Raw genomic sequence first — 576,716 nt, forward strand, 5'->3', positions numbered from 1 at the left:
ATTTCGCGATCCAATTTAAGTCCTTTGTAATTGTTATTCCTAGGTATTTAATTGACAGCCTTTGGATATGTGTCATTTGTAAAAAGTGTCAGTTGTGTATAGACTCTTCGGTATATCGCCATCAAGAACTGAGGACCGTATTCGAGTAATCTGAGGACTTCAAAGTGATAACAAAGGCCTTTGAGATACTATCTTGTTACAGATATTCGTAAAACGTAATTTTACATCACATACCTATTTTAGGCCGAGTGAAATGCCTTTTTTTGACACGATTTCCATAATGCAATTATTGTAAAAACTGTGATAATTATGAAAACCTGTGGACCATGACCGAGACATGAATGTGAAATGAAACTGTGATACATACACCGATGGGCCAAAATGTGACCTCTTGCCGACGTGCATACGTGACTCGCTAAGGAAAGTATACAAACGACGAATGGGAAATTGTTATAGCGACGATACGAGCTGCAAATGTCGAAATCCACTGACGTAAGCGACTTCGGCAAAGGGTTCATTGTTGTGAACCGACACCCGGGTTTGAGCATCTCGGAAATGGTGAAGCTGGTAGCATGTTCGCGTGGGTATCTGTGGAAAGCGACTTGACGATGAAACCACTAGTGGGCGACAAGGAGTTCGATGCCCAAACCTCGTCACAGATGGTGGAGTACGGATGTTTAACCGCTCTGTGAAGCACGATAGGCTGCGATATGTGGCAGATATGACAAAAGAGTACAACGCTGGTGCAGTTACAAGTGTTTCGAACACTTTTGAGCATCGGGCACCGCAGTAGACATCCCGCTTATGTAATCCCATGTCGGCCCAACGACATCGTCGATTACGATTGTAGCGCGCAGGGGAACATAAAAAAAAAAATGGTTCAAATGGCTCTGAGCACTATGCGACTAAACTTCTGAGGTCATCAGTCGCCTAGAACTTAGAACCAATTAAACCTAACTAAGCTAAGAACATCACACACATCCATGCCCGAGGTAGGATTCGAACCTGCGACCGTAGCGGTCGCTCGATTCCAGACTGTAGCGCCTAGAACCGCACGGCCACTCCGGCCGGCCGGGGAATATCGAGAGTGGACCGTGGCTCAGCGGAGAAATGTGGCCTGGCGGGATGATTCACGTTTCTTGTTACACTAGGTCGATAACCGTGTCAGGATACACCCTCATGCAGCTGAACGGCTGCTGAAAATATACACTACAGGCCATTAAAATTGCTACACCACGAAGATGACGTGCCACAAACGCGAAAGTTAACCGACAGGAAGAAGATGCTGTGATATACAAACGATTAGCTTTTCAGAGCATTCACACAAGGTTGGCGCCGGTGGCGGCACCTACAACGTGCTGACATGAGGAAAGTTTCCAATCGATTTCTCATACACAAACAGCAGTTGACCGGCGTTGCCTGGTGAAACGTTGTTGTGATGCCTCGTGTAAGGAGGAGAAATGCGTACCATCACGTTTCCAACTTTGATAAAGGTCGGATTGTCGCCTATCGCGATTGCGGTTTATAGTATCGCGACACTATTGCTCGTGTTGGTCGAGATCCGATGACTGTTAGCAGAATATGGAATCGGTGGGTTCAGGAGGCTAATGCGGAACGCCGTGCTGGACCCCAACGGCCTCGTATCACTAGCATTCGAGGTGACAGGCATCTTATCCGCATGGCTGTAGCGGATCGTACAGCCACGTCTCGATCCCTGAGTCAACAGATGGGGACGTTTGCAAGACAACAACCATCTGCACGAACAGTTCGACGACGTTCGCAGCAGCATGGACTATCAGCTCGGAGACCATGGCTGCGGTTACCCTTGACGCTGCATCACAGACAGGAGCGCCTGCGATGCTGTACTCAACGACGAACCTGGGTGCACGAATGGCAAAACGTCATTTTTTCGGATGAATCCAGGCTCTGTTTACAGCATCATGATGGGCGCATCCGTGTTTGGCAACATCGCGGTGAACGCACATTGGAAGCGTGTATTCGTATTCGTCATCGGCATACTGGCGTATCACCCGGCGTGATGGTATGGGGTGCCATTGGCTACACGTCTCGGTCACCTCTTGGTCGCATTGGCGGCACTTTGAACAGTGGACGTTACATTTCAGATGTGTTACGACCCGTGGGTCTACCATACATTCGATCCCTGCGAAACCCTACATTTCAGCAGGATAATACACGATCGCATGTTGCAGGTCCTGTACGGGCCTTTCTGGATACGGAAAATGTTCGACTATTGCCCTGGCCAGCACATTCTCGAGACCTCTCACCAATTGAAGACGTCTGGTCAATGGTGGCCGAGCAACTGGCTCGTCACAATACGCCAGTCACTACTCTCGATGAACTGTGTTATCGTGTTGAAGGTGTCTGGGCAGCTGTACCTGTACACGCCATGCAGGTTCTGTTTGACTCAATGCCCCATCGTATCAAGGCCGTTATTACGACAAGCGGTGGCTGTTCTGGGTGCCGATTTCTCAGGATCTATGCACCCAAATTGCGTGAAAATGTAGTCACATGTCAGTTGTAGTATAATATATTTGTCCAATGAATACTCGTTCATCATCTGCATTTCTTCTTGGTGTAGCAATTTTAATGGCCACAGCATTACACTACGGAGAACGTTCACCCGCGCTACCCTGGAAGAAACCGGCATAACTCGAAAAATGCCGATTTTTCGCTCATGTCATCACCAAAACGTGAAAATGGAATACATTCATGTGGAAGTGTCACAAACGTAACTGGCGTATTCGGCCACTAGAGAGCAGTTACGTCAGTGCTACATTTACAGGACCTATTCCAACAATTGGCGAAAGAGTGTCTCATTGTCAATTGTGCAGCAGCATTCGGCCAGTGCTCATGCGGACGTTGGAAGAAAAGAGTCACATTTTGAATTGTGGCTGTGTTCTCCATGTGAAAGTAAGTAGGGACAGAACATTTATATGATAAATAATGTTTTATTTTGAGATGTGACAGTTTTGTTTACAAAATGAGATAAGATACTATTTCCTTTCCAGTTTTATTTCGAGCTGTGCCACTCTTCTCAAAAATTATTCACAACCTTTTTTTCGAAACTATAATGTCATCCTCTACTAATATTTTGTATTGTGCCATTCTTGAACAAAGAAATACATATAGTGATGAATCTGTTTTAGCTACAACAATGTCGGCTAGTTCACGAAGTCCACTAATTGTCACGATAGCTGTCAAACGAAATGATCAAAATGCTACAATTTGGGAGCTTCAACGTCCAAACAATACTGAAGGTTCTTCTAATAATTTCCGGGTATGCAGCCGGATCCCGTCGACATTCTGCCACGATATTTCGCCCAGAGACGTCCGGCCATCATCAGGTGAGTACACAACTACTGTAGTTGTGTACTCACCTGATGATGGCCGGACGTCTCTGGGCCGAAATATCGTGGCAGAATGTCGACGGGATCCCGCTGCATACCCGGAAATTATTAGAAGAACAAATACGCCGGGAAAATTTCAGAAGTCACATCAATACTGAAGGTGTTCCCCAGGGAAGCGTCCTGGGACCTCTACTGTTCCTGATCTATATAAATGACCTAGGTGACAATCTGAGCAGTTCTCTTAGACTGTTCGCAGATGATGCTGTAATTTACCGTCTAGTAAGGTCATCCGAAGACCAGTATCAGCTGCAAAGCGATTTAGAAAAGATTGCTGTATGGTGTGTCAGGTGGCAGTTGACGCTAAATAACGAAAAGTGTGAGATGATCCACATGAGTTCCAAAAGAAATCCGTTGGAATTCGATTACTCGATAAATAGTACAATTCTCAAGGCTGTCAATTCAACTAAGTACCTGGGTGTTAAAATTACGAACAACTTCAGTTGGAAGGACCACATAGATAATATTGTCGGGAAGGCGAGCCAAAGGTTGCGTTTCATTGGCAGGACACTTAGCAGATGCAACAAGTCCACTAAAGAGACAGCTTACACTACACTCGTTCGTCCTCTGTTAGAATATTGCTGCGCGGTGTGGGATCCTTACCAGGTGGGATTGACGGAGGACATCGAAAGGGTGCAAAAAAGGGCAGCTCGTTTTGTATTATCGCGTTATAGGGGAGAGAGTGTGGCAGATATGATACACGAGTTGGGATGGAAGTCATTACAGCATAGACGTTTTTCGTCGCGGCGAGACCTTTTTACGAAATTTCAGTCACCAACTTTCTCTTCCGAATGCGAAAATATTTTGTTGAGCCCAACCTACATAGGTAGGAATGATCATCAAAATAAAATAAGAGAAATCAGAGCTCGAACAGAAAGGTTTAGGTGTTCGTTTTTCCCGCTCGCTGTTCGGGAGTGGAATAGTAGAGAGATAGTATGATTGTGGTTCGATGAACCCTCTGCCAAGCACTTAAATGTGAATTGCAGAGTAGTCATGTAGATGTAGATGTAGATGTAGATGAAGAAAAGGCACAGCATATTATGATCAGCTCTCAAGGTCGGTTCTGCGCAATGACAAATCATGCTTTATGACAAGTACGTTTTATGCAGTTCACATGTAAGGTACTCACTCATTTTGTTTCTTGCAGCTGTTCTGATACGTTGTGGTGACACTGAGGTTTTTCAAGGCAATAGCGTTTTGAGTTTTGAATGATTCTGGTGATCAGAATGATAACAACCTAAGCAGATACACATCTGCTGAAAAGGATTGCAGTGATCCAGGTGAAAAGAGTGTCTCCACGTTTTTGAAGAGTGTTGCCGATGAACTTTTTGAAGATTTTGATTCCAACGACACAGATGTTGACCCAGATTTTGTTGCCTATTCTAGTGACTCATCATCCACTTCAAATTTACAATCTGCTCAAAGAATTACAAAGTCTAAAGAAGGGGGAGGAAAAGGTAAAATAAAAGTGTCATTTCCATGTAAATCTGAGAATAAAACTCGAAACAGAAAGAGGAATGTTGACAAATGGCAAAAAAAGAAAGCAAAATCCTAAGGAACTGTGGTTAAATTTACGTCTACAAAGAAAATACAAAATGACGATGGAACAATTGAAAGGACTCAGTAATGAGAGAAGCTCGGAAAATGATGCCTCCATGATGACGGCTTAGATTTTCAAAAACATTTTCTGATGAATGTAGACAAAATGTTTTTACGAGTACTGGCATATGGGAGACTTACAGAGGCAACGTGATTACATCGATGCTAACGTGACAACCATGCAGCCAAGGTACCGCTATCAGAAGGAAGATAGTCGTCGTCGTCTTAACACCGCTTTTATTTTAATCATAATGGTGAAAAATCAAGAGTTTGTTAACAGTTTTTTACTGCTACTTTAGGTATAAGCGGACGAATGGTTCGAACTGTTAAGGAAAAGAGAATTTCTGCTCAAGGAGGAGTTATTTCCACTGGTTTACGGGAAAAAACATGGTAAACAACTAACTGTGTCAACAGAAATAAAAGAAAACGTTAGAAAACATATCACCTCAATTCCGAAGATTCCTAGTCGCTACTGCCGTGCCAGAGGTTCTAAAGAATACATTGAAGGTGATAAAACAATAAGTTACTTTTATAAAGATTACAAAAAGATGTGCGAAGAGGAAAAGTTGGAGTATGGTAATTACCTCATGTGTTACACAATTTTTACCAAAGAATTTGATCTGGCTTTTTTTACCCCGAAGAAGGATCAGTGCAAGCTCTGCATCAAGTTTGAAAATGCATCTAATGAAGAAAAATAAAAATTTGTAGTGCAATATGAAAACCATTTGAAGGAGAAAGATCTATCACGAATTGAGAAAGAGGGAGATAAGGAATCTAGTAATACAGTAGCAGTGTATGACTTACAAGCTGTATTACCGTGTCCTGTGGGTGATGCCTCATCGTTTTACTGCGTTTCCAAACTGAACGTTTTCAATTTCACGATTTTCAGCTTAACACAAATTCAGTTAATTGCTACTTTGGCACGAAGGACAAGCAAATCGAGGTTCTGTTGAAATTACTTCCTGTGTATGGTGTTATTTAGAACAACTGCATCAAGAAAGGGGTAATGAGTCAAGCAACAAAAACAAAACAGAGATCTTTTTTATTCAGATAACTGCGCAGGTCAAAATAAAAATAAAAACATTATTACTATGTACCGTAAAGTTATACAGACTTTCAAGTGGATTAAAGCCATAACTTACAAATATTTAATCTATGGACATACCCAAAACGAGGGAGACAGTGTACATTCTAATATTGAGAAACAGATCAGGAAAGCTCGTAAATCTGGTCCTACTTATGTTCCTGATCATTATGTGAGCCTAATAAGGTAGCCAAAAAAACTGGCGTGCCATATACTATGCACGAGCCTTATTATGACGATTTTTATGACTTTCAAAATGAAGGCATGGAGATCAATAAAAGGTATACTGACAAAGAAACATTCAAGATTTCTGAAGTTAATATTTTTAGGATCGACCGAGATAAACCAAACGAGTTGGTGGACAAGAACTCTTATAGTGAACAAGATTTTAAAGTGGTATTATTAACTAATAATTGTAAAACAACTCGATCACAAACATCAGAAACTGGCAAACAGAAGGTGTGTCTGACAAAAGCCTATAGTGCTAAGAAAGGTGTATCAGATGCTAAAAAGGCTGGACTGTTGCAGTTAATATATAAAAAAGTTCCAAAATTTTACTTTTATGTTTTTGATAACTTTTAGGTTAATTTTTCTGTGCTAACTATTTTATGTAAAATGTAGAACAAACCAAAATAACTGAGTTGATTAATTTCTTGATTTGATTCAAATAATTTGTAGTGTTATGTTGTATTTTTTATAAATAAATATTTTGTTATAATTATTTCTTTATTAAATTATTTATTTCATACCCTTTACAGACATAAGAGTTGAAATTTATAGTTTTATGTGTCACAAGTCAAAGCCCTTTGACTAAAATTGAAGTTTTCTTTGTAGAAAAGTGTCACATATCGAAGCCCTTAGGGTTAATTTATCGCTCAAAATGAAAGAAAAACTATGTAAAAGTTACACTTACAAAGAAAAAGACAATGCTGATGTGGTTTCATGGAGAAAAGTAATGTTGAGTGTAACTTTGGTTGTTATCTTTAAATGGGGTTTTCTCTAAACTTGTGGTTTTACAGGAGTGCCTTTTTTCCTCCAAGGTAGCGACCTTTTGATTCAGTGGAAGCGTGATAGTAGACAAAGCCACCAAGACAACTGCGCAGTATGTGAACGTTAGAAGAACCACACCCAAGAGTGTGCAGTTCAGGAATAACCTTAAGTGTTTGGGTTAGTATCAGTAGGGAAAAAATCATTTTAGGTTTATATTTATTAACATAATACCTACATATTCAGAAAACTACAGCAGCAGAGAGGTAGTACTTTTATTGAACTTTTCATAAATGCAGAAAATGGGAAATGCGCACTCTTTCGTTCACCTGCGCTAAAGAGTATGTAAAACATGCCCTAAGGGTATTCATTTAGCAAATGTCAAGAATTAACGCAATATCACCCTCTAATGGAGAGCATTGGCTAACCATAGTGCTCGGACGATCCTGGACAGAAAATAGCCGACCAGTCTGCTGTCTCTTCATGTGCAGAAAGTCTATTCCGTCTCGAATAGGATGCCTTCTTAGAAGCATTGTTCCTTATGGTTGACTGGTTGATTTTGGGCGAGGGGACCAAACAGCTAGGTTATCAGTCCCATCGGATTAGCGAAGGATGGGGAAGGAAGGCGCCCATGTCCTTTCAAAGGAACCATACCGGCATTTGCTTGAAGCGATTTAGGGAATCACGGAAAACCTAATTCAGGATAGCGGGACGTGGATTTGAACCGTCGTCCTCCCGAATGCAAATCCAGTGTGCTAACCATTGCGTCACCTCGCTCAGTTCTTTATAGAACAGGACGCCTTCTCAGTATTAGATCTGTAAGACGGTACGTGCTTTCTGTCGGTATTTCTTTCTAAAATACAATACTTATATGGAAAGGATGTCATGATCATCTGTCTTGTCGCCTCCCCTTCATTGTTTAGCTTTTGATAAAGGCAAGATTTATGCTGGAGACATTGCAGTTTCTGCTGTGTTCTCACTTCCCACAAATAGAGAGTTTCTACTTGGGTCACTATTGGCAGTAGAAATTCTTCTGTTTCTCGAGAATTCGCAGTTAGATCTTCCTGGGATCGATAAGTTACATTACATGGATGAAAGCCCTCCGAAAACACATCGGGGTTAAATGCGTGCCTACCTGATGCATGCTTGCCTTGTGCTGGGTGGTAACTCGTTGATAGGTATTACGAGATACCAGACAGTTGTCACTCAGCGTAATTGCAGTCACTGGGTATTTATGCATCCATTTGTCAGCTTTAGCTAAGTAAGCACTTTTTAGTGGTCCAAAGAATCCACGCTCTGGAGGCTGAAGTTTACGACTGGTGTGTAGTGGCAGGGATAACAAAATTATGTGGTCATCTCGACAACAGAGAACATCCTGAAGACTGCAGTGTGACACGTGATTGTCGAGTATCAAGAGGGCTGGATCATCTTCAGTTGGTTTGGGATAGTCACCGAAGTGCTGTAGTCAGTAGACGAAGAGATCAGAGTTTATGAAGCCACTGTATGAGATCATGGGGAGGGTCACTTCCGGTGCATCTCTGAAGCGCTCAGGCTTTATCCTCTTTCGTGGAAAAATTGTGGCTGGTGTCTTAAAGAAACTGGCAGGATTCATTGTACAGACAACTGTGACGGTTTGGCCTCTTTCTGCTGACACAACCTTTCCAACCATCTAGTTAGGAGCAGAAGATATTCCTGTCTCATTCATGTTTTAGATGCGATGAGCAAGGCATTTTTTTTCTTGTAGTACCTGCTTTAAATTTCTAAAAAATATCTCAGTTTGGGGTTTATTGAAACCCGTACCCTGCCTACGCTGCATTTCTCTGGAGTTCGAAGTGTAAAATGGTACCTTCTAGGGACATCTTGGACCCAGTACTGCCCAGCTGCCTTTGCGTCCTTATTGAAGAGGTGATCCAACTTGTTTGTATCTACGTTCTCGTGTGCCAATTGCACGAGCTGCTTTCTGATAAATCCCTGAAGTAGTTTTCTAATTCTTTTTACATCTCATCTAAGAAGATCTTTTTTAAAGGTCCCCGTGTCGTTAGCCAGTGACGTTGATACAGTGCTCCAAAAGAAAACAATCTATAATCGAAATATTTTGAACACAATCTATGTATTTGTAAACTGAACGTTTAACAAGGAAATGCCAAAAACTGTGTTCTCTATTGAAAGCTTCTAGTCTTTTCTTTAAAGCAGACTTATTTGTACCAAGGGCAGCGTTAACCTTTCGTTGGCTTTCTCCATTTGTTATTCATTGTCTGGACTCAATGAACAGATATTCAGTAAAGATGAGCTTCATGTCCAATTTTCGTACATAATTTGAAACAAAACTTATCGTTCAGACTCCACAATAGACGCTAGGTGGTATAAATTTGCATTTGTGCTCAAAGGAGTACGCACGCACGCACGCTCTGGGGACGTTATATGCCCGCTCTTTCCTACAGTAACAATGATTGTAAGTAAAGTCAACAGATAGTAGCACACGTTAGATTTGCGAAGAAGTGAATACAGTGTGGTAGACTGAAAGCTTTAATTCCTAGGCCAAATTTTTTTCTTGTTTCCTTTACTGCTTGCTCAGTGTATAGACTGAAGAACATCGAGGATATCCTGCAATCCTTTCATGCTCCTCGACTCTTATAACTGGCATCTGGTTTCTGTACAAGGTGTAAATAGCCTTTCGTTCCGTGTATTTTACCCCTGCTACCTTCAGAATTTCAGAGTATTCCAGTCAACATTTTCAAAAAACCTTCTCTAAGTCTACGAATGTTTGCCTTTCCTTAAATCGTCTTCTATCAGAAGTCGTAGGGTCAGTATTGCCTCGCGGCGTTCCTTCATTTCTCCGGATTGAAAACTGATCTTCCCCGCGATCGGATTCTACGTTTCTCATTCGTCTGTAGAGAATTCATGGTAACATCATGCCACCATGTTTTATTAAACTGATAGTTCGGTAATTTTCACAGCTGTCAGCATTTGTTTTCTTTGGAAATGGATTATACGTATTGAAGTCTGTCGGTGTTCCACCTGTCTCATACATCTTGCTCAATAGATGGAAGAGTTTTGTCATGACGGCTGTTCAAAGGCTGTCAGTAGTTCTAACGGAATGTTGTCTACTCCCGGGGTCTTCAGATTTGTTTATTACTTTTAGTCTATCTGCAACTGATTTCGAAGCCCCTTATGCACATTAGCTTGGTGCTCAGTATCGTACATATCCGCAAGTATATCGGGCTATAGTAATCGAGCATCTTCGGTGTGGCCACGGAAGTAAAACTGCTGCCGGCTGTTGTACGCTTTACTTCGTACAGACTCGAAACTGATCATGACTTGTTACACCTCAGGTTAAAAGTAAAATAGGCACTTTATAAACTCATGAAGTTTTAATCTCCGAATGAAGCAAAATTTTGCAACACAATGCATATATGACGCATTGTAAAACGCCTTGAGACCAAATGGAAATGCCTGATTTATGTATTGCTTAATAGTGGACGTAGGAAACCTAACTCAGAAACATTCGGGGAGGGGGGGGGGGCAGAATGGGTTAAATACTAAATCAAACTTTATTAGAATGTTTTGAAATGTAATAGACGAACATCCTGCGAAGACACATAGTTGCCTAACCAAAATTACCGAAACGTACGTAAAATACAACTGTCCAAACAACATTAAGTGACCTAGGTTGTCCGTAACAGTAATACAAACCATCAGGTATAGGGTGTTTTCTGATCTCTGAGTGTTTCGCTTGCTCGGATATGTGTTTTTGTGCGAAGTTATATCGCAATTAATTTCTGTGTGACTTCTGTTAGTTACGTAAAAAACAACTGTGACTTAAGTTCCTAACAAGAGACAACAGACCAGCAGGAAACAGAAAATGTAAATAGAACGCTTGTTTCAACTAGTAATGCATAAAATGTAGTGTGATAAAACAGAATTATGAAGCAAGTGGAAACGTTTGAAGAAGAAATATTAACGTCTGAAGAGAACAAAGAACCAAGTGCAGACAGAATAGAAATGACTGATTTAGAGGATATGCTACGAAAAATTAAAAACACGAAAACACCAAGAAGCGACAATACACACACCCAACTGAATAGAGTAAGCGTCTCCTCTTATGTAATCGGGTTTCCTTCTGCACATCAACAGTAATGTTACACAAGAATAGAAATTTCGAAAAGCTGGGAACTAGCCATAGCAACACAAATATTTAAGAAATAACGTAGGACACACGGTGAGAATTATACATGGCATTTCTTTGTTCAACATTGGATATAAAATATTTTTGAAGATAATGAGATAAAAACTCGCAGTAATTTTAGAAAATATCTAGTTGGAGCAGCAAACTGCGTTCAGGAAGCATAGGTTGTGCTCATCAGACAAATAATTGAAAAGCATGTAGAATTTAATAGAGAATCACATCTGATGCTTGATGAGTAAAGTTACTCTGGGTGTTTTACCGTGCCATCGTATGAAGCTCCTTAACTATAAACTTCAAAACCGACGTTTCGACCGTATTAGAGCGGCCATCCTTCGGGAAAGGCTGGTTTTGGAGAAGAAAAGGTGCCTTTATTTGGAAATCGGTGTCAATACATCATACTTGTGAAATTTATATTTATTGACTAGGTGAAAGCCTTTCACAATGTACATAGATTAATGTTGTAGAACAATAGATAAGGGAGGTAAACTACAACATTTGCTAAGAGTAATCCAGCAAATCTACTAAGAATCCAGAACAGACATTGCGGGGAAGAAAGAATGTTAAACTAACAAGAAATTTAGGCTTACGACAAGTATGCAGCTAGTCGCTGATACTTTTTAACCTCTGTACTGAGATATGTTGAGAATATGGTTAGAAGAAATAGAGTTATACGCCTATAACTTTAACTAACGAAATTATTTGATAAGAACACTCTTTGCTGGTAACCAACACATGCAGGACGAGCGAGAATTAGCTCCCTATTGAAAATTGTTTATAACGTGTTAATAATTAACTAATTTTCATGAAAACAAAAACTTTTTTACTTAAATTGGTAGAATTTATGAAGCTTGCTTGTTATGAAGACTGGTACGATATTTTCGGTGATATCCTGTGGTCAGATGAAGTCGTGTTCCATGCTGGGGCGTGGCGTGTTGTAAACCGACGCAGTTGTTACTACCGAGTAACAGAGGATCCGTGGCTAGTTACTGAACAAAGCCAACATCGCTGAAAAGGCACAGTCTGATGCAGCGTGACATCCACGAAAGTTTTGGGTCTTATCCAGAACACAGTGAATGCAGACTGTCACCTTGATATGCTTGAAAATTATGCTCACGGTATTTTATCCACATGGGACAATTACAATGTTCTAATCCTAATGCAAGATGGGGCCCTGTGCGTGGCTCGACACTCATTTTCCACGTCGTTGGTTGGAACGTCGTTACTCCCTTGAATAACCAGCAAGGAGTCCTGACCTAACGCCCTGCAGTTTATTTCTCTGTGGGTGGGCAAAAAAGGAAATTTATCGCACAAAACCAAAAACTCTTGATGAACTGGGTGAGCGAATTCGACGAGTTCGAAACCCAGTTTGCCCTTTTCTCACATGATATGCTGCAACAGGTGGAGTCTATATTCCTAGATTTCCGAAAAGCATTTGACAGTGTGCCCCACTGCAGACTGTTAACTAAGGTACGAACGTACGGAACAGGTTCCAGATACGTGAGTGGTTGGAAGGCCTCTTGAATAACAGAACCCAATACGCGAGTGTTCATCAGAGACAACGGTATCGTCAGGAGTGCCCCAGTGTAGTGCGATGATGGGACTGCTGTTATTTTCTGTATATAAATACGATCTGGCTGACAAGGTAAGCAGTAATATGCGGCTGTTTGTTGTAAATCACGGATTTTGATGCGCTTCAAGTATGTTGTAGAGGCACTTACCCTGAGTACCTGGCTATCCGGTTTTTTAACGACGGGCCTTGGATTTTGAGAAAATAGATTTTGAAGTTCATTGCGCCCTACCTGTAACATTACACATATTCTAGCAAGTCATCGTAGCGCAGCGGTAAATGTTCGGGGCTATCGCGCTGGAGGTACCGTATTCGAATCCCGATCCAATACGTTTTCTTTCTTTTTTTGTGTATGCAAGAACCGTCCGGAAAATGTGGTCCTAACGTTCAAAAACGAGTAGACGAATTAACTGGGAAATACAGGCGTGTAGTCGTGTCCTGCACGAAATCCTAGAAGTTCACGAAATTGATGTACGAAGAATTTTTGCGTTCTGTAATTCTTCCGTACGTCGGACAGAATTTTTTTTTTGTACATTATCGATTCGCGGGGAGGGCAAACCGATTCAACTTTATACGATATTCACTGATGAAAGGAAAGGGAGCACCTGCACGCTAAAAGTGGTCCCACCAAAGTGCACTCATAATTGTCAGCCCAGCTACGTTTATTTTTACCGACAGGTGAAAATCTTCGCGAAAATTATTCAGAATGCTTCCGACTTGATGCAAGACGATAGAGAGATCGCTTCTAGGAAAGATTCGATAAAATTACATCCGCTAATACTACATCAAATCAGCGCACCTAATTTTGAAAGCATGAGTAGATACGCATGGTTTGCATCGAAATTAGCGGATGAAAGAAAAATCTTTTTGAATGCAAAGGAATTATGTTTCCCGGTATCGCTCATGAAGAAACCGTGCGCCTGCAAGATGGTTGCTTTCATAAAATGCGCGTGGTGCTGAGAAAATTTGTGCTTCGGTTGTTTCTATGATAAGTGTCACCCACAATATTGTTCTGGCACATCACGCAATGTAGACGATGTAAAATATGATTTTGTAATATTGTATGACAGAAAAAATTAATAACTGTATATATCTTTATGATTTCGCACACCTTACACTGGCCAGCCTGAGTGGCCTTGCGGTTCTAGGCGCTACAGCCTGGAGCCGAGCGACCGCTTCTGTCTCAAGTTCGAATCCTGCCTCGGGCATGGATGTGTGTGATGTCCTTAGGTTGGTTAGGTTTAAGTAGTTCTAAGTTCTAGGCGACTGATGACCTCAGAAGTTAAGTCGCATAGTGCTCAGAGCCATTTGAACCATTTGAACACCTTACACTGTTTGTTGAAATTCTTTGAAATAAACTTGAAAAATTCGGTCGATTTTGAAAAAAATAGTACTCGAGCAGGAGCCGAACCTTGTTTTTGTAACCATATATATTTATTTAAAGATACATTTTAAAAAAAATTTCACTCTATTAACCTATTATATTCCTAGAGTTAGTTAACATTACTGTCGTTTTACCTCATTTCGTTTGTGTATTCTTTTCTTTTTCGTTTTCTCTTATTGTTGTTCCTTGAACCCTTTTATACGGCGATTTGTCGTCGGTACCTCCAGCGCGGTAACCGTGAACCATTACCACTGCGCTACGTTCACTTGATCGGAATGTGTCTAATGTTTCAGGTATACAACGCGCGCAATGAACTTCAAAATCGATTTTTTAAAAAACCAAGGCCCATCGCAAAGAAACCGAATAGCCAGGTACTGAGGGTAAGTGCCTGTACAACATATTTCAAGCCCGTCAAAATCCGTGATGTACAGTATGGAGGGTCTTCTGCTCAGACAAAATTTCTAGTTGGTGTGATGAATGGCAGCTGGCGCTAAATGTAGATAAACGTAAGTTAATGCAGATGAGTAGGGAAATTATTATTATTATTTGAGCTTTTCCTCATTACAGAGGCTTATCTCCAACATAATAATTTACTTGGAAATTACAATACAAACAATAACCGTTCTTAAACTATATTCTCAAAATATTCCTCCAGGTGTTTCGATCTTGTGTGTCTTCTTCCTCTGCGCCCATTCTCCTCATTGTGTGCTGTACATTTTGGATCCAGGTGGTCATAGGTCGTCTTCTTCTTCTCCCCTCCAGTTCCCACTCCAGTATCAATTTTGGTATTCTGGTTTTCTCCATTCGTCGTACATGCCCGTACCACTGTAATTTCTTCCTATCCATTACGTCATGTATTCTTTCTTTTATTTCCATTCTCCTTATTACTTCGGTGTTCCTTATCTTTTCTATTATGGAGATTCTTGCCGATCTTTTCCAAAAGTCCATCTCTAGAGCTTGTAATTTTTTAATGTGCTTAATATTAATTGTCCAGGTCTCCGTTCCATACAGAACCACACTCTCTAATATGGATTTGTATATATTAATTTTTTAGTTTTGCTCATTACATTCCTACCCCATAAGACTGAGTTAAGTATCCCAATGACCCTCCGTCCGCTACTAATTCTTTTATTGATTTCTGACTCTGATTTTCCCTCGATTTCTAAAATGGATCCCAAATAACAGAAAGTGTTCATCTTTTTGATTTTCTTTCCTTCAATGTGTAGATCATCTGAATTATTAGTCAAGTATTCTGTTTTTTGGTAATTAATCTTCAAACCCCAAGTTTTGTATGCAACTGCCAGTTGATTGCACATATAGTTAGCATCCTCCCCATCTTGTGCTACGACTACTTAATCATCAGTAAACAATAAATGATGTAGGTAAACTCCATCTCTTATTTCTAATCCCATACTATTACATTTACGAGACCATGTTCTAAGGCTAATATCTATATAGATTTTAAATAATGATGGTAACATGGGACAGCCCTGTAGGAGGCCTTTGTTTGTTCTAAATTTCTGTGAAAGTTTATTACCAACTTTCACTTGGCAAATGTTATCTTTATACATCTGTTGTATTATTTTAATCAAGGAAGAGTTTATGTTTGCCATATGTAGTGCTCTGCAAAGCTACACATGATCTCCCAGCCGTGAATCCACATTGTTCTTCTTGGGTTCTAAAATTTTTTTCTAGTTTGTTTTTAATTACTTTCGCAAAAATTCTCATTAATGTGTTTGTAACACAAATTCCTTGATAGTTTGAACAAATTTTGCGATCCCCTTTCTTAAATATTGTATTAATGTAACATAGCTTCATCTCGTTGGGTATTGAATCTCCATGTATCATTTTGTTGAAGAGCTGTGTTATCAGTTTCACAATTTTGTCACCACCATATTTCAGACACTCCAGATTGATATTGCCTGGTCCCAGTGATTTACCATTCTTTCCTGTTCTCAAAGCCTGAAGTACTTCACTTTCTAAAATCTGGATCTCATCATCTTCATGTCCTTCATCTTCCCCTGTTCCTTGTTCTAGATATTCTTCTCTGTCCTCATTCAATAATTTTCGGAAATACTCATCCCATTCCTTTTGTGTTATCAGTTGGAGATTAGTTTTGCTTTTTGTATCCTGTCGAAGCCCTTTCAATACTGACCATTCTTCTTTTACTCTCCCAAATCCTAATTTGCTATTCACCTGGCACATGTTCTTTCCCATGCTTCATTTTTTGCCATCCTTATTTTTTTCATCACTTCATTCTTCTTTTCCTTGTATATTGATCTTTTTTCTTATGATTTATCATTCAACCACTGAAGGAACGCATTTCGTTTTTCTCTAACGAGGACCTCTACTTCCTCTGACCACCCCTCTGCTGCACGGTTGCTATGATTTTCACATTAGCTTTTATATAGTCATATATTTCCTCTGTACTTCCTTCAAATGATTCAACCAGTTTCCTTTCCAAACTGGTCGCAAAGAGTGTTGGAAAACAAACCATAATATTCGAATACAGCATTAGCAGTGAGCTGCTTGACACGATCATGTCGATTAAATATCTAGGCTTAACGTTGCAGAACTATAAGAAATGCACTGAGCGTGTAATGATTTTAGTACGGCAGGCGAATGGCCGATTTCAGTTCATTGGGAGAATTTGAGGAAAGTGTGCCGTGTACAGATTAAGACATTTCTTGCGCCATGACTAACGTAGCGAGTAAATTGCTTAGTGTGAACAGTTAACTTGCGTGCCATCTGGTGGCGTGTCACCGCATTGCTAGTAAATGGCAGGCAGTTGAGTGAAGCTATATTCCACGGCATAAGGCTGCCATTTGAGTGCGTGCGTCTGTTTGTTTTTGATGTCAGTGGTGTTTTTTGTGATAATGGAGTGATCTAAGGCAGCTATAGCAATTCTTATTGAGCCATACAGACACGAAACATGTCTTTATGACCCAAAATCACCCACATATCATAACAAACACGTCAGGAAACACTCGATAAAATAGTTCATTCATTGAAGGAGGTTAGCCTTTAATCTGATACTAAAATTATAGCGAAGTTCACGCACGACGTTTGTGTCAGAACTGAATAAAATAAAAGGTTCGACAAAGAGTAGTATGGGATCTGCTGACGTGTGTGAAACAACGGGGTGGTATTTTAAGAAACGCCTTATTTTTGGCAAGGAAAGGAACTTGCAGCGCAGAATTTGCACAAAAAGCGCGGGCTACACTAAAAACAACGTCACAGTAAGTAATTTTTTACTTTTTAGTTTCCTCTGCAGTTAGTACGGTAAGTGAAAAAAAATTAACTGATAAGTGGTTTGTCTCGGCGAATTTCACAAGATACAATATACTAACAAATATGCAATGCATATGAATAGCTCACTTGTCTGATACGTTTAGTTCACAGTTCGAAGATTGTTCATTTGATACCCACTAATATCCTTATTTCTTTCATTTGTAACTTAAAATTAAATACATTATGAAGCTATATGTGCTACATTTTAATGAAAATAAACAAATAAACAGTCTTGTTCCTCAAAATAAAGCCCAGACTTTCTCTTGTACAGTACAAAAGTAAGCTAAATATCTCTCTTGGCTATTATCACCAGTGCTTTAGTCTTTATTTGCTATAGAGAAGCAGTTACATATGAGCCACATACGTCTACATCAGTTGGAACAATTTTTGGTTTATTTGTGCTGGTCAGTACTTTGTCAGATCTTTTCAAAATAGCATTTCCTTCTACATCGTACGAGTAATCTCTCTTCCTTTCTGCCACCCTTGATCATATCCCCCTGTGGACTGCTGTAATATGATGACGATGATGCTGTTTAAAATGGCTGGCCATCTTATGCATTTTCACATTCCTCTATAATAAAAAAAAATCCTCCCTAACATCACTGGGAGACTCTGGGATGTCACTGATAAGACAGTAATCCTGCCAAATAATAACAACAATTGTACGCAGCTTGCAGTGTGTGCTTTATACTTTTTGTCATTGGATGTATATAGCCACCACGAGGCACTGTGCAAGATCATGGGGTACGAACTAAGCCTCACAAGGTATTTAATTTTAAGTTACAAAGGAAAAATATATTAACGCTAGTGGGGTCAAACCCACAATCTTGGAATTGTAATCTAAACGCATCAGACAACTGAGCTATTCATATACATTTCATGTTTTTTTGTATAATGTATCTTGTGAAGTTCGCCAAGACAAACCAGTTATCAGTTTAAAAGTAAAAGAAAAGTCAGCACTGGCCGTAATTTTGATGATTTATTAACAACAAAATCGATTTTCGATCACATAATGATCATCTTCAGTGCTGGAAGTTAAACATTTCACATAGCGGTCAGTGAATAAGAAACAAAATACCACAGTACACCTAAGTATAAACCAACTGTTGGTAAGAACATATACTCAGGTGTATTTGTGGTCCTTTGTTTCTTATTCACTGATCTCTATGTGAAATGTTTAACTTCCAGCACTGAAGATGATCATTATGTAATCGAAAATCGATTTTGCTGTTAATAAAGCATCAAAATTACGACCAATGCTGACCTTCCTTTTATTTTTATTTATCATATAGTCGTTGTGCACACAGAACTCTATGGAGTCGCCAATCAATAAGTTATCAGTTTAGTTTTTTGCACTTACTTTACTAACCGCAGAGGAAACTGAAGGGTAAAAAATTACTGTGACGTTTCTGTTTTTAGTGTAGTCCACGCTTTCTTGTGCGAATTCTGAGCTGCAGCATCCTTTACTTGCCTGAACATATTCTCGTAAAAACATATGTTTCTTAAAATACTACACTGTGGATTCATACACGTCGGCGAATCTCATACCACTCTTTATCGAAGCCTTTATTTTGTTAAGTTCTGACACAAACGTCATGCGCAAACGTTTCGTCTTCCCTATAATTTCGGCAGAGACGAAAACCTAACCTCCTTAAATGGATCAAGTATTTTGTCAGGTGAGTATTTCCTTGCGTGTTTGTTATGGTATGTGGGTGATTTTGTGTCATAAAGAGATATAGCTTCCTTAGACCACTCCATTAGCACACGGTGCCGCACCGATAGCAAAAACGAACATATGCTCTCAAATGGCAGCCACATGGCGTGGAATATAGCTTCGTTTGGTTGCATGCCTTTTACTAGCAATGCGGTGGCACGCCACCAGATGGCACGCAAGGTAGCGTTCAAACGAAACAATTTACTCGCTACGCCAGTCATGGCGCAAGAAATGTCTCCGTCTGTACAGGGCTTAAACGAAACCGCATATAGAATACTAGTCTGACCCATTCATGAGTACTGCTCGAGTATTTGGCTCCGCAAGAGGTCCGATTGAAGAAAGACATAGAAGCAAGTCAGAGGTGGACTGCTAGATTTGTTACATGCAAGTTAGATCAACAAGCAAGTATTACCGAAATGCTTCCGGAACTCAAATGGGAACCCCTGTAGGAAAGGCGGCGTTCTTTTCAAGGAACATTACTGAGAACGTCTGGAGAACCATATTTGAAGCTGACTGCAGAAAGATTCTCCTGCCGCCAAAGTACATTTCGCGGAAGGACCACGAAGGTAAGAGAAATTAAGGTTTGTGCGGAGGCATATAGAAAGTCGGTTTTTACTTGCTGTGTTTGTGAGTGGAACAGGAAAGGAAACGATTAGTATTGATACAGAATACACTTCGCCACGCACCGTACGGTAGCTTGCGGATTATGTATATAGATGTAAATGTAGAAGTTCTTGGAAACATACCGCTAGATTATCTATAGACGTTTGTCGCAAGCCTCCATATCTGTTTATGGGATCTGGTAGATAATATCGTTGCTTCTGTTGAATTTTAGGCATAAATGACAATTCTACCATTGTAAGGAACGAAATGATTTTTCTTTCATGAAAATTGGTTAAGTATTAAAAAAGTTATAAACAGTTTTTAGTGGGGATTTAATGCTCGCCCGTCCTATAGATGTCACCAAGGACGTCTTTCAAACTGTTATTTATAAATAAAACTGCCAAGAGCTATAGCCTAACAGTCCTGATCAAAAACAAACGAAAGTCATGCTTTTAAAGCTCAAGACATGGTCGCAAACAAAAACTACCGGAAAACAGAGAAAGTGAATGAATTCCTGTTCTTGAGATACACCATCTTTCCCACAAAGTAAAACGACCTACAAAAAAATTAAAGATTCATTAACAGGCCATCTATAAAACTATAAATAAAAGGGTGATGAAACAAACCCTAATGATGATCTAAAAAACGATGGCAATACCACTGTCGAATATACAAACGTTACGAATGTACGATATTTCAAAAACCTTACAGAGATGATACATTCTGAATAACAAATATTTATTCTTGGTCGGTTTTAAACAGGCTACCGACAGCACGTCAGGTGACCACACAAACCACAGCTTGCGGTATTGCTCACTCTCCCGGTGAAAAAGCAATGATGTAACATGAAAGAGTCCACTCCTGATACGGTTTATGTATTGACGACTAGGTTATATTACGATCTGACAACAGTGACAAATTCATAATTTCATTATCTTATGTCAACGATGTCATATTCGTCTAATATGATGCTGCAAATGCTAGTGAGTGAGAACCTGATGACGATCCTCGGTCGAAAGCAACTCAAGGCGGTAATCACGACATTTTTCAAATATTTACGAGCTGTGGGTTAGCACATCCTTAAAAATTTATTTTTTGTTTAACTTGTTTCAATCAAAGGTAACAAGCAGACATAGTTCCTGTAAGGGTACGACGGGTTGCCTACGCAACTAAATAGATCTGCAGATGATCAGCTCCGATCGAAACTAGTCATATCAAAAATAGGTTATGTGCAACTGAGACGGCAAAATAAACAATACGTTTTAAATATCAAGACACTTGTTAAATCTCTCACGACGAAATGTCGGCAATAGTGACGATTATATGGATTGATCGAGCAAGGAACAAAGACGTCTCGTAACGAGTTAACCAGAAAGTAATGCTTGATAACGAATTCAACGGTGGGGCTCGGCAGAATGCGACTTACTTGAATTTTAGAACTTTTTCCAATCCATGACGGTGTGTTACAGCAACCAGTGGTAACAATATGAAAGAACAAACTGGAATTTTTATTTTATTTATGCTCCAGTGAACGTTTCACCTCATACAAAGTACACTCCTGGAAATGGAAAAAAGAACACATTGACATCGGTGTGTCAGACCCACCATACTTGCTCCGGACACTGCGAGAGGGCTGTACAAGCAATGATCACACGCACGGCACAGCGGACACACCAGCAACCGCGGTGTTGGCCGTCGAATGGCGCTAGCTGCGCAGCATTTGTGCACCGCCGCCGTCAGTGTCAGCCAGTTTGCCGTGCCATACGGAGCTCCATCGCAGTCTTTAACACTGGTAGCATGCCGCGACAGCGTGGACGTGAACCGTATGTGCAGTTGACGGACTTTGAGCGAGGGCGTATAGTGGGCATGCGGGAGGCCGGGTGGACATACCGCCGAATTGCTCAACACGTGGGGCGTGAGGTCTCCACAGTACATCGATGTTGTCGCCAGTGGTCGGCGGAAGGTGCACGTGCCCGTCGACCTGGGATCAGACCGCAGCGACGCACGGATGCACGCCAAGACCGTAGGATCCTACGCAGTGCCGTAGGGGACCGCACCGCCACTTCCCAGCAAATTAGGGACACTGTTGCTCCTGGGGTATCGGCGAGGACCATTCGCAACCGTCTCCATGAAGCTGGGCTACGGTCCCGCACACCGTTAGGCCGTCTTCCGCTCACGCCCCAACATCGTGCAGCCCGCCTCCAGAGGTGTCGCGACAGGCGTGAATGGAGGGACGAATGGAGACGTGTCGTCTTCAGCGATGAGAATCGCTTCTGCCTTGGTGCCAATGATGGCCATATGCGTGTTTGGCGCCGTGCAGGTGAGCGCCACAATCAGTACTGCATACGACCGAGGCACACAGGGCCAACACCCGGCATCATGGTGTGGGGAGCGATCTCCTACACTGGCCGTACACCTCTGGTGATCGTCGAGGGGACACTGAATAGTAGACGGTACATCCAAACCGTCATCGAACCCATCGTTCTACCATTCCTAGACCGGCAAGGGAACTTGCTGTTCCAACAGGACAATGCACATCCGCATGTATCCCGTGCCACCCAACGTGCTCTAGAAGGTGTAAGTCAACTACCCTGGCCAGCAAGATCTCCGGATCTGTCCCCCATTGAGCATGTTTGGGACTGGATGAAGCGTCGTCTCACGCGGTGTGCAAGTCCAGCACGAACGCTGGTCCAACTGAGGCGCCAGGTGGAAATGGCATGGCAAGCCGTTCCACAGGACTACATCCAGCATCTCTACGATCGTCTCCATGGGAGAATAGCAGCCTGCATTGCTGCGAAAGGTGGATATACACTGTACTAGTGCCGACATTGTGCATGCTGTGTTGCCTGTGTCTATGTGCCTGTGGTTCTGTCAGTGTGATCATGTGATGTATCTGACCCCAGGAATGTGTCAATAAAGTTTGCCCTTCGTGGGACAATGAATTCACGGTGTTCTTATTTCAATTTCCAGGAGTGTATTTTCGGATTGGTCTACGAAAAAAATACAGCCTCTCGTATAAATATCATGATCCCGATTTAGCAAAATTTGACTAGCAAGAAAAAATAAAAGAACTTACTTGCAAATTATGGTGTTAAGCTCATAGGATGCCACGCATGCAAATGTCCCAACAGGTAACAGTCGTGGTCAGAATTTGAAAAAAAAAAAAGTTGAAGCTAAAAGGTTTGTTGTATTTGTAAAATTTCCAATTTTTAACGTCATTGGTTTTTTACTTCTAATTGTTGCACATCATGTGTGAACTACTGTTTTATGCAATATGGTGTACGCTACATTCGGTCCTCCACAGTGACGCAGTTTTATACTTTTTCGCCTTTTATCCTCATAGTTCTAATGCAATATACTGGATGTTTCTCCATTCATGTTAACTCATTTCTAGAAGCTGAACAGGAGACTTATTAGATCAACTTTTGCATAAACTGAAGAGCCAAAGAAACTGAAACCCCGGTGTAATATCATATAGGACCCCCGCGAACACCCAGTACTGCCGCAACACGATGTGCCATGTACTCGACTAAAGTCTGAAGTTGTGTTGGAGGGAACTGACACCACGAATCCTGTAGGGATGTCCATAATTCTGCAAGAATACGAGGGGGTGGAGGGCTCTTCTGAACAACACGTTGCAAGGCATCCCAGATATGCTCAATAGTGTTCATGTCTGTGGAGAGTGGTGGCCAGCGAATGTGTTTAAAACTCAGAAGAGTAATTCTGGAGCCACTCTGTAGCAATTCTTGGGTGTCGCGTTGTGCTGCTGAAATTGCCCAAGTCCTTCGGAATGCACAATGGACATGAATGGATGTAGATGATCAGACACGTTGTTTAAGTACGTGTCGCCTGTCAGTCGTATCTAGACGAATCAGTGGTTCCATATCACTCCCACTCACGCCCCACACCACTAACGAGCCTCCACCAGACTGAACAGTACCCTGCTGACACGCAGGGTCCATGCATTCATGCCCGTGCTCATCCATCAGTTCGATACAATTTGAAACGAGACTTGTCCGACCAGGCAATATATCTCCAGTCATCAACAGTCAATGTAGGTGTTGACGGGTCCAGGCTAGGCGTTAAGTTTTGTGTCGTGCAGTCATCAAGGGTATACGAGTGTGCCTTCGGCTCCGAAAGCTCATATCGATGATGTTTCGCGGAATGGTTCGCCCACTGACACTTGTTGTTGGCCCAGCATTGAAATCTGCAGCAGTTTGCAGAAGGGTTGCACGTAGAACGCTTCTCTTCAGTTGTCGTTGGTCCCGTTCTTTGCAGGATCTTTTTCCGGCCGCAGTGATGTCGGAGAAATGATGTTTTACCGGTCCTTTGATATTCAGATTCGTGATATTCACGGTACTCTCGTGAAATGGTTGTACGGGAAAATCTCCCCTTCTTCGCTACCTCGGAGATGCTGTGGCTCATCGCTCGTGCGCCGACTCTTTAAACCGTGATAGCCTGCCATTGTAGCAGCAGTAACCGATCTAACTATGCCAGACACTTGTTGTCTTATACAGGGCGTTACAAAAAGGTACGGCCGAACTTTCAGGAAACATTCCTCACACACAAATAAAGAAAAGATGTTAACTGGACATGCGTCCGGAAACGCTTAATTTCCATGTTAGAGCTCATTTTAGTTACGTCAGTATGTACTGCACGTCCTCGATTCACCGCCAGTTGGCCCAATTGAAGGAAGGTAATGTTGACTTCGGTGCTTGTGTTGACATACGACTCACTGCTCTACAGTAGTAGCATCAAGCACATCAGTACGTAGCATCAACAGATTAGTGTTCATCACGAACGTGGTTTTGCAGTTAGTGCAATATCTACAAATGCGGGGTTGGCAGATTCCGATATGATGTATCGATTAGCAGGAGGCAATAGCCGTGGCGCGGTACGTTTGTATCGAGACAGATTTCCAGAACGAAGGTGTCCCAACAGGAAGACGTTCGAAGCAATTGATCGGCGTCTTAGGGAGCACGGAACATTCCAGCCTACAACTCGCGACTGGGGAAGACCTAGAACGACGAGGAAATCTGCAATGGACGAGACAATTCTTCGTGCAGTTGACGATAACCCTAATGTCAGCGTCAGAGAAGTTGCTGCTGTACGAGGTAACGTTGACCACGTCACTGTATGGAGAGTGCTACGGGAGAACCAGTTGTTTCCGTACCATGTACAGCGTATGCAGGCACTATCAGCAGCTGATTGGCCTCCACGGGTACACTTCTGCGAATGGTTCATTCAACAATGTATCAATTCTCGTTACAGTGCAAATGTTCTCTTTACGGATGAGGCTTCATTCCAACGTGATCAAATTGCAAATTTTCACAATCAACATGTGTAGGCTGACGAGAATCCGCACGCAATTGTGCAATCACGTAATCAACACAGTTTTTCTGTGAACGTTTGGGCAGGCATTGTTGGTGATGTCTTGATTGGGCCCCACGTTCTTCCACCTACGCTCAATGGAACACGTTATCATGATTTCATACGGGATACTCTACCTGGTCTGCTAGAACATGTGCCTTTACGACACAACATATAGTTCATGCACGATGGAGCTCCTGCATGTTTCAGTCGAAGTGTTCGTACGCTTCTCAACAACAGATTCGGTGACCGATGGATTAGTAGAGGAGGACCAATTCCATAGCCTCCACGCTCTCCTGACCTCAACTCTCTTGACTTTCATTTATGGGGGCATTTGAAAGCTCTTGTCTACGCAACCCCGGTACCAAATGTAGAGACTCTTCGTGCTCGTATTGTGGACGGCTGTGATACAATACGTCATTATCCAGGGCTGCATCAGCGCATCAGGGATTCCATGCGACGTAGGGTGGATGCATGTATCCTCGCTAACGGAGGACATTTTGAACATTTCCTGTAACAAAGTGTCTGAAGTCACGCTGGTACGTTCTGGTGCTGTGTGTTTCCATTGCATGATTAATGTGACTTGAAGAGAAGTAATAAAATGAGCTCTAACCTGGAAAGTAAGCGTTTCCGGACGCATGTCCACATAACATATTTTCTTTCTTTGTGTGTGAGGAATGAAAGTTTGGCCGTACCTTTTTTAACACCCTGTATAGGCGTTACCGACCGTAGGCAGTATTCTGCGTGTTTATATATCTCTGTATTTGAATACGCACGCCTATACCAGTTTCTTTGGCGCTTTAGTGTAGGAACCCATCTCCGGAAACGGAGCGTCAAAGTTACAGACGCCGGCGCGTATAAATTTGTGTATATACAGGGTGATTCCATGATGATGTTACAAACTATCTATGATGATAAGACGGATAAATTTATCAATATGAGGTAAGGGTCCTTTCTTTTGAAACGAGCACGTGGGGAGAGACGTACTGTAGCACGACCACATGCACCGACGACCACCCAACAGGTGTCAACCTTTCTGTTGGATAAACGTAACGTCCTACCTCAAGCTTTGTTTTCCGACCTTGCGGTCAGCATGGGAGCACATTTCAGAGTGATGGCGCACCCTACTAAGAGCAATGTCTGGCCTTTTTAGATGTCCAGGAGATCATAATATATCCCGTTGACATCTGTGTAATTATAGTATTTGGACAAAAATGTCAGTTCTGTTCGTCACATTTATTATTTCCTTCAATTACCTTCTGTACTACATTGTGGTAGGTTTTTCTATGTATGGTCCAAATTTCATCGTTCCATGTTATTCGGCAATGACAAAGCATGGGAAATCTACTTCGGTTCTTACGTTTTGCAGACCGTTGTACAGGGAAAACATTAGAACAGCTTTTATGGAGCACACCCGATATTACTTCCGTTTCTGCCACTGACGACGGCTCCGGGCGTTCGTTACGGTAACGCGTTTCCAGCCAAGGCAAAAGCTGATGTGTGTTGAAACACGTCATGAAGCCTCATTTCACATATCACTGGACTGGACAGTTGATTCCTTCTGCGGTGTTTTAATATTATTGGAAGCAGCTTTGTCAAAATACAATGCCTGCAAAAAACACGAAGCAATCAGTAGAGGTGCAGGTAACGAAACGGAACTTCGGGTTTGAGCGGGCACGGATGTTATTTCTGTGATTACAAAATCGAGACAAATTAATAAAGAACTTTGCACTATTAGTCCATGTGTCAGTGTAACGTCGCGTCCTCTCTGGCCCAGCTGCATGCACTGATTCAGTTGGCAAGTGTGTCTTTTCCTGATGTAAGCTGGCTCACGACTCGAACTGACCCTTGATATCCTGGATACAGGCAGTGGGACAGATCTGGACCACACGTGTTCTACCAGGGACAGATCTGAAATTCATGCTAGCCTTAGGAGTACCTCAATATGACACAGAGACTTCATAGAAACAGGTACCATGTGTGGACGAGCATTATCCTGTTGAAAAATGGCACCACGATACTATCGCATGAGAGGTAACACACGACGACATAGGATGTCCGTAACATTCCGTTGTGCCGTCAGAGTTCCCTCAATCACTGCCAGCCATGACGCGAAGTCATTCCCAATGGCTTCCCACTCCGTGACTCTAGGAGTAACGCGGCTGTGCCTCTCCGATGCATTGGAAGAATGGGATCTCTCTCCACGTCGCCACCATACTCGCCTGACGATGGTCATCCATTGTAGTGCAGAACTGCGATTCGTCGCTGAACACAATGCAACGCCTTCAGGAGCCCTTGCTTCCCGATCATGACGCCAGTCCAAACGCAGCCGCTTGTGGTATGGTGTCAGTGGCAGCCCATGCGTACATGGGATAGTAATTCCATAGTCCGGCAGCTGCTAGTCTCCGATCAATGGTGCGCGATGCCACAATGGCAGATTACTGTAGGGCATCTACACTGAGGTGAAAAAGTCATGGGATAACGATAAGCACATGTACAGGTTGGTCTATTGATCGTGACCGGGCCAAATATCTCACGAAGTAAGCGCCAAACGAAAAAACTACAAAGAACGAAACCTGTCTACCTTCCAGGGGAAAACCAGATGGCGCTATGGTTGGCCCGCTAGATGGCGCTGCCATAGGTCAAACGCATATCAACTGCATTCTTTTAAATAGGAACCCCCATTTTTCTTACTTTGTGTAGTACGTAAAGAAATATGAATGTTTTAGTGGGACCACTTTTTTCACTTTGTGATAGTTGGCGTTGTAATAGTCACAAACATATGGCTCACAATTTTAGACGAACAGTTAGTAACAGGTAGGTTTTTTAAATTAAAATACAGAACGTAGGTAAGTTTGAACATTTTATTTCGGTTGTTCCAATGTGATACACGTACCTTTGCGAACTTACGATTTCTGAGAATGCATGCTGTTACAGCGTGATTTCTTATAAACACCACATCAATGCAATAAACGCAAAAAAGGGTGTCCGTCAACCTCAATGCATTTGGCAGTACGTGTAACAACATTCCTCTCAACAGCGAGTAGTTCGCCTCCCGTAATGTTCGCACATGCATTGACAATGCGCTGACGCATGTTGTCAGGTTTTGTCAGTGGATCACGATAGCAAATATCCTTCAAGTTTCCCCACAGAAAGAAATCCGGGACGCCAGATCCGGTGAACATGCGGACCATGGTAAGGTGCTTCGACGACCAATCCACCTGTCATGAAATATGCTATTCAATACCGCCTCAACCGCACGTGAGCTATGTGCCGGACATCCGTCATGTTGGAAGTACATCGCCATTCTGTCATGCAGTGGAACATCTGGTAGTAACATCGGTAGAATATTACGTATAAAATCAGCATATATTGCACCATTTAGATTCCCATCTATAAAACGGGGACCCATTATCCTCCCTCCCTTAATGCCGCACCATACATTAACCCGCCAAGGTCGCTGATGTTTCACTTGTCGCAGCCACTGCGGATATTCCGTTGCCGCTTACATTTACGTTACCGTTGTTGGTGAATGACGATTCGTCGCTAAATAGAACGCGTGCAAAAAATCTGTCATCGTCTCGTAATTTCTCTTGTGCCTATTGGCAGAACTGTACACGAGTGAGGTTTAAATAGTTCTAAGTTCTAGGGGACTGATAACCATAGATGTTAAGTCCCATAGTGCTCAGAGCCATTTGAACCAAAATTCTACCAATCAACCGATGACGACTATCCGCTTACCCCACAACTGCCATTACATGCGTGTCCCACTTCATATCGCTCTGCAATGTTACGCCCAAATATTTAATCTACGCGACTGTGTCAAGCGCTACATTACTAATGGAGTATTCAGACATTACTAGATTCTTTTTCCTACTCGTCTGCATTAATTTACATTTATCTATATTTAGAGTTAGCTGTCATTCTTTACACCAATCACAAGTCCTGTCCAAGTCATCTTGTATTCTCCTACAGTCACTCAACGACGACACCTTCCCGCACACCACACCATCATCAGCAAACAACCGCACATTGCTATCCACCCTATCCAAAAGATCATTTATGTAGATAGAAAACAACAGCGGTCCTACCACACTTCCCTGGGGCACTCTGGATGATACCCGCACCTCCGATGAACACTCACCATCGAGGACCTTTTCCGCAATTGGTAAACGTCCATTTTAACACGGGTAATGTATCACGAAGCAAATACCGTCCGCACTGGCGGAATGTTACGTGATACCACGTACTTATACGTTTGTGACTATTACAGCGTCGTATATCACAAAGCGAAAAAAGTGGTCCAACTAAAACATTCATACAAAAATATGTAATAAAAAATGGGGGGTTCTATTTAAAAAAACGCAGTTGATATCCGTTTGACCTATGGCAAAGCCATCTAGCGGGCCAACCGTAGCGTCATCTCGTTTCCCCCTTCAAGCTAGACGAGTTTCGTTCTTTGTAGTCATTTCGTTTGATGCTTATTTTGTGAGATATTTGTCCGGTTCACTATGAATGTACCACCTTATATATATGGCCCTAGTATCGCGTACACCAAGTATAAAAGAGCGTTGCAATGCGGAGCTGTCATTTGTAAACGGGTGGTTCATGTGAAAAGGTTTCCGGCGTGATTGTGACCGAACGACGTGAAGTAACAGACTTTGAACGCGAAATGATAGTTGGAGCTAGTTACATGGGAAATTTCGGTTCGGAAATCGTTGGGAATTCTATGTTGCAACGGTCCACAGTGTCAAGAGTGTGCCGAGAATATCGAATTTCAGGCACTGCTTCTCACCACGGATAACACAGCGGCCGACGACCTTCACTTCACGGCCGAGAGAAGCGGCGTTTGCGTAGAGTTGTCAGCACTAACAGAGAACAAACGCTGCTTGAAATAACCGCATAAATAAATGTGTATCCGTTACGAAAGTGCGGTAAAATTTGGCGTTAATGGGTTGTGGCAGCAGACGACCAACGCGAGTATCTTTGCTAACAGCACGATATCGCCTGCAGCGCCTCTCCTGGGTTCATGACCATACAGTTGGGCCCTACACGACTGGAAAACCTTGGCGTGGTCAGATGAGTCCCGACTTCAGTTGGTGAGAGCTGACGCTATGGCTCGAGCGTGGCGCAAACTCTACAAAGCCGTGGACCCAAGTTGTCAACAAGTTGGTGGTACCTCCATAATGGTGTGGGCTGTGTTTACGTGGATTGGATTGGGTCCTCTCATCCAGTGATTCCATCATTTACTGAGAATGCTACGTTCGGCTACATGGACACCATTTGCAGCTGTTCATGGACTTCATGTTCCCAAACACCGATGGAATTTTGATGGATGACACGTGCCGTGTCACCGGTCAACAATTTTTTGGTATTGGTTTGAAGGTCTGCCCCCAGTAGCTGAGTGGCCAGCGCGACGGACTGTCGTACCAAAGGGCCAGGGTTCGATTCCCGGCTGAGTAGGAGATTTTCTCTGTTCAGGGACTGGGTGGTTGCGTTGTCCTTATCATCATCAGCTCATCCCCAAGGCATTGGTCTGAAGAACAATCTCCACTATTCGATCGAATGATTTGGCTACCCAGATCACCCGACATGAATTCCATGTAACATTTAAGGGATATAATCGAGAGGAAAGGATAACGTTCTACGACTCGGGGCGTGGATGTCAGGATCTTGAATATGATGGGGAAGCTAGAAAATCTGGAAACGGAAATGCAAAGGCTCAGTATAGATATAATAGGGGTCATGGAAGTGAAATGGAAAGAAGACACGTATTTCTGGTCAGATGAGTATAGGGTAATATCAACTGCAGCAGGTGTAGGATTCGTTACGAACAGGAAAGTAGGGCAGAGAGTGTGTTACTGTGAACAGTTCAGTGATACAGTTACTCTTGTCAGAATCGAAAGCAAACCAACGCCAACAACGGTAGCTGAGGCATACATGCCGACTCGCAAGCTGAAGATGAGGAGATAAAGTAGTGCGGCTGGTCCCGGCGGAGGTTCGAGTCCTCCCTCGGGCATGGGTGTGTGTGTTTGTCCTTATGATAATTTAGGTTAAGTAGTGTGTAAGCTTAGGGACTGATGACCTTAGCATTTAAGTCCCATAAGATTTCACACACATTTGAACATTTTTTTTTTTTTTAGAGAAAGTGTATGAGGCTACTGAAAGGGAAATGAAAAGTGAATATAGGCTTGGGACAAGGAATGAAAGAGGAGAAAGACTAACTGAGTTCTGTAATAAATTTCAGCAAGTAATAGCACCTACTCTGCTCAAGACTCGCGAGAAGAGGAGGTATACTCGGACAAGACTGGGTGATAAGGAAAGACTTCAGTTAGATTACATATGGATTCTAAGGCACATCCAGGAGCAGATATGGACTCAGATCACAATGTAGCAGTGATGAAGAGTAGGCTGAAGTTCAAGAGATTAGTCAAGAAGAATCAATACGCAAAGAAGTGGCATGCGCAAGTACTAAAGAATGAAGAGATACGCTTGAAGTTATCTAAGGCTGTAGGTAGAGCAATAAAGAATACTCCAGTAAGCAGTACAATTTAAGAGGAATGAAAATTTCTAAAAAGGGCCATCACAGAAGCTGGAAAGAAAAATATAGGTACAAAGAAGGTAATTGTGACGAAACCGTTGGTAACAGAAGAAATTCGTCGGCTGGTCAATGAAAGAAGGACGTGCAAAAATGTTCTGGGAAATTTGAGGAATACAGAAATACAAGTCGCTGAGGAATGAAATAAATAGGTGGAGTGAAGCTAAGACAAAATGACTGTATAAAAAATGTGAAGAAATCGAAAATGAAATGATAGTTTGAAGGACGAAATCAGCACATAGGAAAGACAAAACATCCTTCGATGAAATTAAAAGCAAGGGTGGTAGCATTAAGAGTGCAACCGGAATCCCGTTATTTAATGCAGAGGAGAGAGCGAATGGGTGGAAGAGTATACTGAAGGCCTCAGAGAGGGGGAAAATTTGTCTGATATGATACAAGAAGAAACAGGAGTCGAGTTAGAAGATATAGGGGATGCAGTATTAGAATTCCAGGGTTGGAGGACATAAGCTGAAATAAAGCAAAAGGGATCGATAAGATTTCGTCATAATTTCTCAAATGATTAGAGGAAATGGCAACAAAACGACTATTCACGTTGTATGAGTCCGGCAATATACCGTCTGACTTCGGGAAAAATATCATCCAAACAATTCCGAAGACTACAAGAGCTGACAAGTGCGAGAATTATCGCACAGTCAGCTTAACAGTTCATGCACTCAAGTTGCCGACAAGAGTAATATACAGAAGAATGAAAAAGGAGATTGAGGATATGTTAGATGGCGGTCAGTTTGGCTTTAGGAAAGGTAACGGCACCAGAGAGGCAATTATGACGTGGTTGATAATGGAAGCAAGACTAAAGAAAAATCGAAACACGTTCATAGAATTTGTCGACGTAGAAAAAGCGTCTGACAATGTAAAACGGTGCAAGATGTTCGAAATTAGGGGAAAAATAGGGGTAAGCTATAGGGAGAGACGAGTAATATACAATATGTACAAAAAGCAAGAGGGAATAATAAGAATGGACAACCAAAAACGAAATGCTCCGATTAAAAAGGGTGTAAGACAGGAACGTAGTCTTCGCCCCTACTGTTAAATCTGTACATTGAAGAAGCAATATTGGAAGTAAATGAAAGGTTTAGGAGTGGATTTAAAGTTCAGGGTGAAACGGAATCACTGATACGATGAGCTTATGTCAGTGCTATCCTGAATGCAAGTGAAGAAGAATTACATGGTCTGCTGAATGGAATAAGTACAGAATATGTATTGAGAATAAATCGAAGAAAGACGAAAGTAATGAGAAGTAACAGAAATGGGAATAGCGAGAAACTTAACATTAGGGTTGATGGTCACGAAGTAGATGAAGTTAAGGAATTCTACTACCTAGGCTGCAAAATAACCAATGACGGATGGACCAAGGAGGACATCAAAAGTAGACTAGCATTGTCAAAAAGGGCATTCCTGGCCAAGAAAAGGCCACTAGTACCAAATATACGCCTTAATTTGAGGAAGAAATTTCTGAGAATATATTTTTTTAGCAGAGTATTCTATGGCAGTGAAACATGGGCTGTGGGAAAACAGGAAGAGAAGAGAATCGAAGCATTTGAGACCTGGTGCTGCAGACGAAAGTTGAAAATTAGGTGGACTGATAGGGTAAGCCGACCGCTGTGACCAAGCGGTTCTAGACGCTTCAGCCCGGAACCGCGGTGCTGCTACGGTCGCAGGTTCGAATCTTGCCTCGGGCATGCACTGTGTGATGTTCCTTAGGTTAGTTAGGTTTAAGTAGTTCTAAATCTAGGGGACTGATGATCTCAGATGTTAAGCCCCATAGTGCGTAGAGCCATTTGAACCATTTTGATGAGGTAAGGTTTGAGGAGGTTCTGTGTAGAATCGGAGAGGAAAGGAATATGTGGAAAACATTGATAAGGAGAAGGAACAGGATGATAGGACATCTGTTAAGGCATCAGGAAATAACTTGCATGGTACTAGAGGGAGCTGTAGAGAGCAAAAATTTAGTAGAAGACAGAGATTGGAATGCATTCAGCAAATAATTGTGGACGTAGGTTGCAAATGCTATTCTGAGATGAAGAGTTTGGCACAGGAGAGAAATTCGTGACGGGCCGCATCAAACCTGTCAGAAGACTGATGACTCAATAAATAAATAAACAAAAAAAAAAAAAAAACGAGAATTAAATTGGTACACAACATCCTGCACCGCCAACACTTCTTTCACTATTATGGACAACTGTAAAAGCTGTAGAGGTGGCATGGCAGAGTATTTCGGCAGGGGACTTTTGACGACTCGTTGAATCCACCCACGTCGAGTTGCTGGACTACTCCGTGCAAATGGAGATCAGACACGATATTGGAGGTCTCCCAAGACATGCCACCTTAGTGCATTACTTGTCTCTGGCGGCAGATGCAAATGTGAAGGGGTTATGATACGCTTGGTGCGTGATATGGCGATCCTCCCTTGTAGTAGTCTGACGTGGTCGACCGGAATCCTGACAGCGAGTATGCTTCACAAATCTGTTTACTGCTCGAGTCGACCGGCCGAGCAAACAGAACCCACAATGAGGCACATTTCAAACCATGTCAAGTGCTGATGCTGCTCCCTCTTTTTAAGAAGGGACGTTGAACAGATATGCAAAACTATAGACCTTTATCTCTAACGTCGATCAGTTGTAGAATTTTGGAACACGTGTTATGTTCGAGTATAATGACATTTCTGGAGACTAGAAATCTACTCTGAAGAAATCAGCATGGGTTTCGAAAAAGACGATCGTGTGAAACTCAGCTCGCGCTATTCGTCCACGAGACTCAGAGGGCCATAGACACGGGTTCCCAGGTACATGCCGTGTTTCTTGACTTCCGCAAGGCGTTCGATACAGTTCCCCACAGTCGTTTAATGAACAAAGTAAGAGCATATGGACTATCAGACAAATTGTGTGATTGGATTGAGGAGTTCCTAGATAACAGAACGCAGCATGTCATTCTCAATGGAGAGAAGTCTTCCGAAGTAAGAGTGATTTCAGGTGTGCCGCAGGGGAGTGTCGTAGGACCGTTGCTATTCACATAATACATAAATGACCTTGTGGATAACATCGGAAGTTCACTGAGGCTTTTTGCAGATGATGCTGTGGTACATCAGAGGTTGTAACAATGAAAGATTGTACTGAAATGGAGTGGATCTGCAACGAATTCACGCCTGGTGCATGGAATGGCAATTGAATCTCAATGTAGACAAGTGTAATGTGCTGCGAATACATAGAAAGAAAGATCCTTTATCATTTAGCTACAATATAGCACGTCAGCAACAGGAAGCAGTTAATTCCATAAATTATCTGCGAGCAGGCATTAGGAGTGATTTAAAATGGAATGATCATATAAAGTTGATCGTCGGTAAATCAGATGCCAGACTGAGATTCATTGGAAGAATCCTAAGGAAATGCAATCCGAAAACAAAGGAAGAAGGTTACAGTACACTTGTTCGACCACTGCTTGAATACTGCTCACCGGTGTGGGATCCGTACCAGATATGGTTGATAGAAGAAATAGAGAAGATCCAACGGTGAGCAGCGCGCTTCGATACACTATCATTTAGTAATCGCGAAAATGTTACGGAGATGACAGATAAGCTCCAGTGGAAGACTCTGCAGGAGAGACGTTCAGTAGCTCGAGAACGTACCTTCACCGAGGAGTCAAGCAGTATCTTGCTCCCTCCTACGAATATCTCGCGAAGATACCGTGAGGATAAAATCAGAGAGATTAGAGCCCACACAGAGGCATAGCGACAATCTTTCTTTCCACGAACAATACGAGACTGGAATAGAAGGGAGAACCGATAGAGGTACTAAAAGTACCCTCCGGTACACACCGGCAGGGGGCTGGCGGAGTATGGATATAGATGTAAATGTACTTGGCATGTCTCCTTCACAGTTATCACTCAACACCTGACGCTGTTCAAACCTCCTACATACCCTGCCACGACTGGTAACGGCACCAACCAACAGCGCTACTGTACTCTGTTGGTCGGTCTATCAGTTACGGAGAACTGCAACTCTAATCACTTATATACTCGCCGATGGTGTGCGCGTCTACGAAATTACACTGAAGTATGGCGATGTCTTGTAGGTCCTTCACTTCTTTTGTACCTTCGTATAGTACAGGAAGATTCTGCACAGAGTACAGGAAGATTCTACACAGAGTAGGCGAAAGAACTTGCCCCTCTCTAACAGACGTGTAACACAAGTCTCTAGAGAAGCGGAAGTTTGCAAATGATTGGAAAAGAGAACAGGTAGTTCCAGTTTTCAAGAAGGGTCATCGAGCAGATGCGCAAAACTATAGGCCGATATCTCTGACATCGATCTGTTGTAGAATTAATAACATGTTTTTTGCTCGAGTATCATGTCATTTCTGGAAACCCAGAATCTACCAGAATCAACGTGGATTCCGGAAACAGCGATCGTGTGAGACACAATTCGCTTAGTTTTTTCATGAGACCCTGAAAATGTTAGATATGGCTCCCATGCCATTTTCCTTGACTTCCGGAAGGCGTTCGATACAGTTCCGCACTGTCGCCTGATAAACAAAGTAAGAGCCTACGGAATATCAGACTAGCTGTGTGACTGGATTGAAGAGCTTTTAGCAAACAGAACACAGTATGTTGTTCTCAACGGAGAGACGTCTACACACGTTTAAGTACCCTCTTGGGTGCCACAGGGGAGTGTTATGCTCGAATACATAGAAATAAGGATCCTTTATTTTTTGATTATACGATAACGGAACAAACACAGATAGCAGTTACTTTTGTAAATATCCGGGAGTATGCGTGTGGAACGATCTGAAGTGGAACGATCATATAAAAGTAATTGTTGGTAAGGCGGCTGCCAGGTTGAGATTCATTGGGAGAGTCCTTAGAAAATGTAATCCATCAACAAAGGAGCTGGCTTACAAAACACTCGTTCGACGTATACTTGAGTGTTGCTCATCAGTGTGGGATCCGTACCAGATCGGGTTGACGGAGGAGATAGAGAAGATCCAAAGAAGAGCGGCGCGTTTCGTCACAGTGTTATTTGGTAAGCGTGATAGCGTTACGGAGATGTTTAGCAAACTCAAGTGGCAGATTCTGCAAGAGAGGCGCTCTGCATAGCGGTGTAGCTTGCTGTCCAGGTTTTGAGAGGGTGCGTTTCTGGATGAGGTATCGAATATATTTCTTCCCCCTACTGATACCTCCCGAGGACATCACGAATGTAAAATTAGAGGGATTCGAGCGCGCACGGAGGCTTTCTGGCAGTCGTTCTTCGCGCGAACCATACGCGCCTGGAACAGGAAAGGGCGGTAATGACAGTGGCACGTAAAGTGCCCTCCGCCACACACCGTTGGGTGGCTTGCGGTGTATAGATGTAGATGTAGAAGCGAATACCGCACTCGCCCAGTTGTTAGTGCGTGTGCGCGGGTGTTGGCTTGCGTTGCGCCGGCTAATCGCTGTCCTTATTGACCAGGAAGGTGTGAAACTAACGCCCACGGGTGGCCACCGTACCGCATTATGAGCGCAATATCGGCGCAGGGGTCGGTCTTTTTTACTGCGGCACGCTGGCCGCCGGCCGCACGCCCTGTAATCAGCGGTGACAGAATTACGCGCGCAATATCGGCCGCGAGCCGAGCGCTAATTTGTAATCATCGGCCGTTTAACGCCCACAACTACCCCACGCTAGCTTTACATTTGCCGGTCTCCTTAAACGGTAGTGGCAGTCCGCACGCAAAAAGTGAAAGCGGCGATGAGCTAGTAAAATAGTTACTACCAATGCCCACATATGAAAGTGGAGGCTGGATTAACGACTTAGTGACGGTCCTGCCACAGCAAAGCGGCAAATTTGTTATTCTGCGCAAGTGCGAATTCGCCGGAACGATCCTTAATGCGATTTTGGAGCTATCAGTGTTACTGGCGTTAAGCCATGATTTAAGGCATGTTTCTCTGACTAGATTCAGCAGTATAGACACTGTTTCAATCGAAAAGAAAGGGGCGACATTAACTGAATACTGTGAAGGACCAAAGCTCATCCCTTCCCACGGCTATTGCATTACTTATGCAGTGTGTTTTAGGGAGAATAGTAATTACGAGTATTTTCTGAGTTGGTGGTAAAGGCTATTTCGAATAAAACATTCCGCATAATGTGTGTACAAAGTTTACTGGACACCATGATACAGCCGGTGTGGTATTACACTCCTGGAAATGGAAAAAAGAACACATTGACACCGGTGTGTCAGACCCACGATACTTACTCCAGACACTGCGAGAGGGCTGTACAAGCAATGATCACACGCACGGCACAGCGGACACACCAGGAACCGCGGTGTTGGCCGTCGAATGGCGCTAGCTGCACAGCATTTGTGCACCGCCGCCGTCGGTGTCAGCCAGTTTGCCGTGGCATACGGAGCTCCAGCGCAGTCTTTAACACTGGTAGCATGCCGCGACAGCGTGGACGTGAACCGTATGTGCAGTTGACGGACTTTGAGCGAGGGCGTATAGTGGACATGCGGGAGGCCGGGTGGACGTACCGCCGAATTGTTCAACACGTGGGGCGTGAGGTCTCCACAGTACATCGATGTTGTCGCCAGTGGTCGGCGGAAGGTGCACGTGCCCGTCGACGTGGGACCGGACCGTAGCGACGCACGGATTCACGCCAAGACCGTAGGATCCTACGCAGTGGCGTAGGGGACCGCACCGCCACTTCCCAGCAAATTAGGGACACAGTTGCTCCTGGGGTATCGGCGAGGACCATTCGCAACCGTCTCCATGAAGCTGGGCTACGGTCCCGCACACCGTTAGGCCGTCTTCCGCTCACGCCCCAACATCGTGCAGCCCGCCTCCAGTGGTGTCGCGACAGGCGTGAATGGAGGGACGAATGGAGACGTGTCGTCTTCAGCGATGAGAGTCGCTTCTGCCTTGGTGCCAATGATGGTCGTATGCGTGTTTGGCGCCGTGCAGGTGAGCGCCACAATCAGGACTGCATAAGACCGAGGCACACAGGGCCAACACCCGGCATCATGGTGTGGGGAGCGATCTCCTACACTGGCCGTACACCTCTGGTGATCGTCGAGGGGACACTGAATAGTGCACGGTACATCCAAACCGTCATCGAACCCATCATTCTACCATTCCTAGACCGGCAAGGGAACTTGCTGTTCCAACAGGACAATGCACGTCCGCATGTATCCCGTGCCACCCAACGTGCTCTAGAAGGTGTAAGTCAACTACCCTGGCCAGCAAGATCTCCGGATCTGTCTCCCATTGAGCTTGTTTGGGACTGGATGAAGCGTCGTCTCACGCGGTCTGCACGTCCAGCACGAACGCTGGTCCAACTGAGGCGCCAGGTGGAAATGGCATGGCAAGCCGTTCCACAGGACTACATCCAGCATCTCTACGATAGTCTCCATGGGAGAATAGCAGCCTGCATTGCTGCGAAAGGTGGATATACACTGTACTAGTGCCGACATTGTGCATGCTCTGTTGCCTGTGTCTATGTGCCTGTGGTTCTGTCAGTGTGATCATGTGATGTATCTGACCCCTAGGAATGTGACAATAAAGTTTCCCCTTCCTGGGACAATGAATTCACGGTGTTCGTATTTCAATTTCCAGGAGTGTATTTACCGGGTGATCAAAAAATCAGTATAAATTTCAAAACTGCATAAAGCAAGCAATCATGTAGATAGAGAGGTACAAATTGACACACATGCTTGGAATGACATGGGGGTTTTATTAGACCCAAAAAAATACAAAAGTTTAAAAAATGTCCGACAGATGGCGCTTCACCTGGCCAGAATAGCAATAATTAGCATAACAAAGTAAGACAAAGCAAAAGTGATGTTCTTTACAGGAAATGCTCAATATGTCCACCATCATTCCTCAACAATAGCAGTAGTCGAGGAATAATGTTGTGAACAGCACTGTAAAGCATGTTCGGAGTTATGTTGAGGCATGGGCGTCGGATGTTGTCTTTCAGCATCCCTAGAGATGTCGGTCGATCACGATACACTTGCGACTTCAGGTAACCCCAGAGCCAATAATCGTACGGACTGAGGTCTGGGGACCTGGGAGGCCAAGCATGACGAAAGTGGCGGCTGAGCACACGATCAGCACCAAACGATGCCCGCAAGAGATCTTTCACGCGTCTAGCAATATGGAGTGGAGCGTAATCCTGCATAAACATCGTACGTTCCAGCAGGTGTTTATCAGCCAGGCTGGGGATGATGCGAATCTGTAACATATCGGCGTACCTCTCACCCGTCACGGTAGCAGTTTTGAAGTCCATCGCCATCTGTTGGACATTTTGTGACCTTTGGTTTTTTTTGGTTCTAATAAAACCCCATGTCATTCCAAGCATATGTGTCAATTTTTACCTCTCTATCTACATTATTCCGTGGTTTATTACGTTTTCAAATTGATACTGACTTTTTGATCAACCGGTATAATAAACTAGCCACGCTCTTCTGTTCAAAATTGGTTGCTGCAAATGAAAAATGTTTTGTTCGTCATAATATAAGTTCTACGTAATAACAGTTGGTTCTGATGTAATACAACACAAACTTTCGGCCACTACTGAAAATTGTTTGAAAGTATCCGTCATTTTTCATACTAGTCCTTTTACGTATATTTACTTTACCAGATTACTTCCTGAATTTAAGGTTATCGAATTTGGATTTTCTTTTAGAAATCAAGCCCAGGTTCACTAACATGTAATGGAAGTCAGAACCACCTCTTATTCGCACCGACAGAACAGATATCGTGGGAAATGACATTTATCGAAACCTGATATGAGAACACAGCTCATCTTAATTGCGACGCTTTTAGGAAAAGCCGTTGAAGCAATCGTAGCAGGAAATCAAAATACTTCGCTTCTGACAACTAGTTTCACATAAAAGATGATGTATCAGTTGTTGTTGTTGTTGTTGTTGTTGTTGTTGTTGTGGTCTTCAGTCTTGAGACTGGTTTGATGCAGCTCTCCGTGCCACTCTATCCTGTGCAAGCTTCTTCATCTCGCAGTACCTACTGAAACCTACATCCTTCTGAATCTGTTTAGTGTATTCATTTCATGGTCTCCCTCTACGATTTTTACCCTCCACACTGCCCTCCAACACAAAATTTGTGATCCCTTGATGCCTCAGAACATGTCCTGCCAACCAATCCCATCTTCCAGTCAAGTTGTGCCACAAACTCCTCTGCTCCCCAATTGTATTCAATACCTCCTCATTAGTTATGTGATCTAACCGTCTAATCTTCAGCATTCTTCTGTAGCACCACATTTCGAAAGCTTCTATTCTCTTCTTGTCTAAACTATTTATCGTCCAATTTTCACTTCCATACATGGCTACACTCCATACAAATACTTTCAGAAACGAATTCCTGACACTTAAATCAATACCCCATGTTAACAAATTTCTCTTCTTCAGAAACACTTTCATTGCCATTGCCAGTCTGCATTTTATATCCTCTCTACTTCGGCCATCATCAGTTATTTTGCTGCCCAAATAGCAAAACTCATTTACACCTTCAAGTGTCTCATTTCATAATCTGATAACCTCAGCATGACCCGACTTAAATCGACTACATTCCATTATCCTCGTTTTGCTTTTGTAGATGTTCATCTTATATCCTCCTATCAAGACACTGTCTATTCCGTTCAGCTGCTCTTCCATGCTCTCCCGACGCTCTCCCCCATGAACCATGGACCTTGCCGTTGGTGGGGAGGCTTGCGTGCCTTAGCGATACAGATAGCCGTACTGTAGGAGCAACCACAACGGAGGGGTATCTGTTGAGAGGCCAGAAAAATGCGTGGTTCCTGAAGATGGGCAGCAGCCTCTTCAGTAGTTGCAGGGGCAACAGTCTGGATGATTGACTGATCTGGCCTTGTAACACTAACCAAAACGGCCTTGCTGTGCTGGTACTGCGAACCGCTGAAAGCACGGGGAAACTACAGCTGTAATTTTTCCCGAGGGCATGCTGCTTTACTATGTATCAGTTATCATTAATTAATTAAAACATATCAATGATTACCACATTATCTTGCCTAGACGAAATCCGATTACCGTTTTGAAACCCTCTAATCAACTGATCAGACGATATCATTTGATTTATATTTTCACGTCTCAACCTCAATCAAGTTCAAATCCGCAGTCAGGGTTGTCACTGAAGTTCAGTACTACTACTAGCACAAACCTAAAGCCAGAACTGAATTCCTCGACGAAAAGTGCAGCTATTTATACAAACATCGAATAATCCAAAATGCTGTTGTTTATACAAACAGTCAATATTCCAGAATGTACAAACATTACAAATACAAGACACGAGGAAGTAAGGTCCAATAGGTCATGAAATGCAAACGACAGTGAAAATCCGATGAAGATTTGGGCAAATGTTTCATGCAGTGTCTCCGTATGCCTGCCGATCATGTCACGTAGCGCTTTTCAGTTCTGTACACGCAGTGAGCATGTTAAAGATATCTAGAAAATAGTGTTTCTCGCCAAGTATGGGTGCCCGTTACGAGATTTCGCCTGATTTCACGCCAACGCACCACAACATGTCATGCATTTTCTTCTTCAGGACAATTCTTGGACGCACATTGCAGGGATAATGGGGAAGCTCCTGCAGCGTTGTGGATGGAAAGTCATCACCCACAATACAACTCTGACGTGCTGATGTTCATCTTTTTTCACAGGAACGGCTGGCTATGAAGATAACATTTTGGCACAGGCAACGAACTGAAGAACAGCGTAGAGAAGTGCCAGAAAGAATAGGCAGCTACCTCCTACGACGAGTCCGCAGCTCGTGGTCTAGTGGCTAGCGTTGCTACCTCTGGATCACGGGGTCCCGGGTTCGATTCCCGACCGGGTTGGGGATTTTCTCTGCCAGGGGACTGGGTGTTTGGGTTGTACTCATCATTCCATCATCATTCGTGAAAGCGTCTAGATTGGACTGTGTACAGATCGGGAATTTGTACGGGCGCTGATCACCGCGTAGTTGGCGTCCCACAAACCAGACATCATCATCATCTACGACGAGGGTATTAGAAAGTTCGTAGAACGCTCCTCCAAATGTCTAAATCGGTGTGGCGTCTGTGCACAGAAGTAGCTGCATGGTGTAACGAACAAAACATTTGGGTTTTCACTGTGGTTTCCACTTCACGATAAATCGGAACTTACTTTCCGATTATGTCTCATGTTTCAACGACCTTTCAGAAATGATAAATCCTTAATAACAAATAATTGCTGGTGCTCGGGTTTGACGGCTCATACAAGACTCCCAGCGACCCTAACCGGAAGCTATAAACTCGATACATTATTAGCTGTAAAACTTCATGATCCCACGCGAATTGCAGACGGCTGTGAAGACACACTTGACCTCTTTGCAACAAATAATCCTGAGCTAATAACGAGCATCGAAACGGATACACAGATTAGTGAAGACAAGGTTGTCGTAACGAGACTGAATACTGTAACGCCCGAATCCTCCAAAAATAAAAGAAAAATATACCTATTCAAAAAAGCTGATAAAAATTAACTTGACGGCTTCCTGAGAGACAATCTGCACTCCTTACAAATTAACAATGTAAGCGTGGACCAAATTTGGCTTGAATTCAAGAAATAGTAGCGGCAACAATTGAGAGATTTATACCAAATAAATTAACAAACAACGGAGCTGATCCTCCGTGGTACACAAAACGAATCAGTCCACGGCACAGTCCACAACCCCTGCTACCCGTGTAGCCGCCTGCTGTGTGTAGTGGACTCCTGACCTAACCAGCAAAACCCGAAACCCCACCACCCTATGGCGAAAGCCGAGGAATCTGCAGCCCACAAGGTCGCAGAACCGTCTCAGCCCTCCACTCAGCTCTGTACCAAAGGCCCACACTCAGTCCTGTCGACGATGCTGCAGATGGTGAGCTCTGCTTTCATCCCGCTAGCGAGTCTGGCAGTCTTCATCAAATCAGATAGTTGCCGGAAACCAGAGAGGATTTCCTCCGATCGATAGCGACACACATCATTGGTGCCAACATGAGCGACCACCTGCAGATGGATGCACCCTGTACCCTTCATGGCATCCGGAAGGACCCTTTCCACATCTGGAATGACTCCCCTCGGTATGCACACGGAGTGCACATTGGTTTTCTTACCCTCCTTTGCAGCCATATCCCTAAGGGGCCCCATTACACGCCCGACGTTGGAGCTCCCAACTACCAGTAAGCCCACCCTCTGCGACCGCCCGGATCTTGCAGATTGAGAGGTAACCTCTGGAACTGGACAAGCTGCCATGTCCGGCTGAAGATTACTATCAGCTGGAGGCAGAGCCTGAAACCGGTTCGTCAGACAAACTGGAGAGGACTTCCGTTGAGGCATCTGGAATGTCTTTCGCCCCCTGCGACACCTCGGAACGACCTCCCACTCTGCCACTGGTGAAGAGTCAGCCTCAATGTGGGCAGTATCCCGGGCAGCCACAGTCGTAGTCCGATCGGGGGATGCGTGGGACGAGCTGGCCGTCCCCGACAAACCCCCATCCGGACCCCCACAGTGATGCCCATTGGGAACAGCCTCAAGCTGTGTGACCGAAGACAAAACTGCCTGAAGCCCGGAGCGAAGGGATGCCGCATCTGAACACAGCAGTCGCAGTCCCTACCTATGCTAATTACTGTTGTGTAAAGAACGTCTGAACTAATCTACAGAGAGCACAAACAATTCAGCACAAAATTTAAACGGTTATTAAAATACGAGACTGCCTAGTAAATGCAGTAATGCTGCTACTTGCGCACTGCTACACACTGCTCGGAGGCAGCAGGAGACTACTCGATTTTACACTATTCAGGTACTAAAATGGGATGCTACAACTCTCAAATACTATAATACACCCGAAATATATGAGTTAAACTATGCAATTACCCAAAAAACACGCAAAGAAATTAAGAATTTAACTATGTAACAAGAAAGGGATCTAAGAGTAAACGACTTGCTGCTGGCAGCTGCTTATCCAACGGCTGCAGGGAGCACACTGGTCGTAGTTAGTGTGATATTTGCTTGGAAGTACGACATTGCGCGAAATTCGAAGATTGCAATGAAAAATTGAAGGTCGCCATTATTTTGCATTTGGTGCATATTACATACTGTTGCTGCATATGAAATGTAGCTAACATATTGCATTTTTTTTAAACTTGGATGGAGCTCTCTAGCTGCCACCAAGATCGAGGAAACTGATCTGACATAGCACACTCACTTGCCATCGTGCATGCCAGCGATAAAGACAGAGTGAAACATTGACAACATTCCCATATTTAAAAAAAGCGGGTGGAGATATCGAAATGAAATTTTGGGAAAAGATGGCATACAAAGAGGAGAATTATTTTTCCTTGTGGTTACTACCAAATTTAATTATCTACAATGTTATTCCACTAACTACAGCCTTTTTAGATGAAAGGAAGTAATTCTTAAGGGCCATCTATAGCTGGTGAAAGGAGAAATGCTGTGGTTAGATGGTTCAAATGGCTCTGAGCACTATGAGACTTAACATCTGAGGTCATCAGTCCCCTACAACTTAGAACTACTTAAACCTAACTAACCTAAGGACATCACACACATCCATGCCCGAGGCAGGATTCGAACCTGCGACCGTAGCGGTCACGCTGTTCCAGACTGAAGCGCCTAGAACCGCTCGGTCACACCGGCCGGCCTTGCATGTTGCGTATCCTGATCAAGCGTCAGCATTCGAGAAAGTACCAGGTTTCTCCAGCAGTACGGGGCTCGAACTTCCATGCAGTTCCCATTTGAACTGCGATCTGAAAATAAGATTCTTCCTAACCGTAATAGAAACAATGATTGCGAGTTAATAATGTTTGAAATGTTTATTGCGGATATATAGGGCGTGAAGTGCATAGTGACATGTACTTCGATGACTATAGTGTTATTGTCGACTGTTTACGGTCTCGTAAGCTTAGCTTACGGAAATGCTCAAAGAGGAGGAAGAGATTAGTGTTTAACGTCCTGTCGACAACGAGGTCATTAGAGACGGAGCGCAAGCTCGGGCTGTGGAAGGATGGAGAAGGAAATCGTCCGTGTCCTTTCAAAGGAACCATCCTCGGTCTTGCCTGAAGCGATTTAGGGAAATCACGGAAAACCTAAATCTGGATGGCCGGACGTGGATTGCAACCGTCGTCCTCCCAAATGCGAGCCCAGTGTGCTAATCACTGCCCCCACCTCGCTAGGTGAAAACGCCCAGTACGGAAAGAGAAAATGTCACTTTTCGGATGTTTACACAAAAGAGGGTTTTTGTGTCAAGAAAGTGAAACATCCCCTTAGAAAATTATAAATTACTGTGCTGATAAACCTCTACGTTATTTGATTTTCAAACAGCTGAACAAAGATGAACGTAATCGCACATTTCTCTCTTTACTTATTCGGATCAACAGTAAACTCACACACAATATTTTTAGCGCAACGCAAACTGACTTTCAATAATCCCTACAAAAGAATGGCCCTGACTAACAATAAGCTATACCTTTCATGAATCACTTACCTCACAAAAATCTCCGTTACTCCAATTACTGCAATACAGTACTGCCAGCTAAATAAAAGATTCTAACTACTGAAGGCACTAACTACTGACAGGCATAGTTAATAAATGAAAGATTTTGATAGAGAAAAAAAGATATATTTACCTTAATAATGTTCAGAAGTCATCATATATATATATATATATATATATATATATATATATATATATATATATATCAGTTTCATGATATACAGTATTACAAATTTACTCTTTCTGATGGACACAAGTCCAGATCGTCCGCTCTCAAAATTGTGCAATCTCTCTCCGCACATCCACCATCTGTCCAACACTACAATAGCAAATATTCCAACAATGCAAACCAGCTACAGACTGCACACAGCACAGTCAGTGACTTTCGTACAGAGCGCTACGTGGCGTTACGAACATGAAAACCTAAGCGGCCTACTTAATAAAAGGACATACGGGTCAGGAAGCGTTGTGTGAGATTTGTAGCTGTTCCATCTCAGCAGCTGGCAATCTAGATGTGAGGCATCACATTTCTACGAAGAATCATACAAATACAGGGTGAAAAGTATTTAAATCGACAAACTATGGGAGGTTGTAGGGGACAGCAAAACAAATTTTTTCCCTAATGTAATTTTTTCCTATGAGGAGTATTTAAACCGGAAGAGTAAGATTTCTCTGACGGCAACTTAATTAAACCAAAAAACACTTTTCCATTTTTTATGACCAAGAGACAACACATTAACAAAATCCAATTTCAATTACAATAGATTTTCAAAAATGCCTCCATTGACACGTAAACAAATGTTACACCGTCGGATCATGTTCTGTCTGACACGGGCAAAAACCCCAGGAGTATCCTAAATTGTTCCTGCTGCTGCTACTATCCGGGCATCCAGATCCTCTTCTGGTGCAACAGGAGTTACGTAAACAAGTTGCGCATCTCTCCCCACACAAAAAAGTCAAGAGGAGACGTATCTGGGGATCGAGCAGGCCATGGTACAGGACCACTTCTGCCAATCCACGTGTCTGGGAAGAGTCGGTCCAGGAATCGACGCACACGACGACTGAAATGTGCCGGCGTCCCGTCGTGTTATACCCACATGCGTTGTCTTGAAGGGAGCGGGACGTCTTCCAGCAATTCTGGCAATGCTCTGGCGAGAAAACTGTAATATTGCCTGTCATTTAATGGCCTAGGCAGCAGATAAGGCCCAATTAGTCCCCAACAACACCGCACTTCATGAGCGCTAGTAACTGTGGCATGTGGGCTATCCTCACTCCAAACATGCGAATTCTGCATGTTGAAGACTCCATCGCGCCCGAACGCTGCTTCATCGGTAAACAACACAGAGGATGGAAATGTAGGCTGCATTTCACACTGTTCCAGGTACCACTGCGAAAACTGTGCTCTGGGTGGATAATCAACTGGTTCCAGGTTGTGGACACGCTGTAAGTGAAACGAACGTAACACTTGCTCTCGAAGGACTGTTCTTACATTCGTCTGATTCGTCCCCATGTTACGTACAACTGCACGAGAGCTGATTGAAGGATCCCACTCCACATGCTGCAAGTCAGCTTCCTCAAATTGCGGCGTTCTTACCGTGCGACGGCGTCCCTGTCCAGGTAATCTGCTAAATGACCCGGTCTCACGCAGACGTTGGTACACAGCAGCAAAAGGTCTAATGATGCGGGATACGGCGATTAGGATATTGTTATTGCTAAACCCGCTGTGCAGCTCGTCCGTTGTGGTGCGCTACGCAATACGCACCAACCATATCAGTGTACTCACTCCAGGTGTATCGCTCCATTAATAAACAGAGACAATGCACTAAAACACTGGTGGACAGCAGTTGCAACTGAAGAGCGTAATACGGCCTCCGCCGGCTTAAATAATCCTCATAGAAAAAAATGACATTAGGGAAAAATATTTGTTTTGAGGTCCCCTACAACCTCCCACAGTTTGTCGGTTTAAATACTTTTCACCCTGTAGATCCGCCGTAGCATCGGCATGAAAGCCTACTTCTGCATCCGTGATTATAAGAGATACCCAGGAAGAATTGCCCGGTGCTGCTTCAGAACTATTGTGACAGGCTATGAAGTTGTCAAACATCATCAATCCTTCAGCTCTCTGGACTGTACCGTAAAACCGAATGCCGCAAAGTATCCTGACTCCAAAGTCGCCCCAAAGCAGTCCACAGCTAGGACCAAAGCTACAGAGACTGCTGAAATATTCTCTTGCCACACTTATTTCTACACCCCCATCTCAGAGTGTCCCGACGAGGTCCCAGCTAGATATGGTAATCCTACTCATAGGCAGCCACTACATATCTCGCGGACACTATTGGCGCGGAAAGTGGAAAAATTAAATATTCTAGCGCATACGTAAACCTAAATATACACTCCTGGAAATGGCAAAAAGAACACATTGACACCGGTGTGTCAGACCGACCATACTTGCTCCGGACACTGCGAGAGGGCTGTACAAGCAATGATCACACGCACGGCACAGCGGACACACCAGGAACCGCGGTGTTGGCCGTCGAATGGCGCTAGCTGCGCAGCATTTGTGCACCGCCGCCGTCAGTGTCAGCCAGTTTGCCGTGGCATACGGAACTCCATCGCAGTCTTTAACACTGGTAGCATGCCGCGACAGCGTGGACGTGAACCGTATGTGCAGTTGACGGACTTTGAGCGAGGGCGTATAGTGGGCATGCGGGTGGCCGGGTGGACGTACCGCCGAATTGCTCAACACGTGGGGCGTGAGGTCTCCACAGTACATCGATGTTGTCGCCAGTGGTCGGCGGAAGGTGCACGTGCCCGTCGACCTGGGACCGGACCGCAGCGACGCACGGATGCACGCCAAGACCGTAGGATCCTACGCAGTGCCGTAGGAGACCGCACCGCCACTTCCCAGCAAATTAGGGACACTGTTGCTCCTGGGGTATCGGCGAGGACCATTCGCAACCGTCTCCATGAAGCTGGGCTACGGTCCCGCACACCGTTAGACCGTCTTCCGCTCACGCCCCAACATCGTGCAGCCCGCCTCCAGTGGTGTCGCGACAGGCGTGAATGGAGGGACGAATGGAGACGTATCGTCTTCAGCGATGAGAGTCGCTTCTGCCTTGGTGCCAATTATGGTCGTATGCGTGTTGCAGGTGAGCGCCACAATCAGGACTGCATACGACCGAGGCAGACAGGGCCAACACCCGGCATCATGGTGTGGGGAGCGATCTCCTACACTGGCCGTACACCTCTGGTGTCGAGGGGACACTGAATAGTGCACGGTACATCCAAACCGTCATCGAACCCATCGTTCTACCATTCCTAGACCGGCAAGGGAACTTGCTGTTCCAACAGGACAATGCACGTCCGCATGTATCCCGTGCCACCCAACGTGCTCTAGAATGTGTAAGTCAACTACCCTGGCCAGCAAGATCTCCGGATCCGTCCCTCATTGAGCATGTTTGTGACTGGATGAAGCGTCGTCTCACGCGGTGTGCACGTCCAGCACGAACGCTGGTCCAACTGAGGCGCCAGGTGGAAATGGCATGGCAAGCCGTTCCACAGGACTACATCCAGCATCTCTACGATCGTCTCCATGGGAGAATAGCAGCCTGCATTGCTGCGAAAGGTGGATATACACTGTACTAGTGCCGACATTGTGCATGCTCTGTTACCTGTGTCTATGTGCCTGTGGTTCTGTCAGTGTGATCGTGTGATGTATCTGACCCCAGGAATGTGTCAATAAAGTTTCCCCTTCCTGGGACAATGAATTCACGGTGTTCTTATTTCAATTTCCAGGAGTGTATTTTATCATTACTAATGCAGTGTAGCTGTATCTAGCTGGTGGTTCATCCGTTCTGATGGTTTTCTTAGCATTTATGCTCTTCGAAATATGACAGTTTCGTCAGAGGTGGAGTTCGAAGTGACTTTTTACTGTGGGGAAAGTAAGCTATGTACCTTATCAGCGCCCAAAGTGTTGCAGAATTTCTCGCAACGAAACAGTTCGCCTCGAGGGTTGCAGCCGCTCGCTTGCCACGGACTACACACGAGTCCGCGTCTCCCACCCTTCGTGCCATTCCCCCTCCCTCTCAGCGCGCTGTAGGGCCCGGAAGAGCTCAGACGTCGCGCGCGCCCCATTTGGCGTCGCCACCTTGCAGCACCGCACCACCACGGCCAGCACTGCAGAATCGGAGCTCTGCTGGATTTTGTACTATTCCTTCAACCTGAGCGAGTCACAGAGATCATTCACGACTGGTGGATCAAAAGCGCTACAGTAGTCGTCACGAAAGAAGGCAGATCATCTCTGACACCTGCATTAATACCAATTGGTAATAATTTCAAATATTAGGAAAAATTTCCAAAAAATATCAGAAATCTTTACTTTTAATCAAGAATATGATGAAGTACTTTACAAAAGAAAACTCTTTTTTGCGAAGAAAGTAAAAAGAGGTTTTAAAGAAATTTGTTTTTTTACTCAGTCTTAGGGGAAAGTCAGAAACACATAGTCGCAGTCAGAAAACGTAGAAACATTATCAAAATTTATAAATGCGGAAGATACATATTTTACGGAGAAAACGTAAAACCATTCAGGGATAAAAAGTAAAATACCGTCACCTGTGTATTGAAAATCTTCGTCGCTGATTAATTTGCGTTCTGTTTGACGCTGTAGAAATTTCCAGCGAGAAAACTATTAAGAAAAGTATAAAATTAATTTTGGTACCATCTGAGACTTCATTACCGTATCATATCAATTACGAACGCGATTTATTTACGAGAGTGTAAATACGTGACCCAACGCAGCGAGAAAGTCCTGTCCGCCTCCAGGATTCTGGTTCCAACGGCTCGCCTTAATAGATCTGGAAAATTCAGTAACTACAGAAGAGATTATATATGAACTTTAACAGAATATCCGCATCCGTCACGCTAAACACCAATTACACTATACAGAAGAAGAGCCTATGTCTAGGTACTTTCAGGCTTCTGTTTTTGCTTGTATGATTTTGCGAAACCCAAGTTCAGATAAAACACTGGCCTTTTGTCCTCCGTATACTATAAATGCACAATGCGCAAAGCTGTCCCTATTGGAGAGACAATATCTCATCGCTGCACACGGAATTTGTCTATTGTTACATTTCCTGAATTTAAACCCGATGTTTTTTAGAGGGCGGATAACGGGCGTTTTTTGAGCCCTCATGCTGAAGTTTGTGTTGTAGTTGGACACGAACGTTGCTGGCAACAGAATACTATCCTCTATTATAGTATTCTAACATTGTCTTCTATAACAATTGTTTATTAAAATCGTCCGAATCAAAGACAGCACTCGGAGCTACAGCTCCTGAAGTTAAGACAATCCTAACACATTACACCGTTCTTTGTGAGACTCCATGTCCTTTAGTCGTCAGTTTTTATGTTTGGGTAAAGTCTTGCTCCGTAATGATCAAGTCTGTTGAAATCTGCAGGATATTAGATATTACGTATTTACAGTGACATGATTTTTCTCATTAATCATAAACGCGACAAAAGATATTTTGAAGCGATTTTGCGACTTTTTTAGGAATCATATGTTTCTGGTTAAGAAGACAATGATCTTATTTCCGCGAATTAAAGTGAGTTGGACTACTCTCGTTTCAAATTATATCGAGCGAATGGACGTGTACGGGTATGGAGACAACCTCATGAATACATGCACATTGCACTGTTCAAGCTTGTGGAGTTTCTATATTGGTGTGCAGTTGGGTTTATATGGGACCCCTGATACGTCTAGATACAACTCTGACGGGTGATACGTACGTAAGCTTCCTGTGTGATCACCTGCATCCATTCATGTCCACTGTGCATTCCGAGGGACTTGGGCCACCAAACTAACCAGACATGAACATTATTGAGCATATTTTGGATGCATTCCACGTGATGTTCTAAAGAGATCCCCAGCCTCTCGTACTCTTACGGATTTGTGGTCAGTCCTGCGGGATTCATGGTGTCAGTTCCCTTCAGCATCACTTCAGACATTAGTTGAGTCAATGTCACGTCGTGCTGCGGCACCTCTGCGTTTTCACGGGGGCCCTACACCAGTTTCTTTGGGCCTCATTATTTAAATAAAAATAAATTTTTATGATGACACCATTTCTCGTAGCCCCACGCATACTGCCAACGCCATACAGAGAGTTTTGAAAATTTTTAATAGTGAATTTTTTAAAAGCTGTGGAAACACTTGTACGATTTATAAGGAATAACGTGGAGCGCGTGAAAAAGATAGTAGGAGGTGAATTATTCATGCATGAGTTACGTATTGCATATGAACCACTTTTTTAGTTACAAATATTTTCATATCTATTAAAAATTCATACTAACAAATTTTCAGAACTACCGAAATGGTGTTAGCAATCTGTATGGAGCGAGGAGAAATTATTTTATGCTTTTTAGACCAATATAAAAAGGCGTTATATTAAAAATCTATTGTTATTTAAATAATTGTTTTCTGCATTTTAGTCTTGTGTGTGTGACATTTTCAACCGATTTAAAACATATTACCGAGATTACAGCAAAGACACCTGATAAATGTTAGTTTTATTTGAATTTCTCTTCAGCTGAGTCAACCAATATATTGAACGAGGTAAAAATTAGAGAGATCAGAGGTCACACGGAGGCTTACGTACAACCGCTCTACCCGTGAGCTATTGACGACTGCAACAGGAGAAGAGTGAAATGGCAGTGGTGCACGAAGTACCCTATACCACAAAAAAGCGTGTTATTACTCTATTGTCATTCAGTTCTGAGGTACGTTGAAACTTTTAAGTCTCTAGACCACCGGAAAGTTAGTGTAAAATCAACTGGAAAATTTGTACCGAGCAGACAGACAAGAGAGCGAGTTACTAAAAACGTGAAATGAGTGAAGAACCAGATCTCCAGACGCCCCTGAGTTATGATATTATATTAACCCTTTCACCTCCACAGTCGATCCTAGGAGTGCTAGGCGTTCTTACCGCCACGGTCATTTTTTCCCAAGTTGCAGCTGATATGTCCGCCCAGTTTGGTGGAAATTGCTTCAGGCGTTACAGAGGTGCACGTACAAAACGAGTTAGTTGGCTCAGACTCTTTCTGCAGCAAGTAATGTATGCACACTGCGCTGTAGGAGCCGTGACGCAACCTGCAAAGCGCATCCATTCTGCAGGAGCTCCAATTCGGCAGGCGGTGCCTGCGTTATGATTCTTTGTCATCCGCCCCTCACCCCCCCCCCCCTCCACCACCCGCTCACCCCTCTTCTATTGCAGGTAGGTGGTTCTTCCCCCACACTGTTGCATTGTCATCTAATTCTGAGGTATGTTTAAAATTTAAAGTCCCTAACTCATCGGGGAAATAGTTTAAAATCAAATGCAAAATTTTGTACCGAACAGACAGACATACAAGGAAGCGACCTAATAAAAACGTGTTAGTATCACCTATCACCTCTTTCAGTTGAACCAATGGAAGCTCGCAGAAAGCGATCCTTTGCTGTGTTCTCTATGATTACCGCTTCAGTAGCACATTTACAAATAGGCGACTGTAAGCATCAGCAGCGATAAAGAGCTAATGCACTCCTTCCGACACCACTGTGTATCCAGTAAAGTTTGGTGATTATGATGATGTTTGATTTGTGGGGCGCTCAACTGCGCGGTCATCAGCACCCGTACAAAGTCCCAATTTTTTACACAGTCCAATGTTTAACTCAATCCAATGTAGCAACTGTGACGAATGATGATGATGATGATGATGATGATGAAAAACACAAACACCCAGTCCCTGAGCACAGAAAATCCTCAACCCGCCCGGGAATCGAACTCGGGACCCCGTGATTCAGAGGCAGCAATGCTAGCCACTAGGCCACGAGCTGCGGACAATAAAGTTTGGCGAACACACTCTGCGCAGGTCGTGCCTCGCAGCTTTTCTCAGTTTCGAACCCACGAGCCATGTCCCGCTGGCCACACGGTTTCAGTCTGCCATGGAATATTTTTAATTTAGCCGATACATTAAATCCATTGCTACTATATATGATCCATTAATTTTCAGCCGGCCGCGGTGGTCTCGCGGTTCTAGGCGCGCAGTCCGGAACCGTGCGACTGCTACGGTCGCAGGTTCGAATCCTGCCTCGGGCATGGATGTGTGTGATGTCCTTAGGTTAGTTAGGTTTAATTAGTTCTAAGTTCTAGGGGACTGATGACCACAGGAGTTGAGTCCCATAGTGCTCAGAGCCATTTGAACCATTTGAACCATTAATTTTCAAAGCTGTAAATTTTCCAAAGTATTACCTGTAAAAATGGGATTGCTGCATGAATTGTAGATTCATCAAGTCTACATTTTGCACTCTACAAATATTCTAAGAGTACCCCACTGGTCATAAGACACACGCCCAACTGGTAGTGCGATTCGTTTCATACCTTACGTAGCGACAGCCTGACAATAGTCATCACAGCAGCGTTGATGCATTCTCTGAGCCGTTCCAGTGTTCTTGGTAGTGGGGAGTACGTAAACACGGTCTTTAATGTCCTTCTAAAGGAAAAAGTCATGAGGTGTTACGCAATCTGAGAGGCAAAGGGAACAGAGCCACATGCTCCTCACCGCTATGCTCAATCTACTGATGCCGAATTTCGTTGTTTAGGCAGTGTTGAACATCGATGCTCCAATGAGCGGGAGTCCCATCATGCTGGAAGATGCAGCATGTTTAATTAAGAGGTACCTGAAGTCTTCTCACAGAAGGAAAATAGCACAAACAGCTTCGCCTGTGATATTGCACAGAAAACATTAATCTTCCGCGTATCTCTTCATGTGGCACAATTTGGTAAGGATTTTCAGTGCCCCCCCCCTCCCAACTCTCATTTCGTGACAATTAACCTTTCCAGATAAATGGAAGTTTGATTCGTTGCTGAATATCAGCTTGGAGGCCAAATGTTCAACCTCAAGTGATCCTGTATTGTGACGCAAAATGGAGGAGATACAGAGACACAGGAACTGTCGATGACATGCCTCGCTCAGGCCGACCAAAGGCTACTACTGCAGTGGATGACCTCCACCTACGGATTATGGCTCGGAGGAACCCTGACAGCAACGCCACCATATTGAATAATGCTTTTCGTACAGCGCAACTTCACTCCCGACCTCCATGGCGAGGTCCATCTTTGCAACCAAGGTACCATGCAGCACGGTACAGATGGGCCCACCAACATGCCTAACGGATCGCTCAGGATTTGCATCATGTTCTCTTCACCGGTGTCGCATTTCCCTTCAACCAGACAAACGTCGGAGACGTGTTTGGAGGCAACCCGGTCAGGCTGAACACCCTAAACACACTGTCCAGAGAGTGCAGCAAGGTGGAGGTTCCCTGGTGTTTTGGGGTGGCGCCGTAACTTCTGTACAATACGTGAATGCCATCCTCCGATCGATAGTGCAACCATTTCGACAGTATATTGGTGCGACATTCGTCTTCATGGATTACAATTCGCGCCCCCATCGTGCACATCTTGTGAATGACTTCCTTCAGGATAACGACATCGCTCGACTAGAGCGGCCAGCATGTTCTCCAGGCATGAACCCCATTGAACATGCCTGGGATAGATTGAAAAGGGCTGCTTATGGACGACGTGACCTACCAACCGTTCTGAGGGATCAACGCCGAATAGCCGTTGAGGAGTGGAACAATCTGGACCAACATTGCCTTGATGAGCTTGTGGATAGTATGCCACGACGAATACAGGCGTGCATCAGTGCAAGAGGACGTGCTACTGGTATTAGAGGTACCGGTGTGTACGTTAATCTGGAACACCACCTCTGAACGTCTCACTGCATGGTGGTATAACATGCAATGTGTGAGTTTTCTTGAGCAATAAAAAGGGCGGTAATGATGTTTATGTTGATCTCTATTCCAATTTTCAGTTCAGGTTCCGGAACTCTCGGGACCGAGGTGATGCAAACTTATTTTGATATGAACTTGTTGAAAATTCTCAAATCACGTTGTCCATATTTCCTTCTGAAGAAGACGTTTATGTAAACATTGAAACCATGGTAGAGGCGTTCTAATAAACCTTCCACTTTGGAGCTGATTTCCTGTTTGCAAAAACATACTGATGCTTATACATGGCTGTTCTCTTCCGTAACCGCTTCTGAATGCACGCTCCACTGTTATAATAGTTGAACATGTCGCATATTGCAACACCCAAAAAGTTTTTTCTGGCTTTGTCGCCATTTTGTCAAGACGGTGCCCTCGTAACGTCAACTAGCGGGAAAAATGCAAACTCGGTGAATTTATGGTTCTATTCATGCATGAATCATATTTGAACATGTAAAACTTTGGAAAATATTCAACTCTGGAAACAACTGAAAAATTTCTATATTGGAACAAATAAGCCCTCGGTCACAAATAGTAAGTCAAAATTGACTTGGTTTCCACGCTACTATGAGCATCGTCTTCAGAATTAGACTAACTGTACTAAAACATGTTAGTTATATAGTACATTAATAAAATTAAAGTGTGTACTGACTCGAAAAGATGTAGTACTTACAAGTCACATTGTTGTTGTTGTTGTGGTCTTCAGTCCTGAGACTGGTTTGATGCAGCTCTCCATGCTTCTCTATCCTGTGCAAGCTTCTTCATCTTTCAGTACCTACTGCAACCTACATCCTTCTGAATCTGCTTAGTGTATTCTGCGAACCCTACATTTCAGCAGGATAATGCACGACCGCATGTTCCAGGTCCTGTACGGGCGTTTCTGGATACAGAAAATGTACTACTGCTGCCCTGGCTAGCACATTCTCCAGATCTCTCACCAATTCAAAACGTCTGCTCAATGGTGGCCCAGCAACTGGCTCGTCACAATACGCCACTCACTACTCTCGATGAACAGTGGTATCGTATTGAAGCTGCATGGGCAGCTGTACCTGTACACGCCATCCAAGCTCTGTTTGGCTCAATGCCCAGGCGTATCAAGGCCGTTATTATGGCCAGAGGTGGTTATTCTGGGTACTGATTTCTTAGGATCTATGCACCCAAATTGCGTGAAAATGTAATCACATGTCAGTTCTAGTATAGTATATTTGTCGAATGAATACCCGTTTATCATCTGCATTTCTTCTTGGTGTAATAATTTTAATGGGCAGCAGTGTAGTATCTCAACTGCAGTCATTATTCATCACATTTATTTGCGACGGAAACGTAGCTTCACCACATGACTCGTGTTCTATAACCAATGTATTGTGCGAAAACTCCAAAGAGTACGGAAAGAGAACAATTGTGGGGAAAAAAATAAATAAACGGCACAAGGGAGCTTCGAACACGGCTCGCCCGTTTGGAAGTCCTACACCATAATCACGTACCGAAAACGACGTTGCCATGTCAGGCTGCTCTTTATTGCGTTTCTTGGTTTTGACCGTTCACTGTTTCTATTTTGCTTTTTTTCAGAGTTCAGCAGATCTTCTTCCTGTTTTCATGTTTCATCTGTGTTCAATTTTTCACGGGCTATCCAGTGGGCCACCTTACCACTAAATATGAGTGGGGTGCGACGGGGAGATTCCCTTGTAAGTAATTTGTTGTTGTTATTGTTGTGGTCGTCAGTCCAGAGACTGGTTTGATGAAGCTCTGCATGCTACCCTATCCAGTGCAAGCTTCTTCATCTCCCAGTACCTACTGCAACCTACATCCTTCTGAATCTGCTTAGTGTATTCATCTCTTGGTCTCCCTCTACGATTTTTACCCTCCACGCTGCCCTCCAGTACTAAATTGGTGATCCCTTGACGCCTCAGAACATGCCCTACCAACCGATCCCTTCTTGTAGTCAAGTTGTGCCACAAGCTCCTCTTCTCGCCATTTCTATTCAATACCTCCTCATTAGTTATGTGATCTGCCCATCTAATCTTCAGCATTCTTCTGTAGGTCCACATTTCGAAAGCTTCTATTCTATTCTTGTCCAAACTATTTATCGTCCATGTTTCACTTCCATACATGGCTACACTCGTAGTAATTTATTCTTTTTAAAATTCTTTGCGCTGGATCGATCAGCTCCCGCTAGGGGTAAATTTGGTGAACACTGCCAGAATGGGCCCGTCTGATGAAGCGCGGTACTAAGAATGGAGGAAAATTTTTGATGCGTGCCGGACTATCGGGTCTGCCGGACTGTCGAGTGCCGGATTATCGCGTTCTTACTGTATGTGTGTGTGAATGTGCGCGGCTGCCAGACGCACTGGCCGGGTGGGTGGCCAGCGCTGTGTCGGTGGGCCAGTGACCCGGTGAGCCGAGGCGCGGGGCAGACACGTGAGTAGTCCGCTGCGCGAGCGCCGTCTGCCGGCCGTTAGTCTCGCCCGCATCGAGCGGCTGCGCGAGGCGTGGCGCGTGCGTGTGCGTGTGTGCGTGTGGAGGTGCGTGCGACCCGCGAGCCTGCTCCGCGCCGTATCGACCGCCGGCGAGCGCGCCCGCCTCCGCCACCCCCGCCTCTCGCCGTTCGCTGTCTGCACTTGCCGCACGCCCCACGTCGGGGGCGACGCGTTCCCACACACCCACGCCGCCGCCGCCACTCGCACCTCTGCCTGCCCCAGCGCGGAGTCGACCCGGGGTCCTCTGCGTAGAGCCGACCTGTGCACTACTCGCGACTCTCGAGCAGAGCGCAGCGATTCCGCTTCGACTTTCCGGCACTGGACAGCTGCGATCAAGGTTTGCCAGTGTCGCCTTTATGGTTCGCGGAGTCACTACTTTACTTTACTTTACTTTACTACACACCTCAGTTAAGACAGGCTCTAACAGAAGAAACGAAAATTGAGAAACTGTAAGATGACCATCAGTTTGGCATTCGGAAAGACAGAGACGCTGGAGAGGTACTTCCGACGTCTTAATAAGCTTTGTCGACTTGGGAAAGCGTTCGAAAATGTAAAATGGTGTAAAATACTCAGAAAAATTTGAGTAAGTTATATGGAGAAGCAATAAAAACTTTAAGGTTCGCCGATGACATTATAGTTCTGTCAGAGGCAGCAAAGGACTTGGAAGAGCAGTTGAAAGAGGAATGGACAGTGACTCGAAAGGAGGATATACGATGAACATCAATAAAAGCAAAACAAGGATAGTGGAATGTAGTCGAATTAAGTTGCGTGATGCTGAGGGAATTAGATTAGAAAATGAGACACTTAAAGTAGTGAAGGCGTTTTACTATTTGGAGAGCAAAATAACTGATGATGGTCCAAGTAGAGAGGATATAAAATGTAGACTGGCAATGGCAAGGAAAGCGTTTCTGAAGAAGAGTAATTTGTTAACATCGAGTATAGATTTAAATGTCAGGAAGTCGTTTCTGAAAGTATTTCTGTGGAGTGTAGCCATGTATGGAAGTGAAACATGGACGATAAATAGTTTAGACAAGAAGAGAATAGAAGCTTTCGAAATGGGGTGCTACAGAAGAATACTGAAAATTAGATGGGTAGATCACATAACTAATGAGGGGGTACTGAATAGAATTGGAGAGAAGAGAAATTTGTGGCACAACTTGACTAGAAGAAGGGATCGGTTGGTAGGACATGTTCTGAGGCGTCAAGGGATCACCAATTTAGTGCTGGAGGGCAGCGTGGAGGGTCAAAATCGTAGAGGGAGACCAAGAGATGAATACACTAAGCAGATGCAGAAGGATGTAGGCTGCAGTAGGTACTGGGAGATGAAGAAGCTTGCACAGGATAGAGTGGCATGGAGCTGCATCAAACCAGTCTCAGGACTGAAGTCCACAACAACAATAACAACATATGGAATACAATACGTATAAGAATGGAGAAGTGTCGCATTAAGACGAGAGTTATACAAGAATGCAGTCTTTCTCTTCTACTGTTCAGTCTCTGTATCTACAAACAACGACGCAAATACACTGAAGAGCCAAAGAAAGTGGTACATCTGCCCAATATCGCGTAGGCCCCCCACGAGCAAGCAGACTTGCCGCAAATCGACGTGCCATGCACTCGACTATTGTCTGAAGTACTGCTGGAGGGAACTGACGCCATGAATCGTGCAGGACTGTCAATATGTCCATAGGACTACTGGGGGGGGGGGGGGGGCTGGTGATCTGTTCCGAACAGCATGTTGGAAAGCATCCCAGATATGCTCAATAATGTTCATGTCTGGTGAATTTGGTGACCAGAAGAAGTGTTTAAATTTAGGAGAGTGTTCCTGGAACCACTCTGTAGCAATTCTGGACATGTGGGGTGTCGCATTGTCCTGCTGGAGTTATCCAAGTCCGTCGGAATGCGCAATGGGCATGAATGGATGCAGGTGATCAGGCAGGATGCTTACATACGTGTCACCTCTTAGAGTCGTATCTAGACTTATTAGGGTTAGATATCACTCAAACTGCACACGCCCCACACCTTTACGGAGCCTCCACCAGCTCGAACATTCCGCTACTGACATGCAGAATACATGGAAACATGAGATTGTCTCCATACCCGTACAGGTTCACCCGCTCGATACAATTTGAAACGAAGCTCGTGCGGCCAGGCAACACGTTTCTAGCCATCGACAGTCGGTGCTGACGGACCCAGGTGAGACGCAAAGCTCTGAGTCGTGCAGTCATCAAGGGTACACAAGCAGGCCTTCGGCTCCAAAGCCCATATCGATGATGTTTCATTGAATATCTCGCACGTTGACACTTTTTGATGGCCCAGCACTGAAACCTGCAGCAATTTGCGGAAGTGTTGCACTTTTGTCACGATGAACCATTCTCTTCAGTCGTCGTTGGTCCCGTTCTTGCAGGGACTTTTTCCGGCCGCATCGATATCGGAGACTTGATGTTTTACCGAATTCTTGATATTCACGATACACTCGTGAAATGGTCGTCCGGAAAAATCCCCACTTCAAAAAATGGTTCAAATGGCTCTGAGCACTAAGGGACTTAACTTCTGAGGTCATCAGTCCCCTAGAACTTAGAACTGCTTAAACCTAACTAACCTAAGGACATCACATACACCCATGGCCGAGGCAGAATTCGAACCTCCGACGGGACTGTTTTCGCTGTTATTTATAATACATACTGTATATTAATATTTTGGAACTGCGTTTGTTAATTATAATTTTAAAGTCATGAGGCTCATAGAAGTCCCGATAGAAAACCAGACAACCCTAATTCCGAATGTTCAGTCTGGCATCTGTCTCTCGTATGTCGTTCCGTACACATTAAGACCATAATCTGATAGGGTACTCATGTTTGAAAATTTCAAAAAATCGAGTTTTGTTTTGCTTAAAATGTCCTCTGGGATGTCTACTTTATTGTAGTGTTCATCCCAAGTTTTCCAGAAACTCTGTTATCGAGTTACAGGACGTTTTGAGAAAAGTTTCTCCGAAAACTATTCACAGCGGGAAAAGGCGACATCGCGGCCAATGTGGCAGGATGTAATTTCAACGACTGCTCAACGGGAATTATGAAAACTACGAAAGTACTCGAACATGAGATAGCATCAGCCTCTTACAACTTTCCTACCAAAGCGAAAGAGAAGCGTATCGAGCGGATGGCAAACTGCCAAAGAGGCCCGCAGGACCATTATGGCCGCGGAGAAGATGGAGAAGGACTTCCTTTTCAATCCGGAGGGATTGCTCTATGGTCCAGGGATTGTTGGCTAGAGATATGTTTAACATAACTACAAAAAAACTTTAAACGCGTGTTTTGGGAAACCGTATTTTTCAGATTGGCGGAAAACATAACTTCAGAACAGTACATACGACTGTGATCGGAGTTTGATGTCTGCATTCTAAAATGATTTCCTTGTCAACTTATGTAGGCTATCGGTGATATCCTTAAAAGTCTGTTTTCGGGCCAAAATCGTGACATTTTGTCAACATGTCGCCATTTTGTTAGAAGTTAAAATTTTTCAATTATCCTTTGTATGCTGATCACTCATTCAATATTATTTTGGTACATGTCCTTTAGGAGGGCTTCGGGAATTCCCGCCGAAGAGGGATGTTGGCTGCAAGGGGTCCTTCCACGTGGTGCAGCGGTTGCAGAGAGCGTAAGTAATAAAAGTATATAATCAGACTTTGTATTACTTTACATTTTACCTGAAAAATCTATTTTTCTTGCGTTCATAGAGGACTACCCCTTAATGAACGTGACAGCGTCCAGGGTGTGTTCGGCAATCATGTAACCATTTCAATGACGGGTCTCGCCTCTCAATTGTGCACAAAACGTTTTGTTTACGTTGAGCGTCAATTGTCAACCCCTGAACCTATCGACGATTTCTTGCACGTCTTCCTGCATTTCACTACAATTTTCGAGAGTTGCGACTTCTCGCACAACACTATCATCAGCGAACAGCTTCACTTTCTGTTATCTGATAGGTAATTTACGCATAGCTCAGACGAACCACTGGGACGGACCGACCGCCATGTCATCCACTGCCGATGGCGTCATTTGGATGGAGGATGGACGTGCGTGGGGTCAACAACCGCTCTCCCGTTTGTGGTCTACCACCACTTCTCAGTCACGTAGCTCCCGAAACGGCATCACGAAGCTGAGTGCACCTCATTCCAGTCCTCCCAGCAAGGGAAAATCCAGAGCAGTATCGGAAATCGATCCTGAGTCCTGAACATAGAGGCTGACGACTGAGACAAAAAGGCGGATCATTTGTATGGTGAACCAAAATCCACGGATTCGCACGCCACAGAGCGATACTACCAGTACAAAAATGTAACAAAATTTCGACCCATGTATAGTTTCTGTAGAATGTGGGCATACGCAAAAAAGGCAACTTAGCAATATTGTAAACACAAGTGACACAAGTATCTTGATTTAAGAATGTTTATCTTTGCTGCACAGTTAGTACAGAGCGTAGTGTTTTGAGAGCCTAGGCTTTATATACTGTTCGAAAGAATTCGGGGAACACGAGTATGCAGGCAGCGGTGGCCGAGCGGTTCTAGGCGCTTCAGTTCGGAACCGCGCGACCGCTACGATCGCAGGTTCGAATCCTGCCTCGGGCATGGATGTGTGTGATGTCCTTAGGTTAGTTAGGTTTAAGTAGTTCTAAGTTCTAGGAAACTGATGACCTCAGATGTTAAGTCCCATAGTGCTCAGAGCCATTTGAACCATTTTGCACACGTGCATCAATGTCAGGTATGCTAAATCTACTTTGATACATGTTGTACCTGTAGTCTTATTTTATGGCTTGAGACCTTCGCTTTCAATGTATGCAACATTTAAAATTATTCGCCATCTACTGGCTGAGTTACGCATTATAGAGTCAGTAGCCGCTCAGAGTGGGTGACGCAGTGTTTTCTAGTGAGGTACACAGACGGCTGTTCTCATTTGTGGACGCTTTATTCAAACTAGCACATGCAATGCGACATCTTAACGTAGCATAAGTTGCTAGGGTAGTCTGTTTGATCCAAAGAGAATGGACTTTTCCTCGTGTTGCTGCAGATGCCAATGTCTGTCCAGCTGTCAAATGGTTCAAATGGCCCTGAGCACTATAGGACTTAACATCTGAGGTCATCAGTCCCCTAGAACTTAGAACTACTTAAACTTAACTAGCCTAAGGACATCACACACAGCCATGCGCGAGGCAGGATTCGAACCTACGACAGTGGCGGTCACGCGGTTCCAGACTGAAGCGCCTAGAACCGCTTTGTCACAACGGCCGGCTGTCCAGCTGTCATCCATAGATTGTAGACACACTACAGGCAGACAGGTTAGTACACAAGGCGAGTGCAACAAAGTCGCCGAAGCATTACAACCATAATTGAAGACCGATATCTGGCCATCTCTGCATTGCATCTTTGTTTCGATACCACCAGAGCATTGCGAGACGATCTCAGGAGAGCTGCTGGAGCCACTGTGTCATATCAGACCTTAATGAAAAGGTGACGAGAAAGTACTTTACGTCCCAGACACCCTGCTGGAGTACCCGCTTGACATGAAAATAACTTGCAGCTCGCCCTCTGTTCTGGCAACTTCGCCACTGGTGAAACGTGTCATTTGCAGAAGAGTTCCGGATGTCCTCTGATGCATGGTGATGGCCCTGTTCGTGTGCGGAGGCCCATCGTGGTCAGCGATACTTGCCAAATGTTGTCCAGAAAATCGGCAGATTTCCAAGTTGTTGTGGGAAGGCTTCAGTGCTGGCAGCTATACGGATCTTGCCGTTGTCCGCGGCCGTCTTACCGCCATGCAGTACATCTGACAGGTGTTCTTGGGCTATGTGATGGCTTCTGCATATATTGGTGCCACTAACTTACTTCTAATGCAAGGGCCTACGTGGCGGGCGTCAGCAGGGGTGTCTTGGGAGGCCTGGTCACTGAAGTAATGAAATCGTCTGCGGTGAGTCCCGACCTAAACTTCATCTTGTATATGTGGGACATGCTTCGCAGAGGTGTTCCTGGTCATCCTGTTGCACCATAGACTCTGCAATTACTCTCAAGGGGTCTATTTGAAGAATGGGAACGGATACAACAGGATGACCTAGTAGACATACACGGAGCGTGCCGCTTAGGTGATAGGCAGAGATAAACTCTCACGGAGCGCATACACGTTATTTAGATGGTTCAAATGGCTCTGAGCACTATGCGACTTAACGTCTGAGGTCATCAGTAGCCTAGAACTTAGAACTAATTAAACCTAACTAACCTAAGGACACCACACACATCTATGCCCGAGGCTGGATTCAAACCTGCGACCGTAGCGGCAGCTCGGCTGCAGACTGTAGCCTCCAGAACCGCACGGCCACTCCGGCCGGCATACACGTTATTATTGAAGCTTTCAAAGTATAACGAAAAAAGCCCAGGATGACGGGATGAATGATTGTTTCCGCTTTGTTGTAAACGATCGAGGATGTTATGAACTGATATATATATATTATGACTATTAAGGTAAATACATTGTTTGTTCTCTATTAAAATCTTTCATTTGCTAACTGTGCCTATCAGTAGTTAGTGCGTTCTGTAGTTTGAATCTTTTATTTAGCTGGCAGTAGTGGTGCTCGCTGTATTGCAGTAGTTCGAGTAACGAAGATTTTTTGTGAGGTAAGTGATTTGTGAAAGGTATAGGTTATTGTTAGTCAGGGCCATTTTTTTGTAGAGATTTTTGAAAGTCAGATTGCGTTGCGCTATAAATATTGTGTGTCAGTTTATGCACAATCTTGCACAATTTTTCTAAGGGGACGTTTCATGTGTGTCTAACATCTACAGGTTGATAAGTTTTGCAGTTATTTACAGCGTTGTTCATTAATTTCAATAATCCAAGACTATGAAGCTTATTGCCAGAATAAAACTGTTTGCCGGACCGAGAGTCGATCTCGGGACCTTTGCCTTTCGCGGGCAAGTGCTTCACCATCGGAGCTACCCAAGCCCGACTCACGACCCGTCGACACAGCTTTAATTCCCCAGTACCTCGTCTCCTAGCTTTCTAAATGTCACAAAAGCTCTCATCCAGACCTTGTAGAAGTAGCACTTGTGGATGAAAGGATATTGCGGAGACATGGCTTAGCCACAGAATGGGAATCTGTTCGGGATGAAATTTTCGCTCTGCAGCGGAGTGTGCGCTGATATGAAACTTCCTATCAGATTAAAACTGTAAGCCGGACCACGACATGAATTCTAGACCCGCAAGGTCTGTAGGAGAGCGTCTGTGAAGTGTGGAAGGTAGGAGGCACTGGTGGAATTAAAGCTGTGGAGACGGGTGGTGAGTCGTTCTTGAGTAGGTCAGATGGTAGAGCAACTGCCACCGAAAGGCAAAGGTGCCGAGTTCGAGTTTCGGTCCGGCACTCCACTGCAGAGTGAAAATTTTATTATGGAACCAAAACTATTGTCCGATATTTCAAATATGAGCACAAACAAAACTATATTTCTCCAAAAATATACTTATATACACTTAAATATATGTAATACAGACAGGAAAAATGGATTTATTTTCACCAAGTTATCCTTATTTAGATTTAATGACTGCCTCACAAACTCGAAGCATACGGACAATATGTTTTTGTGCGTACTGCGAGTCTACATGATTCCACACTACCTTAACAACATTCCAAGGATGTTCCTTGATTGTTATTTGCAATTTCAACGTATATCTGTCCAATTCTTCCCGGTCCATTTCAATGGGATTTGAATCAAGGCTTTGGGACAACCACACCAATCTTTCAGTACCTTCTGTTTCTTCTATGATACAGTGCACTTCTTATAAAACGCCGACTGATGTTTTGGGTCATTATTCCGTGGTAATGTGAACCTTTTCCCTCTTAAATGCGATCCAAGTGGTATCGTATTATGCTGAAGTATGGGGAGGAAGTGCTGATTCATACACTCTTCTATCTTCACAATGTCAGCAGTCCTGTCTCCAGCAAAACACCCCCAGTCATAATGGACCTCCACCGCGTTTAACAGTAGGTAGAGTGCACTGCTGGGCCACCTTTTTTACTTCAGATCGAAATATAAAGGTCCTCTCCTTCTGGTTCCAAAAATCTCGGAATCAACTGTGAATAACACTTTCTAATGCGCTCCGCGGCACCTGCCGTAGCTATTTACCGCCCCGATCCAGTGCATTCCTCGCGAGATTATAAGTTCACACCTGGCGACATAATACCTCACAACTTGCAGACGTCACACGCTTCGGCATCTTAACAGGTAACATGATGAGACCGAACCAGCAGCAATTAGGGAGTAGGAAATTTTACTGGACGGGCAAAGCTCCACTTATTCCAGTTTAGAATCCGGACACACGCTTGTATTTACCAACGACTTGATTTTAGGTACAGTTGTTCGATGCATTTCCATGTTTGATTTGCACTTTAGATTTAGTAAGTTGTTTCCCATAGGTGGCCAGTTAGAGTTTTTGAGTGTTTGATTTACTTTTAAGTCTGATTGCACTTCGGAAATCTTTTAACCTTCCAATGTTATATTGTATATCAGCCTCCCCCCATGAACCAAGGACTTTACCGATGGTGGGGAGGCTTGCGTGCCTCAGCGATACAGATAGCCGTACCGTAGGTTCAACCACAACGGAGGGGTATCTGTTGAGAGGCCAGACAAACGTGTGGTTCCTGAAGAGGGGCAGCAGCCTTTTCAGTAGTTGCAGGGGTAACAGTCTGGATGATTGACTGATCTGGCCTTGTAACATTAACTAAAATGGCCTTGCTGTTGGGGTACTGCGAACGGCTGAAAGCAAGAGGAAACTACAGCCGTAATTTTTCCCGAGGGCATGCAGCTTTACTGTATGGTGAAATGATGATGGCGTCCTCTTGGGTAAAATATTCCGGAGGTAAAATATTCCCCCATTCGGATCTCCGGGCGGGGTCTGCTCAAGAGGATGTCGTTATCAGGAGAAAGAAAAATGGTGTTCTACGGATCGGAGCATGGAATGTCAGATCCCTTAATCGGGCAGGTAGGTTAGAAAATTTAAAAAGGGAAATGGTTAGGTTAAAGTTAGATATAGTGGGAATTAGTGAAGTTCGGTGGCAGGAGGAACAACACTTTTGGTCAGGTGAATACGGGGTTATAAACACAAAATCAACTAGGGGTAATGCAGGAGTAGGTTTAATTATGAATAAAAAAAATAGGTGTGCGGGTACGCTACTACAAACAGCACAGTGAACGCATTGTTGTGGCCAAGATAGACAGGAAGCCCACGCCTACTACAGTTGTACAAGTTTATATGCCAACTAGCTCCGCAGATGACGAAGAGATTGATGAAATGTATGATGAGATAAAAGAAATTATTCAGATAGTGAAGGGAGACTATAATTTGATAGTCATGGGTGACTGGAATTCGATAGCAGGAAAAGGAAGAGAAAGAAACGTAGTAGGTGAATATGGAATGGGGGTAAGAAATGAAAGAGGAAGCCGCCTGGTAGAATTTTGCACGGAGCATAACTTAATCATAGCTAACACTTGGTTCAATAATCATAAAAGAAGGCGGTATACATGGAAGAGGCCTGGAGATCCTCGAAGGTTTCAGGTGGATTATATAATGGTTAGTCAGAGATTTAGGAACCAAGTTTTAAATTGTAAGACATTTCAGGGGCAGATGTGGACTCTGACCACAGTCTGTTGGTTGTGAACTGCAGATTAAATCTGACAAAACTGCAAAAAGATGGGAATTTAAGGAGATGGGATTGGATAAACTGTCAGAACCAGAGGTTGTAAAGAGTTTCAGGGAGAACATAAGGGAACGATTGACAGGAATGAAGGAAAGAAATACAGTAGAAGAAGAATAGGTAGCTTTGAGGGATGAAATCGCGAAAGCAGCACAGGATCAAGTAGGTAAAAAGACGAGGGCTAGTAGAAATCCTTGGGTAACAGAAGATATATTGAATTTAATTGATGAAAGGAGAAAATATAAAAATTAAGTAAATGAAGCAGGCAAAAAGGAATACAAACGTCTCAAAAATGAGATCGACAGGAAGTGCAAAATGGCTAAGCAGGGATGGCTAGATGACAAATGTAAGGATGTGGAGGCATATCTCACTAGGGGTAAGATAGATACTGCCTACAGGAAAATTAAAGAGACTTTTGGAGAAAAGAGAACCACCTGTATGAATATCAAGAGCTCAGATGGAAACCCAGTTCTAAGCAAAGAAGGGAAAGCAGAAAGGTGTAGGAATATATAGGGGGTCTGTACAAGGGTGATGTACTTGAGGACAATATTATGGAAATGGAAGCATATCAGAATACTTTGATAGTAAGAGTTTATGGAGTTATGCTCTAGAATGTAGTTAATGAATAAATTGTATTATATATCATTTTAAAACTATCCTTCCCAATCATTTACCTACAAACTCCCTCCCTCCCCACCGATTGCTCTTGTGTTCTGGGTCTCGTGGACGAACAGAGCGAGGTGGGTTTTGCTCGATCGTTGTTTGCATTTTGATTCCCACAGAGTATGTTTTCGGTCTTGAGAAGTATCGTTATACGACAGGGCACGAAAGAAAAGAAAGGAACATTAGCGGTTAACGTCTAGATGGCAGTGCGGTCTTTTAGAGATGGAGCACAAGCTCTGGCTGTTTCAAGGATGGAGAAGAAAACCGCCATATTCTTTCAAAGGAACCATACCGGCTTTTCAGAATGAGATTTTCACTCTGCAGCAGAGTGTACGCTGATATGAAACTTGCTGGCAGACTAAAACTGTGTGCCGGACCGAGACTCGAACTCGGGACCTTTGCTTACCGCGGGCAAGTGGCCTACCATCTGAGCTACCCAAGCGCGACTCATGACCCGTCCTCACAGCTTCAATTCTGCCAGAACCTCGTCTCCTACCCGCCAAACTTCACAGAAGCTCTTCTGCGAACCTTGCAGAACTAGCACTCCTGGAAGAAAGAAATATTGCGAAGACATGGCTTAGCCACAGCCTGGGGGATGTTCCCAGAATGAGATTTTCATTCTGCAGCGGAGGGTGCGCTGATGTGAAACTTCCTGGCAGATTAAAACTTTTTGGCGGGCCGCGACTCGAACTCGGGACCTTTGCCTTCCGCGGGCGAGTACTCTACTAAATGAGCTACCCATGCAAGACTCACGACACCTCCTCACAGCTTCAATTCTGCCAGTACCTCGTCACCTACCTGCCAAACATCACACAAGGAAAGGTCCCGAGTTCGAGTCTCGTTCCAGCACACAGTTTTAATCTGCCAGGAAGTTTCATACCGCCTTTTGCTAGAGCAATTTAGGAAAATCACGGAAAACTTAAATTACGACGCCCGGACGCGGATTTGACCCCCCTCCCCCCCCCCCCCCCCCTCCCAGAAGTCGAATCCACTGTGCTGACCGTGCGCTACCCCGCTCGGCAACAGGCGAGCAGTCAGAGAAAGCACTGTGGGCGTTAATTCGCAGTCTATTCTTGGTCCTCGGCCGCTGTGGGATGAGACGAGAGCGACCGTGGCGGGCGCGGGCGGCTGGGGGAACCACGTGACAGTGTCCGTTGTTCGGCAGGGACAAGGCCGGGCTTGCAGGGGGGGTGGCGGCAGCGCGGCTCGCCATCGATCTGTCGGCCGCCTGATGACCGGGACGCGGCCGCTGTAAACACACCCACAGCCTGCCAGCGGGCGCGCTGTTTGTTTCCCCTGGCCTACAGGCCTCACCGCCACAGAGAGACTCTCAGAGTCGCTTAGCGACTCAACTAGATAAGCTCATCGGGAAACAAATACTAGTTGCCAGCTTAAAAGAGCAGCAGATGGAGTACAACTTCTACCAGGCGTAGATCACGGCATCAAGTGGTACACGTGAAAATAATTGACTGCTCTGCACAATCACATCGGCCATTGCGCGAACCACGATGGTACGAAAAACTACCAAAGTCTAGCCACGAGTCTGTAGAAAGTGTTATAGGCGACGTACAAATACACTACTTACCATTAATATTGCTACAATAAGAACAAATGCAAATGATACACGGGTATTCATTGGACTATAGTACTAGAACTGCCATGTGATTATATTTTCGAGCAATTTGGGTGCATAGATTCTGAGAAATCAGTACCCAGAACAACCACCTCTGGCCGTAACAACGGCCTTGATACGCCTCGGCATTGAGTCAAGCAGAGCTTGGATGGCGTGTACAGTTACAGCTGCCCACACAACTTCAACACGATGCCACGGTTCATCAAGAGTTGTGACAGGCATATTGTGACGAGCCAGTTGTTCGGCCACCATTGGCCAGACGTTTTCAATTGATGAGAGATCTGGAAAATGTGCTGGCCAGGGCAGCAGTCGAACATTTTCTGTATCCAAAAAGGCCCGTACAGGACCTGCAACATGCGCTCGTGCATTATCCTGCTGAAATGTACAGCTTCGCAGGGATCGAATGAAGGGTAGAGTCACGGGTCGTAACACATCTGAAATGTAACGTCCACTGTTCAAAGTACCGTCAATGCGAACAAGAGGTGACCGAGACATGTAACCAATGGCACCCCATGACGCCGGGTGATACGTCAGTATGGCGATGACGAATACACGCTTACAATGTGCGTTCACCGCGATGTCGCGAAACACGGATGCCACCACCATGATGCTGTAAACAGAACCTGGATTCATCCGAAAAAATGACGTTTTGCCATTCGTGCACCCAGGTTCATCGTTGAGTACACCATTGCAGGCGCTCCTGTCTGTCATGCTGGGTAACCGCAGCCATGGTCTCCGAGCTGATAGTCCAAGCTGTTGCAAACTGTTCGTGCAGATGATTGTTGTCTTGCAAACGTCCCCACCTGTTGACTCAGGGATCGAGACGTGGCTGCACGATCCGTTACAGCCATGCAGATAAGATGCTGTCATCTCGAATGCTAGTGATACGAGGACTTTTGGGTTCCAGTACGGCGTTCCTTATTTCTCTTCTGAACCCACCGATTCCATATTCTGCTAACAGTCATTGGATCTCGACCAACGCGAGCAGCAATGTCGCGATACGACAAACCGCAATCGCGATAGGCTACAATCTGACCTTTATAAAAATCGGAAACGTGATGGTACGCATTTCTCCTCCTTACACGAGGCATCACAACAACGTTTCACCAGGCAACGCTGGTCAACTGCTGTTTGTGTATGAGAAATCGGTTGGAAACTTTCGTCATGTCAGCACGTTGTAGGTGTCGCCACCGGCGCCAACCTTGTGTGAATGCTCTGAAAAGCATACGATAATCGGCCGGCCGGCCGCTATCAACAGGGGATCTCAAGTTGATTCCCTATTTCTAGATTTCCGTTCCTCACAAGCGACTTCTAATCAAACTGCGGGCCTATGGGGTATCGTCTCAGTTGTGCGACTGGATTCGTGATTTCCTGTCAGGAAGGTCGCAGTTCATAGTAATAGACGGCAAATCATCGAGTAAAACTGAGGTGATATCAGGTGTTCCCCAGGGAAGCGTCCTGGGACCTCTGCTGTTCATGATCTATATAAATGACCTGGGTCACAATCTGAGCAGTTCTCTTAGGTTGTTCGCAGATGATGCTGTAATTTACCGTCTAGTAAAGTCATCCGAAGATCATTATCAGTTGCAAAGCGATTTAGGAAAGATTGCTTTATGGTGTGGCAGGTGGCAGTTGACGCTAAATAACGAAAAGCGTGAGGTGTTCCAAATGAGTTCCAAAAGAAATCCGTTGGAATTCGATTACTCGATAAATAGTACAATTCTCAAGGCTGTCAATTCAACTAAGTACCTGGGTGTTAAAATTACGAACAACTTCAGTTGGAAAGACCACATAGATAATATTGTGGGGCAGGCGAGCCAAAGGTTGCGTTTCATTGGCAGGACACTTAGAAGATGCAACAAGTCCACTAAAGAGACAGCTTACACTACACTCGTTTGTCCTCTGTTAGAATATTGCTACGCGGTGTGGGATCCTTACCAGGTGGGATTGACGGAGGACATCGAAAGGGTGCGAAAAAGGGCAGCTCGTTTTTTATTATCACGTAATAGGGGAGAGAGTGTGGCAGATATGATACGCGAGTTGGGATGGAAGTCATTAAAGCAAAGACGTTTTTCGTCGCAGCTAGATCTATTTACGAATTTTCAGTCACCAACTTTCTCTTCCCAATGCGAAAATATTTTGTTGAGCCCAACCTGCATAGGTACGAATGATCATCAAAATAAAATAAGAGAAATCAGAGCTCGAACAGAAAGGTTTGGGTGTTCGTTTTTCCCGCGCGCTGTTCGGGAGTGGAATGGTAGAGAGATAGTATGACTCTGGTTCGATGAACCCTCTGCCAAGCACTTAAATGTGTATTGCAGAGCAATCATGTAGATGTCGATATAGACATAGATGCATATCACAGCATCTTCTTCCTGTCGGTTAAATTTCGTGTCTGTAGCACGCCATATTCGTGGTGTAGTAATTTTAATGGCCAGTATAGTACATGCGTTGGGAAAAAAGCAGTGGGAGTACTGCTGTAACATGAATGACGTGCGTCACGTGGCATGCTTGCTGACTGTAGCTGATAGCAGAAGGTTATTCGAATTAGTGCAGTGAGCGGGAGGCCATTTTAAACGTAGGAACATGTTCAGGAAATTCTAACGAAGTGTGTGGATCTAGCGCTGAATCCTAACATTACACGATGCCACAAAGCGAATCCCGTGCAGGAGCTCCTGCATACGCGGGGGGGGGGGGGGGGGGGGGGGGGGGGAGGGGGGGGGGAAGGGGGGGGGGAGATACTAGTCCGTCGTGCGTCCTATTTGAGTCGGTGCGCTTACGACCTTTTCGGCAAAATGAACGAACCTCATCGTGGCATACGCCGCAACGCAAGAGATCAAGAGAGGACATCATCCGTGCCAAAGGGCGGCTCTTGCGAGAAACTGATAGAGATGCATGCGCTGTCGCCTTCCATCTGAGTGGGGGGAGGTGAGCGAGATTCGGGACTATTATACTGGGGGCGTGTAGTATGGTGAACGTCAGTCAACAAAGTCTGGTATGAATTATACTGAAGAGCCAAAGAAACTGGTACACCTGCCTAATATCGTGTAGGGCCCCCGCGAGGACGCAGAAGTGCCGCAACATGACGTGGCATGGACTCGGCTAATGTCTGAATTAATACTGGAAGGAACTGGCACCATGCATCCTGCAGGGCTGTCCATAAACCCGTAAGAGTACTAGGGGGTGGAGATCTCTTCTGAAAAGCACGTTGCAAGGCATCCCAGATATGCTTAATAACTTTCATGTCTGCGGAGTTCGGTAGCCATCGGAATTGTTTAATCTCAGAAGAGCGTTCCTGGAGCCACTCTGTAGCAGTTCTGGATGTGTTGGGTGATGTACTCTCCTGCTGGAATTGCCCAAGTCAATCGGAATGCACAGTGGATATGAATGGTCGAAATGGCTCTGAGCACTATGGGACTTATGAGATCATCAGTTCCCTAGAACTTAGAACTACTTAAACCTAACTAACCTAAGGACATCATACACATCCATGGTCGAGGCTGGAGTCGAACCTGCGACCGTAGCGGTCGCGCGGTTCCAGACTGAAGCGCCTAGAACCGCTCGGCCCCAACGACCGGCGGATACGAATGAATGCAGATGGTCAGACAGGATGCTTACGTACGTGTCACCAGTCAGAGTCGTATCTATACGTATTAGGGATCCCATATCACTCCAACTGCACTAGCCCTACACCATTACAGAGCTTCCAACACCTTGAACAGTCCCCTGCTGACATCCACGGTCCATGGATACATGAGCTTGTGTCCATACCCACACACGTCCATCCGCTCCACACAATTTGAAACGAGACTCGTCCGCCCAGACGACGTGATTCCAGTCATCAACAGTCCAATGTCGGTGTTGACTGGGACAGGCGAGGCGTAAAGCTTTGCGCCGTGTAGTCATCTAGGGTACACGAGTGGGCCTTCGGCTCCGAAAGTCCATATCGATGATGTTTCGTTGAATCGTTCGCACGCTGACACTTCTTGATGGCCCTACATTGAAATCTGCAGCAATTTTCACTTCTGTCATGTTCAACGATCTTCTTCAGTCACCTTCGTCTCCTTCTTGCAGGATCTTTTTCCGGTCGCAGCGAGGTCGGAGATTTGATGTTTATCAGATTCCTGCTATTCACGGTACACTAGTGAAACGGTCGTACGGGAAAATCCACACTTCATCCCTACCTCGGAGATGCTGCGTCCCATCGCTAGAGCGCCGAATATAACACCACGTTCAGACTCACTGAAATGTTGATGACTTGCCACTGTGGCAGCAGTAACCGATCTAACAACTGCGCCAGACAGTTGTCTTACATAGGCGTTGCCGACCGAGCGTAGTATTCTGCCTTTTTACATATCTTTGTATTTGAATACGCATGCCTATACCAGCTTTTTTGGCGCTTCAGTGTTTAACCGTTTTGCCACTATTTTTATCCGACCAAAGTTAATGGTCGTTACTTCGCACTCGAGACTGCAACTACTGGATCAACTTAGCGGATCGACACTGAGAACGCCAGCCGCGGTGGCCGAGCGGTTCTAGGCGCTTCAGTCCGGAACCGCGCGCCTGCTACGGTAGCAGGTTCGAATCTTGCTTCGGGCATGGATGTGTGTGATGTTCTTAGGTTAGGTTTAAGTAGTTCTATGTCTAGGGGAGTGATGACATCAGATGTTAAGTCCAATAGTACTCAGAGCCATTTTTGACACTGAGAACGCCTTCCAATCCGTCCCGTCCAGTTTTCTTGCTGATCTAGTACACTGAAGTGATTCTTTTATCGCTGCTGGATTATTTTGGAGAAGCAAACAGTTTAGCTATGTAGCTGTAAGTGGATTTGCGGGTAGCTAATGAACTTTCAACAAATTTCTGGATGCCATTACGGTGCATTCATTACCAACACCGTAAAGCACTTAACAATCAGAATGTTATGCCCTGCACAGAGACCACGTCTTCCCGCCTAAATGTCGGTTGGCCCCCGTTGTTCGGGATCTCCAAGTAGGATTCTGTCTCCCAGCTTGCACAGAATCCACTGGCATACGTTGGTCTCGTATGACGCATACATTATCGCTGCCTGTGTTCCGACCGCGCGAACCGCTCCTTTCTTTTCGCTATAGTGCTCTCCATTGCTGGTCAAGAAAGCGAGTTATGCATATTAGCTGTTGCATCGCAAGAGAATGTTACAATTAGCATATAAAACGTAGTCCCACATGAGAGGAATATCACACCATCTTCAGGTCGTGATAACAAATGCCAGCCGAAACTAGTCATTTCATTTGAAATTACTGGACAATAAATTACACTACATAAAAATATGTGAAGCACCTAGAAGACACTGTTAGATGACAGTGTATCTTCGTATACGTGATGACCACTGGGACGTTTGTAAATGATTAGAATTGCAGTTCTCTGCGAAAGATAGGACAGCCAGTATGTTAGTGATGTTCGTGTTTGGTGATGTTACCAGCCCTGGTAGAGACGTGGTATGTTGACTGATCGCTGAGAAGGACATGGAGATGTCCATATCTGAAACGGCATTATTAGCACCTGACAGAGTTTGAAAGGGCCTTATTGTCGGTGTCCATTTCGCCAGCTGGTCGACTTCTGCAATATCTAGATTTGTGGAGTACTCGCATGTGACAGTGGACCGACATAGACTGCATGGGAATGTGTCGGTAGCCATACTCGTCATTAACACTCTGGTACCGCGTATGACCACAAGAATGGTGGATCGCCGTACTGTATACCAAGCACATTGTGACCCCTTTACATCTTGGTCAGAGTCGAGGAGTAGCCAGACTAGGGAATTAACTTCCCGTGTGTAGGCTGCCGTTAACACTCCAACACAAACGGCTCCGTCTAGAGTTGTGCCGCGACTGGGAAGCGTGAGGTGCACGTGAGTGAATGGCGTCGCAGCGTGTTCAGCGATGAAACGCGGTTCTGCACTGCCCCGAATGACCATTGTCGGCGAGTATGGCGGTGAGCTCGGGAGAGGGCCGATACTACCAGTGTTTAGGAGAGGCACTGTGGCATCACTCCTGGCTTCATGGTGTGGGGAACCATGGGGTATGACTTCAGGTCGTAGCTGGTAGGGGCTGAGGGAACTGTGCACGTCTACATATGCCACGTGTCACTACGAACTGTGTGTGTGATGTTCAGGTTCTTCCGTGGCCACACGATTCCCACATCTGGCTCGATAGAACGTATGTGGGATCGTCTCGGATGTCAACTGCGTCCCAATCCTGGTACCCAGGATATCGAGGATATCCTGGCTTCATGGTGTGGGGAACCATGGGGTATGACTTCAGGTCGTAGCTGGTAGGGGCTGAGGGACCTGTGCACGTCTACATATGCCACGTGTCTCTACGAACTGTGTGTGTGATGTTCAGGTTCTTCCGTGGCCACACGATTCCCACATCTGGCTCGATAGAACGTATGTGGGATCGTCTCGGATGTCAACTGCGTCCCAATCCTGGTACCCAGGATATCGAGGATATCCTGGCTTCATGGTGTGGGGAACCATGGGGTATGACTTCAGGTCGTAGCTGGTAGGGGCTGAGGGAACTGTGCACGTCTACATATGCCACGTGTCTCTACGAACTGTGTGTGTGATGTTCAGGTTCTTCCGTGGCCACACGATTCCCACATCTGGCTCGATAGAACGTATGTGGGATCGTCTCGGATGTCAACTGCGTCCCAATCCTGGTACCCAGGATATCGAGGATATCCTGGCTTCATGGTGTGGGGAACCATGGGGTATGACTTCAGGTCGTAGCTGGTAGGGGCTGAGGGAACTGTGCACGTCTACATATGCCACGTGTCTCTACGAACTGTGTGTGTGATGTTCAGGTTCTTCCGTGGCCACACGATTCCCACATCTGGCTCGATAGAACGTATGTGGGATCGTCTCGGATGTCAACTGCGTCCCAATCCTGGTACCCAGGATATCGAGGATATCCTGGCTTCATGGTGTGGGGAACCATGGGGTATGACTTCAGGTCGTAGCTGGTAGGGGCTGAGGGAACTGTGCACGTCTACATATGCCACGTGTCACTACGAACTGTGTGTGTGATGTTCAGGTTCTTCCGTGGCCACACGATTCCCACATCTGGCTCGATAGAACGTATGTGGGATCGTCTCGGATGTCAACTGCGTCCCAATCCTGGTACCCAGGATATCGAGGATATCCTGGCTTCATGGTGTGGGGAACCATGGGGTATGACTTCAGGTCGTAGCTGGTAGGGGCTGAGGGAACTGTGCACGTCTACATATGCCACGTGTCTCTACGAACTGTGTGTGTGATGTTCAGGTTCTTCCGTGGCCACACGATTCCCACATCTGGCTCGATAGAACGTATGTGGGATCGTCTCGGATGTCAACTGCGTCCCAATCCTGGTACCCAGGATATCGAGGATATCCTGGCTTCATGGTGTGGGGAACCATGGGGTATGACTTCAGGTCGTAGCTGGTAGGGGCTGAGGGAACTGTGCACGTCTACATATGCCACGTGTCACTACGAACTGTGTGTGTGATGTTCAGGTTCTTCCGTGGCCACACGATTCCCACATCTGGCTCGATAGAACGTATGTGGGATCGTCTCGGATGTCAACTGCGTCCCAAACCTGGTACCCAGGATATCGAGAATATCCTGGCTTCATGGTGTGGGGAACCATGGGGTATGACTTCAGGTCGTAGCTGGTAGGGGCTGAGGGAACTGTGCACGTCTACATATGCCACGTGTCTCTACGAACTGTGTGTGTGATGTTCAGGTTCTTCCGTGGCCACACGATTCTCACATCTGGCTCGATAGAACGTATGTGGGATCGTCTCGGATGTCAACTGCGTCCCAATCCCGGTACCCAGGATATCGAGGACTGGTTACATAAATTGTGGGGCGTTAGCAGAGGATACTCTGCCGTGGCTGGCTCGAGTCATGCTTGTCTTGGGTTTAACCTTCGTTGCAGTCCTGTGTTTTTATTTCTCCTGCAGTTATCGCGATAATGTTATTGTCCTCTCCATGAATGGCAGCAGCAGCGTCTAGCGATACTAGTACTGCTGTACTATCTTTGGTGTGGCGGATATACACTCCTGGAAATTGAAATAAGAACACCGTGAATTCATTGTCCCAGGAAGGGGAAACTTTATTGACACATTCCTGGGGTCAGATACATCACATGATCACACTGACAGAACCACAGGCACATAGATGGGGCAACAGAGCATGCACAATGTTGGCACTAGTACAGTGTATATCCACCTTTCACTGCAATGCAGGCTGCTATTCTCCCATGGAGACGATCGTAGAGATGCTGGATGTAGTCCTGTGGAATGGCTTGCCATGCCATTTCCACCTGGCGCCTCAGTTGGACCAGCGTTCGTGCTGGACGTGCAGACCGCGTGAGACGACGCTTCATCCAGTCCCAAACATGCTCAATGGGGGACAGATCCGGAGATCTTGCTGGCCAGGGTAGTTGACTTACACCTTCTAGAGCACGTTGAGTGGCACGGGATACATGCGGACTTGCATTGTCCTGTTGGAACAGCAAGTTCCCTTGCCGGTCTAGGAATGGTAGAACGATGGGTTCGATGACGGTTTGGATGTACCGTACACTATTCAGTGTCCCCTCGACGATCACCGAGGAGTACGGCCAGTGTAGGAGATCGCTCCCCACACCATGATGCCCGGTGTTGGCCCTGTGTGCCTCGGTCGTATGCAGTCCTGATTGTGGCGCTCACCTGCACGGCGCCAAACACGCATACGACCATCATTGGCACCAAGGCAGAAGCGACTCTCATCGCTGAAGATGACATGTCTCCATTCGTCCCTCCATTCACGCCTGTCGCGACACCACTGGAGGCGGGCTGCACGATGTTGGGGCGTGAGCGGAAGACGGCCTAACGGTGTGCGTGACCGTAGCCCAGCTTCATAGAGACGGTTGCGAATGGTCCTCGCCGATACCCCAGGAGCAACAGTGTCCCTAATTTGCTGGGAAGTGGCGGTGCGGTCCCCTACGGCACTGCGTAGGATCCTACGGTCTTGGCGCGCATCCGTGCGTCGCTGCGGTCCGGTCCCAGGTCGACGGGCACGTGCACCTTCCGCCGACCACTGGCGACAACATCGATGTACTGCGGATACCTCACGCCCCACGTGTTGAGCAATTCGACGGTACGTCCACCCGGCCTCCCGCATGCCCACTATACGCCCTCGCTCAAAGTCCGTCAGCTGCACATACGGTTCACGTCCACGCTGTCGCGGCATGCTACCAGTGTTAAAGACTGCGATGGAGCTCCGTATGCCACGGCAAACTGGCTGACACTGACGGCGGCGGTGCACAAATGCTGCGCAGCTAGCGCCATTCGACGGCCAACACCGCAGTTCCTGGTGTGTCCGCTGCGCCGTGCGTGTGATCATTGCTTGTACAGCCCTCTCGCTGTGTCCGGAGCAAGTATGGTGGGTCTGACACACCGGTGTCAATGTGTTCTTTTTTCCATTTCCAGGAGTGTAGTTTCTAGCTGGGTGCTGTGTGACCAGTCGGTCGGTTGGCGTGAAGCAACAATGAAGTCCTCGTCGCGCGTACCCTGGCCAGGGCTGCTGCGGTGTGCACGCGGTGTTGGAGTGTGAGGTGCCCCTTGTGAGTGCAACGAAATTCGTCGCCCACCGATCTTGGACATGAAAGTTGAGTCCTCACTTAACGTACTATCGCGCCTCAACTGTTTAATTTATTCGTTTGATCCTGGTTGTCGCTTTAGGGACAACAACGTGTGCGTCTTCAAGTCGGCTAAGATTCCAGCTGTCTTCGTGTGGAGTTTTACTTAATTTATTCCCTGTTATTCAAGTTGACCAGCGGCATCTTCTGCCTTGCGGCCGTTGACGTTCCGGTTACCTGCCCTGGTTGTTGACGTAATTTTCGGCACTGTATTTTCCTTGTCGTGTTGTTACTGTCCAGCGCGGCGTGTAGTTCGACAGCTGAGATGTTGTTGGTCGTTGTTGGCGCCAATATTCTGTGTGTCGTTGTATTGAAATCTTGTGGTCCTTTTGCTGGTTGCGTGGAACGGAACTGATTTTGTTGATTGGTCGGTCAGCTGTCTGACAGTTGGGTTGCCTTCAGATTAAGAAGTCGTTGGACAGGCTGCCTAGCTCACCTAAACGGGCGTTAGTGTTGCAATCGCAGGCCGATCCTTTGAAACTTGTGAGCGGCGTTCCTTGTGTGTCACATAGTAATTTCCCTGTCTGGGTTTTAGTTTTTTGGTTGATGTGTGGCCTTCAGCCGAGTATCAATATCTCTTAAATTAATGTTCTTTTCTTGCCCATAAGGCATGAGACTGTTATTCTTTTTAGGAGCGTTCAGCCGAATTTTATATGAAATGTTTTAAGATACTGCCTTCTGCCTTTTAAAATTGAAACTCTTCTTTCTGGGGCTTAAGCCGTTAAATTATTTGCTGATGTGCGGCCTTCAGCCGAGTTTTAATATCTCTTAAATTAATGTTCTTGTCTTGCCCTTAAGGCATAAGATTGTTATGCTTTTGTATGGGGCCTTCAGCCGAATTTTGCATGAAATGTTTTAAGACAAGGCCTTCTGCCTTTTGATTGAAACTATTCTTGTTGCTTAATATGCCGCCTCCAGCCAAGTTCCATTAAAATTAAATTGCTAAGGCCTTCAGCCTGTTTAGATTGAAGATTTAGAAAATATTTTTGGGTGAAACCTCCAGAAGAGCCTTGTATTTCAATTTCTTGCTTAGGCCTTGTGTCTTGCATTTTCAGTGTGGCCTAAAGCCGATCTAAGGTTAATCAAAGGAGGTTGACTAAAGTTCTGCGTGTTTTGCATCCTTCTTGTAATATTGCTGAGTGCAACTAACAGCAACTTATTTTGGCCCCTTTCCACAACCTAATCCGCTCTGTCCTGCTAGCACATGCATTTCAGATACAACGGCTTTTTGACAACCTTCCAAACCGAATCAGAGCATGCATCCGAGTCAGAGGGGGTGCAGCGTCAGGAACATAGTTCATGTGAAACACAACTAGCTCTTTACTCGCACGAAATGTTGAGCTCTATTGACAAGGGATTTCAGATCGATTCTGTATTTCTGGATTTCCGGAAGGCTTTTGACACTGTACCACACAAGTAGCTTGTAGCGAAATTGCGTGATTATCGAATATCGTCTCAGTTATATGACTGGATTTGTGATTTCCTGTCAGAGAGGTCACAGTTCGTAGTAACTGACGAAAAATCATCGACTAAAACAGAAATGATTTCTGGCGTTCTCCAAGGTAGTATTATAGATCCTTCGCTATTCCTTATCTACATGAACGATTTGGGAGACAATCTGAGCACCCTTCTTAGGTTGTTAGCAGATGACGCTGTCGCTTATAGACTAGTAAAGTCATCAAAAGATCAAACCAAATTGCAAAATGATTTAGAAATGATATCTGAATGGTGTAAAAATTGGCAGTCGACCCTAAATAACGAGAAGTGTGAGTTAATCCACATGAATGCTAAAAGGAGTCCTGTAAACATCAGTTACACGATAAATCAATCAAATCGAAAGGCCAAAAATTCAACTAAATATCTAGGAATTACAATTATGAACAACTTAAATTGGAAGGAACACATAGAAAATGTTATGGGGAAGGCTAACCAAACACTGCGTTTGCCGGCCGGAGTCGCCGAACGGTTGTAGGCGCTACAGTCTGGAACCGCGCGACCGCTACGGTCGCAGGTTCGAATCCTGCCACGGGCGTGGATGTGTGTGATGTCTTTAGGTTAGTTAGGTTTAAGTAGTTCTAAGTTATAGGGGACTGATGACCATTCAGTTAAGTCCCATAGTGCTCAGAGCCATTTGAACCATTTTTGAAAGACTGTGTTTTATTGGGAGGACACTCAGAAAATGTAACAGATCTGCTAAATAAACTACCTACACTACGCATGTCCGTCCTCTTTTAGAATACTGCTGCGCGGTGTAGGATCCTTACCAGACGGGATGACGGAGTATATAGAAAAAGTTCAAAGAAGGGCAGCACGTTTTGTATTATCGCGAAATGGGGAGAAAGTGTCAGTGAAACGATACAGGATTTGGGCTGGACTTCGTTGAAATAAAGGCGTTTTTGGATGTGGAGGAATCTTCTCACAAAAGTCCAATCACCAAATTTCTACTCCGACTGCGAAAATATTTTGTTAACGCCGATATACATAGGAAGAAACGATCACCATGATAAACCAAAGGAAATTAGAACTATTCGTTCTTTCCGCGCACTTACGAGATTAGAATAACAGAAAATGATTGTGAAGGTGGTTCGTTGAACCCTCTACCAGGCACTTAAATGTTATTTACAGGGTCCATGTATATGTAGATGTAGACAGAGATAAAAGGGTGCTATATTTTCTTCATGGTGATTATATTCTACATCTTCATGGCGAGTATTCTGCATACAATCCCGTCTTCCAATACGACAACGCATCACAATAGTTCTCACGAAATACTTAACAGAAGCAAAACGATGAACAAGTGATCGGCGACGATAATGTAACACCTCTGATTGAGTTTGGAGTCGTAAGTGCTGAAGTCTCGTTTTGTGTAAAATACGAGTACGTATGAAGAGAAAGTACATGACCGTGAAGTATAAAAAGGTGAAAATAAAGTATAAAAAAAGGCGTGGAAAGTGTACACAATAACAGTAGAAAGAGATATCCACTAGAGATGCACAACAGGACTGGAAAGATAAGTACATGATATACACAACTCCTACCCACGAAATTGTATTTGAAAACAAGCAAAGTGCTTCATAGCTATTTTGCAGATGACATGCTGCCATAAAGACAAAAAAATCACAAAGGAGCTGACCTGTGTAAATCCATTTTCACTAGCAATGTAATTTTCAGGTGAGCAATCGAATTAAACTAAACACGATGCACGTGTTATAGTTTTAGGCCTAAAATAGATAAAGGACCATGAAATTTATGTGATGTTTAATAGAAATAAATTTGAAGCACAGAATATGTCACATAGTGGATAAGTAAAAAAGAAATACATTCTGCTTTGCATAAGGGGCAGTTTAAAAGACCCAAATTAATTCGCAAATACAGAGACAATGCCGAGAGCTCCAACCCGAGCAAGATGACAACAGTCATGTTCGCATGGCTACCTGGTTTGACGTACACTCAAGCACTGAATCGCTTCTCGACTGGCTCGCTAAATTAAGCGACCTTAACATACGGGAAGTGTCGATTTGAAGCAGTGACTATACTGTAGCAATCAAGTAATTATCTATCAAGGCTAGAGACCGTGTTATACACTGTTGCCGCGACAACTCCAGTGGGTTACTAATTTTTTGTCCAGTATCGTTATCTCACAAGACAAAAATTATCCGGTGAGTAAGACACTCGGCTTCTTTTATTCTGAATTAGTGTGTGTGTGTGTGTGTGTGGGGGGGGGGGGGGGGGGACGAGTTCAGTACTCAACACTGGCAAGATGATCAAGACTTTTCTGTGGTGTCCCTAAATCGCTGTAAATGAAACCTGAGGTTGTTCCATGCAGATTTCCTTTTCTCACCCTTATCCATATGATGTAGTTCTGGACCTCCATGGCTTTTGAGTTCGCCAGGATGATGAACTCCAACTGTCGTCTCTCTTCGATTGTAAACGACATTTTCATTGTTCTTTCTTTTCGACGGAGTAAGACACAATTCGATTAAAAAGTTTCTTGCCTGTCATGCTACTCGTTTTGGAAGCAATAGGTTTAGCCGCGCGCCGCGCGGTTTGAGGCCTGATGTCACTGACTGCGTGGCCCCTCCCGCCGGAGGTTCAAATCCTCTCTCGGTCATGGGTGTGTGTGTGTGTGTGTGTGTGTGTTTTGTTCTTCGTATACGTTAGATTAAGTAGCGTGCAAGTCTATGGACCGATGACCTTAGCAGTTTGGTCCCTCAGGAATTCACACACATTTGAACAATTTTGAACAAAAAATTTACAACACAAACTTTCAGTGACTTCCAATGGCCGTTTCTGTGTCAGAGAATCTACCAATGGAAGAGCATTCTGCTTTCAGTAATAAACAAAAGCTATTTAGGCAGACGTTGCTGGAGGTGAACAGATACTGATAGTCTATTCTCAGGAAGTCTGAAAGAGAAGATACTTCGTTGTTTTAAATGAATCTGATGTTTCGTAGTGTAGTCTAATAGTATCTCACTTGTAGCGTGCGGTAACGTTCTGTAATATGCTCCCACGCCTTGACAAGGTACAATTTCTGGAACATTTACTGTGGAAGCACGTGGCAACAGCAAGACATCAGATTTTACTAATATAATACAGCATAACAGGAGTTTCCGTAGGTGCTTGACAGAACACGATAACATTAATAACAAGTAGGGAAGCATTTCCTAATTTACTGCAAAATTATATTTATTTGGCCATAAATGGGCTTTCGGCGTCTTAGACCACCTTCACGTGACAACTGGAGGTCAAAAACTCTGATAAAAATGACGTACGATTTACACAGCTGTTGTTAGTGCAAAAGGTAGAGAAACTGTGTATAGTGTTTATAAAGGACAAACATTACATTTTTGTTGTCACATGAAATGATTACATTAACTGAAGAAGGAGGATACATTTAACTGGTGATAAATAATCAACAGTGGTTACAAAACCTGGTGCAAAATCCTGTATATTGCTAACAATTCAGATAAATTTGCAAAAAAGTTGACATTTCAGATAACCTTGCAAAAAAGTTAAAAATCAGAACTACACACGTGCATTTTATAATACCAGCATCATTTCTTTTTTTTCAATAGTAAAGACAAACTGCAGCCATTAGCACAGAGTGGTGTGTATAAAATTATGTGCAAGCAGTGTGAAAGAGTATTTAGTGGCCAGTCAGACAGAGCTGTGACAATTACATTATTTGAACGTGAGAGAAGATGGAGATTAAGGAAGAAAGGTTTTCCTTTGCTGATAATCTTTTAACAGAAACCATTCATATAATTTCGACTGTAAAGTTTTATATTTTGTTAACAAAAAAAAAGATACCCATGAAAATACCGGGAATCAGCAAGCACATAATACAGAATACCAGCTTGCTATTAAATGGTCACACTCAGTTTCCTTTTTCCAATTCGTTAAATTAATTTCTCGTTACAAATAGTAGATATGATTATAAGTTCATTTATTTCTCTTCTGTTGTTAAATGTATCTCCACTTTTTTAAGTAATTTACTTGTAGGCGACAAAAAATGTAATGTTTTTCCTATACGGACACTCTATGTCAGCTCACTTTTGTCTCTGTTGGTGACAATCAGTTGTCACCTGATGATGGTCTACGAAGTCCAAAGCGGTCCGTGAGGAAGTAAATATAATTTTGCAGAACATTACGAAGCGTTTTCCTGTGCAATATTAATATAACATAACTTTCGACATATAAACAATGTATAATGAAAATTCTTATTATCGCTTTAAAAAAATCTTAAAATCTATAAAGAATCTTAAAAAACATTTTCAGTTCACCAACGAAGGAGTAATTTAGCTGTACACTTCCCATTGTTAAGTTTAGAATACTTCAGAACTTATGTGGGTGAACTTCATGATCACAGACACACAAGACAATGAATTACGCGTCTCCTGCCAGAGATAAACGCCGTCCATTACTTTTCCGACTCGACGGCGAGCTTTCTGACTCACGTCTAATGTAAAGATTTAACTATTCTTTTATGTGAACATATACCAAAGATTATGGAACAGCTCACTGTGGTAGCTGAGCAAGGCTGTTTACAGGAAAATAAATTTTGGTTTTCCAGTGTAGCAAAAAAAAAAAAAAAAATGGTTCAAATGGCTCTGAGCACTATGGGACTCAACTGCTATCGTCATCAGTCCCCTAGAACTTAGAACTACTTAAACCTAACTAACCTAAGGACATCACACACATCCATGCCCGAGGCAGGATTCGAACCTGCGACCGTAGCAGTCGCACGGTTCCGGACTCCGCGCCTAGAACCGCGAGACCACCGCACGTCCATCATTTAATAGCAGAGCGTGGTTGCATGAACTGAAGAAGGCATAAAAAGTAATGCCGAAATATCAATGACAGAGAAGCTCGGCCGATCAGGGCAAACCAGACGATAGGAAGGGAAGGATTGCTCTAAGATAAAACAAAAAGGGTGGCTTAAGTAATTGCATACTACTCACGAAACGCAGGTATCCGTATTCGAGTTATGTCTTTTATATTATGCTTGTGAGTAGAGAAATTTCGTCGTGGTGCATTTTGCCTAGTTTTTTTCCATATATTTGTTTCCTCATTGATTCTCAGGATAATGTCCTTGCTTCACGTCTAATCAGATCATACAATTTTCAGCATCCTTCTACAGCTCATCATTCTGTTGTTTTCTAGATTCTGAATAAAACATGAATGTAAGTTGGCTCATCACGAATTAGTTCGTATTCAACTGCTAATAATGGATTACACATGAAGTGAATTAAAGGTAATTTAAGACTGGTTGCTGCTTTACATTGTAAATATTGTGTTTTAGTTGCGTCTTTTAAGGTTTTTACTATCGTCAACTTCGTAACCAGTTGCACAGATATTATAACGGCGGCTTCATTGTAGCCACACACCACGATGGCAGCTGGGTGGGGCCGTGCGTTATCATACATCAGGAGGAAAGTGAGACCCACTGCACCCTTGAAAAGGCGGACATACTGGTGCAAAATGACGTACCGATACAGCTGACCTGTTACAGTTCCTCTGTCAAAGACATGCAAGGGTGTACGTGCACCAGTCATAATCCCACCCCACACCATAAAACCATGACCTCCATACAGGTCCCTTTCAAGGACATTAAGGGATTGGTATCTGGTTCCTGGTTCAGGGGAGGTGAAAACCCAGCGACAATCACTGTTCAGACTATACCTGGATTCGTCCGTGAACATAATCTGGGATCACTGTTCCAATGACCATGTAGTGTGTTCTTGAAACCAGACTTTACGGGCTCTCCTGTGACCAGGGGTCAATGGAGTGCCCGTGCTACGACCTGCTGTGTTTGACCAGCCTCCAGTCACCCTACTATTATACTCCTCATAACGTCTTCAATGTGTGTTCTCTGAGCCAGTTTCAACACATAGTCACCATTAGTACGTCAGAAAACGTCTGCACACTTACTCGCTCCAGTGTACTCTGACATGCACCAACACACCTCTGCCTATGTGGACTGCTGCCAGCGCCACCGTGCGACGACTGCAGTTCAGATGCACCGCGTGGTCATACCCCGATGTGATTTAAACCCGCAAACCGCCCACCAGAGCGTTTTTTCACCATGTATGAGCATTATCCTTAATATGTACGCATGAGTGTAGTTTTACGTAAGAGACAGATGAAAATGAGAGGACAGATGGGCCAATATCTGAACAGAAACTTCATGGCAGATTAAAACTGTGTGCCGGACCGAGACTCGAACTCGGGACCTTTGCCTTTCGCGGGCAAAGACAACGGTCGCGAGTTCGAGTCTCGGTCCGGCACACAGTTTTAATGTGCCAGGAAGTTTCATATCAGCGCACACTCCGCTGTACAGTGAAAATTTCATTCTAGAAATATCTGAACAGGTACTGGTTTTTCGGACACGTTATACGAACTTTTCTTGTACTTTTGCGCAATACTACCTCCTGTAGTCTCCTGTAGGAACACGTGTCACATTTTTTTAAACCCCTGTATGTGTTGGTTGGGAGCAACATTATGAGTAGAAGAGTAAAGAACGAAACCTCCAGGCGTCGCCGTGTACGAGGGGTGGAGTGGTTTCCTCCTAAGTCGAGTGACGCAGACAGCGGCTGGAGGGATTACGTACCTTCTTGTTGACGGAGCGGATGAGATCTGCGGCAGTGAAGGCGGGGACTGGAGGCGGCGGGGGCGGCGGCGCCGGCTGCTGCGGGGCGGCAGCGGCGGTGGACGCAGAGGCGGAGGCGGGGCCGGCGGCGGCGGCGGCGCCGGGTGCGGGGGCGGCGGCGTGTCCGCCGTGCGGCGAGGGCAGCTGCGAGGTGGAGGCGACGTCGCCGACGGCCACCCACGTGGAGCAGGAGCGCGACGCCGGCTCGAGGCGCGCGTGCGTCGCGTCGCCCCACAGCGCCAGCTCGGACACGGCGCAGCGCGCGGCCGCCGTGCCCTGCGGCGACGGCAGCTGGCTGATGTCGCTCGTACTGAAGCTGCCGGCAGAGCGCACCGGGGGAACGGCGTCAACAAAGCTTCCCCATCCAGAAACAGACAGCCTGCAATGCGATACTTGTTTTCTATATTAATATTCGTGTTTACTGTAATGGATAAAGGTGCCTTCTACACTCCTGGAAATGGAAAAAAAGAACACATTGACACCGGTGTGTCAGACCTACGATACTTGCTCCGGACACTGCGAGAGGGCTGTACAAGCAATGATCACACGCACGGCACAGCGGACACACCAGGAACCGCGGTGTTGGCCGTCGAATGGCGCTAGCTGAGCAGCATTTGTGCATCGCCGCCGTCAGTGTCAGCCAGTTTGCCGTGGCATACGGAGCTCCATCGCAGTCTTTAACACTGGTAGCATGCCGCGACAGCGTGGACGTGAACCGTATGTGCAGTTGACGGACTTTGAGCGAGGGCGTATAGTGGGCATGCGGGAGGCCGGGTGGACGTACCGCCGAATTGCTCAACACGTGGGGCGTGAGGTCTCCATAGTACATCGATGTTGTCGCCAGTGGTCGGCGGAAGGTGCACGTGCCCGTCGACCTGGGACCGGACCGCAAAGACGCACGGATGCACGCCAAGACCGTAGGATCCTACGCAGTGCCGTAGGGGACCGCACCGCCACTTCCCAGCAAATTAGGGACACTGTTGCTCCTGGGGTATCGGCGAGGACCATTCGCGACCGTCTCCATGAAGCTGGGCTACGGTCCCGCACACCGTTAGGCCGTCTTCCGCTCACGCCCCAACATCGTGCAGCCCGCCTCCAGTGGTGTCGCGACAGGCGTGAATGGAGGGACGAATGGAGACGTGTCGTCTTCAGCGATGAGAGTCGCTTCTGCCTTGGTGCCAATGATGGTCTTATGCGTGTTTGGCGCCGTACAGGTGAGCGCCACAATCAGGACTGCAAACGACCAAGGCACACAGGGCAACACCCGGCATCATGGTGTGGGGAGCGATCTCCTACACTGGCCGTACACCTCTGGTGATCGTTGAGGGGACACTGAATAGTGCACGGTACATCCAAACCGTCATCGAACCCATCGTTCTACCATTCCTAGACCGGCAAGGGAACTTGCTGTTCCAACAGGACAATGCACGTCCGCATGTATCCCGTGCCACCCAACGTGCTCTAGAAGGTGTAAGTCAACTACCCTGGCCAGCAAGATCTCCGGATCCGTCCCCCATTGAGCATGTTTGGGACTGGATGAAGCGTCGTCTCACGCGGTCTGCACGTCCAGCACGAACGCTGGTCCAACTGAGGCGCCAGGTGGAAATGGCATGGCAAGCCGTTCCACAGGACTACATCCAGCATCTCTACGGTCGTCTCCATGGGAGAATAGCAGCCTGCATTGCTGCGAAAGGTGGATATACACTGTACTAGTGGCGACATTGTGCATGCTCTGTTGCCTGTGCCTATGTGCCTGTGGTTCTGTCAGTGTGATCATGTGATGTATCTGACCCCAGGAATGTGTCAATAAAGTTTCCCCTTCGTGGGACAATGAATTCACGGTGCTCTTATTTCAATTTCCAGGAGTGTATCTTCGTCATGTTAAACTGCCGTTGACACTCAAAATTTTTTATTATTATCAAGGGGACCACACGCTGCCTATCTAACCCATGTTAATTTAGGCAAGTTGTAACCTCCCATCAGTAAAGTTCCGAAACATCCCAACAGTAAAAAATTTAATTAGAATGTTCACATTCAGCGTAACTTACCAACAGATAAATTGTGTAATCTATCAATAATAAAATGTGACTAATCTCTCAATAAAAAAATTGTGGATCACTTATAACCTTTCAACAATTGACTGTGAATTTAAACTGGTAATTTTTTGACGACAGCAGTGCTCCGTCATGGTCCTGAAAGTTATACTGGATAAATTGAAAATTCTTACCTCAATGAAGTCGCCGGATAACGCGTATATATCTGCTCCTATATGAAACTAAACTTTTCTGGGACACCCCTGTGCAATGCTGGCCGATAGATTTGTCATGTATATAAAGAAACAACTGATTTTTCTTTTCAATAATCGTGATGACCAAGGATTGGAGAAATTAGTAAATTCTTTAAATTGAAATGAATGATTGTCAAAAGTTACTTTTTATGAGAAAGATTATTATTAAGACATTTTTTTAAAAACATTTACACGGGACTTGATATATCAATGCTACATATGCGCGAGGCTGCTTTTACCTTATACTACAACGCTCAGGTCCCGCCATCGCTTCACACGATCGGCCCAGCCAACTTGGTACACCAGACTCCTAGCTACTACTACTACAACTGCTACAGTTCCTACTGTTGACAACACTGCTCTCTGGTCTGAGATTCTCTTGTTCCTTACATATCGCAGGCAGTGCATGAGCAATCCATCGAAATTACATCTGCTCGAGTGCGCTATCAACAAATTCGTTAATCATGAAACTCTTACAAAGTATTTGACCCATTTCTGAAAAAAACTATTTGATGAGGGCCCTTAATATTTTTACTGTATGTTACATGATGCTAATAAAGTCAACTGTACTAAAATCTACTTTATTCATTTTATAGTTTTTAAGGAATAATCATCTTGTGGTGCAGTTCTTCTTGTTGTCTCCGTGCTTGCTAACGAAATGGGATGAGAAGTTCCGCCTTATGCAAGACACCTTTTTTCTTTTGTTTCACCCATACATGTTTCAGCACTTTTGTGCTGTCATCAGTCGATTTTTTTTAAATTTTTAATTTACGTTATGTTATTGTTGTTACAACAACACGTAATGGCAACGAAAACTCCGCCTACGTTTTCAGTAATCGGAAAAAGTGCATTGCCACGCGAACACAGGCAAATAAGTAAGTCTATTTACTTCGACAACAAGACAGGAGAACGCACGACAACTTCAAAACTATGACAAGTTGTATATTGTGTAGCAGAACAGCTACGAAAATAAACGCACAATAACATCATGTAAGTTAAAAATTTAAAAAAAAAGTAGAACCCACTGACGATAGCACAAAAGTGCTGAAACATGTATGGGTGAAACAAAAGAAAAAAGGTCACTTGCATAAGGCGGAACTTCTGATCCCATTTTTAAGGAATACTTTTTTAATTTTATTAATAAGAAATATTAAGTTTTTTCTGCAGAAAATATTTTTTTTGTGAGCTTCCTAATGGGGTAATATTAATGAATGTAGTACCAGAGGTGGCTGTTTATGTTATGCAGAGTCTCTGAAAATTTCATTGATTCATCAGTGATAGTTTCTGATATAATGGGGCATACGTACTGAAAATTTTAGTTTGCGGGAAATTGACTGCAAAGAAAAACTTTTGTAATTTGTTACTTATAGTTAATTAAAACTGTCCTGCTGCCTATGATGGCCCTTCTTTAGCCTCTAGCAAGTCTTCCAGCTTCTTTTTCACCTTCCTGGATGTTTGCCTTGCTTTCTTGGCCATATTAGACGGAGACCTGTCTACGTCAGCTATCATCATTTTATCGTATTGTTGCAGCCCAGTGATCATACTTTCAAGAGAGTTAATTCCCAGCTTTTTCATTACCCAGCACTTTCCAATATTACCACAATCGAATGTAATAACAGCATCATGAACTGCTACTTTCATTGTATGCATGCCTACAAATACAGTTTTAGGAAAGCGGTTCCAAATTATGCTGTTGAAACATTCATTTGGGCTCTGTGCCTGCCCATGCAGACACTTCCTTAGAAGGTCAGGATGCGCCAAGTCTCTGAAAATAGGTTTAATTGCTGTAAAGCCGGCCGGGGTGGCCGAGCGGTTCTAGGCGCTACAGTCTGGAACCGCGCGACCGCTACGGTCGGAGGTTCGAATCCTGCCTCGGGCATGGATGTGTGTGATGTCCTTAGGTTAGTTGGGTTTAAGTAGTTCTAAGTTCTAGGGGACTAATGACCTCAGATGTTAAGTCCCACAGTGCTCAGAGCCATTTGAACGATTTGAATTGCTGTAATAACAGCAGCAGGAAGACAATGCTGGTGAGAATAAGATACTTCAGTTGCCTGAGCCCAATTGTATTTGCACGACGAATTTTCTCCTGATGGACACAATCCACGACATGACTTATCATCAGTAGAGGACTTTTAGAAGAATAAGGGCCAAATATTTCTCTTCATTGTGTCCAGATTTTCTATATTTCTCCTAATTGCCTGCCCATAGTATACCTGCAAGTTGTCTATAACAACTACTCGCAATCACACTTGAACAAAACTAACTGCGTGTTTGAAAGCGTGTTGTTTACAAACAGCAGAAACAAAAGAATACCGACCGTTGTATTCCAAGGATAGCCAACACACACGGGAGTAAAAAAAAAAAAAATCCCTAACGTGCAATTTAGGGAATATAAATATATTTAATATGTGCTGAAAAGTGTGTGACAGGGAAGTGGGCGTGGCACATAAACACATGTGGTAGCAAAATGCTCTTTAAATGCTCGAAAAAATTTTTTTTCAATGAAATCCTTTTCAGGGTACTTAAATAAAACCTTAATCTATCGAAATATGATGAAAACAGAAAATCGATTTTTATCGACCTGAACCACGGTATGGTCCCCTTAAGTACAGAATACAGAAACTTTTTACGCTTTTACATTATTTGCTAACATGCTGTCATTTCTTAAGAATAATACACACATCAAAAAAAGTTTTGCGTCACCTCCGTTCCGAGAGTTCCGGAACCAGTACAGAAAATTGGAATAGACATCAACATTAACATCATTTCCGGCGATTTAACTGCTAATGAAACCACACATTTCATGTTGTACCACCGTACAGAGAGACCTTCAGAGGTGGTGGTCCAGATTAATGTACACACCAGTACCTCTAATACCCAATAGCACGTCCTTTTGCATTTATTCATGCCTATGTTCGTCGTGGCATATTATCAACAAGTTCATCAAGACACTGTTGGTCCAGATTGTCCCACTCCTCAACGGCGATTCGGTTGGGGACTCAGGAGGAGCCAGGTCGCCACAGTGTGGGAACATGCTAGGACTGTTGACGGCGCGAATGGACTGCCGCATCGAAGGCCTGTGATCACGAGGGTGCACGACCTCGTCGTAAACCGGATCCTGCAAGTTTAAGTTGAGTGGATTTGGATTCAAGCAGAGAAACCTCCACCATTGTGAGATCTTGCGATTCTTCAGTGACCTGCGTTCGTGTTGCTGTTCGTAGTGTTGCCGAGGCGAAGAGCAGCGAGTGAAGTGCCTGGGGAAGGCGGATCTGGTTAGCTTTCCTCGACTTCTAATTACTGTTTATTGCGTTCAGTTTGTTACTGTTTGTTAAGTTCAACCAGCGGTGTTTTTCGTGCCTTGTGGCCGCTAGCGCCCCTTGTAAGTAGGCTGTTTAGGTTTTTTTATTGGTAACGCCACGTAGGGCTCTGTATGAAGATCACTGGCTGTGCTGTGTGCAGTCTGTGGCTGGTTGGCATTGTTGTAATGCTCGCCATTGTAGCGTTGGGCAGCTGGATGTTAACAGCGCGTAACTTTGCGCAGTTGGAGATTAGCCGCCAGCAGTGGTGGATGTGGGGAGAGAGATGGCGGAGTTTTGAAATTTGTAAGAATGGATGTCATGAACTGCTATATATATTATGACTATTAAGGTAAATACATTGTTTGTTGTCTATTAAAACCTTTCATTCGCTAACTATGCTTATCTGTAGTTAGTGCCTTCCGTAGTTTGAATCTTTTATTTAGCTGGCAGTAGTGGCGCTCGCTGTATTGCAGTAGTTCGAGTAACGAAGATTTTTGGTGAGGTAAGTGATTTGTGAAAGATATAGGTTAATATTAGTCAGGGCCATTCGTCGTAGGGATTTTTGAAAGTCAGATTGCGTTGTGCTAAAAATAATATGTGTCAGTTTAAGCACAATCTTGTACAATTTTTCTAAGGGGACGTTTCACCCTGTCACCTGCCCTTGGGGTTAGTGTATGTAACGGCAGTGTAACGTTTCCTCGCCTTGCCGCTGCTGTTCGGTGAGGCGTGTAGTTTTGACAGCTTTCTTGATTGTAGGTTGGTTGGCGCTTCTTCTACTCTGATTGTAGTGATTCCTTTCTCGTTCCGAGCACTCTAAGCACAGTGTTCTGCGGGCGGAGTCCAGACCGCCGGTTGCGGCTTTGGCATATTTTTACATCTTTCCATTTGGTTTATTGGACGTCAGGTAGCCTCAGCAAGATTATCATAAGTATTCGTTAGACTGCCACTAGTCTGAGTTACCATCTTGTGAAGTGAATGCAACTCTTGGCTGCCTATCTCATCGCTCACGAAAGTGTTTTTTTGCCAGACCTACTCAGAGGTCGATTCCTTGTGCATCGTCTGTGACTGGCCCTTGTGTTTTATTATTGTATTTGTTGTTTTGTTGTATGTTTCTAAATTTTTTATATAATTATCATTCTTGACGTTACAGCTGGTTTAAATGATTGTGCACTAAGTTTACCATCATTTTGTCTCACCTGTTTGGTGGTCAGTTGCTTGTCTTTTTAAATTAACTTTTGCTGTTGTATTTGCTGTTTTCCTGTATGGTTTTTTTAAATTTTTTACATAATTGCTATTCGTGGCGTTACAGCAGGTTTAAATGGTTGTGCTACCAAGTTTACCATCATTTTATCTCACTTGTTTGGTGATTAGTTGCCTGACTGTTTAAATTAACCTTGCTATTGCACTGCTGCTTTACAGTATGTTTGTCAATTTTTTTTTTTAATTTCCGTTCTTGGCGTTAAAGGCCTTCAGCTGTGACTGTGGTTACGTGCCTTAAAAATTCTAATTGGGATCACATTGGCTTGTTTTTTGTATTTTATGTTCATTTGGTAAATTGTAAAGTACTGAAAATACTATTAATTACACAGGTGTTTATTCCTTCATTAATATATCTTTATTTATTGCTGAGTCTGGAATTACCATTTTAAAATAAATGTGTCTAATTGCAAAAGGGAAACAACAGTACCTGGTTACGGCCCCGTCCACAATCGTAACGGAATCCTGCCTTCCTTGACTACTAGGTTCCAAGTACTATGATTTCCCGATAGATAGCAGCAGTGTCTTTAGTGCAGGTAAATTCGTTGGTTCATATGCTGGTCACAGGAGGCTCTGTTATGGCTCGTTTGTTAAAATGAAAAATTGTTTCGTTTACCCCTAACTTTTCGTCTACACACACAGCATTAAAGGACAGTGATTTTTTTTTCAAATGTCACCCGTTTTTCAATTTTATCCATGGTCAGTTTAATGTTTCTACAAAGTATGCCATATAAATACATCGATTTCACAACTTGTCAACACAACATGAAAAAACACACTACAACTTTTTTGAGTAACCCTGAACCGGCAACTAACATGGAAACCTCACCAATTAACCATCCAACAGAAAGCCCAGAATATACTAAAACTACCAGCGGGCCGAACTTGGGGATTATACCCATCCACTATTCTTCACACCTACAAGATCGTGATCCGACCCATCCTGTTACTCTAATACTGTGTGGATATCCGCTCTACCAAAGTTTATCAGTCCCTCCAGATCCTTAAATGCCACACACTCCGTCTCGCCTTCCGTATCCGTTTACCTTTCCCCCACATAGATCCTCTACAGTCTACCATCTTACCAAAGTCCCACCCCTCCTCACCCACATCAAACACCTCCTTCATCTCCTGTACTGTACGCAAACTAGATTTCGACAACCCTGTTGTCTTGCCTTTGATCGTCAACCTTCGTATGCTGCTGTGCCTTCACAAACACATCCTTCCATCCCTCCCTACACACACTCCATACCCTTTCTCAAAGCAACTTCAACCAACTCCTTCTCCCAGACAATGAGATCCGCCCAATATATATCTCTCCTAAAAACTTTAACCCTTTCCCACCTATCCCACTCCACATCGGGGCTCCTCTTTCCTTTTCCCTCTACATCCACACCTATCCGTTTCTTCTTGTACCGCTACCCTTCCCACACACCATTACTCCTCCTCACCCTCTGTCCTTCCCACCGTCTGTATTCTCACTATCTACTTCACATCTAAGTATCATCTCTATAATTTCCCCACCAACACAACCCTCTCTCTTTACCCCTTCCCCAACTTCTATGGAAACTACTCACTTCCTAGAATACTTTATCACATAGTGCAGGTCCTTCAGATGTTAATCGAAAGTGCAGTGCTCCAGAATATCACTTTATCGTAATTGTGTTTTAAATTGTACATATTTTTCGTTCTGTTAACTGTCCGTCATTAATCTTTTTAACTTAAAACATAAACAGTCCTCATATTTTTATTTTTATATCATCTTTGTTGTATCTTTATAAACACTGCTGGCTGAAGAGCGGAATATTGTACCGCTGACAGCCCACCCTCGCCCATGTGGGACGCTGAGGACGAAACACCAATAAAGAAAAAAAAAAACATGATCTCATTATTTCAACTGACCTTGAATCACATTCCCAACATCGAAATGTGGTATTACTGTGGGCTCAAGTTGTCCTTGAAATACATTCATTTGCAAACTTAGATAGCTGTTTGTAAAGTTTTGAGCCCCAAAGTCGCCAACCATCAGTAAAGTGCCACGCACAACCAAAATTATTGCAAATGGAAGGAGTTGGGAGCAAGTCTTCAAAAAGAAAAGACTATTGATAAAAAAGAGCAAGTAGTAGTCGCAAAAGAAATTTAAAAAATGGCATGGAATTCTAACAATAATGTTTGATATAATAAGATTCCTGGCAAAAATTAGTTTGGCGTTACATCTACATCGACATCCATTCTCCGCAAGCAACCTGACCGTGTGCGGCGGAGGGTACCTTGAGTACCTCTATCAGTTCTCCCTTCTATTTCAGTCTCCTATTGTTCGTGGAAAGAAGGATTGTCGGTATGCCTCTGTGTGGGCTCTAATCTCTCTGATTTTATCCTCAAGGTCTCTTCGCGAGATATACGTAGTAGGGAGCAATATACTGTTTGACTCCTCGGTGAAGGTATGTTCTGGAAACTTCAACGTAAGCCCGTACCGAGCTACTGAGCGTGTCTTCTGCAGAGTCTTCCACTGGAGTTTATCTATCATCTCCGTAACGCTTTCGCGATCACTAAATGATCCTGTAACGAAGCGCGCTGCTCTCCGTTGGGGCTTCTCTATCTTCTTCATCAACTCCAACTGGTACGGATCCCCCACTGCTGAACAAGTGATCGAACAAGTGTACTGTAACCTACTTCCTTTGTTGTTGGATTGTATTTCCTTAAGATTCCTCCAATAAATCTCAGTCTGGCATCTGCTTTACCTACTATTAATTTTATATTGTCATTCCATTTTAGATCACTCCTAATGCCTACTCCCAGATAATTTATAGAATTAACTGCTTCCAGTTGCTGACCTGGTATATTTTAGCTAAATGATAAAGGATCTTTCTTTCTATGTATTCGCAGCACATTAAACTTGTATACATTGAGATTCAATTGCCATTCCCTGCACCATGCGTCAATTCACTGCAGATCCTCCTGCAGTTCAGTACAATTTTCCATTGTTACAACCTCTCGATACGCCACAGCATCATCTGCAAAAAGTCTCAGTGAACTTCCGATGTCATCCACAAGGTCATTTATGTATATTGTGAATAGCAACGGTCCTATGACACTCCCCTGCGGCACACTTGAAATCACTCTTACTTCGGAGGACTTCTCTCCATTAGGAATGCCATGATGCGTTCTGTTATGTAGGAACTCTTCAATCCAATCACACAATTGGTCTGATTGTCCATATGCTCTTACTTTGTTCATTAAACGACTGTGGGGAACTGTATCGAACGTCTTGCGGAAGTCAAGAAACACGGCATCTACCTGTGAACCCCTGTCTATGGCCCTCTGAGTCTCGTGGACGAATAGCGCGAGCTGGGTTTCACACGACCGTCTTTTTCGAAACCCATGCTGATTCCTACAGAGTAGATTTCTAGTCTCCAGAAAAGTCATTATACTCGAATATAATACGTGTTCCAAAAGTTTTACAAGTGATAGACATTAGAGATATAGGTCTATTAGTTCTGCACATCTGTTACTTGGCCACAGGGAAGATGACACCAGTGCCAGTAGAGTAAACTTTATACAATCGATGAAACAAAAAACAACACAATTGAAGGTATTAGTGAGATGACACTAAGTAACCTCGGCGCTGAGAGACTTGACACTATGAACGGTAGAGGGGACGATTGCGAAAATGCTGCTGCAATGGCCGGAAGACACACAAGCGTGCAGCAACGAATAAAATACATCAATCTTAATGTAGAATTTGAGCCCCGCTGAAACCACTACATTTCAGCCAGTTTGCTTGCGTGCGGCGTCGGTGGAAGAGCTTTTTGAGACTTTTTTCGGCCCATTGGAACGTTGTTATGCTTTCTTTTATACATGTCCACGCCGGTGCGAGGTTCTGATTGCTGCTACAGACTGCAGTTCGAAGAGGATTCAGGACAAACACTGGGGCGCAAGAGGCGATACAGAAAACATGATGCGAAATCATTACAAAGAAATTTTAGCAACGCTAGAGAAGCTAACAGACATAGACGAAAGCTTGAACTCGAGAACGCACGCACGAATTTTGGTAGTTGCGATGCAGTCACTTCCGTTTCTGTGTTTCTTGGGTTGCTGGCGAACGATGTTGTTTGAAGTGAATGATACCCAAGATTATTTAAAAACAGAGGAACGTACCGTACATTAGTGTGCACAGAAAATATTGCACCTCACAGACGGTACTGGAAGATAGACAAGAGGAATTCGTAAACGAGGCTTTACGTTACTCTGAGAGCTTGTGTGAAGAACTTTGCATTTCTATTGAACCGCCAAGACGAATTAAGAGGACGCAGAGTTGTCGGCTTCTCGCACGAAGACGTTTTAAAACGAAAAATGTTTTCTTTATTAGACAGTGTAACTGCTGAAATTAAAGAAAGAGTGCGCCAACTCCAGAATTGTGGCCGTAAAATGTGTCTCCCGAAGGCCTCCAATAATGATGGGTGTCGATGATGAGGAATGTAATCTCGACCAAGCTCCTTCAGGTATTGACAAAAACGAGCTTGAGCGCGTACGTCTACGAGGTTTTGTAGCTACAAAAGACTAAACAAAACAACTTATTGATTCCGGCCAAACTTGAAGAATGATTACCTAACGTGGCTATAGTGCTGAGAACATTCCTCACAGCTATTATAAGTAATGCCAATTGTGAGAGTTGTTTCTCTAAATTGAAACTGATGAAAAATTATTTCAGATCTGCAATGGCCACGAAAAGATTAACAAATGTAGCTATTTTGGTAACCGAACAAGAGGCACATTTCGACATTGACGATCGTATTCAAAAGTACGCGTTGCAAAATACACTTACAATAAAATTTAAATTTGGAAAAGACATTTTATTTTGAATTCATGAAATAGCGACAGAATATCATAGATACTATTATGACGGTTAGTACTTCGTGCACGTCGAAACGTCTTGCTGATCCTGATTAAGTTCAGAGTGATTACTATATTTCAGGTTTATTTGTGAATACGTTCTAGGTTTCACAAAACAAGGTCTTTCATCCTCATGTCACCTGTCCTTTCTCTAAGGGAAAGCACAAAGACATTTATAGATTTTCCCGGAAATTTGTGTGATTATAATATTTCATTCAGTTAAACAGCTGTTCAGGGTCCCCTTATGTTTTTATTCCTCTATGTAAACACTTGCTATTCCTGAATATATAAATGTAATCGAAATCAGATAGCGTAATATTAATTCTTGAGTCAAAAATAGGGGTATATTTTCAGGGCTTTTCCACTGCAGTCGTATCAGTTATGCAGCCAGTTTCATTAAAAGGGCTTCCAGAATTTAAAATGTGTTTGTGGAATGCAGACTGGAAAGATGTATATGGCGTACTTGGTGATAATGAAAAATGTAATTTATTCTGTAATACAGTCCACAGTTCCCTATAAAAGCGTTTCAAAACGACTTTGATAAATTTCATTCCCTTTTAAAATCCTCGACATGGCTGTCAACAGCAGTTTTAAAGCGAAAGGGTGGAAGCATCAGCCAACCAGGTTTAAAAGGAAGGAAGATTGGCTTTAACGACCCGTCGACATCGAGGTCGCTAGAGACGAAGCACAACCTCGGATTGTGTCAAGGATCGGGAAGGAAATCGACCGTCCGCTTTCAAAGGAACCATCCTACCTGGAGCAATTAGCGTAGGTTTATTACAAACCTTGACCTAGTTTCCAAAAACTATAAAATTACCTTCTTCAGAAGGAGTTTGAAACAGCTAGGAATTGCACATATTGGTTACAAAAGGTTCAAGAAAACATAAATGGCAAAACCAGGATAGACTATTACAATCCAAGCCGTTTGGATCTCGTCAAGAAAAAGTTCACCTCAGACACAATGAAGTAACAATTCAATTCATGCTCGTTAGATACAATGCGAAATTCACGGACAAAGCTTACCAAGTGACTAACGCACCAGGCTTGTAATTCTCGTATAGAGTGCACTACGTACGTACCGCGCAAGGAACGCGCGAATCAGCATGCTGAGTGTCTTACATAAAATGCGCCAATAAAAACTGCTCTTGATCGGGCGCGAATAATCGTGCCGAGAAGCATCAACAGTTTACAAAAGTGGTGGTTGGTTGGTTTGGGGAAGGAGTCCAGACAGCGAGGTCATCGGTCTCATCGGAATAGGGAAGGATGGGGAAGGAAGTCGGCCGTACCCTTTCAGAGGAACCATCCCGGCATTTGCCTAGAGAGATAAAGGGAAATCACGGAAAACCTAAATCAGGATGGCCGGACGCGGGATTGAACCGTCGTCCTCCCGAACGCGAGTCCAGTGTCTAATCACTGCGCCACCTCGCTCGGTTACGAAAGTAGTGCTTGACTGAGAAACACTGTGAGTCTGCCTTTAACAGTAAAATCTAGTACACGAAATATTTTACGTACGAAGTGATGTTAATAACGTTATTTAAAACTCGTTGTCGTAAAATTCATTATAACAGAAAATTTTATAAAAAACATAACTTCTTTACAACAATTACAGACATAACGGATAAATCTTACTTCTCTACGAACAAAGACTGTTGCTTCAAGAAGATGTAGTAGCTAAAAACGCTAACGATTTAAAATAAAAACCAACATATTAAAATAGTTATGCTTATTGGATGAGTTTGATTGCGGTATATCAAATGGACTGTACTCTAAAAATATAGTGCTGGATAAGTGAAATAAGGATGTGTGTGCCAGGAAAATGACATCCTGGACGCAGTAAGCGCAGTCGGTAAACAAACTTTAAGCGGTCGTCAGTAACGGCTTCAAACTGTTGAGGAAATTCTCGTTACTAACCAGCAGCTCTTCATCCATGATAAAACCATGATACATATTGCATGTAGTAGTTGCCTTCCTCCTACTACCACTTTCTTCCTTGGTCTCGCTTCCTGGCATACTTACTCGTTACTATCATTTTCATTCTAAGGTTATGAAAAGATTAAAAGCCAAGCTAATCTCTTGTGAGTGACGCAGTTCTCCCGAATCCTACAAAGCCTGGTTTAACTGGATTCAGCCCGTCAGATAGTGGTAAGCCGTCGAACTGGAGCGCGCCTATGCATATTCAGACTAGACGGGTCTCTTGGAAATGCCACCGAGCGAGGTGGCGCAGTGGTTATACACTGGACTCGCATTCCGGAGGAAGACGGTTCAATCCCGCGTTCGGCCATCCTAATTGAGGTTTTCCGTGATTTCCCTAAATCGCTCCAGGCAAATGCCGGGATGGTTCATCTCAAAGGAACGGCCAACTTCCTTCCCCGTCCTTCCCTAATCCGATGAGACCGATGACCTCGCTGTCTGGTCTCCTTCCCCAAACCAACCAACCAACAAATCTTGGAAATGCCAACTGAGATCATACTGATAAGAGATTATTATAGACTAAATACGTGTAAAAGTACTGCTCAAACTTAAATCACAAATGAAGTGTATTCCATGTAGGTTCAGATGTTGCAAATTATTTGCTCTCAATGTAGGAATGTATATACACTCCTGGAAATGGAAAAAAGAGCACATTGACACCGGTGTGTCAGACCCACCATACTTGCTCCGGACACTGCGAGAGGGCTGTACAAGCAATGATCACACGCACGGCACAGCGGACACACCAGGAACCGCGGTGTTGGCCGTCGAATGGCGCTAGCTGCGCAGCATTTGTGCACCGCCGCCGTCAGTGTCAGCCAGTTTGCCGTGGCATACGGAGCTCCATCGCAGTCTTTAACACTGGTAGCATGCCGCGACAGCGTGGACGTGAACCGTATGTGCAGCTGACGGACTTTGAGCGAGGGCGTATAGTGGGCATGCGGGAGGCAGGGTGGACGTACCGCCGAGTTGCTCAACACGTGGGGCGTGAGGTCTCCACAGTATATCGATGTTGTCGCCAGTGGTCGGCGGAAGGTGCACGTGCCCGTAGACCTGGGACCGGACCGCAGCGACGCACGGATGCTCGCCAAGACCGTAGGATCCTACGCAGTACGTAGGGGACCGCACCGCCACTTCCCAGCAAATTAGGGACACTGTTGCTCCTGGGGTATCGGCGAGGACCATTCGCAACCGTCTCCATGAAGCTGGGCTACGGTCCCGCACACCGTTAGGCCGTCTTCCGCTCACGCCCCAACATCGTGCAGCCCGCCTCCAGTGGTGTCGCGACAGGCGTGAATGGAGGGACGAATGGAGACGTGTCGTCTTCAGCGATGAGTGTCGCTTCTGCCTTGGTGCCAATGATGAACGTATGCGTTTTGGCGCCGTGCAGGTGAGCGCCACAATCAGGACTGCATACGACCGAGGCACACAGGGCCAACACCCGGCATAATGGTGTGGGGAGCGATCTCCTACACTGGCCGTACACCTCTGGTGATCGTCGTGGGGACACTGAATAGTGCACGGTACATCCAAACCGTCATCAAACCCATCGTTCTACCATTTCTAGACCGGCAAGGGAACTTGCTGTGTCAACAGGACAATGCACGTCCGCATGTATCCCGTGCCACCCAACGTGCTCTAGAAGGTGTAAGTCAACTACCCTGTCCAGCAAGATCTCCGGATCTGTCCCCCATTGAGCATGTTTGGGATTGGATGAAGCGTCGTCTCACGCGGTCTGCACGTCCAGCACGAACGCTGGTCCAACTGAGGCGCCAGGTGGAAATGGCATGGCAAGCCGTTCCACAGGACTATATCCAGCATCTCTACGATCGTCTCCATGGGAGAATAGCAGCCTGCATTGCTGCGAAAGGTGGATATACACTGTACTAGTGCCGACATTGTGCATGCTCTGTTGCCTATGTCTATGTGCCTGTGGTTCTGTCAGTGTGATCATGTGATGTATCTGACCCCAGGATTGTGTCAATAAAGTTTCCCCTTGCTGGGACAATGAATTCACGGTGTTCTTATTTCAATTTCCAGGAGTGTATTTTATTCGTTGAAACTGTCTTAAATAAATGGCGTTTTTCTATACTGTTATGGACAAATCACACAAACGTCATACAAATAATCTTCGGAAACTATTCGTTCAGCATAACGGAAAGCACTGAAAACACCCAAAAATTAATTGCAACGTATTTTGATAAGCATTTACCAGATATTGCTATGTAATGTCAAAGGTGTGTATTATTTTTAGCTTAATTGCGAAAATAGGGGTAGGAAAATTTAGGGCTCGCATCAGGCAGTAATTTATGTGTGGTACTTAATTCAATTCTCACTCAGTTCAAAAAAGATAATGATAAAATCCATTTAAATCGGTGAATTTACCTTTAAGCTGACAATGCTGCACGGCAGACTTCTCAAGTGCTTCCTGCAAATCTAGATTTCATCTGCAGGAACAAATTTACAATTGGTTTCATTCGAGCCCACTACACAACTAGAGTACCAAAACTAATTTAAAATTATCATTAATAACAAGAAAGTCCGGGAGGACGACGGTTCAATCCCGCGTCCGGCCATCGTGATTTAGGTTTTCCGTGATTTTCCTAAATCACTCAAGGCAAATGCCGGGATGGTTCCTCTGAAATGGCACGGCCGACTTCCTTCCCCATCCTTCCCTAAACCGATGAGACCGATAACCACGCTGCCTGGTCTCCTTCCCCAAAGTACCAAACCAAGCCAATAACAAGAAAAGTTTTGAAGTTTTGTGTAGCTAAGCACAACAAGGCGGCTATATATGTATAATTTAGAAAATATAATATTAGAACACTATGCCCGCGTCTCGTGGCCGTGCGGTAGCGTTCTCGCTTCCCACGCCCGGGTTCCCGGGTTCGATTCCCGGCGGGGTCAGGGACTTTCTCTGCCTCGTGATGGCTGGGTGTTGTGTGATGTCCTTAGGTTAGTTAGGTTTAAGTAGTTCTAAGTTTTAGGGGACTGATGACCTAAGCTGTTAAGTCCCATAGTGCTCAGAGCCATTTGAACCAAGAACACTATGAAGCACTTAACGTCCATATCCATTCTGTGAAAGATAAAGAAATATGCTTTGTGGCAAGAACACGAAATGAGATGTAGCAAGATGATGTCAGCTATTTATATTTAACTGTTTTCAACCCCATTCTTTTTTAAATGAATAAAATGAATCTAATTTTCAGCACACAACTGTCGAAACTGAACATGTCAATGATTATGTTAAAATGCTAATCATGTTACTATCTAGAATGGTTTTCAAACCTGTCTTTGTGCAAAATGGTTTCCAAGATATAATCAATAATGTTGATGACGAACGGCATACCTAGGTGATTGACCTAGCGTCAGAATGTTATCATGTATTGATAAAACTTAAACTCGAAGTTGCTTCAGTTGCAGATCAGAGCAAAGAAATATATTAGGATGTTAATTTACCAGCTCCTGAAAAGGTTGCTCAGAAACCTGAATCATTTTAAGAAACACCAGTATTCCAGTCGTAAGATACGCTTCTAACAAGCATCAAAGGTGAATTTCAAAGATTTGTTGTTCATAGACACCTACATAACAAATGATATGTATATTTTGGAGAATGAATATAACTTCTTAGATCAAGTTAACTAGGCAGAGTTTTATGGGCGCGACATTTTTAAAATTTCGTAACATTTTGGCCAACAGTTTTATACCATAAAAATGCTAGACGATCTTTAATTTTCTAAGAGTTACCAGCGTTTGCATTACTGCTGATGTCACTAACTGTGTCTAATGTTGTAGTGGAGAGGGTGTTCAGCATTCTGATGGTAACAAAAAAAAAAGTCAGAAATACGAAGCTTCGATCTTTAATGGTAGCAACTATTTATTTACAGCTCGTACAAAATAGATACGTGTTTCAAAGTTTTACTGACCTTCAAAGTAGTCACTACTATTGTGTATAACCCGTTGCCAGCGATGTGGAAGTCGTAGGATACTCTTAGCAGTGCCAGTTGAGTTGACAGCTCGAGTGGCGCGGTCTATTGCCCGACGAATTTGTAGCAGTTCTGAAGCGAAAGCCGTTAAGTGTTTCCTTCACTTTAAAAATCGAGTTTAACTCACGAGGGCTTAAGTCAGGGGCGTGCAGCAGGTGGTACAGCGCTTAGCAGCCCCATCAGTCAAACAAATCAGTAACAGCTTCCACTGTACGTGCTTGAGCATTGTCCTGCAAAACGATGGTCAGGTCCTGCAGGAAGTATCATCACTTCTGTCTGTAAGCTGGTCGTAGGTCGTGTTCCAAAAATGAGCAGGAAAGAGACAGAAGTTGTGACACTTCCTGTAGAGCCTGACCATCATTTTGCGGGACAATACTCAAACACGTACAGTGCAAGCTGTTACTGATTTGTTTGACTGATGGGGCTGCTAAGTGCTATACCACCTACTGCTCTCTCTTGATTTAAACCCTCGCGAGTTCAACTCTATTTCTAAAGTGAAGGAAACACTTCACGGCATTCGCTTCTGAACTGCTACAAATTCGTCGGGCAATAGACCGCGCCACTCGAACTGTCAACTCAACTGGCACTGCTAAGAGTATCCTACGACTTCCACATCGCTGGCAGCGGGTTATACACAATACTGGTGACTACGTTGAAGGTAGTCCGCAGCTCGTGGTCGTGCGGTAGCGTTCTCGCTTCCCACGCCCGGGTTCCCGGGTTCGATTCCCGGCGGGTCAGGGATTTTCTCTGCCTCTTGATGACTGGGTGTTGTGTGCTGTCCTTAGGTTAGTTAGGCTTAAGTAGTTCCAAGTTCTAGGGGACTGATGACCATAGATGTTGAGTCCCATAGTGCTCAGAGCAATTTGAACCATTTTTACTTTGAAGGTCAGTAAAACTTTGAAACACGTACCTATTTTGTACGAGCTGTAAATAAATAGTTGCCACTATTAAAATTCCAACCCACGTAGATTGAAAACAGAAATTCTTCGTGCATTATTACAAATTGAAGTTCATCTCAACTCTAAGTGTTTTAATGATTTTGTGTGTACAAAAGAGATAGATGAACAATTCAGTAAATCAATTTAACTTCCGTAAATAGCAATACTGAAAAATACGAAAGTGGTTTGGTAATCGAAGTTATGTATGAGACTATACTTTGTGTAAGGCTGGTATAATGATTCATGAGAAACTTCATGTTATAAGTGTTACAAATTCTGAAATTAATAAACATTATAATTAAATGATATCTGAATTTAGTAACTGTTTATCTTCCAGATTATCATTATTGCGTTTACAATATGACTGTACCTTCACTGGGTTCATAGCTCATGCGGTCATGTGACTGGGTTCAGGTGACGGCTGGACTTGAGAAATGCTTCATAGAAGAAGAGGAGTCCTCAGAATGTCCAATCTCGCCTGTGAGAATGTGAGTGTGCTAGAGAGTGTCTTACCGCTTACGGGTAACCAGTCAGTTCATTGAACTTATTTCAAGATTGTCGCTGACAAGTTGTTGGCAATTTAGTCTAGAATTAGTACAACTAAGTTAACTCATTAAAAATAGCAATATTTCCATTGATAAAAATATGTCGATGTTTTGGATATTGTTTTGTTCACCAATTGGCTACGAGAACTGTAAAGATCTGGCAATGCTGTGGAGCACCCGTGTAAAAAAAAGGTGTATAACGGAACAATACGTACGTTTTGCGTCCATAAATATGAGCCAATTGTGACGTTTCAGTTACGAATTCGTTAAGTTGAGGCGGGAAGTACTGTAGCTTAGCAACAGTGGGTGACTACTGCATTAGCCTCACTGCACTATTTTGTTCATAGCTACAAATCCCGAAGAACTATTAAGCAGAGTGTGATGGCAGCAAGACTGATGTGCTGTAAACTGTTAAACTTAGCAGTAAACCTGTGAAATAGCTTCTGAAGATAAATTTAGCTTGAGGTCAAACATCAGACTTATAAAGGAACACATGTTGGCTATTTGGAGGACGGTTTATCTTTGCTCGGTTGGTCCAGGTTTACAATTCTCTTACGCTAATATCATGACTTGGTGTTCAGATGCGTAGTACGTAACTAAAAAACTGTGCACCAAAGACCAGGACACAAGATTAATATATAGAGACAATTCCATATTTATAAATGGGATGAAAATGCCGGTTTATGAGACAAAATTGAATGGACTGCTAGATGAATATACACTGCCCCACAAAAAAAAGTGAAGCACCCAGAGAAGGAAAAGGAAGATGAAAGAAACTTCACGGACTGAAAGGGTACATGATGTTGTTTCGGTGGTTACAAAATCACTCGGCAGTTTTAGCCCACTTATCATTATGACGTTGCAGTCCCTCTAGCCAGATGCATCCACTGATTCTGTTAGGAAGTCTGTCATAAAGGTGTTGTATCCTTTCATAACGCAAGCTGGCCCAAAATTGTAACTGGTCCTTCATGCCCTGGATGCTTGAATTGGGATGGAGTTGAGATCCGAACTGTTCTGTCGAGGACAAACCTGGGGCTCTTGCTGGACACAGGAGTACCTCAACATCACGCAGATAATTCATAGAGAAACGGGCCATGTGCGAACGAGCATTCTCTTGTTAAAAGGGGCACCACGGTACTGTCACATGGGATTTACCACATGAGGACGCTGGATAGCCGTGACGTACTGTTACGTCGTCAAAGTTCCTACTGTCACTAGAAGCCCTACCTCTAAAGTTACACCATGCACAACAACACTGGTCATCCGGAATAGTGCAGAATCGGAATTCATCACAACTCTATTCATCGCCAGTACATGCTTCCACATCACGGTACCATTGCAAAGGCAGCCGTATGTGTTCACTTGTCTGGCTGATCAAATCGTGCAGTATCCAGATTCATGGGGAATTCTGGTATGACAGAGACCTACTGCGAATGTCAGTGGTGGTGTACTCTTCATCAGGGTTGTGGTGGAACACGTTTCACCACCACAGGGGAAGTTCACCGTATTGTGCTCCAAGCACATCGTATAAGCCCTCCTCAACTCCGACGTCCATCCGGTGCAGGATGACACAGCATGTTGCTGGCTGTCACATCTGAATGCCCGCCTAATCTGGATATTGCACTATTAGACCAATCACACAAGTGGAGACCCACAATGTGGCCCCTTTTTTCCATTCCGAGAACGCTGCATCCCGTAGGCACAAGATTAGCGACGAGTGGGCAAGACCTCACATTAAGGCCTGAAGATGGTGTACTGAAGCACCTAAACTGGTAGCCATATCAGGTAATGTACAAAAAATCGCCTTCTATAAATATTTAGTTATGTAATCAGAAATATGTGATCAACAATAGGATCTAGCCTTTGGCGAGTTAATGCCATCATGTACTTTGTAGAAAATGCTATTTTAGTATATAAATAACTAATTAAAAAGTAAGGAAAACTAAGAAGTTGTTAACAAGAAAATATTAAAAACCACAAAAAAAGGAGAAAAGGAAGTCTGTGCTGCCTATAATCATGCCTCCGAGCGCATATTATCAACAAAAGTCGTGCAATGAAGTCTACATACAGGAGCAACATGCGTCAGAAGTAATGGGAAACCGATTGACAATCGAACTCGAGCGAATCGAGTAAACGTACGAGTAGGCATGCGTAAAGAATGAATAAATAAATAAATGCGTCTAATGACTGAGACATTGAATGTGACGAGAGAGCTTTCGGTCGTATCTTCTGGTAGGGTGGCGCAGGCAATTGGTACAAACACCGGCGCAGAGCGGGAAGTTATACTGAGACAACGGCTGCTGCATGTCTATTTTGAATCACAGGTGCTTTCTTAGTGTCTCCGCACTGCTGCCCAATACTTTTTACTATTTATGATAAAAATGACGCCACATAAATGGTACTAGCTACAGGGTGTTTCAGGAGATACATCTGCACCGCTATTCTTCAAGGTCACAGGAACGGTCACCTAGCTTTTTTTCCCTTCATTGTTATTTCAGCTGTCCTCAAGAGCGCAGCCTGGTGGCGGACAAAACTGTTTTTCATGTTTTACAAATATATAATAAAAAATGCGACAAATCATTTAGCTTTAAAAACTATACATAGGTGACAATTTGACTAATTCTGAGTATGTATAAATGATTCACATGAGAGTTTAAATATACAGGGTTGAGGATATTGATGCTCTTACGTCATAATGGTGTTGCTGGTGATTAATGAAGAAACTCACGGAAGAGATGGAGACGAAAAGAGATTTGTAGGAATGGGGACCATGAAGAGCTGCAGAGGGTACGCTATTGAGTAGAAGGGAGGCAGAATGATGGAGAACTGGTTGGCTGCGACGATGTAGTATAATGTAGTATAAGGCTTGGGTGGAGCGTTGTAGGCTGATAGGAAGGTTATATGTCGAGAGGAATTTCATGACATTAGAGATTACTGAATTTCCGGCTTTTTTCTCCAAACCTTTTTTTTTGTGGCCAGAGAAGAATTCCTCTCCTGCGCCAACGTATTCATTTCTAAGTAGCACTGGCTCCCTACGTCCTCAGTTATTTGTGGGATGTACTACAATCTCTGTACTCCACTACAGTTTTTACGCTCTACAGTTTCCTCTAGTACCATCGAGGTTTTTTCATGTTGTCTTGTCATCCTGTACCTTCCTCTTCTCACTGTATTCAATGTGTTCCTTTCTTCGCCGATTCTTATCTTTTCAGTCCACCTGATTTTCAACATTCTTCTGTAGCACCAATCTCAGACGCTTCGATTCTCTTCTCCTCCGGTTTTCACACAATGTTTCACTGCCACACAATGCTGTGCTCCAAATGTTCATTCCCAGAAATTTCTCCGGCAAATTAAGGCCTATGTTTGATGCCAGTAGACTTCTCTTGGTCAGGAACGCCCTCTTTGCCTATGTTAGTCTGCTTTTTATATCCCCCTTGGTTCATCCGTCGTGGTTTATTTTGCTTCCAACGTAGCAGAATTCCATGACTTTGTCCCCATCGCGACCACCGGCTTTGACGTTAAGTTTCTGGCTATTCTCCTTTCTGATACTTGTCATTAGTCTCAGTTCATATTCTGTACTCGTTGGACCGCTCATTCCACTTGTGGTATCGATAGCTACGATGCCACAACGTAGGTGCGCTCTACTAGGTTGGCACTGCAGCACCGACAGCGCCCTCTAGCCGACGCTATGCAGCTCTACGAGCGCCGCTCCAGATTCTACCTATTTGATGCCGATCAGACGACTAAGCAACCTTGTTTCTATTTCATAATGGCTGAGCCACTACTTCTAACTTTGTAACTTGATGTACAGCTTCGCATCTACGTGCTCATCTCAGCCAAAGTTAAGTGCATAGTAAAACCACTTTTAATTGCAGCACCAAGTGTTCTACCTCACTTGCTCCTCCTAGCACCCTACATTCGGCCTACCCTTCAAGTTTCAGGAACAGACCCACGCGCCGCCTTCCAGACCGAATACAAAACTCCTTCATGTTTACCGAGGATAGCAATGTCATCCGAGAATCTTGTCATTACCGAGCGCGGTGGCGCCGTGGTTAGACACTGGACTCGCATTCGGGAGGACGACGGTTCAATCCCGCGTCCGGCCATCCTGATTTAGGTTTTCCATGATTTCCCTAAAATCAAGCCAGACAAATGCCGGGATGGTTCCTTTGAAAGGGCACGGCCGACTTCCTTCCCCTTCTTTGCCTAATCAAATGAGACCAATGGCCTCGCTGTCTGGTCTCCTTCCCCAAACAACCCAACCCCAATCTTGTCATTGATATCTTTTCGTGTTCAATTTTACCCCACACTTGAACGTTTCTTTATTTTCAGTCGTTGTTTCTTCGATGAACAGACTGAACAGTATGGGGCGAAAGACTGAATCTTACACTTTTCCAAACCAAGCACTTCGTTCTTGATCTTCAAATATACTTCGGGCGTACTTTTTATAGGTTTTGTTTCCAGAATAGCCTCTCTGGGGCCTTTGCATTTCCTAAAACCAAACCGATTGTCACTTAACAGGTCCACAATTTTCGTTTAAATTCTTCTGCGAATTATTCTTGCCAACAGTTTTTGTGGATAAGATGTTAAGTTGATTGCGCGATAGTTTCTGCACTTCTCTGCCCTTGTTATCTTCGGAACTGTATGGATGACATATTTCCGGAAGTTTGGTGGTACGTCTCCAGTCTCATTGATTCTACGCACCAGTTTGAATATTCATTTGGTTGCCATTACCCCAGCGATTTTAGAAATACCAACGGAATGTTATCTTTTATAAATTATAGAGCGCAGCAATCAGTCGTCCTTTTTTGCATGTTTTATTTGGCAACATTGGTAATGGCTAGGCATGAGCCGAAATGTGGAGTTTCGAAATAAAACCTGAAAAAAAGGACGACTGGCTGCTGCACCCTATAATTTGTAATCATACCACAGTCACTGAGGGCAGCCACTTTCCTAATGGAAGGTAACCTGAGAAATGTTATCTATCCCTTCTGTTTTATTTTATTTCAAGTCTTTCAGCGATCTTTTACTTTCTGACTCTAATACTAGGTCCCCTGCGTCTCCCTTATAGGCTACAGTTTCTTCTTCTATGAAGCTATCAGACAAGTTTCTTCGACATAGACTTTTAATGTACTCACTGCACCTATCCACTCTTTCCTCTGCATTTATTTAGTGGAATTCGAATCGCACTCCTAATTCTATCGCCCTTTGTTTTCAATTTCTCCTAGGGTTGTTTTGACTTTCTATATGCTGAGTCAGTTTTTCTGAGGACCATTACTTTTTCGATTCCTTTTATTTTTCCTGCAGCCATTTTGCCTTGGCTGCCTTGTACTTCCCGTTTGGTTTGTTCCTGTATACTGCTGTATTCCTGTCTTTCATTGAACCTCAATTTAAGTGTTTCATCCGTTACCCATGGTTTGTTCGAAGTTCCCTTTCTTGTACTTACGTGTGACTGCCCAACATCTCTGATGCAGATGTTCACTCCTCTCCCACTCAACTATCTTTTATGATATTCCTTGTCGCGGTATCCTCACCCTTAATGAACTTCAAATACTTCTCATCATTCCTGAGTACTTCAGTATCCCTTCTTTCTTCGTCTCGGATTCTCCCGGTCAATACCCTTGAACTTCAGTCTACTCTTCGTTATTACTAAATTACCATCTGAGTGTGTATCTGCTACTGGGTATGCCTTACAGTCCAATATCTGATTTCGGAATCTCTCTCAAACCAAGACGTAATCCACCTGGAATCTTCCTGTGTCTCTGAGTCTTTTCCAGGTAAACCTCCTCCTCTTGTGATTCTTGAACAGAGGATTCGCTATTACCACCTGAAATTTATTGCGGAGCTCAATTGGTCTTTCCCCTCTCTCATTCCTACTACCAAGCCCATATTCTCCCGTAATCCTTTCTTATACTCCTTCCTCTACAACCGCATTCCATTTCCACATGACTATTAGATTTTCATCTCCGTTTACTTGCTGAGTTACCCGTTCAATATCCTCACATACTTCCTCTATCTCTTCATATTCTGCTTGTGTGTCACGTATACCTGAAATATCGTTGCTGACGTTGGTTTGCTATTGAATCTTATGAGAACAACCCTGTCACTGGGCTGTTCGCAGCAGCTCGGTCTCTGCCCTACTTTCATATTCAAAAGGAATTTTTACTCGTGTCACACTATTTTCTGCTGTAGTTGATATTACTCTATATGTGTCCGACGAGAAATACTTCTCTTATTTCCATTTCTCTTCACTGGTCCGTATTATATCAAGATTGAGTATTTAAGCTTTCCTGCTACGTTAAAACTAATGACTGTACATGCTCCGACTCATACAATGTTATTCCATCGTTGGTTATTCCATCTTACTCTTATGGTCAGCTCCCTCTTGTTGGATCTCCCCTCCCGGAGATCTGAATGGGGGACCAATCCGGAATCTTTTCCATTGGAGAGATCTTCAAGACACCTTTTCAGCTACAGCCCCCATGTCCTGTGGATACAATTTTAGTGTCTTTAATACAGTGACTTCCAATGCCCTCTGCATCCCCTGATGCTGTTGAACACTGCTTATCCTCCCTCCCTCCGATTGCAAGACAAGTCAATACCGTAGAGCTCTGTCCACTTCTACGCCTTTTCTGACAACGCTGTTAGCAAAACGAGGGTTATTTCTTATGCTAGAAGTCTTAGGCCGCCATTACCGATGATTTTTATTCAAAGTTTAAGCAGTGGCTGGGTTCGAACCCGGGACCAATTAAATTACAATTACTACACACAGACCACGAATTCCAGCAGTACAGAGCACATAAGGCTCGGAGGGGTGTGTAAGTTGGAATATAGTAGTAGTGGCGTAGCAGCTTACCTGAATTTGATGGTTAGTGGGTAGACTATGATGCATTAGGTTTTTCTGAAGATGTTTTGGATTCTTAGTGACTTGATGCAAAGTGATCGGCGGTAAAACTACAGAAGTTCGTTGTAGCGCAGAGGCACGCCGCTAGTCACATACGCGATTGGAATGAAAGGGTGTAGTCTTATATTAACTTATAGAAGAGTCGGTGCACACTGTTGAGCGGTACGCACAGTAAAATTCTAGGTGTGTAAGTAAGGGTACTTGTTCGAATGTTACAAGAACGGAAAAGCGTCAGTGCAATTCTTTGTAGGACTTCCTCGTCTATGCAAAACAGTCCGAATTCTCTTGTAAATCGCAACATATAAATCCTGAATGATGCTCAGAGTGATTTCAAAAAGAAGCTATACTTTCAGCAATATTGCAGGAGGTTACTGAACTCTCTAGTGGTTTCCCAGTAGACGACGGTGGTTCGATGATATTCAAATGTGGCCAGTATACAGACCTGTAGGAAGATATTGCTTCGCCTTTACGCTCATCAAAGCTATCTTGAACATATACAGCTGTGTCTGCGGCAAAGAAGGAATACTAGATTAAAACGTTCTACCAACGTCGAGGTCTTTACAGGCGGAACTTAAGTTCACGTTTGATAAAAATAGGGAACGTGGTCGTTCGCAGAAATTTATCCAAAACGAGGCAAAATTCCAAAGTTTTAATTTTTTGTACAATTAATTACATGAGTTTAAGCATGTGTGATGCCTTAAGAACTAAATATAATAAAAACTAAGAAAAACATATATTACCTCAAATCATTTACACCTTCTGCCTTAGCATTGACTACTTTCGTACTTCATCTTTTACTATTATTTATGTGAATATTAACTCCCTTGATTCAGTAATCTGCGAGTACATCTTCATGTGACTAAATTAAGTTTAACCAATGCGTTAGGCAATAAAGCTGTACAATATTCACGAAAATAATTTTATTCACAGGCAATAACATTAAGTTGATACTGCAAATCTAATGTTTGAAAAAGAAATAATAGAGGCTGAGAAAATCCTGTTGATATCAATACAAATAAATAGCAAAAACTGCTACTTTAATACTCCCCAAACTGGAGTAAACAGAAGTGAAGTTTATTCAATTTTGATGCGATCTGTAACACTTCATTGTCTACAAAACTTCACATTTAATCATCTTAAGACATTTATTGCGTTATTTTCATGCCTTCTATTTTTTCAATGTGGCCTTCCACAAATAAAGTTGCCGGCCGGTGTGGCCGAGCTGTTCCAGGCGCTACAGTCTGGAACCGCGCGACCGCTACGGTCGCACGTTCGAATCCTGCCTCGGGCATGGATGTGTGTGATGTCCTTAGGTTGGTTAGGTTTAAGTAGTTCTAAGTTCTAGGGGACTGATTATCTCAGATGTTAAGTCCCATAGTGCTCAGAACCATCAGAACAAATAAAGTTGAACATTTTGAAAGCTAAATTTCTTGGGATGTTAGGGTACACTAGATGAATAAAGAAAATCTCCCAAAACCACACACAAATTGGCCATCTAATCGACTTTATGAGCGTAGGACTGAACCAAGGAAGTCGTCTTGTCAGCCCATGCATCTAAATTGATGACGAGAGTAATATATATAGTTATAATGAAATCTAGACCTTTCGCTGCTTAAAGCGTAAGGGGTTCATTATGTAATAGGTTTACTGTTCACTACCCTACTGGAGCAAATGTAATTTCGATGTATTGCTCACGCGCTGTCTGCTCTCCGTCTACAGTCTTCTGGCTTCTTCTTCAAGCTAAGTAATGAAGGCTTTACTCTGGGTGCATTTCCTTCCTCATCTGATGGGTGTGGGTGTTTGTGTTCATCTTTATTTTAGTGTTTGGCATGGGTGTTTGTGGGACGTGTTTTTAAACATCAATGGGGAAATTGGTTATACTTATTTTGTGATGTCTATATTTACCTATCCAGGAGTGCGATAGGACGTCCCTGTGGTCCTCGCTGTTCAAGTGGGGCCCCCAGGTCCCTTATAAGGGGGTTTGTGGATGTTGCCGCTTTTTGATAAAATCTTCTGACTATTTGTTGGTGTCGCTGAAGTACTTCTTTCTCTTCTGCTGCGTCGTGCAGATAGCGGTGTGTCGCAATAGCTCGCTGTTACGGAGAAGTCGTAGTAGCTCACCGCCACAGTACAGTTGTTAGCCATGTAAGAGCAATAGCAGTCGCCGCTGGTGCAGCGCAGTTCATTGCCATGTAGTGTAAGGTAAACTTAATCATTCTCCATCGCCATGCGCGTACTTAAATTTGTTGTCTGAGGTGTTAATACGAATTTGTTTCAATCTTTTGTGATTTGTCAGCACTAATTAAGTCAGACTTGTAATGCTCAATTTTTTATGTAATGGTTTGCAGAAATGTTTTCAATAATAAGGTTTTTCAGAACATAATTTTTTACCAGTCATTTACTTGAATTTAAATATTTTACAAATTTTCCCAGATCATAGTCATGTGTTGTTTAATAATCAGAGAACCAGCTACGCAGCTGTGTCAACAAGCAAATGGCTCTGAACACTATGGGACTTAACATCTGAGGTCATCAGTCCCCTAGAACGTAGAACTACTTAAACCTAACTAACCTAAGGACATCACACACACCCATGTCCGAGGCAGGATTCGAACCTGCCACCGTAGCAGTCACGCGGTTCCGGACTGAAGCGCCTAGAACCGTTTGGCCACCGGGACTGGCAAATCTGTCCTGCAATGCCATTCGGATGGGGTGTCGATCTTCTCGGGGGGTCTCTCTGGTGCCTGCGACCTGGCCCATCTTGTCGTGTTCAGCGGCTTTCTATGACCAATTTGCACACATCCGTTGCACTACCGAAACATTTTGTGCCACACGAGCAGCAGTTTTGCGGACGGATACTTCACATTTTTCATGATAATAATGCGCTCTCTTTAAAACTCACTGATTTATGGTACGGTTCGCGTATGTGTATGCGTGACATCCTGCACGTCTGCTCAAGTCTCACTGATCCATTACCTTCGGTTTATAGCGACAATGAGAGTCGCAGGCACAGTTTGCCAGTAGGTGGTGTTGCGCCGCGATGTCGTTGATGACCTTGAATCCGCGGGCCAACATTGTGCAAATGCTAATCATTTCTGCAGAACATACTAATGTACACGTCCTGTGAATATGAACATCCTATCTCTAGTCGTTCAATGTGTTGTGTATATTAAGTGCAACCCAAAAATACTCGTCTTCCTCCAATGTGGCCCTGGTAAGCTAAAAAGTTGCACACACCTGATATATAGGAAGGTGATCAGGAAAATTGAGAATCTCTCGGAAGGCAATCTGTTTGGCTTTAGGACATGTATAGTTACCTCTGAGAGGAAGATCTGACATTGCACAAGTAATACTTTAAAAAAATCAGAACAATTTTATAGTACTTTGTGATTTAGAATTCGACTACGTAATGTAGTTTCAAATGAGCTGAAATCTTCAGAAATAATAAGAATAACGCTACAGAGAAACACGGGTAGTATACAAATTGGATAAAAACCAAGAAGCAATAATAAAAGTGGAAGATCAAAATGGAAGAGTGTGGATTAAAAAGGGAGCACAGTAGAGACGCTGTTCATTATACATATGGAAAAAGATATGAGGGAAATAAGACGTCTCATCAGAAGTGGGATAATAATTTCAATGATAAGTTCAGTGATGTCATTGTCGTCGTCTGTGAAAATGTTGCATAATTGCAAGGTCCACCGAATGGGGTAAACTATCTACTGGGTATTTTGTATTGAGAACAAAGCAAATAAAGAGGAAAATATTGTTAACTGCAGCCATTCTGCCTAAGTTGCTACTACAATTATGTTTATCTTGTAGATAACAGATACATATGTTTATCATCATCTGCAGTTAGTGTCTTTGACTAGTAATCAAAAAGTACTGGTCCTAGCTGCGAAGCGATAGACAACGTTCCTTCGGAACTTCTAAAATCATCGGGGAAAATCCATTCAGTATCCTCATATGGTTTGTGTTATCACTGAAATGGTCGCATTACTTCACTCTCTGCCCTACCTTCCTATTCATAAAAAATCCTGCTCTCGTTATAATATTTTCTGCTGCTGTCGATATTAGCCGTTGTTCATCTGGCGGGAATTCTTCAGCTTCTTTCCACCTCGCTTCGCCGATGCCTATTATACATAAACAGAGCCTTTCCATTTTCATTTACAGGGTTTCTAGCTTCCCTACTACTTTGGTTAAGCACCCTTTTCCTCATCGTCAACCCCCCCCCCCCCCACCCCCTTGGCAGTCCTTGCCGAAAATCCCATTCGGGTATGTATTAAACGGGATTTTTTTTCCAATGGGGAGATCACAATGACATTTTTTCTCATCCAGGTCACATGTTCTTTCGATACACATTGCTGTTGTTGTTCTTGTGGTCTTCAGTCCTGAAACTGGTTTGATGCAGCCCTCCATGCTACTCTATCCTGTGCAAGCTGCATTTTATATCCTCTCTACTTCGACCATCATCGGTTATTTTTCTCCCCGAATAGCAAAACTCATGTACGTGTCTTTAATTTGGTGGTTTCCATTACCTTCTGCATCCTCTTGTCCTGGATGATTAGGCCCCTGATGTAGATCGTAGCTACTTTTGATATATTTGCAATTAGGTTACTGTAAATATCTCATCCATTAAATGTTCAATTTATTTGAAAGTATTTTTTAGTTTTGCGTATAAAGAGTACAGTGGAAAATTTTCTAAGTGCGAAATCTGTTTTTTGCAGGAGACTGAAATAATTCGACAGGGGCTGGTAGGACTTGCTCTCTGAGAGTTCTGTAAAACCTTCATTACGATTACAGACAGCACATACATTCTGGGAATCGAGAATATCAACATTTTTGCCTGTTATTGACATTGATACTGGCAAGATATCTGTCCCGGGATTTCCAAGAGTTCGAGAATATTTTAAGTTGGATATCACATGACAAAAGAAATATTTTGTCATGTGATATAATTACAAATCATCAATTTTCGGATTTTTTCCTTTGGTTGTACTGTGAAATCTTGCTTCTTCCTAAATTTAATGATTCTAGGTCAACGGAAAGTACCCTACCCTTTTCAATGAGTGAGTTTGCGAGTATCAAAATATGTGGCATAAATGACCATATCTTTTGATTGCACTGTAGCGACACCACCGTTTAGGATAGGGAAAGTTAATTTTGTGCGATATTCTGAGCACAAGTTACAGCCAGGTGCAGGCCAGATTGCAGTAAGGTACGCATACCAACAGTTTCGAAGTAGAATAGAGGCCACAGGGCAGTGAAATTGCTGAAAGACTTTATGTAGCGGTTTTGCATGTCGCAAGTCACAGGCAGAAGGGGCCCACTGGTCAACCTAGCTTGTTATGAGTATGTGAGGCGAAGTGGCGCGTATGGCCAAACAGAGGCTGTGTATAAATAGGTGCGGGTTTCTAACGAGATTCATTCAAGTATGGCAGCTCTCCTTGTAAGGGATCCGTGATCCCATGAACATAGATGCCAGTATCCGAAGCCCAGGTCGATAGTAGACAGGAGTCGATTGTCGTGCGCTGCAGGAGGCAGTGAGACGATTGTCGAGTGCAGAGTAGTAGTAGAGAGTGTCGAGTGAGAAGTAGTGTTGGAGAGACGGGCAAGAATGGTGGTCGGGTGAGTTGTAAACGGCAAAATTCACCGGAATATGACGAGTGAGCACGTCCCCCTGATCGTCGTGGGGTTGACCCTCACTAATACCTATTCGCGAGTGATATGAAACAGAAAGTGTCAAGTACCGAATTACGTGTTTCGCGTCAACCGCGTCGGCCAGCATCAATCATGGATTGTAGTGAGGATTGATGTGAATGTTAACCATCAGCATTGCGTGTGACGAAGTACTGAAAATGAGCAACCAATAAAAAGATATAACTGTAATTAGACGTGTAAGGCGAAGGCAGCAACCGCCTCAGAATTTGTGTGTTAGTAGGAAATATACATCAGTTTGTGCATTGCAAACTTTATGTTCCTTAATAATAGACAAACCTTGAATAATTCCTCTATTCAGTCTCGGAACAGCTGCACTCGGTTGAAATACCCCCGAAACCACAGCAGAAATGCCGATAGCTTTTCACCCATTAAACACACGGTCATATATCATAATAATTAACTGTTTGGACTCTTCGGTAAATTACCCAAAAGCCAGTAAAGGAATTAAACGGGGGTGTTTCATCCTGGGTGGCGGGGCGTGTCACACAAACAGCTACACGCAGCAGTAGATGGGGCGCCAACGTTTCAGTCCATGGTGGGTCGCTGGTTCGACCCTCTGAGGCCGACACGGGGTCTGCAGCCATCCAGCGGCGGGCCACTACACGGTTCACTACTGCGGGCAGTCTTCCTGGCTTCCAACACACGCCAGAGGCATCCCGAGGCGAGGGCCACAGATTCGGATGCCGGACCGCGGGCACTTGTCGCCGCGATCTTAGCTATGCCGGCGAGAAGCATGCAGCTGGCTGTCTGCAGCTCACACCGAGCGGCAAAGAGTCAGCAGGGACTCGGACCGCTGAGTCGACTGCCGGCATCCTGGTGATGCCGTAACTCCGCTGTCGTACAAGGCCGACACAGAGCAGTGCGTGCACGGGTTGCTGAGGCAGCCATTCCGTTCCAAGCCATTTTGCAGACAGCGAAGTGGTGTCCTCAGCATTGTGGGACCCAGTGATGCAGGTCGAGAGGAATGGGGGCACTGTAGTTGGAAACAATAAATCACTTGGAAAGCTTGAACGAGTCTCAATATGGTGCCTCCAACCTCTTCTTGCTACATTTAGTGCTGCTGTTGTATTCGGTGGCAGAATTTGCCACTACACCACTGACGAAGACTCTTTAAGATTACACTGCCAGGGAACCGCAGATCCTACTATATGACATAAATTTCAACATGATACGTCTACCCATTCAGAGAAAAAAAGTTTTTGTCGGACAAACAGATATACAGACAGACGGACAACAAAGTGATCCTTTAAGGGTTCCGTTTCTATTGACCGATGTATGGAACCGCAAAAGTAATATATCTCTGTTCATACATATACACTCCTGGAAATTGAAATAAGAACACCGTGAATTCATTGTCCCAGGAAGGGGAAACTTTATTGACACATTCCTGGGGTCAGATACATCACATGATCACACTGACAGAACCACAGGCACATAGACACTGGCAACAGAGCATGCACAATGTCGGCACTAGTACAGTGTATATCCACCTTTCGCAGCAATGCAGGCTGCTATTCTCCCATGGAGACGATCGTAGAGATGCTGGATGTAGTCCTGTGGAACGGCTTGCCATGCCATTTCCACCTGGCGCCTCAGTTGGACCAGCGTTCGTGCTGGACGTGCAGACCGAGTGAGACGACGCTGAATCCAGTCCCAAACATGCTCAATGGGGGACAGATCCGGAGATCTTGCTGGCCAGGGTAGTTGACTTACACCTTCTAGAGCACGTTGGGTGGCACGGGATACATGCGGACGTGCATTGTCCTGTTGGAACAGCAGGTTCCCTTGCCGGTCTAGGAATGGTAGAACGATGGGTTCGATGACGATTTAGATGTACCGTGCACTATTCAGTGTCCCCTCGACGATCACCAGAGGTGTATGGCCAGTGTAGTAGATCGCTCCCCACACCTTGATTCCGGGTGTTGGCCCTGTGTGCCTCGGTAGTATGCAGTCCTGATTGTGGCGCTCACCTGCACGGCGCCAAACATGCATACGACCATCATTGGCACCAAGGCAGAAGCGACTCTCATCGCTGAAGACGACACGTCTCCATTCGTCCCTCCATTCACGCCTGTCGCGACACCACTGGAGGCGGGCTGCACGATGTTGGGGCGTGATCGGAAGACGGCCTAACGGTGTGCGGGACCGTAGCCCAGCTTCATGGAGACGGTTGCGAATGGTCCTCGCCGATACCCCAGGAGCAACAGTGTCCCTGATTTGCTGGGAAGTGGCGGTGCGGTCCCCTACGGCACTGCGTAGGATCCTACGGAGCAAGTATGGTGGGTCTGACACACCGGTTTCAATGTGTTCTTTTTTCCATTTCCAGGAGTGTATGATGTGTACCAAAAAGCTGAGAAGGTACCGTGATACCACAGAACCGTACAGGTCACAGGATCACGAAAAAATAATGAGAAAATTAAAAAATAAATACTTCATTTCAATGTTTTAAGTGCACTATCAGGAAACTAGTTGGTTTTGTGTAAGCTCCAATAATAAACATTTTACAAGTTCGTTTCTGGAAATAAGAAAAGAGCAACCAGTCACTCTTAATATCACCATTTATTTACACATATAGCGCCATCATCGGTTTCGAACTGACTAGTTCTCATCTTCAGACGACTGTTCACGTTTATATTACTTTGAAAGGTCTCTGTTGGATTCCTTTCATGTTAATTTCTTAAATCTGTTGTCATTTACGGCATAAATTACTCTTCTAAATTTACTGTGGTGTTTCTGGCTATCTGGGAGGAGACTGAGCAGTGAAACGTGTCACTTTTACACGTAAACAAGAACGATCTGTCACACTACTACACTTTAAAACATAGTTTATATGTAATTCATGTCACACAGTCTAATACGGAACCTACATCCGCTTTCTTTTATACACTGTATATGATAAGATACTGTCATTCCCCTTCCCTTCTGTGTGAGAGGATGAATGAGCAAATGTATTTCTAGTTGCAGGCTGGATGGTAGCAGACAAGCCTGTCTGCTAGAGAACAGTAGGACCAACGTCGGAACAGGTAGCTACGCTTTCTAAAAGCAGAGAGGTTTCTATTCTTAGTATGGTCCTGTCCGTCCCTTGTCATGTTAGTATAGGAAGCTGTTTTTCTGGTCACTTCCGTTTGTATCTGTGAGGCGCCCTCAGGAAGGGACCATGGCAGTCTGTCCGCGGCGAGCGTCTGAATGGTAAGATCTCCGACTAAGCGCGTCTCTGTTAAGTCCGTAGGACAATGGGTTTCTTAAGTTCAGCCTAACTGAAAGCCTAACTGAAAATTTAATCACCTTTATTTCAGGTTTGGATCTAAAATATCTAATGTTATCTTAAATTGCAACACAGTGTATTTCGAGTGTGAAGTTCAGAATATCTTTCAGTAATTGCTTTGTCACTACTTTGTGAGTAAAGTGGAACCACGTGTTGATCAGTAACTCTAAATAAGATCATCAGTCTTAAATGCGAATGTGCGTGAGACTATAACTTCTCGTCTTGACAATATTTTTCAATATAGCAACTTTTCTTTATGTTCAACCCACGTGGGGTGTACTTTGTGAGACCAGTACCACGTGCTTATACAATTGTTTGACTCATCAGGTTAATAGTAAGACGATAGTAACCAGTTCGAGGATTTTCTTTTGTAAATTGCTTTTCGATCTAATTTATTTTAATTATCAAAATTGTTGTGGAGTTAAACTCTTTGTGTAAACCAAGTTGACCACGTGAAGCATGTGGTGTAATCATCAAAGTAGCCCTCGGCTATTCTTTTCAGGAAGATTTCACAGAGAGTTAGTATGAATTTAGTATACCAGTGTGTGGTAATTGCATGACGGACAGGATTGCGCTACGAACGTAACTTCTTTGGGTGAAAATTGAATCGGTTGGTTGTGGTTAATTTCCTCTTGCATATGTTTCAACGTTCTTCGTGTGCTATTTTATGAATGTTGTGTTTTATGTAGTCTCCCAAATTGGCTCCCTATTTGATGCGTTCCGTAAGATTCCAAACTCACATTTACACAATCCTAAATAAGGCACCAGTTTAGTTATGAATCAAGTTTGATATGCTGAAATTTTAACGGGACAATGATCAATGTTAAACTAAATGTCCAAATATAAACTGATTTATTTCTTTTTATTTAAATTGTCTTTATATATATATATATATATATATATATATATATATATATATATATATATCACCGGTTATCGTAAGATGAGTACTAAAAGATTATAATTAATGTTAGTGTGGTTGGGAATTTGGTAAGCTAGACTGGATACGTGGTGAAACAGTTGCGCAGTAATGCAAGGTCAAGGTTAACTTCTTCAGATAGCTCACAGCTTTTAACTCACTTTTATGTTCTTGAATATCAGCACCGCTTGCATTACACATTAAAGCAACAACATTACAACTTTTGTTGTTGTTACATTAGTTGTTTGCTGTTCTTTTCAACAACTTCGACAAATGTCATACACTGAAGAGCCAAAGAAACTGGTACAACTGCCTAATATTGTGTAAGGCACTCGAGGGCACGCGGATGTACGCAACACGATGTGGCATGGACTCGACTAATGTCTGAAGCAGTGCTGGAGGGAACTGACACCATGAAACCTGCAGGGCTGTCCATAAATACGCAAGAGTACGAGCGGGTGGAGATCTCTTCTGCACAGCACGTTGCAAGGCATCCGAGATATGATCAATAATGTTCATGTTTGGGGAGTTTGGTGTCCAGCGGAAGTGTTTAAACTCAGAAGAGTGTTCCTGGAGCCACTCTGTAGCAATCCTGGACGTGTGAGGTGTCGCATTGTCCTGCTGGAATTGCCTAAGTCCGTCGGAGTGCACATTGGACATGAATGGATGCAGCTGATCAGACAGGATGCTTACGTACGTGTCAGAGTCATATCTAGACGTATTAGGGGTCCCATATCATTCCATCTACATACGACCCACACCAATACAGAGCCTCGACTAGCTTGAATAGTCCCCTGATGACATGCAGGGTTCATGGATTCATGATGTTGTCTCGATACCCGTACACGTCCATCCGCTCGATACAATTTGAAACAAGACTCGACCGACCAGGCAACATGTTTCCAGTCATCAGCAATCTAATGTCGGTGTTGACGAGCCCAGGCGAGGCGTAAAGCATTGTGTCGTGCAGTCATCAAGGATACACGAGTGTACCTTCGGCTCCGAAAGCCCACATCGAAGATGTTCCGTTGAATCGTTCGCACGCTGACACTTGTTCATAGCCAGCATTGAAATCTGCAGCAATTTGCGGAAGGGTTACACTTTTGTCACGATGAGCGATTCTCTTTAGTTGTCATTGGTCCCGTTCGTGCAGGATCTTTTTCCAGCTGCAGCGATATCGTAGAATTGATCTTTTACCGGATTCCTAATATTCTGCGTACACTCGTGAAATGGTCGTATGGGAAAATCCCCACTTCGTCGCTACCGCGGAAATGCTGTATCCCTTCGCTGGTGCGCTGACTATAACACCACGTTCGAACGCTCTTAAATCTTGATAATTTGCCATTGTAATAGCAGTATCCGATCTAACTACTGCGCCAGACACTTGTTGTCTTATAGGTGTTGCCCAGCGGGGCGCGGTATTCTGCCTAATTGCATATCTCTGTATTTGAATACACATGCATATACCGGTTTCTTTGGCGCTTCAGTGTATAAACGTGAACAGCCGTCAGAATGTACCTAACTGTTCGAAACCGGTAACAACGCTGTATACGCAAATAAATAGCATTACTGACAGTGGGCGGTTACTGCAGTCTTCTTTTCAAGAATAAACTTGTATTCTGTACACACCCATAGCCACAAAAACGTCACTTTTCAAGAAAATGGCGGAAAGCATTATTTCTTTGCGAGTGCCGTTAATGCTGACGCACAACTTTTTTGTGATAATACAAGTATATACATACTGAATAGGTTTATAAGGTGTTGAGCTGTAGCAAACAATAAACCACATCCGACACATTTTAAATCACAGAACTCCACAGGGAAGCACAGCTTTACACAAAGACGATGCGTCGTCTACATACGCATGTTTCAAAGACTTTCAAAAATGGTTCTGAGCACTATGGGACTTAACATCTGAGGCCATCAGTCCCCTAGACGCAGAAGAACTAACCTAAGGACATCACACACATCCATGCCCGAGGCAGGATTCGAACCTGCGACCGTAGCAGTCGCGCGGTTCCGGAATGAACGCCTAGAACCGCGGCCGGGAAAAGACTTTCGCCATGGTTTCGGCTCCTGGACCAAGCCTAGGAACAAGCAACAGGGCACCGAAAAACGCACTAACACTGCAAATGCGTTTTGCAAAAGGATAGTAGAACGTTTTCCATTTCCACTATTCATGTATCGAATGGTCATCGAAAAATTTGTCAATACGTATAATTGAACCGCTGTCCCGGAACCCATTACCAGTTGCATGTTGCGTATATAATAGGTTCCAGAGCCAACGAAAATTTGATTTTCAGCATTTCGCGTGATTACTGTGCGAATTTAAAAATATAAAGAGTTATCACAATCCACTCACTGAGAACCATATCTTGTGTTACAAGCTTTAGACAACTATAGCAGTTAGAAACAGTGTCTTGAGACAGTGAAACTAACGGCGGGCAAATTCCCGGGCCATATTCGTCCAGTATTTCAGAATGAGAGTGTTTAGCGTGTTCCAGCAAACTTCACACATGAATTCAAACTTCCACGAAATTTTTTCTCGCTGACACAGGCAACAAAATGATGAAAGGAAAAAAAGTTTCTCTCTTTACTACGTTTTCGTTAGCCAAGCATTCAGACATCAACATTAGGCATGACGTATTAGCCGGCCAGTGTGGCCGTGCCGTTCTAGGAGCTTCAGTCAGGAACCGCGTGACCGCTACGGTCGCAGGTTCGAATCCTGCCTCGAGCATGGATGTGTGTGATGTCCTTAGGTTAGTTAGGTTTAAGTAGTTCTAAGTCCTAGGGGACTGATGACCACAGATGTTAAGTCCCATAGTACTCAGAGCCAGCCGTGACGTTTTAATCTTTTACTCCTCTACTACTAACTTTATTCGCAACACAATTTACAGGCAGCATCTACGTATATCGCAAAATGTGCCTGCACAGTTATATTATTGTACGACACATTGTTCAGGACATATGACCTAATAAACATCGAGAAGTGTGAAAAACTAGCTTTTACTTGAAATCACACGCAATAAAATTTCAGTATCAGGCATGTCGCTTTAATTTATTTCTTCTTTACTGGTAACTCTATTCGCAATGTATTTTGCAGACAGTATCTACATCACTGAATGCATCTGCAAAATTATACCATTGTTCAACGCATACAGGGGTCGGACAGAGGTATGGAAACACAGTGAGAAATGCGTATTCGTCAATGCGTTTGAAGTGTCAGTCTAAATCAGAACAGTGTTCTGTGTAGGTGTGCATGCATTATGTCATAGCTAAGTGGATTGGAGCGGCATCGGCGTTGCCGCAGTGGAATCACCGGTTCCCGTCAGATCACCGAAATTAAGCGCTGCCAGACGTGGCTGGCACTTGGATGGGTGACCATCCGGGTCGCCATGCGCTGTTGCCATTTCGGGGTGCACTCAGCCTCGTGATGCCAATTGAGGAGCTACTCGACCGAATAGTAACGACTCCGGTCAAAGAAAATCATCATAACGACAGAGAGAGCAGTGTGCTGACCACACGCCCCTCCTATCCACATTCTCATTTGAGGATGACACGGCGGTCGGGTGGTCCCGATGGGCCGCTTTTGGCCTGGAGACGGAGTGCTTTTAAGTGAATTGGAACGTCGGCAAATTATTGATGCTGCTACGGTGTGTGCTTCCGCAATCAACGTAACCCAAGTATTTCGTGTTTTAAGAGGCACCATGTCGATGATTTATGCCGCATACAGGGAAAGCAGAAAAGAGTCATCCGTTAAGTCACAAGCCGGACGAAAGAGTACATTGAGTGATCGTGGGAGACGGTCATTGGAGAGGACTGTGACGAAACATAACAGGAAGGCAGCTGCAGAAGTCGTTGCAGAAGTGAATGCCGCGCTCGCAAACCGTCAATGCCAAATCAATACGAAGGTAGCTTCACAAGCTGATAACTGTTCGGCGAGCTGGAATTTCAAAACAACTCATCAGTGATTCAAATGCCTGTAACAGGAAAACGTGGTGTCTAAGCCATAAATCCTTGACTATACAGCCATTTGGTCGATTAACCCTTTTTACACACTGTTTCCAACTTCGGGCCGAGTGTACGTCCCAAGAGTGAAACATGACGGAGATTCGGTGATGATTTGGGCAGCGATATGGTGGTATTCCATGCGCCCCGTGGTTACTCTGCGTGGTCGCACTTCAGTCAAGGATTATGTGGAGATTTTGGCTGATGCCGTCCGCCCCATGGTATAGTGTTTGTTCCCCAGAGGTGATGCTGTGCTCCGAGGCGCCAGGTCCGCTGTTCACACACCTTGCATCATTCAGGACTGGCTCTGTGAGCACGAGGAGGAATTGTCACATGCCCCCTGGCCACCATAGTCGCCATACCTCACTGTTATTGAGTCTTTGCGGTCTACTTTGAAGATAATGGTGGCTGATTGCTATCCATCATCATCGTTTCCTGAACTTTCCCCTATTTTTCAGGAAGAATGGTGTAATATTCCCTTGAAAGCCATACAGGATCTGCATTTATCCATTGCGAGCGGACTGGAAACTGTTTCGAATGCAAATGGTTTCCTACACCGTATTAAGCATGGTAATGTGCTTTTGCTATTTCCATATTTTTGTCTATATATTTTTGTAAATATATTTAGTTCAGGAGATATGCGAAGGACGTTTTAATTTATCACTTCTTTACTATTAACTCTGTCCTTAACACATTTTGCAGACAGTTTTGATGTATATCACTAAATTAGCTGCAAAATTATATGACTGTACGTCTCATAAGTCATGCGATATGATATATTGTGATGCGTGAAAAACTAATTTGCCCTTAAAATGGAACGCAAATTACCGAGACTGTATTCATCCAGTGTTTAGTATTGAGAGCACCTAGTGACTTCTAATAAATTTTAAGCACAATGTCAATCCTTTCGTGCTTAAAGACAAATATTTAATACATTACCTGCTTTTTAAAGTTATCAGACATTTTTATGAAGCATTTTTAGATATGGGTGTTCGACCATTTAGTGAATACGGGATTTACTGGCTGCAAATTAGATTGGGACTGCTGTCTTGCGGCTGTTTTACTGCATCGCTGTTGCCCATACAATGACAAGTGGACCACATCTAAAAATGGCTCTGAGCACTATGCGACCTAACTTCTGAGGTCATCAGTCGCCTAGAACTTAGAACTAATTAAACCTAACTAACCTAAGGACATCACAGACATCCATGCTCGAGGCAGGATTGGAACCTGCGACCGGAGTGGTCGCTGGGCTCCAGACTGTGGCGCCTAGAACCGCACGGCCACTAAGGCCGGCCGGACCACATCTACTCGTAATCTCCGATTTCATCCAAATGTATCGTATAGTCATATACAGTGTTGGTCGAGAAATGAAAGCGAGAGGTCCATATGGTCAAACTTTTAGAGGAAACAGCGGGTGGGGCGCAGCATGACCCATATACACCGATGAGCCAAAAATATTACGACCACTTATTTAATAGCGTGTTGTTCCACATTCAAAACACAGAGTTTCTGCTTGGCATGGATTCTAAAACACGTTAAAAAGATTCCAGACGTATGTGGCACCGGATGTCTACGCACACGTCAAGCAATTCCCGCAAATTACGGCATGGTGGTGTACGGGCACGCAGCTGGCGCCCGAGAAGTGTTCCATTAGGTACATGTCAGGCACATTTTCTGGCCTAGACATCAATATGAGTTCACTATAATGCCCCTCAAACCACAGTAACACGATTCTGACCTTACAACACGGACAGTTATCCTGTTGGAAGATGTAATCGCCGTTGGGGGAGATCTATAGGAATCATCATGGGTTTCGAAAAAACGATCGTGTGAAACCCAGCTCGCGCTATTCGTCCACGAGACTCAGAAGGCCATACACACAGGTTCCCGGGTAGATGCCGTGTTTCTTGACTCCCGCAAGGCGTTTGATGCAGTTCCCCACAGTCGATAATGAAGAAAGTAAGAGCATATGGACTATCAGGCCAATTGTGTGATTGCATTGAAGAGTTCCTACATAACAGAACGCGACATTCTCAATGGAAAGAAGTCTTCCGAAGTAAGAGTGATTTCAGGTGTGCCGCAGGGGAGTGTCGTAGGACCGTTGTTATTCACAATATACATAAATGACCTTGTGGATAACATCGCAAGTTCACTGAGGCTTTTTGCGGATGATGCTGCAGTATATCGAGAGGTTGTAACAATGGAAAGTTGCAGGAAATGCAGGAGGATGTGCAACCAATAGACGCATGGTGCAGGGAATGGAAATTAAATCTCAATGTAGACAAGTGTAATGTGCTGCGAATACATAGAAAGAAAGATCTTTTATCATTTAGCTACAATACAGCATGTCAGCAACTGGAAGCAGAAGAACTACACTCCTGGAAATGGAAAAAAGAACACATTGAAACCGGTGTGTCAGACCCACCATACTTGCTCCGGACACTGCGAGAGGGCTGTACAAGCAATGATCACACGCACGGCACAGCGGACACACCAGGAACCGCGGTGTTGGCCGTCGAATGGCGCTAGCTGCGCAGCATTTGTGCACCGCCGCCGTCAGTGTCAGCCAGTTTGCCGTGGCATACGGAGCTCCATCGCAGTCTTTAACACTGGTAGCATGCCGCGACAGCGTGGACGTGAACCGTATGTGCAGTTGACGGACTTTGAGCGAGGGCGTATAGTAGGCATGCGTGAGGCCCGGTACACGTACCGCCGAATTGCTCAACACGTGGGGCGTGAGGTCTCCACAGTACATCGAAGTTGTCGCCAGTGGTCGGCGGAAGGTGCACGTGCCCGTCGACCTGGGACCGGACCGCAGCGACGCACGGATGCACGCCAAGACCGTAGGATCCTACACAGTGCCGTAGGGTACGCACCGCCACTTCCCAGCAAATCAGGGACACTGTTGCTCCTGGGGTATCGGCGAGGACCATTCGCAACCGTCTCCATGAAGCTGGGCTACGGTCCCGCACACCGTTAGGCCGTCTTCCGATCACGCCCCAACATCGTGCAGCCCGCCTCCAGTGGTGTCGCGACAGGCGTGAATGGAGGGACGAATGGAGACGTGTCGTCTTCAGCGATGAGAGTCGCTTCTGCCTTGGTGCCAATGATGGTCGTACGCGTGTTTGGCGCCGTGCAGGTGAGCGCCACAATCAGGACTGCATACGACCGAGGCACACAGGGCCAACACCCGGCATCATAGTGTGGGGAGCGATCTCCTACACTGGCCGTACACCTCTGGTGATCGTCGAGGGGACACTGAATAGTGCACGGTACACCAAAACCGTCATCGAACCCATCGTTCTACCATTCCTAGACCGGCAAGAGAGCTTGCTGTTCCAACAGGACAATGCACGTCCGCATGTATCCCGTGCCACCCAACGTGCTCTAGAAGGTGTAAGTCAACTACCCTGGCCAGCAAGATCTCCGGATCTGTCCCCCATTGAGCATGTTTGGGACTGGATTCAGCGTCGTCTCACTCGGTCTGCACGTCCAGCACGAACGCTGGTCCAATTGAGGCGCCAGGTGGAAATGGCATGGCAAGCCGTTCCACAGGACTACATCCAGCATCTCTACGATCGTCTCCATGGGAGAATAGCAGCCTACATTGATGCGAAAGGTGGATATACACTGTACTAGTGCCGACATTGTGCATGCTCTGTTGCCTGTGTCTATATGCCTGTGGTTCTGTCAGTGTGATCATGTGATGTATCTGACCCCAGGAATATGTCAATAAAGTTTCCCCTTCCTGGGACAATGAATTCACGGTGTTCTTATTTCAATTTCCAGGAGTGTATCAACCGTGCACAGGCAGGGTGACGACTCCAGCGAGCGACCAAATGGTGTAAATTGCTCTGAAGATGACCCCATCGCGGGTTGAAACCGGTTGGCGGCAAAATAAATAATGCGATTGTGACTGTCATTTTGAATAATTGGGTGTACGTTTCGTGATGAGCCTTGGTCGTCCAATACCATAGGGCCCATCCGTCATTTCACCGTCCTTCAACCACTTTCCATAGGTGTTCACGACAGTAGTACGCCAACAGACAATCAGCTCCGCCGTTTCAAAGATTCTCGTTTCCAGCCGCATCGCCACAACAACGTGCCCTATGTCAGAATCGCTTATATCAGTGAATTTCTGCATTTGCGGCCCGTATCTTCGCTATAATGACTATCTACCCCTTACACTCTTTCGTTACTGCGTCACGTGCCCGCAATACCACCAGGAGGCAGTCAACTTTGCTGTGGGCAGTGGTCATCATGTTTTGGCTCATCAGTGTAAGTTAGCATAGTTTCCAGACAGCTGAAAGGTTGCTCCTCCAAATACACCAATGCAACTTGACATATCCAATTCTATCGTCAGGTAAAGAATCCGATCAGAAAGCTTCAAAATTTCTCTTATCTCGTCGAGCGAAATGGAAATGGAAATGAGCGTTTGGCGTCACTGGCCGGGAGACCCCTTGCAAGACAGGTCCGGCCGCTACATTCGACTCCACATTGGACGACCTGCGCGCCGGATGGGGATGAACTGATGATGGAGACAACACCCAGTCCCTGAGCGGAGAAAATTCCCGATCCAGCCGGGAATCGAACCCGGGCCCGTAGAACAGTAATCCATCACGCTGACCACTCAGGGGCGGACTCGTCGAGCGACGATAAGAAATCACATTCCGAGAAGACTGCATAAAAATATATTCCACTGTAAACCATCAGCTATCCTCGCCAATAATTGGCGAAATTATGCGTTTTGTGAATGTAAAACAAGTTAGTTTTTACTCAGATACTTTGAAACACCCATGTAATTGTAAAAAGAAGGCTTCATACCGTGTGCAAGATGCTGAAAAATTACTGCTTCCCCTCTATTTACGATGGATATTATCGCAGCATGTGTAAATTATCAACTGTAAAAATAACAAAAGTATCTAATTTTGTATATGAAGTTCTTCTTTTCTGGAAGTTTATTTCCAATCCCGAATTATCTTTGCCTTTTCTTTTTATACCATTTATATAGATTTGGAAGAAGAATCAGCATTGGTTGTATTTTTTTTATTATCCGCAAAATCGATTTTCGGTCACTTAGTGACCATCCTCAGTACTGTAATATACAATTAAAATTGGATGGCACTGGTTTCAACCAGCTTAGAACGATCACATAAACAATCGCTCTAAGCTTGTTGAAACCAGTGACTACCAACTTTAATTGTATATTACAGCACTGAGGATTGTCACTAAGTGACTGGAAATCGATTTTGCGGATAATAATTAAAAAAAATTACAACCAATGCTGATTCTCCTTCCTGTTCTATCCTGTGCAAGCTTCTTCATCTCCCAGTACTTACTGCAACCTACATCCTTTTGCATCTGCTTAGCGTAATCATCTCTTGGTCTCCCTCTACGATTTTTACCCTCCACGGTGCCCTCAAATGCTACATTTGTGACCCCTTCATGCCTCAGAACATGTCCTAACAACCGGTCCCTTCTTCCTGTGAAGTTGTGCCACAAACTTCTCTTCTCCCCAATTCTACTCAATACCTCCACATTAGTTATGTGATCTACCCATCAAATCTTCAGCATTCTTCTGTAGCACCACATTTCGAAAGCTTCTACTCTCTTCTTGTCCAAACTATTTATCGTCCATGTATCAAAATATTAATAAACACAATATATTGAGCGTTATTTCACTTTATTTGCCGTGTAAGTAACGAAAAAATTGACAAAAGAAAGACGCTTGGATTATCGTTTTGTGCTCTTACCGCTGCACCAACCGTTGCCTGGAAACGACGATAGCACATATGGCTCGCTTGGCCATCTGGAGCTCTCGCTTCTATTACACTGATTCCTGGCCAAGCCCAGAATATACCATCAATCTGAACGAAATGTGTAATGATGAGCAGATGCCGTCTCCTTGAGAGCTTCTGTCCGCTGGCGTGCCGCATCCCTCATTGGTCGACACACCTGTCCTCTTCCAAGGCCCAGGGCTACATCCAAGTCCTGGTGTTCCATAGAGCGCTAGCGCGAGGTGAACTACTCTCACCTACACCCTCCTCGCCCCCTGCCCCCCCCGTCCCCCCTGTCCCCCTTCCCCTCCCCCCAACCACCCGTCCCCCATACCCTCTCCCCCCTCCCCCTCCCCCCCCCCCCCCCCGTGCAAATCTTTACAAGAAGCGTTCCTGTGTTCTGCTGACGGGCCATGCTGTTTAGACCTAATGTCTCGGCTGCGCCACTTTTACTCACCTCTTCTGCAGTCCGAGGGCGGAGCTGAGGGCTCCACAGCTGCGAATCAGTTCCGTCTCCTCCTCGAACCATAGTATCTCCGGTATGTCAGCAGGCCTGAAAAAGAAAGCAGAAAACTGTCACTAGGGTACCGATTTTATTTTTATGAACATTCAGGCCTTCAAAACCATGCACCAAAATACATGAGAAATGAGTAAAAAATCGGCACCTGTAGGTTTATAGTCAATATAGGCCTAATAATTATTTCCCCACAATCTACACTACCCTGTTGAGAGCGATAATTGCAATATTGAGTATACAGTTTCGATATAAATACAGTGCTCAAATGGCTCTGAGGACTATGGGACTTGACATCTGAGTTCATAAGTCCCCTAGACCTTAGAACTACTTAAACCTAACTAACCTAAGGACATCACACACATCCATGCTCGAGGCAGGATTCGAACCTGCGACCGTAGCGGTCGCGAGGTTCCAGACAGCAGCGCCTAGAATCGGTCGACCACTCTGGCCGACGCAGAGAATGTGATCGGTGATCGACTATTATGTTACGTCATATATATTTGGATGACAGTCAATAGTTGTACAACTGTTTGGTCATAGTCCAAAGACAGTTGACGGAGTTCTTTGGTGTTTCTGTCGTGTTACCGACTTTTCTGTCGACTAACTGTAGTGTCTACCTCCATAGTGTCTCATTACCTTTCCAAACACAACTGAAGTCTATTTGGACTAAAAGATGTATGCATGCAGCTCAAGTTGAACTTATATTTTTTTTTAAAAAAAGAAGACAACATTATTACGGCGAAAGAAGTGTATTGTCCACTACATTGCTATGTCACATATCTAAGAAATGCAACGCCTGAAACGGAACAGAACAGCAGCCAGAACGAATAAGTTTTCTAGAAAGTACTGAGAGTACAAGGGAGACGCCATAGGAAAGGCCTTGGCAAGGCTGGTGCACGGACCGTAAACATTGCACGACTGAACAGTGGAAAAACGTTGTGTGGAGTGACGAATCACGATACACAATGTGGCATTCCGATGGCAGGGTGTGGGTATGGCGAATGCCCGGTGAACCATTTGCCAGCGTGTGTAGTGCCAACAGTAAGATTCGGAGTCGTGGTGTTATGGTGTGGTAGTGTTTCTCATGGAGGGGGTTAGAACCCCTTATTGTTTTGCGAGCCCCTATCACAGCAGAGGCCTACACTGATGCTTTAAGCACATTCTTGCTTCCCACTGTTGAAGAGCAATTCGGGAATGGCGATTGCATCTTTCAACACGATCGAGCACCTGTTCATAATGCACCGCCTGTGGGGGAGTGGTTACGAGGCAATAGCATCCCTGTAATGGACTGGCCTGCACAGAACACTGACCTGAACCCTACAGAATAACCTTGGGAAGTCTTGGAACAGCGACTTCGTCTCAGGCCTCACCGACCGACATCGATACCTCTCCTCAATGCAGCACTCCGTGAAGAATACGCTCCCATTCCCCAAGACACCTTCCAGCACCTGATTGAACGTATGCCTGCGGCAGTGGAAGCCGTCATCAAGGCTAAGAGTGGGCCAACACCATGTTGAATTCCAGCATTATCGGTGGAGGGCGCCATGAACTTGTAAGTCATTTTCAGCCAGGTGTCCGGATACTTTTTATCACATATGTATAGTGTTGCCAACTAGACATGGCTGCTAAAGCGCATTTCCAAACGCTGCGTTTTTCTCCGCTACCCCGTTCTCATAGATTTACAAGCAGCCGTAGACACGGAAGACGCTCATTTCGGCAGCAACAGAATTCTGCCAACGTGTGAATCCAGCAACAAGTTGGATAATCTCACTTGAGCGTCGGTGCTTCGAGAACGAACGATGTGGCAAAGCAATGTGGTGCAAGCTGCAAGAGAGGCGATAGCTGGTTCGCGGGTCGCGGTCGATTGGGAAAGGTTCGTGCATCACGCTAGCCAGGCGTCACTTCTGTCCGTCGTGTTGTCACACAATGCGCCAGCGGCCGGTCAGCGACGCAGAGCCACAGGTTAGAAAACAAAGGCATCACGCAGCTGAAATCACACGCGACGCTTTGTTGCGTGCGTGTGTCGCTTTCCACCTATCTTATCGCGCATAACTAAACGTGGCCGATATAGCAACTGCGGCAGTCGCCGTGGGAGATGATGGATTTGACGCATTAGGTTGCGAATCACGTTCCAAATCTTATGAAACGCCCCCTTAGAAAAATTAGAGAATTACTGTGCTGGTAAACCCCTTACGTTATTTGATTTTCAAACACCTGAGCAAAACTGTACTCAGACATTTCTCTCTTTTCTTATTCTGATCATCACTAAACTGAGTCACAATATTTTTAGCGCAACGCAATCTGACTTTTAATAATCCCTACAAAAGAATGGCCTTGACTAACAATAACCTATACCTTGCATGAATCACTTACCTCACCAAAATCTTCATTACTCGAACTACTGCAATACAGCGAGCGCCAATACTGCCAGGTAAACAAAAGATTCTAACTACTGAAGTCACTAACTATTGATAGGCATAGTTGGCATATGAAAGATTTTGATAAAGAACAAACAATGTATTTACCTTAATAGTGTTCATGACATCCAGTCTTTCAAATTTACTGTCTCTGATGGACACACGTCCAGATCTTCCGCTCTCAAAACTCCGCCATCTCTCTCCCCATATCTACCACTGCTGGCGGCTCACTTCCAACTGTGCAACGCTACGCGCTGTTAACAGCCAGCTGCCCAACACTACAAGAACGACTATTTCAACAATGCCAACTAGCCACAGACTGCACACAGCACAGCCAGTGATTTTCATACAGAGCGCTAGGTGACGTTACCAACATAAATACCTAAACAGCCTACTTACAATCTATGTAGCGCAAACTTCACGAAACTGGTTTCATGTATGAGAGCAGACACCGGCGGCAACAGTGTGCGCTTCAGTTTCGTCCTTTTCTGAATGCCAGAGTCATCTCTGAAATGAAAGCTTTGGCCGCTGAACGAATAGCGGCGGAGTTAATACTTGTCGGAATCAAATCGATACAGAAGAAAAGAAAGAAGAGACGTGTTCGGATTCGCGATTGGGTAAAAAAATGTCAACTCGTTTGCTCAGCGAGTTACTGAAAGAAATTGTGGGACGCTCGAGAAGATATTTCAGTTATCTGAGAATGTCACCAGAACAGTTCGCGTTGTTTTTTGAAAAGTGTTAATGATGCGACAAGAAATAAACGTGCTATGATGTGCGAAATATTGTCGCCAGAAGTCAAATTACAGATCACTTTCCGGTTTTTGGCTAGCGGAGATTCGTATCCATTTTTACAGTAAATTTTCTTTCTGTCCCACATCCAGATATTATTCTCGCTTATGTGTTTCTAAGTGAATGAATTTCACGGAGCAGCTCAGATATCATCCGTCCATCCATGTTCAGGTCGCATCAGAGAGGCAGTTCTAACGTTGCGGTTGATAATGGAAGCAAGACTAAAGAAAAATCAAGAGACGTTCATAGGGTTTGTCGACCCGGGAAAAGCGTTCGACAATGTAAAATGATGCAAGATGTTCGACATTCCCAGAAAAATAGGGGTAAGCTATAGGGAGAGAAGCGTAACGTGTAATATGTACAAGAGCCAAGAGAGAATAATAAGAGTGGACGACCAAGAACGAAGTGTTCGAATCAAAATGAATGTAAGATAGGGAGGTAGTCGTTCGCTCCTGCTGTTCAATCTGTACATCGAAGAAGCAATGATGGATATAAGAGAAAGGTTCAGGAGTGGGATTAAAAAACAAGGTGAAAGGATGTCAATGAAACGAGTAGCTGATGACATTGATATACTGAGTGAAGGTGAAGAAGAATTATATGATCCGCTGAACGGAATGAACAGTCTAATGAGTACACAGTATGGTTTGAGAGTAAATCGGAGAAAGACGAAGGTAATGAGAAGTAGTAGAAATGAGAGCAGCGAGATACTACCCATCAGGACTGATGGTCACGAAGGTGATGAAGGCAACCTAGGTAGCAAAATAACCAATGATGGACGGAGCAAGAAAGACATCAAAAGCAGGCTATCACCGGCAAAAATGGCATTCCTGGCCAAGGGAATACTCCCATCAAACATAGGCCTTAATCTGAGGAAGAAATTTCAGCGAATGTACCCTTGGAGCACAGCATTGTACGTTAGTGAAACATAGACTGTGGGAAAAACGGAGAAGAAGAAATCGATGCATTTGAGATGTGATGCTACTGGCGAATGCTAAAAATTAGATGGATTGATCAGGTAAGGAATGAGGAGGTTCTGCGCAGAATCGGAGAGGACAGGAATGTGTGGAAAACACTCACAAATAGAAGGGACAGGATGATGGAACATCTGCTAAGACATGAGGAAATGACTTCCATGGTACTAGAAGGCACTGTAGAGGGAAAAACTTGTAGAGGAAGACAGAGGCGGCTGGTATAGCCGTGCGGTTCTAGGCGCTTCAGTTCGGAACCGCGTGACCGCTAGGGTCACAGGTTCGAATCGTGCCTCGGGCATGGATGTGTGTCATGTCCTTAGGTTAGTTAGGTTTAAATAGTTCTAAGTTCTAGGGGACTGATGACCACAGATGTTAAGTTCCATAGTGCTCAGAGCCATTTTTTGAGGAAGACAGAGCTTGGAATACATTCAGCAGATAAATGAGGACGTAGGTATAAGTGCTACTCTGAGATGAAGAGGTTGGCGTAGCAGAAGAATTCGTGGCAGGAGGCATTTAGCCCGCCAGAAGACTAAAAAAATAAAAAAACGACTGCTTCAAGTACAGCAACATGTCTCTTCTTCTCTTTGCAGTCAATATCATTAAAATCCATAAATATGTACGTCTAAGCACTATGGGACCTAACATTTGAGGTCAGCAGTCCCCTAGACTTGGAACTACTTAAACCTAACTAACCTAAGAAAATCACACACATCAATGCCCGAGGCGGGACTGGAACCTGCGACCGTAGCAGCAGTGCGGTTCCGGACTGCAGCGCCTAGAAACGTTCTGCCATCATGACGAACAATTTGGTCTGTTTCCAGTTTTATATTTAACTTTTCTGACGTGCTACTGACGCAATACTCAACCTTAAACCAGGCGCAATTACTAGTTTAGTGTCGCCAAAGTTGGAACAACCCGGTACTTGAAACTTCCTGGCAACCCGGAACTTTTTAGTTTCAACAGCGACTTGTCCAAGTGCTCGCCGCGCATGCGCAATGAACAGTAGTGCAGTTCCGAAACTTAGTTTCGGAATCTCGTGTAAACTAACCTTTGGGTGCATCGTGACAGAATGGCAGGATATCACAATTTGTTGTAATCGACATAGAATGTGTTTATGCTACGATATCTTTCCGAGATCAGCATTTTACAATGAAGAGCCAGAAAAACTGGTACATCTGGCTAATATCGTGTAGGGCCCCCGAGAGTACACAGAAGTGCTGCATCGCGACGTGGAATGGACTGGACTCTTGTCTGAAGTACTGCTGGAGGGAATTGAGACGATGAATCCTGCAGGGCTGTCCATAATTTTGTAAGAGTACAGAGGGGTGAAGATCTCTTCTGAACAGCACGTTGCAAGACATCCCAGATCTGCTCAATAATGTTTATGTCTGGGGAGTTTGGTGTCCAGCGGAAATGATTACCTCAGAAAAATGTTCCTGGAGCCACTCCGTAGCAATTCTGGACGTGTGGAGTGTCGCATTGTCCTACTGGAATTGCCCAATCCACAATGCACAGTGGACATGAATGGCTACAGGTGACCAGACGGGAAGCTTACTACATGTCACATGTCAGAGTCGCATCTAGACATACCAGGTGGCCCATATCTCTCCAACTGCAAACGCCCCACTCCGTTACAGAGCCTCCACCAGCTTGCAGTCCCCTGCTGACATGCAGGGTCCATGGATTCATGAGGTTGTCTCCACGACCGTACACGTCCATCCGCTCGATAGACTCGTCCGACCAGACAACGTATTTTCAGTCACTAACAGTCCAATGCCGTTGTTGTCGGTCCCAGGCGAGGCGTAAAGTTTTGCGCTGTGCAGTTATCAAGGGTACATGAATCGGCCTTCGGTTCTGAAAGCCCTTATCCATTATGTTTCATTGAATGGTTCGCGCGATGACGCTTATTGACGGCCCAGTACTGAAATCTGCAGCGGTTTGCGGAAGGGTTGCACTTCTGTCACTTTGAACGATTCTCTTCAGTCGTCGTTGGTCCCGTTCTTGCAGGATGTTTTTCCGGCCACAGCTATGTCGGAGATTTTATGTTTTACCGGGTTCCTGATATTCACGGCACATGCCTATATCTCTGACGTCCGTCAGTTGCAGAATTCTCGAACACGTTTAATGCTCACGTGTTATAATATTTCCAGAGACGGAATATCTCCGGTGTAGGAATCAACGTGGGTTCCTAAAACAACGATCGTTTGAAATCTAGCTCGCTCTGTTCACCCATGAGGTCCGAAGACAATAGATATCGGCGCCAAGTTAGATGCCGTGTTCTTGACTTCCGTGAGGCATTCCGTACAGTTGCGCACTGCCATCTACTGAACAAATTACGGGCATACGGAATATCTTACCAATTGTATGACTGGATTGAAGAGTTTCCTGCAAACAGAACGCGGGATGTCATTCTCAAACCCCATGGGGCAGTGTTATAGACCCGTTACTACTCATAGTAGATAACATCGAGAGTTCCGTGAGGCTTTTTGCGTATGATATTTTTATATACAGACAAGTCGCAACGCTACAAAATTGTAGCGATATGTAGGAAGACCTGCAGGGGATCGACGGTTGGTGCAGGTAGTGATCACTGACTCTCAACATAAGCAAATATAAGATATTGCGTATCTTTCTAGATTTCCGTAAAGCATTTGACACTGAGCCCCACTGCATACTGTTAACGAAGGTACAAGCATATGGAATAGGTTTCCAAACTTGATAACTGCTCGAAGATTTCTTCAGTAACAGAACCAAGTGTGTTGCCCTCGACAGCGAGTGTTCATCAGAGACTAGGGTATCATCAGGAGTGCCCCAGGTAAGTACGATAGGACCACTATTATTTTCTGTATACATAAATCAACTTGCCGACAGCTTGCATAGCGATCTGCAGTTACTTGCTGATGATGCTGTGATCTACGGGAAAGTGTTGAACTAGTGTGACTGTAGGAGGATACAAGATGACTTAGTATTTTCTAGTAGACGTGAAGAACGACAGCCAGCTCTAAATGTACAAAAATGTAAGCGAATGTGGATGGGCAGGAGAAACAAACCCGTCATGTTCTGATACAGCATTAGTAGTGTCCTACTTGACACAGTTACCTCGATTAAATGTCTGGGCTATCGTTGCAAAGCGATACGAAACGGAACGAGCATGTGAGTAGTGTGGTAGCGAGGGTGAATGGTCGACTTCGGGTTATTGGGGGAATTTTGGGAACGTGTGGTTCATCTGTAAAGGAGACGGCATACAGGGCGCTATTACGACCTACTCTTCAGCACTGCTCAGGTGTTTGTGGTCTATATCAGGTCGGACTGAAGGAATGAGTGTAGCTACTAGATTTATTACCGTTAAATTCGATCAACACGCAAATGTTGCGGAGATGTTTCGGGAACTCAAAAGGGAATCACTGGAGGGATAGCGAAGTTCTTTTCGACCAACACTATTGAGAAAATTTAGAGAATCGGCATTTGGAGCTGATATACACATCAAAAAAAGTTTTGCATCACCCCAGTTTCCAGAACACCTGAAGATTGACTCTGGATACTATATCACAGACACAGTCCCTTTCACTGTTCAGGGATGTCAATAAACACGCCCAAAGGTGTAAACAACCATGCATGAGCAGCGCCTATTAGACGGAGGGGATCCGACAGCCAATCAGTTCCACTCATTCCACCAGGAAGGAGGTACACGGCTCGTGTTGTCTGTAGTTCAAACAAGCCTAGATGGTCAATACCGCGGTTCGATCGCGTCCGCATTGTTACTTTGTGCCAGGAAGGGCTCTCAGCAAGGGAAGTGTCCAGTAGTCTCGGAGTGAACCAGAGCGCTGTTGTTCGGACATGGAGGAGATACACAGAGACAGAAACTGTCAATGACAAGCCTCGCTCAGGCCACCCGAGGGCTACTACTAAAGTGGATGACGGCTACGTACGGATTATGACTCGGGGGAACCGTGACAGCAACGCCTCCATGTTGAATAATGCTTTTCATGCAGCCACAGGACTCAACCTGTGCGCAATAGGGTGCATTATGCGCAGTTTCACTTCCGACATCCATGTTTGCAACCACGACACCATGCAGCGCGGTACAGATGGGCCCAACAACATGTCGGATGGACCGCTCAGGATTGGCATCACGTTATCTTCACTGATGAGTTTCGCATTTATGTGCAACCATCGTCCGGAGGCGTGACTGGAGGCAACGCGGTGAGGCTGAATGCCTTAGACACACTGTCCAGCGAGTGCAGCTAGGTGGAGGTTCCTTGCTGCCTTGGAGTGGCATTATGTGGAGCCAACCTACGCCGCCGGTGGTCATCAAAGGCGCCGTAACGGCTCTACCACACGTGAATCCCATCCTCCGACCGATTGTGCAACCATATCGGCAACATATTGTCGAGGCATTCGTCTTCCTGGACGACAATTCGCACCCCCCTCCTGCACATCCTGTGAATGACTTCCTTCAGGATAACGACATCGCTCGACTAGACTGGCCAGCATGTTCTCCAGACCTGAAATCTATTGAACATGCCTGGGATAGATTGAAAAGTGCTGTTTATGGAAGACGTGACCCGCCAACCACTCTGAGGGACCTACGGCGAATCGCCGTTGAATTGTGGGACAATCTGGACTAACAGAGCCTTGATGAACTTGCGGATAGTAAGCCACTACGAATACAGACATGCATCAATGCGAGAGGACGTGCTACTGGGTATCATAGGTGCCGGTTTGCACATCGCTCTAGACTGCCACCTCTCAAGGTCTCGCTGTATGGTGGTACAACATGCGATGTGTGGTTTTAATGAGCAACAAAAAGGGCTGAAATGATGTTTATGTTGATGTCGATTTCAATTTTCTGTACAGGCTCCGGAACTCTAGGAACCGAGGTGATGCAAAACTTTTTTTTATTGAACTTCGCGTAAGGACCCGCAAGATAAGACACGAGAAATTAGGGCTCATGCGAAGGCACATAGTCATTTTTTCCTCGCTCTGTTTACGAGTGGAACAAGAAAGCAAGTGACTAGTTGTGGTACAGGGTACCCTCCGCCAAGGACCGAACGGTGGCTTGCAGAGTATGTGTGTGTAGATGTAGATGTACGAAGACAGATAGCTGTAGCCCCATTGTTTGTATAATTTCATGACTGCAGAAGAATCACTGGAAGCAGTTGAGCAGTTACCTCCATGAAATATTTAGAAGTATGCATACAGATCGATTTGTAGTGGAATGACTTTATAATACTAACTGCAGGAAATGCAGTTGCGAGAATGCCATTCATTGAAGAATCCTGGGGAAATTTAGACCGTCAGGGTGCGTAGCAGATGGGGTTCATAGAGGACACAGAGAAGGTCCAAAGAAGAGTGGCGCGTTTCCTTACAGGTACATTTAGTAAGCACTGCCATGGAGAGATCAACCAATTCCAGTGGCAGACACTGCAGGAGAGACGTTCTGCGTCATTTGTAGTTTACTGTTTAAGTTCCGAGACCGTACGTTCCTAGAAGAATCAACAAATACAGGACGTCTAATGAGGCATAGTCAGTCTTGAGGGAGATGGCAGGAACGATCGTTCGAAACAAAAATCTTGGTAAAAAGGGGCCCTAAAATGCTTAATTAATAGCTACGAGAATTTGTTCAGTAGAAGTGATGTGTTTTGCAACAACGAAGATGAACAAGTGCTTATAGCTGCACTTGAGAGTCCCTGTTTACTGGAATTTTTTCATTGTTCTGATTCCTACTACCATCCCTCAAAATATGGAAAGCAAGAATTTGCAGTGTAAGAGATTTGTTTCACGGTACTGAAGATGAAGAAGTGTTGCTAAGTCGGAATTTTACAGTCCACGTTCAGAAGATTCGTTTTCTTCGAATGATCGTTCCTTTCACATCACACACTATTTAGCATTCCTCCTGGCCAACCTGTATATTGCCTCCTCCTGCATATATCTCACTAAAAGACCATGAAGTTAAAGTCAGAAATATTCTAGTTCACGCTGTGTCTTTCCCGCAATTGTTCTTCCCGCGAACCAGTGACAGTGGTGCACAAAGTACTCTCCGCCATACACCACAAGGTGTCCTTCGGAGTGTAGCTCATACGGAAGTTTATAGCCAGTTGTTTTAGTAAGCGCACCGTTCGCCGCTGGAGTAGGAGCGACGGAAACCATAATGGTTGGAGAAGTACCCTCCGCCACACACCGCAAGATGGCTTGCGCTGTACGGATACAAAACTAAAATGCAAAAGCATTGTGACACATTTGTCGTCGCTGCAGGAACAGCTCACCATAGCTTTGTTTTGTCGATCTTCCAAGGCATTCAGAGCACCTTTACGCAAGAGGAAAATCGGTCAGCGCTTCATCAGTAAACCCATTCCTGCTGTTGTGTCACCGTTGACGTACATCTCAAAGTGCCGGAAAAACAACCTGAGACAGAAGCGAGCAGTGGTAGCAGCAGTAATACGAGAGATACTCATTCATACATCACACACATACATGTAGATTCAGATTATACACCCATGCACGCACACACATTTTTTCATTGTTGTTTGGTCACTGTAGAACATTTTCCCAGAACTATATTAAAAATAGTTGAAATATCTATGGCTGCGACCGACGTTTCCGCGAGTTTTCCCTCGTTTCTAAGGCAAAATCTGTAATCCATATTACGACCTCCCACATACTCCGAAATTGAAATCCTTGCCCCACTGAAAGAGCCAAGGCCGTAAAAGGCTCTGACTTCAAACAGCTCACTCCTCACCTTGAAGCAGAAAATAACAATTATAAATAACAGGTTTCCGTGACTGTGCGAATGAAGTGTCTTCCAACACAGTGCTTGCGTCAGAAGGGATACACACCTGCCTGCAGGTAGCGAGTAAATGGGGAATTTTATAGCAGTCGTACTGCGCGACACGGGCAGTCAGCGTACGTAAACAAACAGCCGTGCAGCTTGCAGCAGTGCTGGTGAGGCCGGCAGTGGGCGTTTATCTTGACGCTCCCTGCATTTCCGGGAACTGGTCTGCCGTAGAGCTAAATCCGGCTGCTTTCCAAACAGCGAGCTACCCACGTGGCGTTACGAGGTGTCTGCGCGCAGGTCGGGAGAAGTCATCCATTAATGTCTTCACTACAGTGCCACATCTTCTGGGAACTGTCTAATAGTGTCCTTTGTCACAACCTGCAGAACGAATCTGCAGCACCGTGTGCGCTGATTTGAAACTTTTTGGCAGATTAACTGTGTACCGGAGCGGGATTCGAGCCTCGGACCATTGCCTTTTGCGGGAAGTGCCCTACCGACTGACCTATCCAAGCACGACTAATCCTGCCGTCATAGCTTTACACCTCCCCCCCTCCCCCCCAGTACCTCACTTCAAATATGCGTACTCTCCGCTTTTATCCTTCCAGGATGTTTGAAACTGCCGTTATTTGTTCATTATAAAAAATTAACATGATCTCATATGTCACTTAAACGCTCCTGTCTCGACTATAGTTCTTTTCACAGATGCTACTTCTCCCAAAGCCATCGTACACAAGTTTGGTTACACCAGGTGACAAAAAAGTCAGTATAAATTTGACAACTAAACAAATCACGGAATAATGTAGATAGAGAGGTACAGATTCACACACATGCTAGGAATTACATGGGGTTTTGTTAGAAAAAAAAAATGCGAAAGTTCAAAAATGTCCGACAGATAGGGTTTCATCTGATCAGAATAGCAATAATTAGCATAACAAAGTAAGACAAAACATAGATGATGTTCTTTGCAGGAAATGCTCAATATGTCCACCATCATTCCTCAACAATAGCTACCGAGCGAGGTGGCGCAGTGGTTAGCACACTGGACTCGCATTCGGGAGGATGACGGTTCAATCCCGTCTCCAGCCATCCTGATTTAGGTTTTCCGTGATTTCCCTAAATCGTTTCAGGCAAATGCTGGGATGGTTCCTCTGAAAGGGCACGGCCGATTTCCTTCCCAATCCTTCCCTAACCCGAACTTGCGCTCCGTCTCTAATGACCTCGTTGTCGACGGGACGTTAAACACTAACCACCACCACCACATCAACAATAGCTGTAGTCGAGGAATAATGGTGTGAACAGCACTGTAAAGCATGTCCGGAGTTATGGTGAGGCATTGGCATCGTATGTTGCCTTTCAGAATCCCTAGAGATGTCTGTCGATCACGATACACTTGCGACTTTAGGTAACCCCAAAGCCAATAATCGCACGCACTGAGGTCTGGGGACCTGGGAGGTCAAGCATGACGAAAGTGGCGGCTGAGCACACGATCATCACCAAACGACGGGCGCAAGAGGTCTTTCAGGCGTCTAGCAATATGCGGTGGAGCGCCATCCTGCATAAACATCGTACGTTCCAGCAATTGTTTATCAGCCAGGCTGGGGATGAAGCGATTCTTTAACATATCGGCGTACTGCTCACCCGTCACGGTAGCAGTTACTGATGCTTTGCTGTCCAGCGCCATCTGTCGGACATTTGGTGAACTTTTTTTTGTTCTAATAAAACCCCATGTCATTCCAAGCATTTGTGTCAATTTTTACCTCTCTATCTACATTATTCCGTGGTTTATTAAGTTTTCAAATTTATACTGACTGTTTGACCACCCGGTACTTCTACCCCTCGTAGTGGCATTTAACGTGGTGTTAGTCCAAAAGCTGCCATTTTTTACAGTTTCTATTCTAGCAGGTTGACTAGTTTATTTTTTTATCTGTACAAAACTTCGTCATGAACCTGGAAAATTTCTAAAACAAAATAAAATTAAAATTAATCTACACTCATTTTATACCCACTAAATATTTTCTGAAAATAAACCACCCACAGTTCATACTCCTCACTCTTTTAAAGCATCTGTTCACCAGTAGGTTTTCAGGATGATGTGCTTGAACACCGTCACACGTCTTATTTCCTGCAGAGTATAACGATCGATGGCTGATGGCCTGTGGCTACTATTTCTACTTGACTTCCGTTTTGTATTTAAAGTTTACATGAGTTTGTTTTATACGTCAAGAAGGCGTAAATGCCGCAGCTCACAGAAAACTAGCCATCCAGGTACTTTTAATTTGTTTTAAAACGGATTTGAAAAAAAAATAACGATCGAATACAGGTTGTTTATAAATGAATATCAGGGTTTTAACGCTTTTGAATATGTATTACATTAAACTTACAGTTATAAATGATACGTCAAATGAAAGAGCAACACAAACAGTTTTCCCAAGAACCTTATAAATATTCAATGTGAGCACCATTTGTCACAAAGCACACATCAAGTCTATAGCACAACCGCTGGATAGGCCGCAAGGGGCCCAATGACAGGGCTTGCTTTGCATGGCGTCCACGTTCACTCACCCTAACGCCATGCGATTTCTTCCTTTGGGGCTTCATCAAGGATCGTGTGTACGTGCCTCCGCTACCAGCAGACCTCCCTGAATTAAAGACCGGACTGAAGCAGCTGTTGCTACAGTCACTGAAGACACACTTGTCGGCGTTTGGGAAGAACTTGGCTATAGACTTGATTTGTGCCGTGTGACAAATGGTGCTCACATTGAACATTTATAAGGTTCTTGGTAAAACTGTTTGAGTTGCTCTTTCATTTGACATATCATTTATAACTGTAAATTTAGTGTTATAAATATTATAAAGCTTTAAAACCCCGACATTCATTTATAAACAACCTGTATATTAAGACAAATCAAATTTTGAAATAATGCATAAACCAGTACTCTCCACACAGTATCCTTTGAGGAGTGCGTTTCACGGGTGTGTTGACTGGTGCTGATTCCCGACTGGTTATCCGCACGATCGAACTCCATCTCCTGAAAGTCTGGTGCTCGGACGTGCCTTTGGCGAGAACATTCGCTGGCTTTTTGTGACGTGTACGCCCCCGTCTCTCGTAATTTGGTATCCACGGAGATAAACTTCTCCCAATTAGGATGACATCTGTTGGGCAAGCGTTCACTGTGCATTCGTGCTGGTTTACAGACACTACACCCTGCCGCACCGTACATTAAATGCAGGTCTGCCAACTCTCGTGACAAGTTGCGTCCCATCTTTGACACAGCGTTATGCACTGTACTCAGTAACACAAGTTGGGCACAGTACGTCTGTTTAGTGGTCAGGGTGTACGATGTTTATCACCCGCTGCCTGTTTCATTGTACCACAGACACTCAGGATCTTTTTGCGAGAGTGCGGCAGAACTGCTTGCGCCGTTGCAATACATGCACTGAGAATGGCGGTCGTCGCTTTCAACAATTACTTAGAGCTATGTTGCTGTTATGCGGTGTTCGCTGTACATGTTCATAACGGAATGAATATGCAACCTTGACCGTTGGTTCCCTGCCGGCCATTATGGCCGAGCGGTTCATGGCGCTTCAGTCCGAAATCGCATTGCTGCTACGGTCGCAGATTCGAATCCTGCCTCGGGCATGGATGTATCTGATGTCCTTCGTTTAGTTAGGTTCAAGTAGTTCTAAGTTCTAGAGGACTGATGACCTTAGAAGCTAAGTCCCGTAGCGCTCAGAGCCATTCGAACCAAAGATAGATTTCGCTGTTATTATGATGAAATGGAGTGTTTCGTCTATGTCAAAATGACACGGATAGTTTTTTGTTGTACAGAATTAACATCAAAAAGGAACCTTGTCTTTTATTCAAGAAACTGACCAACATTCGGACCACTGCTAACAATAGGGCAACAGAAGGAATCGTCCTCTAGACTACGCTCCCGAAGTAAAGTATCTGCATTCATCAGTTGAATGTACCCCTCCCCCAATTAATTCAAGCTGCAAAATGGAAGATGTCTGCTCGCAAACACCTTCATTCAGTAACTGTCTTCAATAATTTCATTGTGGTAGCTGGGGACATTTCAAGTGGAACCTCACGCTTTCGTGGTCCACCTGCACTGTAACACTTATTAATTAGTTTTGTGTCTTCCGAGTCCCTGATGTGTGGTGATAATCAGGTGCCACCTTCGTTTCCCAAATTGCTTGAAATGTGCTACGGGATGGTTATATTTTCCTCTTATATCCCAGGAAAAATGTTTAGTGGTACAGGCACCAAATAATTTCCATATTATGGTCCACCGACTTATAAAGACCATTGCTTCTAGTAGGGTTATAATATACTACTGGCCATTAAAATTGCTACACCACGAAGATGACGTACTACAGACGGGAAATTTAACCGACAGGAAGAAGATGCTGTGATATGCAAAATGATCAGCTTTTCAGAGCATTCACACAAGGTTGGCGCCGGTGGCGACACCTACAACGTGCTGCCATGAGGAAAGTTTCCAACCGATTTCTCATACACACACAGCAGTTCACCGGCGTTGCCTGGTGAAACGTTGTTGTGATGCCTCGTGTAAGGAAGAGAAATGCGTACCACCACGTTTCCGACTAAGATGAAGGCCGGATTGTAGCCTATCGCGATTGCGGTTTATCGTATCGCGACATTGCTGATCGCGTTGGTCGACATACAATGAGTGTTAACAAAATATGGAATCAGTGGGTTCAGGAGGGTAAAACGGAATGCCGTACTGGATCTCAACGGCCTCGTATTACTAGCAGTCGAGATGACAGGCATCTTATCCGCATGGCTGTGACGGATCGTGCAGCCACGTCTCGATCCCTGAGTCAACAAATGGGGACGTTTGCACGACAACAACCATCTGCACGAACAGTTCGACTTCGTTTGCAGCAGCATGGACTATCAGCTCGGAGACCATGGCTGCGGTTACCCTTGACGCAGCATCACAGACAGGAGCGACTGCGATGGTGTACTGAACGGCGAACCTGGGTGCACGAATGGCAAAACGTCATTTTTTCGGATGAAGCCAGATTCTGTTTACAGCATTATGATGGTCGCACCCGTGTTTGGCGACATCGCAGTGAACAATAGCGTGTATTCGTCATCGCCATTCTGGCGTATCAGCTGGCGTGATGGTACGGGGTGCCATTGGTTACACGTCTCGATCACCTCTTGTTCGCATTGACGGCACTCTGAACAGTGGACGTTGCATTTCAGATGTGTTACGACCCGTGGCTCTACCCTTCATTCGATCCCTGCGAAACCCTACATTTCAGCAGGATAATGCACGACCGCATGTTGCAGGTCCTGTACGGGAGTTTCTGGATACAGAAAATGTTCAACTGCTGCCCTGGCCAGCACAATCTCCGGATCTCTCACCAACTGAAAACGTCTGGTCAATGGTGGCGGAGCAACTGTCTCGTCACAATACGCCAATCACTACTCTCGATGAACTGTGGTATCGTGTTGAAGCTGCATGGGGAGCTGTACCTGTACACGCTATCCAAGCTCTGTTTGACTCAATGCCCAGGCGTATCAAGGCCGTTATTACGGCCAGAGGTGGTTGTTCCGGGTACTGATTTCTCAGGATCTATGCACCCAAATTGCCTGAAAATGTAATCAAATGTCAGTTCTAGTATAATATATTTGTCCAATAAAGACCCGTTTATCATCTGCATTTCTTTTTGGTTTAGTAATTTTAATGGCCAGTAGTGTAGAATGACAGGTGTCGTTATTGCTTAGGTAGACGACTGAGCACCAGGGGATGGCCCGATGATAGCGCGTTGTACCGAAACCAGTAGCTAGTAGCGAAAATAAGAGTTCGGCTCCAGACTAAAATAAATAGTTTTGCTGATAGTGTTTATTGTTGTTGCAACTGACATTTTTTCGGGAATATTTGATCTTGAAAGTTACCACTTCGGTGATGAGTGACTGATGTTTAGAAAAGATGGCGGTCCCCCCACATCACCGGTAATTGAAAAATTTCGGTCGCAGCTTCCCGCTCGCGGAACTGAGGGGAAATGAACATCGCAGGCCGCACGCGACTGGGGCGAGGCAAATCGCCATCCTGCCAGCCGCCTCGCGTCACACCCCGGGGGCGGCAATTTCCTGCCCGTGGGAGGCGCGGCCGGCGTCCAGCCGTGACGTCACGGCCCCAGCGGGCGCCTGGTTGCAGCCAAGTGGCTGCGCGTGTCATGGCTGCGCCCCGGTCGTTAGAACTGCACCAGCACCGCGGCAGCAAATGGCGAAAGTTTAGTTAATGTGCGTATGGTCGAAGAAAACGCAGACCACGTGCTCTCAAACATACACGGTGCTGCAGATGCAACAAATAAATCTGCGAGCAATGTGCTTAAGGCAAACTCTGACTAAACAGGAATTCAAACTTTAGGTTAGATACTTTTTTTATTTTTATAGTTATTGCCAAGTTATAGACCTGTTACCCGATGTTTAAAACAGGTCGTACATCTTACAATTTTCGTTTTTCATCTTTTTACAGTTTTCTTTTCTTTTGTTTTATCTACAACATTTACAAAGAATGATACTTTTCAAAACAACAATAATTTAAGGTTGAAACATAAATATAAGTAAAATTTTGTTGTTTTTTAAGAAGAATATAAAAAGATAATAGGATAGAGGAGAGATTTTTTAGTACCATCACCGAATGGTCACACACACACACACACACACACACACACAAACACACACATGGTTATCAGTAGAGAAATAATATTGATTATCCTATTTATCCTCCCCCATGAACCATGGACCTTGTAGTTGGCGGGGAGGCTTGCGTGCCTCAGCGATACAGATAGCCGTACCGTAGGCCAGACAAACGTGTGGTTCCTGAAGAGGGGCAGCAGCCTTTTCAGTAATTGCAAGGGCAACAGTCTGGATGATGACTAATCTGACCTTGTAAAAGTAACCAAAACGGCCTGTGCTGGTACTGCGAACGGCTGAAAGCAAGGGGAAACTATGGCCGTAATTTTTCCCGAGGGCATGCAGCTTTACTGGACGATTAAATGATGATGGCGTCCTCTTGGATCCCCCATTCGGATCTCCGGGCGGGGGCTACTCAAGAGGACGTCGTTATCAGGAGAAAGAAAACTCGTGTTCTACGGATCGGAGCGTGGAATGTCAGATCCCTTAATCGGGCAGGTAGGTTAGAAAATTTAAAAAGGGAAATGGATAGGTTAAAGTTAGATATAGTGGGAATTAGTGAAGTTCGGTGGCAGGAGAAACACGACTTCTGGTCAGGTGAATACAGGGTCATAAATACAAAATCAAATAGGGGTAATGCAGGAGTAGGTTTACTAATGAATAGCAAAGTAGGAATGCGGGCAAGCTACTACAAACAGCATAGTGAACGCATTATTGTGGCCAAGACAGATACGAAGCCGACACCTACTACAGTAGTACAAGTTTATATGCCAACTAGCTCTGCAGATGACGAAGAAATTGAAAAAAATGTATGCTGAAATAAAAGAAATTATTCAGATACTGAAGGGTGACGAAAATACAATAGATATGAGTGACTGGAATTCGGTAGTAGGAAAAGGGAGAGAAGGAAACGTAATAGGGGAATATGGATTGGGGCTAAGAAATGAAAGAGGAAGCCGCCTGGTAGAATTTTGCACAGAGCACAACTTAATCATAGGTAACGCTTGGTTCAAGAATCATAAAAGAGGGCTGTATACGTGGAAGAAGCCTGGATATACCGACAGGTTTCAGATAGATTGTATAATACTAAGACAGAGATTTAGAAACCAAGTTTTAAGTTGTACGGGGTCTCAGGGAGAGCATAAGGGAACAGTTGACAGGAATTGGGGAAAGAAATACAGTAGAAGAAGAATGGGTAGCTTTGAGGGATGAAGTAGTGATGGCAGCGGAGGATGTAGTAGGTAAAAAGACGAGGGCTAGTAGAAATTCTTGGGTAAGAAGAAATATTTAATTTAATTGATGAAAGGAGAAAATATAAAAATGCAGTAAATGAAGCAGGGAAAAAGGAATACAAACGTCTCAAAAATGAGATCGACAGGAAGTGCAAAATGGCTAAGCAGGGATGGCTAGAGGACAAATGCAAGGATGTACAGGCTTGTCTGACCACGGTAAGATAGATACTGCCAACAGGAAAATTAAAGAGACCTTTGGAGAAAAGAGGACCACTTGTATGAACATCAAGAGCTCAGATGGAAACTCAGTTCTAAGCAAAGAAGGGAAAGCAGAAAGGTGGAAGGAATATATAGAGGGTCTATACAAGGGCGATGTACTTGAGGACAATATTATGGAAATGGAAGAGGATGTAGATGAAGATGAAATGGGAGATACGACACTGCGTGAAGAGTTTGACAGAGCACTGAAAGACCTGAGTCGAAACAAGGCTCCCGGTGTAGACAACATTCCACTGGAACTAATGACGGCCTTGGGAGAGCCAGTCCTGACAAAACTCTACCATCTGGTGAGCAAGATGTATGAGACAGGCGAAATACCCTCAGACTTCAAGAAGAATATAATAATTCCAATCCCAAAGAAAGCAGGTGTTGATAGATGTGAAAATTACTGAACTATCAGTCTAATAAGTCACAGCTGCAAAATACTAACGCGAATTGTTTACAGACGAATGGAAAAACTAGTAGAAGCCGACCTCGGGGATGATCAGTTTGGATTCCGTAGAAATGTTGGAACACGTGAGGCAATACTGACCCTACGACTTATCTTAGAAGCTAGATTAAGGAAGGGCAAATCTACGTTTCTAGCATTTGTAGACTTAGAGAAAGCTTTTGACAATGTTGACTAGAATACTCTCTTTCAAATTCTGAAGGTGGCAGGGGTAAAATACAGGGAGCGAAAGGCTATATACAATTTGTACAGAAACCAGATGGCAGTTATAAGAGTCGAGGGACATGAAAGGGAAGCAGTGGTTGGGAAGGGAGTGAGACAGGGGTGTAGCCTCTCCCAGATGTTATTCAATCTGTATATTGAGCAAGCAATGAAGGAAACAAAAGAAAAGTTCGGAGTAGGTATTAAAATCCATGGAGAAAAAAAAAACTTTGAGGTTCGCCGATGACGTAATTCTGTCAGAGACAGCAAAGGACTTGGAAGAGCAGTTGAACGGAATGCATGTAGCAGGTCCTGTACGGGAGTTTCTGGATACAGAAAATGTTCAACTGCTGCCCTGGCCAGTACAATCTGCAGATCTGTCACCAATTGAAAACGTCTGGTCAATGGTGGCGGAGCAACTGTCTCGTCACAATACGCCAGTCACTACTCTTGATGAACTGCGGTATCGTGTTGAAGCTGCATGGGCAGCTGTACGTGTACACGCCATCCACGCTCTGTTTGACTCAATGCCCAGGCGTATGAAGACCGTTATTACGGCCAGAGATGGTTTTTCTGGGTACTGATTTCTCAGGATCTATGCACCCAAATTGCGTGAAAATGTAATCACATGTCAGTTCTAGTATATTTGACCAATGAATACCCGTTTATCATCTGCATTTCTTGTTGGTGTAGCAATTTTAATGTCCGGTAGTGGTAGTCACATCGGAAGCCTTTCCACATGAATCAGGTAAGTTCAAATAACAGTTCCACCAATGCACTGTTCTATTATACCTTGTGTACTTGATGGTACCGCCATCGGCATATGTGCATATCGCTGTCCCATGACTTCTGTCCACCTATGTGCAACATGAGTTGTCTGCACGTTGCTTGTTTTTTTCCGATGAGTTTGCTGGGTGAGAAATCGCCGGAACGGAAAAGAGTAGCATAATGGCAAGGACGCGAGCGCTGAAATGCAAGTTACCTCGCCCGGAGGTGGCGGAAACAGTGAATTTCAGGCTCCGCTGGTTCTTCCGCTGGGCGCACCTGTAATGGTCCGGGGAAATAGCTGTCCCTCTCAGGGAAGGCGTCCGCTGTCGTCGCGACCCGTTAATGGCTTCCGCCGCGAGGGGCAAATTGGATAGCCGCGACACGAGAGGAGGAGGGGGCGGTTTCGTTACGCATGCCGGCCCCTCGTCGCCGCTCGTATTTCTGCACTCTCCTGGCCGAGCTCCCATCCCGGAGCGGGAGCCACAGTAACCAGATTAAGCTGCGCGGCGCGGATGCCAAATGAATCAGTACTCGCTGATACTACGTAAGTACCTATTTCGATCTCTGATCGACGTTAACAGGTTCCTTAATTTTTTGTTCATTTCTTCGCAGTATTATTGGGTGCATGAGCGGTTAAAGCTAACTATGTAATATCGTAGCTTTCGGATATTGCTTGAGCCGGCGCCTCGAATATACCTGCGGGTCGCCGACCAATGAAGACCGCCAGTACGGTGTCATAAGCGGCGGGCACCTGGACACCACTCTTCAAGTCGAGCTTACTTACGTGTCGCTAGTTGGTGCCGAACGTTACACCGAGTTCTTAATAGCTAGCTCTAACCGAAAGAATGGTTCAAATGGCTCTAAGCGCTATGGGACTTAACTTCTCAGGTCATCAGTCCCCTAGAACTAAGAATTACTTAAAACTAACTAACCTAAGGACATGACACACACACATGCCCGAGGCAGGATTCGAACCTCTGCGACCGTAGCGGTCGCGCGGTTCCTGACTGTAGCGCCTAGAACCGCTCGGCTACCCCGGCCGGCTAGCTCTACCGACAAACATTCAGTGTGCATAGATTATAGATACAGACGTATGTCACTACTTCTCAACATCCTAGCACCTCTTCACCAAAAAGTTGACTACACTGTATTTATCAGATTACCTTCCATTCAGAAGGCTGTTGCACGCAGCGACTGTTATATTGACTTGTAAATAATAGATTTCAGCTATCAGTCGTCCTTTTTAAATTTTATTGGCAGATCTATATTTCAGCTACAAACTAGCCATTCTCGATACACTATCATTTTTTATCAATGCATGTGTAAGGCTGTTTAGGTTTTCTCATTGGTAACGCCACATAGCGCTCTGTATGAAAATCACTGGCTGTGCTGTGTGCAGTCTGTGACTAGTTAGCATTGTTGTCTGCCATTGTAGTGCTGGGCAGCTGGATGTTTACAGCGCGTAGCTTTGCGCAGTTGGAGGTGAGCCGCCAGCAGTGGTGGATGTGGGGAAGTAAGATGGCAGATTTTTGAGAGAGGATGATCTGGACGTGTGTCCATCAGAAACAGTACATTTGTAACACTGGATGCCATGAACTGACCTATATATATTATGACTTTTGAACACTATTGAGGTAAATGCATTGTTTGTTCTCTATCAACATCATTCATTTACTAACTATGCCTATCAGTAGTTAATTCCTTCAGTAGTTTGAATCTTTTATTTAGCTGGCAGTATTGGCGCTCGCTGTATTGCAGTAGTTCGAATAATGAAGATTTTTGTGAGATTCAGATGAAAAGTATAGGTTATTGTTAGTTAGAGCCATTCTATTGTAGGGATTTTTTTAAAGTCAAATTGCGTTGCAATAAAAATATTGTGTGTCAGTTTAGTGTTGATCAGAATAGGTAAAGAGCGAAATGTCTGAGTAAGTTCAGTTTTGCTCAGCTGTTTGAAAATCAAATAACGCAAGGGATGTACCAGCACAGTAATTCACTAATTTTTCTAAGGGCTCGTTTCACATGTAACGCCACATATTCAATGAACTGTGGATGAAGCCCGACCAACAGGCATTACTTGCATTGATAAAAAATGATAGTGCATCGAGAATGGCTAGTTTCTAGATCTTCCAATAAAATTGAAAAAGGACGACAGATAGCTGAAATCTATTATTTACAAGTACACTATATTTATTTAAAGTGCTCTTCTGTCGACTAATCTTTTGCTTGCCTGTCCAATTTTCTACGGCGACAGATCCTTTGGCCACCTTCAACCCATTTATCACTATCAGGGAGGATGTAACATTTGGCTCCTCGGAACATAACGATTATCGACTCGCATCGTAACAGGCTATGCAGTAGCTTTCGACTTATCCGCTGTCTCTTTCTTCGGGATTGTGAGAATGATTTTTTCCAAAACTCGGGTGGTATGTCTCGTGTACACTACACGCCAACTTGAACAGTAATTTGGTTTGCACTTCCCCCAATCATGACAGAAATTCCGAAGGGTTCTTATCTATGACTTCTACCTTATTTGATCGTAAGGCTAAAGATCTGCTAAACTCTGTAATACTGGTTCACTCCCAGGGGTTGCACAAAAAAATGGAGACGCCGCGGGAAATGCATACTTGAACGTAAGCCTGCTGGTTGCGCTGTTGTACGAGTATTTGACCACCAGCGACACCCTTGCAATGTCCTCAGTAAGTTTTAAATGTGAGTCGTGTCTAGACAGTGTTTTGGGTAGTTAGCAGTGCATTACTTCGGAGCTAAGTCAACACGAAAAGTCGGCAAATAATTGGTACTATTATGGTGAGAGCTTCTGTAACAGAGCTAGCTACAGTGTTTGGCGTTTCAAGACGCACCGTATCGAAGACCTATAGCGCATACAGGGAAAGAGAAGAAATCAGAACGGTTACGTCAGTGTGTGTTGAGTGCTCGTGACAGACGAGATTGTGACGAAAATTAAAGATGACAACAGGTGCAAAAGTAACTGTAGAGCTGAATGTCCCACTAGCGAATCGTGTCAGAGCGAGCTGCAACTCCAAATCCAACGCAAATGTCCACAACAGGAAAACGTGCTACCGAATCCATAAAGCCTGGCCTATAGAGCAACGGAAGAAGGTCATTTGGATCGGATGAGTCTTATTTCGCACTGTTTCCAACTTGGTTTGTGATGATTCGGCAGTAACATCGTGGTGCTGTATGGACACAATGGTTACTCTGCAAGACCGCATTACCCTCAAGGTATTTGCAAAAATTTTGGCTGATCACGTCAATTCCATGTTTATTGTCCAATGGTGATGCGAGTCGAAGACGACAGGACCCATTGTTGACACAGCTCGCATCGTCCAGGGCTGGTTTTTGTTAGCACGAAGACAAATTCAACAATTTGGGTAACATTTTTGGGATACAGCGATCTTGAAAGCTAAATAAAATTATTTAAAAAGCAGTATATGGTTATTTTATTTCAAATGACCAGTTCGGCCAAGTCTTAGACCATCTACAAAATAGCACCATCAGCTGAAGTTGACTATGTTCAGAACAGTCAGTAGACGTTAGTCGCTGAAACTGCAGTACCAGCGACGAAGGTCTACTGGCTGTTCTGAATATCGTCAACTTCAGCTGATGGTGCTATTCTGTAGATGGTCTAAGACTAGGCCGAAGCTGGTCATTTTAAATAAAATAACCATCGCGATCTAGAATGTTTTTTCACTAATTTTGCGAAGACAAGTTGTCACATCTCCCCTGGCGATCAGTCACCAGATCTCGGTATTACTGAGCCTTTCTGATCTACTTTGGAGCTGAACTTGCCACTATTTTGAAAAATGAATGGTATAGGCCTGTTGTTGTTGTGGTCTTCACTCCAGAGACTGGTTTGATGCAGCTCTCCATGCTACTCTATCCTGTGCAAGATTCTTCATCTCCCAGTACCTACTGCAACCTACATCCTTCTGAATCTGTTTAGTGTATTCATCTCTTGGTCTCCCTCTACGATTTTTACCCACCATGCAGCTCTCCAATACTAAATTGATGATCCCTTGATGCCTCAGAATATGCCCTACCAACCGATCCCTTTTTCCAGTCAAGTTGTGCCACAAATTCCTTTTCTCTCCAATTCTATTCAATACCTCCTCATTAGTTACGTGATCTAACCATATAATCTTCAGCATTCTTCTGTAGCACCACATTTCGAAAGCTTCTATTCTCTTCTTGTCCAAATTATTTATCGTCCATGTTTCACTTCCATACATGGCTACACTCCATACAAATACTATCAGAAACGACTTCCTGACAAATCTGCATTTGATGTTAACAAATTTCTCGTCTTCAAAAACGCTGTCCTTGCCATTGCCAGTCGACATTTTATATCCTCTCTACTTCGACCATCATCGGTTATTTTGCTCCCCAAATAGCAAAACTCATTTACTACTTTAAGCGTCTCATTTCCTAATATAATTCCCTCAACATCACTCGATTTTATTCGACTACATTCCATTATCATCGTTTTGCTTTTGTTGATGTTCATCTTATATCCCATAGGCCTAAGGATACGTTTTTATCCATTCCGAGACGACTGGAAGCTATTTTGATTATCAAAGTGTTTTCTACACCATATTATGCATGGTAACGTGTTGTGTTCTTGGTGTTTCGATACCGTCCTCTGTATATCATCCTTTCCACCTATCCACTCTGTCATCTGCGTTAACAGTAACCTCTTAATACTGACTGCTTTGCTTTTAATGTCACCGAAGGTGGTTTTTTACTTTTCTTACCATAAGTCTATCCTTCCGACGGCCTTTTCTCTACCTATACGCTATATTATCTGTTTGGTTATGATACGAACACGACAGGGGGGGGGGGGAGGGGGAGAGGTTGCTGACGCATCTACTTAGTTCTGAAGATAATCCAGTGAGATCGAAACTAGTCACGTATTAAAAAAAGCTGTAACTGCGGCTGAAAAATAAACTATATATTAACTTGTTTTAAATATCATTACTCTTGCTGTTCACTCGTGTCAGCTATAGCATTTCTCTGATCTTGCCAGGAGTTCACACTAGACGCCATGAGGGCCAGAACGCGGTTGTCACCTGGGTGGACGATGTGAAGCGGTCGCTGGGCCGCGCAGGATGGTGCAACTATGTCACGAATGACGAAATGGACTTATTTGCAGCAGTGCAGGTATTCACACGTACAGTTCTACCGCCTCAGGAGCAACAGAGACCGTCCGATAAGAGAAACGTTTAGCAAACTGAGGAAGTCAATAAAGCGTTGGTGCGCCTCTAGCCCTTACACAAGCAGTTATTCGGCTTGGCATTGATTGACAGAGTGTTAGATGTCCTCCTGAGGGTTATCGTGCCACGTTGTGACCAATTGCTCATTTAGCGCGTCAAAATCCCGAGGTGATGGCAGCGCCGCGCCCGTAATGTTCCAAACGCTCTCAACTGAGGAGAGATCCGACTGTCTTGCTGGCCAAGGTAGGTCTTCACAAGCACTAAGAGACAAGAAGTAGAAATTCTCGCCGTCTGCGGGCGGGCAGTATCTTTCTGAAATGTAACCCCAGGATGGCTTACCATGAAGAGCAACAAAACGGGGCGTAGAATATCGTAGACGTACCGCTATGCTGTGTGGGTGCCGCGAATAACAACCAAAGGGGGCCTGCCATGAAATGAAATGCCAGCCCGTACCATCACTCCTGGTTATCGTGCCCTATAGTGGGTGGCAGTTAGGTTGATACCCCACTGCTACAGGATGCCACCATCGGGGGAAGCGCGCATTATCACTGAAGACACTTGTGGCCGAAGACGTTTCTGGGGACGCCCCAGACAAGGATACATAAGGTCTGAGAACCACCGTCTGTGTTGCCATTTCTTTTCATACCAGGACCTCTCTGGTTGCCATCTGCGGCGTCCTAACAGCACAGTGGTACATTGACGACATTCTGCGCCCCCATTTATTGCCCTCATGGCAAGTGAATTAGACAGTCAACCAGTTTCAAAATTTCATCTCTCGTGGGATCCCTTAAAGACGACCTGGGCCTGCATACATGAGGTATTTACAAGATTCCGTGTCAATGCGACAAATCATACACTCCTGGAAATGGAAAAAAGAACACATTGACACCGGTGTGTCAGACCCACCATACTTGCTCCGGACACTGCGAGAGGGCTGTACAAGCAATGATCACACGCACGGCACAGCGGACACACCAGGAACCGCGGTGTTGGCCGTCGAATGGCGCTAGCTGCGCAGCATTTGTGCACCGCCGCCGTCGGTGTCAGCCAGTTTGCCGTGGCATACGGAGCTCCATCGCAGTCTTTAACACTGGTAGCATGCCGCGACAGCGTTGACTTGAACCTTATGTGCAGTTGATGGACTTTGAGCGAGGGCGTATAGTGGGCATGCGGGAGGCCGGGTGGACGTACCGCCGAATTGCTCAACACGTGGGGCGTGAGGTCTCCACAGTACATCGATGTTGTCGCCAGTGGTCGGCGGAAGGTGCACGTGCCCGTCGACCTGGGACCGGACCGCAGCGACGCACGGATGCACGCCAAGACCGTAGGATCCTACGCAGTGCCGTAGGGGACCGCACCGCCACTTCCCAGCAAATTAGGGACACTGTTGCTCCTGGGGTATCGGCGAGGACCATTCGCAACCGTCTCCATGAAGCTGGGCTACGGTCCCGCACACCGTTAGGCCGTCTTCCGCTCACGCCCCAACATCGTGCAGCCCGCCTCCAGTGGTGTCGCGACAGGCGTGAATGGAGGGACGAATGGAGACGTGTCGTCTTCAGCGATGAGAGTCGCTTGTGCCTTGGTGCCAATGATGGTCGCATGCGTGTTTGGCGCCGTGCAGGTGAGCGCCACAATCAGGACTGCATACGACCGAGGCGCACAGGGCCAACACCCGGCATCATGGTGTGGGGAGCGATCTCCTACACTGGCCGTACACCTCTGGTGATCGTCGAAGGGACACTGAATAGTGCACGGTGCATCCAAACCGTCATCGAACCCATCGTTCTACCATTCCTAGACCGGCAAGGGAACTTGCTGTTCCAACAGGACAATGCACGTCCGCATATATCCCGTGCCACCCAACGTGCTCTAGAAGGTGTAAGTCAACTACCCGGGCCAGGCCAGCAAGATCTCCGGATCTGTCCCCCATTGAGCATGTTTGGGACTGGATGAAGCGTCGTCTCACGCAGTCTGCACGTCCAGCACGAACGCTGGTCCAACTGAGGCGCCAGGTGGAAATGGCATGGCAAGCCGTTCCACAGGACTACATCCAGCATCTCTACGATCGTCTCCATGGGAGAATATCAGCCTGCATTGCTGCGAAAGGTGGATATACACTGTACTAGTGCCGACATTGTGCATGCTCTGTTGCCTGTGTCTATGTGCCTGTCGTTCTGTCAGTGTGATCATGTGATGTATCTGACCTCAGGAATGTGTCAATAAAGTTTCCCCTTCCTGGGACAATGAATTCACGGTGTTCTTATTTCAATTTCCAGGAGTGTATATAGGGCAAACAACACGAACTTCGCAGGGACGCAGTGTGGAACACCAACGGCATACTCGCCTTCTCCAACCCACCTAGCCCGCAATCGCCGAGCATTGTATTTCCACAGACCACTCCATGAATTACAACGACACAAAAATATTGGCCCATACATCAAACCTCTGGAGCTCGATTATCAATGAATCTGTGGAAAAAAGATTGTCTGACAATGAGACTCTCATCAATCGAGATAGCGGTTATCAGCTACACTCTGTTTGGAATCGTGTTATAGAGAAACTTCTTAGTCGACGTATTTATCTGCATAAAGGTGAAAATCGATCTGATATCGATACGCCAAGCTTTCACCGCGGAGGGCGCGAGGCGCAGCACACGGAGTTTTTATGACCGCGCACGCTGAGCAGCGCATGCGCAGTGTTACCTCAGTATGGCTTTAAATAGCAGAGCTCAACGCGGACTCGCCAGTACTGCTGCAGTGGTACTCACCTGAAGATGGCCAGAAAACTCTGCGCCGAAATATAGTGGCAGGACGTTACTGACATCCGACAGTTCTCCCTTGTTTTTATGGAACAATCTGTACGCCGGGAAGGCTTCAAACATCAAATCAAGTTATCGTTTACCATGCTTGGTAAATGTTCAGTGCTGCCCACAATTCAAAAAATGGCTCTGAGCACTATGGGACTTAACATCTGTGGTCATTAGTCCCCTAGAACTTATAACTACTTAAACCTAACTAACCTAAGGACATCACACACACCCATGCCCGAGACAGGATTCGAACCTGCGACCGTAGCAGTCGCGCGGTTCCGGACTGAAGCGCCTAGAACCGCGAGACCACCGCGGCCGGCTCTGCCCACATTTCCCATGACTAGATGACCACTCTCTGATTTCGTAAAGGGTGAAATTCCTGAGTAAGCTTTACGTCCCCAGTTAGGAACAGATATCTTGTGTCCCAATCATTTGTCGCTTCATCCTCCTCCTCTGAAAAAAATCTTATCCCACTTCAGTGCAATCTTCCCCATTCTCTTCAGGAAAGCTCCATATTCCTGGATATTCTAAAAGCCTTTGACACAGAACGAACAAATAAGGCTCGTGAACAAATAAGGCAGAAGAGGTAAATATGTAGCAGTCTATCGGAATTACTAAGATTATTGGAAGAAATGGCAACTTGGTGTGTGGAATCTATCAGACTGGCGACATACTATCAGACTTTCGGAAAACATCATCTGCTCAATTCCGAAGATACCAAGGCCAAGTAAATGGGAGAACTACCGCACAATCAGCTTAACTATTCATGCAATCAAGTTGGTTCAAATGGTTCAAATGGCTCTAAGTACTATGGGACTTAACATCTGAGGTCATCAGTCCCCTAGACGTAGAACTACCTAAACCTAACTAACCTAATGACATGACACACATCCATGCCCGAGGCAGGATTCGAACCTGCGACCGTAGCGGTCGCACGGTTTCAGACTGAAGTGCCTAGAACACAAAATCAAATAGAGGTAATGCAGGAGCAGGTTTAATAATGAACAAAAAATAGGAGCGCGTGTAAGCTACTACGAACAGCATAGTGAACGCATTATTGTAACCACGATAGACACGAAGTCCACGCCTACGACAGTAGTACAAGTTTATATGCAAACAGTCTCCGCAGATGATTGAAGAAGTATATGAAGTGATAAAAAGTAAATTATTCAGATAGTTAAGGAATGCAAAAATGTAATGGTCATGGGGGACTGGAATTAGATATTAGGAAAACGAAGAGAAGGAAAAGTAATAGGTGAATATATACTGGGGGGGGGGGGGGGGTAAGGAATGGAAGAGGAAGCCGCCTGGTAGAGTTTTGCGCATAGCATAACTTCATCATAGCTAACACTTCTTTTAAGAATTGTGAAAGACGGTAGTATACGTGGAAGGGGCCTGGGGATACCGGAAGTACTCAGGTAAATTTTATAAATGTAAGACAGAGGTATAGGTATCAGGTTTTAAATTGTAAGACATTCCCAGGGGTGAATGTGGACTCTGATAACAATTTATTGTTTATGAAGTGTATATTTAAACTGAAGAAACTGCAAGAAAGTAGAAATTTAAGGAGACGAGACCTGCATGAACAGAAAGAACCAGAGGTTGGAGAGAGTTTCAGAAAGAGCATCAGGAAACGACTGACAGCTACAGGGGAAAGAAATACAGTAGAAGAAGAATGGGTAGCTATGAGAGATGAAATAGTGAAGGCTGCAGAGGAACAAGTGGGAAAAAAGACGAGGGCTAGTGAGAATCCTTAGGTAACAAAAGAGATATTGAATTTAACTAATGGAAGAGGAAAATATAAAACTTCAGTAAATGAAGCAAGCGAAAAGGAATACAAACGCCTCCAAAATGAGATTGACAGGAAGTGCGAAATGGCTAACCTAGGATGGCTAGAAGACAAATTCAAGGATTTACAGGCTTGTAGAACTAGGGGTAAGATAGATACTGCCTACAGGATAATTAAAAAGACCTTTGGAGAAAAGAGAACCACGTGCATGAATATGAAGAGATCAGATGGAAATGAGTCCTAAGCAAAGACGGGAAAGCAGAAAGATGGAAGGAGTGGTGGTGGTGGTGGTGGTGGTTGTTAGTGTTTAACGTCCCGTCGACAATGAGGTCATTAGAGACGGAGCGCAAGCTCGGGTTAGGGAAGGATTGGGAAGGAAATCGGCCGTGCCCTTTCAAAGGAACCATCCCGGCATTTGCCTGAAACGATTTAGGGAAATCACGGAGAACCTAAATCAGGATGGCCGGATACGGGATTGAACCGTCGTCCTCCCGAATGAGAGTCCAGTGTGCTAACCACTGCGCCACCTCGCTCGGTGATGGAAGGAGTATATAGAGCGTGTGCGCAAGTGCGATGTACATTGGGGCAATATTATGGAAAAGTAAGAGGACGTAGATGAAGATGAAATAGGAGATTGGATACTGCGTGAAGAATTTAACAGAGCACTGAAAGACCTAAGTAAAGAAAAGCCCCCAGGAGAACACAACATTCCATTGGAACTGACAGCTAAGACAAAACGCTACATATGTGGCGAGTACGATGCACGAGACATGCGAAATACCCTCAGACTTCAAGAAGAATACAATAACACCAGTCCCAAAGAAAGCAGGTGTCGACAGGTGTGAAAATTACACAACTATCACTTTAATAAGTTGTTGTTGTTGTGGTCTTCAGTCCTGAGACTGGTTTGATGCAGCTCTCCTTGCTACTCTATCCTGTGAAAGCCTCTTCATCTCTCAGCACCCACTGCAACCTACATCCTTCTGAATCTGCGTAGTGTAGTCATCTCTTGGTCTCCCTCTACGATGTTTACCATCCACGCTGCCCTCCAATACTAAATTGGTGATCCCTTGATGCCTCAGAACATGTCCTACCAACCGATCCCTTCTTCTGGTCAAGTTGTGGCACAAACTTCTTTTCTCCCCAATCCTATTCAATACTTCCTCATTAGCTACGCAATCTACCCATATAATCTTGAGCATTCTTCTGTAGCACCACATTTCGAAAGCTTCTATTCTCTTCTTGTCCAAACTATTTATCGTCCATGTTTCACTTCCATACATGGCTACACTCCATACAAATACTTTCAGAAATGTCTTCCTGACAGTTAAATATATACTCGATGTTAACAAATTTCTCTTCTTCAGAAACGCTTTCCTTGAAATTGCCAGTCTACATTTTATATCCTCTCTACTTCGACCATCATCAGTTACTTTGCTCCCCAAATAGCAAAACTCCTTTACTACTTTAAGTGTGTCATTTCCTAATCTAATACCCTCAACATCACCCGATTTAATTCGACGACATTCCATTATCCTCGTTTTGCTTTTGTTGATGTTCATCTTATATCCTCCTTTCAAGACACTATCCATTCCGTTCAACTGCTCTTCCAAGTCCTTTGCTGTCTCTGACTTAATTACAATGTCATCGGCGAACCTCAAAGTTCTTTTTTTTTTCTCCATGGATTTTAATACCTACTCCGAACTTTTCTTTTGTTTCCTTTACTGCTTGCTCAATATACAGATTGAATAGCATCGAGGAGAGGCTACAACGTTGTCTTACTCCCTTCCCAACCACTGCTTCCCTTTCATGTCCCTCGACTCTTATAACTGCCATCTGGTTTCTGTACAAATTGTAAATAGCCTTTCGCTCCCTGTATTTTACCCTGCCACCTTCAGAATTTGAAAGAGAGTATTCCATTCAACATTATCAAAAGCTTTCTCTAAGTCTACAAATGCTAGAAATGTAGGTTTGCCCTTCCTTAATCTAGCTTCTAAGATAAGTCGTAGGGTCAGTATTGCCTCACGTGTTCCAACATTTCTACGGAATCCAAACTGATCTTCCCCGAGGTCGGATTCTACTAGTTTTTCCATTCGTCTGTAAACAATTCGCGTTAGTATTTTGCAGCTGTGACTTATTAAACTGATAGTTCGGTAATTTTCACATCTGTCAACACCTGCTTTCTTTAGGATTGGAATTATTATATTCTTCTTGAAGTCTGAGGGTATTTCGCCTGTCTCATAAATCTTGCTCACCAGATGGTAGAGTTTTGTCAGGACTGGCTCTCCCAAGGCCGTCAGTAGTTCCAATGGAATGTTGTCTAATTCGGGGGCCTTGTTTCGACTCAGGTCTTTCAGTGCTCTGTCAAACTCTTCACGCAGTATCGTATCTCCCCTTTCATCTTCATCTACATCCTCTTCCATTTCCATACTATTGTCCTCAAGTACATCGCCCTTGTATAAACCCTCTATATACTCCTTCCACCTTTCCGCCTTTCCTTCTTTGCTTAGAAGTGGGTTTCCATCTGAGCTCTTGATATTCATACAAGTGGTTCTCTTTTCTCCAAAGGTCTCTTTAATTTTCCTGTAGGCAGTGTCTATCTTACCCCTAGTGAGATAAGCCTCTACATCCTTACATTTGTCCTCTAGCCATCCCTACTTAGCCATTTTACACATCCTGTCGATCTCATTTTTGAGACGTTTGTATTCCTTTTTGCCTGCTTCATTTACTGCATTTTTATATTTTCTCCTTTCATCAATTAAATTCAATATTTCTTCTGTTACCCAAGGATTTCTACTAGCCCTCGTCTTTTTACCTACTTGATCCTCTGCTGCCTTCACTACTTCATCCCTCAAAGCTACCCATTCTTCTTCTACTGTATTTCTTTCCTCCATTCCTGTCAATTGCTCCCTTATGCTCTCCCTGAAAGTCTGTACAACCTCTGGTTCTTTCAGTTTATTCGGGTCCAATCTCCTTAAATTTCCACCTTTTTGCAGTTTCTTCAGTTTTAATCTACAGGTCATAACCAATAGATTGTGGTCAGAGTCCACATCCGCCCCTGGAAATGTCTTACAATTTAATACCTGGTTCCTAAATCTCTGTCTTACCATTACATAATCTATCTAAAACCTGTCAGTATCTCCAGGCTTCTTCCATGTATACAGCCTTCTTTTATGATTCTTGAACCAAGTGTTACCTATGATTAAGTTGTGCTCTGTGCAAAATTCTACCAGGCGGCTTCATCTTTCATTTCTTTGCCCCAGTCCATATTCACCTACTATGTTTCCTTCTCTCCCTTTTCCTACTACCGAATTCCAGTCACCCATGACTATTAAATTTTCGTCTCCCTTCACTATCTGAATTATTTCTTTGATTTGATCATACATTTCTTCAATTTCTTCGTCATCTGCAGAGCTAGTTGGCATATAAACTTGTACTACTGTAGTAGGTGTGGGCTTCGTATCTATCTTGGCCACAATAACGCGTTCACTATGCTGTTTGTAGTAGCTTACCTGCATTCCTATTTTCCTATTCATTATTAAACCTACTCCTGCATTACCCCTATTTGATTTTGTGTTTATAACCCTGTAGTCACCTGACCAGAAGTCTTGTTCCTACCTGCCCGATTAAGGGATCTGACATTCCACGCCCCGATCCGTAGAATGCCAGTTTGCTTTCTCCTGATAACGACGTCCTGTTGAGTAGTCCCCGCCCGGAGATCCGAATGGGGGACTATTTTACCTCCAGAATATTTTACCCAAGAGGACGCCATCATCATTTAACCATACAGTAAAGCTGCTTGCCCTCGGGAAAAATTACGGCTGTAGTTTCCCCTTGCTTTCAGCCGTTTGCAGTACCACAACAGCAAGGCCATTTTGGTTAATGTTACAAGGCCAGATCAGTCAATCATCCAGACTGTTACCCCTGCAACTACTGAAAAGGCTGCTGCCCCTCTTCAGGAACCACACGTTTGTCTGGCCTCTCAACAGATACCCCTCCGTTGTGGTTGTACCTACGGTACGGCCATCTGTATCGCTGAGGCACGCAAGCCTCCCCACCAACGGCAAGGTCCATGGTCCATGGGGGGAAGGCTGCAAAATACTGACACGAATTCTTTGCAGACGAATGGAAAAACTGTTAGAAGCCGACCTCGGGGAAGATCAGTTTGGATTCCGTACAAACGTTGGAACATATGAGGCAATACTAACCCTATTATCTTACAAGATAGATTAAGGAAAGGCAAATCTACATTTCTAGTATTTGTAGACTTAGAGAAAGCTTTTGACAATGTAGACTGGAATAGTCTCAAATTCTGAAGGTCTCAGGTGTGAAATACAGGGAGCGAAAAGCTATTTACAATTTATATAGAAACCAGATGGAAATTTTAAGAGACGGGGGGCATGAAAGGGAAGCAATGGTTGAGAAGAGGGTGAGACAGTGTTGTAGCCTATCGCTGGTGTTATTCAATCTGTATATTGAGCAAGCAGTAAAGGAAACAAAAGAAAAATTCGGAGTAGGAGTTAAATTCATGGAGAAGAAATAAGAACTTTATTGTTTCCCGATGACATTTTAATTCTCTCAGAGACAGAAAAGAATCTGGAAGAGCAGCTGAACGGAATGGACAATGTCTTGAAAGGAGGGTATACGATGAACATCAACAAAATCAAGAGAAGGATAATGGAATGTAGTCGAATTAAATCAGGTGATGCCGAGGGAATTAGATTAGGAAATGAGACACTTAAAGTAGTAGATAAGTTTTAGCGTTCAAATGTGTGTGAAATCTTTTTGGACTTAACTGCTAAGGTCACCAGTCCCTAAGCTTACACTCTACTTAACCTAAACTATCCCAAGGACAAACACACACACCCATGTTCGAAGGATGACTCGAACCTACGCCGGGACCAGCCGCACAGTCCATGACTGCTGCGCCTTTAGACCGCTCGGCTATTCCGCGCGGCTAAGTTTTAGTATTTGGGGAACAAAATAACTGACGATTGTCGAAGTAGAGAGGATATAAAATGGAGACTGGCTGCGGCAAGGTAAGCGTTTCTGAAGAAGAGAAATTTGTTAACATCGAGTATAGATTTAAGTGGCAGGAAACCTTTCCTGAAAGTATTTGCATGGAGTGTATCCACGTACGGAAGTGAAACGTGGACGATATATATTTTAGACAAGATAAGAACAGAAGCTTTCGAAATGTGTGCCACAGAAGAACGCTGAAAATTAGACGGGTAGATCACGTAACTAATGAGGAGATACTGAATAGAACTGTGGAGAAGAGGAATTTGTGGCACAACTTGACTATAAGAAGGGATCGGTTGGTAGGACGCATTCTGAGGCATCAGGAGATCACCAATTTAGTATTTAAGGATAGCGTGGAGGGTAAAAATCGTACAGGGAGACCAAGACATGAATAGACTAAGCAGATTCAGAAGCATGTAGGTTGCAGTAGTCACTCTGAGATGAAGAATCTTGCACAGGATACAGTAGCATGGAGACAGTAGCATGGAGAACTGCATCAAACCAGTCTCTGGACAGAGGACCACAACAACAACAACTACTTACGAGGAGTTGAATACCCCGAGGCAAAAGTTGGCTGTCATTGAACACATACAAAATGATATGTCTTTGCTTTCTACTGTTTCGCCACAGTAATGCAGTACTAAACAAATATTTTCGCCTAAATTGCACGTGGCAAGCCCAACTCGCTCTTGTCTATGTCAGACGACTTAATTCCACAGACACACACGCACCATCACAGTTATATACAACAGGTGCAAATGCAGAATCACAAAGTAACTGTTTAGATAATCTATTTCTCTTACTGGACTGAACTGATGTATATTACCAAGGCTATTCGGAAGGTAAGGTCCGATCGAACGCGAAATGGAAACCATAGGGACAATCCTATGAAGCTTTGCACACATGTGTTGGGTAGTGTCTCTAGTCTATCTGCCGATCGCGTTGCGTCACTCTTCTCAGTTCTGAACGCACAGTGAGCACGTAAATATGTTCAGAAAACAGTGTCTCCCGCCTGATGGGAGATTTCGCCTGATGTTACGCAGCCCACACAAATAAACTGTCATGCGTTTCCTTCTTTATACCAATTCTCGGCCCCACTCTGCAGGGGCGTTTAAGAAGTTATTGCTGAGTTTTCGATGGGAAAGTTTGATCAGCCACAATACAGCCTGTAATTGTCTCCCTCTGGGTATCATCTCTGCTCACATTAACCGCTGGCTATGAAGACAACATTTTGGCACAGACAACGAGCTTAGACGAACATAGAGAATTGGCGGAAAGCTCTGACGGCTGCCTTCTATGACGAGGGTATTTGAAAGTTGGTACAACGCACGACAAATGTCTAAGCCGGGGCAACGACTACGTAGAGAAGTAACTTGAAGATGTAGCTAACTGTTGAAAATAAAATACACACATCAAAAAAGTTTTGAGTCACCCCGGTTCCCAGAATTACTGAAGATAGACGTTGACTGTGGATATTGTATTACAGACACAGTCCCTTTGACTGTTCAGAGATGTCACTAAACCCGCCCAAAGATGTAAACAACCATGCATGAGCAGCGCCTATTACACGGAGGGGATCCGACAGCCGATCAGTTCCACTCATTCCATCAGGAATGAGGTATACGGCTCGTGTTGTCTGTCGTTCAACCATGCCTAGACGGTGAATACCGCGGTTCGATCGCGTCCGCATTGTTTCTTTGTGCCAGGAAGGGCTCTCAGTACGGGAAGCGTCCAAGCGTCCCATTCGTGCACATCTTATGAATGACTTCCTTCAGGATAACGACATCAGCATACAACGTGTATGCTAAGATTTTAAATAGAGGACTTAAAAACATAGCTGAAGCAGTGCTGTATGAGGAAGAAATGGGTTTTAAGAAAGGACGCTCCACAATAGATTCAGTTTTTATTCTACAGCAAATAATAGAAAAACGGAGAGAATGTAAAATTTATTGACTTCAAAAAAGCTTTTGACAGTGTCAATAGCCAGAAACTTTAGGAAATAAGGACGAATCGTGGATATCCAAAACATCTAGTAAATGCGATAAAAAGTTTATATCAAGACACGAATATCACTCTAGATCTCAATGGTAAAACAACTAATGAGATACCAACTAAGCGGTACAACAAGGCTGCTTAATCTCTTCAACTTTGTTCAACATCTACTTTAATGAAATAATACATATATGGAAATCAGAATTTCAGAACCGTATCTACCTAGACAGGAACATTCTTTTAAATAATTTACTATACGCCGATGATGCAGTGATCCTAGCAGATAAGGAAGATGACCTTCAGAAAGTTGCTAAAACAAGTAAGTACAAAATTTAACACGGAAATTTCAAAAGAAAGAACTAAGACAATGGCCTTCATGAGGAAAGAACCAATCAAAACTAAAATAGCGATAGATCAGAAGATTTTGGTTCAAATGGCTCTGAGCACTATGGGACTCAACTGCTGTGGTCATCAGTCCCCTAGAACTTAGAACTACTTAAACCTAACTAACCTAAGGACATCACACACATCCATGCCCGAGGCAGGATTCGAACCTGCGACCGTAGCATCAGAAGATTTTAGCGCAAGTAAAGCATTTACATTATCTCGGATGTGGAATGACATATGGCACAGCAGAGATACTGAAATTAAGTAAATTCAGCCGGGTATGTGGAACAATTAACAGAAACCGAAAAACAAAACCAGGAAACACACTCAAATTAAATTTTACAACCGCGCGGGATTAGCCGAGTGGTCTGCGGCGCTTCAGTCATGGACTGTGCGGCTGACCCCGGCGGAGGTTCGAGTCCTCCCTCGGGCATGGGTGTGTGTGTGTTTGACCTTAGCATAATTTAGGTTAAGTAGTGTCTAAACGTAGGGCCTGATGACTTTAACAGTTAAGTCCCATAAGATCTCACACATATTTGAAAATTTTTTTAAAATTTTACAAAACTGTTGCAGTTCCTACACTGCTCTATGGAAGTGAGACATGGGTGACTACCAAGAAGCCAGAAATCCGGATTCAGGCACAAGAAATGAAATTCCTTAGAGGTGATAAAGGTTGCAGAAGAGAAGACAGGCTAAAAAATCAAGATATTGGAGAACAACTGCAATCTTTATCTCCACTGATAAAATTCGAGATTACAGAAGAAAGTGGCACTAACATCTACAAAGAATGGAGAGTGAGAGACTTCCCTTAAAGGCAAGAAATTATAAGTGCCATGGGAGAAGAGATGGAGGAAGACACGACAGAGATGGGTACCATAACAGGCTATTCATCCTTAATATCTGAAGAGAGGATGAAGATACACTTAAAGCAAAGATAGTGAAGCTCTTATCACGAACTGTCTTCGGATTTCCCAATACAGGTCACGCAACCTGGACCAAATTAACGTGTTACTAAGCCCTAAGCTCAATTACAATATTACCTAACAACGCAGAGCCTTGGTACTACATTAGCACTGATAATCTGGGCATGTTCACAGACGATTTTGCCATTGAAGTTAAAGAGTGGGGCGAAAAATCGGACTGCGAGAAAACTCTGCGTTAGGATGTAAACTTTAATATAATTTTTGCATTTATTGTTATTATTTGAAATACATGGTTGTGTTGCACCATTCTTCACTGCCATTTACGTTTACATGAAGTCTAAACGCAATGTTTGGGTCACGTGAACACTTCACAAAAATTGAAAACACACAAGAACACTGAAGGACGGTATCATAGTTCATTGTGTTGCATCCACATGTTGCCGAGGTTGTTTAGAGTACTCTGCAGAAACTTTCGTGGGGAGCCCTTACACGTCCTCCATAAAATCCCGATCTCTCCCCATGCGATTTCCATATTTTTTGGAGCCCTGAAGAAACACATCCGTGGCCGTCAATTTGCTTTGAACGAAGTGATTCACGCCTTGATACAGTCAAGGTTCCTAGGGCACAGGTAAAAGCAGACATTTTTCTATTAATACACTACTGGCCATTAAAATAGCTACACCACGAAGATAACGTGCTACAGACGCGAAATTTAGCCGTCAGGAAGAAGATGCTGTCATATGCAAATGATTAGCTTTTCAGAGCATTCACACAAGGTTGGCGCCGGTGGCGACACCTACAACGTGCTGACATGAGGAAAGTTTCCAACCGATTTCTCATACAGAAACAGCATTTGACCGGCGTTGCCTGGTGAAACGTTGTTGCGATGCCTCGTGTAAGGAGAAGTGCGTTCCATCACGTTTCCGGATTGTAGCCTATCGCGGTTGCGGTTTATCATATCGCGACATTACTACTCGCGTTGATCGAGATCCAATGACTGTTAGCAGAATATGGAATCAGTAGGTTCAGGAGGGTAAAACGGAACGTCGTGCCGGGTCCCTGAGTCAACAGATGGGGACGTTTGCAAGACAATAACCATCTGCACCAACAGTTCGACGACGTTTGCAGCAGCATGGACTATCAGTTCGGAGACCATGGCTGCGGTAACCCTTGACGCTGCATCACAGACAGGAGCGCCTGCGATGGTGTACTCAATGACGAACCTGGGTGCACGAATAGCAAAACGTCATTTTTTCGGATGAATCCAGGTTCTGTTAACAGCATCATGACGGTCGCATCCGTGTTTGGCGACATCGCGGTGAACGCACATTGTAAGCGTGTATTCGTCATCGCCATACTAGCATATCACCAGGCGTGATTTTATGGGGTGCCATTGGTTACACGTCTTGGTCACCTCTTGTTCGCATTGACGGCACTTTGAACAGTGGACGTTACATTTCAGATGTGTTACGACCCGTGGCTCTACCCTTCATTTGATCCCTGCAAAACCCTACATTTCAGCAGGATAATGCACGATCGCATGTTGCAGGTCCTGTACGGGCCTTTCTGGATACAGAAAATGTTCGACTGCTGCCGTGGCCAGCACATTCTCCTGATCTCTCACCAACTGAAAACGTCTGGTTCAAAAAATGGTTCAAATGGCTCTGAGTACTATGGGACTTAACTTCTAAAGTCATCTGTCCCCTAGAACTTAGAACTACTTAAAACTAACTAACCTAAGGACATCACACACATCCATGCCCGAGGCAGGATTCGAACCTGCGACTGTAGCGGTCGCGCGGTTCCAGACTGTAGCGCCTTTAACCCCTTGGCCACCCCGCCGGCAAAACGTCTGGTCAATAGTGGCTGAGCAACTGGCTCGTCACAATACGCCAGTCACTACTCTTTATGAACTGTGGTATTCTGTTGAAGCTGCATGGGCAGCTGTACCTGTACACGCCATCCAAGCTCTATTTGGCTCAATGCCCAGGCGTATCAAGGCCGTTACTGCGGCCAGAGGTGGTTGTTCTGGGTACTGATTTCTCAGGATCTATGCACCCAAACTGCGTGAAAATGTAATCACATGTCAGTTCTAGTGTAATATATTTGTCCAATGAATACCCGTTTACCATCTGCATTTCTTCTTGTAGCAATTTTAATGGCGGTAGTGTAAATTACAGCAGTAGTCGAAGATTACTCAACTACATGGTTTTATTCTGTGTGAGGTACACATGTCGATATTGACGTAAGAAACGGAATTTACAGAGTGATCAAAATAATATGCACACCTCGCAAAGTTGCCAACTTAGTTTTAATGGCAAATTTATTGATGCTTAATACAGGGTTTCCTTCTTAAGAGCATCGAAAGCTCTTTTTTAATCAGTTACTGTCTCAATTACTGTGGAGTTTATTAATCTGTGACGAATTACATATACCTGGTGAAAATCTGTTTTGAGCAGGACCTTCCTCTTCTAAACGCAGCTTGATATTCACCCAACAGTCAAGCCTAATGGTGTTCAGTTAGCTTAATTTTTACGAGGTGACAGTTGCTGTTTTGTGGATACCCCCATAATTGCATCTCGTCGGCCTCCATACAATTGCCCCTCCCCAGTACGACACAGTTTGTCGGCGCCTACACTGGGAGTGAGCTGGCGCTATGTGTATTCGCTGCAGGGCTTCCGCGCTCGCTCCAGCCGTGAGAGCTGGAGCAGTGTGGCCCTCCCCTCCTTCCAGCAATACCCAGCGAGCAGTTTCGCCATCGACCCTCGGCGCGGTGATTAATTAAGGAGCGTGCAGACCTTCCGGGCAGCGGGGCGCGGGTGAATAATTAACGAAAATCCGCCCCCGGGGCTCCACAGTACTCGGCGAGTACGCCCGCGCACGTTCCTGGCTTCACGCCACGTATTTGCACTCGTTTGCCAGCACGCGAGAACGTGCGGTGGAATTTTCAGGACATCCTCTCGTTCCCTGTTTCGTTCCTATGGTGCAGCCGGTGGATTCGACTGATCTGCACCTACATCTACATCCATACTCCGTAAGCCACCTGACGGTGTGTGGCGGAGGGCACCTTGAGTACCTCTATCGGTTCTCCCTTCTATTCCAGTCTCGTATTGTTCGTGGAAAGAAGGACTGTCGGTATGCCCCTGTGTGGGCTCCAATCTCTCTGATTTTATCCTAATGGTCTCTTGGCATGATGTACGTAGGAGGGAGCAATATACTGCTTGACTACTCGGTGGAGGTATGTTCTCGAAACTTCAAAAAAAGCCTGTACCGAGCTACTGAGCGTCTCTCTTGCAGAGTCTTCCACTGGAGGTTATCTATCATCTCCGTAACGCTTTTGCGATTACTAAATAATCCTATAACGAAGCGCGCTGCTCTCCGTTGGATCTTCTCTATCTCTTCTATCAACCCTACCAGGTACGGATCCCACACTGGCGAGCAGAAGTGCGCGAACAAGTGTACTGTAACCTACTTCCTTTGTTTTCGGATTGCATTTCCTTAGGATTCTTCCAATGAATCTCAGAACGGTATCTGCTTTACCGACGATTAATTTTATATGGTCATTCCATTTTAAATCACTCCTAATGCCTACTCCCAGATAATTTATGGAATTAACTGCTTCCAGTTGCTGACCTGCTATATTGTAGCTAAATGATAATGGATCTTTCTTTCTATGTATTCGCAGCACACTACACTTGTCTACATTGAAATTCAATTGCCATTCCCTGCACCATGCGACAATTCGTGGCAGATCCTCCTGTATTTCAGTACAATTTTCCATTGTTACAACTTCTCGATATACTAAAGCATCATCCGCAAAAAGCCTCAGTGAACTTCCGATGTTATCCACAACGTCATTTATATATATTGTGAATAGCAACCGTCCTACGACATTTCCGTGCGGCACACCGGAGATCACTCTTACTTCGAAAGAACTCTCTCCATTGAGAAAGACATGCTGCGTTCTGTTATCTAGGAACTCTTCAATCCAATCACACAATTGGTCTGATAGTCCCTATGCTCTTATTTTGTTCATTAAACGACTGTGGGGAACTGTATCAAACGCCTTGCAGAAGTCAAGAAACACGGCATCTACCTGGGAACCTGTGTCTATGGCCTTCGGAGTCTCGTGGAAGAATAGCGCGAGCTGGGTTTCACACGATCGTCTTTTTCAAAACCCATGCTGATTCCTACAGAGGAAATATGACAAGCAAAGACCCTATACGAACATCATTCATGCATGTGGTCTGAAGCATGCGCATTTAAGTCAAGACCTACGATATTTGCAGTATAAGGGGTAATCATCAAGTGTTAATTAACACCGCAAAAATACAGTAACGTAATTAATTTTTTGTCCCTATTCAGATTCATACTCTGGCCCGGAGACAACTAGTTGCTGAATTTTGGAGTCGTCTGCCAGGTTAGGGTGTGGGCTCGGTTGGTTCGTCAGGTTTTCCGTTGGAAGCTCCAGCAGCGGTTTCTGAACTTCATTCTGATGCGGGACGGCGTTATTGGAAGTTTTCGCTGAGTGTGTGTGTGTGTGTGTGTGTGGCATGTTACGATATTTGTTGGTACTAATTTATTTGATCAACTGGAATATCTTTTGGTTATCCTGCTGAGTGGGTCGTTGCCCACCCGGTCTGCTCAGCGTTACCTTTGGTGGTTCCTGTTTGTTCCTTTTTGAAGGAATTCACGTAGGTGGTTCCAGTTACCTGTCTGGAGTTGAGTTCATGTATGATATATTTGGCATTTGATGTGTTAGGCTAAGTCTGCCTCAGAAAGGCGGTTTTGGACAGTACACTCCTGAAAATTGAAATAAGAACACCGTGAATTCATTGTCCCAGGAAGGGGAAACTTTATTGACACATTCCTGGGGTCAGATACAACACATGATCACACTGACAGAACCACAGGCACATAGACACAGGCAACAGAGCATGCACAATGTCGGCACTAGTACAGTGTATATCCACCTTTCGCAGCAATGCAGGCTGCTATTCTCCCATGGAGACAATCGTAGAGATGCTGGATGTAGTCCTGTGGAACGGCTTGCCATGCCATTTCCACCTGGCGCCTCAGTTGGACCAGCGTTCGTGCTGGACGTGCAGACCGCGTGAGACGACGCTTCATCCAGTCCCAAACATGCTCAAATGGGGGACAGATCCGGAGATCTTGCTGGCCAGGGTAGTTGACTTACACCTTCTAGAGCACGTTGGGTGGCACGGGATACATGCGGACGTGCATTGTCCTGTTGGAACAGCTAGTTCCCTTGCTGGTCTAGGAATGGTAGAACGATGGGTTCGATGACGGTTTGGATGTACCGTGCACTATTCAGTGTCCCCTCGACGATCACCAGAGGTGTACGGCCAGTGTAGGAGATCGCTCCCCACACCATGATGCCGGTTGTTGGCCCTGTGTGCCTCGGTCGTATGCAGTCCTGATTGTGGCGCTCACCTGCACGGCGCCAAACACGCATACGACCATCATTGGCACCAAGACAGAAGCGACTCTCATCGCTGAAGACGACACATCTCCATTCGTCCCTCCATTCACGCCTGTCGCGACACCAATGGAGGCGGGCTGCACGATGTTGGGGCGTGAGCGGAAGACGGCCTAACGGTGTGCAGGACTGTAGCCCAGCTTCATGGAGACGGTTGCGAATGGTCCTCGCCGATACCCCAGGAGCAACAGTGTCCTTAATTTGCTGGGAAGTGGCGGTGCGGTCCCCTACGGCACTGCGTAGGATCCTACGGTCTTGGCGTGCATCCGTGCGTCGCTGCGGTCCGGTCCCAGGTCAACAGGCACGTGCACCTTCCGCCGACCACTGGCGACAACATCGATGTACTGTGGAGACCTCACGCCGCAAGTGTTGAGCAATTCGGCGGTACGTCCACCCGGCCTCCCGCATGCCCACTATACGCCCTCGCTCAAAGTGCGTCAACTGCACATACGGTTCACGTCCACGCTGTCGCGGCATGCTACCAGTGTTAAAGACTGCGATGGAGCTCCGTATGCCACGTCAAACTGGCTGACACTGACGGCGGCGGTGCAGAAATGCTGCGCAGCTAGCGCCATTCGACGGCCAACACCGCGGTTCCTGGTGTGTCCGCTGCGCCGTGCATGTGACCATTGCTTGTACAGCCCTCTCGCAGTGTCCGGAGCAAGTATGGTGGGTCTTACACACCGGTGTCAATGTGTTCTTTTTTCCATTTCCAGGAGTGTATATGCATAGTGAATTACTGCTGTTTCGTATATGTGGTCTTCTGGGACCTGAACAACACGATCTCGTCAATCTGGTTTGTGTAACAGCATTTAGTGGTACGTTCTGTATTTTTATCTCACTGTGTTATTATTAACTTGGTGGAATAGTCGCGTTTGGTGTCGTTAAGGCACTTCTAAGACTGTGGTTTGGCCATTCATGTGCGCTTGGCTTTTATTGTTTTGTTTTATGAAGCGAGAATTGTTTTTTTAAGATTTGTGTGTGTTGGCTTCCGGCACTTGTTAACGGCGCTCGAGTTAACGGCGCCATAGTTATCATGTGCTGTCGGGGTGTTACATTGTTATTTAATTTTTGAATTTTATCTTGTGTTGATATTATCTGTCGTGTGTTACAGAACATAACCAAGGTGCGTAAGTGATGGGCAGTTGTAGGAGGCATGTCGGGGAGCTCACAGCGGTTTATTTTGGGGACTGTTTCTAGTGGGAAGGCCCCGAAGTGTTGAGAGTTCGCTTGTCTGTGATTGCGTTGGGAGTTGCCCTTGCCCTTTGGTTGTATCAAATTATTATTTTGTTATTATATTTATTGGTTGTGTGTTGCTCTTCTTTGATTTCATGGTGCCAAGTGCCATTATCTTTCTCTAGCTTTTTTGTTATAAATGATTTTAAACTGTATTGCCAAGTTAACTTATTATTGGATTTTGTCTCTTGGGTAAACTCTAAAAGCACTATTATAAAAGGTTCTTTGATTTTATGGTGGAAAGCAGCCGTTATTGTTTCTTAAAGCTCAACCTTTTAACCATTTGTTAAATTATGTAAGTTATATGAAGTTGTTGTTATTTAAAAGAGTTTAGTATTGGCTGTTTAATAAATTGTGTACAGAGTCTGCTGTTTGGATATTATTGGGTGGAAATCCTTGGATAGTTGTCCTATAAGAACACACATTCTAGATGGAAAAAAATATTTATTTTCACAGTTGTAATTTTGGCTGTATGCCGTTATCATGTGGTATACAGGAAGACCTAATAACAAGCAGTGTGTATACATACAGGATGATTCCGTAATGATGTTACTTTCAGGGACGTTGGAGAAGGTTAAATGCAGCAATCTGAAGTAAGAGAACCTGGTTTGGAAATGGCCTAGTTTAAACTATAAGCGAAAATCATTTTGGTCTTTTCGACAGTGAAATGCAGGAGGAGGAGGGAGGAGGAGATTAGATTTTAACTTCCCGTCGACAGCAAGGTCATTAGAGAAGGAGGAGAAGTCCCGAGCATAAAAAGATAGAGAAGGAAATCGGTTGTACCCTTTTCAAAGAAACTATCCCAGCGTTTGCATCGAGCTATTTACGAAAATAACGAAAAACCTACCTGTCCTCCCAAATGCCAGTCCAGTGTTGGAATACATGTACTGGTATATTTCAGACTCATATTTAAAGACTTTTTTTCATGTTTTGGTCCGTACTACCACCTCTAAAAGTTGTCCATCGTACAATCTTAGCAACAACAGAGTCGCGTCTTGTATTACACTGTCAGAGATATTAGAACAGTATTCCCCTTTTAACGTTCAACTCGGTCGTTCCCGGTCCTTTACCTCAGATTGATACATTTACCCTTCTCCATTACCCCTGAAAGTATGTAACACCATCAAAGAGTCAGCTTCTATAATACCAGGCGTATTCGGAAAGTAAGGAAGGTTAGGTGTGAAATGTAAATCACTTTCAAAATCCAATGGAACTTTGCACAGATGTGATGGGCAGTGTCTTTAGTGTGCCTTTCGACCGTTTCACGTCTTTTCAGGTCGTCAGATAGGAGCGACCGAAGTTTGCATATTGATGAATGTTATCAGAACTGGAGGCCTAGAAAAACAATCAGGAGGTCGTAAAAGAAACAAACCTACAAAGCAAAACATCAAAGCGATAAATTTCTGAACACATCAGTTAGACGTACCTTCCGCAGTAGCGAACTCCCTTTCACCCTAATGACAGCCGTGTTATAACTATGTAAAACGCCACGTGAGGAATCGTGAAAGATTATTTACAGAGACTATATCCCTGTATATGTACATATGCCGATGTTTAATTAGTTGCTTCTTTAAGTAACACTGACACTTCATTAATAAATGATGTGTTTTTTTTTACAATTTCATGAAAAACTTTATATTGGGGAATGATAAGAGACTCTGACGCCAGGGATGCTTTTAAATAAAACTGTGTGTGCTGTTTAATGTGTTTCAACCTCTTTACGTAGTAGTAAATAGAAACACTTTACAATAAATATTCCAAGAATCATTATCTCCATACTTTTTCAAATGCAAATTTAAACGTCCTTTTCGCGCATCAAGAAGACTTTAGCGAGATTCTTGGGATATATATATATATATATATATATATATATATATATATATATATATATATATATATATATATATATATGGTACGGCCAAACTTTCAGGACACATTCCTCACACACAAAGAAAGAAAATATGTTATATGGACATGTGTCCGGAAATGCTTACTTTCCATGTTAGAGCTCATTTTATTACTTCTCTTCAAATCAAATTAATCATGGAATGGAAACACACAGCAACAGAACGTATTAGCGTGACTTCAAACGCTCTGTTGCAGTTAGCGAGGATACACGCATCCACCGTCCGTCGCATGGAATCCTGTTGCAACCCTGGAGAATGGCGTATTGTATCACGAGCACGAAGAGTCTCTACATTTGGTATCGGGGTTGCATAGACAAGAGCTTTCAAATGCCCCCATAAATGAAAGTCAAGAGGGTTGAGGTCAGGAAAGCATGGAGGCCATGGAATTGGTCTGCCCCTACCAATCCATCGGTCACCAAATATGTTGCTGAGAAGCCTACGAACACTTCGACTGAAATGTGTAGGAGCTCCATCGTACACGAACCACATGTTGTGTCGTACTTGTAAAGGCACATGTTCTAGCAGCACAGGTAGACTATCCCGTATAAAATCATGATAACGTGTTCCATTGAGCTTAGGTGGAAGAACCTGCGGCCCAATCAAGACATCACCAACAATGCCTGCCCAAACGTTCACAGAAAATCTGTGTTGATGACGTGATTGCACAACTGCGTGCGGAGTCTCGTCAGCCCACACATGTTGATAGTGAAAATTTACAATATGATCACGTTGGAATGAAGCCTCATCCGTAAAGAGAACATTTGCACTGAAATGAGGATTGACACATTGTTGGATGAACTATTCACAGAAGTGTACCCGTGGAGGCCAATCAGCAGCTGATAGTGCCTGCACACGCTGTACATGGTACAGAAACAACTGGTTCTCCCGTAGCACTCTCCATACAGTGACGTGGTCAACGTTACCTTGTACAGCAGCAACTTCTCTGACGCTGACATTAGGGTTATCGTCAACTGCACGAAGAATTGCCTCGTACATTGCAGGTGCCCTGTCGGTCTAGGTCTTCCCCAGTCGCGAGTCATAAGGCTGGAATGTTCCATGCTCCCTAAGACGCCGATCAATTGCTTCGAACGTCTTCCTGTCGGGACACATTCGTTCTGCAAATCTGTCTCGATACAAACGTACCGCGCCACAGCTATTGCCCCGTGCTAATCCATACATCAAACTGGGATCTGCCAACTCCGGATTTGTAAAAATTGCACTGACTGCAAAACCACGTTCGTGATGAACACTAACCTGTTGATGCTATGTACTGATGTGCTTGATGCTAGTACTGTAGAGCAATGAGTCACATGTCAATACAAGCACCGAAGTCAACAATAGCTTCCTTCAATTGAGCCAACTGCCGGTGAATCGAAGAAGTACAGTACATACTGACGAAACTAAATTGAGCTCTAACATGGATATCAAGCGTTTCCGACCACATGTCCACGTAACATCTTTTATTTATTTGTGTGTGAGGAATGTTTCCTGAAAGTTTGGCGCTACCTTTTTGTAACACCCTATATATACAGGGTAAGTTACTAACATTACTGCTGGATATATTTTGTAAACCACATCAAATACTGACGAATCGATTCCACAGATCGAACGTGAGGAGAGGGGCTAGTGTAATTGGGTAATACAAACCATAAAAAAATGAACGGAAGTAAGTTTTTTAACACAAACCTACGTTTTTTAAAATGGAACCTCGTTAGTTTTGTTAGCACATCTGAACATATAAACAAATACGTAATCAGTGCCGTTTGTTGTATTGTAAAATGTTAATTACATCCGGAGATATTGTAACCTAAAGTTGACGCTTGAGTACCACTCCTCCACTGTTCGATCGTGTGTATCAGAGAGCACCGAATTACGTAGGGATCCAAAGGGAACGATGATGGACCTTAGATACAGAAGAGACTGGAACAGCAATCTCCGCCATCTCTCTCCCTACATTTACCACTGCTGGCGGCTCACCTCCAACTGCGCAATGCTACCCGCTGTTCACATCCAGCTGCCGCTTCCCAACACTACAGTGGCAGACAACAATGCAAACCAGTCACAGACTGCACACAGTACAGCCAGTGATTTTCATACAGAGCGCTACGTGGCGTTACCAATAAGAAAACCTAAACAGCCTACTTACATAGCCCCCATGCCGCTCCCCACAAAAATTTTACAAATTGTTTTGGGCAGTGGCCAATAATGATTTAATAAAATTTTTCATAATTACAATAACGAAGATATCATATGCACACACTTATTGATACAATGTTGGTCAAAAGCTAAAATTTTCTCACAGTCCATATAGACAGTCCTGGTCATTCATCACAGTAAAAGTGCAGTGTTTTTCTCAAAGTCTGAGTAGTAAAAGAAAATGCACATGGAAATAGTGGATTTCCATGCAATCTTGAAGAAGTAGTGTTGTCCTTCCAACAGAAAGACAGTGCTGACTCTTGACAGGCAAACAGGTAATGGGCCACAACAGAGCAAACCCTCAGCAGAGTCAGTCGAGGTTTTGAAGAACATTGGTAGGTAAGTCATCACAGAGCAGACCACTGTAGTCTTGTTAGAGATTACGGTATTGGTAGGCTACCAGAGGTGCAAACCCAGTGGAGTCCTTGTAGAAATAATGGTGTTGGTGGGTCATCAAAGGTGCTGACCCACTGTAGTCCTTGTAGAGATGGCCAGTAGCCATCTGTTTTGACTGTGCACAATCACCATTGAAGAATATTGCGGATAATAAAGCAAGTCCATAACCACCATTTGTGCACTCACAAAATTTTTCGTTTGAAATGTCCTTAGAACCAGCAATGCTGTTACCCAGTCCCTTGTTGAATTATTAACACACGTGCAAACACTATCAGTCCCTAATTCTCACATATTTTCATATACTATGACCAACAGAAATGCAGTGAAATGTAACTTACAATTTACTTAGTTTGATGATCTGGTGTCAATTACAATTTTATAACATAAGAATACAATAACAAAAGTACAAAATACGTTATTAAAGAACTTAACAATACAGATAAATTTGTAGTATTACAGGCTTTACAAAAGAATAGAAATATACATATACATCAGTGTTACAAGAATTATGACATAAGTACATACATAAAGATCAGAATAACTTTTGAAACATCAACTTCACATACGAGCAACAAAACAGAACAGATAAATAATGTCTAAACATCTTTACAAAGTAAATAACATATTATTAGAAAACTTCTACAACATAAATCTTATTAGTTAAACACATAAAGACAGGACAAACACAGATTCATATCGCGTAATAACACAAAACACGGGACAGGGTTTGTTTTCAGTGTGACATTTGGTACTGCAGTCCAACCCAAAACTTCATTCTGTAGATCTTTCGTCGTATCTCAACATTTGTTTCCATCATAAATGTCCTATCCAAGCATGCTTTCTGTATTTTGTTCACATTCTCTTTCAAAAATAGTTTTTCTCCACTGTACACTACTCTTTTGGCCAAATCATTTTCTTATAACTTCTCAATGCATTTCTTCCAATTCCTACCCCCTCTTAAGCTAACTTAAGACCTACTGAGCTCAGATGCTAAAGTAAGGGACGAGGCAATGCAGCAGCACAAAACAATACAAACAGCAATGAAAAAAATGTAAGTTGTCAAAGCAGGCAGCAATATTACAACTAATATAAGGCAATCAAAAAAATGGAAGTTGTCAAAGCAAGCACCAATATTACAACTAATATAAGGCAATGCGCAGCAAACAAGAAAAATAAATCCGTAGTAAAACTGGCTTAACAGAGTAATACAAAGTCAAATTCAGTAACATTATGCCTGGCAAACAGCAGCAGCAAATGCAATAACTTTTACCTAAACATGACAAAGCTCAAGCAGAAAAAATATTACAATAAAAATGACCATGTTTAATACCTACGTCACATCTTAATACTAGAGTGATCCATCATGATAACTTACTCTACCAAAAACTACCAAGTAGTTGAAAAGAAAATTATGTATGCAGTTCCTGTGAATGGAAATGTATTTTTGTGCTCCCTCATTTTTTGGAAGTATATCACATTATTATTATATACTGGATCTGTAGACAGAAAATATTTATATTAGTACACCTATAAAATTTTATTTTAACCAATGCTGCAGTGCAGCTAGAAACTAGATATTGAACAAAATAGACAAAGCAAGGCGTGAAACGTCATTCACTAGCCATATGGCGTATCATAGTGCAGTAAACAAGCTTTCAACTAGCAAGACAATAGACGTGAAATGTTTCTCATCATTTCATTTCAGTAAATATCATAAATTAAGAGCTTCACAGTGGAATCATTTGTTTTCAAGTTTAGGCGTGTCGTATTTGCGATGCTTTCTACAAATGAATGTCAATAGCGAGGTTAATGGCCTCCTTTTTTCTCCACCTGTGCCTCTGAAAGGCACACACTAATGACTTTTTCTCAAGGCGGCTGGCACACCTGGCCTCTCACAACGCATTACGTCACGGGCACTTACCTTTCTTACCGAAATATTTACGACACCAGTTTCCGCTACAGTGACAGTCTCATGTAAAAATATTTTCATAGGTTGAGAATTTGCATTACAAACGTGTAGAAAATATAATCCAATAAATATAACAGTGTCCAAAAAATTTTCGACAACATTTTAATACATTCACACATTTCATAATTCTTAAAGTACGATTCTTGGTTTCCAACATCCTTTTCCACAAATCAGAGTCCCGAACCACTACTCATTATTCCTTACCTTATTATACATATACACATTCGTCGACACTTCTTCAATATTTCATCATAAGAAATACGTAGCATAATCAAATTCCTCACATAGCATCAGCCTATTGATCATAAACATACCGCAACAGTGTAATACACATCGTCATCATAACATCATAAAACCTCAGCCAAATCTCAAAATCGTCGTAGCTTCCTTCAATAATTTCAAATCCTAAAAAAATCTCTGCTCATGTCAAAAGTGTCATCTACCTCAAACGTACTTTAAAAATCATGATCCCATACCAAATACATCATTCAAAGCCCTCGTAGTATCACAATGGTTCCGAAAAAATATGAACATTTCACAAAGTACAGACAAAATACAATTTCATAAGTGTGAAGTTGTCCAACTGTGTAATTACGTAAACATCTGTCACTGATGTAGTAAAATAAATATTTGTCTCTCAGTTAAATGATCAGATAGCTGTGAAATTCTGTGTTAGAGAAATATGGTACCGATGTGTAAAGTTGTATAAGCAAATACCATATTAGTTAGGGCTCCTTGTGCCTGCCATACACATGGTACACAAAGTAATTATATCCTCAGGTGTTACAGATTACAGCAATGGAATGAAATGTATCACGGAAAACTTTTGTATCATTGTACTTCAAATACCTTTAAAAATAAATGTTTTAAGTACAAAATTAATCACTCAAATACGTGTACTCTAGCGCTAAACTGTGCGTCTTGTTGTAAGATAATCTCTGTGCAAGTGTCGTAGTTATCGTCCTCCGAAAGATAAGTTCTGCAGAAGTCAATGTACTCACCTCATGATAAACAAAAGTGAAATGCTTTGCGTATAGATATCGTAGTTACTACGCTTATTGCCGTGATGAAGTAAGAACTGTACTGTAACGTATTGTTGTGCTACAGAAAAGGCTGTCTCATTGTAGCTATACCACAAAGTTAGTACTAAAACATGTTTTCCTTTCCAGAAGAATTCAGAAAAACTGTGCAGATAAAAACAGATACACCGCAAAAGCACAATGTAAATTGGGTCACACATTAGTAGCGTCGTGATATAATCGTGTAGCTATCAAAGAAACCAAATGCTAAGTCATCTTTAATCCAACAGAAAGTACTTAAAATAAAGAAGGTCTTTTCAACTAAACCAAAATGTTGCATTAAAATCTCATTAACAGTATATGTTCTAAGTATGTAAGCCTTATAGTCGTTACGTAATCGTGCAACTAACAAGCAAGAATGTACAAATAACAACACTGTGTCGTCTGTTCACTATAACAATGCATTCGTAATTTCTGTTTAAGAATGTTCCCTAGGTTCTAAACTGGATAGTTAACTTCAAAACATTGTTGCCTGTTAACAGTTTCTCAGTGTGACAAAGCATACTAGAAATGTGAAGTGAAATGTTTTATGGCAAAGACAAAGTTAAAAAGCAGATTAACTTTCAATAAACGGTTTTACATGTGAAATGTGGTGTAAACCTTTACTCTTCCTAGTAAGCAGAGTTTCAACTTCGACGCAATTATCATGTGGTATACGTCGGTAAGGAATGCTAAAATTTGCTCAAGGTTAGCGTCTATGTTATTTTTCTCTGAGCCAGCCGGCGCACGAGGCTGCCTGCGGTGCGAGTCATTATCTGCTATATCTTTGTTGGCGTGCGTCGTAATTGGGATTAGGAGACCTAACTTCTCCAAATTCACCTTGCCGAGAGGGCCCAGCTCTGTTTGAATCCCGCCAGTTCTGATGAAATTCCGGTCTGTCGTCATGTCGGTAGCTCCTGTAGTTTCTTTCTTGTCGGTTAAGTGGTGGAGAATTTCTCCCTGAATTATCAATGCGGCGCGGACCCTTGCGTCTGAGATTATTCTGTCTCCTGTGGTAATAATAGTTCTGGTTGCCATACTGTATGTTTCTATGATTGTCTGTGTGATAGTCATTACCGCGGAGAGGTGATCTTTCCCTGTAATTATTACTACTCTGCCAACGGTTGTCATACGGTTGGTGTCTGTTTTGGTCACGATTTACGTTGTACGAATAGCCTTGTCGTGTATTATTTCTGTCATCGCGGAATTGTGACAAGTGTGACCTGTAAATGTTGTGCTCCTGTTTTCGCGTTCCGCGATTGTCAGTGTCAATTTCCAGTTCTTGTAACAGTCCCTGAAAAGCTTCAATGTCGTCTTTGCATCGCCCTGCTAAAATTATCTATCATAAATGTTCAGGTAATTTGATTAAGCAAATGCGGATGAGTTCTGAGGGGCTGTATGGGTTTGAAAGATACTGATTCTTATGTAACATGTCTTCGAAATACTTGACAAGACTGGAGAACACAGATTGTTCGAAATGTTTCATCATTATGATGCTATGTTTTACTAGGTCTTGTGTGACTTGAGACCAATATGCTGAGAGGAAGGCATTGTAAAATTCTCCTTCACTGTGCCAATCGTGAATGACCGATCGCATTCTTACAGCTGGTTCATTCTCTAAGTAGCCACACATAAATTCCAATTTGTGCTCTAATGACCAGTTAGGAGGAAAACAATGAGAGAGTTGATGGAGCCACGCTTGTGGATGAATGTCGTAGCCAGAATTCTTAAATGTTTTGAATTTACATGCAGTAATGAACAGCTTATAGTCAAAATCATCGTGTCGGCGAGTAGCATATCGGTCATTGTTACGTCGTGTCGGCGGTTCCATCTCAACGTTCGGTGCACCTTGCCAATTTCTTTCATAACTTCCGAAATGCCCTTTGTTATTATTTTGTGGCTTTTCCGTATTTCTAAGTCCCTCTTCCCGTGTTGGAGCGCGAGTCTCCTCTGAAATACGTAATTCTTGTATTACCTGTGTTAGCTGATCTTGAACTTCCCGGATTTCTCTTTGGTGTTCCGTATTAAGTTGATTCTGATTTTGTTTGAATCTCTTAATTTGTTCATACTCTTCTGTGTCAGTGATGGCTACAGGTCTTGTGTCATTCAGATTATCATCTACCTTCGTAGATAAATTAGTGAACTGGTCCGAAAGTTCGGCTACTTTCTCCTATAGTGAACACATTTCCTCAGTGTGTTATTCTGAACCAAGTTTCAGAATGTCCATTTGTGTTGAAATCGAATCTACTGTGTCCTTTAAGTTTTCCTGAGTTCTTGCAAGTTGCGTAACCGAATAGGTGGATGCAACTGAGTCCATTTTAGCTTGCAAGGTGTCGTGATTTTCACGAACAATAGTTTACAGGTCTTTTATGGCTGCTTCGTGATTCTGTAATGCATTTTCTTACCGCGAAAAAATAGGTTGAAAGTGCTCACAAATTTGTGTTTTTATTTCATTCGGATTTTTTGACATTTAGATTCAATGTTATTAAATCTTCACGTGTTTGTTCAAGTGTGGTGTCTTACTTCCGAAGATTTTGTTCCATTGTGTCTAACTGTTGCTGTGTTTGTCGCTGATTTTGTTCCATTGTGTCTAACTTTTTAAGATTTTATTCCACTGTCTCTAACTTTTGAAGATTTTGTTCCATTTTATCTAACTTTTGAAGATTTTGTCCCATTTGTTTCTGATTTTGTTCAAGCGTTCTGTCTAACTTTTGTAGCCTTTGTCCCATTTGTTGCATTAATTGTAATAACAGTGCACTGGTGTCTGAAACATGTTCCTCAGTGCTATTCGGCAGTGCATTCGCCTTTTGAAAAGCAGAAAATGTGTCTTGATTTATTTGAGAAAACGGGGAGGACGCAAAATCTGAATCTACAGTATTTGCAAGATTGTGTCCTGTCATTTCGGAATCCTGAGGCGAGCTGTTGCCGACCGATCGATCGATAATTCTTCCCTGTTCACTAATTGTTTCACTGCCTACGCCATTATTTGCAGCCCGCTCCATTTCCCTATGCACAATTACCAAATTACTACTTTGAACATTAGTTAACTCATTCATTATATGTTGGCGCTAACACACTGCTTTCGTCTTCACCGTCATTTCTCAGTTTACTTTGAGGCCTAGTATTACGTTTTTCACACGCCATTATTGTCACAATATTTCACACGCCAACACAGAAAATCACAATTTGAAGAGAAAAATAAGAGAATACATTAACGTAGCACTGAAAATAATATCTAGTTAATTGCAAGCGCAGCTGCGAAATACTTGGTGCAAATCTACATGAATGCCACAACTGTTTTACTGTACAACAATGAAAAACTGCAACTACAAAGGAAATTCTCTCTATAATTACGCGTTAGCAATAAACAAAAGCTACACTAATTACATAAACTACAAGAAAAAAATCAGAAGATTCCAGTGAGGTATCCTCGGCTAAGTGTCGACATATGAAACGTCCTCTTTGAACGATTATACATGACTGTGCTTAAACTGACACAATATTTTTTAGCGCAACGCAATCTGACTTTCAAAAATCCCTACAAAAGAATGGCCCCGACTAACATTAACCTATACGTTTCACATATCACTTACCCCACAAAAATCTTGGTTACTCGAACTACTGCAATACAGCGAGCACCACTACTGCCAGCTAAATAAAAGATTCAAACTACTGAAGGCACTAACTACTGATAGGTATAGTTAGCAAATGAAAGATTTTAATAGAGAACAAACAATGTATTGACCTTAATACTCATAATATATATATATATCAGTTCATGACATCAATTCTTACAAATTTCAAAACTCCGCCATCTCTCTCCCCACATCCACCACAGCTGGCGGCTCACCTCCAACTGCGCAATGCTACGCGCTGTTCACATCCAGCTGCCGCTGCCCAACACTACAATGGCAGACAACAATGCAAACCAGCCACAGACTGCACACAGCACAGCCAGTGATTTTCAGAGCGCTGCGTGGCGTTACCAATAAGAAAACCTAAACAGCCTACTTACACCTGTTACGGACCCATTTGCGTGCTACGACCATACCTGTTGCATACAGTTGGCGGTAGATGTTTTGCAATGTGCGACACGTTGGATGCTGTCTGTCCGGTTACCGTTCTGCATACACCCTGCAGGCTTCAGCTGCCATAGATGAGTATCATCTCCGCCTTTTCAGAGTTCGAATACACCATGGTCACAGTTCCTACAACGCTACACTATCACTGACGTCTGGTAACACGGTGTACTACAGTTGGTCTGCGTGCGGAGACGAATACAGAATAACGATAGCAGCAAGCTGTACATGCGGACACTGCGACCGCTAGACCAAACCACAACAGTGCACTTCAGCCACACTCGTAAACACGGTCGTCATCGTAAATATGTCCCTGCAGATGCTGCTCGCCGACCGTGGCCCGTGTTTGTTACAACACGCAACTGAACGTCGGAGGTTTCAAGCGTCAACTTTAGGTTACAATATCTCCGGACGTAATTAACATTTTACAATGCAACAAACGGCACTGATTACGTATTTGTTTATATGTTCAGAGGTGCTAACAAAAATTAGCGCTGTTCCATTTAAGAAAAGGTAGGTTTGTGTTAAAAAACATACTTCCGTGCATTTTTGTATGGTTTGTATTAAACAGTTACACTAGCCCCTCTCCTCACGTTCGGTCTGTGGAATCGGTTCGTCAGTTTTTAATGTGGTTTACGAAATATAACCAGCGATAACGTTAGGTGACTCACCCTGTATATATACTAGACTGGCAATGGCAAGGAAAGTGTTTCTGAAGAAGAGAAATTTGTTAACATAAAGTATAGACTTAAGAGTCAGGAAGTCGTTTCTGAAAGTATTTGTATGGAGTGTAGCCATGTATGGAAGTGAAACATGGAAGATAAATAGTTTGGACAAGAACAGAGTAGAAGCTTTCGAAATGTGTTGCTACAGATGAATGCTGAAGATTAGATGGGTAGATCACATAGTGGTAACACCGGTTCCCGTCAGATCACCGAAGTTAAGCGCTGTCGGGCTGGGCTAGCGCTTGGATGGGAGACCATCCGGTCTGCCGAGCGCTGTTGACAAGCGGGGTGCACTCAGCCCGTGTGAGGCAAATTGAGGAGCTACTGCATTGTGAAGTAGCGGCTCCGGTCTCGTAAACTGCCTTACGGCCGGGAGTGTGTGTGCTGACGGCGTGCCCCTCCGTATCCGTATCCAGTGACGCCTTTGGGCTGAGGATGACACGGCGGCCGGTCGGTACCGTTGGGCGTTCCAAGGCCTGTTGGGAAGGTGTCAACGTTAATTCACTCACTAAATTTAAAGAAAGAGGAGCAGCCATATTTTACGATCCTCAAAAGGAATCATCACATACCAGTCGCATGATTTAGGTTTCATTTTTCCCAGTTCTATTCGAGAATGGAACGGTCGAGAAGAAGACCGAAATTGCTTCTATCAACCCTCTGCTAAACAATTAACTGCAGAATAATCATGCAGCTGTTGATGTAGATATCCCTGCGAATTGCTACAACCAGGTATTTACAAGAGTTGGCTGATTGTGAATCTCTGATACTGTTGTGAGGAATGTTATTCTGGCGGAGTCCATGTAAGCTGTGCAGTCCACAGCGTGCAGTCACACCGCTATCACAGCGAAGCTTTGCGCTAGCGTTGTTTCGCTGCCACTCATGATCTGGATCTGGAGAACTGTAGGCCAGGGAAATTATCGTCGCCAGGCGTCGTCTTCCCACTCCGTTCCCTGTACGCGATTACCTGAACGGCCGGTGATCCTTCGGCAAGCATCTCTTTACCCCTGCCGGCGTAAAGTTTTCAGCGGATAATGCGTTTCCGAACTGGCAGCGGAGGGAGAAAGCGGCGCCGTGACGTCTGCTCGGCGAGTGAGGCAGGGGTCCTTGACCTTTCTCGCCTCGCGGGACCCCTCGACCTCTTCCGCGCCGCCCCTCCGCTGATTCTAGCCGAGTGCCACTCTCTTCGTGCTCCGGACTTTTACCGCCCCCTGTTTCCTTCCTTCCTTCCTTTCTTCCCTCCCGCCTTCCTTCGCTCGTTTCTTTGCGCTTCCCGCAGTATCTCCTGGTGCTGGGGCGGGTGTGTTCTATCTCTGCAGCATCTCGCAGCGGCGCGTCCGGGGACCCACACTCACAGTGGGACTATGTTTCTAGAGAAACGCCACAGCGGTGCCATCCCATCTGAACTTGCGACGACACCCGTGACCCATCCCCCCAGCCGTCGCCGTTTTATTAGAACAGTCCTACTGCTAATTTATTTATTTGCCGTCTGCTGCAAACTTCGTTCCTGTGTCACGAAATGACCTTCCTGGAAGAAGAAAAAAGCTCTCAAACAGTCAACAATGCTTCGGGATAGAACAATCGTGTGAGGCATAACTAGCTTCATTTACGCACCGTATCTTGCAACGAGTAGTTCGAAGTACACTACTGGCCATTAAAATTACTACACGAAGAAGAAATGCAGATGATAAACGGGTATTCATTGGACAAATATATTATACTAGAACTGACATGTGATTACATTTTCACGCAATTTGGGTGCAAGATCCTGACAAATCAGTACCCAGAACAACCACCTCTGGCCGTAATAACGACCTTCATATGCCTGGGCAATGACTCAAACAGAGCTTGGATGACGTGTACAGGTACAGCTGCCCATGCAGCCTCAACACGATACCACAGTTCATCAAGAGTAGTGACTGGCGTATTGTGACGAGCCAGTTGCTCGGCCACCATTGACCAGACGTTTTCAATTGATGACAGGTCTGGAAAATGTGCTGGCCAGGGAGCAATCGAACATTTTCTGTATCCAGAAAGACCAAACAGGACCTGCAACATGCGGTCATGCATTATCCTGTTGAAATGTAGGGTTTCGGAGCGATCGAATGAAGGATAGAGCCACTGGTTGTAACACATTTGAAATGTAACGTCCACTGTTCGGAGTGCCGTCAATGCGAACAAGAGGTGACCGAGACGTGTAACCAATGGCACCCCATACCATCACGCAGACTGATACGCCAGTATGTCGATGACAAATACACGCTTCCAATGTGCGTTCACCGCAATGTCGCCAAACACGAATGCGACCATCATGATGCTGTAAACAGAACCTTGATTCATCCGAAAAGACTTTTGCCATTCGTGCACCCAAGTTCGTTGTTGAGTACACCATCGCAGGCGCTCCTGTCTGTGATGCAACGTCAAGGGTAACCGCAGCCATGGTTTCCTAGCTGATAGTCCATGCTGTTGCAAACGGCATCGAACTGTTCGTCCAGATGGTTGTTGTCTTGCAAAGGTCCCCATCTGTTGACTCAGGGAACGAGACGTGGCTGCACGATCCGTTACAGCCATGCGGATAAGATGCCTGTCATCTCGAGTGCTAGTGATACGAGGTCATTGGGATCCAGCACGGCGTTCCGTATTACCATCCTGAACCCACTGATTCCACATTCTGCTAACAGTTATTGGACCTCGACCACAGGGAGCAACAATGTCGTGATACGATAAACCGCAATCGCGATAGGCTACAATCCGATGGTACCCATTTCTCCTGCTTACACGAGGCACCACAACAACGTTTCACCAGGCAGCGCCGGTCAACTGTTGTTTATGTATGAGAAATCGGTTGGAAACTTTCCTCATGTCAGCAAGTTGTAGGTGTCGTTACCGGCGCCAACCTTGTGTGAATGCTCTGAAAAGATAATCACAGCTTCCTCTTCCTGCCAGTTAAATTTCGAGTCTGTAGGAATTTTAATGGCCAGCAGTGTAGTTACCTGGTGAGGGTGGCAACATCGTCAGATTTACGCCCGAGAAACTGGGATGAGACGTACAGGCGTTGTTCACAATTATGGAACACAAAAAAACAACATGGCTAATGCGACCAGAATGAGATTTCCACTCTGCAGCAGAGTGTGCCCTGATATGAAACTCCCTGGCAGATTAAAAGTGTGTGCCGGATCGAGACTCGAACTCGGGACCTTTGCCTTTCGTGGACAAGTGCTCTACCACTAAGCTACCCTGGCACGACTCACGACCCGTCCTCACAGCTTTACTTCTGCCAGTACCTCGTCTCCTACTTTCCAAACTTGACAGAAGCTTTCCTCGCAGGAGACGTGTAAGATATGGGTCCACTGATATAAGTTTCCGGTGTATGTTGCCAGAACATCGACACCCTTAGTGACCAACAGGACATCGCACGACTCGATAACATTTAGTATACTGTCCGAGGCATGTAATTATCTTACAGCCTCCTACTTTGAATTTTACAAAACATTTGAAGTCAATAAAGACTAGACACTTTCTCAGCTGAAGGAAATCAATAGAAGCAACGAAGCATCCTGAAATTCACCAGAAATTTCAGTATTCACGAAAACAAGACATATCAGGCTGGGTGGGAGTAGACCGATCCTCTATACAACGTGATTGGTATACATGTAATAGCTGTATCACGTGTGTGTGTGTGTGTGTGTGTGTGTGTGTGTGTGTGTGCCTGCAGGACGGATCGGCGTGGTGGCAGTGGTACCTGACCTTTTGAACTGCGGAAAACCGTTCGCTTCGCACCTTAGCCGTGCGAGAACAGAGTCACGCTGCGCCGCTGCACACGCAGACTTAACGCGGCTATTTTGGGCCGACGTCCAGAGTTACCGCCTTTACGGGAGCCAGCCTTTGTAGCTGGCCGTCCTTTTAACGTTGGCGCTGTCACGCCTTTTTGACTTTTCTCTCCTTTCATCTCGCCGTCTTTCTCACCTGCTCTGTCGTGTCAGGCGAAAGATCACAGACAGGAGTCCCAGGCGTCATAGAATTTAAACGTTCGTTGCCTCTTCGAAGAGCATTTCCTCTCAGATAAATGTTCAAGTACCGATGTGAAAGGCATGAAACACAGTAGAGAGTCGATTATCGGAACATTGGTCAACCGAACGACCGCTTAACCGAACTGTGTACTCGCTCGCACCTGTTACTCTCCCACCCTACCGTCCATCATCCCCCTCACTCCCAAACCAAGTTTCCCGCAGTAGTCGCAGCACTGGGCCACAGCTAGCTGAACATTGCTTCTAATGGGGCCTTCACAAGGCGCTGCTGACAGGCCAAGCCGCCAGTGGCTGTGTTTCAACAATCAGCACACTTCCGTCGGCTTGGCACTGGCAGAAGTAGCGGCAGTATCAAAGCTGTTCACAACAACAGCTGCGCCAGCTTGGAGTTGAGGCGTGCCGCTTCGCGCAATGTGAAGGATTGCGCGCCCCGAAGAAGAGCTTCTCACGGTGCAGTCACCTTCTGTTCTCCGTTACGACCACTTGTGTGCTGCTGCGTGAAGAAGTGAACTTGACGATACAAAATGCTTACACGTAAACGTGTTGTGCTTTCTATGAGGGACAAGTACGAGATTATTAAAAGGGTAGAAGAAGGTGAATCTGCAACCACTTTATCCAATGAGTACAAGGTGGGGAAGTCGACAATTACGGATATGAGAAAACAAAAGACCAGCATAGCAAATTTTATAGCTATGCTTGATTCTACTGATGGATCAACAAGCCGTAAAACTATTAAGCTCGCCACTAACACAGATCTATATGATGTTGTTTACAAGTGGTTAACACAAAAGAGATCGGAAGGAAGGAGAACCGATCTCAGGTCCCATTCTGAGTGAGAATGCAATGCAGTTCAACGAAAAACTTGGAGGGCCTTCGAACTTTAAAACGAGCACGCTTCAAGTCAAGACACGGCATTCGTGAGCTTACAATACAGGGAACTGTCGGCTGATTCTTTCAAAGTCAGACTAAGGGACGTATTAGGGGAAGAAGATTATCGTCCCGAAAACGTTTATAATGCTGACGAAACTGGCCTTAACTGGAAAGCCTTCACGTCATTAATTAGCAGCACCTGGTCCCAAAACGAGCAAGGACCGTATTACAGCTTTAGCTTGTGCTAATGCTACTGGAAGTCACCGACTGCCTGTGTTCGTCACTGGTAAAAGTAAAAAACCGCGTTGTTTCAAGCACGTTAATATGACAGCCTTGCCTGTTGTGTACACCTCACAAAAGTGTGCTTGCTTTTTATGAAGTGGTTTCTGTTTTCGTACCCTCTGTAAAAGCTCATCAGCTAAAGAATGGGAAGAGGGAGAAAACACTACTTCTCCTTGACAATGCACTAACTCATCCGTCATGTGCTATTTTAAACGAAAAACACGAGTTCATAAAGGTAATATTTCTTCCACGTAACGTGACCTCCTTATTACAGCCCATGGATCAAGGCGTTATTGAGACTTTCAAACGGTATTACAGGGAAGAATTGTTGCGTAAGTTATTGTTAGAAAGAGAAGAGGATGGAGAAGAAAGTCTCTTAAGAAATCATAAGAATATTTACTTGAAAGACGCGTCCTACGTGATCAGCGCAGCATGGAATAGTGTAAAGGAAGAGAATTTGAAGAAAGCTTGGAATAAAATTTTGGACACAGAAGAAAATTCACAAGGTATGATTGAAAATGACGAACAGAATGATATGTCCGAAATTGTCGGTATGCTAAAAGAAATAGATTGCCACGAATGTGATGAAGAAGACGTTCATGAATGGATGAATACCGATGATGCAGATCCAGGATACCAAACCATGCAGGACAGCGAGATTGTAAACGTCGTCACTGAGAAAGATGACGCCGCCAGTATCTCATCAATCAGTGCTCCAGAAAGTGAAGATGAAAGTATACCAACAGCTTCTGAGGCGTTCACTTGTTTAGATACTGCCTTGCGATGGTTTGAAGCCCAAGATGAAAGTGACCAGTTTCAGATATCTGTAACGAAAAAAGTACGTGACTTAGCTGCTCGTAAGCGTGTAGGCTTGCTTAGACAGACCAAAATAAAGGATTTTTTTAAACGTTAATTTTGTATACTGTATGTATTGTTCATGCAAAGTGCGTACATATATATATATATATATATATATATGTTTAATAAACTGTGCCCCATACTATATATTCCTACTGAAGTTGCCTTTCAATGTTACTTTCTAATACTAAAAGAGTTGCCTGTTTTTATGAATAAATTTACTAATTTACTGTACAGTACTTCTTTTTGGCAAATAAACATGTACAGTTCGATTATCCGAACAAACCAGTTTTCTGAACACCAATGTCCCCCAGTTACTTCGGATAATTGACGCTCTACTGGACTGATGATTTTCCGGTATTATGATTCCTAGTAATCGTTCCATCTACGACCACCTACCACCGAAAAATCGTGACATAGCACATTTTGGAAGAACTACGAGAGGGTTTCAGTAAGTACTGGGGTTGGAAATATCAAAAGCACAACATATTCCGTGGCTAATACGGTGTAAAAAACACAATTGGTTTCACAACTGCAACCAGTCTTCTCGGAATAGACAAATGCAGGGTCTAAATGGTTTCCAAGGGAATCTTACACGTTTCTTCTTTGAAAACTGTGGCTAGTTCAGGCAGAGATAACGAAGGTGTATAGAGATCACGCCCCTTCTCTAAAACGCAAAGACTCAGTATAATGTTGAGCCCTGGTGGCAGTAGTGGCCAGGGGAGATGCCACAATTCATTCTTGTGCCCACAAAACCAGTCCTGGATGATAAGGGCTGTGTGAACAGGAACGCAGCACCACCACTGGGAAAAATAAACATTGCACCATGGAACGGACCTGATTAGTCAAAATACTTGAATCTTTGGCATTAATACGTCTTTGGAGAGTAAATATGGCACCCATTCAACATCACGAATGGCTACCCAAATCATCGTCGAACCCTGGCCATCTTTCACTGCTGGGATGTAAACTCGATCAAAAATTGGGAACAGTGTGCTTATCCGAAGATATGACATTCTTCCGTTGTTCCGTAGTTCAGGCTTTCTGGCTTCGCCAGAGTGTTTTCCAGTTGCGCAGTATTTGCATAAATGAATAGTGGCTATGGAATTCCAGCACTCCCTGCAATTCTCAACTTATGTAGCTGTCTTAGTGCTGTTTTGCTACTGAGAGAACGGGCAAGCGAGACAATCAGTTCTGCAGAAACTTTTGCAGCTGTCCTCCTCATATTTTTCGTCTCAGTCCTCTTCAGTGACCTGGCCGACCGCTGTGACGAAGCGGTTCTAGGCGTATCAGTTTGGAACCGCGCAACTGATAGAGTCACACGTTCGAATCCTGCCTTGGGCATGGATGTGTGTGATGTCCTTAGGTTGTTTTTTTTTGTGGTCTTCAGTCCTGAGACTGGTTTGATGCATCTCTCCGTGCTACTCTATCCTGTGCAAGCATCTTCATCTCCCAGTACTTACTGCAACCTACATCTTTCCGAATCTGCTTAGTGTATTCATCTCTTGGTCTCCCTCTACGACTTTTACCCTCCACGCTGCCCTCCAGTGCTAAATTTGTGATCCCTTGATGCCTCAGAACATGTCCTACCAACCGGTCCCTACTTTTTGTCAAGTTGTGCCACAAACTCCTCTTCTCCCCAATTCTATTCAATACCTCCTCATTAGTTATGTGATCTACCCAGCTAATCTTCAGCATTCTTCTGTAGCACCACATTTCGAAAGCTTCTATTCTGTTCTTGTCCAACTATTTGTCAGCCATTTTTCACTTCCATACATGGCTACACTCCATACAAATATTTTCAGAAACGACTTCCTGACACTTAAATCAATACTCGATGTTAACAAATCTCTCTTCTTGATAAACGCTTTCCTTGCCATTGCCAGTCTACATTTTATATCCTCTATACTTCGACCATCATCAGTTATTTTACTCCCTAAATAGCAAAACTTCTTTACTACTTTAAGTGTCTCATTTCCTAACCTAATTTCCTCAGCATCACCCGATTTAAGTTGACTACATTCCATTATCCTCGTTTTGCTTTTGTTGATGTTCATTTTATATCCTCCTTTCAAGACACTATCCATTCCGTTCAACTGCTCTTCCAATTCCTTTGCAGTCTCTGGCAGAATTACAATGTCATCGGCGAAACTCAAAGTTTTTGTTTCTTCTCTATGGATTTTAATACCTACTCCAAATTTTTCTTTTGTTTCTTTCACTGCTTGCTCAATATGCAGATTGAATTACATCGGGGGGACACTACAACCCTGTCTCACTCCCTTCCCAACCACTGCTTCCCTTTCATGTCCCTCGACTCTTATAACTGCCATCTGGTTTCTGTACAAGTTGTAAATAGCCTTTCGCTCCCTGTATTTTACCCCTGCCACCTTCAGAATTTGAAAGAGAGTATTCCAGTCAACATTGTCAAAAGCTTTCTCTAAGTTTACAAATGCTAGAAACGTAGATTTGCCCTTCCTTAATCTAGCTTCTAAGGTAAGTCGTAGGCTCAGTATTACCTCACGTGTTCCAACATTTCTGTGGAATCCAAACTGATATTCCCCAAAGCCCCCTTCTACCAGTTTTTCCATTCGTCTGTAAAAAATTCGCGTTAGTATTTTGCAGCTGTGACTTCTTAAACTGATATTTCGGTAATTTTCACATCTGTCAACACCTGCTTTCTTTGGGATTGGAATTATTATATTCTTCTTGAAGTCAGAGGGTATTTCGCCTATCTCATACATCTTGCTCACCAGATGGTAGAGTTTTGTCATGACTGGCTCTCCCAAGGCCATCAGTAGTTCTAATGGAATGTTGTCTACTCCCGGGGCCTTGTTTCGACTCAGGTCTTTCAGTGCTCTGTCAAACTCTTCCCGCAGTATCTTATCTCCCATTTCGTCTTCATCTGCATCCTCTTCCATTTCCACAATATTGTCCTCAAGTACATCGCCCTTGTATAAACCCTCTATATACTCCTGCCACCTTTCCGCCTTCCTTCTTTGCTTAGAACTGGGTTTCCATCTGAGCTCTTGATATTCATACAAGTGGCTCTCTTTTCTCCAAAGGTCTCTTTAATTTTCCTGTAGGCAGTATCTATCTTACCTCTAGTGAGATAAGCCTCTACATCCTTACATTTGTCCTCTAGCCATCCCTGCGTAGCCATTTTTCACTTCCTGTCGATCTCATTTTTGAGACATTTGTATTCCTTTTTCCCTGCTTCATTTACTGCATTTTTATATTTTCTCCTTTCATGAATTAAATTCAATATTACTTCTGTTACCCACGGATTTTTATTAGCTCTCTTCTTTTTACCTACTATATCCTCTGCTGCCTTCACTACTTCATCCCTCAAAGCTACCCATTCTTCTTCTACTGTATTTCTTTCCCCTATTCCTGTCAATTGCTCCCTTATGCTCTCCCTGAAAGTCTGTACAACCTCTGGTTCTTTCCGTTTATCCAGGTCGCATCTCCTTAAATTAGCTCCTTTTTATAGTTTCTTCAGTTTTAATCTACAGTTCATAACCAATAGATTGTGGTCAGAGTCCACATCTGCCCCTGGATATGTCTCACAATTTAAAACCTGATTCCTAAATCTCTGTCTTACCATTATATAATCTATCTGATACCTTTTAGTATCTCCAGGATTCTTTCATGTATACGACCTTCCTTTATGATTCTTAAACCAAGTGATAGCTATGATTAAGTTGTGTTCTGTGCAAAATTCTACCAGGCGGCTTCCTCTTTCATTTCTTAGCCCCAATCTATATTCATCTACTACGGTTTCTTCTCTCCTTTTTCTTACACTCGAATTCCAGTCACCCATGACTATTAAATTTTCATCTCCCTTCACTATCTGATTAATTTCTTTTATATTATCACACATCAATTTCTTCGTCATCTGCAGAGCTAGTTGGCATATAAACTTGTACTACTGTAGTAGGGGTGGGCTTCGTATCTATCTTGGCCACAATAATGCGTTCACTATGCTGTTTGTAGTAGCTTACCCGCTTTCCTATTTTTTTATTCATTATTAAACCTACTCCTGCATTACCCCTATTTGATTTTGTATTTATAACCCTGTATTCACCTGTTCCTCCCACCACCGAACTTCACTAATTCGCACTATATCTAACTTTAACCTATCCATTTCCGTTTTTAAATTTTCTAACCTACCTGCCCGATTAAGCGATCTGACATTCCACGCTCCGATCCGTAGAACGCCAGTTTCCTTTCTCCTGATAACGACGTCCTCTTGAGTAGTCCCCGCCCGGAGATCCGAATGGGGGACTATTTTACCTCCGGAATATTTTACCCAAGAGGACGACATCATCATTTAATCATACAGTAAAGCTGCTTGCCCTCTGGAATAATTACGGCTGTAGTTTCCCCTTGCTTTCAGCCGTTCGCAGTACCAGAACAGCAACGCCGTTTTGGTCGTTATTTAGTTAGGTTTAAGTAGTTCTAAGTTCTAGGGGACTGATGACCTAAGATGTTAAGTCCCGTAGTGCTCAGAGCCGTTTTTTTTTTTTTCTTCAGTGACTGTAGGTCAGGATCACTCAACACGCACTTTCGTCCGCATTGTGACTTACCGCATGATGTTTTCCCGCTTTCCCCGTATGCGGTACAAAACTTCGATAGGGTGCCTCTTCAAACACCAAACACCTCGGCTACCCTAATTACGGAAGCACCCGCGATAAGAGCACCAACAACTTGCCCACTTTCGAATTCAGTTAGCTCTGTCATAATAGACTCACCGCTGCACAGGACACAGTTATGACAAAGAACACGTTTCTGATCGCGACTGACGCTTGCAATGCATTAAGGACGTTGAACAGGCTCAATCCATTGTCTAATACAACAGTGCAACTTGCAGGCTCGTTTAGCAGGTGCATTTCTATTGAAACATGCACTTCTTGCCGTGTTTCCACATTTCTGTCTAACCTCTGAAGATTACACATTAATATGGCAGGGCAAGTTACTTTTGACTGCTGTACTGAACGTGAAAGTGTCTCAAACAGGTGACACTACTTTATAACACAATCACCGAGAATCTGCAAACAAAGGGTTGGAACGTTCTACCAATCTGCCGTTGTGACCGAGCGGTTCTAGGCGCTTCAGTCTGGAACCGCGCGACCGCTACGGTCGCAGGTTCGAATCCTGCCTCGGGCATGGATGTGTGTGATGTCCTTAGGTTCTAGGGGACTGATGACCTCAGATGTTGAGTAACATCAGACAAAGCCCGAAGGCCAATACATTGAATACATGAAAGTTGTGGCGATTTTCACTAATAAAATCTTTTTTTTTTACCTTTATAATTTTACAACGTATTAACTTTATTTTAGAATAGTATGTGCACATTCGTTATCAGGAACAACAAGATCCTCAATATGGTTTCTTAATGAAAGTTCCTGAAGTATTATTTTAAAAGAACAAAGGACAAATCTCAGAATCAATTGACAACGCTGAAAACTCAAAATCCCTTTTGAAGCAAAGGAAAAAATACAAATTGCATAATGCAAGGTTAAATAAAAGATTCTAATGCCACATGGCAATACCAAATTTTCCTAGATATCACCCGCGATCTCTAAAGGCTACAAAATATTGATCACAAAATTTTAATTAAAACAACTTGAATGCAATAACATCTGATTACTATCAACGTACACTCCGATCCCGTAGCCTCTACGATGCGCACCGTATCGCAAAATATTTTCCTTCTTTTCGAACACTTTATACCATAACCTCCCTATGTGTGATGCATACTACACCCAACGAATTATGACAAATAATTAAGCATGTATGTTATAATTTAACAGGTATGTAAATCTTTTCCTTCCAGAATAAATAAAAAACTCACAAATCAACTCTTAAGCTCAGTCGTTACATCCGATAAAAAAATATACGCAATACATATGTTTTGATTTCGTCGTGGTTTGCGCTGTTGTGCACCATGCTCTTCTTCAGAATCACATGCGGCACGGGCAAGATTTTCCACGATGTACAAAACGTTAACACGGCGCAACCAACTTACTCAAATTGCATACTGGGATTATACGTCGATATGGACGCGGCTCGCGAATCTTAAAACGCGCGAAGGAGTAGATGCAATACTACTGAACACTTCGACTATACCGCACCGCACCAAAGAGGAGTACGGTGGGGTAGACAAGAGACAAATCAATAACTGTTGCAAGGCAACCCTAGCAAAGGCAGTAAGAAAATATTTGGGGCTTTAAACTCTTGGTAGGGCCACACCAAACCACAGGAGGACGTTCCAAGCTAAATTATGAAAATACTATCGACGATTTCGCCACGACAAGTAGATCTGTAAAATACCATAAGAAGTGAACTGCATTTAACACAATTCAGAAGCGTTCGACTGAAAAGCTCCACAGTCAATCATTCCCTTACTACAAATACTTAACAGTACCACCAAAGTTCATTCGTGGGCACTACCAGAGTGTCAAATTACTCGTTATAATTACAGGTAACAGTTTAACACGCTGGGGGGCCGACTAAGCTTTCTTAATAAGACAAGCAATGATTCGGTCCCTCTCCTGCATCCACCTTCGATCCAAAACATTCACCTTAAAGCAGCTAAACAGATGACAATGCCGATATGAACGTTCTCCTCCCAGAAAGCACTCTAACTGGAGACTGCAGTACCGAAGCAAAGCTTACACCACTCACACGTCTGATATAAGCGCCACCAATGTAAACCCTTTTAGAATTCTTATGTTCACCTCATGCACCAAACTTGACGTTATTCTTGGTTGGAATCCAAGGGCAGAACCAAATAATCACTTCTCAGCCCATGAATGACCACACGATGATCTCCATCGGGACAACACCGGCTCTCCACACTGGGATCTTTGACCCCCCGGCGTTTCGTGCCCAACCGACTGCTTCCGCGGGGCCCACCGACCAAGGGGCCCTGCCCTCCGAAACCCACTTCGCTCCTCACGCACACTCCAGAGCTAACTTCCAGCATCCCCACTTGTTCCTCGTTCTGTCGCCTCGCAGCGCGCTGGAAGCCAACTCGCCAAAGAGATGCCGCGACCAGAGACTCCAATCCGATCTCGATATTGACATCGCGGCGAGTACTGAGAAGCCGGGTGGTTTAAAAAACAAAAAATTTAAAAAATTAAATAGCGAGCCGTACCGGCTAACTTTCGATGTTATTTATTATATCTGTACCAGTTTTGGAGCTTCAGTACACAATCTTCAGGCCTTAACTAACACAGATCGTATGCGAGATTCCATTAGTGTCCAACATGTGTGAACTGGTTTTCGCAGCTCGTGGTCGTGCGGTAGCGTTCTCGCTTCCCGCGCCCGGGATCCCGGGTTCGATTCCCGGCGGGGTCACGGATTTTCTCTGCCTCGTGATGACTGGGTGTTGTGTGATGTCCTTAGGTTAGTTAGGTATAAGTAGTTCTAAGTTCTACGGGACTGATGACATTACATGTTAAGTCCCATAGTGCTCAGAGCCATTTGAACTGGTTCTCGCAGACTATCTGTACCCCATGCAGTAGGTAATAGCAAGGACGTGACCTATTCATGCATCAGTTATGAATTGCATGCGCTCCACGCTTTTCATTTTAAAACAGAATTTTCATAGCTGCTGAAAAATCACAATTACAAATTTTCAGCACTATCTATATCGGGTTAGGTATCTGTATGGGACTAGGAGAAACTATATTATACTTTTAGTCCCTTTAGAAACTGCTTATTTTTGAAAAAAATCATTTTTAATTCAATAATAATTTTCTGCTTTTTAATCTTGTGTGTGTAAATTTTTTTCAATCGATTTGAAACATTTCAACAGGGACATGTCATAAATTACAGACATTTCAGTTTCTCTTCACCTGACTCAACCAATATATTGCTTCTTCCTATGTACGTACACCGAATAGAGCGTGAAGATAAAAATTAGACAGATTCGAATTCAACTGGAGACTTAGCAGCAATCGTTCTTCCAGCGAATGAGGGGAAAACAGCAGTGGCGCAGTGGTACACACTGTATCCTCCTCCACAAACCATAGTAAGAATGCGAGTTAATTTTGCATTGTCATCCACTTCTGAGCTATGCTGAAAGTTTAATGACTTTAGCTCACCGGTAAACGACAGTGTATCCTTCGCCACACACCAGACAAGTGAGAAAATTAATACTGCATTGTCACTGTCCAAGCGATGTTTAAAATTTCGTCTCTACTTCAACGGGAAGTTATTCTTCGAATATCTATAATTAAAACGGACGACTTGGGACGTCAGATGGTATAATATGTGTTAAAAAATGACGTAATTCCTCGAGCTGTATTAAGGTGTTGGTTTTATTGGCAAATAGTTTCGATATCGTTACATCATCATCCTCAGGCCCTAAATACAACGTACCATACACAAACAACCAATGCAACAACAGTAATTTATGAGTTATTATGCAAAACATTTCTATTATAATCATACGACATAATGGATAATTTTAAAGAAACTAATTATATTTTTGGTCATTTCCGTTAAAATGCCATCACTTTGGACATTAGCCATTTACGTGGTATCACTAAATACAAATGAAGCTGTATATGCACAATCGTTTTACTATAGGTTAATATGAGGTATTAAAAATGGGAGTATTTAAAAGCTTAAGCGACTAGCCGTTATTCTAATGGATAATAATTTAGGGGTGGAACATTGTAAATTATTATTATTTTTTATTTTTTAAAAACTTGGACAACTTTCTTCCTAACACTATTGACTACCTTGTATCAACTGCGTTTCACACTATTTTTTTCGCTCCATTATCATTAAATAATAATTTACAATGTTCCACCCCTAAATTATTATCCATTAGAATAACGGCTTGTCACTTAAGCTTTTATATACTCCCATTTTTTTTAATACCTGATATTAACCTATAATAAAACGATTGTGCATATACAACTTCATTTGCATTTAGTGATATTACGTAAATGGCTAATGTCCAGAGTGATGGCATTTTAACGGAAATGACCAAAAATGTAATTAGTTTCATTAAAATTTTCCACTATGTAATATGGTTATAATAGAATTGTTTTGAACAAAAACTCATAAATTACTGTTGTTGCATTGGTTGTTTATGTATGGTATGTTGTATTTAGAGCCTGAACATGTTGTAACAACATCGAACCTAGTTGCCAATAAAACCAACACCTTAATACAGCTGGAGGAATTACGTCATTTTTAACGTAATAAAAAAGTGGTTAAAAATAGATCCAAAATGAATAAATATTGTCAGTGTCGGCCTATATCCGTTTGCTCACTTACAGTGTCCAATGTCACAAAACCATCAAGTCACTTGTAAAAGCCGACGACATAGGTTCCGTTGGACTGGTCATATACCATTTGAATTGTATGTTTTGACGATTGCCCTCTGGTGCGCCAATTACTTTCGTTCCGGAGTTTATTTTTCCTCGGCTGTGCTGACTCACCGCAACGTTACGACGCTGTTGCCGTATCCACCAACACTCGCATCTGGAGAGTTAATTGATGCTCCACTGGCCGATGGACGAAGAGGAGGTGGAAGCAGCAAATAAGAACAGCTGTTGGTAGCCGTTGAAATTAATGGCGGCCTCGGAAGATACGCGCCCGGCGGAAGATTAGCAGGCTGACTTGGCTCAGAGGGGCGCAGGGAGGGGTAATTGCCCCCGCAGCGGACTGGCAGCAATTTGCCGGATCGCCTCGTCCCGTATTAGGGTGGCCGGGAAGAGCGGCCGGTGGTACTGTTTTCTCTGGGTACCATCGCCAGCTGCCGAAGACATCCAGCTACTACCCCAAAACCTGGATCAAGAATCTCGTTATGGCGGATTTCGTGAGTGGCATCTCTCTCACATGATTTTCGCTAATTCGTAGATAGCGGACCATTCCAAGACAATGCACTGTTTGGCACACCACACTAGTTGACACAAAAATATCTATGAGATTAATTGGAGTTAATGTTACGTACATATCAATGATGGAACAATGCACATTTGATGACTGATATTCCAGCCACACATACGCGTAACTGAGATGGTTTTTGGATACGGTGATGGTCTGATCCTAAAACGAAATCGATCGTCTCTAATAAAATATACGGCTAGAACTGGTAAAGACAAGCGCAATGTGGCACTGTCGTCCAGTGCACTGCGTAATGAAATCATAAAATTCAAATAGTAATGGACAAATTGAGAAGTAAATAAAAACGTAATAGTGCGTATTGGAGTACACACATGCTGGAAGTACTAGATCTAAAACTACGTGCAAAGCCATAGAAAACACTTATGCTTAAATGACACTGGACTCGCATTCGGGAGGACGACTGTTCAATCCCACGTCCAGCCATCCTGACTTAGATTTTCCCTGATTTCCCTAAATCGCGCCAGGCAAATGCCGGGATGATTCCTTTGAAAGGGCACGGCCGACTTCCTTACCCGTCTTTCCCTAATCCGATGAGACCGATGACCTCGCTGTCTGGTCTCTTCCCCCAAAACAACCCCATGCTCAAATGCACTGTAAAAGAATAAAGAAGTAAAATACATAGAGCAACAAAATAAATATTACACTACAAATATATGGCTAAAAGGTAACAATGCTAAAAAGAGAACTATATATTTCACTTTGTTCTTTTGTACTGCCTTTGTGCATAAGGGTTTTCTATGTCTCGGTCCATAACTTTGGATGTATCATGTTCTGCACTGTGTATGTTCCCATATTTTTAGTTATTTCTCAATTTGTCCATTACTATTCGAATTTTATGCTGTTATCACACTGTGCACCCGATGGCTGCACCACATGGCGTCCGTCATTACTACGAGCCCATTATTTTGCTTGAGTTCCTGGCATTCATATGTAGTCTCTACGTGAATCAGGAAAGGCCTCCGGCGCCGTTCTATTTTACGGCTGTGTTTACAATTTACTCGCGTAGTATTGTTCAGCGCTGCTATGCCTCTCGTCACTTTCACAAGGTAATACGCATTTTTCGGTTTCTCCTTCGTTCTCTACTCATGCCAGCCCCCGGTGCTTTTATTTATTAATTTTTAATGTTTTGTCTGTATAGGGTGCCTTTTAGAAGGTTTTATTCTGTGTTATATCTTTTCTGACGGATCCTTTTTGGCAGAAAATTTCTGATTCTTTAACGTGGGTTACATTTCGTTTCTCTTTGTAACTCTATTTGATTGGTGTTTGAAGGTTTTTTTGCTTTTATAACAGTACAGGATAGGACCACTCCCGATTAATGGTAATGTCGCCCTCTCCCTTATATTTTCTGATAACCGGAGATGATCTGTCCGGGCGAAACGTGTCGTTCTTGAGTTAGTAAAGAACTCTGTGCAATCTACGCCTGTTTTTCAGGTAGTTGCAGTAATAACGTTGATGTAACACCACGCCAAGATGGAATGGAACCATTTTTTTTTCGAGAAATATTTGTAGAGCGATTACAGTGCTGAGAACTACATTAGGTAGCACACAGTTGCAACGGTACATGTTATTGGAGACGACCGATTTCGGTCTAGGATCAGACCATTATACGATCCGAACAAAACCATCTCAGCTATGTAATTGCTTAACTGGAATAGCAGCCAACGTGGAGACCATTCTAGGGGCCGTCCCGATGAGGATTGTGGCCTTGCCGCCGCCGCCGCCGCCGCTACGAAGCGATGTGCTGTACCTACCAAAAGTCTGCTGCGGACATCACACGGCGAATGACCGCGAAGAATGGCGAGATGATTCATTCCCTCCCCCCTCTCCGTCCCCTTACTACCTGAGTCATGTCCTCGTCCAGTGAAATCGGAGCTGAGATTTGTAATTTTATGTAGAAAAAGTACTCTAATAAAAGCTAACATTTCGTGTCTCAATGATCTAAACAATCTGTTCCATTCGCCTATCAATCCCTTAATCTCATAGCCTTTCGCCGACCTGTTTCATTTAATCATTGATGTCAATTAATTATCGGTAACAAATCTGGGGGGTGGGGGATCTCATTAGTAATTTTCACACTATATCACAGAGTTTTTAATGGTTCATTGCATTATGGCGCCCATGGCACGAAGATCTCGTTAGTAATTTGCCTACTCATGTCGTACCACATAGTTTTCAAGGATTCGCTACATTTTGGCCCCAGACATGGGGCGACTTCATTTGCATGCTATAGCATGTCACAGAGTTTTGAAGAACTCTCTACAGGAGAGATAAACACAGGCCGATTACTAGGCTCCTGCAGGCAGGCAACCCATTGAAACCCCTCAGACCTGCATGTGGCCATCAGGTACTAGGATCGAGCTTGCTGCGTGTCCCACGGGCGGTTAGGGGATCGGTCGATGAGTGGCTTGTCTCTGTACTGAAACATTTTTAAAGTACTCGACAAACATGCGTGTGTGGCACCGAGGGTGTTGCCGAACTGAAGAGTCTTACAGGGACTATTTCTCATTGTACTCATGTGCGTGTCAGTGTCTTTCAAGTAGATACCTCTACCCGCTCCTATGCAAAAGTGGTATTGACAATCAGACACACAGACACTCAGAGTGACCTATGCGGGTACTCCACTGCTGTCCAGGGCGTCTCCGGATATGACTTCGTTAGTTATCAGAGCTCACTTGGAAGTAGGACCTTTCGTTTGTCTTTCGTGGCACCGGCTGAGTTATGGAAACCCTAAAAATTAAAGTCTTCTCGTTTTGCAAGCTGTGTCTCTTTGAATAATACACTCGAGGTTTCTACAGCTGTCTCTGCCTTCGTCAACAGAAGGAAAGACGATTGGTAGCCTGATCAGCTGTCGACATGGAAAACAGAGCGGTCTATGCCGCTGCAGTCGTGGACTGTGCGGCTGGTCCCGGCGGAGGTTCGACTTCTCTCTCGGGCATGGATGTGTGTGTTTGTCCTTAGGATAATTTAGGTTAAGCAGTGTGTAAGCTTAGGGACTGATGACCTTAGCAGTTAAGTCCCATCAGATTTCACACACATTTGAACATTTGACACGTAATGTAACACAAACACAATAACAACATTAGACACAGACTCTTGACACAAGGAGTATAGCTCTCAAACTGGATAAATTACACAATTATAAGAAAAGCAAACATAGCATGTGATTGGTTCATGTATATAAACTGCATTTTAAGTATGTTAACTAAATAATGTAAAGGAAAACGACTAATATAAGGAACGAGACAATCATTAAATGTAAAGAAAACGCCATACAGCGAGGCGAAGTTCGGTTCCGCTGCTCCCCTCCCGCGTAAGGCACTGGTCATGCACACAAGCACAACAGCACATATACAACATGTGGAACTCCACGTAGTTATAGTAACACAAATAATGCAGTGGGTATAACCTACATATGCATTTAAAAATGTTTATAAATGAATATTGGGGTTTTTAATGCTTGACAATATTTATTACTTTCAACTTACAGTTACAAATGCTATCAAATGAAAGAACAACTCAGACAGTGTCTGGTACCAGTACGCATTCACAGCTCGCAATGTTTCCTCAACTGCTGAGGTCATAAGTCCCCTAGAACTTAGAACTACTTAAACCTAACTAAGCTAAGGACAACACACACATCCATGACATTTTATATCCTCTCTACTTCGACCATCATCGGTTATTTTGCTCCCCAAATAGCAAAACTCATTTACTACTTTAAGCGTCTCATTTCCTAATATAATTCCCTCAACATTACCCGATTTTATTCGACTACATTCCATTATCATCGTTTTGCTTTTGTTGATGTTCATCTTATATCTCCTTCCATTCCGTTCAGCTGCTCTTCCAGGTCCTTTGCTGTCTCTGACAGAATTACAACGTCATCGGCAAACCTCGAAGTTTTTATTTCTTCTCCATGGATTTTAATACCTACTCCGAACTTTTCTTTTGTTTCCTTTACTGCTTGCTCCATATACAGATTGAATAACATCGGGGATAGGCTACAACACTGTTTCACTCCCTTCCCAACTACTGCTTCCTTTTCGACTCTTGTAACTGCCATCTGGTTTCTGTACAAATTGTAAATAGCCTTTCGCTCCCTGTATTTTACCCGCGCCACCTTCAGAATTTGAAAGAGAGTATTCCAGTCAACATTGTGAAAAGCTTTCTGTAAGTCTACAAATGCTAGAAACGTAGGTTTGCCTTTCGTTAATCTTTCTTCTAAGATAAGTCGTAACGTCAGTATGGGCTCACGTGTTCCAACTTTTCTACGGAATCCAAACTGATCTTCCCTGAGGTCGGCTTCTACCAGTTTTTCCATTCGTCTGTAAAGAATTCGTGTCAGTATTTTGCATCCGTGGCTTATTAAACTGAGAGTTCGGTAATTTTCACATCTGTCAACCCCTGCTTTCTTTGGGATTGGATTTATTGTATTCTTCTTGAAATCTGAGGGTATTTCGCCTGTCTCATACATATTGCTCACCAGATGGTAGAGTTTTGTCAGGGCTGGCTCTCCCAAGGCTATCAGTAGTTCTAATGGAATGTTGTCTACTCCCGGGGCCTTGTTTAGACTTAGGTCTTTCATGTTTATGTGAATTAACATTTTCTGCCCTCACCTCAATTAGATGTAAAAAGAGACGGGCTGTTAAAGGTATTGACGAGGAAATGAGAATGTCTTTCAAACATATCCTCAAACACCGAAGAAATCGCGAGGACACATCAGGCCCATGTTTCTCATAAACACTAGAAAGAGTAGGCGTAAGGTACGTTTCGGTTGTACTTTTCTGTATAATTTGAATTAATCGTCAGTCTTATCGCATTATTTAATTTCAATATGTTTGACTTGTGTTGCCTTACGTCTTGGCAGGACAGGACGCAACACGTAGCTCGGCCGTCGCATTTGGGTGTCAGTCGTGCTTCACGGATCTCTCAAATTTGTATACAAAAATTGTATTGTGATAATGTATCCTTTTTTATTAATATATGTTGTATTTTTTGTCGTCTGGATGCGAAATTAAACATAAAATGACTTAATTGTTATTTTATCACGGTTCTAGCTGACCCGCCGAAGTCTGTTCCTCCTTAAAGCCAATAAATAATCAGATTTTGGATGTTAAGTTAAATTTTTTATTAGGAAATACAAATAAAAAAATTGAGTATTTCAATGATTCTTTATTCTATATGGCTTTTGGTGCACAGGTTCCACTCTTCAATTAAGTACCTTGTGATACACGACATTTTTTTGTTTTATTTTCAGGAGCAAGAACAAACAACGCAGATGGTCTTCCGGCCCGTGACCATGCCACATATAATTGACCATGTGAAAAACATGGATACTCCAGATTTAAACCAGAAACTTTCAAGGATTGGCCTTGTGATTTGTTAATGGTCATGGCGAATGCAAGACGGATCGGAAATTGAAGTCTTTTAAACTCAGGTGGAGGAGTCAATAATGGCAATTTCACTTTCCCACTAAGGCAGCACAATCCATTCGTTTCTCCGGAAAACTTCAATGCGCCACAATACTCGCAAACAACGTCAATCGGCCCAGTGCAAACGCAAGGATGTAAACAGTGATGAGTGGTGCAATCGTATCTAAACGCTGCTCGATTCAAATCATCAAGTGATAAATCTCTTCTTGTGCGTTGAAAATTATCTACATGTTGATCTCTGTTGTTCGCCCGGCGATTTTGCATTGCCAACCGGGCCGTTTCACGGGCTGCCTCACTTTGCACTTGTGACTGAGAAACACGAAGTCGAGCCATACTAACGCGGCGCTCTTCACGGGCAATTTGTTGTTGTTCTTCAGTCCTTCCATTCGCAATGTTTTGTATCCTTCTTGGTTCAAATGGCTCTGAGCACTATGGGACTCAACTGCTGTGGTCATTAGTCCCCTAGAACTTAGAACTACTTAAACCTAACTAACCTAAGGACATCACACACGTCCATGCCCGAGGCAGGATTCGAACCTGCGACCGTAGCAGTCGCACGGTTCCGGACTGCGCGCCTAGAACCGCGGGACCACCGCGGCCGACTTGTATCCTTCTTGCATTACGGCTTTGTCGAGAAATATTCAATCGTCTTGGTCGCGGTATTGTTAATGATGATGCAAAGAAAATACGAATTATTTCCTTAAATTTTTAATTAATGATATATACTGATACTTAATCATTGACGTTTAGCTGTCATCTGCGTTTTGTTATTCCATGTCAGATGCGTTTTTGTTATACCACGTTTCATTGTGATGTTTAGCTGACATTTGCGTATTGTTATTCCATGCCAGATGCGTTTTTGTTATGCCACGTTTTATAGTGGTCGAACGGGATAAAAAGTATCCTATGTTCGTCTCCTGGTTCTAAGCTACTTCTCTAACAATTTTCAGCCAAATCGGTCCAGCCGTTCTTGAGTTACAAATAGCGAAAATATATACATAAAAAGATGCTGTGACTTACCAAACAGGAAAGCGCTCGTAGATAGACACAATAAAAAACACACAAGGACACACACAAATATCAAGCTTTCGCAACCCACGCTAGCTTCATCAGGAAAGAGGGATGGAGAGGGAAAGACGAAAGGATGTGGGTTTTAAGGGAGAGGGTAAGGAGTCATTCCAATCCCGGAAGCGGAATGACTTACCTTAGGGGGAAAAAGGGACAGGTATACACTCGCACACACACACACACACACACACACACACACACACACACATATCCATCCGCACATATACAGACACAAGCAGACATATGTAAAGGCCTTTACATATGTCTGGTTGTGTCTGTATATGTGCGGATGGTTCAAAAATGGTTCAAATGGCTCTGAGCACTATGGGACTTAACGTCTATGGTCATCAGTCCCCTAGAACTTAGAACTACTTAAACCTAACTAACCTATGGACATCACACAACACCCAGTCATCACGAGGCAGAGAAAATCCCTGACCCCGCCGGGAAGCGAGAACGCTACTGCACGACCACGAGCTGCGGACTATGTGCAGATGGATATGTGTGTGTGTGTGCGCGCAAGTGTATACCTGTACCTTTTTCTCCCTAAGGTAAGTCTTTCCGCTTCCGGGATTGGAATGACTCCTTACCCTCTCCCTTAAAACCCATATCCTTTCGTATTTCCCTCTCCTTCCATCTTTGGTGATAAGCAACCGTGGGTTGCGAAAGCTTGATTTTTGTGTGAGCTATTTTTGTGTTTTTTATTTTGTCTATCTACCAGCGCTTTCCCGTTTCGTAAGTCACAGCATTTTTTAAAATACATTTTTCCCAAGTGGAATGTTTCTTTCTATTATATATAATTTCCTTTATTGACTGTTGTAAAATATTCCTCCAGAATGTGTATATAGTGCACCCACAATTATTTGCGGCCTTTTAAATGCGCCCGAAGCTCAAAGAGTTTGAAAACACTGCTGTAAGGACACACACAAAGAATTGGTTGCCTTACTTGTAGTTTTCGAGACGATAATTGAAACTTTACGACTACCCATGTTAAGAGAGATGAACCGAGTGCAGTTGACGTAAATACTAGTATCACGTCTGAGTGAAATTAGCGCACAGGTAGGTTTGCTTCTTTATTACAAAGAGCGGAGCTTTAATTTCCGCTCTGAGCGAGCGTGACAGGCTATTAATCGGCCCCGCCTAGCGGCGTGCGGCGGCTGCAGCCTTTGCGATCGAGCGCCACGCTGCGGATATTCGCTCAAAGGCGCACCTGCCCGGCCTTTGAGGCTCCGGCTCAGCCGGCGGGCAATTAATTTCGAGTGCAGTGTCGGCCCCGGCGAAGCTGCTCCTCGCCGCACGCCGGCTGCAGCGGCCGCCGCCGCTTTGTGGCCTACCAAGCATCCGGTCTGACTCCGCGCCAGTCACTCGCCCGCGGGCTCCGTGTTTCTGGGTGTGTGGGTGTGAGCCCGTTTCACGCCCCCAGGCTGTCGCTTGACGTCACACCGCGCGATCAATGGCAGCCTCGCTGTCAATAGCCACAACACGGCCGGGATCGAACCAGAGGCGCTTCCGGTGCCGGTCCGTTCCCCGCGTTGCAGCCCGGCGTTCCGAAAGGCGCGGAAAACAGCTCAGGAACGCTGGCCGTATCGCCCGCCTGCTAACTACCGTCCTTGTGGCATCGTAATCGCTTACGCAGAGTGCAATTTCATCTGCTGAATCGGGCCACGTACTCAAGATTACTGGAATCTGCTGAAAGAAGGAATCATTAAAGCAGGACAGTAAAATATAGGATATGTAAAAGGGAAAAGGTCAAAGAAACCATGGGTCACACAAGAAATGATTCGAATGGAAAAACTGGTAGCAGCTGACCTCGGGGAAGATCAGTTTTGATTCCGTAGAAATGTTGGAACACGTGAGGCTATACTGACCCTACGACTCACCTTAGAAGAAAGATTAAGGAAAGGTAAACCTACGTTTCTAGCATTCGTAGACTTAGAGAACGCTTTTGACAATGTTGACTGGAATACTCTCTTTCAAATTCTAAAGGTGGCAGGGGTAAAATACTATGAGCGAAAGGCTATTTATAATTTGTACAGAAACCAGATGGCAGTTATAAGAGTCGAGGGGCATGAAAGGGAGACAGTGGTTGGCAACGGAGTGAGACAGGGTTGTAGCCTCTCCCCAACGCTATTCAATCTCTATATTGAGCAAGCAGTAAAGGAAACATCCATGGAGAAGAAATAAAAGCTTTGACGTTTGCCGTTGACATTGTAATTCTTTCAGAGACAGCAAAGGACTTGGAAGAGCAGATGAAAGGAATGGACAGTGTCTTGAAAGGAGGATATAAGATGAACATCAACAAAAGAAAAACGAGGATAATGGAATGTAGTCGAATTAAATCGAGTGATGCTGAGGGAATTAGAATAGGAAATGAGACACTTAAAGTAGTAAAGGAGGTTTGCTATTTGGGGAGCAACATAACTGATGATGGTCGAAGTAGAGAGGATATAAAATGTAGACTGGCAATGGCAAGGAAAGCGTTTCTGAAGAAGAGAAATTTGTTAACATCGATTATTGATTTAAGTGTCAGGAAGTCGTTTCTGAAAGTATTTGTATGGAGTGTAGCCATGTATGGAAGTGAAAAATGGACGATAAATAGTTTGGACAAGAAGAGAATAGAAGCTTTCGAAATATGGTGCTACAGAAGAATGCTGAAGATAAGATGGATAGATCTCATAACTAATGAGGAGGTATTGAATAGAATTGGGGAGAAGAGGAGTTTGTGGCACAACTTGACTAGAAGAAGGGTTCGGTTGGTAGGACATGTTCTGAGGCATCAAGGGATCACCAATTTGGTACTGGAGGGCAGCGTGGAGGGTAAAAATCGTAGAGGGAGACCAAGAGATGAGTACACGAAGCAGATTCAGAAGGATGTAGGGTGCAGTAGGTACTGGGAGATGAAGAAGCTTGCACAGGATAGAGTAGCATGGAGAGCTGCATCAAACCAGTCTCAGGACTGAAGATCACAACAACAACAACATGGAGGAGAGAAGTAAATTGGAAAATAAGAGCAATGAAGATGCAAGAAAGATATGCCGAAGGTTAAATAATGAACTGCGAAGAGAAACAGAGCAGGCTAGGAAAAAATGGCTAAAATAATTATGTGATGCAATTGAAGAACTGGATAGAAGAGCTCAAATGAGGCTGATCGTGGCGCTCCAGACTTATATACAACAGAGTAAAGACTATGACATGGGAACAAATCAGAACAGGAAATGCTACTATGGTAATTTTGAGAAAAGACGAAGAGATAGTGTACAAAGATATTGCCGATGTCCTCCAGAGATGGGAAGTATATCTAAAAGAGCTATATGACACTAATAGCAAACCATAAACTCTGGAACTTGAATCACACAACAGTGTAAGTGATGACGAGAAAGGACCAACCATCATAATGGAAGAAGTAAAGTCTGCCGTAGCTTCAATGAAAAATGGCAAAGCGATAGGTACAGATACAATACCGGGAGAAATACGAAAATACTTGAACCAAGATGGAATAAGAGAAATATTGAGGTTATGTAATAAAATATATGACAGTAGCGAATGGCCTGAGGACTTTCTCACAACAGTAATGATTGCATTACCGAAAAAACAAGGAACCAAGAAATGCAGCGAGCACACGACAATCAGCCTCATTTAACATGCAGCCAAGGTGATGTTAAGAATAATTAATAAAAAGACTTGAAAAAGTAATGGAGGAGAATCTTGGCGAGGAGCAGTTTGGCTTTAGACGGAATACAGTTTGGCTTTAGACAGAATACGGGCACCAGAGATGCAATAGGACTCCTTCGAATATTGGGAGAAAGGTGCTTCATCGATCTATGACAGGCATTGGACAATGTGATCTGGGACAAGCTGGCGACTATAATGAGGGAAACGAGAGTGGACTGGAACACCAGAAGACTTGGTAGCCCTGCGCCTGCTATACGGACGTTTGAGTCACAGCTCCCGTACAAGATAAGTAATTTTAGTAGTAATAAACTGTTTCTAACACTTTAAACTAATTTATTGCGTTAATTATAGTGCTCTTCAAGCGTACCATTAAAAGTTTTTGTCTTACTCACTTATTTTCACAGTAATCACGCAAAGTTCGTTTTGTTTACATATCGCGGCCAGGCCGAACTTTTGAGCTTTCAGATTAAACTTCATACCGCAATTTTAAGTGCATTTACTGATAGTTTAGTGTGCTAAATACGTTTGTTGCCCCTTTATATCTGTAGAGTATCGTCATCTCTTAAGTAATTTCCAGTAATAAACTTCTGAACCATTGTTAACATTGTCGCGAGTAGGCCTAATTTTTTCGTACACGTATTTTCATTGTTTTCCGGTAACTTAATTGTCTTTCTGTCACTAAAATCGATTTGTACCATGAGTGTAAAGTGCCTGACGTGCCGTAGAATCGTTAGCTCCGGGGTCTTGTGTGATGGATGTAGTAACGTTTTTCATTGGGGCGATTGTAGTGGTGTAGGAATTGGGAAAATGAGCGAGACTCATCAGTGGTTCTGTAGGCTATACAGTAGAGATAGAAAGATTGTGGAACAAGAGGGGAAAATTGCTGCCCTTCAGGCTGAGTTAGGTGAGGCTAGGCGAGAACTGGGCAGGTTAGGGGGGAGAAGGGTAAACAGGGGTGGGAAGTGGCAACAGGCATGAGGAACAGGTCAAGAAATTCTTCTGACAGCTTTGTTATTAACGTACAAAATAGGTTTGACCTGTTGCCTCAGGCAAAAACTGATGAGCCTCTCACAGAAGTAGATGTAGACAGGGCTCAACAAGCTTTCAGCAGCAAATTGAATAAGAAGGTAGAGCTGTCTGCAAAGAGAAAGAAAGTCTTGTTGCTAGGTAGTTCGCATGCTAGGGGTGTGGGCCAACTTCTGCAGGATGAATTAGGGTCAGAATACCAGGTCACAAGTTTTTTCAAACCTAGTGCTGGACTGGGGCAGGTTACAGAGGATTTAGGTTCACTATGTAGAGGCTTTACCGTGGTTATTGTGGGTGGGCCGGGCAACAGTATTGACAGAGATCCGGGGTACAGCATAGAGTGTGACCTGGCAAATATTGCATCGCAATCGAGTCATACCAGTGTTGGGTTTGTGTCGGTTCTGGAGCGCCACGACCAGCCTCATTTGAGCTCTTCTGTCAGGAGAGTTAATTTGGAGTTGGAACAGCTACTTGGATCTGATACAGGGTCACACATTGGTGTGGTTCCTGTTGATTCACTCTGTAGATGGGACTATACTAGACATGGCCTACACCTCAACAAGAAGGGGAAGGGTAAACTGGATGGGCTGATAGCAGGAAATTTAAAAGGGGGAGGATCTCATGGTGGTAACTCTTTTTCAGTGTAAGATCAGTGTCCAGTGGGAAACTCAGCCAGGCAAGTACTAAAGATGTTAAAAAAGTTCAAGATATTCACAAAAGTAAAATGAAAAATAACGTTAGTATATTTCATCAAAATATTGGGGGATTTAAAAATAAAATTGATGAGCTTCTGCTTTGTTTAGAAGATATAGAAACTGAGAACGTAATAGATGTACTATGCCTGTCTGAGCATCACATTGTCACTGATATGCAAAAGGTTAGCATCAATGGGTACAAATTAGCTGCACATGTAAGTAGAGATAATATGGTGAGAGGAGGAGTTGCCATTTATGTCAAAAGCTTCCACAGTGCAAAAAATTTAGAAACTGAAAAATTTTGTGTAGAGCAACATATGGAAGCATGTGCCACTGAACTAAAACTAAATGATGGCACTTTCATAATTGTAACAGTGTATAGGTCCCCCTCAGGGAATTTCCAGCTACTTCTAGAAAACTTGGATGCTTTGTTGTGCTACCTGTCAGAGAGGGGGAAGCAAATTATCATTTGTGGGGATTTCATTGTTGATTCCCTGAAAGAGCGTAATAGGAAGAATCACCTTGTAGTATTACTCAGTTCTTTCAATTTGAGCTCCGACATTGATTTTCCTACTCGGATAACAAACAACAGCAGGACATTGATAGATAACTTTTTTATAGGCCAAGATAAGTTTAAGGACATAAATGCTTATCCTGTTGAGAATTGTCTTTCAGATCATGGTGCACAGCTAGTTAAGTACATGACATAGCTCCATGCAGTATATCAAATCAGAATTTCAAAGCAGTGCGTTCAATTAACAATATAAATACTGCAAACTTTAGGGAAAGCCTAAAGCAGCTAGACTGGGATGAAGTGTTATGGAACCCGATGCAAACTTGAAATATAACTTATTTCACGATACATTTTTAAGGGTATTTGAAAATTGTTTTCCCAAGAAAATAGTTAAACATAATTCCAAGAAAACATATAAAAAACCTTGGATAACTAAAGGAATAAGAATATCTTGCAACCGTAAAAGAGAACTGTATCTAACAGCAAGAGGGAGTACTGATCGCGAAATTGTTCAATATTATAAAAACTATTGTGCGGTACTAAGAAAAGTTATTAAAAAGTCCAGAAGCATGTGTATCATGTCTGAGATCAGTAACTCTGATAATAAAATTAAAGCAATTTGGAATATTATTGAAAGGGAAACAGGGCAAGCAAGAGCACAGGAAGACTTTAGTGCCATAAAACTGAATGACAAGTGTAGTAACAAACAATCAGAAATTGGAAATATTTTCAATAATCATTTTTTAAATGTTGTGGAGAAAATAGGATCTAGATCTTCACTAGAAGAGGCAAGGCTTCTAATAGAAGAGGCCATACCTGTGCAGTTTGAAACAACTGTATTTCCTCCACTCTCTCCCTCTGAATTCAGTAAAATAATAAACTCACTGAAAAGTAAAAGCTCTTACGGAATTGATGGCATTTCCAGCAAGATACTTAAAGCTTGTTCCCCACAGATAAGTAGGATTCTCAGCCACGTATGTAATAGCTCTTTGGAGCAGGGTGTTTTCCCCGATAGACTGAAATATGCCATTATAAAACCATTGCATAAAAAGGGGGATACGTTGGATGTCAACAACTATCACCCAATCTCTCTTCTAACAGCTCTATCAAAAATTTTTGAGAAAGTGATGTATTCAAGAGTAGCCTCCCATATTTGTAAAAATAAAGTACTAACAAAATGTCAGTTTGGTTTTCGGAAAGGATTTTCAACATAAAATGCTATATACGCTTTCACTGATCAAATATTAAATGCTCTGAATAACCGGACATCACCCATTGGTATTTTTTGTGATCTCTCAAAGGCCTTTGATTGTGTAAATCATGGAATTCTTTTAGATAAGCTAAATCATTATGGTTTGAGGGGGCAGTGCACAAATGGTTTAATTCATACTTAACTGGAAGAATGCAGAAAGTTGAAATAAGTGGTTCATGTAATGTTAAAACAACAGTTGATTCCTCAAACGGGAGGGGGGGGGGGGGGCTATCAAGTACGGGGTCCCACAGGGTTCGGTCTAAGGTCCTTTACTGTTCTTGATATACATTAATGACTTACCATTCCATATTAATGAAGATGCAAAGTTCGTTCCTTTTGCTGATGATACAAGTGTAGTAATAACATCCAAAAACCAAGAACTAAATGATGTAATTGTAAATGATGTTTTTCACAAAATTATTAAGTGGTTTCAGCAAACGGACTCTCTTTAAATTTTGATAAAACACAGTATATACAGTTTCGTACAGTAAATGGCACAACTCCAGTAATAAATATAGATTTTGAACAGAAGTCTGTAGCTAAGGTAGAATTTTCAAAATTTTTAGGTGTGTCAATTGATGAGAGGTTAAACTGGAAGCAACAAATTGATGGTCTGCTGAAACGTCTGAGTTCAGCTACGTATGCTATTAGGGTTATTGCAAATTTTGGCGATAAGAATCTCAGTAAATTAGCTTACTATGCCTACTTTCATTCACTGCTTTCATATGGTATCATATTCTGGGGTAATTCATCGATGAGTAGAAAAGTATTCATTGCTCAAAAACGTGTAATCAGAATAATTGCTGGAGCCCACCCACTGTCATCCTGCTGACATCTATTTAAGGATCTGGCTATCCTCACAGTATATATATTAACTTATGAAATTTGTTGTTAATAATCCAACCCAGTTCAAAAGTAATAGCAGTGTGCATATCTATAACACCAGGAGAAAGGATGATCTTCACTATTCAGTGTTGAAACTGACTTTGGCACAGAAAGGGGTAAAATATGCTGCCACAAAAGTCTTTGGTCACCTACCAAACAGCATCAAAAGCCTGGTAGATAGTCAACCAACATTTAAAAATAAATTAAAAGAATTTCTAGATGAGAATTCCTTCTACTCATTGGCTAAATTTCTAGATATAAATTAAGGGAGGGAAAAAAACTAACTTAAACATTAGTGTCATACAATATTTTTGTGTAATGTAATATCTTGTACAGACATCTTTCATTAACCTGACACGTTCCACATCATTACGAAGTGTCGTATTCATGATCTATGGAACAAGTATTAATCTAATCTAATCTAATCTACTTGTAAACTCATTATATCTTAATCAAAAAGTTTCAATTAAAGTGAGAGGAGAAAGCACAAACTGGATCAGACTAGGAAAAGGAGTAAGACAAGGATGCTGTCTATCGCCTACTCTTTTCAACCTCTACTTGGAAAATATGATTGACCAGTGCTCATTAGATGACAAAGGAGTAGAAATTAGAGGAAGAAGAGTAGGGTGATTGAGGTTTTCTGATGACGTGGTCCTTCTAGCCACAGGGGAAAAAGAATTACAGGATTTGGTGGACACCATTGAAACTAACGGAAAAAATATAAAACAAATAAAAGTATTGGCACTAGGAGGAAATAAGGAAATAAAAATTATGCTGAATGGAGAAATACTAGAACAGGTGCGAAATTTTAAGTATCTTGGAAGCAGGATAGACACCGACTGGAAGTGCACCACAGAAATTAAAACAAGGATAGCAATGGCAAAAGAGGCGTTTTATAAGAACACGAGAAATTTCTGTAGCAGTCTGGACAGAGAATTCAGGAAGAGACTCATAAAATGTCTTGTATGGAGTGTTCTTCTGTACGGCGCTCAAACATGGACTATGGGGAAGAAAGACAGAGAAAGGCTGGAGGCTGCTGAGATTTGAACATGGCGGAGGATGGAAAGAATAGGTTGGATGGACACAGTAAAAAAGGAAGAGGTACTGAGAAGAGTGGGAGAGAAAAGACAGTTACTAGATGTAACAAAGAGAAGTAAAAGAAATTGGATTGGGCATATATTAAGAAAGAATGACGGACTGATAAAAACAGTTTTAGAAGGTTATGTAGAAGGGAAAAGGAAGCGAGGAAGGAAGAGATTCCAGATACTGGATGACATGATGGACGGTACAACATACAGCAGCCTTAAGAAGGATCAATGGATAGCAGAAAATGGAGAAGCAAAGGACCTTCTAATATAGTAGATAACTGATGATGATGATGACTCAAGATTGCCGAGATACGGGGTATCGTATAAAGTCCAATTCACACTCGGTGTCACGGTATCGTGTTCACACAGTCCGGCACGTAAAGTCAATTCCGGTCACGTGATCTCAACTTGCACAGCAGTTCTCAGCGGTTTTGTCGCTGGAATTACGGTCTTCGCAATATGATTCTCAACTGTTTTTACGCGGAAAGTGCACATACGCTACGCTATAGCTCATATACCTGGATGCTAGAGTCTACATTTGTACGAAAATGACACTTTATAGGACTCATGTGGTTTGCAGCCTGTATGGATAGCTCGTTTATTAGGGAGTAAGTCAGAACTGGAAAAAAACGCAAAGAAACAGCGTGGATCCGACAAACGATATCAAGACGATAAATCCGCATTTTACACTGAAGAGCCAAAGAAAGTGGTACACCTGCCTAATATAGGGTATGGCCCCCGCGAGCACGCAGAAATGCCGCAACGCGACATGGCATGGTTCAAATGGTTCTGAGCAGTATGGGACAACATCTGAGGTCATCAGTCCCCTAGACATAGAACTACTTAACCGTAATTAACCTAACACACATCCATACCCGAGGCAGGATTCGAACCTGCGAGTGTAGCAGCAGCCCGGTTCCGGACTGAAGCGCCTAGAACCGCTCGGCCACAGCGGCCGGCACATGACATGGACTCGACTAATGTCTGAAGTAGTGCTGGAGTGAATTGACACCATGACTCTTGCAGGGCTGTCCATAAATCCGTAAGAGTACAACGGGGTGGAGATCTCTTCTGAACAGCACGCTGCAAGGAATCCTACACATACCCAATAATTTTCATGTCTGGGGTGTTCGGTGGCCAACAGAAGTGTTTAAACTCAGAAGAGTCTTCCTGGAGCCACTCCGTAGCAATGCTGGACACGTGGGGTGTCGCATTGTCCTGCTGTAATTGCCCAAGTCCGTCGGAATGCCCAATGGACATGAAAGGACGCAGGTGATCAGACAAGATGCTTACGTATGTATCACCTGTCAGAGTCGTATCTAGACGTATTAGGGGTCCCATATCACTGCAACGGCACACGTACCACACCATTACAGAGCCTCCACCAACCAGATTGAAGAGTCCCCTGCTGAGATGCAGGAAATACGTTTCCAGTCACCAACAGTCCAATATCGGTGTTGACGGGACCAGGCGAGGCGTAAAGCTTTGTGTCGCGTAGTCATCACGGGTATTCAACTGGGCCTTCGGCTCCGAAAGCCCAGTTGTTTCGTTAAACGGTACGCACGTTGACGCTTGTTGATGGCCCGGCATTGAAATCTGCAGCAGTTTGTATAAGAGTTGCACTTGGGTCACGTTCAACGATTCTCTTCAGTCAGCGTTGGTCCCGTTCTTGCAGGATCTTTTTCCGGTCGCAGCCATGTCGGAGATTTGATGTTTTCCAAGATTCTTGATCTTCACGGTACACTCATGAAATGGTCGTACAGGAAAATCGCCACTTCATCGCTGCCTCGGAAATGCTGTCCCATCGCTCGTTCGCGGACTGTAACATCATGTTCAAACTCACTTAAATCTTGATAACCTGGCATTATAGCAGCAATAACCGATCTAAGTGCGGGAGGCACTTGCGTTAAATAGGCGTTGCCGATCGCAGCGCCTTATTAGCTTGCTTACATATCTCTGTATTTGAATAAGCATCCCTATACTCGTTTTCCGGTCGTTGTGGCCTAGCGGTTCTAGGCGCTTCAGTCCGGAACCGTGCTGCTGCTACGGACGCAGGTTCGAATCCTGCCTCGGGCATGGATGTGTGTGATGTCCTTAGGTTAGTTAGGTTTAAGTAGTTCTAAGTCTAGGGGACTGATGACCTCAGATGTTAAGACCCATAGTGCTTAGAGCTATTTGAACCATATACTCGTTTCTTTGGCGCTTCAGTTTGTAAATATTTTATGATATAGAAGCACCAATTTTTTCATTTTCTACGTCAGATTACACCTAGAACTACTAAATGGAGCACAGTGTTACGACATGTCATCACACCTCGTGATAGCTAGCAATATCTCCCTCAATACCTTTCCCTTCAAGAATTATAGGTTTTCTTTACATTTTGTATTGGGCTTATAAGAGTTCAAGTGCCTTATCTGTACTGGGCTTAGCTACCAATCACTGATACATGTAGAATTTTTTCATCCACAGAGTTACGTAACAATATAGAAGCCTGCCACCAAATAATATTTGAACAAACATCACAAAAAAGCATTTCGTTACTGCTGCTGTGCCTGAAGGTTTCAGTCCATTTCTTTCTCAATCATTACAAGCACCTGACAACATACAAATAAATTCCACTTACGTCAATCTGATTCTATCCGCAGTACTTTTTTCAATTTAGATGCAGCTATACTACAGTCCATTTCATTGTGAAATAATATCTACTGGCCTGTGTACAATCCATTTTATAAATGTAGTAGGGGCACGTAATTCAGAAGTGCTACTGATAATTACAACACAAATGTGAGAAGGTTTAAGATGTTGGAAAATCAGACCTCACACATTCTTTATTTGTTCACATTGCTTGTTTCCTAAAAGAGTTGGTGTACCTCCTATCGTTCATGTCATACAATTCAGACTACTGCTCATTACTTTCGCCATTCGTTATAAAATAATAAATTTTAACGAAAAAATAATGATACGAAATAATTTACAACAAATAGCAAAAATAACGAGTAACGACGACTTAGAATAATAACTAACATCAACTAGAAAGACTACGACGAAACAAAGTATGGAGAATGAGCGCACGGCTCTGTAGCGGAAGGGAATGAGCTTGGGAGTCACGTGATCAACGACAGACGATGATGTCAGCTGTCGAAAGTTTCTTCCCGAGAAACCTTGACGGTGCCATGACGTGATGTGATGCGACACGACGCGACGGTCACTGTTAATTCACCACAAGTCGCTGGGGCTGTCAGCGTTTAAACACTTATGGGAGATTTGTGACAATGGAAATGTTACACTGCTGGTCACTAAAATTATAATACTGGAAAAATGGTTCCCATTCCATGCTGGGCGCCTGGCACAGCAACAGATTATGAATTTATTTAAATGAAACAATCTGATGATGAGCCAAAAGGGCGAAACGCGTCATTACCTTTAAGTAAAAAAGATTCTGCAACCAAGACTATTTCAAGAGATTATAACACGGTGTTTACGGCATGCAACAGAAATCGATTAGACATAAAATGTACTCCATACATTTTAAGCAGCGTAGATCGACTGATGTGTGGGTTTCATCGAACCTCAAAGCAGTTGTCGATTAGACATAAAATATACTCCACACATTTTAAATGGCATAGATCGAATGAGGTGTCTGTTTCATCGAACTTCAGAGCAATTGGTAATGTCAAAGGTGGGCAGCTCTGTGGTTTAGCTACAGTACCCTCAAATCGGCTACTCATTTAATCACGTGTTCCTTCTACTGTGCTGCTTCGCTCTCTTTGTTATTGCTCGCGTAACAACTAATATATTGATAAATGGATGAGATAAAATATGTTGCTACGAAAAGAGCTCTGAAATTCTTTTTATGGACGCTCTACTGTGAATATCTCTGGATCATTAATTTTCAACAAAACAAAATATATTATGTTCTTATTATTAAAAGGAACATTGTTTCGCTATATGCTTCAACATATCTTTCTTTCTTTACAGTTAATGAAAAGGTTACTGAAAATTATTTCGTTATCAATATTGATGTTAAAGTGCGCATTGTCTGTTCAACATCAATATTTTGCAGTGGATTTTTGTTAACATTAGAACACCAGTAAGAACCACGACTAACACGAGAACATGAGACTATTATCAGAGAGAAAATGTTTTTACTATAACGTTTGCCAGACCAGAACTACGGACAGCAAGATTTCCTTTATGCCATGAAGGTAAATTATCTTTTTGCGCTGTTAATGATATAACATCATCCTCAGCCCGCGTCCGCCCGTAAAAACACATCATAAAATCTGCTGCTCTGCCCTGCAATCCCGAAAGCTGAAGGAAATAATTTTAGTTCACTATTACGTGTCCGCTTCTTTGCGGTATGATTGGTTTCATTTAATGCAGTTTGAATGCGTTCGTTCGTTCGTTCGTAGCGCGGCTCTGCACCACGGGTAATATTTAAACAGCTGAAAATGTCTTGGGGTAAAATACCAGGCAAGCTTATTACAAATCATAATGCAAGTTTTCACAAAGTAACTCTGTTCAAAACATTTAGACAGATTGAATTCTTACACACCTTTGCAAATCAATGCGTAATAGCGTCCTTCTCTCAACCTTGACAAAACAATGCTACACAAGCATACAATATAGTGTCAAAGACTCTTCCTACTCAAGTAACTCCAAAAGACGACATAGAAATTAATGCTCGGTCACTACGATTTATACTCGTTTAATACGTTTACATCTTTGTTTGATATTTAATAAGTATCGTCTGTGGCGGTTCCTGTGCTCGCCGACACAGATATTATCTTTAAAAAATCGATACATAATTCTATGCAAGTATAAAATATGACACATAATGGTTTCTCTTTGTTACATAAAGTTCACACAATCCTTGTCCATACAGAAATAAAATTACAATCATCCAGTTCAATTATTTTTTTCTTTTTTTACCACATATAATACGTGTTTTACCAGGAGACTTTACAGTTTCATACGCACGACAAGCGAAATTTAGTTATTTGTTATCCTTCTTTGAATATGAAGATAATAATCAACAGCCTTAAGATTATAGCACATTTTCTTTTACTGGAAGACCAATGTGGATTCACACCAGGGAAAACATGTATAGATAATACAGTCAAAGACAAAGAAAGACGCACCACGGAATTATCCCAATGGGACGGAAATTGATAGATGTAATGCGCTTGTACAGACGAACATACCATTACAATTTCAGAAAAAACTGGATAATTTATTCAAGAGAAATAGCTTCACAAACTGAGCAAGTAATAACATGTTGGTCCCTTTCTGTTATTTATGCAAGCATTTATTAGACTTGTCATTGATTGATAGTTTTGTGTAAGCAGAAGAGCCAACACCGTGTTACGAATGGAGGCCGAAATGCACGCGTTTTAGCTCAAGCAGGCTAGCGTGAGGAGTGAAGAACTATAATGACGTGAGGTCTGGAACATGACAAGGAATGAGAATTCAGAAAGCGGAGGTAATTAGTTTGATACTTAACTTTAATCCATTAATGATGAACTTCGCTCTTGACGGAACATATTATAAGATAGTAACTGAATATGGCCCCTTGCTAGCTCGTAGTAAATGCTAAACTGTCGTCTCTGCAAATGAGAGCGTATGTAGTCAGTGAACCATCGCTAGAAAAGTCGGCTGTTCAACTGGGTGCGAGTGCTAGGGAGGCTCTCTAGACTAGACCTGCCGTGTGGCGGCGCTCGGTCTGCAATCGCTGATAGTGGCGACACGCGGGTCCGATGCATGCTAACGGACCGCGGCCGATTTAAAGGCTACCACCTAGCAAGTGTGGTGTCTGGTGGTGACACCACAGGGAGTTGTTGTTAGGGGTTGTCGTGCCAAATTGTTATCCAATCGACGCGTTAGACCGTCAAACGCACGAGGTTGTTGAAGGGGGCTGTTGGTAATGCTCCTAGGGGTTCTCAATTCGGGAAAGATCAGGCGACTTTGTTGGTCAGGGTAGGGTTTGGTAAGCACGAAGACAAGCACTAGAACCTCTCGCCATGTGCGGGCTGGCAGTATCTTGATAAAATGTCAACCCAGCATGGCTTGTCACGAAGGGTAACAAAACGTGCGAGGTGCCGGGGTGGAGAAGAATTTCTACCTCTTTAATTCACACGAATTTTGCATGAGAACGAGATATGCGCTGGACCCCCTCTTTATCTACCACCTAATTAACTATGCGCACAACGGTAACGGAAGAAAGTGATGGTGGACCCTGCTAGCTGGTAAAATAAGAAGTGCACACTCACTATAATTTAATAGAAAATCGTAATCTACTCAGAAAAAAAGAGAACTTTATCATAATAAACAATAGGAAATGGGATTCTGCATATATCTACGAAATGATATGCGGATTAAATATTACAGTGAGATTTATTACACATCAGAGCATAAACGCACAAGATTGTTTACACACACAGTAGGTTAAAGGATAGGGTATACTGAAATATTATGTGAATAAGAGTTGGCAAGAGAACAAGGGGCTCCTGCTCTCTGTGATGCAGCAGATTGACGATAATAACTAGAGGTCGTAATGAATCAAATATTAATCTGCCGAATGTATAGCAGTATGGCAATTAGTAGTGAGAGATCAAATGGGATCACATGGAGAAACAAGCAAGGTGGACTTGTAGCAAAGCGAGCGCACGTGCTGCTGAGAGATTCAGTGTAAAATTGATAAGGTCCTGCAATGCCGGAGCCGCAAAAAACGGTACCAGTACTGAAAGCTGCAGCACGTCGTCGGTAGGCAGCGTCCTGATGATGTAGGCGCCGACTTCTGCCATGGAGCAAGTCAGTCTCAACCCCTGGCCGCGATGGCTGTCCGGGAGTTCTAAATTATTCCAAAAACGAACTACCAAGTCGCAAGACCGTCCGACTCCGAAGATCAGATCCCGAATCCCCTGCCCGCGCAGCGCAAGAGTGTAGCCAACATTGCTCTACTCCATACTCTCCTCGAAACCTGCAGATCAGCATACAGTTCAGATTCCAAAATTCCCCCACACTGTCTCACATCATCATTCGCGCCAATAGCGACCGTTCCCTCCAAGGGCTTTATGACGTTAACTAGCCGCCCGCATCTCGTGGTCGTGCGGTGGCGTTCTCGCTTCCCACGCCCGGGTTCTCGGGTTCGATTCCCGGCGGGGTCAGGGATTTTCTCTGCCTCGTGATGGCTTGGTGTTGTGTGATGTCCTTAGGTTAGTTAGGTTTAAGTAGTTCTAAGTTCTAGGGGACTGATGACCACAGATGATAAGTCCCATAGTGCTCAAAGCCATTTGAACGTTAAGTAGCCTCAGTTTAAGTTGACCAATCATGCCTCTGCTATTCAGGTAAGGGCACTGAACTTGCTGTTTGACCGGCTACGAAAACAACCGGCCTAGACCACCGACCATCCGGCGCCAGACAGTCGCCCCCAGCAGGGCACAGTCCACAAGTATTTTCAGAATCAAGAGGACAATGCAGTCAGTCGGTGCTAGGAATCTTCGTTCCAGACGCGCCGGAACGGTAAACATATAAACTGCGGCGACACTCAGGCGTCTCACAAGATGTTTCGCCCTGTATACAATAGGCGAAACTCGACCGACGTCAGTCGCTTAAGCCTATTGTACGAACCGCTCAGAATTCAGGGAATTAAGGCCCCCAACCGGAAACGCAGTGTGCCGCGTCCTCCGATGCTCGCCTCGTACAGGCCACCCAGGGAACTAACCCAACATGTTTAGGAATCAAATGAAAAGTATTTTTTGAGCTCTCAGTACAAATACTCTCATTACCATAACCTTATTCGGTCTTTTACTAGCGTGCAATGACATAGAACATTAATAAAATTGATGAAAATGAGTGGCGACATGCAAAAGAGGGCATGGAACCTATCAAACGGAGCGTGAAATATCGTCGACGTACGTCTGTATTGCAAGGGTGCCACCGATGACAACAAAGGTGCCCTGCTATAAAAAGAAATGGCTATCCAGGCAATTACTCCTGGCTGTCGGGCGGTATGGCGGGTGAGGTTGGTATCCCAACACTTTCCGGGCCTCTCGAGACAACGTCTTCTGTGGTCATCGAGGCTCAGTTCGAAGCGAGGCTCATCACTAAAGACAATTGTGGCCGTAAATGAGATTCCAGGCTGAAGACGTGTATGGAGGCGCTCCAGACAGCGACTGTATACCAGACTGTCACCTGTCGTACGGTCCGATAACCAGGGTTGAAGGCCTGGGATACCATTTCTTTTCATACAAGAACCACTTTGGCTGCCATCTGCAGATCCCTTACCCCGCAGCGGTCCATCGACGACATTCTACGACCCGTTTTGTTGCCCTTCATGTCAAGCCATTCTGAGATTAAACTTCATCAAGACCCGTCCGCACACGGCAAGAGTTTCTACTGCTTGTCTTCTTTCTTGTCAAACCCTACCAGTACAGTGACCTGATCTTGCCCCAATGGAGAACGTTTGAATTTTGTCCGACTTCCCTTTAGGAGGACATCAAATGGCTCTCTCAAGCCAAGCAGAATAACTGGTTGCATAAGCGCCAGAGATGGACCCAAGCTTTAGTGACTTGCTCAATTTTTGAAGCCCTTTCACTTGAATAAATCACCCAATTTTTCTGAAATTGTAATCATTCCTTTGGCTGTACATGTACATGACATCTACCGATTTCCGTCCCATTCGGATAATTCCTCTGTGGTAAGTAGATTTTATGTCTTAGAGTGTATGTTTAGCGCAAAACAGGTACCGGGCAGAAAATTTAACTTAAAAACCTATATTGCCTTTGTTGATTACATAAAAGCTTTTGATACGGCAGAAATGAAGCAGTTGTGGAGCATAATGAAAAAGGAATGGATACAGGAAATACCTGATTAAAGTTATTGAAAGCATGTACTCAAAGATAAAAATTGGTTTAGATATGGGATACATGTTAGCGGGAGAAATTCTAATAAATGAAGGAGAATTCCAAGGCTGCATTCTCTTCAGTACACATTTATTGGTGACATAATTACGATCTCGAAAGGAACATCTGCACCCTGGAATAAAATTGAATAACAATATTACATAATTACTATACTTTCCGGAGGTGATCATTTCATCCTGCAGGACGATGAAGGTTAAACCTCAGAAATCATTACATATGCTAAATATCATTTGAAAAAGTTATACTTTTCGATTATCTAGAACAAAAATAAAAGTTATGGCATAGCAAGGAAAGTACCCAATCAGACATCATAGCTATCAGAGCAAGTTTCAAGCTTCACTTACCTTGGTTGTCAACTTTTAACGACGTTAATTTTAGAAATTCTGATCGAATTCTATCTAACCCTTCTGCCTTATTTGATCTTAAGTCCTCCAAAGATCTCTTAAATTCTGATTCTAATACTGGATCCCCTATCTCTTCTAAATCGATTCCTGTTTCTTCTTCTATCACATCAGACGAATCTTCTCTCTCATAGAGGCCTTCAGTGCACTCCTTCCACGTATACGCTCTCTCCTCTGCATGTAACAGTGAAAATCTTATTGCACTCATAATGTTACCACCTTTACTGGTTTAGATTTTTCCGACATTCACTTGTCCTTCGATATCTTCATAATTTTCATGCAGCCATTTCGTCTCGGCTTCCCCGCTTTTGTGTTGTATTTCTTTCTGTGTTCCTGAAATTCCCCCAATATTTTTGTACTTCTTTCTTTCTTCTGCTCCCTATGAATTTTCGCCGTTGTTTTCCTTATACGTTCGTTTTTCTTTCCAGCTACTGTGACTGTCCTTTTTGGAGATGTCCATTCCTCTTTAATTGAATCCCCTGTTGAGCTATTCAGTAGCGCAGTATCTATAACCCCAGAGAGCTTCAAGCGTATCTCTTCATTTCTTAGAACTTCCGTGCCTCACTTCTCTGCGCACTGATAATTCCTGACTAGCTGCTTGAACTTCAGCCCATGATGTAATCTAATTGGAATATTACGGTATCTCCACGTCTTTTTGAAATATACCTCCTCCTCTTGTGATTATTGCACAGAGTATATTCTACTGCCAGCTGAAATTAACTCAGTCTCTCTCATTCAAAGTAACAAGCCCATATCCTCACGTTGCCCTTTTTTCTAGTGGATACTGTGAGCAAAAAGTGTTGGGAATAGCGTTAGTAGTAAAGGGGTAATAAACTAGAACGTCATTACTCAAAAGTACTGAGCTGTGCGTCAATAGTACCACCTTTAACGTGGCAGTACAAATTCCTTACTCGCTTGAGCGCACGTCAATAAGGTGTTTAAACTTTATTGAACTCTTAACATGCGGAATCAACAGGTAAATATGCGCGGACGGGAGTTTCTCTCGCCGTGTAGCCTCACACGTTTTGCAGGCAACTTGAGTGAACATACGCACAACAGAAATGAAACAGTCTTCAAGATATACCTCTGCGCGCACGAGCTGCAAGGTAGCCGGTGTTTAGAGGGTTGTAGACGCGAAGTCAAAGTATTCTGGAGGTGCGACGGTCAGAATCGAACAGGATATCATGGAATCGCTAATCTCAAGTGTGATAATGGGTAACAGATTGGAGAATTGATAGGATCTGTGAGAGCCATGCCATTTAGCACCCTAACTTGTAACGGAGTAAGGAGATGCATTGTTATATGCATCATTGTACTTTTTCAGCATAAACAAAGATTCCGATATTTTGCAAAAAAGAAATGGAATCGTTCTGACATCCATGACACACTGTTCTACAAAAAATCCTCAATATAAAAAAAAATCAAGCATTATATGTCAAACATGAAGGAACAAACACACAATAAAGAACTGTATCCTTTCCACTTTCTTAAAAAAAAGTACTTCGAAGCGTAAATGAACCGATGTTTAGGCTTCCTGGTGTAGGTACTTACGGATCTATTCTTCTCAAGCAGCCTATAACGTAAGCGATACGGTGTATTTCAAGCTGACAGAATGGATTGTGGGTACACTAGTATAGATATCTTTCGGAAATTTGGCTGAATTTCTCCACAAGGCTAATTTTTTTATTGTAATTTATTCTTTAGTTACTGCAAAATAGATGACCAAAACCACACTACAAAACTACATCTCTGTTTCAAACCCTCACCATTTTACTATTTCAAAAAACTTTGCTTTTACTTCGTGCACAATATCCTACAGATTAATCAAATAGTTTGTTTTTTTGATTTTATTTAAGGTTTGTAGATTGCAAGACTTCCGTAATGGATAAACCTCATTTTGGACAGAGCAACTTATCGGATGGGGGTCTCAGTGGAGACCAATTAAAAAAAAAAAAAAACTGACAATGTTGTCGAAGAATCCCTGTTTATAAAAGGCAATATCCTGATTGCTGACTGGCTGAAACTTGAAATTTGGAGAAGCTGTGGATCTTATATTGTAGGCGTTGCTTAAAAAGGGATTTTTCGAAATTCCAACCTTGAGGGGCGAAATAAGTGATGAAGGGTTTATTTGAGAAATTTCTCTATTAAGGTATTTTTGAAGCTAGACCTATGAAAATTGATTGGTATTTGGTGTCTCTGTCAGAAATAAGGAAATACTTGTTTCTGCATGTTTGAAAATTTAATGCTGTGGGTGTAAAATAAGTGGGTGGAAGCTTTTCTTGAAAATATATCATTGTTAAAGAAATAATAAAGTATTTTTAATGTTAATCTATGAACACTGGTATATGTCTTCTCGGTCACAAGTAAAATATACGTGTTTCATTGTTTTTGGAAACAAACCGCAGGGGGGTGAAATAGAGTATGAGATATTTATGAAAATATTTTATTACGAAGGCATTTTAAAGCTAGATATTTGAACACTGGTGTTTGGGTTCTCTCTTGGATATGAAAAAATACGTTTTTCACTCTTTTTGGAAATTCAACCTCTAAGAAGATGAAATTGAGTCAGACTGATTCACTGACTTATCAAGTTTGGAGAGGGTGTGGATCATACAGTGTACGCATCGTTGAAGAGGGGGTTATCCGAAATTCAATTCCTGTGGAGGTGGAATAGGGGATGACAGGCTTCAAAAACCATAATAATTTTCTTTCTCAGTTATGAAATAAAATATACCTACATGTTTTAGCAATTTGTAAATTAACCATCAAGCCGTAAAAGATTGGATGAAAGTTTTTGAAAATAAATAATTACTAAAGAACTACTAACGGATTTTTAAGGCTGCGTCTATGACAACTATTGTTTGACTTCTTGGTTTAAAAAAAAACTGCGTGTTTCAGTGTTTCTGGAAATCCAGCAGCTAAGAGAGTGCAACAGGAGATGAAAATTTTTAAGAAAGAATTAAAAAAATGTACGGCTAAATTTATAATAATTGGTATTTCATTTCTCGGTTAGATATAAAGAAATATTTGTTATGGGATGCAAGTTTCTATGCAAATATCTCCACAGAATGCACGAGGCATGATTAACAAAAACTTTGGACTCCCGCTACCGGAATCACTTTTTGGTCCGAAGTACATTCGGAAAAGACCATGGTTATAAGGCCTCAGTTAGCGATAAAAGTTTAGAAAGTGTTTCAGTTTGTGAGCAACATAAAAATTCTATTAAATAAAGAATAAAAAATCTCTGCAAGCCATACAGTCTACGTGAGCGAAGCAGCGAGCGCTAAGCTCGGCATTAATAATGTGCACAAATATTTATGTTGATTGCTTCATTAGTTTCTCCAAAAAAACCATTTATTTTATAGGTTGACTGAGGAGAATGGGCCTTTAATACAACTAGTTAATAAGTAGCTTCATTCAAATTGCTTGTATTTAAAGAGTTTCGATATAGATACGTATCCTGCAAGTTACTTACGAATCGTATTTCGAATGACTGATTGGATTTAGTGCGTCAACAGGTGTTGTCCAGACACTTAACAGTCACTTTTTTCCCGTGTTCTGTTTCTCACTACAAACGACAGCACTAAACGAACAAGTGGATTGACACGAGGCGCGGCTCAGTGAAGTCGCGGACAGTCAGTAGGTGATAGGGAAGCAGAAATTGAAATGTGCTTTTTTTTTTTCGAAACTTGCAGTTCGAGCACGCGCTGAGACGCTCCATTAGTTCTTTGGCTGACCGGGACTTACTCTGGGCACAATATACTTTGTTGGTTACTCTGTTTACGCGTTCAGACTCTTACTTTGGACCTTTTCATGCAGTCGACCGTTTTTGAAGTGGACAAGTATTATATCCCGAATTGTTACCAGAACGCAGAATTCAGCATATTTTGAGGCCCGCGTAAAGCTTACGCTTAGGTTATAACGCCTCTCGTGACGTCTAGTGGCCATTACGGAGACGTGTCCGGATACTTTTGATCAGATAGTGTATCCAAGTTGATCAAAGGGCCTAGCTACGTAATCCTCCTACTTCCACTATCATTACAATTATTTGAACAATGAAATGAGTAGTACGCTTATATAGATCTCGGATAAGCAGAAATAGTACGAAAAAACTGATAGCAGTAGAAAGAACAACGAGTTGGTCTTTATTGAAACTGGTCGAAATACAGCAAAAGAAACAATAATTCTAAGAAGGAAGTTCTCCTGGGGATATTCTATGGAGTAAGATATGAAAAATAGTTTTTCGCAGGCGAATAATTAGTTTTTTAATATAAAATATTAGTTAGCCACGTACTATTAGATGATGATGTTACTAAATGGTACAGTATACGCTTGTCGAACCATTCCTGGCAATAGTAATTCCAATTGCTAGTGCGAATATAGTGCGTCCCGATAATGCTTTGTCAGCTTTAGCAGAATGTTTACGCCCAGCAGTCAATTATTCAATAGATAGTAGCTATATTTCCCCTCAAATTTACATTCTGGACAGCCGCTATTCACCCAAACCTATCACTCTCCACTCCCGGTCGTAATCTTCACGGACCGGCAAGTGTGACCGAGCGGTTCTAGGTGCTTCAGTCTGGAACTGCGCGACCGCCTGGTCGCGGGTTCGAATCCTGCCTCGGGCATGGATGTGAGTGATGTCTTTAGGTTAGCTAGCTTTAAGTAGTTCCAAGTTCTAGAGGACTGATGACCTCAGCTGTTAAGTCCCACAGTGCTCAGAGCCATTTGAACCATTTATCTTCACGAGATTTTATTGTCGTTTGCGCTACCACACATCCATGAATTAAATGGGACATTGCTCTGTAGCAAATACAGTGTGTAGAGACTCTTTTATAAACTACACCCGGCATCCATCTCACACGCTTCAGACTTTGGATATCTCAGCCGATAATTACAACGCGCAACATTAAAATTATAACAGTAATTTAAAATATTCGCTGAGAGATTAAATATCCCTGGTATACGGAGTGCTACTGTAATTCAGAATATTTATATTGCTTTTAAATAAGCAATGTGTGGACTCACGGTTCCGGTCACTGTTCTGTAAGCATATTAGCTTCTCAAATCAGAATTCAGCGCATTGGTCACTGTATGAAATTAAGAACTCCGGTCACGGAATGCATAATGGACGGCAGCCTAGTTCCATCAATTTGATTAAACAACGTTGGTCGTAAGTGTTCACCTTCTATAGACAGTGAAAAGGACCACTTACACAAGGCCAGATAGAAATCAACTCGGAGAATAGCATGGCTACAGGTCGACTCTAGAAGACAGGCGAAAGTTACCTCTCACTATCTACCGGCCGTGTTTCACTTCCTTTACGTGCTTCTCTGTAGTGCACTGGTCTCTACAAATCAGAGAAAAATCTAACATACAGCAATAACTCAGAAAAGTGGAACAGTTGATAGGAAATTGCAGATTCATACCATAATGTGTGGCACGAAACTCCGTGCAAGTCTGTTTACGACATATACTCACAACATACAGTTGAATATTCTAAACAGGGCGCCAGCTGCTGCTGTGAGAATCAGATCGTGCAACTGGGGCTGCCAAAGTAGTCAGATTACTTCGATGTTGCGTATATCGGACGAAATGGCAAACTGGAGGAGAGACAAAGGCACCACTGAAGAGTGTAAAACGTAGTTTTAGAAGTCTAACAGTTGCAACGAGCCGATGACTAATATTTCCTGATGTGGACTCGAATGAAAAACAACCCAATCTCTCACAACTATGCTTAGTGACTGCTGCAGTAACCGAGAAGGCATTGCCATATGAAATCGGTAGCTAGCGAGGAGCTGGTAGTGGAAAGGCGCCAAGTCACAAAAACATAACACGCCACCCAGCAAAGATAGTTTATTTGACAAGTTGAGCAACTGTTCTTATGACTTTTCTTTTAATACGCGAAATTTGACAAACTCAGTTGAATGCAGTTATTTATAACAGTCCAAGAAAATCAGCAATAAACATTTAGTAATTTGAACCGTGACACTGCGTAGAGTTTGACCACACTTAGTTAACACCTGCAAGCACCAAATTACAACAAACAACCTGCAAATACAGGGTGTTACAAAAAGGTACGGCCAAACTTTCAGGAAACATTCCTCACACACAAAGAAAGAAAATATGTTATATGGACATGTGTCCGGAAACGCTTACTTTCCATGATAGAGCTCATATTATTACTTCTCTTCAAATCACATTAATCATGGAATGGAAACAGACTTCAACAGAACGTACCAGCGTGACTTCAAACACTTTGTTACAGGAAATGTTCAAAATGTCCTCCGTTAGCGAGGATACATGCATCCACCCTCCGTCGCATGGAATCCCTGATGCGCTGATGCAGCCCTGGAGAATGGCGTATTGTATCACAGCCGTCCACAATACGAGCACGAGGAGTCTCTTCAATTGGTACCGGGGTTGCGTACACAAGAGCTTTTAAATGCCCCCATAAATGAAAGTCAACAGGGTTGAGGTCAGGAACTGGTCATGGAATTGGTCCGCCTCTACCAATCCATCGGTCACCGAATCTGTTGTTGAGAAGCGTACGAACACTTCGACTGAAATGTGCAGGAGCTCCATCGTGCATGAACTACATGTTGTGTCGTACTTGTAAAGGCACATGTTCTAGCAGCACAGGTAGAGTATCCCGTATGAAATCATGATAACGTGCTCCATTGAGCGTAGGTGGAAGAACATGGGGCCCAATCAAGACATCACCAACAATGCCTGCCCGAACGTTCACAGAAAATCTGTATTGATGACGTGATTGCACAACTGCGTGCGGATTCTCGTCAGCCCACACATGTTGATTCTGAAAATTCACAATTTGATCACGTTGGAATGAAGCCTCATCTGTAAAGAGAACATTTGCATTGAAATGAGGATTGGCACGTTGTTGGATGAACCATTCGCAGAAGTGTACCCGTGGAGGCCAATCAGCTACTGATAGTGCCTGCACACGCTGTACATGGTACGGAAACAACTGGTTCTCCCGTAGCACTCTCCATACAGCGACGTGGTCAACGGTACCTTGTACAGCAGCAACTTCTCTGACGCTGACATTAGATTTATCGTCAACTGCACGAAGAATTGCCTCGTCCACTGCAGGTGTCCTCGTCGTTCTAGGTCTTCCCCAGTCGCGAGTCATAGGCTGGAATGTTCCGTCCTCCCTAAGACGCCGATCAATTGCTTCGAACGTCTTCATGTCGGGACACCTTCGTTCTGGAAATCTGCCCCGTGCTAATCCATACATCAAATGGGCATCTGCCAACTTCGCATGTGTAAACATTGTACTGACTGCAAAACCACGTTGGTGAACACTAACGTGTTGATGCTATGTACAGATGTGCTTGATGCTAGTACTGTAGGGCAGTGAGTCGCATGTGAACACAAGCACCGAGGTCAACATTACCTTCCTTCAATTGCGCCAAATGGCGCTGAATCGAGGAAGTACAGTACATACTGACGAAACTAAAATGAGCTCTAACATGGAAATTAAGCGTTTCCGGACACATGTCCACATAACATCTTTTCTTTATTAGTGTGTGAGGAACGTTTCCTGAAAGTTTGGCCGTACCTTTTTGTAACACCCTGTATAAAAACAATGTGAAATATAACATTTACGTAAATCAAAGGAAGATTACTTGAGCTCTCAGAGATAGGCAGCGGTTGTTTTTATTAAAGACGCCGAGATAAGTAGTCAAATGTGAAAGTAAGTACAACACAATTTTCAGCCAATAGAGAATGTACCAATGCGCAATGGCAATGTATTGGCTTACGAAAGAACAATTATCATAAATTACTAAATTTAATACGAATACTGACCACAAGCAATCAGCAAATTCAGAATCAAGTCATCCACCTATGGCAGAAACGATGGTATGATGCCCAAATAGCGAGGCGTAACTACGGGTTTCTGCCAAATATAAAACAGAGACAGAATCCCTCAACAGGCCCAATACACTTCTTAACTCGTCATGCGCCCTACATCATCTACTGGCATCGATTTGGGAGAAGACAGACATCTGAGTGTTCCAGTGGAGGAGAAGGTACGGCGGAAAATACTATCTGGATCTCTCCGCTGTATGTTGATGTTGATGATACTAATCGACAGCAACTGGATCAAAATGGTTCAAATGGCTCTGAGCACTATGGGACTTAACATCTGAGGCCATCAGTCCCCTGGACATAGAACTATTTAAACCTAACCAACCTAAGGATATCACACACGCCCATGTCCGTGGCAGGATTCTAACCTGCGACCGTAGCAGCTGCGCGGTTCCGGACTTAAGCGCCTAGAACCGCTCAGGATCAGCCCACGGAGATACTGCGTTGCGAGCCAGAATGGCATAAATTGGACAACATTTGCCGACGCTACTTCAAGAAAGGTTCGTGTAGCTCGTTACCTTATCAGTCAGCCCCCGTTTACAACGCTACGAGAGGTTGCGACACAAGATCAAGAAGCAATGCAGCGAAGGCAGCTGAGGCCAACAGTTGCGGCAGAAGAACTACGAAAGCCGCATGCACAACCATCATAAGAACACCACAGAAAAATTTTGTATTTGTGGGGATCCATGGCCTCCAGTTACTTAATAAGTAGAATCATGGTCTGTAGTTGGCTGTAATGCGATGTTTATTTAATCGTGCGCCGACCAGGGTGGCCGAGCGGTTCTAGGCGTTACAGTCCGGAACCGCGCGACCGCTACGGTCGCAGGTTCGAATCCTGCCTCGGGCATGGATGTGTGTGATGTCCTTAGGTTGGTTAGGTTTAAGTAGTTCTTAGTTCTAGGGGACTGACGACCTGCCATAGTGCTCAGAGCCATTTGAACCACTATTTGTAATTATTATTGTTCTAGTGGAAGACGTGTGGAAATGTGTAGAGCTATATCTCTGACAATATTAATATTATGATTCAAAACAAAACAAAAAGAAAGAAACGGAAATTTATGACTTTTCCTATAAATTACAAAAAATTGTATGTGACTGCGACTATAAAATTTTTTTCTAACATCTCCTAACAATTAATGCAATAATGCTTCTGCACGCAATAGACAACTTACCTCGTCTTGCCTCTGCAACTGTATGAATATTCTGTATCCAGCAACATGCTAAAATAGTCAAAAGAAATACTGCGAACCATGCAGAGTGCAATGCATGGCCACAACTATGGCCTGTTTTTTTTTTTTTTTCATAGAAATTGAATGATCAGGAGGGGTTTGGTCAACAAGCCTTAAGCGGTGTAAAAAGAATGACAGAAACCACTAAAAACTTTTTATTTACTATATCCTGAAAACTGAAATTTAAACACAGACAAACGTTATTCGGACCTTTCCTTTTCTTCGACATTTTGATTACCAAAAACTTTAGTCATTCCACAATGTCTATAAATAATAGTCACGTATCTGGTCACAACAAAGATATGAATATTACTCTCAATGTATGCATACACAAAGCTGATAAAATCCCTCCAGTGCGCAAGCGAGCAACAACTATGTGGAGAAAAAGGCAAATTAATAAAAATCCTCAATTAATAATATAGTATTACGACCTCTCATGTGGAGCGGCTCCTCTCCACCGCACGTTGCGTCCTATTGGTCTCTACAACTTTTCCCTCGCTACCACTCCAAATGATAATATCTGAGAGTTTATGCACACCGCAGCAGAATCAGTGGCCAACTTTCCAAAGAAATATTAACCTCCAACTTTCAAATGTTACCTCCCTTGCTTTTAAGTTCAGCTAAGGTTCTTTTGCTAAGTCCGTCCTTCCGACAATGTCAATATTTCTGTTTTGATTTCTTCATATTTTTCATGTAGCCTTCTCACTTCACCTTCCCTGCACTTTCTGTTTATTTTCATCATAAGTGACTTGTATTTCTGTATACTTGAATCTCCCTGGAAATTTTTATATTTCCTTCTCCTTCTTCCGTCGATCAACTTTTTTTTCTGTTACCCATGGTTTTTTCGCTGTTACGTTCCTTGTTCTTACGGTTTTCTTTCCAACTTCTGTGAGCGTCCCTTTCAGAGATATCTCTTCAACTGAACTGCCTATTGAGCTATTCGTTATCACCGTATCTATAACCTCAAAGAACTCCAAGCGTATCTCTTTATTCCTTAGTACTTCCGTATCCCACTTCTTTGCGCAGTGATTCTTCCTGACTAAGTTTCTTAAACTTCAACCGTTCATCACTAGTAAATTGTGATGTGACTCTATATCTACTCGGGGGTGCGTACGCCTTATAATCTAATATATGATTTCTTGAATATCTCTTTCCTGAATCCCTGCCTGACCATGTAATCTAACTGAAATCTTCCTGTATTACCCCGTCTCCGGCGTTTTCCAAGTTAACCTCCCTGCTCTGCTTACAGGTGTTAATTGACGTGTTGACTACATGTTTACTCATTCTTGACGGTCTTTTTATTTGTATCCTGTGTTAACTGAAATGTTTTATTGTTTGGATTGGTAAGACCTGTATTCATATTGTGCTTTACTGAATTTATATGAAGCAGAAGCTACATGTAATGCCACTGTTGCAAAACTTAACTGAAAATAGCTTAAATTTGAAATATTTGACATATTTGTCAAAGTAAAACAGAGTCTGAGGTCTGCTGGCAAAATCTTTATTTATTACTGAAATACACAGTTTAGGAATTTATTTCTTAAAAATAATGTCACTTAAATGCAGTCCAGCATGACTGCGGCACTTCTTTAAACAATGACCAAAATTTGCATGATAGTTCGACTTGTAGACACTAGGATGGCGCTAAGAATATTTTTCTTTAGTTGCTCTAGGTAAGTCATATTATTGACATACAGTTACATTTGACATATTTCCATAAGAAAAAATCCATCAGGCTGAAATCTGGACTGCCTGGGTGCCGGTTTATGTCACACCTCCGGGAGATCAATTTGCTAGGGAAAAATCACGAACTCGCAGTATAGAGGTATTGGATGTGTGTGATGTGGCTCCGTCTTACTGAAAGCATATTCTTTGATTACAGCCAGAACGTCATTTAACATCGTCGCATAACGTTCCGAATCCACTGTAACTTCACGACCGTTCTCGTCCTCGAAAAAGTACGGGCCAATTATACCTCGAGCCGGCATCTTTTGTTGAATGAAGGGGTTTCTCATGCTTCTGTCTAGGATTCGTTGCATTCCAGTAACGGAAATTTTACTGATTGACGTGACCGTTCAGGTGAAAATGAGCCTCGTAAGAAACAATATTTTTTATAAATTAAGGGCAATTAGTCATATCATTAACAAACTGCAGCCTGTGTCTGCCATCCTGAAGCTTTATTACTTGCTCCAACTAGATTTTCTAAGGATGCAGTTTAAGGTATTTTTACACAATTCGATGCAGTGACGATTTACGCCCATATAAAGAACTTGCACACTTACGAATGGAGCGGTTAGGATCGTCACAGACAGACTTACACTCTCCACGGATTCATCCGTTCTTGATGACCTCGGTGGTCCGGATTCCGGTTTGGCCAGTGTTGAACCGGTCTCCTCAAACGTTTCGAACCATTTCCGGATAAAGGAAGCACTTGGAGCATCATTTACGTTATGCAGTCCACGATTACTGCGAAATTTCCTGCATGCTACACTCCGTTTTTGTAACACTTTGTTTTGCAAAATTCTCGTTCCGTATCGACTGATTCCTAAAGGCTAAGCAAGTGATGAACGTGACCCCCTCTCTCATCCAATTTGTTGCTCATGCACAGAGAGTTTTCTTTTGAGACACCCCGTATCAACGGCTTTCCAACTTCTGTGGTTCCGATTTTAGAGATATCCATTCCTCTTCAATTGAACTACCTATTGAGCTATTCATTTTTACATTTACCTGTGATTGGCGAATCTCACCTTTTAAAACAAATTCATAACATACTGAAGATATTTTTAAAAATAAACTTCTCTTATTGGATGAAGTGCTTTTTGCTGAAACCTTTATAAAGGCAATCGCTTAAATATTTCTTTATTTAAAACAACCGGTTTCGACAAGCTTTGCTGTCATCTGCGGATCTTGAAAAGTCTTTTTGGTCTGAAACTTATTCATTTTAAGTTGGGCCTAACGCCAAGAAGTCAGTGCATAAAAACCTGCACATGACAGCTTGGCATGAAATCCAGGTTAAAATGATTGCGTTTTATAACAAAAGGAGTTCTTAAGATCTGAAGATGACAGCAAAGTCTTTCGAAAACGATTATTTTGAATGAAGAAATATTTATGCTATCTTAGCTTTAGAAGGTTTTTAGCAAGTGAGACAGATCGCATCTTCTGTCTTCTCAAAGTGAGAAAATTCAATCCAAATTTTTTTCTTATTACCACTTTCAGTTCCTGGCTTGCCAGCGCATTTCTACCACCATAGCGACAACAACATAACAATTACAGCAAGAGAACAGAGCTGCTACATGTAGTACCGATATGTCCTGGATACGACAACTCTGTTTTGTGTGTGTGTGTGTTTGTGTGTATGTAAATGTGTTTGTGTTATTTATTTATTTATTTACTCGTGAAGTTCCGTACGACCAAATTGAGAAGCAAATCTCCAAGATCATGGAACGTGTCAGTACATGCAATAAAACATAAACGTAATAACAGATAAAAATAAATGTTCGTGAAACTTAAAAAAGTCAGTCCATAACTTTAAGTAAACGCTGTCAGCAATACAATAAAAATCAGCTTAATTTTTTAAGGAACTTCTCGACAGAATAGAAGGAGTGACCCATGAGGAAACTCTTCAGTTTCGATTTGAAAGCGCGTGGATTACTGCTAAGATTTTTGAATTCGAGTGACAGCTAATTGAAAATGGACGCAGCAGTACACTGCACACATTTTTGTACAAGAGTTGAGGAAGTCCGATCCAAATGCAGGTTTGATTTCCGCCGAGTATAACTGAGTGAAAGTTGCTTATTCTTGGGAATATACTAATATTGGTTACAAGAAACTGCCATAAGGAATATATATATTGGGAGGCCAATGTCAAAATATCCAGACTCGTGATCAGAGGTCGACAAGAGGTTCGTGAACTAACGCCACTTATTGCCCGAAACGCCCGTTTCTGAGCCAAAAATATCCTTCTAGAATGGGAAGAGTTACCCCAAAAACATAATACCATACGACAATAGCGAATGAAAATAAGCAAAGTAGACTAATTTTCGTGTCGAACGATCACTCACTTCTGACACCGTTCCAATAGCAAAAATGGCAGTATTAAGTCTTTGAACATGATCCTGAACGTGGGCTTTCCAAGACAGCTTACTACCTATCTGAACACCTAGAAATTTGAACTGTTCACTTTCACTAATCACATGCCCGTTCTGTGAAATTAAAATGTCAGGTTTTGTTGAATTGTGTGTTAGAAATTGTAAAAACTGAGTCTTACTGCGATTTAGCGTTAGTTTATTTTCTACAAGCCATGAACTGAGGTCATGTACTGCACTATTTTAAACCGAGCCAATGTTGCACACAACATCCTTTACTACCAAGCTAGTGTCATCAGCAAATAGAAATATTTTACAGTTACCCGTAATTCTAGAGGGCATATCATTTATATAAATAAGGAAGAGGAGTGGCCCAACACTGATCCCTGGGGCACCCTCCCCCCCCCCCTCCACTTCACAGTACCCCACTCAGACCCCCACATCACAGCCGTTATCAACATTATGAGTAACGACGTTTTGCTGCCTGTTCCTAAAGTAAGAGGTGAACCAGTTGTGACCTACTCCCCGTATTCCGTAATGGTCCAACTTCTGGAGCAATATTTTGTGATCAACACAATCAAATGCCTTAGTTAAATCAAAAAATATGCCACGCGTTCGAAACCTTTTGTTTGACCCATCCAGTGCCTAACAGAGAAAAGAGAATATAGCATTTTCAGTTGTTAAACGACTTTTAAAGCCGAACTGTGTATTTGATAGCAAATCGTGTGATATAAAATGATCAATTATCCTTATGTACATAGCCTTTTCAATAACTTTTGCAAACACTGATGGCATAGAAATACAGGGTGTTTCAAAAATGACCGGTATATTTGAAACGGCAATAAGAACTAAACGAGCAGCTATAGAAATACATCGTTTGTTGCAATATGCTTGGGACAACAGTACATTTTCAGGCGGACAAACTTTCGAAATTACAGTAGTTACAATTTTCAACAACAGATGGCGCTGCAAGTGATGTGAAAGATATAGAAGACAACGCAGTCTGTGGGTGCGCCATTCTGTACGTCGTCTTTCTGCTGTAAGCGTGTGCTGTTCACAACGTGCAAGTGTGCTGTGGATAACATGGTTTATTCCTTAGAACAGAGGATTTTTCTGGTGTTGGAATTCCACCGCCTAGAACACAGTGTTGTTGCAACAAGACGAAGTTTCCAACGGAGGTTTAATGTAACCAAACAACCGAAAAGCGATACAATAAAGGATCTGTTTGAAAAATTTCAACGGACTGGGAACGTGACGGATGAACGTGCTGGAAAGGTAGGGCGACCGCGTATGGCAACCACAGAGGGCAACGTGCAGCTAGTGCAGCAGGTGATCCAACAGCGGCCTCGGGTTTCCGTTCGCCGTGTTGCAGCTGAGGTCCAAATGACGCCAACGTCCACGTATCGTCTCATGCGCCAGAGTTTACACCTCTATCCATACAAAATTCAAACGCGGCAACCCCTCAGCGCCGCTACCATTGCTGCACGAGAGACATTCGCTAACGATATAGTGCACAGGATTGATGACGGCGATATACATGTGGGCAGCATTTGGTTTACTGACGAAGCGTATTTTTACCTGGACGGCTTCGTCAATAAACAGAACTGGCGCATATGGGGAACCGAAAAGCCCCATGTTGCAGTCCCATCGTCCCTGCATCCTCAAAAAGTACTGGTCTGGGCCGCCATTTCTTCCAAAGGAATCATTGGCCCATTTTTCAGATCCGAAACGATTACTGCATCACGCTATCTGGACATTCTTCGTGAATTTGTGGCGGTACAAACGGCCTTAGACGACACTGCGAACACCTCGTGGTTTATGCAAGATGGTGCCCGGCCACATCGCACGGCCGACGTCTTTAATTTCCTGAATGAATATTTCGATGATCGTGTGATTGCTTTGGGCTATCCGAAACATACATGAGGTGGCGTGAATTGGCCTCCCTATTCGCAAAGATGAACTCCTGTGACTTCTTTCTGTGGGGACACTCGAAAGACCAGGTGTACCGCCAGAATCCAGAAACAATTGAACAGCTGAAGCAGTACATCTCATCTGCATGTGAAGCCATTACGCCAGACACGTTGTCAAAGATTTCGGGTAATTTCATTCAGCCACTACGCCATATTATAGCTTCGCATGGCGAATATGTGGAAAATATCGTACTATAGAGTTTCCCAGACCGCAGCGCCATCTGTTGTTGACAATTGTAACTACTGTAATTTCGAAAGTTTGTCTGCCTGAAAATGTACTGTTGTCTCAAGCATATTGCAACAAACGGTGTATTTCTATCGCTGCTCGTTTAGTTTGTATTTCCGTTTGAAATATACCGGTCATTTTTGAAACACCCTGTAGGTCTCAAATTATCTACATGATCCCTTTCTCCCTTTTTATAAAGCGGCTTTACTAATGAGTACTTTAATCGCTCAGGAAACTGACCATTCCTAAAGAAAAAAATACAAATATGGCTAAATACAGAGCTAACACGTGCAGCACAGTAGTCTAATATTCTGCTAGACACGCCACCATAACCATGAGAGTCCTTAGTCTGTGTGTGTGTGTGTGTGTGTGTGTGTGTGTGTGTGTGTTGGGTGAAAGGGGTATGGGAAGGCTATAACAGCATCCAACTGAGCTCACTGGGAACTCAAGCTAAAGAGCAGTAATGCCTCAGGAAGTATAAGTGCTAGGAATGGTATGGGAATATGGTGACCATATTTTCTTCGGACAAAAGTGGGTCTTTCATACATTTTCTTGGCCAAAAAGTGGGACAATTTTTATTTCTCGTTAAATATAACTTTTAATGCTAACATTTCTTCTTCCTCTGCAAATATAGCCATCACTGTTATTTGTGTGTGTGTGTGTGTGTGTGTGTGTGTGTGTGTGTGTGTGTGTGTGTGTGTGCACAAAACCAAACAAAGAATGGAAAGACTGGAAAGTACATTTCAAGTTTTTAGAAATTTACTTACTCAGAAATGTAACATTTACAACACAGAATGTAGAAAGACATACAGTAACAATCACTATAAAAAAAGTTCTTAGTGAACACAAGGAACTTATGGTTTTGTGGATTCCACAATGCAATCATATTTCTTCGAAGATGAAATTTCATTCAGCAACTCAGGTTTGCCTAATAGGTATGAATAGAAGTCAGTGCAACTGTATTTACTGAAGTTTAAACAGGTCAGTAAAATACACTTAACGCTCCTCACCGCAAATCTATTCCTCTCATCTGTCCACTGTCACGATAGTAATCTGAAAACTACTTCAACATTTGCATTGTGGGTAGGGAGAGAAAAGAAGTACTGTTCCCTGTAACCATGAGGATAAATATTCTACTGAAGCATCATAAAACGTTGATACTGCTATATCAAATTTCTTAACAGACTGGTCATCAAAATCACTCAGTAGTTTTTTTACACTTAGTGGTACAAAACGTTCATGTTTCCTTGAATTTAAACGTGTCAAAGCTTTGTTTAAGACTGCTAATACTTCACATATGGAATTATTCTGTTTCTCAATGCTCAAAATAGATTGTTGGAATACGCTCATTTGTGAATGTACAAAAAGTAAACAACATTCATTTATAGGATCACTGAAAAAACTCTAAGATTGCAGGGTACTTTGAGTTAGACTGTGACAAAAAGTAAGATTTCAAAGGTTCATACATTTTCAAGATACTTTCTATGGCTGGCAACAATGAAAGCCACCTTGTTTTGGGAAAGGAAAGTAAATTTTTGTAAGTGACACCAACAAATTCACAGAATTCAGTGAGTTCTGCAACACGAATAGAAAAAATATGAACATGGTTGTAAAACTTCATGACAATGCAGTTAATGTCAACAGGTAAAACATCACAAGCACTTTGAAGTGTGTTATGAACAACATGTGCTGGACAACCTATGCCAACACTGTTAGAGTTTTTTAATTTTTCTTTCAGATGTGTGAAAACATTATTACCGTCTTTCTTCATTAACCCCCCAAAATTACAGTTAGTATTGTCTGGACCAAGTGCAACACACTTTGAGATGATACTGAATGACGGTATAACATGAGAAAGATAATTGGAAATTGTTTCGGACTTTTCGTTCTGCAATTCATCAAGATCAAGCAATTTCGTCTGCAGTCCACCCTCACTTACAGAAAAATACGGAACTATCACAGGAAAAAATTTCTGTTGCCCATGGTTGCTAGCATAAGTAGATATTGAAAAGTATTTTGTGCTGTTTACAGCAGCTATTACCTGTTTCTGGGAATGCGGAGCTATAACATTGTTGATAACTGCTTCACACTTTGTTCTTCCACACGAAACTTTTTCTGCAATCTGAGAATCAGGAATTTTTGTTTTTGTTTAGTTGAACACTGCAGTCATTAGAACTATAGCTTTGGTGGTGTATAACAACATGGAATGATAGGGTTCCTTCTGCTGCAGCTACGTTTTCTGTTCCTGTGTATTTGAAGTTACAAAATATCTCGTCATGTTTTGCGAGGAACCTGCCGATGAAAGATTCTTCCTGTGTTTCTCTGATTCCATATGATGCTTGAGATCTGCAGCACCACCTTGAGACACGGATACAGCACAGTTACATAGTTACATTTTGCTGAACAGTCATTGTCTCTAGCAGTGAAGCAAGGAAACTTCCTCTGAAGCTCTTCCGAAAACTATGATTTTCGTTTCGGCATCGCCACGACGTGCTATCACTTCACGAAACTGATACTGAGTGCTGACAACAATGGCAAGCGGAAGCAAAGAAAATACAGAGTACGCAACAATTATAATGCTTAAACTGTACATTATCGGGGGGTACCAACGTACCGAATGTCAGTTTCAATTGATAGTTTATAAAATCGACGCTCAGAAAATATTTTAACCACTTTGTAAATTTCTGAAAATAATCCTTGAAAATCGGCACAAATTGCTTGTTTTTTAAAAAAATGTCGGGACAAATTTTTGAGCCTCAAAAAACGGGACAATCCCGATTAATCGGCAAGTATGATCACCCTATATGGGGAGGCTTATGCTTCCATAGAGTAGGCAGATTCAAGATGTTGCACCGGTTACGCAAAGGTGAAGGATACCAATCACATAGAGCTCCATCAGACTTGTTTTGAGACTGACTGGAACAACAACAACCCCAACATCTTGGAGACCTGACTCGTGTTGCTACAGTCTCCGTACTCGTGTCCTCTGTGGTTTCTGCGAGACGGGCGGCCGCGTGGTTCCCTCACAGGCGGCCTTGCAGCCTGGGAGCGCCGCCTTTGATGTCTGCTGCGTCCTGTGCAGCGTTGAGTCACGGCCCGCAAGGTCGCGGTCAGGCGGCTGGATCCGGCTGTGGCCTTGGCTGCTGGTGGCTGCTGCCCGGTAGCGCGTCACCAGTTCCCAGACGTTGCACCATCCGAGCGGAGCTGGCTTACTGCGCTCTCCATTCACTTTCCCACTCACAGTGGGATTTACGAAATCTTCTTGGGTTACCAGCTGAGTCATGTTGCAGCAACGTTTCGACGGGTTTCCTTCCCATCACCTTCAGACGACGATCATCACTAAGATTCGTGGACGGTGTCTGCATTCCTACGAGGCGTGTGTTTTTAAGTAAGTAACGTTTTGAAATTTAAAAAAAAAGATGTGCTAAGACATCTCAATAACTTTATTTTTACATGAAAGCCTGTACCGTAATCTATACACTGACGCCATTACAGTCTGATTCTTCCTTGTTTACGTTGTGTACTGAGTGTTTAAGGTGGGGTAGGACGTCAAACGGGACTACTTGGATCAGGAGAGGCACCACAGGAATTTTTAATTTCCACTGTCTATACTTTTAAAAATAAATTCATAAAACTCTGTCATAATGACCAGAAAGGATTCAGGATTTCCGCTTATAGTGGTGGAAGTTCAAAAATATAAGAAAATAATTTATTTTTTTGACATTTATAATCACCTTTTTTTCCACTTACCATTGGCTGCATTTGTTGCTATAGGTACACTTTTCTTCATAAGTAAAGGAAATTCTTCGATGAATTTTGCACAGCATACAAACCGTACTTAGAGGTGTAAGAAAATCTAGAATTTTCCAAATCGATTTAAAACTGTGGTAAAATTGAGATAATTAACTATAAAATTTGAGTTTTTCTAAACATGAAGTTTAAAACATAACAGCACATTCATTTTTTCATAAATTAAACAATTTCTAGAGTTTCATACACCTGTAAGTACGGTTTGTATGCTGTACAAAATTCATCGAAGAATCTCCCTTACTTATGAAGAAACGTGTACCTATTGCAACAAATGCAACCAATAGAAGTGAAAAAATGATGAACTTTAACATGTAAAAAAAAATTATTTTGTTATGTTTGTGAACTTCCACTGCTATGATAAAGAATCCTGAATACTTCCTGGTCATGCTGACAAAGTTTTATGAATTTATTCGTAAAAGTATAGACAGTGGAAATTAAAATGTCCTGTGGTGTCTCTCCTGCTCCAAGACAGCCCGTTTGACGTCCTCCCCCCCCCCCCCCCCACCCCTCCCTTAAGATGTCTCCTATAATCGTGAGCCCAGCCGACTGTGAAGTACAGGCTGTTATAAGATTTCTTAGCGCTAAAGGCCTAAAAGCGATCGATATTCATCGTGAGATCTGTGCAGTTTACGGAGAAAACATTATGAGTGATGGAATTGTAAGAAAGTGGGTGAGAGAATTTAAAGATAGCCGCACAAATGTGCACGATGAACAACGGAGTGGGCGTCCTTCGGTCGTTAATGAAAGTTTGGTGCAGGAAGTGGACAATAAGGTGAGAGAAAACAGACGCTTTACGATTTCCTCCTTGCGGGATGACTTATTTAATGTTTCTCGTAGTGTTTTGTATGGCACTGTGCGCACGTTGGGTATCGAAAATGTTGACGAATGTGCACAAAACCAAACGTTTAGACAGTGCATTGACTCTCCTGGAGCGGTACCACAACGACGGTGATGATTTCTTAAGCCAAATTGTTACGGGCGGTGAAACATGGGTGGCCTAAGTCGCACCAGAATCAAATCAAAAGTCCACGGAAGTTGAGCAAGGGCATCGTTTTGCTGCAAGACAATGACCGTCCTCATGTGGCGAATCAGACCAAAGATCTCATCACATCTTTTCGATGGGAAACTCTAGATCATCCTCCGTACAGCCCCGATCTTGCGCCCAGTGACTACCATCTGTTCCTGCACTTGGTGAAATACCTGGGCGGTCAGCGTTTTCAAGACGAAGACGAAGTCAAAACAGTGGTGATGCAGTGGTTAACAAGTCAGGCGGAAGACTTCTAAGAGGAGGGTATTCAACAACTGGTACAACCTTATGACAAGTGCCTCAATATTGACGGAAATTATGTAGAAAAGTAGATTAAGGTACAGGCTTTCATGTAAAAATAAAATAATTCAAATATCTTAGCACGTCTTTTTTTCATTTCAGAACGGTACTTACTTAAAAACCACGTCTCGTATATACAATGAGATTTTTATAACACCTCGCGTATTCGGCCAAACCTCCACTTCCTACAATATTCTTGCCATTTCAACAACAGCAGTTTCTGAAGCGTACACGCAGTGTTTCAGGAGGAATAGCAAATATTCCGACAGGTAATATGAATGAAACATTACGTACAATGTTTGTCGTATTTCCAAAGATACAGATGTTGCAATATCCAGGGTTGAAAAAAAATTTAGAAACACCAGGAGAACGCATACTTGAACGTAAATGCTGATCCTAGCAAAGATTGCAGGAGGAGCTGCTGTATTTGCTAACAAACGGCACCTGTGCAGTGTCCTCAAAACACTTCTAGTGTCAGTCGGCGTCAGATCACTGTTCCATGTTACTGTGAGTGTATTATGTCGGAGCTCCTTGAATTCGAATATGGGCAATTTGTTGGTTCTTGTGTGATGGGTATGTCCGAAACCAAAAGCCGTAGTATTTGGTGTTTCAGGACGCACCGTATCTAAGATTTACATCGCACACGGGAATAGCGGTAAAACATCATCCTCTAAATCACAAAGCGGACGAAAGTGTTGTAAGTAGGCTGTTTAGGTTTTTATGTTGATAACGCCCCGTAGCGCTCTGTATGAAACTCGCTGTCCGCAGTGGCCGAAGCGGTTCTAGGCGCTTCAGTCCGGAATCGCGCAATTACTACGGTTGCAGGTTCGAATCCTGTCTCGGCCATGGATGTGTGTGATAGCCTTAGGTTAGTTAGGTTTAAGCAGTTCTTAGTCTAGGGGACTGATGACGTCAGATGTTAAGTCCCATAGTGTTTACAGCCATTTGAACTATTTTCTGTATGAAAATCACTCACTGTGCTGTTTGCAGTCTGTGGCTGGTTGGACTCATTCTTGGAATATCCGCCTGTGTAGTGATGGGCGGTTGGATGTGAACAGAGCATAGCGTTGCGCAGTTGGAGGTGAGCCGCCAGCAGTGGTGGATGTGGGGAGAGAGATGGCAGAGTTTTGAGAGCGTACGATCTGGACGTGTTTGACGTGTTTCCGTCAGAAAAAAGAAAGACTGGATGTCATCAACTGATATATATATATATATATATATATATATATATATATATATATATATATATATATATTCGAACACTATTAAGGTAAATACATTGTTTGTTCTCTATCAAAATTTTTCATTTACTAACTATGGCTATCAGTAGTTAGTGCAGTCAGTGGTTAGAATCTTTCATTTAGCTGACAGTATTGGCGCTCGCTGTATTGCAGTAGTTCGAGTAACGAAGATTTTTGTGAGGTAAGTGATTCATGATAGGTGTAGGTTATTGTTAGTTACGGCCATTCTTTTGTAGGGATTATTGAAATTCAGATTGCGTTGCGCTAAAAAACAATAACATGTGTCAGTTTTGCTCAGCTGTTTGAAAATCAAATAACGTAAGAGGTTTATCAGCACAGTCATCTACAATTTTTCTAAGGGGACGTTAGAGTGTGTGTTTAGTGGTCGTGAGAGGTAGTGACAAAAATAAAGGGGTGACAACTGCAAAAGTCACTGCAGAACTGCATTTCCCACTCGAGAATCGAGTCATCACCAAATCAACCGAAAGTAGCTCCATAAGCAGGGAATGCAGGACGATCTGAAACTGCAAAACGACTTATCAGTGATGCAACACACGTAAGAGAAAAAGCCGGGGCCACAGAAACAGGATTGGAGGAATAGGAGAAAGCCATTTGGTCGGATGAGTCTCGTTTCGCACTATTTCCAAAATCCGGCCGAGCTTATGTCCCAAAAGTGAAACACGACAGGGGTTCGGTGATGATTTGGGTAGCCATACCGTGGTATTCCATGGGCCCCATGGTTACTTTGCAAAGTTGCATTACGGCTTAGTTTGACAGAAAAGGTCAATGCCATGGTACAATGTGTGTTCCCCAGTGGTGGTGCTGTGTTCCAAGACACAGCTCGCATCGTCCACGACTGGTTTGGTGAACACGAGGATGACCTGTCGCGTCTCCCCTGCTCACCACAGTCACCAGATCTCAATATTATTGAGCTTTTGTGATCAAATTGGAGAAAAGCTATCCACCTCCACCACCGTTACCTGAAATTGGCACTATTTTGCAGGAAGAGTGCTATAACATTCCATTGAAAACCATACATAACCTGTTTTTATCCATTTCTAGATGACTGTAAGCTGGTCTGAATGCCAACAGGTTTTCTACCATGTGTTTGGCAAACTAATGTTGTTTTTGATGTTTACTTAATTTTATCCAGTCCCTGAATACAAATACTCAGTGGCTGTATTTGGCACCTATTCATAACCAGATCGATTCGCCTTTCACCCATTCCCAAGGCCAATAATATGAGGGGACAATGTCCGCTGACCTTAGTGGCCAAGAAAAATGATCATTTCTGCCGATCCGTCTTCCGGGGAATGTTAGATTTAAATGATGTGTCATGTGGCGAATAGTATGCGCGGGGCTCCCGCCATGATAGGAAACCTCGTTTTTAAGACAGTCTCGAGAACTGGACCATGTACGACGGTTACCCCAAAAGTAACGTCTCCTATTTTTTTATACGCACGTAGACCTGTTTATTTCTACAGTGGCTTACATCAGTTTACAGCTTGAACATTTACCTATTTTTCGATGTAATTACCATTACTGTCGATGCATTTTTGTAGACGCTGTGGCAGTTTCTGTATCTCCATGTCATACCGGCTCGCCGCCATGCTGTTCAGAAAGTTATGAACCTTTTCTTTCACCTCGTCGTCGGAGCTGGATCGCTTTCCGGCCAAATGTTCTTTCAATCAGTCCAGAAAATTGTCCTGTTCGGCTGCAAGGCGGTGAGGACATGCGCGGGAGGCATCATGAATGAGTCGACTTCATTTACTTCCGGTACGATGGACGTGGAAGAATTATGGGCAAAGTTTAAACACACTGTAAATCACGCATTGGACAAGTATGTGCCGAAAAAGTGGGTTACGGATGGAAAAGACCCACCGTGGTTTAACAGCGCAATTCGGAGAATGCTCAGGAAGCAAAGACAGTTGCACTCGCGGTACAAGAAAGATCAGGGGAATGAGGACAGGCAAAAGTTAGTAGAGATTCGTGATGTTGTAAAAAGAGCGATGCGCGAAGCATTCAACCACTACCACCGTCATACCTTAGAAAAATATCTTGCTGAAAACCCAAGGAAATTCTGGTTTTACGTGAAATCGGTAAGCGCGTCGAAGTCTTCCATCCAGTCACTCACTGATCAGTCTGGCCTGGCAACGGAAGACAGCAAAACGAAAGCTGAAATTTTAAATTTAGCATTTGAGAAATCTTTTACGCAGGAGGATCGTACAAACATACAGCCGTTTGAGTCTCGTACAGATTCCCGTATGGAGGACATAGTGATAGACATCCCTGGGGTTGTGAAGCAGCTGAATGGGTTGAAAATAAGTAAATCGCCAGGTCCTGATGGGATTCCAATTCGGTTTTACAGAGAGTACTCTACTGCACTGGCTCCTTACTTACCTTGCATTTATCGCGAATCTCTCGCCCAACGTAAAGTCCCGAGCGACTGGAAAAAAGCGCAGGTGACGCCTGTATATAAGAAGGGTAGAAGGACAGATCCTCAAAATTACAGACCAATAGCCTTAACATCAATTTGTTGCAGGATTCTCGAATATATTCTCAGTTCGAATATAATGAATTTCCTTGAGACAGAGAAGTTGCTGTCCATGCATCAGCGCGGCTTTTGAAAGCATCGCTCCTGCGAAACGCAACTCCCCCTTTTTTCACATGATATCTTGCGAACCATGGATGAAGGGTATCAGACGGATGCCATATTCCTTGGCTTTCGGAAAGCGTTTGACTCGGTGCCCCACTGCAGACTCCTAACTAAGGTACGAGCATATGGGATTGGTTCCCAAATATGTGAGTAGCTCGAAGACTTCTTAAGTAATAAAACCTAGTACGTTGTCCTCGATGGTGAGTGTTCATCGGAGGTGAGGGTATCATCTGGAGTGCCCCAGGGAAGTGTGGTAGGTCCGCTGTTGTTTTCTATCCACATAAATGATCTTTTGGATAGGGTGGATAACAATGTGCGGCTGTTTGCTGATGATGCTGTGGTGTCGTCGTTGAGTGACTGTAGGAGGAGTCAAGATGACTTGGACAGGATTTGTGATTGGTGTAAAGAATGGCAGCTAACTCTAAATATAGATCAATGTAAATTAATGGAGATGAATAGGAAAAAGAATCCCGTAATGTTTGAATACTCCATTAGTAGTGTAGCGCTTGACACAGTCACATCGACTGAATATTTGGGCGTAATACTGCAGAGCGATATGAAGTGGGACAAGCATGTAGTTGGTTTAATCATCACGCGAGTGTTACGGGAATGCTTCAGGAACTCGAGTGGGAGTCTCTAGAGGAGAGGAGGCGTTCTTTTCGTGAATCGCTGCTGAGGGAATTTAGAGAACCAGCATTTGAGGCTGACTGCTGTACAATTTTACTGCCGCCAACTTATATTTCGCGGAAAGACAACAAAGATAGGATAAGAGAGACTAGGGCTGGTACAGAGGCATATAGGCAGTCATTTTTCCTTCGTTCTCTTTGGGAGTGGAACAGGGAGAGAAGATGCTAGTTGTGGTACGATGTACCCTCCGCCACGCACCGTGTGGTTGATTGCGGAGTATGTATCTAGATGTCTATGTTTACACATAGCGCGTGAAGCACTCTTCATAACAGTGTGACCAACTGCATCACAATCAGAGTTTTGAACTTATAAAAAACAGGAGACCTTACTTTTGGGATTACCATCGTAAGACTATGCACAGAACAGGCCCAATAAATTGATTGTCTATCATACCACGTCACACATTTACAGGGAGGTGTTCTGGAAAACGTGTCTCCACAAAGGCACTTAGGATATCTTCCGACCATCGATGTGTAACTGATAACGTTAGGAGTAAAAGTGGCAATATTAATGAGAATACTTGGTGATACGCAATTAGTGAACGACTAAATTCCAGGCGTTTTCCTTCATGTCCTCCTCGAAGGTGTAGAATCCTTTGTGAATGATAAGGCTATTGGCCATGAATATGTAATGCCTGTCATATTCATGTATGTGAAACACCGGTACATGTTGAAATTCTACATATGCTTGTCGAAGGACTACGTTAATCAAATGAATAATGCCTTCTACATCATCCACATTCTATTCATTTGCATGTCCATATGAAATACTGCCGCTGGGAACTGCCCCAGTTTCACAAAGTTTTGCGAAAACACAACAAAACAGTTCAGAAACGTACTCTGCGGTTGTGAAATATTCCACCGTGTTCTCTACGAACAGCAGCAGCAGTAGCGTTCCCATTACAAAGCCCGTACACAAATACTGAACAGAATATTCAACACTCGTAAATATGGAATATTTCATTCGAATTACTCTATATACCCACCCCGTAAAATACTTTCTAATCTTCCCAAAACTCCCTCTATACACTATCTGTTGTAGTTGCTTTAGCTGCCGACTAACGTTAGCAAATGTGTTATAGGAACTGACCCTGTTAACCGTCTTTCTACCCAAGATGATACAAAACACCATTTTACATTTAAGGCATCACTCTTTTGAATCTACGAAACTATTCACCATCTCTCCCAGTTTTGTTCCAAGATTTTAATCTCTTCGTAACTATAATACCCAAAATCATCTAAAGGGCTATTCGTAAAGTTTTAGTTAACACCTCGAAAAAATAAAATGACATATTTCGATTTTCGTTTGTTTGCGGGTGCTATGCAGTTAGTGAAGTTATGAAAAGAAAAAGATAAGTAAGCAGGAGATTGTTAAAAGAGTGGCTTTCAAAACGGGGAATGCTTTCGCATGTTAATCTTCTGAAGGAAATAAAAATTGAAAAAGAGGGCTGCTTTAACTTCTCAGGATGAAGAATATTCTTTATGTTGTTGCAGTGTGTTACAATGCATAGAATGAGAAATGACGCTGTAATGAGGAAATCGAAAAGTTTTTACGAAAGACTTACAGTAACTCTGAGGTACTTGGTAACTGGCAGAAGCTATGCTCAGTTACATACGATACTGTGCTCCAGGAACTTCTTCCATTTTTCCATGTCAGTATCTCATACATTTATACGACGATTTCAGTTGTACCGTGTGAAATTGTTACTGCGATTCGTGTATATTTAATTAATATCATCACTTTGAAAAGTTTACTCTGTAGTAGAGGAACTAGCTATTAATGTTTATGCCCTTTAACTGTCAATTTTTTCCTTTTTATTCGAGAAATGGCTATATTTTTGTATGATATAATCTGAGTGAGAGAACCTGCGACATGCGATATTTATTCTTAAGCACTGAATCTTAAATTTTTTTTCTTAAGAAGTGTGTCTTCTCCGCATGAAGACATGGTTACCGGACAAGGTAATAGTGTATTCTGTTTCAAATGCTAAATTGTAGGGAGTCCTAGTTGAGTGTGTTGCTCCTTTCATGGTGACGTTTGGTGGGAAGGTAATTAAATTAAAGAAGACGCCTACAATTAGTCACTTGAATTTTAAATTGTTACCGTTTGCTTTTTCGGCACCAATTTTTAATACATAAAAGCAGTACCAATTGGACAACCTTGATTAATCACAATCAAATTTTCACTCTGCAGCGGAGTGTACACTTATATGAAACTACCTGGCAGACTGAAACTGGGTGCCGGTCCGAGACTCGAACTCGGGACCTTTACCTTTCGCGGGCAAGTATTCTACTGGGTCGTGAGCCGTGCTTGGGTTGTCGGTAAAAAGCACTTTCCTGGGAAAGGCAACGGTCCTGAGTTCGAGTCTCGGTCCGGCACACAGTTTTAAAGTGCTAGGAAGATTGATTAATCATGTTAGGAATTCTGTGGAGCCTTAAAATTACTTGTGTATTTGCTTCATTATTTTATTTGTAAAACTCACGTCTTTCGTGCACGCTCGCCATTCTATTCCAAATGTCAGTTTTATCAATACATTGCACGCACTTTCAAGCGTCGTCCGCCGTCGATTTCTTCATTACTACCGGTCGACTCAAACTGACTTCGCGTCCCTTCCGCCGGGTTCTTCTACTTGCGTTGCACGCTGTGGTCACGTGAGTAGGACACACGACTTGTCATCAACAAAACACGCGCCTTTCAAGTTCTTGTCAGAAAAGTGCAACACCTTCCGGACGACTCCTTTTCCATGCGGCAGTGCTTTTACAAACAAATAGCTACATCAAAGGGGCACTGAGTTCAGGGAAGAATTTACACATAGTGAATTTTTATTATCTGTTCTTAATAAAAATGTGAGGTCAAATTTCAGGTCTCAGAAGATATGGCCATCTTAGGCTAATAGAACAGTTTTGAAAGTTTTCTTCGCTAGTGCCAAAGTACTTCTGATATCTTGCTTCGTAAAGTCATCATGTGTTACCTTGTTGTGGCTAATGTCTAGTTGTTGTTGCCTTCAAATAAAAGACTGGTTTGGTTCAGCTCTCCAAGTTGTTCTATCTTGTGCAAGCCACTTCATCTCTCCACAACTACTACAGCTTACATCGTTTTGAATCTCGCTGCATTCAGTCAAGTCTTCCTTCCACTCCCTCCCGCCTCCCCACACTTACACTGCTTTCCATTACCAAACTGACGATTCCTTGATGTTTTACGATGTGTCCTATCAACCGATCCTTTCTTTTATTCAAGCTGTGCATTAAATTTCCTTTCATTCTTGTATTGTCTTAGTTCCCAAAACAAGAATTTTTCCACTTCTGCGTTGCTCTTAGTTTTGATTTTAAATATTTATTCTCCTTTCTATTGCTCTTCATCATCTGTATCTTTATTGTATTTATATTTAAGGCGTATTGTTCTAATGGTGCTTTCCACTGCAATCAACAGGATTTCTAAGCCTTACACCTGACTACTTCAAATCACTTCAGTAATCCTTGTTGACCTCCGGTTGCCCGTATCTACACATCCCATTGCACTTCTTGCAATAAAGAACTGTATCTGTCGTTTGAAAGCCAATGAAATGCGTATTTTTAAATCATTTCTGTCGTTCCGCTCTAGTTGTAAATAATTTCTGTCGTTCCGCTCTAGTTGCGAGGGCCAGAATTGGTATTCTAACTGACTGCCCCGCGATGCGGCAGCCAAACATATTACGCGAATATATCCGATCTCATTTAACATTCATGAAATCCTCCGCTTTCCATTTCCGTGGTCGAAAATACACAATAATAAACGTGATGTACAATCGGAAGACCGCTCCGAATGAGGAACAGGAATACCGCCTGGACCTGATAGCTTTCAACATTGGAAAATTGGAATGAAACTTTAATTCTGTAGCAGAATTCGCGCTGTAGTGAATCTACTCGACAGCGTAGACGTAAGATAATATTGTGTCTCTAATGTTATCGACGTTGATAGGACATTTAAATCAAAAACTCTTTTCATTGGGGGTTGCAGCTATTTTTCATGAGGCCCTTTTTCTTGACGATACGAACCAAGCTGGAAACGTAAAAGAGTTTCTCTAGAGTTTAGAAGGATGGAAGAGAGTGGATGAAGCATGGTAGTTTTGTGTCGTCCCTTGAGCGCACAGATGTGTCTGAGGTGATAGAGATTTGTTCCCAGAAAACAAAAGTGTTGCAGAATGAGATTTTCACTCTGCAGCGGAGTGTGCGCTGATATGAAACTTCCTGGCAGATTAAAACTGTGTGCCCGACCGAGACTCGAACTCGGGACCTTTGCCTTTCGCGGGCAAGTGCTCTGCCAACTGAGCTACCGAAGCACGACTCACGGCCGGTACTCACAGCTTTACTTCTGCCAGTATCCGTCTCCTACCTTCCAAACTTTACAGAAGCTCTTCTGCGAAACAGAACAGAGGAGGAATGATGACTCACAACAATGGTTGCATAGCATACGGACATAGAAAAGATTTCGAAATTAATAACAAGGTATTATTTGATGAGGTAAGAAGTTTATTTTTAGTTTTGTAGACTTGTGTAGTTGGTCATCTTCACCCTCGTCACAGTCAAGTTTTTGATAATTGTTAGAAACAACAAATGGCTGGCAGAGGTAAAAAACGACCTGAACCAACTCAACATAACAGCAAAAACAATAAACGACAGAATAAAATTTAGAAACATAATTAAGAATAGTAAACTACATGAGATACAATGTGACAAACGAACAGGCGTAAAATGGACCGAAGAACGCAAGCAAGATCACAGCCGGAAGATGAAAGAAATATGGGCAACCGAAAAGGCAATCAAGATGAAGCAAAGACACAAAGCCGACAAGAAGCATGGACCGAGGACCGGTAACAGATACACAGCGAGCGAATGAGGGAAGTTTGGGCAGCAAGGAAGGCAGCAAAAGGAACTGGCCATGTAGTTTAGTCCAAATGCGCTCTTTAAGGGCAAAACATCAATAATAATAATTCTCTTGATTGATCTTCTGAGTTAATTTACTGTACCACGGAAGATATTAGATTAAATGAATTTTCATATTAGAATCTCTAATTGTATTCTTTGATAAGATCCTTCCAAACAGAAATTTCATAAGATGATGAACCCAATGTCTCTGGACCAACTGTAGTTAGTTTTTTAGCAGTATTCCTTTTCTTTTAGCTGTTCCGGTGTCTTGCTGTGTTGCTGCTTCTGCCAGTACTTCATTTTGCAGGTGAGATTCATACTATGTGATACTTTCGTTTCCTTGCGCGCCACGCGGGATTAGCGGAGCGGTCTGAGGCGCTACAGTCATTGACTGTGAGGCTGGTCACGGCGGAGGTTCGAGTCGTCCTTCGGGCTTGGGTGTGTGTGTTTGTCCTTAGGATAATTTAGGTTAAGTAGTGTGTAAGCTTAGGGTCTGATGACCTTAGCAGTTAAGTCCCATAAGATTTCAAACACATTTGAACATTTTTTTCCTTGCGCAATGTAGCATCTGTCAGTGTCACCTTCTGATACAGGTTGTAAGGTGTCAGGCAAATCCAACCCCTTCCATGAAAACCCTGACATGATAAGCAAATCCAGTAGTATGTCACATAGCTCGGAATAAATCGTGACATTAAATTAACCAAAGTAATACGAGTAACGAGTGAGCAAATGGAATAACACAGACTAACACAAGAATGCCTAAATGCATGTCGTACCTTCCCACCGTGAGGCAGACGCAGTTCCGAGGGGAGAAACGAGGACAGAAGCCGAGAGCAGAACCGTGTTAAGCTAGAAGGCCCTACGATAAGGGACGGACACCCACGTCTCCAGCTAACCACTAGGGCTCACCACCCGCTCGTTTTAGCGTGAGACTGTTTCGCGTCTCAGGTACGTCAAGGACAACCCCCAGCCCATGTTAAAAGCTAGAGCCCTCCAGAAAAGCAGTATAGATCTTACGATAACACAAAAAGGGCCACTACCACCCGCAAGTTTTAGCGTGAGACTTTTTCGCGTGTCTGTTATATTAGGACAATCCTCCAGCCCATGTTAAAAGATAGAGCCCTCCAGAAGAACAGTATAGATCTCACGATAACGCTAAAAGGACCACACCAGCTGCAGGTTTTAGCGTGAGACTTTTTAGCGTCTCTGTTACGTTGCAAACTTTAAAAAACATTGCCCCACCACGAAAAGTATAACGTTTCTCATTGGATAGACAGAATTTTTGTAGGAGGATCTTAAGGTTAACACTGAGACCCTGACTGGTCAGATGAAAACATAGCCAGATAGTTTTTTTAAACCAACTTCGGTAAATTGTAGTAAGGAGAAGTTAGAGGAGAGTTGGTTCCGAGACGGCGAGCTGGATGGCTGCTGCGCCGGCCGCTACCGCCCTGACGCTGCTTAAACACCGACAAGGTAATGAACGCACGCGATGCCGCATTTTTGAGCGCATAAGGCTTCACTCAGAACTGCAGAAGTCTCATCTGTTACACCCCCTTTTTTTGTAATACTAGTGTCGATCGTTAATTAAAACTCATGGTGTTCACATTTGCCACTTGAAGTAAAAATCTGAAACGCGATAATTTTTCTGTTATATAGTTATTGAGAAGCGACATCAGCCACTGTAATTTACGACAAGTTAGATAAGTAATTAAAGATAATTGAGGGTCACTGTAGACCATTTTGATAGTTTTCTCTTTTGTGAAACTTAAATTAAACCTAGATTATAGATGTGATATGGCATAGGTCATCCTTCGATCCATTGTAGAACTTGGAAACCCATTCAGGGAATATTCGTTCACATTTTTGTTGAACGCAGTTGGTTTTTACCATCCTGTATTAAAACATTTCCTTTTATCAATAGTGCAATTTATAAATTATGTTTTGTGAGAAGAATAAAATTTCCAATGGTAAACGTAACTGCTTTTTCGACGTTATTTTACCAGCTAACTAAAAATAGGAAAGCCTTGAACCCTTTCCACTATATTTAGTTAGTATTAAGATTCTTTTACAGGGAGTGCAGTGTAGCTGACGCTGAGATCATTTATTATTTGGTTATATCATCGCTAGTCTCACTGAACTCTTCTGAATTCTACGTGTCATGTGTGGTCTGGCGTCTCCTCACCAGCAACAGGTCCCAGGTTCAAACTAGTTAATTCCCTAAAAAACACGCTCAGAGCGTCGTTGCGCGAAAGTGGTAGGGAGACACGATATAGAACAAACAGACACCACCATGAAGGTTTAGAAGGTCGACATTACAGTTTGCTTTGTTTTTTATACAGTTATGTTTTTTTCAGCAGTTCGCACTGACGAAGCCAGTTGAGTATAAAATTATTGGTTTGCTTATTTATTTGCTTATGAATGAGATAGGTTTTCACACACGCAGGATTCTTTCCAATTTCATGTAAGTGATGTGGTTTTGAGCTCAGTAACATTTAGGTTGTCAGTTCACATTCCCAAGTTTTCACACACCGAAGTAAAGGCTACTCAGTTATAGTAGTTACAAACAAACTGATTTTAAAGGGTAACTTTACGTGCTCATTTGACAGAGGGCTCCAATAGCCTTGTGCAGGGGTTTCCGAACTTTCCCTCTGACAGAACACGTTCAGAATCCTGGTACTCTGACGGAATTACTCGTATATTTGGAATGTTAATAAAGTCTTTAAAAAATGAGAAGAACTTGTTTTATTCATTGATTACCTCAATTTTAAATCAAAACCAGTAACATAGAAATCGTAATGAAATTTAAAAAAAATAGTATAGTCAAAATGAAGCAATGAAAAACGTTATGCTATTAATAGCTTCTGGCAGAGAACTCATTCACTTCCAGCAGGGCACCAGTGTTCCGCGAAATACAGTTTGGGAAAGCATGGTCTAGCGCGATATTCGTTTAATCGATATACAGAGAGGTCCAAAAAAATGTATCCACTGTTTAAAAGTCCATAACTTGCAAACTAATTTTTGGTGAAAGTGTAGCTTAAAGTTCAACTTAAAGATATCACCGTATGTGTTCGAAATGGTCACCATTTAACATCCACACACTAACGATGCCGCCGAACTGCAGCACGAACTACTGACTGCAACGTGTTCAGTTGGATATTTGCACGTGAGTGTACGATTGACTTTCGAAGTTCATCCAATGTGGGTGGCTTTTGTTGATAATCGACGTCCTTTAGTGTTCCACACAGCCGGCCGGTGTGGCCGTGCGGTTCTAGGCGCTTCAGTTTGGAACCGCGTGACTGCTACGGTCGCAGGTTCGAATCCTGCCTCGGGCATGGGGGTGTGTGATGTCCTTAGGTTAGTTAGGTTTAAGTAGTTCTAAGTTCTAGGGGACTGATGACCATAGATGTTAAGTCCCATAGTGCTCAGAGCCATTTGAACCATTTTGTTTCATACAGGTAAAAGTCCAGAGGAGTTAGGTCTGGGGAACGTGGTAGATACTCCACAGCACCTCGACATCCTATCCATCTTAGTGGTAGATTTTCTTCGAGATACGCCCTAACACGATTTTGGTAGTGGCCTGGGGCACCATCTTGTTGAAAGTAAGCTATTCCGTCTCCATACAAGTCTCGGATGGCCGGTAAAATGGATGTCTGAAGCTTCTGAAGTTACACCTCACTGGTAACTGTGCCGTCAAACAAGAATGGCCCAATCAAGCCCGGAAATTTGTCTGGAATGCGACGAACCGTTAAACGTGTCGGTGGCTCCTTGATACTCATTTCGCCATTGCCGTTGAACCTCATTAATGTTTTCGTACATAAAATACCACTTCAAAACTAACTTCCTTTCATCGAATGTAAGCCTTGCGCCGGCCATGTTTGCTCGAGTGACTAGGTGCAACTAAGAACAAAACAATGACTATCTGGCGACTGTCATCTGACAAAACAAAACAACGCAATACAACGATTGTGTGGCGATTGCTTGAACTACAAACTATTACACTACCAAAGATGAGACAACTGCGGCAATTAGTTTGCCAGTTATGGACTTTTAAACAGTGGATACATTTTTTGGACCTCTCTGTATTAACAGGGACAGTAAAACACGAAGAGTATCCAGTACTCCAGCAGCTGACGGCACCGTCCTGACAGGACTTTAGAAATCGCATAACAATGCCTTCAGTAGTTTGCTCGTTGGGACACAGCTTTTGGGCTGCCCTAGAATGGGATGTCTGACGGATTGGCAACGTGCTTACGTAAATCCGCTTCCGCACAATTACCGGAAACCGGAATTACGTAACTGTTTTCGTTCGCTCGCCGCGGTGCTCGGGTCGCGTTTACGTAACGTCGGCGTGCGGTAGGCACAGCGAACGCTATGTCCTAGCCGCCCCGAGCCCATCTACAGCAGCGGGTGCTGTTTCATAATGGCCCCTGCTCGCGGGATGAGCGGCAACCCGCGACGCCGGTCTCCCAACGGGCGGCCGCAGCGCCGGAGCCAGTCTCTTGGACAACGCCGTTCTTCTTCTGCAGCTTCTAAAGTAAGAGGTGTGAAAACACCTGAAGCGACGTTTATATGGTTTTCGTATATTTCTCGAACGTAGTGGCTTCAGTACTGCCCGAGAAAGTACACTAATGGCCATTAAAATTTCTACTCCACGAAGATGACGTGCTACAGACGCGAAATTTAACCTACAAGAAGATGGTGTGACATGCAAATGATTAGCTTTTCAGAGCATTCACACAAGCTTGGCGCCAGTGGAGACACCTACAACGTGCTGACATGAGCGAAGTTTCCAACCGATTTCTCATAAATGAACAACAGTTCATCGGCGTTGCCGGGTGAAACGTTGTTGTGATGCCTCTTGTAACGAGGAGAAATGCGTGCGCCACGTTTCCGACTTTGATAAAGGTCGGATTGTAGCCTATAGCTATTGCGGTTTATCGTATCGCGACATTGCTGCTCGCGTTGGTCGACATCCAATGACTGTTAGCAGAATATGGAATTGGTTGGTTGAGGAGGGCAATTCGGAACGCCGTGCTGGATCCCAAAGGCCTCGTATCAGAAGCAGTTGAGATGACAGTCATCTTATCCGCATGGCTGTAACGGATCGTGCAGCCACGTCTCGATCCCTGAGTCAACAGGTGGGGACGTTTGCAAGACAACAACCATCTGCATGAACAGGGACGACGTTTGCAGCAGCATGGATTATCAGCTCGGAGACCACTTTTTCGGGCGAATCCATGTTCTGTTTACAGCATCATGATGGTCGCATCCGTGTTTGGCGACATTGTGGTGAACGCACATTGGAAGCGTGTATTCGTCATCGCCATACTGGCGTATCGCCTTGCGTGATGGTATGGGGTGCCATTGGTTACAAGTCTGGGTCACCTTTTGTTCGCATTGGCGGCACTTTGAACAGTGGACGTTACATTTCAGATGTGTTACGACCCGTGAGTCCACTCTTCATTTGATCCCAGCGAAACCCTACATTTCAGCAGGATAATGCACGACCGCGTGTTGCAGGTCCTGTACGGGCCTTTCTGGATACAGAAAATGTTCGACTGCTGCCCTGGCCAGCACATTCTCCAGATCTCTCTGGCCGAGCAACTGGCACGTCACAATACGCCAGTCACTACTCTTGATGAACTGTGGTATCGTGTTGAAGCTGCATGGGCAGCTCTACCTGTACACGCCATCCAAGCTCTGTTTGAGTCAATGTCCAGGCGTATCAAGGCCGTTATTAGGGCCAGTGGTGGCTGTTTTGGGTACTGATTTCTCAGGATCTATGCATCCAAATTGCGTTAAAATGTAATCACATGTTAGTTCTAGTATAATATATTTGTCCAATGAATACCCGTTTATTATCTGCATTTCTTCTTGGTGTAGCACCTTTAATGGCCAGTAGTGTATTTCGTCATTTGCCAAAAATGATAGCCTATACCGTGCAGCATATACATGGACAGAAAGACTGGGTTAGCTTCGGCCATCTAGAAGACGTTCTGCTGTCTACAACCAGTATTCTGGATTTTTATACTTCGTGTAGTCCTGGGAAGTTGGGAAGGCTTCCTTCTCCTTGCAAACCGAGAATGTTTCACTGATATATATGCCAACTAGCTCTGCAGATGACGAAGAAATTGAAGAAATGTATGATCAAATAATAAAATTATTCAGATAGTGAAGGGTGACGAAAATTTAATAGTCATGGGTGACTGGAATTCGGTAGTAGCAAAAGGGAGAGAAGGAAACGTAGTAGGTGAGTATGGACTGGGGCAAAGAAAAGAAAGAGGAAGCCGCCTGGTAGAATTTTGCACAGAGCACATCATAGGTAACACTTGGTTCAAGAATCATAAAAGAAGGCTGTATACATGGAAGAAGCCTGGAGATACTGACAGGTTTCAGATAGATTATATAATGGTACGACAGAGATTTAGGAACCAGGTTTTAAATTGTAAGACATTTCCAGGGGCAGATGTGGACTCTGACCACAATCTGTTGGCTATGACCTGTAGATTAAAACTAAAGAAACTGCAAAAAGGTGGGAATTTAAGGAGATGGGACCTGGATAAACTAAAAGAACCAGAGGTTGTACGGAGTTTGAAGGAGAGCATAAGGGAGCAATTGACAGGAATGGGGGAAAGAAATACAATAGAAGAAGAATGGGTAGCTTTGAGGGATGAAGTAGTGAAGGCAGCAGAGGATCAAGTAGGTAAAAAGACGAGGGCTAGTAGAAATCCTTGGGTAACAGAAGTAATACTGAATTTATTGATGAAAGGAGAAAATATAAAAATGCAGTAAATGAAGCAGGCAAAAAGGAATACAAACGTCTCAAAAATGACCGACAGGAAGTGCAAAATGGCTAAGCAGGGATGGCTAGAGGACAAATGTAAGGATGTAGAGGCTTATCTCACTAGGGGTAAGATAGATACTGCCTACAGGAAAATTAAAGAGACCTTTGGAGAAAAGAGGACCACTTGTATGAATATTAAGAGCTCAGAAGGGAAAGCAGAAAGGTGGAAGGAGTGTATAGAGGGTCTATACAAGGGCGATGTACTTGAGGACAATATTATGGAAATGGAAGAGGATGTAGATGAAGACGAAATGGGAGATACGATACTGCGTGAAGAGTTTAACAGAGCACTGAAAGACCTGAGTCTTAACAAGGCCCCTGGAGTAGACAACATTCCATTGGAACTACTGACGGCCTTGGGAGAGCCAGTCCTGACAAAACTGTACCATCTGGTGAGCAAGATGTATGACACAGGCGAAATACCCTCAGACTTCAAGAAGAATATAATAATTCCAATCCCAAACAAAGCAGGTGTTGACAGATGTGAAAATTACCGAACTATCAGTTTAATAAGTCACAGCTGCAAAATACTAACGCGAGTTCTTTACAGACGAATGGAAAAACTAGTAGAATCCGACCTCGGGGATGATCAGTTTGGATTCCGTAGAAATGTTGGAACACGTGAGGCAATACTGACCCTACGACCTATCTTAGAAGCTAGATTAAGGAAGGGCAAACCTACGTTTCTAGCATTTGTAGACTTAGAGAAAGCTTTTGACAATGTTGACTGGAATACTCTCTTTCAAATTCTGAAGGTGGCGGGGGTAAATTACAGGGAGCGAAAGGCTATTTACAATTTGTAGAGAAACCAGATGGCAGTTATAAGAGTCGAGGGACATGAAAGGGAAGCAGTGGTTGGGAAGGGAGTGAGGCAAGGCTGTAGACTATCCCCGATGTTATTCAATCTGTATACTGAGCAAGCAGTGAAGGAAACAAAAGAAAAATTCGGAGTAGGTATTAAAGTCCATGGAGAAGAAATAAAAACTTTGAGGTTCGCCGATGACATCGTAATTCTATCAGAGACAGCAAAGGACTTTGAAGAGCAGTTAAACGGAATGGATAGTATCTTGAAAGGAGGATATAAGATGACCATCAACAAAAGCAAAACGAGGATAATGGAATGTAGTCGAATTAAGTCGGGTGATGCTGAGGGAATTACACTCCTGGAAATAGAAAAAAGAACACATTGACTCCGGTGTGTCAGACCTACCATACTTGCTCCGGACACTGCGAGAGGGCTGTACAAGCAATGATCACACGCACGGCACAGCGGACATACCAGGAACCGCGGTGTTGGCCGTCGAATGGCGCTAGCTGCTAGCGTTTGTGCACCGCCGCCGTCAGTGTCAGCCAGTTTGCCGTGGCATACGGAGCTCCATCGCAGTCTTTAACACTGTTAGCATTCCGCGACAGCGTGGACGTGAACCGTATGTGCAGTTGACGGACTTTGAGCGAGGGGGTATAGTGGGCATGCGGGAGGCCGTGCTCAACACGTGGGGCGTGAGGTCTCCACAGTACATCGATGTTGTCGCCAGTGGTCGGCGGAAGGTGCACGTGCCCGTCGTGCAGCGACGCACGGATGCACGTAAAGACCGTAGGATTATACGCAGTGCCGTAGGGGACCGCACCGCCACTTCCCAGCAAATTAGGGACACTGTTGCTCCTGGGGTATCGGCGAGGACCATACGCAACCGTCTCCATGAAGCTGGCCTACGGTCCCACACACCGTTAGGCCGACTACCGCTCACGCCCCAACATCGTGCAGTCCGCCTCCAGTGGTGTCGCAACAGGCGTGAATGGAGGGACGAATGGAGACGTGTCGTCTTCAGCGATGAGAGTCGCTTCTGCCTTGGTGCCAATGATGGTCGTATGCGTGTTTGGAGCCGTGCAGGTGAGCGCCACAATCAGGACTGCATACGACCGAGGCACACAGGGCCAACACCCGGCATCATGGTGTGGGGAGCGATCTCCTACAATGGCCGTACACCTCTGGTGATCGTCGAGAGGACGCTGAATATTGCACGGTACATCCAAACCGTCATCGAACCCATCGTTCTACCATTCCTAGACCGGCAGGGAACTTCCTGTTCCAACAGGAAAATGCACGTCCGCATGTATCCCGTACCACCCAACGTGCTCTAGAAGGTGTAAGTCAACTACCCTGGCCAGCAAGAGCTCCGGATCTGTCCCCCATTGAGCATGTTTGGGACTGGATGAAGCGTCGTCTCACGCGGTCTGCACGTGCACCACGAACGCTGGTCCAACTGAGGCGCCAGGTGGAAATGGCATGGCAAGCCGTTCCACAGGACTACATCCAGCATCTCTACGATCGTCTCCATGGGAGAATAGCAGCCTGCATTGCTGCGAAAGGTGGATATACACTGTACTAGTGCCGACATTGTGCATGCTCTGTTGCCTGTGTCTATGTGCCTGTGGTTCTGTCAGTGTGATCATGTGATGTATCTGACCCCAGGAATGTGTCAATAAAGTTTCCCCTTCCTGGGACAATGAATTCACGGTGTTTTTATTTCAATTTCCAGGAGTGTAGATTAGGAAGTGAGACACTTAAAGTAGTAAAGGAGTTTTGCTATTTGGGAAGCAAAATAGCTGATGATGGTCGAAGTAGAGAGGATATAAAATGTAGACTGGCAATGGCAAGAAAAGCCTTTCTGAAGAAGAGAAGTTTGTTAACATCGAGTATAGATTTAAGTGTCAGGAAGTCATTTCTGAAAATATTTGTATGGAGTGTAGCCATGTATGGAAGTGAATCATGGACGATAAATAGTTTGGACAAGAAGAGAATAGAAGCTTTCGAAATGTGGTGCTACAGAAGAATGCTGAAGATTAGATGGTTAGATCACATAACTAATGTGGAAGTATTGAATCGGATTGGGGAGAGGAGAAGTTTGTGGCACAACTTGACCAGAAGAAGGGATCGGTTGGTAGGACATGTTCTGAGGCATCAAGGGATCACCAATTTAGTACTGGAGGGCAGCGTGGAGGGTAAAAATCGTATAGGGAGACCAAGAGATGACTATACTAAGCAGATTCAGAAGGATGTAGGTTGCAGTAGGTACTGGGAGATGAAGAAGCTTGCACAGGATAGAGTAACATGGAGAGCTGCATCAAACCAGTTTCAGGACTGAAGACCACAACAACAACAACAACAACAACAACAGGTGCTATTACAGTGGAAATATGGAAACTGTCTAGAGAATGACCGAGCCACGCCCTATAGCAGTACGAAGAAGACAAGTGTCATTGTTCATAAACACTGCTGGCCACTGGAATTCTAAGAGCGCGCTCCAAACGTCAAACTGGTGTCATGTGCGCTACATGCTTGGAAAGGAAAATGATTAGCATTTCATTGCATCTGCGCAAGGCAGGTAGTAGTAATACCGCCTACAGTCTCTATGTAAGGTATAGTATTTCTGGCTGCACGGGACTAGCCGAGCTGTCTCAGGCGCTGCAGTCAGGGCTGTGCGGCTGGTCGCGCCGCAGGTTCGAGTCCTCCCTCGGGCATGGGTGTGTGTGTTTGTCCTTGGGATAATTTAGGTCAACTAGTGTGTAAGCTTAGGGACTGATAACCTTAGCAGTTATGTCCCATAAGAAAAAACACACATTTGAACATTTTTGAGAGTATTTCGCATTCAGAAGTCGCAGTAAAGCATTGTGTGGCGTCATGGATCAGCAGAAAGTCATGGGCGTCATAGCAACAGAGTTGCAATTCGCTGTGAGATGCCGATAGCAGTCTTGCGGGGTCCAGCGGACTCAATGGAGCCCGGCCTCTGAGCCACGCCTCCAGCTGCTCAGTACCACGAGCGTCCCTGGCACCGCAATGTAGGACGGCTGGCAGTATCCGCTCTGCCCACTCGCACTTGGAGCTTCTTCCTGCTGACAGTGGTAGCCGGAGTTTATTTCTTGTTACATCAGTTGTAATATGTCTTCATACATACAATGAAGGCTTTCGCGACCGTATGTTTCAGCTGCTGAGAATTCTTCCGGGTTGTATATGGCCGTGGTCCGTGGAACTCTTCAATCCCTGACATTTCGTCCAAGGCTACGTTGGACATCTTCGGAGGTGCTCCTGGTTGTGCTGAGTCTTGTCGACTGACGAGTCGGACGTCGAAGAGCGGTCTAAATACCGTGGAAAGTGAGCGTGGTCTGGATTTCACGTGGTAGCGGAGGTAAACCTTGTCAAAGATAAAATTTTTTAAACTGTCGATCATAGTACATCAAAGATAGAAACTTCTCATCGATTCTCAAGTCACATAGTGCTTAGAGCCATTTGAACCATTTTTGTGGGGTTTCTGCATTCGCGTTGGGGTGTGTGATGTATGGACGCCGATATCACCCCAGGGAGGAGCGACAACCTTCAGGTGCTAATTTCCATCCAGGACTTTCGGTAACCCATGTGACCTATTCCAGTTTCTGAATCTGGTGAGCCATTTCGTCTGATAGTGTATGCGCTGCTTTGAAGTTCTACTGGAGCTCATGGACAAGAATTCTACCATTTGTTGAGGTGTAAGAAGCCGCCACTTAAGACAGCCAATGTTCCGAAGTAATATAATATGTGAATGTGAAAAAGTTATATATTCGTGGCTGTTAGACATATCGCTGTGCCCTCTTAAGCCTGTATTCTACCTTGAATTTGGTGGCCATTGTTGATGTTCCGGGAATAACATTAACTGCCTGGCTTGTGGTTGAGTTTTCCGGTTTCTTATAGCTTATTTTCAAAGTCATTGCTAATGTGCATAGACTCTGTTTGTGGAGACCAATGTAGGAACGTCACTCCCACTACCCTTATGTGGCATTGGTTTATTCCCCATATGTAATGGTTAATCCCTGCGTTTACCAATTTGTTGGGGCCTGTATCATCTCCCCAGTTAATTGGCGAAAGCTTATGGGAGGTTTTCGCTGCCTTGGTCTGCCACAGGTCTGGCGCACCTCTCCTAATGGCCGACCGACCTATGCGCCGGTGTTAGAAAATGCCGAGCCATCCCATACCGCTCTGCCAACTGTTCGAGGCCGGAGCTGTAAAGTAATAATAACTTCGTTGTATGTGTCTTACTTTCTGAAACACATCACGCTTTATTCTGATGGCTGATAACATTTAAGTTCGGAACTTACTTCGCACTGACCTTCTGATATTTAATCAATCCTCTGTCGAGTGCCGTGGCCCGTTCTGATCTTAAATATCTTGTAATGTGAACTGCTAAGAGTTAAAGACTTAGTAAGCGCAATGGCGCATGTTTTTTAATTACAGTTTGTAACGTCACCGGCTTTTCTAGTTGGTAGTTGATAGATTAGTATTGATCGGCCCTGGCTAAAACTCGGCGATAGTCGGCAGAGCGATGATACTGTTATTAGGTAAAGACGACGTTACAAAACACAGTGCTGAACTGAAATCTCGACGTGTGCGTGATATTTATTTCACCAATTGTGACCATCATTACGCCACTCGTCGTAATTAACTCGTTTATATTCGATGGTTTAACAGTTGCTATTATAATATTAATGATAAATTCAATTCCATACAGTTCCATCAACACCAACTTCCCCATAGTTTGGTTGTAATTTCAAATCTCTAATAAGTCGTAACATTGCGATTGCTTCCTAACGTCAAAGATGGCTTCAGTCTAATATTATCGCAGCACTCAAAAGATCACAGTCATGTCTCTAAACAATTTTGTAATTTGGAATCACAAATGCGTAAATTGGCACGAAAAGGTGGTTTATTTCACAATAACAATCACTTCCTAACAAGGCCGTGAGGAAGACGCTTTCCCAGGTGGTGGTGGTGGGGGCGGGGAGTTTATAAATTATCTGCTTTAAAACTATTGTCAATTTCCAGAGTCTATTTACAATTACGAATGAAGCTAATTGTCTATCACTGTTCAATGCCTAACTAGAGTTGAATTCGAGTTATCTAGTTAAAAAGTTCACTTCAGTCTAATATAAGTTAGTCCTCTATCTGAATTCTAAACGATGTTATAGTTGAAGTCAATGTTTCATTTCACTGCGTCATAGTAGATCGCAATTATCAATCCTAGAAAAACAATCTAACCGCGCCCACATATACGAGTATTCAAACAAATCTGACCAGCTTCAGCTAACTCTCATAACGTAGTGACAAGGGATCAAATTATCCTTAGCCATTACTCACGATTCTCAAAGAGTACTCACACGAAGTATTGTTTGAGACCGTTGGTTCTACCTCGCTAATTCTAATTATAATGATTTTGAGATTTACTATGATTTTGAGTTTGAGTTTACTGAGATTCTATTTTTCTTTTGTAAGTTGATAAATTACTAAGTATAAGATTCTTGTTTCAGTTACCGGTTTTTGTCCAAATAATAGTGTTAAATGGAAGTTTGGTTACTTGTTCACTTTTATGGAATTTGGAACTTGTTTTGGGGAAATTTTTGGGGTATTGGTTGCTATTTTTTCTTTTTTCATTTTTCGTCTGAGGAAGTGGCATTACAAGTTGTCAAATGGCAGGTTATTAACAGAGAAGTTCCAGGAGAGCATTTTTCTGAAATTGTAAATATTATTCAAATTGTTTTGAAAAGATAAATTCTTATTGACAAGTACTTTAGTATGCGCTAGGTACATATTTTCTAAAACCGAAAATTTATTTAAATTCTTACGGACATCTGTTTTACTGATTGTTGTGACGCATTTTTCTTAACTAAGTATCGTTTATTGTGTAATCAGCATTTCATTCAAGTATTTCATACAGGGAGAAATTTTCTTGATTGTGTCCATGCACTCACTGGTCAGTCTTGTACAAATAAATTGCCATCAAGCAAACTGTGAAGGATGTTGCTGTTTCTGGGCTAACCCTCTCATTCCACAGCCTTGTATGCTGTCCCTTGTGCCCTGTTGTTGTGACCGTCATTTCACCTTCAGTGTAATGTAATTTATGAACTAGCTCGACTTGCTCTTGTGATAAGGGAGCAGATTTTCTGAAAGCAGCTGAATAAATACACCCCCACTCCGCATGAGAACCACTAAAATGAGATTTTGCTGACCATTCGTTTACAGGACAGCAATTTGTTTTGACTGCATCGAAGCGACTGCGGGCTTCTTTGGGAGCGTTACACAGGAAGAATACCTCGGCGCCTCTGAGATGTGGTAAGTATTGTGGTTTTGAAGAGCGCGCCGCAGCGCGTAGTGTGAAGCAGTCGCCCTCCGTTTCTGGCGGTGGCGCCGCTATGGCAGTCGGAGCTTTGGTGTCTCCCTCTGGTGGCAAAGGGGAAAGGTTGCCTGTGCACGTGCATTTAAGGTGCGCTATGGGCTCGCCAGTTGGTCAGTCTGGGTGAGTCTGGAGTCAGTCTAGGGTCAGTCTCTCGTCCCCAGTCTGTCTCTCGTCCGAATTTGTGGCGCAGTGAGAGAACTCAACTAGTGGTCGCCCGGTCGGGGGCTTAGTTCCTGCAACTGAGTCTGTGCGTTAGGCCGCCAGTCTGCTCGAGCTGCTCAGGCAACGTTTCATTGCCGGTTGGATCGATCGGTTGGTCGGTCGCCCACTGAGACACAAGATGACTTGTCCGCCTTGAGCGACGGCGCATTTGAGGTCGCCACTTGAGTCCACAGGGCCGCGCCGTATAGCGAGGGGTAGTGGCTTCGCGGCCGACTCGAGAACAACAGGAGTCAACCAACGACATCGGTCTGACCGGTGCGATCTGCGACGCCGTGAGACGGAAGATCGACGCGCCTTCCTGTGTCCGTTGAAGCGGCTGGCAGCGGACGGTTCGGGAGAGGGTTTTGGGGGTGCTGCGCCAGGTCTTCGCCAGAAATCGCAGTTTATTAGAAGTTAAGTGATTGGTGATATGTTGTTTCATTTACTTGTTAAATTCTACTTGTTTTCTTGGTGAGGTCACCAGGCGCTTTGTTTTGGGGTCGTCCCACCATTCTTCTCCGTTTGCCCACCCGCAGGAAGGTGGCTATTTATGAATTGGGTGGTCCGTTTTTCCCTTGTGGAGTAGGGGCGGGTTAGAGCAACCTGCGGTTCGGGTTGTTCGGTAATCACCCTGTCAATCTGCCGTACGTTAATAGCTGCCTCTGTCATGTTTGTCGGATTCGGTGCGTTAACGAATTTATTGCTTGGAGTGTACCGGCCTAATTCCTTAAATATGTTTTTATCTTGCCTATCATCTTGAGAGGCGGTATATGTGTACTGTAAAGCATGTTTGGCCAACTTTGTATAATTTTATGTAAGATTGCATTTCATGGGATTTTATTTAAATCGTCATTTTAGTATATAAGGTTGCCATCCTTCCACCGTAAGACTTTTCTTAGAAGTTAAAATCAAGTTGCACCTTCTGTGACAATTTAATATTTTAATTTTAGTGTTTTGCACCATTTCCATCCCTCCTATGGGGTGAATAGTTAGTGTGCTTGTGTGAATTGTTAAAGCTTCTACTTTAAGCTAATCTGGTGTGTTGCAGATTTGCGTCGGTGTAGTCTTTCAGAGGTTGTTGTGAGCGGTCGTGACTACGGCCGTGTCAAAACGGAGCGGCAAGGTTCTCATCCCGAAAGCTCATACACTCAAAAATTTGTTTCTTTCTACCTCTGAAAAAACTGTTATTTGACATTTAGGGGGTGTTTTCTTCTTATAAATCTGTTTCTTAAAAAAAGCCTTTAGAAATATAATTCCCATTTGTTAAAAGCAATTTCATTTTGATTTCATCAGTTACTCCCTGGCAACTACTTCCACGCTCACATAGTGTGATTACATGTGTTAATGTTCTTGATGAATCGCTAGTAAATAAAGTAAGTTCTTAAGAAAAGGTTTTGAAAGTAAATTCACGGTCCAGCCTCAATTAGAGAATTTCATAGAGGTGCGTAAGCTATACCATGTTTACTTGTCGTCTTGCAAGTGGGTTGCAGCACAGGAAAATTTTAAAGTTAACGTTAAAGAACATAGATTACAAATCCCATTTTCCGTTTATGAAAAGACCTAAATTGGAGGTGCTCTCGTCTTCGAGGGCCGGGGGCTTGTGACATCGCAACGATTTTCTGAGCCGGTTTTCCGGCCGGGTTCCGCTCGAGAAAGGCTTAGCAGACGACGCGGCGTCTCTTCCGCCCCCTCGCCTCCTGCCGCCATTGTTCCAGCGGTCCGCGGATGTCGAGAAGGCTCCGCCAGCGGAAATCGCTTCGCTGATTGTTTTTCGAGCCGTCCGGAAGCAGGGATTAATGCAGAGGAGCCCTCTTTCCCTGTAAAAGCCCTGCACTGAGATGTGTAGGTAAACGGCGGCAGGGTTCACCTCTTCGCTAAATGAGGAAAGAGGATGAAGGGGATGAAATGTAGGGGAACTCATCTCCACCGTCTGGCTGAAACGGAGACGCCGGCCATTATGACATTTTCGAGACGCGGTATAAGCTCTAGGGTAAAAGGATTACCGCGGTACAAAGGAGGCTAATGTAAAAGCATAACAGAAAGCGATCTTCAACCAGCAGTGTCATTCGTTAGAATATTTTTACAGTAGATTAACTTCTGATGGTTGGGATTCACAGTCACGTAATATTTCTTAAAAGACATCATAGTCGCCGTTGACTGTATAAAATATTACTTATTAGAATTGCAATTTCGGCCATAGAGCCATTTTCTAGTAACACTGCAAATGTTACCTAAACACAAAAAAATATAAAAGTGAAGCACAGGGTGTATATACATAACTAAGCAAACATAAATGAAATTTAGCCTTGACATTTCATTGTATCCGAAGAATGTGATTTATTGTATCAATCTACTTCTACAGTGACTGATAGAACTGTACAATTATTTTGGACACTTATCGAAAACATTTTAAGCAATTTCGATGTAATAGTATACATACTTACTTAGTCGTGTTTGCTATAATAGAGCCTGGTTGAAGGATGCATCCTGTATTTGTGCGGAGGCATTGTGATATTTTGTCCCAATTTGTGGTGCTGCACAGTGAATTAGATTGCTGGCGAGCGTTTTACGCCATTCATATTCGTAAAATGTATAAGGATTCTTCATCTCATTTACGAGCACTTAAGTTAAAGTGAGAGCTTATTAACAGATAACACATGTATTATCCTCTATTAGGTTATAAATAAATATTCCCATCCTATCCTACTGCCCCTACAATCATAGCACTATTGTGCTCAGACCCATTTGAACCATTTTGCTGCACGAAAAGCATTAGTCAACATGGTGGCGTTGCTGTCAGAGTTTCTCCGAACCATAATCAGTAGGTATCGGTCATCCACTGCAGTAGTAGCCCTTTCGTGACTTAGCGAGGTATGTCATCGACAGTTCCTGTCTCCCTGTATCTCCTCTATCTCCGAACATCGCTTTGGTTCACTCCGAGACACCTGGACACCGCTGACTGCGGTGTGTGCAGTCTGTGGCTGGCTGGACTCGTGGGAAGTTATTCGCCTGTGTAGCGTTGGGCAGTTCGAGTTGAGCCGCCAGCACTGCTGGATGTGGGGAGATGCCAGAGTTCAGAGATGCTAATATGAGCGGACGACCTGGAGGTGTGTTCATCAGAAAAAGGAAATTTGTTAAACTGGATGTCACGAATTTATATTAGCCATTAAAATTGCTACACCACGATGGTGACGTGCTACAGACGCGAAATTTAACCGACAGGAAGAAGAAGCTGTGATATGCAAATGATTAGCTTTTCAGACCATTCACACACGTTTGGCGCCGGTGGCGACACCTACCCTACAACGTGCTGACATGAGGAAAGTTTCCAACCGATTTCTCATACACAAACAGCAGTTGACCGACATTGCCTGGTGAAACGTTGTTGTAATGCCTCGTCTAAGGAGGAGAAATTCGTACCATCACATTTCCGACTTTGATAAAGGTTGGATTGTAGCCTATCGCGATTGCGGTTTATCGTATCGCGACATTGCTGCTCGCGTTGGTCGAGATCCAATGACTGTTAACAATGGAATCGGTGGGTTCAGGAGGGTAATATGGAACGCCGTGCTGGACCCCAACGACCTCGTATCACTAGCAGTCGAGATGACAGGCATCTTATCCGCAGTGACGGATCGTGCTCCCACGTCTCGATCCCTGTGTCAACAGATGGGGACGTTTGCAAGACAACAATCATCTGCACGAACAGTTCGACGACGTTTGCAGCAGCATGGACTATCAGCTCGGAGACCAATGGGTGCGGTTACCCTTGACGCTGCATCACAGACAGGAGCGCCTGCGATGGTGTACTCAGCGACGAACCTGGGTGCACGAATGGCCAAACGTCATTTTTTCGGATGAATCCAGGTTCTGTTTACAGCATCATGATGGTTCAAATGGCTCTGAGCACTATGGGACTTAACTTCTGAGGTCATCAGTCCCCTAGAACTTAGAACTACTTAAACCTAACTGACCTAAGGGCATCACACACACTCATGCCCGAGGCAGGATTCGAACCTGCGACCGTAGCATCACGATGGTAGCATCCGTGTTTGGCGACATTGCGGTGAACGCACATTGGAAGCGCGTATTCGTCATCGCCATACTGGCGTATCACCCGGCGTGATTTTATGGGGTGCCATTGGTTACATGTCACGGTCACCTCTTGTTTGCATTTACGGCACTTTGAACAGTGGACGTTACATTTCAGATGTGTTACGACCCGTGGCTCTAAATTTCATTCGATCCCTAAGAAACCCTACATTTCGGCAGGATGGTGCACGACCGCATGTTGCAGGTCCTGTTCGGGCCTTTATGGATATAGAAAATGTTCGACTGCTGCCCTGGCCAGCACATTCTCCAGATTTGTTACCAACTGAAAACGTCTGGTCAATGGTAGCCGAGCAACTGGCTCGTCACAATACGCCAGTCACTACTCTTGATGAAGTGTGGTATCGTGTTGAAGCTGCATGGGCAGCTGTACCTGTACACGCCATCCAAGCTCTGTTTGACTCAATGCCCAGGCGTATCAGGGCCGTTATTACGTCCAGAGGTGGTTGTCTGGGTACTGATTTCTCAGGATCTATGCACCCAAATTGCGTGAGAATGTAATCACATGTCAGTTCTGGTATAATATATTTGTCCAATGAATACCCGTTTATCATCTGCATTTCTTCTTGGCGTAGCAGTTTTCATGACCAGTTGTGTTGTAGTGCGACACAAACAACAAAAATTTAAAGTTTAATTCCGCCAATACCTCGTCTTCTACCTTACAAACATCACAGAAGCTCTCCTGCATACCTTGCAGAACTAGCACTCCTGAAAGAAAGGATATTGCGGAGACATGGCTTAGCCACACTCTGGGGGATGTTTCCAGAATGAGATTTTCACTCTGCAGCGTAGTGTGCACTGATGAAAACCTTCCTGACAGATTAAAACTGTTGCCGGACCGAGACTCGAACTCGGGACCTTTTCCTTTCGCGGGCAAGTGCTCTACCAACTGAGCTACCCAAGGACGACTCACGACCCGCGAAAGGCAAAGGTCCCGAGTTCGATTCTCGGTCCGGCACACAATTTTAATCTACCAGGAAGTGTCATATCAGCGCACACTCCGCTACAGAGCAAAAATCTCATTCTGGGAACAAAAATTAATGTTGCTCAGAAAGCAACGACATTATAATGTGAAAGGTATGTGCTAAGGTCTGATCAGGGTAACTCCAGAAAATAGTCGGTAGCTGCCAACCGCAAGGTGGAACGAGTATAATATCTTTGAGTAGGAGGTACTTTGATGGTTAAGTGAACTGGGCACTCGCAGTGCAAAACCGAGGATTCGCAGTTAGGTGCCCAGAGAAACCATACGTGTGCAGACCGCTTTTAGGCAGGAGTCGCAGGTAGGTGCCCGGAGGAAGCACACGTGTGGTGACAGCTGCAAGGTAGGTCGCGCTCGATGCCCCAGACCAAACCTTAGCACGTAAGTGAGAGAAGATATATAATGATTTCAAATTGGTTTTGTTAGATAATATTCAGAGTTAGGATTTGTATGTCCAAGGTTTGACACAGTAAGCGTTTGGTAAAACTGTTGTAAGAGTGTTTCGTGCTACGGTAGGTTTTGTGTATAACTTAAAATTTTAACAATATATATATTGAGATCAACAATGTGTTTCAATCTAAGAGCCTGAATCATAATCCACATCCTTTGCTTAAATTGAATATGAAAACGGGTAGTAGTGTACAGTTACCCACCAGTGAAAGAACCAAGTAAACATCAGGTCCAAAAGTTAATTTTCCAGTATCATCTTAATGCCATTATTCTCTTAAACTTTATTGCTGAGTCAAATACATGTTGCATTTCTGGCAAAATGTAGGAGTGCAACAAACAAGTTCACAGACGCAGTCAGATGCAGGTTTGCTGAATATTTAATTTAGAACAATCTTATCACTGAAAATTTAACAGAATAAAAGGATACAATTTTGGTTAGATACTTTCAAAGGGACTCAAAATTCAACACAACTGAATACTGTATGTTTATCCCAGCGCATGTTCAAAATGATGTTCACATAGATGAAGATAGTGACGTCCTCGACATCTTACCACTCTCGGTTCCGTTCATCTCATTCTACACAGTTGCAAAGCCCTTTTCAATTCTCTGCTGTCGTTGTGCTACATTCTGAGTTGGAACACTATACACGAGTCACCATACACGATCTCCTTGAGGCGGCCCCAAAGGTAGAAGTCCAGGGGGTTAAGATCCAGAGATCTGGTGGGCCAACCAACTGGTCCCGCAGGATCTAGTAAGTAACCAGGATGCGGAACGCTGAGATACTCTCTTGCCTCCCAACTGAAATGTGCAGCGGCACTGTCTTTCATGAACCGTAAGTTGGTTCGTGTAGCGAGTGGGACGTCATGAAGCAGGCCATCCGATTCATATACCAAAACTGTCAATACACTCTGCCACTCGGGCGCTGTGGAATAACATGCGTTCCTGGTAACTGATTGTTCACTGTACCACATCAGATGAGTAGCGAAGCGATTTTGATATCCTCGTCTGTAATTACGCGAGGAATTCCGCACGCCCACGCATGGATGTATTGGACGTTCACGATACCCGCATGGCTGAAGAGGCTCTCATCCGTAAACACTACCCGATGACCTGACAGTGGATCAGCAGCATGGGGCTCGAGTAACCATAGACAGAAATCGTGACGTCTAGGGTAGTCCACGGCTGTCAGCTTCCGCACCATCTGCAGGAGAAATGGGTGGAATTGCTGTCTCCGCACCAGTTGCCGGGTAATTATGGTCGGATCTTGATGTACTATTCCCCTGATGTTCTCAACACTCATACCATCCATTTGAGGCTGACGTAATCCGTTACATGCCCATCCACAGCTGTGAAAGTCTCATGATTTGGTATTCTTCTGTTTGGAAACATTTCCGTATTCCGTCGTCTTGGTGTTCGCGCAGTGTCTTTTCCTGCTCCGTGAAGGAGGTACATGTCCGCGTATTCATCGTTTGAGTAGACCGTCCTACCGTACACAACGACTGCAGTCTATGGGCCGGCCAGTGTGGCCGAGAAGTTCTAGGCGCTTCAGTCTGGAACCGCGCGACAGCTACAGTCGCAGGTTAGAATCCTGCCTCAGGCATGGATGTGTGTGATGTTCTTAGGTCAGTTAGGTTTACGTGGTTCTAAGTTCTAGGGGACTGATGACCTCAGATCTTAAGTCCCATAGTGCTCAGAACCATTTGAACCGTTTATTCCTTTCCGATTCCGCGCACAACCTCTTCATTCGTTACCTCATCATGGCAACCTATTTTAGATATTCGTCTCAAGCACCATCGGTCAAATGCTTCGATTCTCTTCTGTTCTGATTTTGCAACAGTCCATGTTTCACCATCATACAATGCTGTGCTCCAAACGTACATCTCAGAAACGTCTTCCTCAAATTAAAGCCTACGTCTGATTCTACTAGAATTCTATTGGGCAGGAATACCCCCCTTTTTTTTTTTTTAGTGCTGGTCTCCATTGATGTCCTCCTTGCTCTATCCGTCATTGGTTATTATGCTGCTAAGTTGTACCATTTCCTAAATTCATCGACTGCTTGACAATCAATCCTGATGTAAAGTTTCTCGCTCATTTCATTTCTGCTACTTCTCATCGCTTTCGTCTTTCTTCGATTCAATCTCAATCCACATTCTGTAGCAGTCCGTGACACTCCCCTATGAGTCAAACAAACCTGTCTTGCTGCCTTTGCTACGGTCGCAGGTTCGATTCCTGCATCAGATATGAATGTGTGTGATGTCCTTAGGTTAGTTAGGTTTAAGTAGTTCTAAGTTCTAGGGGACTGATGACCACAGATGTTAAGTCCCGTAGTACTCAGAGCCATTTGAACCATTTTTGCAGTCTATGAACTATCGACAGAATGAAAGTAAGTAGTACGAGTGGTGCCGCTACACTACAACAGTGCTATAGAGTGTAACAGGCCACACCGAAGTCTATTGAACAAAGGCATTTCGTGCCAGAATCAGCGGGGCAATGTAGAGACGTGTACAAAGCAACAGCAATCAGTCGACATGCAGGCGAACAAGACACGTTAAAAACCTGCTCTGGACCATGATGTAATGCCTACCACAAATGACAAACCTTTTTTCAGACAAAACTTTATTTAACATTGTACTCTTTCTACAATCCATGCATTACACCCACAATGTGTGTACAATTACTTTTGAATTAGCCTTTATATAAATGAATATCTAAATTTGCTCCTGAACTAAGTGCCCTTTTGATGCAGCCGTTTATTATGAAAGTACTGTAAAGAAAATAAATTTTCCAGAGAATTACGATCACGTGAGAGGTGTGTGTTTTGTTGCTTTGCTACTGTCAACATCTGCGGGTGCTTCACGCGACTACGGCTTACGACGCTGGTGGATGTACCCGAGCGGAGCGGCGCGAACTTAGTGTGGGTCAAACGGTGGTAGTGTTGAAGGGGTCGACTGACATTGTGGGAGTGTGCGCGAAACATTGAGAAAATGAAAATTTTGGGCAGAATATCGACGGTGCAAGAAGACGCAATTAAGGCAAGTAAAATAGTGAAACAATTGTATTTTCAAAGTGTCTGACCTGATTAACTCAATTGGTGTAATCAGAACTAGCTTTAGGTATTAACATTTGAGGTGAAAATTAATAATTTGTTACTGAAAAACGAATAATTGTGGGCGTCTTCTTTCATTTAACCATTTTCCCGCAAGGAGCGACAATTCAACTAGGCTTCGTCTCCATCTTGAAGGTAAAACAGTGCACATTATTGGCATGCTCTGGAAACATTATCTTTAAGTGTAGAAAGCGAATCAAGACACATTTTTTAAATAAAGGGTCTGGGAGTCAGTGCTCCAGTTAAATATTACATGTAGCAAATTACACTCATGCTCATAAATTAAGGATAATTGCAGAATGTGTTGTCACAGAACATGACACTACGCGAAACTGGCGCTAACAGCTTAGGCACATAGGGAACACACACGACACAGATCTGTAAGTCCACGGTATTGGTGATAAGTTGAGAAAACCGTTGCGAAACACATCTGGTACAAAACGCCACTGTTTCCTGCGTATGTACCCCGACCTCAATATGGGATATGATCACCATGCACAAGTATACAGGCCGCACAACGGGTTGGAATACTCTGGATCAGGTGGTCGAGCAGCTGCTGGGGTATAGCCACCCATTCTTGCACCAGTGTCGTAGGGCTTTGAAGACGTGCAGCGATACGTCGACCGAGAGCATCCCAGACGTGCTCGATGGGATTTAGGTCTGTAGAGCAGGCAGGCCACTCCATTCGCCTTATATATTCTGTTTCCATATACTCCTCCACGATGGCAGTTCGGTGGGGCCGTGAGTTATCGTCCATCAGGAGAAGGCTGGGACCCACTGCACCCCTGAAAAGGCGGACATACTGGTGCAAAATGACGTCCCGATACACCTTACCTGTTACAGTTCCTCTGTCAAAGAGTTGTTGGGGTTTACGTGCACCAATCATAATCCTACCCCACACCATCAAACCACGACCTCCATACAGATCCCTTCCAAGGACATTAAGAGGTTGGTATCTGGTTCCTGATTCAAGCCAGATGAAAACCCGGCGAGAATCACTGTTCAGACCATACCAGGACTCGTCCGTGAACATAACCTGGGACCACTATTCCAATGACAGTGTACTGTGTTCTTGACACCATACTTTATGTGCTCTCCTGTGACCAGGAGTCAGGGGAATGCACCTTGCAGGTCTCTGGGCCAATAAACCATGTCTGTTCAGATGTCTGTAGACCGTGTGTCTGGAGAGAACTCTTCCAGTGGCTGCGGTAAGGTCCCGAGCAAGGCTACCTGCATTACTCCGTGGCCGTCTGCGGGCACTAATGATGAGATATCGGTCTTCTTGTGGAGTTGTACACTGTAGACGTCCCGTACTGTAGGGCCTGGACACGTTTCCCGTCTGCTGCAATCGTTGCCGTAATCTTGATATCACACTTTGTGGCACACGGAGGGTCCGTGCTACGACCTGCTGTGTTTGACCAGCCTCCAGTCGCCCTAGTATTCCAGCCCTCATAACGTCATCAATATGTGTTCTTTGAGTCATTTTCAACACACAGTCACCATTAGCAAACGTTTGCACACACTTACTAGCTGAACCATACTCTGACATGCACCAACACACCTCTGCGTATGTGGACCGCTGCCAGCGCCACCGTGCGACGACCGCAGGTCAAATGCACTAACTTCAAAACTATACAGGTCCAACGATGTGGTAAAAATGTGAACGCCACGGGAGAAAACTTTATCTGATACCCAAGTGCAAGGAAACCCTAGCAAACGGTATAGAAGGGAAACACGATCCCTATCAACCATTTGGACTTCATACATTACTTTATGGAAACGGGTCGTGCACTCCATAAAGATGGGACGCGTGGTCCATCCGTTTAAGACGCCAAAGTTGTGAAGTCATGGCAGACGAGACTGAAGAAATCGCTGCTTATTGTGGCCAGAGGGAAGAAAATGCCACGATCGACAGTGCACAAAATCTTATCTCAGAATCCATGTTTTAATCTCCTTCAGCCACTAAAACCGATGGACAAACCTCGGCGCAGTTTGTAGTGAATATACTAACCGTGACTGATGCTAAGAGTAACTCCTGGGAAAATGATTTTTTGAGATCGACCTGTACATCATTATTTGCATTTCACCTTACGAGGTGTGGCAGAGAGTAATTCTGGTACTAGCATCATTTTCCCCATTTCCTGATCAACTCGAGAAGTTGTGTGGGAAGGGCGAGCGTTGATAAGTTTCTTTATGAGCTCTAATTTCTCTAATTTTTTCGACGTGGTCGCTCTCAGAATTTCAACGTAACCCACTACGTGACACACGCCTCTTTCTTAGCGACTGTCACTGGAGTTATTTGGACATATTCATAAACTTCTCACACCTGCTAAACTATTAAAGCGACGAAACTCGCAGCTCTTCATTCCATCTCTGTGTCTTTTCTTAGTCGGACTTCGCTCTGATAAGTAATAGTCAAGAATTAATCGAGTAAGTGTTTTGTAAGCCAAATAGTGGATGAATTACATTTCTTTAAGATTCTTACAACTGAAAGGCTGATTCGTATTCGGGGTAGGAACATGTAAGTTTCAATCTGTTATTCAGTATTATGCCTTTCCATCTATACAGGCTCTATTTTAGTTCTTGATTCTCCAATCGTCATTGTTTTGTGGCGCTTCTTATATTTTTCACGGCAACTACTCCGACCGCAGATAGAATTTTAGCTAAGATAGTTCTTCTCAGTACGTACTGCTTTATGCTTGTAAGCATTTGTAATAAAAATTCGCCGGCCGGAGTGGCCGAGCGGTTCTAGAGACTACCGTCTGGAACCGCGCGACCGCTACTGTCGCAGGTTCGAATCCTGTCTCGGGCGTGGATGTGTGTGATGTCCTTAGGTTAGTTAGGTTTAAGTAGTTCTAAGTTCTAGGGAACTGATGACCTCCCATACTGCTCAGAGCCATTTGAACCATTTGAATAAAAATTCGTAGTGTCATCTGTTTTTTGTTTTCATTAATATTGCACCTGACGATGGGCGTCCATTAGCGCAAAACCGGTCGTGATATTGGAAAATTAAAAGCCGCTTACAGTCTAAATCGTTTATATCCATATTTAGTGATTTAATTAATATTTATATGTAAACACCACAAAGGATTTTTTCCTGTTTTTACGTACCGTGAATGGAATGCGCAGTATTTGAGTGGCTGTGTACAGTATTTCATGTATCGAGCAGCTTCTATTCCCGTGCTCTCCAGTCCCACAGATAATCTCTGGTTAGTTTTAACGTCTGCGAACTTGTGCGCCTGAAATTGACTAGAGAGGGAAACAAAGGTTATCTTAGGTAGTCTGTGCTGTAATGTCAACTCTGTTAGCTTTCCAAAGGAGTCTCCTAGTTTTTTTCTTACCCATGAATCAGAGCGTTTCCCACTTTGTGACACTGGTAGCTTTCTCTAGAACATTCGAGAAAATTCTCTCCTTGACATATCATTGCCCTTCCCGCTTCTTTAATAGCTGGTGTTTGGGGCCCCAAATCCTGTAAAGAAATTTAAAAAAAAGGCGTCATAACATGAGGTGTTCTGATCCTGGCGCTCAAATGGTAAGACCTCTTGTTCCTCTGGAACAGATATTAAGGTGTTGTAATTCTCTTAGTGCGGTCAAGTGTTTCTAAATAGGAGAATTTCGTTGTAGTGAATCGACGAAATTAATTTACGAGAGAAACATGTGGATAAGCTGTTGGCTTTGTACGCGGTTGAGGTGGCCATGTGCAGTTACCAGTGCATCATGTTAGTTCTGCTAGAAGTGCCATCTCGATTGAATTTATTTTCAGTGTCTCTGAATAATCTTAAATTCGTGTCTGTGGACCACTTCTGAACAACAATAATAAATTTGCCATGCGAACACATGGGTCTCAGCAATCAATTGAGTGTAAATTTACTCAATGAATCTCAGCCTGGTTTTATGTGGTCGTTGCACCTTAAGTCGCTCCGGACGGTTTGTGCTGCGTACTTTACGGTTGTTACTACTACCAGTCAGCTATCGTCAATACCTTAGTCGAACAATAATGGCTCTTTAAATTTTATTCATTGTTATAGACTGAAGTCCAGCAACCGTGCGTTAACTTAATTCCGGAATGTATGTATAGCCACCTCGGCTGCATAAAATTGTTGTCAAATTGACCATGGTTTCGACAGCTCTAAGGCGATCTTCATCAGAATAAAAATTACATAGGATTACCTAGAAAATATAATGACGTGGCTGAATAATACAATATAATTAATAGAATTACTTCCATATACTGTACAAGCAGTGTAAAATGGTTCAAATGGCTCTGAGCACTGTGGGACTTAACTTCTGAGGTCATCAATCCCCTAGAAATTAGAACTACTGAAACCTAACTAACCTAAGGATATCACACACATCCATGCCCGAGGCAGGATTCGAACCTGCGACCGTAGCGGTCGCGCGGTACAAGCAGTGTACTTACATGTAATCAGCCATAGGTGAAAATCATCTAAGCAAAAAATCTCTTGTTAAATTGAAATAACCACAAGAATAAAGATTAAACTGCAAAAATGTAACAAGCTTGTCAATTGGAATAAAATGTTCCATCGAAATACAGTGGCAGTCACGAGGTCGCTTAGAGCCAAACAACCGCGTCAAACCGCCTATACCGTTAGACTAGACGGCTCACAGGTCCAGGCAGCCACGAGTTGGACACGAAAACAGATTCTCGCCATCTAGCAAGAAGTAATCGAATTACAGACAAGAGCAAGTGAGGCACTGTATAGACCCTTTAACATTACAGGTAACAACAGGAATCAGTGCATGAAAATTACAACAAACCGTAACGGTCTTATATTTCATATGTACGTAAAAAATGTGAAAGTGGAAAGGAAAACGATGTTTAAGGGTCTACACTGAGGAGAGTATCGCCAATCAGACCATTTTTAATTAGCGGCTCTACACCTTGAAAAAAGTTTTTATTACGTAATTGCAACTTCGTTCAGAATCAGACTGTCCTTCAGAGGCAAGTGTTTAAAAATCTCTAGCTCTTCTAAGATGTTAAGCCTAAAGCCTTTTTTCTCCGAATGCAAGATCTGGACGACTTTTACATCTTTAGGATTATGCCCTGTGGTAAACAAATGGTCAGCGAAAGTTAAATTGTGAACATTGGTGCCTTTTTTGCCGAGAAGGTGTTCCTTCAATTTCGTCGCAACAACTCGGTCTCTTTTAAAGACACCAGAATTATGGAGAGGGGAAAGCGTAGCTTCCAAATTATGTATGATATTACTTTTTAAACAATTATTAGTGGAGAAGGCCACTATACAGTTATATTTATTTTGATGTAAACGCTGTAGTCTGTAAGTAACTGGACCCAGAAATGGTATGGAGAAAATTATTTTTCTTTTCATTAGGTTCGTTATTAGAAAGGCCTAGGGTAGTGATTCTCTTGTTTTCCTACTAAAAATATTATCTACTATAGAAGGATCGTACCCATTATTGGCAGCCACAGTTTTAATCAGATTGATTTCAGAATTCAGATTTTCAGAATAAAGGGGTGCGGAAATGGTTCTGTGAATAGCTGAATGAAAACAGGCCATCTTATGAGAATGCGGGTGTACTGACGTGAGTGGAGTTATTTGATCAGTAGTGGTTTCTTTGAGGAAGATACTGAAGCTCACATCATCGACGTATCTAGCGCATGAAAGAATGCCTACAGCTGACGCTGAAAAAGTACTGAAAAATTTTATTTCTGAAGAATTAATGAACACATCTCCAAGGATTCCTGCTAAGGTGTTTCCCTTTGAAACGCCGTCTAATTGCTGATATATTTTCCAGTTAAATTTAAAATAATTTTATTTTACTTTAATAAGAAGTAAGTTCATGAAGTTGGTGATTTGTACATCAGATAAATATTTTTTGAATGAACGTAAATTATATTCTACTATGTCGAAGGCTTCAAGTACCGGCATATTTGTGTAAAGATTTTTAATGTCAAATGAAATTAATTTCGTATTTCCATCACAGTGAACGTCTTTACTTTTACTAACTAAATCTTGACTATTAGAAACAGAAAAATTGCTATGGAAAACGAACGATTTTTTCAATATATCTTGCAAGAATTTGGCTAAGTTGTGATAAGCACTGTTCATACTATTTGAATTGGGCGGATCGGATGGCCTTTTTTTTATGGACTTTAAACTGAGCTCGTAACTTAGGCGGCTGCAGATTCATGTTGATTAACTGCTTTTTATGGAAAGATTTAAGAACAGCTTTGGCATCGTTAATAGCGGTTCTGACTTCTTTCTGCAAGGTTGGCGTGGGATCCTCACGTAGCTTGGAAATATCGTTTCCCTGAAAGAACTGTAGAGGTTTTGCAACATATTCTTGTTTAATAGCAATGACAATGGTATTACCCTTATCTGCCTTCGTTATCAAAGCGTCTTCTTCTACAAGCTTGGTATTTATAGTTTTAATTACTTTGTTACCAGAATTAACAATATTACGAGAATTGTTTAGGTTTTTGCTGACAATATTACAAACATCACGTGCTACTCTAGTCTGACGGGAACTGTCGATTTTTACACTGTCTAGGCCTGATTTTAAATCAACAAGAAACTTTTCAAGTACATTTTGGCTGGATACCTGAGGCATGACTTACTTTAAGCCTTTCTCCCGTAGCGACATCTCAGATTTTGTAAAATTAATGTCAGTATTATTATACAAAAATTGAGATGCCGCTACGGAATTTTACATATGCCAGGCTGCCTAAGCCCAAAATCATCTTTCACAGAGCCGAGTAGTGCCCTAATCTTGGAAGGTGGACGGAACACACCCTTGATGTTAAACTCCTCAACATTCTTCCAATCTTGAACAATATGCCACGAACTGCCACATAACAATATCCACGTTGTACATGATTAGGAGCTGGTGTGGATAAATATTTCAGCACTACGATAGATAAGTTATGTCGGAGATGATGTAATGGTGGTCTAATATTTTTTTCTGGCGTTGTGACGTATGTTTTTCTGTTAGACGTGTCTCGGTCATGTAAAAATTGTCGATTGCATCTTGTAGTTCTCTGCCTTTCGCTACCAGGAATCGGGTAGCAATTTTGCAGCGAACTGAGAATTACGGCAAGTAGTTCACGAAAACGTCCGTTGATTTCCGCCTGTTTCAAGCTCTGCAAAAGGGAATTACGCGAAATATCGTAAGCAGAGTCTATGGGATTGAGAGGCCGGCAAGATCAGAGTCGGCAGAAAATATTCCTGAACTCTCGGTTGACTCACACGTTGATAAATGAAAGAGCTTGGTGGAGACGCGGCAGTGTGTGGGATTTCAGTTTCCAATTAGTGGATTAGCAGAATGAACGTGACGTGAAACACCGCCCGTTCATTAGCACAGCGACTCATTCGCTACCCCCCACTCTTCCGCCTTCCCCCTTCCCGCGCCCCCACCTCCCCCACGAGTCACCCCCACCCATGCTGTCGGCGTACGGCGTGTATGGGCTCCATCATTCGTGTGTGTGTGTGTGTGTGTGTGTGTGTGTGTGTGTGTGTGTGTGTTTTCGCGTCGCTGATTGGAAGGATAGTGTTACGTGCAGAACATTGCACCACGACCCCCTTGGTGAACATCCACTTAAAGCTTGTATATCTTTCAGGAAGGGGCTTTACAAAATGAGATACGCTGCTAGCACTGAAGATTTCACAGCGTTATTTCTTAGGCGGCTGCGTAAGTGAACAGACCGTTTCGAACAGCAACGCTAATTAATCTGCCGTCCCATGAACTTCAAGCGGTTGTGGGGTGTAGAAGGTGCGCCTAACAGTTTCGTGAATGACAGGTGTAGATACTAGATAGTATCAGAAATTACAAACTTATGAGACAGTTTTGTCACACCAAAACAAAACGAAAAATTCTTACAAACAATTTAGCTGAAAAAGCATGAGTCCGCACCTTCCATTTGCATAGCAGAGAGGCAAAAAGAGAAATTTATGGAACAGTAGCGAACTGCCCAGATTCGCACAGGTAGCACCGAGTACCTATGACAGGACGAGTTGTTTATCAAATATAGTGAGGAGCGAGATAATGCATGACGCTCTCGATCAGGATTATGGCACACCTCGCTTTCAGAAGGACTTTCACGGATTCTTGAATGCACACCGTCTTCAGTCCTTTAACTGTTCTAGTCTTTGAGAAGGAGTCGACCATTTTCTAGGCATTTTTATTCACAGACGAAATGAAATCAAAATGTAATAAGTTGGCGCCCAGATCACAAAGCCAACACAACAAATTCGTTTCTCTTAGCCAAGAAGTCAAATACAGATGAAACCTATCGGAAGAAGCAAAGCGATTTCGTTAAGTTTTTAATTCTGAAAGCGAAATCGGTACATCCATATATCCTAGCCAAATAAATTCAGTGCTAGTTTATGTTCATAACGACAAGATTGCGGCACTTAGTTCTATCACTGACGTGAACTTCCGAAAATATTTCTGTCATAGTACAATCTATTGATTCTTTGGTGTTCTATGAAACTAACAACAACATATACTATTGGTTCTTTAATGTACTATTCCATTATGTCACAGAGGTAAACATCAGAACTGTTAAGCTGAGCAGACTGCTAAAACTTTAAATCAATATACTTGCTTTTTGCATAACCCAAATTTGATAAAATAAAGCTTGTATGTTGGCCTAAGCTACGCTCAAGTTACCCCTGAAACCCCCATGAAAATTCGCCTAGTAGGTTTGGAGATTAGCGTTTTTAAACAGACACACAGACAGACTAAAATTTTAAAACCAGTCTTATTGTATTCTGCTACAATCAGTTTTGGCAAATGTTTTCAATGCTCAAACCTGCCGGTTTTATATTTTTATTATTAGTATACATATAGATATAGATGGAATGGATGTCACTTCTCAAAACGTCCTAACATGAAATATTAGGGAGTGAAACTTGACAGCACCCTTACGAATATACAACACTATGAGAAGGCAAAAAAGAAAGAAATTATGCACATATTACAAAAGCTGTCCAGCAATAGATGGGTAGGATAACCCACAGTTCTTTGTACGTCTGCTTCGTCTTTGTGTTTTTCCACACTGCAGTATGTATCCTCAGTCCTGAGAAACACTGCTCATGAAAAATAAGCAGATGTAGCCCTGAATGAAAAAGGACTTATCAGTACAGTATGTTTTCGTCCTACCTGAGGAAAATCTACCAACTTATGAGTGTAGCTTGTCCAGAAGGAAGGAGAACGGCTGCAGAGGTCGAAAAGGAAAAGCAAGAGGCAGATCTAATACTCAACATATTTGGACACATTCCTCGGCCTCTGATATCAACTCCATCGTCATCCGATAGACGCTGAGTAACACCGAGGCAGAACTCGTCTCCAACAGATCTACATAATAATCCACAACAGGACTTTTACTGTACGTTTCGAACTCCGAGGCAACGGCCTTGACGCAGTAGATACACCGGTTCCCGTGAGTTCACCGAAGTTAAGTGCTGTCGGGCGTGGTCGGCACTTGGGTGGGTAACCATCCGGGCTGCCACGCACTGTTGACATTTTTCGGGGTGCACTCAGCCTCGTGATGTTAACTGAGGAGCTACTCGGCCGATTAGTAGCGGCTTCGATCAAGAATACCATCATAACGACCTGGAGAGCTGTGTGCTGACCCCATGCCCCTCCTATTCGCATCCTCCACAGAGGATGACACGGCGGTCGGATGGTCCCGTAGGCCACTCGTGGCCTGAAGACGGAATGCTTTTTTCGAGCTCTGGTATACCATTTGGAAAGTGCTGAATCCCCTACGGACTGGCGTATCCCCTTGTAAAGAAAATTGTCACGAAATGGGGCTACACTAACGAACGCTGTGAATGTGGCGAACTTCAAGATCCATCCTACCTGCAAATCCACCGAAAGTTGGATAAAGCGTGCACGTTAGACAACTTGAGAGCGCCAGATGACAAGGCTATTCAGGCTGCGAATTTATGATTTTGGAATGTGAATTCCTGGAAAGGACACCATTTAATTCCAATATGACATACTATAGTATGAGAGCTATCAATAAGTAACGCAATACGTTTATTACTAACCACTCTTTCGGCTACAAAACCCTATGTATTAAACATGATCTCCATTCAATGCGACGGCCTTCCGACACGTACTGGGACGGTCTTGTATGCCCGCATGGAACCATTCCACTGGTCGATGTCGGAGCCAACGTATTGCTGCGTCAGTAGCCTCCGCGTCATCCACAACATCATGCGTCCCGGGGAGTGGAGCCTTCATTAGGCCAAACAAAAGGAAGGTGCTAGATCCGTGGTGTAGAGTGGATGATGAAGAAAGGCCAATGAAGTTTTGTTAGCTCCTCTCGGGTGTGCAGAATTGTGTAAGATCTTGCGTTGTCACGGAGAGGGAGAAGTTCGTATACGTATTTAAGGTAAAAACGCGCTGAAGTCTTTTATTCAGTTTCCTTATTGTAGCACAATACATCTCAGAGATGATAATTGCATGATGAGGGAGGATATCAAAGGCCGCTGGACCTTATGGGATACCAGCTCGATTTTACGCAGAGTACGCGCCCCCCTTCTTGCAGCGGTGTACCGTAGGTCTGTAGAAGAGCGTAGCGTTCCAAAAGATTGGAAAAGGGCACAGGTCATCTCCGTTTACAAGAAGGGACGTCAAACATATGTGCAGAACTATAGACCTATATCTCTAACGTCTATCAATTGTAGAATTTTGGCCGGCCGGTGTGGCCGAGCGGCTCTAGGCGCTTCAGTCTGGTTACCGCGCGACCGCTACGGTTGCAGGTTCGAATCCTGCCTCGGGCATGGATGTGTGTGATTTCAGGTTGGTTAGGTTTAAGTACTTGTAAGTCTAGGGGACTGATGACTTCAGATGGTAAGTCCCATAGTGCTCAGAGCCATTTCAAACCAGTTTTTGTTGAATTTTGGAACACGTATTGTGTTCGAGTTTAATGACTTTTCTGGAGACCAGAAATCTACTCTGTAGGAATCAGCATGGGTTTCGAAAAAGACGATCGTGTGAAACCCAGCTCGCGCTATTAGTCCACGAGACTCACAGGGCCATAGATACGGGTTCCCAGGTAGATGCCGTGTTTCTTGACTTCCACAAGGCGTTCTATACAGTTCCCCCCAGTCGTTTAATGAACAAAGTAAGAGCATATGGACTGTCAGATCAATTGTGTGATTGGATTGAAGAGTTCCTAGATAGCAGAAAGCAGCATGTCATTCTCAGTGGAGAGAAGTCTTCCGAAGTAAGAGTGATTTCAAGTGTGCCGCAGGGGTGTTTAGTAGGATCATTGCTGTTCATAATATACATAAATGACCTTGTGGATAACATCGGAAGTTCACTGAGGCTTTTTGCGCATGATACTGTAGTATATCGACCGGTTGTGACAACGGAAAACTGTACTGAAATGCAGGAGGATCTCCAACGAACTGACGCATGGTGCAGGGAATGGCAATTGAATCTCAATGTAGAGAAGTGTAATGTGCTGCGAATTCATAGAAAGAAAGATCCTTTATCATTTAGCTACAATATAGCAGGTCAGCAACTGGAAGCAGTTAATTCCATAAATTATCTGGGAGTAGGCATTAGGAGTGATTCAAAATTGAATGACCATATAAAAATAATCGTCGGTAAAGCAGATGCCAGACTGAGATTCACTGGAAGAATCCTAAGGGAATGCAGTTCGAAAACAAAGGAAGTATTTTACAGTACACTTGCTCGCCCACTGCTTGAATACTGCTCAACGGTGTATCAGTACTAGATAGGGTTGATAGAAGAGATAGAGAAGATGCAACGGAGAGCAGTGCGCTTCGTTACAGGATCATTTAGTAATCGCGAAAGCGTTACGGAGATGACAGATAAACTGCAGTGGAAGACTCTGCAGGAGAGACGCTCAGTATGGGCTTTTGTTGAAGTTTCGAGAACATACCTTCGCCGAGGAGTCAAGCAGTATATTGCTCTCTCCTACGTATATATCGCGAAGAGACCATGAGGATAAAATTAGAGAGATTAGAGCCCACACGGAGGCATACCGACAATCGTTCTTTCCAAGAACAATACGAGACTGGAATAGAAGGGAGACCCGATAGAGGTACTCAATGTACCCTCCGCCACACACCGTCAGGTGGCTTGCGGAGTATGGATGTAGATGTAGATGTAGAATAGACCCTTCAGAGCCCCAGAAGGCCGTCGTCATGACTTCACCGGCGGAGGTTTCGGCTTTGAACTTTTTCTTCGGAGGAGAGGTGGTGTGACGTCACTCAGTCGATTGCTGTTATGTTTCTGTTTTTAACCTATAATTCGACAAAATGATTGTCTCTATCAGTATTGTAACGCGCAAGTAATTCCGAAAAGATGATCTCTCGTTGCTCTTTATTGTTTTGTAATAGGCAGCGAGGAATCCAGCAGGTACACACCTTTGAATATACCCAACTGGTGGACGAGTGTGTCAGCACTACCAACAGAGTGTACGCACGTTCCAACACCGCAGGAGTCACAGCTATGTGAGGACGGCCGGCACGGGAGGGATCGTACAAGTTGCGCGATCTTTTTACGATGATGTCAGAGGTCTCACGATGCTTTTGTTCACTGTCAGGTATCAGTAGGAATCTTGCAAGCGTCTACGAACATTTTCAACGCTCTGGTTTTTCGCCAAATGAAACACAGTGACAGCTCTCTGCTTGGAGTGCACCTCCCTCACAGCGCCATTTTGAAGGCTGTGTACAGAGCAGCCACCTATCGGAACTTTACGAAACTACAGGGGCTGAAGAGGGAATATTCCACGATGTCGCGCAATACATTTTTCATTTTTTTCAATCGGAATTGGACGGGAAAAAAGGTGTGTTGCATTACTTATTGAAAGCCCTTCGTATAGTTTAATAAGATGATATGTTTTGAGTCAGTTTGTTATCATGTTGCTAATTGTAATGTCAGTTAAAAAATTCATTTTGCCTGCTGTATGATGTCAGGGACAAGAATTAATAAAGAGTCTTAACAACTGAACTGTAATCACTGATATCTGGATGAAATCAGTTGAAACGGAATAACTTTTAATGATATTAGTGGAATAATGCTGTTAAATTTTGAACTCGGATGAAACAGATATGACGAGACAAACGGAAATTCGTGCCGGAGCTGGAGTCGAAGCCAGACTTCCGTCGAATAATGAGCAGCGACCTTAAACATTAGGCCAGTAACGCACTAGGCAGCGAGGCTGCGGCAGCCAATAAAACAATGGCAGTTGACTGCAGGCCGCGCACTAGGCAGCCAGGATTCTGTGACCCGGGCAGCCAACAGAATACGGGCGCCTGCACGGCAGCCAGGTGGCTGCGCGCACCCTATGGCGAGCTGCGGGTCCCACAAAGAGCGTGTGCGGCCGCCTCAGTCTCCGCGCTCTTGTCCGAGCAGCCACACCTTGCCCGCACGTCGAACCAAAAGCCGCAATGGCTTTCGACACCGAGAAATTTATTCAAGAAATTGAAAGGCGAACAGCAATGTTGAAAGTATCCCGTCTATCCTCCTGCCTAGGGACGCCAGATGAAAGTTGGTGTCGTCAAGCCCTGAATGAAAATTGCGCAACGCATAACTGGGGAGGGGAGCTTGAGAGCGCTACCCAGAAAGCGTGCCCTTTCTGTACGATACTACGCGGGGAGGGTGGGGGGGCTGGAGGGCTCTGTACCATCCACGTGATAAATTTTTGGCTACGAGAGGAAATTATGCCTCTAACAGTTATAAACATTACCTATTCGACCAATGAAAAAATAGTGAAAACTCATCATCATCATCATCATTTAAGACTGATTATGCCTTTCATCGTTCAGTCTAGAGCATAGCCCCCTTATAAAATTCCTCCATGATCCCCTATTCAGTGCTAACATTGGTGCCTCTTCTGATGTTAAACCTATTACTTCAAAATCATTCTTAACCGAATCCAGGTACCTTCTCCTTGGTCTGCCCCGACTCCTCCTACCCTCTACTGCTGAACCCATGAGTTTCTTGGGTAGCCTTGCTTCTCCCATCCGTGTAACATGACCCCACCATCTAAGCCTGCTCGCCCTAACTGCTACATCTATAGTGTTCATTCCCAGTTTTTCTTTGATTTCATCTTTGTGGACACCCTCCTGCCATTGTTTCCATCTACTAGTACCTGCAATCATCCTAGCTACTTTCATATCCGTAACCTCAACCTTGTTGATAAGGTATCCTGAATCCACCCAGCTTTCGCTCCCATACAACAAAGTTGGTCGAAAGATTGAACGGTGCACAGATAATTTAGTCTTGGTACTGACTTCCTTCTTGCAGAAGAGAGTAGATCATAGCTGAGCGCTCACTGCATTAGCTTTACTACACCTCGCTTCCAGTTCTTTCACTATGTTGCCATCCTGTGAGAATATGCATCCTAAGTACTTGAAACCGTTCACCTGTTATAACTTTGTTCCTCCTATTTGGCACTCAATCCGTTTATATTTCTTTCCCACTGACATTACTTTCGTTTTGGAGATGCTAATCTTCATACCATAGTCCTTACATTTCTGATCTAGCACTGAAATATTACGTTGCAAACTTTCAATCGAATCTGCCATCACAACTAAGGAGTCCGCATATGCAAGACTGCTTATTTTGTGTTCACATATCTTAATCTCACGCAGCCAGTCCATTGTTTTCAACATATGATCCATAAATAATATGAACAGTGGAGACAGGTTGCAGCCTTGTCTTACCCCTGAAACTACTCTCAACCATGAACTCAATTTACCGACAACTCTATCTGCTGCCTGACTATCCATGTAAAGACCTTTAATTGCTTGCAAAAGTTTGCCTCCTATTCCATAATCTCATAGAACAGACAATAACTTCCTCCTAGGAACCCGGTCATATGCCTTTTATAGATCTATAAAGCATAGATACAATTTCCTGTTCCACTCATAACACTTCTCCATTATTTGCTGTAAGCTAAAGATGTGGTCCTGACAACCTCTAAGAGGCCTAAACAAACACTGATTTTCATCCAATTGGTCCTCTCGCACTTTCCTTTCAACAATACATGAGAAGATTTTACCGACAACGCTGATTAAAGAGATACCTCTGTAGTTGTTGCAATCTTTTCTGTTTCCATGTTTAAAGATTGGTGTGATTACTGCTTTTGTCCAGTCTCATGAAATCTGTCCCGACTTCCAGGCCATTTCAATTATCCTGTGTAGCCATTTAAGACCTGACGTTCCACTGTATTTGATGAGTTCCGACTTAATTTCATCCACCCCAGATGCTTTATTGCACTGCAATCTATTGACCATTTTCTCCACTTCCTCAAATGTGATCCTATTTCCATCATCATTCCTATCCCATTCTACCTCAAAATCTGAAACATTGCTGATCGTATTTTCACCTACATTGAGCAACTCTTCAAAATATTCCCTCTATCTGCACAAGGCATCCACAGGATTCACCAGCAGTTTTCCCGACCTGTCCAAAATACTTGTCATTTCCTTCTTACCTTCCTTTCGAAGACTGCTAATTACACTCCAGAATGGTTTTCCAGCGGTTTGACCCATAGTCTCCAACCTGTTTCCAAAGTCTTCCCAAGATTTCGTCTTGGATGCTGCAATTATCTGTTTGGCTTTGTTTCTTTCTTCAACATAACTTTCTCTGTCTACTTGAGTTCTAGTATGTAGCCATTTTTGATACACCTTCTTTTTCCTTTTACAGGCTGCCTTAACTGTGTCATTCCACCAAGGTCTTTGTTTCATCCTACTTTTGCACACTACTGTTCCAAGATATTCTTTAGCCACTTCTAGTACTGTGTCCCTGTACCTTGTCCATTCCTTTTCCAATGACTGTAATTGACTACATTCAACTAACTGGTACCTTTCTGAGATCGCTGTTATGTACTTGTGCCTGATTTCCTTATCCTGAAGTTTCTCCACTCTTATCCTCCTACATATAGACCTGACCTCCTGCACTTTCGGCCTCACAATCCCAATTTCACTGCAGATTAAATAATGACCAGTGTCATCAAAGAATCCCCCTGAATACACGTGTGTCCCTCACAGACTTCCTGAATTCCTGATCTGTTATTATATAGTCAATGACAGATCTGGTTCCCCTGCCTTCCCAAGTATACCGGTGAATGTTCTTATGTTTAAAAAAGGAGTTTGTGTTTACTAAGCTCATACTGGCACAGAAATCCAAGAGTTGTTTCCCGTTCCTGTTGGCCTCCATATCCTCTCCAAATTTACCCATAACCTTTTCATACCCTTCTGTTCGATTTCCTATCCTGGCATTAAAATCACCCATTAGCAGAACACTTTCTTTGTACTTTACTCTAACAACTACGTCACTGAGTGCATCATAAAAACTATCCGTCTTATCTTGATCTGTCCCTTCACAATGCGAATATACTGACACAATCCTAATTTTCTTGCTAGACACTGTCGAACTATCCACATCAGTCGTTCGTTTACAGACCATACAGCAACTTCGCTGGGTTCAATTTCTTTCCTGATGTAAAGCCCTACACCCCATTGTACTATTCCTGCTTTGACTCCTGACAGGTAGACCTTGTATTCTCCCACTTCCTCTTCTTTCTCACCCCTTACCCGAATGTCACTAACAGCTAAAACGTCCAGCCCCATCTTACTTGCAGCCTCTGCCAGCTCTACCTTCTTCCCAGAGTAGCCCCCATTGATATTAATAGCTTCCCATCTCATTACCATTTGTTTCCCAAGTCGTATCTTAGGAGTCCCTGGTTTGTCAGTTAGAGGTGGGACTCCGTCACCTCCAAAGGTCCGAGGCATTTTGCTCCGATTGTTGCCAGTATCATATTTAAAGTATCGGGGAAGCAGGTTGCTAGCCTTACTTGCCCCGAGTCCCATTGAGTTTTACCCCTAACGGCTGAGGGGTGTTACTACCGGTGGATTTGGTAGTCTTTGCCGTATGAGCACAAAGGTGACCACGACTCAGTATATGACCGAGATGCCCAGCCGTATTCCAAAGTAACTGGTATCCCGACTGTCGGGACCACTTACTTGGCCACTCATACGTTGCCCGTGGTTCATGAACTAGGACATGACTGCAGGAACCTACACCATGAACCACATAGTGAAAACTTATAAATATTAATTATTTATATAATATTCTGTGATGTAATTGGACATATCGATGTGTATTACACAAAGACATTGATAATTGTAAATTGCTTTTATGATCTGCGTTTGTCTTCCTTTGTTTTTACCTTTTGTTGGTTGGCTTTTGTAAGTTGCGGACGCATATCAAACTAAGGTCTGTTAAGAAATTGTAATTATTTGTTAATTATTACTTGAAAATAGAGTTCATTATTATTATAAATATGAGTGATTAATTATTTGTAACTCTAATTCCTCTCTCAATAAGTATTATCTCTGTTAATTATTTCTTTCCGCAGCAAGGAGCGCAGCCATTTATGATAGCGATTTGTATCGCGTTTCTGTCTGTGTTTTCCTTAGAAACAAATCAAATGTTTGCTTGATGAAGTCTAAATAGTGCACAATATGAAAGTAGAGTTTCTGTAAAGTTCAATAAGCATTTAAAATACTTATTTGCTCTAACAACAGAAAGTCTCTATCAATTGTGTGACGTTATCTTAACAATTATCACAGCGGCAAATTCAAATTACGCAACTCTGCAGACATAAATGCTGAACGTAATACAAAGGTATAAAAATAAATGTGCACCGGTGATTCCGAACTCATTTTAATGAAAATGATTCGAATCAGATTGGTTCTTTAAAAACAGTGCTCATAGCACGATCCTTATAAGAAACTATTCTACCTGATGTATGGAGCCGAAATTAATTACGCACGAGTTGCGAAGAATATTGTTTCAGGTAACATACGTCAGTGTTGTGGGTGGCTGATATTCGGTGGTTTTAATGATCATTTTGCTGAAGATAACTGCTTCCATCTTAATCAACAGTTGTATTGAATCTGTTGTATGAACTGTGATTTAGTGACACTTACACAGCTTACAGACAACACTTTAACACGACGTTAACTTGGAATTCTTTCGTAACTTGACCAAATATTTAGCCGGGAGAAAATTTGTTCAGTAATTACTCAATGTAAGGAAATAAGATTATCATTTCCATTTACAAATTAGTTAAATATCAAACCACTGAATAACACAGCGAACGCCACAGCTCACACGCTGATGTGTGTGTCCCTGCAGTCTATATCTTTTATTTTAAATGAATTCCTTTAACTTGACTTTTTTGTGATTTTTAAGATATGTTAAAGATTGATGACAATTGCTTACCTATTCATTTTAAATATTATCACTCGATTTTACAGCGATTGCAGCAATTGTTCCAGTTTACAGATATTACAAATTTACAACTTATAGCTTGGGTATGTTGTATACTAATCTGCACACACATTTCTACGGGCAAGACGGAATTGCGTTGGCCAAATGTATAGCACCAAAGTCTCCCAATATTTTACATACGACTTCCACTATGTGAGGAGTATAACGGGCAAACTGCGGACCAGATACATTAACACAGGGGGTCAAATTTCCGAAATTAAACGAGAATATCACTTCCTTACACAAACCAAAGCTGGAAATAAATGAATTAGTACAAATATTAAAATACCTCTCTTCCATGCGTGAACATTGAGAAAGACGCACTGAGGGCACGTCTGCTCACTTACCCGTCTGTCACACCCCACGAATATGGCGGCCACCCGGAGGTCTTCCTGGGCCCCGGTGGAGGGGGTGGTCGAACCACTTGGCCGTGACCAACCTCTCCACGCCAAATCTTGTGACACTGGAACGTCTTTCACTTTTACCCAGGAGTAAGGTTGGTACTACTATACTACAGAACTACTTCCCAACTAAGATTTGGCCACGCTTTATGGAAAGCTGTGAGGAGGATTAGGAAAGTTCATGTGCAGATTCACATTCACGTACAAGAAATCCATAATACACGACACATATAAACACGTATTATGAAGCCTGACATTTCTTTCCACCCGTGCACATGGGTTATGTTGCACCCGCGGCCGGCCGCGTCGTGCAGTAAAATTGTCAGCAGAGCCGCCTCTGTTTGTATTTCTCGTCGCGAGCGAGCAGCGAAACCTGCTGATTATAGAGCGGAAACTACTGTACCGTTTCAATGTGGAACGTACCTTGTGAAGAGTACAGTGGCCGGGACGTAAAGAGAAGAAGACGGGAAGAAATCACAAAGGTAAAGTGTGAGGAGAATAGGACGGAAAATGAAAAGAATGAATTCGGTAAGTCATTTATTATTTATTACATAATAAAAATGGTTATAGGTACAATAATCAAGAAAAGGGTATCATTGTACACTTAACAGTAATACACAGTAATTTACATGAAAGCAGTAGTAGTCACATCCACAATTCAACTAACACATACAATTATTACCCCAATGCAATTCTGTTTTGCCATTCCAGCGAATTTCCATTTGTAAACTAATCCGCAAATAAATATCTGTATGCTGATGCTGATGAACGGCACGCTGCTCTTGTAGAACCTGGAGAAATTTGCACTTCTGGAGGGACGTACAGTGTGTCTTCAAATTTGTAGCCATCTCTTTCTCGCACATAATTATGCAAAACACAGCATGCTTTTATTGTGGCAATTGCAAATTCGTACCGAACATCCATTTATTTGCCAGAATGCCAAACGTGCATTCTAAAATCGCCTAGCCCAAGACAGTCTGGAGTTAAAGATTCTTTTTTTGTCTGTTAAACTCCTTCCTCCATGACGACGCATTAAATTTTCACACATACCAGACGCCTCATCTCCGACAATGACGTACGTCATCGGTATTCCATTGGTTGATATTGAGCTTTTCTCTAGTACTTGTAAATTTTTATTTACGAGTTTTTCATACCGAACTGATTTCTTAAAAATAGATGATTCACTACATTTTCCATAAGTTCCATCGGCAATGTAAGTGAACTTATAATATGCATCACATTAAGCAAGTTAAACGATCGAAAAACAATTTTTGTAATTACAATAAAGTGAACCTGAATGATGGGCTTTTATTACTCTGATATGTTTCCCGTCGATGGCACAGATGCAATCGGGAAAGTTTGCATATCTGTTAAATCCATTTGCTATTTAAATCCATCTTTCCTCATTTAATTCTGAAAACGCAGTCTGTCTCATTTTGTCCCAAATCGCCAAGCAAGTTTCATACATGACTTCTCGGACAGTAGTACATACGATCCGAAAACTGTGACTCAGTGCTGCCATAGTACATCCTGTAGCCAGATATCTTCAGATGAAAACGTGAACCCCACGTACTTCTGCCAGAAATTTTATTACATTATTATAATACACTCCTGGAAATTGAAATAAGAACACCGTGAATTCATTGTCCCAGGAAGGGGAAACTTTATTGACACATTCCTGGGGTCAGATACATCACATGATCACACTGACAGAACCACAGGCACATAGACACAGGCAACAGAGCATGCACAATGCCGGCACTAGTACAGTGTATATCCACCTTTCGCAGCAATGCAGGCTGCTATTCTCCCATGGAGACGATCGTAGAGATGCTGGATGTAGTCCTGTGGAACGGCTTGCCATGCCATTTCCACCTGGCGCCTCAGTTGGACCAGCGTTCGTGCTGGACGTGCAGACCCTGTGAGACGACGCTTCATCCAGTCCCAAACATGCTCAATGGGCGACAGATCCGGAGATCTTGCTGGCTAGGGTAGTTGACTTACACCTTCTAGAGCACGTTGGGTGGCACGGGATACATGCGGACGTGCATTGTCCTATTGGAACAGCAAGTTCCCTTGCCGGTCTAGGAATGGTAGAACGATGGGTTCAATGACGGTTTGGATGTACCGTGCACTGTTCAGTGTCCCCTCGACGATCACCAGAGGTGTACGGCCAGTGTAGGAGATCGCTCCCCACACCATGATGCCGGGTGTTGGCCCTGTGTGCCTCGGTCGTATGCAGTCCTGATTGTGGCGCTCACCTGCACGGCGCCAAACACGCATACGACCATCATTGGCACCAAGGCAGAAGCGACTCTCATCGCTGAAGACGACACGTCTCCATTCGTCCCTCCATTCACGCCTGTCGCGACACCACTGGAGGCGGTCTGCACGATGTTGGGGCGCGAGCGGAAGACGGCCTAACGGTGTGCGGGACCGTAGCCCAGCTTCATGGAGACGGTTGCGAATGGTCCTCGCCGATACCCCAGGAGCAACAGTGTCCCGAATTTGCTGGGAAGTGGCGGTGCGGTCCCCTACGGCACTGCGTAGGATCCTACAGTCTTGGCGTGCATCCGTGCGTCGCTGCGGTCCGGTCCCAGGTCGACGGGCACGTGCACCTTCCGCCGACCACTGGCGACAACATCGATGTACTGTGGAGACCTCACGCCCCACGTGTTGAGCAATTCGGCGGTACGTCCACCCGGCCTCCCGCATGCCCACTATACGCCCTCGCTCAAAGTCCGTCAACTGCACATACGGTTCACGTCCACGCTGTCGCGGCATGCTACCAGTGTTAAAGACTGCGATGGAGCTCCGTATGCCACGGCAAACTGGCTGACACTGACGGCGGCGGTGCACAAATGCTGCGCGGCTAGCGCCATTCGACGGCCAACACCGCGATTCCTGGTGTGTCCGCTATGCCGTGCGTGTGATCATTGCTTGTACAGCCCTCTCGCAGTGTCCGGAGCAAGTATGGTGGGTCTGACACACCGGTGTCAATGTGTTCTTTTTTCCATTTCCAGGAGTGTAGATTAGTCATATTAACATCCCTAATTTCATCTCCTCGGCGCCACTAACAGAGACGTTTTTTGCAAGAAAATCTCTACAGTAGAAGTGGAAGAATATTAGGACAAGTTTCAGCAGAGAATTAAAACGCAGAGCAGGATCCAAAGCTTTGCGTAAAAGTTCTTGCACGTGTATTTCGAGCAATTACAGTTTCTTAAAGAAACTATTGTAGACAAGACAACTCAAGGTAGCCTGGATGAAACTGACATTGCTGAAAGGAACTATGGGGGATGTGGTGTACAAAGTCCTTTACTTCTTCCCAGAAAGAAGCTGAAAATTAACGACGACAGATTGATTGATGTACCACAACAGAGTTTCGCACTGAGGGCGGAGCGTGAAAGGAACCAAGAATCTGGTTCAAATAGACTATTTCTGCTTTCATTATTAGAAGACACGGAAAAGATTCCGGTACAACGCAAGCTTACTACCAAAACGGAGATTATTAACGTCATACAAAGAGCACAAATGCTTCCACTGCGGACTCGTCGCCAAGGCTATTCTGATTATACGTCAGAGACAACAGTGGCTGGAGCATATAGCCGTAGGTATGAACCAGAAGCCTCGAGCAGACAGTAGTTTCAGCATGGATGCGTACTACAGTCAAAAAAAGATGGTCGAGCAGACTTCAGTAGAGGGCAGAAGGGAAGTCGCCGTGGTTATTCTACACCTGTTACATACAGATACTACGCTGCCGCCGAATACGATGAGCTGTCGTCGCCCACTGACTCAACTGTGTCACCTCAGAATTCTGAAATACTTGATCTGTTCCAGTCGTCAGTACTACAACAACTTTAATATTAATATTCTTTCCAAATGTTGTTATAATTTAGCATATAAAATTAAAATAATAATGTCAAATCATCATACATGTATTATTTTCAAACTAGCTATCGCTTCTGTTTTCTGAGTTCGTCCGTTTTCAGTTCTTTCAAATTCGTAACATTAGAATCGAAGGTCCAGGGGAGGAACCGATGATAATCCAATGATTTTTCACACAAATTTGGCGTTTTCCTGCTTTGAAGTTTTTTAATCGTACATTTTCTAATACGAGCGACCATTATTAGTCAGCGACATAAATATTTGGTGTTGATAGTTGCTCCAGAGTTTGGAAAGGGCAAGTACTATTTTTTCTCTAAAAAGAAATAAGTGAATTGTGACTTATCGTTTTAACCCCTGGCCAATTATTTTCAAATATTATTAAAATGAACTATCATGTTTGTTTTTGAACTCACCTCAAAGTAATCAACAATTTTGCTTCAGGAGTTACCCAAGCTCTCATACGAGTATCAGTACCAGTTACGGAATTTCTTATATTTTCCAGAAGGTTATCAAAAGAGTCCACTGACGTTCTTGTATAGTTAAAAAAAAGATCTGATTATTTTCGAAGATCCTTGAAGTAAGTTTTAAATAAACCCTTTGTGTGTCGCTCCAGCAGGAGAGGATGAATCCAGTATCTCTGTGTGGCTCTGCGTTTCTTCTGAGACAAAAGGTGGAGAATTATCGCGTCTTCCACGTCCTCTCTATGAGCGAGTTCGTCACGACAGGCCGTCAGCTGGCTGCTGATGCTCCCTGCTCAGAATCGCGGCTGCTGCAGCCTGGCTGCCTAGTGCATTGTCGGCCTTAGGCTACCTCAGCAAGCCTCCAGATAGACCTGACGCAAGTCTTTCATTAATCGAGGCGACAACTAGCGATAAGCGAGAAATCCAGAATGACTCCCTGCATGCCACGCTTTCGTTAGTCATCACATATTCAACACAAATGATTGAAAAACCTGTTAACTGAGAGTTTTCGTTCACATTGGTCCAGGAGAAAGCCAGAAAATAAAGCATGTAACCAATAATTACAGTTACTCACATAATATATTTCTATTATAGACGGCAGTGAATTCGTTGGTGCAATTATCGTACCTGTATCTGTCTCGCGTGTGTTATATTTGATATTTGTCTACGTTTGATGTTAGTTAGTAGGAGATATCCAAAATTACAGGTCCATATCGTTAACGTCGATATGCAGCAGGATTTTAGAACATATATTGTGTCCCAACTTAATGAATTACCTCGAAGAAAACGGTCTATTGACACAGAGTCAAAATGGTTTAGAAAACATCGTTCTTGTGAAACACAACCTGCTGTTTATTCACATGAAGTGTTGATTGCTACTGACAAGGGATTTCAGATCGATTCCGTATTTCTGGATTTCCGGAAGGCTTTTGACACTGTACCATACAAGCGGCTCGTAGTGAAATTGCGTGCTTATGGAATATCGTCTCAGTTATGTGACTGGATTTATGATTTCCTGTCAGAGAGGGACCGGCCGGTGTGGCTGAGCGGTTCCAGGCGCTTCAGTAGCAGTTTCGAATCCTGACTCGGGCATGGATGTGTGTGATGCCCTTAGGGTGGTTAGGTTTAAGTTGTTCTAAGTTCTAGGGGACTGATGACCTCAGATGTTAAGTCCCATAGTGCTCAGAGCCATTTGAACCATTTTGTCAGAGAGGTTAGTAGTAATTGACGGTATGTCATCGAATAAAACAGAAGTGATTTTTGACGTTCCCCAAGGTAATGTTATAGGCCCTTTGCTGTTCCTTGTCTATATAAACGATTTTGGAGACAATCTGAGGAGGCGTCTTTGGTTGTTTGCAGATGACGCTTGTTCGTTTTCTTTTAGAATACTGCTGCACGGTATGGGATCCTTACCAGATAGGACTGACGGATAACATCGTAAAAGTTCAAAGAAAGGCAGCACCTTTTGTATTATCGCGAAATATGGGAGAGAGTGTCACAGAAATGATACAGGATTTGGCCTGGAAATCATTAAAAGAAAGGCGATTTTCGTTGCGACGGAATCTTCTCATGAAATTCCAGTCACCAACTTTCTCCTCCGAATGCGAAAATATTTTTTGACACCGAACTACATAGGGAGGAATGATCACCACGATAAAATAAGGGAAATAAGAGCTCGTACGGAAAGTTATAGGTGCTCATTCTTTCCGCGCCCTATACGAGAATGGAATAATAGACAATTGTGAAGGTGGTTCGATGAACCCTCTGCCGGGAACCTGAATGTAATTTGCAGATTATCCACGTAGATGTACATGTAGATGTAGTCTCTGTCGAACTTTTCACGTGTGTAGGAGTAATAAGTTCACTGATAAGTGTTCTACGAAATTCAGTGTTCAGTCTACAATACGTCTGCATCTTTACTCTCATCTTGTAACCCATCAGACACACTGAAATGTTTCAGGTTAACGTAAACTCGCTGTATTCATCTTCGATGGCGGATTGCAACTGTGATTTGAATTGGCCTTTTATGTGAGTATAATATACAACTAGTAACTGTTTTAAAATTTTGATACAATTTGTTTTCTGTACGGTCAATTAGTTTTTGAACCACTGCAAGCTCATCAGCAGATGGAGGGTTAGAGAAACGTCATCTGGACGCTAGACGCTATGTCGTGGTGATGCCACTGCTTCGGGGTATACATGATACATTAGTTATGGTAATGTTTTATCTTCTGCGTTGTCCACACACACACACACACACACACACTCAAGATTTAGCTGTGTTCGACTCACATTCACTCACAGCATGTACTCAGTTTAATAAGAAAGGAAAATAAGGGGAGAGCTCATGAAAAAAGTAAACAGCAAGGTTGGACGAGAAAATGCTGGTAAACATCTCTCTCTCGTCTGCTTGTGCGACATTGAAGGCGAGCACGGTCATATTAATTCAGGCGAGTAGTTGCCAAGATGCAGGGAACAGAGCCTCACGACCAATTACTGGTGATGCGTCACAGCCATCCTTGGGATAAACGTCTCGGCTCATTTTTATCTATACCGATTCTGTCCCGGAGAATTATGGAAAGCACCCTTTGACGTGTAGAAATTCCATATTCCGATCTTCATAGCACCTAAATACAGAGACTGGATAAGAATATGTAAACACGATGAGAAATGCATGCTTGAACATAAATGCAGATGCTAAGTCAATCATCTGGACACAAATACAAATGCTGTTCTAGCATGCTGGCCGCGCTGTTGTATCTGACCACAGACAGCACCTGTGCAATGTCCTCAATATACTGCAAGTATCAGTGGTGGTCGGACCAGTGTTCTGTGTTGTTACGTGGGATCTAAGTGAATTCGAAAAGGGGAACTTGTTTGTGCTCGTATACTTTATTTATTTATTTATTTGAGTCATAAGTCTTCTGACGCTTTTCATGCGGTCCGCCACGAATTCCTCTCCTGTGCCAACCTCTTCATCTCAGAGTAGCAATTGCAGCCTACGTCCTCAGCTATTTGCTTGATGTGTTCCACTCTCTGTACTCCTCCTGTTGCTTTTACCCTTTACAGCCTCCGCTGGTACCATGGAAGTTATTCCCACATGTCTTAACACATGTCCTATCACCCAATGTGTCAGTGTTTTGCAATTATTCCTTTCCGATTCCACGCACAACCTCTACACTCGTTACCTCATGATGCCAACCAATTTAACATTCGTCTGAAGCATCACACGTCAAATGCTTCCATTCTCTTCTGTTCTAATTTTGCCACTGTCCATGTTTCACCATTATACAATGCTGTACTCCAAACGTACGTTCTCAGAAATTTTGTTCCTCAAATTAACGCCTAATTCTGATTCTACTACAATACTATTGGGCAGGAATACCCCTTTTTCTAGTGCTGGTCTGCTTTTGATGTCCTACTTGCTCCATCCGTCATTGATTATTTTGCTGATAGTTTGTAAAATTTTCTAAATTCATCTACTGCTTGACAATCACTCCTGATGTTAAGTTTCTCGCTGATTTCATCTCTGCTACTTCTCATCGCTTTCGTCTTTCTTCGATTCACTCTCAATCCACATTCTGTACTCATAGGGCTGTTCATTCCATTCAGCAGATAATGTAATTCTTCGTCACTTTCACTGAGGGTAATGGTGTCAGCGAATCATACCAGTGTTATCCTTTCACCTTGAATTCACTTCGTTCTTGGTCTCCCACTCTTATAATTCCCTCATGGCTCTCGTACATGTTGTATATTACCCATATCTCCCTATAGCTTATCCATATTTTCCTAAGACTTTTGAACATCTTGCACCATTTGACGTTGTTGAACGCTTTTTCAAGGTAGTGTCTTGGTCATTCTTTAGTCTTGATTCCATTATCACTCCAACGTCAGATTAGTCTCTCTGGTGGCTTTACCTTTCCTAAAGCCAAAGTGATCGTCACCTTACACATCCTCAGTTTTTTTTCCATTCTCCTGAGTATTATTCTTGTCAGCAGCTTGGATGCATGATCTGTTATACTGATTGTACAATAATTTTCGCACTTGTCGGCTCTTGCAGTCTTCGAAATTGTATGGATGATATTTTCCCGAAATATCGCCAGACTCATACATTCTGCGTAACAACTGTTACCACTTCCCTTAATGACTTTAGAAATTCTGATGTATTGTTGTCCATCCGTTCTGCCTTATTTGATCTTAAGACTATCAAAGCTCTTTTAAATTCTGATTCTAATACTGAATTCCCTATCCCTTCTAAATCGAGTCCAGTTTCTTCTATCACATCAGACAAATCTTCCCCCTCATACAGACCTTCAATGTACTCTTTCCACCTATCTGCTCTCTAATCTACATTTAGCAGTGGAATTCCCGTTGCACTCTATATGTTACCACCTCTGCTTTAAATTTTACCGAAGATTCCCTTGACTTTCGTATATACTGAATCAGTCCTTCCGACAATCATTTCTTTTTCGATTTCTTCACATTTTTCTTGCAGCCATTTCGTCATTGTTTCCCTGCACTTCGTATTTATTCTATTCCTCTGTACTCCCGAATTTCCCTGAACGGTTTTGTTCTCCCTTCTTTCATCGATCAACTGAAGTATTTCTTGTGTTGCCCATCGTTTCTTCGGAGTTACCTTCTTTGTACCTATGTTGTTACTTCCAACTTCTGTGACTGCCCCTTATAGAGATGTCGATTCCTCTTCAACTGAACTGCCTACTGAGTTATTCCTTGTTGCAGTATTAGTAGCCTTACAGAACTTCAAGCGTATTTCTTCATTTCTTACTACTTCCGTATCTTATTTCTTTGCGTATCGATTCTTCCTGACTAATCTCTTAAACTTCAGCCTACTCTTCGTTACTACTACATTGTGATCTGAGTCTATATGTTCTTCTGGGTACGCCTTATAGTCCAGTACGTGTATTCGGAACCTATGTCTAACTGATATTATCCCGTTTCACCTGCCCTTTTCCAAGTTTATCTCCTCCTCTTGTGTTTCTTGGACAGAGTGTTCGCTGTTATAAGATGAAATTTATTATACAAGTGAATTAATATTTCTCCTCTCTCATTCCTTGTCCCAAGCTCATATTCTCCAGTAACACTTCTTCCACTCCTTTCCCTGTAGGCCGGCCGCAGTGGCCTCGCGGTTCTAGGCACTTTCGTCCGGAACCGAGCGACTGCTAAGGTCGCAGGTTGGAATCCTACCGCGGGCATGGATATGTGTGATGTCCTTAGGTTAGTTAGGTTTAAGTAGTTCTAAGTTCTAGGGGACTGATGACCTCAGATGTTAAGTCCCATAGTGCTCCGAGCCATTTGAACCATTTGAACCTTTCCCTAAAACCGCATTCTAGTCCGTTTCTCTATCTCTTCAACTTGCGACGTCGGCATGAATACCTGAACTATTGTTGTTCGTGTTGATTTGCTGTCGATTCTGATGAATACAATCCTATCACTGAACTGTTCACAGTAACACGTGCTCTGTCCTATTCATATCGAATCCTACTCCCATTATACCATTTTCTACAGATGTTAATATTACCCTACACTCATCTGACCAGAAAGCCTTGCCTTCTTTACATTTCGCTTCACGAAACCCCACTATTTCTAGATTGAGTCTCTGCGTTTCCCTTTTCAGATTTTCTAGTTTCCCTACCAAGTTCAAGTTTCTGACAGACCATACCGCGACTAGTAGATTGTTATCTTTTCACTGGCTATCAGTCTTCCATGTCGAACACTTATAACGCATACAGGAATAGCGAATGGACATTATACGCTAAGTCACAACGCGGACGAAAGTGTGTGTTGAGTAATTGTGACAGACCGTCATTGAAGAGCACAGTAAAAAAAAAGAAAAATAAACACCGTCCGAACAGGCACTGAAGGCCCAACGGTACCGGTCGACCACCGTGTCATCCTCACCCCTCAGGCGTCACCGGATGTGGATACGGAAGGGCATGTGGTCAGGTCACCGATCTCCTGGCCGTTGTCCGGTTTTCGTGACCGGAGCCGCTACATCTCAATCATTGGTCAGTTGGCCTCACAAGGGCTGAGTGCACCCGCATGCCAACAGTGTTCGGCACACCGGACGGTGACCCATTCAAGTGCTAGCCCAACCCGGCAGCGCTTAACTTCGGTCGTAGAAAAGAGAGAGAGAGAGAGAGAGAGAGAGAGAGAGAGAGAGAGAGAGAGAGAGAGAGAGAGAGAACTGCAGAAGTCCCTGCGGAGCTGAATGTCACACTCGTGAACCCAGTGAGCACCAAAACAACACGAAGGAAGCTATATAAACAGGGAATTGCAGGAATAGCCGTAATTCCAAAATCACTAATCAGTTTAGCAGGTATTTGTAACACGAAACCTTCGTGATGTAGCCATAAAATCTGGACTATGGAGCAATGGGAGAATGCCATTTGGACAGATGAGTCTTGTGTCACCCTGTTTTCAACTTCTAGTCGAGTTTACGTCCAGAGAGCGAAACATGGCGGGTTTCGGTTACGATTTGGGCAGCCATAGCGTGTTGTTACACGGATGCCATAGTTACTCAGCAAGGTAGCTTTAGTGCCAAACCGAGCGAGGTGGCGCAGTGGTTAGCACACTGGACTCGCATTCGGGAGGACGACGGTTCCATCCCGTCTCCGGCCATCCTGATTTAGGTTTCCCTTGATTTCCCTAAATCGTTTCAGACGAATGCCGGGATGGTTCCATTGAAAGGCCACGGCCGATTTCCATCCCCAACCTTCCCTCACCCGAGCTTGCGCTCCGTCTCTAATGACCTCGTTGTCGACGGGACGTTAAACACTAATATCCTCCTCCCCCTTTAGTGCCAAAGACTTTGGGACCATTTTGGCTAATCACGTCCATCCCAATCGAACAGTGTTTGTTCGCCAGTGGCGACGGTGTGTTCCAACAAGACAGGCGTCCTGTTTACACAGATTGCGTCGTCCACGGCTGGCTTTGTCAACACGGCGGATGAATTGTCGCCCTGGTCACCTGAGTTAACATATCTCAACACTATTGGGCCTCTGTGCTCTACTTTGGAGAGAAGAGTGCGCGATCGCTATCCAACTCCTTCATGGTTACCTGAGATTGCCACTCTTTTGCAGGAAGGAACACAAACATTCTGAAAACAACATAGAACAGAATCTCCAAATACTCAAAGAACAACCATCTCTGGCCGTAATAACGGCCTTCACACGCCTGGGCATGGAGTCAAACAGAGCTTGGATGGCGTGTAGAGGTAAAGCTGCCCCTACAGCTTCAACACGATACCACAGTTCATCAAGAGTAGTGTCTGGCGTATTGTGACGAGCAAGTTGCACGGCCACCATTGACCAGACGTTTTCAATTGGTGACAGGTCTGGAGAATGTGCTGGCCGGAAAGGCCTGTACAGGACCGGCAACATGCGGTCGTGCATTATCCTGCTGAAATGTAGAGTTTCGCATTGATCGAATGAAGGGTAGAGCCACAGGTCGTAACACATCTGAAATGTAACGTCCACTGTTCAAAGTGCCGTCAATGCGACCAAGAGGTGACCGAGACGTGTAGCCAATGGCACCCCATACCATCATGCTGGGCGACACGCCAGTATGGTGATGACGAATACACGCTTCCAGCGGATGCGACCATCATGATGCTGTAAACAGAACCTGGATTCATCCGAAAAAATGAGGTTTTGCCATTCGTGCACCCAGGTTCGTCGTTGAGTACACCATCGCAGGCGCTCCTGTCTATGATGCAGCGCCAAGGGTAACCGCAGCCATGGTCTCTGAGCTGATAGTCCATGCTGCTGCAAACGTCGTCGAACTGTTCGTGCAGATGGTTGTTGTCTTGCAAACGTCCCCATCTGTTGACTCAGGGATCGAGACGTGGCTGGACGAGCCGTTACAGCCATGCGGATAAGATGCCTGTCATCTCGACCGCTAGTGATACGAGGCCGTTGGGATCCAGCACGGCGTTACGTATTACCCTCCTGAACCCACCGATTCCATATTCTGCTTACAGTCATTGGGTCTCTGTAAAGCTAATCATTTGCATATCACAGCATCTTCTTCCTGTCGCTTAAATTTCGCGTCTCTAGCACGTCACCTTCGTGGTGTAGCAATTTTAATGGCCAGAGTGTAATTATCTAAAATATAGCACCTGACTAGTTACCCAATGATCAAATTGAACTGAGAAACAAAATTTCCTTCAGGACTTTGAAGATCTACTAGTTCAAAACAAGTAACCACTCAACGAACACCGGCTCCCCTCCCCCCTTCCTAACAACCTCCCCACCTCCCATTCCTTACATCCTTACTACACTGTTGTCAATGTAATATCCTACCACAGAATAAAACCTGTACTATATTTCTAAATGTTAAAGCCCTCTACTGCTAACATAAATCAGTACTTTTATACATATTAATTCTAGATGGAACAAACAGTAGCTGCCTTTACCAATCTACATTTACATCTACATCTACATCCATACTCCGCAAGCCACCTGACGGTGTGTGGCGGAGGGTACCCTGAGTACCTCTATCGGTTCTCCCTTCTATTCCAGTTTCGTATTGTACGTGGAAAAAAGGATTGTCGGTATGCTTCTGAGTGGGCTCTAATCTCTCTAATTTTATCCTCATGGTCTCTTCGCGAGATATACGTAGGAGGGAGCAATATACTGCTTGACTCTTCGGTGAAGGTATGTTCCCGAAACTTTAACAAAAGCCCGTACCGAGTTACTGAGCGTCTCTCCTGCAGAGTCTTCCACTGGAGTTTATCTATCATCTCTGTAACGCTTTCGCGATTACTAAATGATCCTGTAACGAAGCGCGCTGCTCTCCGTTGGATCTTCTCTATCTCTTCTATCAACCCTACCTGGTGCGGATCCCACACTGCTGAGCAGTATTCAAGCAGTGGGCGAACAAGCGTACTGTAACCTACTTCCTTTGTTGTCGGATTGCATTTCCTTAGGATTCTTCCAATGAATCTCAGTCTGGCATCTGCTTTACCGACGATCAACTTTATATGATCATTCCATTTTAAATCACTTCTGATGCGTAGTCCCAGATAATTTATGGAATTAACTGCTTCCAGTTGCTGACCTGCTATTTTGTAGCTAAATGATAAGGGACCTATCTTTCTATGTATTCGCTTCACATTACACTTGTCTACATTGAGATTCAATTGCCATTCCGTGCACCATGCGTCAATTCGCTGCAGATCCTCCTGCATTTCAGTACAATTTTCCATTGTTGCAACCTCTCGATACACCACAGCATCATCTGCAAAAAGCCTCAGTGAACTTCCGATGTCATCCACCAGGTCATTTAGGTATATTGTGAATAGCAACGGTCCTATGACACTCCCCTGCGGCACACCTGAAATCACTCTTACTTCGGAAGACATGCTGCGTTCTGTTATCTAGGAACTCCTCAATCCAATCACACAATTGATCTGATAGTCCGTATGCTCTTACTTTGTTCATTAAACGACTGTGGAGAACTGTGTCAAACGCCTTGCGGAAGTCAAGAAACACGGCATCTACCTGTGGACCCGTGTCTAAGGCCCTCTGAGTCTCGTGGACGAATAGCGCGAGCTGAGTTTCACAGGATCGTCTTTATCGAAACTCATGCTGATTCCTACAGAGTAGATTTCTAGTCTCCAGAAAAGACATTATACTCGAACATAATACGTGTTCCAAAATTCTACAACTGATCGACGTTAGAGATATAGGTCTATAGTTCTGCACATCTGGGGATGACCTGTGCCCTTTTCCAATCCTTTGGAACGCTTCGCTCTTCTAGAGACCTACGGTACACCGCTGCAAGAAGGGGGGCAAGTTCCTTCGCGTACTCTGTGTAAAATCGAACTGGTATCCAATCAGGACCAGCGGCCTTTCCTCTTTTGAGCGATTTTAATTGTTTCTCTATCCCTCTGTCGTCTATTTCGATATCTACCATTTTGTCAACTGTGCGACAATCTAGAGAAGAAAACACAGTGCAGTCTTCCTCTGTGAAACAGCTTTGGAAGAAGACATTTAGTATTTCGGCCTTTAGTCTGTCATCCTCTGTTTCAGTACCATTTTGGTCACAGAGTGTCTGGACATTTTGTTTTGATCCACCTACCGCTTTGACATAGGACCAAAATTTCTTAGGATTTTCTGCCAAGTCAGTACATAGAACTTTACTTTCGAATTCATTGAAAGCCTCTCGCATAGCCCTCCTCACACTACATTTCGCTTCGCGTAATTTTTGTTTGTCTGCAAGGCTTTGGCTATGTTTATGTTTGCTGTGAAGTTCCCTTTGCTTCCGCAGCAGTTTTCTAACTCGGTTGTTGTACCACGGTTGCTCCTTCCCATCTCTTACGATCTTTCTTGGCACATACTCATCTAATGCATATTGTACGATGGTTTTGAACTTTGTCCACTGATCCTCAACACTATCTGTACTTGAGACAAAACTTTTGTGTTGAGCCGTCAGGTACTCTGTAATCTGTTTTTTGTCACTTTTGCTAAAGAGAAAAATCTTTTTAATATTTCTACTTACGGCTGAAATCATCGATGCAGTAACCGCTTTATTCCAGATCACTCTAATGTAAGAATAAAAATAAGTCAACAGTTGAACAACTTATGTTCATGATTTTTTAAATATACAGTGCACAGCCATACAAACAGCTTTAGTCCATTACAATCACTATAACTTTTATATATATACCTATAGCTAAAATAAACAGACTCTACTCTTGATAATACCCCAGATCATGTTAACATAACAGCAGAAATAAGTCAATAGTTCATCTTAAGATTTGTTATTAATTTAAATATAAAGGTCCTAGTCATACACACAGGTGCATTTCACTGCAGATACAGTAACTCTGTAATATTGACTCCCGGGTATTCATGTTAATGCCAATCATGATAAAAAATTGCTATAAACTGCCTGTAATATACAAATAGAAATAAGATATCGGATCACCTGAAGTTTGTTCTTTAAGTAATTTATTTATTTGTTTTATCTTGTGCTCTCATGTTATCGCCATTCTGATTAAAATACTTGCCCTGATATCGACTTTAATACATGTAAAGAACAACAAATTACATCTCTGTATAAAGTATGTGTATGCCTTATCTTTCTGTCAAGATCTTTGTTACAAGCAACAGTTGTAAAGTGCATGCTGGATGCTGGAAAAGTCTCGTTGTCAGAGTGTAAATTAAAATAGTTTGTGTGGAAGTGAGTGGACTGATATAACTACTGGACATCAAAATGGAGGCAGACAGAGGGACACTAACCGAAAAAAGCCGCCTATACTGTCGCAGTAAGAAAAAAACTAAATTTACATCCATGTCGACAGATAAGCTATAATCATGGCGATACATTAAAGTGTGACCCATCTTTTTGTCATAGAGCCAGCACTCAGCATTATGCTAGCAGTAATGATGTAACTTCCTGAAACCATCTGAAGACGAACCTGAAAAGGTTCGAAAACCGGTTTATGGAATAAAACATAATTATTCAAAAATGTGACTGGTTGCAGTTCTGTATAACTTATTTTCAATGGTATAATATTCTCTGTAGTTATTCGTCCGGAGACAACTGGAAGTTGTTTTGGATAACAAAGGTATTCCTACACCGTATTAGACACGGTAATGTGTAATGTGTTTGGTGTTTCCATACGTTTTTCTATCTCATCTATGTATTAGGCCCTTCTACAAGAGTAAGGGGTCAGAAATATAGTCAGCCACGTGGTATACATACTTCGGTGTGCCGAAGTATAAGGTGCTAAGTATGCATTAACGGTTTATCAGATAGGATCAGCAGCTCCGTAACGTCATTCGATGGAGCTGTACCTGTCTTCAGGAAAACACCATCAAGCGATGTTAAGGAAAAAGCATAGTCTTGGACAAAATTTGCAGTTGGTGTAATGAATGAAAGCTCTCTTTAAATGCGGATAAACATTTACAACAAAGAAAAAACCTATAGACTATTGCACTACTAAGCTAGTGGTCAGCATCTTGAGCACGTCACGTCACATTAGTATTCAGGGGTAGCACTAATAACCGATTTGAAATGGGACGAGCCGGCCGGTGTGACCGAGTGGTTCTAGGCGCTTCAGTCTGGAACTGCGAGACCGCTGCGGTCGCAGGTTCGAATCCTGCCTCGGGCATGGGTGTGTGTGATGTCCTTAGGTTAGTTAGGTTTAAATAGTTCTAAGTTCTAGGGGACTGATGACCTCAAATGTTAAGTCCCATAGTGCTCAGAACCATTTTGATTTGAAATGGGTCGACCACATAAAAACAGTATTAGGGAAGGCGAAGAAAAGACTTCGATTTGTTGGATAAGTCTGAGTATGTGCGGTGCATCGGTGAAGGAAATTACGTAAAGACACTGTTGCAACGAATCCTAGAGTAGGCCCTTACTGCTTCAGAGATTGGCATCTGTATCAAGTAGCGTGATAACAGAGATCGGACTAATTCGGAAAAGCGCTGTTACGATCGAGACAGGACAGTACATCCCATACGATAGAGTAAGGCACTTATATGGGAATCCTTGGAAGAAAGTCTACGTAGTTGCCTCGAAATCCTCTTTGGTGTATTTAGAGAATCTGTATTCGAAAATCCATGTGGCCGTTATACTGTCACGATCGTATGTCTCGCGTAGAATTTATAAGAAATCGATAAGTAATATTAGGACGTGCACAGAAACACAGTTTTTTCCCCGTTTGCTCAGAGTGCGAATACAATAAGACGTAGATCGATAATGTTGGTGCAAAGCACTCTCTCTCGTGCACTTTAGTGTTTCTTTCGGAGTATATACGTAGATTAATAACAATCCACGGGTGTTTGACGCTGAACGATTTCGTAGGTTTGGTCGCAGCTTAATGACGAGCTTCTATTGAATACAAGAACATTTAGAAACGCGTTTTATGTCTGAGAAAGAGGTCGTTATCAAAACCATAACCTTCAGGAAAATATTATTTAAGTATGTGGAATTCATATGACGTGGGTGAAAAGAAGTTGTCGAAACCATAATAGTGAGAATATTTTTACACGTCTTTTCCGTTTGCAAGTGTATCAGACCTGCTGCAAAACAAATTTCTAAAAACTGACTTCCAGCCTCATTTATGCCAAGCTCGTAAAGCCAATGAAAATGAAGTGATAATTAATAAAGTTTGCTAAGATGCATACTTTGTATAAGGAATCATACCCGTGATGAAACCTACGTATATAAAACTGTCTCCTGCCACTCACTTTAGTGTGATATTGGGAGTATAAATGCAGACGTAGATAGATGTAAAGCAATAGATTCTCTCTCTCTCTCTCTCTCTCTCTCTCTCTCTCTCTCTCGGCAACTGAAATGATGTTAGCTGTACCTTTCACTGCTCTCTGAGAGGAATGCATTAACAGTACCTGTGCCCTCTTATTCTGACATTTCCCTCTGCCGCACTGCGGCGAGAACAGGGCAACCGCCACGTTTTATAGTCGGTTTAGTGCTGTCCTTAATGAGGTGTTGTTCTACAGCTGTCCTTAATGAGGTGTTGTTCTACAGCTGAGCACGGGCAAATACGCTGTTAGTGCCACGTAGTGCAATATCCGTAGCCTGGATGCTTTTACATAGGTACAACAGTTCAGTAAGGAGTTCACGTTCACTTGAGAACCTGCAGGGGTTCAGTTATGAGCGTATTGATTGTTAAACGGTAGCGTTTTTGGCTCGAAGAGGTTGAAACGACTAATTCAATCTTTTAATGTACAGTATCATAGCTACATTTTATGTAATCTATTGAGTGACTGTCTACTGACCTCATAGACAAGTGCTGAGAAGTGAAATACATCTCGGCTCCGTTTTCAAAACGTCGGAAATTCGCATTGAAATTGAAATACTGGCCCCGATTGTTCTGAACCGAATGTTTTACCGAAGATGTAGATTGTAAGTGTGAACATTAATTGTCAAAATTCAAAACGTCGAACAGTAGCAACAAAGTTTACAGCATTATGCCCCGACAGTTTGAGGTACGTTATTTTTCCCTACCTGCAAGGACCCGCCACAAAGCAATTCCGATGTTTCAACTTCTTCTCAAGTAAGTTCACTGTGAGGTGGCTTGGTGCAATTTCCTAAGATCTTTCTGCCACAGAGAAGAGTATTCAGTAAGTAGATAATGCGTACTAAGTTTAGTCTTTAATGTGGTGTAGAGCAACTGCTTGTGTGAGGCGGGTTGCGTTTATCTGGCTCCCCCAACCAAGAAAAATTATCGCAATGTAGGTTAAGAGATGTATTTAGAGGTTAATATGGTGAAGACGACGCAAATATCAGGAAATGGAAAAATAATGAGAAAAACAGTCCAAGGAATAAAGTAGATTTACTTCTTTAGACGAACATTTACGTTCTTTACACATTGCTGAATATGAAGAACGCAGGAAGCTAAAATGAAAGACCCTGCACTTCACGACCCTTCAGCCGCGCTACAAAAAACTAAGAAACAGGTGAAACTTAAAAAAGAAAACTCTGATGAGGACTCAAAAGTAGGACATGTTGAAGAATACTTGCAAAGAAACAAAAACCTTGACATTTGAAATTGAGCCGTGCCGGCTCGTATCGGTTGATCGATCGGGTCGGCATGGTGTGATCTTTGGGCTTGGCCGTTTGAATTGGCTTTTGGCCGCGAAGGGTGTGTGGCGCTACAGAGGGACAGCCGGAGAGCCGCAAGGCCCGTGAGAATCGGAGGCGAGCGTGGTCGAGCAGGCCGGGGCACGACGCAGAGTTTGTGGTGTGTTTGACTCGTTTGCAAGACCGACTCTGGCTTGTATTGTAGGAACTGGCGTGCGACTGCTACGGTCGCAGGTTCGAATCCTGCCTCGGGCATGGATGTGTGTGATGTCCTTAGGTTAGTTAGGTTTAATTAGTTCTAAGTTCTAGGGGACTAATGACCACAGCAGTTGAGTCCCATAGTGCTCAGAGCCATTTTTGTAGGAACTGGACTCGGCCACATTACCCAAATCGAGTTGTGCGGCCCTGATTTGGATCTGTAAAGGATTTCATAAAAGATTTGTTCTATCTGGATTTTGGTGATGTGATACAGTCCGAAAAAGCGAGGTGTATCATTTGGTACTATTGCTGTTCGGAGTGACGGACGGCATAAGCTTTATGGTGAAACTGTGATATTTTTCCTGGTACAGTGACCTGCGTGGACGTTGGTATAGTTGGTTCAAAGCACAGGCTTAACATTGAATCTGTACGTTCTGTGTTACCTAATTGCATTACTTGTTCACTCGTAAACAGTGAAATGGTAGCCTTACTTGACTGTTTAACTTTGTCAGTATCCTGTTAAGGGGTAATTTAAATGAGCTCTCCAGTTCCAGTGAGCGTATGTTAACCTAACTAATGTAGTTTAAATTTCTAAGCTGACTTGGTATTATGCTCTTCACCCTCGTCCTTTAAGATTACGTTGATTTATCCTTGATTATTTTATTTCAATGTTCGTGAAATAGGCTATCATTTTATACATTGTAGTCATTTTACGTTTGAGGGATTAATGTTTGCCGTTTTCTCTATCCCCCTCCCCCTTTCTCTAAAACAGTATAGCAGCACGGGTTCTAAGACCTTTTTTTCAGTGTGTTACAGTGTACTGTGTGGGGCACCCAGTCCAGCTCGCCCGCTTGCTGTGGGTTCTGGGTCCAGCCGCCTCTGGTCTGGGTCCAGTGGGCCCCCCTTCTGCTACTTGAATTAGCCCGTGCCTATGTGACGTCACCTGTTTTGAAAACGTGTCACGAAGGGGCGTATCTGTTTGTATTTTATTTTGTCTTAAAATTTTTTTGTGATAACCTTTATTCGTTAAACTTTATGTCATTATTGTAGTCTCATTTTGGGAGCTTTACTGTGTACGGAATTTAATTAACTTGCAAGTCGCTTAATGCTTGGTTAAAGAATAATGTTGTTGTTTGAATGGGGCGGTTGCCCGAGCTTGTAAGGATTTTGAATTTTAAAGATAAAATTTTATTTGGCAAAAAAACGTTAATAAAATTGTTGTTGTTAACTGTGATTATTGCTTATGTGGCCCGGCCCTCCAGCTCAAGAGTAATTGGCTGATTAGGATGGATTAACCACCACAAAAATGACCATGGAAATCACGGAATTTAACGATTAATGCAATTTGTTTCTTAAATTATTAGTTTTTCTTATATTTTCGATACAGATTTTTGCATTATATCTTTTAATCTTTAAATACTAGGTATTTCGCCGTAAATTTACTTCCTTACATAAATAAATTAACTGACATTTTTACACAGTGCTGATATTATTCAGAAAAGGTAATTACGCTAATACCACCCCAACTCTGGCTTCGACTCGGAGAAAACAGTTGAACACCATTCCACTTTCGTTCCAGTAACTTCCATTACACCCGTAGATGAAGCCTGATCGTGAAATGAAAGCCTGTTTCCCGGAAAGAATGAGTAACGTGGTCAAAAGAAGGCCTCGTATTCTGTTGACTGTTGATTCTTTTACTGAGAATGTAGCTTGCAGCGGTCTGGAAAATGAGCGACGTGTGACCTGCAATTTGTCCCCACAGTGATGCATGACATTTATCTGCCGGAACAGCTCAACGATGACAGGCATTATCGTCAATGAAGAAGTCTGGACCAAGAACAACTATGAAATGTCGCATATGTGGTTGTAGTATGTGATTCCTCTAGTACTAACTCCAAGGTAAATACGAAGCTCCATACAGCACGGTCCGCTTCGATATATCGATTCCACGTCCAATATTTATGTTTAAATGCCAGTACTGCAGCAAAAGAAGAATGATTTTGTTTATAAATGACTCTTTATGCGATATTCGTCTTATAGTACGAAGTATATTGTCTTTCTACAGTAAACTGCAATGGGAACTATGTATGAAAAAAGTGACGTGCATGTTACTCCATTCATTTATGGTTAGATATCGATGTAATTAACTGCGTAATAAACTGATGCTTTCTAGATAACGAAAATCTTCTGTGTAAGAATCAATATCGATTCCGAGAACATACGAGTCGTGTTTTTTAAGTAAGTACCATTTTGAAAGACGCGCTAAGATATCTCAATAATTTTATTTTTGCATGAAAACCTGTACCTTAATCTACTTTTCTACATAATTTCCGACAAAATTGAGGCACTTCTCATGACATTGTACCAGTTTTTGAATACCCTCCTCATAGAAGTCTGCCGCCTGACTTGTTAACCACTGCATCACCACTGTTTTGACTTCGTCATCGTCTTGAAGACGCTGACCGCCCAGGTATTTCATCAAGTGCAGGAACAGATGGTCGTTACTGGGCGCAAGATCGGGGCTGTACGGAGGATGACCTAGAGTTTCCCATCGAAAAGATGTGATGAGATCTGTGGTCTGATTCGCCACATGCGGACGGGCATTGTCTTGCAGCAAAACGATGCCCTTGCTCAACTTCCCTGGACTGTTGCTTTGATTCTGGTGTAACGTACGCAACCCAAGTTTCATCTCCCGCAACAATTTGGCTTAAGAAATCATCACCGTCGTTGTGGTACTGCTCCAGGAAAGACAATGCTCTGTCTAAACGTTTGGTTTTGTGCACATCCGTCAACATTTTCAGTACCCAACGTGCGCACAATTTCGGTAATTCAAGTGCTCGGTCACAATGCCATACAAAACACTACGAGGAACATTAAATAAGTCATCCCGCAAGGAGGAAATCTTAAAGCGTCTGTTTTCTCTCACGTTATTGTCCACTTCCTGCACCAAACTTTCACTAACGACAGAAGGACGCCCACTCCGTTGTTAATCATGGACATTTCTGCGGCCATCTTTAAATGCTCTCACCCACTTTCTTACAATTCTATCACTCATAATGTTTTCTCCGTAAACTGCACAGATTTCACGATGAACATCGATCGCTTTTAGGCCCACAAGAAAGACAGTCCGTGGCGCGTACGTCATAGCACATGGCTCTACAGGTCATACGAGTGCCAGCAGCCGTCTTCGGCAGGAAATGAGTAATTATTTCAGACGAATTTGTATGTCTTGCCAGCCGCAGTAGTCGACCAGTTCTAGGCGTTTCAGTCTGGAACCGCGCGACCGCTACGGTCACCGGTTCGAATTCTGCCTCGGGCATGGATGTGTGTGATGTCCTTACGTTAGTTAGGTTTAAGTAGTTCTAAGTTCTAGGGGACTGATGACCTCAGATGTTAAGTCCCATAGTGCTCAGAGCCATTTGAACCACTTTTTTTTTTGTAATTCTTGCCTGCGTGTTTAAATGCTTTGGAAGTTCTGGGCAAATTTTCAGTTAATTATTGATTTTTCGTAAGCCCTACACGAAACCGAGCGTTCATGACGTGTGGCGGCAAGCCCATCAAGCGTGACGTCACAAGTTCGTTGCAGGGCCCGTATACCTCGTTGGGTCTGCGTACGACGCGGTGAGGAAATCATATAAGCGGTTGAATGAGAATCATTCTAGTGATGACTCTGGAAGCAAATGGGGAAGTCCAGTGACATAAGGCACTTTGGCGAAAGGCAAATTATCTTTGGTGCTGCCACGGAACGAAAATCTCGACGAAGAAAGTCAGCTGTTGGCGTGCTACTGTCATGAGCGACCATGGGAAGTGGCTGACGGACGGTGAAACTACGAATAAAAACAGTGTTGGCCGTCCACATCTAGTCACGGAACGTGGAGGTCTGAAGCTTGCCAGTTCCGTCAAACACAGTGTTGGCCGTCCACATCTCGTCACAGAACGTGGAGGTCTGAAGCTTGCCAGTTCCGTCCGTCGGTTTGTTGCAAATATGACAACAGAACACAATGCTGGCGTTCAGGGTTAAACTGGGTCAGTTATCACTAATCTGCATGGTATGAGATGACTGAAAACTAATATGTGATACAGCCTCGACTTTTTACGCTGATTCCAAATGTGTTTTCAGCTTATTCTATTGGATCATTGCCAGATAGGATTGACGGAGGACATCGAAAACGTGCAAAAAGGGTAGCTCGTTTCGTGTTATCGCGCAATAAGTGTGAGAGTGTCACTGATATGATACGCGAGTTGGGGTGGCAGTCACTGAAACAAAGGCGGTTTACTCTGCGGCGAGATCTATTTATGAAATTTCAATAACCAACTTTCTCTCCCGTATGCGTAAATCTTTTGTTGACAACCACCTACGTAGGGAGAAATGATCATCATAATAAAATAAGAGAAATCACAGCTGTAACGGAAAGATTTAGGTGTTCCTTTTTCCCACTGGCCATTCGAGAGTGGAATGGTAGAGAAGTAGTATGAAAATGGTTCGATGACCAACTGCCAGGCACTTAAGTATGAAATGAAGAGTAAACATGTAGATGTAGATGCAGGTGTACAGTTTCGCTGCAATTTAACTTCAAAAATATATTGCTGTGCCAGCAGGTTATGCGTATTGTTGGAGGGAAATTTATCATTACAGCCCTGTATACCTTTAAGCTGTTACGCCTGTTGATGCTGGTTGTTGTGTAACTCTGAAAGTGTTGCTTGTCTCACACGCTGGAATTACCAGTGCTGTATTGTGATTATTCTATATATTTAAGACAGTATTAATAAAACACTTCTCCTACTGTTGACGGTTACTTCTGTGTCAATATGCAAGAGAGTGAAGAACCTCGATATTTTCTGTTACGTTTAGGGAATTATAGAGTGGCTAAACACACTTTGTGCAAAAAGCCTATCATGCTTATTTTAAAATGAAATTTGGTGACCAGCACAAGGGATAGACGACACAGACAGTTTGCTGCTATTGTGTTACACTACAGGCTATTAAAATTGCTACACCACGAATATGACGTGCTAGGGCGCGAAATTTAACCAACAGAAAGAAGATGCTGTGATATGCAAATGATTAGCTTTTCAGAGCATTCACACAAGGTTGGCACCGGTGGTGACACCTACAACGTGCTGATATGAGGAAAGCTTGCAACCGATTTTTCATACACAAACAGCAGTTGACCGGCGTTGCCTGGTGAAACGTTGTTGTGATGTCTCGTTTAAGGAGGAGAAATGCGTTCCATCACGTTTCCGACTTCGATAAACGTCGGATTGTAGCCTATCGCGATTGCGGTTTATCGTAGGGCGACATTGCTGCTCGCGTTGGTCGAGGTCCAATGACTGTTAACAGAATATGGAATCGGTGGTTTCAGGAGGGTAATACGGAACGCCGTGTTGGATCCCAACAGCCTCGTGTCACTAGCAGTCGAGATGACAGGCATCTTATCCGCATGGCTGTAACGGATAATGCAGCCACGTCTCGATCCCTGAGTCAACAGATGTGGACGTTTGCAAGACAACAACCATCTGCACGAACAGTTCCACGACGATTACAGCAGCATGGACTATCAGCTCGGAGACCATGTCTGCGGTTACCCTTGGTGCTGCATCACAGACAGGAGCGCCTGCGATGGTGTACTGAACGATGAACCAGGGTGCACGAATGGCAAAACGTCATTTTTTCGGATGAATCCAGGTTCTGTTTACAGCATCATGATGGTCGCATCCGTGTTTGGCGACATCGCGATGAACGTACATTGGAAGCGTGTATTCGTCATCGCCATACTGGTGTATCACCCGGCGTGGTGGTATGGGGTACCATTAGTTACACGTCTCGGTCATCTCTTGTTCACATTGATGGCACTTTGAACAGTGGACGTTGCATTGCAGATATGTTACGATCCGTGGCTCTACTCTTCATTCGATCCCTGCGAAACCCTACCTTTCAGCAGGATAATGCACGACTGCATGTTGCAGGTCCTGTACCGGCCATTCTGGATACAGAAAATCTTCGACTGCTGCCCTGGCCAGTACATTCTCCAGATCTCTCGCCAAATGAAAACGTCTGGTCAATGGTGGCCGGGCAACTGGCTCGTCACACTACGCCAGTCACTACTCTTGATGAACTGTGGTATCGTGTTGAAGCTGCATGGGCAGCTGTACCTATACACGCCATCCAAACTCTGTTTGACTGAATGTGCAGGCGTATCATGGCCGTTATTACAGCCAGAGGTGGTTGTTCTGGGTACTGATTTCTCAGGATCTATGCACCCAAATTGCGTGAAAATGTAATCATATTCCAGTTCTAGTATAATATGTCCTATGAATACCCGTTTATCATCTACATTTCTTCTTGGTGTAGCAATTTTAAAAGCCAGTAGTGTATTTCCCTACACATCGACTGAGATGACAAAAGTTATGGCATACCTCTTAACATCGTGTCGGCCCTCTTTTTTCCCTGTGTAGTGCAGCAGCTCGGCGTGGAATGGACTTAACAAATCGTTCGAAGCCCCCTGCAGAAATACTGAGCGACGATGCATCTATAGCCGTCCACAATGGTGAAACTGTCGCCGGTGCAGGATTTTGTGCACGAACTGACCTCTCGATTATGTCTCTTAAATGATCGATAGGATTCATTTCGGTAGACCTGGAAAGCCAAATGACTCGCTCGACTTGTCCAGAATGTTCTTCAAATGGTCTCCAAGTAGCTGACTTATTTCCAGCTAGTGATGGATTCACGTGAACCAGAGGACCCAGTCCATTTCGTGTAAACACAGCCCAACAAGTGCCAACCTGGATCGATAACTTTATGGGCTCTGTGCCTCATTCGAACCCTACTAAAATCTGGAATCTGGACTCATCTGACCAGGCCAAGGTTTTACAGTCGTTTAGGGCCTTTTTTAGGGTCGAATCAAAATGACCACGAGTCTAGAAGAGGCACTGCAGGAGACGTCGTCCTGTTAGACTTCTAGGTCGGTCGTCTGCTGCCATAGCCCATTAACGCCATATTTCGCCTGCATTGCCCTAATGGATACGTTCGTCGTACGTCCCACATTGATTGCTGCGGTTACTTCACAGAATATTGCTTGTCTGCTAGCACTGACAACCCTACCCAAACACTGCTGCTCTCGATCGTTAAGTGAAGGCCGTCGGCCACAGCGTTGTCCGTGGTGAGAGGTGATGACTGAAATTTGGTGTTCACGGCACACCCTTGACACTGTAGATCTCGGAATACTGAGTTCCCTAGCGATTTCCGAAGTGGAATGTCCCATGCCTCTAGATCCAAGTCCGCAGCTTGTGGTCTCGCTGTAGCGTTCTCGCTTCCCGAGTACGGGGTCCCGGGTTCGATTCCCGGTGGGGTCAGGGATTTTCACCTGCTTCGAGATGACTGGGTGTTGCTGTGTCGTCTTCATCATCGTCATTCATCCCCATTACGGTCGGAGGAAGGCAATGGCGAACCACTTCCTCTAGGACCTTGCCTAGTACGGCGGCGTGGGTCTCCCGCTCTGTAAAGGAGAAGGGGACTTCATCATCATCATCTAGTTCCAACTACCACTCCGCGGTCAAAATCTCTTAATTTCCGACGAGCTGCCATTGTCACGTCCGAAATCTTTCCACATGACTCGTGTGAGTACATGTGACAGTTCCGCTAATGCACTACCCTTTATACCTTGTGTACACAATACTACAGCCATCTGTATAAGCACATATCTCTATCCCATCACTTTTGTCACCACCGCCTATAACGCCTGTCTGTCAGGGTACCTGACAGGGCACTGGCAGCAACTGGTAAATTTGACTTTTTCCATCCTCTTTCTTCAGTTATGCACAACTTTTGGACATCAGTGTAGCTCAAAATAATGTCTTGTATCACATCAACACTCAGCATAACGTTCACACCGCGATAAACAACCTTAGTATGTCTTTCTTCGTCGTTGTCTCCCTGGCTACAGTAAGTATCAACGCTCTCGGACTGAATGTTGTCACTCTCACGTGAGCGTACATCGCACTGAGCTACCATTAACGGTCCTCGGCTGCCTTCTACGACACACATAAATGGTCCCCCGGCCGGTAATTCTATGTGAGTAATTGAACGTTCTGCCACAGTTCCATTACCACCCGCTAGCCAGTAAAAAAGGAACGAGTAACGGAGAGTTATAGCTTGTCGGTTCCCACGAGAAGGATTTTTCACCATTGTCTGCATGTAACGCACGTTGCTCCACATAATCCCGCATATCACGTGTTATTTTTAACAGTAAAATCCCCAAATTCTGAGAAAGAAATTACGCAATAATAACTGCGAAAGGTCTTTATCAGTTTTTATGAAAAAGTTACCAGTAATTACTGTGATACGTCCTTGTCAATTTTGTATTTGTGAGCAGAAAAGAGGAGCGTTCCGTTCATGTTTGTTAACCCTCTTTTGTGTTGGATACTTCTATGTTTACGTCTTTTTTGACATGCTGTGAGCCATTGTTTCAGTTTCCTGGCGTTGCACTTAGAAATTAATGCCACTTGCTGCTATTATGAAATTATAGTCTTTATTTTAGCAGTTTTCCTAAAAGCCATTAGGTGAACTCTCACTGCCACCCAACTTAAGAGATTATCATTTACAGCACGTTACCCTAAATATAAAATTAGAGGAAAGTCTTCCTTGCAAACAGAGCCCAGTAAGTCGTAATCAATGGCAATATATAGTCATATGTGTAAGTAATGAAACCATGACAATTTAGAACCCATATACGGTGTTTCCCTTATGGTGGCACAATGTAGTATATCATGTACCTGTATGCTTTAAAATTTATTTTAAAAAGGTACTAGTGAGTACTTAACGCGGTAGCGATATCGTTGCTTTGAGCAGCTGCAATCCAGACAAGTAATGTTACGTGTCAATTTAGAGATTTGGTGCTGCTTACGGCATTCACTCGCTGATTCATTGCGTATTGTAAAACGAATTGTAATATTACTTAAGAGCCCAGTATCTTGCACTCATTCGTTTTATCTCTCACATCATTGGTGATTGCTTATTTTTCAGTGGTGGCTGCTGTGTAAGAGTACGTGAACACGCTAACTTTGGACACCTTACAGATTTATTGGTTATTTTTCGTTGAATGCTGTTAAACATGATATAGATGCCGCAGTCTGAAAGATACGACACTTGAATCTACTGGTCTCCTGCTCTTCTAGTTTCGATTAAACTTGGCATCAGGGTCGCGAGCACACTTTCAGTTGTGCACGTTTCAAGGAGCTTTTGCGCATGCGCAGCTCGCCTGGCGTAATTTACTTACAGGCCAAACACTTACCGATTTGAAAAAAAAAAAAAAAAAAAACGTGCACGGTTCGCGACGTGCACAGCCCTTGCGACTGCACTAGAAGTTTATGTCAGTGCCACTAGGTGGTAGCACACTACAGCAAACTTTTATCCCTGTTCACTCGGCATAAATCTTGCTAGATAATAGCACAGTCCTCAGATACGCTAATTCATTTTCTATATAGTAAAACTAGATCGGACGTAAGTGCTTGTTCAATTTGTACTGACAGTAAAACAATTTTGTGGGTTACTGAATGAGTTATAGAATATTATGTTATGAATTTTATCATACAATAATCCTTCTGAGACAGTGAGAATCATAAGCGCCTAAAGCCAATCACTCTCGATTGTGAAATTGTAGCATTTATTCATGCTTCTGAAATCCGTTGATCTTTGATGAGTCAGGTGTGTCTATGCTGTCGGCCCACACTGTAATCATAATGATTCACGAAATGCTGTATCACTGGTTTCTCTGATATTCACTTAAATGCGGGGTCGACAGCGGTGTACTTTAGGCCCTTGTGGATCTCAGTGCATCGTTTGTATTCTAGTCAAGTGACGATGTTGGTTGACATTACTACTTGAGTTTAATCATTTTCACAAGCGGCAGTTTGTGTTTGGGTTGGTTGTTTACTGTGCGGGAATCGGCTTTCGTGGTCAGTGCAAACATGAACTATGTTGTATCTATTTTAAACATTAACAGAAAAGTAAAGCTATGACACGTCGCGAGTCGTGCTTGGGTAGCTCAGTCGGTAGAGGATTTGCCCGCAAAAGGCAAAGGTCTCGAGTTCAAGTGTCGGGCTTGCACACAGCTTTAATCCGCCAGATACTTTCATATTAGCGCACACTGCGCAGCAGAGTGAAAATATTCTGGGAACATAACAGCAAATTCTCAGGAAAAAAATATGTGCAAAGGAACTAAGGACTCCAAGAACAGATCCTTTACTTGAGAGAGTGACGAAATCAAATGATCGTAACTACAAGCGAACATTTAACATGGAAGTGTACAGTTAGCGCAAATTGTTGTGTGGGTGCAGCGTAAGACTATCTGATTTTCAGCCCGAAAGTTATCGACCCTGTACATTTGTCCGAAGAAATGGAATAGCGCGAAAATTCCCAATTAATGTAAAACGGGGAGTTGCGGAAGCCTACACATTATTTCGTTATTGCCTCAAACTGTACTTAATTATGTACAAAACAATGAAATTCCACAAAAACAGTTCTTTCTATTGTCAGATAAGTTATGCATCTTGTTATTGTTGTTGTTCTTCTTCGCCGGCCGCGGTGGTCTAGAGGTTCAGGCGCGCAGTCCGGAACCGCGCTACTGCTACGGTCGCAGGTTCGAATCCTGCCTCGGGCATGGATGTTTGTGATGTCCTTAGGTTAGTTAGGTTTAATTAGTTCTAAGTACTAGGGGACTGATGACCACAGATGTTAAGTCCCATAGTGCTCAGAGCCATTTTTTTTGTTCTTCTTCTGACTATTATTGTTATTGTTAATATTGGCAGTGGCTATAGTGGCTATAGTTGTATAAACTTGTTGAAAACCAAAACTGTTATACAGCAGATGCTATTAATTTCGCACTGCCAAATTTACCTGAATCTAAAAATTTGTGAACACCCAGAATGTATACTCATGATGCCACAGTTTATATACATGTGATGATGAAGTACTTAGCCTATAAATTATGTTGTTTGAATAGACTCTGGTTCTCATGATATACCGTTCTATAAAAAATATACGTTTTCTACTGATCTACCCTCAATAAGCCGGCCGCGGTGGTCTCGCGGTTCTAGGCGCGCAGTCCGGAACCGTGCGACTTCTACGGTCGCAGGTTCGAATCCTGCCTCGGGCATGGATGTGTGTGATGTCCTTAGGTTAGTTAGGTTTAAGTAGTTCTAAGTTCTAGGGGACTAATGACCACAGCAGTTGAGTCCCATAGTGCTCAGAGCCATTTGAACCAACCCTCAATAATGTGTGTTTTTCGTAGTAAGGTAACTGTACTCAATGTGGCCTGTGACTCAATATAGCCTAATGCCTTTGCCTTGGTAACTATTTCAGGAATCCGACAGAAGGCACCTTTTGCGCATTTGGCAAACTACTTTAACTATCTCCACATCTCACAGGGAGCGCTGTGACTATCAGCCATTTCACTGATGAGCTTTTGTTGTTTGCCATTCAGTCATTATTTTGTGCAGGTAAGCCTTTTGCGTTACTCATTCGTTCCAGTTTTTCTACAAATTTCATACTGTGTCAGTTACTTTATGCAACTGTCCTGTTTGGACGTTTTTGTTACAGGAAATATGAGTTCTTCTCGGAAGTCTTATGTTAATAACCCTGACCGTTTCTGCTATATACGTGGTAGATATTGTGAAGAAAAGCGTAAACTGAACATTGGAGGAGGAAGGGTTGACCGCCGAACATGAACCTGACTGTAGGAAAATATAACCGCCATTACATATTAAACTTGTGTTTATAAAACAGTTTGTTAAAGCCTTAGATATGAATGGCGATTGCTTAAAATATATTTGTCAATCATTTCCTGGTCTAAATATGGAAAAGTTAAAAGCAGGAATTTTTGATGGACCACAAATCTGTGCTGTTTTAAACAACGATGATTTCACAAACCACATGGCTCAAGGAGAATTGGGAGTATGGACAAGCTTTGTATCAGTTCTTAAAAATTTTTGGGGGAAGGATATTCACAAATAGTAGACAAAGTGCTCCAGAATTTCCAAAAAGTGGGAGCTAATATGAGTCTCAAATTGCATTTTTTGCACATTCATTTAGACAAATTTCCTGACAACTCGGGGGATTACAGCGAAGAACAAGGGCAACAGCTCCACCAGGACATCAAGATTATGGAGGGAAAGGCCGTTGGGATCGCCATACATCAGACTGCTGCTGGGACTTGCAGAGAGGCTGTCCACATCAAAAACAACGAAAAAACCTATACAAAATATTTTTCTTAATTCTTATACGTTTTTATTATTATGATTAATTTTATTATTTTTTGTATCATTTATAGCACATTGTTTGCTTGAAATCATCTGATAACTTTAAAATAATGGTTTTAAAAAATATTTTCCTCTTTTCTTATAATTTAATTTCCAGTATAAATAGATAGTCTTTATCTCACTTAGCTCCCGTCTGGGGATATGCAGTTCCTACACGACTGCGCCGCCTGCAGATCATACAGAACAAAGTGCTACGAATCATTAGCAACGCTCCACGCTACACACGAACCGTGGATCTTCACCATGAATACCGCCTTGATACCCTCAAGGAAGTATTCTAAAAACACGCCACACGGCTATACAGGAACTCTAGAAACTCGAACAGTCCTTTCATCCTCACTCTGGAAACACAAGCGGCCAAAGACACTGCTAGCTAGGGCATAGCCACCTGTGGTAAACTAACATACGCAAACAAGCGACAAAGGTCGGCAAGCCCCTGCATATCAGCAACACTGACTGGTAATTACCAGCTGCTATTAGAGCCGACCAACAGGCCACAGCAGGGATACCGACGAGCTCGCCTGCTGACGCACAAACAATCCGCCAACATGACCTTACACTGTGCATCCGGTATATGACCTATCGGACACAAAAACGATAAGAAACCTAACTGTTGCAGGTTGCTGACGCTGAACGAGGACTCTACACCGGCACCCAGCACCGGCCTCCGCACAACGTCAAGGTATCGACTTGCATGATACCCACTACTAACAAAGCCTATCCTTGCACAACCTATCGCAGGCAGCAAGACATCCGCTACTGCTCTTACCACTCGACCTAGCTATCGCAGAGGTTTTTTCCCTTGGCTCTTGCCTTGGCACTTTTTTCCTCTGCCCTTCAAACCGCTACCATTCGACTTCGACCCAATCTATCTCCAGATGAGGGCGTATTAATGGTTAACCTTAACCAGACGTACGCAAACATCGCAGTACCCACATCCTGAGACACCTCACTTTAGTGAATACTAACCGTTATGCAGAGATGGCAGTAGACCTATTGAGTTGGCCATCATGCCGGTGTGGGCGTGGAGGGGCTCCACCTCTGTTTAAAAAAAATCAAAATGTAGAGTCAGTTCAACAAAAATATTATTATTTTCGTATTTAGCAGATCAAAATTACCTGAAATTGATTTACAAATCGCTTGCCCCAGAGTCAGTGATATCCTGTGTTATAAATGATACTTGACACCACGAGAACTTGATACTGAATACTAGTGCACCCTATCCGCCCTATTTGACTGCTTGTCCTGTGAACTATAAATTCTCGCTACAGTTGACTTCCTGCCTCATGTTGCAGCTGGCGCCAGTGCTATTTATGTATTCCTGAAGCGCCAGGGGGCACGGATGTCTGCTAATTGCAGCCCTACGCCGAGGTGAGGTGTGACCATGTGTGACAACGGGCTGGAGTCGCACCTGAAATAGCATCAACTTGAAACCAGCGCCGGGGGCCGTAGACATCTGTGGACAAGATTCTGTGTACAGCGGCAGGCGCGCCGGCCGGTCTTATTTACTTCCCCTGTGGGTGGGAGTTGGCCAGTGATAGCTGCCCCATGTAGATGGAAGACTGGGCGGCCGCTGTCTTCAATAGCGGGAGCCGCAGAACTGCGTGCAGTATCAAGTGGGTAAGAAACAAGTCAACACAGCCAGCCACTTCCTAAGACGGCAGCCGGCTTGATGAGGTGTAGGAGAAAGTGTGTGCAGCAGTAGTCCGGGCTCTCGATGGCTTGCTGTCAACGTGGAGCATTGAGCCCGTTCTGGAGGTGTGGGCGATGGTTATCTTTGCGCATCTAGGTAGGATACTGCGCCTCGAATGCAAGCTGTATTATCTGCGGTTTGTTTTGGCCACGATGGTTAAAGGAGATTGTGTTGATCGTGATCAGCTGCAAACCTTTGTAGTCCAGAAGACATGTCTGGTTAGTACTGTACAAGTGGTCACATTGTGGCTACTCAGAGGCCCCTGCAGGGCGTACTATATTAAAGCTGAGAACAGGTGTTTTATCGTTTGTAGTGTTCAGGTGTTCAGTGAATTTGTAGTAAATTGAACTCCAATAAAACCGCAAACAGTTTTATTCACAACCGGTTTTACTGCGTTAATGCAACATCTTCAGGTGTCACACAGATTAGTGCACGGAAACGCTCCCAATGTTCGGTGTCACAGAATCCAACAACATGAGGAGGGGAAGTGGTCAACAAATAATAACCAACAGAGCATTAGGGCGAATTGTGCAGGGGATGAGGCACAAAAACTAACCACAATCGAGAGTGAAAAAAAAAAATTAAAATGTGTGTGAAATCTTAAGGGATTTAACTGCTAAGGTCATCAGTCTCTAAGCTTACACACTACTTAACCCAAATTATCCTAAGGACAAACACACACACACACACACCCACGCCCGAGGGAGGACTCGAACTTCCGCCGGGACCAGCCGTACAATCGAGAGTGAACTTCAGATAATAGGACACCCCATTTATAGTGGCAAACCTTGTAGTTGGTTGTCATGAGGGTAGACCTCTACCGTATTAATGTTGACAACTTTCACGTGGTTGGATTCTGTGACTACGAACGTTGGGGGCGTCTCCGTGCGCTAATCCATATGACACCACTGACAACCAGAAGATACTCTTTAACGCAGCGAAACCGCACGTGAATAAATCAACTAAAAGCTGTTTGCGGTTTGAGTCAAGTATAATTTGCCATAAATTACAACGATTGTAGCTCCACATATTATAAAGTTGTATGTTCAGCCAATTTGTTTGATCTGTCCTTACGACTGGCATTTCCTGGTGTCCTCTCTTCATTTATAGCGGCTGATGTCAGCAGCTGGTAACATGGGTTGGTGTGTTCTAATATTGTATTTTGTTCTCTTGTGACTGATTGTATAGTATTAGTTAAGGTGTCGGCTTTTGATGGGTTGTGTTTTAGAATATGGCGTGTTAGACCTAGATTTGATTATTGCTTATCTTTTTGTGACTGTTTTACTGTTGTCAGTTATTGCTGGTGTATTGTTGGTGTCTCTTTCATTATAAAGTTGAAGAAATGCGAATGGCCAACTATTTTACTGTGTGTTCTATTGTGTTGGTTATTAAGCTTTGCACTTTGGTAGTTATCCTTACGTAACGTTATGCATGCGTCCAGAGCTACTGAGTCTGATTAATGGTCATTTTTAATCACTGTTAAGGATTTGGCCTGCACCTGTACAACCCCCAGCCATTTTCCACTCCCACCGTTTCCTGCGTCATGCGCTTAACATTAGTTTTCTGTCGCTTCGAAAATCCTGAGTGCGCAATATATCGCAGTTAAGGTGTCGAACTTGGGTTCTTTCCATTGTTATCACTGTAATACTGCTCTTCCTGTTCACCAACATTAATATCTTCGATTAGTCAGTGTCCATACTCATTGACTGACTAACACGTGCAAATACACTACTGGCCATTAAAATTGCTACACCACGGAGATGACGTGCTACAGATGCGACGTTAAACGGACAGGAAGAAGATCCTGTGATATGCAAATGATTAACTTTTCAGAGCATTCACACAAGGTTGGCGCCGCTAGCGACACCTACAACGTGCTGACATGAGGAAAGTATCCAACCGATTTCTCATACATAAACCGCAGTTGACCGGCGTTGCCTGGTGAAACGTTGTTGTGATGCCTCGTTTAAGGAGGAGAAATGCGTACCATCACGTTTCCGACTTCGATAAACGTCGGATTGTAGCCTATCGCGATTGCGGTTTATCGTAGCGCGACATTGCTGCTCGCGTTGGTCGAGTCATGAGTATGGAATCGGTGGGTTCAGGAGGGTAATAGGGTAATACGGAACGCCGTGCTGGATCCCAACGGCCTCGTATCACTAGCAGTCGAGATTACAGGCATATTATCCGCATGGCTGTAATGGATCGTGCAGCCACGTCTCGATCCCTGGGTCAACAGATGTGGACGTTTGCAAGACAACAACCATCTGCACGAACAGTTCCACGACGATTGCAGCAGCATGGACTATCAGCTCGGAAACCATGGCTGCGGTTACCCTTGTCGCTGCATCACAGACAGGAGCGCCTGCGAACCATCGCTGAACGATGAACCAGGGTGCAAGAATGGCAAAACGTCATTTTTTCGGATGAATCCAGGTTCTCTTTACAGCATCATGATGGTCGCATCCGTGTTTGGCGACATCGCGGTGAACGCACATTGGAAGCGTGTATTCGTCATCGCCATACTGGCGTATCACTCGGTCGCCTCTTGTTCGCATTGGCAGTACTTTGAACAGTGAACGTTACAGTTCAGATGTGTTACGACCCGTGGCTCTACCCTTCATTCGATCCCTGCGAAAACCTACATTTCAGCAGGATAACGCACGACCGCATGTTGCAGGTCCTGTACGGGCCTTTCTGGATACAGAAAATATTCGACTTCTGCCCTGACCAGCACATTCTCCAGATCTCTGGTCAATGGTGGCCGAGAAACTGGCTCGTCACAATACGCCAGTCACTATTCCTGATGAACTGTGGTATCGTGTTGAAGCTGCATGGGCAGCTGTACCTGTACACGCCATCCAAGCTCTGTTTGACTCAATGCCCAGGCGTATGAAGACCGTTATTACGGCCAGAGGTGGTTGTTCTGGGTACTGATTTCTCAGGATCTATGCACCCAAATTGTGTGAAAATGTAATGACATATCAGTTCTAGTATAATATATTTGGCCAATGAATACCCGTTTATCATCTGCATTTCTTCTTGGTGTAGCAATTTTAATGGCCAGTAGTGTAGGACCGAATCAGATCTTTCCAAGGCCGCAGAATATGGCATCACCTTCATTGTGTGCCATTTGTTAACCGAAGCGGTGTCCAGGCGAGGTTTAACACAACTATCGCGGAAACACGCTGTAAGAGTGAACCGTGAGATAATGTCTGCAGCTCTTGGTCAAAGTTCACAGACGATGCATTCATGTATAGGGAAGTCACAGCAGTATAAATCTGTTGCAAAATGCAGGAAGACGTGCAGATAATCAACGACTCGTGCAAACTGGCTGTTGGACGACATACATACATTGCCGAACAGCGCCGATATCGATCGCAAATCAATCAATGCCAGAAGTAAAAACAGTAAATTATGTAAGGATATTAGTCTAGAGCGATTTAAGAGAGAAAGTACGACTGAAATCTAATTTTCAAAAGGCACAGTTGCTGCTCCTTGGTTCAGCAGAAGGAACCTAAGGAAAGGTAACTCACCATGAAACAGGACGGTCACAAACTCTTGTCCGCATTATTCTTGGGCCTTCTTCTTTTTATTAGGTTGAATTAGCAGAAGCGAGATAGACAGGTAGGTAGACATATGAGGAGAATGAGTGAGGGGAGAGAGAGAGAGAGAGAGAGAGAGAGAGAGAGAGGGGGGGGGGGGGAGATGCAACATCCACGAGATAAATTTTAGCTACAGTCCGACGAGAGGAAATTATGCCTCTAACAGTTATAAACATCACCTATTCGATATATGAAAAAAACAGTGAAAACGGTGATAAATATGTAATTGGACATATCGATGTGTATCATACAAAGACAATGATAATTGTAAATTCCTTTTATGGTCTGTGTTTGTCTTCGTTTTGTTTTTACCTTTTCTTGGTTGGCTTTTGCAGGTCGCGGACGCAAGGCGCATATCAAACTGGTGTCTGTTAAGAAATTGTAATTATTTGTAATTGTTACTTGAGAATAGAGTGCATCATTATTATAAATATGAGTGAATAACTATTTGTCACTTTAATTCCTCTCTCAATAAGCATTATCTGTGTTAATTATTTCTTTCCGCTGCAAGGAGCGCAGCCATTGATGACAGCGATTTGTATCACGTTTTTATCTGTTTTCCTTACGAAAAAATCAAAGGTTTGCTTGATGAGAATTAGTCTAAATAGTACACAATACGAAAGTAAAGTTTAATAAACATTTCAAATACTTATCCTATTTGCTCTAACAATAGAAAGTCTCTATCGTCTGCCGCCATATTAACCATTATCTCAGCGGAAAATTCAAATTGCGCAACCCTGCAGACATAAATGCCGAAGGTAATAAAAATGTGTAAAAATAAATGTGCACCGGTGGACCCAAACTCATTTTAATGAAAATAATTCGAATCAGATTGGTTCTTTAAAAACAGTGCTCATAGCACGATCCATATAAAAAACTTTTTCTTGCTGATGTATGGAGCCGAAATTAATTACGCACGAGTTGCGAAGAATATTATTTCAGGTAACATACGTCAGTGTTGTGCGAGGCTGATATTCGGTGGTTTTAATGATCATTTTGCTGAAGATAACTGTTTCCATCATAATCAGTAGTTGTATAGAATCTGTTGTATGACCTGTGATTTCGTGACACTTACACAACTTACAGACAACACTTTAACACAACGTTAACTTGGAGTTCTTTAGCAACTTGACCAAATCTTTAGCCGGGAGAAAAAAATATTTAGTAATTACTCAATGTAATAAAATAAGATTATCATTTTCATTTACAAATTAGTTAAATACCAAACCACTGAATAACACAGCGAACGCCACAGAGAGAGAGGGGGGAGGGAGAGAGAGCGATTGAGAGAGAGAGAAATTAAGTAAGCGCTGCACTCGTCAAGAGTTTACTTATCGTAAACGATAGCGTCAAACAGGTAAACAACTTGAAAAGATTTAAAATCCTGAGAGCGGGCGTTTCAGGACGAATCAAGAAAGTTGCCATTTCACCCAGTTATTCCGCTCACTTCCGTTATTCCATGGTATAATGCACACCAATGGCTGCAGGAGAAAAGGTGAGAAATAGAACAGCTTGGTTGATGTAAGAGTTGAGTGTGCATTTTTCTTTCTTTTTGTTCCTTTCTTGCTTTGCCGTTCTAGCGCTTAGCTTGAAAATTATTGGCTGTTTAACACGTTGATTACACAAATCCATGATGCAATGACGTCTTTAGCTGAGCATGAAGCGCAAACTACTCGAAACAAAAGACTGCGAGTTTAGCCCAGACTAAGGCCGGCGGGTTTGCGCCGAGTCTACGCGGAAGTGGACTGATAAGGCTGTGATAAGAGGTCTGAGGTAGGCATGCGTGAGCCCGCTGATACGTCCTTCAGGAGTATGGGACAAAGACACTCACCTCCTCGTGTTATTTGCTTAGTGAGTGTAATAGCGCTGAAAACCTATCTGTCGGGCTCATGTAACACTATTCTATTTACAGACTGTGTACACTCAAGTTGCATATGTCACTTCAGACGTTAGCGGATGCAAGTGTCGAACCCTCGTGTACAAAACGGCTTCAAACGTCTGAATATCATACAAATGAGTAAATGGGTATGATATTTGACGGCCTTAAAAGCGAGAAATAGTTTAGAAAAGGTTTGAAATTATGTGTAAAGTTTGTTGGAAGTCGGAAAGTGTTGTTCTCACTCTCAAACAATGGATGAGTACACACTAGAAGATTGCACACCGCTTTAAGAAAAGCTAGTTTATAAGGTAACATCTCCTGAACTGTGTAGCGCACAAAGATATAATTTGTCAGGCACATTCAGTGGTCTATGTGGGTATTGTCTGAAAATTATATTGCGAATTGCTTTAGCAGTAACAAATGTCAACACTGTCACTGACGTTTTACTGCATGCACAACGAAAACGTAGTAAGTGTCTAACTTTTTTTTGTTTTTCATTATTTTGTGAGGGGGTGTTTCAGCTCTCAAACACGAAGTGCAGGTACTTTGCGCGCCATGATTGCGCTGCCTGAAGGCATACACAGTTCATAATTTTAATAATGGGTTGGTACAAAAGTTCGTAGCTCTTTTCCATAAGTTTAATAAACACAACATTGACACATAACAGAGACTTTCGTCATCAATAATATATTCTCCTCCATCATTCACAACAGTCTACCACACTACCATAGCTGGGGTAGCTTTTCCATTCCGCGACTGTAGAAATCACGTGGTTTTGAAGTGCAGAACTCGTCGAACGATGTTCGGAGCGTTTTTTTCATTCGGAAAAGAAGTTCCTAGGAAGTTTTTTTCTATACAAAGCGGAAAAGGTGAAAATGTTAGGGTGCAAGATCAGGTGACTAGCGTGGTTGCGGAATGGCTTCCTAATTCAGCTCCTGTATAGTGTTTACGTCAGTTTAGCGAAATGCGGGCGAGTGTTCTCGTATAGTAACATCACTTCACTCAGCGTTCCTGGTCGTTGTTCTTGGACTGCGTCTGCGAGACATCTCAGCTGTTGACAGTAAATGTCAGCAGTAATGGTTACACTTCGGGGAGGCAATTCGCAGCAAACCACACGGTCGCTGTTCCACAGACGCATAACGTTATCTTTGGTGGATGCACGCAGGTCTTCGTAGTTCGTGGTTTGTTTGGGCTCAACCATTCCATTTGTTAGCATAAAGAGACCAGTTCTAGTAACTACTAACTATACAGGCTAGGAATGGTGAGTGTTGTTCACCAGCCAATTGATGACGAACAAACAGAGATGCATATATCGCCCTCCGCTCATTTTTGTGATTTTGGCTTAGACCATGCGGTACCCATAAATCTGATTTTTGAACCTTTCACCTGCCAGCTGATCACGTTTGCCAGTTCTAGAGTATACTGACGTGGATTATTGTAGATTAATGCGATTAAACCACCTTCATCAAATCTTGAAGGTCTTCCTGAACGTGGAGAGCCACTAATGGTTTCCTCCTTGAAACGAGAAAACCATTTTCTTCTCGTGCTCTGTCCAGTGGCGCATATGTTTGTGGCTGTCTCCGCTGCTGTCACCACTCTGTTGAACTCGAACGGAAGAATACGTTGCCGGCCGGAGTGGCCGAGCGGTTCTAGGCGCTTCAGTCTGGAACCGCGCGACCGCTACGGTCGCAGGTTCGAATCCTACCTCGGGCATGGATGTGTGTGACGTCCTTAGGTTAGTTTGGTTTAAGTAGTTCTAAGTTCTAGGGGACTGATGACCTCTGAAGTTAAGTCCCACAGTGCTCAGAGCCATTTGAACCATTTTTTGAAGAATATGTCGGAAATGTTCCGATTTCACCACTTGGCAATCCATTTTCTAGCGTCCACTGGTTCACTTGATATCTACAAATGGCAAAATGACAATATGTAAACTCAATTAGCAACAGTGAAATACAAATAAAAATGACAATCAATAGCAACCGGAACACCAGCATGCACAACAAAAACGCTACGAACATATGCTCCCACTTATTACCTGCCTTACTGAGTGAGTGCATTTAAGGCAGATACTTTAAAGAGTTAAGTGACGAAGAAATAAATAACTATCGTGTTTCAAATATGTACAGTTGTTAAAGGCAAATCTATTAAAAGTAACCCTGCGTTCAGATTCAAAGAACCAAGGGATGCCTATCTGCTTTCGCGTGACCATCTTCCACATGGCGTCATTCGGTCTACGAGAGAATATGGGCTCAGTAGTATAAAGAAGACAGCGGGAAGACTTTATTTACTGCAATAAATTTCAGTTAGTAACAGCGAATGTACTGTTCAAAAATCGCGAGAAAAGGAGGTAAGCTTGGGAAAGACCTGGAGATGCGAAAAGATTTCAGCTCGATTATATTGTGGTCTGACAGAATTTCCGAAATCAGATATTCGATTTTAAGGCGTACTCAGGAGCAGATACAGGCTCGGATCACAATTTAGTAACGATGAAGAATGGAATTTTGACTTCTTCTGTGGCTGCTGCGCTACAGTCGTCTTGCAACGACAATATATTTTAAGTGTACTCAAAATAAAACGTCTCTGAATATAACAGTGTTTTAGATTACTAGACATATAACGTTCTAACAAAATGAACAATAAACTGAGGTTCAAGCAATTGCCCAGACTAATCAATGTGGAGAGAAGTGGAATACTGAAGTACTGAGGAATAATCAGATGCTTTTGAAATTCCCATAGACGGTTGATGCAGCGTTAGCGAATATCACAGTTGGCAGGTCAGTTTAAGAGAAACGGACAACTTTAAAAAGCGCAACCACAAAGTTTGAATAGGAAAACATACTTACAATGAAGCTCACTGAGAAGTGATCTGAACTAACAGAAGAAATACACCGTAAAAAAAAAGATCCACCCCGAAGAAATTATCCACAAGGGACGGAAATAGGTAGATGCGATGAACATGTACATACAAACAAATGATAACAATTTTATAAAAATTGGATGATTTATTCAGCAGAAAGTACTTCATAAACTGAGCAGATCAGTAACGCGTTAGTCCACCTCTGGCCCATATGCAATCAATTATTCGGTAGGCGTTGACTGACAGAATTATTTGATGTTATCCTGAGGGATTCCGTGCAAAATTATGTCCAATTAGCACGTTAGATCGTCAAAATCGGTCTTCTTGTGGTGTTGTACGCTGTGAACGTCCTTCACTATAGCGCCTGGACAGGTTTCCTGTCTGCTGGAATCGTTGCCATAATACTGAGATTACACTTTGTGGCACACGGAGGGTCCGTGCTAAAACCTGCTGTATTTGACCAGCCTCCCGTCGCCCTAGTATTCTACCCCTCATAAAGTCATCAATATGTGTTCTTTGAGCCATTTTCAACGCACAGTCACCATTAGCACGTCTGAAAACATCTGAACTCTTACTCCCTGCACCGTACTCTGACATGAACCAACACACCTCTGCGTATGTGAGCTGCTGCCAGCGCCACCGTGCGACGAACGCAGGTCAAACGGACTGCATGGTACCCCGATGTGATTTAAACCCGCAAACCGCCCACCAGAGCGTTGTTTCACCATGTATCACCATTATCCTTAATTTATGAGCATGAGTGTATATATGGATGTCTCTTCTATCGATCGTCAGGTCCATTTTCTCCGGTGTTTCGGCAGGAATTTACAGTTTCGTTTTTGAGTGAAACGAGTCAGCCCAGACAAGCCTTGCTCCATGTTTTGTATACGACGACCAGCGTCGACGAAAAGCGTCTGTTTGGTTCCAATTACAAATAAAATGGTTTTTAAATGGAATTTTTACGTTCTCTTTCGATAGAGCGATCCCAAAGTAGTTAAGTGCATTAATCGTATTATCGATATGTATTAACAGGAACAATAAAACACGAAGACTAATCAGTAGTTCACCAATGACTAAGCAGCGCTCCTGCATGGCGATCAGCGCGGGCGGTGCTGTCGATGGTAGGGAGCTGGTTATTCTTCGTGTGTTATTGTTCCTGTTAACACATATCGATAAAAGGAACATCGGACTAGACTAATCTGGCACTGCTCTGTCGAAATGTCACGTAAAATTCCACTTTACAATTAATTTTGTTTGTAACGTGAAACAAAAGCGATGCTTTCCATCGACGCCGGGCGTCGCATGAAAGACGTAATGAGAAGAATTTGTCTGGGCAGACGCCAGCTACATGTTGCTAAAACGAAATTGCAAATATCTGCCGAAACAAGGACAAAATGCGGCTGACGACTCTTGGGAGACACACCAGGTTCTTAGATGTGTATACGAGGGCCGTCTGAAAAGTCCGTGCACAGTCCGAGAGATGATACCACCGGCGCGTATCGAGGTGATGTTTAGTTAGTAGCACCTTTGGAAAGAACGCACACCAAATTTCAGCCATATTGGTCTATTTATTTGTGTTTGGCATTCGTGTGAATCAAGAAAGTCGAGTGATTGTCAAAAAATGGACGAAAAAGGATTTCGTGTGGTGATTAAAGATTACTTTATGAAAGGCAAAACGCCTCAGGAGACTAAAGAGAAGCTTGATAAACATTTCTGTGACTCTGCACCTTCGATTAGAACATTTTATAAGTGGTTTCAAATTTTCGGAGTAGCCATATGGGCACAAGTGATGCTGAACGTTCTGGACTTCCTGTGGAGGTTACGACTCCAGAAATCATTGATAAAATCCATGATATGGTGATGGATGACAGAAGAGTTAAAGATGCGTGAAATTACTAGTGATGTGGGCATCTCGAATGAACGGGTACATAATATTTCGCACAAACATTTGGACATGAGAAAGCTATCCGCAAGATGGGTTCCACGATTGCTCACGCTTGACCGTGTGAAGTGTTGCAAGGATGGTTTGCAGCTGTTTATGAGGAATCCGCAGGACTTGTCGTTTCGTCACTGTGGATGAAACATGGATACATTAATACACTCCTGAGACCGAACAACAATCTAAACAATGGGTTACCTTACCAAGGGAGAGTCTTTTGGGATTCGCAAGTGATAATCCTTATCAACTATCTGGAAAATGGTAAAACTATTACATCGTTATTGGACCGTTTGAAAACCGAGCTGCAAGAAAAATGCCGGCAATTGTACCGCAAAAAAGTCATTTTCCATCACGACAATGCACCAGCGCACACCTCAGCAGTTGTGGTCGCAAATTTAATGGAAACAGGATACCAACTCGTTTCACATCCCCCCTATTCTCCAGATAAGGCTCCCTCGGACTACTGTTTGACCCCAATAATTCGAAGAAATGTCTGGCGGGACAAAGATTTTATTCAAACGTGGAGGTGATTGCAGCAACTAATAGCTAATTTGCAGACTTCGACAATTCCTGTTATTCAGAAGAGATCAAAAAATTAGAACAGCGTTGGACGAAGTGTATAAGTCTTAAAGGAGTCTATGTCGAAAAATTAAAAAGGTTTACCCCAAACACGTACGTTTTACGTTTGCACGGACTTTTCAAACGCCCCTCGTATATAGAGTGAACCAGAACTCTACCGACAAATTTCCAGAGGTGGTAGTATGGACAAAAAACAGTCTTGTAAACTAGGGCTTTAAAATTTATGTCTTAAAAACTATGAGCACTTGTTCATCTTCGCTACTGTGACACACATGTCTTCTACTGAACAAGTAAGGTATGTATTTTAGCGGCTATGCTTACTGGACATTTTTTTGGTGTTCTACCTTTCACCAAAATATGGAGAAAAATGCTTGCTGCACAAGAAAAGCGATTCTTTCACATTATCGAAGACGAACAAATGCTCATCGATCTTAAGATATTCGGTTTTGACCATTCCTCTCTTGTGCCAGCCTTTCCATCACAGATTAGCAATTGCAACTTAAGTCCTAAATTATTTGCTGGATTTACTCCAATCTCTGTCCTTATCTACAGTTTGTACCTTGTACAGTTCCCTCTAGGACCATGGAAGTTAATCGTTGATGTCTTAATATAGGTTCTACCATCCTGTCCCTTGTTCTTGTCAGTTTTTCTATCTATTTCTTTCCTCGCCGATTCTGCGGTGAATCTACCCATTCCTTACCTTACCAGTTCACCTAACTTTCAAAATTCTTCCGTAGCACCACATTTCCGATGATTCGATTCTCCTCTGTTCTGGTTTTCCCACAGTCCGTGTTTAACTACTATGCAATGCTGTGCTCCAAACGGACGGTCTTCGAAATGTCTTCCGCTAATTAAGGCCTATGTTTGACACTAGTAGACTTCTCACGGCAAACAATGCCCTTTTTCAAAGGGATAGTCTGTTTTTTATGTCCTCCTTGCTCCGAACATCATGAGTCATTTTTCTGCCTACATAGCCGAATTCCTTTCGTCGTCTGCTTTGTGATCCTCAGTTCTTATATTTCTCACTGTTCTCATTTCTGCTACTTCTCATTACTTTTCTTTTCTCTTCTATTTACTCTCAATTCATATTCTGTATTCATTAGACTGTTCTTTCCATTCAACAGATCCTGAAATTCTTCATTCTCTCTGAGGACACTAATGACACCAGCAACTCTTATCACTGACGTCCTTTCACCTTCAGTTTTAATCCCATCATTCAATCTTCCTTTTATTTCCGTTACTGCTTCTTCGATATATGGATTGAACAATAGAGACGAAAGACTGCATCCCTGTCTTAAACCCTTTTTAATTCAAGCACTTCGTTCTTGGTCTTCTAGTCTAACTGTTCCCTCTTGGTTCTTGTAACATTCTGTATATTACCAGTCCTTCATTATAGCTTACCCCCATTTTTCTCAGAAGTTAGAAAATTTTGCGCCATTTTACACTGACGAATGCTTTTCGCCGGTCGACCGATCCTATGAAACAGTCTTTACTTTCTTCAGTCTTTGCTACGGTCGCAGGTTCCAGTCGTCCCTCGGGCATGATGAAGACAACAGCAGCCATCGCATACAACAAACGGAGCACGACTGAAGGCGTGACTCCAAGCTATGACACTAGTTACTGCCCGCCATCCATGTGGAGCACGTGTTGGTCCCACCGCGGACGTCTAGACTGAGCCACACACAACTGATTTCATCAAAGTGTAGGGGCCTGAAGATGGCGTTGACGCAACGTCGAAACTAGTAGCGAAGTAAATAAAAAATCTTAAGTACAGCTGGAAGAATTTAATTTTTAATAAAAAGTCAGTATGAACTTCATCTAACAGAGCCTCAGTTTTCTTTTGCATTCTTCTGTATATTTTTCTTGGATGCATGAGCTGTTAAGACGACTTTGCGATAATTCCCGCGCTTTTCTCCTCTTGCAATCTGCGAAATTGTGTGGATGATGTTTTCGAATGTCTGTTGGTGTATTGCCAGACTCATACATTCTACATAACAACGTGAATAGTTGTTTTGTTGCCACTTCCCCCAATGATTTTAGAAATTCCGATGAAATATTATCTGCTGGCTTATTTGATCTTGTTCAAAGCTCTGTTAAGTTCTGATTCTAATACTTCTTCTAACTCTTCCCCGTCGATTCCTGTTTCTTCTTCCAACACATCATGAAACATCTTCTGGTCATAGAGGCTTCTATGTAGTCTTTCCACCTGTCCGCTCTCTCCATAGCATTTAATAGTGGAATTCCTACTGCACTCTTAACATTAGTGCCCTTGCTTTTAACTTCACCGAAGGTTGTTTTGACTTTTCTCTATGTTGAATCAGACCTTCTGACAATCATTTCTTTTTCGATTTCTTCACATTTTTCATGCAGCCATTTCGCCTTAGTTTCCCTGCTCTTTCTATTCATTATTTCCATATTAACAACTCTCAATGTTTATCAGAGACGTGGTGGAGCAGTATCTGTACATCACATATGAATATTTCCTTTAGAAATTATAGGTGTAGTAAAATACTTCGACCCGGCACGATCATCAACACACGTTACCGTATACTGTATCATTAAGTTCGTTCGATTATGCTATCTACGACCGAATGACGCTCCATTCACTATCTCCTGACAACTTCATGTCGATACCGTTCAGCGATTTCCTTATCTCACGGAAAACATGACGCTTGTGATACCATACGTGTGGGAGTTCGGGTACTACACGCGTTGTTTTATCTACAGAGAACTTGGAGCACATTCCTGCCACACCCCGTTCGGGCGCGTCAGACATACGTAATTCTCAAGAATACTGCTTGTTCAAGATTACAGCAAGCTCTCCATCTGTCACGAATGTTTTGTTGCAGATTTATGTCCGTAAACATTCTTTGTAGGCCAGACTGATCGGTCGCCAGTCTACTGTGGTTGTGACGTGGTGTGTTTATTTGATATCGACATTTGACAGGCGCTATTGAAGTGGAGCGTCTTTAATAAAATCAGTTTTGATTGGCACTTCTGTTTAAAACGGAGTTGTTAAGACGCACTGTTATAGGTTGTGCCAGTGGTTCGAAATAAAAAAATACCTTCCGAATACGCCTCTTTTACAGTCAGTTGAGCACTTATGAAAAGAGGTAACATATAAAACAGCTCAAGACAGATGCTGTCTAGAAAGATACATTAGTTGTCACTGTTATCTATTTAGTGACAGTATCGTGGTGCCAGCTTACAACATGACAATGCTCGACCACACATGGCACGTGTCCCTATGAACTGTCGCCGCGATGTTGAGATATTCCCATGGCCAGAAAGACGCCCCAGTTGCATCCCTGTTAGAACATTTCTGGGACCCTCTGGAACGTCAACTCTGTCCCAGTGTTAGTCAGTATCCAGAATATAACGGACCAGTCACTAACATTTGCGGACCAACTTCCCTCAGGAGAGAATACAAAAGAGTTTGTGCCACCTTTCCGAACCGAATCAGTGCATTCGTCCAAGTCAGACGGGGCGCACCGTCATACTAATAAGTGGGCACTTACTGCCGCGTACTTTGTAAATTTGACTCAATACTGTAATCACTATAATAACATAACATAACATAACTTCTCAACCTGTTGTGTTTCGTCTTCCCCTCTGGGTGCTTCAATCGTATTATCAGGTAGTATATCTAGCTCTATCGCCACGTTCAACTTCATAACTACTATCTATTTTCCTTTTTTTAAAATCTCGCTATAACTGGTTTTCAAGTCGCTTTCCAAAACCTGCTCTATTAACATCTTGGATTCACTGTTGAGGTTCATCTGCACTAAATGCATCAAGTACAATATTATTAGGAAAAAAACACGTCACGGTGTACATATAATCCATTAACCAGTATTATTTCTCCGCTTCTCAGTTTGCGAATATGTAGAATTCATCTCTGATTTATGAGAATAGTTTTAAGGAGATGAAATCCTTTGATGTATTCCTCTGTTGATTCTGAATTTTTGGACATCTTGATCGAGCATTTTAGAGAAAGTTGTATCATTAAACTATTTTGTCCCTGACTATACTAACATACATTGAATCGATGCCTAGTTTCTCAAGGTATGTTACATAGATTTTGTTGAAAGTAATTCGAAAGCTTTCAGAAAATCTGTCGAGACAAAGTAATACTTCATACTCATTATTCAATTATATAATTTCGTTTCCTATTTGCAAATGGTCCACTTGTAAAACCAGTCTGGTCCTTTACGAGATTAAAATCAAATATTTTTTTCTGCGCAGTTTGTGATAATTTTAATGAACATTTCGTACATTACGGGGAGAAGGGTGATAGGTCTGTTTAACGTCTTGCCTGCCTCTTTTCTTTTGAAATTGAACAGTTATAGTGTTGTGGTACTATTTTGCTTTGCAGACATTTTGTCAATAAGTTTAGAAGTTCCCCTTGTAGTACTTTTCCTCCAACTTTAAAAATTTACTTTAAAATGTAATCCAAAGATGCCGTTTTCTTGATACCTGGACTGGCTTTGTAGACGCATCATATGAAAGAGGGTGCACATCATTGTCGCCATCTGGGATGAGTCGTGTCATTAGATCGAAACAATAAGCAACAACAGTGGTCCTAAGACGACTTCATGAAGCACTCACGACGACTTCCATATGGGAAGCTATGAAACTGTCTTCGGCGACTGTTGCACTAAGGCCGGCCGCTTTGGCAGAGCGGTTCAAGGCGTTTCAGTCCGGAACCGTGCTGCTGCAGGTTCGAATCCTGCCTCGGGCATGGATGTGTGTGATGTCCTTCGGTTAGTTACGTTTAAGTAGTCGTAAGTTTAGGAGACTGACGACCACAGATGTTAAGTCCATTAGCGGTTAGAGCCATTTGAACCATTTTTTATTGCACTAAGACGTTTTGTAGGCACTGGTGTGCACCTTGCCCTACTCCTGCAATCTGGGTGGTAGATCCACAGTGCAGTAGCAACAGTGGTTCAGATATTTATGGTAGTGTCCGGAATATACCACAGGTTATTCAAAATAACACAGTCGATTTCTATGAAGGTGCTAAGACACATTCTTGTGGTACTGTTGACAGTGCAAGGTTTATGTGCGAAAATGCGAACTATCTTGCTCTGTGACAACAGCAGTGAGCTTCATAACGCAAAAGCGTGGGTACATCACTGTTACGTTAGGAGATTATTTGGAGTATCTTGTGTCATCAGATCGTAACAATAAGTAACAATAGTGGTCCTAAGACGAATTCCTATTGCGCTCACGAAATGCACTATTCATGCCTTATGGGAAGCTATAAATCTGTCTTAATCGCTAACTGTAGCTCTAATGTTGGACGTTTTGTAAGAACTGGTGTGCGCCTCGCTCCATTCCTTATGGCTGGGTCGTTGAGCTACAGTGAGTAGCAACAGTGGTCCAAATATTTGTGCTACTTTTGGAACTATGCGTTAGGATATTGAAAATAACACAATCCACCTGAAATCCTGCAATCAAACGATCTCCTAAATCTTCTGTCTGTATGGATCGTAACAATATGCAGCAATAGTGGTCCTAAGATACATCGTTGTGGTACTGTTGACAATGCAGAGATCAGACCACGTGTAAAAATGCCGACTGTCTTAGTGAGCGACAGCAGAAATGAGACGCACCATAATAAAGCGTGTGCACATCATTGTCATCATCAGTAGCTCAGTTGGAGTGCCTTGTGTCATTAGATCGTAATAATAAGCAGTAATAGTGGTCCTTAGATGAATCGACAGGAAGTGCAGAATGGCTAAGCAGGGATGGCTAGAGAACAAATGTAAGGATGTAGAGGCTTATCTCACTAGGGGTAAGATAGATACAGCCTACAGGAAAATTAAAGAGACTTTTGGAGAAAAGAGAAACCACTTGTATGAAAATCAAGAGCTCAGATGGAAACCCAGTTCTAAGCAAAGAAGGGAAAGCAGAATGGTGCAAGGAGTATATACAGGGTCTATACAAGGGCAATGTACTTAAGGACAGTATTATGGAGACGGAAAAAGATGTAGATGAAGATTAAATGGGAGATTGAGCAAGATGTATGAGTCACGCGAAATACCCTCAGACTTCAGGAAGAATTTAATAATTCCAATCCCAAAGAAAGCAAGTGCTCACAGATGTGAAAATCAAACTATCAGTTTAATAAGTCACAGATGCAAAATACTAACGCGAATTCTTTACAGACGACTGGAAAAACTGATAGATGCCGACCTTGGGGAAGATCAGTTTGGATTCCGTAGAAATATTGGAACATGTGTGGAAATACTGACCCTACGACTCATCTTAGAAGAAAAATTAAGGAAAGTGAAATTACGTTTCTGGCATTTGTAGACTTAGAGAAAGCTTTTTGACAATGTTGACTGGAATACTCTCTTTCAAATGCTAAAGGTGGCAGGGGTAAAATACAGGGAGCGAAAAGCTATTTACAAATTGTACAGGAATCAGATGGCAGTTATAAGAGTCGAGGGGCACGAAAGGGAAGCAGTGGTTGGAGAGGGAGTGAGACAGGGTTGTAGCCTGTCCCCGATAATATTCAATCTGTATCTTGAGCAAGCAGTAAAGGAAACAAAAGAAAAATTCGGAGTAGGTATAAAAATCCATGGAGCAGAAATAAAAACTTTGAGGTACGCCAATGATATTCTGATTCTATCAGAGACAGCAAAGGACTTGGAAGAGCAGTTGAACGGAATGGACAGTGTCTTGAAAGGTGGATATAAGATAAACATAAACAAAAGCAAAACGAGGATAATGGAATGTAGTCGAATTAAGTCGGGTGATGCTGAGGGAATTAGATTAGGAAATGATACACTTAAAGTAGTAAAGGAGTTTTGGTATTTGGGGAGCAAAGTAACTGATGATGGTCGAAGTAGAGAGGATATAAAATGTAGACTGGCAGTAGCAAGGAAAGCATTTCTGAAGAAGAGAAATTTGTTAACATCGAGTATAGATTTGTCAGGAAGTCGTTTCTGAAAGTTTTTGTATGGAGTGTAGCCATGTATGAAAGTGAAACATGGACGATAAATAGTTTGGACAAGAAGAGAATAGAGGCTTTCGAAATGTGGTGCTAGAGAAGAATGCTGAATATTAGATGTGTAGATCACATAACTAATGAGGAGGTATCGAATAGAATTGGGGAGGAGTTTGTGGCACAACTTGACTAGAAGAAGGGATCGGTTGGTAGGACATTTTCTGAGGCATCAAGGGATCACCAATTTAGTATTGGAGGGCAGTGTGGAGGGTAAAAATCGTAGAGGTAGACCAAGAGATGAATACACTAAGGAGATTCAGAAGGATGTAGGTTGCATTAGGTACTAGGAGATGAAGAGGCTTGCAAAGGATAGAGTAGCAAGGAGAGCTGCATCAAACCAGTCTCAGGACTGAAGACCACAACAACAACAACAACAACAACAGACGAATTCCTGTCGTGCTCACGACAATACACCTTCGGTGCCATATCGGAAGCTATTGAAACTGCCTTACTAGTTGACTACGGTACTAAGGCATTTCGTGGGGTGTGTACCTTGCCCAGCTCCTGCTTGGGTGGTAGAGTTACGGTTCAGTAGCAGCAGTGGTCCAAAAATTTGTGGTGCACTCAGTATGATTCAAAATAGCTTATTCCACGTGAAATCCTGTAATCGAACACCATTGTATTGCTGTCGTCTGTTCAGATCGTAACAATATTCAGTAGTGATGGTCTTAGGATGGACTCCTGCGGTAGTGGCGGTGCCATATGCTGTGTTGGCCACGAGCGGGCGGCTCACCTGGAGTGCCTGGTGTCTGGGTTGGGGCTCGGCCCCCTGGCCGCGCTGCCTCCAGGGGCGCCTCCAGCCCCCGCGACGCCGCCCGCCGCCGCCGCCAGCTGCGCCTCGCTGTAAGACTTGAACGTGACGAGGCGCCGCCCCGTCCCGGCTTCGGACGCCAGCGACGACACGGAGAAGAGCGACAGGTCCGTGGTGACGGACTCGTGCGACGGCGAGCGCAGCATCTTCCACGGGGCCGCGCGCGCGACAGCTGCCGGTTTGTTGACGTCTGCGACGGCTCTCCGCGCCCGCGCCCGAACACTGTGCACTCGCGACTCGACTGCAGCTGGGGCAGACGCGACCGCGCCCCGAACGCGCCAGTCACGTGGGCCGCGCCGCGGGCTCCAGTGCAGCGCATCCGAGCCCCTCCCCTCGCCACCCCTCAACCCCACTCTGCCCCTTCCAGGCCGCCAGAACCCGTTGCTTACTTTCTGCTACGGTCGATAGCCGCCGCGCCGGGCTGTACTGCACGGAGACTGCGCGACCGTGGCGCTGCCTCGCCGCGCGGAGCGGCCCGGAACCTCCCTGCACTTCTGTTTACGGTACCCATCCACAAGCAGGCACACCGAGTGGGGCGGCGCAAGTGCTCACACATTGTGTTACTCACTTCCCTTGGTCCCGCTAAGTTTCCTTTGATTTCCATTAGCCACACGCATCAAGGCAGTGAAGAACAACTTTCCATCCGCTGCAAGCAAAATCAGAGCTAAAACCGAAACCAGCATTTTAGCTCTGAATAATCTGTATTTTTCGTATTTGTTTAGTCTAGGTTATGACAGGTTGTTTCAAAATGGTTCAAATGGCTCGAAGCACTATGGGACTTAACATCTGATGTCATCAGTCCCCTAGACTTAGAACTACTTAAACCTAACTAACCTAAGGACATCACACACATCCATGCCCGAGGCAGGATTCGAACCAGCGACCGTAGCAGCAACGCGGTTCCGGACTGAGGCGCCTAGAACCCCTCGGCCACAGCGGCGGGCGACACTTTTTTTTTAATTTTTTGCTAATAACAAGTGTAAGAAATGCGGCATAGCAATTTACTGTAGCAAAAGTATTAAAATTTTTGGTTTCATATAAAACTTCTTTTTAAATTTTAATTTTAATAATGAACAGCCTCTGTTGCACCGTTTACCTAGAATTTACCTAGGTTTCAGTCGGGGTAACTCAGCCTTCTTCAGAATAACAGTATCTACCGTTTGTCCATAGTGGACAATGTCAAGCTAAAACTACAAATCCATTAATTATCGTCAAACTGTAAAACATATCTGGCACTGCCTCGGCCCCACTTCGCGACCGCGAAGCGGCAGCCACGAGTGGGTTATCCCGACTGAAACCTAGGTAAATTCTAGGTAAACGGTGCAACTGAAACTGTTCATTGTTAAAATTAATATTTATACAGTCATTGACAAGCCCGCGAAATGTTGAAGATAATTAACCCTTTTTTTTTAGAAACGAGTGATGATTATTCGTATAATTACCATTGATTTGAAATATTGGATCATCATAGAAACTGGGAAAAGCAATCAGTACTATATTAATAACAACACATACAGTCAGAAACTAACAACAAACGCATGAATGAAGAGTCGGTATAGCATTGTAGGGACAGTACTGTACTTGATGCTGTGTGGAGTGGCCCATTAGACGTTTCGCATTTACGACATATTCCTATCTGGTCTATACAGGACACTACCCTAGTTCGGAAGAATTTTATCAGGTACGGTAGCAGTGACGTTCAATACTCCAGTTACTGTAAAATATTAAAAACGGGAAGAGCCACAAAAGACTTGCGGCATCATACAAGGAGAAAACATCCACCGTGTTCCTTGGATGAGAACGTAAATTTGGTTGATATACCTACAAATTTATTGACGTGCTGTAAACGTGAGATAACTTAATTTTGTGGTTGCTTCGGGGTGATAAACTGATACCGGCCAAAAGTGACGATACAGGGAAGTCGTTAACTTGTGACCTTTCCCTCTCGCAGTCGCTTCGCCCTTCTTCTCCTTCACCTTCACGACCGTTTCTGGAGAAAATTGTATCTATTTCTGCTGCAGTCAAAACCAATACCGATCGTGATCTCCTAGTCCTTCACTTTGATTATACTGTTTCAATCTTTGTTCGAGGTCTATGTTTATTGTTGGACGTAATGGCAATAAAAAACCGAAAATAGGTTTTGACAGAAACCCGTAATTTTGAGCAGTTTTAATAGGTTAAGCTAGAGACGAAAATAGCCAGTGGAACCGAAAACCGGTTGTTTCAGCTATAACTGCCAATCCTAAGCAAACTTCGCGACTTTTCACTGTAATCGCAAACGAAAAGGCGTTTAACGAAATCCTCGTAGCAAAAAGAAAAAAAAAAGTGGTGTGACTAGGGCCTTCCGCCTGGTGCAAATCTTTCGACTTGACAGCACTTCGGTGACCTGCGCGTCGATGGGGATGAAATGATGATGATTAAGACAACAAAACAACCAGTCCATGAGTGGAGAAAAATCTCCGACCCAGCCGGGAATCGAACCCGAACCCTTTGATTGACATTCTGTCACGCTGACCACTTTATTTTTTTTTTTTAATCTCATTTTGATCGTTTTCGTTCGTTGTATCTGTTCTGGGCGGTCGTCGAAAGACATCCGTTTCAGTTCGTTGTTGGTCCATTAACTCAGTTCTTTTTTATCACAGAGGGCAGCTAGCCCTCTCACCGAACACTCTGAGCTACAGTGCCGGCATCACTCAGCTACTTTTTTTTTTTGCTCGCGTTTTGTTCGTTGTATCTGCTCGGGGTGGGGGGCGGACGTCTTAAGATATCCGATTAAGTTCGTTGATGATCGATTAACTCAGGTTGTTTTTTCTTCTTTTTTTTTACAGAGGGTACGTAATCCTCTGACTGTCCACGCTGAGCTACAGTGCCGGCTATTTTTGTTTTTTTTTGTTTTTGTTTTGCTCGTTGTATCTGCTCGAGGCGGACGTCGCAAGACACCCGTTTCAGTTCGTCGTTGATCCACTAACTCAATATTTTTATTACAGAGGGCAGCTAACCCTCTGGCCGAACACGCTGAGTTACCGTGCCGACCCCAGCTACTGGGGGCGGACATCCTCATACTTAGAAATATGGAAAGCAATTTAATGCAGTTGTTTCTAATGTTTAGAAGTACTTAAAATAATCCTTGTTAATTAGGAAGAATTTGAGACGATATGATCCAACGAAGCGAAAACCCGAGGTGAATGTTTCTTTTTTTTCCCATCGGATACGGTTGGTGAGAGACTTCGACTATAAAATAAATGATCTTGTTTGTTGTAAAAGAACGTTTGCTACTCCCAGTGACAAATATCCTTTATTTACTTCCTGAACGTCGTGTTTGGTGAAATAATTCCTATTACCAAGTGCATTATTGGCTTATAATGATATTTTTATACGTGATGTTCGCGATGTGTGAGTGGCTGCTGGTGCTTTTAGGATTTCTTGATGTCATCTTATGCATATACTCTCACATACTATACGTCACTTACACAGATGACAGCTCACATTAAAAGTTATGTTTCAGTTTTGTAAAAAAATGTTTCAAATGGCTCTGAGCACTATGGGTCTTAACCTCTGAGGTCATCAGTCCCCTAGAACTTAGAACTACTTAAACCTAACTAACCTACAGACATCACACACATCTATGCCCAAGGCAGGATTCGAACCTGCGACCGTAGCGGTCGCGCGGTTCCAGACTGTAGCGCCTAGAACCATTAAGGCCACTCTGGCCGGCCCGTTTTGCAAGTCACTGACAGCTGCCAAAGTTATTTTATAATGAACAAAATCATTGCTTTCCCAGTTGTATTCTTTCAGCAGCCGTCTCTGGTGGATACAATAAAGAAATGAAAAGCATTCACCTCTGTATATTTTTCGTTAGTTATTTTCATTTCAAATTATTTCAAATTAATGATTATTTTGTGTATTTGTTTTTATGTTATGCTGCATAAATTGCTCTCATATGTACTGCATTATTGCAAGTACGAATAAAATAGACTTATTATATTGTAGAAAATAATCAAATAACTGAATTTGCCTTAAACCCACAAGAGGGAAGTTTCTCTGAAAACAATAAATAAATACATAAAAAACAACCTGTACTGCTGTTAAATTTTATGTGTTTAATATTCATGTCTTCTTTCCAAACCATCAATTTCTTTATTTTCGCCAATATATAGTTGTACTTTTCGACAAACGAGTATACTGATTTACTTTTGAATACATCGTGGGAGCAGACAGTGATCAATGTTATTACAAATAGTTACTATTAAAATCAGTCTTGATCACAAATTTATTTATTCAGGTAACCGGTTTCTACCGCTCCTGTTACGGTAAGAAAGGAAGAATGAATTGATTGTTGGTGTTAGTAACGATCATCCTCCTTTAACTCCTCTGCATTACTGCAGATGACATGCCACTGAGCACATTAGTTCTGTGCATGCAGTACACATGAGGCGCCTAGTTGTTTCCACTGCACAGTGTGGAATACGAAGGTTCTGTTATAGTTCATTAACCTGCTGTGTTCAAGTTGATGTCCACAGCGCAGTAAACAGCACGCAGGTCGTAGGTTCTCTATCTTGAGGCTGAAACTGACTTTTAGCAAGGTTCCGTTCTGAAATAATGTATCACTTCTTTGGGATGCCACTCGCGTATTTTAATATAGCCACACGAGAAGACTACATGATCTTAATACAACACCTTCTGATACAGCAAAGTACATGATCAAACACAATGTTTACGAAAATGTTTCTTTACACTATTTGTGGCACGTGTCTATGCCTCATGACTACAGGAGTGAATCTTTCAATACTGAATACTGGCAAATACATGCTGCGACAGACAACATGTCTGTTCTTCTCGACTGCCTAATCCAGAGTGACGAGCAGGACCTTAAATAAAAATTGGTAATACATGCTACGACAGACAACATCTCTGTTCTTCTCTACTGTCTAATCCAGAGTGACGAACAGCCCGAAACGCTTCGCGCGCCATACCAGAAAAGGCATGACCCGAACGCTTCCGAAGTGCTTCGTCTGCAATTTCGTCAGTCTTCTCTTTTTGATTTAAGTTGTTTTTAATAATTCTAAATCGACTTATTGATAGTCAGTTGTAGAGAGATATTTATATTAAAAAGTGAAGTCATTCCAATGAGTAGTTTAACTAATAATAACGTTTTGGCGCCCTTGCCCCGAACACAGCAGCCAATCACAGAGCAGTAGCATTATGCAGGCGGTCTTTCTGAAGGAAATGGTACCGAATCTAACATCTGTCACAGGTACTTCACACTACATTTCGTCATCCATATACTTCTTGCATCTCCACTGCTCTGGGAACAGCTTCTTGGACCCTAATATGATGGCTGACTAAGCCAGAAATATTACACTGTGGTCATCTTCGGACCAAAATGCTGTATGAGCAGGATCCCCCTTCTGGTGGTAAATCACTGCTCCACCAGAAGGAGGCTCGTGCTCGTACAGCATTTTGGTCTCAAGATGACCACAGGGGTGGTCGAAACTGGTTACCAGAATAAATAAATTTGTAATCAAGACTGATTTTAATAAGAACTATTTGAGTATACTGATACTTCACGAGCAGTAAATGCACATAATTGTTAGAGGAATATTCCTTTGTATTTTATTTACGTCTGGTCAACGGTTTAATAAGTATTTATCATCAATTTTTTTTCTTTTATAAGAAAGACCTATGGAGACTGCCTCTGCCTGGAACAAACAGCTACGAACGGATATCAGAAGAAGAACAGTGTAGGATACTACCTAGGCACTTCAGTCCGGAACCGCGTGACTGCTACGGTCGCAGGTTCGAATCCTGCCTTGGGCATGGATGTGTGTGATGTCCTTAGGTTAGTTAGGTTTAAGTAGTTCAAAGTTCTAGAGGACTGATGACCTCAGAAGTTGAGTCCCATAGTGCTCAGAGCCATTTGAAACTATTTTTTATTTTTGAGTCATCAGTCTTTTGACTGTTTTGACAAGCGGACGGCCACGAATTGCTCTCTTGTAGTCAATCTCTTCATCTCAGAATAGCACTAGCACCCTATTTCCTTAATTATTTGTTGGATATGTTCCAGTCTCTGTCTTCCCCTATTATTTTTACCGTTGTAAGTAGGCTGTTTAGGTTTTCTTGTTGGTAACGCCACATAGCGCTCGGTATGAAAAAATCACTGGCTGTGCCGTGTGCAGTCTGTGTTTAGTCTGCATTGTTGTCTGCCATTGTAGTGTTGGGCAGCGGCAGCTGGATGCTAACAGCGCGTAGCGTTGCGCAGTTGGAGGTGAGCCGCCAGCAGTGGTGGACGTGGGGAGAGAGATGGCGGAGTTTTGTAATTTGTAAGACTGGATGTCATGAACTATCATATATATTTTGACTATTAAGGTAAATACACTGTTTGTTCTCTATTAAAATCTTTCATTTGCTAACTATACCTATCAGTAGTTAGTGCCTTCCGTTGTTAGAATCTTTTATTTAGCTGGCAGTAGTGGTGCTCGCTGTATTGCAGTAGTTCGAGTAACGAAGCTTTTTTGTGAGGTAAGTGATTTGTGAAAGGTATAGGTTAATGTTAGTTAGGGCCATTCTTTTGTAGGGATTATTGAAAGTCAGATTGCGTTGCGCTAAAAATATTGTGTGTCAGATTAAGCACAGTCGTGTATAAATTTTTCAAAGGGGACGTTTCATATGTCGACCCTTAGCCAAGGATACCTCACTAGAATCTTCTGATTTTTTTCTTGTAGTTTGGGTAATTAGTGTAGCTTTTGTTTATTGCTAGCGCGTAATCATAGAATTTCCTTTGTAGTTGCAGTCTTTCATTGTTGTACAGTAAAACAGTTGGGGCATGCATGTAGTTTTGCACAAAGTATTTCGCAGCTGCGCTTGCAATTAATAGATATTATTTTCAGTGATATGTTAATGTGTTCTCTTATTTTTGCTTTTCAAATTGTGCTTTTTTTGTGTTGTCGTGTGAAATATTGTGACAATAATGGCGTGTGAAAAACGTAATACTAGGCTCCAAAGTAAACTGAGAAATGACAGTGAAGACGAAAGCAGTGTGTTAGCGCCACCATGTAATGAATTAACTAATGTTCAAAGTAGTAATTTGGTAATTGTGCATAGGGAAATGGAGCGGGTTGCAAATGATGGTGTAGGCAGTGAAACAATTAGTGAACAGGAAAGCGTTATCGACCGATCGGTCGGCAACAGTTCGCCTCAGGATTCCGAAATGACAGGACACAATATTGCAAATACTGTACATTCAGGTTTTGCGTCCTCACCGTTTTCTCAAATAAGTCAAGACACATTTTCTGTTTTTCAAACTGCGAATATTGCCGGTGCAAATGCATTGTCGAATAGGACTAAGGAACATGTTTCAGACACCAGTGCATTGTTATTACAATTAATGCAACAAATGGGACAAAAGCTTCAAAAGTTAGACACAATGGAACAAAATCTTCAAAAGTTAGACACAGTGGAACAAAATCAGAGACAAACACAGCAAAAGTTGGACACAATGGAACAAAATCAGAGACAAACACAGCAAAAGCTTCAAAAGGTAGTCACAGTGGAACATATGCTTGAACAAACACGTGAAGATTTAACTACTGAATTACATAAAATCGAATCGAAATGTCAAAAAGTCTGTAATGACGTAAAAACACAAATTTGTGAGCATTTCCAACCTATTTTTTCGCGGCATGAAAATGCATTACAGAATCACGAAGCAGCCATAAAAGAACTGCAAACAATTGTTCATGAAAATCATGAGACCTTGCCAGCTAAAATTGACTCAGTTGCATCCACCGATTCGGTTACGCAACTTGCAAGAACTCAGGAAAACTTAAAGGATACAGTAGATTCGATTTCATCACAAATGGACACTCTGAAACTTGGTTCAGAAAAACACACTGAGGAAATGTGTTCACTATCGGAGAAAGTAGCCGAACTTTCAGATCAGTTCGCTAACTTATCTACGAAGGTAGATGATGATCTGAATGACACAAAACCTGTAGCCTTCACTGGCACTGAAGAGTATGAACAAATTAGGAAATTCAAACAGAATCAAAATCAAATCAACACACAGTACAAAAGAGAAATGCGGGAAGTACAAGATCAGTTGGCTCAAGTAATATAAGAATTACATACACTCCTGGAAATTGAAATAAGAACACCGTGAATTCATTGTCCCAGGAAGGGGAAACTTTATTGACACATTCCTGGGGTCAGATATATCACATGATCACACTGACAGAACCACAGGCACATAAACACAGGCACAGAGCATGCATTATGTCGGCACTAGTACAGTGTATATCCACCTTTCGCAGCAATGCAGGCTGCTATTCTCCCATGGAGACGATCGTAGAGATGCTGGATGTAGTCCTGTGGAACGGCTTGCCATGCCATTTCCACCTGGCGCCTCAGTTGGACCAGCGTTCGTGCTGGACGTGCAGACCGCGTGAGACGACGCTTCATCCAGTCCCACACATGCTCAATGGGGGACAGATCCGGAGATCGTGCTGGCCAGGGTAGTTGACTTACACCTTCTAGAGCACGTTGGGTGGCATGGGATACATGCGGACGTGCATTGTCCTGTTGGAACAGCAAGTTCCCTTGCCGGTCTAGGAATGGTAGAATGATGGGTTCGATGGCGGTTTGGATGTACTGTGCACTATTCAGTGTCCAGTCGACGATCACCAGAGATGTACGGCAAGTGTAGGAGATCGCTCCCCACAACATTATGCCGGGTGTTGACCCTGTGTGCCTCGGTCGTATGCAGTCCTGATTGTGGCGCTCACCTGCACGACGCCAAACACGCATACGACCATCATTGGCACCAAGGCAGAAGCGACTCTCATCGCTGAAGACGACACGTCTCCATTCGTCCCTCCATTCACGCCTGTCGCGACACCACTGGAGGCGGGCTGCACGATGTTGGGGCGGGAGCGGAAGACGGCCTAACGGTGTGCGAGACCGTAGCCCAGCTTCATAGAGACGGTTGCGAATGGTCCTCGCCGATACCCCAGGAGCAACAGTGTCGCTAATTTGCTGGGAAGTGGCGGTGCGGTCCCCTACGGCACTGCGTAGGATCCTACGGTCTTGGCGTGCATCCGTGCGTCGCTGCGGTCCGGTCCCAGGTCGACGGGCACGTGCACCTTCCGCCGACCACTGGCGACAACATCGATGTACTGTGGAGACCTCACGCCCCACGTGTTGAGCAATTCGGTGGTACGTCCACCCGGCCTCCGGCATGCCCACTATACGCCCTCGCTCAAAGTCCGTCTACTGCACATACGGTTCACGTCCACGCTGTCGCGGCATGCTACCAGTGTTAAAGACTGCGATGGAGCTCCGTATGCCACGGCAAACTGGCTGACACTGACGGCGGCGGTGCACAAATGCTGCGCAGCTAGCGCCATTCGACGGCCAACACCGCGGTTCCTGGTGTGTCCGCTGTGCCGTGCGTGTGATCATTGCTTGTACAGCCCTCTCGCAGTGTCCGGTGCAAGTATGGTGGGTCTGACACACCGGTGTCAGTGTGTTCTTTTTTCCATTTCCAGGAGTGTATTTCACAGGACACTCGCGCCCCAGTATGGGAAGAGGGACATAGCAATACAGAACAACCAGAATATAATAACACAGGGCATTTCGGAAATCATGAAAGTAATTGGCAAAGTACACCGAATTTTGAGATGGAACCGCCGAAACGACGTAACAATGACCGATATGCGACCCGCCGACACGATGATTTTGACTATAAGCTGTTCATTACTACACGTAAATTCAAAACATTTAAGAATTCTGGCAACGACATTCATCCACAAGCGTGGCTCCATCAATTCTCTCATTGTTTTCCTCCCAACTGGTCACTAGAGCACAGATTAGAATTTATGTGTGGCTATTTAGAGAATGAACCAGCTGTAAAAATGCGATCGGTCATTCACGATTGCCACAGTGAAGGAGAATTTTACCATGTCTTCCTCTCAGCATATTGGTCCAAAGCCACACAAGACCGAGTAAAACATAGCATCATAATGATGAAACATTTCGAACAATCTGAATTTTCCAGTCTTGTCAAATATTTTGAAGACATGTTACATAAGAATCAGTATCTTTCAAACCCATACAGCCCCTCAGAACTCATCCGCATTTGCTTAATCAAATTACCTGAACATTTACGACAGATTATTTTAGCAGGACCATGCAAAGACGACATTGAAGCTTTTCAGGGACTGTTACAAGAACTGGAAATTGACACTGACAATCGAACGCGAAAACAGGAACACAACAATTACAGGTCACACCTGTCACAATTCCGCGATGACAGAAATAATACACGACAAGGCTATTCGTACAACGTAAATCGTGACCAAAACGGACACCACCCGTATGACAACCGTTGGCAGAGTAGTAACTATTACAGGGAAAGATCACCTCTCCGTGGTAATGACTATCACAGAGACAATCAGAGAAAACATGGTCCAGCGCGCAGTTACGATTCAGGGAGAAATTCTCCACCACGTGACCGACAAGAAAGAAACTATGGAACCTACCGACATGACGACACACGATATGATCGTAACGACAGACCTGAATTGCAGCAGAACTGGCGGGAATCAAACAGAGCAGGGCCCTCTCGACAAGGTGAATTTGTAGAAGTTAGGTCTCCTAATCCCATTAACGACTCGTGCCAACAAAGACACAATAGGCAATGACTCATACCGCTGGCAGCCACAAAACGTACGCATGAAACTGACGACGAAGCTGCCGTAGCTAGTAATTACGTAAAAATGGAGGACATTAGGGACATCTTACTCCAGGAACAGGACGTAAAACATAACAAAATTGCATATCCTGTGATTCACATTACAGTAAATGACGTAAAATTTACGGCAGTACTTGACTCAGGCAGTCCCATTTCAGTAATTAGTGAAACAGCTTTTAGTAAATGCAGCAAATCGAAAGATTGCCCCACACTTCCGTTACGCAAGATTAAATTACAAGGTGCAGTCATTGGAAAAAGTGTAGATGTACGCCAACAAACCAACTTAGAATTCTTTTGTCAAAGCCACAGCTTCTCTATGAATTTTCTTATTGTTCCATTATTGTCGACGGAAATTATACTGGGAGTAGACTTTTTGAATGAAAACAAAGCAATCTTAAACTTTCACGATGCTGAAATAAGTTTAGAGAAAGAAGGTAAGTCAATAGCTTTGAAATTTGAAGATTGGCTCTCAAACCATGACGAGGAAATTAATCGGCTTTACCTTCTGTTAGACAACAGTTCGGAATTTTCTACGGAACTAGACACTAACAGTCGCTCTGCAAGTACTGACAGGGATGATATCGACGGCACTATTGAAACTAATGAGTTAATTCAGAATAAAATTCAAACAATTGAGAATTGTAATGACACTGATAGGCAGGACCTTTTTGAGATTTTACAAGCACATTCCACAGTTTTTACTCACAAAACAGGAACAATCAAGGGATTTCAATATCAATTTCGTGTTCGTGAGCATACTAAATTTTGTGTTAGACCATACGTAATTCCAGCACATTATAGGGACCGTGTTAGAACAGAAATACAATCTATGCTTGACGACGGCATTATTGAGCCTGCAGTAAGCTCATACAACAATCCATTACATGTTGTTGAGAAGAAAAATGGATCGATCAGGCTTGTCTTAGATTCGAGACAAATCAATACTATCATTATTCCTGAAACAGACAGGCCGCAAACGTTGGAAGAACTTCTTCAAAATTTTAATGGTGTAAAAGTGTTGATCTCAGATCCAGATTTTATCAGATCGAACTTCATCCAGAATGTAGAAAATACACAGCTTTCCTTTGTTTCGGCGTTTGTTATCAGTTCCGGAAACTTCCTTTTGGTTTGAACATTTCCTCTGCAGCATTCATTCGCGGGCTAAATTCCATATTACCTGATTTCTTAAAACGTCACATCACCTTATATGTGGACGATATTCTGATAGCAGAAGCCTCATGGGAACAACATAATCGCATCCTCAACAGCGTGTTACATATTTTTGCAGAATCTGGAATTACAGTTAACTTGGAAAAGTCTGAATTCGGTAGGACAAAAGTGAAGTTTTTGGGACATATTATTTCTTCTGAAGGCATCCAGCCGGATCCTGAAAAGTTAGAAGCAATCAGAGCCATTCCAGTTCCATCCACAAAAAAACAAGTCCGCAGTTTTCTAGGTCTCGTAAATTTTTACCGTCGTTTTCTGAATATGCAAATTCTAGTTACTCCAAAACTTTGTTCTCTCACTGGAAAAAATACTATTTGGAACTGGGACGAACAAGCACAGTTGGAATTCAATTCTTTGAAAGAATCGTTACTTAACGCGCCAATACTAGCTCATCCAGATCTCTCACAAGATTTTTGCCTTAGCACGGATTCTTCTAAAGTCGGTCTTGGTGCCCATTTATTTCAAGAAGCCACAGAAAATGACATTACTGTTCAGAAAACCATTGCTTTTGCTAGCCGAGTGCTAATAAAATCTGAAAAAAATTATTCCGTTTCTGAATTAGAAGCTTTAGCTATCGTTTGGGCATTTAACAAATTCCGTTTCTTTCTTTATGGTAAGCACGTAAAAGTATACAGTGACCATCGTGCATTACAATTTCTTATGTCCTCAAAATTAAATCATGACAGGTTAAAACGTTGGGCATTGTTTCTGCAAGAATTCCACTTCACAATAGTCTACATTCCCGGCAAGGAGAACATTGTTGCGGACGCACTGTCACGCGCACCGGCTGGGCTTGAGAAAAGTAACACAGAAAGCAACCTCGAGAGAAATTTCAGTATTCTTTACATCCAGAAAGTCGCCTTTGAAAACTTCATCACCACATCTTTAAAGGACATTGCTCATGAACAAGATAAAGATCCGATTTGGAAAGACACCAAAAGTAAATGGCATGAAAAGACACACACACAGATTCGGCATTATTATCTGGTTAGAAACAACATACTGTTCAAACGATGCACTGTTGATGACAAGCTATGGGCACTTTGCATTCCAGACGATTTTGTTAATAAGCTCATTTGGTACATTCATTTCAGCTATGCACATTTTGGTCCACGAAAATGTTATCATTTTCTTCGAACGACTTGTTATTTTAACAATATGGAAAAGAGAATTCGAAGAGTCTTGTCTATTTGCAAACTTTGTCAAAAGGCGAAACCATCTACTGTCTCTCATCGTGCTCCATTGTTTCCTATCATTCCTTCTAAATTAAAAGAATTTGCTGCTGTTGATCTCTTGGGACCGCTTGTCAGAACATCTAATGGATTTTCGTACGTGCTAGTCACTGTTGAACTTACTTCAAAATTTGTTTCTTTCACTCCGTTACGTAAAGCCACTGGACGGTCTGTATCCAACGCCTTTGTTAGAAATTTCTTACGTGAAGTTGGACACGTTAGTAAAGTAATTTCAGATAACGGACCGCAATTCAGATCTGCTGTTTGGTCACGCATGCTTCGTAACCATAAAATCAAATCTGTTTTTATTTCATTGTACTCACCACATTGTAACCCGTCTGAACGGATTATGAAAGAAATCAATAAGCTTTGCAGACTTTATTGTCACAGAAAGCATCAGCATTGGGACAGATATTTACACTTATTTCAGAACGTGCTGAATGAAATGCCTCATGACTCCACTGCTTTACCACCTGTTCTTGTACTGAAGAATAAAGAACCACCAAACAGAATCAGAGAGCTTGTACCTTTTCCGAATACACGTAAACTTCGACACAAAGACATAATTGATTTGGCTATTAAAAATATAAATTCTGCTGCAGACAAAAGGAAAAAATTACACGGTAAAGCAAATGCAAAGAAATTATATATTGGTCAGAAAGTTCTCAGTAAAGCTCATCCATTGTCACATAAGAATTAACACTTGAGTCACAAATTCTTTCTAGTTTACAATGGACCTTACAGAATCCGACGTATACCACATGATAATTGCGTTGAAGTTGAAACTCTGCGTACTAGGAAGAGTAAAGGTTTACACCACATTTCACATGTAAAACCGTTTATTGAAAGATAATCTGCTTTTTAACTTTGTCTTTGCCATAAAATTTTTCACTTCACATTATTAGTATGCTTTGTCAGACTTAGAAACTGTTAACATGCAACAATGTTTTGAAGTTCACTATCCAGTCTAGAACCTGGGGAACATTTTTAAACAGAAATTACGAATGCATTGTTATAGTGAACAGACGTCACAGTGTTATTGTGCGTGTACATTCTTGCTTGTTAGTTGCACGATTACGTAACGACTATAAGGCTGACATACTTAGAACAGTTACCAGTACTGCTAATGAGATTTTAATGCAACATTTTGGTTTACTTGAAAATACATTCTGGATTTAAAGTACTTTCTGTGAGATACCAGATGATACAGTGGTTAGTTTATGTGACAGCTACACGATTTTATCACGACGCTACTAATGAGTGACAATTTACAATGTTGCTTTTGCAGTTTATCTGTTTTATATCTGCACAGTTTTTCTGCATTTTTCTGGAAAGTAAAACATGTTTTAGTAGTAACGTTTGTGGTATAGCTACAATGAGACAGCCTTTTCTGTAGCACAACAATACGTACAGTACAGTACTTACTTCATCACGGCAATAAGCGTAATAACTAAGATATCTATACGCAAAGCATTTCAATTTCGTTTATTATGAGGTAAGTACATTGACTTCTGCAGAACTTAGCTTTCGGAGGACGATAACTACGACACTTCCACAGAGATTATCTTACAACAAGACGCACAGTTTAGCGCTACAGGACACACATTTGAGTGATTAACTTTGTACTTAAAACATTTATTTTTAAAGATATTTGAAGTACAATGATACAAAGGTTTTCCGTGATGCATTTCATTCCATTGCTGTAATCTGTAACACCTGAGGATATAATTACATTAATCCTCAGGGGGGTACACGCTTACTTTGTGTACCATGTGTTTGGCAAGCACAAGGAGCCCTAGCTAATATGGTATTTGTTTATACAACTTTACACATCGGTACCATATTTCTCTAACACATAAATTACACAGCTATCTGATCATTTAACTGAGAGAAACAAACATTTATTTTACTTCATCAGTGACAGATGTTTACGTAATTACATAGTTGGATAACTTCACACTTACGAAATTGTATTTTGTCTGTACTTTGTGAAATTTGCATATTTTTTCGGAACCGTTGTGATACTATGAGACCTTTGGATGACGTATTTGGTATGAGATCATGATTTTTAAAGTACGTGTGAGACAGATGACACTTTTGACATGAGCAGAGAATTTTATTTTAGGTTTTGAAATTATTGGAGGAAGCTACGGAGATTTTGAGAATTTGACTGAGGTGTTATGATATTATTACGACGACGATGTGAATTATGCTGCTGAGGTATGTTTAAGCTGATGCTATGTGAGTTATTTGGTTATGCTACATATCTGTTACGATGAAATATTGAAAACGTGTCGACGAATATGTATATGTGCAATAAAGCTAGGAATAATGAGTAGTGGTTAGGGACTCTGGTTTGTGAAAAAGGATGTTGGAAACCAAGAATCGTACTTTAAGAGTTATGAGATGTGTGTAAATGCGTAATGTATTACAATGCTGGTGAAAATTTTTTGGACACTATTATATTTAAATGATTTTATTTCTACAGATTTGTAACGCAAATTCTTGACCTGTGAATTTTTTTTATATGAGACTACCACTGTAGGGGAAACTGGTGTCGTAAATATTTCGGTAAGAAAATTAAGTGACCACCTGCAAATAATGCGTCGTGGGCACCCAGCTGCGCGACAACCACCTGACAAAAGAAAGCCATTAGTTTGTGCCTTTCGGAGGCACAGGTAAAAAAAAGAAGGGAGGCCATTATCCTCGCTATTGACATTCCTTTGTAGAAAGCACCGCAAATACGACACGCTCATTACTGAGAAAGATACTTACATCTGACACCTGATTATAACAAACGTCTTTCTACGAGAGTTGAGAGAATTCTACTAACTTATGAAATGTCACATGACTATTGAATGATATTTTTATGCTTTGTCCATAGTTGCTTATTCCATTTGATATCTAGTTTCCAGCTGTGTTGCAGCATTGGGTTTATAAAATAAAATTAAATGCATTTGCTAATGCGAACACTTTCTGTCAACAGATCTATTAAATAACGATTTTATGATCCACATTCTTCAAAAAGGAGCACTTGGAAAGGAAAGAACAATAAGAAGGGACTAGTAACAGTAACTGCATATATAATTTTCTTTTCAAGTACATGGTAATATTTTTTTTTACAATAAGTTGTTGTGGTGCACCAGTTTAATTACATAGATATTAAGATGTGAATATACATTTCCCTTATCTGCATTGTTGTCTTTAGTGTAATATTTTTATGCTTGAGCTTTACCATGTTTAGATATAAGTTACTGCATTTGCTGCTGCTGTTTTCCTGGCATAGTGCTACTAAATATCGCTTTGTATTACTCTGTTAAGCTAGTTTTACTACTGATTTATTTTTCTTGTTTGCTGCGCATTGCCTCATATTAGTTGTAATATTGCTGCCTTTTTTGCCAATTTCCATTTTTTTATCATTGCTTTTTGTGTAAATTGTTTTGTGCTGCTGCATTGCCTCATCCCTTAGTTAAGCATCTGAGCTCAGTAGATTTAAGTTAGCGTAAGAGGGGGTAGCCTATATAAGAGAATGATTTGCGATGGATTGGAAGAAATGCATTGAGAAGTTATACGAAAAAAGTACAGAAATCAGGTATAGATAAGACTTCTTGGAAATAATGAAGAACAAAGGGAGATCTCCGAGAAGTAAAGAAAGTTTTGTTTGCAAAATACTGCAGTAAAACAAACCCTGTCCTTTCCTTGTGTTATCCCACTATTTGTTTGTGTACCCATTTTTTTTCTTTTCTTCCTGTTTCTGTGTACTGTTTCATAGAATTTTTTCTCTTCTAATACTAAGCTACATTCACTATGATGAGAAATACTGTTATCCTCAAATATAATTTGCATTAATAACATGCTATTTACTTCGTAAAGATGTTTTAACATTATTTATTCTGTTTTGTTCTAATGCTCATGTGTGAAGTTGATGTTTCAAAAGTTATTCTGATCTTTTATGTATGTACTTATGTCGTAATTTTTGTAATACTGATGTATATGTTATTTCGATTCTTTTGTAAAGCCTGTATTACTGCAAATGTTATCTGTACTATTATGTTCTTTAATGATATTTTTTTGTACCTTTGTTATTGTATTCTCATGTTATAAAATTGTAATTGACACCAGTTCGTCAAATTAAGTAACTTGTAAATTACATTTCACTGCACACGTTTCTGTTGGTCATAGTATATGGACAATATGTGAGAAGTAGGGACTGATAGTGTTTGCACATGTGTTAATAACTCAGCAATGGACTGGTTAACAGCATTGCTGGTTCTAAGGACAATTCCAAAAACTTTGTAAGTGGACAAGTGGTGGGTTATGGACTTGCTATGTTATCTGCAAGACTCTTCAATGGTGATTGTGCGCCTGCACAGTTGCAACAGATGGCTGCTGGCCATCTCTACAAGGACTACAGTGGGTCTACACCTTTGACGACCCACCGGTACCATTATTTCTACAAGGACTGCAATGGGTCTGCACCTCTGGTGGCCCACCAATACCGTAATCTCTACCAGGAATACAAGGGGTCTACTCTGTGATGACCTACTTACCAATATTCTTCAAAACCTCGACTGACTCTGCTGTGGGTTTGCTCTGTTGTGGCCCATTACCTGTCTGCATGTCAAGAGTCAGCACTGTCTTTCGTTGGAAGGACAACACTACTTCTTCAAGACTGCTTAGAAATCCACTACTTCCAAGTGCAATTTCTTTTATTGCTCAGACTTTGAAAAAAAACACTGCAATTTTACTGTGATGAACGATCAGGACTGTCTTTATGGACTGTGAGAAAATTTTAGCTTCTGACCAACATTGTATCAATAAGTGTGTGTATTTGATATCTTTGTTATAGCAATTATAAAAAATTTTATCAAATCATTATTGGCCACTGCCCAAAACAATTTTTAAAATTTTTTTGTGGGGAGCATGGGGGCTATGTAAGTAGGCTGTTTAGGTTTTCTTGTTGGTAACGCCACATAGCGCTCGGTATGAAAAAATCGCTGTGCCGTGTGCAGTCTGTGTTTAGTCTGCATTGTTGTCTGCCATTGTAGTGTTGGGCAGTGGCAGCTGGATGCTAACAGCGCGTAGCGTTGCGCAGTTGGAGGTGAGCCGCCAGCAGTGGTGGACGTGGGGAGAGAGATGGCAGAGTTTTGTAATTTGTAAGACTGGATGTCATGAACTATCATATATATTTTGACTATAAAGGTAAATACACTGTTTGTTCTCTATTAAAATCTTTCATTTGCTAACTATACCTATCAGTAGTTAGTGCCTTCCGTAGTTAGAATCTTTTATTTAGCTGGCAGTAGTGGTGCTCGCTGTATTGCAGTAGTTCGAGTAACGAAGATTTTTTGTGAGGTAAGTGATTTGTGAAAGGTATAGGTTAATGTTAGTCAGGGCCATTCTTTTGTAGGGATTATTGAAAGTCAGATTGCATTGCGCTAAAAATATTGTGTGTCAGATTAAGCACAGTCGTGTATAAATTTTTCAAAGGGGACGTTTCACCGTCTACAGATTTCTCTAGTACCACGTATGTTGTTGCGTGATGCCTGAACGGATGTCTTATCATCCTGTCTCTTCTTGTTGTTAGTCTTCTCCATATGTTCCTTTCTTCGCAGATTCTGCGTGAAACATTCTCATTACTTATCCTATCAATCCATCTATGTTCACCGTCCACCTGTTGTACTAAATCTCAAACTCTTCGGGTCTCTCCTCTACCGGTTTCCCTACTGTTCATGATTCATTAACGTACAGTGCTGTGCTCCAAACGCACTTTCTCAGAAATATACTCTTCATATTAAGGCCGGTGTTTGTTACTAGTAGACTTTAGCTGACCAGCAGTGCTCTTTCTGCCTGTACTAATCTGCGTTGTACGTCTTGCTTTGTCCGCCATTGGTTATGCATCTTGGTTAGCAGAATTCCTGCACTTCGTCTACTTCGTGGATCCAAAATTTGATGCTAAGCCGAACTTACTCCATTCGACTTTGGCTCACTGTCATAGCAACAGTTCTGAACTATTTCAGACTGCAAAGTTATTTATTTCAGTAATGATTTTCACCCGTTTGGAGCATGACATGAAAACAACCCATTAAGGAAAAAACAGAGACAAGGGCGTGGTCCTGTCTTGCACAATCAGGCGATTAAATGAACTGGAATATATACTAGAACTTACTTAAAAGTAACTCGATATAAAATCCATCCGTCGTAGGGTCCTACAGAATGAGAAATGAATGTAATTAAAATGAAGAAAGTACGACAATAAGCCATCCAGTAGTGTATTAAATTTTATGGACACAGGTTTCACTACTCAGGAACGTGACTTTGTAAGGTGTCAGGCAAATCCAACACCTTCCATGAAAACCCTAACATAATAAGCAAATCCAGTAGTATGTCACATAGCTCCGAATAAATCGTGACATTAAATTAACCGAAGTAGTACGAGTAACGAGTGAGCAAATGGAATACCACAGACTAACACAAGAATGCCTAAATGCATGTCATACCTTCCCAGTGTGAGACAGAAGCAGTTCCGAGGGGAGAAACGAGAACAGAAGCTGAGAGCAGAACCGTGTTACGCTGGAAGGCCCTACGATAAGGGACGCGCACCCACCTTGCCAGCTAACCGCTAGGACCACCCCAACCACAAGTTTTAGAATGAGACTTTTTCGCTTCTCTGTTACGTTGCAAACTTTAAAAACATTGCCCCACCACGAAAAGTATAACGTTTCTCATTGGATAGACAGAATTTTTGTAGGCGGAGCTTAAGGTTAACATTGAGACCCTGATTGGTCAGATGAAAACACAGCCAGATAGTTTTTTTAAACCAACTTCGGTAAATTGGAGTAAGGAGAAGTTAGGAGAGAGTTGCTTCCGAGACGGCGAGGTGAGTGGAACTGTGCTGTCCGCCGCCCCCTGACAAACACCAACAAGGTAATGAACGCATGTGATGCCGCATAACTGCGCATAAAGCTTCACTCAGAACTGCAGAAGTCTCATCTGTTACACCCCCATTTTGAGTAATACTAGTGTCGATCGTCATTTAAAGCTTATGGTGTTCACATTTGCCACTTGAAGTAAAAATCTGAAACGGGATGATTTTTCTGTTATATAGTTATTGAGAAGCCACATCAGCCACTGTAATTTACGACAAGTTAGATAAGTAATTAAAGATAATTGAGGGTCACTGTAGACCATTTTGATAGTTTTCTCTCTTGTGAAACTTAATTTAAACCTAGATTATAGATGTGAGATGGCATAGGTCATCCTTCGATCCATTGTAGAACTTGGAAACCCACTCAGGGAATATTCGTTCACATTTTTGTTGAACACAGTTGGTTATTATCATCCTGTATTAAAACATTTCCTTTTATCAATAGTGCAATTTATAAAGAATGTTTTTTGAGTAGAATAAAATTTCCAATGGTAAACTTAACTGCTTTTTCGACGTTATTTTACCAGCTAACTAAAAATAGGAATGCGTTGTACCCCTTCCACTAAATTTAGTTAGTATTAAGATTCTTTTCCAGGGAGTGCAGTGGAACTGACGCTGAAATCGTTAACCCTCCGACAGTCGCGCATGTGTCTGTGAGATACAAGACCTAGTTTTTCTCTAATATTACCGCAATGAACAGTGGTAACGGTTTGCTGGCCCACGACATCTTGTGTCTTACCTTTCTCATTGCTTCACAGGAATTTCAGTCTTATCCCGATACTGACAAGGTCATAAATGAGTCAGGTGTGGGAACGTGTGCTGCCTGTATCTCTCAGATACAGCGCGCCTACTCGGCTAACGCTTTGTCGCCGCTAATGACTGCAGCTGTTGCATTGTTTGCAGCGTAGGCAAGTCGGCAGTTGCGTTGTTGTCTTGTAAATGAAGCAACATTTAGTTGTAGCTACGTGTACTCTCTTTCAAAATGAGTAAACGATATGATTTAGAAAATCCTAAGAATTTTGGAAGAAGTACATCGCCTTCTTCTCGACGACGAGGTATCCATTGAAGATGAAGATTATCTTGCAGAAACTGATTAAGAAACCGAAGATATACTCGAAACACGATCTGTAGACTCAGACACAGATCATGAATTCGATGAAGAGGAAAATAATGAAGCGCAGGAAACTCATGAACATAACTATTTTGGTGAGTAGAAAAGACAATAAATATGCTTTCAGATGTAATAATAACAATATCTAAAAATGGTGTAACGTACGTATTTCTTTATTTTAGGTAAGGATGGAACTAAATAGAGGAAAGTGCCTTGGAAAGCAACACAGACACATAATATACTAACCAAACTGGCTGGGGTAGTTGGAGATGCAAAGAAAATGGTAACTGAAATTGACTGCTGGAGACTATTCATCAGTAATGATATCCTACATGTAATTGTGGTCAACACTAACAGGCGTATAGCTGATCTAAAAGGAAACTTTGGTCGTGAGAGTGACTGCAAGGACACAGATGCAATCGAAGTAAAAGCCTTTCTTGCCTTGTTATACCTTGCTGGTGTGTTCCGTCGTGGGCGACAGATTGTTCACGACTTTTGGACAGCATATGACCTTGGTCTGAATATTTTTAGAATGACAATGTCCGAAAAACGTTTCCGGTTCCTAATAAGATGTGTTCGTTTTGATGATGGAGCCATAAGACAAGAACGGCGCAAGACAAACAAATTAGCAGCCGTGAGGGATATGTTTACCATTTGTTTAAATAACTGCAAGACACATTACTCCCTCGGTCAGAACGTCACAGTTGATGAGCAACTACCAGCATTTCGAGGCCGGTGTGGATTTCGCCAGTTCATACCATCCAAACCATCTAAATATGGCATCAAAATTTTCTGCCTATGTGATGCCAAGCTTTATTATACTTACAACATGGAAATATATTGAGGGTTACAACCAGAAGGACCCTTTCAGAATAACAACTCCGCCAAAGAAGTAGTTCTGAGAATTGCCGAACCAATATATGGGACGGGTAGAAACATCACAGCAGATAACTGGTTCACTAGTTTGGAGTTAGTAAAACTGCAAGAAGGAACTGCCATCGAATTTCGTAGCACCAAAAAGTAGACAGCAATATGATAGCGTATTTGGCTACAACAAGAATGAAACCCTTGTGTCGTATGTCCCGAAAAAAAGGGAAAACTGTAGTCCTCCTTTTGAGTATGCATATATCGTCAAGTGAGGTTTCAGAAGGTTTAGAGAAAAAAACCAGCAAATATTCTACACTATAATGACACTAAATCTGGAGTTGATGTAGTTGACAAACTCTGTGCAACCTACAATGTACTTAGGTCCACAAGATGGCTTGTGGTGATTTTTTTTCCACCTGTTGAACATTGCAGGCATCAACTCAAGAGTAATTTTCTTGGGCAACAAGAATAAATACTCAAATCGGCGCGAGTACCTCAAAACTTTGGCTCTGACTCTAATGCAAGGTCATCTCAAAAGAAGAGCTCTTATTATGACTCTACCTGATGATATAAAGTCAATCTTAGTAAAGTACAAACCTAAAGGAAAAGAGCAAGAAAACGCTGAACAATCCTTGGAATCAGAAAACAAGAAAAGAAAAAGGTGCCAGTCATGCTACAGGGAGACAAAAAAGGACTTGACGCACCAAGTATACATGTGAAAAATGTGGTACACATCTTTGTTTGCAAAAGCACGCTAAAATAATTTGTGAACAATGTCTTTCTGTAGAGGGCAATCAGTAAAAAGAGACATGCTTCGATTAGTTCAATAATTTATTTGTATCTATAATAAAAACAGTTTTTAAAAGAATTTCATCTACTTCTTCATTACAAAATGTCAAATATTTCTATTATTTAGAAAGTGTAATGAGCCTGATATTCACTTCTGTATTTGTAAAATCTGTAACAATAAAGGTAACTGCAATTTAAAACAAAAATAAAAGAAAAAGAACCTGTAAACAAACAAAGAACCACAAAAATGGTCGCATGTATCCACGAGATACATTGCGACTAGTGACGTCATGAAAGTTGACGCGCCTGCTCGAGGGTTAAGTATTTGGTTATATCATCGCTAGTCTTACTGAACTCTTCTGAATTCTACATGTCATGTGTGGCCTGGCGTCTCCTTATCAGCAACAGGTCCCAGGTTCAAACTAGTCAATTCCCTAAAAAACACGCTCAGAGCATCGTTGCGCGAAACTGGTAGGGAGACAGGATATAGAACAAACAGACACCACGAAGAATGTTAGAACTGACTAAATAAAGGGTTCAAGTCTAACATTCAACCGCGGCTAGATGATAGGATGGTTACGGCTCTGATGGCAGATTTAAAAATTGCTCCACCACTTGCAACAAGTCGGAAGAACTCAAAACGGTATGTAGTGATCTTACTGAAAAGGCTACCCATAAAAATGCAGTAATAAAGACCAGGTGCTTCTAAATTTTATTAAAAAAAGGTTGAGATCTGATGAAGCATTAATTGTTCGTGTTGACATGGGCTTACATCAGTCGTCATTTGTAGGGAAGGTTATAAAGCTAACTCCTTGCGATTTTTTGAGGAGAACAACATCGAAGAAGTAGAATATGATCCTGCTGAACTGAAATGTACGCGAATTGTCTCAAAACCCAAATAGACGGATGCTACAGTATTTTTTGTCCTCACCTCGTACCGTTGTTGAAAGTGATGAACCCTAGGACAGTAACATTTCGTACCTAAATCGAGACTCATACGGATAGCATTCGGATATGTCCGATAATTAATCGTATTGGGAATCAAGGTGAAGCTGCCTCCAAAACATATTCTCAACTTCTTAGAAGTAATGGTGCAATATCTAATAGCAAGGTGTTGGTTCAACTTTTAAATGATAAAACTTTCCTAACCTACGTAGTTTGCTCTCTCTGGGTATTAAAAATATGTAACAAAATTTTTCCTTTGGATGAGATGTCTCTTATTATACAAGAAAGTTTCTTTGAGCATCGTCAGCTGAGTTTCGATGAAATAGTAAGCCACCTTACTTACGTTACTTACATCTTGCCATTACTTCTCTTTCAAAGATCAGTATTTTGAGCAGAACAATGGTATGGCCATGGGCAACTGCCTAACAGGATGACTCGCGGAAATTTTTGTCAGTCATTAAAGGTGTAGCTGTTTTAGGTAGAAAGCTAGTCATTCGCATCAGGTCCTCTTCTACCGGCTTTATGTAGATATATCATTATTATCTTATCGGTCCTGTCTCTCATAGATCAGACACCCAGACATTTACTCACGAAGCGAAGGACTGTAACAGGGAGCGTAACTGTTTAGACTTGCAGCTTCGGCTTGATGGAATTTGCTTTGACAGCTGTCGTGAAACCACCACTAACTACTCTATAATTCACGCCTCCTACTTCCATTCTTACCAGTAGAAATTGACCTTTTTCATATCTGTGGTACACCGCATTGGTGAGACACCACTCCGGAGTGGCCGAGCGGTTCTAGGCGCTACAGTCTGGAACAGCGCGACCGCTACGGTCGCAGGTTCGAATCCTGTCTCGGGCATGATGTGTGTGATGTCCTTGGGTTAATTAGGTTTAAGTAGTTCTAAGTTCTAGGGGACTGATGACCTCAGAAGTTAAGTCCCATAGTACTCAGAGCCATTTGAACCATTTGAGATAACGCTCAGCCCATCTTCCACAGAAAAATAATTAGGAAATTTGAAGCGCATCGCTGTAAACAATGCTTACAGTCCTGAAATAGTTGATAAAGTATAAAGAAAAAACATCAACAACTGGGCGAAAAGGCTTCCCCACCTCGTCGTTTTCCAAATCCAAGTTTGTGAGGATCCCATTTATCGGGAATCTCTCCTGTGAGCTGGCTAAGCTCTTCAAAAAACAGGATATGCGTGTTATTTTCAGTATCGGTAGTAAAATTCAGACTTATATTCATAATGAGCTCCGCTGCAGAGGTAGGTATGCAGGAGCTGGTGTGCGCGAATTGGAATGCAGTGATTGCGAAATGGCTGATACAGGCGCACTGGCAAAATGTTCAAGACGAGGTTTAGTGGGCTTTGGTTAACTAATGAAGGTGAGGCTAAAAAGCATTTCGCTTTGGCCGGGCATCTTAAGAAGGGACGAGCCTCCCACGATGGAAAAGTTGAGAATAACACACTTTGGTCGGAAGGGGAAAAAATTGAATATGCTCGAGGAGTTGGAGATTGTGAAGCACCAGCATGTTGAGAAGTATTAGTAAAAATCAGATCTGTTACGACTCAGTTTGTAGAATGTTGGTACAATGGTACGCAGCGTTACCTGCTTAGGATAGGTCATCGTTTGTGATCCGCAAATTTTATCACAATGGCAATTTTTATTTTAGCCAATGTGCCGCGAATTACTGGACCTTTATGCCATACTTGGCTTGCTATGGGTCAAGTTAACTTCACTTTACTGGTTTCTTCATATAGAGGCAAAATTTGGTTTTACATGATTTGGTATGCTTTTGTTATTTTATTTGTTTCTTGTGATTTGTACAAACACATTTTATTCCATTAGTCTTAACAACTGATTCTGTGCGCCATCTGGTTATCTTTTGCCACATCTGTGTGAGCGCTAAACGGACCTGTTGTGTCGCGCGCAACTGAAATGGCGTTTATAGTTCTGTACGCGTGGTCCATCGCTGTGCTGATATGGCGAAGTTTGCTGGTGTGGTTAAGGTAACATACGTACTTTTTTGTAAAAGTGTTTCCGTTGCGTTCCTGTACGGGATGGATTATTGTCGTACTTCGTTTCTTTTTATTAGGTCTACTTCTCATTCTGTGGCGCTCTATGACGGATCAGTTTTATATCCTGTTCCTATTACGTAAATTTTGATATATGTTTCAGTTCATTTATTGGCTTAGTTGTGCAACATGGGACCAAGTCCTTCCATCCTGTTCTTAATGGATTGTTTTATTGTTTTATAGGCAAGCTGACGATGCCCCAGAAGGATGAAATGCGTTGTTGAAATAAACAACTTTACAACACAGACTGTTTCCCTATCTGATACTAAGTTTATCGCTAATCTTATTTCCACTCTTCCTTTTTACTTTCGTTATTTCTTCGATTGACTTTCAATCCATATCCTCTACTCATTAGACTGTATATTCAACTGAATATTTCGTACAGTTTTTCTTCACTGATCAGGGAAGCGGATGACTCTACATTTGTCTCATACCCTTTTTTAATCCGAGCACTGTTCTTTGTCTTATTAATATTCTTCTCTGTTGTTCCTTTTTCTGTGCCAACAGTTTTCTGTGTTGTTTGATGCGGCTCGCCACAAATTCCTCTCCTGCTTTCACGTCGGAGTAATACTCGCAACGTACGTCCTCAATTATTTGCTGGATGTATTCCAGTCTCTGCCTTCCACTGAAAGCTTTTCCCCTGTAGCTTCCTCTAGTATCATGGAGGTTATTCTGTGGTGTCTTAAAAGATGTCCTGCTGCCCTGTCCATTCTTCTTCTCAGTGCTTTCCATAAATTCCTTTCCTCTAGATTTTTCGGGGAACCTCCTAACTCCACCTAATTTCCATCATTCGTCTGTAGCACCACAACTGAAATGCTTCTTTTCTGTCCTGCCCCGGTTTTCCCACAGTCCATGTTTCATTGCCATACAATGCTATGCTCCAAATGTACATTCTCAGAAATTTCTTCTTCCAATTAAGGCCTATATTTCATACCAGTAGCTATCTCTTGGCCAGAAATGCACTTTTTAGTGGTGCTATTTCGCTTTTTATATCTTCGTTGCTCCGTCCGTCATGGGTTATTTTGTTTCCTAGGTAGCAGAATTCCTTAACTGTATCTACTTCGTAAAGACCAATTATGATGTTAAGTTTATCGCTGTTCACATTTCTGCTATTTTTCATTACTTTCAGCTCTTCGATTTACCCTCAATCCATATTCTGTATTCATATTCAGATTCTGTATTCATTCCATTCAGCAGATCCTGTAATTCTTCTACATTTTCCCTAAAGCTTAAACCTATTTTTGAGCATTTCGAACGTCTTAAACCTTTTTACTCTGTCGTACGCTTTCTCCAGTTCGACATATTCTATGAACGTACCTTGATTTTTCTTTAGTCTTGCTTCCATTATCAACCGTTACTTCAGAACTCTGGTACCTTTACCTTTCCTAAAGCCAAACTGATCGTCATCTAGCACATCCTCAGTTTTATTTTCCATTATTCTGTATATTAGTCTTGTCAGCAACTTGGAAGCTGATTGTGCTATAATTCTCGCACTTATCGGTTCTTGCAATCTTCGAAATTGTGTGGATGATGTTTTTCCGACAGTCTGATGGTATATCGCTGGTTTCGTGCATTCTATACATCATCGTGAATAATCGTTTTGTTGCCAATTCCCCCAATGATTTAGCAAATTCCGATGGAATCCACCCCTTCTGCCTTATTCAATCGCGAATCATCGAAATCTCTTTTAAATTCTGATTCTGATATTGGATCACCTATCTCTTGTATGTCGCCTACTGTTTCTTCTCCTGTCACGTCATTAGACAAGTCTTCCGTTTCACTGACGCCTTCAACGTACTCTTTGCACTTATCCACTTTATCCTCTGCATTTAACACCTGGAGTTCCCATTGAACTCTTAATGTTCCCACCCTTGTTTTAATTTCACCGAAGGTTGTTTAGATTTTTCTGTGTTCTGACTTAGTCCTTCCGACAATAATATTTTTTTCGATTTCTTCGTTTTTTTCATGTTGCTGCTTCACCTTAGCTTCTTGCACTTCCTATTTATTTCATTCCTAAGAGACTTGTTTTTCTGTATTTCTGAATTGCCTTGAGCGTTTTTATACTTCCTCCTTTCGTCGATGAACTGAAGCATATCTCGTGTTACCCAAGGTTTCTTCGCAGTTACCTTCCTTGTATCTACGCTTTTCTCTACGTCTTCTATAATTACCCTTTTTAGAGATATTCCTTTTCAGCTGAATTGCCTACTGAGCTATTCATTATCCCAGTGTCTATAGCCTTAGGAACTTCAAACGTATCTCTTCATTCATTAGTACTTCTGTATCCAACTTCTTTGCGCAATGATTCTTCCTTACTAGCCTCTTAAACTTCAACCTAATCTTCATCATTGCCAAATTGTGATCTGAATGTATATCTGGCTCTGGGAACACCTTACCATCCAATATCTGATTTCGGAATCTCTGCCTGACATGATTTAATGTAACCGAAATCTTCCTGCATCTCCCTGCCTGTTCCCTTGAAACTGCTCTTGTGACAGTTGAACGGAGTATTCTCTGTTACCATCTGAAATTTCTTCCAGAAATCAGTTAACCTTTCTCCTGACTCATTCCTGCTACAAAGTCCACATTATCCTGTAATCCTTTCTTCTGTTCGTTACCCTACAGCCGTATTCCATTCCCCGACGAGTATTAGATTTTCATCTCTCTTTACATACTGAATTACTCGTTCAGTATCCTCATATACTTCCTCTATGTCTTCATCTTCTGCTTGCAACGTTGACATGTATACCTGAACTGTCGTTGTCGGTGCTGGGTTGTTGTCGATTCTGATGAGAACAACCCTATTACTGAAATGTTTACACTAACTGTCGGTCCTACGTTCCCATTCACAACGAGTTCTACTCCCGTCATACCATTTTCTGCTGTTGTTGATATTTCCCTGCAGTTACGTGACCAGAACTCTTTATCTTCTTTACATTTCGCTTAACTGACCCCCACTATATCTAGATTGAACCTTTTGATTCCCTTTTCAGTTTTTCTAGCTTTCCCTCCAAGTTCAAACATCTGACATTCCACGCCCCAATTCATAGAACGCTAAACGTTCATTGATTATTCAAGTTTTCCTCTTGGTCACCTCCTGTTTGACAGTCCCCTCCCAGAGATCCGAATGACGAGAAAGTCCGGAATATTTTGTGAATGGGTAGACCATCATGCCACTTTTTCAATTGTAGGCCACATTTCCTGTGGATAGACATTATGTGTCATTAACGCAGTGGTTTCCACTGCCTTCTGCCTCCTCATGAAGTTGATCATTGCCAATACTTTCGCCTTTACGGGCGGTCCCTCGACCCTTGAAATCCCATACATGTTCAGTTCGATTTCGGTCAGGGTTGTTGGCAAGCTGTTCCGTCACAGGGCTGCCCGCTGCATTGAAATCATGTCAGACGACCAGGGCGACGTCAGAACGAGCGTTGTCCTGCATCAGTGTGAAACGTGGTCCAATTGGTGTAGCCTCCTGAAATACATGTGCCTCCAGTACGTCATCCTGGTGGTGATGGGTGTTCAATGCTGGCATGACTAAGTGGTGCTCTTTCCTGTTTAGCCTGAAGCCTCCCCAAATCGAGGAAGATCCACCCCGGAGTTGATCTGCAGGCAGATGACGCACACATAATTCCTGACCTGCACATCACAACACCAGACTCATGGATACTGTCGTCATTGCCCTGCCTGGAGAAGCTTGACTCATCTGCAAAGAGAACTTGATGCCAATGCTCCGACACCACTTCTAGTGCTGTCAGTCAAACTGCAAGATGGCCATGTGATGTGCACATGTCAGTTTCGACACTGCCACTGACTGGTGCAGATAAATGGCACATCTTGGAGCCATCGCTGAACTGTCAGCAACGACGCCACTTGAGAAGTAGAAACAGCGGCGGTCTTGGACGGCCTGGCGTTAGATGTCTCTATCCTCTCGCAGTATGTTGCAACAGGGACGGTCCTGACCTAGCGTCCCATAGTAAGACCTATCTATCAATTTCATTGCAGCGCCCTTCCTACCACACTTTGTGACATCCCTAGCACGTTTGAAATGTATTGTTGTGATCTCTCAGCTCCACTAAGAGCAACAACTTGGTTAACCTCAGTGGATTACCGTGCTCTCCATAACAGTTCTGTAAAACAAAACAAACTTTCCATTCCGCTTGCTGAGATGAGCCAGAGCTTAAGATACAGCTTGTTATTCGAGCAGTCTTTACCTTGCACTGAAAACAATGGCGATAGGCCGCGCGGAGTGGCCGCGTGGTTTGAGGCGTCATGTCACGGATTACGCGGCCCTTCCCACCGAAGGTTCGAGTCCTCCCACGGGCATGGGTGTGTGTGTTGTTCTTAGCATAAGTCAGTTTAAGTAGTGTGTAAATGTAGGGAACGATAACCTCAGCAGTTTGGTCTCTTAGGAATTCACACACATTTTTAACATTTTTTGAATGGCGATAGCTTGGAAGGGAAAAAAATAAAAAGAAATCGCTCCATACCGTGTGAAAGTTGTCTGCAGAATTATTTGATTGTACAACAAAACGAGACAGCTGGGTGTCGCTACATTATTGCATTACAGCTTGCTGGCCACAAGCGTAATCTAAAGGGTGCCGAAAGGGTTGCCTGTCTCGCTTACGCATAGGTCCTTCGCACCAACCCTGTGCACACATCACAGAAGAGTGCAAAAAAGGGACACGACAAAGAATAAACACACTTTCTGCTACAGACCATTTTCAGATTTCGTTGAATGGTTCTGAACTGTCCTTGGTGGTTCCACCCCGTTTACAGAGCAAGAATTGCGACCACACTTCAGTCCAATTAATTTATTTTGTTAACCTGTTTTTTACTTACAAGGCCATTATAAGACTGAACTATCATCATCAAAGAAGGTACAATACTCGTGAAAAAAACTGAAAACGATGTTACGCCTCAAGTGTGGGGACGCACACAGAGTAAATATCATTGACAGTGCAGTGGTAGTCTAATTAAAAAGTTAAAAGTTAACCAGTAGATAACTATAAATCGAGCTAATCAGAGAAAATAACAATAAATTAGAAAAAGAAATATTGCCTCAATCAATGGCTACGTCGTCTGGGCTGACTACACTCTGCATAGGAAAAAAGAAAAAAGAAACTCCCCTAATCTACGCCCCCTCTACTGTTCCTTCCAATGTTTGCAGGGAATGGTGTACAATCCCATGTGTAAGATAGGTGTCACATACTGTAACAAAAACACTGAAATCCTTATCTTTACCAAAGAAAAATCGTCAGCCGTTTATGCAAGAAGTTATTTTGTTTAGACAACCAGTTTTGGCATCTCATTAATGCCATCTTCAGGCACCGGCGTGTTAAAATCGAGTAAAATGTAGTATATATCAAGGTATACCACAGCAGAGATTATAAAAAAAATGAAGTTTAGTAACAAAAGTTCTTCATAATTTCAAAATGTAATTTGCAACGTTAAAAAGAGTACCTGTGCACATAAAGCACAACGAAGCAGAATATGTAATATACTGGTTAGTATCGAAGCTAACTTTTTTGACATCACGGATTTATAACAGAACATATGAAACACTACAAAAAAAATAGATGTTATATAAAATCGGAAGCACAAACGAATAAAGCTTGTCTAGTGTTTTTTCTTTTTCTTTCCATTTTATTTCTTTCTTTTTATTTTTTAAACGTTTATTTTTATTTTTATGTAAAAACCCTTCATAATTCTTATATGTGAGAAACACCCTAGTTCTTAGAAAAATCTATCATCATTTATATTAATACGCCGTGATATAGCGTATGGAGTACACAATAGTGTGCGTATCTATCCCCTAGATATTATCACCATTAGTGCTATATCAGCAGCATTTACCGCAGCATCAGAAAACGCAATCAGAGGCAAAACCCAACGGCTGTCAAATTACTGAGTGAATAACGGTAAGCAAATAATTTGCGAGGAATACTTATAAAATGCCTGGAGGACATAATGTTATATACCAAGTCAAAAAATAAAGAGACATGGCTTTGTGTCCCTTAAACATTAATCAATTGGCGACAGATACTAGGGTGCAATATAAAAGGATCCCAGATACAATGTTAACCAAGGGGAGTCCTCTGAGAATATCAATTGACTGTGATTATTATTCCTCTGGGAGTAAAAGGTATTGTGGTACCCTTTCTTTATAAAATCACATCCAAATAGGAATTGACAATAGCAAGGCGCATCGCTAAAGGTAACGAGCAAAAACCAACAAGACATCAAAGTATAAGCCCGCTAATTATGGAACACTCTGGCGCAAAATGGAGCAACATTTGTGAGCGAGAAAGGAGTAATGAAATGAGTTCACACTCGAAACCAATCATGGAGTTGTACAACAATAAATCAAAGCCTTCTAAGTAATGAGGAAAACCAAATCAATAAAACAACCAATGTAGTAGCACAAGCCAACATACGCCAGGAGCCTCGAGCCACACCGAGACACTTGTGACCCACAACAGTAGCACATAACGTACTCAAAACTCACAGCTATCATCTGGTCCTCAAAAATCGTTAAATTCCAATATGTGTTAAGAACACCATTAAATTCTCCATAAGGTTTATGGTGAAGTAAAGGTCAGAAAGCTACAGCTATACTAAAGCAACCAATACGCAAGAGATGCAGTCAAGAAACACCGAATACCCCATATCTGACCTGTGGAATATGTCAATTTGGGTCTAAAAATGTGACTGACTAAAAATGCTATATGGTATGCAAACGAAATGTTTACTGCAAATCAAATTATAGGGTGATAGCAACAACCTCGCCATCCCAAATCTCAAAGAGACATCACTGTCATAAGTAAATCCCAACTTAGATGTGTATGAGCTTACAAAAGACCAAAACATGGTCAATAATGAAAACGTGCTACATACTATTAGTATGGAGTGTTGTAAAGCGAGATTCGGAAAGTTGCAGAGACGTCGAAGGTCTATAAGAGATCCCAGTACTCATAACAAGGCCATCTACCATACGTCACAGCCAGACAAACCAGTACATCACAGTAACATAACACATGCTTGATAAGAATCGAAGACAAGAAAACTACAGATAGAAAAAAGCGTAGAATATCGGTAACACATTGGTCAAAGACATCAGAATCCGAGTCAAAAAGGAAGTACACAAATACAGGTAAGCCACGATAAAACCTATGATCAAAGAAACATAACGGAATAACAAAACAGTGAAAACTGCAGCGCACTGTCAAAAGTTAATTCAGTCAATGACAGCTATTAAATAACAAGCTCCTGCGCAAAAGAAAGTACCTTTAGACTATTGGTATGAACACCCGACCTACAGACCTATCATAGGAAGGACGAAAACACTCTGTAGTATAACAAGGTTAGGTCGTATGTTTACCAGTAAATGTAAAAAGCCATGCGACAACCTACTAGACTCTCAGGTAAGGTACTCTTCAAAATAGAGTGTCCTGTATTACTAAACCACACCATACCACAGTGGCCCAAGTATGCAATAAAAGAAACGCTATTGTTGCCGAACTATTACTGGAATCAAATCACCAAAAGTAAATGATGGCAAAACCTACGACTTATACAAAAAAGTGAAAGAGTACAAAGATAACCTAACTTTAATTCCTCGGACGTCACACAAATACATTTGACAGAAACTACAAAATCGTTATCATCGCTTAAACATTTCCAAATAAAACATCCCTGTGAGGAGAAGTGTAAGATCGTAAGGTCTGTACTATTCTTGACACTATCTACAATAAAACCAGTGGGTAAGCTACATCGGTAAAAATACAGTAACCTCTCTGCAATAACATAATTGTCACGTAACACTTCAAAATGAAATTGTCCCCTGTGCCATAAAATGTACCATCGTAAGATAAGTAAGATACCCCGACTTAACTGCAATACACCAGTGGTGATACACATACAGAGCTATTAGAATAATCCCTCTACACAGATGGCCATACCAACAACTGCCACAGAACAAGCATGTACTCGCCTAGAATCAGATACATCGAAGCATGTATAACTGGAATTATGAGTATCTGGATTCCGTGAATTCTAAAACGAAAACAAAAACACCCAAGCCTGAAGTAACAACTCAAGATGAACATCGAACCCATACAATATACATCCAAACTAACTTTTGTGGAGTGTGTACGTTGAAGACTTGACAACAACAGACCGCGCCTGCTGTCCAAGAAAGTAGTTAAAGATAGTACAATGGAGTCTAACGATATAAGATAACCGTCAGTGGCACAGATTGATATGCTGTATCATTGTGAAGGGGTAGAATGCATACAACGCCAAAATCTTGAAATGAAACAAACAATGGGAAGAACAGACAAGCTAAGGTGAAAGCCATTCAGAGGCGAAACATAAACTTACAAACACGAGTTTGAGTGAAATCCTAACTTACCACTTGGCGCACAAATCGACAAAACATCTGAACTGTCTTCTCAAGCCCAGGGTGTTAAACAGACATTCTAAATAAATATGAACCTGACCCTGTAAGGGAGCTAATATTGGGTGTGGATCGTAACAAAAATCATTAGAAATGCTGCTGTCACTTAACTAGAATACATAAATTAATAGAAGTGAAAGTTTGGGATCTGTTCTAGAAAGACAAAACAGCTATTCCCTTTTCTATTCTACATATAATTTATCAGCTGTGCTTTCAGGGGTCATGTGATACACAAAAATCATGTTCAATTAATTTTGACACTCAATAACAAAATATTTAACCATTAAACATTTTGAACTGAAATCGTTATCTCTACAATGAAAATATTTTATTACAGGAAAGAGTGATAAAAATCTTCATCAGCTCATTTACATCTACAATATCGTAGCTGGTCAATGCACTGATCGCCTCGTTATGAATGTAATAGTGCTAACAAGTTCCGCATTCCTCGGAGCCCGATATGGAAGAAGTTCAGAGATTACCAGACGACTGACTGTAATACCTTCAGTTGCTTCAATGGTGAAATCCCAGCAGCGCGCTCTTACGCCGCACACAGCTCATGCAAAAAACTACCGTTGTTAAAGTCAAGAACTTTCATCACTTTTGTTTTTAATTACTGTCCTATGTTAGCTAATATCGACAGCAGTTTTCCTTCAGCTCACCCGAGAAGCGTATCGCTTTAGTTTTGCCATTATTTCCTTCTGTTTAAAAATTAAATGACATTCAAGGCTATATTGTTCACTGCTCGTCTCTTTTTACGCCTTCACTACAACTGTTCACATCGTCCTCCTTATCTTAGTTGACTGTACTCGAGGCAGCTTAGCTTCTGCTGCGTGTGAACCGAAGAACAATGAGATTCCAGGAAACGCGGAAGAATACACAGTGTTTACATGAGGTTTATTCTTACAATGAACAGAATATAGTAGCGGTGGTCATGAGGATGTACGGACGCAAGAAGACCGGGCTGCTAACTGTCACGTGACACAAACCGGAGGGAAGACCATCGTGTTTGACGTATTGCTCTGCCGCATCGTACTGCATCTGTAGCAGAAATCTGAACATCCTTTGGCATCACAGCCACACAACGAACTGTTACAAATGAGTTACTTCGAGGACAGCTCCGAGCAAGACGCCCTGAAGCGTGCATTCCACTGAGCCCAAACCACCACCATTTGCGACTTCAGTTGTGTCAAATCAGAGCTCACTGGAGGGCAAGGCTGAGGTCTGTTGTGTTTTCTGATGGAATCTGGTTCTGTCTCGGTGCCATTGATGACAGTGTGTTGTTTAGAAGGAGGCCTGTAGACTGTCTGCAACCAACCTGTCTACGTGCTAGACAAACTAAACCTGCACCTGGAGTTACAGCCTGGGGTGCGATTTCGTATGACAGCAGGAGCACTCTCGTGGTTATCCAACTGCAAATTTGACCATCAATATGATGATTCGACCTGTTGTGCATCCATTCATGGACAGCATTCCAAGGGGCATTTTCCAACACGATAACACTTGCCCACAGACCGCTGTTGTAACCCAACATTCTCTACAGTTTGTGGAGCCTTGCTCGATTACCAGATCTGGCTTCAGCTGAGCATACACGCAGCATCATCGGACGACAATTCCGGTGACATCCACAACAGTACTAACTGTTCCTGTACTGACTGACCAAGAGCAACGGGCATGGAACACCAACTTACAAACCAACATCCCGCACCTGTACAACACAATACATGCAACATCCTGGTGGCTACATTCCACATATACAATGGTTTATCTCGCGCTTCAACTAATCTGTCATGTTGCAATGTTAATTATCAAATATGTTATCCAGACAAATGTACGAATATTCCCGAAATTTCTTTACTCCACATTATTTATTTTTCGGTGGTGCAATTTTTTTCCGCCGTTGTATTTCAAGGTGTGGCCATTGGAACATTCTAACACTTCTTTCTGCCATTTTGTGACGTCTCCACGTTGACACAACTCGCTGTGCAGATTCATACAACCGAGTGGCATACACAGATCACCTCACTTCCGGGACTTACCTCCGTGGTGGACGGTCAATGACCCCCTGGTGCCTTCTGTGCACCATGCACAGCGACCCAAAAAGATTGTTGTTGTTGTATCCGGATCCCGCTCCAGCTACCGCCGGGTCTGGGTTGTTACTATGGTTTTAGACTTTCATCTCCTTTTACGCACTGGTTTTTTTTTTTTTTGCGACATCAGTCTACTGACTGGTTTGCTGCGGCCCGCCACGAATTCCTAGCCTGTGTAACCTCTTCATCTCAGAGTAGCACTTGCAACCTACGTCCTAAATTATTTGCTTGACGTATTCCAATCTCTGTCTTCCTCTACAGTTTTTGCCCTCTACAGCTCCCTGTAGTACCATGGAAGTCATTCCCTCATGTCTTAGCAGATGTCCTATCATCCTGTCCCTTCTCCTTATCAGTGTTTTCCACATATTCATTTCCTCTCCAGTTCTGCATAGAACCCCCTCATTCCTTACCTTATCAGTCCACCTAATTTTCAACATTCGCCTGTAGCACCACATCTCAAATGCTTCGATTCTCTTCTGTTCCGGTTTTCCCACAGTCCATGTTTCACTACCATACAATGCTGTACTCCAGACGTACATCCTCAGAAATTTCTTCCTCAAATTAAGGCCGGTATTTGATATTAGTAGACTTCTCTTGTCCCGAAATGCCTTTTTTGCCATAGCGAGTCTGCTTTTGATGTCCTCCTTGCTCCGTCCGTCATTGGTTATTTTACTGCCTAGGTAGCAGAATTCCTTAACTTTATTACTGAATTACCCGTTGAATATCCTCATGTACTTTAACAATCTCTTCATCATCGGTATTCGACGTCGGCGTGTGTACTTCAAAATTATCGTCGCTGTTGGTTTTCTGTATGTTCTAATGAGAACAACCCTGTCACTGATCTATTCACAGTAACTAAATTTCTGCCCTACTTTCCTATTCATAACGAATCCTACTCCCGTTATGCCATTTTCCGCTGCTGTTGATATTACCGTATGGTCATCTGAACAGAAATTCTAATTTTCTTTCCATTTCACTTAACTGGCGGCCACTACATCTACATTGAGCCGTAGCGTTTCCCTCTTCATATTTGCTAGTTTCCCTCGAAGTTCAAACTTCTGACATTCCACACCACGACTCGTAGAACGTTATCCTTTCGTTCGATATTCAGTCTTTTTCTAATGGTCATCTCCCCCCTGGCAGCCCCTGTTGGAGATCAGAATTCGGGATTAGTCTGGAATTTTTTGTCAGTGAAGATATCATCATGTCTTTTTTTCAGTTAGAGGTTACATGTGCTGTCGATCATTGATGATTCTTCCTCCTTTAGGGGCAGTTTCCCATGCCAAGGGAGAGAGAGTGCCCTGAACCTCTGTCCACTCCTTCTGCCTCTTTGACAGGGTCATTGGGAGAATGAGGCTGATTTTTTTATGCCGTAAGTCTTCGATCGTCATTGCTGATTATTTTTATTCAACATGTAAGTGGTGGCGGGGTTCGAACGCGGGACCGAGATGATCGTGACTGGTACTCGAAGACACTGCTCCCATACCACGTGTGCAATCGTTTTTGTAAAGGGGTATCTTCATCTTGGTGAGTCATGTCAATGGGATGATTTCTTCAATACTGATGGCGATTTTGCCTGATTGGAGTATCGATTCTGGATTATAGGGCCTTCAGGTGGAAATTTTTGGATCGCTCTTTACAATAAACAATTTATTTACTTCATTTATCTGCCTCGTTTCATTTGACTTCCCCTTTACTGTAAATGGAATGTAATCACAGAACTTTGGAGGTATGATAAGAGCCAAGGGCGAAGTATACAGTAAGGATTGTAAGTGTTGCAGACCTCCGTCGTCACGCAGATCACCACCTGCTGTTTGCGTCACCCCCGTTAGCTCATCTTCATTCGGCGCCTGTGGGAGTAAATCGATGCGTGCGTTCGGCCCCGCCCTTTTGGAGCTTCCCCGTCTGCGACGTTTCCGAAGCAGAAAAATTTCTTTTTCGGAACCGGGAATTTCAACTTGTTTCCGTAAGTCACATGAGATGACTGCCTTGATAGACCCTTCAGCAATGAATAAGTTCATGACCCATAATTGTCAGTTTTGCGTCTCTGACGAAAAGGCGGGATGATAAAATTCGATCTTTCATCTTTCTTCACAGCCTCCCAGAAAAGAATTGGTCATTACGGACGAAAGAATGTTCCAGGAAGCTGCAGCAACAGTGTGTTTACAACATTCATGTTATATCCGGCGTAAACCTGCCAAAGAATCAGCTGGTTCGACAATGAATTTTCGCTCTGCAGCGGAGTGTGAGCTGATTTGAAAGTTCTAGGCAGATTCAAAGTGTGTGTTGGACGGTGAGTCCAAGCCGGGAGTTTTGCTTTCGCGGGCAAGTGGTCCACCGATGACCTATCCAAGCACATTTTATGGCGTCACATGGGTTGGTTTGGGTTGTTTTGGGGAAGAGACCAAACAGCGTGGTCATCGGTCTCATCGGATTAGGGATGGAAGTCGGCCGTGCCCTTTCAAAGGAACCATCTTGGCATTTGCCTGGCGAGATTTAGGGAAATCACGGAAAACCTAAATCAGGATGGCCGGACGCGGGATTGAACCGTCGTCCTCCCGAATCCGAGTCCAGTGTGCTAACCACTGCGCCACCTCGCTCGCTTTATGGCGTCACATGTTTAAAGACAGTTCTTCCTTTCTTTTTATTCAAAGTCCTCAATACTATAACTAAAATGTAGTTAAATAATAATTAATATGTGAAATATTTATTGTTGTATAAATAGGAGCGAGTGTCATCGTACTACGATCACTTAAATAAAAGAACAAGGACAAAGATAGTCACGTGTACTCTGTTGTAAAAGGAACAAACAACGGCAAAATCCGCCATTCCATTTTCAATCGCATTCGCTCATCTGATGATATTTAACATGAGTTGTCGCACTGTTTCTTGTAGATAGTTGTGTGCAACAATCAAAGTGAAAGAGTTTAATTTAAACCGTATTTTGTCCTTCGGAATTTCGTTTCCAGTTACTTAAAGATGGAAGTTCAGAAATATTACAAAATGTAGTATAATTAAATACGGAAGCTTTTCGTTTGCGTAAAGTGTTTAATTCCAGTTGGCATTCAGGTAGCATAAATGTTCATTAAGTAAATACGACAGAACATGAAGTCGCTTTCATTCCTCCAGAAATCTACTCGTCTTTTCGAACGTTAAGACTCAAACAGTTAAACACTGTATTAAACCAGAGAGTTAAACCAAACAAATTATTTCCAGGCAAACTGTGGACCATTGTGATTCGGGAAAAAAATGTTCAAACGTGTGTGCAATCTTATGGGACTTAACTGCTAAGATCAGCAGTCCCTAAGCTTACACACTACGTAACCTACATTATCCTAAGGACAACACACACACCCATGCCCGAAGGAGGACTCGAACCTCCTCCGGAACCAGCCGCACAGTCTATGACTGCAGGGCCTCAGACCGCTCGGCTAGTCCCGCGCAGCTGTGATTCGGGAAGTAATAGTAAAGAAATGCTTCAAATTTTTCAATAATTTACTAATTTTATTCCGTGAGTAAGTCAAAGAAAATTTTTGGGCCCAAATTATTACGTTTATCATTGCCCCAACTGAAGTAAATAGCATGCAATTGTACTTTACGTGCCAATTGAGATCTGAATTAATTGAATCCAAGTTAAACACAGAAAGTAAAACTAAAATTAACAGCGGTGACTCAGAATCCACCCTCACGGCTTTACGTCATCTCCTACCTGCCAAACCTCAGGCTGTAGCTAAACCACATCTCCGCTGTGTCCTTTCTTCCACGAATGCTAGTCCGGCAATGGATGCAGGACAACTTCTGTGCAATTTGGACGATCACAAAAAGCTAGGTGGACTGACAGGGTAAGGAATGAGAAGGTTCTACGCAAAACGGGAGAGGAAAGGAAAATGTGAAAAATACTGACGAGGAGAGGGGTGAGGGTGACAGCACATATGTTAAGACATCAGAGGATAACTTCCATGGTACTAGAGGGAGCTGAAGAGGGCAAAAACTGTAAAGGGAGACAGAGATCGGAATACATCCAGCACATAATTGAGGACGTGGCTTGCAAGTGATGCTCTGAGATGAAGAGGTTGGCACAGGAGGAGAATTCGTGGCGGGCCACATCAAAAAACGAAAATACCGAGGACTTGGCGCCTTCGCACGCGCAGCTGGTTTCGCTGTACACCGGTTTCTGAAGGCTTCCACAGTCGCTTTAACCGCACATACAGGGCATATATCTTCGAATTCTCCCATACTGGAGTTAGGCTTTGAACACTGCCTATCCCCGTGTGACACTCGCCCGCCTCGATTTAGATGAGTTGCTACCAGCGGCGTCTGACACATTCTGTGTGCAACTTCGCTGACGTCAGTACCTGTCTCCGCCGTCACGTGCTGCCATGGCTCCCGCGCATGTACACTATTGGCCATTAAAGTTGCTACACCAAGAAGAAATGCAGATGATAAATGGGTATTCATTGGACAAATATATTGTACTAGAACTGACGTGTGATTACAGTTTCACACAATTTGAGTGCATAGATCCTGAGAAATCATTACCCAGAACAACCACCTCTGGCCGTAATAACGGTTTTCATACGCCTGGGGATTGAGAAAACAGAGCTTGCATGGCGTGTACAGGTACAGCTGCCCATGCAGATTCAACACGATACCACAGTTCATCAAGAGTACTGACTGGCGTATTGTGACGAGCCAGCTGCTCCGCCAGCATTGACCAGACGTTTTCAATTGGTGAGAGATCTGGAGAATGTGCTGGCCAGGGCAATAGTCGAACATTTTCTGTATTCAGAATGGCCCGTGCAGGACCTACAACATGCGGTCGTGCATTATCCTGCTGAAATGTAGGGTTTCGTAGGGATCGAATGAAGGGTAGAGCCAGGAGTCGTAACACATCTGAAATGTAACGTCCACTGTTCGAAGTGCCGTCAATGCGAACAAGAGGTGACCGAGACGTGTAACCATCGGCACCCCCACACCATCACGCCGGGTGATACGCCAGTATGGCGATGACGAATACACGCTTCCAGTTTGCGTTTACCGCAATGTCGCCAAACACGGATGCGACCATCATGATGCTGTAAACAGAACCTGGATTCATCCGAAAAAATGACGTTTTGTCATTCGTGCAACCAGGTTCGTCGTTGAGTCCACCATTGCAGGCTCTCCGGTCTGTGATGCAGCGTCAAGGGTAACCGCAACCATGGTCTTCCAGCTGATAGTCCATGGTGCTGCAAACGAAGTCGAACTGTTCGTGCAGATGGTTGTTGTCTTGCAAACGTCTCCACCTATTGACTCACGGATGGAGACGTGGGTGCACGATCCGTTACAGCCAAGCGGATAAGATGCCTGTCATCTGGACTGTTAGTGATACGAGGCCGTAGGGATCCAGGACGTCGTTCCGTATTACGCTCCTGAACCCACCGATTCCATATTCTGCTAACAGTCATTGAATCTCGACCAACGCGAGCAGCAGTGTCGGGATACGATAAACCGCAATCGCAATAGGCTACGATCCGACCTATATCAAAGTCGGAAACGTGATGGTACGCATTTCTCGTCCTCACACGAGGCATCAAAACAACGTTTCACCAGGCAACGGCAGTCAACTGTTGTTTGTGTATGAGAAATCAGTTGGAAACTATCCTCATGTCAGCACGTTGTAGATGTCGCAAACGGCGCCACCCTTGTGTGAGTGATCTGAAAAGCTAATCATTTACATATCACAGCATCTTCTTCCTGTCGGTTAAATTTCGCGTCTGTAGCACGTCATCTTCGTGGTGTAGCAATTTTAATGACCATTAGTATATTTCTGAGCGGAATGTTTCACGAACCACTCCTTTAGCAGCTCCAGTCACCATCACGGCTGCAAACCACCTACCGGCGAAGAAGTGGCACCATCTAACGACCCACGAAAAAAAATGCCGAGGACTTTTCGCCTTCACCCAGCTCGCTCTATCTTCTGCTTGCGGCCACGTCTTGGAACCCACTTTGGAGCCCGGGCTAGCGGCGACAACGTCTCTGTTTTCGCTGTATACGTGTATCTGAAGGCTTCCACATTCGCTGATTAGTACATAGCAGCATATGTCTTCGGGGTCGGCCATCCTGTATGTTACGGTTTGAACACCGCCTATCCCGGTGTCATTCGGCAGCCTCGATTTAGATGAGCTGATAGTAGCGGCGTCTAACACATTTCGTCTCATTCGACGTCCTGGGTTATTTCGTGACCTCGATGTGATTGAATGCTTAATAATTTGATGCCTGTAATAAGAAGAATATCTCCACGAAGTTTAATAAATATCTGACTGGTGCAATACTTTCCAGTTCCGTAACTGCACCATTGTTTTTCACTAGATGTTTGAGATACGCTGCTTGTTGAGAATATTAGCGAGTCCTTATTAATGCCTTAATGTGTGCGCCCATTTAGTAATGAAATCTGCCTAACGCAGGTAGCATTTCCAACAGTGAACGACATATTTTGCGGAAACAGGGTGTGAAGTGTCTTTTCCACCACCATCTGCCTTCCGCATGGAACACGCCTACCTCACCACTGACAACTAGTGTTACACATACGGTTGCTGTCAACAAGTATGGGCCTGAAGATGATATTGTAACAACATCGAAACTAGTTGCCAATAAAACCAACACATTAATACAGCTGGAGCAATTTAGTCATTTTTTAACATATACTGTATTATACTAGCTGACGTCCCAAGTCGTCCGTTGCAATTATGGATATACGAAGTCTGCTATCAGGGTCGTTTTAGGGCCTGTGAAAGACGATCTTGTCTGCGTAAGAAGGGGTATTTACATTATACCTTGCAGTTGTGACAGGCCACACATTTTTATTTATTTATTATGGCTTTGGACAGGTATGGACTTACACTCAGCAGTAGTCACAACAGTACCATGTTGACAGTTCCGAAAATTCGCAGTGGAACAGTAATGAGAGTTCGACGTACAGTCTTAATGTCAAATAAAACACAAAATAACGAACACCATACAGTGCCAAGTTAACAGAATTGTATATTCCACAACGGAACAATGATGAGATTTTAAAATAAAAGATAGATTCTTAAAGTAACATGAAAACACAAAATTGCGAACCGTTTTCGAACCAGCCGCGCGGGATTAGCCGAGAGGTCCAAGGTGCTGCAATCATGGACTGTGCGGCTGGTCCCGGGGGAGATTCGAGTCCTCCCTCGGGCATGAGTGTGTGTCTTTGTCCTGAGGATAATTTAGGTTAAGTAGTGTGTAAGCTTAGGGACTGATGACCTTAACAGTTAAGTCCCATAAGATTTCACACACATTTGAACATTTTCGTTTTCGAACCAGACTGGTTCCATGAAAGGACAACATCCACAGCAACTTATAATTTCACGTTGGACGACGGCGCCGTTCACAAATGTAAGTTGTTTATGCAAAATAAAAATACAAAACTACGACCCAGTTTTCGAGGTGAGCAAGTTCCAGGTGAGGACGACGTCCATAGAAAATTATAGTTCAAGCTGGATGCTGACGTCTTTTAAACAGCCCACGAGGAAAGTGTACTTTAATACTGGTGTCCCACATAACTTCGTCACTTCACGTATATCTGAAATGAAACAAAATGTCAAAAATGCAGTTGGCCAGGGATCCACGTATGCCAGAGGATCATACAGTTACTAGATACATGTGCTCGCCAAAATTTGTTGCCAATCAATTCCGAGATGCAGAGCGATGTTCTGTCTTATCTTCCGACGTCAGCTATTACGGTTGTTTATACCATAGCGATGAAAAGTTGTTGTCGATGAAAAGAAATGAAAGTTATCTGTGAGGTAACTGAAGGAAATGTATGTGCTATGTTGGAAATACTGAAAACATAATTATCCATGACCAATCAAAATTTTAATCTACTGCTTTATTGTTATTGCATAGTACACAGCAGCAAAGGTATATGTCAGTTGTATACTAAATTTAACTGATGCTTATTTGTCTACGATAGTTTAACGGTGAATCTTAGAAGCATCTCTTCATAAGCTATTTACACCGTGGAAGGCGTGTTGGTAATTGATAATCAAGTATGGTCTTATTGGACAAACGAATTTCTTCTATATATAACTGGATGATCGTAAGAAACGAAATTTAAAACCAAATTTACATTAATCTTATGTATTAAATCTGAGCAAAATATATTTTAATTCTTCCCTTCTGCTTTCAAGTTAATGTTTACACAGCTTGCTTGACAGATGACACACTAGTGATAATTTCAATCGACATTTTACTGAAGGAAAACGTTGAAAAATCGTCCACATCGACCGGGAATAGCTTGGGCTCTGAGCACTATGCGACTTAACTTCTGAGGTCAACAATCGCCTAGAACTCAGAATTAATTAAACCTAACTAACCTAAGAACATCACACACATCCATGCCCGAGGCAGGATTCGAACCTGCGACCGTAGCGGTCGCTCGGTTCCAGACTGTAGCGCCTAGAACCGCACGGCCATTCCGGCCGGCCGGAATAGCTTGGGAAATATAACTATCGTAAAGGAATCGATGGAAGTAGGCAAGTAAGGGTTGCTACGGTCTAATGTATTTATGATTAAATATCCTCTGTCTCTCGCTTACAGGCAATTTTTAGAAAATTTGTTTTGAATAACTACTGTCCAAATGTTATCATGCTTTTCTTCCTCTTACTTGAACGGATGTGTTAATCTCTACATACGGCAGACACGCCTTCCACAATCTGCCCTAAATATTAAATCTTTTGTCAGTTCCTACGATTTTTTTCCTTTCATTGCTCCCACTTTTTGCACGCTTTCCACTATCAGACACATTATGGCATGCCCCAGCAATTCTATCTTCCACAGGTATGGATTTTTCACTCCTTTGCTTCGTATTTTGCTTACTGCATTTTACGTATTTTTTTAAAGTAACGTAAGATTACAAACGTTTTAATTTTTTTCTTTTCCAGTTTGTCGATATCTAGTGTTCCATTTGTAATGAAACTGGGTCTCAGGACATCTTGTTATAGATGTAAAGTTTTTGGTAAAGCTACTTTTTTTGTAAAGGCACTGGCTATCTTCATTTATGCCACTAATATCAAAACTATCCCCCTTAAAACGAGAAAACCATTTTCTTGCCTTGCCCTGTCCAGTGGCATTATCCCCATACACGGTGCAAACGTTTCTGGCTGCCTCCGCTGCTGTCACCCCTCTACTGAACTCAAACAGGAGAATATGTCGGAAATGTTTCGATTTCTCCACTTGGCACTCTATTTTCTAGCGACCAAAACTCCACTCATATCTCCAAATGAAACAATGACAATATGTAAACTTAAAAGGCAACAGTGAACTACAAATAAAAATGACACTCGATTAATAACCCGTGGCAACAATACCTAGTCGTCCACTGTGGTCGAGTGGTTCTAGGCGCTTCAGTTCGGAACCACACGGCTGCTACGATCGCAGGTTCGAATCCTGCCTCGGGCTTGGATGTGTCTGATGTTCTTAGGTTAGTTAGGTTTAAGTAGTTTTTAGTCTAGGGGACTGATGACCTCAGATGTTAAGTACCATAGTGCTTAGAGCCATTTGAACCATTTGAACAACAATACCGTCTAGATACGAAAGCTTACCCAACACGTGAAAACTTAAACTTTTTCTTGTCGAGCCACCTGCGTTACTTTAATGTAAATTACTTTAATATTCATCTTGTCCTTGTGTGGAACGTTTGGCTGCATTTACAAAGGTTCAGATTCCACTAACAAATGACTATAGTGTAAGAGCAAAAGCTAATCTTTAAAAAATTTTCCTTTTTAAAATTCAATCTTCATCGCACCACGTATGCTACAAGAACATAGATGGCCCGTTACGGTCATATCACATGACCATCATCAGACCAGTAATTTAATTTAGAAAGTAATAGAAACCTTACTAGATTGACAATAAAATATGACAAAGTGCTTATAAGGATAAAATAAATATAAATATAAATAATATTTCTGCCATGGATATAACTGTGTCCTATGATTTACTGAACAAAAGAGTACATATGTGTTCACAGAATTTCGTCAAAGAGTTCATAAAAATTCTATGAACACGTAAGTACTCTTTTGTTCAGAAAATCATAGGACACAGTTGTATCCATGGCAGAAATGTTCCTTAGAACAGTACGTAAATATTTATATCACAATCTTAAACTTCGAACTAGAAATGTTAAGAAATATGATTCCATTTTTAATAAATCAGTTTTATGACATTTTTTAAAAAAGCGTATGTAATATCATAGCACTCTGTAGCTGATCATTCCATTATTACATATATCACCAGAGGCAAATAAAATTAATATAAGACAGACAGACTGAATCTAGCATTGGTGTATACTTGCAGTCCAGTCACAACTCATACATCGATGTGATGCCGCAATGCGAAAGACCTTCACAACGTCGTTGACTTTGAAACCATTGTGGTAGTACCCCCTTGCCCGTAGAGGGCACACTGAGTATACATCATCTGTACAATCATTTTATAGCTTTTAATTGATATTTTATAAAATATTTAAGTAATTCCATGGTTGTAAAAAGATAGTTTATACACAACTATTTTTACGTTATTACTGTAATTTCTTTTTTTTTACGTTTTGACGATTATGTGAACCCGTTCACACTGATTGGTTGGCGTGAGGTAGAGGGAGAAGAGGTAGCTGGAGCATCTTCGTATTTAAGCGTATGCCCGTCACTTGCTGGCACCTATTGACATTACAGCAGCTGAGAAGAGTGCTCCACCTACCATCTTCTAAGGATGCGATGGGTATGTTATGTCTTATTGTATTTTATGCTTCTAAGTACTTTGTCATATTTTATTGTCAATCTAGTAACGTTTCTATTACTTTCTAAATTAATTTACAGGTCTGATGATGGTCATTGTGATATGACCGAAACCGGTCACCTATGTTCCTGTAGCAAACGTAGTGCGATCAAAACTGAATTTTAAAAAGGTAATTTTTAAAAAAAATTTTGATCGTTATTCCGAAAATGTTTATTAAAATTGTTCAAAAACTAATCGCTGAGTAAAATAAAGACCTGTTAGTAATCCACACAGTGATACAATTACTTTTATTTTATGTGAAGAATTTCGCAGCTGGCCCGTAAAATTATTATTACATTTATTTTTATTTATTTGGAATTAAAAATAGAGTTTGCGAAGGGAATAGTGCAAGGCCTGTTCGACCTCCCTGACACGACCTCCAGAAACTTATAAAGATGATAACGGAGCAACATAGTTGCAATTTATCTTTCCCTAATGCGGTTCAGCAGCTGAACCCAAACTTGGGGCACACACGTGCGGCAGAAAGTGAAAGTTTCAGATCACTCCGCGGCTGTCGGCTGCAGCCCCTTGTCTCATTTGCAACCTGTCTGTCAGCGCCGTTACGCCCTAATTGTCAGCCACGTGGAGCTCTATCCCCGCGCCGTTCCACGTGCGTTCACTGAAAAGTAGACGAGGAATGTAGACAGGTGGGTCTGCTGTCGCGACATATGGCCCGTTGTACACGGCTGAACGCGAGTCTTTACTCGATTTTGCTTATACGAAGGTCACTCCGAAAGAAATGCACACTATTTTTGTAAAAATACAATTTTCATTCTGTAAATGTGAAAGTTTTAAAGTGTGTAGATAAATCCTTCCCGCTCGTTTTCAAACTCGCGTTCAATCTGTTCCCGTGAGTGGCACCGTCACAGCACGTCTTCAAGATGGCTGCTACACTTGACGTTCGTGAGAAGCAACGTGCTGTCATAGAATTTCTATGAGACAGTGGGAAACATCCACGTTGTTGTTGTTGTGGTCTTCAGTCCTGAGACTTGTTTGATGCAGCTCTCCATGCTACTCTATCCTGTGCAAGCTTCTTCATCTCCCAGTAACTACTGCAACCTACATCCTTCTGAATCTGCTTAGTGTATTAATCTCTTGGTCTCCCTCTACGATTTTTACCCTCCACGCTGCCCTCCAATACTAAATTGGTCATCCCTTGATGCCTCAGAACACGTCCTACCAACCGATCCCTTCTTCTAGCCAAGTTGTGCCACAAACTTCTCTTCTCACCAATCCTATTCAATACTTTCTCATTAGTTATGTGATCTACCCATCTAATCTTCAGCATTCTTCTGTAGCACCACAGGTTGAAAAAGGTGTATGGAGATGCTGCTCTCAGTCGCAGTACAGTTAGTCGGTGGGCAAACAGGTTACGTGATTTTAGTTTATGGGTCAAAATTTAAGTGGTTTACGATCCAACAGAATACACTCAACAATGAAATTTCAATTTTAACTCACAATCCCTGGTCACATTATTACAAGCAGCTTGAGATTTTAACGTAATACGAGTTCAGAAGGTGCAAAAACATGCTAAGATTATTTTGATCAGTTCAAACGAAGTGATTTAATTTCTTTATACATTAAAAGTTATTGTGGTTCATGGTGTGGGATCCTGTAGTCATGTTCTAGTTCATGAACCACGGGCAACGCATGAGTGGCCAAGTAAGTGGTCCCGAAAGTTGGGATACCAGTTACTTTGGAATAAGGATGGGCATCTCGGACATATTCAGAGTCGTGGTCACCTTTGTGCTCATACGGCAAAGACTACCAAATCCACTGGTTAGTCCCTCAGCCGTTAGGGGTAAAACCCAATGGTACTTGCGGCAAAGTAAGGCTATCAACCTGCTTCCCTGGTACTTTAAATATGTTGCTGGTAACAATCAGAGCAAAATGCCTCGGACCTTTGGAGGTGACGAGTCCCACCTCTAACTGACAAACCAGGGACTCCTAAGATACGACTTGGCAAACAAATGGTAATGAGATGGAGAGCTATTAATATCAATGGGGGCTACTCTGGGAAGAAGGTAGATCTGGCAGAGGCTGTAAGTAATATGGGGCTGGATGTTTTAGCTCTTAGTGACATTTGGGTAAGGGGTGAGAGAGAAGAGGAAGTGTGAGAATACAAGGACTACCTGTCAGGAGTCAAAGAAGGAATAGCACAATGGGGTGTAGGGCTTTACATCAGGAAAGAAATGGAACCCAGCGTAGTTACAATAAGGTATGTAAACGAACGATAGATTTGACAGTGTCTAGCAAGAAAATTAGGATTGTGTCACTATATTCACATTGTGAAGGGACAGATAAAGATAAGATGGATAGTTTTATGAGGCACTCAGTGATATAGTTGTTAGAGTAAAGGACAAGGATAGTGTTCTGCTCTTGGGGGATTATAACGCCAATATTGGAAATCGAACAGAAGGGTATGAAAAGGTTATGGGTAAATTTAGAGAGGATATGGAGGCCAACAGGAATGGGAAACAACTCTTGGATTTCTGTGCCAGTATGGGCTTAGTAATCACAAACTCCTTTTTTAAACATCATAAACAGCGATCTCAGAAAGGTACCAGTTAGTTGAATGTAGTCAATTACAGTCATTGGAAAAGGAATGGACATGGTACAGGGACACAGTACTAAAAGTGGCTAAAGAATGTCTTGGAACAGTAGTGTGTAAAAGTTGGATGAAGCAAACAGCTGGTGGAATGACACAGTCAAAGCACCCTGTATAAGGAAAAAGAAAGCGTATCAAAAATGGCTACATACTAGAACTCAGGTAGACAGAGAAAGTTATGTTGAAGAAAGAAACAAAGCCAAACAGATAATTGCAGCATCCAAGAAGAAATCTTGGGAAGACTTTTGAAACAGGTTGGAGACTATGGGTCAAGCTGCTAGAGAATCATTCTGGAGAGTAATTAGCAGTCTTCGAAAGGGAGGTAAGAAAGAAATGACAAGTATTTTGGGCAGGTCGGGAAAACTGCTGGTGAATCCTGTGGATGCCTTGGGCAGATGGAGGGAATATTTTGAAAAGTTGCCCAATCTAGGTGAAAATACGATCAGCAATGTTTCAGATTTCGAGGTAGAATGGGATAGGAATGATGATGGAAATAGGATCACATTTGAGGAAGGGGAGAAAATGGTCAATAGATTGCAGTGCAGTAAAGCAGCTGGGGTGGATGAAATTAAGTCGGAACTCATCAAATACAGTTGAATGTCAGGTCTTAAATGGCTACACAGAATAATTGAAATGGAATGGCAGTCGGGACAGGTTCCTGGACAAAAGCAGTAATCACACCGATCTTTAAACATGGAAACAGAAAAGATTGTAACAATTACAGAGGTATCTCTTTAATCAGCGTTGTGGGTAAAATCTTCTCAGGTATTGTTGAAAGGAAAGTGCGAGTATTCGTTGAGGACCAATTGGATGAAAATCAGTGTGGGTTTAGGCCTCTTAGAGGTTGTGAGGACCAGATCATTAGCTTATGGCAAAAAATGGAGAAGTGTTATGAGTGGAACAGGGAATTGTATGTATGCTTTATAGATCTAGAAAAGGCATATGACCGGGTTCCTAGGCGGTAGTTATTGTCTGTTCTATGAGACTATGGAATAGGAGGCAAACTTGTGCAAGGAATTAAAGGTCTTTACTTGGGTAGTCAGGCAGCAGAGTTGACAGTAAATTGAGTTCATGGTTCAGAGTAGTTTCAGGGGTAAGACAATGATGCAACATGTCTCCACTGTTGTTAATATTATTAATGGATTATATGCTGAAAACATAAGACCGGCTGTGTGAGATCAAGATATGTGATCACAAAATAAGCAGTCTTGCATATGCGGATAACTTAGTTGTGATGGCAGATTCGACTGAGAGTTTGCAAAGTAATATTTCAGAGCTAGATCAGAAATGTAAGGACTATGGTATGAAGATCTCCAAAACGAAAGTAATGTCAGTGGGAAAGAAATAGGAGGAACAAAGTTACAACTGGTGGACGGTTTCATGTACAGTACTTAGGTTGCATCTTCTCACAGAATGGCAACATAATGGAAGAAGTGGAAGAGAGGTGTAGCAAGCTAATACATTGAGCGCTGAGCTACGATCTACTCTCTTCTGCAAGAAGGAAGTCAGTAACAAGACTAAGTTATTTGTTCAATCTTTTGACCAACTTTGTTGTATGGGAGCGAATGCTGGGTGGATTGAGGTTACTTTATCAACAAGGTTGAGGTTACGGATATGAAAGTAGCTAGGGTGATTTCACGTACTAGTAGCTGGGAACAATGGCAGGAGGGTGTCCACAATGAGGAAATCAAAGAAAAACTGGGAATGAACTCTATAGATGTAGCAGTCAGGGTGAACAGGCTTACATGGTGGGGTCATGTTACACGCATGAGAAAAACAAGGTTACCCAAGAGACTAATGGGTTCAGCAGTAGAGGGTAGGAGGAGTTGGGGCAGACCAAGGAGAAGGTACCTGGATTCGGTTAAGAATGATTTTGAAGTAATTTTATTTATTTATTTAACCTGATCAGATTAGGGCCATCAGGCCCTCTCTTACATCGGACCAGTGTTCCACACATGCAGCATTTCACACATCAGAGTTACATCATGACCATAGTTTAAATGAGAATATTAGCTTACTCTAGTGACAATATGAATAAAGAGTAGTGACTAAGACCTAATAAAGTAAATGCATCAGTATTTTTACAACAGGTGCTTTACATACAGATTATGATAAATGCAATAATAATAACAGTAAAAAAATGTAATGATAAACATAACTAAGACTTAATAAATTAAATACTGGCATTATTTTTGCAGGAGATGCTATACATACAAATTATGATAAAAGCAATAATAAGCAATAATAATAACAGTAAAAAAATCAAATAATAATGACGAACATGAGAAGGATTGGCAATAGTAATGAAGGTTTGTGCAGATGTACATAATATCTTGGTGTGTAAAGTAGATGTTTACTAGTTTATCGTGTTTTGCGGAATGGAGATTTAAGGAGGGGGAAAGAGGGAAGTAATGAGGTGAAGTGCATTCATGTACAGAGGAAGGCATTATTGTTGCTTAAGTAGATACGTCATTAACTGTTTTTTGAAGCTGGATATGTTTTTAAGTTCTGTAATATAACGAGGGAGGTTATTACAGAGTCGGGTTCCCTCTACTGTAAAGGACTTGGAGAAGGTGACTGAGCGGTGCAGTGGAACGGAGAGGATTTCATTATAATGGGAACGTGTGTTTCTGTCATGTTGTTCCGACATGAGCGTTAGGGACGAGGAGAGATATGAGGGACAGTTTACATTTATAAGGCAGTAGATGAGACAGACCGTATGGAAATCTCTGCGTTTGTCTGCATGCAGCCAGGACAATTTTGCATATGCTGGTGAAATGTGATCAAAAAGTCGAACGTCACAGATATATCGGATGCAGGCATTCATGACCAGTTCTAGATGTCGGGAATTTTCCTGAGAGAGGCCTTGTAGGATAATATCCCTGTAGTCAATGATTGGGAGTATAAGCGTTTGTACTAATTTCTTTTTCAGATCGAAAGGGAAGAGTTTTTTATATTTTTGTAGGACATGAAGGGTTGCTGATGCTTTTTTGCACACTGCAGTTACGTGCTCTGTCCACTTTAGATTTTCATCTATTATTACTCCCAAACTCTTCGCTGAGGATATTTGTTCCATTTAGGATAAGAGGTGGTAAGGATTCCCGATGTTTTGGGCTATTGAGCTTAGAGTGACCAACAAGTACCGCTTGGGTTTTAGATGGGTTTAGTTTTAGACCTATGTCCTGTGCCATTTTGACAGTGCATCGAGGTCAGTATTGAAATTTTCAATAGCTTTCTTGAGATTGCTTGGTTTCGCACTTACATACAACTGAAGGTCATCAGCATACATATGATATTTGCAATACGTCAGAACCGATGACACATCGTTGACATACAGAGAGAAAAGTATAGGACCTAATACTGAGCCTTGGGGAACGCCTGACACTACCTGCCGCCATTGTGATTTTATATTCCCAGATAGGTCGCGTTGCTGACGAGACATCATGTATGAGCGAAACCATTGCACTGCACTTGGTGAAAAATTTAGACCGCTAAGTTTGGCCAGTAAGATGTCGAAGTCGACAGTATCAAATGCTTTGCTGAAATCTAAAAAGCAAATGATAGTCCCTTCTTGTCTGTCCATGGCAAGTTTCAGGTCATCAGTCATTTTATCAGAGCAGATGTTATGCTTCGATGTTTACGGAAACCTGATTTGTATTCGTCTAGTAGGTTGTTAGTAGTGAGGTAGATGGTGAGCTGGTCATGAGGTAATAGGTTTAACATCAGAAGAGGCACAAATGTTAGCACAGAATAGGGGATAATGGAGTAATTTTATAAGGGGGGCTATGCTCCAGACTGAACGCTGAAAGGCATAATCAGTCTTAAATGATGATGATGATGATAATGATGTTGATGATGATTACAAATTATTAATAACTGATAAACCACATAGTTTTAATCGTTTTTAAAAATGTCCGACAAGCAGAACTAGGCTTAATTTTTTAATGTTTTGTTAGTCTGCCTTTAGCTGCTATGAATGCTTCAATTCGTTTTGGTATATTGTTAATATCGGATTGTGCGGTGTTCTGCATCTATGAGTGAGAATACCAAGCTCTTTTGAATGAGACGAATTTTTGTAGAGTTTTTTTTTCCTTCGCCATTTCCCTTTTCATGAACTCCCCAATATTTTCAATTGGGCTCATGTCGGGCGAATTTTCTGACCACGTTGAAACGCCCACTAAATAACGCAGGACTAACAGGTAATTAGGATTGTGGAAAGTGCCATTAAAGTTGATGTCAGATTCATTTTACATTTCTAATTTATTATCATTTAGTTCACAAATACACTTTTGAAAGAATGAAATTTGCTTCGTGGCTAAGGCCCCCAAACAGATGCCTTAGAATAAGTTCAATTTTGAAAACACATGACAAACAGTTAAATTTACGAATAGGATAAATCGTATACATATATGAGATCAACATGCGAAGTGGGTGAAGGCCGCCGGATTAAATGTCAAAATTCCAAAAATACTATGATGATTACTGAAGAGAGAAGGCCACAATGTTTTAACATGCTAAGAAGGCTGATGGCCCACGAGGTGCACAGAAAGAGATAAATGCAATATGATGGTTCAAGGCCGCAAAGTTAAATTCTGTCAATTAGGGAAATATGTATATTGGAACAATCGGTAAAACAAGACATTAAGTCCACAAATTTCCTTTTGCAACACCAACGGCGGAAGTCCCACAAAAATTAGTAAAATCCTTCAGAGAAAATCACATTAACCTTTCAAGAGCAGAAGGTAATAATGTTTGGATGTGAAGGAAACTCTGAGAACATGTTTCCAGGGCTCAAGGCACTCAATTAACTTTGCCCAACTGAAAATATAAAATAAAGTAAAGCCTCAAAAAACCTATTAAAATAAATTAGAACAACATTTACACTGCCAAAGAAAAAATTAAGGTAACAGCACTCAGGCGCCTCTAGGGGATCGGTATGCCCTCCTTCACTTAGGCGAGACAGGCGGTGAGCCCAGCTACACTCGATTCGCCCGAACCCAACCAAGGGACAGTCACGGACCGACCGACCAACTGCTTACTTGCCACGACGGAGTAGACGAGAATTCAAGGCCCTCAAACAAGTGAAAAGTATGACTATCCCAAAACAAACGCGTATGTGAACTGCGATACCAACACTGCAACCTATGTTGGGCATCAACAACCGGTGAGGAAGAGACAGTGCCTAAAAATTACGTTAGCGGCCAGGGCAGGTAATCAGAGCACTAACGGCCACAAGACAGAAAATTTCGCTGGTGCACTTGACTATGGATAAATTAATTTAATCAATTCCACCTGACAGGAGCTATGTGGAACAGTTGACTTGTTGCTCACAGGAAAACCTTCACAACAGTAACTCCTGAACCAACAACGTAGTGCTCGAAACCACTCTACATTGACGTCCTGGGTTGGTGAGGCACGAAGCTCGTACTGATCGGACAGCTCCATACAGGCTCCGACACTGCACAGGGACCGCCAACGGACCTAGTCGACTGCACCACCTGGAGATATCTTCCCTGGTCCGCATTAACCGACACACTAGTCACAGAATACCGACAATATCTGAAATCGTCGTCAGTGAAAACAAAGGCAACTACATACACAACCAAACAACACGATACCCAGCAGTAACTAGGCACACAAGAAGACAATAAGGAGTCGATGCACAAACACAGCCAACTCTTTAACGATCAGTGAGCTAAAACAGGTCCTCCTGTAGGAAGGACGACAGACTGTCGGAGGGACCGACGGACCGACCGACCGACCGACCGACCGACCGACCGACCGACGGACCGACCGACCGACCGACCGACCGACCGACCGACCGACCGACCGACCGACCGACCGACCGACCGACCGACCGACCGACCGGTCGACCGAGCGACCGACCGACCGACCGACCGACAACCATGGCCCAGCTCAAGCAATGTGTGTCTGCAACGGGCGGGCGAGAATTGTCGACACCGACCTCACTGCTGCTCCAGTCCGACTGCACTAGTGCCGCATTGCAACTCCCCAACTGGCAGGTCGGGACTGCAATCCAGACGCGTTCCAACTGACTAGCCGCAAGAACTCACGACCGGAAGTCCCTATCTGAACTGCTTATGACAGACAACCGGGAAGTAATAGCAGTCAAGCAATGATACTACGAGAGGGGATATATCGATACGCGCTGCTAACGCCGCTTACGGTGAGGCAAAGCGGCATCTCAGTGACAGTAGTAATTTAAATTAACATAGTGAGGTGGAAGTACGTTAAAATCAGGGTGTAAAATACATAATGGCGGGAGCAGGAGCCAAGTACGACTCACAGGGTAACAAAAGGAAATTTTGTTGCTGCAGAAAGCTTTTACTGATCGCACTGTGTACCATGGAGCTCCACCATGCATAATCACAAATGGTTCTCCTATAGGGAACCTTTCTTGCAGTACGCTCATCCTTAACGAAAACTTTACTGGTACATCCCAGATTGTTCCCTCATCAGACGCCCAGTGCCTTTGCCACTGACGATGGACCATATCATGACCTCGGTACGACTTTTCACAATCTGCACAATACTGTCGGAGCTGTACGTTTCAACAGGCGACTTCATATAGACTGAGATTTCATTACCAAAATTTAAAAAGTGGTCTCATTACTAAAGCAAATCTGAAACTAAATAAAAAGGCCACTTAAATTTCCTTTATGATTGGCCTTGAACTTGAATTTAATGATACTCACCGATTATCAGAATTACAAATCTCGATTATTCTGCTCCATTGCCCATGCAAGACGTTTTGGCACCATAGCGACAGTTAACTTTGGTTTTCCTGCAGGCCTACGAGCCTTGAAGATCTCTTATGAAAGTTTGCGCCTTACATTTCTTTCAGGTATGATGACACCATAGTGTTCCAGGTTCATTTTCAGCTCTTTTTTGCAAGCACACCACCTGTCGGGGGATACCTTTTTCCAGGAGCGCTCAGACCTTGGTGAAAATATTGGTTTTCTGTCACACCTATTCTTCTTTTGAGAAACTAATTCCTCACTAAAACCAGTTTTCTTTTTTGCACTCCTTACAGATGATACTGATATGCCAAATCTTAAAGAAACCTTCTGATTTGCCAGTCGGTGCTTTTAGCTCCGCACTCTTTTGAAATGTCAAATCATTTACTTTACCAATTATTTCGTATCTTATTGTATTTAATATCACTCAGTGATCAACGAAATTTATCATTAGAGGCTACAGCTGGTAAATGCACCAGGAAGTTAACAATACTAGAAGCTAATAATGCACTCACACTTTAATGACGTTGGCTCTTGCTGTTGTGAAAACTGTAACTAGCAATTATTCATTGGGAATCAGCTCTCACAAGAATGCCGCAGCACAACAAATGAGCTTATTTCTTTTTACAATAGTTCTTTAACAATATTCAGCCTATTAATGATAGGCGAGCCAGCTTATAAAACCAAACCACAGAAAAAAATTAATCTCAAAAAAATTTGGTGTGTCTAATAATAACGCCAGGGACTAAAATAGTGAAATATATTAAAACAGTGGAACTTCACATTCTGCAAACCAGTAAGATCGTAATACCTCTTATTGTGCGTACCCCAGCACCTTCTTGTTGGTCTCTTCGGCGTTGTGCTTGGTTTTCCTGCAGTTTCAGTATATCCATTGTGGGTGATCAGCTGCAACTGTGATTTAAATTGGGGATTTGTGCATGCAGGCAGTCGTTTTTTAATTTTTGGTAAATTTACTTTCGGCCCCATTAACTATCGAGGCACTGCAGGCTGGTCATCGTATGATCCTCTTCAATGAAACACATGCTTGTAATGAAATGAACACACTTAAATAATCACGAAATAATGGATACACATAAATCCATAACTGAACAAATAGAAAGTAAAGCAAACCAACCACCAGCACTATTGTAAGCTAAAAAAGAAATTCCAAAACTTTCCAGTCTTCCATTCCTTGCCAAAGTGTCACATAAACTTGCAAATTGGTTCAGACCATAGAATATAAAACTATCCTTCTATACAGGCTATACACTTGTTCGCAACGTTAAATCCACTAGAGAATACACTTGCTTTTGCTACTATGTAGGACAGAGAGAAATTGTGCAACCTACTACAACGAGCGTATTGATACCATCGGACCCATAAACTTTAAAGTCCTGCTTTGCGTCACATATTGGTCATCATGAGCACTTGGTTGGCGATATCAATGACAGCAGTTCTGTGCTGCACATTACTGACAAAAGGTGATGGACCTCTTTGAACAATTATTTGGGGCTGTCAGATGAAATCGAGACAGATGGAAAACAGTAAGTAAACTGTTCATCATTTGAAAAATAATCACTTTGAGACAAGACGGTCAATGCCTTCACAGAAAAATGTTTGCGAGAGCCTTCATGGAAAAATCTTTCCCATCGATTATGGAATGATGATTCTAGCGAGGCGTGCATCTCTTTGTCGGAAGCAAATCGATGCCCATGGATGTCTCTCATTTGGCGTCGAGAAAGGAAAAAGAAAGGCCATGTTAATTGACTTTCTAAAATATGGAGACACATTTAATGTAACACGGGTAAGTGGACACCTTGCAAAAACTGAAGTGCGTCATCAAGTGCAGGCACACAGGGTTGTTGACAGACGGCATCATTCTGTTGCAGGATAATGCCCACCCACATGTTGGTGTGCAGAAGTTCGCTGGCCAGCCTCTACTCATCCTCCATACATATCAGACATCTCCCCATGAGATTTCCATATGTTGTGGAGCCCTGAAAAAAAACATAGGTGGCCATCGACTTGCTCTGGACGAAGTGGTGCACGCCTGGACACAATCATGGTTCCCTACGCAATCACATACACTTTTCGAGGGCATTGGCCGTTTTGTCTAAAAGTTGTATAAAAATATTAACAGTTATGGCGATTACTATTGAAATAATAAACATTTGCTTACTTATCTGCGTTGAATTGTTTTTGGACTAAGGACATTAAATAAACCGATTTTTACCATCCGATGTGGTACAACCTCGCCGTGGTTGATGGGCGTGCCTAATTGACACTGCCAGAACTGTTGACTGGCAAACTTGTGCAATCATGCACAATGAAGGATACGGATGATGTGATGAGTAACTCAAACCATAGCCGTCTTATTGCAATTCATCTGTCATTTGTAGCCGACTCTATTTACGTTAAGACACTTACGGTGTTATCTATTGGTAAAATTTTCGTTGCTTTTTTTTTTTTTGCTCCATGACCTGCCCCCCCCTCCCCCCCCGCGTCAATGATAAGCTGCTCAAAAGTGAATTTTAATTAATGACACCCTGTGTATCAACAACAGCTTTCACAATTTTTGAAAACGTCGATTGAGATATCAGTGATCCAAATACATTCCTTGAAAATAATTATAACAGACGCAAAGCACATTTATTGAAAGGCGACCTGTTTCGATAGTCACATAATTATCTTGAGACCTACAACTGTAAAGTAATACAGGATATAAATTGAAAGGAATCATTCAAAGAATGTAAAATCAGCTATAAAATTACAAAACGTAGATATACCCATTTTCATGGAGATTGGCTGTGCATGGAGCAGGAATCGCTGAATGACAATAGGCAGCTGCTGGAGAAGGCAGTACAGCTACTTCTTAAATACTGGAGTCTCCACCTACAGCTGACAACATGATGTCAGCGTTAGCTGATCAAACATAAGTAGAGGAGATTATATACAAAGAGATACACTAATCAGTAAATACAACGTCAAAATTACGTAAAATAATTTACAATAAAGAAGAAACAGTTTGTTGACGAAGCTTTTGTCAACTATATATATTAAATGTTCTAAAAATGGAACAAATAAACAACACAATCGGTTTGTATAGATAGGCACGCTAGGAAGTAATTACGATGATGTTGGACACCAGTATATCGGACAAATTCGCCATAACATTTAAATACGTTTTAGAGAGCATGCTACTGGCACTGCATGGAGCAAATCCTTGTTTTGACTGCATGTTGTTGATCACAATCATTCTAAAGGTTGCATTTCTATCAATTGGAAAATTTTACATAATGCACCTAAGGGTTACTTCTTTTAATACCTACATTAGAAGAAATCGAAATATCTTCACATTACAAAAACAAACCCATATCTACTATAAATGAGCAGCAATACTTCATAGGCAAACATTTCTTTGAGGTTTCTGACGATCTACTTTGTAATGTTTAGTCTGGTGTCCTATTTTATAGCTGTAGAAATCTGTTTTACAGCCTTCTTCACATTCTTTTTGTTTTGACTCATACTATTGTGCTTCTTTGTCATTTTACTTATATGTAATGGCTCATGATATTTTCTCTTTAATTATCTCCTTACATCTTCGTAGAATGATAGTACATTTACAAGTAATTGGTAAATTAGGTCTGTCATAGCATTGAATTTTTAATTTATATTTGTTCTTCATTGACTCATTTTTAATTTCTTTCTTTAGGACATTACTCAATTTGACCAGTTTATTTTAGAAATATAGTAAGGTACTTTCCTTTAACATTGCTGGTTTTTCATATTACGTTTATTACTATTTGCTTGAATATTACGGTCTACAGCTATTACTATAGATCGATAGCTACATTAACGGATCCTGCTTATTTATACCCTGGGACAGCGCTATGGAGCGTGAAACATCCCCTTTGAAGAATTGTACAATGATTGTGCTTAAACAGACACACAACGCTATCTGACTTTCAATAATCCCTACAAAAGAATGGCCCTGACTAACATTAACCTATACCTTTCACAAATCACTTACCTCACCAAAAATCTTCGTTACTTGAACTACTACAATACAGCGAGCATCACTACTGACAGCTAAATAAAAGATTAAAACTACTGAAGGCACTAACTACTGATAGGCACAGTTAGCAAATGAAAGATTGTAATAGAGAACAAACAATGTATTTACCTTAATAGTCATAATATATTTGTCAGTTCATGACATCCACTCTTACAAATTTCAAAACTCCGCCATCTCTCTCCCCACGTCCACCACTGCTGGCGGGTCACCTCCAACTGCGCAACACTATGTACTGTTAGCATCCAGCTGCCACTGCCCAACACTACAATGGCAGACAACAATGCAAACCAGCCACAGACTGCACACGGCACAGCCAGTTATTTCCATACAGAGCGCTACGTGGCGGTGGCGTTACCAATAAAAAAACCTAAACAGCCTACTTACAAGCGTTATCTACACTACGTGATCAAAAGTACCCTGCTACCCCCAAAAACATACGTTTATCGTATTAGGTACATTGTGCTGCCACCTACTGCCAAGTACTCTTTATGAGCGACCTCAGTAGTCTACAGACATCGTGAGAGAGCAGAATGGGACGCTCCACGAAACTCACGGACTTCGAACGTGGTTAGGTGATTTTGTGTCTTGCGTCTGTACGCGAGATTTCCACATTCCTAAACATCACTAGGTCCCCTGTTTCCGATGTGATAGTGAAGTGGAAACATGAAGGGACACGCACAAAAGCGTTCAGTTCAACCTCGTCTGTCGACTGACAGAGACCGCCAATGTGTAATGTGTAATAGGCAGACATCTTTCCAGGCCATCCCACAGTAAATGCAAACTGAATCAGAATTCACTGCAAGTACTATGAAAGTTAGGTAGGGGGTGAGAAAACTTGGATTTCATGGTCGAGCGGCTGCTCATAAGCCACACACCTGGAAGTAAATGCCAAACGCCGCCTCTCTTGGTGTAAGGAGGGTAAACAATGGACGTTTGTACGGAGTGTCGAATCACGGTAAACAATGTGGTGATCCGATGGCTGGGTGTGGTATAGCGAATGCCCGGTGAACTTCATTTGCAAGTGTCTGTAGTGGAAACAATAAGATTCGGAGGCGGTAGTGCTATGGTGTGGTAGTATTTTTCAAATGGTTCAAATGACTCTGAGCACTATGGGACTTAACATCCATGGTCATCAGTCCCCTAGAACTTAGAACTACTTAAATCTAACTAACCAAATGAAATCACACAACACCCAGTCATCACGAGGCAGAGAAAATCCCTGACCCCGCCGGGAATCGAACCTGGGAATCCGGGCGTGGGAAGCGAAAACGCTACCGCACGACCACGAGTTGCGGACGGTGTTTTTCATGTAGGAGGCTTGCACAACTTGTTATTTCGCGTGGCACTATCACAGCACAGGCCAACATTAATGTTTTATGCACATTCCCCCACTGTAGAAGAGCAATTCGGGGATGTCGATTGCATCTTTCATCACGATTGAGCACCTGTTCAGAATGCACGGCCTGTGGCAGAGTGGTTACACGACACTAGTATCCCTGTAATGGATTGGCCTGCATAGAGTCCTGACCTGAATCCTATAGAGCACCTGTGGGATGCTTTGGAACACCGACTTCGTGCCAGGCCACACCGACCGTCATCGATATCTCTTCTCAGTGCAGTACTCTGTGAAGAATGGGCTGCCATTCCCCTAGAAACCTTCCAGCACCTGACTGAACTTATGCTTGCGAGAGTGGAAGCCATTATCAAGCCAAACACCATGTTGAATTCCAGAATGACGGATGGAGGGCGCCACAAACTTGTAAGTCATTTTCAGCTAGGTGTTCGGATGCTTTTGATCACATAATGTACGTCATTTGTCTATGGTTGTGGCTGCTTCATTGAGAACCGCCAGAGATCAGCGTCTTCCATCCCAATAGTAACCAACTACTTCGTACATCTATGGAACGTCATCTGCTGGTCAACACCGGTCGATAGTCACGACAATCTCTTTCGAAATCACCCTGATGCTACGTCTTTAGTACGGTCTCAATAGAAATATTGTCGGTATTTGCCAGATTGGTTCTAGAGTGCAACCTATACCCAGTGAATATGATATTTACATGTTTCCGTTTTTAAGCTTTTAGTATATTTATTTGACATTAGCTGTGCTAACAAACGGTTTCTTCTTTATTGTAAAATTATTTTTCATAATTTTGACGTTTTATTTACTAATAACTACATGTTTTTGTACATAATTTTCTCGACTTACACCTGATTGGCTAACGTTGACCTCATGCTGTCACCTGTAGGGGGAACAACCAGTACTTAAGAAATAGCTGCACTGTTTTCTCCAGCACTTGAGTGTCGCCATTCAGGGTTTCCTGCACCATATACAGCCGTTCTGTATCAAAATGGGTATATCTGCGTTTTGTAATTTTATAGCTGATTTAAAATTCTGTTAATGTGTCCCTCTAATTTACATCCTATTATATACTGAAGCGCCAAAAAAAAAAAAAAAAAGTTATGTAAACGGGCAAAATACGGCGCAGCGGTCGGCAACGCTTATGTAAGACAAATGTCAGGCGCAGTTGTTAGATCGGTTACTGTTGCTGCAATGACAGTTTATCAAGATTTAAGTGAGTCTGCACGTGGTGGTATAGTCGGCGCACGAACGATGGCACACCATCTCCGAGTAGCGAGGAAGTGGGCAGTCCACGAGTGTTGTTTTGGAAATTTGTGGTAAGCCCTACGGGACCAAACTGCTGAGGCAATCGTTCCCTAAGCTTACAGATTAGTTAATCTAAGTTAAACTAACTTCCACTAAGGGCAACACACACACCCAGCCCGAGGCTGGACTCGAACCCCCGACAGACCGTGACAAAGCGCCTCAGACTGCAAGGCTACCCCGCAAGGCTTTAGCGAGTGTACTGTGAATATTAGGAATCCGATAAAACATAAAATCCATGACATCGCTGCGGCCAGAAAAAGATCCTTCAAGAATTGGACCAACGGCGACTTAAGAGAATCTTTCAGAGTGACAGAACTGCAATCCTTCCGCTAATTGCTTTAGATTTCAGTTCGGAACCATCAACAATTTTAGCATGCGAACCAGTCAACGAAACATCATCAATATGGGCTCTCGGAGCCGACGGCCCACTCGTGTACCCTTGATGACTGGACGACACAAAGCTTTAGTTATCGTCTGGGCCCGTCAACACCGGCATTGGACTGTTGATGAGTATAAACATGTTGCCTGATAGGACGAGTTTTGCTTCAGATGGCTTCGAGCGGATGGACGTGTAGGGGTATGGAGACAACCTCATGACACCCTGGACCCTGAATGTCAGCAGGTGATTGTTCTCTGTAATGGAGTGGGTCGTGTGCAGTTGGATTGATATGGGAACCCTGATAAGTCTAGACACGACTCTGACAGCTGACAAGTATGAAAGCATCCTGTCTGATGACCTGAATCCATTTGTCGATAGAACCGACTGTGGACCTTTGGTGCAGAGCCGGGTGGAGAGTCTGAATGAGAGGCTCAGACGCTTTTGCGACCGTGTTGGCTGCAGATTCCTTGACTTGCGCCATAGGGTGGTAGGGTTTTGGGCTCCGCTGAATAGGTCAGGAGTTCACTACACTCAGCTGGCGGCTACACGGGTAGCGGTGGCTTGTGGCGTGGACTGGGCGGGTTTTTATGTTAGAAGGCCTCGGGAAAGTACGGGATGGGCTGCAATGTCAAAGGGTGCATGGCAAATACAGGATGTGCTTGGATCAAGCAACAGTCGGAATTATAGTTGTAAATTGTTGTAGATGTGCTGTGAAAGTCCCTGAGCTTCAAGCGCTAATAGCAAGCACAGAAGCTGATATCGTTATGGGTACAGAAAGCTGGCTAAAGCCTGAAATAAGTTCTGCAGAAATTTTTACGAAGTCTCAGACGGTGTTCAGGAAAGATAGATTAGGCTGAATTAGTGGTGGAGTGTTTGTGTCAGTCAGTAGTTGTTTATCTTGTAGTGAAGTCGAAGTAGATACTCCGTGCGAATTGGTATGGGTGGAGGTTATACTTAACAGCCGAACTAAGTTAATAATTGGCTCCTTCTAACGACCCACAGACTCCGATGATACAGTTGCGGAAGAGTTCAGAGAAAGTTTGAGTCTCGTAGCAAATAAATACCCCACTCATACGGTTCCCTCGATATGTTGGCAAAAATACTTGTTCCTTCCTAAAAGACAATCTCCATTCCTTCCGAACTGACTGTGCAAATGTAGACAAGATGTGGCTCAAATTCAAAGATATAGTGGCAACAGCAATTGAGAGATTCATACCTCATAAATTGGTAAGAGATGGAACTGATCCCCTGTGGTACACAAAACAGGTCCGAACGCTGTTGCAGAGGCAACAGAAAAAGCATGCGAAGTTCAGAAGAATGCGAAATCCCGAAGATGGGCTAAAATTTACAGACGCGCGAAATTTGGCACGTACTTCGATGCGAGATGCCTTTAATAGGTTCCACAACGAAACATTGTCTCGAAATTTGGTAGAAAATCTGAAGAAATTCTGGTCGTATGTAAAGTACACAAGCGGCAAGACGCAGTCAATACCTTCGCTGCGCAGTGCCGATGGTACTGTTACCGACGACTGTGCCGCTAAAGCGGAGTTGTTGAACGCAGTTTTCCGAAATTCCTTCACCAGGGAAGACGAATGGAATATTCCAGAATTTGAAACACATACATCTGCTAGCATGAGTTTCTTAGAAGTAGATACCTTAGGGATTGCGAAGCAACTCAAATGCTTGATACGGGCAAGTGTTCAGGTCCAGATTGTATAGCGATTAGGTTCCTTTCAGATTACGCTGATACAATAGCTCCCTACTTAGCACTTATATACAACCGCTCGCTCACCGATAGATCTGTACCTACAGGTTAGAAAATTGCGCACGTCGCACCAGTGTTTAAGAAGGGTAGTAGGAGTAATCCATCTAACTACACACCTATATCATTGAAGTCGGTTTGCGGTAGGGTTTTGGAACATATACTGTATTCAAACATTATGAATCACCTCGAAGGGAACGATCTATTGATACGTAATCAGCATGGTTTCAGAAAACATCTCTTTATTCGCACGAAGTAATGGCCGCTATCGACAAGGGATCCCACGTTGATTCCGTATTTCTAGATTTCCTGTAAGCTTTTGACACCGTTCCTCACAAGCGACTTCTAATCAAGCTGCGGGCCTATGGGTTATCGTCTCAGTTATGCGACTGTATTCGTGATTTCCTGTCAGGAAGGTCGAAATTCGTAGTAATAGACGGCAAATCATCGAATAAAATTGAAGTGACGTCAGGTGTTCCCCAGGAGAGCGTCCTGGGACCTCTGCAGTTCCTGATCTATATACATGACCTGGGTGACAATCTGAGCAGTACTCTTATGTTGTTCGCAGATGATGCTGTAATTTACCATCTAGTAAGGTCATCCGAAGACCAGTATCAGTTGCAAAGCGATTTAGAAAAGATTTCTGTATGGTGTGGCAGGTGGCAGTTGACGCTAAATAACGAAAAGTGTGAGGTGATCCACATGAGTTCCAAAAGAAATCCGTTGGAATTCGATTACTCGATAAATTGCACAATTTTCAAGGCTGTCAATTCAACTAAGTACCTGGGTGTTAAAATTACGAACAACTTCAGTTGGAAAGACCACATAGATAACATTGTGGGAAGGCGAGCCAAAGGTTGCGTTTCATTGGCAGGACACTTAGAAGATGCAACAAGTCCACTAAAGAGACAGCTTACACTACACTCGTTCCTCCTCTGTTAGGATATTGCTGCGCGGTGTGGGATCCTTACCAGGTGGAATTGACGGAGGACATCGAAAGGTTGCAAAAAAGGGCAGCTCGTCTTGTATTATCACGTTATAGGGGAGAGAGTGTGGCAGATATGATATGCGAATTGGGATGGAAGTCATTTACAGCAAAGACGATTTCCATCGCGGCGAGATCTTTTTCCGAAATTTCAGTCACCAACTTTCTCTTCCGAATGCGATAATATTTTGTTCAGCCCCACCTACATAGGTAGGAATGATCATCAAAATAAAATAAGAGAAATCAGAACTGGAACAGAAAGGTTTAGGTGTTCGTTTTTCCCGCGCGCTGTTAGGGAGTGGAATAGTAGAGAGATAGTATGATTGTGGTTCGATGAACCCTCTGCCAAGCACTTAAATGTGAATTGCAGAGTAGTCATGTAGATGAACATTTTGCATTCCAGCTGACTTGGGCAATTCCATCAGGACAATGTGACACCATACAAGTCCAGAATTGCTACAGAGTATTTCCAGGAACACTCTTCTGAGTTTAAATACTTCCTCTGGCCCCTAAACGCCCCAGACATAAACGCTATTGAGTATATCTGGGATGCCTTTCAAGACATCTTTACCCCCCCCCCCCCCCCCAACCCCGTACACTTACGGATTTATGGACAGCCCTGCAGGATTCATGGTGTCAATTCCCTACAGCACTACGTTAGACAGCAGTCGAGTCCATGCCACGTCGTGTTGCAGCACTTCTGCGTGCTCGCAATGGCCCTGCATGATAGTTGGCAGGCATACCAATTTCCATGGCTCTTCAGTATATTACAGTTTTAGGTCTGAAGAAGATCACTTGATGATCGAAACAGGTCACCTTTCAATAAATGTGTGTTGCGCTCTGGACTGTTATAATTATTTTCAAATAGCTTACACTTACCTACCTACGAGAGGTGCCACCTACTGGAGGTACCGTTAACTAGTAGCAGTGTAACAGTGTAACAGTGTGCCAGTATGGGCTTAGTAATCACAAACTCCTTTTTTAAACATAAGAACATTAACCAGTTTACTTGGGAAGGCAGGAGAACCAGATCTGTCATTGACTATATAAAAACAGATCAGGAATTCAGGAAGGCTGTGAGGAACACGTGTATTCAGGGGATTCTTTGATGACACTGATCATTATTTAATCTGCAGTGAAATTGGAATTGTGAGGCCGAAAGTGCAGGAGGTCAGGTCCATATGTAGGAGGATAAGAGTGGAAAAACTTCAGGATAAGGAAATCAGGCATAAGTACATAACAGCGATCTCAGAAAGGTACCAGTTGGTTGAATGTAGTCAATTACTGTCATTGGAAAAGGAATGGACAAGGTACAGGGACACAGTACTAGAAGTGGCTAAAGAATGTCTTGGAACAGTAGTGTGTAAAAGTTGGATGAAGCAAACAGCTTGGTGGAATGACACAGTCAAAGCACCCTGTAAAAGGGAAAAGGAGGTGTATAAAAAATGGCTACATACTAGAACACAGGTAGACAGAGAAATTTATGTTGAAAAAAGAAACAAAGCCAAACAGATAATTGCAGCATCCAAGAAGAAATCTAGGGAAGACTTTTGAAACAGGTTGGAGACTATGGGTCAAGCTGCTAGAGAACCATTCTGGAGTGTAATTAGCAGTCTTCGAAAGGGAGGTAAGAAGGAAATGACAAGTATTTTGGGCAGGTCAGGAAAACTGCTGGTGAATCCTGTGGATGCCTTGTGCAGATGAAGGGAATATTTTGAAGAGTTGCTCAATGTAGGTGAAAATACCATCAGTAATGTTTCAGATTTCGAGGTACAATGGGATAGGAATGATGATGGAAATAGGATCACATCTGAGGAAGTGGAGAAAATGGTCAATAGATTGCAGTGCAGTAAAGCAGCTGGGGTGGATGACGTTAAGTCGGAACTCATCAAATACAGTGGAACGTCAAGTCTTAAATGGCTACACAGGATAATTGAAATGGCCTGGGAGTCGGGACAGGTTCCATCAGACTGGACAAAAGCAGTAATCACACCAGTCTTTAAACATGGAAACAGAAAAGATAGTAACAACTACAGAGGTATCTCTTTAATCAGCGTTGTGGGCAAAATCTTCTCATGTATTGTTGAAATAAAGTGCGAGTATTCGTTGAGGACCAATTGGATGAAAATCAGTGTGGGTTTAGTGCTCTTAGAGATTGTCAGGACCAGATTTTTGGCTTACGGCAAATGATGGAGAAGAGTTATGAGTGGAACAGGGAATTGTATGTATGCTTTATAGATCTAGAAAAGGCATATGACCGGGTTCCTAGGAGGAAGTTATTGTCTGTTCTACGAGATTATGGAATAGGAGGCAAACTTTTGCAAGCAATTAAAGGTCTTTACATGGATACTCAGGCAGCAGAGTTCACAGTAAATTGAGTTCATGGTTCAGAGTAGTTTCAGGGATAAGACAATGCTGCTACCTGTCTCCACTGTTGTTCATATTATTTATGGATCATATGTTGAAAAAAATAGACTGGCTGGGTGAGATTAAGATTTATGAACACAAAATAAGCAGTCTTGCATATGCAGATTACTTAGTCGTGATAGCAGAATCGACTGAATGTTTGCAAAGTAATATTTCAGAGCTAGATGAGAAATGTAAGGAGTATGGTATGAAGACTAGCATCTCCAAAAGGAAAGTAATGTCAGTGGGAAAGAAATAGGAGGAACAAAGTTAGAACAGGTGGACGATTTCAAGTACTTAGGCTGCATCTTCTCACAGGATGGCAACATAGTGGAAGAACTGATAGCGAGGTGTAGCAAAGCTAATGCAGTGAGCGCTCAGCTACTATCTACTATCTTCCGCAAGAAGGAAGTCAGTACCAAATTATCTGTGCACCGTTCAATGTTTTGACCAACTTTGTTGTATGGCGGCGAAAGCTAGGTGGATTCAGGTTACCTTATGAACAAGGTTGATTTTACGGATATGAAAGTAGCTACGATGATTGCAGGTACTAGTAGATGGGGACAATGGAAGGATTGTGTGCACAATGAGGAAATAAAAGAAAAACTGGGAATGAACTCTATAGATGAGCAGCCTGGGCGAACAGGCTTAGATGGTGGGGTCATGTTACACGCATGGGAGAAGCAAGGTTACCCAAAAGACTCATAGGTTCAGCAGTAGAGGGTAGCAGGAGTCGGGGCAGACCAAGGAGAAGGTACCTGGATTCACTTAAGAATGATTTTGAAGTAATAGGTTTAACATCAGAAGAGGCACCAATGTTAGCACTGAATAGGGGATAATGGGGGAATTTTATAAGGGGGGCTATGCTCCAGACTGAACGCTGAAAGGCATAATCAGTCTTAAATGATGATGATAATGACGATGTTGATGATGATTACAAATTATTAATAACTAATAAACCACATAATTTTAATCGTTTTTAAAAATGTCCTACAAGCAGAACTAGGCTTAATTTGTTAATGTTTTGTCAGTCTGCCTTTAGCTGCTCCGAATGCTTCAATTCGTTTTGGCATACTGTTAATACAGGCTTGTACGGTGTTCTGCGTCTCTGAGTAAGAACACTAAGCTCTTTTGAATAAGATGAATTTTTGTAGAGATTTTTTTCCTTCGCCATTTTTCTTTCCATTAACTCCCAAATACTTTCAATTGGGCTCATGTCGGGCGAATTTTCTGACCACGTTGAAATGCTCACTAAATCACGCATGGCTAACAGGTAATTGGGGTTGTGGAAAGAGCCATTAGAGTTGCTGTCAGATTCATTTTACAATTCTAATTTATTATCATTTAGTTCACAAATACACTTTTGAAAGAATTAAATTTGCTTCGTGGCTGAAGGCCCCCAAACAGATGCTTTAGAATAAGTTCAATTTTGAAAAGACATGACAAACTGTTAAAGTTACGAATAAGATAAATCATATACATATATGAGATCAACATGTGAAGTGGCTGAAGGCCGCTGGATTAAATGTCAAAATTCCAAATATACTAGATGATTACTGAAGAGAGAAGGCCACAATGTTTTAACATGCTAACAGGGCTGATGGCCCACGAGGTGCACAGAAAGAGATAAATGCAATAAGATGGCTCAAGGACGCAAAGTTAAATTCTGTCAATTAAGGAAATATATATATTGGAACAATCGGTAAAACAATACATTAAGTTCACAAATTTCCTTTTGCAACAACAACGGTGGTGGGCCCACAAACATTTGTAAAATCTTTCAGGTAAAATGACATTAACCTTTCAAGAGCAGAAGGTAATAATGTTTGGACGTGTAGGATACTCTGAGAACATGTTTCCAGGGCTCAAGGCCCTCAATTAACCTTGCTCAACTGAAAATATAAAATACAGTAAAGCCCCAAAAAACCTTTTAAAATAAATTAGAACAACATTAACACTGCCAAAGAATAATTAAGGTAACAACACTCAGGCACCTCCAGGGGATCAGTCTGTCCTCCTTCACTGAGGCGAGCACAGCTACACTCGATTCGCCTGAACCCAACAAAGGGAGAGTCACAGACCGACCGACCAACCGCTTACGTGCCACGACGGAAGAATGCCGGAGCACAACAAATGATCTTAGTACTTTTTACAATAGCTCTTTAACAATATTCAGCCCATTAATGATAGGCGAGCCAGCTTACAAAACCAAAGCCTAGAAATAAATTAATCTCAAAAAATTTGGTGCGTCTAATAATATGGCCAGGGACTAAAACAGTGGTCGTTTTCTGAGTGAAATATATTAAAACAGTGGAACAAACAAGTGACAAGTATCACTATCCCGAAACAAACGCGTATGTGAACTGAGCTACCAAAACTACGCACCATGTTGGGCACCAACAACTGGTGAGGAAGAGACATTGCCTAAAAATTGCGTTAGCGGCCAGGGCAGTTAATCAGAACACTAACGGCCACAAGGCAGAAAATTACGCTGGTGCACTTGACTATGGATAAATAAATTTAATCAATTCCACCTGACTGGGGCTATCTGGAACACATGACTTGTTGCTCACAGGAAAACCTTCACAACAGTAACGCCAGAACCAACAATGTAGTGTTCAAAACCACTCTACATTGACCTCCTGGGTTGGTGAGGCACGAAGCTCGTAGCGAAAGGACAGCTCCACACATGCTCAGACACTGGGCAAGGACCGCCAACGGACCTGGCGGACTGCACCGCACGGAGATATCTTCCCTGGTCCGCAGCAACCGACACACTAGGCACCGAATGCCGACAATATCTAAAATCGTTTCAGTGGAAACAATGGCAACTACATACACAACCTAACAACACTTGTAGGAAGAATTGAACGATACCCAGCAGTAACTAGGCACACAAGAAAACAGTAGGGAGTTGATGCACAAACACAGCCGACTCTTTAACGATCAGAGAGCCAAAACACGTTCTTCTGTAGGAAGGAAGGAAGGAAGGAAGACAGACAGACAGACAGACAGACAGACAGACAGACCGATCGACCGACCGACCGACAGAACGAACGACCGACCGACCGACCGCAATTGAGGCCCTGCTCAAACAATGCCTGTCGGCAAGAGTCGGGCGAGCCATGTCGACGCAGACCTCACTGCTGCTCCAGAACGACTGCACTAGTGCCGCATTGCAACTCCCAGACTGGCAGGTCCGGACGCATTCCAACTGACTGGCCGCCAGAACTCACGACCGGAAGTCCCTGTCTGAACTGCTTATGACAGACAACCGGGAAGTAATAGTAGACTAGCAAAGATACTACGAGAGGGGATATATCGATACCCGCTGCTAATGCCGGTTACGGTGAGGCAAAGCGGCATCTCAGTGACAGTAGTAATTTAAATTAACGTAGTGAGGTGGAAGTACGTTAAAATCGGGGTGTAAAACACATGATGGCGGGAACAGGAGACAAGTACAGCTCTCACAGTAACAAAGGGAAATTTTCTTGCTGCAGAAAGCTTTTACTGATCGCACTGTGTAGCATGGAGACGCCGAGTGCCTTTGCCACTGATAATGGACTATATCATCACCTCGATACGACGTTTCACAATACACACAATACTGTCGGAGCTGAACGTTTCACCAGGCGACTTGATATAGACTGAGGTTTCTTTACCAAAATTTAAAAAGTGGTCTCATTACTAAAGCAAATCTGAAACTAAATGAAAAGGTCAATGAAATTTCCTTTATGATTGGCCTTTGGCAAATACTTTCTAATTTAATGATACTCACCGATTTTCAGAAGTACAAATCTCGATTCTTCTGCTCCTTTGCCCACACAAGACGTTTTTACACCATAGCGGCAGTTAACTTTGGTTTTCGGGCAGGCCTACGAGCCTTGAAGTTCTCTTATGAAAGTTTGCGCCTTACATTTCTTTCAGGTATAATGACACCACCGTGTTCCAGGTTCATTTTCAGCTCTGTTGTGCAAGCACACCAACTGTCGAGGCATACCTTTTTCCAGGAGCGCTCAGACCTTGGTGAAAATATTGGTTTTCTGCCACACCTATTCTTCTTTTGAGAAACTAAATCCTCACTAAAACCAGTTTTCTTCTTTGCACTCCTTACAGATTTTCTGCCACACCTATTCTTCTTTTGAGAAACTAATTCCTCACTAAAACCAGTTTTCCTTACAGATGATACTGATATGCCAAATCTTAGAGAAATCTTCTGATTTGCCAGTCAGTTCTTTTAGCTCCACAGTCTTTCGAGATGTCAAATCATTTACTTTACCAATTATTTCGTATGTTATTGTATTTAATATCACTCAGTGATCAACGAAATTTATCATTAGAGGCTACAGCTGGTAAATGCACCTGGAAGTTAACGATACTAGAAGCTAATAATACAATCACACTTTAATGACGTTGGCTCTTGCTATTGTGAAAACTGTAACTAGCTATTATTCATTGGGAATCAGCTCTCACAAGAATGCCGCAGCACAACAAATGATCTTAGTTCTTTTTACAATAGCTCTTTAACAATATTCAGCCTATTCATGATAGGTGAGCCAGCTTACAAAACCAAACCCTAGAAATAAATCAATCTCAAAAAATTTGGTGCGTCTAATAATATGGCCAGGGACTAAAACAGTGGTCATTTTCTGAGTGAAATATATTAAAACAGTGGAACTTCACATTCTGCAAACCAGTAAGATCGTAATACCTCTTATCGTACGTATCCCAGCATCTTCTTGTTGGTCTCTTCGGCGTTGTGCTTGGTTTTCCTGCAGTTTCAGTATATCCGTTGCAGGTGATCAACTGCAAGTATGATTTAAATTGGTGATTTGTGCACGCATTCAGTCGTGTTTTTAAATTTTTGGTAAATTTACTTTCGGCCCCATTAACTAGTTTTCGAGGCACTGCAGGCTGGTCATCGTGTGATCCTCTTCAATGAAACACATGCTTGTAATGAAATGAACACACTTAAATAATCACGAAATAATGGATACATATAAATTCCATAACTGAACAAATACAAAGTAAAGCAAACTAACCACCGTAGTTTGAATCTTTTATTTATCTGGCAGTAGTGGCGCTCGCTGTATTGCAGTAGTTCGAGTAACGAAGATTTTTGGTGAGGTAAGTGATTTGTGAAACATATTGGTTAATGTTAGTAAGCGTCATTCTCTTGTAGGGATTATTGAAAGTCAGATTGCGTTGCGCTAAAAAACTATTGTGTGTCAGTTTAAGCACAGTCGTGTATAATTTTTTTAAGAAGACGTTTCATATGTCGACACTTAGCCGGGGATACCTCACTGGAATCTTCTGTTTTTTTTTCTTGTAGTTTATGTAATAAGTGTAGACTTTGCTTATTGCTATCGCGCAATTGTAGAGAGTATCCCCTTTGTAGTTGTAGTCTTTCATTGTTGTACAGTAAAATAGTTGTGGCATGCATGTAGATTTGCGCCAAGTATTTCGCAGCTGCGCTTGCAATTAACTAGATATTATTTTCAGTGCTATATTAATGTGTTCTCTTATTTTTGCTCTTCAAATTGTGTTTTTCTGTGTTGTTGTGTGTAATATTGTGACAAAAATGGGTGTGAAAAACGTAATACTAGGCTCCAAAGTAAACTGAGAAATGACAGTGAAGACGAAAGCAGTATGTTAGCGCCACCATGTAATAAATTAACTAATGTTCAAAGTAGTAATTTGGTAATAGTTCATAGGGAAATGGAGCGGGCTGCAAATAATGGTGTAGACAGTGAAACAATTAGTGAACAGGGAAGCATTATCGATCGATCGGTCGGCAACAGCTTGCGTCAGGAATCCGAAACGACAGGACACAATCTAGGAAATACTGTACATTCAGGTTTTGCGTCCTCACCGTTTTCTCAAATAAGTCAAGACACATTTTTTGCTTGTCAAAATGTGAATGTTGCCGGTGCAAATGCACTGCCGAAATGCATAGAGGAACAGATTCCAGACATTAATACATTATTATTGCAATTAATGCAGCAAATGAAACAAAATCAGAGACAAACACAGCAACAGTTACACACAATGGAACAAAATCATCAAAAGTTACACACAACGCTTGAACAAAATCAGAAACAAATGGGACAAAATCCTCAAAAGTTAGACACAATTGAACAAAATCAGAGACAAACACAGCAAAAGCTTCAATCGTTAGACACAATGGAACAAAAGCTTCAAAAGTTAGACACCACACTTGAACAAACACGTGAAGATTTAACTAATGAGTTACATAACATCGAATCGAAATGTCAAAAAGTCTGTAATGACGTAAAAACACAAATTTGTGAGCATTTCCAACCTATTTTTTCTCGGCATGTAAATGCATTACAGAATCACGAAGCAGCCATAAAAGAACTGCAAACTATTGTTCATGAAAATCGTGAGACCTTGCAAGCTAAAATTGACTCAGTTGCATCTACCGATTCGGTTACGCAACTTGCAAAAACTCAAGCGAACTTAAAGGACACAGTAGATACTCTGAAAATTGGTTCAGAAAGACACACAGAGGAAATAATTTCACTATCGGATAAAGTAGCCGAACTTTCAGATCAGTTCACTAACTTATCTACAAAGGTAGATGATGATCTGAATGACACAAAACCTGTAGCCTTCACTGACACTGAAGAGTATGAACAAATTAAGAAATTCAAACAAAATCTGAATCAAAATAATACGCAATCAAAATCAAATCAACACACAGTACAAAAGAGAAATGCTGGAAGTACAAGATCAGTTGGCTCAAGTAATACATGAATTACATATTTCAGAAGACACTCGCGCTCAAGTACGGGAAGAGGGACATAGCAATACAGAACAACCACAAAATAATAACACAGGACATTTCGGAAATCCTAAAAGAAGTTGGCAAGGTACACTGAATTTTGAGGTGGAACCGCCGAAACGATGTAACAATGATCGACATGCGACTCGCCGACATGATGATTTTGACTATAAGCTGTTCATTACTACACGTAAATTAAAAACATTTAAGAATTCTGGCAACGACATTCATCCACAAGCGTGGCTTCATCAATTCTCTCATATTTTTCCTCCCAACTGGTCATTAGAACACAGATTGGAATTTATGTGTGGCTACTTGGAGGATGAACCAGCTGTAAGAATGCGATCGGTCATTCACGATTGCCACAGTGAAGCAGAATTTTATCATGCCTTCCTCTCAGCATATTGGTCTCAAGCTACACAAGACCGAGTAAAACATGGCATCATAATAACGAAACATTTCGAACAATCTGAATTTTCCAGTCTTGCGAAATATTTTGAAAACAGGTTGCACAAGAATCAGTTCCTTTCAAACCCATACAGCCCCTCAGAACTCATCTGCATTTGCTTAATCAAATTACCGGAACATTTACGGCATATTATTTTGGCAGGACGTTGCAAAGACGTCATTGAAGCTTTTCAGGAGCTCTTACAAGAATTAGAAATTGACACTGACAATCGCGGAACGCGAAAGGAGGAACACAACAACTACAGGTCAAATCCGTCGCAATTCCGCGATGAAAGAAATAATAACTGGACACGGCAAGGCCATTATCATAACACAAATCGTGACCAAAGACACCACCCATATGACGACCACTGGTAGAGTAATAGTTACGGAGAAAGATCGCATTTCCATAGTAATGAATATTACAGAGACAATCAGAGAAACAGACAATACGGGAACCAAAGTAATTATTATCAAGGGTGACGGAATAACTTCAGACGCAACGGTCCACCTCGCAGTTTCGATTCAGGGGGAAATTCTCCACCACGTGACCGACAAGAAATTAATTACAGAAATTACCGACATGACGACAGACGATATGATCGTAACGACAGACCTGAATTGCATCAGAACTGGCGGGATTCAAACAGAGCTGGGCCCTCTCGGCAAGGTGAATTTGTAGAAGTTAGGTCTCCTAATCCCAATAACGGCGCGCGCCAACAAAGAAGCAGGCAATGACTCCCACCGCAGGCAGCCGCGTGCGCCGGCGGGCACAGGGAAAAATAACATACGCTAACCTTGAGCAAAATTCCAGTGTTCCATACCGACGTAACCACATGATAATTGCTTTTCAGTTGACAGTCTGCGTACTAGGAAGAGTAAAGGTTTACACCACATTTTGCATGTAAAACCGTTTATTAAGAGATAATCTGCTTTTTAAGTTTCTCTTTGCCATAAAACATTTCACTTCACATTTCTAGTATGTTTTCTCATACTGAGAAACTGTTAACATGCAACAATGTCTTGAAGTTAACTATCCAGTCTAGAACCTAGGGAACATTTTAAAACAGAAATTAAGAATGCATTGTTATAGTGAACAGACGACATAGTGTTGTTATTTGTACATTCTTGCTTGTTAGTTGCACGATTACGTAACGCCTATAATGCTTACATACTTAGAAAATATACTGTTAATGAGATTTTAATGCAACATTTTGGTTTAGTTGAAAAGACCTTCTTTATTTTAAGTACTTTCTGTTGGATTAAAGATGACTTAGCATATGGTTTCTTTGATAGCTACATGATTATATCACGACGCTACTAATGTGTGACCCAATTTACATTGTGCTTTTGCGGTGTATCTGTTTTTATCTGCACAGTTTTTCTGAATTCTTCTGGAAAGGAAAACATGTTTTAGTACTAACTTTGTGGTACAGCTACAATGAGACAGCCTTTTCTGTAGCACAACAATACGTTACAGTACAGTACTTACTTCATCACGGCAATAAGCGTAGTAACTACGATATCTATACGCAAAGCATTTCACTTTTGTTTATCATGAGGTAAGTACATTGACTTCTGCAGAACTTAGCAGCTCTCGGAGGACGATAACTACGACACTTCCACAGAGATTATCTTACAACACGACGCACAGTTTAGCGCTACAGTACGCGTATTTGAGTGACTAATTTTGTACTTAAAACATTTATTTTTAAAGATATTTGAAATACAATGATACAAAGGTTTTCCGTGATACATTTCATTCCATTGCTGTAATCTGTAACATCTGAGGATATAATTACATTAATCCTCAGGGGGGTACACGCTTACTTTGTGTACCATGTGTATGGCAAGCACAAGGAGCCCTAGCTAATATGGTATTTGCTTATACAACTTTAGGCATCGGTACCATATTTCTCTAACACATAAATTACACTGCTATCTGATCATCTAACTGGGAGAGTCAAACATTTATTTTAATACATCAGTGACAGATGTTTACGTAATTACACAGTTGGATAACTTCACACTTATGAAACTGTATTTTGTCTGTACTTTGTGAACTCTTCATATTTTTTCGGAACCATTGTGATACTATGAGAGCTTTGAATGATGTATTTGGTATGGGATCATGATTTTTAAAGTACGTTTGAGGCAGATGACACTTTTGACATGAGCAGAGAATTTTTTTAGGTTTAGAAATTATTGGAAGAAGCTATGACGATTTTGAGATTTGACTGAGGTGTTATGATGTTATTATTAGGACGACGATGTGAATTATGTTGCTGAGGTATGTTTAAGCTGATGCTATATGGGTTATTTGGTTATGCTACATATTTGTTATGATGAAATATTGAAGAAGTGTCGACGAATAAGGAAAAGAATAATAGAGAACAAACAATGTATTTACCTTTATAGTCATAATATATATATCAGTTCATGACACCAATTCTTACAAATTTCAAAACCCCGCCATCTCTCCCCCCACGTTCACAACCGCTGGTGGCTCACCTCCAACTGCGCAACGCTACACGCTGCTAACATCCAGCTGCCGCTGCCCAACACTACAATGGCAGACAACAATGCGAACCAGCCACAGACTGCACACGGCACAGCCACTGATTTTCATACAGAGCGCTACGTGGCGGCGGCGTTACCAATAAAAAAACCTAAGCAGCCTACTTACATAGCCCCCATGCTCCCCACAAAAAATTTACAAATTGTTTTGGGCAGTGGCCAATACAGATTCGAAATTTTTTTTTCATAATTACAATAACAAAGAAATGAAATGCACACACTTATCGATACAATGTTGGTCAAAAGCTAAAATTTTCTCACAGTCCATAAAGACAGTCCTGATCATTTATCAATGTAAAATTGCAGTGTTTTTCTCAAAGTCTGAGTAGTAAAAGAAAATGCACACAGAAGTAGTAGTTTTTCATGCAGTCTTGAAGAAGTAGTTCAAAATGGTTCAAATGGCTCTCAGCACTATGGGACTTAACATCTGAGGTCATTAGTCCCCTAGAACTTAGAACTACTTAAACCTAACTAACCTAAGGACATCACACACATCCATGCCCGAGGCAGGATTCGAACCTGCGACCGTAGCGGTCGCGCGGTTCCAGACTGTAGCGCCTAGAACCGCTCGGCCACACCGGCCGGCCAAGAAGTAGTGTTGTCCTTCCAACGGAAAGACAGTGATGACTCTTGACATGCAGACAGGTAATGGGCCACGACAGAGCAAACCCACAGCAGAGTCAATCGAAGTTTTGAAGAATATTGGTAGGTAGGTTAACACAGAGTAGGCCCATTGTAGTCCTGGTAGAGATTACGGTATTGGTGGGCCGCCAGAGATGCAGACCCACTGCAGCCCTTGTAGAAATAATGGTATTGGTGAGTCATCAAAGGTGTAGACCCACTGTAGTCCATGTAGAGATGGCTAGCAGCCAACTGTCGCGACTGTGCAGGTGCACAATCACCATCGAAAAGTCTTGTGGACAATATAGCAAGTCCATGAACCACCACTTGTCCACTCACAAAGAATTTGTTTGAAATGTCCTTAGAACCAGCAATGATGTTATCCAGTCCCTTGCTGAATTATTAACACACGTGCAAACACTATCAGTCCCTACTTCTCACATATTGTCCATATACTATAGAATTTGTTTGAAATGTCCTTAGAACCAGCAGTGCTGTTATCCAGTCCCTTGCTGAATTATTAACACATGTGCAAACACTATCAGTCCCTACTTCTCACATATTGTCCATATACTATGACCAACAGAAACGTGTGCAGTGAAATGTATCTTACAAATTACTTAATTTGATCAACTGGTGTCAATTACAATATTATAACATAAGAATAAAATAACAAGGGTACAAAATACATCATTAAAGAACATAACAATACAGATAACATTTGTAGTAATAGGGGACTTACAAGAGAATCGAAATAACAAATACATCAGTGTTACAAAAATTATGACATAAGTACATACATAAAAGATCAGAATAACTTTTGAAACATCAACTTTACACATGAGCATTAGAACAAAAGGGAATAAATAATGTATAAACATTATTACGAAGTAAATAATATGTTATTAATGCAAATTGTATTTGAGGATAACAATATTCCTCATCATAGTGAATGTAGCTTAGTATTAGAAGAGAAAAAATTCTATGAAACAGTACACAGAGACAGGAAGAAAACAAATACACAAGGGTACACAAACACATAGTGGGATAACACAAGAGGAAAGGGCAGGGTTTGTTTTCAGTGTAACATTTGGTACTGCAGTCCAACACAAAACTTCATTCCATAGATCTTTCAACATTTGTTTCCACCAAAAAAATCCTATCCAAGCATGCTTTCTGTATTTGTATGTTCACATATTTCTTACCTCATCATTTATTTTCCAGTATCTTACCTCATCATTTATTTCCAAGAAAATCCTACCTATACCTGCTTTCTGTACATTTTTCGTATAACCTCTCAGTGCATTACTTCCAATTCATCGCAACTCATTCTTTTATATAGGCTACTCCCTTTTAAGCTAACTTAAATCTACTGAGCTCAGATGCTTAAACTAAGGGACGAGGCAATGCAGCAGCACAAAACAATTAATACAACCAGCAATGAAAAAAAATGGAAATTGTCAAAGCAAGCAGCAATATTGCAACTAATATAAGGCAATGCACAGCAAACAAGAAAAAGTAAATCCGTAGTAAAAATGGCTTAACAGAGTAATACAAAGTCAAATTCAGTAGCACTATGCCTGGCAAACAGCAGCAGCAAATGCCATAGCTTATATCTAAACATGACATAGCTCAAGCAGAAAAAATATTACAGTAGAAACAACAATGCAGATAAGGGAAATGTCTATTCACATCTTAATGTCTGTATAATTAAAGTGGTGCACCACAACTTATTCTACGAAATAAATTACCAAGTACTTGAAAAGAAAATTATGTATGCTGTTCCTGTGAAGGGAAATGTCTTTTTGTGCTCCCTCATTTTTTTGGAAATATATCACATTATTATTATATACTGGATCTGTTGTGGTACGAGGTACCCTCCGCCACGCACCGTATGGTGGATTGCGAAGTATGTACGTAGATGTAGAAGGAGCGAGCATCTGTACCAATCAGGTGGTCATTGTGTAGATGTTGTCCCCAGTGGGGCAAGGACGCTATCTTGGGGTAGTCCCTTTTTTTCTTGGCCAGCCATCGGGTCTTTTTAGGCTGTTCTATTGCGCCAGTCGGTAATCCTTCGTGGTGTTACATATTTTTGATATTAACTTATTACGGTTATTGGTGTCATGCGCCGCTGTAAGGTCGATAAAAGCTGCACCTGTGATTTGATTCCGTTCGTAGCCACCTTCTATGTGCTGGGTGAGGTTCAAAATTTGTCCACAGCAGGACCTCCCAGGGCGGAACTCTGCTTCACTTTAATAATAGTCTGGTCTACACGAGCGGAGATGCGGCTAAGGATCATTCGTTCTAGGACTTTATAGAGCTGGCAGAGGAGGGAGATATGCCGAAAAATTTTGGGATTTGTTGGGCTCTTCCCAGGTTTTGGTACAGCTACTATCTTTGCCTTCCGCTAGGTCTTGGTGATCTTTATTTCAAGGACTGCATTTGTTGATCATAGCGAATAACTACCGTTAACTACCGTCTGGTAGCGAATCCGAACATTATTATTTCCTCTGGGTGTAGATTGTCTAGTCCGGCAGTTTTACTTTTCTAGATGGCCTTCTTCTTGAGTGAGTCTCTGAAGCTCCTTTCTTGCATGTTTGCTGTTTGTTTTGCCATTTAGTAGCGTATGTGCTATTTGATTTGGTGTGACCTTATATAAATTTTGAGTGTTAGCCGGTGGGACATTATTGATGTTTTTAAGTAATTGCTAGGCGTTTCGGCTATTCTGTTTCATATCTAGGCCTGTGATTAACTTACGTCATTTCGCTCTTCTTTAGTCTGATACGGCCTGTAGGAGTTCTTCTCCAGCCGCACATGTTTCTTCTGAAAACGAGTTTGCCTAAAAGTATGTTCCAGGAGAACCTTTGAATTTCTGTCGAGGCCAGGTGTAAACGTAGTTCTACAGTCTCCGGGGATATTGTTGTGTGAATTTTAATTAATTCAGTAAATGTGTTATATTTTTTGGGGCTCGCGTCTAAGTTCTTCGGTGAATTTGCTCCATTGGCCACGATTTAAATTAAAGAGTCTTCTGGATTGGGCGGTTGCTGGTTTAATAACTGCTTCCACTAGACGTATTATGGCTCGATGTTGTGTACGTGGTGAAACATCCCCTTAGAAAAATTAAGAATAACAGTGCAGATAACCCTCTTACGTTATTTGATTTTCAAACAGCTGAGTAAAACTGAAGGTACTCAGACAAATGGTGCATATGGCTATGAGCACTATGGGACTTAACATCTGTGGTCATCAGTCCCCTAGAACTTAGAACTACTTAAACCTAACTAATCTAAGGACATCACACACATCCATTCGAACCTGCGACCGTAGCGGTCACGCGGTTCCGGACAGAAGCGCCTAGAACCGCACGGCCACACCGGCCGGCCGTACTCAGACATTTCTCTCTTTACTTATTCTGATCAACACTAAACTGACACACAATATTTTTGCGCAACGCAATCTGACTTTCAATAATCCCTACAAAAGTATGCCCCTGACTAACAATTACCTATACCATTCATGAATCACTTACCTCACAGAAATCTTCGTTACTCAAACTACTGCAATACAGCGTGCGCCAATACTGCCAGCTAAATAAAAGATTCTAACTACTGAAGGCACCAACTACTGATAGGTATAGCTAGCAAATGAAATACTTTGTTGGAGAACAAACAATGTATTCACCTTAATAGTGTTCAAAAGTCATAATATATATATATATATACACTCCTGGAAATGGAAAAAAGAACACATTGACACCGTTGTGTCAGACCCACCATACTTGCTCTGGACACTGCGAGAGGGCTGTACAAGCAATGATCACACGCACGGCACAGCGGACACACCAGGAACCGCGGTGTTGGCCGTCGAATGGCGCTAGCTGCGCAGCATTTGTGCACCGCCGCCGTCAGTGTCAGTCAGTTTGCCGTGGCATACGGAGCTCCATCGCAGTCTTTAACACTGGTAGCATGCCGCGACAGCGTGGACGTGAACCGTATGCGCAGTTGACGGACTTTGAGCGAGGGCGTATAATGGGCATGCGGGAGGACTGGTGGACGTACTGACGAATTGCTCAACACGTGGGGCGTGAGGTCTCCACAGTACATCGATGTTGTCGCCAGTGGTCGGCGGAAGGTGCACGTGCCCGTCGACCTGGGACCGGACCGCAGCGACGCACGGATGCACGCCAAGACCGTAGGATCCTACGCATTGCCGTAGGGGACCGCACCGCCACTTCCCAGCAAATTAGGGACACTGTTGCTCCTGGGGTATCGGCGAGGACCATTCGCAACCGTCTCCATGAAGCTGGGCTACGGTCCCGCACACCGTTAGGCCGTCTTCCGCTCACGCCCCAACATCGTGCAGCCCGCCTCCAGTGGTGTCGCTACAGGCGTGAATGGAGGGACGAATGGAGACGTGTCGTCTTCAGCGATGAGAGTCGCTTCTGCCTTGGTGCCAATGATGGTCGTATGCGTATTTGGCGCCGTGCAGGTGAGCGCCACAATCAGGACTGCATACGACCGAGGCACACAGAGCCAACACCCGGCATCATGGTGTGGGGAGCGATCTCCTACACTGGCCGTACACCTCTGGTGATCGTCGAGGGGACACTGAATCGTGCACGGTACATCCAAACCGTCATCGAACCCATCGTTCTACCATTCCTAGACCGGCAAGGGAACTTGCTGTTCCAACAGGACAATGCACGTCCGCATGTATCCCGTGCTCTAGAAGGTGTAAGTCAACTACCCTGGCCAGCAAGATCTCTGGATCTGTCCCCCATTGAGCATGTTTGGGACTGGATGAAGCGTCGTCTCACGCGGTCTGCACGTCGAGCATGAACGCTGTTCCAACTGAGGCGCCAGGTGGAAATGGCATGGCAAGCCGTTCCACAGGACTACATCCAGCATCTCTACGATCGTCTCCATGGGAGAATAGCAGCCTGCATTGCTGCGAAAGGTGGATATACACTGTACTAGTGCCGACATTTTGCATGCTCTGTTGCCTGTGTCTATGTGCCTGTGGTTCTGTCAGTGTGATCATGTGATGTATCAGACCCCAGGAATGTGTCAATAAAGTTTCCCCTTCCTGGGACAATGAATTCACGGTGTTCTTATTTCAATTTCCATGAGTATATATATATATATATATATATATATATATATATATATATATATATATATATATATATATATATATATATGAGTTCATGACATCCAGTGTTACAAATTTCTTTTTTTTTGACGGACGCAAGTCCAGATCGTCCGCTCTCAAAACTTCCGCCATCTCTCTCCTCACATCCACCACTGCTGGCGGCTCACCTCCAACTGCACAACGCTACACGCTGTTAACATTCTTCTGCCCAACACTACAATAGCAAATATTCCAAAAATGCAAACTAGCCACCGACTACACACATCATACTGAGTGATTTTCATACAGAGCGCTATGTGGCGTTACCAACATAAAAACCTAAATAGCCTACTTACATAGCCCCCATGCTCCACACAAAAAGTTTTACAAATTGTTCAGGGCATTGGCCAATAATCATTTGCACGCAGCGCTCTGTATGAAAATCATCGACTGTGCTGTGTGCAGTCTGTGGCTGGTTTGCATTGTTGGAATATATGTATATATATTTTGAACACTATTAAGGTAAATACATTGTTTGTTCACTACCAAAATATTTCATTTGCTAACTATGCCTAGCAATAGTTAGTGCCTTTTGTAGTTAGAATCTTTTATTTAGCTGGCAGTATTGGCGCACGCTGTATGGCAGTAATTTGAGTAACGAAGATTTTTGTGAGGTAAGTGATTCATGAAAGGTATAGATTATTGTTAGTCAGGGCCATTCTTTTGTAGGGATTATTGAAAGTCAGATTGCGTTGCGCTAAAAATTTTGTGCCTGTTTAGTGTTGATCAGAATAAGTAAAGAGAGAAATGTCTGACTACGTTCAGTTTTGCTCAGCTGTTTGAAAATAAAATAACGTAAGAGGTTTACCAGCACTGTCATTCTTAATTTTTCCAAGGGGATGTTTCAGTGGGAGGGGTTCTTCCACATCCATCCTGGTTTGATGTGCAATGTGTTCCCTGACGAAAGTGGTATCAGGATTGTATCCAGGGTTGCACTTGTTGCTGATAAAAGAGGTTGGAAGTTTGGGATCGTGTATTAATTTCAGTCCAGTTAAAACTGACCTCTCCACTTTTGTCTATTGCCTGTAGCCTCCACGCTGAGCTATGGCAGTTGAACTCGTCCATTAGTAGTTTCGTTGGTTGTAACAAGAAGTTGGATGGTTCATTGAATCTGAACTCGCTGTTCGGTGGCTTATAGATAGATATCACTGTACAGGATTTTATCTCTACGGTCAAGATTTCGGTGTCTTCTTGAGATGTCAGTTCCGCAGATACAATGTCGAAGTCGGTTTTGGCGAAGACTGCGCTGCCGTATAGCCCGTGGGGTCTTTCAATTACTAATTTCATTCGGTGGATCTTCGGCCTTCTATTGTTGCGGCTGCCGTGGGTCTCTTGAATTAGTAGCAGATCACAGTTGTGTCTTTTACACACTTCGGCGAGTAATACCTTCTTCTGATGTGAGAGCCCTTCAGTGTGTATGGACATTATCGTCAAAGTTGTCTTTAATAAAAGCCATTTGGTGGTGTCTTGCTGTTGAAAGGATTGGTCAGTAGGCAAAAACCTAACGTTGACCAGGGTTCGCTCGATCGCTTTCATAAACTTCGAGGAGGCTCCTTTCGTGTTCATCTACGACAACGCATGGCCTCACACACGTCTGTGCACTGGAGAGGAGCTAACAGACTGTTCTTCCTCATCCACCCTACAGCCCGCATCTCGCACCTTCCGAATTCCATCTGTTTGGCCCAATGGAGGATGCACTCCGCGGGAAGCAGTACATGGGTAATGGGAGCGTTCTTGATGCAGCAAGACGTTCCTTCCAACGTCGATCTGTAGAGAGGTACCATACAGTCATACGGGCCTTCCATTGGACGTAGATTATGTTGAACACAGGCAACAGAGCATGCACAATGTCGGCACTAGTACAGTGTATATCCACCTTTCGCAGCAATGCAGGCTGCTATTCTCCCATGGAGACGATCGTAGAGATGCTGCATGTAGTCCTGTGGAACGGCTTGCCATGCCATTTCCACCTGGCGACTCAGTTGGACCAGCGTTCGTGCTGGACGTGCAGACCGCGTGAGACGACGCTTCATCCAGTCCCAAACATGCTCAATGGGGGACAGATCCAGAGATCTTGCTGGCCAGGGTAGTTGACTTATACCTTCTAGAGCACGTTGGGTGGCACGGGATAGATGCGGACGTGCATTGTCCTGTTGGAACAGCAAGTTCCCTTGCCGGTCTAGGAATGGTAGAACGATGGGTTCGATGACGGTTTGGATGTACCGTGCTCTATTCAGTGTCCCCTCGACGATCACCAGAGGTGTACGGCCAGTGTAGGAGATCGCTCCCCACATCATGATGCCGGGTGTTGGCCCTGTGTGCCTCGGTCGTATGCAGTCCTGATTGTGGCGCTCACCTGCATGGCGCCAAACACGCATACCACCATCATTCGCACCTAGGCAGAAGCGACTCTCATCGCTGAAGACGACACGTCTCCATTCGTCCCTCCAATCACGCCTGTCGCGACACCACTGGAGGCGGGCTGCACGATGTTGGGGCGTGAGCGGAAGACGGCCTAACGGTGTGCGGGACCGTAGCCCAGCTTCATGGAGACGGTTGCGAAAGGTCCTCGCCTATACCCCAGGAGCAACAGTGTCCCTAATTTGCTGGGAAGTGGCGGTGCGGTCCCCTACGGCACTGCGTAGGATCCTACGGTCTTGGCGTGCATCCGTGCGTCGCTGCGGTCCGGTCCCAAGTCTTGGGTACGTGCACCTTCCGCCGACCACTGGCGACAACATGTATGTACTGTGGAGACCTCACGCCCCACGTGTTGAGCAATTCGGCGGTACGTCCACCCGGCCTCCCGCATGCCCACTATACGCCCTCGCTCAAAGTCCGTCAGCTGCACATACGGTTCACGTCCACGCTGTCGCGGCATGCTACCAGTGTTAAAGACTGCGATGGAGCTCCGTATGCCACGGCAAACTGGCTGACACTGACGGCGGCGGTGCACAAATGCTGCGCAGCTACCACCAGTCGACGGCCAACACCGCGGTTCGTGGTGTGTCCGCTGTGCCGTGCGTGTGATCATTGCTTGTACAGCCCTCTCGCAGTGTCCGGAGCAAGTATGGTGGGTCTGACACACCGGTGTCAATGTGTTCTTTTTTCCATTTCCAGGAGTGTAGGTCGAAGATACGTTCATAATCAGGCCAGATATAGTAGGTTGGGTACAGATTTACACAATGTGTGTACATCCAACATACCTCACAGAAAAACTCGTCGATAGTCCGCCATCATACGTGCAATATATATTCTCTAGTCGTATCACGCCATTCCAGGGATGTTTTCCGTTGCCCATATCCTGCATTATTCTTTATATTCACAGGTCCTTCGAGATGGGAATGAGTTTCGTCTGTCCACAGATCGTTCCCTGCTATTGATTGTCCACTTCCATATAAGCAAGAAATTCTTGAGCAAACGTTAGTGTTGCTGGTAGATCAGCATGAAGTAACTCCTGAAAATGGATAACTTTATATGATAGCAATTCAGGGTGTTTCATGGGATTTTTTGCACCTTGATCACAGGCATGTACAGGCAATTTCCTGTGCACAGCCTTTTTGCAGACAATCACTCGACACTTCCTGCAGTCCTGTGACCACATCTTCCACTGACGTTGGATCAAATGTTTTCCTCCCTTTGCCGCAATGGACTTAAAAAAATAGTTATCTTTTCTAATTTCGTAACCATCTTCTCCAGACCACTGACAGACATACGACCAACTGCTTTTTTTCATATTCTTCAGTGTCCGCAACTTCTGCAAAGCCAAAGGCGCACAGTCACCGTTCTTGTAAGAGAGCTTCACCAGCAGCGCGCTATTCTGAATTGAGACAGACATGTCGAGCGTCTCAGACACGAACGAAGGAACAACCAAGTGCCATGCATCTTTTATTTTGTACGTCCTCCCGCTTACAGCGCCTTCTAGCGGTAAAATTTTCGTAAAATTTTGTTGTTTCCATGAAGTTTCCCTCTTCTTCGAGAACATTCCGTTCAAATGTAACATCATTCTGAGCGGTGGCTCATTTTTTACAGCGTTTTGAAACTGGAACTGTAATTACAATAACCCTATATATCTGTTCAGTCTCTTAGTGATCATTCTGGCGTAAAAACGGAAGGTGACAGAAGACCGAAATACCAAACCCAATCTTCCGAAACTGTTTCACTATGGAAACTCGTGTTTTCAGTCATTGCACTAGTGATTAGAAGACAGACATACAGGTAAACTATGGCCGACTAAAAACTGGTAACTGAAGTCGCTCAGCGGAGGAGAGCGAACTGGACATCATTCTATATCTGTGCAATTGTTACACTGACGGTGACGAGGAGTGTTAACACCACGACGAACAAATCCGATATTTTTCAGACTTGGTGAGGGTTTTCATCACATAACCAGTATTAAATGAATCAGCTTTCGATCCACTCCGAAGTGATGTCATCAATATGAGGGGTCCGCAGCTCGTGGTCTCGCCGTCGCCTTCTCGCTTCCCGAGCACGGGGTCCCGGGTTCGATTCCCGGCGGGGTCAGGGATTTTCACCTGTCTCCAGATGACTGGGTCTTTATGTTGTCCTCATCACAGAGAAAAGGTTGGTAATTTGTATGGGCGCTGATAACAGCACATTTGAGCGCCCCACAATCTAAACATCGTCATCATCATCAATATGAGGTGTGGACTCCCAGGGGTAAGTATTTGTTATGGCAGGGGCGAGGTTTCATTGTCGTTACACATCGAGTTATGCAAGTTTTGCTACAACTTATTTTATCTCTTCGGTTATTTGCATCTTTTTTTTAGTGGCATGTCATTGCTGGAAACTCTTTGCATAACAACGGATTATCTCTCGACAACGTTGCGTCCTCTGGTACATGCGTAGCAATGTCTCGTATCACAGTACAACGTGAACAAATTTAGTGTACAACATTTGCTACACGGAAGTTAATTTCAAACAAAACAAATTCTGCTCATGTCCGATCCAAATGAGAAAGATGGCAGTAATTAAGGGTAAAGTCAAGCTCGTTAGCTGCGAAAGACAGAAGAATTAATATGGCGCTATTCAGCTTGTAATAAAGGCGAGTAGCGTTATACAGAAAATCGACTTGTGGAAACTCATACCATCACTGAAACACATGCTGTGACAGTTTACGAAAACTACAAGCTGGAGGTTGGTATGAATGCATTTGAGTCGCGTTCCAGAAATGGTTCAAATGGTCTATGCACTATGGGACTTAACATCTGACGTCATCAGTCCCCTAGAACTAAGAACTACTTAAACCTAACTAACCTAAGGACATCACACACATCCATGTCCGAGGCAGGATTTGAACCTGGGACCGTAGCGGTCGCGCGGTTCCAGACTGAAGCACCTAGAACCGCTCGACCACAGCGGCCAGCCTGCGTTCCAGACGTGCTCCATAGGTCCAAACAGCAAACAGGAGGCGATCCGTAGGTTCCTCAAGACATCTGTGGTGTGAGCCGCAGCATCAGCCTTGCACTATGCTGCTGGAGTATGACATTCTGTACCCTGGTCTCGGAACTGTGAAGGACAGGAAAGGAGTGGTGGAGGGTTTCGTTCGACGCATGTGGCATAGCAGGTCGCCAGGTCGTGGTCATGCAATTCCCTCCTGTGTACTTTTGCATATTGTAGGGCGAGCACAATCCCCGCTACTACTTCGCAAGGAGCAACTACATGTAGTTTCACATTACAATACACATTGACAACTTGTTACATAGGGGGGAAATTCTTCAGTGTGGTAGGCAGTTGACAGTTCCAGTTCTTGAGCTTTTTTATGTAACAGTTAACTTAACAACTGCATATAGGTACTACCCTAGTAAACAGAAAATAATTCTCCAATATTACGAAATGATTTGGTGGTACGATTATGTGGGGATTAACCGTGATTAATTGCTGCACCAGAATTACCCTTAACCCTAGAACGGCCGGGCTGGGTCTGTGAGACCCACTGGTTTTTGTTTCACTGAATTTATACTCTTATAGTTGCTGATTTGACTCGAGCACCCCGCAACCTTCCTGAAACATCCGAGAGAAAGGATTATTGTCGTGAATAAGGTTTTTCTTTGTTTAGTTATTGTTTGGCAGCCTTTAAAAAAGCGCTCGGGTCTGTCAGACCCAGCTCGACCGTTTACTTAACTGATTTCTGCCGGTGCAACCCCATTTTCATTTTGGTGTATCATTGAGTAACTAGTTATTTTGTGAACTACACTCCTGGAAATGGAAAAAAGAACACATTGACACCGGTGTGTCAGACCCACCATACTTGCTCCGGACACTGCGAGAGGGCTGTACAAGCAATGATCACACGCACGGCACAGCGGACACACCAGGAACCGCGGTGTTGGCCGTCGAATGGCGCTAGCTGCGCAGCATTTGTGCACCGCCGCCGTCAGTGTCAGCCAGTTTGCCGTGGCATACGGAGCTCCATCGCAGTCTTTAACACTGGTAGCATGCCGCGACAGCGTGGACGTGAACCGTATGTGCAGTTGACGGACTTTGAGCGAGGGCGTATAGTGGGCATGCGGGAGGCTGGGTGGACGTAAAGCCGAATTGCTCAACACGTGGGGCGTGAGGTCTCCACAGTACATCGATGTTGTCGCCCGTGGTCGGCGGAAGGTGCACGTGCCCGTCGACCTGGGACAGGACCGCAGAGACGCACGGATGCACGCCAAGACCGTAGGATCCTACGCAGTGCCGTAGGGGACCGCACCGCCACTTCCCAGCAAATTAGGGACACTGTTGCTCCTGGGGTATAGGCGAGGACCATTCGCAACCGTCTCCATGAAGCTGGGCTACGGTCCCGCACACCGTTAGGCCGTCTTCCGCTCACGCCCCAACATCGTGCAGCCCGCCTCCAGTGGTGTCGCGACAGGCATGAATGGAGGGACGAATGGAGACGTGTCGTCTTCAGCGATGAGAGTCGCTTCTACCTTGGTGCCAATGATGGTCGTATGCGTGTTTGGCGCCGTGCAGGTGAGCGCCACAATCAGGACTGCATACGACCGAGGCACACAGGGCCAACAATCATGGTGTGGGGAGCGATCTCCTACACTGGCCGTACACCTCTGGTGATCGTCGAGGGGACACTGAATAGTGCACGGTACATCCAAACCGTCATTGAACCCATCGTTCTACCATTCCTAGACCGGCAAGGGAACTTGCTGTTCCAACAGGACAATGCACGTCCGCTTGTATCCCGTGCCACCCAACGTGCTCTAGAAGGTGTAAGTCAACTACAATGGCCAGGAAGATCTCCGGATCTGTCCCCCATTGAGCATGTTTGGGACTGGATGAAGCGTCGTCTCACGCGGTCTGCACGTCCAGCACGAACGCTGGTCCAACTGAGTCGGCAGGTGGAAATGGCATGGCAAGCCGTTCCACAGGACTACATCCAGCATCTCTACGATCGTCTCCATGGGAGAATAGCAGCCTGCATTGCTGCGAAAGGTGGATATACACTGTACTAGTGCCGACATTGTGCATGCTCTGTTGCCTGTGTCTATGTGCCTGTGGTTCTGTCAGTGTGATCATGTGATGTATCTGATCCCAGGAATGTGTCAATAAAGTTTCCCCTTCCTGGGACAATGAATTCACGGTGTTCTTCTTTCAATTTCCAGGAGTGTATGTGTGACGTCCTAACACCGAATTATCATTGTCAGTAGTCTGCAGTGTAACATGGCAAAAGAAAGTCTTTCTTACACTGAAATTTGCAGAAATTTGTGTGATGATCAGACTGAAGCAGACGATTCTGATGCAAACCTAGACTTCGAAATAAAGTTATCATGACAGCAGTAGTGAAATAAGTGGTGATGAAGAGGAAGATGTTCAGTCATCTGCTGACACCGATGCACCTGCTATTGTTCATTCATGTACAGCTCCTCTAACTGACTCAGGTACGTCACTTATACGCTATTACAAATGAAGGAATGAAGCAACTAAATGGCGAAAAACGTGTTTCCCACAAAGCGTTCGAACAAGACGTCACAATATAATTAAAATTCATTTGCCTGGAAGTATTCAAGCTGCGATCGATGTACATTCACCGCTAGAATCATGGCAGTTATTTTTTAGCAATGCATTGATTGATACAGTTTTTGAATCAATCAATATCTATATTAATTCAGTTCGAAACAATTATGCAAGTGACCCGAACATGGCTAGGACTATCAGTTTTGATGAACGGAAGGCATATTTTGGCCTACTTTACTTAGCTGGAACATTGCATGGCGGTAAAATGAATATTGAAGACTTTTGGAATACAGATGGGACAGGAATTGAAATCTTTCGTGCAAGTATGTCACTGAAGAGGTTCAGATTTTTGGCTCGTTGTATGAGGTTTGACAACATCCATACAAGGGAAGAAAGAAAAGCACAGGATAATCTTTCTGCCATAAGAACCATTCTTGAAATGTTTGTCTCCAACTGCAAAGTATATTTTGCTCCGTCAGAAAGCGTTACTTTGGACGAAATGCTCGTTCCGTACAGTGGCAGGTGCAGGTTCACGATGTATATCCCAAATAAACCTGCCAAGTATGGGATCAAGGTCTTCATCCTGGCTTGTTCTAAAACGTACTAAGTAATACATTTGGAAGTTTATGCAGTTGCACAACCCCAAGGACCGTACAAACTCAGTAATAAGGCAGATGATGTTGCTTTCCGTCTTGTAGGTCTGGGTCTGGAAGAAATCTGACGATATACAATCGGTTTACTTCTTACCCAATCGTCAAAAACTATTACAAGAAATGAATATTACTGTTGTTGGTACGTTAAAAAAATAAGCCTGAAATTCCGTTTGACTTTTTACCCAAAAAGTCTAAAGAAGAGTACTCAAGTATGTTTGGATTTCAGGAAGATGTCACATTACTTTCATATGTACCAAAACGGAACAAATCAGTACTCCTTTTGTCGTCAATGCATCATGATGATGATGAAATTGACAGTGACAGGGGTGGAAAGAAAAAACCAAGTATAATAAAGTACTACAACAAAACCAAGGGAGGCGTAGACGTCGTAGATGCTGTGTGTGGTGAATATTCTGTTGCTAGAGGAACAAGACGGTGGTCTCTGTGTCTCTTTCCTCAGTTGTTGAACATTGCAGCTTTCAATGGCTACATTGTGTTCAAAGCCAACAAAAATGTATCAGTTAGACGAGAACACCTCAGAACACTAGGAAAGTCTCTCATAACAGCATATCTAACAATGCGCGCAACCCAACCAAACCTCCTGCGCGACATTCGCAGGCTTGCCTCTAACCTCTCCAGTACCGAAGAACAAAGAATAGTTGAAGTCCACATCCAGGGAAAAGGGGAAGATGCTACAAATGCAAGGACAGCGAAACTAAATACTTTTGCAAAGTTTGCAAATAGTGGTTATGCTTGGCGCATGCAGAAATGGTTTGCGGCGACTGTTCTGAAAAGTGATATCTTTAGAAGACGATATTTCATGGACTATTCTTCAAATTCATGATTTCCGTTTATACAACGAAAGTTAATCATTTTTGCTTCTTATTTCTACAACTTACTCTTATTTATATTCTTATTTCAGTCAAATTTACTTGTATTTTCAGTTTACTGACATTTAGTACTACAAAGATGTATATGTTTCAGTTTTTTTACAGTAATTGTCGTATGATCCAGAAAGCTGAACGAATGTCACTATAGCATTTAGTAGTACCTAATCAAAATAAAAATTCGACATTTGATCTAAACATACTGATTGTCATTTGTAACAAGTGATTTATTTATTGGGTACCACAGACCCACCCCGACCGTTCTTGACATTATTTTTCGCCCGACCGTTCTAGGGTTAACACGAAACCACCCTTGAGATACGCTACTGTAACCTGTGCGCAGGGAACTATCTAAACGTGTGTTAATAACATGTGGCCCTGGTAGTGAACCTAAGTTGGAAAATAATAAAACTTAAATTGACATCAAATATCCTACAGAAAAGGACCATATTTTCAAGTAAACGAGGTATATTATCTATGAAAATGAGAAGAATGTGTGACGATGGATTTACTGCAAAACAACACGACCTTCAACCACAGTAATGAAGAGAAGATATGGAATTAAAACACCTATAAATCATAATCATGAACGTACCGACGAGTGGTTGCCAAAGTGGACGGAAGGTGTGGAATTCCAGACATGACGCGGCCCTCGTAGAGTATCAACATTAACGCTATCTGGCTGATTGTATCTTAAGTGAGAGTGATAGTGAACCGCTAAACTATAAGACTGCACCGTACACGTTAATTGAACAATTTCTGTTGTGGGTCGAAAGCACAGGCCGCAGACCTGGAAAAGTTTCTAATGTGCTAGAGCTGCAAAGATGGTCATCACAGACAGCTGCAGACCGTGCGTAAAGATAGTGACTGGCACTGAAAATCTGCGACCATCACGTCTGTGCACAGACTCGGACCTTAGATTCCACCTCGATTGCCGCTTTTAAGCAAGTGCTTCAATCTTGATTCACCAAACTAACTCTCCAAAACACCTCGGACAATTCTTACTGCCAATTGGACACAGCAGGATTTCATCACGCCAATTGCATAATCAAATATCAGTGCACAGCACAGCCTCCCTTCATGAAAGAGGCAAAAATCCAGTAGAGTGCCTCGTCACTGACTCGCCAAATGTATCTGTAAGGTGGACATGTCACTTTGATTTTTGTAGGTTGTCGATGTGCATGTCATAGAGAGAGAGAGAGAGAGAGAGAGAGAGAGAGAGAGAGAGAGAAAGGGGAGGGAGAGAGAAAACAAGTTATGTTACTGTTAACCAACCCTTGTCTTGTTGTGGCACAGTTTTTGCCTCTGCGCTGTCTAACACATTCTTCGTTGAAGTGTGGTAGATGATGTAGTGCTGGGTTGACTTGTGAGTGTACGTGTTAGATGAAGAAAGATTTATTGTAAAGGACAGCAAGCATGAATATTATGTATATACTGGACGGGGAAAACGATGTAAATTTTGAATAATGTTATTATTTTCGAAGAGAAAAAGTTTGAGGTAACACTTCATCACTGCACAACTACGAATGATTATTGTCAGCTAGTTAACTTACTCAGAGCTGAGAGAAAGAGCACCCCACATCCCTGAAACATGCAACTGATTAAGCTGTTTGGTTTGTTATAGAAATTCTCTGTTAACATTGTACCCTTTTCAAATCATTGTTCACTTTGTTAAGCATACTATTGTTTAGGCCACTGTTGGGTGTGAAAACGAAGTTAAATTTTTCTGTGTCTTTTTTTAATTCATACTTCATTCTAAAATCATTGTCTTGGAATATCATTTCATAGGAAAAGTCACCCTCCCCATCACATTGTCTAAACAAGGTTTATCAATAAGCATTATCACATTGCACCATGTGGTACGCAACAGCCTGAATATTTACTTAGAAATACAAATCTTGCTTAGCCGTTGCCTGCTTGATGTTTGCTGTTGTGCTTTAGAGAAATCTGTAACAGTTTCGCCAAGTCGCAAGGTAAATGGAAATTCTGACTAGGGCCAGACAATTGTTCTACTGCAGCTGCGCATTGAATATAAAGGGAAGTTGTGTTGAGACTAGTTACAGTTCAGTTCAAATTACGTTCTGTTTGATCAAAGATTAGCATAGGAGTTTAAGTTGCATAACAGTTTGTGAGTACCTAGTTTTGGTAATATATAGATCTTTTTATAGAGGGGTAGATAAAGTGGGCTACATTTCATACATAAACATATCGTGGTGAGTTTACATGTCTTCTGAAGTCACTGTCTGATTTCCAGTCATGACGTTTATTTTCGGTGTGCGCTGGAAATCACTTGGAGTGGGAATCAAAACGTCTCAAAAAATACATCAGCTGCACTGGTGACAAACAGTCGGGTGTTTATCAGCATGGGGCTATTTTAGATTCTTTTACAATCCTAACATACAAGATTCTCTTACAGATGGTCCTGTGAAAGCCGGCTGGCAAATACCTGCTCTTCCAAATAAGTTTCTGTCCCAACAGGGAACAATTTCCTGGGTGCCAACCCATTGTGCGATAAAGTTTGAAAGTTCTAAAAAGGCTGCAGTTAGCGTTGAGAACACTTCACCACAGTACGTTACCAGCAAGACACTGCTCGACCCTGGACTGTTGCGTGGCTGTGCGGGCCTTCCTCTCACCTCCCTTGTGATGTGAAAGCGGCGAACGACCCCCACACGATGCATGACACTGTACATGCAGCCCAGCAAGGCGCTTACGTCTTCCCAGAACTTCAGACATTAAGGCGACCCTGCACTAACCCTCCGAGAAACGTGTCTCCCCCCACATAACAGCAACACAAACAGATCACAAGATTTCAGTCAACAGAAAGAAAGACCCATCACCTGTAGTGCGACTAGATATGGAGGTAATCAGTATGCAGTCACTGTCAACCAACTTTATTTAACGCCATAACTATCGTAGTGACTTTCTATCTAGATAATAGCGCATTAAATGTACCCATACTTTTGATGTAAATAAATTAAAAATGTAAAGAGGCAAGCCCTCAGGATTTCGCCTCTTTCATTACCCTGTACTCGCAGAAAATTTTTTTGCGTAGGTAATGTCATAAATTATGGTAGAGGGGCATAGACAAGTAAAAAATAGAAATAACGTAATGTAAATATTGTGCTGAGTAGTCTTAAATAGCTGTGAAAATGTAGGGTCTACTTTATCCACCTCAACATTAGAGCAACATACTGAACCAGCATCCAACACACAAACATTCTCAGGAATACTAACACAGATATCCACGCAGTTACCATAATGCTGGACACGAGGCATAAGGCTACCTGTTAATATAGGACTTCCTGGTCCCTGCAGTCATCCCAGACAAATATAGACTGTCAGAAACAAATTAAATGTGCCCAGCACAACAACACCCTCACTTCTTTACTGACACCAGAGATCGCTATTAAATACAATCGAAAACCTACATTGGAAACTGAACAAGTCTAGAAATGTACACAAAAGTTTAATTTGACTGAAGGTCCACATAGTAAAATTTTACCGCAAGAACATGTTTAGTTATGGCACTGTCACCAACAGTCATGCATTGAAGAGATATAGAATAAAACATACGTATGATAAATGAAGTGTGACATATTAAAAAAAAACAATAAAACGAAAATAGAAAAGTAAGCACCAACAAGATGTGAGTCGTAATGTGTGGTAGACTGAGAATGAATATGCGATTAATTTACTACAAAAAAGAAAAGTTTTGCTTGAGTGAATGTAAATTGTACCAACATATACAGGGTGTTACAAAAAACTACGGCCAAACTTTCAGGAAACATTCCTCACACACAAAGAAAGAAAATACGTTATGTGGACATGTGTCCGGAAACGCTTACTTTCCATGTTAGAGCTCATTTTATTACTTCTCTTCAAATCACTTTAATCGTGGAATGGAAACACACAGCAACAGAACGTACCAGCATGACTTCAAACACTTTGTTACAGGAAATGTTCAAAATGTCCTCCGTTAGCGAGGATACATGCATCCACCCTCCGTCTCATGGAATCCCTGATGCGCTGATGCAGCCCTGGAGAATGGCGTATTGTATCACAGCCGTCCACAACACGAGCACGAAGAGTCTCTACATTTGGTACCGGGGTTGCGTAGACAAGAGCTCTCAATTGCCTCCATAAATGAAAGTCAAGAGGGTTGAGGTCAGGAGAGCGTGGAGGCCATGGAATTGGTCCGCCTCTACCAATCCATCGGTCACCGAATCTGTTGTTGAGAAGCGTACGAACACTTCGACTGAAATGTGCAGGAGCTCCATCGTGCATGAACCACATGTTTTGTAAAGGCAAGTGTTCTAGCAGCACAGGTAGAGTATCGTGTATGAAATCGTGGCGGTGAATCGAGGGAATACAGTACATTCAGACGAAACTAAAATGAGCTCTAACATGGAAATTAAGCGTTTCCGGACACATGTCCGCATAACGTCTTTTCTTTATTTGTGTGTGAGGAATGTTTCCTGAAAGTCTGGTCGTACCTTTTTGTATAACCCTGTATACTACCCCACAACGTAGACCTTCGTATATGTAATCTGTATATGTACTGTAAACTATACATGTATACAGAGACCCAATGAAGACAGTTAGTTATTAGTTGTTGTGCAAGTATATTTAATTAACGCTAAATTATGGTCATAGAGACATCAAAGGTATGGTAGAACAGTGACACTACAATTTAATTCTGTGGCCAGGTAAAATATTTAAATGAAAGTCAGTTGCCATAAAATCTAGTGTTTATTACAAAACCTGACGTAAACATAGAAAGTAGTTGCACTAAAGTACAACATAAACAAGTTTGATTATTCTGTTCATTAAAAAAGATTTTTGCAACTACCTGAAACGATTGCATACAACTATGGTTGGTGAAGATTCAAGATAAAGAACTCTTAGGTGAAGTTAGTACAGTCCTAGCATGACTGATCCGCTTCCGGGATCCGATGACAGTGACTACCAAAAATCTGAGTTTCTAATGTTATGCATCTCATGGAAAATCTGATGATCACTAAACACGTCGTGACCTATACCTGCCACAGTCGATTCCAGATCTTTCCATTTTTTAACTGTGTCGTTATGTTGACCGCCTGTTGACTTAGTGTGCTTGTATAAACGCAACCACTGCATCATCGGAGATCTGCTCCAAGTGGTGACTCTGTCGAATACGATGCCCTTGAAACCCAAAGAAGATACCTAGGTAAAACTTTACGTCTTGCTCCAGTTGGAGCTACAAAATAATGTAACGACTATTCACTATCAAGTCGGAAACCGAAGTCTGCGAGTTGTATTCTAAGTGTTTCTGGTGCAGCCATAGGCTTAAGAGTCTCTCCAGCGCCTCGTGTCCTCTCTCAAAACACCACTTCATGGCGAACCAATCAGAAAATCTTTGCAAGCAGTTATCCAGTGCTGACAAGCAATTTTTCCGGAGCATCTCCCACAAAATAAGAATAAAAACTGCCCGTGAATATGCCTGGAGAGTGTCCCCCACTTCTCAATAACTTCTCAAAAAGTACTAAGTGAGAGCCGTATGTCCAATCGAATAGGGTATTTAACTGTTTCCTGAAAATTGTGCCGGCCGGTGTGGCCGAGCGGTTCTAGGCGCTTCAGTCCGGAACCGCGCTGCTGCTACGGTCGCAGGTTCGAATTCTGCCTCGGGCATGGATGTTTGTGCTGTCCTTAGGTTAGTTAGGTTTAAGTAGTTCTAAGTCTAGGGGACTGATGACATCAGATGTTACGTCCCAGAGTGCTTAGAGCTTAGAACCACACGAATTTTTGGAAATTGTCTTAAATGATTAATTATGTCATTTTCTGCTAATAACATGCTTTTTTCCTCTTGAATTTCAGTATTCTTTTATAGAAACTGAAATGAAATTAAAATAATTTGAAAGCTCCATTCGAGCCTTGTGATGCCTGTGACGTCACTGGCTAGCTCGCTGCTCCTATGTTATAATGCTAGTTCGCAGCGATGTCTTGTTTCGGAATTAACTTTTCGGAGTCCGAGTTACAAATGGTGTGTGGTACCATACTGTACAAATACATCTATAAAAACTTCTGAAAGATGGTTTCTGGGTGTACCAGAGAATGAGAAGACGCATGAAATCTAAGTGCACTGTACCTGCAAATTGTCACCATGTCGACGCTCAAGTTCACTAACTTCATTAAAAATGTGTTGCACTGTGAAGTTAACATTAACTTACCTCAGAGATATGCTCTCCCACTGCTACAACGAAGGATAGCGTCATTCAACGAAATTAAACTCCTAGTGAAAATAATCGTTTTACCCGACTGCACCTCATTCATTCGGTAGCACAGCTGTTACAGCGGTAGACCGTAGAATTTTATGAGACAATGTTCATAGATTGCTGGTGTGGTGTCACCGCCAGACACCACACTTGCTAGGTGGTAGCCTTTAAATCGGCGGCGGTCCGGTAGTATACGTCGGACCCGCGTGTCGCCACTGTAAGTGATTGCAGACCGAGCGCCGCCACATGGCAGGTCTAGAGAGACTTCCTAGCACTCGTCCCAGTTGCACAGCCGACTTTGCTAGCGATGGTTCACTGACTTCTACGCTCTCATTTGCCGAGACGATAGTTAGCATAGCCTTCAGCTACGTTATTTGCTACGACCTAGTAAGGCACCAGTATCCGTACTATTGATATTGTGAATCAGGTACCATAAACAGCGACGTTCTCCGTTAATTGATTAAAGTTAAGTATTCCACCAGCTACGTCCGTTTTTCTCAATTCTAATTCCCTTGTCATGTTCCAGACCTCACGCCAGCCTGCCTGAGCTAAAACGCGTGCATTTCGGCCTCCTTTAACCATACGGTTGGCTCTCCTGCCAACCACAATATTGGCGACGAGAATCAAAGTGTTCTTATCTAAATTGCCCTGATTTGCTTGTGTAATGGCTTCGCCACAATCTCCAGATATACTGTCCGAATTTTATCGCTTACAGAATCAACAGACGCAGGCCTTACTGGATGCCCTTGTACAGCTCGTCCAGGGTCAACGTGCGATGCAAAACGATGCGGCAGCAGCCGCTTCACCGCAAACGCAGCCACAACACGCTGTTGCACCCACTTTTAGATCTTTTGATGCGGCACTGGAAAGCTGGACGGAGTGGTCACGCCAATTTGGATTCCATCTCGCCGCCTACAGAATTCAAGGTAACGAGCGCCAGCATTTTTTATTATCGTCGGTTGGCGTGACCACGTACCGTGTGATAGTCAAATTATTTCCCCGACGCGACGTAGCAACTCTGTCCTACGAAGAAATTTTGTCTGCGTTAGATGCATATTTCAAAGAATCAGTCAATGTAGTTGCGAAACGGTATACCGTCTTCCGTACAAAACGTACGGCAGGTCAGACTAATCGGGAGTGGGTTGCAACCTTGCGAGGCCTTACTAGGGATTGTGCTTTTGAGTGTCAATGTGGATTCCCTTATTCAGGTACTATGGTACGTGATGCAATTGCACAGAACGTTTCTGATGTTCGTATAAGGGAACAGATTTTGAAACTAGCAAATCCCTCCCTTCAACAAATGATGGACATATTGGATCGGCAGGACACACTTGACTTTGCTCAGGAATCATTTGAAACTTCGCCAGCTGTGTGTCAGGTTCACCGGCCCACCAGGCGAGCTGCTCGGAGCAGTAAACAGCCATCGCGCCCTGCCGCGCCGCTGCCGCCAGGCTCTCAGTCACGTGTACCGCGACGGCAAGCTAATGCAGTGATCAAATCATGCCCACGGTGTGCTACTAAACATTCACGTGAGAATTGCCCGTCACGCCAAGCTATTTGCTTTTATTGTAATAAGAAAGGACATGTTCAGAGTGTTTGCCAGAAAAAGCTCAGATCGGAAGCTCAAAACCGTTCCAGGCCCTTTGCTTCGCGCCAGAATCGGAATCGAACCAAGGATACTCAGGCTCGCGAAACTTCGCCCATGGAAATTCATGTAGTTCATTCCACTCCGCCCAGTGCCACTCTCTCTAACAGTGACTGTGTCGTCCCAAAAATAGTGTGCGTCGACGTCGCCGGAGCTCCCGTCAAGTCGCAAGTGATTTTGTACCAGTGTCAGTTCACGTTGCACGAGACAGTCGTTCTTGTCAGCAGGACAATAAACTTTTTGTAGGCTTGGACATTAACGGCAAAGTGATACCATTCCAGCTCGATACCGGAGCTGCAGTTTCACTGATCAATCAAGGCACTTACAAACTGCTGGGCACACCTCCGTTGCGCGCCGCAAATGTTAAATTACGTAGCTATTCAGGACAAAAGATCCCTGTGTTAGGACAGTGCAGCCTTCTTGTAACATACAAAGGACAAACAAACCTTGGTTCATTTTACGTCCTTCGTTCTTCTTCTGCAGTGAACTTGTTTGGTTTCGATTTATTTCAGATGTTTAACTTGTCTATAGTAAATAAGGTCCTATCAGTGAACCAGACAGTGCCTTCAGACAGTGTTTCTCGTCTATGTGAAGAATTTGCAGACATTTTTGCACTGGGCCTCGGTTGCACTAAGAACTATGAAGCACATTTGGAGCTGAAAGTAAACGCGCAACCGACATTTTTCAGAGCGCGCAATGTTCCCCACGCGCCGGCCGCGGTGGTCTCGCGGTTCTAGGCGCGCAGTCCGGAACCGTGCGTCTGCTACGGTCGCAGGTTCGAATCCTGCCTCGGGCATGGATGTGTGTGATGTCCTTAGGTTAGTTAGGTTTAAGTAGTTCTAAGTTCTGGGGGACTAATGACCACAGCAGTTGAGTCCCATAGTGCTCAGAGCAATTTGAACCAATGTTCCCCACGCATTGCGTGATGAGGTCGCAAAAACATTACATGATTTGGAATCACAAGGTGTAATTGAACGTGTGAAGGCTTCTCTCTGGGCATCACCCTTAGTCATTTTGCCAAAACCTTCCGGAATGTTGAGACTTTGTGTGGACTTCAAGGCAACAGTGAATTCACAACTAGTGATTGCAACTTTTCCTTTACCCCACCCGGAAAATCTTTTTGACAAACTGTGCCCGGGTAAATATTTTTCGAAGTTGGACATAGCAGATGCGTACTTGCAAATACCGGTGGACGAAGAATCCCAGCGCGTTTTGGTGGTTAACACGCATCTTGGGTTGTATCAATTCAAACGACTGCCATTCGGTTGGGCATCCACCCCTGCGTTGTTTCAGCAATATCTACAAACTGTTTGTGCGTCGGTCCCTACTGCAGCAAGTTATCTGGACGATATTGTGATCTCCGGAAAGACGGAAGAAGAACATTTGGCCAATCTCGGAACATTATTTCAGGTTTTGCGACAAAATGGTCTTCGCTTGCGGAAAGACAAATGTGTGTTTTTTGCTCGGGATTTGCCATCTTTGGGACATGTACTCAATGCCTAAGGCATACATCCCAGTCCCACGCACCTTCGTGCCATACACGACTTGCCTTCGCCGCAGAATTTGAAGCAGCTACAGAGTGTGCTGGGAAAAATCAACTATTATCATAAATATATTGCGCATGCCTCTTCCATTTCAGCTCCGCTTTATCGCTTACGCCGTAAGGGTGTTCCGTTCGTCTGGACGACGGAATGCGAACACGCCTTTCGCCAGTTGAAATCGGCGTTGCTTTCCAATACTTGCCTTACGCCATTCGATCCCCAGAAGCCCCTCTTGTTGATGGTGGATGCATCGGATTTCGGGATCGGTGCTGTGCTTGAGATGGATCGCACGATCGCCCTATTGCCTTTGCGTCCAAATTGCTCTCGTCTGCTCAAAGAAATTATTCACAGATCGAGAAAGAAGCATTGGCTCTCGTATTTTGTGTTACAAAGTTTCATGATTTCTTGTATGGTCGTCACTTTCTCATAATCACAGACCACAAACCTTTGACATCGCTTTTTCATCCGATCAAGCCTGTGCCTCCACGTACAGCGCAGAAATTCATTCGCTGGTCTATTTTCCTCTCGCAGTACCGCTACGATATCTTGTATCGGTCCACTGCTAACCACGGAAACGCCGATGCGTTGTCCCGCTTGCCTGTTGCTGAGGATAGGGCATTCGATTCCTCCGAACTTGCTTGCATGTTCATTGATGCGGAAACCGATGACGTGGTCGAATCGTTTCCGATTGATTTTCGTCGTGTAGCTACAGCCACAGCTTCCGACCCTGTCCTTGCTCCCGTTCTGCGTTTTGTTGCTACCCAATGGCCCTTGCCAAAGTCACGCATAGTGGACCTGTTGGTTCGCCGATTTTTTGCTCACAAGGAGACATTTTTTGTTCGACGTGGCGTTTTGCTGTTGCGTTCTGATAATGATCAGTCCAGGGTCGTGGTACCACGTTCGTTACAGTCCTCTGTCTTAAAGCTTCTCCACCGACGACATTGGGGTATAGTGAGAACGAAACAACTTGCTCGTCAGCACTGTACTTGGTTCGGGACCGATGCCGCGATTACGAATATGTGCTCTTCTTGCATGGTGGGTGTCGAACAACAATGAGCACCACCGCTGAAATTCTTTGCGTGGTCAAAAGCCACTTCCCCTTGGCAACACTTACACATCGATTTTGCTGGTCCATTCTGGAATTCTCGGTGGTTGGTTGTGGTGCATTCATTCAGTATTTTTCCTTTTGTTGTCCGGATGTCTTCCACGACGTCCTCTGCCACCATCCAAGCGTTATCCGCTATCTTTTGCATTGAAGGTCTTCCACAGACTATTGTTTCCGACAATGGCCCACAATTCATGTCCGCAGAATTTTAGTCATTCTGCAAGGCCAATGGTATTCAACATCTGACGTCCGCGCCGTTTTCGTCACAGTCAAACGGTGCCACTGAACGATTGGTGAGGACTTTCAAGTCACAGATGTTGAAGTTGAAAGAGTCGCATTCTCGGGAGGACGCGTTATTGCTCTTTTTGTCCTCGTATCGCTCTCAGCTCCGAGATGGGCGCTCGCCGGCTGAGTTGCTCCACGGTCGCCCTCATCGAACCTTGATGTCTTTGCTACATCCGCCGCTGCAGGTTCCTGTGCAGCGGCAGACACCTGCTTTTGCTCCAGGCGACGTTGTCTACTATCGCCACTACCGAGGTTCACGGCGTTGGCTCGAAGGGCGCATTCTTCGCTGCCTCGGACGCGCTGTGTATCTGGTTTTGGGGGCCTCTGGTGAGGTGCGTCGGCATCTCAATCAGCTACGCCTCTGTCGTCGAACGGGATCTGCCGCTCGCCGTCTGCTTTCAGCGACGGTGCCGTCCGGTCAGCGCCGCGGGGACCCATCTACTGGCTCGCCTCAGCCCCAGGTGTTACCGACGTTGCCTTCCATTTTGCCCCATGGCGACGCGCCACCGCTTCCGCCTGTTCTCCCGCCGGCGACGCCCGCAGTGGACGCGTAGCTGCAACCGCCGGGCGCCTCCCTGGGTCACGAGCCGCCGATCGCTTCCCGTGACCAGTTGTCCTCCGACATGGAACTCTTGCCCGCTCCGCACCATGTCGTCTTCGCCCGTCGGGTGCCCCGGCCCGATGGAGGTCGACCCTTCGGCCCCTCCTGTCTCTCTACGGGCGCATACACCGCATGTTGGCGTGCACCCTGGAGCAGGTTTTCAGGCGTTTCCTAGCTCCCCGCGGTCCGAATGGCACGGTGCGGGTGGCACAGCCTCGCCTGTTGTTAGGCTCCCCACCTCGTCGCATACGTCAACATGCGGTCCTCCCCACGGCGGGCGGAAGCCTTATGCCACAACCGTACGCCGATTTTCGGGGGAGGAATGTGGTGTCACTGCCAGACACCACACTTGCTAGGTGGTAGCCTTTAAATCGGCCGCGGTCCGGTAGCATACGTCGGACCCGCGTGTCGCCACTATAAGTGATTGCAGACCGAGCGCCGCCACACGGCAAGTCTCGAGAGACTTCCTAGCACTCGCCCCAGTTGTACAGCCGACTTTGCTAGCGATGGTTCACTGACTTCTACGCTCTCATTTGCCGGGACGATAGTTAACATAGCATTCAGCTAAGTTATTTGCTACGACCTAGTAAGGCGCCAGTATCCGTGCTATTTGATATTGTGAATCAGGTACTATAAAGAGCGACGTTCTCCACGAATGGATTAAAGTAAAGTAGTCCACCAGCTACGTCCGTTTTTCTCAATTCTAATTCCCTTGTCATGTCCCAGACCTCAAGCCAGCCTGCGTGAGCTAAAGCGCGCGCATTTCGGCCTCCTTTTAACCATACGGTTGGCTCTCCTGCCAACCACAACAGCTGGTTTGAATCTAACCCGAAAGAACTTCTTTACTTAATTGTAAAACGACTCGACAATCCTCTCATTGATCAGAAACAGAATTTTATTGTGTTGAATTTGCTGTTTACATGCGCTTACATTTGCAATCGCTGTTCAGACAAGTCACGTTCAAACAGATATTTGCTATTTAATGTGGTGACACAATTTTACCTTATCAGAAACAATATTTTTGTCTTCGTACTGTCTACCTCGGATCCTTATTGTTTACTCTTTTGCAGTTTCATCGTCGTACACAGAATTGAAGTAACACTGCTTCAAGCGCTAAAGTTAATTTACACTTACAAACATCACAGCTCTTACGTTTGTGTCACCTGCATGTTGTACACTCTTTATATCTCTCCGTATCTCCTCAGCGTCCCACACATCGTTGTACTGGGGCGTGCGGTAATATGTTTGCTACTGGCAATGCTTCCCGAAAGAGTGAATTGTTTGTTGGCAAAGTAAATGCATTTATTCTCTGTTGTTCATTTCTCACGCTACGACTAATCTGAAACTATATATAATACATCCCACAATCGAAACAACTGCTATGGTCAGTTCTTGCTAACGCTATTTTCATATTTCGTGTAAAATTTTTAAAAATATATGGCCCTTCAGTGATTTGAACTTATGAGTTCTTTACCTGCAGTCGTATACACTATACATTCTGCTACCAAACGCCTGCTAGATGCATTATCACTTCTGAGTATCTTATACAGAGGAAAGAAGCACTAAGTTTTTCCAACTACAATTTTATTTTACTTTTGGTCGTAGCTCATGACTGACAGTCTACAATCTAGTTATAACATACGGACCCATTTGCAAAAGTTCTACAGTTATTAAGTTTTGAGCGAGTTTAATTATGTTGTTTCCAACGGCCTTGCAGCAGTGGTAACACCGGTAGAGCACGTCAAACCGCTGCTCAGTCTCGCTCGCTGCTCGCTGAGAACCCGGCTCATTATCGCTGGCACAGGCGCGTCAGGTGGGGATGACGTCACGCTGCGACACTGAGCTGAGACGAGGATTGTCGAACAGGACACGTGCCGCCCCGAGACTGCGAGAGCCTGAGCTGCCCGAGAGACTCGCATTACCGCAGCGGTAGGCCATAAACTGTCACGGGACTAAACTCAGCATGAGTGGTTCCGGAACCGGGGCCAATGCAATGACTACCATCACAAAAGATGTTGTGCTGAAGAACCTTGCTGATGGGACGTACATTCTGATAAATAAAGTTGGAGTAAGGAGTGGCAGTTCCACTTGAGGAAAATTTAAGGTAAGCCCTTCAATTATTACTAAATAATTGCAGAATAGAGCTTCCGAATTCGATACGTGATAGTATTTGATTAATCGAATCGCTTCGTTTGTCTAGCATTTTTTAATGAATTGATACGTTTGTTGTGTCCGTAAACGAAAAGAGAAATTGTCTTCGTGAAACATACATGAAGGTGTTTATTACGACTGTTTCAGGTGGTTGTTGAAAGAGATACACACCTTCCAGTTGGTTGCGTTCAGTGCCAAAATGGAAATTGTGGAGCATTGCTTGCTTACAAAGGAAGCAAAACTGGAATGAACAGACATAAATGTAAGGATCATCGACTCTTGTCAAGCTTTGAAGTTGCCAGTGCTGATAAAATATCTATTAGGGACAAATGTGTTTTAATGTGTGCAACAGACCTCCGACCATTTAATATGGTAAGTGGTGAAGGATTCATATGCTTAGCTCAGGAGAAAAATATCGACAAATCACCGCCCAAGACGTGCTACCTTCCCCAAGGACTGTAGCACGACATATTAAGGAATTGGCTGATCAAGTCAGGAGTGAACTTATTCCAGTAGTGAAAGACGCAATTGGTAAAAACCATTGTTCAATGACGTGCGATCTTTGCACAGACGGTTATCATAAGACTCATTACTAGACTGTCACATCCAGCTATATTGATGAGTCGACGGACAAATGGAAACTAAAAAACAGTGTACTCTTAACTACGAGGTTTCCTGATGTTGCCAAGACTGGTGAACATATCATTACGGAAATATATGAACAAATGGCAGAGTTGCAGATAACGTCCTCGGAACTAAGGCAGGTTATTTTCGCTACAGATCAGGGAGCTAACATTAAGAAAGTACTAAAAGCACACAAACGACTCCCATCTGTGATGCACTGTATTAATACAGCACTGAGGTTTCTTAATGGATGAGATTCCTGTAGTGTATGACATCCTGACTGCACGTAAACTAGTAGGCTTTATGAAGCGATCTGACTTAGTCGCGAGATTAGATAAAACCTTACACCATGATGTAGAAACCAGGTGGAACATTGTGTACATGATGTTAGACTCATTCCATTCACAGAGAGCCCAAATAGAGACCGTTTTGCGTGATTCAAACAAACACGAGATGACGACGTCATATCAGAATGCGACTGTGGTAAGCGTCATTCAATTTCTGAAGGTTTTCAAAGAGGCTATGGAAGATTTGGAAGGAGACAATGACCCAACACTACCATTTGTAGTGCCGTGGAAACTGATAGGGCTCTGCGAAACTGGAACCGACGATGTGACAATGTGTAAGCTAAAGAAAAGGACAGAACAGTTTATAAAACAGAAAGTTCAAAATGAACTACATGACATTCATTACGTGGCAACGTTCTTGAATCCCTGTTTCAAGGAACTATTAGTTTTTCCCGAAGAAAGAAGAGAAAAAATTCATCAAGATGTGCGAAAAATGTTAAATAACGTTGTTGATACGAACGTAACCAAAGATGTCAAGCCTTGAAACGTCCCCTCAGAAAAATTATTACAAGACTGTGCTTAAACTGAAACACAATATTTTTTAGCGCAACGCAATCTGACTTTCAAAAATCCCTACGAAAGAATGGCCCTGAGTAACATTAACCTATACGTTTCACAAATCACTTACCTCACAAAAATCTTCGTTACTCAAGCTACTGCAATACAGCGAGCACCACTACTGCCAGCTAAATAAAATATTGAAACTACTGAAGGCACTAACTACTGACAGGCATTGTTAGCAAATGAAAGATTTTAATACAGAACAGACAATGTATTTACCTTAATATTCATAATATATAAATCAGTTCGTGACACCAATCTTACAAATTTCAAAACTCCGCCATCTCTCTACCCACGTCCACCACTGCTGGCGGCTCACCTCCAACTGCGCAACGCTACGCGCTGTTAGCATCCAGCTGCCGCTGCCCGACACTACAATGGCAGACAACAATGCAAACTAGCCACAGACTGCACACAGCACAGCCAGTGATTTTCTTACAGAGCGCTACGTGGCGTTGGCGTTACCAATAAAAAAAACCTAAACAGCCTACTTACAGCCTTCTCCCACAAAAAATTTCAAAATTGGCGAACATTCACCACAAAATCGAAAGATGAGGTTGAGAAATATATGAACATGGAGAGTCCAAATGATGAGATCACAGACCTTCTTTCATGGTGGAAAACAAATTCGTGTACCCTGTCGAAAATCAACAAACTCAGCAAAGAGGTTTTCTGTTTACCTGCCAGTAGTGCCTCGAGTGAAAGAAATTTTAGTAAGGCAGCGTTGGTACTGACTCAGAAAAGAAGTTGTCTAGATTCCGATCGCGTTAATGATATTCTCATCATCCATAACAAAAAGAGAACCAAATAAGCTAAATTTGAATCACAGAAGCAAAGGCAACTGACAACTAGTTTTATGAGGTGTCTACGTAATTAAGTATAATATTGAGAAGTGATAAGTAATGACTGCCCAATTATGCAGTGAATATTACATACTTCATACTAAGTAATGTAAACTGTTGTATAACTATGGTACTAACAGGAGAACAGTCTCAACTGCAGTGCAATATCTTCAGAAATTGGACTGCTGAATTAAGGTTTCAGATTAATTTGCGGAACTATATTCTACAATAATCGTTTTGAATATGTACACTTTCTTTTAATAAAATGAAATTATTTTTGGTGTACTACGGTCGTTTACATCGCTTGAGTAGAAGAAAATTGGTTGTGTATAGGACGCTACTTCTTCACTATATAACAAATTTATTCCAACGTACTGTTTAGCAGGTGGATCACATTCTCAGCTGCTGCTTTAAATCGTTTTTCTTTTCAGTGCTATTGTACGGCTGCCAGTACAACAGTCTTTGGTTGTTCAGTTAGTTAAATGTTCGATAGATCATTTGAATGATTGTTTTATGGAAATGATGTGGAAAGAGCGTGTTTTTTTCTCTGGCTACCACCTTTTCAATAGACATTCTTCAATGGAACAGAAGGAGTTGTCCAGGAGAAGCGATTTTTAAGTTCGATCTAAAACGCACTTTGCTACCTGCCAGACATTTTTGATATTGGGCAAGTAAGCAAAGATATTTGTTGCTGCATATTGAACTCCTTTCTAAGCCACTGACAGCTTTAACAGTGGGTAAGATCTTTTTCCCTTCTAGTGTTCTCCCTATGGATAAGACTGTTCTTCTCAAACTGTGATGGGCTGTTTATAACGAATGTCATTAGCAAATATATGTATTTTGGCGGCGCAGTTGAAATGCCAACCTCCTTGAAGATTATTGTGCCTACATGATTTCCGTGAGTGAACATCGCATATTATTTTTACTGCTCTCTATTGTGCAATCAGTATTTTCTTTCTAAGTGATGAGTTACCTCAGAACATCATTCCATAACGCATTTCTGTTTGTTCAGTTCAAGCATCGTAATCTTAAGGTTATTCAGCTTTAGCAACAGTTGGATCCGGCTTTTTGTAGTTTTTCTTATGTCTGTTGCTGTGATTTGTATATTTTCAGTCAGAAAACACAGCATATAAAAATAAAATTGCAAGGCAGTGATGGTTAAAAGAAGGGTATCAAACAATAACAAACGGTAACTACATACAGTGATTAATACATTAAGCATCTATGACCTGAAAAGTGGAGCACCTCAGAAGGGGGTGGTTTCCTTCAAGCGTTCCAAGTATGTAGCTACAGAGCCTGCGAAAGACTGTTCATAAGTCCAAAGCACCTGCCTTCTCGAACATTCTACCTGTACAGCGCTGTTGCAAAAGTGAAACGTCTTTTATAGAACTAGGACCAACAACAAAATAAAAATAAAACACAAAAGTTACACAATCAGCTTTGATAGCAAACGTTACAAAATTAACTCTGAAACAGACATGTTAACAACCTCGCCCTAGTTGACGGCAATCTTTAATGCTGACGGAGATCGTAATAAATACAATGAACCGCATTAAGTCGTCGAAGAGTGAAGAAACAGAGGGATAATAGCTAAATAAAGAGGAAGAAATAAACACAATCATAAAGGCAGTAAACTTCAAAACTGATTCCGCGAACGGAAATCTTGCGTGTGCTCAGTTACACACGAAATAGGAAACATTTGTAAAATGAGACGTTACCTTAAAAACAACCGTAAGTACAAAACGCACACACACACAAAATTCAACATTAATATCTATGCTAGGCAGGAAAGTGGGTGGATAGTTTTCCTTGCTACTGCAAGAAATGACTTCGTGTTAATGCTTAGCTTAGACCCCACGATAAGCGCATCTTCATGCAGAAAATAATTTACAGTCGATATCTCTTGCTTTATCATAAGGTTTCACCATTTCCCTTGTCGCCGTTACATGACAGTTTCTGAGTAACCTGAATTCCACCACTGATAGCACTTTTACAGGAAACTTTGGCAGATTTACTTTTGTAATTACGTGGACTAGATTTGTTCGAATCTCTCAGTTTTGATTCGTTCGACCGAAATATGTCTTAAATCTCCCAAAATGCATTCATACATCCAGCACAACTGTGACATGTCACACGTGCTTGTTCCTTACTAGTACATTCCTTACTAGTACACTTATAACTCGGATAGCCGCACACAGTGCGACTCGCGTTCGGAACGGCCACATGCGACCGGCGGCGCTGCAGGTAGCCAGCCGAGAGTGTCGGGTCGCCTCGTTATCGAGACCGCGCTTTCCGAACACGGTAATCTCGCAGGCAGCATTCTCGCTGCCCAGTCTCGCTTACGAGAAGGAGCGGGAATAACGGCGACAGTTGACGGTCTCTAAACACCGGTTCCCGTCAGAAAACCGAAGTTAAGCGCTGTCGGGCAGGGCTAGCACCTGGATGGGTGACCATCCGGTCTGCCGAGCTCTGTTGGCAAGCGGGGTGCATTCAGCCCTTGTGAGGCAAACGGAGGAGCGGCTTTGGTCTTGGAAACTAACATATGGTCGGGAGAGCGGTGTGCTGACCACATGCCCCTCCATATCTGAATCCAGTGACGCCTATCGCCAGAGGATGACACCGTACCGTTGGGCCTTCATGGCCTGTTCGGCCGGAGTTTAGTGTTTAGTTTTAATGATGGTGCAGACAGCAGGGAAAAGGACATCTGTCGTCTCACATATCGCAGCTGTAAATGAGTGGAGCATAAACGCGTCAACTTTTGCAAGGACTCCACCATCAGAGTTCATAAAATTCCTTTCTGTTGTTACTTAAAAGTTATAATAGCATTTTCCATCACTAAATACCTAAACTATTTGCGAAAAAGTACGTAAAAACCTCGTAACTTCAGCTAACTTATCCTATAACCCATGTATACCTTCATCGTATTGCTAGTTTGTGGCGTCACCAGGGCATTAGCCAACAACAGAGCTCTTTCTATTACGTGACCACATATTGGTATTTAATGATTTTAAGCTTTAATTACCTAAAAATAACATATTTTGTGAGAAAATTGACGGTAAATGTTACTTAAACGTTATAATCTATCAGAATAACAACAATCAGAACCATATTTTTTTACGTAGGAAAACAGCCTATACCCATATTTTCGACCAGAGGACTAAGTGACTTCAGTTCAAGAAAGGTAATTTGTTTGGCTTCGTCCTGTCAGTTACTCAAAGAAACCCATCATTCAAGCTGACAGTATAACAGCATGTTTGCCCAAACATCCAGAGATAGCTGTTTGCTCTTTTCATGAGGGCCCGGCTGCAAGTATTTTGGGACGAGAAAGCTGTGGTCTCGTGCTTTGTGTGCTCCTCACTCCAATCCTGGCGTGTTCTGTCTAGAGCGTTGGGTCGTAAATGCCTTCCCATCTCTGCCTGTTACTTTCACAGAGGCCGTGGTCCACAGTGGTGCAATTTCTTCCTGTCTACAGGTTTGTACTGTGCTGCTTCTGTGTTTGTACGCAAAGCATGTTGCTGCTCGCTAGTCGAGACGCGTAACTTGTAAGGTGTCAGGCAAATGCAACACCTTCCATGAAAACCCTGATATGATAAGCAAATCCAGTTGTATGTTACATAGATCCGAATAAATCGTGACATTAAATTAACCAAAGTAATACGAGTAACGATTGAGCAAATGGAATACCACAGACTAACACAAGAATGCCTAAATGCATGTCGTACCTTCCCACCGTGAGACAGACGCAGTTCCGAGGGGAGAAGCGAGAACAGAAGCCGAGAGCAGAACCGTGTTAAGCTAGAAGGCCCTACGATAAGGGACGGACTGGACACCCACGTCGCCAGCTAACCATTAGGACGACACCACCCGCACGGTTTAGCGTGAGACTTTTTCGCGTCTTTGTTACGTCAAGGACCACCCTCCAGCCCATGTTAAAAGCTAGAGCCCTCCAGAAAAACAGTATAGATCTTACGATAACACAAAAAGGGCCACACCACCCGCAAGTTTTAGCATGAGACTTTTTCGCGTCTCTGTTACGTTGCAAACTTTAAAAACATTGCCCCACCACGAAAAGTATAACATTTCTCATTGGATAGACAGAATTTTTGTAGGCGGAGCTTAAGGTTATCATTGAGACCCTGATTGGTCAGATGAAAACTCAGCCAGATAGTTTTCTTAAACCAACTTCGGTAAATAGTACTAAGGAGAAGTTAGGAGCGGAGTGTGTTCCGAGATGGCGAGGTGAGCGGAGCTGTGCTGCCGGCCGCTGTCGCCCTGACGCTGCCTAAACACCGACAAGGTAATGAACGCACGCGATGCCGCATTTTTGAGCGCATAAGGCTTCACTCAGAACTGCAGAAGTCTCATCTGTTACACCCCCTTTTTGCGTAATACTAGTGTCGATCGTCAATTAAAGCTCATGGTGTTCACATTTGCCACTTGAAGTAAAAATCTGAAACGCGATGATTTTTCTTTTATATAGTTATTGAGAAGCCACATCAGCCACTGTAATTTACGACAAGTTAGATAAGTAATTAAAGATAATTGAGGGTCACTGTAGACCATTTTGATAGTTTGCTCTTTTGTGAAACTTAATTTGAACCTAGATTATAGATGTGATATGGCACAGGTCATCCTTCGATCCATTGTAGAACTTGGAAACCCATTCAGGGAATATTAATTCACATTTTTGTTGAACAAACAGACGCCACCATGAATGTTTAGAAACTGCACTCTAGAAAAGTATTTTAGGGTGTAGGAACTCATGCTGGGGCGTGCTTGAAAGACGATTGTTGTTAATGAAGTAAAAGAGCCACGCAGTGGACACCAAGTAAAAAAGCCACTCCTTATATTTCAGATCTAGACTGTCATAAAAGTGGGAAAGAACTGTTAATCAGAACTCAGGGAGAAGTTGTAGTCTAATTCACAATCGATGCTTTTATCTTAAACACGACAAGCCAACAAAATTATTAAAGAAACATCCCACAAAAAAAACTTTTATTTACCAAACGCCCTACTAACATGGCATCTGTGGTGGACAAAGTGATCTTCTGGGGATCGAAACATGATACTAACCAGAACACTACTCGCTCTATCTGACTTCATACACATGAATCCAGGTTATGGCATCAAACTACGCCACCACCAAGCATCTATGTTCGACGCCGCGCGGGATTAGCCGAGCGGTCTAGGGCGCTGCAGTCCTGGACTGTGCGGCTGGTCCCGGCGGAGGTTCGAGTCCTCCCTCGGGCATGGGTGTGTGCGTTTGTCCTTAGGATAATTTAGGTTAAGTAGTGTGTAAGCTTAGGGAGTGATGATCTTAGCAGTTAATTCCCATAAGATTTCATACATTTTTTTCTATATTCTACCATACAAAACAAAAAGAAAAATATGATTCGAAAGAACGGGGTATGAGAAATATATATTACAGCCCTACGTCGCAGCAGCGAATACTTTACCCTCCTGCTGGTCAATGCGGCACACCACGATGTGTTTGGCGTTTGAAGTCATGGTTGGCTGCAGTCTGTTAGTAAATGTGCGTTCCCGAAAAATGCAAGTACTCGGCCTCTCGTTCAGTTAATTCAGAATGCAGGTACTTCCCTATGAGCCTCTGAAACCCCGATGGATTCCAGTGTGCAGGAGGACCCGTTTGCTGGTCTGCCAAACCGATTTGACTCCGTGCCACGACTGTGCGTGTCGGAATTCGTCAAATGTTTAGACGGCCGACTCAAGACAAATAAGTACACACGCGCATCACTCGTTGTGACCATGATGATATAAGCAGTACATCTGGGGGTTCAGAAGGTGACTGGCACAGGGCCTATGTCGCACACTAGGGAGGGACACAAGTCTCGCCGTTTAGGTATAGACCTGCATTTCTTTACTAGCGAAGCGCCGGAACAAGAGACTTGTACCAGAGTGCTCCTTCTTCCTTTCTCCCCGTTTCCTCCTCAGCTCGGTTCCAAAAGCATATTTCTCTTTTTTGACTTCCCCGACTATTGCACAAGCTAATCACGAGCTGGAGCCCGGCATTCTAGGCTCGTAGAATGGTCTTTGCACTGCAAACCGATTTGACCCATCAGAGACTTCAAAGTTAATTGGCAGAAAAAAAAGCTTCGCAGCCTCTTCCCCACATGTTTGCCGTGTCTTTTGCTATCACAATACAGGATGGGAGCACAGCCCTCCATATACAGCTTGTTATCTCCCCTGTTGCTTCCATTTCAAAGTTTCCAAAGAACGGCCATAAACTCGCAAACAGTTTCGTGCATTGACAAACATATTTCGAAACAGAGTCTGGATTTCTGTCCCAAGGAGATTCGCAGAACGTTTACATTCCTTTTGGCAGCTTGCTCCCTAACAAGGGCCCATCCTTATACTTTTTTGACGAACGTTGAAATAATGAATTCGTTTTTTATTTATTTTCTTTCCTCATGGCAAGATGTTTACTGAATTTTTGTAAAGTTTATCTTTTACCTCTGTGGCATTTATTTGTTTGAACACTACATAATTTAATTGTTTCTGAATGTTATGCTATATGATATACATATAAATTTATCATTATGTAATTTTATAATCGTTGTTTATATGCTTGAGTCGTTACAGAAGTGGGAACTTATGGATTTTTGGATCTCTTTGTAAAGCACTAGAGTATTTGTATGAATTCACTTATGATTATACGTTTTTAAAAAGTGATTTTTGTGATTTATATAGTTATTGTGCAGTTGATTACATTTATCATCTTTTCACATTTAATTTCAAGTAAAAGTGTTTGAACGTAGCTGGAAGCGTGTGTGTGTGTGTGTGTGTGTGTGTGTGTGTGTGTGTGTGTGTGTGTGTGTGTGTGTGTGTGGTGTGTGTGTGTGTGTGGAAGATTAGTTGATGTCCCGAATTAAGTGTTTTTTTCACTCAAAGATATGAACCGAGTTTCTTTTTCTGATTCTTCAGATTCTTGTTCTTGTAACTGTGGTGTCAGTGCTCACGACTCCAGGGAGTACCACACCACAATCGATAAGCCGCGCACGAAACACTCGTAATGCAGCAGATGTATAGGTTGGCAGTACGAACTACACCAAAGCGCGCCCGGGAGCGCAGCTGCCAACCAGTGGGCATCACGTGTGTGGTTAGCGATTTCTCGATGCCGAGTCCGTCGTCTCCGAGACTCTGGCTCTGTAGGCATCATAGGCCAGCTCTGGACTCTACGTAGGCTCATCTTAGAGGCACAGTGACAGAACATTTATATTTTAGAGGACTTGTAATAAATGTGCTGTCCGCAGTGGGGCTGAGCCCTCGCCTGTCGTTGATTGGGAGGTCGTTCCAAAGCGTGGCAGGCAGCGAAAGGCGTCCCCGGAGGCTGATCAGAAAGCCTCCCCGGTGCGTCTGACAAACCGGTTGCAGGCACTGTCTCTGGCTGAGCCAGATACAGCTGCCTGCCCTGTTTCAGAGGATCATTCTCAGCTTTCAAGGTCCGGGCAATCGCAGAGGGTGAGCTTACTGGTAGTTGGGAGTTCCAATGTTAGGCGCGTAATGGGGCCCCTTAGGGATACGGCGGCTAAGGAGGGGAAGAAATCCAGTTTGCACTCCGTGTGCATTCCGGGAGGAGTCATTCCTGATGTGGAAAGGGTCCTTCCGGATGCCATGAAGAGCACAGGGTGCAGCCAGCTGCAGGTGGTGGCACATGTCGGCACTACTGACGTGTGTCGCTTTGGATCTGAGGAAATTCTCTCTGGATTCCAGCGCCTATCTGATGTGGTGAAGGCTGCCGGTCTTGCTTACGAGATGAAGGCAGAGCTCACCATCTGCAGCATCGTTGAGAGAACCGACTGCGGACCTTTGGTGCAGAGCCGGGTGGAGGGTCTGAATCAGAGGCTCAGACGGTTTTGCGACCGTATTGGCTGCAGATTCCTTGACTTGCGCCATAGGGTGGTGGGGTTTCGGGTTCCGCTGAATAGGTCAGGAGTTCACTACACTCAGCTGGCGGCTACACGGGTAGCGGAGGCTGTGTGGCGTGGACTGGGCGGTTTTTTAGGTTAGAAGGCCTCGGGAAAGTGCGGGATGGGCTGCAATGTCAAAGGGTGCTTGGCAATTACAGGACGTGCTTGGATCAAGGAACAGTCGGAATTATAGTTGTAAATTGTTGTAGTTGCGCTGGAAAAGTCCCTGAGCTTCAAGCGGTAATAGAAAGCACAGAAGCTGATATCGTTATAGGTACAGAAAGCTGGCTAAAGCCTGAAATAAGTTCTGCAGAAATTTTTACAAAGTCTCAGACGGTGTTTGGAAAGATAGATTAGGCAGAATTGGTGGTGGAGTGTTTGTGTCTGTCAGTAGTGGTTTATCTTGTAGTGAAGTCGAAGTAGATACTCCGTGCGAATTGGTATGGGTGGAGGTTATACTTAACAGCCGAATTAAGTTAATAATTGGCTCCTTCTACCGACCCCCAGACTCCGATGATACAGTTGCGGAACAATTCAGAGAAAGTTTGAGTCTCGTAACAAATAAATACCCCACTCATACGGTTATAGCTGGTGGGGACTTCAACCTACCCTCGGTATGTTGGCAAAAATACTTGTTCAAAACAGGTGGTAGGCAGAAAACGTCTTCCGAGATTGTCCTAAATGCTTTCTCCGAAAATTATTTCGAGCAGTTAGTCCACGAACCCACGCGAATTGTAAATGGTTGCGAAAACACACTTGACCTCTTAGCCACAAACAATCGAGAGCTGATAGAGAGCATCATGACTGATACAGGGATTAGTGATCACAAGGTCATTGTAGCTAGGCTCAAAACCATTTCTTCCAAATCCATCAGAAACAAACGCAAAATAATTTTATTTAAAAAAAGCGGATAAAGTGCCACTAGAAGCTTTCCAAAAAGACAACTTCCATTCCTTCCGAACTGACTATGCGAATGTAGACGTGGCTCAAATTCAAAGATATAGTAGCAACAGCAATTGAGATATTCATACCTCATAAATTGGTAAGAGGTGGAACGGATCCCCCGTGGTACACAAAAAAGGTCCGAACGCAGTTGCAGAGGCAACGGAAAAAGCATGCGAAGTTCAGAAGAACGCGAAATCCCGAAGATGGGCTAAAATTTACAGACGCGCGAAATTTGGCACGTACTTCGATGCGAGATGCCTTTAATAGGTTCCACAACGAAACATTGTCTCGAAATTTGATAGAAAATACGAAGAAATTCTGGTCGTATGTAAAGTACACTTGCCAGCAGCAAGTTGTATACTCCTAGCTCACTTATTTGTTACACAGTTTCGTATAGGAGGTGTAATTTCGAGTTTTAGTTACTGTAATCGTAAATTGAAGCATTTTGTAGCACAGTCGTCAGTCATTTGTGGGGATTAGTTCATACATTCTTTGCGTGTTTCCCTTGCGTTATCTAGACACATACTCGTGTTTTAGTAACTGTTGTTCAGCACCGATTAGAATGGACAGGGACTGTGATTGCTGTGTTCGGATGAGGGCTGAGTTGGCATCCCTTCCCTCACAGCTGCAGGCGGCGCTGACTTAGGTCGCGCCGCTTGAGGCTGTTGCCAATGGGCACCACTGTGGGGAGCCGGACTCGGGTATCACGGGGATGTCAACCTCGTCCCGTCTGTCCCCAGATCGATCTGCCGCTGTGGTTGCCCCGGTTGCTGCCCGCAGTGGGGCTGAGCCCTCGCCTGTGGTTGATTGGGAGGTCGTTCCAAGGCGTGGCAGGCAGCGAAAAACGTCCCCTGGGGCTGATCAGAAAGCCTCTCCGGTGCGTCTGACAAACAGGTTTCAGGCACTGTCTCTGGCTGAGCCATGTGCAGCTGCCTGCCCTGTTTCAGAGGATCATTCTCAGCCTTCAAGGTCTGGGCAATCGCAGAGGGTGGGCTTACTGGTAGTTGGGAGTTCCAATGTTAGGCGCGTAATGGGGCCCCTTAGGGATACGGCGGCTAAGGAGGGGAAGAAATCCAGTGTGCACTCCGTGTGCATTCCGGGTGGAGCCATTCTTGATGTGGAAAGGATCCTTCCGGATGCCATGAAGAGCACACGTAGCAGCCAGCTGCAGGTGGTGGCTCATGTCGGGACTAATGACATGTGTCGCTTTAGATTTGAGGAAATTCTCTCTGGATTCCAGCGGCTATCTGATTTGGTGAAGGCCGCCGGTCTTGCTTATGAGTTGAAGGCAGAGCTCACCATCTGCAGCATCGTTGACAGAGCCAACTGCGGACCTTTGGTGCAGAGCTGTGTGGAGGGTCTGAATCAGAGGCTCAGGCGGTTTTGCGACCGTGCTGGCTGCAGATTCCTTGACTTGCGCCATAGGGTGGTGGCGTTTCGGGTTCAGCTAGTAGGTCAGGAGTTCACTACACTCAGCTGGCGGCTACACGGGTAGCGGAGGCTGTGTGGCGTGGACTGGGCGGTTTTTTTAGGTTAGAAGGCCTCGGGAAAGTGCGGGATGGGCTGCAATGTCAAAGGGTGCTTGGCAATTACAGGACGTGCTTGGATAAAGGAACAGTCGGAATTATAGTTGTAAATTGTTGTAGTTGCGCTGGAAAAGTCCCTGAGCTTCAAGCGGTAATAGAAAGCACAGAAGCTGATATCGTTATAGGTACAGAAAGCTGGCTAAAGCCTGAAATAAGTTCTGCAGAAATTTTTACAAAGTCTCAGACGGTGTTTGGAAAGATATATTAGGCAGAATTGGTGGTGGAGTGTTTGTGTCTGTCAGTAGTGGTTTATCTCGTAGTGAAGTCGAAGTAGATACTCCGTGTGAATTGGTATGGGTGGAGGTTATACTTAACAGCCGAACTAAGTTAATAATTGGCTCCTTCTACCGACCCGCAGACTCCGATGATAAAGTTGCGGAAAAGTTCAGAGAAAATTTGAGTCTTGTAACAAATAAATACCCCACTCATACACAAACAATCCAGAGCTAATAGAGAGCATCATGACTGATACAGGGATTAGTGATAACAAGGTCTTTGTAACTAGGCTCAATACCGTTTCTTCCAAATCCACCAGAAACAAACGCAAAATAATTTTATTTAAAGAAAGCGGATAGAGTGTCACTAGAAGCCTTCATAAGAGACAATTTCCATTCCTTCCGAACAGACTATGCAAATGAAGACGAGATGTGGCTCAAATTCAAAGATATAGAAGCAACAGCAATTGAGAGATTCGTACCTCATAAATTGGTAAGAGATGGAACTGATCCCCCATGGTACACAAAACAGGTCCGAACGCTGTTGCAGAGACAACGGAAAAAGCATGCGAGTTTCAGAACGACGCGAAATCCCGAAGATTGGCTAAAATTTACAGACGCGCGAAGTTTGGCACGGACTTCAATGTGAGATGCCTTTAATAGGTTCCACAACGAAACATTGCCTCGAAATTTGGTAGAAAATCCGAAGAAATTTTGTTCGTATGTAAAGTACACAAGCGGCAAGACGCAGTCAATACCTTCGCTGCGCAGTGCCGATGGTACTGTTACCGACGACTGTGCCGCGAAAGCGGGGTTATTGAACACAGTTTTCCAAAATTCCTTCACCAGGGAAGACGAATGGAATATTCCAGAATTTGAAACACGAACAGCTGCTAGCATGAGTTTCTTAGAAGAAGATACCTTAGAGGTTGCAAAGCAACTCAGATCGCTTGATACGGGCATGTCTTCAGGTCCAGATTGGATACCGATTAGGATCCTTTCAGATTACGCTGATACAATAGCTCCCTCTTAGTAATCACATACAACCGCTCGCTCACCGATAGATCTGTACCTACAGATTGGAAAATTGCGCAGGTCGCACCAGTGTTTAAGAAGGGTAGTAGGAGTAAGCCATCGAACTACAGACCTATGTCATTGACGTCGGTTTGCAGTAGGGTTTTCGAGCATATACTATATTCAAACATTATGTATTACCTCGAAGGGAACGATCTATTGATACGTAATCTGCATGGCTTCAGAAAACATCTCTTTATTCCCACGAAGTAATGGCCGCTATCCACAGGGGATCCCACGTTGATTCCGTATTTCTAGATTTGCGGAAAGCTTTTGACACTGTTCCTCACAAGCGACTTCTAATCAAGCTGCGGGCCTATGGGGGATCGTCTCAGTTGTACGACTGTATTCGTGATTTCCTGTCAGGAAGGTCGCAATTCGTAGTAATAGACAGCAAATCATCGAGTAAAATTGAAGTGATATCAGGTGTTCCCCAGGGAAGCGTCCTGGGACCTCTGCAGTTCCTGATCTATATACATGACCTGGGTGACAATCTGAGCAGTTCTCTTAGGTTGTTCGCAGATGATGCTGTAATTTACCGTCTAGTAAGGTCATCCGAAGACCAGTATCAGTTGCAAAGCGATTTAGAAAAGATTGCTGTATGGTTTGGCAGGTGGCAGTTGACGCTAAATAACGAAAAGCGTGAGGTGATCCACATGAGTTCCAAAAGAAATCCGTTGGAATTCGATTACTCGATAAATAGCACAATTTTCAAGGCTGTCAATTCAACTAAGTACCTGGGTGTTCAAATTACGAACAACTTCAGTTGGAAAGACCACATAGATAATATTGTGGGGAAGGCGAGCCAAAGGTTGCGTTTCATTGGCAGGACACTTAGAAGATGCAACAAGTCCACTAAAGAGACAGCTTACACTACACTCGTTCGTCCTCTGGTAGAATATTACTGCGCGGTGTGGGATCCTTACCAGGTGGGATAGACGGAGGGTGCAAAAAAGGGCAGCTCGTTTTGTATTATCACGTTATAGGGGAGAGAGTGTGGCAGATATGATACAGGAGTTGGGATGGAAGTCATTACAGCATAGACGTTTTTCGTCGCGGCGAGACCTTTTTACGAAATTTCAGTCACCAACTTTCTCTTCCGAATGCGAAAATATTTTGTTGAGCCCAACCTACATAGGTAGGAATGATCATCAAAATAAAATAAGAGAAATCAGAGCTCGAACAGAAAGGTTTAGGTGTTCGTTTTTCCCGCTCGCTGTTCGGGAGTGGAATAGTACAGAGATAGTATGATTGTGGTTCGATGAACCCTCTGCCAAGCACTTAAATGTGAATTGCAGAGTAGTCATGTAGATGTAGATGTAAGGTAACCTACATCGTCCTCCTACATTCCCAACAGTAACCATTCGAAAACTTAATTATAGATGTTATGCAAGACATACGTAAGCGCCTTCTCCACACTGTATAGCAAGGAACTGTGAATGTGGGTGGTCCCCATAAGAATGACTGAGACAGGAAATATTATTCGTTCATTTACAGGCTGACAAGGACTCCCTCCCCAAAAATGTTAACCAGTTTTATTTCTAGATACCAAACAGCTAGGGATACTAAAAATTTTCTTTCAGTCTATAAGAAACTGAAGTGTCACAGAACTCATAAAATTTGAAATATAACGGAGTTAGTGGTCGTTTCATCGAGTCTCACGTTACCAACACTTGATATGAAAATTATACACCAAGGTATGCAAATCGAATGAATTCAATTGGCAAATAGCATATTCATTTATTTCTATTAAAGACTGCCGATGTATTTTTTTCATTTAATTGTCTTATGGACAGTGATTGTACATCAAGTACTTGTAGCAGTTTATTTCTTTGAGAAATGCGTTAGGCTGGGCTGGCAAATTAACAGTCTGTACAGGATGGGCGAATGGGCAGGCGATGGGCGTTATGAAATGAATAGTACAAAATTTAGACAAGGACAATTTATTGCCGAAAGCGTGTTAAAAAGGAGTCACTTGGGCTTAGGGTGGTGAGGGTGAGCCAGAGCATAGAGTTTGGCAAGATATAGTTCGCGAAGCTAACGAAAGTGGTTGTCTGCCAAAACTAAGTCCACAGTGCCGCAGCACCGGGAGAAGCGGGAGATGTTCAATGCTACAGAGTGGGCATCCGACTCGCGGGTGAGAAAGAATACAAGAGAGTGGGCCCAGCGACGGCCGGTCGTGTATATTCGACGCACCACGCGGCTTCCGACGCCCTGATTGGTCGGAATCGAGAAAACCCTGCGGGCGGCATGGAGTTTTCCAAAGCGTTTCCTTGTAAGCACATGAGAGAGGCACGTGGCCAAGGTGCCCTTCTTCGGTGCTGACTTCCTGTTGCTAAACCGTGGGACGAAAGAATTTACAGGCAGCTAACACTGCAGGCCATGGCTTGGCTGTAATGGAAAAATGAAGTTACCGTTTGAAAGCTCATATAATAAAGTAAATCCCCTACTGTCTGGGTCATCCTTTTCAAGACAGACAAATGGTTCAAATAGCTCTGAGCCCTATGGGACGTAACATCTATGGTCATCAATCCTCTAGAACTTAGAACTACTTAAACCTAACTAACCTAAGGACATCACACAACATCCAGTCATCACTAGGCAGAGAAAATCCCTGATCCCGCCGGGCATCGAACCCGACAAGACAGACAGCAGAGCAAAGCAGACTGAAGGGCACCGTTAACGCAGGTTGTAAAAAACGTGACTACAGGTAGGATAGCACACGCCAAAGGCTATTCTGTTGTGTCAGCAGCCTAGGACGACACCTGTAGAGAGCCGAGAGAATACGCCACCAGCAGCAATGCAACTGCCCTTAGCATGAGAGGGCACTCTCACTTCTGATTCGGTGTAGGGAATACGATCTACTGCGATTTGACTTCATACATTATGATGAAATGGTGGGCAGTAGTTTATGGTCTTGTTTGCGTGCTCTAGGGAAGGAAATACGGTAAGCTTTACCTGCGTTCAAAGGAACATGGTGCTGACTTTAAGGACTGCAGTAAAAGCACGGCGTTGGTGGGCCGACAAAGGGCGTTTTTTCTGGAAAACGGTGAGGAGACATTTCCAGACGGCCGCGTGCCGCGGTCGCATTGTGCAGAAACACATTAATATGGCGCCGGACGACAGGCAGGCGTCCAGGTAAGTGGCCTAGCCCCGAAAAGTCGCCAAGAGTATAATTTAGTATTTAGATGTTTGCTTTTAACGTCCTATGTTATATATTTACATTCATGGCACACACGACACATTTTAAATAATGACTAATGTTTTAAATGTATACTTTAGTATCTGGATGTTTGCTTTTAAACTCCTATGTCATATATTTACATTAATGGCACGCACTACGCATTTTAAATATGATTAATACGATATGGTGGCTTAAATCATTTAACCCTTCATCCGTGAAGATGGTCCAAGACCGAAACCGGTAGAATTTGAGTTTAAAATAAAAACAACTGATGGTTCAAATGCGCATTTTACAAAAAAGTATAAATTTAATTCACACAATACCTTTTTTCCCTACATTGAGTTAGAGATGGCACAACCTCATACAGTACAATACTACTTCTTTTGTTGGGACTTTTGGAGAAAGACGGTTAACACATGTCATGGGGACGAAGATTCATTGCTGCTGATCTGAGGAGGGCGAAGCTCTAGTTCCTCTGCGAATAGGCGTGAAATTGTCCTTGCTTGCTGGCAAGAAGAAACACGTCACAGTTGCTGTTGTTCACGATCGCTTCTAAGGAATTAGTGACAGCTGGCGCAGGCATACTCAGAGGCCAGCGGGGAGGCAAGGACCTAGCCGAAGTGGAGGGGGGGGGGGGGGAGGGGGGGGAGAGTCTAGCGAGTTCGGACGCCCCTGTCACACATGACATAGTTGCCATGAAAGATATTTTCATTTCCAATCATACGACGAAAGGCGGATATGCACTAGCGATAGTCAACAAGGCCAACGATAGGTTTAAACTATCTGTACATCCATAGCACCATGGGCTATCGCCCATCCCTATTTTAGCCAAGACGAATGGTTGGCCTTGCTTTAGCTCAGTTGTCGTTTCGTTAATCAGTAGAGTTCTTACTGTACTACTATGATGGCCTAATTATCTATCTACAGAAGTTTAATATTAGCACTGGAGTTTCTTTAAAGTCAGTAAAGCCATTATACTGTTTTTTATTTGCAGTGCTACATTTACACGATCATGATTTCGGCTTTACAATGCCATTATCAAGTGTTTTAATGTTATACAGAGCCTAAGATGGCATACTGTCGTATTTAAAATACACTATTAGACACATTGTCTAAGGGCCAATATTTCTGGTAAAAGCCTACGCCTTTGTTTTATCACTGAGTATAACATCTTGACTCAAGAGAGACTCTTTATCAAGAGTCAAGATGTTACCAAAAATATTGGCCCTTAGACAATGTGTCTAATAGTGTATTTTAAATACGACACTAGGCCATCTTAGGCTCTGTATAACATTAAAACACTTGATAATGGCATTGTAAAACCGAAATCATGATCGTGTAAATGTAACACTGCAAATAAAAAACAGTCTAATGGCAGTACTGACTTTAAAGAAATATATAATGACTGTGGCCCCACACTATAAAAAAATTATTAAGCACTGGAACTGTTATTTGGGTGCTGGTAGAACTTTGGCGTTGCAGTGTTTCAGTATTTCATACGCACCACAGCGTTAAATACGATAAAAACTGAAATCAGTGTATAAAAATACACTTGGATTAGTTTATGTCGTCCAAAAATCACGTTGCTTAACAAAAATATCGCCCAAACAGCGATGGTTGCATTGATTTTAAAAAATTTGTTCAATATTCTAATGTCAGTAGGCCAAATGGCAAAATATTGCCCAATCTGGCCACCTGGGCGGTACTTAGTTATGAAAAGCAGTTCCGGTACTATACGATTGGGGAAGAGTTTGTGAAGAGTGGAAGGGATATATGAAGACAGAAGATTCCGTAGTTCGTTGGTTTCTAAAAGATCTTTTTCGGCAGGCTGCTTGAGTTTGTCCCAGCCGACTGCACCTTTCATCCCCCATCTCCCACCTGTCCGAAATCTATTTACGCTCTTGTAATACAGGGTGTCTACAATGAGACTCCAACATTTGAACTCACAAAATCTGAGAGGAAACACAATTTATTGACGGACAAATACAGGGAAATCATACAGTAGGTCATCAAGTTTTCATACACTGGTGGACGGTTCAGTACACTTGAACATAGGCGCCACGGGTAGCGCGAAGATTATCAAGTCTATAATCGATTTGGTGCCATGTGTTGTGGAGCATCTGTTCTGTGACAGTTGATGACAATTCTTATGCTCTGTTTCAAGTCTTGCAGGTCTTTCAGTGGTGTAGCGTATACCCGGTCTTTCACATAACCCCACAAAAAAAAATTGAGGGGGGGTTATGTCGGGCGAACGTGGCGGCCAAGGAATTGGACCTCCACGGCCAATCTATCGTTGCGGGGATGTGTCATTTAAAAATTTTCGGACATCAAGGCTCCATTGGGGTGGTGCACCGTCCTGTTGAAACATCACATTTGGTTGCAGGTCTGTTATCTGTGGCGCGCCAAATTGTTCCAACATGTCCAGGTAGATGGCTCCATCCACAGTCGGCTCCTGAAACAAAAACGGCCCAACAATGCGATTAATCATCAAACCACACCAAACATTAACTTTCGGAATGTCGCGCGTGTGTTCCCCAGGTGCATGTGGATTTTCGGACCCCCAGATGCGCACATTGTGACGATTGACGGCCCCTGACACGCGGAAGGTTGTCTCGTCAGTAAACATCACGCGTGATAAAAATGTCTCGTCCACGGCAATGCAATCTAACATGACACATGCAAATTCTTCTCGCTTTGGTCTATCATCAGGCTTGATTTCTTGCACAACCTGCACTTTATATGCTTACAAACGTAATCGCTGATGAAGCACTTTGTCCACTGTTGAACGTTTCATACGAAGTTCTCGTGCTTCCTGTCGCACTTGCTTATGTGGTCTTTGTTCGAATGATCGCCGCACTTGTTCCACATGATGTTCGCCGATCCTAGGCTTACCACTACCATGCCCTTTCTCAACACTCCCAGTAGCCACTTCTGTATAGTCTTTGACGACGGCGGCGCTTTGTTGTAAACTCGACGAAAGTTTCTTTGCACTTGGGTCGCCGATTTTGTCTCTGCATACCACCAGACCACTTGTGCACGCTCCTTCATATCCTCCATTTTGCTAAAACAGTTGATTGCAGCTCCACTACGGCCACTTGGCGTATCAAATTTGCACACCACAAGCTTGTTGAGTTGCTCTGTCTGCCCCTTCAGGATTCACAGGTCCACCATCTGAAATGAGAAAGATATAGGATATTAAAATGCTGGAGTCTCACTGTGGACACCCTGTACTACACTGGGGTAAGAAAAGTCGTGGGATAACAATATGCAGATATACAACTGGACCAAGTGTCGCGTACACACTGTATAAAAGGGCAGTGAAATGGCGGAACTGTCATTTATACCAGGATAATTCGTGTGTCGAGGTTTCCGATGTCATTATGGCCGCACTACAGGAACTGACAGACTTTCAACGCTGAATAGTAGTTGGATCTAGACGCATGGGACATTCCATTTCGGAAATCGATACGGAATTCAATATTCTGAGATCCAGGATGTCCGGAGTGTGCCGAGAATACCAAATTTCGGGCATTACTTTTCACCACGGAGAACGCAGTGGCCTGCGGCCTTCATTTAGCGATAGAGAGCAGCAGCGTTTGGGTAGAGTTTTCAGTGTTAGCAGACAAGCAACAATGCGTGAAACACGAGGGTCACTCCAAAAGAAATGCACACTATTTTAGTAAAAATACAGTTGTCATTCTGCACACGTGAAAGTTTTACAGTGTGTAGATACATCCTTCCTGCCTGTTTTCAAACTTAGTTCAACCTGTTCCCGTGAGTGGCGCCGTCACAGCATGTCTTCAGCATGGCTGCTACATTTGACCTTCGTCAGAAGTAACGTGCTGTAATAGAATTCCTGTGCTGTAAAAAAGAGACAGTGGGAAACATCCACAAGAGGTTGAAAAAGGTGTATGGAGATGCTGCTGTCGATCGCAGTACAGTAAGTCGGTGGGCAAGCAGGTTACATGATGAGAGCGGGCACGGCAATATTGAGGATTGTCCTCGCAGCGGCAGGCCTCGTACTGCACACGCTCCAGACAATGTGCAGAAAGTTAACGAATTCGTGACTGCTGACAGGCGCGTCACAGCGAACGAATTGTCACGCTACGTTGCGATAGGGGAAGGAAGTGTTTGTGCCAGATGTTGACAGTGGTTCACAAAGAAACAAGAAAAACGGTATACAGCGAACTTTTGGAACAGTACAAGAATGGTGAAGATGAATTTCTTGGAAAAATTGTGACAGATGATGAAACATAGCTCCATCATTTTTCACCAGAGGCGAAGAGGCATTCATCCAAGAAAATTTTTTTTAAATAGCACACCTTCTACTGGAAATGTTATGGCTACGGTGTTTTCCGATTCAGGACGACTCTTGCCTGTGGACATCATGCCAAGTGGAACCACCAGAAATTCTGATGCATATGTGACGACACTGAAGAAACTTCAAGCTCGACTGAGTTGTGTTCGACCACATCGGCAAAAACAGGATGTTTTGCTGTTGCACGACAATGCACGGCCACATGTCAGTCAAAAAACCATGGAAGCGATCACAAAATTTGGATGGACAACACTGAAACACCCGCCTTACAGTCCTGACCTGGCTCCATGTGAGCATTTTCTCTTTGGGAAGCTGAAAGACTCTCTTCGTGGAACAAGGTTTGAAGATGACTCCCTTGTCCACACTGCCAAACAGTGTTTCCAACAGGTTGGTCCAGAATTTTACCGTGCGGGTATAAAGGCGCTGGTTCCAAGATGGTGTAAGCCAGTTGAGAGGGATGGAAATTATGTGGAGAAATGAAAATATTGTACCTAAAGGATATATCTACACACTGTAAAACATTCAAACATGTGGAATAAGAGACTGATTTTTTTTAAAAAGAAAGTGTGCATTTCGTTTGGATTGACCGTCGCACAGTCGCTCACGCTGCTCCAGAGGAAGAATCTCGAACTCAATGTTTATACATTCACAGAGGATGGGAGGTTGGGAGCTCCAACGTCAGCCACGTAATGGGGCTCCTAGGGGATATCGATGTCAAGGAGAGGAAGGAGTCCTATGTGCACTGTGTGTGGGTACTGGGAGCAGTCATTCCACATGTGGAAAGGCTGTTTACAGATGCCGTGAAGAGCGCAGGATGCAGCCAACTGCAGGTGGCAACTCATGTCGGAACTAACGTGCGTCGTTTTGGATGCGAAGAGATTCTTTCTGTTTACAGGCAGCTAGATGAAGTGATAAAGGCTGCCTGTCTTGCATGCGAGTTGAAGGCGGAGCTCGCCATGTGTAGCATCGTCGACAGAGCCGACTGTAGTCCTTCGGTACGGAGTGGAGCGTCTGAATCAGAGGCACAGTCTACATCTACATCTCCACGATACCCTGCAAATTACATTTAAGTGCCTGGCAGAGGGTTCATCGAACCACCTTCACAATTCTCTATTATTCCAATCTCGTATAGCGCGCAAATAGAATGAACACCTATATCATTCCGTACGAGCTCTGATTTCCCTTATTTTATCGTGGTGATCGTTTCTCCCTATGTAGGTCGGTGTCAACAAAATATTTTCGCATTAAGAGGAGAATGTTGGTGATTGGAATTTCGTGAGAAAATTCCGTCGCAACGAAAAACGCCTTTCTTTTAATGATGTCCAGCCCAAATCCTGTATCATTTCTGTGACACTCTCTCCCATATTTCGCGATAATACGAAACGTGCTGCCTTTCTTTGAACTTTTTCGATGTACTCCGTCAGTTATATCCGGTAAGGATCCCACACCGCGCAGCAGTATTGAAAAAGAGGACGGACAAGCGTAGTGTAGGCAGTCTCCTTAGTTGGTCTGTTACATTTTCTAAGTGTCCTGCCGATAAAACGCATTGGTGCAACCGACTTGACCGAGCGAGGTGGCGCAGTGGTTAGCACACTGGAGTCGCATTCGGAAGGACGACGGTTCAATCCCGTGTCCGGCCTTCCCGATTTAGGTTTTCCGTGATTTCCCTAAATCATTCCAGGCAAATACCGGGATGGTTCTTCTGAAAGGACACGGCCGACTTTCTTCCCCATTCTTCCCTAATCCTATGAGACCGATAACCTCGCTGTTTGGTCTCTTCCCCCAAAACAACCAACCAACCGACTTGGCAGCAGATTCCTCGTCTTGCGCCGTAGGGTGGTGAATATTCAGGATCCGCTTAGTACATTAGGGGTGCACTACACACAGGAAGCCGCTACACGGGTAGCAGAGGCCGTGTGGAGGGGACTGGGTGGTATTTTTTGAATCGAGGGTCGCAAGTACAGAAAGGGTATCGCTCTAAAAGAGTGCAGTACAAACTCAGTATCGGTGGGTATGGCAACCATCGGTATTGTTGTAATTTGTCATATATGTGTTGGAAAAGAACCTGAACTCTAAGCGCTAATAGAAAGCACTGAATCTAAAATCGTTAGGAATGCTAAAGCCGTAATTAACTTCAGTCGGAATTTTTGCAAAAGAGCTAACCATGTTCATAAAGGATAGATTACATACAGTTGGTGTACTTGACAGCCGGAGTGAATTAATAATTACTTCCTTTTACTGACCCATCGACTCACATGATTTAGTTTCTGAACAGTTCGACGAAAACCTGAGTCTCGCTTCAAATAGGCACCTCAGTCATATAACTGTAGCTGATGGTTACTTCTACATCTACATCTATACTCCGCAAGCCACCCAATGGTGTGTGGCTGAGCGTACTTTACGTGCCACTGTTATTGCCTCCCTTTCCGGTTCCAGTCGCGTATGGTTCGCGGGAAGAACGACTGTCTGAAAGCCTCCGTGCGCGTTCGAATATCTCTAATTTTACATTCGTGATCTCCTCGGAAGGTATAAGTAAGGGGAAGCAATATATTCGATACCTCATCTAGAAACGCACCTTCTCGAAACCTGGACAGCAAGCTACACCGCGATGCACAGCGCCTCTCTTGCAGAGTCTGCCCCTTGAGTTCGCTAAATATCTCCGTAACGCCATCAAGCTTACCAAATAACCCTGTGACGAAACGCGCCGCTCTTCTTTGGATCTTCTGTCTCCTCTGTCAACCTGACCTGGTACGGATCCCACACTGATGAGCAATACTCAAATATAGGTCAACCGAGTGTTTTGTTAGCCACCTCCTTTGTTGATGGACTACATTTTCTGAGTCTCCCCATGAATCTCAACCTGGCACCCGCCTTACCAACAATTAATTTTATATGATCATTCCACTTCAAATCGTTCCGCACGCATACTCCCAGATACTTTACAGAAGTAACTGCTACCAGTGTTTGTTCCGCTATCATAATATCATACAATAAAGGATCCTTCTTTCCATGTATTCGCAATACATTACATTTGTCTATGTTAAGGGTCAGTTGCCACTCCCTTCACCAAGTGCCTATCCGCTGAAGATCTTCCTGCATTTCGCTGCAATTTTCTAATGCTGCAACTTCTCTGTATACTACAGCATCATCAGCGAAAAGCCGCATGGAACTTCTGACACTATCTACTAGGTCATTTATATACATATTGTGAAAAGCAATGGTCCCATAACACTCCCCTGTGCCACGCCAGAGGTTACTTTAACGTTTATTGAGGACAACAAGCTGTGTTCTGTTTGCTAAAAACTCCTCAATCCAGCCACACAGCTGGTCTGATATTCCGTAGGCTCTTATTTTCTTTATCAGGCGACAGTGTGGAACTGTATCGAACGCCTTCCGGAAGTCAAGGAAAATGGCATCTACCTGAACTTTAATCTATCCTCGATAAGTTGGCAAAAATACGCGTTTGAAGGCCTCCGAAATCGTTCTGAATGCTTTCACAGAATATTATTTGGCACTTAGTTCAGAAGTTCACTCGAAGTGTAAATCGTTGCGAAAACATTCTTAGCCTCTTTGCAACAAATAATGATGAACCAATTGCGAGCTTCATGACGGATGCAGGGATCAGTGAACAAGTTTGTTCTAGCGTGTCTGAGTACCGTAATATCTAAACCCACCAAAAATAAGCGCAAAATACATCTATTTAATGAAGCAGATAAAAATTCGTTTGTCTTCCTGAGAGTCTTCACTCGTTGCAATATGAATATGTGAGCGTTTAAAATAAAAGAAACAGTAAGAGAAATAGTAAGACAGCAACTGAGAGACATCTTCCAAATAAATTATAAGAAATGGTACTGGTCCCCAATGGTACGCAAAATAAGAAGCAACGAAAAAATCGTGTCGAATTTAAAACAATTCAAAAGCCCCAAGACTAGTCAAGTTTTACAGAAGTTCGAAATTTAGCGAGATGCTTTTAATGGTTTCCACAACGAATCTTGCAGAAAACCCAAAGACATTCTGGTCACTGCTGAAGTACACCAGCTGAAAGACACAATACTTTCATTGCGGATAACAATGGCGATGTTACGGATGACAGTGCCACTAAAGCAAAGACAGCAAACACAGTTTTCTGAAACTCACCAAAAGAGACGAAGTAAGAACAACTGCCAACATGAGTAATTTAGATATCCTCGATGTTGCGTAGCAGATTAAATCATTTAATAATGACTTGGCTTCCAGTCCAGATTGTATACCAGTCACGTCCCTCTCAGAATATGCTGATACAGTAAATCTGTGCTTAGTAATCATAAACAACAGCTTACTCGTCGAGAACCGTACCTAAAGACTGAAACGTTGCACAAGTCCCATCAATACCCGAGAATGGAAATAGGAGTAATCCACTGAATTACAGCTCAGTTGTTTTCCAGTAAGATTCTGGAACATATAATGTGTCCGAACATTATGGGATGTATCGAAGAAACCGATTTATTGACAACAGCCAACACGGATTCAGAAAATACCTTCTTTGTGAAATATAACTAGCTCTTTATTCTCACTAATTAATGAGTGCTATCGACAGGAGGAGTCAAATTGATTCCATATTTTTAGATTTCCAGAAGGCTTTTGACACTGTTTCTCACAAGAAACTTCTAATCGAATTGTGTCTGTGGAGTATCGTCTCAGTTGTACGATGGATCCGGGATTTGCTGTTCGAAAGGTCTCAGTTCTTAGTAATTGACGGAAATTCATCGAGTGAAACAGAAGTAATATCTGGCGTTACGAAAGGAAGTGCTATAGGTCCTATGGTGTTCCTGAGCTACGTAAACGATTTAGGAGACAATCTGAGCAGTCCTCTTAGATTGATTGCAGATGATGCTATCATTTACCGTCTCATAAATTTGTCAGATTATCACAACAAATTACAAAACGATTTAGACAAGATATCTGTATGACGCGAAAAGTGGCAATTGACTCTAAATAATTGAAAGTGTGAAGTCATCTACATGAGTACTAAAAAGAATGTGCTAATTTTTGGTTACAGGATAAAACACACAAATCTAAAGGCACAAATTAAACTAAATAGTTAGGGGTTACAGCTATGGATCGACTTAAACTGGAACGATTAACGAGAAACAGCTTGAATCTGGTTCGATGAACCATCTGCGAGGCACTTAATTGTGAATTATAGAGTAATCGTGTAGAAGTAGGTTGTTGCATTCCATGTACAGGAAGTGTGTTAAAGCAAGTGTGCTGCTGTGTTCTGCAGTAATATCAAAACAGGCTCTTCGACATTTCCAGTGTTCTCCTGTCACCTTCTTCGTAACTACTTTGTCTCTGTAATTCACGTGTTCCTCTCAATGAATTTTACCTTACTTCTAAATATTTCTTCGATATTCCGAAGTCACTCTTTACTTCGGTAACTATTCGCACAGGCCTCTTAGCTCATTTTCAGAAAAATCCTAACATCAGCAATAGCAGTTTCCTCTATGCAGTTGTACCACACGTCAGGTAGTGCCAAAATTTGAGAATACAAATAACCAAAGCCCTGAATTCTGAATGTTTTTGCGCTCATCTCAAACTTCCTACCTCTGCACGGCAGGAAACGATGGCTTTGGTTGTTTTAGTGCATAATCTAGAAGAGCTCAACGCAGTGTGCGCATTTCTGTCTTTAACAAGTTTTTCGCCGAAAGTAGACTTAGGGGCTTTTTGCAGTTAGCGATTCAATCGTGTCCTGTGTGCCGATTATTAGCGCCAAAAACCCATAACGCATCGTTCAGGGGCTAAGTTCTTTATCTCATGTACTCTTTCTATCCGCCTAGTGGAAATACTTGTTCACAGACGCAAGTGAAAGGTAGTGAATGGCGAATCGGCTGCCAATGTGCATTCGAGTATGCCTGGTTTCATTCACTCCTGGGCAGTTGGAGCTCTTGAATACACCGTTCAGTGCTGCCGCTATGCGGCGCCTGCCGCAACGTCTTGCCCTTGTCATCCGGTACAGCTTTGCGCGAAACTCCGCAGATGGCGGCTAAATCGGCTTTTGTATCGGACTGGCACCAACGGATCATGGGTTCCTGTCACAGTTCCCTCTACTTTAGAACACACGGAGGCAGATCGTCCTAGAAAGATGAATACAATAAATAATTACGGAGCTGATGTGTCTCACGGTAGAGTGAGGGGCTGTGTTGTTGATGGAAAGAAGTTAATTATCTCGTTCTATAATATTCGAGTCTTCCGATACCCACTGTTTTTGTACCGATAACAATGATCGACATATGATAATTACATTCCGCAACTTTTAGGTCAAGACTGACAAAAATAAAATAATCTCAGTAGATAATAAAATAAACTCACTAGACTTGATTATCAGCAACAAGTGTTCATGTATAGCAAAATATGCACCGGAAAGTCACTGACCTCAGACTTCAAGACTTTCGGCTCGTAGCTGCTACGAAGGTACCAGAAGCCTGGAAAACAGTTAAAAGTTTAAGTAGAGTTCTGAAAAAAGGGAGAAATATGACAGTTATTGGTAAAGTAGGGAAGGGAAAATAGAGACTGAATTATCCGTGGAATATGAAGATCCACTAACTACAGCAGAAACGGGAACATCTGTGAAAGAAATGGAAAATTAATGATCTTCCAGACCAGGAAATCTAACAACAGAATTAATAAACTATGGATTGAATGTGTTACGGAATGTTTGAGTTAATTATTTAAGGTATGGATATATGGATATATGCTTGAGGGAGAAGAAGTACGCAAAGAATGGAATTTGTCATATCTGTATCCATTTATAAGAAAAGCAGAAAGAAGGTATGTGGAAATTATAGTAGAGTCAGTGTTACAAACTCCACTGGTAGGTTGTATCGTCGAGTCCTATTAGACATGATAGAGGAGATACTGGCGGACATTGAAGTGTAATATAGATTCCAGAAAGGAAGATCCTCTAACGAGAGCATGTTTATTTTTAAGACGACCAATGTCAAAGAGACCGGAAATAATGTGAGTAGCCATTTAGTGGTTCAAATGACTCCGAGCACTATGGGACTTAACTTTTCAGGTCATCAGTCCCCTAGAACTTAGAATTACTTAAACCTAACTAACCTAAGGACATCACACACATCCATGCCCGAGGCAGGAATCGAACCTGCTACCGTAGCGGTCGCGCGGTTGGAGACTGTAGCGCCTAGAACCGCTCGGCTTACGCCATTTAGTGCTGATAGAGCTTTCGCCACAGCCTTTCAAAACTAGAAAATGTTAGAAGTAGGGACGCTGCTTGTATCCTACATTGCTTAAAATATACGTCCAGAATGCCTTAGACTTGTGGAGTAGGAAACGTGCGGTAATCGTCATTCAGGTAACAACGGATCACTGCTTGTACACCTTGCCCTTTGCAGACGATCAGGCAGTGGTGGCTAGTGAAGCGGATGACAACTGAAGTATGCTAACTAAGTTATTAGAAGAATATGAGAAGTGGGGACAGAAAGTACGTTTCAAAAAGAGAAAATGCAAGAAGCATAATTTTAGTTGGCCAGAAAATCAAGGCCCGTAAAAAATTTAAATATTTGGGTAGCGTACTATTGGAACAAATATCTGGGAAATACAGTAATGAAGATCCTACAGGAAAACAGCAATCCAGAAGCTGTTAAGGTCTTCTGACCTAAGTTGTATAGTAAAGATAATCCTCTATAGAAGTAATGTAGAGCATATAGCAACTTGAAGATGCAATTGCTGGGAGCTTACTAAAAAATACAATTTAAGGGATGCAGAAATGAACTGTCCCAGAAGACGGTGTAAAATATTTCGATGAGGCAATGTGAGAAAAATGATTAGAGAAATGACCCAGACACAAGAAAGCGTTATAGACAGAAAGACGAGCAAGAAGTCGCCTCGTACGGATATATAATACCAATGATGTATGACATATAGCAAAAGAAGACCACGATGTAGCATCCACAGGAAAGAAAGAGAAGAGAAAGCCCGAAGGTTGGTTAGAAAGGACGAAGGAGGGCAAGAACAAAAGATAAATACAAGAAGAGGAGGAATCATAGAAAGATGGACACCGATGATGACAGGCCAGCCGGTGTGGCGGAGCGGTTCTAGGCGCTCCAGTCTGGAACCGCGTGACCGCTACGGTCGCAGGTTCGAATCCTGCCTCGGTCATGGATGTGTGTGCTGTCCTTAGGTTAGTTAGGTTTAAGTAGTTCTACGTTCTAGGGGACTGATGACCACAGATGTTAAGTCCCCTAGTGCTCAGAGCCATTTGAATTTGATGATGACAGATAAGTGGGAAGTGGTGACAGCCGTAGGAACCCCACAGGTAGAGAAGAAGAAATAGCATAAATATCTGATAGTCTATTTGAACTGGAACAACCGTCTATAAGGCCTGGTGTCTTGTTAATCCATTACCGACACTGAACCGTATTATTCAATAAGAAACGATTTCTCTCGCATCATGACGGCAAGTAGTAAAATATGGCTTCTTATTTTGCATAAAATAACGATCATAAACTTTCATGGAACCTTTCTGAAGTAACTAACATAAACTGCTGCTTCATTCACAATATTTATATTTTCCGCAACACGCAAAAAAAAAAAAAAAAAAAAAAAAACGGAAGCTCAGAAATTAGCCGAACTGAAAGTTATATTATGCAACGGGAATGCCTGAACAAGGTTAAGAGGCACAAAAGCAAGTAACATGTGGCTGCTGGTCTAATGCATGCCTTTCAGTTTAACACCGGTTCGGTTGTATGCGTGCAAGTATCGCTCTTTATTGATTCAAACATATTCTTATCCTACCACAAGAGGCAGCGTTCAAAAAAATGGTTCAAATGGCTCTGAGCGCTATGGGACATAACATCTGAGGTCATTAGTCCCCTAGAACTTAGAACTAATTAAACCTAACTAACCTAAGGACATACCACACATCCATGCCCGAGGCAGGATTCGAACCTGCGACCGTAGCAGTCGCGCGGTTCCGGAATATAGAGCCTAGAGAGGCAGCGTTGCTTGTTTAGTTTCACATTGCAGAAAAATCAGAAGTGGACCTCGGGAGTCAAACTGCTAATATCCGAGCCTTTAACTAGTGTTCTTCCCAGAAAAGAGTAGGAAGTGCCTCAATCGGAATGAAATGGCTATCTACGAGTGTATTACCGGAAATATCCCGAAACCCGGAAGCCGAATTCAAAAATTGAAAATTCTGTTGTAATCCACTCATTAAGAGGTATTTTCGTATGTTCAAGGTTTAACACAATAAGCCAAGTATTAAAGCTAGAAACTGTCTATGCACCCATGAGCCAGAAAATTATGACACCGACCTACTATCGATATAAACCCGTCCAGGCGATAGCTGAGTCAGTTGGCGATGGAATGGCTGCTAGTCACATAAGCACGGTGCATGTACACCACTGGCCATTAAAATTGCTACACCACGAAGATGACATGCTACAGACGCGAAATGTAAGCGACAGGAAGAAGATGCTGTGATATGCAACTGATTAGCTTTCAGAGCATTCACATAAGGGTGGCGCCGGTGGCGACACCTACAATGTTCTGAAATGAGCAAAGTTTCCAACCGATTTCTCACACACAAACAGCAGTTGCCTGGTGAAACGTTGTTGTGATACTTCGTGTAAGGGGGAGAAATGCGTACCACCACGTTTCCGACTTTGACGAAGGTCGGATTCTAGACTATCGCGATTGCGGTTTATCGTATCGCGACATTGCTGCTCGCGTTGGTCGAGATCCAATGACTGTTAGCTGAATATGGAATCGGCTGGATCCCAACGGCCTCGTATCACTAGCAGTCGAGATGAAAGGCATCTTATCCGCATGGCTGTAACGGATAGTGCAGCCACGTCTCGATCCCTGAGTCAACAGATGGGGACGTTTGCAAGACAACAACCATCTGCACGAACAGTTCGACGACGTTTGGAGCAGTATGGACTGTCAGCTCGGAGAACGTGGCTGCTGTTACCCTTGACGCTGCATCACAGACAGGATCGCCTGTGGTGGTGTACTCGACGACGAACCTTCATGCACGAATGGCAAAACGTCATTTTTTCGGATGAATCCAGGTTCTGTTTACAACATCTTGACGGTCGCATCAGTGTTTGTCGACATAACGGTGAACGCACATAGGAAGCGTGTACTCGTCATCGCCATACTGGCGTATGGGGTGCCATTGGTTACACGTCTCGGTCAACTCTTGTTCGCATTGACGGCACTTTGAACAGTGGACTTTACATTTCAGATGTGTTACGACTCGTGGCTCTACCCTTCATTCGATCCCTGCGAACCCCTACATTTCAGCATGATAATGCACGATCGCATGTTGCAGGTCCTGTTCGGGCCTTTCTGGATACAGAAAATGTTCGAGTGCTGCCCTGGCCAGAACATTCTCGAGATCTCTCACCAACTGAAAACGTCTGGTCAATGGTGGCCGAGCAACTGGCTCTTCACAATACGCCAGTCACTACTGTTAATCAACTGTGATATCGTGTTGAAGCTGCATGGTCAGCTGTACCTGTACACGCCATCCAAACTCTGTTTGACTCAATGCTCAGGCGTATCAAGGCCGTTATTACGGCCAGAGGTGGTTGTTCTGGGTACTGATTTCTCATGATCTATGCACCCAAACTGAGTGAAAATGTAATTACATGTCAGTTCTAGTATAGTATATTTGTCCAATGAATACCCGTTTATCATCTGCATTTCTCCTTGGTGTAGCAATTTTAATGGCCAGTAGTGCAGTATCAGTGAGCGTTGTATCCGTATGTAGAATGGGGAAGGTGGGTGGTCTATCGGAGTGTGACTGAGGTCTGATTGTGATGGACCGGCAGCCATCCGAAACTGCCCGACTTGTTTGGTGTTCGACGAGTGCAAAACCAAGGTGAAACGACAACTAGACGACGTGGGGTCGGGCGGCCACTCCTCATTACAGAATGAAATTACAATGAAATCAAGACCTTAAGCTGCTTACAGGCGTTGATAAGTATCAACGAGGGCAGTTGAAAATGTGTGCCCCGACTCGAACCCGGGATCTCTTGCTTACATGGCAGACGCTCTATCTGACTGAGCCACCGAGGACACAAAGGATAATGCGGCTGCAGGGAATTGTCTCTGCCATGTTCCCCGTGAGACCCCACACTTCCAACTTCCTGTCCATACACTACAATTGTCCCCCTGCCCACTATACGCATTAGTCGCGGCAGTCAATCTACCGATTCCCGCAAGAGGTTGAGCAATGTGAGTGCATCCTCACTGATCATTGGCCGGGACGCCCTATCTATATGAAGATGGTATCTGTTCTTGCAGACATGTCCCCATATTTGAGCTGGGATGTGATTGAACACGGCTTCAAAACTCATTGCCAGAATTTACGGTGAGAACTTGGCGACTTCCAACAGAATTTAAGCATAATATGAAACCTTTGCTAAACTTTTCTCGTTTGCATGCTCAAAGGCAAACATTTAACAGATTAACTCATTTGTAATTAGAATTCTGAAGCTGTTTTGTACATGGGATTTCGAACCGGGATTTGTTGAACCTTCCGAAAAGCTGATCCTGGGAGGAAAGGGTTTAAGGACAAACACCTATTCGCTGCAAAACGCCTCGCGAAAGGATCCCAAACCTGCTTTATGGGACCTAGTTCGGAAGGTCGAGATGGCTATCTGGAGCTGCTGTTATTTCCCCGATTCCCGAACGTTGCGCGGGAGGTTCGGCTGTCATACAAGATATAATATCCGTGGCTTTTCTTACCGCGTCTGTTTCGCGAGGTGTATGTAGGAGGAAGCAGTATATTGTCTCACTCTTGGTGTAACATACGCTCTAGAAATTCGAGTAGTAAATCTCTTGTGATACACGAGCCGCCTCTTATAGCATCAGCCAATGGAGTTTGTTATTGGGCATCTCCGTAACGATCTCCCGCTTACCAGTCAAATCCGCGACGAGATGCGGCGTTCTTTGTTTAATATTCTGTCTTCTTTATTAATACGACTTCATGAGGGTGCCTGTCTGACGAGAATTCTAACTCTGTGAGCAGGCCACAAAAAATATGTTTGTAGATCATCTGGCACAACTGTAACGCTGCAGTGTAGAGTAGTCTTAGTGTAGATTAACCTTGTCCACAGATTTTGCCAGTAACCAATTAAATATAAGCTACTTTTGCTGGTGTATAATAAAAGGACCCACTAACTAGAGAAGGTGGTGAGTTATGGTGTATGACTATCAATGTTGGTTGTTTATGATTTATTGTATCATTGTATCATTCTTTGTTTGCATTTGAATAATTATCTTGTGTTCTTTCAAATAAAGATTTTAAAAAAACCTCAAAAAAATTTTAACTTATTTAGTAGATGAATCTCATTCAACTTTAGTTCGCTCTGAACTCTTGAGAATTTTACCGTCGACGCTGTTTGCAGTACTTTGTCACGAATAACGTAGCCAAACAGGAATGGATCAAGCAACGTTCAATGTGGTGTAGTTATTTAGTCCAGAGTTCTTTGCTAATCGCTGCACCAATCGTTGATACTTTGAAGCTATTTCTGTTATAGCTGCAAGCATTCTATAGACGACAGCATCGGTCGCCAACACGTCCGTGGATTTGGCTCTGAGCACTATGGGACATAACATCTGAGGTCATCAGTCCCCTAGACGTAGAACTACTTAGACCTAACTAACCTAAGGACATTACACACATCCATAACCGAGGCAGGATACGAACCTGCGACCGTAGCAGCAGTGCGATTCCAGACTGTAGCGCCTAGAACCGCTCGGGCACTCCGGCCGGCGTCAGCAAAGGCAGTCGCGTCTATCGTCTGCTACCGTAGCCTATTAACGCTAAATTTCGGCGTGCTCTCTCAACAGATACATTGATCGTGTGTTCCACATTTATTTCTGTGGTTCCAGAATGAGGTTTTCACTCTGCAGCGGAGTGTGCGCTGATATGAAACTTCCTGGCAGATCAAAACTGTGTGCCCGACCGAGACTCGAACTCTGGACCCTTGACTTTCGCGGGCATTGCTCTACCATCTGAGCTACCCAAGCACGACTCACGCACCGTCTTCACAGCTTTACTGCGAGGAAGAGAAGAGAGCTTTTGTAAAGTTTGGAAGGTAGGAGACCAGGTACTGGCGGAAGTAAAGCTGTAAAGACGGTGCGTGAGTCGTGCTTGGGTAGCTCAGATGGTAGAACACTTGCCCGCGAAAGGCAAAGGTCCCGAGTTCGAGTCTCGGTTCGGCACACAGTTTTTGATCTGCCAGGAAGTTTGATTTATGTGGTGGTTTCACGAAGAGTTGCTTGTCTGTTAGTACTGACAACTCTACACAAACGCCGCTGCTCTCGGTCGCTAAGTGAAGGCCGATAGCCATCGCGTTGTCCGTCGTGAGAGATTATGCATGAAATTCTCGGCACACTCTTGACCTCGGAATGCAGCTAGCTCCAACTATCACTCCGCGTTCAAGTCCTGTTAATTCCCATTGTGCGGCCATAATCACCTGATTGCGAATAAGCTCCGCTGCCCTTTTATAACTTGCGTGCACAAGACTGGTGTGGCGGTGCTGCCACGATAGTTCAGCTTATTCTTACAGAGGTCTGGCGACACTCAGTAAAAGAAATGTCTGCGAAATATTCAGCGATATTCCGAAATGAACAAATGGGTAGAACAATGACACACAAAATAAAGGAGAAAAGAAAGAAATAAATAATAGATGGTAGCGTCTTCGATTACTAATCAAAAGGTCTTCGGTGAGAGATTCGAACAACGCTTAATTTTTTAAAAATTTCATCTGCAATAGTGACGTTACACTTCGTCATAAGAAATCACCCCTCATTCTGCCAACGGCCTTGTCAAAGAGGGCGGAGGAGCAGAAAGAGGTTCAGGGAACTCTCTTGCACTTGTTATGGAAAACTGCCCCAAAAGGCGGAAGAATCAGCAATGATCAACGGCATGGTGATGCAGAAGGCAATGGAAACCACTGAATTAAAGACACATAACGTGTATCCACAGGACATGTGTCCTATAATTGAAAAAGTGTCATGTTGATCTCTCCATTGGCAAAAGATTACGGGAGGGGACTGCCAAGGAGGAGATGACCACGAGAAAAAGATCAATAACCACCAAAAGGATAATTTTAATACTAAAGCTCACTCTAGAAATAGCGGGATCAACGAAATGAAATTGAAAGAAGACAATCATTTCTGGTCAGCTGAATGCAGACAACAGCAAAAATTGTTATAAAATGAGTGGGGTTCGTTATAAGTACGGTGGTAGGACAGAGTGTGAGCGCTGCGAACAGTTCAGTCACAGGGTTGTTTTCATCAGAATCGACGACAAACCAACACCGACAGCAATAGATCAAGTATATATGCCGACGTCGCTAGCTGAAGATTAGGAGATAGGGTGTGAGTATATTTAGCGGATAATTCAATACGTAAAGGGATATGAAAACCTGATAGTCATAGGGGACTGGAATGCGGTTGTAGATGTGGGGACAGAAGAAAGGGTTACTTGAGGATATGGGCTTGGTACTAGGAATGAGAGAGGAGAAAGACTAATTGAGTTCTGCTATAAATTTCAACTAGTAATACCGTGTACTTTCTCCAAGTATCACAAGAGGAAGACAGATCGAGAGTCCGGAATCAGATACAGGATTGTAAGATGTACCCAGGAGCAGATATAGAAAAATGATTCAAATGGCTCTAAGCACTATGGGACTTAAATCTGAGGCCATCAGTCCCCTAGACTTAGACCTTCTTAAACCTAACTAACCTAAGGACATCACACACATCCATGCCCGAGGCAGGAATCGAACCTGCGACCGTAGCAGCAGTGCGGTTCCGCTCGGAAGTGCCTAGAACCGTTCGGCCATACGGCAGACGCACAGATAAGGTCCCAGATCTCTATTTAGTAGTGATGAATGGTAGGCTGAAGTTTAAGAGACTGCTCAGGAAGAATTAATACGCAAAGAAGTAGTATATATAATTACTAAGGAAATGAGAGATACGTTTGAAGTTCTCTAATGCCATAGATACTTTGATAAGCAGTTTCTGATTAGGCAGTTCAGTTGAAGAGATACGGACATCTCTATAAAGGGCAATCACAGAAGATGGAAAGAAAACTCATCATTCCACAATCGCAACATCAGATCGGATACGTCTATCATCTTGGCTGTACCTTTACATAACACAAAATCTTTCTCCGTGTCATTCTCCATCTCAGCCATACGACTATGGAACGCGCTCCCCTGTGATCTGCGTCTTATCCAGAACTACTCAACATTCAAGAGGGAACTCAAAACTTACATATTAGGGACGGTATAGCCACCATTCTTGTGCCCCTCCCATCTCTTTCTATCTCCTCTCCATCACAGCTACGAATTTTACCGTTCTATTTCTCTTCCTCTAACCTATCTACCTCTTATATATCTCTTTCACCCCATTCTATCGTCTTATGTCTCTGCTCGATGAGAATAACTCACAAGCTGCAAGAACATAACGAGAATAATTCCCAACTAACAATGGGACTGACATTCAGAAAAGAAAAGTATGTTTGCTTTCATATACATAGTCATTATTATTATTATTATTATTGATTGTTATAATTATTTTTTATTGTTATAATTATCATTGTACTACTGTTATAATATCGATTTTTTTCTTTAAGATCAATACTGCATAATAGGCTATATGTCCTTAATGTTAAGTAGAAACTGTAACTCGTGCAATCTGAAGATGCCTGGTTAGGTGTAAGAGAGGGCCTGAAGGCCCTAATCTTGCCAGGTAAAATAAATGCATAAATAAATAAAATAAATAAATAAAGAAGGTGACTTCGAAGAAACCACGGGTAACTTAAGAAATACTTCAACTGATCGATGAAAAACGAAATTAAAAGCCTTCAGGGAAATTCAGAAATACGGATATATGAGTCGAAATAAATAGGGAGTGCAGGGAAGCTAAAGCGAAATGGCTGCATGAAATACTGAAGAAATCGTAAAAGAAATGACTGTTGGAAGTACTGACTAAGCATATAGAAAAGTGAAAGAAACCTTTTGTGAAATTAAAAACAAGGGCGGTAACATTATGAATGCAATGGTATTGCCACCGTTAAATTCAGCGGTAAGAGCCAACAGGTGGAAGGAGAATACTGAAGACCTCTATGAGGGGGAAGATTCGTCTAATGACGTGATAGAAGATGAAACAGGAGTCGATATAGAACAAAGAGGGGTTCCAGTATAACAATAAGACCTTAATAGAGCTTTGGAAGACTTAACGTCAAGTAAGGCAGAAGGGATGGATAACACCCCATAGAAATTTCTAAAGTCATTGGGGGGAAGTGTTAACAGAACGACTATTCAAATAGGCGTGTAGAAAGTATGAGTCTGGCGATATACCATCTGACACTCGGTGAAAGACCAGCCACACAATTCCGAATATAGAAAGAGCTGACAAGTGCGAGAATTCTAGCACAGTCGATTTAACAGTTCATGCATCGAAACTACTGACAAAAACAATATACAGAAGAGTGGAAAACAAAATTGTGCATCTGTTAGATAACGAAGAGTTTGGCTGTAGGAAATGTAAAGGCGCCAGAGAGGCAGTTCTAACATTGCGTTTGATAATGGAAGCAAAACTAGAGAAAAATCAAGAGACATTCACAGGACTTGTCGACCTGGAAAAAGCTCTCGATAACATCAAATGGTGCAAGATGTTCGGAATTCTGAGCAAAATATGGGTAATCTTAAGAGAAAGACAGGTAAATATAGCACATGTATGAGAAGTAAGAAGGGACAATAAGAGTGGAAGACAAAGAACGAAGTGCTCTGATTAATAGCGTGTAAGACAGAGATGTGGTCGTTCGCCGCTACTGCTCAATCTATACATCGAAGTAGGAATGAAGGAAATAAAACAAAGGTTCAAGGGTGGGCTTAAAATTCAAGGTAAAAGGTACATCAATGATATGATTCGTTGATTACATCCCTATCCTCGCTGAAAGTGAAAACGAATTACAGGATCTACTGAATGGAATGAACAATGTAATGAGTCGAGAATACGGACAGGGGGCAAACTGAAAAAAAAACACAAAAGCAACGAGAAGTAGCAAAGATGAGAGTAATTCTACGCAACTAATAGTGCTAACGAGATAGTAGAGTCGTTTATTCCTGTTCGAGGTTTAGCAAAATTAAGAAAATATTGATGAAATTGTGAATAATATTTTAAAAACTGCTCTCTTACTGCAAGTATGCGTCGTCTTCGACCAACGAGATAGAAATGGACCCCAGGTATTGAGTATTCCTGTTACCAATAATCTCTATTATTTCTATATCTTTGGAGACAACAAGTTATTTCGTAATTTACTTCCATAGATATGTAAATATCGTAAAGACACTGATTTATCCTTGGCCAAATAGAACAGGGCAGAATCAGAAGTACATTCATCGGTAAAGAGATGGGACGCAATAGTACCGGTTACTAAAGCAGTAACGTAGAGCTAACTTCATGGTAGTACGCACGTCTGAATTCACATCATAGTGACATCAAGTTTACAAAGGAGTTGGGAGGAGTCTTTGTCAACTTTTCAGACCTCACCATTGATATCAGTAAGCAACAGCATTTATTTAAGTTACACAGGAAAGCAACTTCAAAAGATTCTGGAGTACCAGCCAGATCCCAGCATCCCATAGCACACAAACATGCAACCTTCCATTCCATGGTGCACTGCCTACTATCTACATAACAAATCAAACACGATTTTGAAACGTAATTGAAAATAATTAAAGAAAAAGCATACAGAATGGTTATAGTCCTACACTAATTGACAACATACTCAGCAAAAAAGAAGAGACATAGGATGACAGCACTTCTTTATCCACCTCAGACAGCAAAAAAAAAACACAGTGATAACAAGTGGGCCCCTATGCTATACGTGGGTAGGACTTCACAGTTTCTTGCCACGAAACTAAAATCCAGGAAATGTACTACAGCTTTTTACACTAGGAAATCTGTTGCCTACCTCCTGTTCAACAGTAAAGATAAGATTCCACCTTTAGAATTTATAGTATTTCCTGAAACCTGTGCGGCAAATTATAGGTAAGTCAGGCAGGTAAGCTGTAACTACTAGACCGACAGAGAATGAAAGGAGTTAGAACCTGAAGAAGAAAGATTGCATCCATTCTGAACATGCTGTGAATGAATGTCTTTCATATGATGTGAAATGTGTTGTTCTCCATAAAGGACCTCAAGGCAGAAAACTAACATTACGTAAAATTCTAGCCATTAATAAACACTATTCAAAGAATACTGACATGGTCCTTAATGACAGAAGACAGTTCCATTATTCACCCTTAGTAAATTAGCAGCGGCCAGTTGTTATTTCTCTCACAATTTGATAATGAGCTTCTTATGACTGTTCTACACCCACAAACCGTAGAGTACTTTCCCCTCCCCTCTTTTTTCCGTCTACTCGTCACATTCACCGGTTTGATCAGCGTTTTTGGCTTATACATTAATATAGTTTTAATATTAGAATATAATCTAATTGTTTTTCGTTAAGAGCCTCTTTAAGTATTACATTATTCTTCCGTTTGTAACGATATAGTTATAAAATCTTTGTGCAGCAAGTTTTCCAAAGCAATGAATTCTCGCTGAAGTTGGGTGGCTATCTGACGATGAACTAAGAAGCGGAATCCGGTTCCTAAGTATTAAATAAATATTATTGTGGAATCTTAATTCTATGTATTCAAGTTATTAATATGTCTATGTTCTACCAAGAATCTACGAAATATTCCAACTTGCAACTTAATTAAGAAGAACGGAGTGAATATTAAAAAAGAAATATGAGCGAGTGTGGCTAATTGGTACATTTCGCAGAACACGTTGCATAATTTTTTGTCTCCGACACCAAAAGCACTGGAATAATCACGAAAGGCTTCTTTGTGCTGCTCAGTGTATTAACACAGGACTTAGCCACATTTTCTATGAAGATAACTTCTTGTTAAATGATTCCTGAAAATCGCAGCAACAATAAATACTGCAAAATGCATTCTACAGTACATGAAGAAGGTGGTCTCTGCTTTGTTTGGAAATCATATTTTAAACAAGAGGTCAGCATATACTGTAACTGCTTGTACACTACGCTAGAGTTCATACACACTCAATATAACGAAGCTGGTGTTTTCTTGACGTAATAGAATTTCGCTACCGAGTCACAGGGATATGATAATGGGCTTGCAGGAGGAATTTCGCACAGATGAATTAAAGGTAGAAAAGGAACCTACAAACTAGTTAGTTCTACCTTGGTTTGACATCAATTTGCGGTGTCAGTTACTACAACTGAAGAGAGTAACATTTCTGCAGTTAGAGATACTGATTCATTAAAACACGAAGAAGGATAGATTTGTAATTAACTAGTGTAATTGGTGTATACTAGCAGATACGTATTATTTAATAAGAGGTACAAGGGATTAAATGAAGAGTAGAAAACTGTTTACCTAGTACGACAAAACAGCGCTGGTATTACAGGCACTACATATAACTAAAGTAATAGTTCGTGTGTGGTTGATGCTTATTGTATGTAGGCAAACGGAAGTACTGTTATTTGCGTAATGTTTTATCAACTTAAAATGCATTTTTCCGGGTACATCTTCATGCAGTCCTATATTGCTTCTGTCTCTTTTATTTATTAGCATGGAGCCGGCAATTACAATGTCGTTGGTGCCCAGAGAGAGGTATCGAGAACTACGCTGCAGATGAGGTAGATCTCTGTATGTTGGTACACGTTGGAGATGATGATGACATATGAAAGTGGTGGAGCAGACATGTGGTGGTTGGTTGCAGTTACAAAACGTGTTTTATACAACTCAGCAACAAACACTCCTGGTGAACGGTGCTTTAGTAGAACTGACATGTAATTAACAAATCGGCACAGCCAACTAAATCCTAGCTGTGTCAGTGATTTACTGCTGATCATCAACAACGACAAATTTTCTTTAACTGAAAAGTACGAATAATTACATCACTGAAGATACAGGGAGAATCACAAAAAATTTGGGCCACAAATATTGCCGAATGGAAATTACTATTAATGTGCAGTTTTTACACAATGGATTGATAGTCAGCGGCTGTTATCGCTAACCACTAAACAGACTGTAATAATACTCAGAAAGTGTATTTTGTATGCAAACGTACACTTTTTTTTAGATGGAACAATGCCTATTGACATTAACAAACTAATAATTGGGTAAACTAGAATGTCAGTGGTGTTCGTTGCAGGATTCTAGCGCGAGTAGTTAATGAGACATCATATTTTGAGAAGTTCTCATACCAACACTTATTTCTGCCATTCAACCTGCGTAGTCGCTAGGTGCGATGTTCTTGTGTTTGCTCACAGTGTGCTTGTGTGTCCCTCGAGTGCCCTGCGACTTGCTAGTCAGTCAGTGTGTCAGTCCAAGCGACAGGCCGTGAGTGGACGATGCAGGAAAAGTCGACATGTTCAAGTACGGTTTGTATGGAGAGTGTAGGAAGAATGCAGTTCGTTCTTGTACGGTATATGAGGCAAGATATCCCAATAGACGTCAACCATTTCGGCAATTATTTATCAACCTCATCGACCAGTTACGTGAAAGTCGTAGTGTGATTCCTAGACAAGAAAGTAGCATGAGGCAGGCAAGTACCCTATGCATTCGCTGTCGACATAGGTTCCATCCCTATCACTAGATAAAGAGTTGTGTGGAAACGGTTATGAGAATCGTGTTTTTTCTGTACTTGAGCATTAAGACAGTATATCCCAGATGTATCATGTACACTCATGCTCATAAATTACGGACAATTGCAGAATGTGGTGCAACTCAACGTGGCACAACACAAAATTGGCGCTAATGTCGTAGACACATAGGGAACACACACGACACGGATCTGTAAGTCCACGGTATAGGTGATAAGTTGAGAAAACCTTCCCGAAACACTTGTGCTACAAAGCGCCACATCAATATGGGATATGATCACCATGCACACGTACACAGGCCGCACAATGGGTCGGCATACTCTGGATCACGTGGTCTAGCACCTGTTGGGGTATATTCTCCCACTCTAGCACCAGTGCCAGTCGGAGTTCCTGAAGTGTCCTAGCAGTTTGAAGACGTGCAGCGATATGTCGACCAAGAGCATCCCAGACGAGCTTGATGGGGTTTAGGTCTGGAGAACAGGCAGGCCACTCCATTCGCCTGATATCTTCTGTTTCAAGGTACACCTCCACAATGGCATTTCGGTGGGGCTGTGCATTATCATCCATCAGGTAGAAGGGGGGACCCAATGCACCTCTGAACAGGCGGACATACTGGTGCAAAATGACGTCCCAATACACCTGACCTATTACCGTTTGTCAAAGACATGAAAGGGTGTATGTGCACCAATCATAATCCCACCCCACACCATCAAACCACGACCTCCATACAGGTCCCTCTCAAGGACATTAAGGGGTTGGTATCCGGTTCCTGGTTCACGCCAGATGAAAACTCTGTGAGAATCACTGTTCCGACGATACCTGGACTTGTCCGTGAACATAACTTGGGACCACTATTCCACTGACCGTGTACTGTGTTCTTGACACCATTTACTTTATGTGCTCTGTGACCAGGGGTCAGTGGAATGCATCTTGCAGGTCTCTGGGCGAATAAACCATGTCTGTTCAGTGGCCTGTAGGCTGTGTGTCTGGAGACAACTATTCCAGTGGCTGCGGTAAGGTCCCGAGCAAGGATACCTGCAGTACTCCGTGGCCGTCTGCGCGTACTGATGGTGAGATATCGGTCTTGCACTGTTGTACACTGTGAACGTTCCATACTGTTGCGCCTGGACACGTTTCGTGTCTGCTGGAATCGTTGCTCTAATCTTGAGATCACACTTTGTGCCACACGGAGGGCCCGTGCTACGACCTGCTGTGTTTGAGCAGCCTCCAGTCGCCCTAGTTTTCTCGCCGTCATAACATCAATATGTGCTGTTTGAGCCATTTTCAACACACAGTCACCATTAGTACGCCTGAAAACGTCTGTACCCTTACTTGCTGCACTGTACTCTGACATGTACCAACACACCTCTGCGCCGTCCAGTGTGGCCGAGCGGTTCTAGGCGCTTCAGTCTGGAACCGCGCGACCGCTACGTTCGCAGGTTCGAGTCCTGCCTCGGGCATGGATGTGTGTGATGTACGTAGGTTTAAGTAGTTTTGAGTTCTAAGGGAATGATGACCTCAGCTGTTAAGTCCCATAGTGCTCAGAGCCATTTGAACCATTTGAACCACACCTCTGCGTATGTGGACTGCTACCAGCGCCACCGTGCGATGACCGCAGGTCAAATGCACCGCATGGTCATGCCACGAGGTGATTTAAACCAGTAAACCGCCCACCAGAGCGTTGTTTCTCCATGTATCAGCATTATCCTTAATTTATGAGCATAAGTATATCTTGTTGAGTGATGAAGCCACATTTATGAACCATGACCAGATAAAGCGCCGAAACATACGCTGTTGGTCCGTTGGCAATCCCTGTTGGCTTCTTCAGGCTGAACATCAGCGTCCACGGGGTGTAAAGGTTTTGTGTGGGATTGTGAACCATCAGGTCAAAGGCCCATTTTTCATAGACAGAAGGTGGAACGCTCTCACGTATCGCAGCCTCCAGCAGACCATCTTCCATTAACGCTAGATGACATTCCTCTGCAAACTAGGAGAAACCTGTAGTATCAACATGATGACTTTACAGCCCATAGTGCACAAAGTATTGCCAGCATGTCTTCACGAAATGTTTCCAAATCTCTGGACTCGACGCAAAGGATCTGTACCTTGGCAGGCCTGTTCCTTGGATCTGACGCCAGAACTTACTTTTCTGTGGGGAGAGCTGAAAGGCGCTGTCCACAAGGACATACGAACTGCAACCGGTAACATGTAACGACATATTACTGCAGCCTGCTAGGACATCTCCGTTGAAATGCTAGCACTTGTGCAGCAGTCGTTCCATATCAGACTGGAATCCACGTAACTATAATCCGTTCATCAGAAGAATAAACATGTTGTTGTTGTGGTCTTCAGTACTGAGACTGGTTTGATGCAGCTCTCCATGCTACTCTATCCTGTACAAGCTTCTTCATTTCCCAGTACCTACTGCAGCCTACATCCTTCTGAATCTTCTTAGTGTATTCATCTCTTGGAATCCCTCTACGATTTTACCCTCCACGCTGCCCTCGAATACTAAATTGGTGATCCCTCGATGTCTCAGAACAAGTCCTACCAAGCGATCCCTTCTTCTAGTCAAGTTGTGCCACGAGCTCCTCTTCTCCCCAATTCTATTCAATACCTCCTCATTAGTTATGTGATCTACCCAACTAATCTTCAGCATTCTTCTGTAGCACCACATTTCGAAAGCTTCTATTCTCTTCTTGTCTAAGCTATTTATCGTCCACGTTGTAAACACACAAAAACGCGCTGATTGGTCAGAAGCCGCAACAGGTATACACTAGTGTTGTTACGCTCTTGGAAGTAGGTCCTACTTATGTAGTAGCTATCTTATTACTAAGTTACGTTAAATGAAACTGTTGTGTTGGCAGAAGAGCCAGCACCGTGTTACTAGAGGAGGTCGAAATGCACTCGTTTTAGCTCACGCAGGCTGGCGTGAGGATGGAAGAACTATACTGAAGTGAGGTCTGGAACATGACAAGGAATTAGAATTCAGAAAGCGGACATCATTAGTTTGATACTTAAATTTTATCCATTAATGATGAACGTCGCTCTTGACGGTACGTGACTCACAATATTATCTGTTCAGAATTCATTCTAATTACTGAATATGGCGCCTTGCTAGGTCGTAGCAAACGAGGTAGCTGAAGGCTATGCTAAACTGTCGTCTCTGCAAATGAGAGCGTATGTAGTCAGTGAACCATCGCTAGCAAAATCGGCTGTACAACTGGGCGAGTGCTAGGGAGTGTCTCTAGACTAGACCTGCCGTGTGGCGGCGCTCGGTCTGCAATCACTGATAGTGGCGACACGCGGGTCCGACGTATACTAACGGCTAAGGCTACCACCCAGCAAGTGTGGTGTCTGGCGGTGACACTACAGAAACATGAAGATATTCAAATTTATTAAGAGACATCCACGTTTTTCTTAATCACGCTTTAGCATCGTAGTTTTTATTTCAAAAATCATGTAGAGTGACAGCCTCTCTAGCTTTGTGCTCTCCGCTGAAATGCAAGTACCTGTGCAGCACTTGTGTGTTCCGTAGTGAAACACGCGCGCGGAACACTGCTAAAAAGCGCCTGTTCTTAACGTTTTTCGTAAATTTACGGAGACAATCGACTTTGAGTTTTTCCAGTGCTATATATAATGCAGTTGACACACACGCTCGCATTAAGAATATAGCACAGTCGGTATCGTAAGAAAATGTGAACCTATAGCGGTATTTCGTACTTTGGTTCACTTCTCCCAAGTAACATTTTTTTTTCGTTCAATTTGAAATATCTGCATCGCGTAATTATAAAACTCATCATCATCTTTTACGAATAGTGCACGACTCCTTGTTTCTAATTACATATTAGACGTGAAATTCCTGTTTCCATTTGAAATGCAAATTCTTAATTATCGGTGTTTTATGAAGGATTGTTCATAAAAGATGTTTAAATTAAGAAAACATAACAATTTAATTTTTTACGGCAAAAATGAAAACCCAAATCCTCTTCATTTGGACGATGTCTATCGTTTTATATCACTTGAAAAACAATCATTTTCACAGAATAGTGCACATTATACGAATGCTGCATTTTTACATTTGCCACTGTACCATTACAATAAGAACCGAGCAGAACTGATCCAGAGCCAAGCTGTGGGATTTGGCCCGAGAAGTAAAAAGACTGTTAAGCCGCCAGACGCACTGGAACTAACGCAAGCAGCTTTATCACACGTCACTGCCAAACGCTGGCGGGATATAGAACGGCTCGTCATAAAAGAAGAAGAGAAAATGCTGCGCCTGGTTGGCTTCGTGGATTCTGTTGTTTATAGGGTCGTTTTCAACGTTGCAGGTGACACTTCCAGAATTGAAATGTATTTCTCGGATTTGGATAAGGAAGGAGCTAAGAGATTGCCAGGCGACTGACTGTAAGTAATACCTTCAGTGGCTTCAATATTTAGCTATATGGTGAAATCCTTCAATATTCTCTTATTTTAGACACAGATTATGCAGAAAAAATATCCTGTGTTTAAGTCAGGAATTTTCATCATTGTTATTTTTAATTACAATAGTACGTTAGCTAAAAACGGTAACGTGTTGTGGTTTTCGTCTGGTCGTCTAAGGAGCGTATTGTGGGAGATTTGCAGCGTATTATTTCATTCTGCTTAAAAATTAGATAACATTCGAAGCTGTACTGCTCCTCTGGTCGTCTCGTTTTACGTGTGAACTGCAGCTGAGCACGTCACTGCAGTCTAGCTGTACGAGCTGACCGCCAGTGCTGCCGGTAAGGCTGTTGTCCCTTATTATCGCTAGGTCGATGTGCGAGTAACGCACAGCACAAAACGTATCGTTATTATCGTACTTGAGAGTACTCGAGACATTTTGGCCGCAGTCCCACGTGAAATGGAAATCCAATGAGGTTGCAGCAAATGCGGAAGAATACGTAGTGCAAAGCTTACGTCAGGTTTATTCTGGTGTTGAACGGATTATAGTGTATGAACTTGTCATGCTCTTTAGTGTGTACTACCACAGGAATTGTACAAGTGTCGGTGTGGCAACGTCTCAAAATCCTATATCTCCCGAACGACTCTCACTAGAATCCGGCAACAAGCACCACTGACATTGTAATTTACCCTGCTTTAAGTCGGTTAATATACACAGACGTTGTCCTATATATTACTACAGTCTGTTGATTGGATAATAATACAAGCCCCTGGCTACCAATCCATTCAGTGAAACCCGCGCATCAATAGCAGTTTACATTTCCGCAATGTTTGTGGTGCAAATTTTAGGTGATTGACCCTGTGTAATGTTCTTCCCATGTTTTCTTTATACTCCACAGCCGTCTCCTACATTTCAGGAATAGAATTTCATTAATATATATCTGAAAAGCAGAAGAAATGGACTATTTGGAAGGACTGAAAATCAAATTATTTTTGACGTGCAGTACGAAATTAGCTGTCACGTAAGGTTTATCGCAAACGTTACTTTTATCTTAAAAAAGAGCTAGAGAAAGAAAAAAACAGAAAGAACGAGCAAGAAGAAAGAAAAATAGAAAGAAAGTGTGTGTGTGTGGTTGTGTGTGTGTGTATGTGTGTGTCTTTTTTTATATGCTTGGACTGAAAATCAAATTATTTTCGACGTGCAGTACGAAATTAATTGTCACGTAAGGTTTCTCGAAAACGTTACTTTTATGTTAAAAAAGAGCGAGAGAAAGAAATAACAGAAAGAACGAGCAAGAAGAAAGAAAAATAGAAAGAAAGAAAGTGTGTGTGTGTGTGTGTGAGAGAGAGAGAGAGAGAGAGAGAGAGAGAGAGAGAGGCGTTCCATTTGAAATCCAGCGAGGCGAAACGAGGCGATGTAGGACATCAGTGAGGACGGATCATGCTCAGTTATTCACAGGTCCGGAGTCCTCACAACAGACACGGAGCGAGTTAACGATCGATCAGAGTGCTGTCGCTGGTACAGTAGCGGCTCGGTCCCTTTTCAGCAGGCGAGCCGAACCGATGACCGGTCGAACGCAGAGCGGTTCAGCACTCCAGTCTCAACCTCGCCGCAGTTACGCCGACCACTTTCACGGATGACTGTCTGTCGTGGTGCATCGTGCGCCCCAGCTACTCCCTACACACGGTGATATCAAAAGTAACGAGATTGCGATCTGCACATATGCAGATGGCAGTAGTGTCGTGTACAAAAGGTACAAAAGGACAGTGTGAGACGCCCTGCTAATTCGCAGGACAGGACAGGTAGTTTAAATTGTGAAAGGGGCCAAAATAAGCGGCTGTCAGTCACACTCGAACATACAACTTTATTTATTTGACCAGACATTACAAGAGCCTAGAGAATTAAAAACAAAAACACAGCATTAATTTACCGGGTGATTGCGCCATACATTCTCATGCCTTAAGGGCAAGACCACTTTAATTTGAAATCGGCTGAAAGCCAGTATCTTAAGATTCAAACCAAAATCAGAAATTCAAAAGGCAGAAGGTTTTATCTTAAATCAATTCTTTCAAATAGGCTGAATGCCCAAACAATCTCACCCTTAAGAGCAAAATAACTTTAACTAAAAAAAAAAATCGGCTAAAGGCTCATCTCTTAAGACTCAAACTAAAATTAAATTTTTAAGAGTCAAACGTCTTACCTTAAAACAGTTCATTAATTAGGCTGAAGGCCAAAAAATCTGACACCTTAAGAGCAAAACAACTTTAATTCAAAAGTCGGCTAAAGGCCCATCACTTAAGACTCCAAGGCCTTACCTTAAAACAGTTCTTTAAATTATGCTCAAGGCCCAAACGATCTTACGCCTTAAGGGCAAAACAATCTTAATTTAAAAATTGGCTAGAAGCCATACAAATACAAACACCAAGAAAAAATAAGAAAAGGCATTGCACGAAATGACGCTCAGAAGTTTCCAAGGGTCGGCTTGGAATTCAAACACTAACGCTCGCTTAGGGGAGACAGGCAGACGGCCAAACCATTCTCGATCCGACGACAACCAAACCGACAGACAGTCAACGGACCCACTGACAAGATAACTTCCGCTCCACCCGACAAGCACACAACAAGGACTTCAATGCAACAACGTAGGAGGTATTGGCTCCCACAACCTATTATACATCGAGCTGTCAAACTACACACCGAACTGGACAGCGACAACACGATGAGGAAAATACACTGCCTGAATTTACGTCAACGGCCAGAGCAGGTAACTGGAACGTTAACGGCCACAAGGCAGAAGATTCCGCTGGTGCACTTCAATTCAAAATAACCAAGAACAGTTAAACTTCAGCTAAGGGTGACCAAAATTTGCCAACTTGAAAACACACATTGTTGCTCGCGGGAATGTCCGAACAGCCGACAACGAAATCCAAACGACATGATGTGAACAGTCGTGAATTGCTGGTAGATTAAGTCAAAAGTCATCTTTCGTGCCCAGGATCGTTGAGCCACGGACCTCGTAACAATGGGAACAGCACCACACACTCCAACCGCCAGCGGTCTCGGCCAAATTACGCACCTCGGAGATTTCCTCGCTGTCCCACGCCAACCGACTAACTGGTCGTACAGAGCACAGCCGGAAACTATAAGCGTCAGGCCAAAGATAGTACAAGGTCCGAATATCGATACACACCGCTGCTGCCACTCGCGCCGAGAGAGGATAACAGCATAATCGCGATAACCGCGGGAGACTAAACACAGGAGCAATCAAGGTTCAATCCAACGCATAACATGAGCCAGCCACGGCTCACAGTGCACTGGCGGCGCTATCATTTGTACTCAGGTGATTCACATGAAACGGTTTTCGATATGATTATGGCCGCACAGCGCGAATTAACAGATTTTGAACGCCTGGGACGTTCCGCTTGGGAAACCGTTAGAGAATTCAATATTCTGAGATCCACAGTGTCAAGTGCGTGCCGACAATACCAGATTTCAAGAATTACCTCTCACCATCGACAACGCAGTGGCTGACAACCTTCACTTAACGACCGAGAGCTGCGGCGTTTGCGAATAGTTGTCATTGCTAACGGACACTCTACACTGCTTGAAATATCGGCAGAACTCGATTTCAAACGTACGACGAACGTATCCGTTAGGACAGTGGGACGAAATCTGGAGTTAATGGGCTATAGCAGCAGACGACCGAAGCGAGTGACTTTTCTAACAGCACGACATCACCTACAGTACGTCTCCTGGGCTCATGACCATATCAGTTGGGCCCTAGACGAATGGAAAACCGTGGCCTGGTGAGATGAGTCCCGACTTCAGTTGGAAAGAGCTGATGGTAGGGTCAAGGTGTGGCGCAGATCCCATGAAACCATTGACCTAAGTTGTCAAAAAGACACTGTGCAAACTGTTGACTTCACAATGGTATGGGCTGTATTTGCGTGGAATGGATTGGGTCCCCTGGTCGAACTGAACCGATCATTGCTGGAAATGGTTATGTTCGGCTACTTGGAGACCATTTGGAACCATTCATGGACTTCATGTTCCCGAAAAGAATGGAATTTTCATTGACGACACTGCGCCACAGTTGGTCGCGATTGGCTTGAAGAACATCCTGGACAATTCGAGCGAATGATTTGGCCACCCAGATCCCCCGACATGAATCCATCGACCATTTATGGGACATTTCGAGAGGTCAGTTATGCCTAAAATCCTGCACCGGCAACACTTTCGCAATACTGTGGACTGCTATAAACGCAGCATTGTAAGGTGTCAGGCAAATCCAACACCTTCCATGAAAACCCTGACATGATAAGCAAATCCAGTAGTATGTCACATAGCTCGGAATAAATCGTGACATTAAATTAACCAAAGTAATACGAGTAACGAGTCAGCAAATGAAATACCACAGACTAACACAAGAATACCTAAATGCATGTCGTACCTTCCCACCGAGAGACCGACGCAATTCCGAAGGGAGAAACGAGAACAGAAGCCGAGAGCAGAACCCTGTTAAGCTAGAAGGCCCTACGATAAGGACACCCACGTCGCCAGCTAACCACTAGGGCACACAACCCGCACGTTTTTAGCGTGAGACTTTTTCGCGTCTCTGTTACGTCAAGGACCACCCCCCAGCCCCTGTTAAAAGCTAGAGCCTTCCAGAAAAACAGTATAGATCTTATGGTAACACAAAAAGGGCCACTACCACCCGCAAGTTTCAGCGTGAGACTTTTTCGCGTCTCAGGTATGTCAAGGACCACCCCCAGCCCATGTTAAACGATAGAGCCCTCCAGAAGAACAGTATAGATCTTACGATAACGCTAAAAGGACCACACCAGCTGCAGGTTTTAGCGTGAGACTTTTTAGCGTCTCTGTTACGTTGCAAACTTTAAAAACATTGCCCCACCACGAAAAGTATAACGTTTCTCATTGGATAGACAGATTTTTTGTAGGCGTAGCTTAAGGTTAACATTGAGACCCTGAGTGGTCAGAAGAAAACACAGCCAGGTAGCTTTTTTAAACCAGCTTCGGTAAATTGTAGCAAGGAGAAGTTAGGAGAGAGTTAGTTCCGAGACGGCGAGCTGGATGGCTGGTGCGCCGGCCGCTGTCGCCCTGACGCTGCCTAAACACCGACAAGGTAATGAACGCACGCGATGCCGCATTTTTGAGCGCATAAGGCTTCACTCAGAACTGCAGAAGTCTCATCTGCTACACCCCCTTTTTGCGTAATACTAGTGTCGATCGTTAATTAAAACTCATGGTGTTCACATTTGCCACTTGAAGAACAGATCTGAAACGCGATGATTTTTATGTTATATAGTTATTGAGAAGCCACATCAGCCACTGTAATTTACGACAAGTTAGATAACTAATTAAAGATAATTAAGGGTCACTGTAGACCATTTTGATAGTTTTATCTTTTGTGAAACTTAAATTAAACCTAGATTATAGATGTGATATTGCATAGGTCATCCTTCGATCGATTGTAGAACTTAGAAACCCATTCAGGGAATATTCGTTCACATTTTTGTTGAACGCAGTTGGTTTTTACCATCCTGTATTAAAACATTTCCTTTTATCAATAGTGCAATTTATAAATGATGTTATGTGAGTAGAATAAAATTTCCAATGGTAAACTTAACTGCTTGTTCGACGTTATTTTACCAGCTAACTAAAAATAGGAAAGCCTTTAACCCTTTCCACTAAATTTAGTTAGTATTAAGATTCTTTTACAGGGAGTGCAGTGGAGCTGACGCTGAGATCATTTAGTATTTGGTTATATCATCGCTAGTCCCACTGAACTCTTCTGAATTTTACATGTCATGTGTGGTCTGGCGTCTCCTTACCAGCAACAGGTCCCAGGTTCAAACTAGTTAATTCCCTAAAAAACACGCTTAGAGCGTCGTTGCGCGAAAGTGGTAGGGATACACGATATAGAACAAACAGACACCAACATGAATGTTTAGAGCATGACTCAGTATTTCTGCAGGGGATTCACAACGACTTGTCGAGTCCATGCCACGCCGAGCTGCTACACTACGCTGTGCAAAAGAAATTTCGACACGATATTAGGTGGTTTCCCATGACCTTTTGTCATCTCAGTGTATGTAAACGACATAAGACATAAACTGCTGAATCTTTCTTTTTTGTTCAGTTATTTACCTCACACCCTTGCACTTATATTAGTGAAATATTTGACCATGTGGGCTAGATTAATTTAACTTTGTCTTGACAAATTATCTAGAATCGATTTCAGTTTTCGTTTTAGCGAAAAACAGTTTGACATTCCGACGACTCACTGGTTACTCCATTACGCCAGCAGATTTCAAGTACTTTTCCAAGGAAACGTATTTTCATACATTTGTGTTGCTATTAAAAAAAAACATACATAATTCACGAGGGAAGTCTGCGGATTTTGGGTACAGATTTTGTGATGTGACTCGAAAAAGTCTGTTCGGGATAGCATGTACGGATGATTTTGTAAACGTCAAATTTCTTTTTGAAGATCACTCCTATAACCTCGAAGACTTATTTTCGTTCTTGTACACTCCTGGAAATTGAAATAAGAACACCGTGAATTCATTGTCCCAGGAAGGGGAAACTTTATTGACACATTCCTGGGGTCAGATACATCACATGATCACAGTTACAGAACCACAGGCATATAGACACAGGCAACAGAGCATGCACAATGTCGGCACTAGTACAGTGTATATCCACCTTTCGCAGCAATGCAGGCTGCTATTCTCCCATGGAGAAGATCGTAGAGATGCTGGATGTAGTCCTGTGGAACGGCTTGCCATGCCATTTCCACCTGGCGCCTCAGTTGGACCAGCGTTCGTGCTGGACGTGCAGACCGCGTGAGACGACGCTTCATCCAGTCCCAAACATGCTCAATGGGGGACAGATCCGGAGATCTTGCTGGCCAGGATAGTTGACTTACACCTTCTATAGCATGTTGGGTGGCACGGGATACATGCGGACGTGCATTGTCCTGTTGGCACATTAAGTTCCCTTGCCGGTCTAGGAATGGTAGAACGATGGGTTCGATGACGGTTTGGATGTACCGTGCTCTATTCAGTGTCCCCTCGACGATCACCAGAAGTGTGCAGCCAGTGTAGGAGATCGCTCCCCACACCAAGATGCCGGGTGTTGGCCCTGTGTGCCTCGGTCGTATGGAGTCCTGATTGTGGCGCTCACCTGCACGGCGCCAAACATGCATACGACCATCATTGGCACCAAGGCAGAAGCGACTCTCATCGCTGAAGACGACACGTCTCCATTCGTCCCTCCATTCACGCCTGTCGCGACACCACTGGAGGCGGGCTGCACGATGTTGGGGCGTGAGCGGAAGACGGCCTAACGGTGTGCGGGACCGTAGCCCAGCTTCATGGAGACGGTTGCGAACGGTCCTCTCTGATACCCAGGAGCAACAGTGTCCCTAATTAGCTGGGAAGTGGCGGTGCGGTCCCCTACGGCACTGCGTAGGATCCTACGGTCTTGGCTTGCATCCGTGCGTCTCTGCGGTCCGGTCCCAGGTCGACGGGCACGTGCACCTTCCGCCGACCACTGGCGACAACATCGATGTACTGTGGAGACCTCACGCCCCACGTGTTGAGCAATTCGGTGGTACATCCACCCGGCCTCCCGCATGCCCACTATACGCCCTCGCTCAAAGTCCGTCAACTGCACATACGGTTCACGTCCACGCTGTCGCGGCATGCTACCAGTGTTAAAGAATGCGATGGAGCTCCGTATGCCACGGCAAACTGGCTGACACTGACGGCGGCGGTGCACAAATGCTGCGCAGCTAGCGCCATTCGACGGCCAACACCGCGGGTCCTGGTGTGTCCGCTGTGCCGTGCGTGTGATCATAGCTTGTGCAGCCCTCTCGCAGTGTCCGGAGCAAGTATGGTGGGTCTGACACACCGGTGTCAATGTGTTCTTTTTTCCATTTCCAGGAGTGTATTAACGAATGTGGTATTCGGTGCTAGAGATTTAAAATTTATGAAGCTACTATGAAACTCACTGGAGGCTTCATCAGTAATAATAGTGTTCTTGAAAACTTTACTTCCTTGTGTTGTTGGTTCAGTTCACAACAACTCGGAAAATTACATAAATTTTCCAGATTTAACTGTAATTTAAACTACTTAAGTTTGCGCCGGTGTTCTTCAATATCCGTAAACATATCAGAAATAAGGTATTTCTTTCCTTGCAAACGAAAATTCATATTATTTCCACGATTTGTAAAATATGTTAGAAATGCTAGTTCTTACAAAAAATAGTGAACCCTTTGGCTTACTCTCAAATTCATTAGTATTTTTTTTTACCTATTTATTCAAAACCATCAAAAGCTATTTTTTATGTACAAAAACATAGCTAAAAATTATCCAGTTTCTTCTCAGTTGACCGACGAAGTCCTTCTGGCTACCCCTCATAGCCGAATACCATCGGCACAAATTGTAGAGTAATTTTAAAAACGTCAGGTTTTTCTAAAGTGCGTTGAAAATATCCGGACCTCTTGATCTGAGCAACGGGACTAAAGCGAGTAACTCATTGTGGACAGAAATTTCTCCCATTACTACTCAAAATAAATATTAATATCTGACTAAGCTTTGCTGAGCCAGTACTCCCGTTTACAAACAAAGAATAATGTCTACATTTGGCATTAAATTATTTAGTATAATTTTTATGCTATGTCTCAGGTGAGGAATTCGACTTTTGAGTCATACCATGTTATTACTTCTCAAATAATCTTGTGTTATTAAGGCATTAGAGACTAGAAAGTCATAAAAAATAAACAAGTGAGAATGAAAATCTTTTTTTTAACACAGCTATACGCGTGACATGTGGGCTTCGTCATATGTGCAGACACTTCTAAATTCCTCTTATCTTGCGGCTAACTTCGGTACAGTTTCTTAGAAGTAAACTTTTCCTTGTTCACAAAACTGCAGAGAACAACAGAGAACAGACAATAGTTAAAAAATAGATATTTGACACTGTTTACGTACTAGTCCCCTTAAGCCCTAAGGATTTGCCGGCCAGAGTGGCCGAGTCGTTCTGGGCGCTACAGTCTGGAACCACGCGACGGATACAGTCGCAGGTTCGAATCCTGCCTCGGGCATGGATGTGTGTGATGTCCTTAGGTTAGCTAGGTTTTTAGTTCTAAGTTCTAGCGGACTGGTGACCTCAGAAGTTGTCCCGTAGTGCTCAGAGCCATTTGAACCATTGGAACCCTAAAGGTTTCGTGGGATTGTAGGGACGCCTGCATACACGAAGCTCACAAGTTACGCTGCGACGGGACTTCGTACCACGTCGAAACTGTGTAATCGACATAGCTAGTATCCAGGCAACAGTCGATGCATTAATTTTGAGCATACTACGTTACGAAGAGAGCCGTGCTGACAACAATAACCGTCTAGACGTCCGAATCAGCAGAGGTGTACAGAACTAAAGTGGAGACAGAACCAGTTGTGACAGCCGGCAGTTCGCTGCGCCAACCTCGTGCCTCGTGCCGAGCTGTTACATCGACACATGTCACACAGAATTTGTGCCTCGCTGCGCAGAAGGCGACGGCATTTGTATTCCGCCTGGTTCTGTGCGGTGTTAAGGCAGCGGGCGAGCGGGACGCTGTTTGGGATTCTTCTCGCCCCCTGCGGAGATGTAACGCGATTGCGACTGTAATTCGTGTACTCGTCAGAATTTTCTCCTGTGTTGTAACTGTTATGTCTGAAAGAATGCTGATAAAAGCGGAATATCCAGAATTGCTATTGAAACTCCTTCCGAAAATAATCGCAATAAAAGTTCGACGGAACAATGACGACGTTGTAGTTTCAATTCACGTTTTACGCTTACCGAGATTTTACGCGACTTTCTCGTCGTGACTATGGAAAGCTTTTCTGTGTCGATCGGGATCGAGGGAGCTCAGCAGCTTGTAATGGGACGAAAACCGGAAAATGTGATGTTCATGTACAGATAACAACACTACCGGCCATTAAAATTGCTACACCAAGAAGAAATGCAGATGATAAACGGGTATTCGTTGGACAAATATATTACACTAGAACTGGCATGTGATTACATTTTCACGCAATTTGGGTGCAAGGACCAAGAGCAACCACCTCTGGCCGTAATAACGGCCTTGATACGCCTGAGCATTGAGTCAAACAGAGCTTGGATGGCGTGTACAGGTACAGCTGCCCATGCAGCTTCAACACGATACCACAGTTCATCAAGAGTAGTGACTAGCGTATTGTGACGAGCCAGTTGCTCGACCGCCATTGACCAGACGTTTTCAGTTGGTGAGAGATCTGGAGAAGTGCTGGCCAGGACAGCAGTCGAACATTTTCTGTATCCAGAAAGGCCCGTACAGGACCTGCAACATGCGGTCGTGCATTATCCTGCTGAAATGTAGGGTTTCGCAGGGATCGAATGAAGGGGTAGAGCCACGAGTCGTAACACATCTGCACTGTAACGTCCACTGTTCAAAGTGCCGTCAATGCGAACAAGAGGTGGCCGAGACGTGTAACCAATGGCACCCCGTACCATCACGCCTGGTGATACGCCAGTATGGCGATGACGATTACCCGCTTCCAATGTCCGTTCACCGCGATGTCGCCAAACAAGGATGCGACCATCATGATGTTGTAAACAGAACATGGATTAATCGGAAAAATGACGTTTTGCCATTCGTGCAACCAGGTTAGTCGTTTAGTACACCATCGCAGGCGCTCCTGTCTGTGATGCAGCATCAAGGGGAACCGCAGCCATGGTCTCCGAGCTGATAGTCCATGCTGCTACAAACGGCGTCGAACTGCTCGTGCAGATTGTTTTCGTCTTGCAAACGTCCCCATATGTTGACTCAGGGAACGAGACGTGGCTGCACGATCCGTTACAGCCATGCGTTCTATTTAGCGACGAAGCGTCATTCTCAACACAGGTAATGCACTATTAGGCGACCAAAAATACACGATGGCTACGACAAGTCGAACATCAGCAACCTTGACGGGTTAATGTATGGTAGGGCATTATGGGAGGAAGGATTATTGGCGCCCATTTTATCGATGGCAATCTAAATGGTGCATCGTATGCTGATTTCCTACGTAATGTTCTACCGATGTTACTACAAGATGTTTCACTCCTTAACAGAATGGCGATGTACTTCCAACAAGATGGATGCCCGGCACATAGCTCGCGTGCGGTTGAAGCGGTACTGAACAGCATAATTCATGCCAATTGGATTGGTCGTCGAAGCACCATACCATGGCCCGCACGTTCACCGGATCTGAAGTCCCCGGATGTCTTTCTGTGGGGAAAGTTGAAGGATGTTTGCTATAGTGATCCATCGACAACGCCTGACAACATGCGTCAGCGCATTGTCAATGCATGTGCGAACATTACCGAAAGCGAATTACTCGCTGTTTAGAGGAATGTCGTTACACGTATTGCCAAATGCATTGAGGTTGACGGAAATCATTTAGAGCATACATTGCATTAATGTGGTATTTACAGGTAATCACGCTGCGTTGTCAGAAATGATAAGTACATGTAGCACATTGGAAGAACCGAAATGAAATGTTCAAACGTACCTACATTCTGTATTTAAATTTAAGAAACCTACCTGTTACCAATTGTTCGTCTAAAATTGTGAGCCATATGTTTGTGATTATTATAGCGACATCTAACACAAAGCGAAAAGAGTTTTCCAACTGAAACTTTCACATTTCTTTACGTACTACACGAATATGTAATAAAAATGGGGATTTCTATTTTAAAAAACGCAGTTGATATCCGTTTGACCTACGGCAGCGCCATCTAGCGGGTCAACCATAGCGCTATCTGGTTTCCCACTTCAAGCTAGACAAGTTTCGTTCTTTGGAGTTTTCTCGTTTGACGCTTATTTCGTGAGATATTTGGCCCGGTCACGATCAGTGGACCATTTATAGATCCGTCATTGCCACTGACGTTTCGACATTTTCTTGCAAGGAAATGGTACTGACTCCTCATTTCCCCGTAATTGTGCCGCGCTGTCAGTGTGCAGGGCGTTTCAGGAGGAATGGTCAATATTAAGGAATACAACAGGAATGAGCATTAGAATCGGAAAATTCGAGAAAACATGGGCTCCAAACAGTATACCTTGATAGCCATGAGCACTTCTTCATTTTCGATACTATGAAACAAATCTGTTGTACTGCAAGCTCCTCGCTTTCCATATCATATTCCATATAATTGTATAGTGAACATCGGCTCTAAAATGCATGCCGGCCGAAGTGGCCGAGCGGTTCTGGGCGCTGCAGTCTGGAACCGCGTGACCGCTGCGGTCGCGGGTTCTAATCCTGCCTCGGGCGTGGATGTGTGTGGTGTCTTTAGGTTAGTTAGGTTTAAGTAGTTCTAAGTTCAAGGGGACTGATGACCTCAGAAGTTAAGTCCCATAGTGCTCAGAGCCATTTTCTAAACTGCATTCGTCCAGCGCGCTTCGTTACAGGATCATTTAGTAATCGTGAAAGCGTTACGGAGATGGTAGATAAACTCCAGTGGAAGACTCTGCAGGAGAGACGCTCAGTAGCTCGGTACGGGCTTTTGTTAAAGTTTCGAGAACATACCTTCACCGAAGAGTCAAGCAGTATATTGCTCCCTCCTACATATATCTCGCGAAGAGACCATGAGGATAAAATCAGAGAGATTAGAGTCCACACAGAAGCATACCGACAATCCTTCCTACCACGAACAATACGAGACTGGAATAGAAGGGAGAACCGATAGAGGTACTCAAGGTACCCTCCGCCACACACAGTCAGGTGGCTTGCAGAGTATGGATATATATGTAGATGTAGATCTATGAGAACTTGTCCGTCTTTGGTACAGTGAGACACATCTCTTGTACTGAAAAAGTGTTGATAGCTCTTAAGGTATACATTTTAGAGCCCATGTTTAGAAGTCATATTTGCTTCCTGTCAGATGCCTGAATATTGTCCGTTTTTTCCTGGGACATCTTGAGCAAGTAAGTTACAAATAAACACTGTCAAGTGGAGGCACTCGCGACAGCCGAATTATCATAAAGCTTCTTACTGCACTCAATTGTTGCACTTTATCCACAATGACAAGCATCTTCACAGATATAAAACATTTTATGGATGGTTAAAAAAAATAAAGTGTGGTCATATCTAATAAATGCATTGGGCGATGTCACATTTCGGACCATGTTTTGTTATATCGTATCTAAATGCTTGCTGTGCTTTAACTCGATGAGCAAGCAGGAAAGGGAGATTACCCACCCCACATTTTATAATGTCTAGTGCCAGGAAGCGTTGGAAAGATACATGTTCCATAGAAGCTTTGAGATGGGGAGATCACTAAGCCGTGCTGCGGCTCGCGTTGGTGCCGTTGTAGGTTTCCGTCCTCTGCTGGAGGCCAGACTGTATCGTTTAGTTGACACGATCGCGGTTGTTTCTGCTCTTCTTGTGTTGACTGGCGCCACTTGGTTTCAGAAGCGTTGCCTATCCGTTAGTGGAAGCAGCAGCGTTATTGATATGTACACTACTGGCCATTAAAATTGCTACACCAAGATGTAATGCAGATGATAAACGGGTATTCATTGGAAAAATATATTATACTAGAACTGACATGTGATTACATTTTCACGCAGTTTGGGTGCATAGATCCTAAGAAATCAGTACCCAGAACTACCACCTCTGGCCGTAATAACGGCTTTGATACGCCTGGACATTGAGCTTGGATGGCGTGTACAGGTACAGCTGCCCATGCAGCTTCAACACGATACCACACTTCATCAAGCGTAGTTCAAATGGTTCAAATGGCTCTGAGCACTATGGGACTTAACATCTATGGTCATCAGTCCCCTAGAACTCAGAACTACTTAAACCTAACTAACCTAAGGACACCACACAACACCCAGCCACCACGAGGCAGAGAAAATCCCTGACCCCGCCGGGAATCGAACCCGGGAACCCGTGCGTGGGAAGCGAGAACGCTACCGCAGGACCACGAGATGCGGGCAATCAAGAGTAGTGACTGGCGTATTGTGACGAGCCAGATGCTCGCCCACCATTGAACAGACGCTTTCAATTGGTGAGAGATCTGGAAAGTGTGCTGGCCAGGGCAGCAGACGAACATTTTCTGTATCCAGAAAGGCCCGTACAGTATCTGTAACATGCGGTCGTGCATTATCCTGCTGAAATGTTGGGTTTCGCAGGGATCGAATGAAGGGTAGAGCCACGGGTCTTAACGTATCTGCAGTGTAACGTCCACTGTTCAAAGTGCCGTCAATGGGAACAAGAGGTGACCGAGACGTGTAACCAATGGCACCCCACAGCATCACGCCGGATGATACGCCAGTATGGCGATGCCGAATACATGCTTCCAATGTGCGTTCACGGCGATGATGCCAAACACGCATGCGACCATCATGATGCTGTAAGCAGAACTTGTATTCATCCGAAAAAATGACGTTTTGCCATTCGTGCACCCACGTTCGTCATTGAGTGCACCATCGCAAACGCTCCTGTCTGTGATGCAGCGTCAAGGGTAACCGCAACCATGGTCTCCGAGCTAATAGTCCCTGCTGCTGCAAACGTCGTCGAATTGTTCGTGCAGATGGTTGTTATCTTGCAAATGTCCCCGTCTGTTGACTCAGGGATTGAGACGTGTCAGCACGATCCGTTACAGCCATGCGGATAAGATGCCTGTCATCTCGACTGCTAGTGATACGAGGCCATTGGGATCCAGCACGGTGTTTCGTATTACCCTCCTGCTGAACCCACCGATTCCATATTCTGCTAACAGTCATTGGATCTCGACCAACGTGGGCAACTATGTCGCGATACGATAAATGGCAATCGCGATAGGCTACAATCCGACCTTTATCGAAGTCGGAAACGAGATGATACACATTTCTCCTCCTTACATGAGGCGTCACAACAACGTTTCACCAGGCAACGCCGGACAACTGCTGTTTGTGTATAAGAAACCGTTTGGAAACTTTCCTCGTGTCAGCACGTAGTAGGTGTCGCCACTGGCGCCAACCTTGTGTGAATGCTCTGAAAAGCTAATCATTTGCATATCACAGCATCTTCTTGGTTAAATTTCGCGTCTGTAACACGTCACCTTCGTCGTGCAGCAATTTTAATGGCCAGTAGTGTAGTAACTGTGGTTCTATCTTTGGGGTGACATCGTTGTTCTTCCGGGTCGTGTGAGTGAGGAGTTCAGTTGGGCACTCCAGAGGAGCCAAGAGGTCAGTGCCAGAATACGCCGGGACCGCTGGCGGCATGCATGGACTGTGGGAGGAAGGGCTGTGATCGCGAGGATAGACGACCCAGTCGTCAACCGGATCCAACAATGCTTAAGTTAAGTGGATTTTAATCCTAGCAGTAAAACCCCACCATTGTGAGATATTGAGATTCTCCAGTGACTTGGGTTCTTGTCGCTGCTCGTAATGTCGCCGAGTCGAAGAGCAGCGAGTGGAGTGCTTAAGGAAGGCGGATCTAATTAGCTTTCCTCGACTCCTTGTTACTAATTGCTGCATTCTATGTGTTACTATTTGTTAAGTTCAACCATCGGTATTTTTCCTGCTTGGTGGCCGCTAACGCCCTAGTTACCTGCCGTGGAGGTTAGTTTATGTAACGGCAGTGTACGTTACCTCGCCTTGCCGCTGCTGTCCGGTAAGGCGTGTAGTTTTGACAGTTTCCTTGATTTGTAGGTCGGTTGGTGTTTCTTCTTCTCTGGTAGTAGAGGTTCCTTTCTCCTTTCGGACGCTCTAAACACAGCATCCTGAGGACGTAGTGCTGACTGCCGGTTCCGGCTTTGGCTTGGTGTTCATCGTTGCATTGGTTATCGGACGTCAGGTAGCTTCAGCAAGATTATCATTAGCTATTCGTTAGACTGCCACTTGTCTGAGTGACTGCAACTCTTGGCTGCCTTTCTCATCGCTCGCGGAAGTGTTTTTGGCCTGGCCTATTGAGAGGTCAATTCCTGGAGCACCGTCTGTGACTAGCCCTTGTGTTTTATTACTGTGTTTTTATTTTATCATTGTGTTACCCGTGTTACCATCATTTGTCTCACCTGTTTGGTGATCAGTTGCTTGTCCTTTTGAATTAGCCTTGTTATTATATTTGCTGTTTTATTGTATGTTTCTAAATTTTTTTAAATATTTTCAATTCTTGCGTTACAGCAAGTTTAAACGATTGTGCTACCAACTTTACTGTCTTTTTGTCTCACCTGTTTGGTAATAAATTGCCTGTTTTCTAAATTAACTTTTACTATTGCCTTGCTATTGACAGTATGTTGGTTACATGTTTTTAATAATTGCCATTCTTGGCGTTAAAGGCTTTCAGCAGTGACTGTCGCTACTTGTCTTAAAATTCTAATGTGACAGTTGTATTTTAGCAGTTAACCTTTAGGATCTTGGTGATTTGTTTTCAGTATTTTGGTAACTGCGGTTTGTAAGTTGTAGCAAGTTAAACAGTTCTTAATTTATTGCCATTAAGGCCTTCAGGCGTGAGACAATTCTTAAATTATTGCCATTATTTTGATTTGTTGCTGGTTTTAAATGAATTGTGTGTGAGTAAAAGAAAAGCCAACAAACAGTAACTGATTACGGCCCCATCCACAATCGCAACCGAATCCTGCCTTCCTTGACCTTCAGGTCTCCATCATATTCCGCACTTATAATCAAACTCTCGTCTTGACCAGATGAATATATTTTATTTCTTCCTTCTTACGCGTTTCGGAATCACGCCGTTTTCACAGGAACCAAATAGTGCAGTTTCCAGATAACTCAGATAATTTCAGTGAAGAATGGTGAAACTGAATCAGCTATTTCAGAACAATAATAATTAATTCAAATACATTCGATTCGACATCGAAAACGCAAAATTTTCTCACAGTCAGTAGTTTTATCTATCTCCCACTTCTACGATTTATCAACCCTTCTGCGCCAACGAAACCAAAAGTATCCCCGACCACTCACGCCAACGAAACCGAAGACGTTCTGTGAAGCAACGTCCCTCACACACCCGTGAGAGTTGGCAATACTCTCTTAGGATTTAAAGGTTGGCTACAGCGCGCATACACAAGCTCTGGAATCTAAGATATTGTCGTCGCGCTTCGCAGCGCACGGATTAATTTAGTGGCAGTTTGGAAGCAAGTGTAGGAGCCCGCCTGCTGTGTTGCGCACGTGTGTTGGGCGAGGGGTCGTCGCCGAGCTGCCGTACTGCCGTGTCCGCCAGCAGCGACGCAGAATTTGGTACTGAGTTGGTATTTTTTATGATTTCTGATCGCTTGTTAATTTAAAGAAAAGTGTTTGTGTATGTGCATAGCAGCAGACGGTAATTTTGAGAATGATAGGAGTTGAATTCTGTAGGGAAACCATTGTTAGGCGAATAGATTAAATATTGATCTTTGTCATTGATTTCTTTTGTAATTGTCAGCATTGTTTCACCATGTATTTAATTGAGAAGTATTTCAGTCTGTGTCAAGAGTTTGATTAATTTTTAATATTGCTTTAATGCCACTGGAGGTAGATTTACATACGAAGCGATTGTTCAAAGAGCTTGTAGCGTTTTGTTAATTGAATGAGCAAGAATCGCTTTCAGTATATAGTTTTTGAAAAAAGGAATTACTTGTTTGGGTTATCATTTATCGAGTTTTGATTTGACCAAACCCTTTCTCTTGAATTATATGTACTTGTAGTAAGCAACAGCAACTGCAGCAACAGCAGGAGCCGCCATACAGAACATGCATTGCACTCAGCATGAATAATAGGTTTTCTTACGTTTTTGTTAATGGAATGCAGCAGATCAAGCAGTTGCAGCAGAAAGACCAAGTAAGTTATTTGTTGCGCACAGGACCAATAAAGAAATAAAGTTTTGGCGATCTCTGTAATAGTAAAGTTATCAAGAGTATAAGCACGAGATTTTCAGTAGAGAACACGAGATAAGAAGATAGAGCTCGCGACTTTCACCCGCACCACCCAACAACCCCACCATAGCAACAAAACGTTTGTAGAATCGCGACTCCCGCACCATCCTACAAACCCACCATATGAGCGAAAGCGATACTTCGAAATGTAAGCCCTCGCAGCCGGAAATGTCACAGTTAATTAAATACTGCCGGCTGCTACGCCGTGGTCGAATCGACCTCACCTTAAAACCCGACGCCCACACGTGTGGAGGCCATTTTCAAGGGGAATCGCAGTCCGTTTGAATGTCCGGTTCACACGCAGGCTCGCCACTGATTACAGCGAAATCCCGCTTCCGCGAACTCCCGCGCATTGGCGTGACGTCACATTCCCTGAATACGCGAGTGCATCTGGCTGTCGTGCGCTGCTGCTATCATCGCTTGGTGTGAGACCGGTACACATCTTCTTCAGCACCGGAATCCAAATGTCATTCAATATCACGCAGTCCTCCATCCTACTGAAATTCCTGGGATGGTTTACAACCTCTATGACCCTTCTGCATAGCCATTCACGGTGTCCGCTTGTGGCTGCCAATACTTGAGTACTATCAAAATGAATGTGGTGGTCTCCTAGGTACAAAGCACGTCCTGTCACTCTCCCCTCTTCTGCAATTGCCCTTGTGCTCTTCTAATCGTTTTTTGTACCCACGTACACCTCCCCGCAACGGCAGGGAATCTTATAAATTCCAGTTTTTTTCCAGCGCTTGGTTAGTATCCTTGGCAGATTTTAGGTGATCTAGTATCTTCCATGTGTGTGTGTAGATTGCAGCGACGTTATGCTTTTTCAAGATTTTTCCTATACGGTCAGTCACGTCCTTAATGAATGGCAGGAAAACTTACGATTCCACCTGTGCTTGAGCATGGATGTGATTTCTACGCCGTGGTCTTAACGATCTTTACACAAATAATCATTCTCGAGCAATGCATTGGTGAGATGTTTTAATTCTGCGTCAAGCAGCTCTGGTTAACAGATTTTCCTTGCTCTATCCGCCAACGTTTTTATGATATCTCGCTTTTGTTGTGGGTGGTGGTTCGAATCCCGGTGTAGATAATGTCTGCGTGCGTGGGTCTTCGGTAAATCGTGTGGCACAAGCCGCCATCTGAACTTGACTTACAGGATTCCACAAACGGCTGCTATAACCTTTCGACAGGTATTTCTCGTCGCTAGTTTCTTCCTGCTAGTCAATTTACGTACAGATTTTTCATTAATGCACATTAATTTATACATTCTTAGTCCTAAACAAGGAAAGTCTAAATTAACGCACAGCACTTTAGTCGAACCAAAGAGTTATATAGAAATTACACAGGTCTGCGATATAAACATTGTTTCAAATTTATTAAGTGATTTTTATAGTGTTTTCAACGTTGATTTCGGGGGGAAATAGTGAAAAAATTCCATCACATACAGTTATTTCACAAACTGCTTGTCTAGTTTTAGCTTTTTTTGATATTTCAGCACTCTAGTGAGTTTGAATTTCGGTTTTTTTGATCTCCATAAACTGTTATTTAGCCGTTTTTATACTAGATATAAGTAAAATAAAGAGTAATTAGGAGAAACCAGCAGTATTTTCACGTCAGTGCCTGTCTGTCGCGCTGCCCCTTTCCCCTCCATCATCAAGCAGTGAGCTTCTGCTACTGTCTTTCAGTTCACAGTACCTCTTCACTCTGTGCTGTTCGCGTGTTGTTGTTACTAGAGATTTAAAGTAGTAACTGTTTTCTTTTGTTGTGAAGTTGTGTGATGTACAATGGCTACCACAGGATATATAAACTCGCCAGATTGCTTCTGCTACATTTGTGGTAACTATACCGCTAAAAAGCAACAAAGAAACAGTTCCGATTTTGTTGAGAAAATATATTTCGCCTATCTTGGCATAAAGTTAGGCGATCAAGACCAACCTTGGGCCCTACACAAAGTTTGTTCAGTGTATGTTGAAGAACTGGCCCTTGAGAATAACCTTACAGGCACAGGTTAATGTTGAAAGGAAAAGCCTTGTGGATCCCAAAAAAGTGTTATTAAGTTGGAGCTGATGAAACAATTTGTTAAGGCATTGCCAAACTAAGGGGAGTGTTTCAGATATCTTTGAGGACAGTTTCCTGGTTTATCCGAGGAAAAGCTAAAGGAAGGAATCTCTGTTGGAAACTAATGACAGATCCCAGCTTTGTGGACAAAATGGAAACAAAAGAAAAGGCAGCATGGACAGCTTTTAAATTAGTTGTTACCGGTTTCCTAGGAAACAAAAGAGATCCAAACTACAAGACAATCGTCGCAGACACGCTCGACAACTCTAAGAAGCTGGGCTGTAACATGAGCATTAAAGTTCATTTTCTCCTCTCACATCTTGGTTACTTCCCTGCAAACCGTGGTGATGTAAGTGAAGAGCAAGTCGAAAGATTCCATTAAGACATCAAAGAAATGGAAAGAAGGTATCAAGGAAGATGGAACGTCAACATGATGGCGGACTATTGCCGGATGATAAAAAGAGATGTTCCTCAACGAGTCCACAGCCGCAAAAGCAATAAAAGCAGCTTCGACAGAAAGCGACAGCGTTCTTATAAGGACTTATGAGCTTAGTGAGAAATGGAAGTGTACTGGAATGTAGTGTAGAACATGATTTATAAATAAAATAAAATTTTATAACGTTGGAAAAAATTTGATAAATTGCTTAAATTTTGTTGTTATACCCAAAAATACTCCCTTTCTTGTGAGAAAACCTGACGTGATAGGAAAAAATGGATTGCATTTTGGAAATGAGGGCTGAAAAGTACATAAAAGTCAGTTATCAAATTTCAAACAACTTTCAAAAAAAATTTTTTGCAGACCAGTGTTGTTGTTGAAGTATAAAGTATGGCATGAACAGCTTGTTCAGCCGCCTAATTGGAAAGATTTTCCTTTATCCTCCGAGCTCGCAGGTACCCTTCCTTCGCGTAGTATGACATCCGTGTGTCGAAGTGTATCTGCTAAATGTAGATGACAGTAAAGGTGTGTTTGTATTGCGATGTCGCGTTCGTGTTGGAGATGATGAAAGACGCAAGACGATGAAACACAGGTCCGACACATAGCCTACTCCTCTCGAAGAACAGAAACGGGCCCGCCAAGCTCAACGTCATCATCTGACGAACGGGTCACCATCAACAGTGTGAGATTCCCTCGCTTCACGAGCCTTGGAATTGAAACCATGACTTTGGCGGAAAGGCTGGTGATCATTGACTTCACGCCAACTTATTGAACTAGTCCTATGAACTAGTTTAAATGAATTACATATTTTATTGTTAATGTAACAATAAATAGCACATAGAAAAATCCTTAAACCAATAAATTAGAAAGCAAAATTTTAGAATTGTATTGCCCACAAAAAATAAAATGACCCTTAGGAACCAATAGTGTGCATATTTCTAGTATTATTTTTTACCATGGAATCTCTTTATCAGAATGGGCTGAGTGGCTTAAATTTTAACCCAGGCCTTCACTTTAAATCCTCCGAAGTTGGAAGCACTAAATATTAAAGTGTTCTCATCGTCACTAAGAACATTTATCTGGTTCCTAGATCTTTCTCCTTAACTGATAAGATCTGGAAGTGAAAGGAAAACTCGTTCTTATTTAATAGTTCTCAAAAATTACTTCTTAAGATAGGATAGAAATATTTAAATACAGACACTGGAGCGTGAACTGAGCTTCCCACTGTTCGTTAACTGAACCTGAATTGAAATGAATAGACTAACGGAACAATGTCGACCTTCCGAACTGACATAGTTGTGCAGTTCGGAACTGGAGCCTGAACTGAACGAAGTGAATTAACGGAACGGTTTCGGTCTTACGATCAGACGCAGTTTACACAGTTCACCGTTAGCAGCTCAGAAGTACTGACACCTCCATTCTGGGAGTGAAGTGTACTCAGTATCAAGGGAGAGGAAATTCGTTCATACGCATTCCAACTTCCAGTAGGTAAGGGAAGCGAAGAGAAAAATTAAGTTCACTAAAAGAAAGACCGCTCGGAACAGTTCCTTTACAGGAATAGTTCATCTGAGGTAGTTCGTTCATGAACTACACATCGCTAGTGAACGGCAAGCAGCTTAGCCGGACGGTCACCCTTCGACGTACTGGCCACTGGTCCATAATTTTGCTCATCTGACGGTAACCAGTCCATCCACTTCAGAACGAACGTTGCCAAAATAATTATGACTCTACATTTGCACTTGTTTTATGAGAGTGTGACGTTGCGTAAGCGTATGTGTGAAATAAGTCACGTATCACAGGCAAGAACAAAAGTGGAGCTAGACACGTGTAAGTTATGTGGAAGCTTTTTAAAAAAAATTATTATTATTATTTTTTGAAACTGAATTCATTTTCTGAAATAGTTGCAGGCATAGAGGTATCATTTTGTGTGTGTTCATTGCTAATCAACTCAGTCTCGTAGTATTCAAGCGAGCGTCAGTAATATACAGTCGAATGACAGTGTTATTCGGGTACTCCGTCAGGCATATTTAAATTAATTATTTCCGTTTTAATCGGTGAGGGAGGGGAAGAAGTTGGGGAAATGCGTGACTTAGGGTGGCGTAGCGAACCTAACTGTCCGGTGTCCAGGGCACAACACCGTATTGCCACCTTCGTCCCCCACCCGTTTCCCGACCATTTCACGAGTATACAGTGGATATCAAGAATCTGGTAAAACATTTCCGACATCGCTGCGACCAGAAAAAGCATCCAGCAGGAGCGTTCATCGATCTGGGCTTTCGGAGCCGAAGGCACACTCGTGTACCCTTGCTGACTGCACGACACAAAGCTTTATGCCTCGCGTGGGCACTACGACACTGATATTGGATTCTAGATGACTGAAACATGATGCCTGGTCGGATGATTCTCGTTTCAAATTGTATCGAGAGGATGGACGTGTACGGGTATGGTGACAATTCCGTGAATCCGTGGACCCTGCATATCAGCAGAGGACTGTTCAAATGGGTGTAGGCTCTACACGATATTAGGCAGGTGTACCAGTTTCAAAAGTGGTTCAAATCGCTCTGAGCACTATGGGACTTAACATCTATGGTCATCAGTCCCCTAGAACTTAGAACTACTTAAACTTAACTAACCGAAGGACATCACACACATCCATGCCCGAGGCAGGATTCGAACCTGCGACCGTAGCGGTCACGCGGTTCCAGACTGAAGCGCCTAGAACCACACGGCCACACCGGCCGGCTTATGTCAGATTCTTTGGGTCTTCTTTGTATAAGGAATTTTAGAGATAAGTGCAAGTGACATCTCAGGTCTATGAGGATATGCTCACCGGATGTCCTCTTTAATTGGTGAATTACGTAAGAACCTTCTGTTCGATTAAGTTCTCTGAGATGATGTAGCAAACGTCTCTCTCTTATGGGAAACACACACGAAGCATGGGACAGGTCTGCGGATAGACCGACAGCTGTGGCTGCATAAGACACTATCAAATTATCCATGCTGTTGCCGGTTTTTAAGTCAATGAAAAAAAGGAGTTTCAATGCATCAGCTAAAGGGTGCATTATGAGGATGAGTTAAATGAAAACAATAAATGTGTAATAAAATATGGAGGGCTTATTTCGATAGTGGTACAAGTCCATTTTTGTTCATTATGAGATACAGAGTCCTAAAGTTAAATGAGCGCTGAAAAAATCTGCAGTTGAGATACCAGATATATCCAAGCATATGGCTTCTTTCTAGAGGTGAACCTTTCATTCTGTTTGTTTGGATCATTGATTGCAGAAGCATTATAGGCAGAAAAGTGGAGGTATTGGACTTGTACCACTATTGAAATAAGCCCTTCATATACTCGCTAAGGCCTATAATGAAATGTTAAACGTTTAACGCAATAATTCAAGTATTAAATTTAATATTTGTGTACATCTCTTAAGGCAACATAACTCATGGTGCGCATATTACCGAGACTACATTCATCCAGTAATTCAGAATGAGACCACGTACTGACTTCCAACAACCTTACACATAATTTCAAACCATTTCGACAGTTTTTCCTCGCTGAAACCCGCTGAAAGGAGGAGGAGGAGATTAGTGTTTAACGTCCCGTCGACAACGAGGTCATTAGCGACGGAGCGCAAGCTCGGATGAGGGAAGGATGGGGAAGGAAATCGGCCGTGCCCTTTCAAAGGAACCATCCCGGCATTTGCCTGAAGCGATTTAGGGAAATCACGGAAAACCTAAATCAGGATGGCCGGAGACGGGATTGAACCGTCGTCCTCCCGAATGCGAGTCCAGTGTGCTAACCACTGCGCCACCTCGCTCGGTCGCTAAAAGGAATGAAAGGTTAATGTTTATAGCATACTACATTTTCAATGTTCGTGCACTAAAGCTTCAACATTAGGCATCCCGTTTTATTTTATTAATTCGTTACTATTAATTCTATTCGTAACGTATTTTTCGGATTGTGCACAGTGGTTGTAGCTGAACTTTCGCTGCTGGAGCCACTTTAGACGAAAAACTATGTAATTTTCTGTATGGGTACCAAACCGTATGGGGATGGTGTGCAGGCTGTGTGCTGCAGGACTTGCGTTGTTAGTGGTGTTAGTATCGTGATTTGCCGTTAGACGCCGTTAGTGTTACCGAAACATGCATCAGTGTGCAACTGTGCATCACAATTGCAGACAGTCAACATGGCTCTGGACAAGATGAGCAGGGCTTCACTCGCCAAGCTGTTTGATCAAAACTGCAGCAACAGCACTACTGCTCCTCGCGAGTGTCAAAGCATTAAATGAACACGGACAAGTACTCTTTCCGCATTGAGATTAAAGAACATGCTTCAGAAATTCGAATTAACTGGCGATCTGGGAATTGCTCGTGTGAGAGGTCGATGGCCATTTGCGCCACAAATTGTTGAAGACGCTACTATGCTCATGGCTGTGAATGCTGGACACAGTGTGGGATCTTGAAGCAATGCACGAGTTGTGTCACGACAGCTGAACATTCCATTGTCTGACGTTCGAAAATGCTGCGTACTGTTGGAAACTTTAACTCTATTGCGATTCAAGACTGTCGTGAATGATGCAAATGGTCGCCACACTGAACAATGTTTGTAGCCTGGAACGCTAACCAAGGACACAGTTAACAAAGGTTATTCCCTTATGTAGCAATTGTAAGTAGGCTGTTTAGGTTGTTTTATTGGTAATGGCGCGGCACGTAGCGCTCTGTATAAAAATCACTGGCTGTGCCGTGTGCAGTCTGTGGCTGGTTTGCATTGTTGTCTGCCATTGTAGTGTTGGGCAGCGGCAGCTGGATGCTAACAACGCGTAGCGTTGCGCAGTTGGAGGTGAGCCGCCAGCAGTGATGGACGTGGGGAGAGAGATGGCGGAGTTTTGAAATTTGTAAGAATTGGTGTCATGAACTGCTATATACACTCCTGGAAATGGAAAAAAGAACACATTGACACCGGTGTGTCAGACCCACCATACTTGCTCCGGACACTGCGAGAGGGCTGTACAAGCAATGATCACACGCACGGCACAGCGGACACACCAGGAACCGCGGTGTTGGCCGTCGAATGGCGCTAGCTGCGCAGCACTTGTGCACCGCCGCCGTCAGTGTCAGCCAGATTGCCGTGGCATAAGGAGCTCCATGGTAGTCTTTTAACACTGGTAGCATGCCGCGACAGCGTGGACGTGAACCGTATGTGCAGTTGACGGACTTTGAGCGAGGGCGTATAGTGAGCATGCGGGAGGCCAGGTGGACGTACCGCCGAATTGCTCAATACGTGGGGCGTGAGGTCTCCACAGTACATCGATGTTGTCGCCACAATCAGGACTGCATACGACCGAGGCACACAAGGCCAACACCCGGCATCATGGTGTGGGGAGCGATCTCCTACACTGGCCGTACACCTCTGGTGATCGTCGAGGGGACACTGAATAGTGCACGGTACATCCAAACCGTCATCGAACCCATCGTTCTACCATTCCTAGACCGGCAAGGGAACTTGCTGTTCCAACAGGACAATGCACGTCCGCATGTATCCCGTGCCACCCAACGTGCTCTAGAAGGTGTAAGTCAACTACCCTGGCCAGCAAGATCTCCGGATCTGTCCCCCATTGAGCATGTTTGGGACTGGATGAAGCGTCGTCTCACGCGGTCTGCACGTCCAGCACGAACGCTGGTCCAACTGAGGCGCCAGGTGGAAATGGCATGGTAAGCCGTTCCACAGGACTACATCCAGGATCTCTACGATCGTCTCCAAGGGAGAATAGCAGCCTGCATTGCTGCGAAAGGTGGATATACACTGTACTAGTGCCGACATTGTGCATGCTCTGTTGCCTGTGTCTACGTGCCTGTGGTTCTGTCAGTGTGATCATGTGATGTATCTGACCCCAGGAATGTGTCAATAAAGTTTCCCCTTCCTGGGACAATGAATTCACAGTGTTCTTATTTCAATTTCCAGGAGTGTATATTATGACTATAAAGGTAAATACATTGTTTGTTCTCTATTAAAATCTTTCATTTGCTAATTATACCTATCAGTAGTTAGTGCCTTCCGTAGTTTGAATCTTTTATTTAGCTGGCAGTAGTGGCGCTCGCTGTATTGCAGTAGCTTGAGTAACGAAGATTTTTGTGAGGTAAGTGATTTATGAAACGTATAGGTTAATGTTAGTCAGAACCATTCTTTCGTAGGGATTTTTGGAAGTCAGATTGCGTTGCGGTAAAAATACTGCGTGTCAGCTTAAGCACAGTCGTGCATAATGTTTCTAAAGGGGACGTTTCATATGAACAATGTTTGTAGCCTGGAACGCTAACCTAGTACACAGTTAACAAAGGTTATTCCCTTATGTAGCAATTAAAATGTTATAATAGTCCGATCGCGGCCACTTTCTGCAACGCACCGCGAGCGGCCGAGCCGAACATCCTGGGGTGAGTGTCCGGGTACAGTCATTCTGCAACAGAGGGAAGCACACAGAGGGAAGCCGGGACGGACGTCCTCGCCTCGCTCAAGCTTCGGCCACGCAACCGACGACGGGCAGAGAACACGGAGATCGTACCTGGGACCCGCAGCAAAGCCACGACTGCTGGTGAGGGCAGCCGACCCGTGAAGCACAGCTCACACGCGACGAGCCGCACCGACACAGCGCCTGCCGCCGACAGCAGTACACGACGAACGATAACAAGGATGGTGAGGTGATTCGTTCCCACCTCCTTCCCCTTAATAACTGAGCCGTGCCCACGCCCTGTCAAATTGGCCCTAAGATTTATAATTTTGTTTTGTTTTGTGTAAGCAGCATGAAAATATATACATTTCTTTCATATTTTGAACATATAAGCAATCTGTTATATTCATACATGAACCCCTGAATTATGTACCCTTTGTGTTTGATTTCATTTAATTTCATGATTTCACTACATTTTGGCTGCCAACGTGGGGCGCCGTGATTGCTAATTTTCATGGTAGCTGATGTCACACAATAATTTCCCGAGCTGATCGCTACAATGTGTGAGCCGTGGCTGGCTCAGATGTTATGCGTTGGATTAAACCTTGATTGCTATTCTGTGTTTAGTCTCATGTGGTTGTCGCAACTATAGTGTTATCCCCTCTCTCTCTCCGTGAGTGGCAACAGCGGTGTGTATCGATATTCACACCTTGTACTATCTTTGACCTGGCGCTTATAGTTTCTGGCTGTGCTGTGTAAGAGCAGTTGGTCGGTTGGCGTGGAGCAGCGAGGAAATCTGCGCGGCGCGTGGTTTGGCGGAGGCCGGTGGCGGCGTTTACGCGCGGTCGGAGTGTGTGGTGCTGCTGTCATTGTTACGAGGTCCGTAGCTCACCGACCCTGGACACGAAAGTTGAGTTTTGACTTAGTCTACCACCAAGTCACGACTGTCGACATTATGTCGTTTGGATTTCGTCGACAACTCTTGGGACATTACCACGAGCAACAACGTCTGTTTTCAAGTTTGCAAATTTTAGCCACGCTCCGGTGGAGTTTAACTGTACTTGGTTATTTTGAATTGAAGTCCACCAACGGAATTTTGTGCCTTGTGGCCGTTAACGTTCCAGAGACTTGCCCTGGCCGTTGACATAACTTCAGGTAGTGTATTTTCCTCATCGTGTTGTCGCTGTCCAGTTCGGTGTGTAGTTTGACAGCTCAATGTATAATTGATTGTGGGTGCCAATACCTTCTACGTTGTTCCGTTGAACTCCCTGTTGTGTGCTTGTCGGGTGGAGCGGAAGTTATCGGTGGGTCCGTTGACTGTCTGTCGTTTGGATTGTCGTCGGATCGAGAATGGTTGGGCCGTCTGCCTGTCTCACCTAAGCGACCGTTAGTGTTTTAATTCCAGGCCAACCTTTGGAAACTTCTGAACGCCGTTTCGTGCACTGCCTTTTCTTATTTTGTCTTGTTGTTTGTATTTGTATGACTTCTAGCCAATTTTTAAATTAGGGTTGTTTTGCCCTTAAGGCGTAAGGTTGTTTGGGTCTTTAGCCCAATTTAAAGAACTGTTTTAAAGTAAGGCCAGGCCTTTTCAAAAATTTATTTTGGTTTGAGTTTTAGATAATGGGGCTTCAGCCGATTTTTAAGTTAAAGTTGTTTTGCTCTTAAGGTGTCAGATTGTTTGGGCCTTCAGCTTAATTGAAAGAACCGATTTAAGGTAATGCCTTCTACGTTTTAAATTTCTAATTTTGGTTTGAGTCTTAAGTTATAGGCTTTCAGCCGATTTTAAATTAAACTGGTCTTTCCCTTAACGCATGAGACTGTATGGCGCATTCAGCCCGTAAATGAAGACTATGTGTTTTTTTTTTAATTTCCTTGGCCCTCGCGGTGTTTGGTCAAATAAATAAAGTTGTATGTTGGAGTGTAATTGACAGCCGATTACTTTAGCCCATTTCCACAATTTAAACTACCTGTCCTGTCCTGCGGTTTCAGCAGGGCGTCTCAATGTGTATTTTCAATGTTTATTCGTTATTTCCCTTCCATCTGTCCTTGTCAATGTTTCCACAAAGTTTTATTGTCCTACGATCACTCGTTTTTCATGGGGGCCCTCTGAAGTAGTGAAAGTTTAATTATAATCACCCTGTACCACTGAATGTAGTTGCAAAATTATATCCTTATACCAAAGATAATTCAGCAGATATGATGTGTCATAAACAGAGAGATACGTAAAAAAAAACCTAGCATAACGTCATGTATTTAACACACTAACTCATTCGTAAAGTGATGAAACGTCTGAAGCTATTTTCAACATTGGAGTTCTATTCTTTAAAGTATCGGTGTTGGGAAGCTTAGTGGTGTTCTAAGGAATTTACCTCATACTCAGAAGGAACAGCGTCGTGTAGATGCACAAACACAACATACAACTAGAGCAAAGATGACTTTCCTTCTGGAAACCAGGGGCAAACAGCTTTCTGTTACTGGTTTATGTGAAGTGGTTGTAGGACATCTACTGAAGTTTATTCTGCTCTATTTTATGGAATCAGTGTAGCTAATGTTACAACGGCGTGACTGACCTCGGAAGATTGGACATACGTTCCAAATGTCAGTACAATTGCTCTATGAATCATGTTTACGCCTGTAAACTTTCTTTAATTTTCTTACCAAGTTGTTGCGCCCTAGTTTTACTTTCGCAAATAGGGTAAAATTCTTCCGGCGTCAATTAGTAGTCAGTTTGTTGTACCTCTTCATTTCTTGGACCGTGTCGCATATGTTTCAAAATAGGAACTTTTCTCCTCTGTACTAAAAAATAAACTCGGCCCGAACAGGCCACGGGAGGCCCATCGGAACCGACCGGCCGCCGTGTCATCCTCAGCCCACAGGCGTAATTGGATGCGGTATTGAGGGGCATGTGGTCACCACACGTGTAGTCAGCACACCCCTTTCCTGGCCGTTCGTCTCCTCAGTACTGTTTACTGAATGAGAAGTACCAGAATTATTTTATATTAATTTGCAACTGTATTCTTGATATACGTATAGTAGTGGTACGTTACAACCGAAATACTTTTTCACATCCTTCGTAAATTAACTTCTGTTGATTATTCAGAAAATAGCTTTTATGTGGCAACTTCTATAATGTTCACGAGAAGAAGCTCAAATCGTGTAGCATAAAGTTCATAATACTTCGTGTGATAGCACAGCTTTAATGTGCTGTAAGCAACGATGTAATGTAATTCTAATTATCCTATGACACGGCACATTTATGCTCAAATCAATTATAACATTTTTTTCATTCAATAAGAGTAAAGAATGGAAGATTATTATTTGTTCTCTTTTCTCAGATGCTTATTACTGCCTCTCATTTTAGTGTTCTTCAAAATGAATTATATAATTTTAGACGTTACCCTCCAGCAGGCACTGCACGTTTCAACGATAGGCTAAAAATTCATAGCAAAATGAACGCATAGTATGGTGACGCATGTATGCAGAAAGTGTAAGTCTACAAATGGATTCCGAATCTCGCAAACAATATGACATCTGAGTCAAAAATGTCTTATTCTGATTCCAAAGGACTCTCTAGTAGTTGAAGTCATCGTGATGGAAAACCGACGATTGGCAATTGATAAAATTTTATCAACTGTTAGTCATGATTTAGCACGACATTTATTCTTCTTTTTATTTTGTGATTAATCCCTAGCGCAGGTTCCAAGTAGAATACGCGCAAATTGCAGTGCATTTTTAATAATTTAAAACCTAAAATCTACAAAAGAAGCTAAAAGCTACAGAGTCACCTTTCCGTAAGTGAAAAGTATATAGAACATCGAATGGACCTGGTACGGAAGGCCGAACAACAGCGAAATTATAGATACTGCTGAGCCGTGCACGGTTCCCGTTTATCCCATTTATTTGTTGTCATCTTCTATTACGGTGCTGCCGCCTCGTTTTCTTAGTCCATTTACTGGCATCACTAACTCCCTGCCTTACTTGCCCGTGAGCGGCAGCAGCAGCGCGTATCGATACGTGCACTGTCCTACCATCTATGGAGCGACCAATAGTATTTCAGGGTCGCCGTGTGTCTGGCAGTCAGTTGGAGACGCAGCAGCAGTGCAGTCGGGACGGAGCGCCGATGAGGCGCGGACAGCCAGTGCTCGCCGACCGCTGGCGACACTCGTGGACTGTCCGACGGAGGGTACTGGAGCGGGACGACCATTGACTGGTCGTTCGGTTGGTCGTCTCACCGTTTGCGGGTCTGGGAAGTTGATAGGTTGGCGTGGAGCAGCGAGGAAATCACGGCGGTGCGTCTGTGGCCGGCGCCGGTGGCGGGGACCACACGCGGTAGGAGAGTGAGGGGCTGTTTCCATTGCTACGAGGCCCATGGCTCACCCATCCCGGACATAAAAGTTAAGTCCTTACTTAATCTACCAGCCACTCACAGCTGATCACATTGTGTCGTTAGAATTTCGTTGTGTGCTGTTGGGACATCATGTCGCTTGGTCCCTTGACTGTCTGGTGGTTGGGTTGTCATCGGATCGTGTAGGGTTGGCCGACTGCCTGTCTCACGTAAGCGAGCATTAGTGTTTGAATTCCAGGCAGACCCTCGAATATCTGAGTGCCCTTGGGTATACTGCCTTTTTTAAAAATTTGATTCTTGTTGTTTGTACTTGTATGGCTTCTAGCCGATTATTTAAAAAAAAAGTTGTTTTGCCCTTAAGGCGTAAGATTCTTTAGGCCTCCAGCCTAAATTAAAGAACTGTTTCACGTAAGGCCTTTGGTATTTCTTAAAAAAATTTAATGTTATGGAGTTTTAAGTGTTAAGCCTTAACCCAATTTGAATTTAACTTGTTTGCTCTTGAAGTATCTGATTCTTTAGGCCTTCAGCGTAACTAAGGAACTGTTTTAAGATAAGGCTTTGCCTTTTAAATTTTTGTTTTGGTTGAGTTTTGCCTTATTAAGGACTTTTTTTAATTTATTGTTGTTTAGCCTTAAGTGTTGGTCTTTTTGGAATTCAAATTGTCTGCCCTGAAAATCTCAGATTATTTGGGCCTTCAGCCTAAATAAAGAACCGTTGTAAAATAAGGCTTGCCTTTTAAATTTCTGATTATGCTTGCATTTTAGGTTAATGGCCTTCAGTCATTTTTAAATTGAAGTGGCTTTCTGCCGGTAATTAAGTCGCAGAGATTAAAGCTGTGTGTAAAAAAAAAGTTTTTTTGTACTCTTGTAATATTTGATCAAATAATAAAGTTGTATGTGCCTGTGTAATTGACAGCCCCTCTTGCAGATTAAGCAGGGCGTCTCAACTGCATCAAATATACAGTAAATTTTAGTAAGAAGCGAATATATTGTACAAATTTGAGACAGTCAATATATTATTATATTATACAATTTTGAGACAGTCTGCGCTTTTAACTCAGGTTTATGGGGTGTCAGCTAAAGTAGCCCAAAAATTACTAAATCCGGGGATGAGTGCAATACGTAGTTGCTGACAAGAGAAACACCCAAACGCATCCCCCTCAGATTTAGTGCTAAGATGTCTCAGGCCGCCACAAACTGAAGGCATATCAGGCATGAAAACAGGAAAAAGGTGCATTGAGCTGTGAAAAAAGAAGCAAAATAAAAACAAGATATGCAACCGAGAGGATTTGAGTAGCCGCGGAGTTGTAGTTAAGTGGCCATGGTGTTGGAGTGCAAAGGGAGAGACACCTGTTCAAATCTTCCTCGTGCCCCATATATGTACACATTCGTTCAATAAAGTTATGAAGAGGCCATCAGGTTATTGACGAGACCGCTGTATTCGAATTTGTGTCGGTGCCTTGCTGTAATGCACGATTGCAACAGCGAGGTGTAAGGAAGGGACGTCCAGCTGTACGTACCTCCTATTTGTTGTACCACACGTTTAGACTCTTGTGTTCCGTTTTGGAAGGTTTGACGCATGAATTCCGTTACTGTAACATAATTCACACCCCCATGTTGGAGTAACTTGGGTCAGAAACTGTTATCGGTACGCACTGTAAATGTTCACTGCACATATCTGAGCCGGACGCTGTGACCGAGCGGTACTAGGCGCTTCAGAGTGGAACCGCACGACCGCTACGGTCGCAGGTTCGAATCCTGCTTCGGGCATGGATGTGCGTGATGTCCTTAGCTTAGTTAGGTTTAAGTAGTTCTAAATTCCAGGGGATTGATGACCTTAGATGTTAAATCCTATAGTGTTCAGAGCCATTTGAACCATCTGAAACACATTTCTGACATTTAGAAAATGCCGTTTTCGACTTTGTTATAATGATATGAATGTGGGTCTCGGCCAGAAGCTAGTCATCGAATCAATAAAAAGTAAAAATTTGCAACTGGGACTGCTTTTACGCTCTTTTGGTGGTTGACACTCGTTTATTTGTTGTTTTCATTTATGTGAGACGTCTATGCGTCATCTCGCCTGCTCTCACTGTTCACCACATTTACATGCAAGGGTAATGTGAAGGGCTTATTTCAATAGTGGTACAAGTCAATTACCTCCACTTTTCTGTCTATAATGCTTCTGATATTAATGGTCGAAACAAACAAAACGAAAGGTTCATCTCTAGAAAGAAGCCATATGCTTCAATATTTCTGGTGTTTCAACTGCAGATTTTTCAGCGCTCTTTTAACTTTAGGACTGTGTCTCAGAATGAACAAAACTGGACTTGTACCACTATTGAAATAAGCCATTCATATATTCTTACCACATGCCTCATATTCTATAACTAATGTACAGAATGACTATCACCAGACTACAGAAGGAGAACAGACACGTCAATAACTGGACGGAAAGTTCATAATTTTGTGAAAGAAAAAGATATGGGCGATGAGGGACATTTTAAGACGGAGCTTTCGCTCTCCAGTGAAACACCGTGACCACACAACCACGACCCGTCGTTCTTGCAATTGGCTCGATGATGCACGTTTTACGCTTGGTCTGTTCACGGTTCTTATTTTACTTCTTTTTCACAGTTCATTTCTTGTTTTCGTTCTTGATCTATGTTCAGTTTTTGACAGGCTGGGCCATTTTAGGGTTAGTACGTGGGGAGTTTCCCTTGTGAGTCTTGCGGTTTGAGCGTGTGACAAATAGAAACATAAATAAAAAATAAATAAAAAGGAAGGGGGTCATTATAGATAAAATGAAAGAAGCTGTTGGGGCAGGAACTCCTTAGAAATGTAGAGAAGGAAAGCTGGCCTGCGAAAATATGACCTTGGGTCCGTCCTCAAGACCGAGGTAGGGGAGGACCATGGCTAACATGATAAAATAGTGTGAAGGAGCCCATCAACAACAGGCATCTGGCGTATGCGAAAGACAGCGAATGTTGTGGAACAGGCGTAACACTACAACCCCTCTTCCGGCGGATATTTTGTCATAACAAGTGCTCGTTTGATGGACCCCTATACTAGCCTCCTTATACTGAAACATCGAGTGAAGCGCTGAAGCAGCCAGCGTTCCAGGAATGCGATAAAAAAATCGATATAACGGAACACTATCGAATTCCAACATGTGTTCCGCCGGCGCCCAAGCGGTGTAACGAAGGCGGTCGCCGGCTGCAGGGGGTCGCTGATGCGACAGTCTGTTGCTCAGGCACTGCACACAGCACTCCGGGGAAAGCGGCGTTCTTCGATGTTCTGAGATATACCAGGAGAATCAGGCCATCCATGAGTTCAGCTATATAAAAAAGAAAACAGCGTGTAAAACCGCACCGTGAGTTAAGGCGGCATGGCATCTAAATTCTCCTGTGCCCTTAGCCAAGATCTAAAAGAAATGTGAAACTGGCGCAGAGACTTCCCGTTACATCTACATCTGCATTTATACTCCGCAATCGACCCAACGGTGTGTGGCAGAGGGCACTTTAAGTGCCACTTTCATTACCTCCCTTTTCTGTTCCAGTCGCGTATGGTTCGTGGGAAGAACGACTGCCGGAAAGCCTCCGTGCGCGCTCGAATCTCTCTAATTTTACATTCGTGATCTCCTCGGGAGGCATAAGTAGGGGGAAGCAATATATTCGATACTTCATCCAGAAACGCACCCTCTCGAAACCTGGACAGCAAGCTACACCGCGATGCAGAGCGCCTCTCTTGCAGAGTCTGCTACTTGAGTTTCCTAAACATCTCCGTAACGCTATCACGGTTACCAAATAACCCGGTGACGAAACGTGCCGCTCTTCTTTGGATGGTCTCTATCTCCTCCGTCAACCCGAAGTGGTACGGATCCCACAGTGATGAGCAACACTCAAGTATAGGTCGAACGGGTTTGTTGATGGATTACATTTTCTAAGGACTCTTCCAATGAATCTCAACCTGGCAGCCGCCTTAAAAACAATTAATTTTATATGATCCTTCCACTACAAATCGTTCCGCACGCATACTCCCAGATATTTTACAGAAGTAACTGCTACCAGTGTTTGTTCCGCTATCATATAATCATACAATGGTTCAAATGGTTCAAATGGCTCTGAGCACTATGGGACTCAACTGCTGTGGTCATTAGTCCCCTAGAACGTAGAACTACTTAAACCTAACTAACCTAAGGACATCACACACATCCATGCCCGAGGCAGGATTCGAACCTGCGACCGTAACAGTCGCACGGTTCCGGACTGCGCGCCTAGAACCGCGACACCACCGGGGCCGGCTAATCATACAATAAAGGATCCTTCTTTCTATGTATTGGCAACACATTACATTTGTGTATTTTAAGTTGCCACACCCTCCACCAAGTGCCTATCCTCTGCGGATCTTCCTGCATTTCGCTACAATTTTCTGATGCAGCAACGTCTCTATATACTACAGCATCATCCGCGAAAAGCCGCATGGAACTTCCGACAGTATCTACTAGGTCATTTATATATATTGTGAAAAGCAATGGTTCCATAACACTCCCCTGTGGCATTCCAGAGGTTACTTCAACGTCTGTAGACGTCTCGCCATAGAGAACAACATGCTGTGGTCTGTTTGCTAAAAACTCTTCAATCCAGCCACACAGCTGATCTGATATTACGTAGGTTCTTACTTTATGAGGCGACAGTGCGGAACTGCATCGAACGCCTTCGGGAAGTAAAGGAAAATAGCATCTACCTGGGAGCCTGTATATAATATTATTTATGGGTCTCATGAACAAATAAAGCGTGTTGGGTCTCACACGATCGTTGTTTCCGGAATCCATATTGATTCCTACAGAGTGGATTCTGGGTTTCCAGAAATGACATGACACGCGAACAAAAAACATGTTCTAAAATTCTACAACAAGTCGATGTCAGAGATATAGGCCTATAGTGTTGCGCATCTGCTAGGCGACCCTTCTTGAAAACTGTAACTACCTGTGGTCTTTTCCAATCATTTGGAACCTTCCGTTCCTCTAGAGACTTGCGGTAGACGGCTGTTAGAAGGGAGCGAGTTCTTTCTAGTTCTTTAGGGCTGTTGAACACCGAAGCATCAGATTTCTTTCCCTGCCGGCACTGTGAATTTGTGTGCACTGTTTCCGCTAACTCACAATTAATATGAGGCACTGAAAACCACAAGGGCCCAAAACAAAGAAACAAAGTTCTGAGACAAATAGATGTTTGTGAAAATCAAATTACCTGTTGTATAGGTCTTAATTATTTTTTAACCAAGTCTCAGCATCATACACCACCTACAAAAAAAAAAATTATGTACCCACTTTACATTATGAAATATTAATATTTAAGATTATATGTTCATTAATGTTAAGTCACATAATTTCCATATGTAGGCTGGTGACAGTGTCTTTTGACAGTTGTAAAATTGTAATTAACGTGAAACTAGAATAACAACGTCAGGAACAGATACTACATTCATCATACACACGTATTGATGAACTATTCCAGGACCTCGTGGTCTTCGTTATCGTAATTTTGATTGAGCACATTTGTGGGGCTAAGCTTCAGATAAAACTGGGGATACACCTCGACAACAAACTATTACTGCTATGTACATGTTGTAGAGACTAGGCTATGTCGTCAACTCTAGATAACAACTCAGCAACGCATGCTACAAAGCCAAAATCGATGAAGGTGTGTTGGGGCCCTTATGTTTTTTAGCGCGTCATATCAATACTTGTTAAGATGTAGTACTACAAGGGTTCCTTACAAGTACTGCTCAAAGGAGAATCACTTAATCGATTTCAGATATGTACAGACTTTGGAAAAACAGAAAATAACTGCTATCAAGAAGAATTTGATGATGAGGAGAGTGATCAATAGGGGGGAGGGGGAGAGAGAGAGAGAGAGAGAGAGGGAGGGATTGTCGTTCATCGAGACTAGAACGGTTTCAGTTACTTGAACAGAATCTTGCTTGATCTCAGATCCTATCGATGACTGTCCATTCGTGCCACCAGTGCTAAAATAACAACTGTGGTATCGCTAATCAATGTTATCGCCCCCCCCCCCCCAACTTATATATTTATCAAGTCCACATCCCTTATTCTCAACACATACTTAGCGTACAGGGATGAATGAGGTAGCGTTTCAAAAAATTTACGATCGGATTCTGACTTTAAATGCTGATTTTGCGCTAAAACGTACTGTTTCTGGAAAATTTTAAAATAAGAGCCTTTTGAGTATCATACGCAAAAGGGCATCATAGATGCCCAGCTTCATACCATCATGTAAAGAAGGTAAGTTATTAATCGTGAATAAGAGACCCCCCCATTCCATATTATCTTGTTACGTGCACAATTTTATTGTTGTAAGTTCTTATTAACTGAATAATTTGTATACAGCATTGTTACAGGTAATAATGGAGACCGCTGCGGTAGTTCGTTATCTTTGTCCGTCGTACAAGTTGATTTTCTACACCAGTATATTTTCCCACACGACAAACATCCTGTAGAGCTCTTCTATTCATTGCATCCTTCAGGATTACCCCTACATACACTTATACTAAAGAAAAACACTGTTGTCATGTTGATAAAAAAACCGAAGTCCAAAAAAAAATTTTTCAAATGGCTCTAAGCACTATGGGACTTAGCATCTGAGGTCATCAGTCCCCTAGACTTAGAGCTACTTAAACTTAACTAACCTAAGGACATCACACACATCCATGCCCGAGGCAGGATTTGAACCTGCGACCGTAGCAGCAGCGGGGTTCCGGACTGAAGCACCTAGAACCGCTTGGTCACAGCGGCCGGCTGAAGACTAAATCGCTCTTAGTCAATCGAACACGAATGGTATAACAGTACACATTGAATTTACAATTAATGCTCAGCTGATATTCACCAGGAAACTGTTGTGATACCATGGACAAACTTAACACCGTCTGATCCAAGCATGTCTCTTCAATTGATAAGAAGGCAGTTGCGATTACTATAAACAAGTCGCAGGGACAAAGCCTTCGAGGCGCAGGATTGTATTTACGAAGTCTTGTCTTGACTAACGGACAACTATATGTCGCTTTTTCAAGGCTAACTAAATGAATTAACATTTTTCTATCCTTTAAAGAAAATGGAAAAAATACACAAAGATTACAGTCTTATGTCACATACCATTTACACCAAGGTATTGTAATGCTTTGTAAAGAATTTTGTTTAAATTTATGTGCGTGGAAATGTATCTATAAGGATGTACAACACATTCATGATTATAATTTAACGTCCCTCATTTTAAAGATGTTTCTCTTCATTCCCACAACTATCATTATCCCAACGACTAGACTCTTTACAAATTTTGTTATTGTTTTAAAATACAAAAGTGTGCAAGTTTCGGACGGGCGTCCTGGTTTATATGTTTCAACGCTTACGGTAACCCGTTCCCAATTGCAGAACGCGTATTTTACGGCTCCTAGAAGCAACAAAAAATTCATTTTTAATATTGCATTTAATTTGTAGGACCTGACAACGTCACTTTCATATAATGCTTGACCAAATTTAAAAAATATTCAGTTATGTCATAATCTATTAAGCAAGAGGGGAAATATTACTTTAAATTTAAAGCTGACAATATGCGAAGTATTAAGGTACACTCTATGTATGTGCCTTGGGGGCAGTATAATTGATGGCGCGCAAATTATCCAGACTTTCTTCATTGAGTACTTCAGAATGAGAGTACTTGGAGACTACCAACAAATTTTCACATCATTTCACAACTTTTTGAAACTTTGTCTCGCTAACACCCCCCAAAAATAATGGAAAGGAAGTTAGAAGGAAGGTCAACATTGGTCGTAATTTTGATGATTTATTAACAGCAAAATCGATTTGAGATCACATAATGATCATCTTCAGTGCTTTAGCGTACAAATTAAGGCACTGGTGTCTAGTTATTAGCAGTCACAAAAGCTATGAAACGATCACAATAATTTTATTTATCATATGGTTGTTGTGTACACAGCACTCTATGAAATCGCCAGACAAAGAAAAAAAGTTTATCGCCTACTACATTTTCGTTGTTCCTGCAGAAAAACTTCAGCATCATGAATGACTTTTTAATTTATTACTTCTTTACAGCTATCTCTATTTGCAATACATTTTGCAGACGATATCCACACACACCGCTAAACGATCTTCAAAATTGTGTCATTGTAGATCACATAGTTCTACATCTACATCTACATCCATACTCCGCAAGCCACCTGACGGTGTGTGGCGGAGGACATAAGACATAAACATTGATATGCGTGAAAAATTCATTTGGAAAGTAATATGCATACCTAATCAGCAAGCCACCGCATGGTGTATGATGGAGGAAATGTTGTTCTATCTCTAGTCATTCCCTTTCCCGTTCCACTCGCAAAACCTAGCGACGAGAAAAGGCCTGTATTTGCTTCAGAGCAATCTCTAATTTCTCTTCTCTACGCAGTCCTTTTGCGAAATGTACCAGGAGCGTTCAGTCCGTAAGGCAACACTTTCTTTTCTCGGCCAATTTTGATTTAAAGAATGCGAGCTTAATTGTGGGACATTTGAGCTATTCCCGTTTAAGCATCTATAGTTTCATGGAGTTACGATAGGTCACGGTCCTACACGTAATCTTCAAAATGGCGTCTGTAAAGGAGGTGTGTTCCAAGCAGGGTGCTATCGTTGAGTTTCTTTTGGCGGAAAGCCATACCATCGCAGATGTTCATAGGCGGTTGCAGAATGTCTACGGAGATCTGAGGTAATGGAAATGCCGTGTGGCTAGGGAGTCCGGTCGTGCAGACCGTTCGGCTGGTGCAAGTCCTTCGAGTTGACGCCACTTCGATGGGGATGAAATGATCATGATAAGCACAACACAACACCCAGTCCCTGAGCGGAGAAAATACCCGACCCAGCCGGAAATCGAACCCGGGCCGTTAGGTATGACATTCCGTCGCGCTTACCACTCAGCTACCAGGTGCGGACAGATCCGAAGTGACAAAAGCACGGCGAGTCGTTGGGCAAGTTGTATGTCATCATCGGAAATAAGATGCGCAGACTGTTCGGCTCCCGCGTGCAGATCGGCCGCACACAGCTGTGACTCCTGCAGTGTTGGAGGGCGCGGATGTTCTTATCCGAGGTCATTGACGTATAACAATAAAACACCTCGCTGCACAACTGGACGTCTCTATTAGTAGCTCTGAGACACTCGTCCTCCAGTTTCGGTGCACAAAGCTGGGTTCCTCGCTGCCTGCTTGAAGACATAAGGAGCAGTGAAGGACCATCTGTGCGGAATTACTTGCGCCTCACGACGCTGATCGTGACAGTTCTTTTGTCGAACGCCATTAAAACCGATGAATATGGGTTCACCACTTCGAACCGGAAACGAAACGGCAGTCCATGGAGTGGTACCACACCACCTCTCCTCGGAAGAAAAAGTTCAAATGCGTACCATTAGCCAATAAGGTCATGGCGACAGTGTTGTGGGACTTTGAAGGGGTTATTCTGCATGATGTCCTATCTCATGGTACAACTATCAACTCTGAATGTATTGTGATACTCTCAGGAAATTGAAGAAGCGACTTCAACGTGTCCGTCGACATAAACAGCTCTGGGCCTCGCAAAAATCTGCGCAACCGAGACAAGCTTACAGAACATCAATAGACTCTATTCTTCATCCACCCTACAGCCCGGGTCTCACACCTTCCACCAGTTTGCCCCAACGAATTATGAACTCGACGGTAAGCAGTACTTGTCTAACATGCTGTGTGGTGTCTGATTTTTCTAAGTCGTGTCTCCCTACCACTTTCGCGCAATGACGCTCTGAGCGTGTTTTTTAGGGAATTGACTATTTGAACCTGGGACCTGTTGCCAGACCACACATGACATGCAGAGTTCAGAAGAGTTCAGTGAGACTAGCGATGACATAATCAAATACTTAATGATTTCAGCGTCAGCTCCACTGCACTACCTGTAAAAGAGTCTTAATACCAACTAAATTTAGTGGAAGGGGTTCAAGGCTTTCCTACTTTTAGTTAGCTGATACAATAGCGTCGAAAAAGCAATTAAGTTTACCATTGGAATTTTTATTCCACTCACAAAGCATTGTTTATAAATTGCGCTATTGATGAAAGGATGATTCAGGGTGATAAAAACCAACTGCGTTCAACAAAAATGTGAATGAATATTCCCTGAATGGGTTTCCAAGTTCTATAACGGATCGAAGGATAACCTATCCTATAACACATCTATAATCTAGGTTTACATTGTTGTTGTTGTTGTTGTCTTCAGTCCTGGGACTGGTTTGATGCAGCTCTCCATGCTACTCTATCCTGTGCAAGCTGCTTCATCTCCCAGTACCTACTGCAACCTACATCCTTTTGAATCTGCTTAGTGTACTCATCTCTCGGTCTCCCTCTACGATTTTTACCCTCCACGCTGCCCTCCAACGCTAAATTTGTGATCCCTTGATGCCTCAAAACATGTCCTACCAACCGATCCCTTCTTCTAGTCAAGTTGTGCCACAAACTTCTCTTCTCCCCAATCCTATTCAATACCTCCTCATTAGTTACGTGATCTATCCACCTTATCTTCAGTATTCTTCTGTAGCACCACATTTCGAAAGCTTCTATTCTCTTCTTGTCCAAACTAGTAATCGTCCATGTTTCACTTCCATACATGGCTACACTCCAAACAAATACTTTCAGAAACGACTTCCTGATACATAAATCTATATTCGATGTTAACAAATTTCTCTTCTTCAGAAACGCTTTCCTTGCCATTGCCAGTCTACATTTTATATCCTCTCTACTTCGACCGTCATCAGTTATTTTACTTCCTAAATAGCAAAACTCCTTTACTACTTTAAGTGTCTCATTTCCTAATCTAATTCCCTCAGCATCACCCGATTTAATTTGACTACATTCCATTATCCTCGTTTTGCTTTTGTTAATGTTCATCTTATATCCTCCTTTCAAGACACTGTCCATTCCGTTCAACTGCTCTTCCAAGTCCTTTGCCGTCTCTGACAGAATTACAATGTCATCGGCGAACCTCAAAGTTTTTACTTCGTCTCCATGAATTTTAATACCTACTCCAAATTTTTCTTTTGTTTCCTTTACTGCTTGCTCAATATACAGATTGAATAACATCGGGGAGAGGCTACAACCCTGTCTCACTCCTTTCCCAACCACTGCTTCCCTTTCATGCCCCTCGACTTTTATGACTGCCATCTGGTTTCTGTACAAATTGTAAATAGCTTTTCGCTCCCTGTATTTTACCCCTGCCACCTTTAGAATTTGAAAAAGAGTATTCCAGTCAACTTTGTCAAAAGCTTTCTCTAAGTCTACAAATGCTAGAAACGTAGGTTTGCCTTTTCTTAATCTTTCTTCTAAGATAAGTCGTAAGGTCAGTATTGCCTCACGTATTCCAACATTTCGACGGAATCCAAACTGATCCTCCCCGAGGTCCGCATCTACCAGTTTTTCCATTCGTCTGTAAAGAATTCGCGTTAGTATTTTGCAGCTGTGACTTATTAAACTGATAGTTCGGTAATTTTCACATCTGTCAGCACCTGCTTTCTTTGGGATTGGAATTATTATATTCTTCTTGAAGTCTGAGGGTATTTCGCCTGTCTCATACATCTTGCTCACCAGCTGGAAGAGTTTTGTCATGACTGGCTCTCCCAAGGCCGTCAGTAGTTCTAATGGAATGTTGTCTACTCCGGGGGCCTTGTTTCGACTCAGGTCTTTCAGTGCTCTGTCAAACTCTTCACGCAGTATCGTATCTCCCATTTCGTCTTCATCTACATCCTCTTTACATTAAGTTTCATGAAAGAGTAAACTGTCAAAAATGGTCTACATTGACCCTCAATTATCTTTAATTACTTATTTAACTTGTCGTAAATTACAGTGGCTGATGTGGCTTCTCAATAATTATACAACAGAAAAAACATCGCGTTTCAGATTTTAACTTCTAGTACGAAATGTGAATACCACGAAGTATTACGTAAAAAGGGGATGTAACAGATGAGACTTCTGCAGTTCTGAGTGAAGCATTATGCACTCTTATGCGGCATCGCGTGCGTTCATTACCTTGTCGGTGGTTAGTCAGCGTCAGGGGGCGGCAGGCGACGCAGCTCCACACACTGTAAGTAGGTTGTTTAGGTATTTTATATTGGTAACGCCGCCGCCACGTAGCGCTCTGTATGAAAATCACTGGCTGTGCCGTGTGCAGTCTGTGGATGGTTTGCATTGTTGTCTGCCATTGTAGTGTTGGGCAGCGTAAGCTGGATGCTAACAGCGCGTAGCGTTGGGCAGTTGGAGGTGAGCCGCCAGCAGTGGTGGATGTGGGGAGAGAGATGGCGGAGTTATATATATATATATTATGATTATTGAGGTAAGTACATTGTTTGTTCTCTATTAAAATCTTTCATTCGCTAGCTATGCCTATCAGTAGTTAGTGCCTTCCGTAGTTTGAATCTTTTATTTAGCTGGCAGTAGTGGCGATAGCTGTATTGCAGTAGCTTGAGTAACGAAGATTTATGTGAGGTAAGTGATTTGTGAAACGTATAGGTTAATGTTAGTCAGGGCCATTCTCTTGTAGGGATTATTGAAAGTCAGATTGCGTTGCGCCAAAAATATTGTGTCAGTTTAAGCACAGCCCTGTACAATTTTTCTAAGGGGACGCTTCAACACCTCGCTGTCTCCGAAGAAACTCTCACGAATTTCTCTTTACTGCAATTTGCCAAAGTTGGTTTAAGAAAAAGGTATCGGGCTGTGTTTTCAACAGACCAGTCAGGGTCTCAATGTTAACCTTAAGCTCCGCCTACAAAAATTCTGTCTATCCAATGAGAAACATTATACTTTTCGTGGTGGGGCAATGTTTTTAATGTTTGCTATGTAACAGAGTTGCATATAGTCTCACGCAAAAACTTGCAGCTGCTGTGGCTCTTTCAGTGTTATCATAAGATCTATACTGTTTTTCTGGAGGGCTCTAGCTTTTAACTTGGGCTGGGGGCTGCTCTTGGCGGTTGACCGGCGATGTGGGTGCCCGTCCCTTATTGTAGGGCCTACTAGCTGACACAGTTCTGCTCTCGGCTTCTGTTCTCGTTTCTCCCCTCGGAACTGTGTCTGTTTCACGGTGGGAAGGCATGACATGCATTTAGGCGTTCTTGTGTTAGTCTGTGGTATTCCATTTGCTCACCCGTTGGTCGTATTACTTTCGTTAATTTAATGTCAGGATTTATGCGGAGCTATGTGACATACTGTCGGATTTGCTATCTTGTCAGGGTTTTCATGGAATGTGTTGGATTTGCCAGACACCTTACAAGTGGTTGATTAGGTGGTTACTCATGCAGCAAGACTCGATCAGCAGGCTGGTTGCATGTGGGAATATAGGCCCATTAAGATGGCGTATTGAACGGAAATAATGTTGAAAAATGGCGATTTGTAGCCAAAAGAGTGGGAGTAGTATGACGCTTTGGAATCCTGAACAAAACCAAGCTACTTTTGAAAAAAAACTGTGTTGTATTACTTATTTATCGTCCCCCATACGTCCTGCAGTCGGTCTCGCGTGCAGGTTCTTTAAACCTTCTCAGTAATGTTCGAGAAATGAACGTCTACCTTCTAGGGATTCCCATTTGAGTTTATGAAGCATCTCTGTAATACTTGCGTGTTAGTCGAACCTACTGGTAACAATTCTAGTAGAGTGTCTCTGAATTACTTCGATGTCTTCCTTTAATCCGATTTTGTCGGATCCCAAACACTCGCGGAGTACTCAAGAATGGGTCGCACTTGTATTCGACACGCAGCCTCCTCTATAGGTGAGCTACACTTTCTTCGAATTCTCCAAATAATCTGAAGTCGACGCCTTCCCTGCTGCCGAACTCACACGCTCGTTCCATTTCGTATCGCTTTGCAACGTTACGCCGAGGTATTAACCGACGCTACTGTATCACGCAGCACAGCACTAATACTGTGTATTAAAAAAATTACAGGATTGTTTTTCCTACTTATCTCCATTAACATAAGTTTTTCTACAGTTTCAGCGAGCTGCCGTTCACCACACCAAATAGAAATTTCGTGTACGTCACCTTGTACTCTTTCTGCAGTCACGATTCCTTCCTGTGCACCATAGTATCATCAGCAAACAGTTGCAGATTTTTGGCCCCATATTCGGTGAGATCAATTACGTATTCAGAGAATAACAACGGTCCTGTCGTACTTCCCTGGGACTCACATGACGCTACCCTTGTTTCTGATGAACACTCGCTGTCCAGGACAACTTACTGGGTTCTGTTACTTCAGGAGTCTTCCAGCTGCTCGCATACCTGTTCCGTGTACTTGGGATTTTTTCAACAGACTTCAGTGTGGTACTATGTCAAACGCTCTCCGGAAATGTATGAAACTCTGCCTATTGTCTTCCACCCATGACTCACAGGATAACGCGTGGAAGAGTGGCAGGCTGATTTTGGTACGAGAGATGGTTTCTAAATCGCTGCTGATTTGTCGACAGAAGCTTTCCTGCCTTAATGAAATTTCTTACATTCGAACTTCGAATATGCTCGAGAATTCTGCAGGAAAAACCGATGTTAAGGGTGTTGGCCTGTAATGTCCTGGGGCCGTTCTTTCACGCATTATATACAGGAGTTACCTGCGTTTTTTTTTTTTTTCAGTCACTTGAAGCTTATCGATGGTAGGAAGATACGCGATAACTGCCGAAGAGTATTAAAAATTAAGTGGACAGATGAATGAAATCGGTTATTGCAGGAAGGGATAATAAATAAAGAATATCGAGAAAATTAGTTAAGGGCACCTTAACTGTCTCTGGCCTTGTACTCACGTTTCTGTGTAAGAATGGGAGAAGTTTGTAGATTTTAGCCTCTGATTGGCGCAGGTAACCCTGTCATGTCAGGAGTGGGATAAATCAGCGCCTTGTCTCCCTCCTGCACTGGAGTAACTGAAGGGTGCGTTCACACTACAGACAATAATGCGAGTTCTGGAAAAATGGCGAATGGACTGGATGTAGGTGGTAATTCACAAGAAAAGGTTGATTAGCAGTAAACGTACTTAAAACGAAAGCGAATATCGCAGAAACATAACCAAGAAGAGTAAGGTGAAGCATATGCAATGTGTCATCTGGGCTGGTGCGTCGCTGGCGCCAGTTTCCATCGATTGTCTTTTCATCGTTGAGTCGACTTCGATGCTTATTTGTCTTCTTCACATCTTTGGCGGCGGGGGATTTTAACTGCAGTGCGCGCGCTCTGCTGGTGGCTGGTGTGCGGGTATCCGCGGTGTGAGGTGGAGTGACGTGGGACTGTGTTCGTAAGCAGCACGGCGAGAGGCCGAGTCGGCATGACGAAGGAGCGTGGCCAGCCTCTAGTGCGAGTTTAACCGAAAATCTTCTGTCCGCGGTGATGGGGATTTCCTCGAGGTGGAAGGACACGTTCCGTCGAGTTGGCTACAAGTTACTCAGGCCGAAAGAACTGGAGTCGTCGAGTTGCTTCTGTGCGTGGTGTTCATATGTAAATATTCCAGTGCACTAAAAACCATTTGGATTAGTTCCAGTAGCTTATCACTGAATTTAGTGTCGTCACTTGATACATTGACGGCAGTTCAAAAAATGGCTCTGAGCACTATGGGACTCAACTGCTGTGGTCATTAGTCCCCTAGAACTTAGAACTACTTAAACCTAACTAACCTAAGGACATCACACACATCCATGCCCGAGGCAGGATTCGAACCTGCGACCGTAGCACTCGCACGGTTCCGGACTGCGCGCCTAGAACCGCGAGACCACCGCGGCCGGCTTGATGGCAGTTAAGGAAGTTTAACGACGCCCACCAAACAGACACGAAGCATGGCTAAACACGTAACTGGGTGTGTAACTAAGTAGTGCGTAAATCTGTGTTTGGCGTTCCAAGCTGCGCTGTAATATTTTTCCCATTCTACCTGTTATGTCATTATTTTAGTCTGGTCTTTAAATGTGCGCCGAGATTATTCTTGCTGTTCTAGCTTTTATGCCATTATGTTAGTGATGGTTATAAGAGGTTGGCTAACCAAATTTTAAGAGCCGTGACTGCCCAAGTAAGTCGCGGAGGTTAATTCTATTGGTTTCATATGTAGAGTATTTCATTGAACGATACTGATAACTAATTGTGCAGTTAGGATTGTGTATGCCATGCCTCAGAATATTGTCTACCGCTGATGTGTTTTATGTTTGCAGATAATTGGCAGACGTTGACGCGAACAAACTGGGATCGGACCACCACGGTGGCAGAGTGATGTTCAAGGCCCTGCTCCCCCTCCCCCCCGCCCCCCCCCCCCCAAGTCTCGGGTTATGTTGTTATTGTCCTGTAATTCCATCCTTTCTTTGGAGAGTTACGGTTTCTGAAGCTCAATCGCAGTGCAAAGTTGAGTACCTTTTTATGTCATTTCCTGTTCCCTGGATTTCTTGTATTGGTTAAAGCCTTTTGGTGTGCTCGCGTCCATCACTAATTCTCATGTAGAGTGGAAGCGGCCGCTGTTAAGTTTTCTTGGTAAGATCTTCTTGTTACAGTCAGCTGGTGAAATCATACGAAATTGGTATATGCAAGTAGTTTTGTTCTAATTAGTCTGAAGTTGGCCGAGTAAACTTAAAAAAATTTTGGGGATTGCTCAGCTCAGACCTCTGATGTGAGTCTCTCATGTTAGTCATATTCTGTGAATCAGGATTTTATGAACATTGTATTAGTTGACGAAAAGTTGGCCGAGTAAACCTCAAAATTTTGGTATTTGTCGAAATCAGAACTTTTGACTGGGATAGTTATGTTAGTCATATTTTACGAGCATGCTTTTGTGAATATTGTGTTTGAATTATGAAATGTTGGCCAAGGAAGCCTGAAAATTGCTGTCTGTTGAACACTGGGTTGGTTATGTCAGCCATATTTATCTTAATAACGGTTTTATGAAGAGTGTTTCATTTAATGAAAAGTTGCTCGAATAATCCTAAAAGATATTGGTGTTTGTGGAACTCAGAGCTAGTTAGGTCAGTCATATTTTACGAAGGATACTTTTATGAACATTGTTTTTAAATTATGAAAAAGCTGGCCAAAGAAGCCTTGAAACATTACTGTCTGTTGAATTCCGAACTTGGATGTGATGAAAAGGTAGCTAAAAGAGTTTCCATGTGAGTGATGAATTAAGTGTGGTTTATTTTTCAGTCATATTGAATTAATTATGGTCCATGGACATCGTTTCAGTTAGTGTAAGGGGTTAAAAGAAAAGATATGTGCAAGATATCTTAAAAGATTTTTGTGTTCTACAGGACATGCTTTGTTGCAATTACGGTTACTGTGAATGTATTATAAGCAATGTATTTGTAATAAAGAACTGTATGGTAACTACAACTGATTTCGATTGTAATTGCGGTTTGTCATTAGAGACCACGCTGGAAAGATTGTGGGCTACCGAGGAATAAAATCAGTCTTTCCGAATGGAAAGACGTATGTTGTTGGAGACTAAATGACGAAGGTTTCATGCATGCAGTTACAACAATGAACTTGTTCGCTAACAAAAATTAACACTTATGTAGCTATGGTTTCTGTTCTTTCGGTTATGCATGTCTGAAAGGTCAGATACCATAACTATGTAATGTATGCTCCTAACGGCATATCGATCTTTCAGTGCAGTATTTAATAAGTCCGACATCTCTCAGGCATACAGTAGGGCTGTGAGTGTAGAGGAATGATGAATAGGGGCACTATTCTGTAGTGTGCAGGCACGTGGAGATTTGGGTCGGACAGGAAGCGCGAACGGTTAGCTGACTGCTCGCATTAAGCGGGAAATCAGAGTTCGAATCCTGGTTCGGCACAAATTTTCATCTATCAACATTTAGCTGTATCTGTGCCCCATTGCAGCGAAAGTCGGAAATTTCTTTGGACAAATATGAAAAGTATACAAGATGGTCACTTAGAAAAAGTAATACAATCAAAAAAGGAAGAAAAAGAACAAGGGAAAGCAACTGTGTAATGGGCTGTATCAGGAACAGTCCTCGAAAACAGAAACTGGTTAAATTAAAAATGAAATACCACATCGGATGCTGGAAGATATTCAGTTTTCCCCAAGTAAAGATGTATATTAATGTGGCGAAACAGTAAAGTATATGGATGATTATCTTACAACTTTTGTTTGCCAATACGCCCTAATAATACTACGAACTATGAAGTTATCTAACGTATTATGCGGAATTTGTTTTCACTGTGCTTTTGCCAGCCTCGAGTGCTTGTTTGAAGTAAGCTAAGTGTTAAAATAAAAAGTTCAAATTTGTGTGAATATTCCAAGAGAGCAGCTATTGGAGAGCTTATAGTTATAAAATTATTACTCTAAAATTGCAAAAGAGCGCCGAAAAATGTAAGGAGTGAGATGATGTACTTGGAATACGCTTCGATTTTATGCAAAATCATTCTTTGCTGAATGTGCCAGTGTAACAAATTTTTTATTATAGGCAACTCTGAGTGAAGACATTTAGTATTCATAATCTTAGTATTCATATTCTTAAAGACAAGGAGATACATTTCTGTCCAAATCACGAAGGTACTGGCTATAAGCCTTCAAATAAGGTATATCAATTTCTGCTTCTTTACCTTCAGAATATCATATCAATTTCTGCTTCTTTACCTCCAGAATAATATCATCTTAAGAGTGAAAAAATAATTTTTTTTTGAGACAGCTGCAAGGCTCAAAGTAAAAATCATAATCCCATTCAACTTTTGCTTGCACAGATTTACTTGGGACTGTTTTATAAAATTCTCCACTATTTCCCACAAACATGTCATTCGTTTCTTCCATATGACGATCAGACAGGGTGTGTGAACCAAAACAATATAATTCCTTAATGAGCCAGGCAAATGTAAACAATAAATTGCTATAAATTCCGTAACTTCTAGTAATATTCTGGATATCAGAAAGCTAATGACGAACATTTTGCAAAGACTTGCTGCTGAGTAGCCACTCTCGGGATGGAAAGTAAAGGGGAAATATGTTTCCTCCTGCATAACTTAGTGAATTTGCTTACTCGAACGAGAAATCTGGATTTGTAAGTGTCAGTGGTAGGCTAGTGTTGAATTTGGGAATAAAGTTACGCAAAATGTATTTTCTTTGGAAAAGACTGGCGCCTGAAATGTAACATTGCCCACAAACGTTATTCAGAAGATGATACACTAAGATCCAACAGAAGTCAATTCCTGCTATGAAGATATACTGAATTAATCATCAAGTGACAAGGAATGTGCTGGGGACTAGCTGTGACAAGATGGCGCAGTGTATTTCCTGTATTGTGCTAGTAATTTTGGAAGTTCAGTTTGGAATATGTACTACAGGACTAAAGTAACATTTTATTAAGCTATAGTAACGATTAATCACAGCAAGTCTGTCTCGTTTATTTGTTGCTGAGTTATTTCATCCCGTAGTATTTTTGGTCAAGCTTGGTTTGGCTGTTCACTGGTTTGCATACATTCTTTATCTCTTGTTTCATTTTACTGGCACACATGAAAACAGCAACGTAGAGTCCACTTCACATGTAGTATCTTAAGTTTTTTTTAATGGACAAATAAGATTCATAAACTGCAGAACAGCGTGAAATTTAGGGTATGTCACTTGTCTACTCTGTATTGTTATGATGGATACAGGCTTTTTCAATGATACTCGGTGGAAAAATTTTTATTTTCGTGATCTATACTTCATTCGAGAGAGGTGATAAGTTTCGGTCGAATAATACTGTGGAGATTTGTTTGATATATCTGGCTCAAATATGCACAGTTATCCTTCTTCAACACTATGTAGTGGAAATGGCTATAAATACTGCTTAATTATTGGAAGAGAAAGCACGGTTTCCTCCCTTACCTCAAAAATTATATTCCTTAAATTATCGCCTTTCTGCAATGACCGATTCAATTGAGAAATGATGAAGTTTTATTAAAACTAAGTGAGACGTGAAATCTATTGGAGACTATTCCAAGAAGCAGCGACAGGTTAGCGGGACATTTGAAATGGCATCCAGTAATACTCGTAGTTATAGGATAAACTGGATGTAGTAGTTATGTACAGACTAAAACATTAGCTTATAATAGGGAGTAATGATTTACGGTATTAAATCAGTTGAAACACTGGTGACTTTTTGAAAAGGTAGGAAGTTTTTGTCAGCTGTGCTTAAACGGACTTTCCCTGGATCCACCTGGTTATTTACGAGACCTCGCAACAACAAATACGGACTACACCAAGGTCCACTAAATTCTTACAACACTCAAGTCATAAACGTTGGCGTGAACTAGGTTCCCGAGAAGAAACTGCATCACCGTATGTGGTATCTACTGATTCATAGTGCCATTTTCCTTAGCTCACTGGCGTCTACGACATGACTGGTTGCTACCGTTAGCTTTTACCGTCGCCCCTATGTATATAAAAGTTTCCAGGGGCCTCGCTTATCTCCTCCCACAAGCGTCATACACGTGGTTGAGCAGTGTGCTAGCCCTGCCTGTGTCCGCTAGTTCCGAGGACAGCCACCCGCCTGTGAGGCGCTTTCTTCGCGGCCTTCCCTTAACGATGTCGTCAGCGTAATGAGCTAGGCCAAACTTGAACGCTTCCTGCTCTGCAGCCGGCGCACACCCTATTGCACTTCTCGAGGTGAACTCCAGGCAATCTCGCGGCCGTCTTAATGGCACTCCACATTTTTCCCCACCTGTTACAATTCTCCAGGGCGTGTCCTAGTTTACTGTTCTTAAATCCAGTCGAATGGCGGTAACTTCTTTGTCTCCTGAGCTACAGCGTGACTTGTGTTTAAGACAAGGCAGAAAGTTCTGGACCAGATGATAAAAGTAATTAGTCCCAAAATTAAAGAAAAAAGTTAAAACAATGTAAAGAAATTCCTCTTTGTTTATAATTTAAAAAAAGTATCCCTCCTTAAATTTTAAAATAGTTCTTCTTCGTCTTCTCCCTCAAACATTAGACCAGTTTGTCCGTTGCGAATTCTTTATCCATCTATCTTCTCTTGGGTGTATCAATGATTCATCTTCGTTTGGGGATTTACTGTAACAGTTGTTTTGGAATACGTTCATCTCTCATACTCTGATTATTTTCTTTCCATTATTTTCTGCATTGTTTAACCTTTTCCTCAGATTCACACATTCTTTCGGATGGTTTTATTCTTTAATCTCTCTCTTCTTGTTACTCCCTGCATTGGTCCCGAAAATCTCATCTCGGCTGCATGGAGTCTACTAGGTATTCTAGAGTTCGTAATCCAGTTTTTCGTCCGTACGCTCCACGGTAACTGCCATAACGTAAGAAGATATTAGCAATCAACTTTTTCGTACATTTACCTGAGTGCTCGTTTCATTGTTCCGTACATCATACTGAAGCTTTCAATCATTTTTTTCAATATAAGAATGGCAGATAACTCTAAACATAGATAAATGTAAATTAATGCAGATGAATAGGAAAAAGAATCCCGTGATATTTGAATACTCCATTATGAGTGTAGCGCTTGACACAGGCACGTCGATTACATATTTGGGCGTAGCATTGCAGAGCGATATGAAGTGGGACAAGCATTTAATGACAGTTGTGGGGAAGGCGGATAGTTGTCTTCGCTTCATTGGTAGAATTTAGGGAAGATGGGGTTCATCTGTAAAGGAGATCGCTTATAAAACACTAATACGACTTATTCTTGAGTACTGCTCGAGCCTTTGGGATCCCTATCAGGTTCGATTGAGGGAGGACATAGAAGCAATTCAGAGGCAGGCTGCTAGATTTGTTACTGGTAGGTTTGATCATCACGCGAGTGTTACGGAAATGCTTCAGGAACTCGGGTGGGAGTCTCTGGAGGAAAGGAGGCGTTCTTTTCGTGAATCGCTACTGAGGATATTTAGAGAACCAGCATTTGAGGCTGACTGCAGTACAATTTTACTGCCGCCAACTCACATTTCCCAGAAAGACCACAAAGATACGATAAGAGAAATTAGCGCTCGTACAGAGGCATATAGGCAGTCATTTTTCCCTCGTTCTGTTTGGGAGTGGAACAGGGAGAGAAGATGCTAGTTGTGGTACGAGGTACCCTCCGCCAGGCACCGTATGGCGGATTGCGGAGTATGTATGTAGATGTAGAGGTAGATATCAACTTGGCTGGGGTATGAAATGTCACTATCCAAGACACTGGAGGCGTTAAATTGTATAAGGGGCAGTCAAATGAAACCAAGACACGCAGAACAAAAGTAAGTACACTCTTTATTTTTTCAGAAGCAACCCCGTAACTTTTAATACATTTTTCCAGTTTTGAGAACAGACCGTCAATGTCTTCGTGGAAAAATATTTGCAGTTGCCTATTGAACCATGATTGCGCACAGGCGAGAACCTCTTCGCCCAAAGTAGATCGGTAGCCATGAATGTCTTCCTCCAGGGCTTCAGAAATATGATACGGAAATGACATCGGGGTTTAATGGAGGATGTGTAAAAGGGCTTCTAGCGAAACGTCCGCAGGGTACTCGAAACAACAATGGGAACATGTGATTAAAATCCTTTTTTGTACTAGGTCATGTTATTCTGTAAAATGAGAGATGAAGTATACCGGGTGGTTACAAAAAAAAAAAAAAAAAAAAAAGTTCAAATGCTTGTGAAATCTTATGGGACTTAACTGCTAAGATCATCAGTCCCTAAGCTTACACACTACTTAACCTAAATTATCGTAATGACAAACACACACATCCATGCCCGAGGGAGGACTCGAACCTCCGCCGGGACCAGCTGCACAGTCCGTGACTGCAGCGCCTAAGACCGCTCGGCTAATCCCGCGCGGCAGGATGGTTACAATTAACCACAGAAACAAATTACCGTACGACGACCACACCGGGTAGCATTAAGGTCAAGGACAAGGGGAAGAGAAATAACGCAGAATCAGTTCAACTGAAACACTTCTAATGTGCTGCTACGGTACATCATCCCTTTACATACCGGTGCAATTACTGTTGCAAAAGGTGTTCAATACGACGCCCATCAGTGTCCAGAAGAGTCTGAAAGCGAAGGATTACATTCTGCACAGCAGAACTAAGCATGTCAGTAGGTATGCTGGCTACCTCTATTGATATGCTGCGCTTCAGATCAGCACATGTGAGAATGTTCCCCTAGTAAGCCCTCTGCTTCAGGTAGTCCAACAACCAGAAATCACCGGGAGTGAGATGAGGTGATCGTGCCGGCCAAGCATTTGGAAACGATTCGCTGATAATTCGGTCATTTCCAAATGTGTTTCGGAGAAGCAGGTTGAACTTCACGAGCGATGTACAGTGGGGCCCCATCTTGCACGAAAACTGTTGAGTTCAATGCGTCCCTGTCCTGTAGGGCAGGTATGACATGCTGGCGAAGCATATCCCACTATCACTGGCCAATCACACTGCACATCGTTGGTCCTTGAGAGCCAATCTGTTAAAAAAAGAATGGGCCATTAACGAAAGTAGCCGTGAAGCCACACCATACGGTGACACGTTCACCATACAGAGGAACTTCATGCACAGTTACTGAAGGTGAACATCCCCACACTCGGCAATTCCGTGTGTTCACCTCATCCGTCAAAGAAAAATGAGATTCGTCTGTCCTTAGGATGGTCCAGGGCCAGCCCTCGTGACCATCGGCCCTTGAGGGAAAGTGCATTCTGTGGTGCAAGCCGCTGTACGATATTACCTTGCACGGATACCATTTGAGAATGGATCGAAGCACCTTCAGTACAGTGGACCACAGGGTGTTCAACTGTCGTAACACAGCACGCGCACTGCCTGACGATCGGGAATTTCGAGCAGCGTTGGATGCCCTACAACAGCGATTTCATCAACTACTTGTTGTGCAACCGGTCGTCGGCCTCTTCCCGTGCGACGCCCAGTTTTCAAGTTGATTAGAACTTTTACATCATGCTCCGCATAGCAGGTGGAGAAAGACGAGCCTTCGGTAATCCTTTCAGCCGGCGATACTCACGAAGTGCAGCCGCAGCATTGCTGTTGTTTTGATAACAGATGGCTCAAATGGCTCTAAGCACCATGGGACTTAACATCTTAAGTCATTAGTCCCCTAGACTTAGAACTACTTAACCCTAAATAACCTAAGGAAATCACACGCTTCAATGCCCGAGGCAAGATTCGAACCGCGACCTTAGCAGCAGTGTTTCCGGACTGAAGCGCCTAGAACCGCTCGGCCGGCTTTGATAACAGAGCTTCAGCAATGATGCCCTGCTCCTTTCGTCCAAACTCATGCTGACATGTCAACAAGTGCACTGCAACTGGTCAGATGAGTGAGACTACGCATCATGATGACTGGTCATATCACCTGGTGGTCATGGTTGGAACTGGACTGTGACGCTGTGACGCAGGGAAATCACGCACCCCATACTCTGGGCATGAATGCTACCAAATTTGGTACTCGTACGGTAATTGGTTTCCGTGTTATAACATGTTAAATAGGGAAAGTTTAATTATAGCCACCCGGTACGCGTTTAGATAGAACTGCAGTGGTCTTCTTCAGGGTGATGAAACTGTAGGGCTCCACATACGATCCTTGAGCCGTGCTGTGGCTCGCGATTGGGCTGTTAGTAGGTTTCCACCCTGTGCTGGAGGCCAGTTAGTATCGTTTAGTTGGCATGGTTGCGGTTGTTTGTCTTCTTCTCGTGTTGACTGGCATGTGTTGCCTGTCCACTAGTGGCAGCAGCGGCGGTTGTCGGTGTATAGTAACTGTTGCCCTGTCTTTGGGGCGACGTCGTTGTTTTTGCCAGGTCGTGTGAGTGGCGGGTTCGATAGGTGACTGAAGAGAAGCCAGATCCGCGCAGTGCGAGAACACGCCGGGACCGCTGGCGGCACGCATGGACTGCCTGCCGGATGGAAGGGCTGTGGTCACGAGGGTGCACGACCTCGTCGTAAACCACATCCAGCAAGCTTTAAGATGACAAACCTTGAATTGCCCTCTCTGTTTATTGATTGGATAGCCACTGAACTGTTATTTCTTTATTTATTTAATGTGATAATAATAATTATTAAAAAGTGGCAATTTTATTTAAGCACTGGTTTTACTCTTTCTATTGTTGCGAGTCAGAGATAGTGCAATGCTGCTCGCTTTGGAGAATAAAAATTTTATAAGAATTATTTGGTCCAGGAAACACTTTTGCGATCACGGTTGCGATTTAGACGGTGTTCGCGTAATTGTACTGATTAAAAGTTATCGTTTCCGAAAGACTCAGGTCCGATTAAAGCTGTGTTCACGTCTGCGCATATAATGTAAATATTCATAACACGTCCCATAACAAAAAGAAACATGCGAATCAAAACCGTGATCAAACGAAGAAAATATATGATAACGTAAATGTTCTTCGCTGTTATTCAGGACAGGAAATCACAAGACGTTACACTTTAGAGATATTTGTATTGAATAACTTTTATTTACATTTTCTCTCTATCCTTTTTACAGCCTTTATACCTTCACATCGATTAAGAAACTTTTCCTTCTCTACCGACCAGTACGAGAACAAAATTCAGACTTACATGCTTAACCCTTAACAATCATATATAGTTTCGTAGTACAAACAATGCTAATTTATTCCGTGCACTAGAAAGTCTTTGATACACTGAGAACAAAAATGAAAATAATAAAATTATAATTACATTTTTAATATCATGAATACTTCTTTAAATCATGAAAATAAGGTTTGACATCGTCGTAATATTAATTTTCATCGTTGTAGCACTACAACCTCCACCACTGTGATATCTCGCAGTGACTTGTGTTCGTGTTGCTGCTCGTAGTGTCGCCGAAGCGAAGAGCAGCGAGTGGAGTGCTTGGGAATGCGGATCTGATTAGCTTTCCTCGACTTCTTATTACTGTTTACTGCGTTCAACTTGTTACGATTTGATAAGTTCAACCAGCGGTAATTTTTCCTGCCTGGTGGCCGCTAACACCCGAGTTACCTGCCGTGGGGGTGAGTGTTTGTAACGGCAGTATACATTTCCTCGCCTGGCAGCTGCTGTCCGGTAAGGCGTGTAGTTTTGACAGCTTTCTTGATTGTAGGCCGGTTGCTGATTTCTCTTCTCTGGTGGTAATGATTCCTTTCTCGTTCCAGTGACTTTAAACACATTATTCAGGACAGAGTGTAGACCGCCAGTCCCGGCTTTCGCGTATTGTTCCATCGTTGCATTTGTTTTATCACACGTCAGGTAGCTTCAGCAAGAATATCATTAGACGTTCATCAGACTGCCACTAGTCTGAGTAACCATCTTTTGAAGTGAATGCAAATGTTGGCTGCCTATCTCATCGCTCTCGAAAGTGTTTGTTGCCAGGACGTCTCAGAGGTCGATCCCTGGAGCACCGTCTGGATCACTTGCTTGTTTTTTTATTAACTTTTGCTGTTGTATTTGCCGTTCTACAGCAGGTTTTAAATTTTTTTTTATATTATTGCCGTTCCTGTAGTGTAAGGCCATCAGCCGTGATTGTGGTCATTTGTCTTAAAATTCTAATTTAGTATTTGTATTTTAGCAGTAAGCCTTAAAACCTTATTTACTGCCATTCCTGGTGTCTGATGTCGTCTGCTGTGTTTGTGGCTACCTGCCCTTAATATTTAAATACCTGTAATTTATAAGTTGGAGCGAGTTTTAAACAATTCTTAATTTATTGCCATTGCTGGCTTGTAAGACCTTTCTGCCCAGGCCACAGTGGCTCGCTTTTAAAACAATATCTGTTGTATCTGTATTTAATGGTAATTTGCTAAGTTGTAACTCACTGAAAACCCTATTATTTACACTGTTGTTTATTCCTTCATTAATAACGTGTAGTATTTTTTCTTTATTGTTGAGTCTGGGCAAATAATGGAGAAGTGTTACGACTGGAACAGGAAATTGTATCTATGCTTCATAGATCTAGAAAAGGCATATGACCGGGTTCCTAGGAGGAAGTTATTGTCTGTTCTACGAGATTATAGAATAGCAGGCAAACTTTTGCAAGCAATTAGAGGTCTTTACATGGATAATCAGGCAGCAGTTAGAGTTGACGGTAAATTGAGTTCATGGTTCAGAGTAGTTTCAGGCTTTCAAGTACTTAGGATGCATATTCTCACAGGATGGCAACATAGTGAAAGACTGGAACCGAGGTGTAGCAAAGCTAATGCAGTGAGCGCTCAGTTACGATCCACTCTCTTCTGCAAGAAGGAAGTCACTACCAATACTAAGTTATCTGTGCACCGTTCAATCTTTCGACCAACTTTGTATGGGATGGAAAACTTGGTGGATTAAGGATACCTTATCAATAAGGTTGAGGTTACGGATTTGAAAGTAGCTAGGATGACTGCAGGTAATAGTAGATGGAAACAATGACAGGAGGGTGTCCACAATGAGGAAATCAAAGAAAAACCGGGAATAAACTCTAGAGACGTAGCAGTCAGGGCGAACAGGCTTAGATGGTGGGGTCATGTTACACGCATGGGAGAAGCAAGGTTACCCAAGAGACTCATGGGTTCAGCAGTAGAGGGTAGGAGTTGGGGTAGACCAAAGAGAAGGTACCTGGATTCGGTTAAGAATGATTTTGAAGTAATAGGCTTATCATCAGAAGAGGCACCAATGTTAGCACTGAATAGGGGATCACGCAGGAATTTTATAAGGGGGACTATGCTCCAGTCTGAACTCTGAAAGGCATAATCAGTCTTAAATGATGATGAAAGTCTGGAATTACTGATTTATAAATAAATTGTGTGTAACTGTAAAAGGCAACCAATAGCAACTGATTACGGCCCCGTGCACAATCGTAACGGAATCCTGCCTTCCCTTGACTACCACCAGGTCGCAACCGTATATAATGCGTCCTTGCTCGGCTGTCATGTGACAACCGATGTCACTATTCTGAGACGTCACTGAGCGTCATAAAATGACAAGGTAACGGGGTGGATTGTTTTTACGGCTGATTATTGCTTGGGCTACTCTGGCAGGCTAGACGATTACATAGTCTACTCGGCAGGCGGTTCATAGGGGCAGAAAGACATCCGTGTCCTAGCTGGACTGGGTTCTCTCTAATATTTTTGCAGCGTGAACCTATCTTCCTAGTTGTGAGGACTTTTAACAATCTGAGTAGCCTCTCACATTTTCCGTCACTGCATTAATATCTCCCGCAGACTGATGAGGCCATCAGAGTCGTGTTATGGTTTAACTACTGCTGATTTGGTGCATTTCCCCAGTCTCCTATTGCATTCATAATCTGTGATATGACGATTTGTGTTTCACCAACATACACACTGCAGCACTCTCCCCAAGCTTTGTACATGAGTGATCAGCAGAGAGCATCTACGAAATCCGCTTTCTTTCGGCGCTCGCTAATGAGGGTGCAAGAGCACACTGTCTCTGTGAGCAAGTAGCCTACTTGCTATTGCCTGGCGACCATATGCTAGAGTAACACGACCAAAGACCTCCCCACAGCCACACTACCACAGAGTTACAGTAGTGTAGTAAAAGGAATTCTGCTACTTTAGTACACGCATCAAAAAAGTTTTGCATCATCTCTATTCCGAGAGTTCCGGAACCTATACAGGAAATTTGAATTGCGATCAACATAAACATCATTCCTGCCCTTTTAATTGCTAATGAGAACCACACATTGCATGTTGTACCATCATACAGCGAGACTTTCAGGGGTCGTGGTCCAGACCGCTATCTCTAATACCCAGTAGCACGTCCTCTTGCATTGATCCATTCCTGTATTCGTTGTGGCATACTATCCACAAGTTCATCAAGGCACTTTTGGTTCAGATTGTCCCGCTCCTCAACGGCGATTCGGCGTAGATCCCTCAAGTGGTTGGTGGGTCACGTCGTCCATAAACAGCCCTTTTCAATCTATCTATGTTCGATAGGGTTCATGTGTTGAGGACATGCTGGCCACTCTAGTCGAGCGATATCGTTATCCTGAAGGTAGTCATTTACAATATGTGCACGATGGGAGAGCGAATTGTCATCCATGAAGACGAATGCCTCTCCAATATGCCGCCGATATGGTTGCACTATCGGTCGGATGATGGCATTCACGTATCGTACAACCGTTACGGCGACTTCCATGACCACCAGCGACGTACGTCGGTCCCACGTAAAGAGACCCAAAACAGCAGGAAACCTCCACCTTGCTGCACTCACTGGACAGTGTGTCTAAGATGTTGAGACCGACTGGGTTGTCTGGTTGAAGGCATATGCGACAATCATCGGTGAAGAGAACGTCATGACAATCCTGAGAGGTCCATTCGGCATGTTGTTGGGCCCATCTGTACCGCGCTGCGTGGTGCCGTGGTTGCAAAGATGGACCTCGTCATGGACGTGGGGAGTGAAGTTGGGCGTCATGCAGCCTATTGCGGACAGTTTCAGACTTAGCACGAGGTCCTGTGGCTGCACGAAAAGCATTATTCAACTTGGTGGCGTTGCTGTCAGGGTTCCTCCGAGCCATAATCCGTAGGTAGCGGTCAACCACTGTAGTAGTAGCCCTCGGCCGGGCCGGGCGAGGCATGTCGTCGACAGTTCCTCTGTATCTCCTCCATGTCCAAACAACATCGCTTTGGTTCACTCCAAGACGCCTGGACACTTCCTTTGTTGAGAACCCTTCCTGGCACAAAGAAACAATGCCGACGCGATCGAACTGCGGTATTGACCGTCTAGGCATGGTTGAACTACAGACAACCCGAGCCGTCTACCTCCTTCATGGTGGAATGACTGAAACTGATCGGCTGTCGGACCCCTGCGTCTATTAGGCGCTGCTCATGCACGGTTTCTTACATATTTGGGCGGGTTTAGTGACACCTCTGAACAGTGAAAGGGACTGTGTCTGTGATACAATATCCACAGTCAACGTCTATGTTCAGAAGTTCTTTGAAGCGGGGTGATACAAAACTTTTTTCTAATTTGTGTCTTGAATCGACGCAGGGTCTAAGCAAGGTGGATATGAGAATCAGACCATCAGAGGCAAAGAGCACATCCATCACCAAAATAGGTCCAGAGACCATAATTTGAGGAATCCCCGCTGCAGAGGAGTAGACAAAGGTTCAGGGCCCTCTCCTCCCCTTGGGGTGGGAAACTGCCCCTAAGGGCTGAAGAATCAACAATGATCTACGGCATGAGGATGCTGAAATGGAAACCCACTGAATTAAGGACACGCAATGTGCATGCACAGTATATGTAACCTGCAACTAAAAAAGTGTAATAATGATCTCTCCATTGGCATAAGATTACGGAGTAGTCACCCACTGTGACACAAAGCGCTAGGTGGCCATGAGAAAAATACTGAATAAGCAACGGAAGGATAACGTTCTACAAGCTTGGGCATGAAATATCAGAGGCCTGAATATGGTAGAGTAGTTAGAAAAGCTAACAAGGGAACTACAGATGCTCAATCTAGATACAGTGGGGTCTGTGGAGTGATATCGGAGGAAGACTAGAATTTCTGTTCAGATGAGTATAGCAGCAGAAAGTGGATCTACGGGAGTAGGATTCTTTATGAACAGGAAGATAGGGATTAGAGTGAGCTACTGTGAACAGTTCAGTGTAGGGTTTTTCTAATCAGAACGGACAGTAAACCAACACCAACAACGATAGTATCAGGTATATATGCCGACGTCGTAAACCGAATATGAAAAGACAGATGATGTATGTGAAGATATTGTATGGGTAAATTAGTACGTCTGGGGAGATGAAAATCTAGTAGACTTGGGGAATTAGGATGCGGTGTAAGGGAAAGAGTAGAAAAACAGTTGCGGAAAAATTTGGGCTTGGTACTAGGAATGAGAGAGCAGAAAAACTAATTGAGTTCTGTAATAAATTTCAGCTAATAATTGCCACAATACTCCGTTCAAGAATCACAAAAGGAGGAAGTGAACTTGGAAAAGGCCGCGAGATACAGGAGGGTTTCAGTTAGATTACATCATGGTTAGGCAGAGATCTCGAAATCAGATACTGAAATGAAAGGAACACCTAGGAGCAGATACAGACTCATATCACAATTTAGTAGTGATGAAGAGTAGGCTGAAGTTTGAGAGACTAGCCAGGAAGAAACAAAGCACAAAGAAGTGCGATACGGACGTACTAAGGAATGACGAGACACTAAATGCAAGGTTGGTAACATTAAGAGTGCATTAGAAATTAGGTGGAAAGCGTGCATGCAGGTTTGCATAAGGGGAAGACATGTCTGATGACGCGGGAGAAGAAGACGGCAGTCATCAGGAAGAGGTAGGGGATCAATAATTAAAATTGGAATTTAACAGAGATTTGTGCGGCTTAAGATCAAATAAGTCAGAAAGGACAGATAAGGTTCCATTGTAATTTCTAAAATCATTAGGGCAAGTGGCAATAAAACGACTGTTCTCGTTGGTGTGTAGAATGTATGAGGCTCGTGACATACTATCAAATCTTCGGAAAAATATTATCCACAAAATTCTCAAAATTGCAAGGGCTGACAACTGCGAGAATTATCTCACAGTCAGCATAACAGCTGATGCGTCCAAGTTGCTGACAAGAATAAAATATAGAAGAATGGGAAAGAAGATTGAGGGTTTGTTAGATGACAATTCGTTTGGCTTTAGGAAAGGTAAAGGCACCAGAGAGGAAGGTAGGACGTTACGGTTGATAATGAAGCAAGCCTGAAGAAAAATGAAGACCAGGATTTGTAAATACAGGCAAGGATAGGTAATATAGAATATGTACAAGAACCAAGAGGGAACGGTAAGACTGGGAGACTAGGAACCCAGCGCCAGGTTTAAAAACCGTGTAAGTCAGGGATGTAGTCTTTCGCCCCTATAGTTCAATATTTACAGTCAGTTTCACAAGAAAGTGTACGCAATAGTGTTAAATTTAACGTACGCAGCGACATCTGTTCTCAATGCGCTTTTGCACAGTGTATAGATAAACAGTGTGAGAGTTAAAGGTTTTGTTCTGTCAGTTGCAATTTTTGCAGCCAATTTAAAACGAGAAATATTTATATCAAAAATGCCCTCTGAGGTCCGCTAAGGAGGTATATCGTTCAAACGAGGCAAACTGTATGTTTCAAGATGATAATGATCCAAAACATCGCAACCCTCTCTGTACGGCGTGGAAACAAAACAATGAGGTGTCAACGATGTATTGGCCTGCAGTGTCTCAGGGTGGAAATTCGACCGGAAATGTTTCATCGTATATTACGATGAAGCTTAAAGAAAAGTCAATATATACTTTGAAGCAGTTGTGATACAAAATCAGGACCATAAGTAGATGGTTAGCGAGAGAGTATGAAGAAAATCTCGTGAAGAGCATGCCAAAAAGGTGCCAAGTGTAACTCCCTCTAACGTGGAAGGTAAAATGTTATAATTTTACTGAGAAGTAATGATTCATGAGAGGAGTCATTATTTCACCCTGAACACAGTTATTGTATGGAGATCTGTAGCCGGCCGCGGTGGTCTCGCGGTTCTAGGCGCGCAGTCCGGAACTGTGCGACTGCTACGGTCGCAGGTTCGAATCCTGCCTCGGGCATGGATGTGTGTGATGTCCTTAGGTTAGTTAGGTTTAATTAGTTCTAGGTTCTTGGCGACTGATGACCACAGATGTTAAGTCGCATAGTGCTCAGAGCCATTTGAACCATGGAGATCTGTGTTGACAAAATTAACCTCGATGAACTGCTTTTATTATTACTGTTATTCATTTAATTAGTGCTTTGATTTAATTATTATAATTATTACTGATTCAAGGAAGGAATTAGTTCGTTCGTAATCAGTCTAAGAATAGAGTTTAGGTCTTTGAAATGAATAAACACCAAACAGATCTCACTAGACGACGTTTGTGTTCAGGGGATTGTGCATGGTAGATTAGAGATCTGCTGCTCCACGCTGATTGAAAGCTGTGTTCGATTTCCCTGCCTGTTGGCGAACAGCGTGCTGAATCTGTAGAAATCTCAGTCTACGTTAACTATGGTCCAATTCTCCCTTCTACAGAAGCCTGTCGGTCGAAGTGGATTTATTTAAAATACTTTAACTTAATGTTTCCACAGTCCAAAGAAATGTCTCGTAGGCATGCAAAAATATTTGAAAATGTGAAACCCTAAGATGGAGAATAATTTACGCAATACACAACTTGTTTATGCTGCCGAAAAATTGGTTTCTTGGCTTATTTTCTCGCACAAAATCAGAAAATGCCTTTCAATTACAGATGGCAGTCTCGTAACAATGCCTTCTCTCTTAAGCCGTAATACATTCGTCCATACTCTTTAACGTCAGAAACTAGACTATACCTTTACACAACAGTTAACATCGAACCAAAGCTCTCTTAGTTCAAGGAGCAGAGAGAGCGTGAGTGACAATGCTGATTTCTCGCAATCAGTTGCGCGCGAGTACACTTCAAATAACATCTTGTTCGTTGGGCAAGATACAATGGATAACAGCAGCGACTGGATTAACTATTAGGTAAAGGTGTAATTATTAATAACATGTATTTTCATATAAACATACAGATAATGGCATACACTTTGTTGAGGAACTAACTGTACATCGATGAAGGAATGGCGAAAATAAAAGAAAGTTCAAGAATGGAATTAAAATTCAGGGTGAAAGAATTTCAGTGATAAGATTCACTGATGACATTGCTATCCTCAGTAAAAATGAAGAATTACAGGGTCTGCATGAATGAAATGAACTGTCTAATGAGTACAGAATATGGACTGTGAGTAAATGGAAGAAAGACGAAAGTAATGAGAAGTAGCAGAAACGACAACAGCGTGAAACTTAATATCAGGGTTGATGATCACAAACTAAATGAAGTTCAGGAATCCTACGACCTAAGCAGCAAAATAACCCATGTCGAAGAGAGCAAGGAGAACATTAAATGTGAACTAGCACATGCAAAGAGGGCATTCCTTCACAGAGAAGTCTGCTAACATGTGTCTTAATTTGAGGAAGAAATTTCTACGAATGTACGTTTGGAGCACAGCACTGTATGGAAGCGGAACGTGGACTGTGGGAAAACCGCAACAGAAGAGAACCGAAGAATTTGAGTTGCGGTGTTACAGAAGACTATAGAAAATTAGAAAGGAGGTTCTCCACGGA

At 43.1% G+C, this 576,716-nt stretch overlaps 1 protein-coding gene across 1 annotated transcript; it reads right to left on the minus strand.

Moving 5' to 3' along the window:
• Window positions 1–50,444: 50,444 nt before the first annotated feature.
• On the minus strand, window positions 50,445–357,179 carry LOC126278770 (uncharacterized). The gene is made up of 6 exons (XM_049979046.1): window positions 356,883–357,179; window positions 134,762–134,857; window positions 88,660–88,850; window positions 88,496–88,557; window positions 58,730–58,909; window positions 50,445–50,552 (listed from the first exon to the last, which is right to left on the minus strand). The coding sequence occupies exons 1-6, from the start codon at window positions 357,104–357,106 to the stop codon at window positions 50,445–50,447; spliced, it is 861 nt and encodes a 286-aa protein (XP_049835003.1). The 5' UTR covers window positions 357,107–357,179.
• Between the last annotated feature and the right edge of the window lie 219,537 nt (window positions 357,180–576,716).

This window comes from Schistocerca gregaria, chromosome 6, assembly GCF_023897955.1.
Source record: "Schistocerca gregaria isolate iqSchGreg1 chromosome 6, iqSchGreg1.2, whole genome shotgun sequence".
Taxonomy (NCBI): Eukaryota; Metazoa; Arthropoda; class Insecta; order Orthoptera; family Acrididae; genus Schistocerca; species Schistocerca gregaria.

Bases quoted from the DNA above. Each gene is read 5' to 3' on its own strand.
- LOC126278770 (XM_049979046.1), bottom strand. From the start codon at position 357,106: ATGCTGCGCTCGCCGTCGCACGAGTCCGTCACCACGGACCTGTCGCTC. The intron at 88,851-134,761 runs GTGAGTAAAAGT...CTCTGCCGGCAG, and splicing joins GCCCTCGGACTGCAGAAGAG to CTTCAGTACGAGCGACATCA. The intron at 88,558-88,659 runs GACACGCCGCCG...CGGCGCCGCCGC, and splicing joins GCTGCCCTCGCCGCACGGCG to CCCCGCCGCCTCCAGTCCCC.